The following is a 576,716-nucleotide window of genomic DNA, read 5'->3' as shown; positions in this document are numbered from 1 at the left end:
GGTACTGGTGACCACCATCTGGCTCCATCATCAGACCCTGAGTACCACCTCCTGTCAAAGGTCTTGTTGAGACGAACCCAATGAGTCTAAACACGAAGTTGTTTAGTCATACGGTTCATTAGTACTGGTGACCACCATCTGTCTCCATCATCAGATCCCGAGTACCATCTTGTTGTGTCTTAGACCGTATTGTAATTTTAACATATTTGTCATCACAACGTTCTAAATGTTCTAATACTTTAACATTCAAACATAACAAAATATTACAAAAGCAAATACTTACGGATCTAGGATCAAATTCGTTGGTCGCTGTATACACACACACAATGCGGGGTTAGCCCGTGTATAAACAAGGCGTCCGACCCACACAACGATAAAATATTCTCGTCGTTTGCGATGAAAACTCGGAGAGCAAAGTGACATACGTCTTACCTTCACGAGCTCCGACGCGGCACTGAAATCGCGGGCGTTCGTCACCGGTAATATAGCGACGGGAGGGCTAGTTTTCAAAAAATTGGCAAAAAATCATTATAAAATATTATAACGACTAATGGATAGCAGCAATTTAAGCAGATTGTGCAGATTATTTATATACTAAAATAACTTCGATAACATGTAGATTTTCGGAGAAATGATCACTTGTTTCGATGTATTCTCAAGACAAAATTGAGTTCGTTTTACTTTCAATTTCTCAATTTGAAAAGGATTAAATGATAAATATTGTTTAATGGGCCTAAGGTACAAGATATTAGGAACTTAAATTTACCACATTTATGAGAGTGAGCTTATCAAATTGTACACAATAAGAGCTCCGAAATCAGGGTAAAGTGTACAATTTTATCGATGAATATTGTGTATTTTACAATATATCGCCTTTTTTTGTCATAGCGCTCTTAAAATATTCTGCCAATGTCGAACTCAGCAGTTATAAAAAATGAACATCATTTTTTAGTGCTTACTATGAGATTGAATGAGACTTATAAGTAGGTACGATATTTTATCTTGCAATGGAAATCCATTACCTAAATAGGACTACTTCAAACCTGGGTAAATCTATTCTGCTTTAAGATTGCTTATATTTCAGATCAATATTATATGTTTTATATATTCAACCTTAAAGCAGAATGGATTTACCCAAGTTTGAAGTTAAGCGAAACATATAAGAAGATCATACCATCCCATAGATTATACATTAAAATGCGACCGCCTAAGAACGCGCATACGGTTACCTATCAAATAGTCGAAAATTGTAATGTCGAATATTAGTAGCCCGAAAACGCTTACCCGAATACACTACAACACACATAGGTGGCGGCACAAAAAGTACCTTGTTGCCATCGATTATTTGTAGATTGGCGTTAGTGACACTTAACGCCATCTACAAGTATAATCGAAAGCTACAAGACATTTTTCTTGTGGCGCCATCTATGTGTGGTGTAGTGTATGCGCGTTCTTAGACGGTCGCATTTTAATGTATGGGATGGTATGATCTTCTTATATTTAATCCATGCTTAAACTCACGCCTGTATTCTCAAAAGAGATAGGCCGGAGCCGGAGGAAAAACTCATTGGTACGAGCCGGGTTCGAACCCGCGACCTCCGGATCGAAAGTCGCACGCTCTTACCGCTAGGCCACCAGCGCTTCAGCAGCGCTTTTTAATTTTTATTTCGTATTCTGTATTAATTATCTTTTTTAAGTGACCGAAATGACGTTTGTGAAATTATTTACAGATGAGGTGACAATGCATTTGCGCGTTCTGAATGTATGAAATTAGAAAAAAATAACACTAATGACAGCTAAGTGAGACTGACAGTTCTGTTGATATCGCTTTTTTTATAATTTCATACATTTTTGCACGCGCAAAGGCATTGTCACCTCATCTGCCATTAAATTTAATAAACGTCATTACGAAATGAGCTAGAAGTGGATCAACAATTGAAGTCCGTGACTGTACCTTCACCTTATAGCCGCTATAGAATTTCACAGACACGTTATTCAAAACTTCAAAACATGCTTGTTGGTTTCCGCACCCTTAGTAAATTCATAATATTATCATACCTATAATATATCGGACATATTTTATCAAACGTAATACCGTGCATATATCATGGGAGCATTCTGTAATTCCACTCGCTTGTTCGCTGCCAATAGGAGTACCATACCAGTACATTCACTATTGGTGTCCCTCAGATGTTTATTCAATTCATATATTTCTGCGACCAACATAATAATTATAACATTAGAATTAGAATGATAATAAATTAAACAAAATTAAACCTAGATTATAATAAAATTAGGTAACTAAAATTCATCTATAGTCCTAAGGCGCATTAGAGAGGCTTTGACCAGCATGTGAATCGTGTGACAATGATTCAACCTCTCCTAGAGCAGGCTCCAAGAGGATGTTCGTTTGCAAAAATAGCGCACCTCATTCTGACTTCTGATATATATTGTATAGGTCCCAGACATCATATAAACAAATGTTGCTAAGCAGTTTTGTGGTCCCCGTCCCCCCACCCCGCCAATTAAAAATTGCATACAAACAAAAAAAAATTTTTCATCAAATCATACCGTGTAGGGTATCAAAAGGGCTTATTGAGTAGTTTACGAATATTTAGTATACTATAACATTTCTTACACTTTCTCTAAGAATTTTTTAGAAAATTTACGAAAATGCTTTATTTTGGAGTTCACTTTAAACCACTGTAGATTAAGAACTAATGAGTATATTTTTATGCATGGCATGATATATATATATATATATATATATATATATATATATATATATATATATATATATATATATATATACTACGTCGGTGGCAAACAAGCATACGGTCCGCCTGATGGACCACCGCCACATGGACCACCGCCACATGGTCACCGTCAACTATGGACGCCTGCAACTCAAGGAGTGTCACGTGCGCGTTGCCAACCCATTAGAAACCTGTACATTCCCTTTTGCTGTGTTAAGTAACAAAAAAGACGTATTATTTATTATTTTTTAGACTTACCTGTCTAACGTTTGCCAGAATGACAGGTAACGTAGGAAATTGTACCTGCTCATTTTGACCTGCATACATTTTAATTCTCTCGGAAACCAATGTCCACTCAGAAGTTGTTTATTGTAAGCTGCACAGTTAGATTTAGCAGACTAAACTAGAAACTCTAATTCTCACTCAGTTCTTAACCATTTTCATATAAATATTTACAGAACTAAAGTTATTTAAGAGTAGACCGCTACTTCTTATGATACTACAAGAAATGTTTTGGAACAAAAATCAAATGTATTTCTAAATAATTTTGCCACCGAGTGAAACACAACAATTTTCACACATCAACACAAAATATTTACTGTAAAACATCAAACGAAATGAAATTCATCTATTGAAATTCATCATTAAAGCGTCAATTTTACTAGCAAAGGAATAATAAAATGCAACTTTGTCATTTGTTTTAAGGAATCAAGTAAGCCAATTGGGTAGATAAAGTTTTTTGAAGATAGGCAAATAACTAATATATTTTTCTGATAAAATACGTTATAACGATTGCGTAAGGTGGCTCTTTTATTTTTATTTCGTATAATTTATTTATTATCTTTTTTATGTGGCCGAAATGAAGTTTGTGAAATTTAATAGCAGATAAGGTGACAATATACTTTTTGCGCAATTTCTTACAATTGAGCACGTGCAAGGGCATTGTCACCTCATCTGCTAATTTCACAACTTTCTGTGATGCTTATAACGTGTTCTATCAGAATAGTATTTTATGCAACAGGCGTTTAAAAGAGGTCAGAAAAGACGAGTGGCGTGGGTAACAATTTGAGGCGAAGCCGAAAATTGTTATTAAGACGCCACGAGTATTTTTTGACTCAGTTAAACACTGTTGCATACAATACTTTTTCTACGACCATGAACTCAGTTCTTAATAGCTTTCGTGAAATTCACACTTTTCCTGTATTTTGACGCAAAGGTTTGCATTGTCAGCTCAGCTGCCCAAAGCCTTCCCGCGCACGCGCGCAGTATCGTTATAACAATGCGATGCCATGGTTACAGAGCCAAACAATGCGTTTTCAGTTTTTTCGATACTGCGCGCATGCGCGGAAAGCCGGCGGACGCCGGCTTTTGGGAGTAGACTTGTGTATAGGGTTTTAAAGATCTATGCACGACCCTGTAAATGAAGAATAACAGTTCGGGAGAAGAAAAAAAAATATTATTTGCCTATCTTCAAAAAACTTTACCTAGGTACCTACTCGATTGGCGTGGTGAAAAAATGTACACCAACCAGGAAGATACGTACGGTCACGGACTTGAATTGTTGATCCACTTTTAGCTATCCACGTCATAGCTTAACTATGCTTAACTATTAGCGCGTTTTCACATTATCCGATCCGATATCGGATATCGGACCGATATCCCATACAAAACAGGCGTCATCTTGGATTTATTACATTGAAATCCTTCCGACATCCGATATCGGATCGGATAATGTGAAAACGGACTTAGATGTCCAGTATAAAATGAGCTAGAAGTGGATCAATATCTAATTAAAGTCCCTGACTGTACATAAAGCCGACTCGCATACCTACGCGCGTCAGGGTGGCTAGCCGAATGGCACAATCGCTCACGAAACGCTCACGAAACGAAGCGCTAGTAGATATCTATCTCTATCGCGCTTGCGTATTGGCGCGACAGAGCCAGCGGCGTATCGCTTTCGTTTGGCGTCGGAGAAATGCCATTCGGCTACGGGGCCTGGAACTCGCGACCGGCAAGCGTGCCGCAACCCGGTAAATCATAATGATAGCTTATTTAGTACGTGTTCATGTTCTAATGAAGGTGCGAAGGTATGCGAACCTGTGTCGCGTGAATGTATAATATTACATTATTATACGGTAATTATCACCGCTGAAATCATAATGGGGATTGTAATGTAACACGAACGTAAACAAATATTTTAAGTGAAATAAGAAAGGGTAGGATGCGTCAGCGACACAAATGCACGGTTGACGTAAAACGTGCCTTGGACCACCGTTACTGAGGAGGCCGATAGCTGAGGGCAACTCCAACACAGAATAATATTAAAAGTGTCTACTAAGCTGAAAGTTTTTTTTTACTACCACGTCGGTGACAAACAGGTATACGGCCCGCCTGATGGAAAGCGGTCACCGTAAACCAAGGGGTATCACATGCGCGTTACCGACCCATTAGAAACTTGTACACTCCTTTTTTGAAGAACCCTATACTGTAGTTCATTGGGAATACCTCGAAAGTGCTGAAAATTTGACGTTATATGCAACAGCAACGGAAATTAACTGTAAGTATAATATATCTGTCATATGGCGCTTGATTCGCGTGTCGAGTGACAGTCGAGGGCTATTATTTAGGTACTTAGCGTAAAACGTTTACAAGCTTAGTCTTACGGTACACAACCGCGCTCGGCCGACAGTCAACGAACACAGTGCTAAAACGCAAAGTAAAAAGTTTAATTTACTATCCCTCTTTCGGGTTATATTATTTATTTATATCTCCGTTTAAAACTCTCGGGTCTTTCGAGTCCGGTCATTTATAAGCCTTATAACCAAGGAGATGCTTCTACGGCAATGGCGCTGGATAGGACATGTCTTACGAAGGCCAAACAACCACCTGTCCAAGCAAGGGCTGATGACTTGGAATATTTCCGGATCAAGGGGGAGAGGTCGCTCGCGAACTACCTGGAGGCGGACGGTGGAAAAGGAGGGGCTGAAGGCGCCTGGAGGAGGCTGCCGAGGACCGGGAACAGTGAAAATCCTACCTAAGAGCCCTATGCCCCTGATGAGGGACAACAGGATCTAATGATCATCATCGTCATCAATATACTATTTATTGATTTAAATTAAAATGTAAAATTAAATTAAGTCAATACAAATCAGGTAACTTTGTGTTTAGGGCAATTTAATAGATTTGTAATAAATATATTAGGTATCTTATGTTATAGGGGTTGAATATAAACGCCGTTTGATTAGGTCATCCGATTTGGTGTTGATCACTGCATTATTTATTATAGAAAATAATTATCAAATGTCTTAAAAGTCAATCCCTAGCCATGTCACATTTCCAAATTTCAGATTAAGTTTCTTCAGTATTCATGAGTTTTAATGATATCACTAGATTTTTGTGTTTAAGGGTGATTCCATAAAATTCGGTTAACTTTGTGTTTAGGGCAATTTAATAGATTTGTAATAAATATATTAGGTATCTTATGTTATAGGGGTTGAATATAAACGCCGTTTGATTAGGTCATCCGATTTGGTGTTGATCACTGCATTATTTATTATAGAAAATAATTATCAAATGCCTTAAAAGTCAGTCCCTAGCCATGTCACATTTCCAAATTTCAGATTAAGTTTCTTCAGTATTCATGAGTTTTAATGATATCACTAGATTTTTGTGTTTAAACCAATGTAATATTACACAATGCAAAACCCCGTAACAGTTTTATGGAAGAAAATTACGTTTATGATAATAACTTTTATTCTATAATATTGTTATACGTAACTAGCGTCAGTACCTAGCCACTTAGAAATTTTAAAAATACGCGGCACTCGAGCAAAACCCGTTCTGTTACACTACATCATTCGAAAGTATCAACGTGAAGTTAGCCGCAAACACGACGCGTTCTGCGTCGGCCATCTTATCGCCGGTGCGATTCGCGTCCTTGGAGCGTAAACACGTGCTGTGCCAGTCGATTTTTCAGTCCCTAGGTAAGTTATTTGATATAAAATAAATAAGTTATTTTACCCGTTACCTAATTGTATGTTATTCTGATGTGTGCATTGCTGTGAGAGTGAGCTTTAGGTTTCCGCATTTATATCTGAGAATAAGATATGAACGATTATGTTTGCATTTGTCAGTCCCTGGACCGTCAGGCCCTGGTTATGTAACTGGCTAGGGACTGACGTTATGGCTAGGGATTGACGATAGTATGATAAAGGTGGAAACAAAACTCAATTTATTTCGCATTTAGGCTAAACTATATTTCTAATAGGTAGACATAATTAAGATTTGCGCAAAATCATTTAAAAAATCTAATTTATATAACATTAATTTTAGAACATGTCGCCAAAAAAGAAAAATTCGACATCGAAAGAAGATAAGGCTAAAATATAATTAATGTACGTTTGACTGAATTTTTACACTGAACTATTTACAGGACTGTTGTAGCTGTTAAAATGTAATAATAAAAATCATTTAAAACAGAAAATATGTGGTTTTATTCAAAAAAATATTCTTAGCGTCAGTCCCTATCCTTGGCCGTCAGTCCCTAGAAAGCTAATATCAGAAAATTGTAAATATCTCCTTAAATACTAAAAAAATCGGCTGGCCCTTTTGGATGTATCGTACGTGGTGTCATACTTACCCAATGGGTGATCAACTTTTGCGTTAGCATTAAAAAAACACCTCTGACAAAATCTGTCCAAAAGTTAACCGATTTTTATGGAATCACCCTTACACTAAAACTAAAATATTCCTCCCTGGATCGTACCTGGCTTAAAAGTCCCCATTACTCCCGCTGCATTACCCCGCTGGACGGCAATGGAGACCTATTGGACCAGATACGACCCAGAACGAGGATTTATTGACTTATTATTACGTATTATTACGTATTATTACGTATCATTACGTATTATTACGTATTATTACGTATTATTATTTATTTGATACACTAGCAGCTCTTCGAGCTGATGCGTGTATATCACTGCACTTTGTGTTTATTTTGCACTTTTCAAAGTTCTAATATATTTAATGGACAATTATTGTCCAGTCTATTTTTGAAACAGTTCCTATGCTCCTAGTTCTAATACTGATAAGGTTTTCCGATTTTTTTTATGATTGTTTTATAGTAAAATATTTCATCATTATAAGAACTAGGTTAATTAGGACGTTTACATACCTACATCCCGGATTTTTACCAACAAGTTGAAGTTGCTAAATTGGCAGCCTAACCGAGATTTACGAAGAACTAAACATGTTTTCCTGGAAATGATAATATCAGGTTATTTTTCTTATTTCCTCGTGATTTCGCACATAATATTGAATGTTCTATATGTTGTGATCAATTAGACAACTTTGGAGTGAAAATGTTTTGTGTCGAAATAAAAGAGTCTGTAAGAAAAGAGTAGGGGTATATAAGTATTCTATAGTATTCTTTCTATGTATGTCTAGATAGACATCTCTTTATGTTAAGCGGTTACAGAATGGTAGTCACTTCTGAAGCGTTGTCTGATCCGCTACTATTGATGCTGACAGTACCTACTTTACAGCCACAAAACGTTTGACTAGTAACTCGTTTATTTAATTGCTTATTACTATCGGTAACAGAACATTATGTACCTATCTAAAGGGGATTTCGGGGAAAAGCCCGACAATCAAGCGAGCGACATGTTTACATGAAGCAGTTCCCTTGGTTATCTTCATTGGAACATAATCTTACAAATGTTACTAAGCAACGTTCTAGAAACGCCCAGTTCCAAGTTAAGGCCATATTACTAAAGAAAAATATTTTCTATAAACATTTTCGTTTTTAGGCTCATTGAAGAGTCGCTAGTAATGAGTTGCTGTCTACTCATTTGTAGCCTATTTGAGAATATTCGTCTGATTCGCAGCACGTGTGAGAAAATAACAGGCAAACACACACGTGCGAGTCCGGGTGAAACGTGCATGCTTCGATCCGATTTCTCACAAGCCATTCGCACTGGGTGCGCCAAAGTTCATATAAAATTGGTACATATTAGATTATTGGTAGTCCGAAAATGTTTCTCATACAATTTTACGTTATAATGATCATTATTTATAACAATTTCGAATGACTTATGTTCATAATGTCATTCATTATAAATACATTTTATACTAATAAAAAAAAAAAAAAAAATGTTTTATTCATTAACTTCAGAACTTAACAATATACATGATGGTGTCTCTTTTTAAGTATACAAGATACCTGTGTCAAGAGACACCGCTCTTCCTTACTGGGTTGCTAACTAACGATAACAAACATAAGTTATTAAAAGTAAACAAGAAAATAACATTTTGATTTGAAAATTAAAAATTAATTAGTGTAACAATCTAACATTACAGAGATCATGCATAGTAATTAAAAGAAGAAAGCACTAGGTTAGTTTTAAGAGCCACTCGGGAGTGAGCGCGCGCGCGCGGTTGTGTGTGTGTGTGTGTGTGTGTGTGTGTGTGTGTGTGTGTGTGTGTGTGTGTGTGTGTGTGTGTGTGTGTGTGTGTGTGTGTGTGTGTGTGTGTGTGTGTGTGTGTGTGTGTGTGTGTGTGTGTGTGTGTGTGTGAGAGAGTGTGTGTGTGCGTGTGAGAGAAAGAGTGCGTGAAGTATATGTTAAAAACTATATAATATGTGAGTTAACTAATGAATATGTTAGTTAACTAATGTTAATGTTTATATACTTATTGATCATAACGATTGCGAGTAATATATTTTATCGTTATATTATTGTTAACAGAACGAAATCATATGTGACAGAGTCCAGTTAGGTGCGACGACGAGCGTAGCGAGGAGGAGCGTGTTAGGTTGACCGTGAGTAAACCAGAAACGACTTTTTAATGTAAATTTTATATATCACGGTAAAAGCCCCAAGCGCGCTTCTATAAATGACACAAGTTTTTCATAGAACTTCCCCAAAACTTTTTTAACTGTTAAACACGAAATTATGAATGTTATTAAATATTTGTATAGAAATTATGATTAAACATTTTCGTCCAAATTATTATTATGATTATTAGTACTTTATTTATTTATTTATTCGTATGGCATACATGTTAGAAAATAGAAACATAGAACGTGAAATTTTTCTTAAATAATTATCTTGACTAAGAGCAGTCAGCCATTTCGTGGCTTCGTCGCACAGGGTGATCAGGTCATCGGGAGGGCCGGCATAGCGTGTTATAGGGCAGTCTTGAACTATGTGCTGGATGGTTTGGGCTTCCGCACCGCAATCGCAGGCTGGAGAATCCACCCACCCACAGCGGTGTTTGTAATAGGCGCATCGACCGTGGCCAGTACGAAGTCTGTTGAGTTTGCACTAGTCTCGTCTAGGAAGATCTGATCCCATTATTAGTACTATTGATAATAATAAAACAAAATTGTGATAAGTAAAATTATGAGAAATGATCATTCGGAGCACAAATCGGTATAAAAAATAATTTTATAACAAATATTTTTTTATGAGTCAATAATGAACCCATTCGCACTACTTAAACGATTTGCATTTAGCTTTATCATGCGAACGGCTAAGAAGTGGAACTTGCTTCATGCATGTCTATTTCCAGCCCACTATAATTTTGATCTTTTTAAATCAAAAGTGAATAAGTAGACATTTTTTGGGTAAACATGCTTCATACTAGACTGCATAGGCACCATAGAGTATATTGAATTGGTATAGACTAGAGTTATCAGTCAAGATTTTCGAATGCAGCGCCATCTATTATTAAGTTACGACCACTTTTCATGTGACTTTCCATGCCTAAAGGTTCCTTATAGAACATAAAGCATATGAACCCTTTAAATATGGAACGCCACATACTCATGGCGGGATTTCTAAATAGGTCATTCATCATTTTCATCAACCACTCACATTAATCATTATTACAACGCCAACCTACTTTAATAAAATTTACAATTTAAGTACATGTAATTAACCATAGAATGCCGTTCGCTAGTTTGCAGGTGGTACAGCGACATCTAGCGAAACATTTGAACATCAAAAAATACTTATACATTTTCTGACAACAAGTCATTACCCAGTTTGCGGGGGTAACAGTGACATCTAGCGAACAACTTGCATTACTGGAATATAAATGTTTTTCACGCCCTCTATCGTTAATTTTCCTAAACATATCCTAAGTACATCGGATTTACTATTTCCTTTGACTGAAAACACCGTGATAGGCACTTTCCATCAGGTGAGATTGTGGACAAATGATTTACCTGTTCCTCATAAAAATTGGCCTTATTTGACGTGCTGGTAGACCGTTGCCGGTACCCACCTAATAACAAGGATAATTAAATACATTTTATTTATATAGGATTTACAATCTTCATACTAAAATCATACCTCGATTTTTTCAGCGCCTCCTATTAAATACTATCATAACTAAATTGATATGACGTGATATCATGACGTGATATCATAATTTTAAAATAAAGAAATATGCCATTTGTTCTTCTAAAAATAAAAACATGAAAAAATATTTGAGGAAAATTCTGGCCACTTCCAGGCTACGAAACAGCGCCATCTAGTTTTAAGATTAAAAAGCCCATACATTTCAGGGGTAGGTACGGTTTTTTGTACGGACTTAGTCACGTATTATATCGTTCATGCTAATAATATAAATATGAGAAAAAAACTTCCCACAGTTTTTATATAGGTACCGTTTTTTAAGAACAACTCGATTCATTTAAGAGGATACGATACCGAAGCACGAATTCAAATTTGAGATTTTTAGGTCTTTATCGCCGTCGCGCTGACGGGGGTGGAACCACAGAATATATAATAGTACAAGCGATAGGGACAACTGCAGCTCAGGCGCGAAATCCCGCGTAAAAACCGCAAAAATCGAGGTTTCGCTCTCGACTGTTTCCTCCTCCAAAACTTAACCAATCGTTACGAAATTTGGAAATCAGAATGACAAGGAAATTATTTGTGTCGGACCGTTTCGTTTTTTTTTGATAACTGATCTCAGTTTTGAATACCACGCCTTTCTTTCTGGCAAATTCAATTAAGCCGTTTTGGCCAACTTTGAGAGGCTCTAATTCCTTTTAAAACCAAAATATCAAAAAAAGCAAAACGGTCCGACACAGATATTGATAATAAAAGTCTGTGTTGAAAAAACCATTGATCTAGCTTCAAAAACCAGAGAGGAAACAGGCGAGAGCGTTTGTATGGAGAAATGAGGGGTATCGTATCGTCTTAAGGTTTTGTGATACAGAAGTAGAGGCTTTGGCACACTTTAATTATTACGTTACATTTCTACAGTATTTCATGTACCCACTTCACATTTTTGTCCACGAAGTAAAGTATGATACTACAAGGTACTCAATAACGTACAGAGATTATATCAAAAAATCTTGTAATACTGTTTCTTCCAGGGATGCCTAATCCCAGTTTTATTTTCGAATTCGTAGCTTTTTGATTGTGTCCAATTAAGGCCGTGCCCTTGGTCGGGCGGCCAATTAAATTCCACGAATTACTCCTACGAAGCAGCACAGTACCTAACCAAGCAATATTTTTGTAAAATGAAATGTAAGCATCTAGGGGATTTTGATTTTTAACCCCCGACGCAAAAATGACGGGGTGTTATAAGTTTGACGTGTCTGTCTGTCTGTCTGTGTGTCTGTCTGTGTGTCTGTCTGTCTGTCTGTCTGTCTGTTTGTCTGTTTGTCTGTCTGTGTGTGTGTGTCTGTCTGTGGCATCGTAGCGCAGCTCCCAAACGGATGAACCGATTTAGATTTAGTTTTTTTTGTCTGAAAGCTGAGTTAGTCGGGAGTGTTCTTAGCCATGTTTCATGAAAATCGGTCTACTATTTCGCGGTCGGAGGTTTTTTCAAAATTTTAATTTTGTGGTTAGGTTATATGTATTATATAGCCGCGGGTAAACGAAAGACAATAAAATGACAAGAAAATGATAGATTTATAAATTATCATGACAGTCTCGCTATCGAATTACTTAGTTAATCATGGTAGCTACACTGGTATTAGGGACATACCTAACAATTAGAAAACTCCCCGTAGCGGGAAATACATGGGTCATTATGGGAACAAAGACCAGGCAATAAACACATTGCGGGCAGCATTATGTTGTGTGGACAATTTTTTTATATCTTTTAGCAAGAGTTATCTACTTACATTTCTTCACTGCCTTTACTCATCACTGTTAAGACGATCGCCCAGGATATTAAAATGAAAATGAAATATTTATTTTATTTCCAGAGATCGGACGGATTTGCGACATTCTTAGCGACTTACGCCATTTTAATGACTTTTAGTATGAGATGACGCACAAAAATCCGATCTCTGTTTATTTCAGACAGGTACACACATACATACATACAATCACGCCTGCATCCCATAAAGGGGTAGGCAGAACACATGAAACCACTAAAGCTTCTGTGCCACTTTTGACAGACAGACAGACAGGTGTCCATATTAAATATAAAAAAAATAATAAAATAAAATATTAACTTTATACAATTATTATTTTCTTTATTTATTTCTTTTCTTAGATTAGGTTTTTTACAATATGAGTATAAAAGTAAAATAAAATAAAACACTTACAAAACAATATAAAACATATAAACACATTATAAAAAACCTAACCTAGGGTGCCGCCAGCAGCGGGGCAGGGCCCAAGCTGCCGGTGGTTAGGGCTGCAGAGAGAGGAACCGTCGGACTATCCGCGCTGTGTCCAAAATCACCGCCTTCTGCATCTGGCCCTTGATCCAACCACCGAGCGAGAGTCTCTTAAGATGTTGGTCGAGACTCTTCGCTATGAGACCGTTCGCTGAAACGACTATCGGGACAATGATCGTTGAATCAACATCCCACATGGTGGTTATCTCGTGAGCCAAGTCTAGGTACTTACTGGACTTGTCCTTCTCGGCTTTCACGAGGTTCTCATCATGGGGGATGGTGATGTCAACGAGCACGGCCCGAATTGTTGAATTATTATTATACTCTTTATTTATTTTCTTTCTTAGGCTAGGCTGTTTATAATATGAATATAAAAGTAAAATACAAAAACACATACAAAACAATATAAAACACATATAAACACATTATAAAAAACCTAACCTAGGGTGCCGCCAGCAGCGGGGCAGGGCCCAAGCTGCCGGTGGTTAGGGCTGCAGAGAGAGGAACCGTCGAACTATCCGTGCTGTGTCCAAGATCACCGCCTTCTGCATCTGGCCCTTGATCCAGCCACCTAGCGAGAGTCTCTTAAGATGTTGGTCGAGACTCTTCGCTATGAGACCGTTCGTTGAAACGACTATCGGAACAATGATCGTTGATTCAACATCCCACATGGCGGTTATCTCGTGAGCCAAGTCTAGGTACTTACTGGACTTGTCCTTCTCGGCTTTCACGAGATTCTCATCATGGGGGATGGTGATGTCAACGAGCACTGCCCGGCGTTGCAGTCGATCTATTATCACAATGTCAGGTTTATTGGCTACAATAGTCCTGTCAGTGATAATAGATCGATCCCAATAGAGCGTGGCACGACCATTTTCGAGAACTGGCGCAGGTAAGTACTTGTAGTACGGTACTTCGCGGTCCACAAGGCCGTATTGAAGAGCAAGTTGCTGGTGAATAATCCTGGCTACGAGATTATGTCTGTGCAAGTACTCGCCGTTAGCAAGATGAGAACAACCGGAAATAATATGCCTGAGTGACTCTCCGGGACGGCGGCATGCCCGACAAATGTCGACCGTACCGTCCTTCAGGATATATTTCCGGTAGTTGTTCGTCATCATAACTTCGTCCGCAATTGCACAGGCAAAACCCTCGGTTTCTTCGAAGAGGTCCCCGAATCGTAACCAGTTCACCGATGCGAGCAGATCTACATCGGGTCCCGTGAGGGCCTTGTAGAACCGCCCGTGTAGCTGCTTGCTCTCCCATACCGCCTTGCGGTCCGCAGTACTTAGTACCACAGGTTTGCGCCAGTTCTGTTTCGCCAAGGAGAGCGGCGTGAGGTTTCCGTCCACTGCCACCACATCACGATGCATCCCGCACTCGTTGTTAAGGAAGTAATTCCTGAGATTGTACACCTCACGGTTATGGAGATCTTTGGCGTTTAGGAAGCCTCGACCTCCGCACTTCCGTGGGATGTACAATCTCATAACAGACGAGCGCGGGTGTAACATACGGTGTGTGGTAAGCAGTGAGCGGACCCTCCGATCCAGGGCGTCCAGCTCAGTCTGGGTCCACCGTAGTATGCCAAAGGAGTATATGAGTAGAGGCATTACCCAGGCGTTAAAGGCGCGCACTTTGTTGCCTCCTGACAAAAGACTGTTAAGGACTTTTGTCAGCCGACTGAAAAAGCGCTCCTTCACCGACCGTCTAATGCCAACATCCTCAATACCCAACGACTGTGACATACCAAGGTACTTATAGGTTTCTGATTCAGAGATAGATCTGAACGACATCGTCTCAGAAAGTTGTAAATTTTCTGAATTTACAACCTCCCCCGCTGCACATGCATGACCGCACACTTATCGACACCAAACTCCATTCTGATGGCGGTGCTGAAAACTTCTGTGGTTTTCAATAGCACCATCAGGTCTTGGGTGTTCGGTGCAAATAGTTTGAGATCGTCCATGTACAGAAGGTGAGAGATGACTTCACCCTCTCTCCGAAGCCGGCAACCTAGCCCAGAATCCTTCAGCAGCGTGCTGAGGGGATTCAGAGCTAGGCAGAACCATAATGGACTCAAACTGTCACCCTGGAATATTCCTCGCTCAATCCTTATGAAGTCCTGCGGGCCAGGGGGGCCATCCCTGCCTCCTGGTTGACGAAGGACTGTGGTCCACTGCCTCATACATGCAGCCAGGAAGGATATTAAAGCTGCATCAAGTTTATACAGCTCCAGAATTATTATTATTATTATTTCATTTTTTCATATTTTCTCGGCTTACACCGGAATACTGTTATGCACGGGCCTAGGCCAAGTACATATCAGGTAAGTATAATATGCATTTATTATACCTCATCAACATCATGAGGCTGAGTATTTATGTCCCTATGAGTCGCAAGAGTCTCCATGTTTACAGAGAGTGGATCAGTAGTTGGTGCTGTAGACAGATTTAAGGTTGTGTTGGTTGTTGATCTGGTCACAGCAGCAGGAATCTCTTGGTCCGTTTGTAAGAATTTTCTTACTACGCGACATGTGTTAAGGATGACGGCTTTCTGAAGGAGGTGAAATGTTTTAGGTGGTAGTTTCAAAGTCTTTAAGGATTGATGCAGCTGTTTAGGTATTACCCCTGTAGAAGATAAAACGATAGGTACTATAATCACTTTCTGTAGGTGCCATATTCGAATTATTTCATCTTTTAACTCAACATATTTGCTCAGCTTTTCGGCTATAGTGCTTTGTAAGTTATGTGTGTTAGGGACGGCAATATCTATGAGGTATCCAGTTTTGCAAGTTTTGTCTATTAGTGTGATGTCAGGTCTATTATGATGAGTTGTTCTGTCAGTAAGGATGGTTCGGTCATAATACAGTTTGGTTGTTGAGTTGTCTAACACACTTTCAGGTTTGTATTTGTAGTATGGCTCTATTTCAGTAATGAAGTGTTGTTGATAGGCAAGTCTTTGGTGGATGATATTAGCTACTTGATCATGTCTATGCTTATAGTCGGTCTGGGCTATTGTTTTACATGCACCTGTAATATGTTGTATGGTTTCCGGGCAGCTATTGCATTTTCTACATTTATCGTGGATTATGGTCTTTGTAATGTATCGTTGGTAGTTTCTCGTCTCTATTACTTGGTCCTGTATCGCCATCATAAAGCCTTCAGTCTCGGGGAAGAGCTCACCTCGACTCAGCCACGCGTTCGACGCCTCTTTGTCGACATTAGGTTGGCATAAGTCTTGATAATGTAGTGTATAGATGCTTATGTATATTATTATTCATGTAACTCTCTATATATTCCGTAGGTTAAGGCTCATATTCCAGTATTAAATCATACTTCAAAGAGACAAGTTGTTTCCATCAACCAACCTCCTTACATGGCGATCCTGCCGACGCAGTCCGTTGCGCGCCGCCATGACTATCGCGCGCGAAAGTGTTAACGTCAAATAGAATATTATCATAGTTGCAAGGACGAACTACATCATTTTACACATAACGGCGAGATGGGATCTTCGCAAACAAAAGAAGAGGTCGTTATAGCCCAGAATGCTGCCGGGGGCTCCAGCAACAACGCTGAGGTGATCAAGAGTATAAATACCACAAATTGTCTGCTCGTCGTGGTGGTATGCATTTTTGGTATCATTTGCTTGGGTGCTGCATACTATATGTACCGGAAATGCCACAAACGGTGGATCCGCGAGGAGATACGTGGACACGCATTGAGAAGGTAAATTTTTCGCCGAACGCCCAAATCAGAAAACGAAGTTTAATTCAGATTTGAACATTTAGAAACAAACATTATTTTCATAAAACAATACAGCCAGAATATAGTGCAGTGAAAAGTGTTGTGTTGTGCGCGATATGATCGTCTGTACCGAATGTACTCGTATGTACATACCGCACCGGACTGTGAGTAACATGAGACTTAATTGATTTATAATTAGTGTTGTTTAGGTATTGTTAAGGCGAATGATATTCTAATTTTAATAATGTTTTAGTATGGCAGAAGAGTTATTAGCTTTAATTGAACAATTAACTGCTATAAGAAAATATTTGATTAAAATCGGTCCTAAGAGAAGGGAAGGACCAGTTGTTAAAAATAAATTAATTGAGGCACAAACTGTACTTTCTGATTATACTAGTTTTTTTGGATAGCTTAGAAGAAATAAAAGATAGCATAACGCAAGATGATCTTATAACTATAAAAGAATTGTGTAGTCAATTTGACAAATTGTATGCGGAGATTATAGAATTGTGTAACGAAAATAACGGGTCCAATAATTCAATCGAAATGGAGAAGTTTAACTTAAAAACGGCTTTGAGTCTATTACCAGTTATGAAAGATGATATTAATGAGATAGAAAATTTAATTGACGGTATTGAATATTATCAATCGCTTTTGGATAGTGAGTCGAAAACAAAATTGGTAACCTTCGTCTTGAAAAGTAGACTATCGCCTTCAGCTAAACTTAAGTTGCTACCACAGTATAGTAGTGTTGAAGCGTTACTCTCGGACATGAAAAATGAACTTTTACCGAAAAAATCTGTGCCAAGTTTGCAAAAACAACTTTTGAATTTGAAACAAAATGAACTTTCTATTGATGATTATGGTAAACAATTAGCGGAAATGTTTGTCGATCTTACTTTGTGTCAGGCAGGCGACAATGTCGATAACTATAAGGTGCTACGACCCTTAAATGAACGCCAGGCTATTCAGAGCTTTGCGGATGGGCTACGCAATCGCAGGCTTAGTACTATCATCGCTGCCAGAAATTTCACTACACTAAAAGATGCGGTTCAAGCTGCTATTGATTACGATCGCTCCACACCAAGTGCGAGTACGTCAGGTGAAGGACTGTTGACCATTGCCCGTCACCATAATTATAATGCAAGGTATTTCAGAGGCCCATTATCCTCACACGCTAGAGGACACCGTGGTAGGTCACACTCTGCATCGACCCGCGGCCAACCATCGGGCCGGTACGGGACCAGTAGTCGCCAGCGAGGCACGGGACGAGGCTTCCACCCTGCGGCTACTAGAGGACCAACGAGGCCCTACCACCAGAACAGAGGTAGGTCCCAATTTTATTATAACAAAAATATTAGAAACAATGGGATACCTAACCAACAGCAAGTACATGTCATGACGGACAATAACAGGAGTAATAGCGAAAATACATTTTTTCGTGACTAAAGAATACATTTTAATAAATAGTAACAAGAAACATAGTTATGTAGAATTATCTATAGGTAACAATAACGATATCTCTACGCAATTTTTAATAGACACGGGCTCTACTATATGCGCTATAAAATATAAGTACATACGTAACCAGAATATTCCAATCCATAACGATAATGTAGTAGTCAGCGGACTAGGTGGCAAAGTCCAACCTATCGGATATGTTTACTTAAACCTTAATTATGGAGAGCATAGCCTTAATCAAAAGTGTTATGTTTTTAATTCCTTGCCATGTACGGCTGGCGGTATCTTAGGACATGACTTTTTTAGAAAGTACACGTCTACTATAGACTACTATAATTACACTTTGACTTTAAGGAACCGCTTAGATTATAAAATAATACTACCGCTATTTATAGAGGATGACAACCGTTTGACGGTACCGGCTAGGTCGGAAACTATACGTTATATACGGACGAATATGGCAGAGGAATGTGTGGTGTGTGCGAACGAGATTCAACCCGGATTGTTTATGGCTAGTGCGTTAGTAAAACCTAACAATGGCAAGATACCTATTCGTTTGCTTAATACCACTGATAATGATTTGACTATTAACCATTTAAATCCAACTATTCACAGGGCAAGTGACTACGATGTGTGTATGTTTGGCGAAACGCACAAAAATGCAGAACGGGTTAAAAATATGTTTTCTCATTTGAAAATTAGTCACTTAAATAAAGAGGAACAAATTTCTATTGAAAAATTGTGTGCCAAATACTGTGATATTTTTTATTTACCAGGGGACAAGTTAACTACGACCAATATATACAAGCATAAAATTACTTTGAAAAAGGATGTACCTGTGTATGTCAAACCATATAGGCTACCGCACTCGCAACAAGGAGAAATACAAAAACAATTAGATAACATGTTAGAACAGGGTATTATAGAGCCGTGCAGAAGCGAGTGGTCAAGCCCTATATTATTAGTTCCTAAAAAATCGGATAACAATGGAAACAAAAAATGGCGATTAGTAGTAGATTACCGTAAACTTAATAATTGTATAACAGACGATAAATTTCCCCTTCCCAACATCACAGAGATATTAGATTCGTTATCCGGTAGTATTTATTTCACTCATTTGGACTTAAATCAGGGATATTACAACGTTGAATTAGAACCAGACAGTAGAAAATATACAGCTTTCGGTGGAGGTAGGTGGCAAATGACCAGAATGCCCCAAGGTTGTAAAACCAGTCCAAATTCATTCTCTCGGATGATGACAATGGCCATGGCTGGATTAACTTATCAAAAATGCTTTGTTTACTTAGATGATCTCATAATTTTTGGCCGTAATTTAAATGAACACAACAAAAATTTACAGGATGTTTTTGAAAGACTTAGAAGCGTAAATTTAAAATTAAATCCGGAAAAATGCGACTTTTTGCGTAAAGATTTACTATATTTAGGACATGTCGTATCAGGGGACGGAGTGTTGCCAGATCCATCTAAAATAGAAATTATGAAAAATTATCCAGTTCCAAAAAGCACAGACGAGGTGAAACGATTCGTGGCTTTCGCAAATTATTACCGAAAATTCATCCCGAATTTTGCTGAAAAAGCTTATTACTTAAACTTGTTATGTCGCAAAAATGTAAAGTTTCAATGGGATAATAATTGCCAAAAAGCATTCGATAGTCTTAAAGATTGCATGACGTCACCTCCAGTTTTACAGTATCCTGATTTTTCGGAGAAAAATGAATTTCACGTACAAACAGATGCTTCCAAATTTTCAATAGGTGCAATTTTATCAAATTCAAATGGATTACCGGTAGCTTACGCCAGTAGAAGTTTAAATAAAGCGGAAATACAATACCCCACAGTGGAGAAGGAATTACTCGCTGTGGTTTGGGCAGTTAAGCATTTTAGACCGTATTTGTATGGTCGTAAATTTAAAATTTGTACGGATCATAAACCTCTTGTGTACTTATTTAATATGAAGGATCCCTCTAGTAGGTTATTGAAGTTCAGACTAGCAATGGAGGAGTACAATTACGTGGTTGAATATGTGAAAGGGAAGGACAATGTGGCTGCAGACGCGTTGTCCAGGATACGTATTACGTCAGAAGAGTTGAAAGAGATGAATGAACAGGTGATCAACGTGATAACTAGAGCTCAGAGAAGGAGGATGGATGCGGTATCTCCGGTTGATATGGTTTCTACTGACGACAGGTCTGATCAACCAAGAGTTGTAGCAACACATAACAAACCGAAAGATTCCGTTGAATTGAGATTTTTAGATATAAAAAGTATAGACAAGTTAAAAAGAGAGAAACTAATAAATCGCGAGAGTAAAACATTAAGTTACAGTAAAGAAAACAAGACTATTTATATAAAACAAGTATCTCCATCACAACTGACGCGAGCCGCTTTTGTGAGAGAACTTTGTAACTTTTGTAAGGAAATTAATGTAGATGAGATTTATTTTATTAAAAATGAAAACAATGACATATTTGTCAAAAAGTTAGTAAGTGAAATAAAAAATATGGTAAACTGGTCCGGACCACGACTAACTATATTGAATAAAGTGAAACGAATAAATGACAAGGACGATAAAAGAGTCATACTCAATGATTTTCACCTTTTACCCACGAGTGGCCACGCGGGTACTAGGAGAATGTATAATAACATCAAAAAGTACTATTACTGGCCTGGACTTGAAAGCGATATAAAGCAGTTCATAAGTAAGTGTGAAAAATGCCAGCGCCAAAAATATACGGTTCACATAAAAGAACCTATGGTAGTGACTACAACAGCGCATACCGCGTTTGAAAAAATATTTCTAGACATAGTGGGCCCTCTAGATAAGGATAGTTATAATAATTCATATATTCTTACGATACAATGCGAATTATCTAAATATGTTTGTGCGTATCCCCTTGTCTCTAAAACTTCCACAGCAGTTGCCAAATGTTTTGTAAACAATTTCATTCTTCAACATGGCATACCGAACACCATAGCAACCGACAGAGGCACCGAATTTATTTCCGCAACGATGAAACAGGTATGTAAAATATTAAAGATTAATCAAATTAACTCTACAGCTTATCATCACCAATCAATTGGATCTTTAGAAAATTCCCACAAACACTTAGGTGCGTTTTTACGCATACAGACCGATAATCACCCCGAAGCTTGGAGCGAATGGCTTCCATTTTGGAGTTTCGCTTACAACACATCAGTCCATTCTGAAACAAAGTTCACCCCTTTCGAATTGGTCTACGGTAAACAGTGTAATTTACCATCTAACTTAGTTACATCCATAGACCCACTGTATAACTACGACGATTATCCGAAAGAATTAAAGTATCGATTACAAGTTACACAGCAGGAGGCACGTGACAATTTACTATCAAGTAAATTACAACGTAAACTCAGGTACGACTCCTATATAAACCCAATCATTTATAAACCTAACGATCAAATTTTAATAAAAAATGAAACTGGTAATAAACTCCAAAGCTTATATTCAGGACCATATGTTGTATTAAAAGATATCTCACCCAATGTAAAAATAATGAAAAATGGTAAAATTGATGTAATTCACAAAAACAGGACGAAACTTTTTAAACCATGAAACCCATGATACATTGTTAATATATTATAATATGTACTTACTTACTGTCTGTTAATTTGTTTACTGTGGTTCAACAGAACATACTCGTAAATGTATTAGTAATTAGATATCAGTAATCAGAGCTACGATGTCTGCATTATTGTAAACATACAACTCTAACTAAACATATGAATTCCTATGCACTTAGTTATAGATTAAAAATATATACATGATTGTTAAATTAATTACTGATAAGTTCGAAAAAAAAATACTTGTACTATTTTTTTTTTCTCTTTTCCTCCGTGGGAGATGTAGTGTATAGATGCTTATGTATATTATTATTCATGTAACTCTCTATATATTCCGTAGGTTAAGGCTCATATTCCAGTATTAAATCATACTTCAAAGAGACAAGTTGTTTCCATCAACCAACCTCCTTACAATAATGTCTTCCGTGGAGAGACTTCCTAGCCCACTCAGCGTGCTTGGTTTTGTCATCTGTCTGATTTTCATTTTTCTGTGTTGTCATGTCTTGCAGATTTAATGGTGTGAGTTTGCGGTCATTGAATGCTGTTACTTTATGAAGTGTAGAACTCTCGGCCTTGGTAAAAAAATACTGTCTTAAAGATGTGATTTGTCTATTATGCAAGTTTGTTATGTCAATGAGGCCTCTCCCTCCTTCTTTCCTCGGTAATGTCAGTCTTTGTATACATGATCTTGGATGGTGTTTACGGAGTCTGGTCATTGTTGTGTTAATTGTGCGTTGCAGTTCTTTAAGTTCAGATTTGGTCCAATTTATTACACCGAATGAATAAGTAAGAATAGGTATGGCAAATGTGTTAATGGCTTTTATCGTATTTCGAGCATAAAGTTGTGATTTTAGGATCATGTTCAGTCTGTGTCGGAATTGTTGCCTTAGTTTCTGTTTGATATCTTTGTACTGTATGTGGCGTGATTGATTGTATCCTAGATATTTATAAGTCTCTTCTTCATTAAGTGAGTCAATAATTTCCCCGGTTCTCAATCTGTAATCGTGTCGGTATATCTGCCCAGCTTTGATAGAATTTATTTTACATTTGTCTATCCCGAATTCCATTTTAATGTCATTGCTAAATTGTTCTGTCAGGTCAGTCAATTCATATAGGTCAGTTTCGGTTTTAGCGTAAAGCTTAATGTCGTCCATGTATAACAGGTGGCTAATTTTCTCAGTGTGTCTGTCCATATCTGTATAATCTAAGTCCCGCTGTTGTTGAATTTAAGGTATTGGAGAGCGGGTTTAATGCTAAGCAAAACCATAGTGGGCTCAGGGAATCGCCCTGAAATATACCTCTCTGTATTCTTATCGGGTCAGTCTCTATTACATTTGTGGGAGTGTTCAGCTTAAGTCGGGTTGTCCAGGTGGTCATGGTAGTCTTTAAAAGAGTAATGATTGTCGGGTGTATTTTATATATCTCCAATACTTGTAAAAGCCAGGAGTGAGGAACTGAGTCGTAAGCTTTTTTGTAATCGATATACATCGAGTATAAGTTATTATTATTATTTATTTTATTATTCAATATAATAATGCGTTTAGGATACTGATGGGCCTCCCTCGGTACTGCAGCGCATCTAGGATGTTCGCGGATGCCCATACGGACGACTTTTATGCTATCATGCGTAAAAGAGCGGGTTCCCAGTGGTATCGATTGCAGGGTGGTACCAACGGTCTCCTGAACGCATTAGTCTCCAGGATAGACAGCCCTCTCATGAGACACTGGAGCAAACTCCATGAGCCCTATAGAAGTTGCTCCAAAATATAATAAAAAAATAATTTTTAGGAATGTTATTTGTTTATTGTTGTAGTGTTTTAATTTAATTTATATTTGTTCACGCCAGTAATTGACTTAAGGTGCGTGAACTTGCATTAATTATTTGTATTGTTGTAATAAAATTAGCATCTTGTAAAATTAAGACATATATTTCGAATCATAGTACATTTGACACTGACAAACAAAAATTATATTCTTCTTGACTGACTTATTGTATTTAAAGGTTATAAAAAAGGTTAGATCGCTAACATACTGCCCCTCCTTGAAAGCCTAGCTTTCAAGAGGCTCAAATGAGCGTAATTCTTTAGGCTAATAAGTAGCCTAGAGACGGCTTGTTCGATGAAGCTGTTCTTTGTTTTCATGTTGATGACTGGCCAGACTTCATTACTGCCAACATATAGTTTTTCGTTATAATCCAATGGCCATTTCAATGGTGGCAAACGATCGTCCATGACCAGAAGTATGTTGTTGATGATTGGTTTCGACTTGATAGGATAACTTGCTGTTAAACGAGCTGATATGTAAATCATCAGTGTCTTCACTTTATATAACGATAGGGACATCCATGGTTTCTTGGTCGTTCGACAAGGAAGTGCCCAGGCGTGAGTGAATTGAAGAATCCAGAGACAAAGAGTCAAAGGATGGAAATCACGATTGCCTCATCAATGCAAACATTATTATATTAATTTCTCAACGTACTCATTAATTAGCACTAATACATAATAATGAATAATAAAATAATAGTTAAATAGGTTTCACTGCTGCCTTCTAGACTCTACCGCAGTCCGAAGCCTACACTGGACAAGAATGACATAACAGTTTCTCACTACAAGCGAACTCTCCGATTTGCCATACGCATAACGTTTGTAGCATTCTGTTCAATTTAACTTTAGCTAAGTATCTAAAATATGCGTACAATTGTAAAAATATATTGAACTATAAAAATATATATTATAAACATATAAAGAAGGCGCTCGCGCTGGCCACTTAAATAACACTTACGCTAGATAGTATTTGTCTAAGAGAAAACGAATATGTACGAAACTGACATTTCTAAATTGGCCCCACAGACCTTCTCATTTGATCTTGATGTTAGAATAAGATTATAAATAAGACCCCACAGACATGGCACATGAAGGGTGGAGAAGAAGGTACATAGGGAGAGAAGGTAAGTTTTCATTAATGTTTGTAGTTAGCTAGTTAGTTAGGTTTAGGATAAATCACACATCTAGTGTCATTCGTAAAAATAATAAAGCTTTGTATATACGATGGTTAGATGTCACTGTTCATATAGTCAGTGTAAAACATTAACGAAGCGACCACCAACATAAATCAAATATCATTTTCATTGAGGAATATAGTTAATTTCAGTAGCTTTAATTTGCGATTAAGATCCTTTGTTGCCTTAGAAGAATAAATAGACTTAAACCATTATCGTAAGTATTGTACACACTTGATTATAAAGACACTTGCTATAAAGAATTAGATTAGGCTACTCAAACACTGGTTTCTCAAGGATGCAGGGTCCTTCGCAGCACACGAAGTTCAAGATAATTATTGTTGAGGTTTGACCCCCCTTGAAGCCAGATTTATTGAGTTTGAGAGATCTATAAGGAATTACGAGAGGTAATCAGTTTACAATTCGCGATTTACGTAATGTTGTGTTATAGAATACTCGAGAGTTGAAGTTTCGCCTAACTGACTTAAAAAGCTCTCGTTCACTTAGTTTATGCTCATGGACTTCGTGGTTGATTATACAGTTTTTGGAGTCGCCTAAGGCGTCCTCCGGGGCCTCACGGAGTGAAAGCTCATTTTGAGAGAAGTTGCATCGAGTAGAACATGCTGAACCTTGGCCTGTCGGACCAGAAACAAGCCAACCTAGATTAGACTCTTTTAGGGTTGGTTTGTTTTTGCCTAATTCGATTTTCTTGCATTCTACAATATCCCAAAATACATCACCGCCCAGCATTATGTCGATTGGGGACGGATGATGAAAATTAGGATCCGCTAACTCAAGAGACTTAGGAATGTCAAATTTGGATGTATCAATTTCAAAACTTGGAGCAGTTTGTGCTATCTTTGGCATTATTAGACATGGAACATCAATTTTAAATTTACCGTCTTTGGATTGCACTACTACATTACACAGTTTTGAAGCATTGCCAATTATGCAATCATTTAATCCAGTTATAACATTTTCGTCATTATCAGTGTAGGTAAAGTTCAACTTTCTTTGCATTGTGGCAGATATATATGAAGATTGACTCGCTATGTCTAATAGCGCTCTAGCATTGTGAGTTTCCTTTGTTACAGGATTGACTAAATTCACTTCAGCAGTGCACAAAAGCACGTAACCTTTCTTAGCCTGAGTGAATGAAGACATTGCAGTAGTAATTTTTGTGTTTTTAGATAAATTTGTCTCATTGTTGTCATTAACTTCAACGTGTAATAATGTGTTGTGTTTTTCATGACAGTTCCTACATGGACCTAAGCGGCAACGATCATGATTATGTCCAGGGCGCAGGCAATTCTTGCATAAATTGTGTTTCGAAACTTCATTATTCCTACCCTCTACTGACATTGCCTTGAACTTGTCACATTCGTAATTGAAATGATTTTGTTTGCAAAATGCACATATTATTTTTGTTTTTGTACCTATGTCATTATCACTAGCTGTGTACTCGTATTCATTGTCACTTGTTAGTAATGTTGTAATATGTTTGTGTTGCTTTATAGGATGATTAGTTTTGTCCTGTTTTTGCGTAGAAGTACCGCACTGTATCGTCTCTAAGACATCTGCTCGATTACGAAGAAACACTAACAAGTCATCGAGCTTGGGAGATACTTTAAGTGTATTTCTGTGTTCTTCCCACTTTCTACTAGTGGCGGCATCTAGTTTGGACACCATCATGTATATAACTAATGTATCCCAACTGTCAGTGGGCTCTTTGAGAGTGTGTAAGGCGCGTAAGTTTTTGGAATAGAAGTCAATCATGAACCTGATAGCCTTGTGGGATTCTCTAGTAATGGGTTCAAAATTGAACAATGCCTTAATGTGATTGTTGATCAAAATTCTTTCATTATTGTACCGCTCGCATAGCAAATCCCATGCGGTTTTGTAGTTGTCACTTGTGAACTCAATAGACTTTATAACTATAGCTGCTCCACCCTCCAAAGATGAACGCAAATAATGAAATTTATTGATTGCTGGAATGGACTCGTTATTGTTTATTAATGAATTGAAAGTATCACGAAACTCCATCCACTTTGCATAGCTACCATCAAATGAAGGTAATTTTATAGTCGGAAGCCGAATTGGACAATGGACAGGTACATGAGAACTGTCGTTTGTATGAATAGAACCTTCGGCCCGAGAAATAGCTGTAGCATATTTAGTAGTCACTGGTTGGTTAGACTCAAGTATCAATTGTGACAATGAAATCAACCTTATGATGGAATCTTCAACTTGTTCCCGCTCTAATAGCTGATCGGCTAAGTTGATGTCATCCAAAGTTTCAATTTCTGACTGCACTTCATCAAATTGAGATAGTAATTCTTGAAATCGACCTAGTTTAAGTTGGAGTTCACCGAATAAAGCCTTAGTGAAATTCTCCGTCGAAATCGCCTTTATAGTGTCAATATATTTTTCAAATAAAGTAACTTTTGCCTTTATGGTACCGCGCTTGCGAACTAACGGCTTTAGTTTGTCAGACATTTTGTAAAATTAACTATATTTGCATTCGTATTTATACTGAGAAACTGACACAAATAAATTGAACAGAAAGTACTAAGAATAAATTGAAATTCAAACCGTGTAAGCCACCGTATTAAACAAGTGGCAAATGGGAGAGCTGTCTGCATGCAGTGATGCTGATATCCTCGCGATCAAGCGGATGAACTACGCAGATAGCCAGCTTACACCCGTATCTCCGGAAAAATCTTGAAGGCATCATATAGCTATTATTCCCTGAAAATTATAATGACGCTAAAACAGAGTACGATAATATGCTATATTTTGCTTTATTTCGTTTAAAATTAATTCCGAAAAATATGTAATTTATTGAACTAATTTTCCTGGACTATTCTTATACTCACTGGACTATTTTTAATTCATTGGACTAAATTTTAACTCATTGGTCTATTTTGAAATTTGAATAAAAATTGTTGTAAATATAAATAAAATAGATCTCTAGTTGTTATAGTTAGTAAGGTATCGTAGTATTTGTAATGTTTTAAGTAAATTGTAAGCGTACAACCTTGAGCAGGATCGAGGCAACCTTGAAAAAACGTGTAAGTGATTAAGTTAGTTATTGAAAGACTCCACGCCAGGGTTTCCTTTCCGTCCTTTGTAGCTCTGTTGTCCTTTTATTGTTTTAGCCGGACTCCGGGATTCTGCTCGGCTCGATTCCTTGATCCGATGCTCCGTATTTAAAGGTACTTGTTCATGAAACGTAGGGTCACCATATGTTCACGCCAGTAATTGACTTAAGGTGCGTGAACTTGCATTAATTATTTGTATTGTTGTAATAAAATTAGCATCTTGTAAAATTAAGACATATATTTCGAATCATAGTACATTTGACACTGACAAACAAAAATTATATTCTTCTTGACTGACTTATTGTATTTAAAGGTTATAAAAAAGGTTAGATCGCTAACAATATTGTAATTTAATTTAATTTATTTTTGTTATTATTGTAACTAATATAGAGTAGGGATAGTTTTTTAAGTTTACTAACAAATTTATGGGATCACGCCTGAAATAATTTTTTTTTTTTTTTTTTTTCATTTTTTTCATTATACGCAGTATTTATGGATAGTGCTCATTTCAAAAATAAAAAAAACCGGCCAAGTGTGAGTTGTACTCGCGTTGTAAGGGTTCCGTACACTACAAGAAGGGCTTAAACGTCTCCTTTTTAATAGGAACTTAAGTCATTTTTGCGAATAATCGATATTTTGAACAAAAATAAACAGAAATGAATTTAAATATTCAAACGCGCTCACACAATTTCATGAGATTTGGTAACTCCTTGCAGCGGCAGTGAGTGAAAGTCGTTAATTTGAGTTTTTTTTCTTTTAAGTCCGACTTACGCTTTACTGTAGATTTCTAATAGGTTTTCCTGTAATCTATAAATTGAAAACTATCTCGTGTATTTTTTTTTGCAAATTTTACGCTAAGTAGTTTCGGAGATAAGGGGGAATGGTAATTTTTTGCCTATTTTCTTAAATAACTTGAAAATTACTTTACTAAAAATTATTAATTTTTTTTAAATACTTATAAAAACCTCTTTCATTTAATATGTAACACAATAGGTATAGTTCTAGAAACTTTGATTTTTAATTTTCACTTTTACCCCCCAAAAGTGGCCCCTATAATAAAATTTTCTTAATTTAAATTACATAACCGTCTTTGGTTCACAGGTTTACATATGTGTGCCAAATTTCAAGTTAATCGGTTTGGTAGTTTCGGAAAAAATTGGCTGTGACAGATGGACAGACAACCGCACGAGTGATCCTATAAGGGTTCCGTTTTTCCTTTTTGAGGTACGGAACCCTAAAAAGCTTAACCTTACCCACTTCGAATAAATAAAAAACCTCTTAATGTTTCATTTATCGATAAAGTAACATTTTCAGTTTACACTGTTTATAAACCCCGACGCAAAAACGACGAGGTCTTATAATTTTGACGTGTCTGTCTGTCTGTGGCACCGTAGCACGAATGAACCGATTTAGATTTAGTTATTTTGTTTGAAGTGTTCTTAGCCATGTTTCATGAAAATCGGTCCACTATGTCGTGGTCGGGGGTTTCTTCAAAAATTTTGTCGTTTTTAGTCTAGATATACAAAAGGGAACTTATTTTGATCATACTAAAGAATAATTGTTATTAAACCCAGGTCCTTCAAAGTAATCGTAACATTGCCTATCGCTTCCACGAAATCACACATAAAATAAATCATTGTAGTAGAAAACCCCGTTTTCCTTAAATTTTACATAAATTAAAATCCTTTTCAAATTGAAATTATTAAGATAACAGAATCTACCAATGTTATTATTCAAATTCCTACCCTCTATATTTCATAATCAGTTGTTATCCAAGCCATATTTCACGGTGGTGCGTCAATGTGCCCTGAATTAATTAAATCTCTGCACGAAGCAACGGATGCCCCCTGGATTTTTATAAGGTATCCTGGATTTAGAATATCTTCAACTTGGAATCTACCAAGAGGATTGAAGCGGGTATTTGGAGTGATATCCACACTCATATTATATTTATTATTAACTAGCTCTTTCCCGCGGCTTCGCCCGCGTACTAAATGTAATATTATTCAAACTGGACCCACATTTCAACCCCTTAGGAGGTGAATTTTGAAAAATCCTTTCTTAGTGCTCCTCTACACCTTATAAGGAACCTACGTGTCAAATTTCGAATCTCTAGAATCAGCGGTTTCGGCTGTGCGTTGATATGTCAATCAGTCTCAGTTAATTCTTCTTTTATATATTTAGTACTAGCTTTTACCCGCGGCTTCGCTCGCGTTAGAAAGAGACAAAAAGTAGCCCATGTCACTCTCCATCCCTTCAACTATTTCCACTTGAAAAATCACGTTAACTCTTCGCTCCGTTTTGCCGTGAAAGACGGACAAACAAACAGACACACATTTTCCCATTTATAATATTAGTATGAATATTTAGATATTATAAATGGGAAAGTGTGTGTGTTTGTTTGTTTGTCCGCCTTTCTGAAGGAATGCAGAGTGACATAGGCTACTTTTTGTCTGTTTTTACCGCGAGCGAAGCAGCGGTCAATAGCTAGTTTTTTGTGTATGATGTCTAGATTAAAAAAAATGATTTTTTATAAATAAAAAAGTTGAAGATTGATATCATACATATAAGTATACATAAATATTTATTCGTAAAGACATGCTATACGAGCCTACAAATGCTGCACGTGCGAAAAGGAAATTCGTAACTCATGTAGATTTAAAACACATAATTATGTTTTAATTTATCGTCACTCGTTTCGAACTTCCTCTTTTCCGCACTTGTATCGTAACGTACTATTTCAGTACAATGGTGTTCATTTTCCGCACTAGTTCGCAAAGTAGTACATTTCTCGTCAGGTCGGAACTTCAAAGGGCCATGTGTACTGAAAAACGTCGAACGATACACGTACATAGTACTGCATATTTAGCAGCCAGCGGCTGGTCCGTAAAAGCCGATTCCCACCGGCTTGCCTAAAATTGATTACTAGTAAAGTACCTAATGTTAAGGTAGGTTTCTTTTTGCTCAGTGTTGCCTATCAGAAATTTTCACCAGCCGCCACTGGGCACAAGTAACTTTTTCACCTCACAACCAACAAAATCCCTAAAGTCTCCATCAAACCTAAATATTAGTTGAGTTGGTGAAACACCAAATTCAGAGCAGACAATAATTTGTGGCATCAAAGGGAAAAAGATTTATACTTAGATTATTCATCTCACGTGCGCGTAAGGGCAAACGGCCTTAACTCACAAGGGTTAAATTCAATTGGAACAGCGTGTCGGTTAGGTCCGTTTAGGGGGTAAGGTTGAAATAGGGCGCATCTGATCTTGGCGAGGATACGGGGATATTTATCACAGAAAATTCAAACAGACAGCACGGCGCGGCGTTCATGGTCTTTGTGATGGTTGGACTAAGCATAGAGGTGACTGCAGATGGTTCCAATTATTAACCCTGTAAGTCTAACCATCTAAGGATCAGGTGATCGAATTCAAATTTAGTGTTCACTAGTGACGCGCCCTGGATTTGCACGGAGAAAAGATAGACATAATATGCCATTGCTGATTTTTTTTAGATCTATAAGAGAGACACAAGTTCGCCATAAGTACATAATTTTAAAGGACAAAAAATGTGTATATTGCCTTACTCTCAAATTACTTTCAAAAATAAGAAAATGATTACCTAACTAAGTACCTAAAAATTCTACTTGGAGTTTAGACCATTGTAATGTAACTTAGTTGAGAATAGCATGTACCTATTTTATTTAAGATCTTATTGTACGTTATACGTTATTATTATTTTTAGCGCTGAAGATAACCCTGCTGTATGAAAGAGCGAATACCTCCTAATATTACAAGTTTTAAACTTAAAAGAAGGATTCGGCCCCTACGCTACATGCGTTGTTGAAAATACTTTTTTTTTTAAAGTAAACTCAAACAGTTTGGGCAGCGGTTCCGATTGGCGCGCGGGCGGCGGAGTGGCACGTGGGACAGTTTTAGGGTTCCGTAGTCAACTAGGAACCCTTATTGTTTCGCCATGTCTGTCTGTCCGTCCATCCGTCCGTCCGTCCGCGGATAATCTCAGTAACCGTTAGCACTAGAAAGCTGACATTTGGTACCAATATGTATATCAATCACGCCAACATAGTGCAAAAATAAAAACTGGAAAAAAATGTTTTATTAGGGTACCCCCCCTACATGTAAAGTGGGGGCTGATTTTTTTTTCATTCCAACCCCAACGTGTGATATATTGTTGGATAGGTATTTAAAAATGAATAAGGGTTTACTACGATCGTTTTTTGATAATATTAATATTTTCGGAAATAATCGCTCCTAAAGGAAAAAAAAGTGCGCCCCTGCCCTCTAACTTTTGAACCATATGTTTAAAAAATATGAAAAAAATCACAAAAGTAGAACTTTATAAAGACTTTCTAGGAAAATTGTTTTGAACTTGATAAGTTCAGTAGTTTTTGAGAAAAATACGGAAAACTACGAAACCCTACACTGAGCAAGTGAGCATGGCCCGACACGCTCTTGGCCGGTTTTTTAATTGTGTCAACGCGCAAACTAACTGACTCGATACGAGTGTGTCAGGTCGATGGTCGGACGTGAAGTCTTAAACCGCTGACCTAGGGGGAGAAATTACGAAAACAAATAATATCGTCACGTAACTCTGCTATTGTTTTCAAGCTGGTTTCAAACCTTGTCAATCTTTTAATAACAACAGGTAAACTTGTTTTTAGGGCCTCGATTTCCTAAAGGAGCTACGAACATTGACGTCATACGTCAACGTTGACGTCATCTGGATCGCACGACGGAATGACAGAGATATAATTTTATATCTTGTTGCCAACTACACAGGCGAACATGTTTCTTACACAATCCCTGTTTTTTTATTCTACTGATGCACCATTTATTTTTGTGTTTTTCTTTGTGTAACTGGTTTTAGGTGTAATCAGTATCTAGTGCCTTAAATGTTTAGAGAGAAGGTTATTTCTTGTAACGTAGGTTAAGGCGCCATAATTATGTAGAATGGTTTATACAATAAATGATTTTTATCTTTATCTTTATATCCGCCGCCACAGACTCGGTAATCCGGTCCTTGTACTCCTTGAAGGTCTTCATAATACCTTCAAGATTCTTCTTCCTGGTTTCATCTCCTCTCCGGATTATGAGATGAGTTCCTGATTGTGACACTGGTTGGCAAGATTTTGCAAACTGCAAGGGGTCATCAAAAACGAACATATACCTACATTAACATTTCTCAAAAACATAAAATACGACATGACAGATAAAGACAGACATACCTACGTATATTAGTGTTTTACGTCTAATAGTATGTCGCATAATGATGCAAATGTTTAGTTAGTTTAGTTAATTTTATTATATAGTATAGTTGTAGAACTACCCTTAGGATATTAAGTAACTAACAACCTAGATATTAAGTCTATAATAACAAGTTCTATGGATTATTATTATTATTAAAAATAATTTCACATCAAAAATCTACATAATACTGAAACTTTGACATTTTGTTTTAATTTCTTGTGTTTTTTTTTATATATAATTATGGTTAGTATTTAAATTTATCATTATTTTTTGACTAAGTTGTTTAAGATTATTTAAATTCCTTATTTATTGTATTATTGTTTTTGTATTTTTTACATGTGTTGTTTATGACATTAAAGGTTTTGAATGGAATTGAATTGAACTAAAGTCTACAACCTATTACTTAAAAATCAAAAAAAGGGCCTTGAAGCATTGTATCAAGGATAATGCCGGTGTTTCGTCGCTATAATAATACTATTAACTCTCCCAAGAAACCCTCGCATAAAAATAACGTATTATTATAAACAACGTTTGCCAAAATGAAAAATAACTCCATCTACATCGCTAACCGTATCATCAAAAGAAAATATTTTTATGACCCGTAAGAATACGAAAATAACTTCTCGATACACACTTTTAGCGAACATTTCGCTTTAAACAAGTCTTATCTCACTGAGACGTTACACCCTGTAATACGAGGAATCCGATTTCTTTAGTGTATTCCAGATCACTTATAAAGAATTAAAATTTTCTACATTTTGCCTAGTTTCAGAATTATTGCCATTATAAAAATAAAAAGATATTCGTATTGTTACTTGAGCAATTGGCCCCTTTGACGACAACTAAGCCAATTATGAGACGTGGTCTAAAGGTCCTTCCTGATAAATGTCAAAATGTAACACTTTAGGCCCACTTGCACCAACCACTTAACTCAGGGTTAGTGGGCTGTCATCTGTCATATTCCATATAAAATGGTGGCCCTTAGAAGATTGACGAAAACATTTTAAAAAGTGCAATATAGGTTAAGCTTTTATTTTTTATTATTTTTCTTTTGGCCTAGGAATGTGTGGCTAAAATTTCGACTTCCTTGAGTACACTATGTATAAAGTATTAATTCTGCAAGCGCGTTTTATCCCTCCCTTGATAGAAAAAGGGTGAGAACCTAGATAGCCGTCGATACTTCAAAGGCAAGAACAAAGGCCAAGCTCGATTTATAGTAATTGCATCACTTTTCACTCCCCCCATTAACGTTACCTTTTAATCCGATTTTTTCCGGTTAACTCCCGGATATTGGAGAAGTTACGGGCAACTTACCCGGATCTATAGAGGCCCCGGACACTTAGTAGTACTTTAGCCGGGTAACCGGTTTAAAAGGTTTTAATAGATTGGGTTCCCGATATATGGGAACAATTTATTTGCCTCCTTCGTCGGAGCTAGTCCGTGATTCTTTTGGTACTTAATTGGAGTTTCGATTGAGTCGAATGGCGCGTAATTGGCTTTTAGTTCGCGAAAGATTTATGGGTACAATTAAAGGTTTATTAATTATCTTGCTGTTATTGGTTGTCGCTGTTCGCGTTAATTATAATCGTGTTCTTATTTATGTCTCGAGTACGTCCGTGTTCTTTGTTTTTCCGCATAAAATAAATGAGATTATTACAATTAAGCCTGGATAAGTCTAGTACCTATTTAGTGCCAGGATTTGGCTCACGAGATAACCACCACGTGGGATGTTTATTCACCGACCAACATCTTGAAAAAACTCTCGCTAGGTAGTTGGATCAACTGGATCAAGGGTCAGCTCTCAGCTCACTGCAGACCTGACCTCCGGCAGTTTGGGCCTTGTCTCTCTGCTAGTTTCAGTTATTTGTTAGGTGTTCATAATAACATGCTTTATTAAGCAATTTTATAATTTTTCGTTTTGTTAAAATGATAATGTTCTTAGCGGTTTACCTTAGAAAAGCACAGGCAGTGCAAGATGTAGTTCAATTCAAGCTTCATAATTTTATAGAAGTTTGACGCTTGAAATAAAACGTGCATTTTTTGCAATTTACTCTGATCTAAGTGCGTTTTCACATTATCCGATCCGATATCGGAATTCGGACCGATATCCCAGGCGCCATCCTGGATGTTTTCCATTGAAATCCTTCTGACATCCGATATCGGATCGGATAATGTGAAAATGGACTAACTCTGGTTAAATGACATTTAAAACATCTCATTCAGATAAATATTAAATATATAAACCGGGTCCCTCACGTGCAAAAAAATCGAAAAACGCTCGACGTGATTCGCCCCAAGAAAATCACACAAAGAAAATTACTGAAACAAAATCCAAACTTGAAAAGTTTGTGAACTATTATTGGACATGTCATGTCGAAACAAATGACGAAGTGTTGTTTATCCGGCCTGAATGACTGCGACACGCGATCGACAGCTCTCCTGATTCCGACCAGATAATATCTGTTTCGTAGCTATCTATCTCTATCGCTCTTACGTACTGGCGCGACAGAGCCAGACTGCGTTTCTATCGGCGTCTAGCGTCAACAATTATTTCGGCTAGGCCGGCAGCTCGTCATCAATATACATGAACCGTATTCCAATGCCGCGTTGTGTATGTAACCTGAATCGACTGAAACTGATATTTGCCTATTTGACAAGAGAATGTTATGATTAGATTAGATTAGATATATTTATTTCACAACATGATTACAGTACAAATTACATTTATGTCAATTTATAAGAATCTATATTGTGATCGTCAAAAAAGTAAAAGAAAATGGTATCAATATAATTAAAATAAGTTAAATTTGCAGAATATGAAATGATCACCAAAAAAGGATCGTCAAGTAATATGAATAAAAATAAACACAACAATGTCAGAATAACAATAGGATAGTGAGAATAATAAATTATACAGTTATGTCAAAAAAATCACTTATTGAATACAGTGAGTTATCCAGTAAAAATTTTCTTAATCGACGTTTGAATGTTTCATCCGATGTCTCTAACCTTATTTCTGCCGGTAATCGCTCATAATAAGTCGGGCCGATGACACGCGGATTCTTTGTTGCAAGTGCCATGCGACGTGGAACTGTTCTTAGTCGACCTGTAGTTCTAATGTTTATACCGGATACCTCAACGCGTTTAAACGAGGATAAGTTATTCCTAACATACATTATAACTTCATATAAATATATTGAATAATGAGTCATTATTTTGTGCGTCACAAACAGGCCCCTGCACGAGTGTCTAGGCTTCACACCCGCTAGTGTTCGTATGGCCTGTTTTTGCATAATGAATACTCGATTGGCATCCGTTGAGTTTCCCCAAATGAGTATTCCATACGTCATTAGCGAGTGGAAGTGAGCATAGTAAACCGATTTTAATGAAACATGCGAAATAAGGGGTTTCAACTTCCTCAACGCAAAGACTGCACTACTCAATCTTTTGCATAGCTGGTCAACATGGCACTTCCAGTTTAGATTCGAATCCAACACAAAGCCTAGGAACTTCGCTTCACTGCACATTGGCATGGGGCAGTTTACTACAGATGGGGATACAGTAGTTGTTCGCCCTGAGAATAGCATTACGTTGGATTTGTTGACGTTAAGGAGTAACCCATTTGCAGCAAACCATGAAAAAGGTATGAAAAAGGTTACTAAACTGTAGCACACTGTGCAGCTTTCAAAGGGGTTTTCGGATTTTAGAACGATTGTAGTGTGAGTGCAACACCTCACTCACATTGCTTAACCACACCCTATATACAGAGTGGGGCCTGTAACAAAGGCGAAAAATTGAACTCTAGGCTATTCTCCTTATACTGATCAACATTTGTTCGGCGACTTTTAAAAATAACTTGTATTTTGATTTTTATCACCCTTGAAAGTTTTTTCTAAGAGGTAATGTATTGCGAATTCTGTTAAGTCTAAAGTGTGACAGACAACGTCAATGACAACAATAATGGCGTACATTGAAGCTAATATTTATTTTGTATGAAAAATAAAAAAAAATTAAGACTTCATAATTTTTAAAAGTCACTGAACAAATGTTGATCAGTATAAGGAGAATAGCCTACAGTTCAATTCTTCGCCTTTGTTACAGGCCCCACTCTGTATATGAAGCTACTATATAACATAAGACAGAATAAAGTTCTCAGTTCTCCTTAGTCTCCACATCACACGATAATCCAAAGTGTCATACAAACACCAAAGGCACTGCTGTAATCTTACGGTCGGTCTGTATATAAATCATCGGTAGATCATCGCTGCATAAATGTTCATATATTATTTCACATAATTATAATTATAAATTGTATATTTCTGTGAAAACCTTAATTATTCTACATCTGAAATGTAGTTCCCTGTTCTCTGAAAAAAAAATACGGCTAGTTTCAAACTTTCAAATAGGTACGTGAAAATGAGCTGACGATACTCTAAGATACAATGTCTCTACAAAAGTCCAATATTAACTTTTTTTTCTACTACGTCGGTGGCAAACAAGCATACGGTCCGCTTGATGGAAAGCGGTCACCGTCACCTATGGACGCCTGCAACACAAGGAGTGTCACGTGCGCGTTGCCAACCCATTAGAAACTTGTACACTCCTTTTTGCTGTGCTAAGTACACAGCAAAAAAGAGTGTAGAATTTCCAAGGACGGTTTGGGTTGCCGACGACTCAAAGGACAATAGACGGAACAAATTAGTTCCGTAGGTCCTTCCGTCACCAGCACACCGCACCCTCGTTGAGCTCTGGCTGCCTTGCTCACCGGCAGGAACACAACACTATGAGTAACACTAAGGGTCTAGTGCTAATACTTTAAATTCGATATAGACATGTCAGTATCAAAACTTTTTAACAAAAAATAAAACCGCCTTCAAAAAGAGACCTGTTCGTCACCTTGCTATTTCCTGTTTGCCCCACCCAACCATACGCAGGCTGGCCCCGACTCCAAAAATAATTGATTTGTTTATAATTTGGATGTTTAGGTTATTGCAATCCGATAAGGAATCTGAATTCAAAGGTTTATTGTTTTTTGCTTTTTAGTTTCTCCGTGTTTTTTAACGCGCTTATTTTTGAAAGCGGTTTTATTTTTTGTTAAAAAGTTTATTTATTTGTTGATTTTTAGTGGTTCCTATTGATATTATATGTATCAGTCCGAATATATGTACAGTAGTGAAAGAATTATCCTTTAACTCCTAACCATTGAGGAGTTGACCTTCCATCATCAGCTCAGGCACATAAAATTATTACCATCAGGCGTAATTACTGGTGTACCTTTGAAAAATACTCTAAGAACATTACATGTGCCTATAACATTTGAAGAGTTCCCTCGATTTCTCTAAGATCCCATCATCAGACCCCGACTTAGTGCCAATGGGACCATCTCGGGGCTATACCCGTTCGATTGAAAAAAAAATTTTGAAAATCGGTCCACGACTCTCGGAGATGTCGAGTAAATACATACAAAAAAAAAAATCAGTCGAATTGAGAACCTCCTCCTTTTTTTGAAGTCTGTTAAAAAGTCAGGTTTTCGATTGATGAAATGTAATTTCTAATCAAACCAAAAGATGTCACTTGCTTGCTACTGACATATGTCATAATCCGATCCATATACATACAAGATATCTTAAGTCAAATTTAACGTAACCACAGCTAACATTTGACATACCTTATTATTGGAACCGGACCGGTCGGTTAGATTAACGGCTAAGCCGGGACAAGGGGCAAATAAGAAAGTACCTAATTCCCTCCCGCGCCGCGCATACCGATGAGGCCATTAATTTAATTATCATCTCCCGGCGGGCGGTAAATAGTTGCTTCGACGACAGTTATTTGCCCATGGGACTTTTTCTTGCATACTAATGAAGAGCGTAATGAATTTAGTTGCCTGACAAATAGCGTTTTTAATAAAAATGTTAATCATATAGGTAAATTCTTATACAAATTTACCTTAAGTAGAAAGACTAAAGAGGGTAGCTAGGCTAGTAGTAGTAGTAGACGAATACTTAAATAAGAAAACATCCTGAATACCCGTATTCACCACACAATCCATATCCTTAGAATCCTGAACACAGGCCCACCGGTTTTACAGGCAGGGTCACTACCGCTAAGCCAGTATGGTCGTGAAATAAAGCCAAATCATATTACGGCTGGTTAAGCGTTGGATTTCACTGAAATAATTAGATTTACTTGGATGTTTTACAGTTAATATTTTTTTCGTGATGGTGAAAAATTTTGTGTTTCACTCGGTGGCAATATTTGGTTAATATATGTGCCTACCCATATAACCATAATCGGTCGCCGTTCCTACGCAAATCCTCCTATTTTGTGTACACACAGGTCTTCGGGTCTCAATGCTTAGTCGCAATACGGTCGACGTTTAGTCGCGGCGACCCAAATGGGGACGATTGGTAACAGGCACAAATGGTCACAGAAGTGACAGAAGTGTGCACTACGCGTGCACACATTGTTACCGTTTGGCGACTACTTTCCCAAAATCATTCGTTCATTTCATTCTTTTCAAATGGCGACTGTCAGAGACGTCAAAGTAAAAAAGAAATAAAATCATTTGACATTAAAATGTAATGGCGTAAGAATTTGTTAAAGATAAATATTGTTTGCATTTGTAATATAATGTGGGCTAATTACCATGGCCAATTAAATTGCTCGAGTGATTTCATAAAATAAGTCTAAATTTATCAACGCGCCATCAATTTACCTCAGTTTAACCAGTAATAATATTATTGACTACTCGGTGTTTGCGTGTTATGTATATTGATTGGTGAAGTTTTAGTGCTCCGGTGCATATACTGTACTGAAATAATAAAAATAATGCTTAGAAAACCAATAAAGTCGTTAAAATATGGATTAAGACGGTAATATTCCATGTAAAAAACAGTCGCCAAACGGTCACCAAACGGTCGACAAACGGTCGCAAAATGGTCGCAGCGTACACGCGTGACCGAAAGCAGTGAATATTTATTATATTTTCAAAATGGCTTCTTGTATTAATTTTTTCCAGGTATCCTCAAACTTTATAAACAATTAAATATGCCGTCGTACCCAGTTGCCCTCACTAAAGAAGATTAAAAAAAAATTGTAACGTGCGTACCGAGCTGCTGGGTTGTAAAGGATCGGGGATCATATTATTATGGTCTTCTATAGAGCAACTAGTATTTTGCGGCATTTCACAATTGACACTTGTTGAAGTAGTCGTCATTAATATTACTATCAACATTAATATCAGCGATCTGTACTTCTTTTGTCAAGATTTTTGTATAGATAAGTGTCTACAAATTTGTAATGTTAAAGAGACATAAATAAAACGTAGTAGAGTAAATAATGTGTTTTTTTTGTAACCCAAACAAAATACTTGTAGATACGAGTGCGGAAAAGAGGAAAATCGATACGAGTAGCGATAAATTAATACACGAACGAAGGGAGTGTTTTAAATTTTAAATCGACACGAGTTGTGAATGTCCTTTTCGCACGTGTATCGTACGACGATTTTCAGTACCTAAATCTAAGCTAAGAGTTTCGACCAGACAAGAAATGAATCATTGCTTGATTTGCTCGCACTACTGCGTTAAAAAAACAGCATCTGTACTGAAAAAAACTATCATTGCGCAACAGAAATTCTATTAATATCACAGTAAATACTCTATTTCATTTGATTCCTACTTTTATTGTGTAAAGCAACACTACAATTCATTTTTATCAATAAGAATTAAAAATTATATATTTAATACATTAAGTAACTATAAAGTGCTTATCTATTTGTATTATCATTCTGCACTTTTCTTAACTTTCCCACATTTCTATAAAATGTCGAAGAGTGCTTAAATGGTCGTCGTCGTTTATTATTATTTAATTCGCTCATATTTAAATGATTCAAAGCAACCAGTCCACAACTTCACAAGACAGTTTGAGAAACCTTCGTATTTCAGATTGTCATTTGCGGATACAGTGGTTTAGGAGCAGTTCGGTAATCAGACCTACACATGTGTGTACAAATTCTGTCAATGTCACTGTCAGAAACCGTTCTGACAGTGACAATGACAGCCACAAATTCGTCCACATGTTGTTACCGTTATGTGTGCAAACGTCGACTAATAAAGTGTCGTTAAAAGTCATTCTGACAGTGACATTGACAGCCACAAATTCGTACACATTTTGTTACCGTAACGAGTGCACACGACGACTACATTTTGTTATTGTATCAATACGGTCGCATTGTTTGCACGACGTTACCACGCGTTATGTCACATTTGACAGTTAGTTACTGATTTGAAGATTTTGCGACTGAAATAGTTGTATGGGTAGAGACCCTCGCAACGCTTAATATTCAACATTTTGAATATTGGAATCTTTCGCATGCTCAGGTATAGGTCAATATTGGCATGTGCGGTTAAACAATAACTTTATAAGGAGCCTTTAATAAGCACACCAGGCTGATTTAGACGGCACGCAAAATGTGCATATAACGTGACATAACCTCTCATGTGGCGTATTATAATTTGACTTTTTTTTACGGAATGGGAATGCAGTTACGCACGATGTGTGGGACTCGCCGTTTCTTTGCTTGACTTGGCTCTCCTCTTTGCCGTTCGTGAGGGCGCACCAGGATCGATGTATGTCATTCACCACGGATTGTAATTTACCTTGCATGCAAGATCTCGTACCGTGTCAGCCTTTATGCGCAAGTCCGCTGACCGAAATAAGACGTCACTGTCACCCAACTTACCAAAGTCAGTGTTAAACGTAATTTTATAATAAACAACCCCAGACTATTTTACGTTGCAAAGCAGGCCGGCGACGCGGACCGCATACTTGCTAGGATTAAGAATTTGACTTTAAAATTAGTAGATAAGCCAGCAGTAAGCAGTGCTTCGGACTCCAGTTACCAATGATTTTCAATAGGTGTTTTTGTTTAGCTTCCCCTTAAGCCGTCCTCTGCCTGTCAAAGTATTAGTATTATCCTGAACGTGGGTAGTTCGATACCTAAGTTTTAGTTAAAGGGGCTTCGATAAGCAGCCTACGCGACCTTCGTAGACTTCGACTATCAAGTTACTTGTAAGAAACCTAAAATAGCCTCGTGGCGCCCAATGTACTATCTAAAGTACATATAGTTTCAATGGAATTGAATTCAATCTCAAGTACAATAAGAATCAAAATTCCCTAGCAAAAATTTTGTATGGTGGGCGCTACGAGGATATAAAACGTGGACATGCTTCGCCCACACAAGCCTGATACGATTCATAGAATAGAATAGAATAGAATTTCTTTATTTGGATTTATTATGTCTCTATTGTGTTCTAAATGTTCTAATATATAAGTACTTATGTTTTTAAAATTTATCGTCGCTATCAAAATTGTTGTTGCTTGAGCTAGGTGGGTGAAACAGGTAAGATTTTTTTTTTTTTTTTATACTACGTCGGTGGCAAACAAGCATACGGCCCGCCTGATGTAAAGCGGTCACCGTAATCTATGGACGCCTGCAACTCAAACAGTGTCACATGCGCGTTGCCACCCCATTAGAAACTTGTACATTCCCTTTTGCTGTGTTAAGTACACAGCAAAAAGGAGTGTACAAGTTCTAAGGAGGGTTCGGGTTGCCGACGACTCAAAGGACAATAGACGGAACAAGTTAGTTCCGTAAGTCCTCCCGTCATCAGCACACCGCACCCTCGTTGAGCTCTGGCAGCCTTACTCACCGGCAGGAACACAACACTATAGTCTACATAAGATTAGACTACAGTATAAAGTTACAGTCTACAGTTAAAGGCCGGCAACACACCTCCAACCTTTCTGGTGTTTCGGGTGTCCATCTAATTGTCTAATAATCTACGACCGGTCTGGCTCAGTCGGTAGTGACCCAGCCTGCTAAGCTGCGGTCCTGGGTTCGAATCCCGGTAAGGGCATTTATTTGTGTGATGAGCACAGATATTTGTTCCTGAGTCATGGATGTTTTCTATGTATATAAATAAATAATAAATACATAAATAAATAAATATTATAGGACATTCTTACACAGATTGACTGAGGCCCACGGTAAGCTCAAGAAGGCTTGTGTTGTGGGTATTCAGACAACGATATATATAATATATAAATACTTATATAAGTACATAGAAAACATCCATGACTCGGGAACAAATATCTGTGCTCATCACACAAATAAATGCCCTTACCGGGATTCGAACCCGGGACCGCGGCGCAGCAGGCAGGGTCACTACCGACTGCGCCTAACCGGTCGTCAAAAGTATATAAGTATGTATTTATCTATTTAAGTATGTATATCGTCGCTTAGCACCCATAGTACAAGCTTTGCTTAGTTTGGGGCTAAGTTGATCTGTGTAAGGTGTCCCCAATATTTATTTTATTTTATTATTTATTTAATTCATCCGGCAACGCACCTTCACCTCTTCCGGCGTGCGCGGCGAACTGTCTGCTTTTTTGCCTCCTATCACAAAAAAAACTTTACTGACAAACTGTACAAATATGAGTTATAAACTAACCCATCAAAAAACTCCTAATAAACTCACAAAATGCGTAATATTCCAAACATAGATAGATAGATAGATAGAATACTCTTTATTGGCACACCTCAGCAAGAGATACAGAAAAAAGATACAGCGAAAAAAAAGATACAGAAGAAAGATACAACATAATTATATTTATTTATTTATTTATTTATCTATTTATCTATTTATTTATTTATTTATTTATTTATTTATTTATTTATTTATTTATTTATTTATTTATTTATTAGTAAAAACATGTTTAAATGACATTACTGTAAAACCAATGCGTCACGAAACTTAGATATCAAAAAAGAGAAAAAATAAAGAGAACAATAAAAATAAAATTAAGCAATTGATTTGGGCGATGACGTCACAGCGTGGCTCCGTTGCGTCGTTTGATATATTAAACTCTTTACTTACCCAAAAGGACAAGTTGAAAAAGTTATAAGAAGCAACAAGTTCATACGACAGAAGGGCAAATATAACTCGGAGCGAGGTTCGGGTAAAATGTAACCCAACAATGTTGGGAGTGTTTACAATTTGTTTCTGTACTTGTCTTGATCTCTGTCGTGACTTATATAATCTCCTTAAGTTTATATTGACATTGTATAATTTTTGTTACATAACCTATCCTAGGTACCTATTTCTATGTCAATTTGAAGGAAGCAGAAACGTATTATATTTAGAGATATATTAAGTTTAGTTCATATAATGTAGGTATCTATTCGGTATTGGACTAATTTACGTAGGTATTTCTATTTTCTATCTATATACGGGCGCTAAGCAAAACGTGTGCGTGTGGATTGAGTGAGCACCTTCCGAAAATAAAAAAAATATGCTGATCATTTAGTAAAGTTCTAAAACAATTGTAAAACGAATCTCTGAATTTGTAAAATGATAAATCAAAAGATACAGTCATTAACATGTGCTCACTCAGTTCTCATAAACTACCAACGAAAACAGTGAATGTGGGTGAATTGCAGAAAATATGTACCTTTTGGATTTAGTAACTAAACTGAGAAAAAACGAAACTGATAATTGCTGTAACGAAACTGATAACATAAGGCGTGGAACACATGGGAATAAAAATGTTGCCCGGTTCTATATAAAACAGAATTATCAATGAAACATTATAATTCTAATCAACAATATTTATTATAAATTTTTGACATACATAATCGCAGTGAAAATAGTTTCGTTACGTAACGAAAAATAACGAAACTGAGAAAGATATATGAGAAATCATAACCTCAAAAAATATTTATCGTCAAACATGTCACATATTGCTTTAAAATCTTGTAAATTTGTAGAAAACATTGTAAAAACAATCATTTATGAATAAAACTGTGTACGATAATCAAACTATTTACCTTGGAAACTCACCGTTAATCACCCTGAGATTTTATAGCAATAAACACCACGCGTCCATCCATGAGCCACTACGTTGAAAAACAAAATGGATGCCGCTGTGTTCAACAATTTGATAGTTGTTCCCTCTGTGTAATAATAATAATGAGAAGTAATTCTACTAATATTTTTAAACTAATCTTTGGGATATTCCTCCGTAACTAACCCTGAGTAACGAAAGTTCTGTAAGTTGGGACAATATGTAATATTACCAAAATAATATATTATTCCTAATTTAAGTAAATATTTTCGTACTGAACATAAAGAAGAACATGTAAAGACTGAATAATTTACAATTAAACTTTTAAGAAACTAATATGAGTCGTAACAACCTTCCTCGATAGAAGTACGGTCAACATTGGGACATGATTATACTGCTGTGAAGTTACTGCATGCATCACCGAAAAAATAAAATAAAAAAAAGAAAACCTACAATTGTCTTAAGATTAATTTTTAAATGAATCAAAAGATTCGCTTTTATTAAATTAACGTAACTCCGGTGTGCCTTATTTCTCAAAATATATTTTTAAACCCTCCTTGTTTTCACGGGACACTAAATTAGCTAAAAGGTACACATTTTCTGCAATTCACCCATGTATTCATTTAACATATAATATTTATATACTAAGATTTAGTAAAAAATATGCCAACCTACCTCTATAAATTTTATATCAACTAGTTACGTATTTAATTTTTTACAAATACTTTCTTATGCTCACTCAATCCTCACACTTTTGAAAAGTCGAATTTTGATGAAAAACATAAGATTTAGACCGCTATTATATGTGTATAGTGTTAGAGTAAAAACACCAGGATACCACTATTAATTACACAGTTTATTGAACGGAATCTCAAAATACAAGCTCAGTGACAAATGCTCCCAATGGAAGCTTCCAGTCCGTCTGACGCCATTTTTGACAGCGATGCTAGTGAAGGGGACGTTCGACTAGTGATGTCCTTATACTCGACCATTCTGACCTTGACCTTTCGTCCCTAGGGTTGTAAATAGAAAAAAAACCAAATGTTTTTTTTCAGAATTGTGAAAAAAAACATGAAAAAAAACCGAGCACCTTGGTTTTTTTTCTAAAAATGGTTTTTTTTTCAGATGAACAAATAATACGACAATAACGGTTTTTCGTGAGTTGTAACGTGTTTCAATAACAATAACGTAAATTTTAATTCAATTAACATTCAGTATACAAATGTTTGTTGGGGAATCCCCGATGCTGCGTGTAGCGTGGGGAGGCGGTGGTGTTGCCAACAGTAAAAAGTGATAACTACCAACTACAGATTTCGTAAATGTTACTTTTATAAGACCAGAAATTAAAGTTATTCGATTAAATTCGTTTAATAGTTAACATTAAGTCTAAAAAACCGTATAAAAGTATTAACTACTTTCAAATTTTGAGATTTCGTACTTTAGAAAAAAAACATACTCCAGAAAAAAAACTGTTTTTTTTCACGGTTTTTTTTCATGTTTTTTTTCAAGCCAGAAAAAAAACCGTTTTTTTGCAACCCTAGTCCCGAAGGTCTCTGCTATCCATGCTGCTACTGATGACTGCCGCAGTCAACGCAGCCGAAGCAGGCTGCGCCTCCAACTGATGGCGGTAGACTTCATCTGTTCATTTGTTCTTTTCTTTTCTGCGGAGTGAACAAGAACTTTGTATACTCCAGCTATACACTCAGGCCCTGGTCCTTTGAAGTGATTAACTCGAGTACCGTTGGAAACGGCCGGTGTAGTTTAAGACTAACTTACACCAAGATATGTAATTTGTCTCATTTTATAGTCGAATCAGAGTAATGACATAACTAACTCAAGATTGCATGACCAGACTAGCCTAGTACAAGTAAGTCAGATCATTTTTTTTTTAACAATTCCACGGCCAGTAAGGCTTTAAAACTATTAAGGTGCGATGGTACGAAAAGTACATGTTTTACCGCCATGATCGATACTATATATTAGTCAAATTAATTATGTAAAATAGATGACATCTAGCGGCGGGCAGGTAATTACTGGTGTACAAAACACCATCTAATATTTGCTTGTAAATAACTTCACCCATCAATACATTTCATTTATTTTCAGGTAAGTATTATGCCATTTATGCCTTAAGTTAAGACTTACGTGAGCGGTGCATTCCAAACTAACCAACCGCTCAATATAATAATGATGATTGGCGTCGTTTAAATAGCAAATAAGTACATGGAACAAACTCACAGTTGGCTCCGTCACTGTAGGCTGTGAAGCTCCCCGCACGCGCAACAACGCGTACATCATGACACACTCCATGCGTGAGCATAGCCGCCTTCTAACACAGCAAGCAGCAAGAAAGCTCTTATTAAAAAGCTCTGTAACATACATGGGAAATACTTTAATGTAACGAGAACGTGATAATTTTTCCTTGGAGCTAAGCCAGTAGGTGATAGAATCAGTACAACACAACTGTCGTTCAAGTAACATGATAAGGTTACGAGAAATTAATGTACAATTGGCATAGTCGATGCTCTCAATTACAGATCCGGCTTACATAGCCGTAAAATAATTTAGTAATAAACAATGACAATGAAGATATTAGAAAATATTGTCATGTAATCTTTTTTTATGAAAATATATTAAGCAGAATACATGGCTGCTCCTTGGCAGGACCTTTTAACAACTGCTAATTATTTATCTATCAACATGATAAAATTAATAAAAGGTAATAATCAATGTGTACTAGCCACCAATTTTGCTATAAGACAACAAACATTACCATATCAAAGCTTCATACGCAAGCCACGCTGCCGTCCTATCACTAGAACCCCTCTAAGCTGCATATTACCAGTTTTCATTTGGATAAATATTCTTAAATAGGAAAGAATTCCCCATCGACTGGTCTTGGAATCATATTTTTATCATTTTTAGTTACCGAGATACAGAGTCGACATACCTCGCTAAGTGCACTATTTTATAACCCTTTTCAATAGTATAAAACCGCAAACCCACATTTGTCTTCTATAACTTATATTAAAGCGCTTAGCAGTTGTTTATCTTCATAGTTTTATCACACGATACATAACTATAACAACGTTACTTGACATAAGCTTCATAAATTCCCATTAAAGCCGTTTAATTGCGTTATTACATTTTATAACATTCACTTTTTAAATAAAATACTACGCTTAAACACGGCTAAAGTCCTTTAACCGTGTATTTAAAGACTTTCATTGTAATTTCGGTTACAAATACATCACTAAAACCTAGTTACTGCGCTTTACGGTGAATTTATTACTAAAAAATATTCATAATGCCACACTGAAATAGGACAAACCAGCAAAGCTACGCTAAAACCCCGCTAGTTGTAAAAGTATACCTTCCAAAGTTATTGCGCCAGTCCGACAGTCGGCCGAGCGGCTCGCGCGCAGAAGGTTGTGCGAAGGCTGTAGTGACCGGTGAATGAACATTTTCTCCTTAAAATGTTAAGAAACCGAAGACCAGGTAAGTGTTAAATATCTTTTTTTTAAGGTTTTTTCAAGCACAACTTGCGTTTTGCTAACGTATTATCACACGTTTGCCGCGACAAGTAAATACCTAACTCATAAGTTATTCGATCAAGAGCCCAGTTATAACTATTGTGTACAAATAAAGCGTAAACAAAAAAGTCAAGAAATTACATTGTACCATCCTATTGCTATGTAGGCATTGCCATAGCCACATACATTTTGTAAGCATTTATTTACCTTACAATGTTTTAGTACCTATGTAGGTATGGATTACTTGCGCAACATTATATTACCGTCAAGCTGATTTAATAATGCAGTCAAAAATCAAATTAATTAATGTTATTTCTTTTAGGCTTGTTACGAACTTCAGGGGCCTTACCATGATCTCTTAACGCGATTCAGTTTAGGACCTAAACTGAACTGCGTCGCTATTTCCTACCACGACATTGTTATTGCGATCAAATTTCGACCGAGCGAGCGATAAGCGTCCCAGCCGTTTCATTCACTCATCTCAAGTGTATTTCGTACCATGACATGCCACTTGAGCCTAAACTGAATCGCAGGAATGTCAAATTTAGCGATTCATAAAAAGTTACTCACTTACCGCATTATTCTGAATCGCTTTGTTGTAACACTAGCGATACTAAATAGTTTTGTGTTTTTTATAAGGAGTAGGAGATGGAAAATATAACTAAAGCTAGTTTCATCACCTGATTAATTTATTATTTTGGTTTTTCGATCCTTACCGATTCGATAATAAAATATAAAGTTTTATGATTTTGTTTAGTAATATTTACGGACCAACTATTCGAACTAACTACACGTTTTTACATTTTTTAGAGTGCCCTATGATCTCGCAACTTTCGCAAAAACGTAAATCAAAAAGAGCGAGAAAAAGTCTGATCCTTTTTTAGTCGATATGCAAGGAGTCATGTTAACACTTGCGACAAACTACTTATGCCTAGAACTAGGATGGCTAAGGAATCAACTAGGTCTAGCATAACTTAGCGATATACATTAAATTTAGACACGAGTGAGCTACCTACAAAAACTAATGACTTACGTATTTGTTAAAATATCATCCAAACACTGCGAGTTCTATAGCCGAGCACAGCACTTCAAATACATAAATAAAAACTTTATTATTAATTACCTACTAGTCAAGGGCGCGATGTTCTAAACATAAGCTTTAACGAACTGTCATTAATGTCATTATATATATTTTTATCATTTATTTACAGTTTTGTTCAAAAAGACACGATATTTTACACAAAATCATTGTAATTATTGTGAATTTTACGTTTAAATATTTTAAATGTTTCTTTTTCCAGTTTTAAGAATAAAATAAAATTAAAAATTAGTAATCGTTCCTGGTTTTCGAACGATCAAACGTCACAAGGGGGAAACGAGATAGATTTATACGATTCCTATAGCGTCATCCTTTTCTTGTCAAAACGATTCAGTTGCGAACCAGAGACAATATCGGTCTTTCATTCACTTGTACGCGGTTCAGTTTCGACTCTGAACATTGGAGGTCAGGGTAGCAAATTGAGACGCTCAGTTTAGGCACCTAAACTGAACTGCTCTGCGTTTGAATCGTTTTTAAAAAGATCGTGGTAAGGCTGCAGGATACAAACGATAACAGACATCTGCGAATAAAATGAATACCGAAAAACCGACCACAAGTCATCACACCAGCAGTAAGTTTAATAAATGTAGAACAGAAGGGGATTGCTCAACTCGATCTTTACCAAGGAACATTCTATCGTTGTGAATTGTTTCAAGAATTTTTGAGATTTACCTCAGAATTCTTTGCCTAACTTAGCCACGTCGAACGTTTCTGCTTTAATTTTCAATGCTGACGAAAATACATCAATTTTAAAACTCCCTTTTACTGGTCCAAGCTAAAACCGTTGCTGACGATTATCGAATTTGGGTTTATCCTTCGTTGTAACAAAATCGAACAACGTTTACTTCTTTAATCATTCGTAAAATGCTTCTCATCTTGATATAAGGAAAGAAGGTTTTTGACTATTCCGTCGCAGACGCATTGAAACTACAAGTGATGACTCGAAAGAAGAAGAACTCTATATCTAGCATGTAAAAATTGTAAAATGACAACATATGTATCATCCAAAATGAAGCTTTATCTTGATTTATCCGCTCCAAATCATACAAACAACAGAGAAACAGACTTAAATTTAACCTAGTTAATACAATTTTAAGCAATGATGCACCTGATTTTACCAGAAATTGTTAACAAAGATCTCTATTATTGATTCTAGTTTAAAGAAAAAAAAAAGATGTATGATATATAAGTATTCTGCTGTACCAATACATTCAGACCCTTCAAATCCAGAAGTTTTACATACAGAAAAGGAGGACTGACCTACACATAAGTACATATACCCATTTATCGATGTAGAACCACCGTCGATATAGAGCACTACACTCGTAATATTAATATTAATAATACAACTGTCGAAAACCAAACGCACAAAAAAAGAAAAATAAATTTTAAGAAGAACGGAATCAAGCGGAAAGAGAGATAATTATTATGTCAAACAATCCTAAATGTATTTTGAATTTTTGAAGTATAAAATAAATAAAGATTGCTATTTACACTTGCTTGGCGAATAATAAATGAAATCCGTGTTTCTTTTTGTAAGAACTGCCAATGTCTCGGTAATAAAAACATTATTTTAATAGTGTATTATAGTAATAATACGAATAACTTTGGATATCCACGAGCGACACCTTTCGCCGTGTCGGTATAGCAAATTGATTTGTTGCAATGTAAAAAGCGAATTTTATTGTTTCATATTAATGTTATGTTAGTTTTCACTAATGTTAGAATATTATATTAAATTTAAATATGTTAATTTGTAACATAACTTATAACGAGGTTTTTTATGCATGCAAATAAATGGTTACAATATCATACAGTTGTCTTTTATTCATTTAACAAATTGAATTGCTCTTGAAACTTAGTGCAGGTACTGCAGGTAAACGGGACATTGCTAAAATGATAAACTCCTTTTAAAAAGAATGACAATGCTAAAACCTACTAATCGTCGCTGGTTTGTCATATAGCGGGCTTTTAGATTAGGAATGCATACAAATTATTTTGATGTTAATAGTCATTGCATATCTTAAAAACGGTTACAGCATTTTTTTAGAGCATGTACGATAGTATAAAATTGTTTAGTGTCTTTGCGGTTATTAAGCTATGTTTTTAGATTATTATGCAATGCTCAGTTACGATTACTATAAACACGTAAATTTACTTTGCCGTTATTAAGCCATGTTTTATGTATTATTCAATCCTAAAAAACGGCTAAAGTATACTTAACCGTGTTTTAACAGTAAAATCATACATATTTTAGGAATTATTTACATAACTTAAACACAAAATGGCGAATTTCTAATAAATTAAACAATATTTAATTAAATTGATTTTAAATAATGTTAGCGTGAATTTAGTTTTAATTTAAGAATAAAAGAAATCTGGACTAAATCGACACATTTCCTAGAGATATGGGTTTTTATGTTTTTTGCCCATATCTCAAAACTATCATTTGTGGGTTAGATGGGTTTTAGTGATAGGACGGCAGCACGGTGATACGGCTGCTTTCGAGGCTGGCGGCGCAACGACCGCAGACGTTGGCCCTTCATGACAAGGTTGTCGCGCAGCCTGTAGCATGCACTCTATAGGAAACCGTAATTCCACCAGCAACCTCTGGAAAGTATTAGTGCAAGCAACCCTTTCAAGGTAACCTTGAGATCACTACTCTTTAAGGTCATAAAACATGCTTTTGACAAACAAGGTCTCAAGCTAACCTCTTAAAGATAGACTATATAACACATGATGGTCCGTCTCCAAAGACCTGCATCACAAATACCAGAAACAGAACTAGCCTCTTAAGGATAGTCTACAGAACACATGATGGTCCGTCTCCAAAGACCTGCATCACAAATACCAGAAACAGAACTAGCCTCTTAAGGATAGTCTATAGAACACATGATGGCCCGTCTCCAAAGACCTGCATCACAAATACCAGAAACAGAACTAGCCTCTTAAGGATAGTCTATATAACACATGATGGCCCGTCTCCAAGACCTGCATCACAAATACCAGAAATAGAACTAACCTCCCAAGGATAGTCTATATAACACATGATGGTCCGTCTCCAAGACCTGCATCACAAATACCAGAAATAGAACTAACCACACAAGGATAGTCTATATAACACATGATGGTCCGTCTCCAAAGACCTGCATCACAAATACCAGAAATAGAACTAGCCTCTTAAGGATAGTCTACAGAACACATGATGGTCCGTCTCCAAAGACCTGCATCACAAATACCAGAAACAGAACTAGCCTCTTAAGGATAGTCTATAGAACACATGATGGCCCGTCTCCAAAGACCTGCATCACAAATACCAGAAACAGAACTAGCCTCTTAAGGATAGTCTATATAACACATGATGGCCCGTCTCCAAGACCTGCATCACAAATACCAGAAATAGAACTAACCTCACAAGGATAGTCTATATAACACATGATGGCCCGTCTCCAAGACCTGCATCACAAATACCAGAAATAGAACTAACCTCACAAGGATAGTCTATATAACACATGATGGTCCGTCTCCAAAGACCTGCATCACAAATACCAGAAATAGAACTAACCTCACAAGGATAGTCTATAGAACACATGATGGTCCGTCTCCAAAGACCTGCATCACAAATACCAGAAATAGAACTAACCTCACAAGGATAGTCTATATAACACATGATGGTCCGTCTCCAAAGACCTGCATCACAATAATAGATCTTATGCACATGGTCCGCCTCCTAAGGCCTGCATTGCATAAACAGAACTACTTAAGAAACAATAATCAAAGTGCTAAATGTATAGCAGACATTAAAGTAATCATTATAATTATGACTCACACTTTTAGTGACGGAAATCACTTCATTTGTGGATATCACATTAATTACACTACCATGGATATCACAAGATTCAGGTACAATGTGCTTATCAGGAAACCCTGTGAACAGAATATATTATTAACATCATGTAAAGGCAACACAACTCGGTTCTTAATCCGGCGTGTATATATGCAATGGCAACTCGGTTCTTAATTTGAGAGTAATAGCACAAGCACAACTCGGTTCTTAATCCGGCGTGCATATATGTAATGACGACTCATGTCTTAATCTGAGATTAATAAGGCAAAACATAACTCGGTTCTTAATCCGGTGTGCATATATGTAATGACAACTCAGTTCTTAATCTGAGACTAATAAGGCAAACACAACTCGGTTCTTAATCCGGCGTGCATATATGTAATGACGACTCATGTCTTAATCTGAGATTAATAAGGCAAAACATAACTCGGTTCTTAATCCGGTGTGCATATATGTAATGACAACTCAGTTCTTAATCTGAGACTAATAAGGCAAAACACAACTCGGTTCTCAATCCAGCGTGCATATATGTAATGACAACTCAGTTCTTAATCTGAGACTAATAAGGCAAAACACAACTCGGTTCTTAATCCGGCGTGCAATTTGTCTTATTTTTCCCGTGCCCCTAAATAAGGTAACACGCTTACTATATATACCATTATTAAAAACATTTCAGCCAACCAAAAATATTTTTATGAAACTTGGCTTATTTTTCCCGTGCCCCTAAATAAGGTAACACGCTTACTATAAATGCCAGTATTTAAATACATTTCAGCCAACCAAAAATAATTTTATGAAACTTGGCTTAACTTATCGAGGTTTCACTACATTCAAATAATGTAATATTTTATCTATCATTGTTCACTTACCAAATGGTTCTTGACAAAGGTATTTATATATCATCATCAGGCATGGTGCATAAGCTTATTGAATAAACCATCAAGCTTGCCAGACAATGCTTCAAAAGACACACTAGAGAGGTGCTCCAGCTGTAGGTATATGTGCAATTTAAAGCACAACATTATCCATATAGCTGCCACCTGCACAACTACATAATTTTGTTAGTTGTGTTAATACTATGCATATGCAAGAATACTTAGTACAGGTTAATGAGTTTTTATAACAAAATATCATTATTTTTGATTCTTGCAAAAGTCACAAAACATGTAAAACTTTTTTTATTTTTATTATTGTTAAATCAAGAAGCAATGGAAGTGTACTATCATCTTTATATTTCAAAGGACAGAACATATTAAAAGTAGACAATACTTGTCAACTGTTGACTTGCTTTGGTTCGGAAAACATTCCTTCGCAGTGAAGGGGTTAAAATTATTAAAAGCTCCAATTAAGCTTTTTACCTCGGATTATTATACATCCCTTTTAAAACTTAACTGATTGGCATGTTTGAAGCCCATTTCCAAATCAAAATGATTTGTTGTAAAAGACAAGTATAGCATGTAGACTGTTAAAGTCCATACTGGGTCTATAAATATCAAAATCTCTTACCATTAGCTATGACAAATTTTACCAGTGTCATAAATAGTTCAATAGATATCCAGTTTGGTGTTTCCATCTTTTAGCAAGATTTAACCTCAGGAACTTCTGGAATCATGCCTTATCAATGCAAGTATTTTCAACTTATGGTCAAAATTCACCGGATCACCGGCAGGCAACTACTGTAATCAATAAATTAATCTGGAAAGGAATGTAATTAAGGCACAAATTATATCACTGCCAATGCATTAAATGGACACTGGACTATGTCATGATAATAAATATTCCAAATGTCTGTCTAGGTAATATATTTGTCTTTGGTTCAATTTAGAACATGATTACATTTATTACATTTCTTGTCAAAAATGTTTGCAATGCTAAACCAGCATTATTATAAACAAAACAGCATCAACAATACACTATACTTCAGTGCTATGCCCTTAATTTTAACACACATTATGGTTTTAACAAGATGCATAATTAACCTCATCAAAATATTATTATTATTTTATCAACATTTTTGATGAATTTGTGCCATGTAATATAGCAACATGTTTCCTCATTTCGAAAAATGCAAGATCATACAGAGTTTATATGCATAAGATAAGGATGTCACTAAGACAGATTTCAAAATACAGTCCCCGGAGAAGTGTTAGTGAACTTATAACAAAACACAAACAAGACAAGACAGTTGTCAAAGTTTTCTTATGCTTATTTACTCATCCCTTTATACCAACCTGTAGTGAATTTAAAATGTATTTACTGTCAGTATACTTACATAAGCCAGATGCAATGGTACAATATTATTGAGTAGGATAAATACCTTATTCCATGTCATTCCGGACAAACTTATATTTAATATGACAAATAGGGCAAGATAATGATCATCTCTCTTTGTAGATCATAAAACTCATAAAGTCACCTGTTATAAGGAATCATTTAGGTGCCAATTAGAATTCCAGAAACTTGAATCTTATATTCTGTTTCACTGTGACACTGTGACAATTGTCAATATATCCCAAGTACAATATGTATTATGAATCTGAAACTTATCTGGAAGCACAAAAACACAACACACAAGTGAGCTAATGATTATTCATTACTGCGGCCCCTCTATACATATTATACTAATAATACTGACAACTTGGATGTGGTTCATCTTTCACAGTCCATGGGTTACTGTGATACACTTTGTGAGCAAGTATTAGTACTTCTTCAACATGTAGGTACATAATTTGATCTGAAAGAAAGAAACAACACACTATTGGACAATAGTGGATGTTGATCACTTCAGCCCCAGAACACTGTGTTTGGACCACCTTTACTTCCTGTTACGCACTCATTATGATCAAATACTACTCCAAAGTTTGAATATCTCTTAAAGTGCAATGGATCTGAAAGAAAACACAAGACACGCCAGCACACTAGGCATGTTCTACCTCTTTGTTGGCACAATTACGGACAACTATTTGATCACGTACTTTGCCTCTTACACTTTTAACTGTATCATATGGTGCTAGTGTCTTTACTCGTTGAATCAGATCGACTGGTGTTAATTAAATACTGTTGGACGACAATAAATGGTTATGAGCGCGGCGCGAGAATGATATTGTCAATTTCGGACTAATTTCATAGTACGGGCGTATATGGGTAACTTAATATCTCGCTTCTGAAACTGTTAGAGTAAAAACACCAGGATACCACTATTAATTACAGAGTTTATTGAACGGAATCTCAAAATACAAGCTCAGTGACAAATGCTCCCAATGGAAGCTTCCAGTCCGTCTGACGCCATTTTTGACAGCGATGCTAGTGAAGGGGACGTTCGACTAGTGATGTCCTTATAATAGTTTAGTAAAAGTGAAATGGGAATTTGTAAAATACAAAACGAACCACTAACGTGTCAGGTTTTTTTACAATAAATTTTTGTAAGTGCTCACTCAGTCCACACGTTTTGAGAAAGTTAAAAATGTAAATATCTAAAGATTTGTAGCACCACAGACACTCGAAAGTACTTCAACATTTAGTAAAAGATTTTACTAAATATCCACCATCTAATATTTTATATTCGTTGTCTGGTTTTAAAGATATTCAGACATAACTTTTCTCATACAAATGTATCATGTAGGGTGACCACACTATGTCGCCACCACACATGTATATTAATACCCCCAAATACCGAAAAAGGTAAACAACCTCTAGCAATGCGATATACACAATGTTGTATTACGAATACAATAGAATAGGCGTATAAAAAATAACTAATAATACTAATTTAAATAAAAATATTACCCCCATCAAGATATAGCTCAATCGATTCTACTCTCGATTCTGAACAAACGGTTTTCAGGTTTTTAGTGTTAAGTGAAACACGGTGTATAAACAAAAACATGCAATGAAAAAATAGCTTACAAGTACCTACAATAAATTCGAGTTTTGAAATCATATTTATTTATTCGTATGGCATACATGTTAGAAAATAGAAACATAGAACTATAAAACGATGGGACACTGCCCATACAAAAGTGCCCATTCTCCTTTGACTTAAATATCTAGACTGAGAGCAGTCAGCCATTTTGTGACTTTGAACTCATAGAAATGAAAAAAAAAAAACAATTTCAAAATCGGAAAAGTTGGTCTTGGTCTATTTTTTTGTCTCTGTATCTACAGTCTGTATCTACAGTCTACCTACTCCTCAGACGAAGATACTTGTTCATCTTCTTTTAGAAATCCACCTCCAATTTTTCATACAAATTATATTTTAACTGCAACGTACGCAATCATGACCGCATGATCATTTTAGTTATCGCGTTGCTTGTTACAAATACATTGCATCTTAAAAAAAAGACTTTTTTTTTCAATTTCTCTGAGAAGAAGTTGTCACGTAGCGACACCTAGTGAGTATCAGTGTTACTAACGTGGTATGTATTTTTTTACTTTTATTTTTTCTTATAAATAAATAATATGTTCTAGTTAAATTAATAAAATTACATCCCTATACTTTCAGTCCATTTTATAGTTTCTGCATAAAGGTTTTGTTCATCTAGTTTATTCAGAACTTTTTGGCTAGTTACCTCTATGGTGGGGAATTTGAATTTGGAGAGAGAAAGAACAAATGAATGGGGGGATGGAAAATTCTGGACGTGAAGAAAAGGCGTTTTCTGATTAAATATGTACAGAAATTAATTTTATAAGATAATAATAATGTTTATTGGCATGGAAAGCATCTCGAGGAAGTTTATAGATGCATAATAAGGAAAAGTTTTAATTTGGTGTTTTGGAAATGCATAGTTCCATCATCGAGGACAGGAGCAATAGGTCCTCAGACTACGCACTGCAGCTGTTGCTGATATGCGTTGGCGTTTCGGTGGTTGTGCTGAGACCTAATAATTTTAATGCTTGTCTGCTGAAGTATTTTCCGGTAAGTGTTACCATAGTTCAATCTTAAAAGGAGTAGGGAAATTCTTTAGCTTATAAACGTGGTTCTTATTATTCTATTTCTATTGTAGGGGAGGAGAATGTTCATACTTCACTAATGAATCCGGAGCCGGGAACGGAGTGTTTCTTCGGGGACTTCAGCGATAGCAGGTACCTATTGTGTTGGTTTTTTTTTATTTGGTTTGTTTCTTTTTACAGTTAAAATCTTAATTTAAATCATTTCTATTCAAAAGTTAATAACCATAAAATGAATACTTGAAAGCCTATCTCATATATGATTGCAACATTTGCCAGTTCCAGTTTTAGTTTCAGTTCTAGTTATAGCATTAAGAGTCACACATTTACTAAGTAATAATTTTTGTTTACAATAATTTGTTTGGTGGTGGTTTAATCTATATATTAGGTTTTTCTTAAAATAAGTTTGATCTATGGATGGTGTTACACATAGGATGTGTTTTTCCTAGGTTTTATGATCGAACTGAACTTGATGTAAATAACAGTTTAACGAACCAAATCTTGCTCTACCAAGTTACTGAGTTAGGTTTTATTTAGGGTGTACATAATAAAGAATTTTGTATAAAATACTGGTGTTTCTTTATTCTTTCCCGAAGCCTGTGCACAGGCACGGGCACGGGCACGGGCACGGGCACGGGCACGGGCACGGGCACGGGCACGGGCACGGGCAAGGGCACGGGCACGGGCACGGGCACGGGCACGGGCACAGGCACGGGCACAGACACAGACACAGACAGACAGCCAGCCAGCCAGCCAGCCAGCCAGCCAGCCAGCTATCAAACAAAAAAAAAACTAAATCTAAATCGATTCATCCGTTCAGGAGCTATGATGCCACAGACAGACACACACACACAGACAGACAGACAGACAGACACGTCAAACTTATAACACCCCTTCGTTTTTGCGTCGGGGGTTAAAAAACAACTGGAACATAATTGCACAGAAATAAGTCAATTTGCGTTTATTACAATTTCCACTATGCACCCACCGACACCACAAAAGTTTCAAATTAAGAATCAAGAAGAAAAATCTATTTGGGTGCGTTCCGTTTCACGCGTTTTGAGATTGCAATGTTACTTAAGGTGCGTTCTGAATAAGTACAGTGGAAAAGTCAAAAATACAATTTTTTGTACGATTTCAGGTGTTTTATGGTAAAATCATGTTATAAAATTGTTTGAATTTAGTGTTTTTAGTTGGATACAATTCGATATGAAATTATTTTTACGTTCACATCACATGATTTGTTAAGACAATTTAAGCACAGGGAGAAAATTGTCCCGTCTGGGCCATGCCTTTACAAGAATTTATATATTTAAAAAAGTAACTAATGACACGTTCGGATTTCAAATATTCTTTGCACTCTTGTGGATAAAATGCGATTTTGCTATCTGTTTTTAAAGAATAAAAAAGTCCTTTCCGAGCTAGTGAGGTGAAAAACAATATACTAGTGCTAGTAGTGCTCTTAACTAGATTTATCGAAAAAAAATTGTTCATTCAGAACCACTCAGTTAAAAGATATTGCGAAAAAATCTTAAATCGAGGTTCCGTTCTCGACTGTTTCCTTCTTCAAAACTTAATCAATCGTAACAAAATTTGAGAATCTGAATAACAATGAAATTATCTGTGCCGTTTTTGGAAATGTTTGATGGGCTCAAGCGTCTTTATAAATAAGAATATCAAAAAAATCAAAACGGTTCGACACAGATAAAAATAATAATAATCTGTGTTGAAAAAATCTTCAAAAACCAGGGAGGAAATAGTCGAGAGCGTTTGTATGGAGACTTGACCCCTCGTGTATCGTCTTAAATAAGGGGGTGTTTTATGGAATTATAATCAACTCAAGTGGCAGTTATCCCTTCCTGCGTAATCGGGGTTCAAAAACAAGTGAAGTGTACCTATCATTTTATTTAAATTATTTTGGGGAGCTCTCTGTTTTTAACCGCCTTCCAAATCTCAAAGGAAGGGGTTTTCAGTTCGTCTGTATTTTTTTTTTTAATGTTTGTTCCTCGATATCTCCGTCGTTACTGGACCGATTTTAAAAATTTTTTTTTGATTGAATGTATATGCATACAGATTGGTTCCATTTTTCTCAGAACCCAGTTCTGATGATGGAATCCTGGAGAAATCGAGGGAACTCCTGAAATCTGAAAGGCATACATATGGTGATTTTTATGTTTTTAAAGGAATAGCATGCATTTACGTACGGAACAGTGACATTTGGTGCAGTGGAACTCCTGATGATGGTCAGAATGGAACTCCTCAAATCTGAACGGCACACTTATAGTGACTTTGGTATTTTTATAAGAACAGCATGCACTTACGTCCAGAACAGTGACATTTGGTGCAGTGGAACTGCTGATGATGGTCAGAACGGAACTCTTCAAATCTGAACGGCACACTTATAGTGACTTTGGTATTTTTATAAGAACAGCATGCACTTACGTCCAGAACAGTGACATTTGGTGCAGTGGAACTGCTGATAAAGAGTGAGCCGCCCCTGGTTAGAATCATTCTCATCTGTAAGTACTTCAGAATCATCCAGATTTCAAAATTGGTTCAGAAATGACGGAGATATCGAATAACAAACATTAAAAAAGATACAGACGAATTGATAACATAATCCAACATTTGAAAGTATTTATAACCAGATCCCCAAAGGAAGGCGGTTTTTTTTTTTCTTAAAAATTATATCATTATCATTGTTATTAGGAGACGAGGACCGAAATATCATATATTTTTTATTTGTGAACTTTCTCATAATGCTCATGAGTATAGTACATATGAGCATTATTAACAAGTTCTTTTAAATTTTAAAGAGGGGAAAAAACCCCTTTTTTGAAGCGTCATACTCGTATCTCAAGATCTGCTTGAGATACGGACCTGCTAGTAGGCTCAAATGGTTTAAAATTTGATGTACTTTATATGTACTTAAGATAGGAAGCAACTCGTAGAGTGTACAAATGATTTGGTAATAACAAACCGATCCGAACCGTTGGCAGTGTCAAAAGGCGTAGTTCAAGGCTCAATGTTAGGTCCAATATTAAATTCAATTTATACCGCTGATTTACTACAAGCCACTGAATTCGGACTTGCACATATGTATGCGGAAGTCCTAATAACACAGAAATAGATAATGCTGTAATCATGACCTAGAGTCAATTCGCGTCTGGTCAGAAAATCATGGCCTTAAGCTGAACGCGCAAAAATGTACATACGTTGTACTAGGCACAAAAAATCAAATTAATGCAGTACATCGCAATAAACCTTCGGTTACGATTAATGGGGAATTATTAGAGGAATTACTTATTGTACGGAACCTAGGACTTTATTTTGATGGAAACTTAAAATTTGAAGAACATGTTAAAAAGAAAACCTCAAAATGCTACGGAGCGCTAAAAACACTACAAAATTCGACCTCATCTAAAAACAGCTGTTAGAATAAAATTGTTGGAGTCTTTGGTTCTTTCTAACCTAGATTACTGTGATCTTGTATACGGTCCATGTCTCTATAAAAAAACCGAAACAAAAATACAGCGGGTGCAAAACTCTTGTTTGCGCTATTGTTATAATATTGACAAAAGGTCGCATATAACTCCTTACTTAAATACATACAATATACTCAACATGATCAACCGACGCAAACTTAAACTTGCAACACTAATGTTTAATATTAAGTACAGTGGCCAGCCAAAATATTTATACGACAAATTGTTATGGCGATCAAATTAGAGCAGAACCGGTTCGATAGGCGTTCCACGCATTCACCGATTGATTTTATTTAAGGGCAGTTTTCGTTTTGCAGCATCTAAGTACTGGAATGATCTACCTCCTCCTATAAAGAAAACCAAATCCCAGTTTTTGTTTAAAAAAAATGCGTAAAAGCTGGCTTCTATCACAATAGAAGGCATCGTGTACTGCACTGAGAGAAAATACAACTTCATGTTCGTTCAACAAGTTTTTTGGTTAAAATAGCGCCTACGTGCTCTTTGGTTCAAACAACAAGCTACTTGTCATTTGAATCGGCAATATATTTGAATCAACAAGTCGATTTTATAAAAACAACCTGACACATATTGTTTTAAACATACGTTTGGCTGATTCAAACGGATAAACCGCAATAAGTCGAACTTGTTAAATTCACAATGCAAATTTCTCTCAGTGTGGTCGCCAGTTAAGTTAGCAGGTGCACGATGAATTTTGTCTGATAAATAAGTAGTTTTGTCAACCTTTACTTAGTGCTAATTTATTCTGTTTTGCTCTTTAAACCTTTTATTCAAATTCAAAATGTAAAAAAAATATCTCTGTATCCCTTTCGCCCTGTAATTATTACGTACTTACATCGCCTTGGCAGCGATCTATTCGCCGGGTTAGCTAGTAAGCTAGTTATTTAGTTAAGTATTAGATTTAAGTTTATTGGTTGGGGACTGAAAATCAGCGGTCTCGCTGAGTCTCATCCATTTTACTGCACACACATCTGTAATTTTACTTACTAAGTTTTTATAAGTCCTTACATGTCCATTTTGTGCTGTGTTGGTAAATAAATATCTTTTTATTTTATTATTATTTATTACTTTCAACTTTTTAACGTCTCTTATTGCCAAAAAATCTCTAGGTTTTAAATGACACTGCAAAAACTTTAAAAAGTCCGTTTTTTGTAGTTTTTTTGCAGAAATTTTTTTTTCTTGCACAACAGTTTCACATTCCTCCAAAATTAACATACTAAAAAACCGGCCAAGAGCGTGTCGGGCCACGCTCAGTGTAGGGTTCCGTAGTTTTTCGTATTTTTCTCAAAAACTACTGAACCTATCAAGTTCAAAACAATTTTCCTAGAAAGTCTTTACAAAGTTCTACTTTGGTGATTTTTTTCATATTTTTTAAACATATGGTTCAAAAGTTAGAGGGGGGGGGACGCACTTTTTTTTCCTTTAAGAGCGATTATTTCCGAAAGTATTAACATTATCAAAAAATGATTTTAGTAAACCCGTATTCATTTTTAAATACCTATCCAACAATATATCACACGTTGGGGTTGGAATGAAAAAAAATATCAGCCCCCACTTTGCATGTAGGGGGGGTACCCTAATAAAAAAAAATTTCCCATTTTTTATTTTTGCACTTTGTTGGCGTGATTGATATACATATTGGTACCAAATTTCAGTTTTCTAGTGCTAACGGTTACTGAGATTATCCGCGGACGGACGGACGGACGGACGGACGGACGGACGGACGGACGGACGGACGGACGGACGGACAGACAGACATGGCGAAACTATAAGGGTTCCTAGTTGACTACGGAACCCTAAAAATGCAGCTTTACATCACTCTTTGTTTATTTATTTCTCTTTTTGACCAGTCTATAAGTAGGAATTCTTTATCTGCAACGGGTTACCAATTACCAGTTTACCGAACAATATGGACAAGCGACGAAAAAAGTGGCCGTTACCGTCCAACAGGGAGCCACTCAATAGCCAGTGGCGACAATAGTTTACGCTATGAAGAAGAGTTAGATAGCTACGAAGCGTAAAGCGACTGTGACGTTGACTATGTAGGTATGGCCTGACAAGCTGATATCTCCCGGCTACCTAATAGGGGCGTAGCCGAATGGCATTTTTGCGACGCGAACACAACTGCGACGCGCCGCAGAAATGTCGTCTAGCTCTGTCGCGCCAATATGCAAGAGCGATAGAGATAGATAACTACGAAAGAGATATTATCGTGAGCGTTTCGCGAGCGTTTATGCATTCTGCTACGCACACTGTTTACGCGGGCCCCCAAAAGATATGAAACTGACAAATGACACTGTAAGCATTGAACTACTATGTACTACGTACTAGAAATGACAACTCGAACATATTCTGTGCGCCGACCGGCAGCGGCGGCAGCGCGAGGCGCATGCGCGTGAAGCGAACCGTGTCATAGAGTAAGACTTGACCACCTAGACGCGACACTTTTAGTGTAGACCTTTGTTTTATACTTTGTGTGTGAAATACTAACTATACTAAGTAGTTTACTTTTAGCACTATTATACATTGTGTTATATTTAATTTCTACTCAGTGAAATAATAATTACGTAATAGTTTTTTTCATAAATTTTAATTTCCCTTGAATAAAATTAGTTTTGTAAGTTTCTGTCGCTCAGAATAATAATCGCGCCATTCACCTTGTTTTACCTGCCTTAAACACCGATTGCATTAAATACTATTTCAGTTTTGGTGTCACTATTTTTAGTCACTAATGAGAATTATAATTCAGAAATAATTCAAAATCATACTTATTGTATAATATTATCGACTAAAATTCGTATTGGAACCGTGTAATATTCAAAACTATAAATTGAAATAAATATTTTTATATTATATATTGAAAACAGAATATGATCACAATTATTATACCTTATTACCTACATGTCATGTCTGCGCGATTCATCTATGATTCCAGTTGTCAAAATGGCGGCCATAGCTTCGCGTTTAAGGAGCCCGTCCCTTCATTATAATAATTACTTAAATTAAGTTAGATCAAAATAGCTTGTCTACTAACCGATGAAATGTGACACCGTCACTTTTATTAGATTTTCTCGTATGGCTTCAACAGTATCTTATAGCACAGGAAGGCATTTTTTCATTTTATTTGTGTGCAGCCAGAGACAACCTCCTCCCACCACGCGCAGAGACTGACTGAGGCAACATAAGTCCACTGGACTTATGTTCGTGGCGCAAACTTTTTGTTCGCCGTGTCCTCTCTAGTACATTATACCTCAATGACTGTAAGCGATAAAAATTCAAATCAAATCATATCCATGCAGAGCTTAATGTAATGTTTTGTCGTTATTTATTCTCGTCCATTCATACATAATGAACTAACTGTGGAAATGAACTAACCACACGAAGGTACACGTGAAGTATGATTTGCAAGTCGGAGCAGTCTCGGGCCCAGCTTTGAATATTTTGTGATTGGTGATTTGACTTTTAAAACAGTCGCTTATCAAGTAAGTGCTCTTGGAAGCTCCGCTTGTATTGTATTTAAACTAGATTTATTAATTTTGGAGTTTATTGTTTTGTTTTGCCTTCTGTTTTGTGAGAAAAAAATCCAATATAAATAATTTCAACGATTAGATATCAGCAATTGAAAATACATGTTACTGTATGCCCGAAGTAGGTGCGGTAAAATCTAGGCTTTACTGGTAAATCCGAAGTTTTACCGACGCTGATTGGTAAAAGCCCGAAGTGAGAAATAAGTTTGTTTACTTCGGGCTTTTACCGACATCACCGACATTGATTTGGTAGAACGTGTACCTACATATAATATTATATACATATATATATATATGTATTACAAGACCTAGGTCTAACTTCTTCGGCGATCGGGTAAACGCTTAATAGGTACTTACTTTATTTCGTTTATATTTGACCCGACGGTTAGTACGGTTTTTTCGAACTACCCGCACTTGGTCTTCCTTATTAATTTTGACGCTATGGCTGCCACGTTGTCTACGCGCAATACTCACGACATTGAAGGTATGTTATTTTATTTCGCGTTGACATTGGCTAATTGCGGAATTCCACAAAATTCCACATTGTTGTTGAAATTTCGGAGATTGACAATTCCACACAAATATTCTATCAAACTTGTTCCATACTTTCCAGTGCAATTATTTTTTCCAGTAGTCTGGTTCAAATTTTTGAACTTATTTATTTTGGTATTTTTATTTTATAGCTTTTGATCAAAAACAATGTATGTATGTGTGTTTCTGAATAATTACAAAATATTTGTTTCTGAACTCATTTGAACATACGATTGTTGTTGTAGGTAATAGTTACAGTCTATCACGCATTCTTACCACTAATCCTTCCCGCATTAGGCTACACGAGTCAGAGCAAGCATTAGGCTGGCTTCACGCGGATAACATTCACAGAGGGGACGAGTACAAAGGCCGCATTAGGACGATCTGCTCGTTCTGACTGCGGCACCTGTAAATAAATATTATAGCGATCATAACGGACCACCAGCCGGCGTAGCCGAATGGCAATCGTCGACGCCAGACGCGGACAGAAATGCAGTCTGGCTCTGTCGCGCCAATACGCAAGAGCGATTTATTTAATCGTATGGCACGAAAAAAGGCAAATAACAAGTTTTATACAATTAAAACCAGGCAAAAAGAATACAAATCTAAAAGCTATAGGTCAACAGCGAGAGCGATAGTAAGCGTTTATGCATTTGGCTACGTACCCAGGTAACCTAGTACGTGCCACAACCGCTTACACTATATCGTAAACTGAAATATAGGCGTCCATATTGGCTCATATAAAATTATTTGTTATAAAATTATTGTTTATACCGATTTGTGCTCCGAATGATCATTTCTCATAATTTTACTTGTCATAATTTTGTTTCATTATTATCAATAGTACTACTATCACTGTTCATAATAATCATTTAGTCGAAAATTTTTAATCATAAATTCTATACAAATATTTAATAACATTCATAATTTTGTGTTTAAGAAAATCATTCATCATAAAATTATTTAAAAAGTTTTGGGGAAGCTCTATGAAAAACTTGTGCCATTTATAGAAGCGCGCTTGAAGCTTTTACAGTGACATATACAATTTACATTAAAAATTCGTTTCTGGTTCGCTCACGGTCAACCTAACACGCTCCTCCTCGCTACGCTCGTCGTCGCACCTAACTGGACTGTCGCATGTGATGTCTGTTCTGTTAAAAATAATATAACGATAAATTATATTACTCGCAATCGTTATGATCAATAAGTATATAAACATAAACATTAGTATAAAATGTATTTATGATGAATGTCATTATGAACATAAGTCATTCGAAGTTACGATAGTTATTAACATAAAATTGTTATAAATAATGATCGTTATAATGTTAAATTGTATGAGAAACATTTTCGGACTACCAATAATCTATATAACAATTTTATATGAACTTTAGCGCACCCGAAATATAGGTACCATACACAAAAAAGTGCGTGAAGTCCCTCCGCGCGGCAGAAGTGAAACTTCGTAATGTGTGTACCTATCATTTTTCAACACAGATTATTAAACGTTTAACGGTGTCAGTTAGAAGTTTCACTTCAATAATGTTCCTTAGGTTTTTATCGTAGCTATATGCACTAAATATTTAGGAATTACCATTGACCAGCGTCTTACGTGGCATCTTCATGCAGAGAAGTTGAAAGAACATTATGAATAGGATCCGTAAACTGATCTGGACTTTTAGTAATCTTAGACATGTGACTACGAAAACTGTGCTAGATCAAGTTTACATATATCACTGGCCCAATTAGTCATCACATATTGTATCGGTTCAGTGCGTAGATATTGTTAGTATCGCGTGCAACAATACCCTAAACATTAAACAAAAACGGGTAGACTATAATTTATTTGTCTACCCCGAATATTTAGGTACATATATAAAATAATATCGAGTAGTTAGCTACGCGGCCTGTGGAACCAGGCAGGCAGGCATGGTCGCGCGATAAATGATAAAACATCAGGACGTCGATATCGCACTTACAAATATACGCCTGATCGAAACGTCGGATAAAATTAAGTTTGAGTGCCACTCTTGGCAATGAAAATACACCAAAATATTGTGATATTGCAGTGACGGTTCCCAGCCCATACCCATAACACAAAGTCAACTCGTATCCCACAGTCGACTTCTACGATACCCACGGGAGGAAAGTGGGCAATGTCATCACACGGGGTGCAAAAAAATGTTTTTGTATGACCCTTGATCCGACAGCGACACAAAAAAACGTATTCACACCTCCTTTTAAGTACCTAACTGTAATCTTTAGATAAAACTAAATAGTAACAAAAGATAAACTTCTCCCACATAACTGCCTTACTAATGTATATAATATAAATCACGTGTAGCGAACAAGCCCAACTTCATCAGAAAAAGTTGGCTAATTCGGACAGGGCTAATTCGGGGCGGATCCAAACAATAACTGAGATTTATGAATCATTCCACTTTTGTTGCAAACTGTACGGCCCACCGGGATTTTGGGCAGATTCGATTCTATGATTTGATATGGATAGTAGTAGGTAGTCAAATATATTAGTAGGTGATTATTGGGAGTTTCAAATCAAAGATTTGAAAACTCCCAATATCACTTCATATTTAGGACTCGTACTCAGGTTTATTGGTGATTTAAAACTCCCAATAGGTTTTCAGATGATTTAAAACTCCTAATCGGCTTTCTCATGATTTGAAACTCTCAATAGGTTTTCAGATGATTTAAAACTCCTAATCGGCTTTCTCATGATTTGAAACTCTCAATAGGTTTTCAGATGATTTAAAACTCCTAATCGGCTTTCTCATGATTTGAAACTCTCAATAGGTTTTCTGATGGTTTGAAAAGCACACAAGGTTTACGATTGCATATTTAGAATTAGAACTTGTGAACTGTAAAAGCGCAATCAGATTTTTAACTTAACATTTCGGATTCGTTCATTTGATTGAAACAGATGAAGTATGGTGTTCGTTGTTAAATGGTCCATTTCGAAAATGTAAGCCGTAAAGTTAAGTTAGGTATGATATTAAATAGCAAAAGCTTAACGCAACACACTCTCCGAGGTGGCCAATCTCAGATGTGGTCTCTCTCAAGCGTTTGCTCGATTGACAGTGGCGTTTACACACAACGTGTCTGATCAGCTCGTCAGCGTCGCAGAACACGAATGGACCCCCAAAGTGTGAACTCTGGTGTAGTCGCGTTTTACATGCATCGATTGAGTTTGACCCCCTCCGGGTATGGGATTCCATATCTATCGACCGCGTAAATACAGAGATCCCCAAGTCTCGAATTCAACACTACATGCCTCGGTTGGCCAAGCCAAGGAATGGTTTACGTGTTGAGGTTGTCGGTCGTCACAACCCGACATACTACACATCACCATTTTTATTTATATGAAACATTGTAAAAACTTTATAAGTGTGATGTAGACCCAGTTATGCTATTGGCTGTTTCGGATTACGTACTCCCACGTCATATCTACTACGAATTTTGTAATATATGGTTTAAAATAACGTATATAAAATATGATCTTCTTTGACACCCATAACAAAGAGTTCAGTATAAATTAAAGGCTAGCGTATGTCATGTACTGCACTTTGCAAAGCAGAACTTTTCATAAAGATATAAGGTTCAAATTTTGATTATATTAAAATCATGACATACATTGAACAGTATGCGAAATTGCAAACACTCATTTAGTTGTAATTTGAGTCAGTTTACCTGGTTGCTCACTCGCTATGTTTATCTTATAAAATGATCACGATTTACATGAATTATAAATGGTTTTGATATATAATAGATCTCAGTATACATATTTCAACTATATTGTGAGTGGTAAAACTCTAAAAATAATATCGTATTTATTCTCTATGTTTTAGTATGTTAAAAATAAAACAATTAATTTATCATGAAACCATTTTATTTAAGTAATGAGATATATTACAAGCACGACGACTAACTAAAAAGTAAAGTACATTTTATAACATAAAATTTTCTAATAATTACTCACTTCATTCAACTTTTTTACAATTTTTTCTACCAGACCTTCAGTTGCATTTAATAACTCATCATAGTCATCTTGAACAACATATTGTACTGTAACCCCATTAGATTCGATATTTGATTGCTCCAAATCGGATATACTGATTTTAATCAGACGCTTTCCTTTTGTAACCTTTCTGATGACATGGGAATTTAAACCCATTTCTTTTATTTTCCTCTTTCCTTTCTTAGCGATTTTCTTCTGACTTTTTGCTGGTGTACCTGATAATGGAATTTCTAAAGATGGATTCAGGAGCAAATCCTGGTATTTCAGGTACGCATCCATGTCTTGAGAATAATTGAGCGGATCATTCGGTTTTTCACAAACTTGCGAATAAAATGGTGTGGTTTCAGTCATTTCAGCAGCGTGGTTAATAGGTTGCGAGCCCTGTAAAAAAATATCAAGTTAAATATATTTCAACACCAAATAAAAGTACTCAAAGATACCAGAATATAATAAAAGTAAAATACATACCATTCTGATTTTGAAACTGATAATGCACCCGGCTTGAAATCTCGAACTGTTGTAATTTTAATTTGTTAAATGCTCTATTTATAACTTCGTAGTAACAAAATATAGTATAGCTATTAGCTATTATAGCTTGCACATTGAACGCGGTCTTAACGCGGCGACATTCGTTTGATTAGTGCCGGAACCTTTATGCGGATCTTGTTTCCGACAAAAGAAATATTACACTTTTGTTTTTCAATAATTAGCTGAGTTGAATATTATATTACAGTGATGATCAACCTTTGTATTATATTGGTTTCTTACTGTATTTTTGCAAATGTTGTAGTTTATGTTAGTTATAATTTGCTTTTAGGTTGTTAACTCATGACTTTACGTCAGTTTCGTTTTATTAATAAAACCCCTGGCTTATTCATTTCCTGTACTATTTTCTAACAAGTGCAAGTGTTACAGTGCGAGTTTTACGTACACGGAGAAATTCACCTTGAAACAATGTTCGTAAGTTTGTAATATTTTATTTAGCTATAAACTATTCTGAATATGGTGTTGAGTGATGTTTGTTCTCGATTAAATTTACCGATAAGTATCCTTCTAAGTAGCAGTTTTATGCGAGTTAAGTGCGTATTGGTATTAACTTTAACTTAAAATTTATAACCCTCGCTGGAGAGAGGTACAAGTACAACTGTGAAATCTCGTTCGACTGAACATAACGGAATCTTATTTTTTATTTTCAGGTCTGACTTTGAGTACCATGTAATCCAGTCTAAGAAAGACCTCGACTCTGAGGATGAATCTGGATCATTAAAGTATGTATTTTAATTAAATTTAAGATTTTATTGACTTATTATTAATTTTTGTTATTATTAATGATCTGATGGATAATCACTATGTATTGTAGGACTCAGAAGAAAACAACCAAAAGGAAAAACGCTTCTCAGATCCCGAAACGTGACGCGGGCTGGTCGCTGGACAGAAACGTCGTCGAAGAATGTGCTAGTAAAAGGTAATTAATTAAAACTGTGTTTGAAAACTTGTCTACAAATGCGAACTTTTTATTTATTTCTCTTTATTTATGAGAACTGGAAGTAATATAAAGTTTTTAATATTACAGCAAGAAGATCAAACCAAAGAAAACTGTGAAAAAGCACGCATCGTCCGTGTTAATAACTGATACGTTGCAGGACAGTGACACTGACCTTGATGAAGAAGACAAAACTAAAAGGTAATTAATTCAATTCAGTTATTTTATATGTAATACATATATTTACTTAACTAATTGTAATTAGCCTTTGAATCTAAACATTTTAAACCATAGTATTTAAATTCTTAAATGTTAAGTACTTACCTAATTAACTAATTATATTTTGTTGTATTCGATAATATAAATAAGTTTTTAATATTCCAGTACGACAACCAAGTCGAAGAAAGAGACACCTGATTGTAAGCCAGGCTGGTTTTCAAACTGGGGTGACGAAGGACATGTTGAAGCCCAGCGTCGAGCATCCGCTGCCAACTCTCTGTCGTCCGTGCTGATACGTCGCGTCCCAGGCGGCTACGTGCGTCGCACAGCTTCGTTAACCGGTGATCTTTTTATTGATCTTAAACTGTATAACGTAGTAGATATTCAAAACGTTCCATCTGAAGCCCGTTGGGAGAAAGCGCTGGTTAATTTTAAATATCGTGTGGATTCCGTTTCGGATATAGTAGATGGAATAAATAAGATTCTAAAGCGTTGTAAGGACGACTTTACAGATGAAGGAACCTTTTTCCCAGATAAAAAAAGCCAATAATCTTTAATCTTTTTTACGTCTAATTTAGTCTATTCCTATGTCAATAGGCAAAATGCCTCATAATAGCTCCATATTTTGTTCAGTGTGTGACATAAGTATTCCAAGTAAAGCCTTTTCTGCTCACTTGCGCACTAACTTGCATAAAAATAATAACTCTGTTCAATTAACTCCTGATATTGAAAAAATAAGCAGCGCTTTCCGTAGTAGAATAGCATCATACAGAGTGCGTGGACCAGAGAGTAGCCTCCATGACTCACCGGTAAAGTTTCTGTGCGCTCTTCGTAGACATATTAAACATATTCTCGAAGCGAGAAGGCTTGCTTTTGGATCTATAAAGGTTAACTTTGAACTGTTTGCTGAATTTGGTTTGCCGAAAAATGAAGCATGTGAAATTAAATCATTCGCTACGCAAAATATAATTTTACATCAGAGTTACGAATTTAAAGAAATATTTTCAACCATTTTGAACACATTGAGCACGAAAATTGATGAATTTCAAGAACGGGACAGTGGCTGGAGCTTTCTACGAAACTTATATCTCGAGATAAACATAAACAAATATAATCCTCTTAGAGCGTCTAGATTTATAGAATTACCAAAGTTAATAAAACATCGAAGAGCTTGTGTAAATATTAAAAACAATGAAAGTAGCACTATCTTCGAATGATGATAAACGAGTAATATTAAAAGACAATATTCACACACTTGCGTGGGGACATGCTTCATTTTTCTAAATATAGTTATATAGTGATATTTTAAAGGAAACTTTGAACTAATTTGTAAACACCTACTTTACTTTTTAAGTTAGCTATGCCAGTATGTATATTATTATTAAATAAACTTAAAAAAAAAATAGTTTTTCTTTTTAAACCCACCATATTTATGTACAATGTTTAAATCAACTCAGGATACTTATGTTATGATCGTATACCTGTATCACGAGTACAATATCGTATCATGAGTTGATTTAAACATTGTTTTCAGGAGTATAATTTACAGGTTAATAAAATGCGTTTTATTTAGCACATTCATTTATTCAAAGAGGAACGTGATTTTCTAAATACCATTTTTTCATACATATTACATTTTTTAATGCACAAGTTTTTTTATGGTACACACAATTAAAAATACAATCATTAATACAATATTTTTTATACAGTTCTTGTAAATTCGGTGCACCCTTTTCACTTAAATCTATAACAGTACAGTTTGAATATAATTCTTTAATCCATTTAATTTTTTCCATACCTTTAACGAATATTATCTTATCTTTAATATGATTATAAATAAGTCTTCTAAATTCTCTATAATCAACATAACCTTCGTGCCACAAAATACCTAAATGTTTTTCAATCCATTTTGTCTGCCTCTCTTCACTTTCCGTCAATTTAGAAAATCGAAAAGGGGTTTTATTAAGAAAACTTGAGTGTATTCTAGCGTGCTGTATGCAAATTCTTTGATAATAAATTCGTTTTCTTTTGTTTTAAACCCTTGAAGGTCTACAAATATATGCTGCATTACGATACTTTTTTCGTAATATTACTTAAAGGCTTATATTCAAATACACTATCATTTAAAATCAGACAGTAAGCTGCAGTGTTCTTTGGTATATCAGATTCACAATCCAATTCAACTCTCACATCTACTGAACCGGTTTTTAAGGTTTCGTTTTGACGAGAACAGTTGATAACAAATAAAGGAGCTTTATCTTTAAAATCTTTAGGGCTAAGCAACGGCGCTTGTAGACGATTATAATAAGACTGTTGAAATTTCGCATACTGTTCGTATAATATAGCAAACTTTTCACCCGAAAAACTAACATCAAAACTTTCGTACGGAAAGTAAACTGAATTCAAGAAAACTTTAACATCTCTCAAATTACAGTGATCAAAGTGTGATATGTCTTTATTAGCTTCATTTTTTCGTCCCGTTTTCAATCCAATTATAATATAACGCGGCTTTTCAATTTGCGATGAAGTTTTGATAGACCAAGAATGTTTTGACGTCTCAGGCAAGAGCGGATATTCATACAAATCCCAAGTCCTAAATGCTATCTGAACGGCACGATCTCTTTCTAAACATTTGAGTAAATTTAATCTTTCACGATCAGACACTTTAACATGAGGCATGCGCCATACTATTTTAGATATAGTAATATTGTCTATATATTCATTCGCATTTAATTTAACACTATTCAAATTAGTATTGGATCTTAAAAGAATAAGTTCATGCTTGCAATTAATTATGATTTTGCTGTAATCCTCAGCAAACCCGAGAATCTTGTTTAAAGGTACAGACACAGAAAATGTACCTTCCGTGTTTTTTATACCATTGACATCAAATCCCCATAACTTAGACATGGATGCTTCCAGTCCATTCATAGATACAAGAGATTTCATAGTTGTTGTAACTCCTGCGTTTTTAATTTTGTCAATTTCGATTCCATTTAATTCATATCGAATATCTTGAAATAGATGAAGTATGGGGTTGTTTGTAAGAAGAACACTTTTTACCTCGGCTTTTGTTTCTCTATTGAATGCGGTTATAGTACCTTCTATGTATAAAGAACTTGCTGATGGTAGTACGTAAAGATCTTGTTGGTTTATAGGTATACGTATTTCATCGTTGAAATTGAAACTTGTGACGTACGGTTTATATGAATGATATTCAAAGCTCTCGATAGAATTATCAAAGACAAAAGGTTCTGTTAAGTTTAATATACTCATTTTAATAGGCGTAAGCTTTGGAGGAATTGCTTATTTTGTTTTGTGAGTTTTACTTTAGGTCTTCTTTTCGTGATTGCAGGATGAGTACTGGTAATGTTTTTAAGAGAGACTGAAGTTTTATTGAAGTCTATCATTTTTTCTTAAATGTAAATATAACTGAATTTCTTCACCCCGTAAATTAACTAGATTATTGTTAACGTCTAAAATTCTTATCGTTATTGTGTTTAAGCTATTTTGGGTTACAGGGAAATAAATAACGTTTTTTGGTGTTTCTATAATCCGATAACCAGGTGGCACGTTTGGTACAAACTCGTGAATTATATGACTAGGTTTTCCGTTAACGAATGAACCGCTCACTATGTCACATTCGATGCGGACTATGGTTGTTGAGAGAATGGAGACAGGATAAGGGGATTCAGTTAATATATTAGCTTGAATAGATTCTGAACCGAAGCCAAGTATATTACCGATGGAGCCTTCTTTGTCGAAATGAATATTTTCAGAGCATAAAATAGATGTTTTTAAGGTATTATTATTGCATGTTAGTGCAAAAGAGCATCCTTCAATATGTTCTTTAAGGTAATCGTCAATATCTTGAAGTTCATATGATCCTTCAGGAATTTTAATTACTTTGTTTTTACCATAATAGACATAATAGACTTATTATTTCTGTCGTCTATGTTGGGTATAGAATTAAAAGTTGACATATACAATAGCCCACACTCATATTCACCATCCAGGTGAAAAGCTGGTGAATAGTTTGTTAACAGAGTGGAAGATGTTCCAGTTATAGACAAAGTGAAAGACATTGTGAGAATGATAAACTGATTATTGTGCGATGATATTTAAACGGTTATACCAATATTGTTTTAAATACTTTAGGCATAAGTGTCCACAATTGACAGTGTTAAACTTTTGATATGTGTCATAATTATAGTAAATATCATATTTTTTAAATACCTCTTTAATTCTAGCGGAGGTGAAAGGTCACCATAACTATTAAAATATTCACAATAATTGTTATCTTTTACGTAGGCTACCCAGTGTGTACCATTGTTTTTAAAACTGTCTAAATTAACAATTCCACATTCTACTTTTTTAGGAGTCTTTGGTAAACTGTCTCTCATATAAACTCCTCGAAAATATGGAATATCAGATGAGTGTTTTAAAATGTCAATATTTGAAAGAGCGCGCCTGGGTAACCTCTCAGTTAGTTTTTTGAAAGTTTCAAACATAATCCTTTGCCATTTTTATATGGTTTAATGTGTAAGCCTTTTCCTAATGCAATAGATTCCATCATCTTGTTATGTCGCTCCGATTCCGCTAAATTTTTTCTGGCGGCTTTGTAATCACCTACAGCTTTAGAAATTCCGGCAGCTCCTCCTGCTAATGACCCTAGCGCAGACAGACCAGCAAAAATAGGTATCAGCGGTAAGAAGCCTCCAGTTTTTGGAATTGGTATAAGACGAGGTACCCGTACCTTGGAATTGGTTTTAAAAATTTTCGTCGCAGCAATAAGTGCCCGCTCAATTATATTACTACCTTTTGTTTTTGGTTTCTTTTTTAATTCACTGCGTATCTTGGTCACAAAACGTTTAAATGGTTTTATACCCGCACCTGCCTTTATTTTAGATTTCATCACTTTGCTAACTAACCACGAAGCAATTTTTTCTCCTCTCCCTGCATCTTTCGATTTTCTTCTTTGTTTCGCCATTTCGTATAGTTCTAAATCAGCACGATGTCTATCAGCTAAATCCGAATAACTATCATATGCTATGTCGTGTTTCATACACGCATTATCTAGCGCATTAATTCCTTTATCGCCTCTCTGCAACCTTTTGCGCAATTTTGTTCCCGGACCACAATAGTTATAACCAGGTAAGTGTAATTCAAAGGGTAAATTATTAATAGCGCTGTTTAACAGTCCTTTCCCTTTCATATCTCGTGAGATAATAACACTATCATTAAAAGGAAATTATATAAATATCTTTAAACAACCGCACTTTTATCAATCCAACTGTTTTCGCTATTATTAAGGCCCAACCATTTAACATACAACTTTCTACCCTTTCTTTTAATAACCTTTTCTACAAGGTAAACGTTTGGATGGTTGGTTTTCAGAAGTTCTTCCTCGTAAAATGTACCGAGTATAGTGTTTTTATGCTGGTCTTGAATGTGATACGTAACAGGTTGAGTGCGATTCACGTGAGTAATAGTGAAAAGTTCTGTTGACCAATTAGGTGTGTAACCTTTGTGAAAGGCATTTTTATACTTGCTAATGCGTACACAATCTCCTATATTGAATTTGTTCGATTTATAAGACAAATTGGATAGTGATTTTTTAATATTTTTTAATACTTGCATTTCATTATCAAAATTTACATCAATAGGTTTTATTTTTGTTGTGCGATGCACAGTCTGATTATATGATTTTACTACATCGTCTAATGGCTTACCAACCCATTTATAGTTACCAACTAATGCAAAATGTTTGTAGAGCTTAGACTTAAGTGTCTTTATCAGCCTTTCAACAATAGATGCCTTCTTAATTGAATAAGTTGAGTAATGATTAACTTTTAATAATTTTAAGTAGAAATCGAATTCTTGATTGTAGAATTCTTTTCCTAGGTCAGTTTGTAAGTTTTTAGGTCTTCGTTTAGATGTTTTTATTATTAGTTCAAATGCATCTTTGACTTCTGTTTTAGTTTTAGACTTAATAGGTGTACACCATGCATACTTTGAAAATGTGTCAATAACGGTTAAAATATATTTATATCCTCTGTTAACAGTATGAAGCTTTTGTAAATCTATCAAATCGGCTTGCCATAAATCATCAATTCCTTGTAGTACAACCGATCGTCGCTTAAAATTTCTTCGCGCTGACCTGTGGATCTCGTTCACTATTTGTTGTTTTATCATTATTATATTTTTTTAAAATATCGTCTATCTCCTTCTTCGTGTAAAAGTTCAGTTTTAACTGAGTTACGAGTTGGTGAATTTGATTATTTATTGTGTTAAACAAAGAGTCTATATACTTCTTTTCGTACATGTTTTGAATGTGTTCATCAACGTACTGCTTGTTAACTACATCATCGGAAGATAATGGTTTAACAACCCCTTTTAATCTTATAGTTTTTAGATCAAAATTTCCTGCTTCTGTTCGAAGCAAAGCCTTGTACTTGAGCTCAGATATTTCATCAGTACGCAAACGTTTATGAACATGGTGACCGAATTTGTCTATATTCATTTTTTACTTGAAAGTCAAACTTCAACTGATGGGAAAGGTAAGAGTATATACATTTATATATTATTTATTAAGCCTGCTTCACGTAATTCTTCAATTATGGATATTATCTCGTTATCTAACCCTGTATTTCCAGCGTCACGCGATGCTATAAGCAGTTTTAATCTGTCAACTAATTCGTTTGGATCATCCCAATATACATATGAAATATCTCTTTTTACTTTTTTCATTGATGGTAAACCTTTACCGGATATATATTCTTCACTTACTGTGCGCTGTTTGGATAATTTGAAAAGAGGTTTTATAAGGTTTAAATATTTCATACCCTTGTTGCTTTTTATGGGTTTCTTTGGATCAAAGTCGCGTCTATGTGCATTCGTTTTCATTAACAATGTTTTATATAATCGTTTATCATCTTCAGTTACTAGTTTTAAGTCAGGTACTTTCTTAAACAACAAATCATGTAAGCCTTGTGTTAAAAAATAACTTTCTCCACCTATCACGAGTTTATCATCATTAACAGAAATTGGGTAAGATCCAAGCATTAGCTTTCCACGCTCATTTCGTACACCAAATGGAATGTTCATGATAAAATATTGTTTCTGCCAAGCGGGATCATCGCGAGGAGAAGGAAACGAGTCTGACGTTCTAAATGAAATATTATTTGTTGTATCAGAATCACTTTGGTTCACACTTTCTTGAGATGAAGAATCACTATCATTTAATTCATTTTCACTATAATTTGGTTCAGATTCAAATGACTTTCTCAACAAAGTTTTATTATCCAAACTTTCTTTCATCACATCTTCTGAAGGACTATATTTCAGTGTTTTTACTGGCTTGTTCCATTTAAACCTATCGTTATCAAAATCTGAGTCACTAATGATTAGATTGTTATCATTACTACTATGTTTTTTTACCATTTCACCAAGTGGGTCTGTGATTGGTTTTAACATTGCTTCCAACATCATATTATCGTTTGATTTAACATCACGAATGCGTTTAACTTTTTTTCTTACTGCTTCAGCAGATTTGAGTACTTTTTGTTTAAATAATTTTTCTTCATTAATTTTATGTTCCATGTCTGAACTAGATGGTTTCATTTTAAGCAATAAGTGTTTAATGTAATACTATGCTTTATATATCAAGTCAATCTAGAATTATAAATGTATCAAATCCTTTTCTATAACAGCCTGAATTTCTATTACAATCTTTATTTATGACTAAGTAATCAAACGGGATCTTCCATACTTGTGCACACATTTCACGAAATTGAGACCATGACATCATCCTGTTTAAAAAGAATAATTAAGTTAGCATTATCTCTTATTAATTGTTTAGGTATTTTACTATACGTCTGATTTAGATAAAAGCTATCTATATTTTTATGCCTTCCCATTGCAAAGTAATCTCGTATATTATTTTGATTTTCACACGCAACATCATCAAATATTATAATGGAATTCATGTTTGCTGTATGAGGACTTAAGATTTCATCATTTGCGTTATATTTTTGAAATGATACTGAAGGAACTAGCTTTAAAACTTGCTCTAGAAATTGATACATTGGTTGAAATAAGGTTTTAGAATATACATAAACATTTTGAAAGCGTAGACCATGTTCATGTAGCAGCAAACCGACAATTAAATTTGTTTTTCCACAGTTCGATGGGCCACATATTATACAGCGAATGGTGTCGGGTAAAAGCGAGCCATGTCGAAAATAACGTTTATTGGACAAAGAACAAACAGCATCCAACTGCAATTTCTGAGACTGTTTTACGAACTTCATTTTGTCAATAGGCACGTGCAACTAACTTGAAAGGTGTTTTATCATTAACGGAGTTTTATAAACTTTTGTCTATATATTCGTCATGAGCGTTTTAAATCATCAGAAAACCTATTGAGAGTTTCAAATCATGAGAAAGCCGATTAGGAGTTTTAAATCATCTGAAAACCTATTGAGAGTTTTAAATCACCAATAAACCTGAGTACGAGTCCTAAATATGAAGTGATATTGGGAGTTTTCAAATCTTTGATTTGAAACTCCCAATAATCACCTACTTATATTGTCTTCGGTTAGCACAATAGTTACCTACTCATGAAATAAAACTATGGAAATATGGCCACCCGTTGGCCATGATCAAACATGTGAAGATCCTTATATATTTGTTGAAATAAAACCTACAATAAGCTCTTTTGCATAAATATTTATATATAAAAACATTGCGTGGAGTCCCACCACTCGGAAGAAGTGAAACATAACCTAAAAACATTTTGTCAAGTGACCATCACATTTTTGCTTTTAGTTACGTCCATCCTTTTACTGTTCTTAATATTTTACATTCCTATATGCTCAAATTATTGAAGAAACAAACATAAACTCATTTTGCAGTCGATCTAAATATAAAACACACACATCCCAACCAGCCATTCTACCATTCAAAACCATTCTGGGCCAGTGTTGCCAGCTGTGAACTACGATTTTATCCGAAGTCGGTCGCAAAAATCTCCGAAATGACAACCAATTCTCCGCCAGACCTTTGCAATCTATATGTTCCGTAACGTATACAAGAACCAGTTTTTTTTCGGCGGGGGGGTCTGAAAAAAGCGCGTGCCTTTCGAAACCTTAACGTTTATGGAATCAACGACCCAGAATATAGGGGCATATTGAATTACGCGTCTTTTTTTGTACCAACATTTGGCTAACCGGCACGCGTTTTATTAAGACAATTGGCCGGTGAGCCCCTTTTTTAACATTTCAAATATTCCGCCAATTTTTAGTGCCAAATTTTGGTTCACCGACTACATTTTATACGCAAAAGCTTTGTACTCGCATTTTAATTTAATGGCTGCGCAGTTTGTAGCTGTCAGTGTCACCGACAGAGCTAAAAAAATATTTTTTTTATTTATTTACAACATATTATCTATTCAGGGTGCGCGCCCACGGCCGACAAAGTTGCTCGGCGACCTACGTATTTGTATGAAAAGTTGCGTTGCTTCATGAGCGCACTTTCATACTAGCCCATGGTCGCGACAAAAAAGTCACTTCGAAAAGTCGCCCGTGAGCGCACCCTCTAAGCTTCTTTCTGCATTTCTTATGAAATAGCGTCCATCAGCGACGCGTCGAATCGCATTCGATTGTATGAGAACTCGATTCGACACAGTTCGATTCCGTCTCAAGCCTGGCATCCACTAAGGCCGGAAACAGTCAGACAGTCTGAAAAAAATCATAATCTGAAAAAAGATTTGTATACTAACTGACACTGACAGATCTGTCAGTGTCCGTTTGAACTGACAGTTTGCATACAGTCTTCATTTCATAATCTTAAAAAATCAAAATATTATGAAATCAGATCGAGTGCATTGAAAATTAAGATTATTCGCAATTTGTCAGATCGATCAGAAAAAAAAACATAATCTTAAAAACTAAGACTAGAGAGGACAGTTGTGAATTGTATGGAAATCCGTGCACTAGATCTGATTTCATAAAGCAGGCCACAGCACAGACAGTCTGAAAAATTCATAATCTGAATTTGGATTTGTATAAAACTTGTCAGTTCAAACTGACAAATCTGTCAAATTGAACTGACAGGTTGCATACAAATCCAAATTCAGATTATGAATTTTTCGGACTGTCTGTGGCGTGCCTAAGACTGTCTGTTGCCGGCCTAAGGCGGAATCAAGCCGCATCACATCGAGTCCTCATACATTTTGAATGCGACTCGACGCGGCTGTTTCCGCCTCCGCTTTAATGGACGCGGTCTCATAAGAAATGCAGAAAACGAATTAACGAGGCTCGACTCGGCGAGCCTAGTGGACGCCAGTAGTTCCTCGATGATTCCATTCCTCCAACTTCAATGTTTAGGATACATTTTACTAATTGGCCGGCTTTTTTACTGCCAAGATTTGGTTGACCGTCTATAAACAAAAAAAATGTTTATAGTGAATACATACTTTTTATTACTTAACGCTTTTATATCCGAAATGCACAGAACATTGAGAATATTTGAAATATTTAATTCATGCATTCAGGTTTTCCGAGCGGTTTAACTTTAAAAAATTAGGGACCTTTTCATAATCTCCGAAATTCTCCGATCGTACCTGATCTCCGCCAATTCTCCGCTAGAGGCTAAAATTCTCCGAAAATCGGAGGAAAATCTCCGAACTGGCAACACTGTTCTGGGCATTCTGCCTGTCGCTGACTGACTGAATACGTGAATGAATGGAATGAGTGCGTCGCGTTGAGACAAAATGTTACGCGTTGACAGAATGTTACGCGCTGAGTGAGCGGCATTCCACGCAAAGTAACAATGAAAGAGTGTTACGCGCTGTCAGTTGGAAGTCGCATGAGAAGTTCCACTTATTCTCTACAATATTCAATTATTGTCTAATCGAAATACACTCGCGGCCAAAGAAACCGGGTCAGTGACGAACACCTCAATATTTTGCAAATCGTTCAATGTTTTTGAGTTAACGAGTATCAGTATCAAGACCTTATCAAATTATTAAAACAGTATCAGGGGTTACTAAGCTCGCTACACCAGTATAATTTTGAAATGCGAATAAATGTTACTGTTAAGGATTTAGGTGTTGACATAATATTGGTGGCTGTTTAGTGCAGACATAGTATAGATATAGAAAGAATATATACGGTTTTAAGCAGTATACATATTGGCTTCGTGCGAAGTGCATGGAGGGGGTAAGCAAAGCGATCGCAGTGCTTGCGGTGGTCAAAATCGACACTGATTGTGGTTGTCATCTATCAAAACTCATAAAATATAATACAATGTGTAATGTTTGATATGGGGCATCAATGTTGTTTCGTTGCTAATTGTAAAAATAATGGCATAAATAGTCGTTGCACGTTCTATGCGTTTCTTAGAGCACACTGGAAATTGGATCAAAGAACTAAATGGATAGCTACGGTGAAAAGAAAACGTAAGTGACTTGTCAAAACAAAACATTATAATAAATTATATTTAAGCTTTGTTTACCTAATAATTGTTCAATACGCTGTTAGTATTTTTCCTACCGTAAAAGATTATGCTTAAAGATTCAGGCCTAGCTTGGGAATAGGCCCGTGTCGGATATTTCTGCGGTCGCGGACATGACTAGGTACTTACGTTTAGATTTGTTTTATATGGCATTTATATTAACGGGACGGAGGTTTAGCGAATACCATATCACTAGCTCGAAGAACTTGTACCATTACTCCTATGTTCTTCAAGATTCCTTATATGCCCTGCCAGCACCAATTTATTGACTCTTTCTGTAGTCTGGGGTTGGAAGTTTATACCGTGAGTAATGCTTTGGAAACTGATTTTTGGTATTATATCCATGTCTTTATAATCTATCTACCTAAATTACACTTGAAATAGTAGCTCTTGTTATTAGATTTATTTAAAATTAACGAAAAATCGTTAAAATATAATGTTTGTTTACATGTGATTTTTTGACATTTTCCACTTCAAGTTCACATGCACGGAGAAAAAAGTCTCGTCCATGATACCTGAATAGTGTAATCTGAACGAGAAAATCTAGTAAATTCTGGGACAATTGTTCACATAGTATAAATAACTAAACTAGTCTGTTTAAATGCGTTGAGCTTAGTGAACTAGTTATCTTGTAATTGCTACACATTAAAATAGCGTGTATTACTAGAATATTTAGTAATCATAACACGTGGACCGTACACATAAATAATATTTTCTTGCAGAGCTTAATAAATGAAATGTGACCTTGACAATATATTCTTGTAAAGGTAATATATACATTACGTATCATAAAATAAAAATATTGTAAGGGTCACACAGTCAAATTGTGTGTATTACTAGATTATTCAGTATTTATAACAAATGGAGTGTCTAAATAAACAAAATAATGTAAACTCCACAAGAAATTCTTGTAAAGGTTATAAAACTTTAGTTAGGCCAATAATAGGTATCGTTAAGAATACAAGTCATCTGATATATATATTACATTCTCTTCATTTATGTAAACTTCATTAAATGGTTGATAGAACAAGAAAGTTAGTTACAGCAACTGCATTTATGGTACTCTCTAATAAATATACAATTGCGTTAACGTGTTATATTTTTATCGGTACCTATGAATTTGTCTGTGCACTGTATAGACAACTAACATTTCTTGTAAATGTAAAAAAAGGTTTGTTGTCTATACAAGGTGGTTCAGTAGGATTAAAGGCCGAGCCACGCCAGATACGTGTACGTAGACGTGTGCGTGGCGTGCGCGCTGTAAAGTACGAATCTTCAAAAGAGATGATACACCGTTAGACACACACGGGAAACACGTCACACAAGCGGTGTAATCTCTAATGAGGATTCGTCATTTACACCGCGTACGCTACGCGCACGTCTACGTACACGTATCTGGCGTGGCTCAGCCTTTAATCCTACTGTACCACCTTGTATAGACAACAAACCTTTTCTTACATTTACAAGAAATGTTAGTTGTCTATACAGTGCACAGACAAATTCATAGGTATCTACCGATAAAAATGCAGGTTGCTAGGACCAGTTCCAAGAGACAGAAGCCTAGAGTTGAAACTGGGATCCGGAAACCTGGGTCACCCAGCATATGGAATGGATGCTATGAGCGGTGAAAATTGGTGAATCTGAAAGTAAATAAAATAATTATATAATTTGTTAAAAAATATATTTCAACGATCCTTAGTGCAAGACTTTATTCATATATTCGTCAGTGTTAATAGAACCGTCCTTCATTTCGTCCAAAATTTATATTTTGCAGAATTTTTCCACTTTTGTTCCACAGTATGGCATGGGTCACAGGAAACTTGCAACCATTGTAAATCATCTGAAAAAGACATTAAAATTTCTATGAATAAATTTTACAATAAGTAATATTCTACGTCCACTTCAGATATACAACGTGTTTCCGGTATCACTCAAAACCTCAGACACCCCAACTGATTTTTATTTTTTTAAACTCATCTAGAGTATTCGTATTTAAATCTGATGTTTACTTTTTTTTTAATTGAATTTTTAATTTTCTGTACAGCTCTACTCGACTTTTAACTCTACGCTCAATAAAATAATTGCTAACTACCATCATACACTTTAAAACTATTTATTTGTGTACGTTACTGCAACGACATAAGGTTGACCAATAGACAGCTAAGATGTCACTCTAAACCACTTTAAAGCTTTGTCACAGTAAACTTCAAATTGGACAGGTAATCGCGGTAAGCAAATTTTAACCCAACATTCAAAATGACAAGGTTGTAATTAGGTACGAGTTCAATTTCTTATGACCTATGATAAACATTAAGATTATTTAAACTGACAAACAACGTCAAACTCGTAACGGAAAAAGTATCGTCCAAGTAACCAGCCAGTATTAATACCCCTAAATACTGAAAAAGGTAAGCAACCTCTAGCAATGCGATATACACAATGTCGCATTACGAATACAATAGAATGGGCACGTAAAAAATAACTAATAATACAAATTAAACAAAAAATATTACCCCCATCAAGATATAGCTCAATCGATTCTACTCTCGATTCTGAACAAACTGTTTTCAGGTTTTTAGTGTTAAGTGAAACACGGTGTATATAAAGACTGTCCACGATAAAAAGTGGTCATATATAACATGGTAAATCTTTTGATACAATGAGAATTTATAAGCAGCATGTTTGTCAAATAATTTGTAGATATCAAACTACATTATAAAAATACAAACAAATTATAAACTTTAGGTGGCCTATGAATTTTAGCAGTATGTATCTCATGATAACAATATTTTTTTGTACAGTGTCTTCTTGCAGTCTTTAAGTACAACAGTTTTAATGACAAAAATATTTTTTTAATGTTTAATTATAATAGCCAAAATATACCCTATTACATACTGATTTTACGATAGTAATCATTTTTCTGATTGTAATCAGATTAAGAAAGTACTGAGATTTTCTAACTTTGCTGAATTCGACTTTTTGACACTTTTTGGCTCTCCATACAAAAACAACTGTCAGTGCTTGGAGTAGAAAGTCTTCCTGACTCCCAAAAGTCGAAATGAGTTTCAAAAAGTATTTTTTGTCTGCTAAGATGTCATTCTAATGTGTGTAAAACAGCTTATAAAAATATAAGTATTTATAAAATTGTGCCAGGAAGCGTGTGAAGTTTGTTAAAAAACACTGTACAAGAAATGAAATGCTTGATGGTATACATTCGGCGAAACCTCAGACACACTAAAGCATTATAAGGAATAGCTTTAATTATTATATAGTTTTATGTATACAGATTTATCAAAATATAATATTGCTTCAAAATGTGCATTCAGGAAGAAAGATTTATCATGTTATGTATGACCACTTTTTATCGTGGATAGTCCTTATTAGTTCAGTATTTAGATTTTGCCCACGTAATGTCGTATGAATTTGTATGCAATGTAAAATGAATACAACATTAAATGCCTTTTTACTAAGTTCTAATTATCTACGAAGTTCTACATGTACGGTACATGACTAACCTGCTTTTGCCAACTCTGCCATCTCCCATCCTTGCTAGAGTTTTTGCACCTCTTCATCCATTTCCTAAAATGGAAACTACCAAACGAATGGATAATACGTAGTGAGTACGTTTAACGATAAATAATATAACCTATTGCGATTCGCGTCCACGCGTGATCTCTCATGACACGTAAATGGCCGCCGACCACGCCGCGAGTGTTTGACATTGCGTTTCGTTACACAAGCAAAACATTTATTTATGCGGACAATATTTTTGTTATAACAATTATTTTTCGGTGTATATTACGAGAATATCATTGTTATTTTTTTACAAGAGGCGCAAAGTAAAATCAACTATACTGCTATAGCATTCACTAAGATATACAATGGTACTTAAACATGGCGTTTCGTTACAAAAACGAAACACAATATTAATACTAACTAAATAATTTTTCAACAGAACTATTTGTTCACCAGTATACATTACGAGAATATTATTGTCATTATTTACAAAAGCTGCAAAGTAATACCAACTTATAAAACAGTCATATCAACTATACTGCGATGGCATTCGCTACGATACAAATAATAGAGTTGACAGCGATGCGTACATATTTATACAAACTTAATATTTTTAAATATAACTCTTCGTTGAGTTTACATTACAAGAATATTCTTTTTATTTCTTTACGAGAACTACAAAGTAATGGCAACGTATAAAAAAGTTACAGGAAGTATACTGTGATAGTAACCGCTAAGATTAAGATTGTAAAGATAATTTTTATTTTTTTGGCATTACAAGAAGCTTCTTGTTAATAGAATTATCGTAACCTTTATTCTATTAGTTGTAAATAAAACTAGAGTTCTCGTATATGTAATTCAAACAGAACTGTTTAGTGCATATTAATGTTTGCTTAGTTCTATTGAATTCAAGATATAGTAAACGTAACAATACAGTTGTTTTTATTACGAGATTGTAGTATCAGTTACGATAAATCTATTTTACTAAACGTTCTGGTAGTATTGTTAAAATATTTTTTTTCCGTGTGGTAGTGGGCGTAATTGTCGTGCACGTAGCCAATAACCCATCCTTTACACTCACATGAAGTAACTATATTATCATATTCTGAAAGAGACAGATATGGATACTTTATTCGGTTTTCAATCAGTACCGCGGTACCACGTTTTTCTCTCCAACTTTATAAAAATATATGAATCTTGGCGATCATCTGGCTATCAACCATAATAATTTATACTGTCGTAAAAGCAGTCTAGGGGTTTCTACAATCTATGGCTTATAGTAAGTGATGGGAAAGAGAAAGCAAACGCTCTGTTGTGTAGCCTTTGTGCTAAAGCGGCTTAACTGATAATCTTTGCGTTGGTTTGGACAAAGGGTGGATTTGTAATAAATAAGAATAAGAAGAATAAGAATAAGAAATCATTTATTGACACACAAATAAAAATTGAACATTTACACAAAAATATTAAAAAATAAAATAGACAACTAGCATGCATGTCAAAAGGAACGGGCTCAGCATGTTATGCTGCGCAGCCATTTTGTTACAAATTGACGGCGCAACGCTGATTTTCAGTCCGTCCCCTTTTCTGAACCTCATTAATAACTATGCGGTGTAGGTATGTATTTAACACGAACAGTATTGATGCTGAAATACGTACTTTTACATAATTAATAGGCAATTTTCGTAATTTACATGAAATCGAAAAGCAGAAAAAAAAGCAATGAAGGAGAGAAAAATAAATTTAAATTTTTGTATGAGAGAATACTTATCATGTTTTTAACTAGGCAATAATAAAATGAGCAAAAAAAAAAACGTTTAAAGTATGTAGCACAAGCACATACACCATTTTATGTAACTATATTCTCAGTGGCAACTTGGTAGTTTAATAAAAGTATGCTAAATTTGCATTTAAAGGTTGGAAGGGACATTTGAGCATGTAATGGCGGAGGCAGGTCGTTCCAGATCTTAGACGCCGAATATTTGAAACATCCTCGATAACCAGCTGTTTTGTGTTTGGGGGCACTCATTTTGTACCGAAACTTACTGCGTGTGTTCCGACTATGAACGTCCTTCATCCAACGGATCTTATTATATAGATATTCGGGTTTTTGGCTATTTACTAAATTTTTAACCATACTGGCCATATGCAAGGTTCTACGTGCTGCCATCTTTAGAATTTTTTTCTCGTTGAGGAACGGTGTGATGTGGGTTCGCTTTGGTACCGAGAAACAAAACCTAGTGCACGCGTTCTGGACTCTTTGAATTGCACGTGCAGTTTTAGCCAGCAAACGTGGTCCATAAACGGTATCGCAATAATTGAACTGTGATAACACGAGCGACTCAACCAAAACCAGCCTCACCTCTTCCGTTAGATAGTTACGAATACGATACAAAATTTTTAGCCTGTAAAATGCGTTTCTTATTTTTGTATTGATATGATTAACGTAACGCATGTCACTATCTAATATCAGTCCCAAATTTTTCACTGAATCCACCCTTTCAATCTTTTCACCATTAATCTTTAAACTAGGATCAGAACTTATTATCCGACTGCGCTGTATTTTAGAACCAAATATGAGGTACTTCGTTTTTGAAGGGTTTAAAACTAGATTGTTGTTGTATGCCCAATTGTATATTGCATCATGTGGCGACAGGCGTATTAAATATATTGTTAATAAATAATAAATATTTGAACAATAATTTATGTTTTAAAATGCTGTTACGCTTCGCGCGACGCAAGCGCGGCGTTAAGGTACTGCCTTATCGCTCGGGCCGCTCCGCCGGAGATCGGCGGGCGAGCGCGCTTTCGTGTGCGCTCGGAAATCCCAGCTAGTCGGCAATTTATCACTCTCGAGGCTGGACGCATGCGCTCGCGCCGCCCGAGCTAACGGTTAATGCTTACGCGCCGACTCGCTTGCATTATAATATTCGGTTTGCTTGTGCGCCGCTTAATGCTTTAAGCTTACGCTTTTAATGTGTGCTTTCTTTATGTACTTTTCCTATTTTCTGTGCTATTTCTGACTTCCTCTTTTTCTATGCTGTGCTGTGCTTTGTACTCTTACTTTCTCTACTTGTGCTTGTGACTCTTGTGTGCCGTTATTTGACAATACAACTTATTAATGTGGAAACTAGCTTGTTTTACTTATCTCGCTAGGCTAGTTCACCACAATCAAGATCCTCATTAATTTGCTGTATAGCACTTGTTGTGTTTTTTGGATCAAAAGAATAATATACCTGCGTATCATCGGCATATAAATGAATACTACAGTGCTTAAGTACTTTGCCAAGGTCAGCTGTAAACAGAATAAAAAGCAGCGGACTGAGAATCGAACCCTGTGGTGTTCCTTTTTTAACTAGCTTTACGGTCGACCGTAATCTCTCGTCCCTGGTCATCTTCTGTAAGAACGTACTGTTTACGATCTGTTAAGTACGACATAAACCATTTCCGTGTTGATACTGACAATCCGTAGTAAGCCATTTTAGCTATTAACAATTCTTTATTGATGCAGTCAAATGCTCGTGAGAAATCAAGTAAAACTAATACAGTGCATTTGCCTTCATCAGTAGCTGATATGATATCATCTGTTACTTGAGCTAACGCGGTGGCGGTACTGTGTCCGTTACGGAACCCTGACTGGACGCTCGGTAGTATATTGTTTTGTTCTACGTAGTTAGTAAGCTGTATGCAAACCGCTCTCTCGAGAACCTTCGACATGACCGGCAGAATGCTTATTGGGCGTAAGTCTTTATGGGATTCTACTGAACTACTTTTTGGCAGACATTTAACTCTTGCAAGCTTCCATGCCTCCGGAAATACCTTTTCAGATATTGACATATTAACTATAGCTGTAATTATTGGCAGCGTGATCGGCAAGGTCATACGAATCATCTGTATAGTTATTGAATCGCTACCGCAAGCATTTGTTTTAATACTGTTGATCATTTTTAAAATCTGATCCTCGGAACATTTTGTTAAATCAAAAGTATTTTCCCCAAACCTGTTCTTAATAAAATGGCTGTAAGTGTTAAGATCAAGATGACCACTACCTGGAATATCTAAAAAGTAATCGTTTATATCATTGGCATTGTTTAGGTGGTCAGGTATTAGGGTTACGTTTTCACTACCCAACGCTGAGGAACGTTTTAAATGCTGCCACATTTTAACAGGCGTCTTGAGATTGTTGTTAATATAAAAATTAAAGTAAGCTTTCTTTTCTCGTTTAATTGCATCATTTACATAGTTACGCATTTCTTTATAGTATTTTATATGTGATTCCGTTTTGGTTGAGTTAGCTTTTACTAGAGCTTTGTTGCGAATACTTATCATAAGTTTAACATTATCAGTTAGCCAAGGATGCGGTTTCTCTTTTACACGTATTTGTTTTGCTGGTGCATGCTTATCAAACAATATTGTCAAGAAACCTTCAAAGCGTTCTACCATTTCGTTAACATCATGCGCCAGCAAAACCTGTGACCAAGGTATGGCAAGCAAGTCATTTTGAAATTCAGCCTCGTTTATCCTGTTGAGACATCTACAAGTTATTAATCGCGGTACCTCTTTAGGTTTCTTGATAAGAAATTCCGAAATAACCATCGCGTGGTCACTTAATAAGGATGGATTATGGTACACATTAGTTTGTTTACATAATTCAGGGGCGTCGGTCAGAATTAAGTCTAGGAGGGTGGCCGAATGTTCTGTTATGCGCGTCGACTCCTTTACCAGTTGATTAAGGTTTTGTTGTGCAAAGAAAGTCAATAGATCAGTACTACGGTTCCTATTTGGCTGTAAGAGATCAACATTAAAGTCAGTTAATAAAAACACATAATTGCAATAAGCAAAAACACTTACCGACTCGCTCAGCGCATCTATGGCCCTATCCACTCCCAATGACTCTGGCCTATAGGCTGTGCCCACCGCTAGTCGCATTCCGCCGGGCAAGGCAACTTCGAGCCACATTTTCTCGAGCTCAGAAACAGGATGATCGCGCACGCGCACGCGCACCCCGCGCCGCACGTAGAACCCCACCCCGCCTCCTCTGCTTGCGCCTGCACGGGGTTTGTGTTTGAACACGTAACCCGGTACTACTGGTGCACACGATTCTTCACCTTGTTTTAACCATGTCTCGTTAAGAGCTAATAGATCTGGTTTATAGTTGGTCATTGCAGAAATAAACTCATCTTTACCCGTATTGAGCGACCTGACGTTTAGTAGTCCCAATAACAAATGCGATTTGCGCTTATTTGACGCGCCGCCTATAAAAATAATTATAACTTACATTTGAGGATATATTTATGCCACGGTGTCCTGTGCTAGAACGATATAACACTAGATCAATATATAATATTTGATAGTAATTTAAGAAAAGTATTCTCTCATGTAAACCATTTAATAAAAATATTTTAAAAATTAACTTAAAATTTAACACGCTTTGATTGTTAACATAAAAAATAAGTCATAATTGATGAAGTCTATCCTGCCGGTCGCATATTGAGTGATCATTGCCATCCGATTCGCGTGGAAATATCTCTTCTATATCTTTGTCTGAACGCAGTGTGTATACCTTAGAGCCATCAGATTTCCGAGCATATATTTTTCCATATTTCGTCCAAACGTAACGCCAACTTAACCGTTTCGCTTCTTCTTTAGCCTTTTTAAAGAGCCTACGATTTTCTTTAGTCAATCTCTCATTCACGTAAACGGCAGTAGCTCTCCCTGGCATGGACATATCAGCTGTGGTTATGTTGCGTCGTACACGCGCCGCATGCAGGAGGCGATCCTTGACGGCGCGGCGAGTCACGCGCACCACCAGCGGGCGCGGCTGCGCCGGGGGCCCGCCGCTTACTACGAGGCGCCGCGGGCCGGCACGGTATGCTTCCACGACGTCGGTCTCAGCGCAACTTGTTCCCAATGTTGTGGCCAGAACGCTCACTATGTGGTAGACGTTTTCATTATTCGTTTCTGGTATGTTCATTATTTCGATATCATTTGCTAAGAGATTTTGTTCCCTGTCGTTCAAATTACACTTTAATTGGTCGAAAGTCGCTTCGACCTGCAAGGCCGCCTGCGACTGCATGTTTAAACGGTCCTGTAGATCTGTGACAATAGCTTTTAAATCTGCGTTTTCTGATCGATACTCTTCTAGGGATGTAATTCTTTGTTCACAATTACTTATCTGATCTGTAACACTGTCCAACCGCTGATTGCATTGTTTCAGTGAGGTTAGCACCTCAGCGATCTGGGACCTCATCGACGAAACATCATTTCGCAGGCTCCTTATTTCGGCAGTTAATTCAGCTATTTCGGTCTGATCCGTCTTATCCGCCGGCAGAGACTGACCCACCTTTATAGGGACCGGGGAGTTGTCCGCCGCAGGTTGAGCCCTTACTGGCGTTGAACTATTGTCACCACCACGTTTTGCGGCGGCACGGCACTCAGGGCACGTCCAATCAGCGAGTTGCTCCGGGGTAAGGGTCGCCGGATTAATGCAGGGGTTACAAAATGATTTCCCACAGGCCGGAAGTTTGCAGGTCACAATGTTGTTCTCCGGGCCTTTTAAGATGGTGTTGCACCCAGAGCATGTTCTAGGAGTCCTTTTAGGCCTCACTACCTTCGACATGTTTAATGCACAAAAAACAAACAAGTCAATCACGTAAACAAAGATTGGCCGGTACCACGATACCGGGTGACGAGCAAGCGTTCGATAATTTTATATGCTCAAGTTGGCCGTCACAGGTATATAAATAAACTGGTTTCGTGGTACGAGGGATCGTAACGCCAGCTGACCGGTCGGTCGCTAAATTAAACGACACTCTTGCATAAACTTTCGCGCTATTATTTAGGAAACTATAGATCCAATTTGTCCACGAACACTTATAGCAATGAACACGGTTATAAACTTGACATTAAAGTGGATTTTGATTGTTTATAATGCGTTTAAGTATATTAAAATTATTTAAATACGGAGCCAGCGCCTGCGCGCGCGGCGAGCTACCCGCTTTTTTCTGGCTGCGCTGGTTTTCAGTCTGATTGGATCGAAAAAAGTATGGACGTGTCTTCATAAGTCATATTTTCACAAAGTGATTGCAATAAGTGTTAAAATGCACCAGTGTTGCCAGATAAACTGAATATCTTGCAACTACAAGACTGCCTGAAAGCCCTCAGAATATATGTGTAGGGAACCAAACTATTAATGGCGTGATAAGTTTCAAGTATTTAGGATCCACACTCACCTCTCAAAACAGAACGGGTGAGGAAATAAGGGCACGGATCGCTATCGGACACAAGTGCTTCTACTCCTGTGGTAAATTACTTGCTTCAAAGCTGCTTAGCGTAAAATCAAAGATCGCCATATATCGGACCATCATTAGACCCGTTGTCACTTACGCCTGTGAAACCTGGACCACCACCCAGCTTGATGAAGTAAAGCTTGCGGTATTCGAGAGGAAAGTGCTGCGAAGAATTTATGGTCCGTTAAAGGAGCCTGACGGTAGCTACCGGCAGCGCATTAACCATGAATTGGAAGCTCTAGTCAAGCAAGAGACTATTGTTCGGTTCTGCAAATCTCAGCGCCTGAGATGGGCTGGTCACCTTGAAAGAATGCCATATATGAGGGCTCCTAAAATTATGACCAGGTGGACACCGCAACAAAAAAGGCCCAGGGCTAAACCTCGGAAAAGGTGGCTTGACTGTGTGGAAGAGGACCTGAGGAGAATAAGAAAATATACCAACTGGAGGAGGGTTGCCAGAGATCGCGACAACTGGAGGAAGATAGTGGAGGAGGCCAAGACCCACAAAGGGTTGTAGCGCCATCGGAAGTAAGTAAAGTTGCCAGATAAACCGCATTTCCGCTTTTTACACCGCGTTTGTGACAGTAAATCCGCCATCCGCGTTTGGCTAACGCGGATCCGCTTTTTTAAAAATATCATCATATTCAGAACCTTTCCTCCTTTCTTTATGTTTACTCTACGATGTCATTAGAACACACTGCACAGGTCACGAGCTTCAACTATATAGGCGACATCTATTTTTTAAATTTTGCTCGAACCGGCCCAAGCTTTATCTCATAAGACAAGAGAAGCGGCTCCAAGTCTTATGCCACTGACAACAATTTTAAGTCGATGCACTGACCAATCCGACGCAAATATACAAGCAATAGACGACAAATGGCGGACTTTGGTAATTTTGAAGAATTCACTGCAACCTGAAATTGTAAATTGCAAAGAAGCCGACCGATTTTGGCACTATATAGAGGTACACAACCATAAAAATGCGATTGGGGAGCAGGTTTGCCAAGCCCTCCCAGATTCTGCGTTGGCAGCCTTGTCGATCCCTATTTCCAATGCCGATTGCGCAAAGAAATTTTTAAAAATCAATAATATTAAGACCACGAAAAGGAACCGTCTTTTAACCTCCACGGTCAATGGAGTGTTATAGTATGAATTTTCTGAGATGAACTTTTCGCTTTAGCCGTAATCTGTTAAACAAAGGCCTTTGTGTCTATTGTTCACGGCGGCTAGCACCCGTTTAAACGGCACGTGCTATAGTCTCAGTGTAGTTAAAAAACAACTATCATGATAGCAATAAGGTTCAAATCCATAAAAAGCCCTTTCGGAGATAACACGTTTTGTCATCTTCAAAAAAAGTTACCTGCATACTGCAAACTGTTTAATAAATTTGAACCTTATTGCTATCGTGATAGTTGCTTTTTAACTACACTGAGACTTTAGCACGTGCTGTGGAAACGGGAGCTAGCCGCAGTGAATAATAGAAACAAAGGCCTTTGTTTAACAGATTACGGCAAAAGCGAAACGTTCATCTCAGAAAATTCATACTATACTAGCAGATCAAGCTGTAAAAAAGTGGAGGTTGTTTTGTCAAATTTACACCTAGCCAAAAAATGATGTCCAAGATGACATCCAAAAACATTTATAATTTTATAAAAGACGACTGCGAAGATGAAGATTCTGTATTAGAATACATTTTTCCCTTTGAGTAGGTAGCGGTTTTTTTAAATTAAGGTACATTCAAAATATAATTATACCGCGTTTTTATTTGAAAATCCGCTTTTTTCAAGCGCTCCCTCCGCTTTTTGCACTTCGCCATCTGGCAACACTGACATGCACAATTAGCTTGGTATACCTAAAATGTCACTCTGTGGTAAAAAAAAATGGTATGTAGGTATTCGTGAGGGCGTGAAGACACCAAAGTAGTGTGTCAGAATGTGTAACATAAATTCAATTCAATTCAAAAACTTTAATGTCAAAATACAAGAAATAATCCAGACTAATATTATAAATGGAAAAGTGTGTGTTGGAAAAGTTATTTGTCCGTCTTTCACGTCAAAACGGAGCGACGAATTAACGTGATTTTTTAAGTGGAGATTAGTTGATGGGATGGAAAGGTGACATAGGCTACTTTTTGTCTCTTTCTAACGCGAGCGAAGCCGCGGGCAAAAGCTAGTAATACAATAAATCAGGAATTAAAATAATCTTAAAAAACTAAGTCAAAATTAATCATAAACATATTACAAACTGGTCAGTGCATCAATTTGTTTATCCCACTTCAATCCGCAGTCAAAAATAAAACCGAGAAAACGCATGTCATGAACCTGTGGAAGTCTAATATCATTTATTGTAATGTCAAGAGGCGTCGGGTAAATATAAATACATATGTATTTTAAATCTTACATACATACATAAATACATAATTATGTATTTTATATGTACTTCGTGTTACTGTCATTATAATAACAATATGAAATGTAATGTAGGGTTTAAAGCAATAATAGTACATTACGATACAAGTGCGTAAAAAAGGAAGTCCGAAACAAGTGGCGATAAATCAAAACACGACCGAAGGGAGTGTTTTAAATCGACACGAGTTACGAATTTCCTTTTCGCACGTGTATCGTACGACGTTTTTCAGTACAGATGGACCTCCGAAGTTTCGACCTGGCATATAATGAACCACTTCTCGCACTAGTGCGTAAAAAAAACACCATTTGTACTGAAAAGATTTTATTTAAACTAACACGATAAAATAAAAGCTATTCAATCAAGTGCGGCAGTCCAAAAAACTCGTCAATCTCCGAAACATCAGGCCAAATATTATACATACATAATATAATAAAAATATAACGTAAAAGAGCGATTTAATTCAAAACTATTTTCTACTTAGGTACTTATGAAAGGAAATTGGATGTGTTCTTGGTCCATGAACTGATATCGTGATTCCATTTATCAAAAACGAACAATCAATTTTTAGACTATGCTTTGTTTCTCTTTATCTATGTACCTGTCGTCATCATACACAAACATCGGTATTTATCATAGATCCTTCTAATTAAGATTCTAACTAGAACCTTAGGTATCGTTTCAAGGGTCTATATCGGTCGGTTAGCCTACTAAATATACCAAGCCAATTAAGATGGTGTGGCCACGTTTGACGCATGGATGACTGTAGACTCCTTAAATCCGTTTTCTATTCGGGACTCAAGGATGGAAAACGCAGCCACGGGGGACAGTTTCTGCGATTTAAAGACGTACTGAAGCGCCACCTTAAGGCCTGCAATGTCTCACCTGAGCGTTGGGAGGAGCTGGCGGTCAGGCGACCAGAATGGCGAAAGAAGGTAAGAGAAGTTGTGTTGTAGCTACTTTTGAAGAAGCTCGACTAGAACACCTAGACCAAAAGCGCCTTCAACGGAAGTTTCGACCCAAGCCGTCCTACGCATACACTTACAATGAACAGGGCCAGCTCTACTGCGTACAGTGCAACCGGATATTTAAAACCAAGTTCGGATTCGCGAGCCATATACGTGCTCATTAGAGGAAACTAAAAGTCGCCGTTGTCGGATACGACATGGAGGACTATATATATTTATATACCAAATCTATCACTAGAAGCCTGCTTCTCTAGAATTTTAGGAATATGCTTTCAAACTTATTTTGTCAAAATATCAATCACGTATTTACAATATTTTCAACATTACTTGTCTAAATAAAAATAAAATATAAAAAGACTTACAAAATACAAAAATATAGACACATTTTAACGTTATAATTATATCGCTGAAACGACTATCGGAACAATGATCGCCGAATCAACATCCCCCATGGCGGTGAATCTCTTAGCAAAATCTGTTAAGTAAAACCATGATAAATAAAACATTAACATGAAAAATGCGATGATGGAAATGACATGGGTTACTTAAGCATATTTGTATATTACTTATATGTTCATGTTCTAAGGGAATGTTTTTAATTCGTAGAACGTAATATTATGTTTCGTTGAAAGGGATTTTCTTTTCGTACGGGTCATTTAGAACACTTTATTTAACGAGTAATATTATGTTTATGATTTTTAACGGCATTTTAAACGGGTTGTAAACTCTATACAATAAATGAGAACGAAGCATTTATACAATTTTATAGCAGACTAGCTTTTGCCCACGGCTTCGCTCTCGTTAAATTCGAACATATGGGTTAGAAAGAGCCAAAAAGTAGCCTTATGTCACTCTCCATCCCTTCAACTATCTCCACTTAAAAAATCAATCCAATTCGTCGCTCCGTTTCGCCGTGAAAAACGGACAAACAAACAGACACACACACTTTCCCATTTATAATAATAGTATGAATTTAAAAATTAGTGAAACAATAAAATTATAAAAAATCCCAAACATGTGCGAATTGCACCTAAATGCTGAGTATATTGCGTTCTTTATTACTACTATTTAAGAACTCGTTTTATAATGTTGTCTTTATAATTATTTATTAATTATACGTAATTTGTTGAGAACCTTTTCAAAACGCCCATGTTTTTAATCATTTTTCTTATTTTAATTATTTATTATGCAGTAATTTCAATCATTCTAATTTAATTCATATTATAATTGTACATTTTTATATTCAATTCGAATATTTTTTTAATTCAAATATTCAATATTGTATCAAAATTGATATTACCCATATCATAAATTATCAGTATCAATTTATAATTATAATTTTAATTCATTAACATTCATAATTCCAGAATTCATCATTTATTCAATTTCTATATTTTTTAAATAAAACATTAATCATTGTTTAGAATCAAATGTAATTCAAGTTTTTATATTAAATTTTTAGTATTTTTACCTATTACATTACCTATGGCAATATTTACATTCAAATTTGACAGCTTTTAGAGCTTTCAAAAAGTTACTGTTACCTACTGTTCGTTAATTCCGCTTTCTCCAACGTCAATCCACGGTGACACTTTTTTGCACTTTTCTTACAATTTCGGGTAAACCAGGCGGTTTAGCACAACTTGCGTTGTCGCGCGCGAGTCCCATACATCAAGCGCGACTTCAAGTATGGACTCGCGCGCGAGAGTGCCAGTTGTGCTAGACCGCCAGCTTTAAACTACAGTCCGCTTATCATTTAACACCTCTGCAACACCTGAGATCAGCGAACATTTTCCAAATTCTTATTACACTTTCGATTATTTATTTATTCAAAAAATACGTAGTTAATTGTACAGTTTTTAACCAAAACTTTTACCTAGGAATTAAATTACGTACACACATCGCAAAACGCCTGTTGTATATTCTTAACAAGGACGAAATATACCGGGACTGACAAAGGCCATACAAAAAAGTGTACCCCTGAAATTTATGAGCCTTATAGGGATAAACTAGATGGCGCTGTTTCGCAGCCTGGAAGTGGCAAAAATCATATTTTCCCCAAATCTTTTGGCGTGCTTTTATTTTTCATAACAACAAATAACATAATTCTTTATATTAATATCATGAAATCACGTCAATACACATTTAAAAAAAAAACAAATGTAGGCATCATCAGTGTAGTTATGATAGCGTTTAATAGCGGCGCTAAAAAAATGAGGTACGATTCTTGGTACGAAGATTGTCAATTTGATTATGTTGTGAAATTTGTCGATGAACCTTTCGGGAAATGGGAGATGGTGTATTTTGACAACATTTTCCCCTTAGAAACTATACCTACTATTAACTTTAACCATTTTCAAGTCTTTTAAACATTTTTGTCAATAATTACTAGGCGCAAAATCTAACGCTACTCATCTAATCACACTCACCACATGTACAGCTATTTGTAACACCAACAAAGTACACTCTGTGTGAATGTGAGATACTATAAAAAAAAAAACTATAGAACGACCTGACAGCCGGATAGGACAGACGGGAAGAATAGTAAATAGCACCGCACAGTACAGTTCTTTGCGTAATTAAATAAATAAATAATAAATAAATCAATATTATAGGACATTCTTACACAGATTGGCTGAGTGTCCCACGGTAAGCTCAAGAAGGCTTGTGTTGTGGGTACTCAGACAAGGATATATATAATATCCCCCCGCAGGTTGCTCACCTTGTCGTGGTGGAGGGGCTTAGTAACCGTGGCTTGGTCACCCACGGTGAAGCGAAGAGGCAACCAGGGCCGGCTTGTTGTTGGGCGAGCTGGCCCGAGGAGGATGCTCCAAGTGGGCTTCATAAGCCCGCTTGTGACGCATTGGTGGAGGACCGTCGAGGAAGAGGAGTGTCGGTATTGCGGTGAGCCGTTCTCCCTGTCCTCGGCGGCCGAGGTGGGGTTTTTAGTGGGTATACCGTGGCCTCATTAGCCAATACGGGAGTCCCACATAACCGCTCGGGTCCCCCCTCGCACCCGAGTGGTATGCGGAAAGCATTTCCCCCCCCCCTAAACAAAAAAAAAAGGATATATATAATATAGAAATACTTATATACATAGAAAACATCCATGACTCAGGAACAAATATCTGTGCTCATCACACAAATAAATGCCCTTACCGGGATTTGAACCCGGGACCACGGCTTAGCAGGCCGGGCATCCACTAGGTCGTCAAGGTTGATTGATGAAACGTGAGTAGCTAACACTGCACACTTTGTAAGTGTTCATTACAAAGTGTGCAGTTCACCTATTTAACTTAAACGATAACAATTTTTCCTGAACAGGAAATTTACCTTACATACATTTATTCTAATAAACGGAGTACAAGCGACCAAGATAAAGATGATACAGTTCGTTTATTAGAATACTCCGTTTATTAGAATAAATGTATGTAAGGTATGTATGTGTAAATTTCCTGAAATAAATGTCATATCATATTGTCACAAAGAAAAATTTAGAGGGCTTCCAAGAATCTCGAGCTGGAAGGATACAAATTAAAATATTTTCTATGAAAATAATTTAATTCGACAGCAGACACCCCAAAGGTTAATCGGATTTATTTATTATAGGCATTTGTTTTAAATTAAATACCAGTGGCTCTGATCTGATAGTGGGATATTCTTTAAAATTTATTTTCAAAAGGAGGTTTAATGTTGGTAATGCTATTCGAATAATATTAGAAGTGGCTACGCGACAAATTCAAAAGTAATGATATAGTTTAAAAACTAAGGAGTTTTAGAACGCGAGTGTTCGAATTTCATTATAGGATAAAACATATTTAAAATTCTGTAAAATGGGTACAAAAGCCTGCCCATTGAAATGTAAAATACATAGCAAAAAGTAAAGAAAGGACCTACGACTTTTCGACTTATTATTTACACTACTTACCGACCATAACTGACTCTAATTAATCTTGGTTTTAAAAAGTGTAAAATGTAGATCTATGTGCGTTTCACATTATCCGATCCGATATCGGATGTCGGACCGATATCTATATAATATAAAGCTACAACCCGACTGACATTTTTCAAAAAATAGGCAGAGGGGGTTTTTGCGGGTGGCAGTGTTTGGTGTGGTCGTATAGAGTTTGGTCCTGCGACCCCGGATAGATCAGACCGTCGGTCTACCGGTTCCGGGTAAAAAAATGTTGGACGGCCTGGCCAAACGGCTGGAGTTAGCCGGGGAGTGTTCGACCAAATGTCATAGAGAACCCTGGGCAGTTTTTGACGCCGCCATTTTTTTTTTTAAATGGCCGACTTTTTTTTTTGTAAATTTTTCAAATTTATCGTAGAGAGCTCAAATTTTGGTCGTAGAATCTCCAAGCGGCCTTGATTCGAATGAAATAAAAAAAAATTGAAAAATGCTACAAATGTGGGAAAACTGGCCACTTTTATTTTGTATGGCAACTTTTAAACCGTAAGAGATAGCCGGGGGGTGCTCGACCAAATGTCATACAGGTCTCGGAGTAGAAAAAAGTTGCATTAAAAAAAATTCAAAATGGCCGACTTTTTTTTTTGAAAAATTTCAAAATGGGCCTAGCGCGCTGAGATTTTGCACACAGGTGGATGGTCACGCTAAGATTAGTATTCAAAAAGAAAATTTTGAAAAATTCAAAATGGCGGCCTTTGAGGGCCAATTGAAATTTGAATGGAGGTTTTTCTTTTAATTACCATAGCTCCGTAACGGTACAAAGAAGTGAAAAGTGCTCAAACAAATGTCATACAGTCACCCGAGGTCCATCGAATGGCATTAAAAAAAAATCAAAATGGCCGACTTTTTTTTTTGAAAAATTTCAAAATGGTCCGAGCGCGCTGAAATTTTGTACACGGGTAGACAGCCACCCCAAGATTAGTATACAAAAAGAAAATTTTGAAAAATTCAAAATGGCGCCCTTTGAAGGTCAATTGAAATTTGTATGGAGGTCCTTTTTTTAAATCCCCATAGCTCCGTAACGGTAGGAAAAAGGTTAATAGAGCTTGAACTAATGTTGTACAGTTATCTGAGGTCCATCGAATGGCATTTACAAAATTTCAAAATGGCCGACTTTGAAATTTTTTTTTTTTATTTTCGGTCCGAGCGCGCTCAAATTTGGCACGTGGTAAGAACGGGGGCCAAAAACAGAAATGAGAAAAAAAAATTTGGAAAAGTCAAAAACGGTGGCGAGAGGGGACAAAGTCAAATTTCCCTACCAGTTTGTATGGAGGTTTTTTTTTTAAATCCCCATAGCTCCGTAACGGTAGGAAAAAGGTTAATAGTACTTAAACTAATGTTGTACAGTTATCTGAGGTCCATCGAATGGCATTTACAAAATTTCAAAATGGCCGACTTTGAAATTTTTTTTTTTTTTTTTTTTATTTTCGGTCCGAGCGCGTTCAAATTTGGCACGTGGTAAGAGCGGGGGCCAAAAATAGAAATGAGAAAAAAAATTTTTGGAAAAGTCAAAAACGGCGGCGAGAGGGGACAAAGTCAAATTTCCCTACCAGCCTGAGGGAGCGTTCTACAGCCCGACGGTCATTGCTCCGGTCCAAGTTCCGAGCTGCGTACAGACAGTGCTCCCAAGCAAGAAAATATAAGTAAAAGTGTCTAAAAAGCGACGCGGCGGGCCGGAGGCCGCAGGCCGGAGGTCCAACTTCCCTACAAATCCTGCAATCCCCACAGTAACTACGCGGAGGGCCGAAGGCCCGGAGCGTGTCTGACAGGCTCCCAAGTACGCGAAGGCCGCAGGCCGAGCTGCGGGCAGAGTGCTCCCAAGCACGCGAAGGCCGCAGGCCGAGCTGCGTGCAGACTGTGCTCCCAAGAAAACAATAACAAAAAGTATCTAAATAAGCGAAGCGGCGGGCCAAAGGCCCGACGCGGAGCTTCGAAACCCAGCGAAGGCCGAAGGCCGAGCTCCGCGTAGGGCCGAAGGCCCGGAGCGTCCCTGATCGGCTCGCCGGCGGACCGGGAAGTTGGAGTTTAAACACGACCCAATAGTAAAAGTGTCTTAGAGAAGCGAAACGACGGGCCGGAGGCCGCAGGCCGCAGGCCCGTCGTGAGCTTCTCAAGACACTTTTAATATTGGGTCGTGTTTAAGCTCCAACTTACCTACAACTCTCACAGTAACTACGCGGAGGGCCGAAGGCCCGGAGCGTGTCTGAGAGACTCCCAAGCACGCGAAGGCCGCAGGCCGAGCTGCGGGCAGAGTGCTCCCAAGCACGCGAAGGCCGCAGGCCGAGCTGCGTACAGACTGTGCTCCCAAGCAGAACGATAGTCAAAGTGTCTAAAAAGCGACGCGGCGGGCCGAAGGCCCGACGCGGAGCTTCGAAACGAAACCCAGCGAAGGCCGAAGGCCGAGCTCCGCGTAGGGCCGAAGGCCCGGAGCGTCTCTGATCGGCTCTCTGGCGGACCGGGAAGTTGGAGCTTAAACACGACCCAATAGTAAAAGTGTCTTAGAGAAGCGAAACGACGGGCCGGAGGCCGCAGGCCGCAGGCCCGTCGTGAGCTTCTCAAGACACTTTAACTATTGGATCGTGTTTAAGCTCCAACTTCCCTACAACCCCCACAGTAACTACGCGGAGGGCCGAAGGCCCGGAGCGTGTCTGACAGGCTCCCAAGCACGCGAAGGCCGCAGGCCGAGCTGCGGGCAGAGAGTGCTTCCAATCCAAGCACACAAAGGCTAAAGCAAACAAGTAAAGCAAAAAAACAAACAAGCTAAGCAAAGAAACAAAAAAGTAAAAAAACAAACAAGCAAAGCAAAAAAAAAACAAAAAAGCAACAAGAAAGACCGCGGGGCCCTCGGGCCCCGCGCACCTTTAAAAAACTAGTCTATATAATCTATATAATATAAAGCTACAACCCGACTGACATTTTTCCAAAAATGGGCAGAAGGGGGATTTGAAGGTGGCAGTGTTTGGTGTGGTCGTATAGAGTTTGGTCCTGCGACCCCGGATAGATCAGACCGTCGGTCTACCGGTTCCGGGTAAAAAAATGTTGGACGGCCTGGCCAAACGGCTGGAGTTAGCCGGGGAGTGTTCGACCAAATGTCATAGAGGACCCTGGGCAGTTTTTGACGCCGCCATTTTTTTTTCAAAATGGCCGACTTTTTTTTTTGACGATTTTTCAAGTTTGTCGTAGAGAGCTCAAATTTTGGTCGTAGAATCTCCAAGCGGCCTTGATTCGAATGAAATAAAAAAAATTTGAAAAATGCTACAAATGTGGGAAAACTGGCCACTTTTATTTTGTATGGCAACTTTTAAACCGTAAGAGATAGCCGGGGGGTGCTCGACCAAATGTCATACAGGTCTCGGAGTAGAAAAAAGTTGCATTAAAAAAATTCAAAATGGCCGACTTTTTTTTTTTGAAAAATTTCAAAATGGGCCTAGCGCGCTGAGATTTGGCACACGGGTGGAAGGTCGCCCCAAGATTTATATTCAAAAAGAAAATTTTGAAAAATTCAAAATGGCGGCCTTTGAGGGCTAATTGAAATTTGAGTGGAGGTTTTTCTTTTAATTACCATAGCTCCGTAACGGTACAAAGAAGTGAAAAGTGCTCAAACAAATGTTATACAGTCACCCAAGGTCCATCGAATGGCATTAAAAAAAAATCAAAATGGCCGACTTTTTTTTTTGAAAAATTTCAAAATGGTCTTAGCGCGCTGAAATTTGGCACATGGGTGGAAGGTCGCCCCAAGATTTGTATTCAAAAAGAAAATTTTGAAAAATTCAAAATGGCGGCCTTTGAGGGCCAATTGAAATTTGAATGGAGGTTTTTCTTTTAATTACCATAGCTCCGTAACGGTACAAAGAAGTGAAAAGTGCTCAAACAAATGTTATACAGTCATCCGAGGTCCATCGAATGGCATTAAAAAAAAAACAAAATGGCCGACTTTTTTTTTTGAAAAATTTCAAAATGGTCCGAGCGCGCTGAAATTTTGCAAACGGATAGACAGCCACCCCAAGATTAGTATACAAAAAGAAAATTTTGAAAAATTCAAAATGGCGCCCTTTGAAGGCCAATTGAAATTTGTATGGAGGTCCTTTTTTTAAATCCCCATAGCTCCGTAACGGTAGGGAAAAGGTTATTAGTGCTTGAACTAATGTTGTACAGTTATCTGAGGTCCATCGAATGGCATTTATAAAATTTCAAAATGGCCGACTTTGAAATTTTTTTTTTTTATTTTTGGTCCGAGCGCGTTCAAATTTGGCACGTGGTAAGAACGGGGGCCAAAAATAGAAATGAGAAAAAAAAAATTAGGAAAAGTCAAAAACGGTGGCGAGAGGGGACAAAGTCAAATTTCCCTACCAGTTTGTATGGAGGTTTTTTTTTTAAATCCCCATAGCTCCGTAACGGTAGGAAAAAGGTTAATAGTGCTTAAACTAATGTTGTACAGTTATCTGAGGTCCATCGAATGGAATTTACAAAATTTCAAAATGGCCGACTTTGAAATTTTTTTTTTTTTTATTTTCGGTCCGAGCGCGTTCAAATTTGGCACGTGGTAAGAGCGGGGGCCAAAAATAGAAATGAGAAAAAAAATTTTTGGAAAAGTCAAAAACAGCGGCGAGAGGGGACAAAGTCAAATTTCCCTACCAGCCTGAGGGAGCGTTCTACAGCCCGACGGTCATTGCTCCGGTCCAAGTTCCGAGCTGCGTACAGACAGTGCTCCCAAGCAAGAAAATATAAGTAAAAGTGTCTAAAAAGCGACGCGGCGGGCCGGAGGCCGCAGGCCGGAGGTCCAACTTCCCTACAAATCCTACAATCCCCACAGTAACTACGCGGAGGGCCGAAGGCCCGGAGCGTGTCTGACAGGCTCCCAAGTACGCGAAGGCCGCAGGCCGAGCTGCGGGCAGAGTGCTCCCAAGCACGCGAAGGCCGCAGGCCGAGCTGCGTGCAGACTGTGCTCCCAAGAAAACAATAACAAAAAGTATCTAAATAAGCGAAGCGGCGGGCCAAAGGCCCGACGCGGAGCTTCGAAACCCAGCGAAGGCCGAAGGCCGAGCTCCGCGTAGGGCCGAAGGCCCGGAGCGTCCCTGATCGGCTCGCCGGCGGACCGGGAAGTTGGAGTTTAAACACGACCCAATAGTAAAAGTGTCTTAGAGAAGCGAAACGACGGGCCGCAGGCCGCAGGCCGTAGGCCCGTCGTGAGCTTCTCAAGACACTTTTACTATTGGGTCGTGTTTAAGCTCCAACTTCCCTACAACCCCCACAGTAACTACGCGGAGGGCCGAAGGCCCGGAGCGTGTCTCAGAGGCTCCCAAGCACGCGAAGGCCGCAGGCCGAGCTGCGGGCAGAGTGCTCCCAAGCACGCGAAGGCCGCAGGCCGAGCTGCGTACAGACTGTGCTCCCAAGCAAAACAATAACAAAAGGTATCTAAATAAGCGAAGTGGCGGGCCGAAGGCCCGACGCGGAGCTTCGAAACCAAGCGAAGGCCGAAGGCCGAGCTCCGCGTAGGGCCGAAGGCCCGGAGCGTCCCTGATCGGCTCGCCGGCGGACCGGGAAGTTGGAGCTTAAACACGACCCAATAGTAAAAGTGTCTTAGAGAAGCGAAACGACGGGCCGGAGGCCGCAGGCCGCAGGCCCGTCGTGAGCTTCTCAAGACACTTTTACTATTGGGTCGTGTTTAAGCTCCAACTTCCCTACAACACCCACAGTAACTACGCGGAGGGCCGAAGGCCCGGAGCGTGTCTGACAGGTTCCCAAGCACGCGAGGCCGCAGGCCGAGCTGCGGGCAGAGAGTGCTCCCAAGCAATTAATCAAACAAGCAAAGCAAAAAAACAAAAAAGCATAGCTCAAAAACAAAAAGCATAAGCATAGCTCAAAAACAAAAAGCAAAAGCAAAAAAACATAAAGCAAAGCACAAAAGCAAAACAAAAAAAGAACACCGCGGGGCCCTCGGGCCCCGCGCACCTTTAAAAAACTAGTCTATATAATATAAAGCTACAACCCGACTGACATTTTTCCAAAAATGGGCAGAAGGGGGATTTGAAGGTGGCAGTGTTTGGTGTGGTCGTATAGAGTTTGGTCCTGCGACCCCGGATAGATCAGACCGTCGGTCTACCGGTTCCGGGTAAAAAAATGTTGGACGGCCTGGCCAAACGGCTGGAGTTAGCCGGGGAGTGTTCGACCAAATGTCATAGAGGACCCTGGGCAGTTTTTGACGCCACCATTTTTTTTTCAAAATGGCCGACTTTTTTTTTGACGATTTTTCAAGTTTGTCGTAGAGAGCTCAAATTTTGGTCATAGAATCTCCAAGTGGCCTCGATTCGAATGAAATAAAAAAAATTGAAAAGTGCTACAAATGTGGGAAAACTGGCCACTTTTATTTTGTATGGCAACTTTTAAACCGTAAGAGATAGCCGGGGGTGCTCGACCAAATGTCATACAGGTATCCAAGTAGAAAAAAGTTGCATTAAAAAAAAATCAAAATGGCCGACTTTTTTTTTTTGAAAATTTTCAAAATGGTCCTAGCGCGCTGAGATTTGGCACACGGGTGGACGGTCGCGCTAAGATTAGTATTCAAAAAGAAAATTTTGAAAAATTCAAAATGGCGGCCTTTGAGGGCCAATTGAAATTTGAATGGAGGTTTTTCTTTTAATTACCATAGCTCCGTAACGGTACAAAGAAGTGAAAAGTGCTCAAACAAATGTTATACAGTCACCCGAGGTCCATCGAATGGCATTAAAAAAAAATCAAAATGGCCGACTTTTTTTTTGAAAAATTTCAAAATGGTCCGAGCGCGCTGAAATTTTGCACACGGGTAGACAGCCACCCCAAGATTAGTATACAAAAAGAAAATTTTGAAAAATTCAAAATGGCGCCCTTTGAAGGCCAATTGAAATTTGTATGGAGGTCCTTTTTTTAAATCCCCATAGCTCCGTAACGGTAGGGAAAAGGTTAATAGTGCTTGAACTAATGTTGTACAGTTATCTGAGGTCCATCGAATGGCATTTACAAAATTTCAAAATGGCCGACTTTGAAATTTTTTTTTTTATTTTCGGTCCGAGCGCGTTCAAATTTGGCACGTGGTAAGAACGGGGGCCAAAACTAGAAATGAGAAAAAAAAAATTTGGAAAAGTCAAAAACGGTGGCGAGAGGGGACAAAGTCAAATTTCCCTACCAGTTTGTATGGAGGTTTTTTTTTAAATTCCCATAGCTCCGTAACGGTAGGAAAAAGGTTAATAGTGCTTAAACTAATGTTGTACAGTTATCTGAGGTCCATCGAATGGCATTTACAAAATTTCAAAATGGCCGACTTTGAAAATTTTTTTTTTTTATTTTCGGTCCGAGCGCGTTCAAATTTGGTACGTGGTAAGAACGGGGGCCAAAAATAGAAATGAGAAAAAAAAATTTTTGGAAAAGTCAAAAACGGCGGCGAGAGGGAACAAAGTCAAATTTCCCTACCAGCCTGAGGGAGCGTTCTACAGCCCGACGGTCATTGCTCCGGTCCAAGTTCCGAGCTGCGTACAGACAGTGCTCCCAAGCAAGAAAATATAAGTAAAAGTGTCTAAAAAGCGACGCGGCGGGCCGGAGGCCGCAGGCCGGAGGTCCAACTTCCCTACAAATCCTACAATCCCCACAGTAACTACGCGGAGGGCCGAAGGCCCGGAGCGTGTCTGACAGGCTCCCAAGTACGCGAAGGCCGCAGGCCGAGCTGCGGGCAGAGTACTCCCAAGCACGCGAAGGCCGCAGGCCGAGCTGCGTGCAGACTGTGCTCCCAAGAAAACAATAACAAAAAGTATCTAAATAAGCGAAGCGGCGGGCCAAAGGCCCGACGCGGAGCTTCGAAACCCAGCGAAGGCCGAAGGCCGAGCTCCGCGTAGGGCCGAAGGCCCGGAGCGTCCCTGATCGGCTCGCCGGCGGATCGGAAAGTTGGAGTTTAAACACGACCCAATAGTAAAAGTGTCTTAGAGAAGCGAAACGACGGGCCGGAGGCCGCAGGCCGCAGGCCCGTCGTGAGCTTCTCAAGACACTTTTAATATTGGGTCGTGTTTAAGCTCCAACTTACCTACAACTCTCACAGTAACTACGCGGAGGGCCGAAGGCCCGGAGCGTGCCTGAGAGGCTTCCAAGCACGCGAAGGCCGCAGGCCGAGCTGCGGGCAGAGTGTTCCCAAGCACGCGAAGGCCGCAGGCCGAGCTGCGTACAGACTGTGCTCCCAAGCAGAACGATAATCAAAGTGTCTAAAAAGCGACGCGGCGGGCCGAAGGCCCGACGCGGAGCTTCGAAACGAAACCCAGCGAAGGCCGAAGGCCGAGCTCCGCGTAGGGCCGAAGGCCCGGAGCGTCCCTGATCGGCTCGCCGGCGGTCCGGGAAGTTGGAGCTTAAACACGACCCAATAGTAAAAGTGTCTTAGAGAAGCGAAACGACGGGCCGGAGGCCGCAGGCCGCAGGCCCGTCGTGAGCTTCTCAAGACACTTTTACTATTGGGTCGTGTTTAAGCTCCAACTTCCCTACAACGCCCACAGTAACTACGCGGAGGGCCGAAGGCCCGGAGCGTGTCTGACAGGCTCCCAAGCACGCGAGGCCGCAGGCCGAGCTGCGGGCAGAGAGTGCTCCCAAGCACGCAAAGGCTAAAGCAAAAAAGCAAACAAGCAAAGCAATAAATCAAACAAGCAAAGCAAAAAAACATAAAGCAAAGCAAAAAACAATAAAGCAAAGCACAAAAGAACACCGCGGGGCCCTCGGGCCCCGCGCACCTTTAAAAAACTAGTCTATATAATATAAAGCTACAACCCGACTGACATTTTTCAAAAAATAGGCAGAGGGGGTTTTTGCGGGTGGCAGTGTTTGGTGTGGTCGTATAGAGTTTGGTCCTGCGACCCCGGATAGATCAGACCGTCGGTCTACCGGTTCCGGGTAAAAAAATGTTGGACGGCCTGGCCAAACGGCTGGAGTTAGCCGGGGAGTGTTCGACCAAATGTCATAGAGGACCCTGGGCAGTTTTTGACGCCGCCATTTTTTTTTCAAAATGGCCGACTTTTTTTTTTGACAATTTTTCAAATTTATCGTAGAGTGCTCAAATTTTGGTCGTAGAATCTCCAAGCGGCCTTGATTCGAATGAAATAAAAAAAAATTGAAAAGTGCTACAAATGTGGGAAAACTGGCCACTTTTATTTTGTATGGCAACTTTTAAACCGTAAGAGATAGCCGGGGGGTGCTCGACCAAATGTCATACAGGTATCCAAGTAGAAAAAAGTTGCATTAAAAAAAAATCAAAATGGCCGACTTTTTTTTTTGAAAATTTTCAAAATGGTCCTAGCGCGCTGAGATTTGGCACACGGGTGGACGGTCGCGCTAAGATTAGTATTCAAAAAGAAAATTTTGAAAAATTCAAAATGGCGGCCTTTGAAGGCCAATTGAAATTTGTATGGAGGTCCTTTTTTTAAATCCCCATAGCTCCGTAACGGTAGGGAAAAGGTTAATAGTGCTTGAACTAATGTTGTACAGTTATCTGAGGTCCATCGAATGGCATTTCCAAAATTTCAAAATGGCCGACTTTGAATTTTTTTTTTTTTATTTTTGGTCCGAGCGCGTTCAAATTTGGCACGTGGTAAGAACGGGGGCCAAAAATAGAAATGAGAAAAAAAAAAAATTGGAAAAGTCAAAAACGGTGGCGAGAGGGGACAAAGTCAAATTTCCCTACCAGTTTGTATGGAGATTTTTTTTTAAATCCCCATAGCTCCGTAACGGTAGGAAAAAGGTTAATAGTGCTTAAACTAATTTTGTACAGTTATCTGAGGTCCATCGAATGGCATTTACAAAATTTCAAAATGGCCGACTTTGAAATTTTTTTTTTTTTTCGGTCCGAGCGCGTTCAAATTTGGCACGTGGTAAGGGCGGGGGCCAAAAATAGAAATGAGAAAAAAAATTTTTGGAAAAGTCAAAAACGGCGGCGAGAGGGGACAAAGTCAAATTTCCCTACCAGCCTGAGGGAGCGTTCTACAGCCCGACGGTCATTGCTCCGGTCCAAGTTCCGAGCTGCGTACAGACAGTGCTCCCAAGCAAGAAAATATAAGTAAAAGTGTCTAAAAAGCGACGCGGCGGGCCGGAGGTCCAACTTCCCTACAAATCCTACAATCCCCACAGTAACTACGCGGAGGGCAGACTGTGCTCCCAAGAAAACAATAACAAAAAGTATCTAAATAAGCGAAGCGGCGGGCCAAATACCCGACGCGGAGATTCGAAACCCAGCGAAGGCCGAAGGCCGAGCTCCGCGTAGGGCCGAAGGCCCGGAGCGTCCCTGATCGGCTCGCCGGCGGACCGGGAAGTTGGAGTTTGCGGCCTCCGGCCCGTCGTTTCGCTTCTCTAAGACACTTTTACTATTGGGTCGTGTTTAAGCTCCAACTTACCTACAACTCTCACAGTAACTACGCGGAGGGCCGAAGGCCCGGAGCGTGCCTGAGAGGCTTCCAAGCACGTGAAGGCCGCAGGCCGAGCTGCGGGCAGAGTGTTCCCAAGCACGCGAAGGCCGCAGGCCGAGCTGCGTACAGACTGTGCTCCCAAGCAGAACGATAATCAAGGTGTCTAAAAAGCGACGCGGCGGGCCGAAGGCCCGACGCGGAGCTTCGAAACGAAACCCAGCGAAGGCCGAAGGCCGAGCTCCGCGTAGGGCCGAAGGCCCGGAGCGTCCCTGATCGGCTCGCCGGCGGTCCGGGAAGTTGGAGCTTAAACACGACCCAATAGTAAAAGTGTCTTAGAGAAGCGAAACGACGGGCCGGAGGCCGCAGGCCGTAGGCCCGTCGTGAGCTTCTCAAGACACTTTTACTATTGGGTCGTGTTTAAGCTCCAACTTCCCTACAACCCCCACAGTAACTACGCGGAGGGCCGAAGGCCCGGAGCGTGTCTGAGAGGCTCCCGAGCACGCGAAGGCCGCAGGCCGAGCTGCGGGCAGAGTGCTCCCAAGCACGCGAAGGCCCCAGGCCGAGCTGCGTACAGACTGTGCTCCCAAGCAAAACAATAACAAAAAGTATCTTAACAAGCGAAGCGGCGGGCCGAAGGCCCGACGCGGAGCTTCGAAACCCAGCGAAGGCCGAAGGCCGAGCTCCGCGTAGGGCCGAAGGCCCGGAGCGTCCCTGATCGGCTCGCCGGCGGACCGGGAAGTTGGAGCTTAAACACGACCCAATAGTAAAAGTGTCTTAGAGAAGCGAAACGACGGGCCGGAGGCCGCAGGCCGCAGGCCCGTCGTGAGCTTCTCAAGACACTTTTACTATTGGGTCGTGTTTAAGCTCCAACTTCCCTACAACCCCCACAGTAACTACGCGGAGGGCCGAAGGCCCGGAGCGTGTCTGACAGGCTCCCAAGCACGCGAGGCCGCAGGCCGAGCTGCGGGCAGAGAGTGCTCCCAAGCACGCAAAGGCTTAAGCAAAAAAGCAAACAAGCAAAGCAATAAATCAAAAAAGCATAGCTCAAAAACAAAAAGCAAAAGCAAAAAAACAATAAAGCAAAACAAAAAAAGAACACCGCGGGGCCCTCGGGCCCCGCGCACCTTTAAAAAACTAGTCCCATACATTACAGGCGCCATCTTGGATTTTTCTATTGAAATCCCCAAGATTTCCCAACGCCTGGTTGACGCGTCTGGTTACCAGAGGGCTGGCAGCTACTTTGGCCAGCGATTAAGCTTGGCCATTCAAAAAGGCAACGCTGCCAGTCTACTGGACACCATTACCGCGGACGAAGACCTGGGGGCCGATTTTTGAGTCTCACGGCGTTCGAATTCAGAAAATTGTCACTGAAAATAATAGGCAATTCACCGATTTCAACCGGTATTTTAGTGACAGTGAGACTCAAAAATCGGCCCCCTGGGGAGCATTTTTTATTTGTAAATATATTTTAAGTTAATTTGTTTTAAGTTGTACATAATACTGCATTTTGTTTTTATTAATTCTTATTAAAGTGTAGAAATGTGCAAAAAAAATTATTTATAAATATTAATAGTCATAAAATTAAAAAAAAATTAAAAAATACAAAGATATAAAGCATCAAAGTTCCGGAGTGAGGGCTTGTGACGACACTTATAAAAATTGTACCTAGGCGTGACATCACGCGAAACTTCAACCTTCAACGCACTGTACCGTCGTTATTTTTCGTTTACGAGGAAAAATAAAAAATACGTGTCTAAAATTCTTTGATAATCTAACTGACGGACTACCTAATCAGTTTTTTTTAATCGTCTCGCCTATTGCCTTATTTATAGTTCGCTTTAAAGCTTTAAAGGTCTCATGTTTAGTATTTTTATTTTATCATTCGATACGGAACCCTAAAAAGTTTGTATGTTTATTTTTATTGCAGTTTTATCCGCACATTTTTAGCAGTTTCCTTTTCGCGGAGTTTTCCTAAAATACTTTCTAGGCAGTAGCTCTCTTTGTATTATTTTCGCCATAATAATAAACATCTGGCAGCAGCGGGAACAAGGCAAAAGTACCAGTAACAGTTACATAACATTTTTCTTAAGTGCTTTAGCTTTATTTTGCTACATTTCTTATAAATACATCCTGTATATTTCTGGCCCCGTAGCCGAATGGCATTTCTCCGACGCCAAACGAAAGCGATACGCCGCTGGCTCTGTCGCGCCAATACGCAAGTGCGATAGAGATAGATATCTACTAGCGTTTCGTTTCGTGAGCGTTTCGTGAGCGATTGTGCCATTCGGCTAGCCACCCTGTTCTTACTTCGTACTGCCCGAAACTTGTGTAATACCCTAAGAGCTATCCGGTCTTGCTACTACTGGGAAAATAACTTAATTCTATAACAGTACTTTTTATGTCACCAAAAATTTATTTTGGTAATTTGGTATAGTTCTTTTAGTTAAGCCACCAAAATTTGTGACAAGAAACGTATAATATAATAAAAAAAAGATTATTTTAATTCACTAAAAATCATGCGAATTTGGTATCAGGACTTTTGTTTTAAATTCGACTACTTTAATTTATGACCTTTATAACACATTAAGAAACCACCTCTTTTTGTGAATGATACTTCGTAGTAACAAAAAGCGGACTAAATAAATTAGTTATCACGCAAGCAATAAAAGGACAAGTGAAGTTATGGTTGTTTTGTACATACATTATGTGTTGAAACACTATTTCTACTGAAACCACCCTAAAAACAAAACGGAAGTTCAATATTTTACTAGCTCGGAATAACATTCACGGCAAAAATTATATCAGGAAAAAAATTGGAACAGAGTTTTCGTTAAGATCAAAATAAAGAAGAATAAAAAATAATCCACCTTTGAATATACGCCAAGAAGCGCTAAAACCTGTACTGAAAGAAGTATTTTCATATTTTTCATTTACCTACAAACTCTACTATTGACGATGTCATTTTCTGCATTATTTCGAAAAGTGAGTACTGTAAAATCGCCGTCAATAGAAATTGTCAACAATGTAAACAAACCATTCTATAAAATATCAATATTCTAGCACAATTTTATTATTTTAAGGGTTGAGGATCATAATGTGATATAAATTGATTAAAAAACACAGGGATTTAGCTAGTATCTGATACGTTAGAACGGAAATCAAAAACATTTTGACTACAAGGATTGTTTACATTGTTCACAAATTCTATTGACGGCGACTTTATTCATTCGTATTTTCAGTACATCGCGGTATAATAATATATTTCGCCATCTTTACTATCGCTTAAATAGCTCAGTTATAGTAGCGTAAGACGAAGGGCGCGGTCCTGACGTCGTGGGTTCGATCCTCGGCAGTGGAAATCTTTTTTTTTTCTAGTTATTATTTTTTTATCTTTTATACCCTTTTCAACCCTCTCTTTTTAAATATTGTTTTTTTTTTAGTATTAGATTCACAACCCATTTCATTGAAATTTTGTTAGACACATGTAATGCAATAAGTTTAAAAATTGTCTTTCAGTATTAGTATTGACTGAAGGTAACCTGAGGTTCAACATCGTACCCATAGAGTATATTGAATAGTATACACCGTGTTTCACTTAACACTAAAAACCTGAAAAAAGTTTGTTCAGAATCGAGAGTAGAATCGATTGAGCTATATCTTGATGGGGGTAATATTTTTATTTAAATTAGTATTATTAGTTATTTTTTACGTGCCCATTCTATTGTACTCGTAATACAACATTGTGTATATCGCATTGCTAGAGGTTGTTTACCTTTTTTCAGTATTTAGGGGTATTAATACTGGCTGGTTACTTGGACGATTATTTTTTCCGCTACTAGTTTGACGTTGTTTGTCAGTTTAATCTTAATGTTTATCATAAGTCATAAAAAAATAAACTCGTACCTAATTACAACCTTGTCATTTTGAATATTGAGTTTATTTGCTTACTGCGATTACCTGTCCAATTTAAAGTTTACTGTGACAAAGCTTTACAGCAAGTGTTTTACAGTGACATCTTAGCTGTCTATTGGTAAACCTTATGTCGTTGCAGTAACGTACACAAATAAATAGTCTTATGGTTTATGATGGTAGTTAGCAATTAGGTATTTTATTGAGTGTAGAGCTAAAAGTCAAGTAGAGCTGTACAGAAAATTAAAAATTCAATTAAAAAAAAGTAACGATCAGATTAAAAGATGAATACTCTAGATGAGTTTAAAAAAATAAAAATCAGTTGGGGTGTCTGAGGTTTTGAGTGATACCGGAAACACCGTGTATATCGTACCTACTAACAGCAATACTCTGTCTTAGCTAACCATCGCTAGACGTTATGCCCTTGTAATAAGGATTACAAATGTACAGTGACAGTTGTCCGGTATGACGAAAATGCTCAACGAATAATTGGCTAAATAGTAATCAGAAAACAAGCAAAAAGGGTGGAATATATTTCCATAAGTTATTTCTTTGGATTACATTACAAAATGAATGTATACTCGTTGTAATTTAATGGATTTAAAGAAATATTTTTATTAGTTCAAATTAAAGACCGTCAAGGAACAAAAACTATTTAGTCGCTATTAGACCGTTTTCACATTATCCGATCCGATATCGGATGTCAGAAGGATTTCAATAGAAAAATCCAAGATGGCGCCTGTAATGTATGGGATATCGGTCCGACTTCCGATATCGGATCGGATAATGTGAAAACGCACATAGATCTACATTTTACACTTTTTAAAACCAAGATTAATTAGAGTCAGTTATGGTCGGTATGTAGTGTAAATAATAAGTCGAAAAGTCGTAGGTCCTATCTATACTTTTTGCTATGTATTTTAAATTTCAATGGGCAGGCTTTTGTACCCATTTTACAGAATTTTAAATATGTTTTATCCTATAATGAAATTCGAACACTCACGTTCTAAGACTTCTTAGTTTTTAAACTATATCATTACTTTTGAATTTGTCGCGTAGCCACTTCTAATATTATGTTAAAATTTTAACTCATTTAAGTCCTCGTCCATGTCACCGATACGCAAGATTGCTGCGACTCTGGCGCAGGCGCTTTTTTAATTTTAAGTCAAGTCATGTACGTGTCACTTTTAGACATTATACGTTGGTTAAGAGAGCGAGCCGTTTCAATTTTTTCCCTACTCCTGTAATACTCCAATACATGGTCCTGGATCGAGCCAGATTGAGGAATAATCCAGATTTAATAATAAAAGGAGCTGACAAGTGAACGATAAACTAAGAAATTCGTCCGACAAGAGCAAGAGGTATAGAGAAGATCGTGTTCCTGTTGGATTGCTGGACTTGACAAAGTTGAAGAAGAGTTAAGCTTTCAGTTTTCTTAATTTCACCCTTCACTCGTCATACAGGTAGTAGTTAAGTGTAAGGATACAATTTAATACGGTTAGTATCATTTAATTGTTTAACTTAACCACGTACGCAAAGTCAACTTTTGTCACGTCATCGTCAGATTAACACTTCACTTTCATTTTATTTCGTAATTAGTTAATTTGTATTAGTTATTCACTGATATATGCTAAGGCTTTTAATTAACTTATAAAAATACGAACTGTGAAGTTAGTAAATCATTATTTAACCAGACGATAGACTTAGGTAGTTGTTAAATAAAACAGCAGGTTAGAAAAGTTAGCTTTCATCATAAATTTCATTAAATATTTGTTACAAAACGTTAAATTTATATACGATTATTACTGTTAAAACTTAAATCTAAGTAAATAAAATAAATTTACACGTATATTAACTGTTGACGTAAACTAGTTAATAAACTTAGGCGACAACTGTACATTTACACATTACTTATACATTTAAGTTAATCTTGCATTGTATAACATTTCAGTTGACAACACACGCCTCTCAAAATGACCGAAGAAAAGGATTTGATCAAAAAACGTGGCAGTTATAAGGGTCGGCTAACTAACTTCTCAAACTACATGAATTCTTTGGAAAGTACTTCACTTACCTCTGTGGCCGCCAATGAGTTGCAGTTAAGAGTCAGTAGAATGGAATCATTATTTAGTGAGTACGATGAAGTGCAGTTAAAGTTAGAATGCTTGTCGTCTAGCATTGACCTTCAGTTACCTGAGCGAGCTGAGTTCGAAGCCCAGTACTTCAGTGCAATTGCTAAAGCACAGGATATTTTACATTCATTTAATAAAAAGCAAGAAGACCTGGGTAGCGAACGTGCAAGTAATTCTAGTGCTAGCAATCATAGGCTTGTTAAACTTCCCGTCATACAGTTGCCAAAGTTCTCAGGTTCATATGAGAATTGGCTCGAGTTTCACGACACATTCCTAAGCTTAATTCATTCAAATGACGAAATCGATGAAATAAATAAGTTTCACTATTTAAGATCGTCACTAGAAGGTTCAGCGGCAGTGGTTGTTAAATCGGTCGAATTTTGTTCTAAAAATTACCAAACTGCTTGGAAACTTCTGTGTGATCGTTTCGATAACAAACGTTTATTGCTGCAGAATCACGTTTCAGCAATATTTAACATCGAAGCAATCATCAAGGAGTCTTCATTTGCATTAAAACGTATGATCGACCAATTGAACAAAAACTTGCTCGCATTGGAAACACTAGGCGAACCCGTAAAACAATGGGATACGTTACTTATTTACATTGTGTCACATAAGTTAGATGCTAAGTCGTACCGGGAATGGGAAGAGTACAAAGGTCGCTTAGATAAAGATAAGCCAATAACTCTCGAAGCGTTTCTAACATTCATGCGAAATCGTTCTGATTTATTGGAAACGTTGGAATTGGAACTGTCCACTAATAACACTGTCGGTCGAAATAACACTTCTCACAAAAACACTCCGAAGTTGAAAACTTTGTCCGTACAGGACACTAAACAAAACACTGTGGCTAAGTGCCCTAAATGCAGCGGTGAACATTATTTGCCTAGTTGTTTACAGTTTCTCGCCCTTAGTAACGCCGCGCGATTGGAATTATTACCGAATTTAAAGGTTTGTTACAACTGTTTGCGCGGTGGGCATTATGCTAATCATTGCAAAAAGCCAGGATGCAAGCTATGTAAGCGAAAGCATAACACATTAGTGCATGTTACCGATAGCAAACCTACATCGAGCGGAGCCTGCGCGTCCGGCCGCGGCGAGGAGGAAAATGCAACTAAAAATAATAAATCGATTTTTCCTGTTAATCAATCGTTACCTGCCGCGCCCGTTGCATCTCATTCTGGTTTAGGGAATATTTCGCATGATGTCTCGCCCGCCTCGGTACAAACACTATCGGCTCAAATTATGTCTAACTCGCCACCAGCGAAACATGGCATGCTTGCGACTGCGCTAGTCAAGGTTTACGATGGTAATAATAAAGAGCAGGTAGCTCGCGTCATGTTGGACAACGGTAGTTTTGCTTGCTTAATATCTCAGAGTTTTTGTGATAAATTAAATTTACCTACAAGTCAAATTAACACAACAATTTTAGGTGTAAATAAACAACCTAGTGAAATAGGAGAAATGTGTCTTATTCCTATTAAATCTTTAAACGACACATATTCAGTAACAGTTAACTGTTATGTTCTGCCATCCTTAACTGATGACGTCCCCTGTCGTCAAATTAATCTGGCAGACCTTAATATCCCAAGCGACATTTGTTTGGCTGATCCAAACTTCTATGAACCCGCACCTGTCGATATTATATTAGGCGCTGAGGTGTTTTGGGACTCATTTCCTACACGACCTCAGATCATTCGACTAGGTATTGGACTTCCGATGCTCTGTGAAACTCGCTTTGGCTATTTGGTTGCTGGTCGGGAAATTACCGACAGTCTACCTTCCAGCATTCAGTGTTTCTTTGCGTCTGGTCTTTCGCACACAGGTGATAATGATTTAAAATGTAACGACGACATCCAAACCCAATTAACGCGGTTTTGGCAGCTCGAAGAAGTTAGCCATAAGTCGTCACATTATTCACCTGAGGAAAAAATGTGCGAAGAACACTTCGTTGAAAATACTTCGCGGCTAGCCGACGGACGATTCTGCGTTAGGCTGCCTTTAAAACAAAGCGAAAGTGTCCTAGGCGACTCATTTCAACGCGCAAAACACTGCATGCTCTCATTGGAGCGTAGAATTAAAACCAAGCCTTCATTTAAAGCTTTATATCATGAGTTCATGGCAGAGTACGAAAGCTTGGGTCACATGCCGCAAGGTAAACAGATCGCACATGAGGAAAAGGGTTATATAATACCTCATTTCGGAATTTTGCGCGAAAGCACCACTACAAAGCTTCGAGTGGTGTACAATGCTAGTAGCCCGTCTACCTCAGGTGTCAGTCTGAATGACATTCAGATGGTCGGACCCACTGTGCAAGACGACCTTCTGTCTATTCTGATTAGGTTCAGGCAGCACAGGTACATCATTTCTTCAGATGTTGAGAAAATGTACCGTCAGATATGGGTGCATCCTGACGACCGCCATCTGCAGAAAATTCTTTGGCGCAGCTCAGAGACCAAGCCACTATTAGTGCACGAGCTCAACACTGTCTCATATGGGACAGCCAGTGCTCCCTTCCTGGCCACCAGGTGTCTCAAACAGATAGGCTTAGATTGTGAGGACGATAAGGTCAAAGAAGCCATCGTTCACGATTTTTATGTTGACGACCTGCTGACAGGAGGAGATGACCTTACTGAGGTGAAAACTATTCGCCATAAAGTGACTCAAGCACTTTCTTCCGCAGGAATGAACCTGCGTAAGTGGAAGTCAAACGAGGCTCGCCTATTATGCGAACCCTTTCAATCCTCTGTGGATTTGAATATAGGATCAAATGAGCCCAGCAAAACGTTAGGCTTAGGCTGGCACCCTGAGTCTGACGAGCTGTATTTTCCAATAGGGAAGATAGTCTCTAAGGGAAATACCAAGCGCGACATGCTTTCAATGATTGCTCAGATTTTCGATCCATTAGGGCTTCTATCTCCGTTCGTAATCACCATGAAAATGCTACTGCAGCGGCTGTGGCTTCAGAAGGTTTCATGGGAGGACGAACTGTCTCCAGAGATCACCACGCAATGGGTAGAACTCTTGGAAGGATTGCCGGCACTGAATAATGTTAGAGTCCCTCGTCATGTTATTTGCAGCTCACACGTTGCCTTTGATCTGCACATTTTCTCAGACGCATCTGAACGCGCGTACGGCGCTTGTGTCTACGTGCGTAGTGTAGACAAGGAAGGTCAGGTGTTAGTTAGGTTGTTGATTGCGAAAAGTCGAGTTAGTCCAATCAAGCCTACAACCATACCTAGACTCGAATTGTGTGGAGCTCTCGTTAGTGCTCATCTGTATGAAAAGGTCACATCTTCACTTCGAGGTCAGGCCAGAAGCACGACTTTTTGGACTGACTCAACGATTGTGTTAGGTTGGCTCAAGATGATGCCGAGTAGGTTGCAACCCTTCGTGAGGAACCGAGTGTCAGACATTTTAGAAATCACCGGCAGTTGTTCTTGGAGGCATGTTCCAACAGATCAAAACCCCGCGGATTTAATTTCTCGTGGAACGCATGCTAGCGTTATTGACTCGTTAGATTTGTGGTGGTCGGGTCCTAGTTTTTTACAACAGGACTCATCTCAGTGGCCGTCAAATCCTGCCACAAAACAATGCAATGAGCTACCTGAAACCCGCGTTGAGGTTTCCTTGCACGTCAACGAAACTCAAGAGACTCAAGAGTCATTGATAAACTTCAACCGATTTTCCAACCTGTCACGGCTCATTCGTGTTATTGCGTACGCTCTGCGCTTCATTACGAACTGTCGTAAAAGTATAACGTCTACGTCGTCGACGTACCTCAATCACGACGAACTAAATACCTCATTGAAATTGATTACCAAATGTAGCCAGGTCGAATCATTTCCTGAGTATGAAGTATTAGCTAAAAAACAAAGTTTAACTAAAAAGAGTAAACTTTTAAAATTCAACCCATTCCTAGATAGCGATAATTTAATGCGCGTGGGAGGCCGCCTTTCCAATTCTGAATTTACGTATAATAAAAAACATCCCATTATTTTACAGTCCACACATCGATTTACCAAATTATTATTCAGTTATGAACATAAGAGGCTTCTGCATGCACCGCCTCAGATGTTGTTATCAACGATTAAAGAGACCTATTGGCCCATAGGGGGTCGTAACTTGGCAAAAGCTTGCTACCATCAGTGCATACGATGCACAATTATGAAAGGAGAAACAATGGCTCCATTGATGGGTAATTTGCCGAGTTCTCGGGTATCACCTGGAGGCTATCCGTTTAGGAATGTGGGCGTGGACTACGCAGGTCCACTTATGGCAGCCAGCCGCCAAGGTCGTGGTTGCACATTGGTCAAAGTTTATGTTGCCATTTTCATATGCCTCACAACCAAGGCAATACATTTAGAATTGGTGGGAGATTTAACTAGTAAAACTTACTTGTTAGCACTGTCTCGATTCATGTCTCGACGCGGACAGCCAGACAATATTTATTCCGATAACGGCACTGCATTCGTCGGAGCTTATAATGAAATCACCAAGTTTCTTAGGGATAACTGCAACTCATTGGCTGAAACTTTGGCAAGTGAAAAGACTAAATTTCACTTTCTTCCTGCTTACGCACCTCACTTCGGAGGCATTTGGGAGGCCGGTGTTAAGTCTGTCAAATATCATTTGCAACGAGTGTTGGGCAATTGTAACTTAACTTATGAACAGCTTAACTCTACACTCATCAGCATCGAAGCACTTCTGAACTCCCGGCCACTAACACCTCTGTCATCACACCCAGATGATCTCTCAGCGCTCACACCTGGACATTTCCTTGTCGGACGTTCACTCACGTCATTGCCGGTGCACGACCTGCGAGATCACGCATATCAGCATCTTTCACGATTCCACCGAATTGAACAGCTTCGTCAACATTTCTGGGCTCGGTGGACAAAGGAGTATATCCCAGAACTGCAGCATCGAATCAAATGGAGACTCAACCAAGATTCCCTGCAGAATAACACCCTCGTTGTCTTGAAGGAAGACAACCTGCCTCCGTTGAAATGGCGACTTGGACGCATTATAGCCACTCACCCTGGTAAAGATGGCATATCTCGAGTGGCTGATGTGAAGACATCTGGAGGAGTCGTTCGACGGGCTTTCAGCAAGATATGTCCGCTTCCTGTGGCTACCGAATCTGCTTGAAAGGCTTCCTTTCAACCCCGGGGGCATGTTAAAATTTTAACTCATTTAAGTCCTCGTCCATGTCACCGATACGCAAGATTGCTGCGACTCTGGCGCAGGCGCTTTTTTAATTTTAAGTCAAGTCATGTACGTGTCACTTTTAGACATTATACGTTGGTTAAGAGAGCGAGCCGTTTCAATTTTTTCCCTACTCCTGTAATACTCCAATACATATTATTTGAATGGCATTACCAACATTAAACCTCCTTTGAGATGAAATGAAAATAAATTTGAAAGAACATCCCACTATCAGATCAGAGCCACTGGTATTTAATTTAAAACAAATGCCTATAATAATAAATGATAAATCCGATTAACCTTTGGGGTGTCTGCTGTCGAATTAAATTATTTTCATAGAAAATATTTTAATTTGTATCCTTCCAGCTCGAGATTCTTGGAAGCCCTGTAAATTTTTCTTTGTGACAATATGATATGACATTTATTTGAGGAAATTTACACATACATACCTTACATACATTTATTCTAATAAACGGAGTACAAGCGACCAAGATGAAGATGATACAGTAGGGTATTTTTAATGTTTAATGTAATGAAGAAGTAAAACTGCGGCCTTTTCTAGGTATTTCTACACAGAACTTAATTTAGATAGAAGAAACAAATTCATATATTTGTATAGGGGCCGAGCGTGTCAAATTTTGTACTGAAGTTGATTCTGGCCTGTAATTTTAAATATGTCTCAGGCTCTTGATTGTTTATAATTTTTGTGTTGTTGCAATTGAATATCACGTAACGAGGCATTTTTTATGTTTTGGTTGACTTCAACTTACAAAAATTGACGCCCGAAAGCTGCAAGCTGCGAGTAAAGACGGACAACTCAGTGGATTTCACTGAGTTCATTTGACACGCTAAGTAGATACGTTTGCTTGATCTATGGTATATATGACATCTGTGTATTTCTATTTATGGAATAAATTGGAAATATCTAATACATACTTATTATATATTGATAGCGACTCCATTCGTTCAATATTCCTTCGCAATTCATTTTGACATAAGTCATTTGAGCATATTACGACAAAAGGTATTTTGATAAAGAGTTTTTAGTGTGTCGCAGTTCCATTTGCAATTTTGATACTTAGGTCTTAATACACTAAGTTGGTTATGGCATGGACGTTTTTTTTCTTAAGCAGATAAGAAGTTGACGTTATTAGCATCAAAAAGAATGTTATAAATGTACTTTAGACCCAGATTTTTAAAACATTTTTGTCATGAATAATGTGCGTCCTTGTTTGTGCTCATCAAACTAGTTATATTATAAATAAAACATAAAAAAATGAATTAAAAAAGCTGTAATATCTACGTATGCGACGACTGAGATTTTAACTCCTGACCTGTGGCTTGTAAGTCTAACGATAATCGCCGGGGCTATACCTGGCCGTGACATATGGGTCGAAATTAGACTTTGCATAGCTTTCGCGTGTTTATAACAAGCGTTGCTTCAACGTTTCTGAAGAACGGAAGAATACATTTCACAAGACGACGGAGATCTGTCAAATGGTTGAAGAGAAAAACGTGAGATAGATGTATGTATTGACAAGTATATACTCTTTTCGACGACTGTCAAATCGCGTGCCTAAAACAAATATGTAATTTTTTAAATTACTTTGGACTTTATTACCGGCGGGAAACGTCTGTTTTTAATCTACCTAAAATATTACTTATGTAGAAACAGGCATGTAATGAGGAGGAACACTCAAAGGATATGACAGATGGCGCCACCCTATTACTCCATACGTGAGAGCGAGAATCTGATAATTATGTATGACAGTGACATGCATATGAATGACAGTGACATGCCTAGACTTTTGCATAGGCGCCGCCTGACGGGATAAAATGTCAGTTTGCCTCCTCATTTACGTTAATGTGTAATAGAAGAACAGAATATAAAATAAATAATTAAAAAATTAAAAACACGACTGCAGTTTTAAAGCGAACTGAAAAGATGAAAATAATCTTTAGACATGCTGGTCAGTCAACTTGATTAATAGAAAATGGAATAATATCGTGATCGTACCTGGATATTTTATTTCGATTGCAGTCGGGGGACAATGGACAAAACCTGACATGAAGGTCCCCCGACTGCAATCGAAATAAAATATCCAGGTACGGTCACGATATCCTCCATGAGATTAACTTTTGATTTAGCTGATTTTGAACCTGACTAAACACTCATTATTCCATTTTATATTAATCAAGTTGACTGACCAGCATGTCTAAAGATTATTTTCATCTTTTCAGTTCGCTTTAAAACTGTAGTCGTGTTTTTAATTTTTTAATTATTTATTTTATTTCTTACATTTTAGTGACCACACAAAACAACCATAATTTTAATATTTTCTTTACGTCATGGAGTTGGCTCTTGATATTTTAGCATGAAACATGTAGATAACTTTAACGGCGTTCGCTTTTAGTCACTCGTGTTGTGTACACGTTACTTTTGTTCTGTGCTTAAGCACTGACAACATATCTATTGCATTGCCATAACTCGGCTACGGAGGACAGACAGAATGGCACACCGTAACACCAACACTCTTTCTCTGCGCCCCTACAAAATCGGCGCCCGGCGTTGGACTGCGTACGTGGCTTCACCCGACTATGAGGTATGAGGATGCTTCCGGCGCCCGGCCTTCTAGCGCGTGACTCTTAATATGATGGGGCCTTCGGTTCCCGGCCTTGGACCGCGTATGTCGAGCTTCACCCGACTCAAAATATGAGGGCGCCTTGGGCGCCCGGCCATGGATCGCGTGCGTCGGGCTCCGCCCGACTATCTACAAGGGCGCCTTCCGCGCCCGGCCTTCGACCGCATACGTCGGGCTTCGCCGGCTCTATGTATGAGGGCGCCTTCGGCGCCTTGCCTTAGGCCGTGTACGTCGGGCTCCGCCCGATTCTAAGTATGAGGGCGCCTTCGGCGCCCGGCCTTGGACCACGTGCGTCGGGTTTTGCTCGACTCTCAATACGAGGCCTTTGGAGGCCGCCGGGGCCGGCCTTCAACCGCGTGCGTCGGGCTTCGCCCGTTTCTATGTATGAGGGCGCCTTCGGCGCCCGGCCTTTGACCGCATGCGTCGGGCTTCACCGGCTCGAAGTATGAGGGCGCCTTCGACGCCCGGCCATGGACCGCGTGCGTCAGGATTCACCCGAGTCTAAGTATGAGGGCGCCTTCAACCGCGTGCGTCGGGCTTCGCCCGACTCTTAAGTATAAGGGCGCCTTCAACCGCGTGCGTCGGGCTTCGCCCGACTCTAAGTATGAGGGCGCTTTCAACCGCGTGCGTCGGGCTTCGCCCGACTCTATGTATGAGGGCGCCTTCGGCGCCCGGCCATGGACGGCGTGCGTCGGGCTTCGCCCGTCTCTAAGTATGAGGGCGCCTTCGACGCCCGGCCATGGACGGCGTGCGCCCGACTCTAAGTATGAGGAAGCCTTCGGCGCCCGACCTTCAACCGCGTGCGTCGGACTTCGCCCGACTCTAAATATTTATGAGGGCACCTTCGGCGCCCGGCCATGGACCCCGTGCGTCAGGCTTCACCCGAGTCTAAGCATGAAGGCGCCTTCAACCGCGTGCGTCGGGCTTCGCCCAACTCTAAGTATGAGGGCGCCTTCAACCACGTGCGTCGGGCTTCGCCCGATTCTAAGTATGAGGGCGCCTTCGGCGCCCGGCCTTGGAACGCGTGCGCTGGGCTTCGCTCGAATCTTTAAGTCTAGGTAGATATAGCTTAGACGGGGCTTTATGATCGTATTGTCTAATAAATAGTACTTAATGTAGACAGAGATTTTCTAAATCTGCCCTTGACGGAGCCCCATGTTGTGGGACTCCTATTCCTGTGCAGTTTGCCCATCGGGCATTTGAATATACCTACCGAACCTAAGCTACCTAATTTACGTCAAAATATGCGTTTGGTTACTATGCGTATTTCTTACATTGCTTGTTCTAGTTAGTTAATGTTTCAGCGTATAGGGCAATTTGCCATTTTAAATTGGTCAATATGCTCTATCAGGCTCAGAATCAATAGCTTTGAATGTAGGTCTATATCCCGGTCAATATAAGTCTAATAGCTTTGAATGTAGAATTCTCACATATTTAGAATCTTTTTAGAAAAGTTAAAAGTAACAGCTTCTTGAATCCATACAACAAAATATACGCGAATCCCAGAAAACTACCAATACCTAATGCCAAATGATCTCCACTTACGAATGAGTATTATGCTATGCGTAATGAGACTCATCTAATTGTTATTCGGCCAAAGAAGCGGTCGGTGAACCGCTGTTGGCGTGCCGAAAATCACCGTATTTTTCCTCGAAAAATCAGTCGGTACCTGCTTTGATCTGTAAATCGACGCAGATTTCTTTTATCTTTATGATCGTATTTCCTAATAAACAGACGTAGATGTAGATTAAGTTTTTACGTTTTCGACCCTGTTCGCGCGATTCATAATCTATTAACTAGGTCCCAGAATATATAAATATATATAAAAATGAAATGCGTTTGTTAGTTACCTATAAACTCGAGAACGGCTGGACCGATTTACGTAATTTTGGTATTGAAATGTTTGTATTAGACCGCAGAAGGTTTAGGCAGTGTAAAAACACGTAAATATTGTGATGATATAATTAGAAAACAGTGATTCTTTTTTCCCATACAAATTGTTCCTACCTGACAACTTGACAATGACGTGACGTTAATGACAGGTGCGTTCCAAACTTATATTAATGACGGATGCGTTCCAAACGCATTGTGATTTTATTAATTTATCTTGGCAAAATAATGTGAAAATTAGTAATTATTCCGTTAAAGAAATAAGAAATAATACTAAATCGGAACGCACACGTCTGTTACAGCTATTTTAAGTAGTCTATGCTTTATTGGTCTATAGTCTATGCTTGATTGGTCTATAGTCTGTGCTGTTTAGTATTTTAATTAATTGTAAACTGTAAGAAATAATACTAAATCGGAAGGAACGCACACGTCTGACAAATTTCACTTGATTTTGTGTGAAAATTGTTTTGTGGCTATGCCAAAGAAAAAACCAGATTTAGGTCGTCGAAGTAACACAAATGTTCAAAAAGCAAGCCAGCGTGCTAATCGCAGCGATGACCAACGAGAGGCAGCTAATGAAAACAGCCGCATTAGTATGTCACAATTGCGTTCGAGACGTACTAATAATGAAGCGGATAGACGAAGAATGCAACAACACGATGCTCATCAATTACAACGACAGCGAGAACGACGCAATGCAATGGACCGATCACGTAGACTCGATGCTCCTGTGGTCCTGGAACGCGCAGCATTCCACTACCAACCGGAAATAGATTACGGTGCCGACAAATCGGTAACAATTGGAGAAATGACAAGCATCTGTCGTTATTGTAAGGCTTTAAAATACATTGGTGAACCTGATGGACTATGTTGTGCCAATGGAAAAGTAAAGCTGCCCCAATTACTCCCGCCTCCAGAGCCATTGAATTCATTAGTTTTGAGGACCAATAATGACTCAAGCCACTTCTTAGCCAACATCCAAAAATACAACAACTCTTTTCAAATGACATCATTTGGTGCAACACACATTGTACGGGAGAATTTTATGCCCACTTTCAAGGTAATTATTATACCACCTAGGTATCAATTTGAATTGTATAAAAGTTACTATATTTTTTGTACCAATGAAATAAATATATGTAAAGATAAAGAAGCTAATGATGTTATTTTGTCTTCCGCAGATAAAAGGCCAAATTTATCACTTAGTAGGAGCGCTACTACCACCACCAGATGCAAACCATCAATTTTTACAAGTGTATTTTATGGGGAATACAGATGCAGAAGCTAATATGCGTTGTTCTCAAGACCCAACACGGAAGCAAACTATTATTCGTGACTTACAAAAACTGCTTCATGAGAACAATAATTTAGTGAAAATGTTTAAAACAGCATTGGAACGAATGCCGTCTGACATTATTCGTTCGGAGCGAATTAAATCCGCTGTCCGACTCGAACCAAATCTGACAGTTTGTTATTTTATACTTCACAAAAGTAGTGATGAACCGGTACCATCGCAAATAAATAGTTACATTCGCTCCGTGCAAAACTTAGGCGAAGGAAACCGAAACGATCACAATCCTCAAGATCTCTACACACATGGCGATCGGTTGCTCGATTAGAGTGAGATAGAGCGATAGAGTGAGGCAATACATGTTTGTCCTTCTCTACCTATTGCTCCATCTCACTCTAATCGTGCAACAAGTAGTTGATTAGGTGGATGTCACACTGGCTCCGATTCGCATCGCACAACCGGAGCCAGTGTATCATCCACCTTAATATGTAGCGGCCAGGTAATGCGGCTAAAAAATATTGCTTGAAATGAAATGAATGAGAATGAGCTGTCATAACAGAAAAAAAATCTGTTAGACATTGTCAACTGTTATTGCTGTAATTTGTGTTTTGAGATAAAATAAAAATAGTATATTTTTGTAGTTGGAATAAACTAGCTTAAATGGTGTATTTTAAATGAATGGTAAAAAAACTCCAAATTGATTTCAAAAGCAATTTAAAGTATTACAGTTAGTAACTAAAACAACGCAATAACCGGATGATTGCCACAAGAGGAAAAAAGTAAGTCATCTTATCTCTTCAATAGGTATGTGTATATTAAATAGGTACGCTATAATGTAATTAAAATGATGTAGCTAGTAGCTACTTAATTGTGTCAAGTAAAAATGGTCACTTCTTTGCCTTGCCCCATGTTTTGCGCTTCCAATTATAAGGCGATACGAAGTACGCCGGGCAGCTAGTATGAAATAAAACTACTGTTATAGAATTATTTTCAAAAATATCGTACCGGTCTTAGGCTATAACTATGTAATGTGAACCACAAAAATCATAAAGCGGTACTTATACCACCAGCATACGGTTAATATTTGAATGGACTTATGTGATGTGGTGAAGAATAGTACTCTGTTTGATTTTGAAAAATGAGTTTGTTATTTTTAGAGCGCTGGCAACCTACATGGAGCGTTAGACTTTAAACAAATATAGCAACATCAGGGTGGCTAGCCGAATGGCACAATCGCTCACGAAACGCTCACGAAACGAAGCGCTAGTAGATATCTATCTCTATCGCGCTTGCGTATTGGCGCGACAGAGCCAGCGGCGTATCGCTTTCGTTTGGCGTCGGAGAAATGCCATTCGGCTACGGGGCCTGATCAGCAACTCCAGTTGCAGTCTCACGCGGCCCTAAGCCTATCTATCTTAAAGTGTCGGGCGAAGCCCGACGCACATGGTCCTAAGCCGGGCGCCGCAGGAGCCCTCATATTTAATAAATAAAATAGTAACCCCAAAGTAAGTTAAATAACAAATAAGTTCAAAAACTAAAATGTGCTCTAAAAATTAAGAAACAAGATAGAATTATTTTTTGAAATTATCACGCAAGAAATTCACAGATGAGTATTATTTTCAATACATAAATTCAATGTTGTAATAAGGTTGTAAATTTTATAAATACTTGCAGAGATTCCGAAGATAACCATGGTCGTATGCCACAATTATAAACTTTAAGGTAAGTACATAAGTGGCATGCGACCACGGCTATCTTCTGAATCTCTGCAAGTATTTATAAAATTTACAAACTTATTATAATATTGAATTTATGTATTGAAAAGAATACTCATCTGTGAATTTCATGCATGATAATTTCAAAAAATAATTCTATCTTATTTCATACTTTTTAGAGCACATATACAGGGTGGCCCATTCAAATCGGTCAGTATGGGAAAGTCTGAAACTATAAGACATACGAAGATTTGTTCTTAGGAACCATGTCACCGATTTTGATAAAAAGAAAAACTGCATTCATACAATTAAAAAAAAAAGTGTACCCAGCTGGGGAATCGAACCCGGTTGTTTTGAAAAAATAAACTTACACTATTTCTATTCAGATATCGTTTGTGTAGGTCTTAAGCAGTAAATATCTCTAAGAAACATAATGTCTAAAATGAATAAAATGCATTTTTTTCACATACTTTAATTTATCATAGTAGATGTTCAAAGTGACCACCGTCTTTTTCAATACAATATTCAATGTATCGCTATTCGGCCAGTCACACCGACACGTTCCATTTTCAAATGAGGTTTAACACGTCTCTGTATCTACAATATCTACATACTTACTTTAAGTGGGCTTTTCAATTGATTGTTAGTGTTTGATTAATAGAAGTAAGCAGTTGCAATAATAGATAATAATATTACTGTAGATAACAAAACTTCCTTAAAGGTTTAATGCAATGCCAATGCCACATGATACATAACACGGTGTATGTAACAAGTAGAGAGGTACAAACAACCATAGAGACAATTTTACATGCCTGAACTTGCTGAATATTGTAACGGTGGTCACTTTGAACACCTACTATGATAAATTAAAGTATGTGAAAAAAATGCATTTTATTCATTTTAGACATTATGTTTCTTAGAGATATTTACTGCTTAAGACCTATACAAACGATATCTGAATAGAAATAGAGTAAGTTTATTTTTTCAAAACAACCGGGTTCGATTCCCCAGCTGGGTACACTTTTTTTTTAATTGTATGAATGCAGTTTTTCTTTTTATCAAAATCGGTGACATGGTTCCTAAGAACAAATCTTCGTATGTCTTACAGTTTCAGACTTTCCCATACTGACCGATTTGAATGGGCCACCCTGTATAGTAATAGTCGGGTTCTAGTTTTTGAACTTATTTTTTGTTGAGTTTATGACTATTGCCTATTTCAATTATTGAGAATATTATCCCATCAATAACATAAATGTGAAATGAGAGCCAAGTTCAATAATATGATACAATATGCCTTGGTTGTTTAACTTCAACGAAAAAAGAAGTGAAATTTAAATGGGTGCCAAGTTCAATAGTCCGTCCTGAAATTTATTTATAACAACATAAAATATAATTTCTTCATATTACTTAGGATAATATATTGTAATCTGAGGTCTGACTTGGCGAGTTCTCATATACGAATTATTATGTTTCTGCCAGCAAGCCCAATTTTGGAATAATAAAATAAGAAGTAACAAGTTTAGAACTTGTGAGGGCCATAATATAATTTGTATATGAAAACTAGCCAAATCAAAACTCAGACTACAATATATAAGTAAAATGAAGAAATGTTTTTTTTTGTTGTTCTAAATAAATTTCAGGACGGATTGAACTTTTCACCGATTTAGATTTCACTTCTTGTTTCGTTGAAGTTAACAACCAAGGCATAATTATCTATTATATTATTGAACTTGGCTCTCATTTCACATTTATGTTTTTGATGGGATATCATTACTTTTTGTAGATAAATTATATGCGCTATATATTGAAACAATAATTAATTCTAAATCCCAGTTAATACAGTAATAATTCCGAAAGTCGACTATACTTATAGAGTTAAAAAAATCTAAATTTACTATTTTCTGATTTTTTCCCTTGTTTTCACCTCATTCCCTATCTGCATGCCAAATTTGAACTTTCTAGGTTATCTGGAACTGGGGTAGAATTTATGTCTATAGGTATACATATGATAATAATGACGATTTTTGGACGTTATTATCTAAATAACTGTTTGAAATGTGTTTATGAAATTTGGAGCACTTGTACATATATCTTGCAAGTCTCAATATATGAGCCAAATTTGACACGTTTATCTAAAATATTGGGTTGGTAAGAAAGTAATGAGCGATCGATTGAATTCCACATAAAATTTTTGAGAGAGTTCTAGAATCTTCTATGGTCGAAAGTATATAAAGGGCGAGTCGCACAGTTTCTCATCAGTCATTCACTAGCTGTCGCCGAGCTAATATAAGGAAGAAAATGGACGAATTAAAAGTGCATGTAAGGCATTGCTTACTATATGAATTTCAGTCTGGCCATTCAGCCGCCGAAGCAGTGCGTAATATATGTCAGCGTGTTGCTCCTGAAGTTGTGTCTGAGGCCACGGCGAAACGATGGTTCCAGCGGTTTCGTAGTGGCGACTTTTCATTATCAGATCAACCTAAGTCTGGTCGACCGGTGAAGATTGATGTAGCCAAATTAAAAACCTTAATTGAAGGAGATCCGAGGCTAACGAGTCGTACTCTTGCTACCGAGTTAGGCTGCTCTCATGTCACCATAGAAACACATTTACACGAGTTGGGAAAAAACTACAAATACAGTGTTTGGATACCGCACGAACTTGATAAAGATCAACTAAACCGCCGTGCCGATATCTGCATACAACTTCTGTCTTTTCGCCGCACATTCAACTGGTTGGACCATCTTATCACTGGAGATGAAAAATGGGTCTTATATATAAATCACACACGCAAACGTCATTGGCTAGCTCCAAACGAAAAAGGAATAGAGGCACCAAAAACATAGCCTCACCCGAAAAAAGTTATGCTGTCCGTTTGGTGGGATATTCATGGTATTATTCACTGGGAACTCCTACCAAGTGGAATGACTGTTACCGCATCAGTATACTGTAATCAGCTTGAAAATTTAAACCAAAAAATCTGTCAGAATCGTCCACGGCATGCTAAAGTTTTTTTCTTACACGACAATGCTCGCCCACACATTGCAAAAGTGACTCGGCTAAAGCTATTGGAGCTAGGTTGGAAAGTGATACCTCATCCACCGTACTCTCAAGACTTGGCACCTACGGATTACGCATTGTTCAGATCGCTAAGCAATGCCTTGAATGAAAAAAAGTTCGATGATCAAGCTCATCTACGACAGTACATAGCTGAGTTTTTTGAATCTAAACCTAAGAACTTCTTCGCCGATGCTATTCATTCTTTACCAGAACGATGGAGACAAGTAGTAGATAACGAAGGCCGTTATATTTTTGATAAATGATTAAAATAATAAATTAAATAAAAATTACAATATTGGTTATGATTCGCTCATTACTTTCTTACCAACCCAATAGTTTTTGAGTTATGAGGGGGTCAAAAGTGGCTCCAAATGGTTCGTGTATTACACACGGTGCTGCTCGCCAGTTCTTTTACTTGAACATGGCTTGACACGCTACCGATGGTCTAGAATTTTGGAGTTGGTTTTTTAAACTTTGCAAGCGCTCCACCATATCTGATGATATTTCTTGAATGATTTTAGCCATGCAAGGGAAATAATCAAACTGCATACGCATACGCAAACTGCATGCTGTGTAAAAATGTTGTCCACAACTCAATTTTTGCTAGAAATCCGTTAACTTTATCTTTTTCCGTAATTATGTTTTCGTCCTTTTCTCAGACTTGCGATCATAACATTTAAGTGGTCAAAGATACCGGCAAGATATGCTACTTTCAAAATCGTAACATAATCAGGAACAATATTGTAAAAACATTAATAATTCTGAGTTAAAACCCTTCCTCTCGAAAGCCATCTCACCATTCTCACCTCTGAGTGATGTGATAAAGTACACCCATATCTACGCATACTATTCGCAACAGACGAGTTTGCAAATCTTTACCTTTGATCAAATTTACAACTTTATTATTATTACATCTTTCAGCACTCAGTTATAGGTAATATTAGGATCGAGGTATGGGTATGGGGGTCGCGAAAAAATGAGAGGTCATATGAAAATGAAAATGAAAATGAAATATTTATTTTTCAAGTAGGCATATTACAATGCGCATATGAACGTCAAATAAAGCTACGCCGGCTCTAACCCTACGCCTCAGCCTCGAGAAGATTTCAGTCCCCCCTCAGTTGGGAGGGGGGTATCCACTATGGGACCGGCAAGAAACTCGGCGGGCAACTTCTTTTCAAAACATTACATCTTATAATTAACATGCATTAAATAACAACATACAATTTAACATGCAAAAGTATTCATCAAAGAATATGAACAGACTAGGTACTCTATGGAAATCAATTTCAATAAATTATATTATTGCTTAATAATACGTCGTTCTTCTTCAGAGAAAACATATCAAATTGTCATAGAAGAAAAAGATAATATGAATCTCAATATCATTAAATATGTAATTTACCTACACAACATAAAATATTTGATGTGCTTTCTTATCTGAACTGTGTCCTCTATACATAATACAATTATTTTAATTGCTATTCGTTTTTTGTAGTTTCTGGTTCGGGCCATGCATGTTTGTCTGTCAAATAGTCCTCGACTCTGTAATAAGCCTTTAACATCAATGATTTTTTTAAGTAGTTCTTAAGAGCTGGGAGGGGTAATCTCAAAGCAGTGTCAGGTAACTTATTATAAAAATGAATGCATTGCCCAACAAATGACTTCTGTACTTTACGGACACGAAACTTCTTTATGGCAAGCTTATTTTTGTTTCTAGTGTTATAATTATGGATATCAGAATTCTTAGTGAAACAGTCTAAATTCTTAACAACATAAATTATACTATCATAAATGTATTGGGAAGCTACAGTTAAGATATTAATTTCTTTGAAGAGTTCTCTTACTGATTCACGTGTTCCTAAGTTGTAAATAGAACGAATGGCTCTCTTTTGTAATACAAAGATAGTCTGTATGTCAGCTGCTTTGCCCCAAACCAGAATACCGTATGACATTACACTGTGAAAATAACTATGATACACTAGGCGAGCTGTCTCAACATTAGTCAGTTGCCTGATTCTCCTAACGGCGTATGCGGCTGAACTTAATTTGCTTGCTAGTTTCTTTATATGAGGACTCCATTGTAGATTTTTGTCCAATGTTAAACCAAGAAACAGTGTTGTATCTACCATCTCTAAGCATTCATCATTCAAAAGTATTTTTGTATCGATTGGTTTAACATTCGGCAGAGAAAATCGAATACATTTGGTTTTCTTAGAATTAAGAAGTAAATTGTTGACAGTAAACCACTGCAGTACATCAGCTAACGTGCTATTAATTACATTGTAATCCGTAGATTTTCGGTCAACATTAAAAAGCAGTGATGTATCATCAGCAAAAAGTACTATTTCACAAAAGTTTTTCACTATACATGGCAAATCATTTATATAAACCAAAAACAGGAATGGACCTAAAATTGAGCCTTGTGGCACTCCTAATTGGACTACAGTCCCGCTAGAGCGAGTTTTGTTAACAACTACTGTTTGTGTTCTATTGATAAGGTAAGAAGACATAAAGTTTAGGGCATTTATAGACAAACCATAGTGTTCTAATTTCAAAATGAGCGTTCCATGATCCACACAATCAAAGGCTTTTGAAAGATCACAAAATATGCCAATTGCATCACAAGAATTTTCCCAAAAATTATATATATGTTTAATGAGTACCGAAGCAGCATCGGTCGTGGAACGGCCCCTTGTGAAACCGAACTGTTTGCTTGTAAGTAATCTATGTCTGTTGAAGTGTCCCAGTAGATCATTTAACATTAGCTTCTCAAAGACTTTACTTAGTACAGGAAGTATTGATATGGGACGGAAATTGGTTATATCACTCGAATCACCCGATTTAAAAAGCGGTATGACTTTGCTACATTTCATAAGATCTGGAAAGGTGCCTTGTGAAATTGAAATATTATATATTACGGCCAAGTAAGGTGCTATTATATCTATGACATGACTAATTACTTTAACTGATGTTCCCCATAAGTCTTCCGTTTTCTTTAAATTGAGTGACTTGAATGTTTTAACAATATTTACAGAGTCTACTTGACTAAATTCAAATGAATTATTACATTTCTTAACATTAGCACAAAGTAATGAATGGGCTTGAGCCGCAGAAGAATGTAAACATTTTGTGGTGTTAACGGCTATATTTGAGAAATAATCTTCGAATGCCGAGGCAACATCGCTGTTCGACACTATTTGTTGATTATCTGATACAATGTTGACTTGACAATCGCGTGATTTACATTTACCAGCTTCTTTATTTATAATACTCCAAGTTGTTTTCACTTTGTTGTCCGACACTTTCAATTTAGAACTAATAAAGTTTTTCTTGGCAGTTAAACACACTTTCTTGAAGATTCTTGAGTAGTTTCTTACATAGTCCAGGAATTCTGAATTCTTGTTCAGCTCTCTCTCACCATAAAGTTCATAAAGTCTTTTTCTACTTTTGTGAATACCTACAGTAGCCCATTCACTAAACTTTGTTTTAACTTTTGACCCACTAATAGATTTCACTTTGAAATTGTTATTAAATTGATTAAGAATTACATTGAAAACATCTTGATACAAATGATTACAGTCATAATGCGAAAATGGTATTATAGACAAACTATGTAGAATTTCATTTTTGAATGATTCCAAGCGAGATCCAGTAATGGGTCTATATGTTATTGTTTGTGGAGTATCATGAATAACGTTTAAGAAAGCTGCCCTTTGGCCGCTGTGATCGGAATGAAAACAGTTAAATAATTTCTTATCTATACATTCACAGTTACAAAAAATATTATCTAGGCATGTTGCACTAGTCACACCTACCCGGGTAGGTTCAAGAAATAAATTAAATAAATTAAATGATTTAAACAAACAGAACATTTTAACAGTATTACTAGATGACTCGAGCAAGTTAACATTAAAATCTCCACATACAATAACATGTTTTTGGCCCTTGCATACTAAATTCAGAACATTTTCCATTGTAGATTCAAATATGCTGAAGTCAGCTGATGGTGGTCTATAAACACATACAATAATATATCTGTCTAATTCAACACATGAAATTTCTATAGTTCTTTCTATGGAATATTTTACAACATCTTTGCGCTCTTTACACTTCATACAATTTTTAACAATAATAAGGGAGCCACCATGAGCAGCAGATTTTCTGGCAAAAAAACTAGCTAATTTAAAATTAACATAATCAAATATCAACTGTTCTTGTTTCAACCAATGTTCAGTAATACACATAACTTCAACATTATTACTATCTAAAAATAATCCTACTTCTAATTCTTTGCTGGAAAAACCCTGAATATTCTGGTGAACAACGTTCATATTCAGGTGTTTTTCCGCTGTCTTACAATCTAGTTTAAATGAGGCATGGGGTCCTTGGCTTTGTCAGCTGACTGAGACTTATATATAACACTATTACATCTATTTGGCTCAATATTGAAGGCCAATAACTCCACTAAATATACAAATAATTTCTTTGGCAAAAATACCTTCCGTGGAGCTAGCATGAAGCGCTCAATGAATTTATTTAAGTCAAAGAAATGGTACTTTTTATTAACAGCTATGGCATGGTACATTAAAGAATTATAGTAAGCTATCTTACAATTATAGTCATATGATACATTTTCTGCATAAGGTAGTGCACATAATATAATTTTCCCCACACCAGATTTTTCAATAACATTTAGTGTGGACATCAATTTATCTATGCTAAGCTTATCTACATTAAGACTATTTCCTAATAAAATTACTAATGTAGTACTGCTATCATAACATCCCTTTGAAATAAGGTCACATAAATGAGACAAAGTAATGTTTTGATAACAGTAATTTGTCACTTGTTGCTCTAACTGGTAGCTTAATAATGGGCCCATTCCTAACCCAATCTGATCTGAAAAAACAACAGTCTTACTGACTGCTCTAGGGGGCTGTTTAACTACTGCCGCATGCCTAGTTGTGTCGTGGGCCACATCGGCTTGAATAATCTTTGCTGGTGGCATTTGGCCACAATTACAATGTTTTCCATTTAATAATGCCTTATACCGCTCCTCCAAATCTCTATTTTCTAGCAGCAATTTATTAAAAGCCTGTATGTGCTCCTCAACTTGTTTTTTAGTAGTCTCATACATGGTGGATACTGCCAAAAGCTCATCTTTCAGCCTGTTAATGTCGGCATTTAATTTCAGAAAATTTGATTCCTTGACTTCCAGCTCTGAATGACAGTCTTGAACCCTATTTTTCATAACTGTTAATGTATGTTTTAATTTACTATATTTTTTAATACATGCCTGGCCTTTGATCAGCTTTTGGGTTCTCCTAATATACCTATTAATCTTAATGTACTTTTTTAACTTATTACTACTATTAAAGAATACTATGTGTTTGGAGTCCCTACTCAATTGTGTTTCACCGCTTACCAACTCTTGGTACTCATTCTGTAACTGCGAAGCATCATAGTGCTCCCGCTCTTTCCTAAACAAATTAAGTTCCTCATTAGCCGCACCCAGTTCTTCTTCTAACTGTGTGATGCGGGCCAAGGCCACTTCATGTGTCGAAGCGCACTGGTTGAAGGTGTCTATTGTGCCTTGCAAACGGTCCACTTCTCCGCGGGCATCAGTCAGCTGCACATCATTGTCCGCCAGCTCCCTTTTCAATTCTGAGTTTTTGTTGATTACTTTCTGGAGCTCCACTTCGCTTTCCTCCCTTTCCTCCAACAACTGCTTCGACAAGGCCCTCGACTCTTGTAGGTCCTGTGCTGTTGTTTTTAGCTGCATCTCTAGTTGTCGTGCCGTTGCCTTGCGAGTTTCGGTCGCAATATTGGTGTCCATTGTCACTCGTATGGCTTTCTGAAAGATGTAATAAAAAAGGATGAGTACTTATCTCAACAGAGATTGAAAGATTTGCCAAGATGACGACAGAGATGAGAGCTGTAGGAATGAATAGTGTGCAGTGTGTCAGTAGTCGGCAGTGTCTGTGGCGAATGTGTCTTGTCTCGTCTTGTGCTTCCACTAGTTCGTCAAGCAAAGGGAAACTGCACGGTGCCAATGTTGTTTGTTTGACGTTGCTCACGGCCGCAGCAATGAGCTTTGTTTGAGTGTAGAAATAAATGATAAATAAAACGGAATACTCTCCCCGTTTCAAACGCAGATTCCAACGGCTGCGATCACTCGTTGACAGTTGGGTAGTCCTGCCTCAAAGTCCAATAAATACTCGGTGTAACGTTGTCAATTTCACCAAAACTGTATCACTGATAATACTTTACTACTTAAATTAACTAACAATGAGTAGAAGTCCTCTTTAAAGCTAAAAATATAATTAAATTTCAATATTTGAAATCAGCTGGTCACAGAGTCAACTTGACAGCTCGGCGACCGTTCGGAAATCCATAATGGGTCGTGGCACCATAAAGTTTGAAAAACACTGGTCTAGATGATTGATGCGTCCAGATTCAGTAGTCTCAGTAGCGGCAACAACCTGTAACGAGCCAGCACAATGAAGAAAATGATTATTATTTATACATTTTTTTATCAAATATAAGACTTATTTTTTGTTCCTGGTAACGATAACGTAGATTTAATATTTTACGTTCCTTAATTGAACAGTTCTAGGTTTTCCGAAGTCTTATGAAAGACTTTCTTTGTAAGTACGAAGAAGTTAGCAATTAAGCACTAGTGGGTTTTTTCTAAGAAATTCATTGAAAAATGCTCAGACTGACTTTAACTTCAAGAAAATAACGTTCTTGCTGATCAACGGTATTTCTGGACGTGTCGCGTGTAAATTATTTACTATTTGTCATTTGGCAATATTATAAGGTAATGCTTATGGAAGCAGGGAGGAAAACGGTCACTAGATACGTTCCTTCCCTCGACAACGTCACAATTGCTTACTTTTCGTAAGCGTCTCGTTGCTAACTCGTCTCCCTATCGCTCTTCTGCCCCTCTGTGCTAGAGATACTTGAAGTCGCGCTTGGTGTATGGACTCGCGCGCGACAAGGCAAGTTGTGCTAAAGGGTCTGGTAGTAGCGCGACAGAATCCTACTGCATTTCGATCGCCATGTAGCGTCAACGATTTAACAATAACCTTCGACTAGGCCGGCTGAACCGTTATAATCTTATAAAACATTCACTGAAAATTTAACGTTATTTCCTCAAACAAAAACCATTAACCTTTCTGCATAATCGAGTTATAAGACATCCAATAAAGTTAGTTAGCCCCCGATTCGGATCTGGAATATTATGCAAACGGCAGCAGATGGCAGATCAATAAACCCGGACCTTTCCAAAATATTTACATGGAGTTTAGAATCGCTGGAAAAGGTTTTCAGAGGGGTCCGCTGAATTATTTGAGAGGCAGTGAACATGTCACTCAAAACTTTTAAAATATTTCATTTAAAATATGGAATGGTTTTGTATGTTGAAACCATACAACGTAATAACTTGCTTAAATCTGAAAATGCTCTTCAGATATTTATTGTCCTCATTTAACAACGGAGACATAGTGACGGACTTAATGACTTATCATTCTCTATCAGTCAATAGAACAAAACAAAAATTCACGAATTGACCAAAAACCAAGAATGAGAGCAATATCTGGTCGCTGTATGTTGTGCGAGGAAGTCGTTACCTCTTTGGTTACAACCAACAACAACAAGATGCTTCGTGGTTTTTGCCAAATCACTACATAGTATAAAACAAAGTCGCTTTCTCTGTCCCTATGTCTCTATGTATACTTAAATCTTTAAAACTACGCAACGGATTTTGATGCGGTTTTTTTAAATAGATAGAGTGATTCTAGAGGAAGGTTTACATGTAGGTATAGTATCAGTGTGAAGCCGGGGCGGGTCGAACTCTTATTGGAACCTAATTATTAAGAACTCTCTGCCTGCCTGCAAATTGGCCAGATACAAGGTTACTTTAGAGAGTAGGTAGGTACTTAGGGTTGCTAGAAAGAACTAATTTTTTTTTTTTCAGAATTATGAAAAAGAACCAAGCACCATGGCTTTTTTTTCTAAAGATGTTTTTCAGATGAACAAATAATACGACAATAACGGTTTTTCGTGATTTGTAACGTTTCAATAACAATAACGTACATTTTCAGTCGATAAACATCTAAATATATAAAAGAAGAAGCTGACTGACTGACTGACTGACATATCAACGCACAGCCGAAACCGCTGGTCCTAGAGATTTCAAATTTGGCACGTAGGTTCCTTATATAGGGTAGAGGAGCACTAAGAAAGGAATTTTCAAAATTCACCTCCTAAGGGGGTCAAATGGGGGTTCAAAGTTTGTATGGGGAAACAAGATTAGTTTGCCTATTTTATTCGAAACTTCACAGGAAGATTCCTTATGACATATGACTGAATACGTGTTTCAGGTTTTTTGAAAATTTAACCCCTAAAATGGTGAAAAGGGGGTGATAAAGTCAAAAAATCAATATGGGTATCGTTTTTATGGTTTATCGGGTCGCTGATCACGATAAATACAACGTTTTTAAAATCTAACGAGGCGGAAGTGAAATACCTTCTCCCCTGTTGTGGTGCAATGGGGTTTAAATATCAAAAAAATATATAAAAGAAGATATTGACTGACTGACTGACATATCAACGCACAGCCGAAACCGCTGGTCCTAGAGATGTCAAATTTGGCACGTAGGTTCCTTATATATATAGTGTAGAGGAGCACTAATAAAGGATTATTCAAAATTCGCCTCCTAACGGTCAAATGGGGGTTCAAAGTTTGTATGGGGAAACAATGTTAGTTTCACTGTTTTATTCGAAACTTCACAGGAGGGATCCTAAAAACATATGACTAAAGACGTGTTTCAGGTTTTTTGAAAATTTAACCCCTAAAAGGGTGAAAAGGGGGTGATAAAGTCAAAAAACTAATATGGGTATCGTTTTTACGGTTTATTGGGTCGCTGATCACGATAAATACAACGTTTTTAAAATCTAACGAGGCGGAAGTGAAATACCTTCTCCCCTGTTGTAGTGCAATGGGGTTTAAATATCAAAAAATATATAAAAGAAGAAACTGACTGACTGACTAACTGACATAATATATCAACACACAGCCGAAACCGCTGGTCCTAGAGATTTCAAATTTGGCACATAGGTTCCTTATTTGGTGTAGAGGAGCACTAAGAAAGGATTTTTCAAAATTCTCCTCTTAAAAGGGTGAAATTGGGGTTCAAAGTTTGTATGGGGAAACAAGATTAGTTTGACTATTTTATTTGAAACTTCACAGGAGGATTCCTAAAGACCTTTCAGGTTTTTTGAAAATTTGACCCCTAAATGGGTGCAAAGGGGGTAAAGTCAAAAACACAATATGGGTATCGTTTTTATGGTTTATCAGGTCGCTGATCACGATAAATACAACGATTTTAAAATCTAATGACGTGGAAAAGAGATTTTCTCCCCTGTTGTTGTGAAATGGGGTTAAAATATCCAAAATAGCCATAAGTATAGCTTTAGTTTTCATCTTTACTTCTGGTTCAAGAGATTTCAAATTGACACGGAAGTTCCTTAGAGGAGCACTAAGAAAGGATTTTTCAAAGTTCACCTCCTAGCATGATAATTTGACAGGGGCAAGGACAGGGACAGGGACAGGGACGGGGACGGGGACGGGGGGGACGGGGACGGGGACGGGGACGGGGACGGGAACGGGATAGGGTTAGGGATAGGGATAGGGATAGGGATAGGGATAGGGATAGGGATAGGGATAGGGATAGGGATAGGGATAGGGATAGGGATAGGGATAGGGATAGGGATAGGGATAGGGATAGGGATAGGGATAGGGGGATAGGGATAGGGATAGGGATAGGGATAGGGATAGGGGATAGGGATAGGGATAGGGATAGGATAGGGATAGGGATAGGGATAGGGATAGGGATAGGGATAGGGATAGGGATAGGGGGATAGGGATAGGATAGGATAGGGATAGGGGATAGGGATAGGGATAGGGATAGGGATAGGGATAGGGATAGGGATAGGGATAGGGATAGGGATAGGATAGGGATAGGGATAGGGATAGGGATAGGGATAGGGATAGGGATAGGGATAGGATAGGGATAGGGATAGGGATAGGGATAGGGATAGGGATAGGGATAGGATAGGGATAGGGATAGGGATAGGGATAGGGATAGGGATAGGATAGGGATAGGGATAGGATAGGGATAGGGATAGGGATAGGGATAGGGATAGGGATAGGGATAGGGATAGGGATAGGGATAGGGATAGGGATAGGGATAGGGATAGGGATAGGGATAGGGATAGGGATAGGGATAGGATAGGGATAGGGATAGGGATAGGGATAGGGATAGGGATAGGGATAGGGATAGGGATAGGGATAGGGATAGGGATAGGGATAGGGATAGGGATAGGGATAGGGATAGGGATAGGGATAGGGATAGGGTTAGGGTTAGGGTTAGGGTTAGGGTTAGGGTTAGGGTTAGGGATAGGGTTAGGGATAGGATAGGAATAGGGGACGGGGACGGGGATAGGGATAGGGGAGGGACGGGGACAGGGACGGGACGGGACGGGGACGGGGACGGGGACAAAGATAGAGATAGGGACGGGGATAAGAATAGGGATTGGGGTCGGAATAATCGGTCGGCAATCGATATCTAGGCAGTGTAAAATGCAGGTGGCTCAGTGGGAAGGGATTAGTAAGTAGGCATCGGCGAGTATCCTGCATCCGTAATAACTATTACATTCAATGTGCTGTAAGAAGATCGTTGTTTGCTTGCCTTTTATATGTTTACGTTTGCAATAAGTATAAGCAAAATGGAAAAAATTGTAAGCGATAATGCAAGGAAGTACTTTTTACCCTACCGACCATAGCGTCGAGATACTGGCTATGTGGGTTGTATGAAGTTTCCCCAGTATAAATATTTATATAGGTAAAATACATACATATTCGTACCTACTACCTACGCTGTGGTCGCTGTGTAACAATTCTACAATCATTGCAAGAATTTCTTTTAAAACAATAGTAATATGTGTAAGGTACAGTCAGCCAAAAAAGTGGTTTACCACTTTTCGATCAATAGAGTCGAAAAGTGGGAAACCACTTTCTTGGCTGACCGTACAGCAAATAGATCAGTTACAATGCCCCCCCCAGTCGAGAATTGCCCCGCTTTACCTTAATCGAAATAATCGCGGACAGATGTACCTACAAAGAAATCTACGGATCCAAATGAAAATCTTATTTTTTGTAAACGTTTCAATAAGAATACTTTTATTACGCGGGCGAAGCCGCGGGTAAAAGCTAGTCGGAGCAAGGAGAGGCGGTGGTGTTGTTAACAATAAACAGCGACACCTACTAACTACAGATTGTGTAAATGTTAGTTTTATGAAACCAGAAATTAAAGTTATTAAGTAAATTAAATTCGTTTAATACATACATACATACATACATATAATCACGCCTGTATCCCATAAAGGGGTAGGCAGAGCACACGAACTCCTAAGTTTCAGTGCCACTCTTGGCAAAAAGGGGTTGAAAGAAATCCAAATTGTGACATTGCAGTGACAGGTTGCCAGCCTCTCGCCTACGCCACAATTTAACCCCTATCCCACAGTCGACTTCTACGACACCCACAGGAAGAAAGGGGGTGGTGAAATTCTTAACCCTGCACCACACGGGGTATTCGTTTAATGGTTAACATAAAGTCTAAAAAACCGTTTAAAAGTATTAACTGTTTTGCAAATTTTGAGATTTCGTCCTTTAGGAAAAAACTTACTCCAGAAAAAACTGTTTCTTTTCACGTTCTTTTTTATTTCAAGTCAGAAAAAAAAACGTTTTTTTGCAACCCTATAGGCAATCTCGCAATCTGATTAAGCGAAAATTCGACGAAATAAATATTATGAGTAGAATCTGAAGAAGTAGGAAATATAATTATGAATTTAATTTATATGGACTATGAATTTTGTGATTGGCAAATTTAATCATATTATAAACCTACGATGACCTTTTACTAACATTTATAATGATCTTCTTTTGGGTAGGTACATTTCTTTGAAGATAGGCAAATGGGCTTATTAATACCTACTTTTCTTGTTGTTTGATCCATTAGTAATAAAACTTGCTACATAATGTTTCATTTATTATCATAATAAAATAAAAAATAAATAAATTAATATTGGGGGACACCTTACACAAATCAACAGACAAAAAAATCAAGACAGTCACATTCGATATGCCTATAGGCGGTTGGAACCTAATTGGAACTTTGATGCATATAACAATGTCTAAATATCTCAACAAAAAACAAAACCAGGTTACCAATAAAATTAGTAAGACAACTACGTTATGAAGACGTTTTCTACAGAAACGCTTTGATCAGTATGAATAGAGGGATTGAAGAGATTAATCTCAAAATTAGTTTTGGGCAGGACAGGTTTGCATACTCAAGAGTTTGGAAAGAGTACTGCAGGCTGCAGTGGGTGAAATGGAGGTTTTAGCAGCGTAGAACTCGGACATTGGAGCTTTTGGCCACTATTTATTTAATAAATTAAAATATTAAAAATCTATTCTATTTTATAATTAAGGTGCACCGAGCCGACTTGGGGGGCATTACTTATGACACACTTAACCGCAGGTACTGACTACAAACAATACAGAGTTTCATTTCCACGAACAGAGTTTCGTTGTGCAGTCCCTTCTAAATTACCGTATTCATTTAACGGCAGCACCCTGTAGCGGATGCGAATTTATTTGATTTTTTCGAGCCTTCCTATTTAATCGGGAGAAACCTACGAATATATATCCCGCTATGCGATTCGCCTTCGCTTTATTGCTTTAAACAATATATTTCCTATTGTTCTCTGCCACTTATAAAAAAAGTTTGTAATTTTGATTCAAAATTTTCCGTTACATTTTAGGGGTCGCTATCTACACATTGAAAATTGAGATACAATGTTTAGTTTTTTCAAATCCTCTTGTACAAACAAATAAATTTATAGTTTAAAAAACACTAGAAAAACGCGCTTTTATAAATGCACATAAAAGCCAAAAATAAATTATGGATCGTTCAAGTTGTCTCTATTTCTGGGATGAAGAGTAAACTATGTGCTTTTAATTATATTTGATTGTAAAAGCATGGGGCGCTGTAACAGGAAAAACTTTTTGTATAACTTGCTGAGAAATCAAGTTAAGCAATATTACGAGAAGCAGTTTACACAGATTGGCGCGCTAACTGGACTTGCAGCACGACTGCAGCGCCCCACGCTTTTACAATCAAATATTATAATTAAAAGCACATAGTTTACTCTTCATCCCAGAAATAGAGACAACCTGAACGATCCATAATTTATTTTTGGCTTTTACGTGCATTTATAAAAGCATGTTTTTCTAGTGTTGCAAATAAATTTAACAAATTTATTTAATACTTTTTAGTCGTTAATAATGAAATATCTTTAAAATTTAAACATAATAGTATTTTATACAATCGCGATATAATACAAAGCTTTTCAGTCGAGTACCATGTTTAGGCCACGAAGCTTTGCTGAGTGGCCTAATAGTACGGTACGAGAGTGAAAAGCTTAATTATATCACTATTGTATACAATACTTTTTCTACGAGTCATCATCTTCATCATCAATGGACGGAAATATCATCATTCATGCAAGTTTAAATTAATGTTAATAGCGTCGTTCACCGTTGTATCAACATCCAATTACCTAAAGTAAAATTCATAATCCTACGGACTAAATTGACAAATGACTGACAGGTAAAATGATACCAGGAACAGCAAAATTAAAATAGGGAAGGGTATATGTCGATAACAATATATCGACAAGTTGTAAAGTACATACAACAGACAAGATTAAATCAAGAATAAGTATATGAGTTTCAAATAAGAGGTACACATTTTGGTTTGTTCTATGTATCTTCGAGGTAGTGGATGGATACCATGCATTTTTACCCACTAGTTTTAAAACATAAAAAGGTTTCCGAGCCTGTAGGTAAAAAATAAAATACCATGTCCGACGATAATAAATTATTTGTCACGCTATGGCAAGTATATCATAAATATCTATATAATTTTCGAATAATATTATTGCTGCTTCGAAATAAAAAAAATATCTCTAATTAGCGGTCTACAGACCTTTTGATCTGTGGAAATCACAGAAAAAGTTGGTATATTGATTAGCCGATCAAATTGCCAATTTCATTGTCCTGTCTGGGTGCACCTTAAATCTACGATGTAATAATAATTTTAATATCGATAAGAACGACACTGGCCAAACTGTGGCAACATTCGTTCACACTTACTTGTTAATTTGGTCCGTAGGATTATGGATTTTACTTTAGCAACCAATTGTTTGTAATAACCGTCTCTGATTGGCCGATAACGTGACAAATAAAAAAAAATGTATTTCAGATGCAGAAAAATTTGCCAGGTATCGCAAATTAGTATAGAAATTGTATGATGTTCTATTTTTGAAATTATTACAGTTAACTTAAAGTCAACTGTAATGAGATTACATATCTTATACTTTTAAACGAGCAATTCTTGTATATTTATTTATTTATTTATTTATTTATTTATTTATTTATTTATTTATTTATATATTTATTTACACTGACGATCTCAGAAACCGCAGAAATTTGTTATGTGGGGGGTTTTTGGGGGTGAAAAATCGGTCTAACTTATCCTTAGGTCCCGGAAAACGCGAATTTTCGAGTTTTCATGCGTTTTTCTTCGCGCGCCATCTCGTGTGCAGTAGTTGTACTGTTAAGACAGAATTCTTTCGGTCGATGTAAGTACTATTTATTGCAAACACTAGATGGCGACACAGGTCAAGGCTAAAACGAATAGAAAAATACACTATTTGAGTTTTTGTGGCGAAATGCGCGCCATCTCGTGTGGAGTAGTTGTGTTGTTAAGGCTGAGAATTATTTCGCTCGATGTAGGTACTATTCATTTTTGAACTAGATGGCGACACATGTCAAGGATACGAAACAAACCGAGCGAAGCTCGGTTGCCCAGATATTATAATTATAATATAGTTGAGTCGGAACTGCCATAGAGTATCCAACACTGAAAAGTTAGCACTTATAGTTTAGTGTGTGGGTCCTAATTGACAGATTACAGTCGACGAGTAGAAAAATGTATTTCAAGTAGGCGAATTTTGGCAAGCCATTTGTGGCTAAACATGTATTGCTACTAAATAATAATTAATACCACCTGGGGCCCGTTTCTCGAAAGGTACAAGCCTTGTATTACAAGTGCGCGAACTGTCAAATCGTATGGGTTGTCATGGAAACACACTTGTAATACAAGGCTTGTACCTTTCGAGAAACGGGCCCCTGATGTATAGGTATCAAGTCTATCGCAATAAAGTCATTCATTGATTCATTGAATTTTAATTTTAATTTCAATTTATATTTTATTGATCCCACATTCTCTCCATCTCCGCCAGTGTGTCTGTATTGCATGGTGTCATCATCAGACCTTGAAACCTAATCGTAGTCAAAGTTCATTATAAGACTTTTCTAAGAAACCCAAAAACAGCTATGATACGATGTTCCATCATGTAGTTCCAGTTCATATCTTCCGGCTCCATCATTAGATCAGTTCAACAGTACCATATTATTGTATTGTCATCAGAACTACATACAGCTGCCAATTTTCATTACGCTACGATCCTTGGAAGATGGTTAAATTAGCCTCCGTAGATTCCATTACATAGTTAGTTACATACACGACGACCTAATAAAAGCGTGTTAAAAAATGCCTCCTTACGTGATATTTAATTGCAAATACACAAAAAATATAAATACCCAAGGGCCAGAGACATATTTCCTATCAGGTAACATTTAATTATTAACTAATATGTCAGTACAAAATGTGACACGCGTCAAAAAAAAATAAGTACAAAATGTGAAACGCTCGGTCCCTATACAAATTGACTTATTTCTTATATCTAAAGTATGAATAGAACCCTAAAACCCGCCAGTCGAGATGTAGCGGCTATCAGAACCCGATTATTCCATTATTTATGACGCCGACCCCGCTGCGTTTATCACATCAGGGCGCGGATAATTTATGGAACTATAAATAAAACTATCCAGTGACCGAGTGTTGAAAGGTGATTGGTGATCATTGGTCATTAATAAAAAACCGGGGGAAATAATGTATTGTCATATTTCTTAGCAAAATTATGCAGATGAGAATTACAACAACTTATTATCTTCTTTCTCCTGTATTCCTACATACTTATATCAATAGGGGTCACTCCATCTCGTACGTTTTCGCCGCAATAATGTAATTATGTTGTGGTATCATGGTCACTTCGTCTCCTAATGCCTACATAAATTATAATTTTACCTATTATATGACGCAATTAATATTTAGTAAAGTTAATCCCTTTTGTCCCTTTTAGACATATTGTAAAGATGGAACGGGACAAACGATTTTTAACGGATTGTCAACTTTAATAACCGGTTTTAAATTTAATAGGGTGCTTTGGGGTAATTTCGAAGCACAGAAATGCTCAGGTAATTTCGAAAGGGGAATCTTGATATTTTCCATCATATGCAGCAATTGCTGGATCCAGCATCCAGCAATCCAGCTGGATCCAGCGCATTTTTCGGTCTGCTGGATCCAGCAGCCAGCGCTGGATCCAGCGCTGCGGATCCGCAGAAAAAAAAATCTGCAATAAAATTCGTAATTAATTTCAATAAACTTATTTTACGTCATGTTTAAAACGGTTCCGCGTTCCCGCGCGTAGCCCGTGGCCGCTTAGCACAAAATAATTCTATTTCGCTACAATTGTGTGTTTTTTTCAAAAACGTAAGTAGTTTTTACGTTCGTTCGTACGATTAATTAACATTATTTTACCTTTTTTTCCCAACGTTGTACTAAGCGCGAGAACTTAAAGTGTATTATAACTGTATATTTAAAGTCACATACAGGTCGAAAGCGATTAATTAACATAATTTTACCTTTTTTCCTAACGTTGTACAAAGCGCGAGAACTTAAAGTGTTGTATTATAACTACTGAAGATCTCAAAATGTATTTATAGTATTTAATTATTCACTGTTACCGCAAAGTTTCTTTTAAGTTTCAACTTATGTTTAGATTAGAATATTGACTGATGTTTGTCTACGTATAATAAACCTACTTAGAGGTTTATTTTTTCATAAACATTAAGTAAGGTAAACTAAGTACTAGTAAGTAAATTTGTAATTTTCAATGTGAACTAGTGAATGCCCAAATGTTGTGCCAAAAAAGCAGGCCATGTCTGGTTGATAGCATTATTTATGTACCTACTTATTGTAGTACCTTCGCTTCATCGTTGTTACACTTTTAATGACATTTTTTATTTATGTAGATTGTTATAAGGATTAAAAATGGTTACAAAAAGTAATGCCAACTTTTTACAAATAAATTTTAACTTTTCTTCCCTGTTAAGAGGGAGCATGTTGGCAGTAAAATCATATATGACAGAGTCCAGTCAGGGGCGACGACGAGCGAAACGACGAGGAGCGTGTTAGGTTGACCGTGAGCAAACCGGAAAAAAGTTTAAAAAAGTAATAACAATAAATTAAACAATATTCTTGGAAAAAAAGTAAGTAGGTAACTATTTAAAAAAATATATACGTAAGTAAAATACGTAATTGCATCCCTTCCAATAAATTCAGAAGTTCATAGGAGACTCTGTATTGCATATTTTTCGAAATACGCCATAGATATTGTCGGTGTTCAATAAAACATTTGGTAGATACAATAAACAACTAGTTGTATATTACGTCAAGTAAAACATTAGATAACATGAAAGTTTGGTTTTTAAAAAAAGGCCTTTTGAAAAACCCTACAAACGGCCAAACTTTAAATTGTTACCTACGTAAATGCAAGGTTGGCAAATTAAAAAAAAAAAAAAAAAACAATATGATAATTTGGGAAATGAACATTCGGCGGAATAAAATTCCGCGAAACGTGCGTTGGAACTTGGGAAGTGATATCCGGTCATACAATTTTCGGAGATAAACAAGAGAACCGTTTTAAGTTTTTTTTTATAGATTATGATTACGAAATTGCGCGTTTTCATCCTTCCTTTCACTATTTCAAATAATTTTAGTAATAACAGCCCTATAGTAGAGCAAAATGTATTTTTTTTTGCATTTTTTCTACCTGCTGGATCCGCGCTGGATCCAGCTGGATTGGCGCCGATCCAGCAAAAATCCAGCTGGATTGAAAACACTGCTGGATTGCAATCCCTAGATGGAAATAACGATGTAGGGAACAAATCAAAATATTTTATTAAATATTCCTATTATTTTTATTTTTTATTTTATACGAAATCCTGCAAAAGGATTCATATAAGTAGGAGGTGCAAGCACAAATTGCTCGCCCTTAGAGTTGGTCACAGGCGCCTAGCCTTCAGAGATAACATACACTAGAGAAATTTCGACGGGTACCTCGGCGGTCGGGGTGGTGTAGCGGTTTATCACGTCAGCCGCGTTAGCTGGAGACCCGGGTTCGATTCCCAGCTTCGCCACCCATGGGCCTGACCGCTTTTTCTTTAGTGTATGGTATCTATTTCAGTTTATGATGGAAATAATGGCGATTTTTATGACTTTCCAAATTAGACGCCTTTCGAAATTACCCCAATGCACCCAAAATTATTGTGTTTTTTATTTAAATTGCCAATGCAGTCTGCATGATTTTACAGCTGTTATATTGAGTAAGAATTTTACTTTATGTCTATTATTTCTTATCAATTACTGTCAAATAAGTCTACAAACTATGAGACGAGAACATTATTGTGTTACCAAAATCAACATTAATTACGTGGTTAGTATTCTCTTCGTCGTCCCATCCTTTAATTACCTACATCTTTGTCTTAGGACATCTACGGACTTTTATTAGGAACACATATATTATACCAACGATAGTAGGAGGTAGGGCATAGCGAATAATATTCCGCTTTGTATGGTAGGGCACAGCACAGCGGATATCATCTCGCTCGAATCTAGAGCAGAGCCCAACTGGGGAAGTACCTCCGCCTCACAGAAGACCGCAGCCAAATAGCACTAGACCCTACTCATAGTGTTGTGTTCCTGCCGGTGAGTAAGGCTGCCAGAGCTCAACGAGGGTGCGGTGTGCTGGTGACGGAAGGACCTACGGAACTAATTTGTTCCGTCTATTGTCCTTTGAGTCGTCGGCAACCCGAACCCTCCTTGGAACCTGTACGTGTACACTCTTTTTTGCTGTGTACTTAACACAGTAAATGGGAGTGTACAAGCTTCTAATGGGTTGGCAACGCGCATGTGACACTCCTTAGTTGCAGGCGTTCATAGGTTACGGTGACCGCTTTCCATCAGGCGGACCGTATGCTTGTTTGCCACCGATGTAGTATAAAAAAAATGAATGTATGAGAATATTATTATACGGAATCATTACATTATTTTTCTAGCATTCTGCGAGCTCCTTTGTGCACAATAAGGACTGTAGGTCTTTATATATGAAAGATAAGGCGTGCCAAAGATAGCTCGGTATAATAAATAGTAATAAACAACATGCTCCTTAAAGTACTCGTGTTTGTAATCGGTAAGTAAAATAATAGTTTAGTATTTAATTAAATTAACCAGCTTCCACAACCTTTTGTGAGAAGAAGTGTTTTGGCGTTTTCCATGGAAACCTATACGGGTATTTTAAGTTTAATTTGAAGTAATTTCTATTAAATGTCTAAAATAGGCCTTTGAGGCATTGTACCGAGGATACTGGCAACATTTCCTTGCTATATCGTAATGCTGATACGTTGTGCGAGGAAGTCGCCAGCTCTTCGATCACCAGTTACCTCAACCAGACGCTTCGCGTTTTGTGTGAACAACTTGTTCGCGTTGGGACCCCAGAGACCTAGAGTTTCTACGCCAAAAGGTACAAAAAGGTATTCCTTGTCAAGACTTGTATTTATTGCGTTTCAAAATTTCAGCACCCGCTTTTATCTTGGTCCGTTGGAGGTGAGACGGTGCCTGCGGTGTCTACGCAGGTAGCATCCCACACTAATACTCCAAGTACATACTCCAAGGGACCAAGGACACCAGGCCTCTTGCCATCATCTCTGATAATGCCAGTCGGCTCAAGGAGAGCAGGCACAGTGATGGTTGCAAGGGACCGACGGATAGTGTCATTAAGCTACTCATGTCTCGTAAAACGGTGTGCACTTTTTTGACAAGATAATCCATGGTGCCCCAGTCGGTCCACGTCCGTGCCACAAGAGCATGTATGGCACCGACGCCGACACCGAAACCCCAAGTCGCAGGACAGTCGCCAGTCTAAGGGGGTCGGATCCAAGAAAGTACCAGTGTTTGGTGAGGGATGGGTATGTAGCCAGTAACCGGCTTCCCGGGCTCCGACCGCCGAAAGCTTCGCGTGTTCTGGACCTGTGAAGTTGTTTAGAAGTACTAGTGCTACTTTTAATTTTTATATTAACAGAAAGTTTTTTTATTTTATTTAGAAAATGTATCAATGTTTAGTCCCACAACAACTGAAACATCCCATAGGTATATATCTGGTTAGGTGGTGGTCTGGTGGCTCATCAATTTAAAGCTGGGACATAGAAGAAATTATTTACATCTCTTCCTTGGCTTTTCTGGCCAAAGAGACTACGCGACTACTGCTCTGCCACTGAGAGAGAACATCATTGGTATGCACTGTCAGGTGACTGACAAAATCTCCATTGAAAAGCGTCTAGCAATTATCTATGTGTAATATTAGTTCCGAATACCTCTTTTGAACCCGCGAATTCCGGATTGACAGTCAACTGCTAGGCCATCAACACATTAATGTTATTTTTACTACTAATACTGTAAATATGTTCATGTAAATAAAGATTATCATACTGTATAAATATTCTACTTTCAAATAGGACTAGCCATCGCTGCAGCCTCTCGCTGCGAGCACTTCTACCGAAAAGACTACACCTACATCGACCAGTTCGATGCCTTCTACAAACTGCACTGGGACCTGTCGGGGCAGACCTGGGGCTCCGCCTTCCTGGCCTGCGATGACGAGGGGGCAACCCTCTTCTACCCAAAGACCACGAATGAATGGACCGTCGTCAAGGACTTGGTTGCGCTGGTGAAGCATAAGCCAAATGTTACAGAGATTTTTGTAGGAATACACGATGAATTTGGCTTGGGTGAATTTATGACTGTAGACGGTAGGTTCAAACTTTTTTATTTCATGAGACAGGATCATGACCTTGCTCATGACCATGTAAAAGTTGCAGCTCTGTTTTATCCGAAGACAGCGGATGAGAGCAGTGTTTGTGGCGACCCAGGTTGCGCGAATAAAGCATATATACCTGTCCAATTAGGCTCCAGGGAGGTTTTCATTGGTTATTTGTGTATATTAGGTAAAAGTAAAAATAGGAAAATACTTACATGTAAGTACTTACTTTTTATAGTAGGTACCTATTTTATATTCCTACTTTTGTTTGTGTATGCTAACTAATCTGTCATGTTAAATTACGCAAATCTGATTGTGTGGTACCATCAAGCTGATGAGACGAAGAAGATGGACATTATATATTATAGGATTCTGTGATCGACGTACTTAATAAGTTATTATTATCTTCTGTTTCCTTAGAATGGTCCTATTGAATATTACGTAAATAATATTTATGGAATAAACTTAAGTACCTGTTAAAAGGTACGTTAGCTGCTAATACGGATCATTTTTGACTAGTTTGGTGACAATATCCAATTTTCATGTTTCATTTTAGGTATAGATTTGGTCCATTGTATTAAAAGACCAACAACTACTTTAAACGTTTCAGGTATGTCTACACCATCTCCTCTACCAGACAAAGACCAAGATTTGGAAGGCCAAAGCGCATGCGTAGTGATGGAGATTGATACTGGCACCTACAGACTGGAGGCATGTGAGACTGACAGTATTAAGCCATATGTCTGCAAAAAGGTTGAAGAGGTTATTCCAGCCTGTCCTACCATCGATCGTGGTGGGTACAAGTTTACCATACCCAATGCGTACGCCTACGTTGCCATTATTTCGTGCAGTTTGTACCCTCTGAAAAGCGAGATATCATATAATTAATGAATCTGCGGTTGTACTCACGTTATTATATCGCTATTGCTGCGACATGTTTCGGGCCAATTTATTTGAATATGTCTCACGAAAGTTTAACGTGTATAAGCGAGATATCGTTGGAGACTATACTGTTTTCGAGCGAAACAAAGAAAGCACAAAAAAAAACAAATACGAGTACTATGTGCTCACCTACATGACTTGGGCGAACTCATACGCTCATGGAATATAACCACAGAATTTAAATTTTGAAAAAACCCCTACATAGTGCCACGATTTTCATAAAACATGTTTAAGAACAATCCCGACTACTCAGCTATCAAACAAAAAAAAAACTAAATCTAAATCGATTCATCCGTTCAGGAGCTATGATGCCACAGACAGACACACACACACAGACAGACAGACAGACAGACACGTCAAACTTATAACACCCCGTCGTTTTTGCGTCGGGGGTTAAAAACTAACAAGTGAAACAAGTACCGCTTGCTGCGGATTCATTCTTTCAATAAATTTTATTTGATTGGCCTGGTATGAAAAACCGAAATCCGAACAAATGCTTAACATCCACTATTTTTACACAATACCTATTGTGTAAACCAGACCAGACCGGCATAGTGGTTTAAATGGCCAATCTGAAAACATTCGTGGACACGTATGGTATAGCATACGCGTAGTCATTTGTTTCCTTTGGTCTATGACAGATGACGTCACTAAGCAACCCTAAACGTGTTAATTTAGAAAGTTGTAGAATAGAAATAGACGTGACGTCCGGTGTCAGTACGGCGTATTATGATCTTGGAACCACTTTTCGGCTGGCATTTTGTTTTAAAGTAGTGTTCTATGTTATTATCTTTCGGTGGCGACATCTAAGTAAATTACATATTTAAGGGCCGGTTTTTTAGTCGCCAGATAAATATATCTACCAGATAAAGTTATCACTATCCTTTTCATCACACGTATAAATTACAGTGACAGTTGATATTTATCTGACAGATATTATTTATCTGGCGATTGAAAAACCTGACCAGCCCTGAAAGGGTAAAATTTATAAAATGAAAGCCTACGTTTTACACCTGTTAACAATAGATGGCAACTGACAACAACCTGAACGTGACTGTACATCGACATACAGATATAAATTGAATTTATCTAGCAATAAAAATACTTATTATAGCGGCATACGTGTACGACATAATTATTATTTTCATATGCAGGTTGTTACTTCATAACAACACATTAATTATGTAGTTATTTTTTAATATGCATAAAATTAAAATTATTTCTGCTTGGTTCTTTAATGTATGACATAAACCCATCCCTTTTCGTGTCAAAGTTTAGTCAAATATGAACCGCGAATTCTTAGCTGCCAGTAAGTACAGCAAGAAGGTTATTAGCCGAATAAAATCGCTGATTGGTAGTTAGTGACATTATATGCATTTCAGCTACACTTATCTGTGTGCATTAGTATAAAAGAGATGACTATTGTTTTGTTTACCAGTTTTGATTACAGGGCCTGTAAACGTATTGTCTTGTGTAAATGTAGGCGTAATTGTGTATGTGTGCTAAACGGTGCCGAGAATTTGAACGGTAATGTTCTTAAAAGCCGCTTCCATGTTTATCTTACTTCGTTGGTTGACATAGAGAAACGTCTGCTGCAGTCAGATGCCACTAGGCTTAGAATAAATTTAAAAATGCAAAATTACTGCCTTAAGTGCGAATTGGAACCTGTAGTGGTAGTGACATCTACCCTAAGGCCATTTATAAGTACTAGGCATTCTTAGATGTTAAGGGTCCGAAATGACTAAAGCTGTGTCAGTTCCTTCCATTATTGAGTAAATAATTATTTTTCACCACACCAACGGGTAAAGGCTTACTTTGCTATTCGAAAACAGATAGCAAAATTGCATTTTATCCACAAGAGTGCAAAGTAATTTCATACAAATTTTAACTTGATGCCTTAAGCTAGCTGATAGAATTTACCTATAAATGATGATTTAGAATCATAAATATTGAGTAAATCGATGGATTTGATTTAGTCTGATGTTTTATAGTCAGTATTTTGGTCGTGTTGGTGTGGTGAAAAATTTTGTGTTTCACTCGGTGGCAAAGCTTGTTTAACCTTCGTGCCTTGAAACCCTCGCAACGCTCAAGATTCCACTTTTTGAAACACTCGCTACGCTCGCGGTTCAATATTGGAATCTTTCGCTTGCCCGGGTATCAATATTGGCACGTGCGGTTAAACAACTACTTTGCCCCTTTGTAAAAACAAATAACTATTACAGGGTACAATTACGATAAAAAGACCAAGAAATGCTACAAGCTTAACCAAAGAAAGAAGCCATGGACGGAAGCCATGCAAACCTGCTTCATGGAAGGCGGAATCCTGGCGGTGGTCACCAACACTGATGAAGCGGATATCGTGTTCCAGAGGTTGCCAGAATATGAAGAAGAGTATTTTGTTGGGTTTAGAAGATTATTCCCGAATGGAGACTTTTATACGGTGAAAGGTTTGTTTGGTTTTGATTTTATAAGTGGATATGCAACGGGAACCAACCCACCGATAAAAAAATAGAATGGAACTTTATTGTTCAAACCAAACATAAAGTAAATATTTCAATTAAGCTTTTATGTTACTGTATGTATATGTATTGACGACCGGTCTGGCGCAGTCGGTAGTGACCCTGCCTACTGCGCCGCGGTCCTGGGTTCGAATCCCGGTAAGGGCATTTATTTGTGTGATGAGCTCAGATATTTGTTCCTGAGTCATAGATGTTTTCTGTGTATATAAGTATTTATATATTATACAACGTGTTTCCGGTATCACTCAAAACCTCAGACACCCCAACTGATTTTTATTTTTTTAAACTCATCTAGAGTATTCATCTTTTGATCTGATCGTTACTTTTTTTTTAATTGAATTTTTAATTTTCTGTACAGCTCTACTTGACTTTTAGCTCTACACTCAATAAAAAATAATTGCTAACTACCATCATAAATCATAAGACTATTTATTTGTGTACGTTACTGCAACGACATAAGGTTTACCAATAGACAGCTAAGATGTCACTGTAAAACACTTTAAAGCTTTGTCACAGTAAACTTCAAATTGGACAGGTAATCGCAGTAAGCAAGTTTAAACCCACTATTCAAAATGACAAGGTTGTAATTAGGTACGAGTTCCATTTGTTATGACTTATGATAAACATTAAGATTAAACTGATTAAACTGACAAACAACGTGAAGCTAGTAGCGGAAAAAATAATCGTCCAAGTAACCAGCCAGTATTAATACTCCTAAATACTGAAAAAGGTAAACAACCTCTAGCAATGCGATATACACAATGTTGTATTACAAGTACAATAGAATAGGCACAAAAAAAAAACTAATAATACTAATTTACATAAAAATATTACCCCCATCAAGATATAGCTCAATCGATTCTACTCTCGATTCTGAACAAACTGTTTTCAGGTTTTTAGTGTTAAGTAAAACACGGTGTATATATCGTTGTCTAAGTACCCACAACACAAGCCTTCTTGAGCTTACCGTGGGCCTCAGTCCATCTGTGTAAGAATGTCCTATAATATCCTATAAAATATTTATGTACGAACGTAGTGGACTTCCCAACACGCGTTACGCCTACCACTTCGACCTGCCTTGACCATTTATACCTAAATCTACCAAAAAGTTCAGTCAGCGTTATGCCTGTAACTACGAACCTTAGTGACCACCTCGCTATTAAAGGAGAAATATTATTACCGGATAAGCGGTCTCTCAACACCTCTTATACATATGCAAGATCCTTCTCTAAATTAAACCAGGCTAACTTTACAGCAAGTATTAATAGTGTCGATTGGAACGAGGTACTCCTAAAAAATAACGATGCAAAACAACTGGCTTTTTCACTTATCAACATTATAGTTAGTAAATTCGATATTTGTTTTCCATTGCGAAAAACAAAATTATGTACTAGGGTCGACTCCTGGATTACTGCAGATGTGAAACATTATAAATCTTTATTTTTTGACATTTTAGATTTTAGAAATAGACATATGAATAATGAGTTATTGAATAATATGATACATGACATGAAATTGCACTATGATAAATTAGTTAAACATTGTAAATCTAGTCACCATAACAATATAATTAAATCAAGTAAAAACACGGCTAAAGCTATGTGGACTGTGATAAATACCGAACGTGGAAAGTACAACAGTCCTACCTTAGATGTGACTGATGTGATTCGTAAACCTGATGGGTCAAAGTATAGCAGTAAGAAGCAGGTAGTTGACGCGATGAATTGCAGATTTCTGAGCGCCGCAGCGGCGTGCGGGGCGCCGCGCGCCGACGTCGCCGGCGCCCTGCGTGCGCTGCGCGATGCGCGCCCTGCGCTCACTCAACTGCTTACTCTCCGCCCCTTTACAGCGGATGAGGTATACCGTTTGGTAACTTCTCACATTCCACCGAAGGCCTCTAAAGATGTATACGGTATTAATATGTTATTACTAAGACTAGCGCCTATTCCCTTATCTTTCGTTATGGCAGAACTCTTTACGCGCTGTATAGATGAAGGCACTTACCCAGAATCATTAAAAATGAGCAAAGTAGCCCCTATCTTCAAAGGCAAGGGCAATAGAGGGGATATAGACGCATATAGGCCCGTCTCGATCATACCAGCGATAGCTAAAGTCTTTGAAAATGGGCTAAGTACTCGTCTCACTAGCTTTTTAATCGCCACTGATAGTCTGTCAGACAGGCAATACGCGTACCGCGCAGGCCGATCCACAACCTCCCTGACCCGCGAGCTGGTTCGGCGCATCATGGCCGCAAGAGAGCATCAGATGCACGTGGCCGTCTTGTGCTGCGATCTCTCGAAGGCATTCGATGTCGCCGACCACGCCGTACTCGAGAGCAAGCTCAGCCATTATGGCATCCAGGGCACAGCATTATCTCTATTTAAGAGCTTGCTGCAAAATAGATCGCAAGTCGTTGTCGGTGATGGAGGGAAGGTGAGGTCAGATCCATCGGGGGCCCAGATGGGCGTCGCGCAGGGATCGTCTGTATCAAACCTCCTCTTCTCACTCCTTCTGAACGACCTGCCAGACGCTATAAAAACAGCTGAAGTCCTGATGTATGCAGACGATGTAGCAGCTATTGTAACGGCCCCAACAATGGATGGCGTTCGTCAGGCATTGAATGAGACAGCAGCGCAGCTAGCTCAGTGGTTCAAAACAAACGGCCTAGCGTTAAACCTAAAAAAGACCCATTTCGTCCATTTCAACCTAGCGGGCCGGAGTTTATCACCACTACTTGTTCAAATCAACGGAACATTATTGGACCAAACCACCGCCTCTACCTTTCTTGGGTTTGAAATCGACTCGGGTTTGAAATGGGATCGACACGTCGACAAGCTGTGCGGTAAAATGGCCAGTGCCTGCTTTGCTCTAAGCCGGGTTGCCAAGACAGTGGCTCCAGAGGTAGCCCGTACATGTTACTTTGCCACCGTCCACTCACTGATGCAATATGGAGCTGAACTCTGGGGTCGCTGTGCCGAGTGGGAAAGGGTATTTCGCCTGCAAAAACGCGCGATCAGAATTCTAGCTCGAGTACCAGCAGATACACCGGCGAAATCGCTATTTAAAGAGTTAGGTATACTTACGTTACCTGCTGTTATAATTATGCAAATAGCAGTTTACGTACGAGAAAATATCTCAATGTACAAGACAAATGGCATGGTGCATGGGCGAAATACACGAAATGCAGGGAAGCTCATTGTTATCGGCCGCAGGCTCGCCAAGTCCTCAAAACTGACCCACGTCATGGGTCCCACGGTCTTTAACCACCTACCAGATAACATCACTGAAGCCCCAAGCATATCTAGCTTTAAGTATCGCTTAAAAAAGTGGCTTATTGAGCACCCGTTCTACAATTACAACGAGTTCATAACGAACAAAGAATAATGATTACTTTCTATTGAAAGTGCTGAATTCAATGTTAATTTTTATTGTAATTTAATATTCTTATTTTTATTTTTTTGTACTCGTTTCTTGACTAAATTTTTTATTTGATATGCTTACGATGTAAGGACTATTATTATTATTAATGTTTTCTTTTTATTGTATCATTGACTGACATGTAAATTAGCTTTACCAATAAAATGATTATGATTATGATTATGATTATGTGGGTTGGTTAGTTTTTTATTATTTACATACTTGCTAGGTTACAAGAGCTGAGAAATAAATAATAGACGCCGCAAGGAATTCTAGTCCCCGGCAGTGCACATAAGAAAAGAAGAAGCAAGCGCTTCGTTCGAATCCCTGTTTTCAAAAGTACGTCGTACCTAATAAGGTTTTACCACTGTTGTATGCCGAATAATTAGATCACAACGCAGAGCATGTGTCGATTAATGTAAACTTGCAGTTTAGTTTTCTCATTTTAAGCACATTGGCACTGAAAAAAAATACTGGATTGAGTTATGTACAGCTCATATTTTTCTCTCGGTAGTTTCATTATTTTAAAGGCGTTTTGTAATCATATTTTGTAGGCCAACAATTCGACAACACATTCTACAAGCGGTGGCGAAACAACGGAAACAACGGAAACGACGAGAACGAATCGAACAACGATTGCGGGACGGTATCAAAACGATATGACTACAGAGACCTATTCACCGGGACCAGAAATTGCCTCCAACCAGCTGCTTTCGTGTGCGAAATGGTCCCCAAGAATTAATTTTTAGGCTGATTCTACTTCGTTTTGTTTTTTATAGAAATAAAATAAATGTTTATTCAGACACAAAACTTACAACTACCTAAATCACAACTTCCGCCAAACCAGGGTACCTACATATGTTTGTTAATAATACTGTTACCCCCTTATAAACGTTCACTAAAGTTATCAAGCCGATAAAGTTCGTTTATCCCTTTCCGACGTATTGGTGTGATAGAAAGGGACAAACGAATTTTATCGGCTTGATAACTCTAGTGAACTTCAGTTAGGAGGTCGAACTAGTTTCGGTTCTACCTCAGAGATGGCGGGGGGGCGCCAAGCCTTCGGTAATTGTGTCATATACTTGGAAATTTCGACCCTTGCTTTCGTGATCCGATGGCCGAGTGGTTTTACAGGCATCCGTCCGGTTAACGGAGTACGCTGGTTCGATTCCAGCTCGGAACACTTGGAGGCCTTGGTCACTTTTTCTTTGTATATGACATTTATTTAATGTTTATAGTATAATAGTAGTGTTACTACTTAAAAATACAAATTAAAATATTTTCAAATGAGAATAATTTAATTTGTTCTAAGAAATAGGAACATGTTCCATTTTTAAACAGAGATGTAGAAAAGAGTTGACAAAGTTTTTGTTTCTGTCCAAAAAAAGAATGCGGTTTCGCTAGCTGGGTGGCGTAATGGATTAGCTAGCCATATTAACTAGAGGTTCGTTCGTTTTTGACCTCGCTCACTAGTCACTCAATTGCTTGATAATTTTCTAGTGGACTCTATTGTCAGGTAAAAACAAAGTGACAGCTGGTAGTAGCAGTTACCGAAAGCAAACGAGTGGCTAGAGAGATTAGGTACGTAAGTAGGTATGTAGGTAAATACATAGTTACTTTTCCTTAAAATATTTGTTTTTTTTTTATTTAAATAATGTGTCCAAATTCTACTTACAGGTTAAAGGTAAATTGTACCAAAATACTCGTACTACACATCAGCTCAAAGCAAATTCCGCAAAAACTAACTTCAGGTCAAACTTTATCAGTAGTTATTTAGGGAGCTTATAAACTGTACTGGCCATAGGGGAATGATTGAGAGGGCCTTATGGGCCATCGGGGAATGGCCATTTATAGGCCCATCCATCTTCTGTCTTGGATATCGGCAGGGATTTGAACTTACTGTTATATTTTTGTAGTTAGTCCTACGGTGATGTATGTGTTTGTCAGTATTGTTCGAATTACGCGAAAAACTGCGCACTAGGATAATATATTGATTCTAATGAAGGTCGGGATGGCTTCGGCGAAGTTTCGAGGTGGCTAGTGTCTATCTAAATCGCTCATTAGTCAACCTCCAACAATAAACATTCTTTCTAACGTTTCGGGCCGGTGGTATGATCACGGAAGGTCAATCACTGGCCAGTTTATGATAATAATAATAAAAAAAGACTTATGTCCCAGCAAAGTGTCAAAGGAGATACTTTTATAAAACATTGAACTAAATATTTTATAGTGATTATTATTTAGTGTAGTGTAGGTACTTATTAGGTAAAAATTTGTCTTGTGCTCACATCACCTACAATGATAACATAAGAATTATCTCATGATATAAAACTATGAAAACGGATTATATCGCGTATCATGAATTTAAAATTCATCCCGACATATGTGGGGCAGACGAAACGAAGTATTTCCACACGGGTGAAGGAGCACAAAGCGGATGACAAGGACCGTCGGACATGTCACGGATAAAGTCAATCATGCTATGAAGTTTGACAAGCCTCTGGTTCTTGCTAAGGAGAAGCGGTATACTTATATTACTTATACCCAGAATGTTGCGCGAGGCCATTGAGATCAAGAAATATCCAAACTTTAATAGAGAAGATGACTTTACCGGCTTGGGATCCAGTAGTACATCTGATAATGGAACAAGCACGACGAAGACTGTGAGGCATATGTGCTGTATGGTGTTGAACATTTGCAGTGTGTTTTTGTCAATTTTGTGTAGATTAATTAGTTAATTGTTTTTTTTTTGAAATGAAACAATTATTCAAAACTAAAACTTAAAACTAAACTTTAACTTCTGCCAAACCAGAGTATGGTTTGTTGGCAGACGAGGCTCCTAATAAGTGTTTGAACCAGCCTTTAATAGTATATTATATAACGGTAACGTTATGAAGGCTATAAAAGTTGAGTACCGCGGTTAGGTCACGAGGCTTGCCGAGTGGCCTAAGTAAGGTACGAGACTTTTATAGCCTTCATAATGTTACGATTGTATACTATACTTTTTCTACGACAGCTAAATAAATACCTATTCGAGAATAAAAAAATGGGTTGCTTACCTACTTCATATAATGAATGGGAATATTTGTGTGAATCTTAACTATTATATTCTGTCCACAATGTTGATGGCGAGAACTTGTTGCACAATTCTTCAAAATATGCCAACAACGCGGTTTCAGAGAAATTTGAAACATTTTTTTGCAATTTCCATTTCAAAACAATCATAACATTTTTGGTGCGCTTTATCCGACTTTTCAGGTAACGAATTGTCAGTCACTTTGATCGCCATAGCCTTGATTTCTTCGGAAGTACATAGTTCACCAGAGTCACTTATAATTACTTAAGTTTTTGCACAATAACGTCGAATTAAAATAAATTACACAACACTAAAATACTTAGCTCAAAAAGTTTCGTCAAAAGTTTACAAATGTCAAACATGCCATAGACAAGAGAAATAGAAAATAAGCCGGTTTTCAATTACGAAAAATGTGGTTGCGTTCAAGAATATTTAAATGTCGAATGTAAAATTATTTGATAAACTTATGATTTTTACCTTTGTTTTGCAATATCTAATATGTAAAACGCATTTCAGTTTATTTTTTCATCTTGATTTAAATTATGAACCTTAACATCATAATTATTATTTATTAAAAGTTACAAATGAAAACATACCTGATAAATTGGAAGTTGTGTTTTAAAAATAAATTAACAGAACTCCTATATTCATATGATTACTGCTAGCAGTAACATATGAATATAGGAATACAGCAACCTATAGACAAATAGACTTTCTTATCGTTACTCAAATGAACTTAATTTGGATACCGCTGACAATAATCTAATTGGCAGATTTGAGTGCTGGAGTAGAAAAAATCTATATTATTTATGGTTCATTAATATTCGTTTCGTTGTATGTGAGTAGCTTTTGCACATTGTACTTTTTCCTCAGTCACCTGTTGACCACGAACGCTGTAAAGTGTTCGAAACGTCGGGATGAATTGTAAATTCATTATACGCGATATAATCCGTTTCCATAGTTTTATTCCATGAGTAACTATCGCGGTAACTGAACTAATTAAAGACAATATTATAATTATTATCTTTTAAATAATATTAATATCTTACGGGTAGGAAACAAGCAAGCAAGGCATGAAGTCAGCTTCGTGGGTATTTACCTTAGTTTGGCATCTCGCTTAAGAGCAACTTATTAGTTACTACGAGGCTTAGTGGTTTCGCGATGTCGATGAAACTTGTTGGAACCTCGAGTTGAGCAAAATTAACGTAATTTGAGGTATTTTAGAGCAAATTCGATAAAGGACAAATTTTAAATGACAGTGTAAATTAAATCTAAACGCAAATATTAATATAAAAAAAGTTTAAATGTGATAACTCTTACTTAGGTAATTCTATTAGTTTTTGAACCGTTTTGACGCCTAGTCTATACCCGACTGGTATGTTACTCGTACCTACATAATTTTAGATGTTAGTTATGTTATTTTTTATTTTTCGAGAAAAAGTTAAAATCCATACTAATATTATAAATGGGAAAGTGTGTGTGTCTGTTTGTTTGTCCATCTCTCACGGCAAAACGGAGCGACGAATTGACGTGTTTTTTTAGGTGGAGATGTTTTTTTAGGGATGGAGAGTGACATAGGCTACTTTTTGTCTCTTTCTAACGCGAGCGAAGCCGCGGGCAAAAGCTAATTACTACATGAAAAATCAATCTCATTCCTCCAAAACTTCTCCCAAAAGTTACAGTGTTGACAGTTTTACAAATATTATTGTTTCAACAAACAAATAAAAAATTTACACACTCACAAGTTTACTAAATATACTTAATCTCATAATCCAAACTAATATTATAAATGGGAAAGTGTGTGTGTGTGTCTGTTTGCTTGTCTGCCCTTCACGGTAAAACAGAGCGACGAACTGTCGTAAATTTTTAAGTGGAGATTAGAGCTCCTGGTCGTGACCGTGTTTCGTGTACCCGTAGCCGGATCTCCGTTGCCGTGTTACTCGGCAACGGAGATCCGCTCCGTTTGCTCCGTGTGATTCGGCTACGTGTAATTAAGATACGTAGCTACGTGTACACGGAGATACGTATCTTATTTATACGTAGATCGGATCCAGTCGTGACCGTGACGTTTAGTGTAGATTTTATGCGTGTCACTAAGACCCCCGAATGTAATGCAAGGGGCGAGTTTTTAATTTCAGTTTCCATATTTTTGCATTTTAAATAAAGTTTTAAGAGTGATCAAAAATAATAAGATGCAAATATTGGAGGCAAAAATAATAGACCAGTACAAATTGTAAAAGATGTGTATCAAAAGAATTCGCGTATAATCAATATATAAAAAAATAGGTAAAATTCTAATTTTCATTCACATGACACAGACTATAATTAATCAACTTTTTTTAAATAATCTAACATGTACAGTCAGCGTCTTATAGTTGGTAGTATGCGAAGTAGTCAAATAGTCTGTTATTTTTGCTTTCACTTAACATCACAAACAATAGGAACACATGGTACTTAACAGGTAAATCCCAAAGCCTTGAAGGTAATTATTATCAATGGCCCGCAAACTATTGTTTGTTATCTTTATCTGCACGTGCAACTATTTCTTAGTATTTTCACCGACGAAAGACGGTTGTCCAGCCAGTAATAATATTTATGAACAACGGTGTATATTATTATTTCACTTAAAATACTTTTAAATTGTTGCATTGGTCTACCTGTAGCATTTCTTACTAGGGAATAAATATTAATTAGAGATATTAATATATTTATTTGGATGGACTTTCATATTCATCGACATCCCCAAGTAGGTACCTAGTACCTACCTGAGGTGCGATTTTTGATTCTCATCGGGTGGCTTATTTCGTACTAAATAGTCATCGGCTGCATACAAAACAAGGCACCGGTGAGATTCAAAAATCCCACCAATACCACCTCTGGTTTTTTTTGTACAAACTCATAATGTCTGGTTATCAGAGAACAGAATAATACCAATATGTAATTACTTAAAAAAACATCTGGAATCAAATCAATACAAAGACCACGAGTATAACACATAATGCGAAGGGTCCGTTCGACACTTACAAGCTCTCTTTCAACAACCGAGCGGAGAGGAGCCGAAGCCGAGATTCGCGGGAACGTAGCCGAATCCAGAAACGGATACGTATCTTTGACGTGACCGTGTAGTACGGGATCTTAGCACCGCCGGTGCTAAGGCTACGTAGCTACGGTTCCGCGTGTAACACGTATATCACAAGCCCTAGTGGAGATAACCTGTTAAATTATTTCAAAGTAATAGGTTGATCTGGCTGATGTTACGAAATCTTTCTACTCCCATAGGGACTTCATTTCAATAAGTATAATAAATTGAATAATTATACTTAGTTAACTTACCTAACCGGGATGTATTTAGTTTAAAATAGCTTTGTACAGTCATTATCAAAGTATTGGATCGAATAACGTCATTCAGAAGTGTCTACCATACTGTATCCGCTACATAGATTAAATAGGCATATAATTAACCGGGCAACTAAAATATTAAACGGGAAGTTATGTCGGGCATACAATAATATAATTTGGCTGTGTTTTAATATTGTGGCGACAAAAAAAATATATCAGCCTCAAATATTGAGCATCATTATTGAAAAAACGGCAGCAAATTTCAAGCGACAAAAATATTGCTGAGGAACATTAAACAATACTTTGGCGACTAAAATAATAATTGGCACCTAGTATTGTAAAGCGTAAGATTTTTAATATTTGTAGTCATATAGATGTTAGCACCTAAATAATTATACTTAGCTCATCGTTTAAAGTAGTATTTAAATTGCGGAGGCAACTAAAAAAAATATTGGGAAGTAGGTTTTTTTAAAACACATAATTATAAAATCGTTTCTTTATGGAAACGATGGTCTCATCGAAAGATCAGCACTGAAAGTCACCAGCAACACGCTAAGGTGAGGCCATTTCGTGGCACTTTATTCCTTTCTGTCTTGTTGTTATATTTTGTCTTGCCTGTGTTCACGAATAAATGTTTATTCTATTCAAACATCGTATTTGCGACCCGTAAACCACGGGTAGTATTTAAATATCTCACATCTATTTTCGAGCGAGTTGCAAGCGAGGGAACGCGTACCATATCATTTTTAACCGCCGCCTCAAATCTCTCAAAAGAAGGTGGTTCTTTATTCGACTGTATTTTTTATTTTTTTTAATGTTTGTTCCTCGATATCTCCGTCGTTACTGGACCGATTTTGAATTTTTTGAATGTATATGCATACAGATTGGTCCCATTTTTCTCAGAACCCAGTTCTGATGATGGGATCCTGGAGAAATCGAGGGAACTCCTCAAATCTGAAAGGCATACATATGGCGATTTTTGGGTTTTTAAAGGAACAGCATGCATTTACGTACGGAACAGTGACATTTGGTGCAGTGGAACTGCTGATGATGGTCAGAACGGAACTCCTCAGATCTGAACGGCACGCTTATAGTGATTTTGGTATTTTTAACCGACTTCAAAAAAGGAGGAGGTTCTCAATTCGACTGAATGTTTTTTTTTTTTTTTATTTTTTTGTATGTATGTTCCTCGATATCTCCGAGAATTGTGGACCGATTTTCAAAATTTTTTTTTGATCGAACGGGTATAACCCCGAGATGGTCCCATTGGCACCAAGTCAGGGTCTGATGATGGGATCCTGGAGAAATCGAGGGAACTCTTCAAATGTTATAGGCACATGTAATGTTTTCAGTGTATTTTTCAAAGGTAAACCAGTATTTACGCCTGATGGTAATAATTTTATGTGGCTGAGCTGATGATGGAAGGTCAACTCCTCAATGGTTAGGAGTTAAAGGATAATTCTTTCACTAGTGTACATGTATTCGGACTGATACATATAATATCAATAGGAACCACTAAAAATCAACAAATAAATAAACTTTTTAACAAAAAATAAAACCGCCTTCAAAAATAAGCGCGTTACAAAACACGGAGAAACTAAAAAGCAAAAAATAATAAACCTTTGAATTCAGATTTCTTATCGTATTGCAATAATCTAAACATCCAAATTATAAACAAATCAATTATTTTTGGAGTCGGTGCCAGCCTGCGTATGGTTGGGTGGGGCAAACAGGCAATAGCAAGGCGACGAACAGGTCTGGTACCGACTGCAAAAATAATTGATTTGTTTATAATTTGGATGTTTAGATTATTGCAATACGATAAAAAATCTGAATTCAAAGGTTTATTATTTTTTGCTTTTTAGTTTCTCCGTGTTTTGTAACGCGCTTATTTTTGAAGGCGGTTTTATTATAAGAACAGCATGCACTTACGTCCAGAACAGTGACATTTGGTGCAGTGGAACTGCAGATGATGGTCAGAACGGAACTCCTCAAATCTGAACGGCACGCTTATAGTGATTTTGGTATTTTTTATAAAAACAGCATGCACTTACGTCCAGAATAGTGACATTTGGTGCAGTGGAACTGCAGATGATGGTCAGAACCGAACTCCTCAAATCTGAACGGCACACTTATAGTGACTTTGGTATTTTTAACCGACTTCAAAAAAGGAGGAGGTTCTCAATTCGACTGAATGTTTTTTTTTTTTTTTTTTTTTTTTTTTTTATGTATGTATGTATGTTACTCGATATCTCCGAGAATCGTGGACCGATTTTCAAAATTTTTTTTTTGATCGAACCGGTATAACCCCGAGATGGTCCCATTGGCACCAAGTCAGGGTCTGATGATGGGATCCTGGAGAAATCGAGGGAACTCTTCAAATGTTATAGGCACATGTAATGTTTTTAGTCTAATTTTCAAAGGTACACCAGTATTTACGTCTGATGGTAATAATTTTATGTGGCTGAGCTGATGATGGAAGGTCAACTCCTCAATGGTTAGGAGTTAAAGGATAATTCTTTCACTACTGTACATGTATTCGGACTGATACATATAATATCACTAGGAACCACTAAAAATCAACTGAGCTGATGATGGAAGGTCAACTCCTCAATGGTTAGGAGTTAAAGGATAATTCTTTCACTACTGTACATGTATTCGGACTGATACATATAATATCACTAGGAACCACTAAAAATCAACAAATAAATAAACTTTTTAACAAAAAATAAAACCGCCTTCAAAAATAAGCGCGTTACAAAACACGGAGAAACTAAAAAGCCAAAAATAATAAACCTTTCAATTCAGATTTCTTATCGTATTGCAATAAGCTAAACATCCAAATTATAAACAAATCAATTATTTTTGGAGTCGGTACCAGCCTGTGTATGGTTGGGTGGGGCAAACAGGCAATAGCAAGGCGACGAACAGGTCTGGTACCGACTACAAAAATAATGATTTGTTTATAATTTGGATGTTTAGCTTATTGCAATACGATAAGAAATCTGAATTGAAAGGTTTATTATTTTTGGCTTTTTAGTTTCTCCGTGTTTTGTAACGCGCTTATTTTTTTATAAGAACAGCATGCATTTAAGTTCAGAACAGTAACATTTATTTAGTTATATTTGTTAAGCATATTGACTTTTTAAGTCAAATTTTGTCAAGCTTCGATTTCTTATAATCGGATTCATGAGGAATTGAGGAAACTCCTCAAACCTTAACGGTATACGTATATTGATTTTTGTTGTCATTAAATAATTAAAGCATTAAAAGCAGTTTATACCTAGACATTTCTACATAATGCAACATTCGCAAGTAGCTTTCACCAGAACCCCAAAGGCAGCGGGTTTTTTTTTCTTAAAAATTATATAATAAGTAAACAGCAAAAAGGAGTGTATAAGCTTCTAATGGGTCGGTAACGTGCATATGATACCCCTTGAATTGCAGGCGTCCATAGGTTACGGTGACCGCTTTCCATCAGGCCGATCGTATGCTTGTTTGCCACCGACGTGGTATTCAATAAAATTGCCATGATAATCTATATAATATAAAGCTACAACCCGACTGACATTTTTCAAAAAATAGGCCGAAGGAGTTTTTGCAGGTGGCAGTGTTTGATGTGGTCGTATAGAGTTTGGTCCTGCGACCCCGGATGGATCAGACCGTCGGTCTACCGGTTCCGGGTAAAAAAATGTTGGACGGCCTGGCCAAACGGCTGGAGTTAGCCGGGGAGTGTTCGACCAAATGTCATAGAGGACCCTGGGCAGTTTTTGACGCCGCCATTTTTTTTTCAAAATGGCCGACTTTTTTTTTTGACGATTTTTCAAGTTTGTCGTAGAGAGCTCAAATTTTGGTCATAGAATCTCCAAGTGGCCTTGATTCGAATGAAATAAAAAAAAATTGAAAAGTGCTACAAATGTGGGAAAACTGGCCACTTTTATTTTGTATGGCAACTTTTAAACCGTAAGAGATAGCCGGGGGGTGCTCGACCAAATGTCATACAGGTATTGGAGTAGAAAAAAGTTGCATTAAAAAAAAATCAAAATGGCCGACTTTTTTTTTTGAAAAATTTCAAAATGGTCCTAGCGCGCTGAGATTTGGCACATGGGTGGAAGGTAGCCCCAAGATTTGTATTCTAAAAGAAAATTTTGAAAAATTCAAAATGGCGGCCTTTGAGGGCCAATTGAAATTTGAGTGGAGGTTTTTCTTTTAATTACCATAGCTCCGTAACGGTACAAAGAAGTGAAAAGTGCTCAAACAAATGTTATACAGTCACCCGAGGTCCATCGAATGGCGTTAAAAAAAAATCAAAATGGCCGACTTTTTTTTTTGAAAAATTTCAAAATGGTCCGAGCGCGCTGAAATTTTGCACACGGGTAGACAGCCACCCCAAGATTAGTATACAAAAAGAAAATTTTGAAAAATTCAAAATGGCGCCCTTTGAAGGCCAATTGAAATTTGTATGGAGGTCCTTTTTTTAAATCCCCATAGCTCCGTAACGGTAGAGAAAAGGTTAATAGTGCTTGAACTAATGTTGTACAGTTATCTGAGGTCCATCGAATGGCATTTACAAAATTTCAAAATGGCCGACTTTGAAATTTTTTTTTTTTATTTTCGGTCCGAGCGCGTTCAAATTTGGCACGTGGTAAGAACGGGGGCCAAAAATAGAAATGAGAAAAAAAATTTGGAAAAGTCAAAAACGGTGGCGAGAGGGGACAAAGTCAAATTTCCCTACCAGTTTGTATGGAGGTTTTTTTTTAAATCCCCATAGCTCCGTAACGGTAGAAAAAATGTTAATAGTGCTTAAACTAATGTTGTACAGTTATCTGAGGTCCATCGAATGGCATTTACAAAATTTCAAAATGGCCGACTTTGAAATTTTTTTTTTTTTTTTTCGGTCCGAGCGCGTTCAAATTTGGCAAATGGTAAGAACGGGGGCCGAAAACAGAAATGAGAAAAAAAAATTTTTGGAAAAGTCAAAAACGGCGGCGAGAGGGGACAAAGTCAAATTTCCCTACCAGCCTGAGGGAGTGTTCCACAGCCCGAACGTCATTGCTCCGGTCCGAAGTCCGAGCTGCATACAGACAGTGCTCCCAAGCAAAAAAATATAAGTAAAAGTATCTAAAAAGCGACGCGGAGGTTCGAAACCCAGCGAAGGCCGAAGGCCGAGCTCCGGGTAGGGCTGAGAGGGGCGCCAACTTCGCTACAACCCCCACAGTAACTATGCGGAGGGCCGAAGGCCCGGAGCGTGTCTGAGGCTCCCAAGCACGCGAAGGCCGCAGGCCGAGCTGCGGGCAGAGAATGCTCCCAAGCAGAACAATATAAAAGTGTCTAAAAAGTGACGCGGCGGGCCGGAGGCCCGACGCGGAGCTTCGAAATTAAGCGACGGCCGAAGGCCGAGCTCCGCGTAGGGCCGAAGGCCCGGAGCGTCCCCGATCGGCTCGCCGGCGGTCCGGGAAGTTGGAGCTTAAACACGACCCTATAGTAAAAGTGTCTTAGAGAAGCGAAACGACGGGCCGGAGGCCGCAGGCCGCAGGCCCGTCGTGAGCTTATCAAGACACTTTTACTATTGGGTCGTGTTTAAGCTCCAATTTCCCTACAACCCCCACAGAAACTACGCGGAGGGCCGAAGGCCCGGAGCGTGTCTGAGAGGCTCCCAAGCACGCGAAGGCCGCAGGCCGAGCTGTGGGCAGAGAATGCTCCCAAGCAGAACAATAAGTGAAGTGTCTAAAAAGCGACGCGGCGGGCCGGAGGCCCGACGCGGAGCTACGAAACCAAGCGAAGGCCGAAGGCCGAGCTCCGCGTAGGGCCGAAGGCCCGGAGCGTCCCTGATCGGCTCGCCGGCGGTCCGGGAAGTTGGAGCTTAAACACGACCCAATAGTAAAAGTGTCTTAGAGAAGCGAAACGACGGGCCGGAGGCCGCAGGCCGAAGGCCCGTCGTGAGCTTCTCAAGACACTTTTACTATTGGGTCGTGTTTAAGCTCCAACTTCCCTACAACCATCACAGTAACTACGCGGAGGGCCGAAGGCCCGGAGCGTGTCTGACAGGCTCCCAAGCACGCGAAGGCCGCAGGCCGAGCTGCGGGCAGAGAGTGCTTCCAAGCACACAGGCTAAAGCAAAAAAGCAAACAAGTGAAGCAAAAAAACAAACAAGCTAAGCAAAGAAACAAAAAAAGCAAAAAAGCAAAGCAAAAAAACAAACAAGCAAAGCAAAAAAAATAAAAAAGCAACAAGAAAGACCGCGGGGCCCTCGGGCCCCGCGCACCTTTAAAAAACTAGTCGTGTAGTATAATATTACAAGAGCAGAATTATTTTCTGCTAGCAAAAAGTGGGTTAGGGTTAGGTTATTTTTTTAACCGTCGCCTCATATCTCAAGAAGGACGGTTATCAAGTCGTCTGTATGTTTTTTTTTTTATTTTTTATGTTTGTTCCTCGATATCTCCGTCGTTCCTGGACCGATTTTGAAAAATTTTTTTTTGATTGAATGTATATACATACAAATTGGTCCCATTTTTCTCAGAACCCAGTTCTGATGATGGGATCCTGGAGAAATCGAGGGAACTCCTCAAATCTGAAAGGCATACATATGGTGATTTTTGTGTTAATAAAGGAACAGCATGCATTTAGGTACGGAACAGTGACATTTGGTGCAGTGGAACTGCTGATGATGGCCAGAACGGAACTCTTCAAATCTGAACGGCACGCTTATAGTGACTTGGGTATTTTTATACGAACAGCATGCACTTTCGTACAGAACAGTGACATTTGGTGCAGTGGAATTTCTGATGATGGTCAGAACCGAACTCCTCAAATCTGAACGGCACGCTTATAGTGACTTTGGTATTTTTATAAGAACAGCATGCACTTTCGTCCAGAACAGTGACATTTGGTGCAGTGGAACTGCTGATGATGGCCAGAACCAAACTCCTCAAATCTGAACGGCACGCTTATAGTGACTTTGCCATTTTTATAAGAACAGCATGCACTTTCGTCCAGAACAGTGACATTTGGTGCAGTGGAATTTCTGATGATGGTCAGAACCAAACTCCTCAAATCTGAACGGCACGCTTATAGTGACTTTGGTATTTTTATAAGAACATCATGCACTTTCGTTCAGAACAGTGACATTTGGTGCAGTGGAACTGCTGATGATGGCCAGAACCAAACTCCTCAAATCTGAACGGCACGCTTATAGTGACTTTGCCATTTTTATAAGAACAGCATGCACTTTCATCCAGAACAGTGACATTTGGTGCAGTGGAATTTCTGATGATGGTCAGAACCGAACTCCTCAAATCTGAACGGCATACTTATAGTGACTTTGGTATTTTTATAAGAACAGCATGCACTTTCGTCCAGAACAGTGACATTTGGTGGAACTGCTGATGATGGCCAGAACCAAACTCCTTAAACCTGAACGGCACACTCATAGTGACTTTGGTATTTTTGTAAGAAAAGCATGCATTTAAGTTCAGAACAGTGACATTTATTTAGTTATGTTTGTTAAGCATATGTTTTGAAGTCAAAGTTTGTCAAGCTTCGATTTCTTATAATATAATCGGATTCATGAGGAATTGAGGAAACTCCTCAAACCTTAACGTTATACGTATATTCATTTGTGTTTCCATCTAATAATTAAAGCATTAAAAGCAGTTTTAAAAAATACTTACACATTTCTACATAATCCAACATTCGCAAGTAGCTTTCACCAGAACCCGAAAGGCGACGGTTTTTTTTTCTTAAAAATTATTTTAGTAGAATATAAGTCCTACCAAATTTGCTAAGTATGGCATAATTCTTAGGTACTTTGTATGAACAAAACAACGATAGCAAAAAGGAGATGAAATACAGTCCCAGATGCATACATCCCCAACACACATGACTCAAAACAGAAATAGGAAGAAGATGGACAACCTTTAACCGCCTAAATATTATGCAAACAAAAATCTACGGAAGTACTCTTAATTTAGAAGATTATTTTGCTCATTTACATTATGCCAGCATAAGATTCGATATTATAAAATCTGCGGAACGATTTATGCCAAAGGATATTCTGAGTAAGGTTTTCCTGCCAAAAAATAATAATCTTTCAGAGTGATGTTAAGACTGCGTAAGGCCAGCTTTAGATTCGATAGAGTAAACGTCATGAAAAGTTAAATAAAATCAATTGTATAGACGAAGTTGCCAGCACCCCCAAACACCTTATTTCTTACGCAAAAGTATAATAATATTTTGTCGACCGTTATATTTTATAATAATCATTTTTTTTAATTAAAATGACAGCTTAGGTGATGAGTGCCGATGTATACATTTTAAATGTACTTTTTATGTTAATTTGCTATATAAATATTTTAAAAGAACTGTATATTTTATATTAATAGACAGCCGTTTTCCTATTAAACTGTATCTCTTAAATTGTTTCCAATATAATAATTCAGTTGCCAAATAAATAGTTGGTACTCGCGTCTGAATAAACCGTAGCCGTAATGACATTAAAATGCTACCTCATATTGAAATATTTTGAGGCTCCATTTTAGTCGCCAAACTATTATTTTTGATACCCATTTCTATGGTTATTTAGTCGCCCGGTTAAATACGTGCCGATTAAATATAAGAAGATCATACCACCCCATACACTAAAATGCGACCGCCTAACAACGCGCATACACTACACCACAGTCACCAGTGTCACCACACATAGATGGCGCCACAAAAAAATGCCTTGTTGCCATGGCATATACAGTGACACTGTCGAGTCTGGTACTTTTAGGGTCAACAAAACAACTTGTGCCATGTATTCAGGTTTCCTAGTTGGTGGTTGTGCAAGTATTGTTTAAGCTTTGTTTTAAACTGTAAATACTTTGCAGGTTCCTCAAGGGCGGAGGAATGTTATTCCAACAGTTTGAACATTGGTATTTTGTTTCTAGGGATCGTTTAAATGTTATAATTATTTAATTATCACAGTAAGTAAATAACTTAGAGGTATATTGACTTAAGTGCAAGTTATTTATTCAGTAAATGGGACCGTAAAAGCAGAGAAAGAGAATACAATTTAATTTAATAATTTTCACGTGGATCTTTTCTTTAAGTGCCACTTACTCGTTCCAGGGTTAGCCAAATAACTCGAAGTTGCCCGAGCAAATTAATCCGAGTGAGTTATAATCAAATTCCGATTTTCTCCACGTGAACTTCAGATATTTACGAGTACATGATTATATTATACGCAATATACATAGAATAGAATGAATAGATAGAATGGATAACATAAAGAATGAGTATACATATCGATACCTTTGGGTTCAATTGGCGTAAAGGACAAAATGCAGGTTTTCAGGAGAAGCAAAAACAACTTTTTTTTTAGAAAAATGTTTATATCTTTTTTGTTTTTTGACCTATATTTGTGACGTATATAGAAAAATATGTAGATTTTTAGTATCCTTCACCTAGTGTAGCAACCGTAGTGATAAACTAAACGGTTTAGAAGTTAGATGGTTGTAAAGGACACGTCAAAATGCTATGGACGTCCTTTACACCCACGATTTTTTTGAACAATTAGAGTTGATAGGGTCGTAAATGACGGTCTTAGATGATTTTTATACAAATTCGGGGCGTAAATGTAACCGAAATGGTACAAATGGCAACTGTTTTTAGCTTAGTTTATAATTGAGAAACTTGAAAAATGTATCAAAACGTAGTTAATATGGCATAGAATAGCCACATTAGTGTTACAGTGTATATTTATCTAAATATTTAACAGAGACAAAGAACAAGACTATTTTATATCCAGTTTTGCAATAAAGAAACAACATTTGCTTAAAAACTACTTAATATTTTGGAAAGTTATTATTTTAGTACTCGCCGCTCGGCTGTCTCAATAAGTTACGCATTCAGTATTTAATTCTAGCAGGGAAACGAGTTCGAGAGTTCGTAGTTTAAGTAAAACACTAATTGTAATCACGTAAACTTTAATCAGCAACTGTGTATAGTAGACTATATTAATACGACAGTAATTTTAAGTCTAAAGTAGAAAGAAGTTTTAAGAATTACTAAGAGTTAAGTACTTATTTATAAACGCAAGTTAGGACGCGTACCTATACAAACTGTAGTCAAGACTACCTACTATGTTGATTCATATTTTTGATAATTTTAAAATAGAAGATTGTTATTTAGTCTTAAACCTGTTAAATAAGAATAATTTTAATTATGAGTTTAATCCTAGAAATATTATAGTCAATGCTTTAAGTACCTGGGTACATAGCCAAGTCACCAAACGCTAACGCTCATTCGCTAGCGAAACGCACCTGTTATTGTCGCAGTCGCACTAAATGTTAGTATAGTCTACTGTTAAAGTTTACTGCCGGCGTAGCTGAATGGCAATCGTCGACAAAAATGCAGTCTGGTGCAATACGCAAGAGCGATAAAGATATATAGCTACGAAATAGATATAATCGTGAGCGTTTGTGCATTTGGGTACGTACCCTGATTACCATAATGTTTTTTAATTACCTACATCTCGCCGCAGTATAATAATACTACGAAAGCGTTTCCCTGCTAGAATTAAAGACTGAATGCGTAACCTACTGACTATTCAGACAGCGGCGAATACTAAAAGAATAACTTTGAATTTGTTGCCAAAGTATTAGATAGTTTTTAAGCAAATATTGTTTTTTTATTACAAAACTGGGTATAAAATATTAGTCTTGTTCTTTTTTGTTGCTAAGATAGCTTAGATAAATAATACACTGCATTAAACTGATGTAGAGCTATTCTATGCCATATTAAGTACGTTTTGATACATTTTTCCAGTTTTTAATTGTAAACTTAGAACAACATTTGTACCATTTCGGTTACAATTACGCCCCGACTTTGTATAAAAATCATCTAAGACCGTCATTTACGACCCTATCAAATCATGGGTGTAAAGGACGTTATAACATTTTGACGTGTCCTTTACAACCATCTATCTTCTAAATCGTTTAGTTTATCACTACGGTTGCTACACTAGGTTAAAGATACTCGTAATCTGCATATTTTTCTTATACACGTCACAAATATAGGTCAAAAAAACAAAAAAGTGGGTTTTTCTTTCTCTTGGAAACCTGCATTACATGTCCTTTACGACAATTGAACCCAAAGATATCGATTACAGTTGCGGATAAAATATTTTTAGTGCTGGTCGTAAAGGACGAAGAACAAAAAAACTTGTCCTTTACACCCAACTTTATCACACTACTATAGAAAGTGATCCTTAGAAAGTAAGGGCTTAAAGGTCAACAATATATAACAAGGTGACTTGCGACTATATTTTTATTTGTAGATTTCCTTTACGACACAAATAATAATTTATAATTAATGACTTGATATTTACGCCCCTTCAGAAAAGCTATTTTTGCAAGTCCATAGTAGAAAATCTTGGTCGTAAAGGCAACTTTTTAAGAGATATCGAAATTTTAACTACACAGATCGATAGCGCTTGAAATTCTGAACAAAACTGTATATATAACTCATTTTCGCCAAAATGTCCTTTACGCCAATTGAACCCAGAGGTATACTGCCGTCTCAAGGAGAAAAACCATAACTGACAAAAAGTAAGTTTCGAGAAAAAGCCAAAAAACTTTGCCCTCTTTTTAAAATAGGATAAATTCAAAAGACAAAGTTGGAACTCTTGTGTATTAATGTAGCAATAGGGCACATATTTTATGCTTTGTGAATAATTCGAATATCTATTTATTTAAATTAATTATTTAGAAAAAACTGTTTCTGCCTCGTAACATAAAATAATAAAAAATATATTTACTATTACAAAAGACACATGTGCACACTTATGCTTTTCGTATTCGTTTTACACTGCGATATCTAAGAAATAAAAACACAAGTGCACAGTTGTGGCTCTGTCAGTGATCCACCTCGAAGCTGAAAAAGCACAATTGGGTAATTTGTGTTTTTTTTTGCTTCGTTAAAGTTTGGTTCATCTCGTTATAGGGATTGATAAAAAACATATAAATATAAATATAATTACTCAATTTTTTTTTTAATGATACTTTGAGATACTTTTTGAAATATAGATCTCAAAAATCTCATCTCTTCGTGCATGGAATTATAACACAAAACTAAAATTAACCACAATTAGATTGCACTTATTTATAAAATAATAAGCAAAAGGCAAGTACAGGTTGTAACGGGTATACTTACAGGCCATTACGGGGTCAAACTAATCTAGGCAGATTGTCGTATGTGTAGCAAAGAAAAAGGGAATGTTAGATAGCTAAAGAGAGAATGTTACGCCCTCAGCAGACAAAGTGTATATTCAAAAAATAATTCATAATTGCATAGAAGAGGATCTTCGGTCAAAGAGTATCCGAAATAAACCCCACAGACTGATATAAGCTAAAAGAAAACACCTCACTGACCTCACTGAATAATAAAAATTGAACCGTACATCAAGATTGCCCTGCGGCATCATTGTTTTTTATCATCCGTTTGGTAGTATAATTACCTATACATGTATAACAAATTTTGTAAACTACATAAATGTGGCTTTTTGCTGTTGTATTGTGTGGCTGTTGCGCATAAAGAAAAATATAAGATATTTGACAAAAAAGTATCCCCTTTTTTTATGATTTTTTTTAAGTTTAGAATAGGTAGGTACAACAAATGGAATTATTACGGTTTTTGCATGTTATGAAACCCAACATCATCTAAAGTACATTTTTTTGTTCCAAAACGAATTTCTCGTCCTTAATTTATCCGAAAATTATAATTTTATTACTTGCCCTATTGCGTAAAGTAACCAACTAATACTTCTGAAGTAAAGTTTTAGAGAAGTATGATTTGAAAGGAAGTGCGGAAAGCGCCATACTCCTTCCCCCCCCTTCCCCATCCTAAATGCAGAAAGGCTCTCGATGCCTCCCGGTCCGAATCTACTCAAAACTATAACGCTACAGTCCCGGGTTTGAATCCCGGTAAGGGCATTTATTTGTGTGATGATATTTGTTCCTGAGTCATGGGTGTTTTCTATGTATAAAAGTGTATATCGTTGCCTGCCCACAACACAATCTATCTTGGGCTTACCGTGGGACTCTTTGTAAGAATGTCCTATAATATTTATTATTTTATTTTATTTTTTCTATTTTAAAACCTACCAAGGAACAACTATGCCAAGTTTCAGAGCTTAATCAAAAAGTGCTTTACAATAGCATCCCTACTAATACGAAGCAGACAGGAGTAATAAATACGAGCGACGTACGCGCTACTTATTCCAGACGAAAGTAATCGATCGAGCCTCGCGCGCCGAAAAATCCGACCAAAATCTACACTTGAGGGGCGCGGAGGGGGCTCCCTACTAGCCTGATAAAGCATAAATGACTGTCGCTTTTAAGAAATAAACTACAAGTTCCCTTTCTTGAAACCGTCGCTAAGCAGGAAAAGCATAAGAAAGAGTCAAAACGAGTTAGAAAAGACATAAAGTGCAAGTTGTGTTTTTTTACATTCCGAGAGGTAAATACAATTCTAATGTAATACTAACCTTAATAAACACATAATGTACATTTATGGCTTTTTTGCATAGAAATTGAATAAAACACCAATATATGGTTTTTCTTCTTCTGAATTGAACGTTGGACTTGAGAGTAAGGTATGAGTAAAATAGCACAAGAGCATCACTTAGTACTTTTCTGTCTATGAATATACACTTATGCTTTTTCTTTGCCAAAAATGAGGTAATTTTAACGAAATAGCATGCAGTTATGCTTGTCTAAATCGTGATTGGTTAGAGATATCGCCACAGCGACTAGATAGAAAAATCACATTTCTCTTCCTGATGTCAAGGGTGTCAATAACTCAATTTCGTAAAAAATGTCAGTTATGGTTTTTCTCCTTGAGACGGCAGTATAGAATTATAAGAGGAAGCCTGAAAGTTGCACCGATAGTAGAAAAAGTAAGAGCGAATCGGCTGGCATGGTATGGGCATGTGATGCGAAGGGATGAAAGTCATGTGACGAGAAAGGCATTGTGAATGAGTGTGGAAGGAAATAACGGGAGAGGAAAACCGAGGAAAAGGTGGATGGATTGTGTGAGAGATGATATGAAGCGAAAGCAAGTGAATGATGAGATGACGGAATGACGTTGGATGAGTTATTTACTATTAATTCTAAGCTCCTCGTGGGCTGTGAAATGGAAACTTACGTTGAAGGTGCTTCGGTGATAGGTTTAGGGCGTAAGCCGTGCAGTTTTAATTTCAGTTGTAATATATTTTCTTCAGTTGTATGTCGCTGTTCTATCTCCGATTCTAAATTTTCTGATTGAGCTTCTATTTCACTTTGAATTGTATCAAATTTCTTCTCGTAATTTTCTAAGGTTGACAGTCTCTGACTTACTTCGAAATCGGACGTAGGTTGAATCTGTTGTAATTGTGCTTGTAGCTTATTTAATTGTCCGCGTATTGCCGACCGTATAAGGCGTTATGTTTCGTCCGCCATCGTCGCCAATTTGTTACATAATAAATTATAAACACGTACGTTATTCAATCATAACAATATATTTTCAATGAAGTGACAAGCAAAATATGTCAACATTGTCAATAACGGTAGCTATAACTAGACAATAAGTATGAGAAGGTTTGATAGTTAGTTAATGACATGGGCCAGTTACATTTGCCCCCCAGTCGAGATTTGCCCCGCTGTACTTTACTTTATTAAACCCAGAATCGTGTGCTACTAGTGCGTGCAATAAAGGCCATTCTTATCAGCCCGCTGCAGCCTTTTGCATTATTCAGCAGCATATTTATAGCTTAATCTGCTGCACCGGTTTTATTTACGCTTAAATGTTTGCGCTCAAAACTACGTTATTAGCTAAAGTAGAGCTTAAAATACACAGTCACATACATACGGCCCACGGTGGTTACATACGGTCGTTTGTAGTAGATGTTCATAATTTAGTTATTTCGCAGTATTAGAGAATAATCGAAATCGGTAGAAGTGGAAACAAATCCATACTAATATCAAGCTAATACAATACAATACAAATACTCTTTATTGCACACCTCAATACACTGCAATATGCTAATATTATATAATTGAATGGGAAAGTGTGTGTGTCTGTTTGTTTGTCCGTCTTTCACGGCAAAGCGGAGCGCCGAATTGGCGTGATTTTTTAAATGGAGATAGTTGAAGGGATGGAGTGACAAAGGGTACTTTTTGTCTGTTTCTAACGCGAGCGAAGCCGCGGGCAAAAGCTAGTTGTGTATAATTATAGACAGATATGATTATAGATAGACAGATATGATTATAGATAGACAGATATGATTATAGATAGACAGATATGATTATAGATAGACAGATATAATTATAGATAGATATGCCCGCGGCTTCGCTCTCGTGAAATTCGAAAATTGCAGAATGCTCCATACAAACTTCCACCACCAATTTAGAAAAATAGGGGGTTAGAAAGAGACACCAATTTGCCTATGTGCAATTACTAAAACCTAATACTTACTATCTAATTTGTAAATTGTGGTCTAGGTCTCCCGTGTGGTGACGGGCTAAGAATTTCACCACTCCTTTTCTTCCCGTGGGTGTCGTAGAAGTCGACTATGGGATATGGGTTAAATTGTGGCGTAGGCGATAGGCTGGCAACCTGTCACTGCAATGTCACAGTTTCGTTTTCTTTTAACTCCTTATTTGCCAAGAGTGGCACAGAAACTTGAGTAGTTTCTTGTGCTCTGCCTACCCTTTATAGGATACAGGCGTGATTGTATGATTGTATGTGGTCTAGGTATTTACCGCGTTATGTCCTCTTCAATGAGAATAGAGTTTTAATAGTCGAAGTTATATAGGTCTTTGGTCCTCTTACAAAATTATTATGTCTTTTGTCAAAACCAACGACCGTGTATGAGAAACGTTATGAATTATGAAAGTGTGTGAAGCGAAAGTGGTTTGTCGTAGCAATGTAGGATCGTAGCAAATGGAAAATCCGTGATCTCTGCCTATCCCTCTGGGAAACAGGCGTGATTGTATGTATGTATATTAAAGTAAGGTTTACTCGGCTAATTCCGAAATTCGGGATATTCCGAAAATTACTAATATCTACTAAACGTGGCTACATAATTTGCTCTGGCAACGCACCCTATGACGTTCAAGTATCTCCCTCCCAGCGTAAGTTGGCTCGAGATGCTAGCGGCGAAACTACGCTTGTGGCGCATCAGATTAGTGAGCGAGTGAAAAATTCCCGCTTTTTTGTCATTCGGAATTAGACGACCATCGCTAACTCTGTACTTTGGTGAGTAAATGAATTGACTGCCTTTGTGTTTGAGAGATTTTCGTTTTTAGCCATTTTAAATCGGCTTAAACTATTCTAACTTCAATTTTATTACATTTTCAGATTTACCCGAAGTGGGGAATTCCGTGTCACAAAGTGTACCGGAATTACCCGACCTTGTTTTCTCTAAGTAATAGCCAGTGGTTCTCAAACAAACAAAATTAAGTTCTTTTGTTATACGGATATAAAGATTCTAAAATATGTACATTTGCCTTCAGGTCCGTTCGGTGAATTTCAACGAAGCACGTGTGTCATCAACATGGATTGATAAAGGCCTAGGAGGTCTTCCACCTAAGTTTATGTGTATTACTTGCGTTTTTTTAAAGGTTAAAGACTATTCCTTATTCATAAAAAGTTACAACCTATTTAAAACGTTGTTGATGTGCGGATGTCAAAAAACCTTATTCATAAACGCACATTAACGCTAAACAGTGCATCATCTCTTGTGTAAATCCTCGAAATTTTAAAATGAGCCCGACCCTAGTTTAACGGGATTTTAGCGCAAAAATCCAAGATGGCCGCCTCACATCAGCTGGCTTTTGACAGCAACTCATGAACTGATATGAACCTCTGAGACGAGTGTTTGTTGCCTGTTCTTACATTTTCTCAGAAAAATGTATTATGTGTAATTAAATTGACAAGCTAAAATTATTATTAAGTGGCGCAAAACCAAAGTAATATGTGTTGTGTGAAATGCGGGCTACTTATATACCTAAACTGAAGGATGTAACAGACTTTTGATCGTGTCGAAGAAAAAGTGCATTATATAGGGAACGAGTTCAGAGGCGAGGTGGCAGAAATAGGTATGTAAACCCTTTAGTTTTCATTACTTATCTACTTGCCGACGTCTCTTATCAGGCGTGCCAGTCCTTTCCATTTATGTACTTCAAACTTCAAATCGTACTAGATATAGGAAAGGACTCGCACGTGAGAACGCACGGTTGTGCTAGACCACTTAAATTTAAGTTATTTCTACAACAACCAGGTTAAATATAAGATACCTTAGCTTAGTAAGGTGGTATCAAAAGCATAATAATATGGTCTCCACCTGGAGATGAATAACTATCCTATTGTATTTGCATTACAGTCACCCTCATGTTTTTACCTGTAGATATACTTCAGTGTTTGTTTGATTACCATGCTGCAAAATTATAATGTTGTTTTGCAGCCTGATGTTAATTAAAAATAACAATTTACTACTTTCAATATAGGGACAAATCAAATTATTTTATTATAATTATATTTTTATCAGTAATTTATAATTTACATTCAGGTAAAAATGTTGTCTGGCAGTAATGAAACTTTTAATGAAGCGATGCAACCTATGCTGGCATGTTACTGGAAAAGTTGTGTCCAATTTGGCCATCAAGTGAAGAAAAGTCATCACAGGTAAAATGTTTGTATTACTTACCTAGATTCATAATCATGATTTAAACATGTTGAAATATATAAGCACTAAATTAGATACGGAATACCAATTTTTTCCCATATCTCATCACCAGAGGTTAGCTATTTTCCTACTAATTTATCATATCTGTATGAAACCACCCCGACGACCATCACAAATAACATAGTTAAGTACATTTGTAGTTTTTACTGCCACTCAACTGTCCTTTATATTACTCCGGTAATTATTTAATTCTACAATATAATATTCAAAGGCACCTAGCACAAAAATGTATGGTTTAGGTACATTTTACACTCATGGATGTACCTATTTGTATATAATTTTATATGTTACCTGAGCTTCTTTTAATATTCATTTCCATTTAGCCTGTCCATGTCACATTTGACTTGCTGCCATGAATCAGGCAAGGACAAAATGTTAGATTCTAGTCCATATCCCAGTGTATAAGTAGAATAGAATTACTATGTCCTATTAAATTTGCAATAATAGATAAATGATTACTACCTACTCACTTCACTAACCAACTGGAGTGAGTTCAAATGACATTTTTACATCTGGGCAAATAAAACAAATCATAATGTTTATTTAGGAAAATTAAAGTAGACATTCCTCTTATTAAAAATATTTATTAACATTTGCTGAAAATCATGGTAGTTATAGTTTTTATTTGTTACAGTTTGCTGCCTCCCTCTGCTGCTGCTGCTCGGTCCCAAGCTGAAGATGGAATTGTCAGAATCTGAAAAAGACACATCAGACATAAATAAAATATTTTTAATGAACATGTTTTTCTTTAATTTTTAGCTATTATGTGATAGTCATAATTTTAACGGATAGATTGTACAATGCAATTTCATTTAATAGGTTCTCTGACTAATTAATACTATCATGAGAACTCATTGTACATAGTTTTATATCAAAATAGGAATAGTATCATTTTGAAATGGTACATAAGCAATAGAGAACTGCAATGGCTAGGCTACTCTTTGTTTGAGAGTTTGAAATAACTAGTAAGTAAATTTATGTAAAAAGAAACACAAAGTTTTACATGACATGATGACACAGGCAATGTCTGGTAGACAAGTGTCCAAACTAGGGTTATAGGAGTGTCATACTCCACAGTACAGAAGACAATCTTATTAACACTCTTTATAGCAAAATAACACAGGTAACCTAATTACATTTTAGTTTTGTTCACGACTAAACTACATCAAGACACGTATATACCTACTAGCTTTTGCCGGCGGCTTCGCTCGCGTTAGAAAGAGACAAAAAGTTACGTATGTCATTCTCCATCCCTTCACCTATTTCCACAATCACGTCAATTTGTCTCCGTTTTGCCGTGAAAGACAAAATAACCACAAGCAGGTTTGATTTATTACTATTAGAGTAGGTATCGGTATCCTTCAACTCAAGTTCATACTTAAACATGACTGACAAGTGACACTACTCTCACCGTTATAACAGTGTATATTAAGAAATAAATATACAAAACGGTGTAAGCTTACCTGGTTTGCCTTCATCGATTATATATGCGGATTATATTATAGTGTCAATGTTGAAAAGGCTCACAACGCGCGGATTGTATCGATTGTATGGTGGTCGCTGGTCGCCGAGGTTAAAATAAAATCGCCCGTCACACGATCTTATCTTATTTATGAATGTGCCACAGACGCTATTCCTATTGAAATATTAATATGAATTCAGATCATAGGTTAAATAAAACAATAAAACCATCCATCTAGTTTCTAAATTTACGATTTCCCTTCTAGAGCGGCTGTCAAATGGCTGTCAAACTTTTTTTAATTTAAAGTTCAGCCACGTTTTTGTCTATGATTTGTCAATAATGCCAACATAATAAGCCTAAACAGTTCATCAAGTGCATATTAGTTATTGTGCTGTTAAAATGGGTTTATGAATACAACCTCATAACAACCGTGAAATAAGCCTAAACAGTTGTTTAACTAAAACGTAGATCATCAACGATTTAAGGATTTTTTATGAATAAGGCCGTTAAAATTTACTTTTAGTTACAATGCAATTATGGACCGCAGTAAAATGGAAAATGATGAGATTAGCTTAATAATAAATTAGTATCATTAGATCTGTGATCAATAACACAATTCACCTGGCCACCATTTTAAGTACCTACATTAGTTATTTGTTATACAAGGGGGCAAAGTTGTATTTTAACGCCGAGTGTGGAATAGAAAAACGAGCAAGTGAAAGGATTCTATAGTTGAACCACGAGCGAAGCGAGTGGTTCGAGAATAAAATCCTGAACTTGCAAGTTTTTTAACACACGAGAATTAAAATACATTTGCACCCGAGTGTAACACAAAACTTTTCCCCTCACTAATAGCGAGGAAACTACAACGCAAAAAATGCGTTTATCACTGCTTCCAGTAGTTCCACAGGTGGTAAATCATCTTTATTACTAGATTCACCTACTTTTATCAATTTTAAAGCAGTTAATTTGACTTTATTCAAGGTCAAATTACATTACCCACTAGTGGATAAAATGCGTTTTTACCCGCTGCTATTAAAGGACAAAACACGTGTTTCTGAGCTAGTGAGGGGAAAAATATATTATTATTACGTGTTGCCCCAAAAGATCTTGCATATGACCAGGTGGTCCAGTCTACTTCTTAGCGACCCTTTCCTTGAAGCATGCCGAACGTACTTTTTATAATTCAAGGAATTAATGAGCAGACAAATCTTGACGTAGATTCTTTGCAGCAGGCTTATGTTTGTGTCTTAATATGTTTTCAAACTCAAAAATGTACTTTAACTACAAGTATAAATAAAAATCATCATTCAAAGGGTTCTAGCGAGTCTAGATACTGTGGCCTTGATATCCTTTTTAGTATGCTGATTGGCACGTCAGTTCCAAAGTTACCAGAAACATTATTTGTGTCACGTGTATTAGAACTGCAGTATAAGTTGAATGAGTCTAGTTTAATATCATCTTCTAAGTCATAATGTTTAGATCCAACACGCCGTCGGATTCTGTCTGTATATGAATATAGATAATAACAGCAGTATAGTTATGCATGATATTAATGCTACTAATATTATGTTCGACGTCAACCTTGCTGTCAGTTTTTTTATAGATATCGTTAAATTTGTCGCCGTATTATTTGTTGTGTTTAAATTTGCAAATAGAGTTGTAGCTTTTTCGTTAGTTATCGTTGTTATTGAGTCTAGAGTAGGATTTGATGGATTTATTGTCTCTATTGAACTAAAATCATCCGCTGTAGATCCTTTCACACTTTCAGTGGTTTCAAAATTTGTAGCTCCGAAATTTGGAGATTTTGACATTTTGGTTGTCCTCAAGTCAATCACTTTAGATGATTTTGAAGTCCCAATTGTGATGATGTCAGTAGGAGACATGCTTGTAGATCCTTCAATACTATAAGTGGTAGTTGGAGTACTCTTAGTATTGTAAGCAGTAACACTTGGCGAACTGGTACTGGAATTTGGGATAGTATGTGTCATGTTTGAATCATTAGAAAGAGTTGTCACATCCGTAACGTTTTTGATAGCCATTTTCGAGGTATTGGAAGTTTCTGTCGTGCTATAAATCTGTACTTAAAATCCATGTATTAGCAGTTGAGTATCTAAATTTACTTTCAACCGTGCTAGCGGCTAAAGTAGTAGTTGATTCATTATTCTTTGTCAAATTGGAATTTAATGCGGAAGTTAAACCCGTAACATCTGTAGAACCAGTTACATAGTGTGTTTGTAGGTCTTCAGTACTGATATCTGGAGTAGGTATTCTATTAGTTTTTATGGTACTAGGATCTGTAGTCATTTTTGGCGAAGTTTTAATACCAATTATGCCGTCTGTAGTTGGTATTACCTCCTCAATCTCTGTGGTAGAAATGTATCCTGTAGCCAAAGTTGATCCTATTCCAGTATCTGTAGTGTATTCTATAGATGGAGATATTTTTGTATCCGCAGTAGAAGTAGAATATAGGTCGCAGTACGCAGCATTGGAACAAGTCAAATTGGAGGCAAACTCTTCTGTAGTTCTCATTGTACTGAGATTTAACGTTACAGTAGAAGCTTCTGTATTTTCTCTAGTTAAATTTATATTGTTTTTGGATAAAGGGCTAGGAATTGTAGTTTCACTGCTATTCTCAGTGGTGCTTGTTAGCAATGTAGGCGTGTCTGTAGTTGCAGAATCATTCGTAGTATTGTCTGTCATTGTTTTAATAAAGTCCATCGTAGTATTTATAGTACTGGCATCCATCAAAGGTACTGGCAACTCAGTAACTGTTATTAGTCCAGGTTCTCGTGTTGTTTTTGGTGAGATCGTCGATGTGTCCGGAAATCCATTCGTTAGTGAGTTGGTTACAAACATCCACAAAATGATGATCTGTCTATGGAGCATTTTTAACGTGTCTGAAAATATGTACTTATTTTACGACAGATAGTAAATAGACACTTTTTGGTTTAGGGGTTGCAAATGCATTCGCATTGTTTTATTAACGCGTAATTTTAATCTGTAACCCAGAAGCAAACATTTTGATTGCAAGTAAACATAAGCTCTCGCTTACACCCAATAAGGGGTGTAGTCAGGGCAAATTAAACTTCTCAGGTTTCAGTGACATTCTTAGTAACCAGTCTTTAGTAAACAAGGGGTTGAACAAAAACGGTGATGTTGCGTTGACACGAATGCTAGACAGACCATCGCCCACAACACAATTGAACCCACTGTGCACTTTCTACTCAATAGTACTTAAGTTGCTATATCTTCATTATTTGGGCTTAATTTGCACAAACCAAAAATAATACAAAACAGAAATACTAGCGATGTAGGAAACAAATCAAATTATTATTATTTTTTTAAGTAGTAACACTACTATATAAAAATTATAAACTGAAATAGATACCTAAAGAAAAAGCGATCAAGCCCATTGGTGGCGAAGCCGGGAATCGAACCCGGGTCTCCAGCTAACGCGGCTGACGTGATAAACCGCTACACCACCTCGACCGCCGCTTTAGTGTACCTATGGTATCTTTGTCAGTTTATAAGAAATACTAGTGTTAATGATTAACTTCAAAAATACTTACACATAAATTATTTACAGTGTTGGTTCGATGATTATAACACAGAACTCCTTTACCGAATGGGGTTTTACACAAACTGTCACTGTGAAGTTATTATCGAAGTGTATTTTACAATATTCTCTCGAATTAATAATGAATATGAACTAACGTCAGATATATTTACCACAATGATTCAATTTAAGGAAATACAACATGCATTATATCCGCTTAAGGAAAATCGTCATTGTAATCCCAAATCATTTATCACCAGAGATGTTTGTATTCAATTTAAATTTTTCATCATTGGTATTTTTATTTCTTGCACTAAGACCAGCCATCTATGTCAAATTACATAAACTTTTCAATGTTTTTTTCTACACTTCGGAGTGGTGCCATCTGTCCTACCCTTCCAGTGTGACACACAAAGAGATTGGATAAATACCTATAGGTGTAGTCACATTACCATCAGATCTCTCGACATGGGATTTAGAATATCAGTTCTAACTATTTGACCCATATGACTAACTGTTACGTTTTAAAATTGCTAAATACCTATCGTTATAGTCAACCGAACGTCTATCAACCCAAAGGAGAGACGACATATTTTTTTCTTGATGATTCCGTGGTAGGTATATTTTTCTCTCATTTTATACGGTATCATATTATCTTTGGTATAACCCTAATACGTATTTATGGATAAGTTTCTATTATTGGGTTGGTAAGAAAGTAATGAGCGATCGATTGAATTCTACATAAAATTTTTGAGAGACTTCTAGAATCTTCTATGGTCGAAAGTATATAAAGGGTGAGTCGCACAGTTTCTCGTCAGTCATTCACTAGCTGTCGCCGAGCTAATATAAGGAAGAAAATGGACGAATTAAAAGTGCATGTAAGGCATTGCTTACTATATGAATTTCAGTCTGCCCATTCAGCCGCCGAAGCAGTGCGTAATATATGTCAGCGTGTTGCTCCTGAAGTTGTGTCTGAGGCCACGGCGAAACGATGGTTCCAGCGGTTTCGTAGTGGCGACTTTTCATTATCAGATCAACCTAAGTCTGGTCGACTGGTGAAGATTGATGTAGCCAAATTAAAAACCTTAATTGAAGGAGAACCGAGGCTAACGAGTCGTACTCTTGCTACCGAGTTAGGCTGCTCTCATGTCACCATAGAAACACATTTACACGAGTTGGGAAAAAACTACAAATTTAATACAGTGTTTGGATACCGCACGAACTTGATAGAGATCAACTAAACCGCCGTGCCGATATCTGCATACAACTTCTGTCTTTTTGCCGCACATTCAACTGGTTGGACCATCTTATCACTGGAGATGAAAAATGGGTCTTATATATAAATCACACACGCAAACGTCAGTGGCTAGCTCCAAACGAAAAAGGAATAGAGGCACCAAAAACAGAGCCTCACCCGAAAAAAGTTATGCTCTCCGTTTGGTGGGATATTCATGGTATTATTCACTGGGAACTCCTACCAAGTGGAATGACTGTTACCGCATCAGTATACTGTAATCAGCTTGAAAATTTAAACCAAAAAATCTGTCAGAATCGTCCACAGCATGCTAAAGTTTTTTCTTACACGACAATGCTCGCCCACACATTGCATAAGTGACTCGGCTAAAGCTATTGGAGCTAGGTTGGAAAGTGATACCTCATCCACCGTACTCTCCAGACTTGGCACCTACGGATTACGCATTGTTCAGATCGCTAAGCAATGCCTTGAATGAAAAAAAGTTCGATGATCAAGCCCATCTACGACAGTACATAGCTGAGTTTTTGAATCTAAACCTAAGAACTTCTTCGCCGATGCTATTCATTCTTTACCAGAACGATGGAGACAAGTAGTAGATAACGAAGGCCGTTATATTTTTGATAAATGATTAAAATAATAAATTAAATAAAAATTACAATATTGGTTATGATTCGCTCATTACTTTCTTACCAACCCAATACTTTAAAACATGTTATCGATAAATGACCCTGATTTATATGATCAGTCATGATAACCTAAACTTGATACATGTATGTTGTTTTTTCCGGTTCCGGTGGGCTCGAGCGAACATGTCCGCCATTACGCTCCGCGATTAAATAATTGTTTTAGTGGTAAAAGTGAACAGATTTCTAATGAAAACAGTGTTTAATAGTGCAGTGATAAACAATAATTAACATAAAGTAGTGTCCCAAAGTGAAACTTAAAACGTGAATGGGAAATACAAAAACATCGTACCGACGCCATACGCCGCCATTAGGATCGAAAGTGGATTAGTGGAAAATAGCCGGGTGCTAAAGTGCAAACTTTCAACAAAACTTGTGCGGTGTCCCATAAATCATTAATATTAGGCTATAAAACAAGGTGGAAGTGTTAATTAAGGAAAACTAAACGATTGTCCCGGCGACATAACCTCAAAACGAAAGAACGAAAACTGCATACCAACTACCAACTTAAAAACAAAAACTAGGAAAAAAATACAATGGAGGGAAGTTTCGAAGAATTGTGGACTCGGTTAGAGAAAAAACTAGACCAACAAACGGTCAACATATCAGATGCAGTGACAAATAATGTCATGACGGCGATCGAGGAAAGACTCAAAACATTAACTGACGAAAATACACAACTAAAGACGAAAATAGGTGTTCTGGAGGAAAAGCTAGTTGCTATCAACAGAGAAAAGAGGAAAAACAACTTGGTAGTGTTCGGAGTGGAAGAAATTGGGAAAACTGAAGCTGAACTGGTGGATTGTGTCAAGGAGACCATAATTGAATCTGGTACATATCTAGATAGTCAGGAAATCAGTAATATATACCGGATTGGCAAGAAAGTTAATAACAAAAACCGGCCTGTTGTTATTTCTATTGTATCCACATGGAAAAAACATTTAATACTGAAAAACAGAGCCAACCTGCCCGAAGGTATACACATAAAGGAAGATTTTCCCAAAGAAGTCTTAGAAAAGAGAAAACAATTACAAAATCAAGTTGAAGAAGAGAAGAAAAAAGGAAATGTGGCAAAAATAAACAGTGAGGAAAAACCCGAACTTGGAAACAAAAAACCTAAACTAATACCAATACTACAGATACAAGAACAACTAATAAAAACATCCAAAAGTCACCTAACACTGTCGTGAAAACAACCTTAAATAAAATAACAAAAACAAAGCACACCCCAACCCGGTTGGTCACCGTGGGGGAAGATGACCACACCCTCCCAACAAATAACCCATCTAATGAAATCAATATAGCCACTTTAAATACATTGTCTCTAAGAACTTCTGAAAAACTATTGGAACTAGAAACAGCGTTGACAAATATCAAATGGGACATACTCGGCATAAGCGAAGTAAGACGATTAGGAAATCAGATTGAAGAACATGAGAACTACATCCTCTATTATATAGGCGAAACTAAAGGGCACCATGGAGTGGGATTTATGGTAAAAAAGCACCTAAAGAAACAAATCATAGAGTTCAAAGGCATATCAGAAAGGATTGCTGTACTAAATATAGACCTACAAGGACATAAAAACCTGTGGACTGTTATACAAATCTATGCACCAACAGAAGGAGCACCGGAAGCAAAAAAAGATGAGTTCTACAGACAGCTTTCATCTACACTAGAGACCGCTCACGAAAACATCATTGTCATGGGAGACTTCAATGGAAAAATAGGAATGAAAAGTAAAACAAACAACAAAACGCAAACAAGCACCAACAGAGAAAATGCAGTCATCGGCAAATTCAGCACAGGAGAAAGGAACGACAATGGGAAACGCTTGATAGATTTAGCCTTTACATACAATCTTAAAGTAATGAACACCTTCTTTAAAAAGAAACATAGCAGGAAATGGACCTGGATATCACCTAATGGCCAAATAAGAAATGAAATAGACTATATCCTGACTAACAAACCAATATTTATCAAAGATGTAGACACAGTAAACCAACTTAACTTCAATACAAACCACCGAATGATAAGAGGCAAGCTATATATGAAGCAACCTAAAGCAAGTAGAAAACATATAATGAGAGCAACAAACAGTAGACCAATACACCTGCCACTCCCGAAGGACCTATTGACATCTCTACATACCAACCTCAAAACATTTAAAATGGAAGATACAGTGCAGAATAAATACGACACATTGGAGAGAGAATTAAAAGCCATATCTAGCAAAGTCAACAACTCAAAAATTCATAAAGATAAGGTTGGAGATGAAGCACGGGCTCTGATGGAAATTAGAAGGAATCTCATAACCAATAGAGGTGAAAATAGGAAAAAAATAGCAGATTTAAGTAAACAGATAAACACCAAAATCAGAAAACATATGGAAAGAACCAGACTACAGGCAATACAATACCATATTGAGAAAACAGGAGGAACGAAGAAAGCATTGAAAGAACTAAGAGATAAAACTGAATGGATACCCAACCTAAAAGATATAACAACGGCAAATAAAGTGTTTAGCCGACCAATGATAATAGACACAGCAACAGGATTTTACCAAAACCTATACAATGATACAGACGTCACAAATGACCTTCTAGAATACAAAGAAGATGATGAAGAAATCCCAAATATCCTTGAAAGTGAAGTAAGGCATGCAATCCTAACACAAAAGACGGGGAAAGCCCCAGGGGATGACAAAATTTCTAATGAAATAATAAAAGGCTGTATAGACGAGATACTAGGAACAACGACAGGACTATTCAATGACATTTTAAAAGAGGAAGTCATACCGGAACAATGGAAAACCTCCACAATAATATTACTTCACAAAAAAGGAGATAAAAGCCTAGTCAACAACTACAGACCTATCAGCTTAATAACAAACATGTACAAAATATTCTCCAAAGTTATCCTGAACCGGATTAGCAAAGAACTAGAGGCAAATCAACCTAAGGAGCAAGCGGGTTTCCGAAGTGGATTCTCAACAGTCGACCATATACATACAATCAAACAAATAATAGAAAAACATTTGGAGTACAATAAAATCTTTTATCTTGCTTTCATAGACTACAATAAAGCATTCGACTCTTTGAAACATAAATACATATGGGAAGCATTGCAAGAACAAAACATACAAACAAAATACATAAGAATATTACAACTAATATACCAGAATTCCACAGCTAAAATACGGACAGAAAGAGACGGCAAAGTATTCAGTGTGAAAAAAGGAGTGAAACAGGGAGATCCTTTGTCACCGAAACTTTTCTCCGCAGTTCTAGAATATGTATTTAGGAAGCTTAACTGGGAGTCCCTTGGGATCGACATAAATGGAGCAAAGCTATCAAACCTAAGGTTTGCTGACGATATTATTCTACTTAGCGACAACCCACAAGACCTAAACATAATGTTACAACAACTAGCTGATGTCAGTAAAGAAGTTGGATTAACAATGAACACCGAAAAAACAAAAATAATGACGAACAGTGGAAAAGAAGAGATACTCATAGACAACAACCTCATTGAATATGTAGAACAATACACATATCTCGGGCAAGTAATATCACCTCAAAATTTGATGCAACAAGAAGTAGACACTAGAATTGGGAACTCATGGAAAAGATATTGGTCACTACGAGAAATCATGAAAAACAACCAAATACCTACAAACCTTAAGTCCAAAGTCTTTAACACATGTATCCTTCCCTGTCTCACGTATGGATGCCAAACTTGGGCCCTAACGGACAAGGAAAGGCGAGCTCTCCAAGTTTGCCAAAATAGCATGGAAAGAAGCATGTTGCATATAAAACTTAAAGATAGAATAAAGTTGGATACCATTAGAAAAAGAACAAAGATAACTGACGTAAATCAGACAATGAAGCAACTAAAATGGAAATGGACTGGCCACATGCTCCGAGATAAAAGAGAAAAATGGTCTAAGGACATAACATCATGGTACCCAAGAGATGGCAAAAGGAAGGATGGCGGACAAAAAATGAGATGGGAAAATGAATTCAGAAAGGTAGCTGGAGCCTTGTGGAGAAGACAAGCTCTAGACAGAGAAACATGGAGAAATATGGGAGAGGCCTATGCCAAAGGCAACCAGACTAAACGTCTGCGGAGAAAGGCTAGCAGTAAGCAGTAAAAAGAAAGACTCACCACTATAACCCACCATGCACCATGACTAACTGTATGGATACAGCGATTGGACGCTCACTATGGAGGCTGCGTATAATTCGAGCGACAAAAACAGTTTAATCGAATGGAATCAGTGTCAATAGCGCCTTAAGTATTAGTATAACAAAATAGTAAAACGAAGCATTTTTGTGAACATAAGTAATTTGGTATTTTCAAAAGCATCCCATTTATAAATGCGGGTTCTGAACGAATCTAAAGTAAAGCAAAGAGACGATAAGCGTTGCGAGCGAGTATAAGCAAGTATAGACTGTTTTTAAGTATGCTATTAAAGTACTTGCTCCTTACGTAAGTACGTGAAACTTCTCCTCTACATACTACATAGTCAAAGTCTAATATTCGGGTAAGCGATCGTTCGCAAACTAGTGTCCTATCGTCGCAAAGGTTACTCTATGACTGCATATATGTATTTACGAAAAACCCGGAAGAAGTGTCAAACGTTAATTAATTAGTAAATTTATCTAAAGATACACAGGGTTTGATAATGATAAGTAAAGATTATATATAGTCCATGAAACAAAATAAGCTGTATATAGACGAAATGATGCGATTATATGCTGTCGTTTGCTGCTTAGGGGTAGCCTTGGCCTCCCCCCCTTTAGCTAAGTCTAGGGAGGAAATCCAGGCTTTTAGGAGTTTCTTGGAAAATACCCAGAAGGGTAAGTGTTAATGTCATTTGTGCCAATATAGTGATGACACAGTATGGTCAAACAACAGTGTGATGTTTTTAAAATTCTGATGTGAAAATAAAGTCACGATGCGCTTCCCAATATATAAATAAATTACAAATATATAATAAAATTGTAATAGATAAATTCATTAGACGGGTACATTGTAATAAGATAGCTTTAAGAGTATTGTGTGCCCTTACAGGGCGTCGTGTACCTAAAGAACATCACTAACTCGCAAGTAACTCCAAGGGTGGGCAGCTCATTTGAAACCTCTTATATTTCTTTAGGAGTTTTCAAAAAGGGCTAATCTACACACAAATAACCACATTTATATCTATTATGCCAAAGCGTCCGCGAGATACTTCTCGCATACCTAGGTACTCCTAATATTTATATTCCGGACATATCAATTATAAGTCCTCTTTTTCCTGCTTCCCTTAATCCTAGTTCTCTCTGGGGACAGACCTTGTACGGTGGCTCAAACCACTAATAACAACAGCATCAGCAGTTGGCAGGTCTTCTTCAACTGTCCAAAATGTAATTACTATGTATTAATTCACAGAGAATGCTGGTCTATCCCGCAAGACCTCCCCCATTAACGGGGTCTCCCCCTATTAGACAACCCGGAGTTGTACAGCGGCAAGTTCGAAGGCGACATCGTGCTAGACGACTGGCAGATCGAGGCTATGGTGCAAGAGTATGCCATGGGCCGTAACGCGTACACCTGGCCTGATACCAAGTGGCCGGACAACACTGTGATTTGGGAATTCGGTGAGGGACCAACTTTTGGTGAGTATTCTGTGTTATGATTCTTCCAACAACACATCACAAGTCTGTAAGACTAGCATGGGGACTGTAGCCCTTAGCCATCTTATCCCCAGCAGCATTATGTACCCAGCAGTAGAATATATATAATTATGGGCTCAATTATGAATCACATAAGTTCATGTATTTAATATCAAGATAAGCCTATTACCTACTTTATATAGTTTATCTTTTAGTATTACGCTAATCCGTAAATATTTGTGTATGATTCAGCCAAATTATTGGTCAATGTCATAATCGAATGGAGTTCGGGAACAGACAATTTGTCACATGGTATTTGATTGCCCTCCAACCAGATAAAGTAAGTCTAACCGTTGGGCGCTGGAAGTATTTATCCGTTACCTACAGGTCTCTCTCCAAGATGGCTTCTACTATATCTATATGCTTGGGGTGAATTTTCCGATTCAAATACTAAACTTGGCTTTTCCAGACCCCCAGCAGGTAGCGGACATCGAAGAGGCTATCGCAGACATTGAGCGTCACACTTGCGTCAAGTTCCGCTACCGTGAGCCGAACGACACCGCTTACGTCAGTGTGACTGTAAGTGTTCAGCCACATAGCTTGAATGACAGCGTATGGTCGAGGTAGACGGGCCAACTATACTAATACGTCGACGAATTCATTTACTCGAGCCAATTACGAGTAGTCTCTTTGCAAAAGGCAAGATGAAGAAGTCGAAGATCGTGTCGATAACGCCTGTAACTATTCTACCTGTCCTAACCTATAGAGAAGCAGAAGTCTAAACTGAAGGTTCGCCACCGCGCTCTGGAGCGCAGCATTCTAGGTGTTAGAAGGACCGATCGCGTTGTAACACCACGCTGCGCTCCAAGACTCTCATTGCTGATGTTGGCAAAAAAACCGCTAGGCTTAAATGGGACTAGGCCGGCCACGTCTATAGAATGTACCTATCCTAACTAACATAGCCAACAAGTTGATGCCGATGATAAAGCGTGGGCAGGCCTAGGCATAGGCAAAGATGGCGGGACGACCATGACGCCTTCCTGGACACTAGCCGAAGGAAACCGAGAATCGGGAGTCATGGATAACCAAGGGGTCTTTGCCCAGCAGTGGGACACTTTCAATAGGATAAGTAAAAAAAAAGTAAAGTTTAGTAATAAGCTACTAAGCAACCTTTGGTCTGTATAGGTGCGCCTCAGTTTGACGCAAGTTCTCCACCGCTGCTTTCTGGGCAATCGACTGTTTAAGGGAACCGTTAAGACTAGAAAAACAATAATTTTTACAGTCAAGCCAAGATATGATAGCGCCGATTTTGATAGGCGTCTGAGCAAGGGTTAAGTAAACGTCATAATTTCGTCGAAGTAAATGTTTAAAATAATAATTTCCCCAGCGAGGCTGTAAATATTGTCGCCAACATAGTGTGGATTTATTCTAAAACGTTCTATTTTGTGTTTACCGAAATTTCTTGTCTCCCCAGGGTATCGCCGGCGGTTGTTGGGCCGATCTCGGCTACTGGGAGGCCAGAGGCGCCCACTCCTACAACGTGGCCCGCAACACCTCTGGAGTCGGCTGCTTCAGCCGCTCCTCCATCGTGCACGAGTGGATGCACATCCTCGGATTCTTCCATATGCATTCGACCTATGACAGAGATGACTACATCAGAATCGCCTTTGAGAACATCCAACCTGGTAAGTTCCATTATCTCTTGTCTCATTTAATACTGCTGTCTCATTCCTACCATGAGGACCTGACCTGAAATTACCTAATGCGGATGCGCGGTCATGAACGGTAAAGAGAGCAAAACCTGAGTGAGTTTATTGTATGGGAAAAGTTTTACCTATATCACTAAGAGAAGGTAAAGCAACAGCGAGTACCACAATCATCGATCTAAAATACCTGGGTAGTTTAGATGACCACACTTCAAGTGTAACTGCATTACTACTGCGTCAAAAAAAGCACCGCTGTTACTAGTAATATGACGAGGACTTTTGAACTCGGCATGACACAGAACGGGTTTTAGATTTTTCGGTTCATAATTCTTGAAATGTTATTTGTGTTCAGTGTACGAGTATTACTTACAAGCACTATTTCAGGCATGGAGGGCAACTTCATGGTCGAAAGTCCCGTCAACGTGACCAACTACGGATTGCCCTATGACTACGTGAGCTGCCTGCAATACCCTGCCAGAGCGTTCTCCATCAACGGTCTTCCTACCATTGTAGCTCTCCAGGTAAAAACTCGATTTTGTAATTTTGATAGGATAGTTATTACCTACTACTTATTTTTCTTCTTCCTACCCTTATCCCACGTTATATGGGATCGGTACAACTCGTTTTCCTCTTTCATGCCTTTCTATCTTTCGTCATCTTAGCACTCCCCTCTTTCTGATATCCTCTTTCACAAGATCCATCCTTCTTTGTTTGGGTTTACCCCCCTCTCGCTACATCCCTAGTTATTACCTGATTTTAGTTAGGCATATTCTTCAAATTACCGGAGTCAACGAAGGAATATGATTCGAACCAAGAGAATAACAGGATTTAAAGAAGAAGTTGATTTGAATAAAATGACACTTTTCTGCTTTTAACAGCAAATCGAGCAATAACAGTTTTGAATTATTAATTTCACGGTTAGTTTCACTATACCGATATACGAGTATTTCCCGATATTTTTTAATACCACTTCGGTGGCAAACAACCATACGGTCTGCCTGATGGAAAGCTTTCACCGTAACCTATGGACGCCTGCAACTCAAGGGTTATCAGTTGCACGTTGCAGACCCATTAAAACTTGCAATTTCTATTGCGATGCCAATGACGTGCATCATGATCACGGAAACTGAGTTACCCGCAACTGAGACTCATAATCCAGCAAGTTTATTGGTCATTGAAGTAATGTACTTTTATTGTTTTGTAGGACCACGAGGGTGTGATGGGTCAACGTGAGTACATCACCGACATGGACTGGAAACGCATCAACCGCCACTACAACTGCCCCGGCGCATGGGACTAAACATAATCTTATTTATACTTTCTATGTCATTAACGTAGGATGAAAGAGATATGACTTGTCTCTTAATATCGCGGGTATAACGTCTACATCTATATTCCGGATTCTAATAAAGTTTTGTTAAACTTAAAAACAATTGAATTGTTTTTTTTTCTCCTTGATTCCTTTTCATTTCACGTATACCTATTTACGTATACCCAAGTTGCATCTGTGGGTTGCAAACTCGTAATGTATCCAGTTTAAGCACCAATTCCTGAACTCGGTTGACAAAACTTCTAAAATTGGAACACAGACTTCTACACTATTTTTGTTACAATTTGTATTTTAAATCCCTTTAGCAGTTGGTATCTCGATCAGGCCCCGTAGCCGAATGGAATTTCTATGACGCGAAACGAAAACGAAACGCCGCGAAAGGTAGTCTGGCTCTATCGCACCAAAACGAAAGAGCGATAGAGATTCGTTTCGTGAGCGTTTCGTAAGCGTATGTGCATTCAGCTACGAACGCAGGTTATGGGAATGAATAAAAGCAGAAACAGAGTAGAAAGTAAGCAAAGCTCGTCACTATCAGGTGATAACTTTACGAAAACGATGTCACCACACGTATTCCATTTTTCCAAATGCTCACCGTTGAAGACTTATATATATATAAACACTCACTCACGTCTCTATTCTCAAACGGGGTTGGCAGAGCACAGGAATCTGTAAGTTTCAGTGCAACTCAAGACAATAAAAGGGTTGAAAGAAAACAAATATGTTACATAGACAGGTTGCCAGCCAGACTTTTTGACACCCACTAGGAAAGGGGTGGTGAAATTTTTAACCCTCGCTCCTAACATTAAGCAAGCTTCCGTTATTCATGACACTTTATTGACGGTGATCGAAGGCGCAGAATCAAATAATAGGCGAGACGACTAAACAAACTAATTAGTCCGTCGGTTAGATTATCAAAAAATTTTAGACGCGTATTTTTTCTTTTTTCTCGTTAACGAAAAATGACGACGATACAGTGCGTTGAACTTTCGCGTGACGTCACGCATAGGTACAATTTATACTTAAAAGTGACGTCACATTACAAGTCCCCACTCGAACTCTGATGCTTATCTTTGTATTTTTTCATTAATTAGTGTTGTAGAACTAATATAACGGAAGTTATTTGTAAAAAATAGTAAAAAGAGATGTTGTTGCTACGAGTGTTTTATTTGAAGTGACGGCTATACAAAAATATATCAAAAAATGGAACAATAGAACTAGAACTTATAAAAACGATATTTGTCAGCACAAAAGAGGTTACAAACTACAACAGCCGCCCTTAATCGACGTTGTGCTAGACAAACACAAAACAAGAACTTAAGTTTCTAATCCTAAGTTAAGTATACACCTTTTATGTACTATAGGCCCTAGTGGCTTAGTAAGTACATCGGCAGGCATATCACTACTTTTGATATATTCTAATTTCACAACATTATTAGAGACCTTCTCCCTAATGAAATGAAACCTGCAGTCGATGTGCTTTGACCTGTTGTGGTGTACAGGATTTCGAACGAGATTGATGGCACTCTGACTGTCAGAAGCTAAGTTAACTATATGCAATTTACCTGTTATTTCCTGGATAAATCGACGTAAATAGCATGCTTCCTTCGTGGCAGACGCTAAAGCCATATATTCACTTTCGGCTGATGATAAGGCAACCGTAGGCTGCTTCTCCGACTGCCAGGATACAGTGCATCCACTCAACCAGTAGCGGCTTGCCCTAAAGTGCGCTTGTGCGGTGCACTCCCAAAAATAATCACAATTAAACTATAGTAATACATCAATTATGGTACCTCAAATTAATGTATTATACTATATAAAAACTATCGCAAAAAAGTCCAATCAAACAATTACTTATATTTCTTAAAAGTTCATTATACAGTCTATATTAATCCGCCAATTCCCTTCCTATACAATTTCATACGCACCGCGCTCAACGGAGCGCTTTGAATTGCGCTCCTATGGAGAAATATTCAGTACATTCTCTAATACGAAATTCAGTAAGAGCGAAAGAGAAGTTTAGTCATAGCTCCGCGCGTGAGACAGAAGATTATGTATGAAATATTATAGTAAGGCGGCGGAATTGAAAAAGTCGTCTAGTTTTAAAGTTGATGTGACTGGAGAGTATACTGCTGACAAGTGGTATCGTTGTGATCGGTAGACTTTACTGAGTACGAAATAATGACTTGTCACATTCTCAGACTGTGGGGGTTAACTATGACGTCACAAAGATCGCGGTCCCGGGTTTCAATTTTTTGCCAATTTGTCTAGAACCCCTTATCCAATTTTGAAAAATGAGGTGTCGATTGAAAGCGTATAACATGCTGATTAAGATTTCTTATAAGTGAAAAGTATAGTTTTGTTAGTTTTTTTTTTAATTAACAATAATGCAAAAAATAATTTTTTTTTACTCTGTTTTTTGATTTTTGTGACTCAAAAAGGCAATGAAAACGGCCACTTAGCTAAAAAATATGTTATATAAATCATTTAGCTACATTACTAAGCTATCTGTTGCTTTTAAAATTTCTACAATCAGATAATAAATAAGCAAACTACAAGCACATACCTGTAGGCGGGGAGTACCGCTTGACACGCGTTCCCATACATTCGGCGTCTACCAAATTACACCTCGCGCTAAATTCGTTTCAAGCAGATATACCTCTAATCTTATTCATCGTAACCTATCAATATTGGTATCATTTGAAAGTACAATTAAAGTTCTTTAAGAAACAATATCAATCATTTTCTTAAAATCAATAATCGCCAGTCTACGGTGATTACAAAGAAAAAAAGCGGGGATGCAATTTGACTGGTTCCCTGGGTTTGATACCCTAGACGAGTTTAAAAGGGGAGGTAAAGGTGACAAATATGGGTTGTTCTCTGTCCTGAAAGCTACACAGAGGGCCAGGGGAAGAAAAACTAGGGTTTAAGTTTAGTTTTAAGTTATTTTTTCTTTTATTTGTTGATTTTATTGTTGTTTGAGCCACTGCGATACCCGCTGGTTAAGACCGAGTATGACAGCGCCATCTATGAGCCGAACGAAGAGGCGTAAACAACCGCGGCCATGATTAAAATCAGTTTTCGCTAGAAGCTCCTACGTTCGGAAGCAAATTATTGCATCGTCGCCGTAGAACCGCCTTTTTTTAATTGTTTTTATGTTTATTGTGTGTTATATTGTGCCCCGGGGTTGTCAGTGTATGGACAACATCGGATTTTGTGATCAAGATCGATAAGTGACAGTGTCGGCGATTGAACAGGCCACGAGGTGCACCCATCAGCAAAGGCCAGATTCTCCAGATTACGCCAGAGCGAGACACGAGGATTCACCAAGTAAGCTCCCTAGATTAGGCAAAGTCAAATCTTAGGTTCTTGATCGGCGCAAGTATCGCAGACCCGCCCCGCCTTTCTCGTCCCGCTATCGTAGGTACCTATTTTCAAAAAATCCATTCAATTATACTTTTTTTCGTGAGACCAAGAGTGGCAGTAATTTCACGAGCCCGTGGCTCATTCAATTGTGTTTAATTTTTTTGTAATTTTATCAAGAATACATGCTGGTTTCTTTTTGTGAAAATGCCCTTTTTTATGAGTAAATCGATGAATTTCATGGCATTTTCCGATAGAGACTAAAATTAACTTTCAAATAAGGCCACATAGTCATACTTTTACTTATATAATATTAAGGGTAATAGCCCCGGCGGAGTAGTGCAAGCGGGACAGCAGTGTAGCAATCCATAGACCTGACTTCACTGGTTTTTCAGTGCCACACAGTCTTACGAGGTGCCCTGCGCGCCCTGCTCTCTAATATGTGGGTCAATACTGCTTCAACGCAAACGATTGAGATGTGTGATTTTTTTGACACTGAGTGTATTTGCAGGAGCTGCATGTACTTAACAAGTGTACCCCAACAACTATTTCATATTTATAACGCATTATTAATAATAAATATGCTCTTAATGTTATCTTGACTTCTGTCGAATAATTATGTTCTGAGAAAAGTGGCTAAAAGTAATGATTATAATTACTAAAACATTATAGGTAACTTCATTTTAGTGATTTAATATGTATAACGACCGAAGTCTAATCGTCTTGATTTTAAGATTACTTTTTAATACCTACTGGGTCAAAAAACCGCACCTCTAAGTCGTTTGAGTTCAAACGGTATTACCCTTAATATTATATGAGTAAAAGTATGTATATGTGGCCTTATTTGAAAGTTAATTTTATTCTCTATCGGAAAATGCCATGAAATTCATCACATTTTTCATAAAAAAGTGAATTTTCAGCAAAAGAAACCAACGTGTATCCTTGATAAAATTACAAAAAAAATTAAACAATAAAATCAACAAATAAAAGAAAAAATAACTTAAAACTAAACTTAAACCCTAGTTTTTCTCCCCTGACCCTCTGTGTAGCTTTTATGTCAGAGAACAACCCATATGTCACCTTTACCTCCCATTTTAAACTCGTCTATGGTATCAAACCTAGGAAACCAGTCAAATTCCATACCCACTTTTTTCCTTTGTAACCACCGCAGACTGGCGATTATTGATTTTAAGAAAATGATTGACATTGTTTCTTAAGGTACTTTAATTGTACTTTCAAATGATACCAATATTGATAGGTTACAATGAATAAGATTAGAGGTATATCTGCTTGAAACGAATTTTGCGCGAGGTGTAATTTGGTAGACGCCGAATGTATGGGAACGCGTGTCAAGCGGTACTCCCCGCCTACAGGTATGTGCTTGTAGTTTGCTTATTTATTATCCGATCGTAGAAATTTAAAAATCAACAGATAGCTTAATAATGTAGTTAAATGATTTATATAACATATTTTTTAGCTAAGTGGCCGTTTTCACTGCTTTTTTGAGTCACAAAAATTAAAAAAGAGAGTAAAAAAAAGTATTTTTTGCATTATTGTTAATTAAAAAATAACTAACAAACCTATACTTTTCACTTATAAGAAATCTTAATCAGCATGTAATACGCTTTCAATCGACACCTCATTTTTCAAAATTGGATAAGGGGTTCTAGACAAATTGGCAAAAAATTGAAACCCGGGACCGCGATCTTTGTGACGTCATAGTTAACCCCCACAGTCTGAGAATGTGACAAGTCATTATTTCGTACTCAGTAAAGTCTACCGATCACAACGATACCACTTGTCAGCAGTATACTCTCCAGTCACATCAACTTTTTCCGAGACCCTCTCGCCGCTCTACTATTAGGTAAATCTGGAGCGCCGCTCCTAGGGACGTTTGACCACAGAGCTATATCAAGATAGAAAGAAAAAGTATCATATTTAGTACCGTGAACGGCAGTCTGCTCGACGATTGGATGTCAAAATTAGTTTTCCATTGCGGTTTTAATTTGACGAGCTCGATTTGGCGTGCGTTCAAAACAAACGACCTATAAACATGAAATAAATGCTAGAATAATGTGTATGTAATGATTGTAATGAAAATAAATTGATTTGTTCTTAGAGTACGAGCGATGTAAAAATAAGCCATGAATTCAAACTCGAGTCAATTCACATTTGTGGTATCAAGTATTTATCTATTTATTCAACAGATTAAAAAGTATGCAACACAAATTAAATTACAAATACATTCATGCAAAAATCTTAAACTAACTTATATTATAAATATTCTAAACTACATTAATAATTAACTAGGATAATCCAATCATAATAAGAACAGCAGCTAAGAAAGCGAGAGCTTATGTTTACTTGCAATCAAAATGTTTGCTTCTGGGTTACAGATTAAAATTACGCGTTAATAAAACAATGCGAATGCATTTGCAACCCCTAATCCAAAAAGTGTATATTTACTATCTGTCGTAAAATAAGTACATATTTTCAGACACGTTAAAAATGCTCCATAGACAGATCATCATTTTGTGGATGTTTGTAACCAACTCACTAACGAATGGATTTCCGGACACATCGACGATCTCACCAAAAACAACACGAGAACCTGGACTAATAACAGTTACTGAGTTGCCAGTACCTTTGATGGATGCCAGTACTATAAATACTACGATGGACTTTATTAAAACAATGACAGACAATACTACGAATGATTCTGCAACTACAGACACGCCTACATTGCTAACAAGCACCACTGAGAATAGCAGTGAAACTACAATTCCTAGCCCTTTATCCAAAAACAATACAAATTTAACTAGAGAAAATACAGAAGCTTCTACTGTAACGTTAAATCTCAGTACAATGAGAACTACAGAAGAGTTTGCCTCCAATTTGACTTGTTCCAATGCTGCGTACTGCGACCTATATTCTACTTCTACTGCGGATACAAAAATATCTCCATCTATAGAATACACTACAGATACTGGAATAGGATCAACTTTGGCTACAGGATACATTTCTACCACAGAGATTGAGGAGGTAATACCAACTACAGACGGCATAATTGGTATTAAAACTTCGCCAAAAATGACTACAGATCCTAGTACCATAAAAACTAATAGAATACCTACTCCAGATATCAGTACTGAAGACCTACAAACACACTATGTAACTGGTTCTACAGATGTTACGGGTTTAACTTCCGCATTAAATTCCAATTTGACAAAGAATAATGAATCAACTACTACTTTAGCCGCTAGCACGGTTGAAAGTAAATTTAGATACTCAACTGCTAATACATGGATTTTAAGTACAGATTTATAGCACGACAGAAACTTCCAATACCTCGAAAATGGCTATCAAAAACGTTACGGATGTGACAACTCTTTCTAATGATTCAAACATGACACATACTATCCCAAATTCCAGTACCAGTTCGCCAAGTGTTACTGCTTACAATACTAAGAGTACTCCAACTACCACTTATAGTATTGAAGGATCTACAAGCATGTCTCCTACTGACATCATCACAATTGGGACTTCAAAATCATCTAAAGTGATTGACTTGAGGACAACCAAAATGTCAAAATCTCCAAATTTCGGAGCTACAAATTTTGAAACCACTGAAAGTGTGAAAGGATCTACAGCGGATGATTTTAGTTCAATAGAGACAATAAATCCATCAAATCCAACTCTAGACTCAATAACAACGATAACTAACGAAAAAGCTACAACTCTATCTGCAAATTTAAACACAACAAATAATACGGCGACAAATTTAACGATATCTATAAAACAACTGACAGCAAGGTTGACGTCGAACATAATATTAGTAGCATTAATATCATGCATAACTATACTGCTGTTATTATCTATATTCATATACAGACAGAATCCGACGGCGTGTTGGATCTAAACATTATGACTTAGAAGATGATATTAAACTAGACTCATTCAACTTATACTGCAGTTCTAATACACGTGACACAAATAATGTTTCTGGTAACTTTGGAACTGACGTGCCAATCAGCATACTAAAAAGGATATCAAGGCCACAGTATCTAGACTCGCTAGAACCCTTTGAATGATGATTTTTATTTATACTTGTAGTTAAAGTACATTTTTGAGTTTGAAAACATATTAAGACACAAACATAAGCCTGCTGCAAAGAATCTACGTCAAGATTTGTCTGCTCATTAATTCCTTGAATTATAAAAAGTACGTTCGGCATGCTTCAAGGAAAGGGTCGCTAAGAAGTAGACTGGACCACCTGGTCATATGCAAGATCTTTTGGGGCAACACGTAATATATTTTTCCCCTCACTAGCTCAGAAACACGTGTTTTGTCCTTTAATAGCAGCGGGTAAAAACGCATTTTATCCACTAGTGGGTAATGTAATTTGACCTTGAATAAAGTCAAATTAACTGCTTTAAAATTGATAAAAGTAGGTGAATCTAGTAATAAAGATGATTTACCACCTGTGGAACTACTGGAAGCAGTGATAAACGCATTTTTTGCGTTGTAGTTTCCTCGCTATTAGTGAGGGGAAAAGTTTTGTGTTACACTCGGGTGCAAATGTATTTTAATTCTCGTGTGTTAAAAAACTTGCAAGTTCAGGATTTTATTCTCGAACCACCCGCATCGCTCGTGGTTCAACTATAGAATCCTTTCACTTGCTCGTTTTTCTATTCCACACTCGGCGTTAAAATACAACTTTGCCCCTTGTATAACAAATAACTAATGTAGGTACTTAAAATGGTGGCCAGGTGAATTGTGTTATTGATCACAGATCTAATGATACTAATTTATTATTAAGCTAATCTCATCATTTTCCATTTTACTGCGGTCCATAACTGCATTGTAACTAAAAGTAAATTTTAAATATGTATTTTTAAACCTCTTTGAAGTTTCTTAAATAAAATGATTTAGTATATTTCTGATAATAACAGCTTCTACTTCGATAGCTTCAAAAAGCGTATCCGTCACCTAAATAATACTATTAATTATTTGAGCTGTTTAGTCATAAGTAAAGACTTAAGTATCGGTTTAATTAAAAGTTTTTCTTTTTATGAATTCAATAATTTGTTAAGTTTTGATTGGACTCTCGAAGCAAGCATTTTTATGTTTTATTTAGACATCATTTCAAAGTTTTCTTTTGTTAAATATTATGAATTACCAAAAAGCTTTGAAAATAATATTCTATGATAACATTAATCAATGAATGCATCTTTCAATGGGGGGGGGGGGGGGGGGTTAGATGACTTTATTGAAAAACAAACAAAAGAAAACAACTATCAATAAACTTAGAAATAAGAATATTCGAAATTATAATTAGACTGAAATTGTATTAATCTTAATTTAATTGCTGTTAAATAATTTTATTGATGAACGTGTAATATTTACAATATTATTAATAAAATGCCTATGTCTATGTCTATGGTCTTAACGGCCTCTGATTAAAAATCATAAAAATATAATGATATTTCGTACGTAAGCACAGAAAAACTTCTTGCTACGAACTGACTCGTAACCACAACTGTAAACTTACTGAACAAGTGTGACAAAAAAGTGGTTAGTGTGCAAATATTAAATTTGCGACCGTTTTCACAACCACGAACTTTCAACAAACCCAGCGAAAATCTGAACAAGTTTCACGATACGGACGTCGACATGATTATATATATTTCGTCGCTGGGTAGACCGTCAGGCTGGCCAACCTAAGTTGGCAACTATTTGATACCACAGTCTTTGTAACTGTTAAGTACTAAACAGCATCTCATTTTCATAGACATTTTGCATTTAAAATCATAATCAAAGTGATTTCATTAAAATGATTTGTAAATGTCGACTCAGATATCAGGCAACCGCAGTCTTGGAGCAATTAATTTAAACGTTTATGAGACTAACTGTGCTAACGCCGTTTGATACTTGTAATAAAACGGGACGGGACGTTTACCCAATTATAATTTTGCCTGCGATATGGACTAATATGGGTCAATGGATGTTGGATGTAGGTCAAGAAGATATTCCCTAATGCATTGGACAGATCAGATCAAAGCCCTTACCAATACACCACTTAACACACGTGTCATAAAATAATCTTGCAGAACCAACTGGCGTAGGGAAACTGCAAAAAAATTACTAAATCTTACATGAATAAAGCCAAATATCAAAATTCACAACTAGAGAAACTATGCTGAGGACATCGAAAAAACTTTGGAGTTGTTATGTAAGTATTATTTAATTTGACTTAGAGCACACAAAGTTAAAAATCATTATGAAAAGGATTCAAAATGTCCTCTTACTTTATACGACAACCACAATATTCGTCATGTCTTGGTCCGTTCTACGTACATTTAAAATTAGAGACAAAGTTTCGTAGTACAAATTCAAAGTGTGTTGCATAAAATACTAAATGACCTAAAACAGCGCACCACTTTGATAAAATTTTAAGTCACAATACATTTAAAATTTTAAAATTATATTAATAAATATAAAGTGCTTTTTACATAATTCCATTATGCAACAGCTGCCGGCGTGGCTGAATGGCAATCGTCGACGGCAGACGCCAACAGAAATGCAGTCTAGCTCTGTCGCGCCAATACGCAAGAGCGATAGAGATAGATAGCTATGAAATAGATATTATCGTGAGCGTTTACTTTGTGCGACTACGTGCCCTGGAGCGCGCATCGTGAAACTTGTTCAGATTTTCGCTGGGTTTGTTGAAAGTTCGTGGTTGTGAAAACGGTCGCAAATTTAATATTTGCACACTAACCACTTTTTTGTCACACTTGTTCAGTAAGTTTACAGTTGTGGTTACGAGTCAGTTCGTAGCAAGAAGTTTTTCTGTGCTTACGTACGAAATATCATTATATTTTTATGATTTTTAATCAGAGGCCGTTAAGACATAGACATAGACATAGGCATTTTATTAATAATATTGTAAATATTACACGTTCATCAATAAAATTATTTAACAGCAATTAAATTAAGATTAATACAATTTCAGTCTAATTATAATTTCGAATATTCTTATTTCTAAGTTTATTGATAGTTGTTTTCTTTTGTTTGTTTTTCAATAAAGTCATCTAACCCCCCCCCCCCCCCCCCCCCATTGAAAGATGCATTCATTGATTAATGTTATCATAGAATATTATTTTCAAAGCTTTTTGGTAATTCATAATATTTAACAAAAGAAAACTTTGAAATGATGTCTAAATAAAACATAAAAATGCTTGCTTCGAGAGTCCAATTAAAACTTAACAAATTATTGAATTCATAAAAAGAAAAACTTTTAATTAAACCGATACTTAAGTCTTTACTTATGACTAAACAGCTCAAATAATTAATAGTATTATTTAGGTGACGGATACACTTTTTGAAGCTATCGAAGTAGAAGCTGTTATTATCAGAAATATACTAACGGCCTTATTCATAAAAAGTTACAACCTATTTAAAACGTTGTTGATGTGCGGATGTCAAAAAACCTTATTCATAAACGCACATTAACGCTAAACAGTGCATCATCTCTTGTGTAAATCCTCGAAATTTTAAAATGAGCCCGACCCTAGTTTAACGGGATTTTAGCGCAAAAATCCAAGATGGCCGCCTCACATCAGCTGGCTTATATAATTGAATGGGAAAGTGTGTGTGTCTGTTTGTTTGTCCGTCTTTCACGGCAAAGCGGAGCGCCGAATTGGCGTGATTTTTTAAATGGAGATAGTTGAAGGGATGGAGTGACAAAGGGTACTTTTTGTCTGTTTCTAACGCGAGCGAAGCCGCGGGCAAAAGCTAGTTGTGTATAATTATAGACAGATATGATTATAGATAGACAGATATGATTATAGATAGACAGATATGATTATAGATAGACAGATATGATTATAGATAGACAGATATAATTATAGATAGATATGCCCGCGGCTTCGCTCTCGTGAAATTCGAAAATTGCAGAATGCTCCATACAAACTTCCACCACCAATTTAGAAAAATAGGGGTTAGAAAGAGACACCAATTTGCCTATGTGCAATTACTAAAACCTAATACTTACTATCTAATTTGTAAATTGTGGTCTAGGTCTCCCGTGTGGTGACGGGCTAAGAATTTCACCACTCCTTTTCTTCCCGTGGGTGTCGTAGAAGTCGACTATGGGATATGGGTTAAATTGTGGCGTAGGCGATAGGCTGGCAACCTGTCACTGCAATGTCACAGTTTCGTTTTCTTTTAACTCCTTATTTGCCAAGAGTGGCACAGAAACTTGAGTAGTTTCTTGTGCTCTGCCTACCCTTTATAGGATACAGGCGTGATTGTATGATTGTATGTGGTCTAGGTATTTACCGCGTTATGTCCTCTTCAATGAGAATAGAGTTTTAATAGTCGAAGTTATATAGGTCTTTGGTCCTCTTACAAAATTATTATGTCTTTTGTCAAAACCAACGACCGTGTATGAGAAACGTTATGAATTATGAAAGTGTGTGAAGCGAAAGTGGTTTGTCGTAGCAATGTAGGATCGTAGCAAATGGAAAATCCGTGATCTCTGCCTATCCCTCTGGGAAACAGGCGTGATTGTATGTATGTATATTAAAGTAAGGTTTACTCGGCTAATTCCGAAATTCGGGATATTCCGAAAATTACTAATATCTACTAAACGTGGCTACATAATTTGCTCTGGCAACGCACCCTATGACGTTCAAGTATCTCCCTCCCAGCGTAAGTTGGCTCGAGATGCTAGCGGCGAAACTACGCTTGTGGCGCATCAGATTAGTGAGCGAGTGAAAAATTCCCGCTTTTTTGTCATTCGGAATTAGACGACCATCGCTAACTCTGTACTTTGGTGAGTAAATGAATTGACTGCCTTTGTGTTTGAGAGATTTTCGTTTTTAGCCATTTTAAATCGGCTTAAACTATTCTAACTTCAATTTTATTACATTTTCAGATTTACCCGAAGTGGGGAATTCCGTGTCACAAAGTGTACCGGAATTACCCGACCTTGTTTTCTCTAAGTAATAGCCAGTGGTTCTCAAACAAACAAAATTAAGTTCTTTTGTTATACGGATATAAAGATTCTAAAATATGTACATTTGCCTTCAGGTCCGTTCGGTGAATTTCAACGAAGCACGTGTGTCATCAACATGGATTGATAAAGGCCTAGGAGGTCTTCCACCTAAGTTTATGTGTATTACTTGCGTTTTTTTAAAGGTTAAAGACTATTCCTTATTCATAAAAAGTTACAACCTATTTAAAACGTTGTTGATGTGCGGATGTCAAAAAACCTTATTCATAAACGCACATTAACGCTAAACAGTGCATCATCTCTTGTGTAAATCCTCGAAATTTTAAAATGAGCCCGACCCTAGTTTAACGGGATTTTAGCGCAAAAATCCAAGATGGCCGCCTCACATCAGCTGGCTTTTGACAGCAACTCATGAACTGATATGAACCTCTGAGACGAGTGTTTGTTGCCTGTTCTTACATTTTCTCAGAAAAATGTATTATGTGTAATTAAATTGACAAGCTAAAATTATTATTAAGTGGCGCAAAACCAAAGTAATATGTGTTGTGTGAAATGCGGGCTACTTATATACCTAAACTGAAGGATGTAACAGACTTTTGATCGTGTCGAAGAAAAAGTGCATTATATAGGGAACGAGTTCAGAGGCGAGGTGGCAGAAATAGGTATGTAAACCCTTTAGTTTTCATTACTTATCTACTTGCCGACGTCTCTTATCAGGCGTGCCAGTCCTTTCCATTTATGTACTTCAAACTTCAAATCGTACTAGATATAGGAAAGGACTCGCACGTGAGAACGCACGGTTAGTGCTAGACCACTTAAATTTAAGTTATTTCTACAACAACCAGGTTAAATATAAGATACCTTAGCTTAGTAAGGTGGTATCAAAAGCATAATAATATGGTCTCCACCTGGAGATGAATAACTATCCTATTGTATTTGCATTACAGTCACCCTCATGTTTTTACCTGTAGATATACTTCAGTGTTTGTTTGATTACCATGCTGCAAAATTATAATGTTGTTTTGCAGCCTGATGTTAATTAAAAATAACAATTTACTACTTTCAATATAGGGACAAATCAAATTATTTTATTATAATTATATTTTTATCAGTAATTTATAATTTACATTCAGGTAAAAATGTTGTCTGGCAGTAATGAAACTTTTAATGAAGCGATGCAACCTATGCTGGCATGTTACTGGAAAAGTTGTGTCCAATTTGGCCATCAAGTGAAGAAAAGTCATCACAGGTAAAATGTTTGTATTACTTACCTAGATTCATAATCATGATTTAAACATGTTGAAATATATAAGCACTAAATTAGATACGGAATACCAATTTTTTCCCATATCTCATCACCAGAGGTTAGCTATTTTCCTACTAATTTATCATATCTGTATGAAACCACCCCGACGACCATCACAAATAACATAGTTAAGTACATTTGTAGTTTTTACTGCCACTCAACTGTCCTTTATATTACTCCGGTAATTATTTAATTCTACAATATAATATTCAAAGGCACCTAGCACAAAAATGTATGGTTTAGGTACATTTTACACTCATGGATGTACCTATTTGTATATAATTTTATATGTTACCTGAGCTTCTTTTAATATTCATTTCCATTTAGCCTGTCCATGTCACATTTGACTTGCTGCCATGAATCAGGCAAGGACAAAATGTTAGATTCTAGTCCATATCCCAGTGTATAAGTAGAATAGAATTACTATGTCCTATTAAATTTGCAATAATAGATAAATGATTACTACCTACTCACTTCACTAACCAACTGGAGTGAGTTCAAATGACATTTTTACATCTGGGCAAATAAAACAAATCATAATGTTTATTTAGGAAAATTAAAGTAGACATTCCTCTTATTAAAAATATTTATTAACATTTGCTGAAAATCATGGTAGTTATAGTTTTTATTTGTTACAGTTTGCTGCCTCCCTCTGCTGCTGCTGCTCGGTCCCAAGCTGAAGATGGAATTGTCAGAATCTGAAAAAGACACATCAGACATAAATAAAATATTTTTAATGAACATGTTTTTCTTTAATTTTTAGCTATTATGTGATAGTCATAATTTTAACGGATAGATTGTACAATGCAATTTCATTTAATAGGTTCTCTGACTAATTAATACTATCATGAGAACTCATTGTACATAGTTTTATATCAAAATAGGAATAGTATCATTTTGAAATGGTACATAAGCAATAGAGAACTGCAATGGCTAGGCTACTCTTTGTTTGAGAGTTTGAAATAACTAGTAAGTAAATTTATGTAAAAAGAAACACAAAGTTTTACATGACATGATGACACAGGCAATGTCTGGTAGACAAGTGTCCAAACTAGGGTTATAGGAGTGTCATACTCCACAGTACAGAAGACAATCTTATTAACACTCTTTATAGCAAAATAACACAGGTAACCTAATTACATTTTAGTTTTGTTCACGACTAAACTACATCAAGACACGTATATACCTACTAGCTTTTGCCGGCGGCTTCGCTCGCGTTAGAAAGAGACAAAAAGTTACGTATGTCATTCTCCATCCCTTCACCTATTTCCACAATCACGTCAATTTGTCTCCGTTTTGCCGTGAAAGACAAAATAACCACAAGCAGGTTTGATTTATTACTATTAGAGTAGGTATCGGTATCCTTCAACTCAAGTTCATACTTAAACATGACTGACAAGTGACACTACTCTCACCGTTATAACAGTGTATATTAAGAAATAAATATACAAAACGGTGTAAGCTTACCTGGTTTGCCTTCATCGATTATAGATGCGGATTATATTATAGTGTCAATGTTGAAAAGGCTCACAACGCGCGGATTGTATCAATTGTATGGTGGTCGCTGGTCGCCGAGGTTAAAATAAAATCGCCCGTCACACGATCTTATCTTATTTATGAATGTGCCACAGACGCTATTCCTATTGAAATATTAATATGAATTCAGATCATAGGTTAAATAAAACAATAAAACCATCCATCTAGTTTCTAAATTTACGATTTCCCTTCTAGAGCGGCTGTCAAATGGCTGTCAAACTTTTTTTTAATTTAAAGTTCAGCCACGTTTTTGTCTATGATTTGTCAATAATGCCAACATAATAAGCCTAAACAGTTCATCAAGTGCATATTAGTTATTGTGCTGTTAAAATGGGTTTATGAATACAACCTCATAACAACCGTGAAATAAGCCTAAACAGTTGTTTAACTAAAACGTAGATCATCAACGATTTAAGGATTTTTTATGAATAAGGCCGTAAGCCATTAATATGTGGATTTTTATTAAGTAGGTACATCATCATAAGGCGACCGCTGGAAACTATTGATGGTGGATATAAATGTGTCATTAAAGTTTGAGGACCACAGATTCCTGATCGGGTAAATCCGAAATAAAAGCTTGACAAACACATGTATAAGTACTCTTATACGCCAAATCGAGTAAAAAGAGCCGGGAGGGTAATTTCAATCAAAAAAGTAATATGTTTCTTAAGCAACATACACATACAACTCGTTTTCAAGTGTATTCGGATTTACCCGAACCAATTCGGAATTGCACCTTTGCAACGAAAAAACGAAACTAGATTTGAAATGCTTGTATTTTAAAAATTTTACATTATTTATGAAAAATTCTGTAATCCATTGTTAGGCTATTCCATCTAGTAAATGTGTTATTCACTATTTCCGTCTAAAAACTTTGCTACACTGACTGGTTCATGGAAACACATACACCTTATCAACTAGTGCAAAAATCATTCGGAAATACCCTAGTGCACCTTATACAAACTTACCTCTTTGGTCAGTTTCAAGCTTTGAAAGAATATTGATTGACATATAAACAAACATGTCAAATTAAAATAAGAAGCGATTCAATGTTTTTGTGGAAATAAATATGTAGGTAATTAAAATGTTGTAGAGCTGGTAGGCAAGCATGGTCGTGCGATAAGTGATAAAACATCTGGCCGTCCCTATCGCACTATTAATAAGTGCGCGACCATACTTGCCTGCCAGAAAGCTAAGTTTCACCGTTGCGAACTCCGTTGATCAAGGCGTGATCAGGGTGGCTAGCCGAATGGCACAATCGCTCACGAAACGCTCACGAAACGAAGCGCTAGTAGATATCTATCTCTATCGCGCTTGCGTATTGGCGCGACAGAGCCAGCGGCGTATCGCTTTCGTTTGGCGTCGGAGAAATGCCATTCGGCTACGGGGCCTGGCCCCGTTCCGCCCTGGCGCTTCGTTTCGTGAGCGTTTCGTGAGCGATTGTGCCATTCGGCTAGCCACCCAGGGCCGTTGAACATAAAATATTTAAGTTACAGATCGCAATGTTCTATCTCAGAAAATCGAGTATTAAACAGAGGAATAAGGATTACAAAAGCATATCTAAGAATGTTACATCCACCAACCAGTCCATGAAAGAGCAGATCGGTGCTACAAAGGCAAATCGAAAACGTTTAACTTAGTATTTCAGTCCATGGAAGTGAGGTAAGGGCCCTACGCTACAACCGGCCAAATTCGATCAAATTATTACCTACTTTGTCTACTATCAGCCTCAGTATTGATAAAGTGATTATTATGTATAATTCGAGGGTTTACTTGGTGAAACCCGATAAGTTGAGGAAACTGGTTTTTGAACACCGGTCAAATCTTACATGAAAATCGGCTAAAAACACAAAGTGTGATGTAAAGCTGGATTTTTGGTATCTTATTTGGAGTCCTTGGGGAATGTAAGACTATATTTTGCAAGCAAAAAAAAAGTGTGCTACTTCGTAATTTAAAAAAAAAGTAAAAAAATCGGACTTTTTTTGGTTTTTATTTTTTTATTAAAAAACTATGCATTTTTGGTCAAAAGTTGCTTTGTAATGTTGAAAGCGCATTAAATTTCAAACAGTTTGACATCTTTTTTATTAATGTCCGTCAAATAGTTTTCGAGATATAAAGCGTCAAAAAAGGTTAATTTTTGACGCATTTATAAAATGTAGCGTTTTGCCAATATTTTTGGACAAATATCTGCAAAATACTTCATGATATGATATATATTGCAATACAACATTGTATAAATTTATTTTGCTTTAGTTTTAGTGCAAATAAAGGTCAGTAAGAAGAATAGTTACTTTGGTAAACAAAAAAAAATCTATAAATAGTGAAGCCAAGAGTCTGGTAGATTGGTTAAGGTAAAATAGTTTACGTTAATAGTTTTAGGTTGAAAGTGTTATCTATTCGATCTTTCTTTCTTTGATATCCGTTTATCTGAAAAAATTGTCTAAGCTAACTTTGCATCGATTTGACTATTACTAATGAAGAAATAAAATACAGTAAAATTTTGAAGTTTAGTAAATTAGAAAAATAAAACAGAATTAGTTACATTTTACTTTTCCTTTTTGAGGGTCCTGGTTCTGCATCTTGATGGCACAACTCCTGTAGTAATAGAAAGTCCACTTGAGTTGTATTTGACCACCAATTGCTGTGGAATAAACTACGGGAACGGAAAGCGCCCACGCCAATTATTAAGATACTGGAGAAGTGGTATTCCCAGCAGAAGAACGTAGTAAGATGGAAGTCAACTCTGTCCACAGCCAGCGGCCGGGCTAACCTGTGGCGTGAGACAAGGAGGCAGTATGTGTCCGGCTCTCTTCAGCGTGTACGTGGATGGGCTGTCGCAGGCTTTGACCAGTGCCGAGGTTGGCTGCTCCATCAATGGGCAAATGATAAATCACATCGCATATGCAGACGATATGGTCCTACTAGCAACATCTGTGGAGCTATGCGTAAGATACTTGCAGAATGCGAGAGAAACGCCAGCCAGCATAACATGAGATACAATCCGGACAAGTCTGAATTTATGCTCATGGAGGCAGCACATATGCCCACACATGTACCACCTCTTTTGCTTGATGGAGTTCAATTGCGGAGAGTACACGAAGTCAAATATCTTGGTCACATCTTGTCCAGTTTAAAAGACCAAGAGGACATAGAAAGGCAGAGGCGAGCCACCGCAGTAAGGGCAAACATGTTGGCTAGAAGATTAGCCAAATGTAGTGAACTAGTGACAGCGCAAAAAGACAGCGCTGTTCCTCAGTTTTTGTACAAGCGTGTATACTGTCGAGTTATGGTCCGACTACACCTGCGCGGCGGTGAGAGACCTGCGCGTGCAATACAACACATACTATGTACTGATATTTGATATTTCGTTAAACGGAGAATACTATGATTCGGGCACGTCCACGACAAACGACAACGCTCGTGAGATTGCATCGATGTTATTGACCCTCAGTGATATGCTTTAAAAACCAGTCCGTACAAGAACAATTTCGGAACAATCTGATTCAATTAATGAGGGTTTTCTACTCGTAAATATTTTTTTCTGCCAAGCGGCGATCCTGAGGTCTTTTTGACCGTAAACTTAACTTACTAAATAAATGTTGATTTGATATACACAAATATGTGTCTGAGTAATACTTGAACAGCCCCCAAATAATAATAATTCATTCTCCGCTACACCTCCCGTAAATATATGTAAACTATCCCATTTGGCCATTACCATCCACCGATTATTTCTGATCCAGTTATACTAGACTTACGATATAATCCTATTTTTTTAATAACTGGCACACTTTTGTTCTTAAATGAAAGCTAGTGAAATTTTCTACATTTTTATTTTACAATTTATGTAATAGCCTAAGTTGTTTTGCTGATATCTGTCTCAAAATATTAGCAAAATGAATATTTTCATAGAAAGGGGAAAAATGCTCTTTTTTTGACGCTTCATATCTCAAAAAATATTTGACGGACATTGATAAAAGATGTCAAACTGTTTGGAATTTAATGCGCTTTCAACATTACAAAGCAACTTTTGACCAAAAATGCATAGTTTTTTTAATAAAACGGCAAATACCAAAAAAAGTCTGATTTTTTTACTTTTTTTTTTAAATTACGACGTTAGCACACCATTTTTTTGCTTGCAAAATATAGTCCTACATTTCCCCCAAGGACCCCAAATAACATACCAAAAATGCAGCTTTACATCACACTTTGTTTTTTTATTTCTCTTTTTGACCAGTGTATATGTGCAATTTCCACAAAGTATCAAGTACCTATTTGTACCCTATCAGTGACCTTACACTACACGGGGGAGTTTCCTAGAGATACATTTCATCGAAATTTTTAAATGAATCCGTCTCGCAGATATAAATATGCATGAATTATACTAGCTTTTTCCCGCAGCTTCGCTCGCGTTAGAAATCCCTTCCATCCCTTCAAGTAGGTATCTCCATTTAAGAAATCATGACAATTCGTCGCTCCGCTTTTCCGTGAAAGACGGACAAACAAACAGACACACACACTTTCCCATTTATAATATTAGTATGGATTAGTATGGATTTCGGTGATCTCGGAAACGGCTAGAACTATATCGATGAAACTTATTCTAAACATGCGTTAACTTCTACTAATCGAATTGCAATCGAATAATTTATACAACTATGAATATCTTATTCCCAAATTGACTCAGCAAAATGCTAATGTCTAGCAGTGGAAAGATTATTAAAAGAAATATACGAAAACGAGATCAAAATTCAGATTTCAGCAGAAGTTTTATCATGCAATTATTTATTTAAACGCCATCTATAATGATAACCTACACTGCTTCTTTAGCTTTTGTACTACGGAACACTGCCATCTAGATGGCAGCGATAAAAACCGCTACTCCACTCAAAACTACTGTGGCTGTGTGGGCTAACATTTCATGGTCTTTCCGCTTTTGCATGTACTATATATATGGAACACTGCCATCTAGACGAAAGCGATCTAAACCTCTACTCTGTTCAAAACTTATCTGGCTGTATGCTAAGTTGCTAACATTGCATGGTCTTTGTAAGATTTGTAAGATGGCGCTAGTAGTCATGGTTGAAAACAAATGCCAACTCTAGTTGTGTAAGTATGGTCAAAGACATAATATAACTCCGTGACGACAGATAAAGTCTAAGAAAGAAACTTACCTCAGTACCATACAGAAAAAGGTACGGTGGCTTAGGGCATTACACCTTTGGGGTTTTGACATTTTAACTAGGGATGTACCGACTAGTCGCCGACTAGTCGGGAAAGCCGACTATCCGGCCACATTTCTAGTCGGCGATTAGTCGGCGACTAGTCGGCAAAAAAGGCCGATTAGTCGGCACTTTATTACTGATAGAAAAACAGTACAAAACTAAATTATCAGCTGAAAATTATGGTTGCATTATGTACCTACTAGCTTTTACCCGCGGCTTCGCCCGCGTAATAAAAGTATTCATTAAGATTTTCATTTGGATCCGTAGGGACCGTAGGTTTCTCTGTAGGTATATTTATCTGCGATTATTTCGATTGCACATAATACTTTTGCTTGCAATGATTGTAGAAATATTACACATCGACCACAGCGTAGGTAATTCTATATACGCTGGGGAAACCTTTATAAACATCCCACATAGCCCGTATTTCGACACTATGATCGGTGGGTAAAAAGTACTTTTTCTATTGTCCCTTACAATTTTTTACATTTTGCTTATACTTATCGCAAACGTAATCTTCAAGCAAGCAAACAACGATCGTCTTAGAGCACATTGATTGTAAGAGACCGCCGACCGATTATCCGTATCCCGCTAACGATACCCATATTATCCGTATCCGTATCCGTATCGCTATCGCTATCGCTATCGCTATCGCTATCGCTATCGCTATCGCTATCGCTATCGCTATCGCTATCGCTATCCCTATCGCTATCCCTATCGCTATCCCTATCGCTATCCCTATCGCTTTCCCTATCGCTATCCCTATCGCTTTCCCTATCGCTATCCCCATCGCTATCCCTATCCCTATCCCTATCCCTTATCAAGATGTTTAATGATATAACACTTTAAGTTCTCGCGCTTTGTACACATATTTAAAGTCACATACAGGTCGAACGCGATTAATTAACATTATTTTTACCTTTTTTCCCAACGTTTCGGCCAGGTTGCACTGGCCGTGGTCGCGGAAGACTGACGTCCCAGCAAAATGTCACCGGAGATGTAAACAACACAAAACTACCCGATATTAATTTATATAAATGTTCGGGGTAGACAAATAAATATAACCTACCCGCTTTTAGTTAATGTTTATTTCCCACCATGTTTATTTTAAAGGTATAAATAATGTTAATTAATCGCGTTCGACCTGTATGTGACTTTAAATATATGTTTAATGATTTCTTATCAAGTGCTAAAATATAAAGTTTCATGGTTTTATCATTTAAAATTAAGAAATCCCATACAAACTTTCAACCTCTTTTTCAACCCCTTCATCCCTTTTTTTCGAAATAAAAAGTAGCCTATGTTCTGTCTCAGGGTCTAAAGATTGTCTGTTCCAAATTTCATCAAAATCGGTTGCGTGGTTTAAGCGGGAAAGCGTAACAGACAGACAGACAGACAGACAGACAGACAGACAGACAGACAGACAGACAGAGTTACTTTCGCATTTATAATATTAGTATGGATTCGTAAAATTCCTTTCTTTGTCAAAACAACAAATGTCTGTAATCATCACAGAAATAAATTTCCTACCTAGAATTATAGATTTCATAGGCAGGATCACTACCCACTAAACCAAGCTGCTTGTTAAAAATGGAAAATGTATATAAATATTGGCATGAACCTTTGAACCTGTAAAAAATCATAAAAAGCGCGAACGAAGAACCAAAAATGACATTCAAAATGTGAATTTAGTTGAAAATTATGTTTTGGCCGACTAGCCGACTAGTCGGCCGACTAATCGGCCACTCAAGCGCCGACTAGTCGGTAGTCGGCCTAGTCGGCCAAATCAATAGTCGGTACATCCCTAATTTTAACACATACCAAGCTAAGAATACGGACCAAATTGTCAAAACTGAAGTTCAAAAGTTTTAAGCCTGTGTCAAGAGATGGCAGTCTATGCACTGTGATTACACATTTTACTTCGACAGTAACTCTCCTCTTTGGTATGGTGTAAGTGTACTAAGTACAGTCACCGGCATAAATAAGCGATGATTTCTGTACCTTGTCACATTAAAATCTTGTTTGAAATGTCATACGAAGTTGTCAAATGATTAAAAGCGAAAAGGTACAGAAATCATCACTTATTTTAGCCGGTGACTGTACCTGTCACAGTCGGATGGTACAATCCGTCGTGTAACATTACGTTTAGAACCAATCGAAAATATGTAGGTCCGATTTAAAATGGGTCGGTTCAACAATTAGGCGGATTAAAAGCGCTGTATGGAAATCCGCCGGATTGTATTGTGTGCCATACATTCTTTAATAAGGTTGGTCATATTGTAATAGATACAAAGACTCAGTAGCCGCCTTTTTGACACTTTTTAGTTCCGTCAAATACGGCAACTTTGCCTACCCTGCCTATCATTGCCTGGGTACAAGTTGCTCATTTCTAACACCCGTGGCGCTACAAATCTAGCGCTGCTAATGTTTTTATAATATGTAGTTAGAAAACCTTCCCTCGATTTAGAAGATTTCCTATTACAGATTTTTTGTCTGAGACTAAAGATAGCAATATAAAAAATGCACATGCTGTGACTACACAGTTTACTTTGACAATGAGTCTCTAGTACTCCATTATTTTGATTGAATAAAATTGAAACTAACACCTACTACCCGGGGCCCATTTCTTGAAGCTACAAGTTACAATTTACAAGTGGTAGTCAATGTCTAATATGACAAGTTGGAAAGAGACTTCCGCTTGTAACGTGTAACTTTCAGTTTTGAGAAATAGCCCCCTGATGTAGTTAAAAATTGCTCAAAATGTCAAAATTCAAAGAGAGAAATGGACACGAAAACTAAATTCCTTTTGTACGATATTATACATACTTACTTTGAGAGTTTTGAATTTTACGACGTTTTACCTTATAGGTACTCTTCCTACTCTTTGGTTTATATGGAGACCCGTTCATTTCCTTTTCTCTTAAGATAGACTCACTGATTCATTCCGTGACAAACTCTCACTTTTGAAGACACCTGCTGAACATCCGATGACTTGATGAATGATCATATTATTTTCACACTTCGGACAATGGCGATCAAATAATATGAAAGAGGCGCGTTCCTACGCACCCAGTCTATGGTTGAATGTGTAGGTGAACGCGTAGGTAACATGCTTGTGTCACGTAGCGACACCTAGTGAGTATCAGTGTTACCTGTAACCTACTACGTGGTATATATTTTTGTACTTTTTTGATATTATTTTTCTAATAAATAAAATAATAATGATGTTCTAGTTAAATTAACAAAATTTAATTCCTATAAGTACTTTCAGTCTTTTTAGGGTTCCGTAGTCAACTAGGAACCCTTATAGTTTCGCCATGTCTGTCTGTCCGTCCGTCCGTCCGCGGATAATCTCAGTAACCGTAAGCACTAGAAAGCTGAAATTTGGTACCAATATGTATATCAATCACGCCAACAAAGTGCAAAAATAAAAAATAGAAAAAAATGTTTTATTAGGGTACCCCCTACATGTAAAGTGGGGGCTGATAATTTTTTTCATTCCAACCCCAACGTGTGATATATTGTTGGATAGGTATTTAAAAATGAATAAGGGTTTACTAAGATCGTTTTTTGATAATATTAATATTTTCGGAAATAATCGCTCCTAAAGGAAAAAAAAGTGCGTCCCCCCCCTCTAACTTTTGAACCATACGTTTAAAAAATATGAAAAAAATCACAAAAGTAGAACTTTATAAAAACTTTCTAGGAAAATTATTTTGAACTTGATAGGTTCAGGAGTTTTTGAGAAAAATACGGAAAACTACGGAACCCTACACTGAGCGTGACCCGACACGCTCTTGCCCGGTTTTTATAGTTACAGCATAAAGGTTTTGTTCATCTAGCTTATTCAGATATTTCAGATCTTTTTGGCTAGTTACCTCTATGGTGGGGAATTTGAATTTTGAATATTGGAAGAACAAAGGAAGGGGAGGAAAATAATGGAAAACACTGGACGAGGAAAAGCGTTTCTTATAAGAAAATAATTTATTTTCATTATTTTATTTAAATTTGTTATTGTAAAATGATGTTTGCTGGTTTCCTGAGTGAATAGTGTGACTTTCCTACAGTGATAACTTTGACCATGGAAATGGTACTATAGTTCCAATATCGAGGGCAGGAAGAATACGTCCTCAGCATTCAGCTGTAGCTGCATATGGGACGGCGTTTCGGTCGTTGGGCCTAACTTGTCCTGGTAATTTAATGCTGGCCTGCTGAAGTTTTTTCCGGTAAGTCTTACCGTTGTTCATCCTTAGAAGAAGTAGGGAAAGCTCTTAAACATATAAACGTGGTTCTTATTAATTCTATTTCTATTGTAGGGGAGGAGAATGTTTACATTTCACTGATGAATCTGGAGCCTGGAACGGAGTTTTTCGGGGACTTAAGCAATAGCAGGTACCTATTGTGTTGGTTTTTTTAGTTAAAATCTTATTTTAAAACCTTTCTATTCAAAAGTTAATAACCATAAAATGAGTTTTTGAAAGCCTATTTCATGATTGCAACATTTGCCAGTTTTAGGTTTAGCTTTAGCACTTACACTCAGTTCAACCATACTTGTCCAATCATATAAACAAACACTGCTGGAAAACATTATCTCACTTTTCTCTGGAATTGCACATTAACCATAACTAAAAATATTATTATACACTTAAATAAACTCACAAAGTATTGAAATCAATCAAAAAACCACTGAAAAATATCATTTCTAAAACAATTTTCATCAATAATTGTAATTACGAACGGATGACATCAAAAACTCCTGACATTACGAAGTCTAGATTGTCTATGACTCGTAATGTTGAGATGACAACTTATCGTTATGAACGATCGGTATTAACGTTCGAGTTTGTATAGCTTTGAAAAAATTCGTTGATATTAATTACAACAATTTATCAGATTTATTAACAGACTTCTTTACGTTTTATTTCCTACCTCTTTACAATAAATATTATCAGTATATTTTTTGTTGTATTAATGTTAATGTTAGGCACTAAGTATACAATGAATACTGTACTAGCCTTTTCAATAGGATTGTTGCAAATGCGACGAAACCTAATTAAATTTTGGTTTTTACATAGAATACTGTGTGACGTAAAATTGAAAGTCCTCTGATGATGTTAGCAGCGTTTACTTACAAATTATCGTTAATACATAATTTTATCGACATTTCCAATCACTAGTAATTGTCTTTGATCATATTTGACGTTTCGTTTGTTTACATGATAGGACAAGTAAAGATGAACCGACTGTAGAGTCACAAATTTAGAGAATAATCATTTTTATTTTTAACAACTTGAGTTAGATTTTATTTAGGGTGTACATATACATAATAAAGAATTTTGTACCAAACCCTAGGTATTATGTCACCAGCTGGGCATAATAATTATTGTGAAACTTGCGTGAGATAGGACAGGTCGACTGGTCGCGTTGTTGACGGGCGGTAACTGTGAGGTATCCAAGAGCGGGAGGGCGGCACTTTCAGCGGGGAGCGGGAGTGGCCATACCACAGAATATATAATAGTACAAGCCATACTGTACGATAGTAGCGAGTTGTTCACGGACTCACATGCAGCGAAGACGCTGCGCGTTCGCTTCGCTCGCAAGTCTCTAAACTCGCCAAATGTGACAATGACAAGTTGCGCTTTTTATGGTTAACAAATTCATTACAAAAAGAATGAATATTGAATTTTAAAATAATTCTTCCAGCTGCGGTTAAGTTTCAGAAAACTTTTTTCTTCATTCATAATACCTACCTACCTACTACCTACTTGGGAGTTTTAACCTAATTTATATTCATTTTGTGGGAATAATGTATGAACTTTTCTTCTGTTAAGCCGAGTGAGCTATCGAATTTTTGAGCTTTTAAGAGTTTATTTCAATACACGTAGAAAACATTTTTTGTTGTTTCGGCTCTACGTTGTTGTCAATCAATAATAATTTGTAGGTATACTTATAATATTACATGGAGTACAAATTTAAAATCTGTTTGAATATCATAGGAAAGTACATATTGGTAAACTCTAGGTATAAATCAGATACGTGGTTAATTTAATATTAAAGGCTTAAAAATTCGTCTATGCTATAAAATGTGTGCTCGACTTTTTAATTTTCTATTAAAACAATGTAACGGTTTCTTTTTACTCCAACCTTTTTTGTATTTTGCGTTTGGTGCTGGCCGATTTGAGGATTCAAAATTCAAAATTTTTATTCGTTCTAGAGATGATTCTGGAAAACGCCAGAATATCGCCGGTGGGCCTAGAGTCCAGGGTGGCTAGCCGAATGGCACAATCGCTCACGAAACGCTCACGAAACGAAGCGCTAGTAGATATCTATCTCTATCGCGCTTGCGTATTGGCGCGACAGAGCCAGCGGCGTATCGCTTTCGTTTGGCGTCGGAGAAATGCCATTCGGCTACGGGGCCAGATCTGTTACGTTTTATATCTAAATTTCTACCTATATTTTTTTACTAAGCTGTTTTATCTACATATAGTTTGTGTGCTATACGTTTCCCCGGTTCGGGGCTCTTCCTCCGGGTTCGAGGCTGCTACCCTTCTTCTCCGGACTCGAGGCTCCTCTACTCGCCGCTCGAGTCCGGAACGCTGCTCTACAAGATCTTCCTGCCACTATTCTTCCTCTTCACGCCTGTTCCTTCTTCCGACAAGCCCGGGACAATCTACGTTCGACGCGTCGTCCCCGGCCTACTATCAACTAACATCTGCTCAGGAAAGTGAAACCTTAAGGTCCTGTTTCACGGAATTTCCTACCTTCAGCTCAGTTACTTTCCCACGTCCCTCTGACTTTTAATTTCTATTTTCTCTTCTCATATGTAAATAAACTTGTAAATATATATCATCTTTTTCATTTTCTACCTCCACATATAACGCCTATAAACGTTATAACAAGAGAAAGAAGGAGCTGACGTGATTGACTCTGGCAACTTGTTCAAAACAGTAGGGCACATAACGTGAGTTATTTTGTCTCGCAAGTCGTCGCTTTATCGGTAGCAAGATTGCAACAACAGTAGGCAGTCTAAACTAGCTTTTACCCGCGGCTTCGCCCGCGTAATAAAAGTATTCTTATTGAAACGTTTACAAAAAATAAGATTTTCATTTGGATCCGTAGGTTTCTTTGTAGGTACATCTGTCCGCGATTATTTCGATTAAGGTAAAGCGGGGCAATTCTCGACTGGAGGGTCATTGTAACTGATCTATCTATTTGCTGTACGGTCCGGTTTTGGCTGACTGTACCTTACACATATGACTATTGTTTTTAAATAAATTCTTGCAATGATTGTAGAATTGTTACACAGCGACCACAGCGTAGGTAGTAGGTACGAATATGTATGTATTTTACCTATATAAATATTTATACTGGGGAAACTTCATACAACCCACATAGCCAGTATCTCGACGCTATGGTCGGTAGGGTAAAAAGTACTTCCTTGCATTATCGCTAACAATTTTTTCCATTTTGCTTATACTTATTGCAAACGTAAACATATAAAAGGCAAGCAAATAACGATCTTCTTACAGCACATTGAATGTAATAGTTATTACGGATGCAGGATACTCGCCGATGCCTACTTACTAATATTTTCCCACTGAGCCACCTGCATTTTACACTGCCTAGATACCGATTATTCCGACCCCAATCCCTATTCTTATCCCCGTCCCTATCTCTATCTTTGTCCCCGTCCCCGTCCCCGTCCCGTCCCTGTCCCCGTCCCTCCCCTATCCCTATCCCCGTCCCGTCCCCTATTTTTATCCCTATTTCTATTATCCCCTATCCCTATCCCTATCCCTATCCCTATCCCTATCCCTATCCCTATCCCTATCCCTATCCCTATCCCTATCCCCCTATCCCTATCCCTATCCCTATCCCTATCCCCACCCTACCCCTACCCCCCTACCCCACCCCCACCCCTACCCCTATCCCTATCCCTATCCCTATCCCTATCCCTATCCCTATCCCTATCCCTATCCCTATCCCTATCCCTATCCCTATCCCTATCCCGATCCCTATCCCTAACCCTATCCCGTTCCTGTCCCTGTCCCTGTCCCTGTCCCTGTCCCTGTCCCTGTCCCTGGCCCTGTCCCTGTCCTTGCCCCTGTCAAATTATCATGCTAGGAGGTGAACTTTGAAAAATCCTTTCTTAGTGCTCCTCTAAGAAACTTCCGTGTCAATTTGAAATCTCTTGAACCAGAAGTAAAGATAAAAACTAAAGCTATACTTATGGCTATTTTGGATATTTTAACCCCATTGCACAACAACAGGAGAGAAAATTTCTTTTCCACCTCGTTAGATTTTAAAATCGTTGTATTTATCGTGATCAGCGACCCGATAAACCATAAAAACGATACCCATAATGTGTTTTTGACTTTACCCCCTTTGCACCCCTTTAGGGGTCAAATTTTCAAAAAACCTGAAACATGTCTTTAGTCATATGTCTTTAGGAATCCTCCTGTGAAGTTTCGAATAAAATAGTCAAACTAATTTTGTTTCCCCATACAAACTTTGAACCCCCATTTCACCCTTTTAAGAAATGATTTTTCAAAATTCTTTTCTTAAAAGGGTGAAATGGGGGTTCAAAGTTTGTATGGGGAAACAAAATTAGTTTGACTATTTTATTCGAAACTTCACAGGAGGATTCCTAAAGACATATGACTAAAGACATGTTTCAGGTTTATGTTCTATGTCTTAAGGAATCTTCCTGTGAAGTTTCGAATAAAATAGTCAAACTACTCTTGTTTCCACAAACTTTGAACCCCCATTTGACCCCCTTAGGAGGTGAATTTTGGAAAATCCTTTCTTAGTGCTCCTCTACGCCATATAAGGAACCTATGTGCCAAATTTGAAATCTCTAGGACCAGCGGTTTCGGCTGTGTGTTGATAAGTCAATCAGTCAGTCAATATCTTCTTTTATATATTTAAACCCCATTGCACCACAACAGGGGAGAAGGTATTTTACTTCCGCCTCGTTAGATTTTAAAAACGTTGTATTTATCGTGATCAGCGACCCGATAAACCATAAAAACGATACCCATATTGATTTTTTTACTTTATCACCCCCTTTTCACCCTTTTAGGGGTTAAATTTTCAAAAAACCTGAAACACGTATTCAGTTCTATGTCTTAAGGAATCTTCCTGTGAAGTTTCGAATAAAATAGTCAAACTACTCTTGGTTCCCCATACAAACCTTGAACCCCCATTTGACCCCCTTAGGAGGTGAATTTTGGAAAATCCTTTCTTAGTGCTCCTCTACACTATATAAGGAACCTACGTGCCAAATTTGATATCTGGGACCAGCGGTTTCGGCTGTGTGTTGATATGTCAGTCAGTCAGTCAATATCTTCTTTTATATATTTTTTTGATATTTAAACCCCATTGCACCACAACAGGGGAGAAGGTATTTCACTTCCGCCTCGTCAGATTTTAAAAACGTTGTATTTATCGTGATCAGCGACCCGATAAACCATAAAAACGATACCCATATTGATTTTTTGACTTTATCACCCCCTTTTCACCCTTTTAGGGGTTAAATTTTCAAAAAACCTGAAACACGTATTCAGTCATATGTCTTAAGGAATCTTCCTGTGAAGTTTCGAATAAAATAGTCAAACTAATCTTGTTTCCCCATACAAACTTTGAACCCCCATTTGACCCCCTTAGGAGGTGAATTTTGGAAAATCCTTTCTTAGTGCTCCTCTACACTACATAAGTAACCTACGTGCCAAATTTGAAATCTCTAGGACCAGCGGTTTCGGCTGTGCGTTGATATGTCAGTCAGTCAGCTTCTTCTTTTATATATTTTATCACCCCCTTTTCACCCTTTTAGGGGTTAAATTTTCAAAAAAACTGAAACACGTATTCAGTCATATGTCTTAAGGAATCTTCCTGTGAAGTTTCGAATAAAATAGTCAAACTAATCTTGTTTCCCCATACAAACTTTGAACCCCCATTTGACCCCCTTAGGAGGTGAATTTTGAAAAATCCTTTCTTAGTGCTCCTCTACACTATATAAGGAACCTACGTGCCAAATTTGAAATCTCTAGGACCAGCGGTTTCGGCTGTGCGTTGATATGTCAGTCAGTCAGTCAGTCAGTCAGTCAGTCAGTCAGTCAGTCAGCTTCTTCTTTTATATATTTAGACTAAAATCCTTCCAATAAGGGCGCCACTGTACATATGATCGATAGTCTCTTAATAAATCGTTGACTTCTTAATTAAAAAATATGCTACATCTGCCAGGAACGCGATAATAGCCTGAAGTGTAATATTAAATGAAATCCGGGATTCAAAATAATTGTACACAAACTCCAGCCTTTACATCTATTTATTTATTTATTTTAATGACTGTGAGAGCTTAAATATTAATATAGGCTAAATATTATTACTTACTAGACCACTTATATTAAATTAAAAGAATAACCTAGACACTACAACGACAACAGTAAATGCAGCACCAGCGAAGTTTCGCGGTGCATTTCCTGGCATATATTCAGGAGTTTGATCTCTTAAAGCATCAGGCTTGGCTTCGTCGGCTGGCATCTCACGTTCGTCATACGCTTTTTTCTCAGCTATAGGCTTAGCTGATACAGTAGCCAGTCGACTAGTAGTATACGGTTTATTGACGGAAACTTCTGTAGGCTTAGCGATCTTATTTCTAGATTCAATAACGGTGTCCTTCCTTGCGGGAGAATCGAGCAGTTCGTTGTTGAAGATCGTATTTACTTTGGATTCAGTTCCGATACGTTTGTTTTCCTGACTAGAATCTTTGGTTGGTTTAATCATTGGCTGCATAGCTGTATCATTAGTACAATTCATCAATATCCTTAAGTCGATATAGAAAAGTTTTCCATTCAACTGTGTGTCATCATAGTACTCGTAATCGCCGTTCTGATTCGGTTCTTCTTCAAAAGCTTGACTTTTTTCGATTTCCGTTGCTTTGGCGTATAACAGAGTTACTTTGTCGTCTGGAGTACATTTGAGGTTCTCTAAAGCAATTACCAGGTTTTTGTTTTGAGTCTTGTTCAGAAGAGTTGTGAACCACTCCAATCGACAATCACAGGGGAAATTGTTTCCTGTAAAAGAAAAAAATCATTATTATTACAATCAAAACTATTCATTATGGTAAACAACCTCAACATTTCCCGTTGTTATACAAAGGGGGCAAAGTTGTATTTGAACGCCGAGTATGTAATTGAAAAACGAGCAAGTGAAAGGGTTCAAGGATAGAATCCTGGACTTGGCGAGTTTTTCAACACACGAGAAGTAAAATACATTTGCACCCATGTGTAACACAAAACTTTTCCCCTCACTATAGCGAGGAAAGTACAACGCAAAAAAACGCATTTATCACTGCTTCTAGTAGTTTCACAGGTGGTAAATCATCTTCATCACTAGATTCAACCACTATTTAGGTGTCCGTGCCTTCGCTTGAACCACTAATGAGATTAACACCTTCATAACTCGGCCCTAATCGAGTGAATTCCTCGACTAGTAGCGCCATCTGGCGCGCCAGTCAAGTACTAGTGTCGCCCGGTTACCAGCGCTCGGCTGCTTTTTCATCAGTACGCTTTTGTAACTCGGCCGAGCAACACGTTTACAAAAGCAAGTCTTAAAAAGTTCGAGAAATTTAAAACATCGAAAAGATTATGATTACTTCTAACTTCGTGATATTCCGCTCGGTGCCTTTGGCCCAGCGACGAGACGCAGTGACCTCCTGTAGGCACCGTCATAAAAACGCGGATACATATGCCTCACTCACGTGAGACTGACATGACGTCGTCCCGTGAGACGACAGACGTCGTCCCGTGAGACGACAGACGTCGTCCCGTGAGACGACAGACGTCGTCCCGTGAGACGACAGACGTCGTCCCATGAGACGACAGACGTCGTCCTGTGAGACGACAGACGTCGTCCCGTGAGACGAAAGATGTCGTCCCGTAAGACGATAGACGTTGTCCTGTGAGATGACAAACGTCGTCCTGTGAGACGAAAGACGTCGTCCCGTGAGACGACAGGCGTCGTCCCGTGAGACGACATGACGTCGTCCAGTGAGATGACAGATGTCGTCCCGTTAGACGACATGGCGTCGTGCTGTGACACGACAGGCGTCGTTCAATGAGACGACATTGCATTGCCCCGCGAGACGACAGGGTTGTTCCTGTGTGGTGGCATGGAGACGATGAAGAAAATTGACAGCGATGGGACGCAATGTAATCCTATGCACCGTCATAAAGAATATAAGGGACAAATGCCACGCTCACGTAAGACGAGACAGAGCGACGTCTCGTGAGACGACATAGGTTCGTCCCTTGAAAAGTCATAGCTTCGCCTCGTGAGGTGACAGGACACAAGAGATGTTATGAAACGACAGATGAGGTCCCATTAGATAACCTGGCCTATGAAAAGATAGGGCCCACGATCCGATAGGGCATCGCCTCGTGATATGACAAAGGAGATCATTCATTGTGCAGACATGATTCGTCATTAGAGACAACATGAGTAAAGTTGTGCTGTGCGAAAAAGTACACTGTCATATAAATTGACAAGCGTCGCCCCGTAAAAGATTAAACTTTGCAGCGACTTGGAATTTGGATTTCGTTGCCCTATGCGATGATTTACGACATCCTTTGAGAACCCATTGGGTTATTACATGCTATGCACTAATTCACCTTTCGTGTCATGAGACGAGCGTAATGATCTCGAGGCAAAATGTTGTATTTGTACACGAATCTCAATGAGATTATGTCGCTTTAACATCTACTTTGCGGTAATTAGCACAACTCTTAACTAAACATACTTTGTATAAGGTATTTCTAAACATATGTACCTACTTCGTAGAAGGTCTTTCGAATCAGAACCACAGCGTACGTGTTAACCTGAGACATACACAATTACACAGTTTAGTCATTGTCTTATTAGACAAAAATCATCACGTGATAGGTTCCCATAAGTGGGGTCGTTTTATACAGGTAAAGTGAACGACATCGGCGTCGTCTCAATTGCCTAATTAGCCAATACATAATCAGCGTGGTCACTTGACCAACAGATGAATGATTGTGAGGAATGTCCAAATTTATCTCACTCGAGAATATCTGAACGGCCATAATGATGACGAATGTGTGATCCAATTACTGTTAAGCAACGCCGTTATTGCCAACCTAATTTGTCATGTCAACTTTTAGAATGCTCGTCATGATAGAGGTTTATTAGCAGGTTTGACGTTGTGAAAATCCACTTCCACATCTAAAAACGTGTGGGTGGAGCTTCGGTAGCAATTAACTAGCACTTTGTTGCCAGATACTAAGCGAATTAAGAAATATACATAATAGTGATGCTAAACAGAATGAAAAACCACTTTATATTACAAAGCCCTTCTTGCCCAATCAGAAAGGGAGAGGGGCGGCGAAGATACCAATGGAAAAAAAAATCCATTAATTTATGCCACTGTTTTACGCTATTCCTAGAGTGCAGATTCTTTTAAATGAATGATTAGAGCTCTAGTCTCATCAACTCACGGGCATCAATAATTGACGCATGGTCTTGGGTCTTGATACGGACTTTAGAAATGCAGAAGAACCACTCAGGTACTTAGCAAATGTTGACTATTAGCTACAAAATAACTTACCGCAAAGGAAAATTCTTGTACTAGGCTCATTACTCTGTGAAACCTGGATATTCGTCTGTATTTCAGCAAACTTATAGCTGTCCGGCTGAAACATCCAGTCGGACTAATGGCGAATAATGTTCCAGTATATGTTGTTCAGTATACCGAACTGACAAACGTATTACTTCTGTAACAATCGACCCAGTAGAGACTTCTGAACCAATTCATTTAGAAATAAAAAGCTACAGCTCGGAAAGTTTTCTAAGTACGATATATACATATATGTACTACAAATTGACCTCAAACTGCCGTTAATCGACCAACGGTTAGAATACTCAATCATGCATTATTACTAACGTTAGCTAGACCAAGATTACAGACAATCCTTGAAGAGGTTAATTACAAAGACAACAAACTCGTACCGGAAATCTGACTCCCAAATATATACGATATTTTGTGGATAGTTTGGCAAAATGACTTAAAGGATATGTTATTTAGTACAATAGCATTTTAGTATGCCTTGTTGCATTGTTACTCAGGACGGACTCTCGTCGTAAAAGGATTTGTCGGTTGCCCAGTTCGTTGGCGTAATGTTACGAATCCTATGTTTCTTTAAATAACTAACGAATTAGATTAAAGAGACGATCGAACAATATTCTCAAACTATTTACAGCGAAGAACTATGGCTTACATCTCTTGACCGAAGTAAATGAAGTTGGTCCTAAACTTAAACAACTACACAAAACAAAGCAAGAAACCGTGTAGGTAAATTGTATTCAAAGTGCTTATTTGTTGTATGAGTATGATATATCGAAAACACTTTAAGCTCATTAAAACCAATAGGGCAATACATTTTCCGAGAGAAGCCGATTTTCACAGTTTGCTAAGGCACTCTTATGGATAAAATGTTGAAAGGTAGTCACTGAATGTGGAGGCCTGTTTCTGAAATAATAAATTAAACGGAAATTGAAGGATAAATCTCTTTCGATTTTAGAACACAGTTTCCTCTTACAAATAAAGAGGCGCTCGCATCCTAAAATTATCTCCCGCTACTGCGGTATTACTAACAGAAAGTTCCCGTTTATTTCATTTGACAAATGTTTTCTGAATAGGTTTCTGGGGCCTAGAGAGATTAACAGAAGTTGTATATTTACAATTAACTTTTGGAACTCCATTAGCGCGTTGTAGGATCGATACACATTTCCGCAGTTGCTTACTAAGCGCCATTTATTAGAATTTTGCGGCGCGACTATTTGTCAGTAACAGAGTAGACGCCACAACTTATTCAAAAACGGTTCGTAAGGTCAGAGGACGAGTCCCAGTCCCAATTGAATTTAGTGTAAGGAACTAGAAATATGATGTTTATAACGTTACTGTGCTTATGACTTAATTTAGAAGACTTCGGACTCCTAATATACCTGATATACAAGAATTTGTTAGGACACTCATAAAAGGGAGCGCAGATTCTAGGCAAAATGGGTTTCTAGTGGTAACAGAAAACTTAAAATTATTGCCGTTTAAATAGATATTGATGAACTATATTTATCAGAAGTAAGGTCTTGAAACCTAAATGAAAAATAAAAGCTCAGCGCTTAAGGTACGCAGTACTTATAGCTACGATATTTTGACCTATTGGTCTCGGATGACAGGCAAGTGTAAATACCATTGTCATCGTCCGTGGCACTACATGCTACAGCCGTGCGCACGTACGACTTTTAAGAAAATTCTAATTATATGCCATACGATAAATAAATAATTGTCATCTCGATATAATTGTAGAATCAGGTATTACCCTACATAACAGTTGCATCTTGTTTGTGGGAAGTCCCGCTGCATATGGATTTTGTGAAATAAGCAAGAATACAGTAAATATTAACCCGTATGTTTATGTGTATACATCAGTTTATAAAGAACGTGAGACATTTATATTATTCGCACAAAAGAGCAATATAGAATATATTGCTTTGCAATTTGGTGATAAATGGAGATGAGGGTAGGTGCTCATTAAAGTGACAAGTCAGCATAAACATAAATAAACTTTTAATAGTATTAAATAAATATTTTTTCAAAACCTTGTGATAAAAATAGTGTAAAATTAATAAATTTATACATACAGTGTAGGCAAACTCCATTAATGCTCCAATAAAAAGTTATTCACTAGCACCTGCCGGCAACCTCACTGCACTGGACTTTGGACTCATTAAAAATAAAAAATCTGAAAAATGTCATCACTGGAGGCTATATCAACTGCACAAAATTCACTGGAGGCCTTGATAACAAAACGATTTGCAGACATGGAAGCGGCTCTGCGGGCAGCCTCTCCGCAGTGTGACACAATTGAAGCCTTAAGAGCGGAGCTGCAAACATTCAAGGAGTTGACTGTAGGCATGGTAGCGGCTATCAATGCACAAATCTCAGCGCTAAGCAACAGCATTGACCACATTGAGATGCGTCACCGGCGTAAATATCTTATCTTCACGGGTGTCTCCGAGGTGGCCGGTGAAAATGTGGCCGAGACAGTTTCTTCCATATGCCGGGACAGGCTGCAGCTGGCGGAGGCCTCGTCATCTGCCTTCTCTGTGTGCCACAGGCTTGGCGCTGCTGCCGCGGGCCGGACTCGTGTTATCCTGGTTCGTTGCAACAACCCAGCACTCAAAAATGCCATCTGGAGGAAGAAGACAGCTCTTAAAGGATCTCCTGTTGTTGTGTCGGAGTACTTGACGCGCGAACGACAAGCTGTTTTCATGGACGCGCGTAAGCATTACGGCATGCGTAGTGTCTGGACTTTAGATGGCACTATTTTCATCAAAGTCTCGGCTGGTAAGACTCTTCGGGTGGTTACGGCGGAGCAGCTGCGTAAGCTGGTCAGCGAGTGCCCGCCCCCCGTCACAGAACAGGCTGCTACGTCAAGCGGCCCTGCTACAGACGTCGGTGTCGATGGTGACAATAAGGACTCCAGCGATACGATGACGCGTGGTGCGAGGCGAGCCAAGAACAATTCGAAATAAGCTCATATTCACTGCGGTAGTTAGGTATTCCATTACTTTTTTATATTGTTTTACACGAGTACCCTTTTTTTTTTATCTATTGTACTTTTACATTCTACCGACGTAAAAATCGTTTATTATTGTGACTTGTTGTGGTTATGTGAATGACAATGACAGCGCTCATGTTGTGACGGATGACAGCGCTGAAGGAACGTTCGGAAATCATGTAGTGTAGTTTTTATATCCTGTTGTGTTGCTTTCATTAACTACCTTTTGCAATATTAATGTACTGTATACTTTGTATTCTCTCTAAGCTTTTAGTATTTATTTTGATAAGTGTGTGTAGTGTAGTTGACCGGCGGGTTAAACAGGCCCGTAATCATTTAGAATTCGCTAATTAGTTATTTATTGTATCTTATAAATATATATTTTATATATTATTTTTATTTCTTTTATATTTATTTATTTGTATGTCTACTGATGGATGTGACGACTCATTTTATTCTGCTTGCAGCTTGTCTAACTCGTTTCACTCACTTGATGACTCGATTAACCTTGGTACGTCATTGAGGGGCGAGTTTCAAAATAATAAAAATGTTTTTAATGTGTGCCATATAAATGCTCAAAGTATCTTAAGCCACTTCACTGACTTTCTAGATTCGTTTTCTTCGTGTAACGTACATGCCATTCTTATCAGTGAAAGTTGGCTAAAACCTAATATATCCTCAACCTCCTGCAGCCTTCCTGGTTACATCCTATTACGTAACGATCGAACAGGCAAAGGCGGCGGAGGAGTGGCCATGTATCTCAGAGCGGACATTCCTTATAAAATAATTGATTCCTCTCCCTCTCAATATTCCGGTTCCATGGAATACTTAATCGTTGAGGTGAAGCTTCTTGGTGTGCGCATTATGTTGGGGACAGTTTACTGCCCACCAATGATTGATTATTTTTCAACACTAGAGGTGCTTCTGTCTGGTATTGGTACTGAATGTGCTCATCACATTGTAATGGGTGATTTTAATACAGACCTGCTGAGAGATAGTTCCAGATCGCGCAAGCTAAGATCCATTGTCACGTCATCTGATTTTTCTTTATTGCCCTTGGACGCAACGCACCACAATATCGACTCCTCTGATTCCTGGCTGGACCTGATTTTCACATCGTCGCCAGATCACGTAGTAAAATTCGGTCAAATGTTAGCACCTGGCTTTTCACGACATGACCTGATATATGTCTCATACAAAATCAAGCCGCCAAAACCGGAACCAGTAGTAGTTCACTTACGTGGCTTCGCGCGTATTAATATTCAAAAACTTAAGGAGGATGCCACTTTGGCTGACTGGTCGGGCACATTGCTGGCACAAACTGTTGATGATAAAGTCTCTCACTTTAACTCTGTTCTTCTGAAACTGTTTGATGATCATGCTCCGGTTCGACCAGTTAGGCTAAAGAGGCCACCAGCTCCCTGGATATCTAGTGACGTGCGTAAGGCAATGACGAGGAGGGACAGAGCGTTCCGCGCTTACAAGCGGAATCGGTGTGACGAAAACTGGCGGCTTTTTAAAGTTGCCAGAAATCGCTGCAACCAGGTGGTAAGAGCGGCGAAACGACGTTACATACACGACAACATTACAACTTCTTCACCCGCGGACACATGGAAATTTCTCCGGTCACTCGGAATTGGTAAAACCAAGGCCGATGTTGACTCACTTCCTTTTTCTCTTGATCATTTAAATTAACATTTTTCTCAGACACCCGTTCTCAATTCTTTAATAAAATTCAAAACCTTGTGTTATATCGCATCTTTACCTTTCCCAAATGTTGACACTTTTACATTCACCTCTGTCACTGAAGATGAGATCAAAAAGAAAGTTATGTCGGTTAGGTCTAAAGCGGTTGGACACGATAATGTGAGTAGAGTCATGATCACCCTTACTCTCGACTGCATTTTGCCTATTCTCACACATATTGTCAACACTTCTCTGCTCTCTGGGGTCTTTCCTTCATGCTGGCGGAGGGCCTTTGTCATTCCACTACCTAAATTATCTAACCCTAGTTCAGTCAATCATTTTCGGCCTATCTCCATTCTACCTTTTCTATCAAAAATTCTTGAGGCAGCAGCTCATAGTCAAATTTCTAAATTTATTCATAGTAATAACCTGCTCTCTTCTTTTCAATCGGGATTTCGATCTGGTCACAGCACCACCACCGCACTTCTCAATGTGGTTGAAGATGTAAGAAACGGCATGGAAAATTCGAGAGTAACGGTGTTGGTGCTCATTGATTTTTCCAATGCGTTCAATGCGGTGGATCATGACTTACTTGTTGCGATTCTTTCTCATCTGAAAGTCTCGCCAAAATCGACCGAGTGGTTTGTGTCCTACCTTGCTGACCGTGCTCAGGCAGTCAAATCCAGTTGTTCCTTATCTGCCTGGTGTGATTTGAACACTGGAGTACCACAAGGTGGGATTCTTTCTCCTCTTTTATTCTCCGTCTTCATTGATCAAATCACCTCCAAAATCCGTAGCTCTTACCACTTGTATGCAGATGACCTGCAGCTGTACACTCAAGCTCCTGTAGAAGACATAGACTCTGCCATTTCGCTGATTAATGACGACCTGGATCACATAGCTGAATGGTCCAGTAGCTTCGGTATCAGCGTCAATCCAGCGAAATGTCAGGCTATTGTTTTAGGAAGCCAACATCAGCTGGTAAAGCTCGGTGCTGTTGCCGTTGCACCGATCCTGTTTGATGGCACCGTCATTCCAATATCTAAGCAAGTGAAGGATCTCGGCCTTGTTTTAGACTCAAGCCTTACTTGGAATGACCAGGTATCTGAAGTCAGTCGTAAGGTGTGTGGAACGCTCCGTTATCTTTATAAATTTAAGAATTTTCTTCCAGTCGGTACTAAGAAATTACTCGTGCAAGCGCTAATTTTACCAGTCATTGACTATGCAGACGCGTGCATGACCAATATCTCACAGGAGCATCTCAACAAACTTGACCGTCTTATTAACAATGGCATTCGATTTATCTTCGGCCTACGCAAATACGACCACATTTCTTCATATCGTCGCCAGTTAAATTGACTTTCCATTCGTCGTCGTAGGTCTTTTAGAATCCTGAGCATGTTATTCTCCATTTTGTTCGAGCCCTACTCTCCCAGTTATCTGAAATGTAAATTCACTTTCATTACCCCCGTCCAGGCTGTGAACTACGTTCCTCCCGCTCTCTCAAACTCTCCATTCCTTCTCACCGTTCTGGTTTCGTCTCTAACTCCTTCGCCGTCGAGGCAATCCGCCTTTGGAATTCTCTCCCCCTCTCTATTCGACAAGCCCCAAGCAAACTCGTTTTCAAACGACTGCTCCGCAAGCATCTTCTGGCAGAAGAATTAAAATAATGTTCACCATCATATATGTATATGTAATTATATATATTAGTCTATCTTTATAAAAATTTATATAAGTATTAGTATTCAACCTGAGTTTAGTAAATTTATGTTTGATGTCACGATTATATTTGTCTCTGTTAGCTATTATTTCTCCTGCGCCAACATATATGTCTCTGTTTAACCCAATGGTTGACTGGTAGAGAATGCCTTTTGGCATTAAGTCCGCCATTTGTACATGTTTCTTTAGTTGTGCAATAAAGTTTAAATAAATAAATAAAAATAAATAAATTACGAAAGTTCTGAAAAGAAAACTATGTATTTACTATCTTAAGCTGATGACTGAATTTTTATTATAAATGGGTAATCGTACATCATTAACCCTTATTTGAAGAGTTATCTGTCGTCTTACATTCTTATTAGAATATCGAAATGGACTAAAGAGCCATAAGTCGTAATGTTTTAGAATTACTAGCTCACGAAACGTACAATTTTGCCTTTATAAATTCGGCTAGTCAGCACATAAGTCATAAAAATGATAAGCCTAAAAATATATGCATCACATATTCATAATTATTCAAACACAAATTAAATATTTCAAATATCGAAAAAAGCATACTAGCTAGACATAGTAAAAGACTAAATAAAGCTGACGCGTACAGTGTAGAGAGGATTCCCGCATTAACATTCATGTATATTCATGGAAGTATCAAAGTCAATTTAATTTGAAATAATTGCCTTCATTTGATCTTCGCCTAAGTATGTGTGACTCATTAGATCATGGATTCGTTTCAATCGGTTGTCTATTGTTTGCCCGACAGTCATTTAACATAATATTCATTTGCCCGAATCTAACTTGCCTGAATTTCATTTGCCCGAATGATTTGTTTACCATAAAAATCATATGACATACTCGTTGTTTATCCGAATATTACCTTCCATAATCATACAATGCCATACTATTTGTTAGCCATATTATTAAGTGCAATAATATGGTTTCATAGAATATTCAAACGCCATAAGAAATTATTGCCATATTAATTGTTGCCCATATTATTACCTAACCTAACCTACTTTCTGATAGCAGTTTCATTTTCCAGGGGTCACAGTTCTAACCTAACCTAACCTACTTTTCCAGCAGTTTCATTCTCCAGGGGGTCACAGTTCTAACCTAACCTAACCTACTTTCTGATAGCAGTTTCATTTTCCAGGGGGTCGCAGTTCTAACCTAACCTAAACTACTGTCTGATAGTATTTTCATTTTCCGGGGGGTCACAGTTCTAACCTAACCTAACCTACTTTCTGATAGCAGTTTCATTCTCTAGTCCTTCTAGTAACTATTATAGTAATTTTCGATTCTGCCAAAGCACATTATGGAAATTGACTTTTCTGGACGCTAATTTGTATGACAAATGATGGTATGGAATATGGTAATTACGGATTTCGATGATTCTGACAAATTACATTATGGAAACTGACTTTATGGGAAACAAAGTTTCTGGCACTAGATTAATATAGTAAACAATGATTATGGCATAAGATGTTATGAGAAACAATATTATGATTGTTGAATAGGATGGCAAATGAAATTCTGGCAAATGGGGGTATCCCGTTTCAATCGCTTGTATCCCAAAGCTTTTTGCTCAGTTAACCCATTTTAATTTAATAGGAAAAATTTGCATAGTTTCCGTTCTCGTAAAGACTTTGAGTAGGAGCTTACCTTTTATTATATGGATCCTTAGCTAACCATGGCCATGGTATTGTCAATTCAGTCGGAAGCCGAAAATGTATTATCATCTTATTTGCAGTTTTGCTACCAGTCCAGCAGTAACGCATACATTATCGTGATGTGGGTATACATTACAAATTAACATATGATAGCGTGCAATTTCTTCCAACTCAAGCGTTTATTTCAATTGTTTTGGCAAATGTATATTTCATATACAGAATTCATAACACATTATGTTATGGGAAATGTTGACATTTGGCAGTGGGCTATGTAAGACAATGTTTAAGCTATGTCAATATTGCTTATTACTCAGTATACTAACAATAATATGTGCATATTCGGAGATACATATAGGCGCATTACTTATGGTACAGTAATCAATTTACATGAAAAATAAAAATTTAAACATAATGTCATAATGCTCATGGCAGTGCTATGATATAATTGTGTATTATAGTTACATGATATAATTATAGTTATCTTAAGCAGAAGAAGACTAGTATCTTGGTGAATTTATAAGACAAAAAACATGTATATGATCTTAAGAGTTTTGAATGATTCACGGTTATTTTCATTAGACTTATATTGACCGGGATATAGACCGTGATTACCTTTTTGATTTTTGTCGAGCTCCCGATATTTCGACGCAGTTTCATGCATCATGATCACGGTCTAATGTATATGATCTTGTTCTGACTAGGGACTGTCGTAAGGGAAACGCGAGACAAATTTAGCCGACGTTGATGTAACACCCATTGATGAAGGGGAAGCTCTTCAGAGTTTGGGTTGCTACAGATATTTTCTCACAAAAATGTTATTGAAATAACAGGTTTTATTTCCGTAAATATTGTAATACCGATCTATTAACTACTGGCTTCCTGTCGGTTTTATGTTATACATAAATTAAGTGATTCACCACCATCATAGAGTGCTGTGTTGAGTCAGTTTCAATTCATGAAACTATTGTATACCTTCCTATTATTTATTATGACATTTCTGTATAAATAAAGTATATCAGTCACAGTACGCCCTAACCAGCGCCGGCAGAGGTTTAAACACGTCTCATTAGTGGTTCAAGCGAAGGCACGGACACCTAAATAGAACCGTTTTTCCCCCGAAGGGTAAAAAACGGATATTTAGGTTCCTGCCGAAGCTTGAACCACCCTTAAGGGCCTTGCCGGCTAAAGGTACTGAGGAAAAAGCAGCCGAGCGCTGGTAACCGGGCGACACTAGTACTTGACTGGCGCGCCAGATGGCGCTACTAGTCGAGGAATTCACTCGATTAGGGCCGAGTTATGAAGGTGTTAATCTCATTAGTGGTTCAAGCTTCGGCAGGAACCTAAATATCCGTTTTTTACCCTTCGGGGGAAAAACGGTTCTATTATCAATTTTAAAGCAGAAAATTTGACTGTCAAATTCCTTTATCCACTAGTGGATAAAATTCGTTTTTACCCGCTAGTATCTTAATACAGTCATGTTTTATCCTTTAGGATCCTTTAGGATGTGTTTCCGAGCTAGTGAGGGAGAAAATTTATCCTATCATAAAAATTAACTGATTTAAAATATCGTTACTAAAACTTCATAACTATCATACACTAGGTACTCTTATTATAACATATCTGGCATGAAATGTATTATTGGAATATTATTGAAATAAGTATATTATTTAATAACAAATTTCATTAAGTACATAATATGGCTATACTTTAGCAACATAGGCAATACATTACTATCTAATAACAATAAATATATTCATATGATAAGAATGAAATAGATCTCACCTTCTACATCCAGAGAACTGTTTGCACCATAGAAGTTGCTGAGAATCGGCGCCATGACTTCAGCTTTTAGCTCTTGTAATTGATTATCTCGTAGACTCAAAGACGTTAGTTCCTTCAATGCTTCGAAAATTGCGACACTGTCCATGCTAGTCAACTTATTATTGGCTAATGTAAGAGAATGCAGTTTTCCGAGTCCATTAAAAGCTTTATCGTCAAGCATTTGAATTTTGTTTCCTTCTAAATTCAATGATCGTAGATTTTTTAGAGGCAAAAAGGTGTTATCTCCAATAACTTCCAAACTATTACCACTTAAGTCCAATATTTCTAAATTGCTTAGACCAGAAAACGTTTCATTGTTCAAACTGAACAGCAAATTGTTATCGATCTCCAATAGTTTCAGATTGTTCAAATTGACAAAAGCTCTGTCGTGGATCGTAGTAATCATGTTAGTTGTCAGATATAACTTTTTGAGATTCGGCAGGTCGACAAAGACATCCCTGTTGATTTCAGCAATGTTATTCTTGTCTAATACAATTTTTGATAGCTTTTTGAGATGAGCGAAGGATTTGGCCTCCAATACCTCAATCTTATTATCTTTTATGTATACTTCTTTTAATTCTGTCAAATTAGCAAATGCATAACTTTCAATTTTTTGTATGTTGTTATATTTAACATCTATCTTGGCCAGGGCGTGGGTTTTCAACAAACCTTTTGTTGGGATATATTTCAATGTTTTTCCTCTTGCATTTGATAGGCTTAGTTTCGTGATGTTTCTCAAAATGGAGAACTGTTTCCATGCTGGGTCATCGGGGTAGATGTTGTCGGTGGTTACATAGCAATCTGCGCTTTGTATCACATGGTTTTCGTCATCCTTATCACAAAGACACTGGATTTTAAATGTGTTATTGTAGTCAACGTCGCAGATATTGCGATCATTTTTAGGTATTTCCGCTGCGAAGCTGGATGTGATGTAAAGAAGTGTCAATATTATCCGAAGAGCCATCGTATCATCCGTCTTCTGTCTCCTTTTCACCTGAAATGAAAATAAACTCTTATTAGTTAGGTACATTTGAGTTAACTCAATTAAATTAAGCTACCTTCTGCTTATAGCGGTTACGCTTACAAACTGATAACTTCAGTTTCCAAAATTTATAAAACTCATTACATATTTTCCACCACAGAGTAGCACACATTCAAATTGGGTGCATATTTTTTTAGACATATATTCGATTATTTTAAATTTTACGATTCCGGTCACATCATTTTGCAATTAAGGTAAAATACCCCATAATGGACGGTGATGCCATTATGGACAAAAAAACACAAATCCTTAAAAATAAGTATCTAAAATAAGTTTCTAAAAACTGACGGCTATGTACCATAAACTAGAGTTATAGAGCTGTTTCATTTTGAAGTTTCAATTAATTCGGTTATTTCTGAAGGATTTGGCGACAAGATAAAATTCACCAGTTTACTGAAAAAAATATCAAGACGAATTCTTAGTAATGTTGCTAAGAGAGTTGAGTTCATGTATAAAATAATAAAAAAATAACGCACGGTGTAATCTTGAATGCGTTTTACTTACTGCATTAAGCATGAGATAAGGTATAAAACATACTAGTTTGTTGCTCCAAAGATATAAAGAAATGACGTTATTTTGCGAGTGTCCATTACTGGACCCGAAAAACTGCGTACCTCCTATGATGGACAAGGAACAATTTACAAAACCAAAATTTACAAGAAACAATCGTATGTTAAAATAACCCAAACTAATTGTATTTATGGTGTATAAAATTGACTCATTACGTATCAGTTGGCTTTAAAAGTAAAATTTTAAACTTATTTCACTGTCCATAATGGGGGATCCATTACTGGAGAACTGCCGTCCATAATTGGAGAAAAAACATCTAGTTTTAATTTGTTAACTATGAAGAAACCAATAGCAGTGTCTATTCTGCAGTACGCTTGAAATGTATAAGAAGGATAGGGCATTCAAGATTTAACACGCTTAGCCGCAGAATTTTTACATTTATCAGTGAAATATAGAAAACAGGCGAATTTTTTTCTTAAACTGTCCATGATTGGGTCCGTCACCTTATTAAGTACTTAATAAATTAACCTTCATGGATTTGCATTAGAAGTTAAAACTTAACACAGGGTCATATTAAGGTCGTATTAATAGGTATATTATCGGAACACGGCATTTATAGGTATTAGGGTATTAGTAAGATACCTTTACGAGTCGTACAGTCACCGGCATAAATAAGTGATGGTTTCTGTGTCGCTCTTGATCGCTTGACAGTTTCGATTGACATTTCAAACAAGACGACATTGTGACAAGGCATAGAAATCATCATACCTTTCTTGTATTTGTATATTCATACCTTTATTGTATTTGTTTATATGTTTTTAAAAACAAGGATCGTTTTCAAATAAGTAGACAAAATACTTCTAGAAATTTGAGAGTAAAGCATGACCTATTGACAATTAAATCTAATTTCCAACATTTTGATAAAAGCCTACATAACACAGCAGTCAAAGTTTTCAATAATTTGGACGGTAACATAAAATCATGTGAAGATTATAAGATATTTGAATCTAAATTAAAAGACTATTTTATAAATAAACCTTATTATTCGATCAATGAATATTATGCAAATGTTTTAAATTAATTAAATTAATAAAAATGTGACTTTTAAATTTCTAATATTAATTGTAGTAATAAGCATGAAATCTGTACCTGTCATCTGTATTGTATCTTTTTTGTGATTCTGACATTTCTGACTGTGATATTCTAGGCTATATTTATTTCATTTATAATAATTGTTGTGTATTTGTTTTACTATATTCTGTTGATTTTCTTGTGTGTCATTTTATAATTGTATTTGCATGCATTTATGTCCTATTGCAAATAAATAATGATTGATTGATTGATTGATTGATCACATAATATTTGTAGTGACTGTACACCTGAACTGTAATAATTCTTGAAAGTTGATTTTAGTCTGTATATAAACAGGTTTTGATTGATAACCAAGGTATATTTGAGTACCAACCACTACCAGCTAGGAGCACGTATAAGCGTAAACTAATGCATAAATTAATGTATCGCAAAAACAGCAATTATAATGAAACAGCAATTAAATTAATAATAATAATTAAGAAAAGAGATATATAATAATTTAATGCTGGCGTGAAAAATGTACGATGCTTGCGTTATACTCTACCTATGAAACCTGTGATTAATTCATTTTTGAATATTCTAAATCCGCACATCATTTCTTGGAGTGTATTTTATAGGAGTGTGAGTCAGCATGAATATGTATTTAATGTCACGACAGTATAAATAAATAAATATTAGGTAACTTGGCATACTAGTCACGTTTTCTACTCATTGCCAAGGAAATGAAAGCGCTGGGTATTGCTCTGAGTAGGTAATTAGTTTGAAACGCTCCACTTAATCAACTTCATTTGAAAATTATTATTATGTGTACAGATTCGATGTCCTATCGTTTGACCAAAACTTGTTTAGCAAATTGACACTTGACAACCAACTACTGGCAAAATTATATTTTGGCAAGTCTTCACTTTACAAAAACATTTTTGACAAATTGTTCTCATAACCAAATATTTGACTTATAAAATAACATTTTATAAGGGATATTTTTGACAAGTTAATATTTAACAAATAATTTAACTAATAAACCTACCATTAGCCTAAAAATGTTTGCTGTAATGTATTATTTGACAAGTGAATCTGTAATAGTAATTTATAATATGGGTCAAATGAAACACATAATAGCGAATCAAATCATATTAATGTTTCATAGAAAATATTTCCAATATTTGTTTTTTTGGAATGCTTCTACAAAGTAGATTTGGTTAGAACTGTGACCCTCACAAAACCGAAGTAATACTAGAAAAGTAGTTTAGGTTAGAACTGTGACTCTCACAAAACCGAAGTAATACTAGAAAAGTGGGTTAGGTTAGGTTAGAACTGTGACCCTCACGAAACCGAACTGATACAAGAAAACTGGGTCAGCTTAGGTTAGAACTGTGACCATCACAAACCAAACTGATCTAAAAAAGTGGGTCAGTTTAGTCTAGGCTAGAAGAAAGGTCTGGAACCCCTTTATAACAATTTATTACATGACATTTGGTAAATGTATCAATTTGTCAAACATACTATTAGGTAACATGAAAAATATACAATTGATAGTTTATTAAGTAACACATTGTACTAAATGTATTAGTTACTAAATGATTATTTGTCAAGTAAGTTTTTGTAAAATGATACATATGCGGAATAACATATTTGCCAATTACTATATTGATGAAACGTTTTTTGTAAAATGAACATTTGCTAAAATTGTTTTGGTCAAACATTAGTGAACCCTTAATGGGATCTCTTCCAGACAACCTTTGAGGAAATAAGAATTAGAAATGAATTAACGATGAATGACAAGTAAAAGTAGATTCGACTGTAGTTGAAAATGTTCTCTGCAACAACATATTAAATTTACTTGTGTAGTACGCGATATATGAGCTTTTAAAAGTAGGTAACTGTCAACGAGCGTTTAACGCGAGTGTGTTTGCATTACAATGGGGGCCGAATTATTTAATTATTATTTATTTATTAAAACTTTATTTCACAAAAGACAAAAAAAAAAGGCAGCATCAGATTCCACTGTCGTCTGTTTTTTCTTTGGGAGAGAAAGAACCGGATAAGTGCAAGTCTGATTTGCGTTGCAAGGATTCCGTACTTATTAATTTAAATTCCCTTGAGTGTAGAATTATAAATCAAGACCGTGGTAGGTACTTAAGTAGATGGTTTCAATTTCGACTCGATCTCTCCACCCGCGCGTGCCCGAGAGAAGGATTTTGACAAACAGACAGACGGATGAACGGACAACAAAATGATCATTTAAGGCCCAAGTAACATTTTAGTGCTATAATTTTGGTTTTCGACGCCAAAAGCTACTATAGATGTCGTATAAAGGTTTTCGGCGTGACCGCTTGTCGTATAAAAGCCTCCAGTAACACCTTTTAGCTCTATAAGCTTATACCGCTAAAAGGTGTTATTAGGAAGTGATGTAAACGTTTATATCACCATTTTATAGAGCCGCTATAGGCCTGGTCTATAACAGGATCAAATATGACTACTATAGATCTATATTATTGTATAATAGTGTTAGGAATCACTGCTATGCAATCAATTTGCGCTATTAAGATTCCCGACAAGCTGCTATAGTTGTTGCGTTATACAGCTAAAAGGTGTTATTAGGAAGTGATGTAAACGTTTATATCACCATTTTATAGAGCCGCTATAGGCCTGGTCTATAACAGGATCAAATATGACTACTATAGAACAATATTATTATATAATGGTGTTAGAAATCACTGTTATGCAATCCTTTTGCGCTATTAAGGTTCCCGACAAGCCGCTATAGTTGTTGCGTTATACAGCTAAAAGGTGTTATTAGGAAGTGATGTAAACGTTTATATCACCATTTTATAGAGCCGCTATAGGCCTGGTCTATAACAGGATCAAATATGACTACTATATAACAATATTATTATATAATGGTGTTAGAAATCACTGTTATGCAATCAATTTGCACTATTAAGGTTTCCGAGAAGCCGCTATAGTTGTTGCGTTATACAGCTAAAAGGTGTTATTAGGAAGTGATGTAAACGTTTATATCACCATTTTATAGAGCCGCTATAGGCCTGATGTATAACAGGATCAAATATGACTACTATAGAACAATATTATTATATAATGGTGTTAGAAATCACTGTTATGCAATCAATTTACGCTATTAAGGTTCCCGACAAGCCGCTATAGTTGTTGTGTTATACAGCTAAAAGGTGTTATTAGGAAGTGATGTAAACGTTTATATCACCATTTTATACAGCCGCTATAGGCCTGGTCTATAACAGGATCAAATAACCTACTAAAGAACAATATTATTGTATAATAGTGTTAGGAATCACTGTTATGCTATCAATTTGCGCTATTAAGGTTCCCAACAAGCCGCTTATAGTATTTTTAGTAGTCGTATTTTAACAGAAATTAAAACCTAACTATACCACTATTTTGGGATATAGTGGCTTTGGAAAACACTGCTACAGTATTTAACACTGTAGTAGTGATATGAATACCATTATAGAGCTATTTTGCTGTATAATGAAGTTTTCAGGATACGTTTATATAGCTTTGAAAAGCGTTAATAGTCGTTTTCTAATGCCTTTTATACCTCATCGCCGTATACGTCACAATTACTCTTTTATATCACAGAACTGTGGAATAATGGTTTCGGTATCTCTTTTAAAACACAATAGCGTTATAGCTGAGTTTACTATATGTTTTATAAAAAAAAAATTGTTTAGAAGATCTTTCTATAGTAAAACATTGAAAACAAGTATTGTTTTCTATATAAAGAACTTATATGTTAAACTGGATCATAGTTAAAGTCTCATGCAATCCTAATTGAATCCACAATGGCGGGCTTATGGCAGTGAATGCGTATGATAAGTGACATAGTCGAACTATAAAAGCGTATGTTTTACTTCTTGGATCCATAGTAGAAACTATGGTGCCAATAATTTTATTGTATTAAATTATATTTATTTATTTTATTCAAAACAGGTATAAATCGAGGGCGCACTTAAAATACTCCATTAAACTAATATTCTTTTAACGGTAAAATTTCCATCGCATACCTTTTTGCAGTAATGATGGAATTATACGAAATCCAAATTATTTTGATTGACACTAAACTTCACAAGTTCACACGCCACTTTTCATAAAGTTCCTCGTTTGTTAAATATTACACACATTAAATTATTTTAGAAATTTCATTCATTCGCATTAAAAGGGACGGCAACTGCTATTACAGAACAAAAAACCTGTATAACGGAATCTCAAATGCTACTATAGCATAAATTGATACTATAATAGCGTTACTGTGTCATCTATGTCAACAAATTAGCACAATAGTCATCATCACATCACCATTATAGACCTTAAACGTCACGGATGATACTGCTATAGCCCTATTATATCACTAAATGGCTGCATAATTGCGCCAAATCGGCTCTACAGTACCAATATAGACTATTTATAGGACTATTTAATGTGATTTAATTTGGTGCTCTCGACCACTATAGGACCAGAAATTGTTACTTGGGGGGTTCCGATTCAACCTTTTGATTTTAGGCACGGAACCCTAAAAATAGCCTAGCATTTGGCTTATTTCTTTTTTGAAATGCTTGTCGTAATGCTTAGTAGGCAATGTTGAGCAATATTCGGTACAATTCGGTAGTCAGCAATGTTTATAACGGTGACATACTCGCAGTACCTACAGAATTAGCAACATAATGGATGTATCGGGAATAGCCGGGCGACTCATAAGGGTTCACCTACAAATTACGACAGATGAACTTCATGATTTTACCTCTCAGCCCCTCCTTGTTACTCACATTTACACTCGCACGTACTTAACACTAGTTTAAGCGAAAATTAAATTTAAAATTAGTTATAATTTATTTTAATTAAAAACTTTTTGCTAAGAATAACATACTACATAGTTACAACAATTATTTACCGTGTTAGAAATCTTTATTAATAACACTTTAAACGTTGCTTTTGGCGTCGAGACCCTCGGTCCGTGGGGCCCGGGCGCCCAGATTTTATACAAGGACGGCGAAGCAGCTGACTGAGACTACGGGGGACAAAAGAGCTGGCAGCTTCCTCGCTCAACGTATAAGTATTGCGATTCAGCGAGGAAATGCTGCCAGCATCTTGGTTCTTTTTTTTTTTAATTGCCTAGTTTATAATATTTATTGTACCAAATTTTTATTTAAGTGTTATCAACAATTATTTGATTTGATATGAAAATGAATATTAATAAATATGATGAACATTGCTAAAACTAGCTTTCAGTTAAGGACAGCCAAAAAAACTAAACAAACGGCTACAGAAAGATAGAACAGATATATTTAAACTAAGACGTCTCAAAGTTTGTTGTTCCCCCTCCCGCATGTCACAACGTTACGTTATTAATGGATGGCCCCTATGTGTGTTCGTTCAGTAGATTTATTAGTACTCGCGTCTCAAATAACAAGAAACTGTTTGTGATGCAATTTTATTTTAGGAAATGAGGACCAAGGTCGTATTTAATGAAAATAATGAATCATAGTATACTAAGACAACACCGACAATAAATTAATCGCTTAATTTATGAGTAATAAATATTACATACGCAAATAACAAAGGAACCCATTTTTCTCAGTGCTGAATTTATGCGTAATAAAACTGACATACGCAACTATGGGAACAAATCAAATTATTTTAACAAATATTTTGATTTTTGTTTTTTATGTAGTCACACTACTATATATAAATTAAAAATCGAAATCAGATGTCATATATTAAAGAAAAAATGACGAGCACCACCAGTGGTGAAGGCCGGATTCGAACCGGCGGCGTCTTTTAGCAATCCGGGCCAAACTCCATGAACCCCTAGGCCACCTCGCCACCAACAACACAATTTAAACAAAGAAATACATTTTTCTCAATTCGAAATGTTTTGTTGCCACATAGTGCGCAAGTGTCAATAATTTGTTTTCCCCTCACTAGCTCGGAAACACGTGTTTTGTCATTTGATACCATCGGGTAAAAACGCATTTTATCCACTAGTAGGTAAAGTAGTTTGACCGTGAATAAAGTCGAATTAACTGCTTTAAACTTGATAAAAGTCTCTCGTGTGTTAAAAAACTCGAAAGTTTAGAATTCCATTCTCGAACCACTCGAGCTTTGCTCGTGGTTCAACTATAGAATCCTTTCACTTGCTCGTTTTTTAATTTCACACTCGGCATTAAAATACAACTTTGCCCCCTTGTATAACAAATAACTATTAAGAGCTTACAAAATCAATATATCAATATATTATACAGAAATAATCAAACTTCTACGACTCACTCAGACTGCAACTTCTCTGCGGTAATTGAAAAATTTCGGTTGAAAAATCTTTTGACATTAAGTATTATTATCAGACCGGTATGACGACCGGTCTGGCTCAGTCGGTAGTGACCCTGCCTGCTAAGCCGCGGCCCTGGGTTCGAATCCCGGTAAGGGCATTTATTTGTGTGATGAGCACAGATATTTGTTCCTGAGTCATGGATGTTTTCTATGTATATAAGTATGTATTTATCTATTTAAGTATGTATATCGCCTCTTAGCACCCATAGTACAAGCTTTGCTTAGTTTGGGGCTAAGTTGATCTGTGTAAGGTGTCCCCAATATTTATTTATATTATTATTTATTATCATCCATTCATATCGAAATGTCAGTGTGCCTCCTCATTAATGATCGTTGAAACCTTCTGATTGTCTAATTAAAATTAATATTAATTTTACGAGAACACGATCACCCGTAGGTATAACAAGAGACGAAAATTAACTATTTACGCCAATTAATATCCTCATCAGACGCATATGACGGATACATTGTAACGAACACATTAAAGCCTCAGTTAATACCGATTTCTGAAAATACCAAGCATTCTTAGTTAACTATGCAAAATGCCAGGAAACTTGACATTAAATTAAACTTATCACTAAATATATAAATTCAAATGTGACGTTTTCGCTATCGAGGAACTGTATTCTACATTGTCAAAATAAATAATTTATATTGAAATTTTAAAATAAATTATGCTTTAATTATTTTGCAATAAAGTTTCAACTTTATTCGTCACATTTTTGAGTTGGCATCTTATTGTAAAATGCATGTGGGATAACACATTATTGCGTATCACCATCCTAAATACGAGTAGGGGCAGTTCGCTTTTGGATATATCTATTTAATTTCTTTGCCTTCTGTTTCCGTTAATCCTACTTTTAATGACAGTAACACAAGCGCAACCGGAGTGATTTATTGGAATTTTTAATTGAATTGAGCTTAATAAGACACGCTATAGGCAATGAATAATTAATGTTTTATTTAATTCATAGTAAAAATTATCCTAAACGACCAAACTCTCTCTAAAACAACGATCAAGCCATTTGAGTTTTAAAGCTCGGTCAACTTTATTTTATTAATAATTGAACTATAAAACTTTTAGCTATCACAACATATTGGAAATTTCAGTCCGTAAGTAATTCAATTCAATTCATTTATTTACCAGATTACAAGTGATCCATATTTTGTTAGTAAGTAAAAATAGTCTTGTAATTATCTGTCTAAAATACAGGTACATTAAAATTTATATTATAAATTAGTCTTGAGTTCTTGACAAGCTTGACTAGTCCTAATATTATGCGACAGTCAAGCTTGTCAGCTATATGTAATGTAAAATTAATTGGGCAATGAAGTGTTTTACTATAAACTACGTTAAATTTCACGAGCACAACCAATTTTATCTCTTAACGGACCAATTTGGTCCTTACCAAAATTGGTATGTCAACATAATTAGGGACCTAGTACAATGAGGTTGGATAGCCTATTACCAACGCTGTAGGTACCCCCAGTTAGGGCACCAAATGTTGGTTAAACGAGGCAAACATTGGCCCAAATGAATATAGATGAGATAACGCTGTAAGTAGTACATGTTTTGCATTACTTCAGGAAAGTGTATTTAGCGAATACCGTTGTTATAATATAAGGGAATAGCCGAGGTTTAATTTTTATGAAGTTTCTCACAATTATATGAATATTTTTCACACTTGCGATCACCTGCAGTTCGAGGGTTATAGCCAACTAACCTCGGGTTAACCGTTCAGTACAACTTAACTCCGGGTTTAGCGATTACCTATTAGTTGGGTAACCCTATAGAAGGTGCAAGTGGCCCTTAGTATTTCCAATTTAGAGCATAAAAATACAATGAGTTGTCATTGTCGTTGATTTGGTTGGTTGACAACTAAGAAACAAATCAAATTATTTTATTAAATATTTTTGGATTTGTTGTTTTTTATTCGATTTTTAGGGTTCCGTACCTCAAAGAGGAAAAACGGAACCCTTATAGGATCACTCGTGTGTCTGTCTGTCCCTCTGTTACAGCCGATTTCTCCGAAACTGCTGGACCGATTTACTTGAAATTTGGTACACATATGTAAACCTGTGGCCCAAAGACGGACATGTAATTTAATTAAATGAAATTTAATCATAGGGGTCACTTTTGGGGGGTAAACTTGAAAATTAAAAATCAAAGTTATTAAAACTATATTGTGTTATATATCAAATGAAAGAGCATTTTATGAGCATTTGAAATATATATTTTTTTTAATTTTTAATTTTGGTACTTTAGAAGTAATTTAAGAAAATAGACAAAAAATGACCATTCCCCCCCCCTTATCTCCGAAACTACTTACCGTAAAATTTTCAAAAAAATACACGAGATAGCCCTCTACCTGTAGATTACAGGAAAACCTATTAGAAATCTACAGTCAAGCGTAAGTCAGACTTACGAGAAAAGAACTCAAATTAAGATTTTCACTCACTGACGCTGCAAGCAGTTACTAAACGTCTTAAAATTTTGTAAGCGTGATGGACAGGTCATCGATCTAAACTACCTAGATGCACCATCACGGCTTAGAATGTGTCCGCAGCAAATTGTGCTTGAAAATGTTCTAAGCACAATTGGGCGGTCAGTAGCGCTTCATCCGCCATGTCGGCAACATGCCTAAGTGCTCCGTAAAAAAGTGCAAAAATAACACCTTATATACGTTAAAAAAGGTTGAAGTATCGTATTTCCGGTAAGTAATTGTTAATAATTTTATAATGTTATGCCTTTGTGGCCAAAATGGCTTCCTAACTTACTAAAAACATTTATTTTCTAGAATAAATAAAGTAAATTCCTTGATTTGGTCTTACGCAGTTTGTCTCTTTCTCTCGCGCTATACTAGTAATGAGCGGACGGCGACAAAAGATAGTTGAAGTGGAACATAGTTAAAAATGGAATGATGGAGTCGCTAATTTATATTTTTTGTAAAAGAAGCCTATTTCATATTAATAATGTATGTATTTATTTATTATTATAGACCAATAAGTCTGAAATAAATGATTTCAATTCAATAACATTAGTACATATATTATAAATTACTTTAAGTATAAAATTCGTTTTTAAGTAATAAAAAAGGTTTTTATTCCAGATTCCCAAAACAAGACGTTGAAAGGGAAAAATGGCGCAAGATTATAGCTGAGGAGCGGAGAGAAGATTTACCCACACAAAGCTTTGAAAGAAATTACGTAGAATAATAAATTAATGTCATCATTCAATTCTTCTTTGTTTTAATAGCTACTTAATTCATATTCTCCAAGTGCTCCATCCCTCACACACCACATACAATCCCTCAACTGTTTAATACCTTAAATATCGTAGATAGTATATATTTCTGAAAGAAGACTTTATTTTATTTTTTAAACTTAGAAACTTTGACGGGCATTTGTTTGTGTGATGAACACAGATATTTGTTCCCGAGTCATGGATGTTTTCTATGTATATAAGTATTTATATATTGTATATATCGTTGTCTGAGTACCCACAACACAAGCCTTCTTGAGCTTACCGTGGGCCTCAGTCAATCTGTGTAAGAATGTCCTATAATATTTATTTATTTATTTATTTAGTAAATGTGCATTCAAATTTTTTAATTTTTACTATGAGGACTTATACAGGATATATTTTGATAGCGGGTCAGTAAGGCCGGTATGAGATCCCGTAGTCCAGATTGACATTTACAGAATGGCATTTACAGATTTTGGAAAATTTTTCATTTTTCATAAATTTGAAATTGATGGATGGTCCCCTTAGACTATTTTCATGTAGGACTACGGGATCTCATACCGGCCTTACTGACCCGCTATCAAAATACACCCTGTATAAGTCCTCATAGTAAAAATTAAAAAAATAATAATGCACTTTTACTTAGTTTTGAAAGTAAATGAAGTCTTCTTTCAGCAAAATATGCTATCTACGATATTTAAGGTACTTTCCCTCCATGTGACATCGCCGTGGGACACCCTGTATATACCTCAGTTGACTCTATTTAATAATGCAAACATTGCAAAACGTGGAGGTATTGATCAGTTGCAATTGTCCCCCAGTCCAAATTGTCCCGCCGTACCTTATATATTTTTTTGTGTGAGATAATATCAATAAAAATATCATACAGTAAAAACTCATTTTTATCGCTTAAAATACGCAACATCTCGAAAAATGTTATACCAAACGTTTTGTTCGTTAAGAAATTTTCTATCTAATAGAATTTTTTAAAACAGTTTTTCGCACAAATACCGCAAAATTTCGCCTTTCATCTCATAGCGCGACTCCCATGATGCCTCTGTCCATCCTCGTTCCCAATGTAAAAATGGCGTTTAGATTGATGCAGCGCGAACGAAATTAAACTTATCTTGGTTGCAATAAGACGTAGATTTGTTTAAAAATATGCACACCTGCGATCTGCGGTAATAAAATTTTATGGCTTTCGCGATGATCACATTCATTAATGTCATAACCGCCAATTGCTTGCATTTGAAATTGAACTTTAAGTACTAAGAAATAACGTTGTTTTTGTAAAAAAATGAAAGTAGTTTTTACTACATTGCGAAGTTTTCGTTTGTCAACTAGACGCACACATTTGCAACTAAGCGATCGGACACTTTTGAGTGTCGAATTTGCAGGTGATAGTGTATCTAGGGAAGTTTAAATCGATGGGACAGGTAGAAAGAAATTCATTTCTGTCTTTTTCTTTTTAGAAATTGTTCAATTTTTTTTTTCATTTGCCAAAATGACTTAAGTTCCTACTAAAAAGGAGGCGCTTAAGACCGTTTGTAAGTGGACTGAGCAAAATTTTGTTCAAATCGGTCCAAAAAAAGGTCTCTGTTGACGAAAACATAGAATTTGTGGCAACGACAGCCCAAATCTGAAGTCCATTTTGCTCTATCTCTTATCGTTTCCGAGATATATACGTAAAGTCTTGAAAGTGCGAAAAGTTAACTTTGCCATCACAGTCGTTCAGGCGCTCATGAGTTCTTTGTATGGAAAAGTCGAAAACCGACTCGCACTTGACCAATGTTCATAGAACGTGTTGTGGTTTTTTACGCGGGCCCGCGACTGACGACGTTCGAATGTTTTGTTCGAAAATGTTTGAGGGTGGTTTCTTTGAAACGTCGCCGGTGGCGGGTGGTTCGACGGGCGAAGGTCACACGCCGCACGCGACGGTCTGTATTCGTTTTGTACAATAGCAACGGACGGCGGGTGGCGTCTTGATATGGAAAATGACTGACTTCACTAAAGATAATGATGAACTCATTGAGGTAATACTAGAGAGGACACTGCGAGCAAAACGTTTGCGCTACAAACATAAGTCCATTGGACTTATGTTTCTGCCTGCACACAAATAAAATGTAAAAATGCCTTCCTGCGCAACAAGATGCTGTTTAAGCCATACGAGAAAATCGAGTAAAACTGACGTGTCACATTTCATCGGTTAGTATACACGCTATGTTAATCGATCTTTATTTAAGTAATTATTTCAATGAAGGGACGCGCTCCTCAAACGCGAAGCTATCGCTGCCATTTTGTTGAACGAAATCATAGATTAATCGCATCATAATCGCACAGACTTGACATGTAGGTAATGAAGTATAGTAATTGTGATTATATTCTGTTTGTAATATATAAAAGAGAAATGTTAAATTTATTTCACGTTATACTTATGAATACTACACAGTTCTAACACGAGTTGTAATCGATATTTTCATACAATAATAACCTATGATTTTCTTCAAGGGCAATAAAAATAGGTATATGAAAAAAATCAATAATGTATTTTTGTTTCACTTAGTAGAACTTAAACATAGCACAATGTATGATAGTGCTAAAATTAAACTACTTACCCCCTTATTCATAAACGTTCACTAAAGTTATCAAGCCGATAAAGTTCGTTTGTCCCTTTCTATCACACCAATACGCCGAAAAGGGACAAACGAACTTTATCGGCTTGATAACTTTAGTGTGCGTTTATGAATAAGGGGGTTAGTATTTTACAAAAAGTATAAAAAAGGTCTACACTAAGAGTGTCGCGTCTAGGTGGTCATTGGTCAAGTCTTACTCTATGACACGGTACCTCCCCACGCATGCGCCGCGCGCTGCCGGCCGGAGCACAGACTTTGTTTGGGGTGTAATTTCTAGTATGTTAGTACATAGTAATTCAATGGATGAATTGTACTTCTGTGAACTGTTTTCGATATACTTAATCGAATATATGATGTAAATTTTTCTTTACTACAATGAAAGTGTTTGAGTACCAAGTTAAAAATTTTACTTTCTTTTTGCCGGTTTCATACAAAAATATCGTTTGACTGTCTCTTTTTTGGGTAATATCAATATTTATATGGAAACGGATTAAGTCGCGTATAATCTTCTTCCTCTAAGAATTACAATGTAAGTATTTTTACATTCATTTTGATCAGAGCACAACACAACAGTTCAAAAATCAGTCTACCAGAGCTTCTGAGTTCCGTCGCCGACGACGGGTGACCAAGGGTCAGAAAACCCACGCACCCGCGACCGACAGCGTGTGGCACAGCGGCACATGCGGCTCACATCCAAACATTCCAAACGCCGCCGGGCGCGTGTGACGGGCCAGAGAAACCAGGGCCTTAGGGCTAGGTGATTATCGCCGCGCCGCAGAGGACGCGCTGAGGGGGGGGGCGGTGCCTACAGCAGTTGTAGTTGTATGCATACCTAGCTCACGCACACAGACGCGTCCGCTGGCGCCGCCAGGGGCGGCTAACTCCGCCATCCTATCGCCGCGCTACAAGTATATCCTGGCGGCCGCGAGCTGTGGCCGCGAGTTCGCGGCCTACTCAGGGGCGGCGCACATTCTCACGGAATGCACGTTCGCACTTTCTATTGTTACTTTACGTCGCGAGGTTTTTTAAGCGATGTCCGCGGGTGGAATGGCTAATAATACTTAATTAAATAGACATATTGAATAAAATAAAAACCAAAAGATATTCTTATACAGATCTACTACTGATTAAGTCCCACGGAAAAGTTCAATAAGGCTTGTGATGTTGGAACCTCGAACAAAAATATATAAATACAGCGTATATACCTAGAAAGTACTCAAGACTTGAATATAATAATATAACATTTAATGTGAGTATTAATTCGTTTGGATCCATTGGTAACCCTATCACCGGACGCCGCGCACGTGCGGCTCGTTTCTTTGTAAGAATGTTGTAGGTATTTAAAAAGGCGGCATTTCGGAAACATCAAAGCAGTGCGCCTTCTTTACTTGTGCTATTATATATTCTGTGGCGCCGCGCCGGTGTCCACGTGCGCTCTCTGCAGTGTGCGCTGCCGCTGCCACGAAACGTTTACCTACTCCGTGTAATACTGATAAAAGAAAGTATTGACATGAATTCACACGTTTCGGAAATGACTATAGGTATTTTAAATATTTTAGCACAATATGTTTTTTGCCTCTTATTGCCTATTACACAATAATCTGGGCAACCGAGCTTCGCTCGGTTCTGTTTCGTATCCTTGACATGTGTCGCCATCTAGTTCAAAAATGAATAGTACCTACATCGAGCGAAAGAATTCTCAGCCTTAACAACACAACTACTCCACACGAGATGGCGCGCATTTCGCCACAAAAACTCAAATAGTGTATTTTCTATTCGTTTTAGCCTTGATTGTGTCGCCATCTAGTGTTTGCAATAAATAGTACTTACATCGACCGAAAGAATTCTGTCTTAACAGTACAACTACTGCACACGAGATGGCGCGCGAAGAAAAACGCATGAAAACTCGAAAATTCGCGTTTTTCGGGACCTAAGGATAAGTTAGACCGATTTTTCACCCCCAAAAACCCCCACATAACAAATTTCTGCGAAATCGTTAGAGCGGTTTCCGAGATCGTCAGTGTAAATAAATATATATATATAAATAAATAAATAAATAAATATACAAGAATTGCTCGTTTAAAAGTATAAGATAGGTATACATACCTACTATGGCACCTCTATCACAGCGCAGAATATGCAGAAGCCACATGGTGGTCTGCGACAGAAACTCAATAGACATTTTCAGAGTTTTTAAAATAAGTACCTAAGTAGGTACGTGAAGTAACATGGTAAATTAAAAAAATATCATTAGTTACTTATTGCGAAGGTGTAAACAATTTCCTTCGTTTTGCCACATATCAATAATTAATTACCTATCTATATTAAATTCATTAATCCGTATACAACTATACATTACATTTTTACAGTACGGTAATACTCACCCCGTTATTCATAAACGTACACTAAGTTATCAAGCCGATAAAATTCGGTTGTCCCTTTCCGACGTATTGGTGTGATAGAAAGGGATAAACGAACTTTATCGGCTGGATAACTTTAGTGTACGTTTATGAATAAAGGTGTTAAAATTTATAGCTACGAAATTTTACATAAAACACCTACTTTAAAATAAAATAAAAAATGTTGAATTTGGTTAACATTATAAAAGACCTCACGCAAGCTGTGCTAATTAGTTCGCGAATTCGTCGAGAGGTGGCGCTAAACATAATTATGCTCATTAGAGAACCTATACTTCTAGCCTAGCCCAGTCTTTAGACTTATGTGAGTAACGTAAAAGTACCTAATAGTTTTGTAGGTACGGAACCCTCGGTGGGCGAGTCCGACTCGCACTTGGCCGGTTTTTTGATTTGTTGTTGCTGAAGACTCGGGTGCGATAACCGGGTCGGCCACCAGTGGACCTTGTCGTTTTTTCTTTGTGTATGATATCTATTTCAGTTTATAGTTGGTTGGTTGAGTTGGTTATTCATTCTGATAGAGCTAGTAAATGGTGATAATATAAAAAAAACATCAGAAATAAAATTGTTCTTTCCCAGCATCGTGACTCTAAGCCGAATACGCTAAACTAAAATGTTTTATGCGCACAATGAGTAACGTTCCTTGCTCAATTTTTCACCAGGAACTTCCATAGCTTTACTCCGTCCGTATACAAATACAACGCTGCATACAAATTTAAATTCATGTGTTTCAAAAAAATCTAAAAAATCGTGTTTTTAAACAAAAAAAGCTAAAGTTTAAAGCTAAACCCTGCTCCGCATAAATTGTTCAAACAAGTCCAACTTTGTCGGGCCTAAGCAAACAGTAATTTTCTCCCCGGGCAAAATTACCTTAATGATTAAAGCGTGTTCAGTCTAATCGTCATGCCCCTAATTCCCTTATGGTAACCGATGTTCGAGTAAAACTTCAAAGGCCCGTTTATTATTTTTTAAACGATATGAAATATTTTTCTCTGTCTGTTGTTGAAATGTTATTCTTATTTAATTAGTGCAATAGACTTGGGACACCAACTACTTAAAACTTAGGCTTTATATTTTCTAGTGTATTTTTTCCATAATGCATCAATATCTAATGTATGCACTCTCGTTCATCACATTGTAAATGTGATTCATTAGAGGTAGTTGAAACCCATACGTACCTTGGCTTAAAAATTGATAGCAAATTCAACTGGGGACCTCATATCGATCATGTATGCAACAGACTTAGAGCAATCCTCAGCAACTTAAGCATACTTAAACATAGAATGCCATACACCACACTCCGCTTGTTATATATGGCCCTTGCCGACTCCATAATCAACTACGGAGTATCTAGTTACGGACATACGGACGTACATTTAATACTTATCTGCACAGAATTTACAACTTACAAATAAGAATACTGAAAACTATAGTTCCATTAAAAATAAAACATAAATATAAGCACAACTATGAAAAACTATTCCAACATTGTAGAGTATTAAGTATATATAATAAAGTTAAACTGGCTGTGATTTTAGAATATAAAGACGAATTAGGAAAGCTGGATAGATACAAAAGACCAACCTCCGACACTTGCCGAACGAACCACATTTCAGAGTCCCAAAAACGAATAACGAATATGGCAACAGAGTCTGGACTTCATACCTACCAACTACTCTAAACAGCTTTCCTAACAAAGTATTACAAGACATAGATAATAAACCTATTAAGATAAGACATATTATAAGAAAAGAAATGCAAAGTAATATTGATGATGATTAACAAGCAATGATATAGTATATATATATAATAATATTAATAATAAACATTAAGAAATAAGAACAGGGGCTATATTCCTCTGCTATTGTCCTAGTTAAGACAATCTTAGATATTAAAGATTATTACTAGGCTTAAGAATTTGTAATAATTACTTTTTTTTAAATAAACAGTTTAAATTAAAAATTAAATTAAAATTAATAAAATTACAGGTTTGTATTACGATTACATTTTTGGCTGGAGCGTGCATATGACCCTAAGAAGAGAAATAAAAATGAAAATGAAATATTTATTTTTCAAGTAGACATATTACAATACGCATATGAGATCGTGGAGAGAGATCGTAAATCAGACATCGTCACAGTTTCCCTAAACTTATGAAATGGCAACCAGCCTACGTAAAGTACATGTATAAGTATCTGTCAATTTCAACCATTCCGAACACATCTGTCAGTTCTACAAACAATCTCGTACAATATGTAACCGCATGTTGGTCGCAGGTGTTATTAATGGCCCAATTTCTGTTAAAAATACTCCGCAGGGTCTAGCCAAGATGCACATCGGTAGCAAACGACACGCCAATGTTTCTGCAGCGCTACGGCAGATATATCATAGAAATATTATCATAAATGTAGGACTCATATTAATGGGATAAACTAAGATATTGACAGTGTCATAGGCACTGGTCCTACCACGAGCTAGTAAGCTATGAGCTATCGGCCATAAAAACGGACAAAAGATAGTCATGCACTCCCATGCAAATAAAAGAGACACGGCGATGTTTATAATCACTCGCCCAGCGGTGAGCTCTTTTGTTCGTTTTTATAGCCGATAGCTCATAGTCATAGCTTACTAGCTCGCGGTGGGACCAGTGCCATAACAACCTTTGATTCATTCCATAGTCTCGAAGTTGATACTAAGTTTGATAAGCCTTATACGGGCGATAAATTAAACCAGACTTAGAATTCATTAGTGTTATCATGAACTAAGAAGTGGTTTTGAGTTATAATACCTACTCTTAGTTTCCTTCCTATAATATATATTTTTTAAATTTTCAGCAGAAATGTACTGTAAACATGCTTGCGATGACAATCAATGACAACTATCAATTAGTGTACATTTTAACGTCAGTGTGTTTGCACGACGTATACGATCTATATTTTAGTTTTCCTAAATTTTACAAGTCGGTATAGGTTTTCCATATTGTATCTAGATTTAATATTTGACGTTGATTAAAGTTAATAGCTCGCCTTGTAGCAAACTTTAGTCACCTTGGCTACGCTCCCGTCACAGATGTTGACTATGTATACTTGTTTATACTGTTTATAGATGTGACCCAGTGCACGCGTAGATATCGTAAACAATCGCTGTTCCTTTTATTGCTTTTATTTCGAGAGAGTTACTACATTTTTTACCACAATTTTGTGACAGAAGTTTGGACGATTTAAAATTCACAGTCCGTTGTCTGTAACAATAACCAAAATAGTATATTGTGCAACAAGGAGGTAAGGGGGATTTTGTCGACGAGTGTTTTAACTCGCGACAGCCGCAGGCTGGAGAGAGTTATAGACACGAGTTTACAAAATCCTTACCTCCTGAGTTACACACAATATTTTTCATCACATTTGAGAGGAAAACACAGAGAAAAAAATCATAAGGCAAAATCTTCAATGAATGGCGGTGTTGTACTGCTCGTTGCTATGGCAACGCGGTCAAGCGCAATCGAGATGGCCGTCACAATTTCCTGCCAGATTGCAAATTATAACGATTTATCTACGTGAAATTTACAAAATAAATGTAAAACACACTGAAATAATAGTAAAACATAAATAAAATGCATTTTTTATACCGTATAATATTTTTTTTATAGTTTAATAGTCAAATTTCAGTTGTGCAAAAAAAATCCTTGGCTGATTGAAACATCCTTTGCCTGAAGTATTGTACGGATTGTATTAATTTTTAAAACTAAATCCATTATTCTCTTGGGAATAAAATAGTACATTACTCTTCAGTACACGTAGATGCAATGAGACCTTTAAACAGCAAATGTGATGAAAAGATAATTATGCTCTTGGCATGTACATAGAGAAATAAGTAACGGAAGAGTTGTAACTCCATATGTAAATGCGGGTTATTTGTAGCGATATCTAACGACAATCACGCGTCAAATAGTTTTTTGGCTAATTAATAAATAATAAATAAATATGTATAAATAATAAGACAAAAATAAAATTGTAGTACTTCCTGAACCTTTTATTTTATTTTATTTATTTACTTCCTGAACGTAGTACACATACCTATAAATCTAACTTGATCTCCGAAATGTTTTGGAGAATATGGACACAAGTTGTCCACAGGATGGGCGTGGGTTTCCGCTGGAACCTTGCATTGACGTGTCTGTGCCATGATAGGTAGGTACTTGGATTATGTTTTATGTATCTACTATAAGTATGTAGAGTTTTTGCAGGAAGAGAAAATAGGAAAAGGGATATTTTTTAAGTTTCATAAATGATAGTAAACAGCAGTCAGCAGGCAAACGAAATGCCGCCTTTTTAAATGCCTACAAAATTCCAGCCTACGCAGCGTCGGACGATAGGGTTGCCTATGGATTAAAACGAATTAATACTCAGATAAAATGTTATACTATTTATTATAGTCAAGTATCGTATTGGGTACTCTAGACTAGATATATATACAGTATTTATATATTTTTGTTTAAGTCCCAACATCACAAGCCTTATTGAACTTTTCCGTGTGACTTAATCAATAGAAGATATATGTATTTTATTCACGATGTCTATTTAACTAAGCATTATTAATCATTCCACGCGCGGACATCGCATATGAACCTTAAAAAAAACTCGCAACGTAAAGTAACGATAGAAAGTGCGAACGTGCGTTCCGTGAGAACGCGCGCCACCCCTGATTAGGCCGCGAACTCGCGGCCGCCAGCATGTACTTGTAGCGCGGCGATAGAATCGCGGAGTGAGCCGCGCCTGCCTGTGTCGAGAGATTATAGTCTGCACTGCGAATACAAATTAAACTTTGACAGTCATTCCCTATATACTTGATTCTCTTTGCCTATACTTACGTAATTCTTACACAGTCTCCGAAAGCGTAAGTAAAGTTATCAAAGCAAAATAATGTTTCCTTTTAAAGGGCCAGGCCAGTAAGGTGTAGAGTTTGTGAAGTTAGGACATGTATTGTATGGCCAACCTTCTGGCTCTACATGAAATCTGATAACTTTTTGTCAGCCGAGCCTTATGATCTCATCTTGGCAACATTTTGCATGAGAATGTGTTTGGCATCGCATTTTCTTTATCTTTTTATTCCGTCGTTTCACCTCACCTGTTATACCACTGCCACACACTCGACGAGCGGCATGGGAAGTAGCGAAATGAAATGAAATGAAATGAAATGAAATATTTATTTTCCAAGTAGGCATATTACAATGCGCTTATGAACGTCAAATAAAACTACGCCGGCTCTAACCCTACGCCTCAGCCTCGAGAAGATTTCAGTCCCCCCTCAGTTGGAGGAGGGTATCCACTATGGGACCGGCAAGAAACTCGGCGGGCCACTTCTTTTCAAAACATTACATCTTATATTTAACATGCATTAAAAAAAACAAGATACAATTTAATAAGCAAAACTATTCATAAAAAAAAATATTAACACAAGAAATTATACAAAGTACAAAGCTATTATGATTATTAATAAGAGATGTTAGAGATGTATAGAGTCTCTAAGTGTCAAAGTACATCTAAAAAAATTATACATGAAGAAAAAAACCGAATAACTAAAATAACTTTAGAGTTGTAAAAGACTCTTGTTGTCTTAAGCAAAGGAAAAAAAAATATATGTATACTTAATCTACTTTTTTCCTTGGAGATGTATATGGTCTCCAAGAGTCAGAAAGAAAAATAAACAAACAAGGACCGAACAGAGTGCCTCAACGTAATCTCATTCAAAATTAATGTTACATAGAATAGCATAGCCCCTATTAGCTGAAACAGACCGGTCTTCACAAACAGCACCCGTTCACGAATATGGCGCGCATCTCAGCCATCGCCTCCCTCAACCTTCATTCGGGAAGGTGGCGACCCGATCAACGACGTCACCGTAAGCAAAGACTTTTTAGCGAGCATGACATGTTCAAGCTGTCCGGGCTGTATTAAATATTCCAATAATAAGTGAATACGGTATACCTAGATGTAAGACACAACATTCCGTGCTTGTATGTTACATAGTTTAAATTGACTTAATTGAAAACAAGATCTTGGGAGATGTAAAAGGTCCCCACAGTCAATTATAATTAATGGGATATAATAAAAAATAAAAATTTGGAGGTGTAAAGGTTCTCCAAGTGTCAAAAGAACTAGAAATAGAAAAAAAAATGCGTATGAAATATAAATTTCACGTCAAGAGACTGTTAAGCTAGCAATCTCCAACTAATTCTACAGAATACATAACTAGTATGTACTCAACAAGTCAATATATATATATACCAAATTATAATTATACAATAATAAGGATCAATAATTTAAACAGCCAGTAGCAACAGCGCCTTAAGCATGACACAATGTCTCCCCGGGACACTGCTAGCAAAACTATGACAGATTTTGAGCCTGGATAGTCGGCCATGGTGTAGTATCTCCCAGGTAATCATCAATTTTGTAGTACCCCTTTTTGAGAAGTGCACTTTTTATGTACTTCTTGAATGAAGTAAAGGGCAGATCCCATGCCTCTAAGGGTACCTTATTATAAAATGTTACACAGTTTCCCAGGAACGATTTCTTCACTTTCTGTAGACGAAACTTGGAAACCGCTAGCTTATGTTTGTTCCGTGTATTATAACTATGAATATCTGACAGTTTCTTAAAGGACTCTATATTCTTATGAGTATACATTATCACATCTAGTATGTATTGTGAAGCTACTGTAAGGATGTCTATCTCCTTAAAGCGTTCCTTCAGTGAGTCACGTGACGCCATGTTGTAGATAGATCGTATTGCCCGTTTCTGGAGAACGAAGATGGTTTGAATATCTGCTGCTTTTCCCCAGGCCAATATGCCGTAAGACATAACACTATGAAAGTAACTGAAGGGAAGTAGGCAGAGGCATAGTGTGGCCGCGCTACTCGTCATGCCACTCATGCCGCTCGTCATGCCCACCGCTCCCTATTTTATCGTTTTTTTGGGCCGACAACAACCTAGTGCGATTAATCGCGCGAGTCGGGCAGTGTGTGACCGGAGAAGGCAACATCGCGGCAGCGCGAGGGGCTTAATATGGCAGAGGTATTACACTCTACATGAAACTCTCTAATTTATAAAAGAGAAACTGAATTATTAGCCTTTTCTGAAAAAAAAAGTAACGTGTCGAAATGATGCGTGTTGGTTCAGTTAATCTCTTAACTGTATATTGTTACCGTGTACCTTTTAACATAATGAAAAGATCAATAGCACACTCAATGAAGCCTATCTCGCGGGAAATAATTCGTGTATAGGCGAATTTTGGCATAGTTGTAGGGAATGGTGTTCTAATCCACATACTCAAAGTACTGATGGGTAGGGGAGGAGCTAACGGGTGGAGGGGGGTGTAAAGGTCCCTTTTTTTAGTTTTTCGCGAATAACTCTTAAACTGTGGCACATATCAAAAAATGTTCTGAAACACAAGTAATCTTCATAAAATTCTCTACAAAAAAGTCTTATACACTTTTTATCTGGGACCAATCGTTCATGAGATATGGAAGGGAAAAGATGGACAATAAAGGAATAAACTCATTTGTTTATGAACAATACGTTTATTCTTATAGAGACGCGGTAGCGTGTCAAGCCAGGTTCAAGTAACAAAAGTAGCAAGCAGCACCGTGTGTAATATTACACGAACCGTTTGGAGCCACATTTGACCCCCTTCTAACTCAAAAACTATTTCACATAAACGTGTTATAATGCAACGTAAAAAGAAACCAACGCGCGTAGTAAAAGTATGAGCTATAAGCGCTCCTCAATAAGCCCGGTACTAGCAGCCCGCCTTAGTGCGTTTTCACATTATCCGATCCGATATCGGATGTCGGAAGGATTTCAAAGGCAAAAATCCAAGACGGCGCCTTAAATGTACGGGATATCGGTCCTATTTCCGATATCGGATCGGATAATGTGAAAACGCACTTACCCCGCGCGCGCGCAGCCCTTTATAAGCCACCGCGCGGCCGGCGCTCGCTCATCCCAGTCGTCCTCAAAACATCGACGTAAGACCGCCCCACAAGGATGGGGCGCGACCAGATACAGCCCTCACAGCGCCCAGCGCGGAAGGGGCTACTCACACCCCAGCAGGGGTGTTGAACGACATTACAGCAGCGCTTGCTCAGTTTGTCTCGCGCAGCGATCCGATCACATTGTAGCTGACTTGACGAGCAAAACATCACGACCGCCCGGTATTGCTTTGATGGGATAAATTCATAAATAAAATTCCTAACTATCTTCCGTCTCTACTTCGATGGGAGCTCCGTTAGTGCATGCTCCCGAGCATACACCACAGACACTGGAGCAGGCAATTCCTGCTTTTCGGCAGCCGCATCGCACCCCACACCCAGTGTTGCATCGGCAAAATATAGTTTTGAGAATGGAGTCAGGTGCCACTGGGTCGTTGGTTGTCACTGGCTTTAATATGCCATCGCCTCTTCTAGTTCATCCCCATTCAGTAGGTGGTAAATAAATTGTACGTTAAATACAAAATATTTGTACGCCTGCTTGAATATTGAATGCACGTGCTAAACTTACCTCTATTTTAGGAAAATTTTACTTATTGAATCCGAAAAAAAAGCGCGCGCGCGCGGGGTAAGTGCGTTTTCATATTATCCGATCCGATATCGGAAGTAGGACCGATATCCCGTACATTTAAGGCGCCGTCTTGGATTTTTGCCTTTGAAATCCTTCCGACATCCGATATCGGATCGGATAATGTGAAAACGCACTAAGGCGGGCTGCTAGTACCGGGCTTATTGAGGAGTGCTTATAGCTCATACTTTTACTACGCGCGTTGGTTTCTTTTTACGTTGCATTATAACACGTTTATGTGAAATAGTTTTTGAGTTAGAAGGGGGTCAAATGCGGCTCCAAACGGTTCGTGTAATATTACACACGGTGCTGCTTGCTACTTTTGTTACTTGAACCTGGCTTGACACGCTACCGCGTCTCTATAAGAATAAACGTATTGTTCATAAACAAATGAGTTTATTCCTTTATTGTCCATCTTTTCCCTTCCATATCTCATGAACGATCACGGAAAAAAAATATTTTAACAATACTACCAGAACGTTTAGTAAAATAGATTTATCGTAACTGATACTACAATCTCGTAATAAAAACAACTGTATTGTTACGTTTACTATATCTTGAATTCAATAGAACTAAGCAAATATTAATATGCACTAAACAGTTCTGTTTGAATTACATATACGAGAACTCTAGTTTTATTTACAACTAATAGAATAAAGGTTACGATAATTCTATTAACAAGAAGCTTCTTGTAATGCCAAAAAAATAAAAATTATCTTTACAATCTTAATCTTAGCGGTTACTATCACAGTATACTTCCTGTAACTTTTTTATACGTTGCCATTACTTTGTAGTTCTCGTAAAGAAATAAAAAGAATATTCTTGTAATGTAAACTCAACGAAGAGTTATATTTAAAAATATTATGTTTGTATAAATATGTACCTACGCATCGCTGTCAACTCTATTATTTGTATCGTAGCGAATGCCATCGCAGTATAGTTGATATGACTGTTTTATAAGTTGGTATTACTTTGCAGCTCTTGTAAATAATGACAATAATATTCTCGTAATGTATACTGGTGAACAAATAGTTCTGTTGAAAAAGTATTTAGTTAGTATAAAATATGTGTTTCGTTTTTGTAACGAAACGCCATGTTTAAGTACCATTGTATATCTTAGTGAATGCTATAGCAGTATAGTTGATTTTACTTTGCGCCTCTTGTAAAAAATAACAATGATATTATCGTAATATACACCGAAAAATAATTGTTATAACAAAAATATTGTCCGCATAAATAAATGTTTTGCTTGTGTAACGAAACGCAATGTCAAAGCGCTTGCGGCGTGGTCGGCGGCCATTTACGTGTCATGAGAGATCACGCGTGGACGCGGATCGCAATAGGTTATATTATTTATCGTTAAACGTACTCACTACGTATTCTCCATTTGTTTGGTAGTTTCCATTTTAGGAAATGGATGAAGAGGTGCAAAAACTCTTGCAAGGATGGGAGATGGCAGAGTTGGCAAAAGCAGGTGAATCATGTACCGTACATGTAGAACTTAGTAGATAATTAGAATGGTGAGTAAAAAGGCATTTAATGTTGTATTCATTTTACATTGCATACAAATTCATACGACATTACGTGGGCAAAATCTAAATACTGAACTAATAAGGACTGTCCACGATAAAAAGTGGTCATACATAACATAACATTATAAATCTTTCTTCCTGAATGCACATTTTGAAGCAATATTATATTTTGATAAATCTGTATACATAAAACTATATAATAATTAAAGCTATTCCTTATAATGCTTTAGTGTGTCTGAGGTTTCGCCGAATGTGTACCATCAAGCATTTCATTTCTTGTACAGTGTTTTTTAACAAACTTCACACGCTTCCTGGCACAATTTTATAAATACTTATATTTTTATAAGCTGTTTTACACACATTAGAATGACATCTTAGCAGACAAAAAAATACTTTTTGAAACTCATTTCGACTTTTGGGAGTCAGGAAGACTTTCTACTCCAAGCACTGACAGTTTTTTTTTGTATGGAGAGCCAAAAAGTGTCAAAAACTCGAATTCAGCAAAGTTAGAAAATCTCAGTACTTTCTTAATCTGATTACAATCAGAAAAATGATTACTATCGTAAAATCAGTATGTAATAGGGTATATTTTGGCCATTATAATTAAACATTAAAAAAATATTTTTGTCATTAAAACTGTTGTACTTAAAGACTGCAAGAAGACACTGTACAAAAAAATATTGTTATCATGAGATACATACTGCTAAAATTCATAGGCCACCTAAAGTTTATAATTTGTTTGTATTTTTATAATGTAGTTTGATATCTACAAATTATTTGACAAACATGCTGCTTATAAATTCTCATTGTATCAAAAGATTTACCATGTTATATATGAAAACTTTTTATCGTGGACAGTCTTTATATATGTTGTATTCGATGAGTAATTAATTAATACGCCATCTCAGACCGAAAACACAAACGCTTTATTTCGCAAGCTAAAACATAAAACTGACACATTGACAGTATGTCACAACACCATAAACTATTTTCATAAATACATGAATATCATAATAACATGGAGTATTTATTGTTACCACACTCTTCCCCGCTTAGTAAATAAATATCAAAGAAAAACTGTTCTAAAACACAAAACATTTTGACGATTACTATGTCTTCTTCTTTCCTTCCTCCTCTTTTTTTATTTTTACGGTAGTCCCTTGCCATAAACGTTGTGACAGACGTGAATATTTCTCTAGTATCATAGTAAAAACCTTATTGAGTACTTGTAAGAGTTGTAAGATACATTTTCGTCCACGTAGATATTCACAAAATTTAGTTAAACCTAATGTAATCGCATAACCATTTTTTTTCAAAATCGGGTATTTTGAGTGACTACTATTGTTTAGAATCCTGCTTCCAAATATAATCGGTTTAGTAATGTTACTGTTTATGATTTGCAATGGTAATACGGCCTCAATATTGCTTTTCTTATTTTTCGTAACATTTTTGTCAATTCCATACTTTTCGTCAACAAATTTACATTTCTCTAATTTAATTTTCAGTCCTAAATTGTTCAATGCTCTTAATACTGATTTAAATCTCTCATAGGTCTCCAACACTGATTTTGCAAGAACAACTGGTTTAGGTTTAATCTCCAATTCAACTTGCTCGTCTGTATAATTCTTCATATCATGTTCAAAAACACATTGAGTTTTCTTTGCAAAAGTCATTTTCTCCTTAGGCCCTGTTTCACTAACCTTACTTTGTTCAAAAGTAGGAGGCCAGAGTTCAAGTACAGACAGCCATGTTTTTCCAATTACTCTAGGTAATCCATCTTTTACGACAAATAATATTTGGTTTTCTACGTTTACAGTTCCATACGACAAACTTAAGTCTTCGAAAATAGCGAGTGGTGTTGAAGTTGACTTGTCATAATTTGTAAAAACTACATTTCGTTGCTTCGTTTCAAAATTTGGAAAATATTGCTTCTTATCAGAACACGTAATCGTACTTACATCTGCTCCGGTGTCTACTTCAAACTCCAGCAATTTGCCATTTACATGAACACTTAACTTTTGCGATGGAATCCTGTCTTTTTCACTACAATGAAACATATCATAAGATACCGGTCCTGGTGTATCATATCTTTTACTTTTTTCCTCATTTCCAATGAATTTGTATGTCTCTTTATCGACCACATTTAAGGTCTTCACCCTCCAATTATCTTTATTTTGGGTACACATTTTGTAAATGTGACCCTTTGTACCACATTCACTACAGAACTTCATGCGCAAGGTACATTCAGCTCTCATGTGGCCCTCTTTTCCACAGCAAAAACAAATTCCAGTACTTCCTCCTGCCTCTGGTTTAGATTTTGTAGTCTCATGTCTAGAACCATAGCCTCTGTTCCTTTCTAACTTGAACATTTGCGGTTTAGTCTCTTTTTCCTCATTCTTGTATGTTAAGTTATATGCGGCCTCGACAGTCTTTCCTATTTCTACTAGTTTTTCCATTGGCAGGTCTGCCTGTTTAAGCACTTCAAACTTCACTGCTTCATAGAAAGTGCCATTAAATAGTCGCTCTTTGATCTCATCGTTAATGTTATTGAAATTACAGTTTTTTGATAATTTCTTTAGTTCGAGTATATATTTGTCCAAATTTTCATCTTTTTGTTGGTTTCTCTTTCGGAATTCAGCCTGTTCTAGTGCATAATTTCTAACGGGATGATAATGCTTTTCTAATTTGTCACAAATTTGGTCGTATGTTAAATTTACTGGTGAGTCTGGAGTGCATATGGTCGTAAGGAGCTCCTAGACACTCGCTCCAAGTTTTGTAATAAGTAGTGGCACCTTTTTATTGACATCTATGTCATTTAGCAAGAAAAAACATTCCAGCTGCTGTTTGTAAGCCCTCCAGTTTCCTCCGGTAAAAACTTCCAAATTTGAAATAGAGTTCATATTATATGCGAGCTTTTCCGCCGTGCATTCTCTATATTCCTCCTGTTCTTCAATATAATCCCGAAGGAATCGTCGAATCTCTTCAACCGAATTTTCGTTGGAAAATTTAATATTATCTTCGTCCTTCACAACTGAATTTGCTAAAATAATAAGTTCATCTTTCTTTTTAGTTTGAATCCAAGCTTTTTTCCCAGACTTCAGGAGAGCGTCCATTCCCGTTTGTCGTTTGTTAGTTCTTTCAAATCAAATTCCCGAAACTACACATTCAAAAATCCACATTGACATTTGACAATTAATTCACACAAAATAACACATTCCTTTTAATTATTATTTATAACACGTTGTTCGGGACCGTCTCGTCGCCAGATTGTTGTATTCGATGAGTAATTAATTAATACGCCATCTCAGACCGAAAACACAAACGCTTTATTTCGCAAGCTAAAACATAAAACTGACACATTGACAGTATGTCACAACACCATAAACTATTTTCATAAATACATGAATATCATAATAACATGGAGTATTTATTGTTACCACAATATATATCTGAAGTGGACGTAGAATATTACTTATTGTAAAATTTATTCATAGAAATTTTAATGTCTTTTTCAGATGATTTACAATGGTTGCAAGTTTCCTGTGACCCATGCCATACTGTGGAACAAAAGTGGAAAAATTCTGCAAAATATAAATTTTGGACGAAATGAAGGACGGTTCTATTAACACTGACGAATATATGAACAAAGTCTTGCACTAAGGATCGTTGAAATATATTTTTTAACAAATTATATAATTATTTTATTTACTTTCAGATTCACCAATTTTCACCGCTCATAGCATCCATTCCATATGCTGGGTGACCCAGGTTTCCGGATCCCAGTTTCAACTCTAGGCTTCTGTCTCTTGGAACTGGTCCTAGCAACCTGCATTTTTATCGGTAGGTACCTATGAATTTGTCTGTGCACTGTATAGACAACTAACATTTCTTGTAAATGTAAGAAAAGGTTTGTTGTCTATACAAGGTGGTACAGTAGGATTAAAGGCTGAGCCACGCCAGATACGTGTACGTAGACGTGCGCGTAGCGTACGCGGTGTAAATGACGAATCCTCATTAGAGATTACACCGCTTGTGTGACGTGTTTCCCGTGTGTGTCTAGCGGTGTATCATCTCTTTTGAAGATTCGTACTTTACAGCGCGCACGCCACGCACACGTCTACGTACACGTATCTGGCGTGGCTCGGTCTTTAATCCTACTGAACCACCTTGTATAGACAACAAACCTTTTTTTACATTTACAAGAAATGTTAGTTGTCTATACAGTGCACAGACAAATTCATAGGTACCGATAAAAATATAACACGTTAACGCAATTGTATATTTATTAGAGAGTACCATAAATGCAGTTGCTGTAACTAACTTTCTTGTTCTATCAACCATTTAATGAAGTTTACATAAATGAAGATAATGTAATATATATCAGATGACTTGTATTCTTAACGATACCTATTATTGGCCTAACTAAAGTTTTATAACCTTTACAAGAATTTCTTGTGGAGTTTACATTATTTTGTTTATTTAGACACTCCATTTGTTATAAATACTGAATAATCTAGTAATACACACAATTTGACTGTGTGACCCTTACAATATTTTTATTTTATGATACGTAATGTATATATTACCTTTACAAGAATATATTGTCAAGGTCACATTTCATTTATTAAGCTCTGCAAGAAAATATTATTTATTTGTACGGTCCACGTGTTATGATTACTAAATATTCTAGTAATACACGCTATTTTAATGTGTAGCAATTACAAGATAACTAGTTCACTAAGCTCAACGCATTTAAACAGACTAGTTTAGTTATTTATACTATGTGAACAATTGTCCCAGAATTTACTAGATTTTCTCGTTCAGATTACACTATTCAGGTATCATGGACGAGACTTTTTTCTCCGTGATTGGTCCCAGATAAAAAGTGTATAAGACTTTTTTGTAGAGAATTTTATGAAGATTACTTGTGTTTCAGAACATTTTTTGCTATGTGCCACAGTTTAAGAGTTATTCGCGAAAAACTAAAAAAAGGGACCTTTACACCCCCCTCCACCCGTTAGCTCCTCCCCTACCCATCAGTACTTTGAGTATGTGGATTAGAACACCATTCCCTACAACTATGCCAAAATTCGCCTATACACGAATTATTTCCGCCGACGGACAGTTAAATGTCTTCGTTAGGCGTGCTACAATCCAATATTCCCAATCCGTAATACCTCAATATCACTCTGACGTCAGTTCAAAATGTTCATTATGAATTCCAAGTTGAAACGGGCGTCGATATTGAAATTTCATAGTTCATTCCCGATTAATTATTGGGGCCGTATTCGAGGCTTTTATTGAAAATTGGTGACATGACTTTCAGAACAACTCGAATGATATTGTCATGATTTTGTAAATAATGTTTAAAGAAATTACCTAAAATATAGTACTTTACTGACAGATTTCGAGGTAAATGGTAATTATCGTATGACAACATTATGAAAAACGTGTTTGACGTGGAAGGGGAAAACGAAATCTAGAAGTAATGATTGTGCCGGACGGCACTTTGGATCGAGACGGGCTGATGGACAGACGTAAATGGCACTAGTTGAGGCCGTTGATGAACCTGCCAGAAGGAGTTATAATATCTCAGAAGTGTCTAGAGATCTTCACGCTCATAACCGTCGGTCTATAAAAACAAAGTGTTTCAATTCTTGTGTGATTTGTGATTACCTACATCTTGGTTTAGATTTTAACGTACAAAGTGGTTCAATGGGATGTCTAGTATAGTTTAGTGGCATATATAGTCTTGTAATAATGAAAACGTGTAACAAAAAGTATAATTCAAAAATATATTCTAAATCTATGGGTACCTCTATTGATATTTTTACACGTACCTACCCGTTTTTAACTAACCGTTTTTGACTGAGTGACGGTTATTTTTAGTGTTATTTTATTTGTTTCGATTGTTTGTAATAATGTTTTACCTAGAATATCAACTCGTATTTTAAAATATTTGAGGGTAGCTAACTAACAGTGGACTTTTTAGTAGAATTGACAACGTTTCAAAATTTTCAATGTCCCTAAATCGAAAACCATTTCGAGATATACGCTTGTAGATCACATAAATATTTTTTTTAATTTTTTTTTCCGTATTTTTAGTATAAAAAATCATAAAAATAGTTTAAAGGGGAAGTGACGTCAAATAGCTGATTTAGAGCTGCCACTATAAGAAAAAATCTTCCAGTTGGGATGTCCCTTGAGTTTGACAGTGACACTTATCACAGTTCGTAGCAAAGATATTAAAAATTTCATGGCTTAGTCTATGGTTCGTAGTCATTCACTATGGGTTGACAGTGACACTTGACAGTCAAACATACCGGACTGTTTGAGCTGACTGTTAAAACTTTATTTTTTTTTAAAGATTTTGTCGTTTTCTTAGGTGTATGAAACAACACATGTGACGTCACGAAGCTGCGTCTTGACGTTTGTAACTTACGCTCTTTCTGCTCGAAGTAGTAATAAGAAGGGATTTTCTCATTAAAATAGCAGTTTTTGGAAAAATAAAAAAATACGTGTATCTTTTAGTATTAAGTTCTTTCAAACCAAACAATAAAAAGTAGTACTCAAAAATATGAAATGTTGTCAATTAAATGATAGCATTTTAATCATAACCGTTACTGTCCCCACGTCTAGTTCTAATTTCCATCCATTTTATTTGTTTTAAATACGTACCTAGTATATTTGCTGTGCTAAACATCCCAACCATTGCGATAATCCCCATGCAATTAAAATCAACGACAACTCGTTTAATGTTTCGGGAATACATGGGTAGTGGTGATCGATTGTTATTAGGGATTTACACACAAAAAAATGTACATTGAAAAGTTTTGGTCGGCATGATATAACCGTCACCGTCACGTACCAAAGACAGAAGTGTCTTTTGTGTGACGCAGTGGCGTCTTATATGTGACACGGAGGTGTCTTCTGGTTGACGCGGTGGCGTCTTATATGTGACACGGAGGTGTCTCTTGTGTGACGCAGTGGCGTCTCATATGTGACACGGAGGTCTTTTAAGTGACGCAGTGGCGTCTTATATGTGACACGGTGGTGTCTTTTGTGTAACGCGGTGGCGTCTTATATGTTACACGGAGGTGTCTTTTGTGTTACGCGGTGGCGTCTTATATGTGACACGGAGGTGTCTTTTGAGTGACGCAGTGGCGTCTTATATGTGACACGGAGGTGTCTTTTATGTGATGCAATGGCGTATTGTATGTGACACAGAGGTGTCCTTTGTGTGACGCAGAGGCGTCTTGTATGTGATACGGTGATGTCTTTTGTATGACGCAATGACCGTTTTATGTGTGACATTTTGTCTTTTGCGTGAGGTAAACAAGTCTTTAAGGGCCGGTTGCACCAGCACACTTTGACGCCCCCTTCATCGTTAAAGATGGCTCCGACGACCGTTAAGTCCATATTTGCGTTGCACCATGCCATCCGTCAGTAAAAGGGTTACGATTCATTTAACCGGTGCCAGAGCACCGGTTAACGGCTCGTATTAGGTAAATCTAGGAACCAAAATGGCGGCCAATGTTTTGAATTTGTCCCGTATTTCACGAGTTTATGCTTATTTTAAAATAATTTGAGCTATTAGCAATGTAAAATACTTATAAAACGTTTAAAACAGTAAAAATGTGGAAGTAACTAAACATAAAAAAGTGACAGTGACACACCAGAGTGGTTTTAAGGTTATTTTAATTACGCGACGATTTGTGTTTGTAAACACCTTTAATTTAATTTATTTTGTTAATAAATGTGTGTGTTTATATTTAGATCGAGTGCAGAATGAGCTTCAGTTGAATATATAATCGATCGATGCTGTAAGAAATTCACAAGTGCGTCCTATGAGATCAAAATTCGACAGCAAATAATGAAAACTATTTGTCGACAATACAGTCTTTAAAAGGGTCTTGGTATATTTGGAATCACGAATAAAATAATAAATATCCTGGAAAAAGTTGTGGATCCATTATGACATCCGAAATCAGGGCGAGAATAACGACAAGCATTGTATAAAATCCGACCTTCAAAATCGTATCTCGCGGCAGGAATCAACTTTCGTTTTAAACTATACACGTCTATGAGACATACGAAATGAAGTATTTTAGTGTGAAGCAAATGTGTTGGGACAATCTACACAACTTTTAGGCAACAGCATAGGCAAGATATCAGTGAAAAAATGTAAAGAAAATGTTATTATATAAATGCTTCTGTTCATACCTACTTATCTGTGTTTTATTTCTCCTTTTATAACTTTTTCATAAACCTATAATGCAAAAACTTTGCAGTAGTCAACTTAAATTATTTACATTTAACATGTTCAGTGCGGGCGTCGCAAAGTTTGAGACCAAAATAATCCTCCTCCTATGTCGGTGACACATCGAAGTTGACTTATGCCAGTGGCATAGGAATGAGAATTTATTTGTTTCTACCAGCATAAATAGTGTAGGCTTTTAGTAAAACAGTGGGATGAACGTGAATTCATACTATTCATAAACACTCCGGGCAGAGAGATGCAATCTTGAGTTTGACTAGTGCAAAGGCAAAGTTGACAATCAAGCATGTATTTCAGCTAATTAAATACATAAAGCTAACCAACATGAAAGCAATACAGATTTTATATCCTAAATAGTAATGCAAACATAGTAAGTATCTGCTTGAAATTCACTTTACTTATACCTAAATTTTTCATGTCGGTCAGGGATAAATTCTTGACACCAAAATGTTCTAACCATTTTAAAGTATTATTACCTACTACTAAAAATCCTCAAATTGTATTTCATAATTTGTGTTGCTGTGATATAAATGATGCAGCTGAACATTTCTAAAATAAACCAGTCTAAGATTTCATAAGTAGGCACATATAGTTCTGTACTTATTTTTCAGCATACTGTTGAGGGTGGGCTTGTGAATATTGTGGCATGTCAGAGCGTTATCAGACTTTTCAGTAGCAGTATATATATGCAAAATAATTTCTAGTTGTGTCATGCTAATTTGGAAACTTTACTTACTATTCTGGAAAGAAGAAATATACCTATGTGAAATTAAAACAACAGTAATTTCATGGGTAATTTATCCACACCTCAAAAAAGGAAATTATAACTTGAATAAGCAGATAGTTATAATAAGAGTATAGTGGGAAACAATGACTATACAGGAAGGTAGATAAAATCCTGTATTGTTCATGAATAAAGTACTAATTATCATAAACTGTGACACTAGAAAAGTTAGAAAGAAAGAAATATCAATTTCAATTTGTTTATTGCACTCATGTTAGTATACAGTTCTTAAGATTATTACAGTTCCACATGAACCCTATTATTATAGGTAGGACTTTATTTTTACACAGATTGACTGAGTTCCATGATAGCTTAATAATGCTTGTGTTGTGGGTTACTCAGACAATAATATAATTATGTAAACACTTGATTACATAGAAAACTTACATACTCTGGAAAAAATGTGTCTGCCGGCCACATTCAAACTATCGGTGCTGTTCTCTAACATGTGAATCAAACATATTGCAGTGAAAATGTGGTCTTTAGAATAAGCATTCAATTTCCAATTTTATACATACATACATACATACATACATACAATCACGCCTGTTTCCCAGAGGGGTAGGCAGAGATCACGGATTTCCATTTACTACGATCCTGACAAACCACTTTCGCTTCACACACTTTCATAACGTTTCTCATACACGCTCGTCGGTTTCGAGTACTTCTGACCTGGCCTTTTTGCAATATTTCCCCGATTTGATCAAGAAAAGTTCGCCTAGGTCTTCCACTACCAACTGACCCTTCCACTCCTTTTTCATATACTTTCTTCGTTAATCTCCTCTCATCCATCCTCTCTACATGCCCAAACCACCTTAACATACCCATCTCAATCTTTGTCACCACATCTACATCCACTCCACACTTCTCTCTTATCACGCTATTTCTGATCCTATCACTCAACTTTACACCAGCCATGCTTCTTAACGCTCTCATTTCCACGGCATTCACTTGACTTTGAAGTCTTTTCTCCCACACCCAACTTTCACTACCATACATAAGTGTAGGCACCAAAACTCCTCTATGCACTGCCAGACGTGCTTTTTGCGACACTTTCTGGCTGCCCATAAAAGCGTTTAGTGCTCCATTCACTCTATTCCCAGCATTCACTCTCCTTTCAATATCTTTTCCATGTTTACCGTCCCTTGTAAACAACGTTCCCAAATACACAAACTCTTTCACTTGTTCCAAACTTTCATTATCGATCTCAATTTCGCAATCTGTCATAATCTCATCTCTTTCAAATACCATTACTTTCGTCTTACTGACATTCATTCTCATTCCTTTCCTCTCGAAGGATGCATGCACTCTTGTTACCATCAGTTGTAACTCCTCGGCCGACGACGCAAGTAATACTAGGTCATCGGCATATAGGAGACATTTGACCAGTAACCCTTCCATTCTCAACCCACAATCATAATCTTTCAGATCTTGCAAACAACTATCCATGAATAAATTAAACAGCCACGGCGACGCTACACATCCCTGTCTAACACCCTTTTCGATGCTAAACCACTCAGTGTATGACCCGTTTATTCTCACGCAAGCACTGGAATCCTCATAAAGAGATTTCAGTGCTTGAACGAGTTGACTGTCTACTCCATACATGGACACTACCGACCACAATTCATTCCTCATCACTCTATCATACGCCTTTTCCAAGTCCACGAAAGCGCAATAGACCTTTTGACCTTTGGCCAAAAACTTTTCGGCTATGCATCGTAAGGAAAAGACTTGATCCGAACATCCCATACCCTTTCTAAATCCCGCCTGTGCATCCCACACTTTCTCGTCGGTTACTCTCACTACTCTCTCAATCAACACTTTCGCATACAGTTTTCCGACGATGCTGAGTAAGCTAATGCCCCTGTAGTTTTTGCAGTCCAATTTTATAACCACAATTTTTAATGGGTTGGGGTCTATTAGTGGAGACTGTATAGTCATTTGGCACATAAAGTAACAAAAATATATTTTATTAACAAAATTGAAATTCTGATGATAATAATTTGTAAAACTTTATTTTCTACAAGTTTCTTCCAGACTTCCAGTTAATTTCATAGTATAATTTGTTGATTTCTAGAACAGATTCACTTGTAGAACTTTCATCTTGTAGTCCATATCAAATGGTGTAAATCAACTCTGAAAAGAAAGCAACATGTAACTTATTATTTATTATATTTAGTACTTAATAATCCTTTTCAAACACAACAAAATTTAAGTAAAAGTACAAAAATAAACTTAAATGTCTGCTACTACAAACAGTTTTGTCATTAATCTTATTGGAAATTTTGCCATAGGCTGTGTGCTGTGTATGACATTGTACTTACCTAGTACTGCACCAAAAGTATGCTAATTTGTTTCATAGCTAGTTCACGGAATAAAGGCTATACATTTGGGTAAGAGGTCTGTAATAAGCTACCTATAATTATTATAATACTCATGAGAAAACTTGCCTGGTAATTGGTTCCTTCATTCCTTGTTACAAAGGCTTTTAGGTTGGAAATAGCCACTTGAAAGTCGTAGAGATGCGTCCTTTTCATGCGTCATGAATATACATTAAAGATAACCACGAACACAAGTGTACATAAGTGGTGTAAATTGTTAAATATTTCGATAAGAGCTGCAAAGAAAGTTTAGTTTGCGCTAGTTTGCGCCTAAGTCTTTTTTTAAATAAAGATTTTGACATTTATATGATTGGGTTGCTATATGAAAAATCAATTCTACCATAAAAATGTTGGTAGGATTTCATTCACGACCTGGCATCACAGTTAGCGGTTACGTTCAGTAATTTTTGGGTTGGTGCAACGCAATTCATTAACAAATCGTTAAGTCCCCCACGTAATCGGTAAAATTTTACGAACAGAGCCTACATTTACAGGTGGTTTGGTGCAACCGGCCCTAAGAATCAATATGTCATTATTTCAATAACAAGGCAAGAGATAGGTATAATTTCCTGACTTTTCGTGGATACACGTGTGAAGGTGATATTTTTTTTGATAGTTATGTGAAAGTACAACGTGTTTTTATTGATTTTCGTTAACTTTAAGGGAAGATTCTTTAGGTAAAGTAGAATCAAGTTTTCTAAGAAACTAGTGTCGTAACTCTGTTATCGAGTTATTCAAAGAAATAATTTATTGACTTGACTTGATTGACTTAATAAGTGTTGTACGGCCTAAAGGTTACTACTTCTTAGGATTAATTTGTAATGACGTAACGTCAGTTGCTTGACAGTAACTTGAATGGTACCTATTCTTAAGGGTCTCTCACACTGGTTAATTAATTTTATTATGAAATTACGAAAATCATAAAAATAAATCTTTTTCTCCAATTTCACAAAAGTGACATGCCGAGTCGGATACTTAAACAAAAACTTAACCTCCCGAATGTCATGATTTTTTAGTATAAATAAATGTGTTCAATGTGAAAAATCTGTAATACTTGATTAATTGGTGCCTCATAATTATATTCAAGTCTTTCAGTTTATTCTAGAACTGGTAAGATTTTGGTTGTGTGGGGCGTGCGCCAGGCGACTGCACGCTGTCGGATGGCCGAATGTCATGATTTTGTAAATAATGTTTAAAGAAATTACCTAAAATATAGTACTTTACTGACAGATTTCGAGGTAAATGGTAATTATCGTATGACAACATTATGAAAAACGTGTTTGACGTGGAAGGGGAAAACGGAATCTAGAAGTAATGGTTGTGCCGGACGGCACTTTGGATCGAGACGGGCTGATGGACAGACGTAAATGGCACTAGTTGAGGCCGTTGATGAACCTGCCAGAAGGAGATAATATCATCATGTCATAATTATGTACACTGAATAGCGCCTACTTTTGGCATGAACAGTCGATCATGAGTGACTAACACGCATTCAAAGTATTCAGACAATAAACACTCCACTTTTATGAACCATTGAAATTGAGGGTATACAAACACGATTTCTGTGAGTCTAGTGAAAAAGGGTATAACTCAAATTGACTCGGTGAAAAAGGGCACAAGTTTCACTAGACTCACAGATTTCATTTCCCGCCTGTACTTTATTATTATCCTTAATTGGACGAAATAAGTGTTAGGTTTCTATAACAGAAGGTATAAGATGACACTTGTTGTGATGGATAGCGAGTTCTAATTGCTAGTCGTTAGATGAATGAAGATGGATAGATGCGGAATCTTCTCTATCCTCCTAAGAACTCATGTACATAATTCTTCTTTTTTAGGGTTCCGTACCTCAAAAAGGAAAAACGGAACCCTTATAGGATCACTCGTGCGTCTGTCTGTCCGTCTGTCACGGCTAATTTTCTCCAAAACTACTAACCCGATTGACTTGAATGTTAACCTGTATGTTAACCTGTGACCCAAAGACAAACATGTAAGTTAAACTAAGAAAATGTAATTTTAGGGGCCACTTTTGGGGGGTAAGAGTGAAAATTAAAAATAAAAGTTTTTTGATATTGTGTTACATATTAAATGAAAGAGCTTTTTATAAGTATTCCAAAAAAAAAGTTCATAATTTTTGGTCAAGTTATTTAAGAAAATAGGCAAAAAATTATCATTCTCCCTTATCTCCGAAACTACTAGCTTAAAATTTTCAAAAAAATACACAAGATAGCTCTCTACCTGTAGATTACAGGAAACCCTATTAGAAATCTACAGTCAAGCGTAAGTCGGACTTAAAAGAAAAAAACTCAAATTACGAATTTCATTTACTGCCGCTGCAAGTGAAAACTGCCGATCCGAGTTACCAAATATCTTGAAATTTTGCGCGTTTGAATATATCTGTTTTGTTTTCGTTTAGAAATTGTTCAAGATATCTATTAGGTACCTACTTATGTTTTTTTTGTGTCTGAAACATAACAATACTACTATTGTGCCTGAGCTGTAAATTCACATTTTTGACACATTTGTTTTGAAGTATGTTGCGATGTGGCTAAGACGTATCGTTTGCCAAATCTAGCGATTATTTACGAATTTAGGCCCTATGTACAAGGAGGCACTTAAACAAATATACGATTTCTATCAACTTACTGAAATGTCATTTGAATCGAAATGACAGACTCTGCCACAGCACTAGTTTAAAAATAATAATGAATGATAAATTACATAATAAGTAAATCCTGCGTGATAAATTAATATCGTAAAATACTCACTAACGAAGATCCGCAAAAATGTAACATGTGTTAGATTATGTTTAAAGTAAACGAAATATTATTTTTAAGTACTTGATTTTTTAAATATTATTACAGGATTTTATTTAAAATTTCATTAGGTTGCGCGAGTTTAGGTTTATTTAGGTATTGTGGACGCTGTCATGTGTCAAAACGAGGTTCTTAAAGCTCTGGGACATCAGAGCATTTCAAAAGAAAAAACATTTTCATTACTTACTACACAGATTTGACCTAAGCTTTCACACAAAATTACACTTCATCAACTCGCGAAACCAAAAAAAAAACCTTAACTTGTCTACCCTTAGGGTCGGTTGCATCAAACCGTCTGTCACCGTTAAAGCATTCGCAAAATTTTATTGTATGGGAAATTCCATAGACATTTGCTGCGTGACGATGATGTGTCAGTCAAATGTGGTTGATGCAACTGGCCCTTAGTCTCTCCATGCTTTTGTATGTGGACCAGTTTAAGCCAGACCTTTGTTAACCCATACGGTTTAGGGGTGGCAGGTTCTACAAATGTAAATTATACATATGTGCATTTCCATCGTAGTCCCACAGATAAAGGAAGGAAGGAGATCGAATACTCCAGGCGATTGCTTGCAAGTTCTTGAACCCACATGCCTAATTGCCTATACATAGATTGACCCATTGCGCAATCTTCTTCTTTAGTCGTTCCCTCAATACTAAGGATCGTGACATTATATCATTCTATTGAAAACTAGGTCCCTCCATAGGCGTCTGCTCCTCGCCAAGCGCATGGCCGCGTGCAGTTTTAATCGCAAGGGTGCAGTAATTTGAACACACCATCTAGTAGGGGGAGGTGCTTGAGGTCTCGTGCCTTCAACTTTGCCCGTCATAATTATTTTCTCCAGGCTATCTGGCGGGCGACGGGAGATGTGACCAATACACGCGCATCATTACCATGTTTGTGTACATGCGAACGACCAGCGAGTCGTGACATCACGCTCGTACACCACGACAAATGTATGCACAATGAGCTAACAACTGCGACACGTTCGCCGGCGGCGGCTTGTCCGCTCTCCAGTATTTATGCTCCATATAAGTCCATATGCTTAAAGGGTAATAACGTCCGTTCCATTTATAATTCCTACATCATCGTCATCCTCCTTGCGTTATCCCGACCACAGAACTAAATCAAGATAGAAGGAAAAAGTGTATCTACTTCGCGTGCGGAAAAGTTAAATAGCGAGCAACATTGTTCGCCGCGCAAGTCAGTCTGCTCCCGACCGCTGCCCGCGAGTGACATACAGTGAAAAATACAAAATGGGTCGGTATTCGATAATTAACTGTTCAAACACCACCAATAAAAGCAAGGGTGTTAAACAAAGTGTTTCCTATCATCGGTAAGTACCATTTGTCCTAAAATATTTTTTATTAAATAAAAAACACGATTTTCCTATTTTTATCATCAAAACATTAGCTGACGTACGGCCGTCAAACTAGTTTTCCATTGCGGCTTTAATTTGACGAGTCCGACTTGGCGTGCGTTTAAAACAAGCGATATAAAAATAGGCTATTCAAACTGTCGAGACAAAGTGAAGGTAGATTTGTTATTTTGTCCGTCGAACTCACGTCGAACTTAAGAATAGTGGTGCACCACGGAACTATATCGTCATGTATGCTGCGATTTCCTTATTCGATTTAAATCGATTTTGCGAAGCAGTGGAAATTATAATTATGTTTTTATATTGTTATGAAACTATACATATAAAGTACGAGTGAAAAGTAAATTTAACTTTAAAATAGGTTACAGTTACGGTATTAACGTTGAATTTGTGGTCGGCAGAAAAACAAATACAAACATAATACGCTCTATATTTATTATGAATAAAAATAACTCTAAAAATGTGTTAATGGTTAATTATATTTATATATTACTAAAAGTTGTAACAAATAACATGAGGATAATGCTGTGAGTACATGGTCGATTTTCTTAAAAATATTACGAAATATTAACTAGTATTAATACCTACCTACTAAAATCTTTGTTCCTGGCCTTAGGCAAATTATATACCTACTAGTGAATTGTTTGTCATCACACGAATACAGGTATATACTTACTTCATTTCACAACGAAGATGAACATCCGATATTTTTAACTTCGGCGGGCATCCCGCACGCAACCTCCACAATCGACCGAATGGGTTACGCAGCGACAACGTTCCCATCACTAAAGTACACTCGTGACGTCATAGGCTCGACACAAAACGTTACACGCTCGGTTTCGCTGTTAATCGCCGAGCATTTTCCTTCTATCTTGATTTAGTTCTGTGATCTGTAGTTCTTTATTTACTTATTCCGTCATTATAACAGATTATTAAATGTAATTTTGGTATCATTATAGCGGTGAAAACTAGTAGTACCTAATAAAATGTTTGAATATATCGGATCGTTTAGCAAAATACTTATGCATAAGCCAGTAATTCCTATGAATGTTTGTTTTGCTTCAGTTTCAGTTAGTGCTCTTTTTTAACCCCCGACGCAAAAACGACCGGGTGTTATAAGTTTGACGTATCTGTCTGTCTGTCTGTCTGTGTGTGTGTATGTCTGTGGAATAGTAGCTCCCGAACGGATGAACCGATTTATATTTACTTTTTTTTGTTTGAAAGCTGAGTTAGTCGGGAGTATTCTTAGCCATATGTTTCATGAAAATCGGTCACCTATGTCGAGGGTTTTTTCAAAATTTTAATTTTGTGGTTAGGTTATGAGATATGAGGCAGACAATAGATAAATCGCCAGATGGTAAGCGATCATCGTCGGCCATGGTTTAATTATTTTAGACGTAGCAATATTCCCTCTAATCAGAATACTCTCATGTCCCTTCCCTATTCGAACGGACGCATCTGACCATTTATTACATCAAGCAATATATCAACATTTATCTACGGTGAACATGTCCTCAGGATTAATGCCAGTGTCGCGTAGCCTTATAAAAAATATTTAAACGACCCTGTTGACGCTCATTTAAGGTTTTAGCATTATTTAGGTGTGACCTTGAAACATGCCCGCGTGTGGTGGGTGACGGATTAGAATTTTCACCACCCCCTTTACTTCCTTTTGAATTGAAACTTTTATCCCATTGTATATAATTATGTATTAAAAGGTTTATCAGCCTTCCGGCTCTTACTTTTCTCGCTTCGCGATGTTTACATAAACTCGCGCCTGTATTCCCAAACGGGGTAGAAGCAGCAAAGCACGTGAAACTGCTCAAGTTCCAGCAGTGTCACTCTTACTTACTGCGATGGCTCAGCGACCTTGGCCTCCGACACTAGATTCCGCCATTCGCTCCTATCATGTTCGATCTGATGCCACTCGGTCACACAGGTCTTTCTGGACCTCATCGATCCATCGGTACCTGGGCCTTCAATTAAGATTAGCAATTAAGGAATTAAAAGAAAATCAAATTGTGATATCGCAGTAACAGGTTGCCAGCCGGATCGACCGACTTCTACTAGAATGAGTACCTACGACACCCGCGGGAGGAATGGGAGTGGTGAAAGTTTTAACCCATCACCACCAGGGAATCATACCTACCTACTCTTATTTAAGAACTGTAAAAAACACTTCAAATATATTTAAAAAATCTGTCAAAGCTCCATTCTATCCCGACTAGTAAAGTTCTTTCAAAACAAAACCTGCTAATAATATCTGAATTGCCCAGTTAATTGCTTTCATTTTTAGTATGGAAAGTTCAACGGTTTTCAGTGAGTCAGTCTAAAAACTGCTTTTAGATGACTAATACGTATTCTGGACGCCTTAAAAAAGTAGTTAAACTGTGTTTACGAGTTCACACAATGCCGCTATTAATAAAGGTAGGTGCAGGTCATTGATCTAGTTTCCGCCTTTGCCCAATATGGCCCATATGGGTTTTATTACCATGAGATTTTTGGTTTTCGATTTTAAATAATTTTAATAAATTTATTTATTTTTGCTTAAAATCGAAATCTACAATTTCGAACAGTTTAATGGTTCCTAAAGAGTTTTGTACGCGCGCTTCTTATTTGAAAAATCTCACTAATATTATGCCTAGTTTACACCGACAGACTTTATACGTAATGGTGCACGTTCACTCGTTCAGTACAAAATGTTATGTATTTAGCTAGAACTTAGAGGTATAAAATTAAAACAGGTTAGGTGAGTTTTATTGAAGTTACATAAACTAACGGTGCGGTGTACAAAATCATTGCTTTTCTTATGCAACGCAATTTACAAAATTCAATTAAAATTTTATTTTATTTTATTTAATATGTTCATAAGACACAAGTATTGTGTTTTGAAAATAAGTACCTATCCTCCGAGTTTCTTGTTGAGTAGGTACGTAGCCAAATGCACAAATGCTAACGATAATATAATATTCGTGGCTATCTATATCGCTCTTCCGTATTGGCGCGACAGAGCCAGACTGCGTTTCGATCGGCATCTAACGTCAACGATTGTCATTCGGCTAAGCCGGCTGATCTCATTTTGAAGTACTTACCCTCTTACAATTTCAGAGAGATTATTAAGATCTGTTGACTATAATTGCTCATAATTTTAAACTAAAAACCTACGTTAGTCTGATCGTGACCACGAACATAAAGTTACGTTTGAAACGTCGGGCCAAATATAAACGTCACTTAGGCGATTCAACCTCATTTTAGTTTCGAATTAAGATTAACATGCCGGGTAGAGAATTTCAACTAATTTTAACATCAAATTAATTCCAACAGTGTAGCTTTAGCTTTCGAAAGTGGTTTACGAAGCGTCTATATTTGAATCTGGGTATATTGGTAACATTAATGTAAACAGTTGTCTCTATTCACCTAGAATGTGGGCAGCGGCATGAGATCGATGCTAGAATTAAAATGTTACTCTGAAAAATTGAGGATTATCTATTAATTTGGGATTATCTACGACAGGCATACGGACGTTTCTTAATTTGTTTACTAGTTTTGTGCCAGGAAAGAAAAACATGGGAGAGGAGTTTGTTATAAAACTGTGCAGAAATTAAATTGGACAGATTGTTAAATTGAAATTGAATGGCTTAAGCCCTAATAACCAATTCAGCCAATTTTAACAAGGTTTTTTTACGTCAAATCGCGTGGTTAAAAATGTACGGGTTATACAGGCCCACGGTGTATATTTATTATGAGAAACTGTTAAGTTTCAATTAGAGGGCGAAAGAGTAACATCGCATTTAATTTTCCTATAAGTCATCATCCTCCTTGCGTTATCCCGGCATTTGCCACGGCTCATGGGAGCATGGGGTCCGACGTCCGTTGTGACAACTAATCTCAAGATTTGGCGTAGGCACTACTACTTTTACAAAAGCGACTGCCATCTGACCTTCCAACCCAAAGGGTAACTAGGCCTTATTGGAATTAGTCCCGACCGGTTTCCTCACGATGTTTTCCTTCACCGAAAAACGACTGACAAATATCAAATGACATTTTGCACATAAGTTCCGAAAAACTCATTGGTACGAGCCGGGGTTCGAACCCGTGACTTCCGGATTGAAAGTCGCACCCTCTTACCGCTAGACCATAAGCCGCTTTTAATTTTCCCATAAGTATAATTGGTATAATCCCAAAGCAGGGAGCTAATCTTTTTTCTAAGTCATATTCCGTCAACATCTTTTTTATTTTGAAATTGTGGGATTTTTTTGCATCTTTTATTAATATTTCCTCCTTGTAATGTGTGTGTACTTTCCGTATTTTCACTCGCTATGGTCCCGACGGAAGATCAGTGTTGGCCCTCCCAGGCTAACACCAAGCTGAGTCGGGACCATTTCGTGGCAAATGTATGTACCTACCAGTAATTTTGTGTTATGTTTTCTATTTCCATATTATGTATTTTGTCCATTCTGTGCCTGATTAAAGTTAAATATAATCTAACTGTAAATTCAGTAGTATTAAAAAGCTATTCAGCTTGAAATAATGCACTAACATAAGCAGATTCTGCGAAAACGAGGTAAACTGTAAAAAAAATGTAGGTACATAATATAATTATGTATTGTGATATCCTAGGATTTTCCGGTAACACCTCTGTGTGTTATACCAATGCCGATCAGGTAAAGCATGAAATGTTAAATTGTTAATTTCGGGCTTATACTGACCTACTTTTGGTAAATTCTAGCTTATTGAAATGAGCAATGATTTTTTTTCATACCACGTCGGTGGCAAACAGGTATACGGTCCGCCTGATGGAAAGCGGTCACCGTAACCCGACATGGTGTTAGCCTGGGAGAGCCAACGCTGATCTTCTTTCGGGACCATAGCAACATGATTCAACATGAACTATTGAACGGATCAGCGTTAGTAACTTAGGTTTTACCGATAAAGCCAAGATTTTACCAAAAATCAGGCTTTACAGTATCATTTATATAAGTAAACCGAGGTAGCCCCTCAGTTTCGAGTGCAATTCGCACCTGCATGATAAACAGACAGGAATAAAGCTTACGCAACAGGCTCAGCGGAATAGTCCATCGCGGCTTAGCGTAAACTATTCAGGTGCTCTCAGCGTACAGGGTACGTAGCCGAATGGCACAAACGCTCACGAAACGAAACGCTCGTAGATATCTCTATTTTATTTAATCGTATGCCGCATTTACATAAACATTTCAAACAATATAAAGCTAGACAAATTATATATCCACATTCAGGGTCCCAATCCACGGGATTGCGTCAGGTGTTAGTTTAAACAGGTCCTCCGGAGGGCCTGGAAAAGTATGCAGAGGGCAGCGCTGTATAATGTGCTCAATGGTTTGAACCTCTTCACCACATTTGCAGAGCGCAGAATCCCGCCAACCCCATTTATGACGGAAATAATTACAGGGCCCGTGACCAGTCCTAAGTCCTAAGTCTGTTCACTCGACACCAGAGTTTACGTGGCAAGTCAAAACCACCTGGTTTCGCTATGGGATCTATAGGTGGCAGTATAATTCCCGCAGTAATTTGACTCCACTCGTACTTATTTCCAGCTCTGTTCGAGGTCAAAGTCTATTGCTCTTGCGTATTGGCGCGACAGAGCCAGACTACCTTTCGCGGCGTTTCGTTTTCGTTTCGCGTCGCAGAAATGCCATTCACCTACGGCATCATGTGCCGTACCTATAGTGTAAAGCCCCAGATTCACGGTACGATTCATCGCTTCGATCGATCGGACAGATATGTCTTTCGAGACATGCCCTACCAGCCTGTACTAATGGGAAGTGGTTAGGAGTTTGATAATTTTAGGATGTCTGGATTCCCGCAGTAGGTACTAAAAGGGAGGTGACAGGAACGATGAAAAAATATGAAATGTCTTTTTGTATATAAAATATGAGTTTGAGGTGAAAACGCAGAACACGTGTCCCTTATTTTTTCATGTTCTCTAACATAATTATACCGAAATCGGTAAAATTATCAATATGATTGAACAAGTCTTCCTGAAGAAATTAGAGGGTTTTGTCACTTTTCAGGACTTAGAAAGACAATTTCTCCCAACAGGATGAGTTTGGGCCGCTATAAAAAAATATGTGTATTTTTGACTAGGTACTCTATAACATATATAAAAAAATCAATCAAATCTAAGGGAGACTAGGGTACCTTGTTAGTAGTAGAAACACGCCGTACCGTACCTTCATACTAATTTGGGTTACCAACAACGTGCACTATAAACAATTCTACTGGTAACTGAACTACAAGAATGTCTGTGATGTGGCATTCAATGATTACGTCTATAATATCTCAGCTGAGGGCTCACTGCGAACCACGGTTCGATGTGTTGCTCGCAGGTCTTCTAGCCAAGCGTGCAATCGTTGTCACTCAGTAATCCCGGTATCGTTTCGTAGTTTTCTCTCTATCGCTCTTTGGTATTGACGTGACAGAGCCAATTGCGTATCGTTTGCGTCAGAGCGCCAACGATAGCACGTTTGGCTAGTTGCCCTGTCACACTACGGAAGAATCTGATAGGCGACGGAACTACCAACCTCCGTGCTACGCGCGTGCTGGCAGCCTGGCGGTACGGATGCCGCTGCAGCGCGCGTCCTTTGTTTTTTGTATATATTTTATCTGTTCTGTTCTGTCATGTCAATGGGCTACGAATGTTTTATTTTACACATCTTTTGTAAATAATAATGTGTATACTTATAGCGTTTATTTGTAAATATCCGGTGATTTTTCCTTGTATGTAAATAATGTGGTGTGTATAAATTGCACATATCAAGTTTTTAGTGTTTTTTTTTACCACCGGCGGCCCGACAGCTTACAATGATGATGTCCTCCCAGACGTATCCGTCGACGGCGACACCTGGACAGTTCAGGTATTTAATAAATTCCAATAACGTGCATGGGCTCGAACGTGACTTGCGAAGCCGAGTTTTGTTTTAAACTTCCGGTCGCAAGTCATGCAGTAAAGTTCACCATTTGCGTCATAGGTGTATGTGTAGGAGGGCTTGGGCCGAGATTTTCGGATCTAGCGTTTAGCGTCAAGATCTTCGAGGCGTGCACTTTCGAAGTCGTTGAGACCAGTGTTGATCGCAGTCTCATACCTGATAAATCTACAAGAAGAATCTACAAGTGCAACAAAGAGGCGGCTAGCGCCTCTGCCGGCCTTGTCGAAGTGACAATCACTGATGCTAGACGCCGATCGAGACCGCGTTTCTCTGTTCGCTCTGTGGCGCCACTACAGGCCCCGTAGCCGAATGGCATTTCTGCGACGCGTAACAAAAACGAAACGCCGCGAAAGTTAGTCTGGCTCTGACGCGCCAATACGCATGAGCGATAGAGATACCTACGAGCGTTTCGTTTCGTGAGCGTTTGTGCCATTCGGCTACGTACGCAGAGGAGCGATAGGAAGAGCCGGGCACGTAGCCTAATGCACAAACGCTCACGATAATATCGTTATCGTAGCTATATCTGTCGCTCTTCCGTATTGGCGCGACAGAGCCAGACTGAGTTTAGATCGGCGTCTAGCGTCAGCGGCTTATCATTTCGGCTACACCAGCTGGCTACTTTGATAAGGTAAGGTACCCATCCCTCGTAGCCGAATGGCATTTCTGCGATGCGAAACGCCGCAGAAATGTAGTCTAACTCTGTCGCGCCAATAAGCAAGAGCAATAGAGATGGATAGCCACGAAAGAGATATTATCATGAGCGTTTCGTGGGCGTTGTGCATTCGGCTACGCACACGTCGAGCAGATTCCATGACGTAATTGAATTGACATCGGCTTACAGGAAAAGCTTGTAGATTGGCATGTTTGACTGAACAATGTAGCTTTAATTGTTCAAGACAAGGCTTATCGATTACGGGACGTGGTCTGAAATTAGTTTGGCAATGAGACCTACTAGAATAATTAGTGCACCCGTAGTAAACCTATGTACGTAGTCAGCATTATGTATGTAGCATACAGCACGTGTACCTTAATCACAAATTTTGTAATAACAAAACTTGTAGTACTTAAAACGAAACAGGAGCGAAAATGCTAAAATGGAAAGGGGCTTGTTATATTCGCGCTTTGCGTACAGAGTTGGCCGTACCGGTCAAAACGCTGATGCCGCATTGACGTCGGTGCGACAATGCACCATCAGCACAAGTAGTTTACCTATTTCATAAACTCATATTTTTAATCAGATTGGATTGGATTCGCGCGCGCGAAACTACATTTTGTATCATTTTAATTCATTTAATAAAGTGTGTGTAATAAATATCGTTTTTTAAAAACTTACAAGCCTGAACCCTGGTAATAGTGGTGTCAGAAGTGGGATCCAGCAAGGAATACGAATCGTTCTGCTGGATTCCAGACGCGACGCGTAAAATAATTACGACTTTCGTGAAAAAGGAAGAATCAAGCACCCAGAACGGCCTTGTGTAAGGCATCACCAGTCCATCTCCGGGGCATCATCCTAGCGAGTTCCTGCCAGCCCCGTCAAGTTCCTGATTATTCCCAAGGGCTAGCCGTCGCGACAGTCAGTCTTATCCCCTGATAAGCCTGCCGACCAGCCGCCCTAGAAAATCAAATAGTTCCCGATTTCCTGCGTGGGCCAGCCGTTGCGACAGTCAGCCTTATCTGGCCGATAAGCCTGCCGACGGGTCGCCCGAAGAAACCGACTAAGTACGAGTATCCCATTGCCACTCTACCACTTTGTCTGCATCGCTCCGGGTATGAAGATCCTCATCGTGATCATCCTGTGAGTAAAGCATTTTATTCTTGTTACCGCTACATATTTTTCTACATATTTTCTACATCTAACTCCAAGGTAGATCGATAGTGAGTAGTAACTGTATCCTATAAACATGGGTGGAAACGATGGCAAAACACCCTCCAAACTAGAAGTAACACCTCCAGAAACCCATACCGAGGAATTTTCAATCTCAGTTTTATGTAAATTTATTAATCCCTATAAAGGAGACCGGGAGACCCTCACAGCTTTCCTCACCAATTGCCAAAACGCTTTGGATTTGGCATCGGCGAGTCAAAAAACTCTATTATTCAAATATATTTACGCCCGTCTAGAGGGAAAAGCCCAAATAGCGTGCTCGAATAAAGTTTTTGATGATTTTGAAAGTTTGAAAATATTTTTGAAACAAAATTTCGGCGAGAGAAAGCACTATAATCATTTACTTATTGACCTTCAATCATGCAAGCAGGAAAGTAATGAGACAGTTGCACAATTCGCGCTCCGTATAGAAACTTGTCTAACCGATTTACAGTCTGAAATATACAACTCGGATTCCTACAAAAAGGACCTGTCAGGCCGCATCGCCGTGACGCGAACTTCTGCTGACATAGCCCTTATTGTTCTATTACACGTGTGTACAGTCGCCCGCAGCGGGCGACTCTAGCCTATATTTTGTTAAGCATTTAGATGATAAGTTTACCAATAGCGATTGGAACATAGTTACGTACTTAGATATTATATTAGTCATATTTTACCTAATTTAGATGGCCTAAAATTTATGTTTGAGAGGACACGCGCATTGTGCAACACACTCACGTCATCGAAAATACAGTCAGATTGTAGTAATTCTCTCTCCGCTCTTAAACACCAACACCTGAAGAACGTTAACAAATTCTCTTCTATCTCTTACCTACTCGCTGATGACAAATCTAACAGACGTTTTAAAAGGGCACTGATGGATTTGGGAGGCTCCTTACTAAAAACCTTATTCGGCACCTTGGACACAGAAATAGCCTCCCTAGGTACTATGATTACTATGAACTCCCATTGTCACTGACACTCCAAAATATACACGACCTGGGGCCCGTTTCTCGAAAGGTACAAGCCTTGTATTACAAGTGCGCGAACTGTCAAATCGTATGGGTTGTCATGGAAACACACTTGTAATACAAGGCTTGTACCTTTCGAGAAACGGGCCCCTGATCGATTTGTCTAAACTAATTCGTTATTATCATCTGAATAGAATTGTTGTAGTTGTGAAAATTCCTTTAGTGTTGCCTCAAGTATATAATTTGTACAACGTAATTTCATTGCCTACTCCATATGACATAACGAAACCGGATACATATGCTCTTATTGCACCAACCCAGTCATATGTAGCGATAACAACGGATCATATGTTTTACTCACTAATCACCGACATTGAAAAGTGCCAAGTGATAAGTGAAAAGTGCTATGTGTGTGTTCTAGGAAATATCTAGGTACTCGACAATAGCGAATCCTATTTGTGAGACGACATTTTTGACGGAACCTGTTAGTAAAAATACCCGAAACATGTGCTATTAGATTAATTCACGGCCTAATCGATGTTTTCCACCAGATAAGCGGAAACCGCTGGCTTTTTGTACAGTCAGAACCTGGAAAATGTCACATAACCTGCAACAATCAACCTACCACACGGAGCTAGTTTTATTTGGAACCGGCATGCTCACATTGCCGAAAGCTGCATTCTTTAAAACTCTTCAGTTTACTCCCAATAGCGACACAACCATAGTTAATGTCACGAACAAAATTTCCGATTTCAATATTATACAGGATGATTGTTGTGAGAACCTAAAACTAAATAAGACCTTAGACAGATTACCATTTGTAAAATTTGATAACAATAATAACCTAAACTCATTGGTACATGCCAGTACCCATTTAAATGCATTTGAGGAAGAATTAAGTAAATTAGAAAACCCATCACATTTCCATAAGTACGGCATGCACTATATGTCTCTAAGCTATATAGTTACTACCCTATTACTACTGTACTTACTTTTTAAAGGTCGAAAGTGGTTCTGTCAGAACCAACCAACAGGTACGGGATGCTGCGTGCAAATATTTAACCAATGTTATAACAAAAAGACAACGGAACGGCCGTCTACTCAGATGGTCGTTGTACAAGAATCAGCAGCCGCAGAATCCTCCTCTTCAGAGGAGGACCACCATACACCATCCCCGGTAAAAAGAAATATTTTTGTAACCAAAACTCATAATAACTAATGCGTTGTCCTTTAGAATTAAATAGGTTAAGTTTATCCTTTGTCCGCAGACGCAAGTCCAAACCACCAATACATCTGTTATAATCTCTCATCATTTTGAATTATGATGATCGATCTTAACGGGGGGGTTGTTATATTCGCGCTTTACAGAGTTGGCCGTACCGGTCAAAATGCTGATGCCGCATGACGTCGGTGCGACAATGCACCATCAGCACAAGTAGTTTACCTATTTCAAAAACTCATATTTTTAATCAGATTGGATTGGATTCGCGCGCGCGAAACTACATTTTGTATCATTCACAGACCAACCCCTATAGACATCTATTACAAGACGACTCGCGGTGGCCAGCCTTCCTAGTATTTGCACTGATATAAGCGCGGGCACTCGCCGTGCCCGATCAGTATCGACCAAGTAACAGACCCGAAAGCAGCGCGTGTTTTTCGCACAAAAAAATTGGAAAAGGGTATTTTGATGCCTTAAAGATGTCCACCTGTAGTGTGAAATGGTGTGGAAAGGTAACAAGAAGCTCAAATTTAAAAACAGACGGCATTACATTCCACAAATAAGTCATATTTATAATTTATTCAGAGCCGGCATAGGTCAACTTACATTGGCCACTTACGCGTCAGTAGAGGGACAGTCATACTTCTGTCCCTTTTCATCTGGCGCGACTGCCCGCCGTCCTTGAAACGGCCAATCACAGCGCGCTTAACACATTCCCCGCCCGCTCCTCGCACCCCAAACACTGGTGACTCGTATCGCGAACCAAATATACAAGACTGCCACTCTATAGGAGGTTCTCTGTGGTATCATTTTAATTCATTTAATAAAGTGTGTGTAATAAATATCGTTTTTTAAAAACTTACAAGCCTGAACCCTCGTAATAGGCTCCTTTCAACTTGGGAATTTCAGTTAAATATACAAGTGTTATTAACTAGTAGCTTGGTCAACGAACGATTCTAGATGGAATGGCCGAAAGCAGAAAGTTTCACTACGGGATGTTGTTAGGGGTAGTCAGGAGACATACATACTAAAAGTCCTCGGACTTTGGACGTGAGCTCGAAGAGGGGGGGATGAAAAAAGGTCCCATTTTTTGGTTTTTTGCTCATATTTCAAAAACTATGCGTCATACGAAATTTTGGTTTACTACGCCTTGAAAGCTTATAAAATTCTCTATAACTTTGATCTAGAAACTTTTTTTCTATTCTCAACCATTATCTAGGTATGAGCTCCTAAAAACTGTTAATTTTTTAAAAATCGTTTTCCCCCTACTTTTTGCTTCATACATTGCTCCATATCTTGAAAAATATTTATCTTAGACAAAAGTTTTCTTAGAAAATCTTGTAGATCATTCAAATACCTTTCATAATATGTGTACATATGCTTCTGGGTCATGTACCGTTGAATAATTATACGACTTTAAAACGAAATGAAACAACAAATGTATGTGATAAACGTGTAAAATATGTATTTCATGAACATGATTGTATTATGATGCTGTATAAATGCATTCACACAACAGGTAACAATACAATTAGCTGTACATAAAGGCCTTGTCATACCCACATCTACCACTACTACAATCTGTAGTGCACCGGCAAAATATTAACTTCAGTATTTCTTCCGGAGCAGCTGGTACTTTGGTTTGTACAGGAATCAGTAAGTTGCTTTCGTTCCGTGCCCATCCCCATTCATCATCCTCCTTGCGTTATCCCGGCATTTGCCACGGCTCATGGGAGCCTGGGGTCCACTTTGACAACTAATCCCAAGATTTGGCGTAGGCACTAGTTTTACGAAAGCGACTGCCATCTGACTTTCCAAGCCGAAGGGTAACTAGGACATTGGAATTAGTCCGGTTTCCTCACGATATTTTCCTTCACCGAAAAGCGACTGGCAATATCAAATGACATTTCGCACATAAGTTCAGAAAAAAGTCATTGGTACGAGCCGGGTTCGAACCCGCAACCTCCGGATCGAAAGTCGACGACACCCCCGGGATAGAGGAAGACACTGATGATAACGGCGGGGAGGATATTGTCTAAGATACAGTTGTCACATCTGATCCAGATGACATGGAAGAAACAGTTTCAATTTGTTTGATTTATTTGGGACAACAAACACAGTAACACACAAGGTTAGAGAATTGCAGTGTTGACAGTAGTAAGGTGTGAGACCGACAGCATTTCAAACAAACAAAGAAGACCGATTAGTATCATCCCGCCCAAAGAGGCAGCGAGTAAATTAAAACACGTGTAAGTTATATCCATACCTCCTAAGGATACTGAGGCAAGTGCAAACTCATGATTTTACAGAGGAGAGCCGTTCAAAGGTACAAAGTAACATAACTAACATATTTGTTCACGTAATAACATAAAAATTCGGATTTGTTTTAACGAAATCAATGAGGTTATTTCTGCATTCATGAGAATTTCAAATTTATAACAGTTTATGATCTAAGAGCACTTGATCCAATATACGAGTATTTTAGCGCACTTGGTCCAGTATTCGTCAAGTAAAAACCTTTTTTTTACGTTAAAATTTGATTTAAAGTAGAATAGTAGTAGAAAACTTTTAAGAGTTAGGACATAATTGTAACTTAAGCTGTTATTTGCAGTTTTTACCTCCGAAACTAAGTTAGTTAGTTGTATTAGTATTCCACACTTTTTTACCTCCCTCGCTAATATACCAATGACTTTTTTCTGAACTTATGTGCGAAATGTCATTTGATATTTGCCAGTCGCTTTTCGGTGAAGGAAAACATCGTGAGGAAACCGGACTAATTCCAATGTCCTAGTTACCCTTCGGCTCGGAAAGTCAGATGGCAGTCGCTTTCGTAAAACTAGTGCCTACGCCAAATCTTGGGATTAGTTATCAAAGTGGACCCCAGGCTCCCATGAGCCGTGGCAAATGCCGGGATAACGCAAGGAGGATGATGAATGGGGATGGGCACGGACGGAACGAAAACAACTTACCGATTCCTGTACAAACCAAAGTACCAGCTGCTCCGGAAGAAATACTGAAGTTAATATTTTGCCAGTGCACTACAGATTGTAGTAGTGGTAGATGTGCGTATGACAAGGCCTTTATGTACAGCTAATTGTATTGTTACCTGTTGTGTGAATGCATTTATACAGCATCATAATACAATCATGTTCATGAAATACATATTTTACACGTTTATCACATACATTTGTTGTTTCATTTCGTTTTAAAGTCGTATAATTATTCAACGGTACATGACCCATAAGCATATGTACACATATTATGAAAGGTATTTGAATGATCTACAAGATTTTCTAAGAAAACTTTTGTCTAAGATAAATATTTTTCAAGATATGGAGCAATGTATGAAGCAAAAAGTGGGGGGAAAACGATTTTTAAAAAATTAACAGTTTTTAGGAGCTCATACCTAGATAATGGTTGAGAATAGAAAAAAAGTTTCTAGATCAAAGTTATAGAGAATTTTATAAGCTTTCAAGGTGTAGTAAACTAAAATTTCGTATGACGCATAGTTTTTGAAATATGAGCAAAAAACCAAAAAATGGGACCTTTTTTCATCCCCCCCTCTTCGAGCTCACGTCCAAAGTCCGAGGACTTTTAGTATGTATGTCTCCTGACTACCCCTAACAACATCCCGTAGTGAAACTTTCTGCTTTCGGCCATTCCACCTAGACCCCCCTTTTGAGCATTCATTGACTGATCTATAGATTTATCGAAAAAAGAATTGTCCATTATGAACAACTAAGTTAAGATATTTGAAAAAAAAATCTTCAAAATCCAGGTTCCGCTCTCGACTGTTTCCTCCTTCAAAACTTAATCAATCAGAACGAAATTTGAGAATCTGAATAACAATGAAATAATCTGTGTCGGACCGTTTAGCTTTTTTGGCTAATTGTTACTGTTAGAACCTACGTAAGTTTATTAACTATGAAGTTCGTATGTGCACCATTATAAACTCTACTGGTTGAATAGAATCGTCTTCTAGACAATGTCACACAATGTAAACATGTCAGTTTGGTTCAGTTCGTTTGCCTGTGCGGTCGGCCGGCCGCACAAATATACATTGGAAAACTATCTAGTATTTTATTTACTGTGTCCACGGATATTTCCAACTTGGTAGCAGATCATGCAGTAAATTTTCTACGATAGTAATAATTTTCCGAAGTGTTCGCGTGAAATTTCATCAAATTATTTTCAAAATTTTCGCAACGAAAACAAAAGATGGCATCTGCCAGTCAGAATGGTTTCATCGAAAAACTGTCTGGAATACAGAATTATTCATCTTGGAAGTTTATGATGCGGATGGTGCTTATCCACGATGATCTTTGGGAATGTATAAGCACGCCTGAAAATAAAAATGAAGACGCGAAGAAGCAGGAGAAGGCGCTCGCGAAAATCGCCTTAAACGTACAGCCTTGTGTATTTCCACAAATTAGAAATGCCAAGACGGCTCGCGAAGCGTGGAGCAACCTGCAAAAGGCATACGAGGACCGAGGCTTGTCACGACGGCTCGGACTGCTACGCACATTGTTCGCCATCAAACTGAGCGAATGTGGTAGCATGGAGGTTTACGTCAACAAGGTCATGGATATATCGCAACAGCTGAGCGACATCGGGAAGGCATTGGAAGATGACTTCGTGGCCGTGATTTTACTTAGTGGCTTGACAAGCGATTACGACCCGTTGATAATGGCTCTAGAAAATTCGAACACGTCACTGTCAAGCGAAAATGTCAAAGCCAAATTGCTTCTAGAAAATTCAAGACGCAATGAGAAAAGTGAAGATGCTACGGCTTTTGCAACTCGGAAAGCACACAACCTAATTAAATGCTTCAGATGCAAAAAGAGTGGACACACCAAGAAGGATTGTCCAGAAAACTCTGACGGCAAGAAGAGTGGCATGAAAAGCCAGACGATGCTTACTGCATTGGCCGCAGGAGCCAACCGTGACGTTTGGTACGTCGACAGTGGTGCGGCACAGCATTTCTGCAACGATCGCAGTTTTTTATCAGATTTTACTACTGATAAACCAAAGAAGGTATACATCGCGAATGGTGAAGCCTTATTGACAGCTGGGAAAGGAACTGCTCAAGCTTTGTTAAAGGACAATAGTGTGAGATCTATAAGTAATGTATACTTAGTACCTAAATTGTCTGCAAATTTATTATCTGTTAGTGCTATGGACAGGAAAGGTTACGAAATTGTGTTTCGTTCTGGCGTGTGTAAAGTTTTAGACAAAGGGCAGGTTTTAGCTACAGCTACTTTAAGGGATGGTATTTATCAACTCGATGCCATCGAAACTCTTTCTGCTGTGTGTAGCGAGCCATCTTCGCAGGCTATGTCTTTGTCTTTGGGTACAGGTGACAGCGTAGCGGTGCCGACTGCTGCCGTGAGCGTGAAGCAAGCGCCACAGATCCCTGCTACTGGAAGCCAGTCAACACAACAAGTTTGGCATCGACGTCTATCTCATCTGAACGCCCGCAGTATGGAGTTACTGAGAAAAGGTATGGTCACTGGTATTTCTTATGACAACAATAATTTTGAGTCGTGTGTTTCCTGTATTTTAGGCAAACAGACTAAGTTGCCATTTCCGAAGAAATCTGAGACCAGGGCTAAGGAAATCCTTGGGTTAGTTCATAGTGACGTCATGGGACCACTACCGTGTCCGTCCATAGGTGGGAAAAGATATTTCCTGTTGTTCATTGATGACTTGTCAAGAAAAACATTTGTTTATTTTCTTAGGCGGAAGGATGAGGTTTTTGAGATGTTTAAAGAATTCAAAGCTCTCGTGGAAAACCAAACCAATAAGAAAATAAAAGTTCTTCGTAGTGACAATGGTGGTGAATATGTCAATTCTAAATTTCAGAAGTTCCTGAAGGCGCATGGAATTCGACATCAGACCACGGTTCCAAGGTCATCAGCTCAGAACGGAGTCGCGGAGCGCGCGATAAGAAGCGTTACGGAGAAAGCCAGGTGCATGCTTCAGGAAGCAGGCTTGAAGAAGGAATTCTGGGCAGAAGCGGTCAACACCGCCGTCTACCTTAAGAATCGCTCTCCGACTAAGGCTGTGATGGGCAGTACACCAGAAGAAAAGTGGACAGGTAAAAAGGAGAATCTTAGCTACCTGCGCATTTTTGGCTGTCAAGCTTATGCCCTTCAGCACAAACGGGACAAACTGGATCCCAAAAGTAAGAAGTATATTTTTGCCGGATACTGTGACGACACAAAAGGTTACAGACTGATAGATCCGGAGAACCCGAAGACTGTCATAAAAGCTAGAAACGTGATTTTTCTAGAACATGCTTTTTGGAATGACATTTCATCGGATGAGTATGACAGTTCACGTTACACTCAGATTAGTTTGACGAACAATGTAACTGTCGCTGATAATACTCAGGTGCAACCCGCTTTACCCGTTTTACCCCAAGAGCCCGCAGAAATATCTGATGAAAGCGCTCAAGATAACAGCGACATTACAACAGATGATTCTGAGAGCAGCAGTGAGACCCCAGATGACCCTGCGGATGAGACGTATGTCCCAGGAGATTCAACACTGGAAGACTTTGAAAACTCTACGGACGGAACGAGTGAGTTTGAGTCTGCTAATATAGCAAACACTGTATGCAGTGACACAGGGGACCCTCAAACAGTTCGCGAGGCACTGAGTGGCCCGGATGCGAGTAAGTGGAAAGCCGCGATGGCAGAAGAGTATAAATCCTTCATCGATAACAAGTGTTGGACTCTGACTGACCGCGATGCGAAGCAACGGCCTGTCAAATGCAAGTGGATCTTTAAAAGAAAGCTTGGCCTCGATGGGGAAATTCTGAGATACAAAGCGCGCCTTGTTGCAAAAGGTTATACCCAGAAATACGGTATTGATTACGAGGAAACGTTTTCTCCTGTAGTAAGATATTCCACTATACGTACGTTACTAGCTTTAGCAACGGAACATAACATGAATATCGAGCATCTTGATGTAAAAACGGCGTTTTTGAATGGAGATTTAAAAGAAACCGTTTTTATGGAGCAGCCAGAAGGCTATAAGATTAAGGGCCAAGAAGATAAAGTTTACAAGTTGAATAAGGCCATATACGGACTGAAGCAAGCTTCGAAGTCTTGGTATGAGAAAATAAATGGCGTTTTGACAAACAAAATGAAGTTCAAACGTTTATCTTCCGAACCTTGTGTTTATGTCAAGTCGAGCGGGAAATCCATTATTATAATTGCGCTCTATGTTGATGACATAATGTTGTTTTCTTCAGCTGATTGCCGAGATACGGCTGGAATCAAAGAAGAATTAAAGAAGGCCTTTGAAATCAAAGACTTAGGGCCAGCTCATCACATTCTTGGAATGAGGCTTTGCAGACAGAATGACGAGATTACTCTAGACCAGTCAAGCTATATTAAGAAGGTGCTAGAACGATTTCATATGTCGGACTGCAAACCTGCACGAACACCTATGGAAACAGGTCTGAAGCTCGTGAAATCTACAAAGAAAGATTGTACGCACGACTACAGAGGCCTGATAGGATGTCTAATGTACATAGCGGTATGTACGCGACCAGATATTGCGCATGCTGTCAGCTCACTCAGCCAGTTCAACGACACGTACGACGAGACTCACTGGAAGGCGGCGAAACGCGTTCTTCGCTATCTGAAAGGTACGCTTAATCATTGTTTAACTTTTCAGAAGTCAGGTTTAGACATCGTCGCATATGCTGATGCTGATTTTGCGTCAAATGAGATCGATCGCCGATCTTATACCGGTTTTGTGTTCAAAATCGGAAATTCTACTATCTCATGGGAGAGTAGGAGACAAAAGACAGTCGCTCTTTCAAGCACGGAGAGTGAGTACATGTGTCTGTCAGATGCTTGTAAAGAGGCTCTCTTTCTACGCAAGTTTCTGTTCGAAATTTACGGGGTACAGTATAGGATTACTTTGTTTAATGACAATCAGTCTGCACTGAAATTGTGTGCTAATTCTATGTACCACGCCAGAACGAAGCACATCGATGTACGGCATCACTTCATCAGGGAAATCGTTGAGGAAGGTACTGTCGTTTTGAAATACCTATCAACTGATGAAATGGTGGCCGATGTTTTAACGAAACCGTTAGCAAAAGAAAAACATGATAAGTTTGTTAGTCATTTATTTGTATCATTAAATAAGTGACTTGGCTCTAAGCAATATACTATATACTTGTGAAGGTATAGTTTGTTTTAGATCCGTTTCATGTATGTTTTGACTATTTGTAGTTTTATATGTTACGGATACTTTACGAAATTTACTGATACCTTTGCTATGCCTATTTTTGTGTTGTAGGTAATGTTTTGTTTTTAGACAGCGGATGTGTCTAATGTATTTGCTTAGATTACTATGTGTTTAATGTATGTGATGTACATGAGTTTATATTGGTTCAAGGGCCAATGTTAGAACCTACGTAAGTTTATTAACTATGAAGTTCGTATGTGCACCATTATAAACTCTACTGGTTGAATAGAATCGTCTTCTAGACAATGTCACACAATGTAAACATGTCAGTTTGGTTCAGTTCGTTTGCCTGTGCGGTCGGCCGGCCGCACAAATATACATTGGAAAACTATCTAGTATTTTATTTACTGTGTCCACGGATATTTCCAACTGTTACCAATCTTGAGTATCACACCTTTTTTTGCGCCATAATGAAAAAGGCCGTTTTTGGAAATTTTTGATTGGCTCCAGCGTCTTTAAAAATAAAAATATCAAAAAAATCAAAACGGTCCGACACAGATAAAAATTATAACAATCTGTGTTGAAAAAATAATTCTTCTATATTTTTTTTGTTTCATGTCAGTATAAGAAATGTAATAAGATAACTTTTAATTGAAACTGAAATAAAAATCTTATCCTCGCGAAATAATCCGGCCTGCAATGTACCTAATGCAAATACAATCGCGTTAAACGCTTGTTGACAGATGTCATTGACGTCATCGCAACCATATTTACAGTAGGTATATTGCTGCTGAGAAAATTTTCAAAAATGTATTATGGGGCGAAAATTAATTACCTCTAAAACACATCTTAATTGATGATAACAGTTATGTCTATACCTAGATTTTTTTCTGGCACGAACGTCCAGCACGGGTAGCATGGTCGCGCGATAGGCGATAAAATATCAGGCCGTCCCTATCGCACTACTAGTAAGTGCGATAGGGACGGCCAGATGTTTTATCATTTATCGCGCAACCATAATTGCCTGCCAGGTGTAAGTGCTTGACAAAATAAAAACATCGACAATCCTTTTATCGATAAATATCCCTACAAAAGGTTGTTAAATACCCCTAATAATAATCTCTCAAATCTTAAATAATAAAATGTAAGAAATTATGTAAAATATGGTTCGTTTTATTATTATTGTCCATTTATTTTCAAACATGTGACATTTGTATAAAACATTAATGTTATATACACATAAATTCAAGCCTATATTCCCTAAACTGGGTAGGCAGAGCACATGAAACTACTCAAGATTCAGTGCCACGGCAATAAATGACATAATTATAATTGTCATTTAAGTTATCGATGAACTAAATATCGGAAGGAAGTCACTTAGTGTCACTTCGTTCTAGGTCTAGTTATGTCTAATAGGTATGCTGAAACGTACATATCTAACCTCAACCGTCCGCAATGTAATTAAAATCGTATAGAAGTTCACAAGAAGTTGTATGAATAAATAAATCCATCCATACTATCCATATCCATACTAATATTATAAATGCGAAAGTAACTCTGTCTGTCTGTCTGTCTGTCTGTCTGTCTGTCTGTCTGTCTGTTACGCTTTCCCGCTTAAACCACGCAACCGATTTTGACGAAATTTGGAACAGACAATCTTTAGACCCTGAGACAGAACATAGGCTACTTTTTATTTCGAAAAAAAAGGATGAAGGGGTTGAAAAAGAGGTTGAAAGTTTGTATGGGATTTCTTAATTTTAAATGATAAAACCATGAAACTTTATATTTTAGCACCTGATAAGAAATCATTAAACATATATTTAAAGTCACATACAGGTCGAACGCGATTAATTAACATTATTTTTACCTTTAAAATAAACATGGTGGGCAATAAACATTAACTAAAAGCGGGTAGATTATATTTATTTGTCTACCCCGAATATTTATATAAATTAATATCGGGTAGTTTTGTGTTGTTTACATCTCCGGTGACATTTTGCTGGGACGTCAGTCTTCCGCGACCACGGCCAGTGCAACCTGGCCCCGTAGCCGAATGGCATTTCTCCGACGCCAAACGAAAGCGATACGCAGCTGGCTCTGTCGCGCCAATACGCAAGCGCGATAGAGATAGATATCTACTAGCGCTTCGTTTCGTGAGCGTTTCGTGAGCGATTGTGCCATTCGGCTAGCCACCCTGGCCGAAACGTTGGGAAAAAAGGTAAAAATAATGTTAATTAATCGCGTTCGACCTGTATGTGACTTTAAATATGTGTACAAAGCGCGAGAACTTAAAGTGTTATATCATTAAACATCTTGATAAGGGATAGGGATAGCGATAGCGATACGGATACGGATACGGATACGGATACGGATACGGATAGTATGGGTATCGTTAGCGGGATACGGATAATCGGTCGGCGGTCTCTTACAATCAATGTGCTCTAAGACGATCGTTGTTTGCTTGCTTGAAGATTACGTTTGCGATAAGTATAAGCAAAATGTAAAAAATTGTAAGGGATAATAGACAAAAGTACTTTTTACCCACCGATCATAGTGTCGAAATACGGGCTATGTGGGATGTTTATAAAGGTTTCCCCAGCGTATATAGAATTACCTACGCTGTGGTCGATGTGTAATATTTCTACAATCATTGCAAGCAAAAGTATTATGTGCAATCGAAATAATCGCAGATAAATATACCTACAGAGAAACCTACGGTCCCTACGGATCCAAATGAAAATCTTAATGAATACTTTTATTACGCGGGCGAAGCCGCGGGTAAAAGCTAGTATAATATAAAGACGAGTAAATAGGCCCGGCCCTAATAACTGAACGCAACATGGACGCTGTCAATATCATGTTGAGTTGATTACGCCTCGATGTCGATAGCACGTGTCACATGTGTAACATCCAATCTCGGTACTACCACAGTATAATAAAGAGTAGGTATCGTACAGTACGGCCACCCCCGCTGTAAGTGCCGCCCACTTCATCTCGGTTACCTCATAGTTACCGCCTGTCAAAAACGCGAACAGTCGAGACTGTGTGCTAAGAACGCGCCTCTTTCATATATTTGATCGCCAGTGTCCGAGGTGTGGTACTACTAATACAGTGCACAACGCACAGGGGGTCTACTTCCCTTTATCAAGAAACACAACAGACTAAGGGCCAATTGCTTCAACCACCAATTAACAGACACATCAACGTCACGCAACAAAAATCTATAGAAATTCCCATAAACTTAGCGAACGCTAATTTCGATAACAGACGGTTTGGTGTAACGACCCATACGTTTATCAGACCCTTTAGCACAACTTGCCTTGTCGCGCGCGAGTCCATACATCAAGCGCGACTTCGAGTATGGACTCGCGCGCGACAAGGCAAGTTGTGCTAGAGGGGCAGTGGTTGAACATACGATCGGGTGATCCCGGCAACGTTCGGCTCGCATTGTAGCAATTAATAGGGCTGGTATAGTAACTTGACGTCGCTTTGCGTATGCTACCACAGATTAGACAAATGCGTTATTTTTCGACAACCCAAAGGGGTAGTGCCACTTGAAATGGACGACACGTTAAACCCTGAACTGCTGCCAAACTTCGGTTTTGTAGAAAGTGTCCTTAAGGACCACTTGCATTGCACTATCCGCTTAACTCAAGGTTAGTAAGCTGTCAATTGTCAAATTCCATATAAAATGGTGGGTTAACCTCGGGTTACAAAATACTACCGAATAGTCAGTTTTAAGACACCAGTAAATGAACCTACAATTAATTTGAACGCCCACGTTACGCAATATAGGCACTTAACAAATCCTAATATGTAATTATACCCATAGCTGGGCATTAACTCGTTAATCCGTTAATCGTTAATTAACGAAGTTAACATTTCGATTAACGGATTAACTTTTAAGTTAACTTTAAAAAATGTTAACGGATTCGTTAACTTCCGTTAAATTTCATCGAGTCCGTTAATCGTTAATCCAGTACCCCAAGCGGCTCGCTGCGCCGCGAAAACCACGTTCTTACTGCTACTTTAAAAGCCCGTAGTACGGCAAAACCTAGGAATCCTAGGATTTATCGGTAAAAGCAGATCCGTCGGCTATAAACAGTCTAAAAACCAATTGGCGACTTTGGATCACTTATTCGAGAATCTTATTAGGCGTGCTAGATCGATCACTAACCTGGGAATGAGTGCAATCATCAGGTATGACAGACAAATCGCGCAACCGACGCATCGAGTTAGAGTCCGGCGCGGGCCTTAGATTACTCTACCAAGTTATCGTGGCCCACAGCATCGAGTTGTCATCTCAAATCTCAATTTGAAGAACCGACGCACCACGATCGCGACCGCATGAATGACCCAATAATTAGGTACCAATCCGAAGTAAAACCTAGGATTTAGCCAACCAACGGCGGTAAAAGCCCGAAGAGACCGTAATTATTACATTTCGGTTTTTACCGATTGGTGTCACTGGTTTTAATGGTTTTTGGTGGATACTTAGTAAATAGAAATACATAATACCTACAGTGAAGTCCTATTTTTATGTCATGTTAACGGATTATCGATTAACTTTAACTTCCGTTAAATCTACCGAAATGTATCGCTTTAACGATTAACGAAGTTAACTTCTTAAGTAACGGATTAACGATTATCGAAGTTAACTATTTGATTAACGGTGCCCAGCTATGATTATACCTACCGGTATCTCTCGTCTTGAGTAATCAATAAATATCACGTGATTGAATATGGTCTACAATGCACTACGCACTCAGGGGGAAAAGACATTTTCACCTCCCCAACTGGTAAAGGCTCTCTCGCGACTTCAAAAACTAATGAGGTCTTTTATCCACAATCCAGAAAATGTTATTACATTAAAAAAAACATTACATTACATTAGACAAACATTACATTACACAAACACAACAACAAACATTACATTAGAAAATGTAATTACAAAAACCAAATTTTGAAAAAGACCCGGACATAGTGGACCGATTCCTATCAAATATGGCTAAAACTAAATATAAATCGGTTTCCGTTCAAGAGCTACGATGCCACACACACACACACGCACGCACGCACACACAGAAAGACACGTCAAACTTAATACCACCCGGTCGTTTTGCGTCGGGGTTTAAATAGTTATTTGTTATACAAGGGGCCAAAGTTGTATTTTAACGCCGAGTGTGGAATTGAAAAACGAGCAAGTGAAAGGATTCTATAGTTGAACCACGAGCGAAGCGAGTGGTTCGAGAATAGAATCCTGAACTTGCGAGTTTTTTAACACACGAGAAGTAAAATACATTTGCACCCAAGTGTAACACAAAACTTTTCCCCTCACTATAGCGAGGAAACTACAACGCAAAAAATGCGTTTATCACTGCTTCCAGTAGTTCCACAGGTGGTAAATTATCTTTTCCCCTCACTAGCTCGGAAACACGTGTTTTGTCCTTTAATACCAGCGGGTAAAAACGCATTTTATCCACTAAAAAAAAAAAAAAAAAAAAAAAAAAAAAAAAAAAAAAAAAAAAAAAAAAAAACTAGTGGTTAAAGTAATTTGACCTTGAATAAATTCAAATTAACTGCTTTAAAATTTATAGAAGTAGGTGAATCTAGTAATAAAGATGATTTACCACCTGTGGAACTACTGGAAGCAGTGATAAACGCATTTTTGGCGTTGTAGTTTCCTCTCTACAGTGAGGGGAAAAGTTTTGTGTTACACTCGGGTGCAAATGTATTTTACTTCTCGTGTGTTAAAAAACTCGCAAGTTCAGAATTCTATTCTCGAACCACTCGCTTCGCTCGTGGTTCAACTATAGAATCCTTTCACTTGCTCGTTTTTCAATTCCACACTCGGCGTTAAAATACAACTTTGCCCCCTTGTATAACAAATAACTATTATTACTAGATTCAACTACTTTTATCAATTTTAAAGCAGTTAATTTGACTTTATTCAAGGTCAAATAACTTTACCCATTAGTGGATAAAATGCGTTTTTACCCGCTGGTATTAAAGGACAAAACACGTGTTTCCGAGCTAGTGAGGGAAAAAATAAATAAATGAAAAAAACGAAAGAGTTGTGTAGCAACTACAACTAGAAATATTGGTAGGTATATTTGCATCGGTACGGTCGGTACCCCTCCGTGAAACAGAGGCGTGCATGTATAAGTATGTGTATATGCCTGTATGTGTTATGTACGTATGTATGTAGTAGAGGCGTACTAACCTGCCAAAGTGTAGAACAAGTACAGGGTGGACCAGTGATAAATTCACTTTTGTCTCGACCTCCTTTGTCACAATTACAAAACATTGGCATATAATAATGGTGTCATTTAAAAGAAAAAAAAGAAAAATTTTATTCAAAATGGTGTCTTACACGGGAGAACAGCGAGCGTTTTGCATTCAAGCTTTTTATGAAAACAATCGATCTTATGTGTCTGTTCGTCGGCGTTTTCGACTTGAGTTCGGATTCGGGGTGATATTGCTTGGCCTCCCAGGAGCCCTGACTTAACTCCAGCTGACTTTTTTTTATGGGGTTACTTGAAAAGTAAAGTGTACTCAAATAATCCGGCAACCACAGCAGAATTAAAGGAGAACATTTGCCAAGAAATCCAAGCAATATCTCCGCAACTTCTGACGAAAGTCTTTCAAAATTTACAAGCAAGGCTGGAAGAGTGCCGCAACCGCCACAGACGACATCTTGATGATTTAATTTTTAAAACGTAAAATTAATTTATTTGACATACTTTCTACATATACTTTTTATTTCAAAACCACAAAAAAATCCTATTATTTCAATTTTCAAAAATGCATTTATCATTGGCCCACCCTGTATTTACACCAAAATCCTGTAGAAGTATTAGTATTAGATACAAATAACAAACTATCAAAATATTTATTTAAAAAGTGAGTAACCCGCTTAAAATATTTTTAAATATGTATGAGTCTCACGGGAGTTTTATAGTTAAAATATCAAAATATTATTTATTGAAACTAAACTGTTGTTGACATTACGAGTACTTAATACCTTTCTACCTCTACTGCATACTGCCCACATCCTAGACAAAACAGTAGTCCGATACGGAGACTAGCAATATTTATAAATAACCATAGTCTCATACCTAAACAATCTATTGTCTGATATCAAAACATATAGTGTACTACATATATGTTATCTACACGACTACCATGTCTCGTTGAGGGTGTCTTAGACTAAGTTCACCAAAGTAAGTAGGTATCTACCTTATGCTGAATGACTTGTGGGCCAAGATAATCACAAAGTGGGTGCCCTACTCGTCAAACCGAGGTCCGGCAGATTTAGTAAACGATGGTGAAACGAAAAAATATATAAAATACCGTCCATATAGGTCAATATCTCAAAAAATCCATATTATGCCTATCTGATGTCTTAAAATCATTAATAATATAAAAAATCAAAACTCTGTTTGTAATATGTTGATTACGTACATAAATTTAGGAGAGCAAAGCCTTTCCTCGAGATATATACGCAGTACCATATTTTCCATGTACATTTCCCAAAATAAATTGCTATGAATATGGTCATCCTACTCTCAACGGGGTTTTTCTTTAAAGCTTATCTGGGTAGTGCCCATAAAAAGATATTTGGTCTCATATGTGAAGGTGGAATTGGCTATAGTGGGCTAGGCTTGAAAATCTCATTTCATTTCTGGCTGTGAGACATATTTAGGAATTATTTAAGTTCCTACACGATAGTGCGGATAAAATATATATCTATGGTCTCATATGTGTAGATGGACAGGCTGCAGTAGGCTAGATGCTTAAAAATTTCATTTCATTTCTGGATCTGGGTACGAATATATCCTACATTCTGTGAGAATATTTTACACAGATTTGGCTTAACGTTGCATCGCGATAGACGTTGTTTAATAAACGAATCATGCTCATATATGTAGTACATAACGATACAAGTGCGGAAAAGAGTAAGTTTGACATGAGTGGCGATAAAATAAAACACAGCTGAAATAAGTAGTACATTATGTATCGTAATTAAAACACGACCGAAGGGCCCATCTGTACTGAAAAACGTCGTACGATATACGTGCGAAAAGGAAATTCGTAACTCGAACTCCCTTTGGTCGTGTCTTAATTTATCGCCACTAGTTTCGAACTTCCTTTTTTCCACACTCGTATCGTAATGTACTATTCTGAATATGCCTATATTTCTTTTGGCATAAAATAATTTTGATCAAGATAGATATTTATTGAATATCTCTATATAAAAGTGTTTCACTAGGACTTCTATTTAATTGTGCGCCAAAGGTTACTCTATATACTCAACTTATTCATTTTTATAGATTTACTAATATACCTACTTAGAAAAAATATGTTGTAGTACTTATCTATATAGTGTAGTTACTTACCGTATTTACAAATCGTGAATTATTATACTGACCTGAAACAATAAAAAAAAATATGTTAAAGTTCGTGGGTCATTACACGATGAGTTCTTCTAAGTAACCGTTTATTTGTTTATACAACGTGTTTCCGGTATCAATCACTCAAAACCTCAGACACCCCAACTGATTTTTATTTTTTTAAACTCATCTAGAGTACTTATTCATATTTTAATCTGATGGTTACTTTTTTTAAATTGAATTTTTAATTTTCTGTACAGCTCTACTTGACTTTTAGCTCTACACTCAATAAAATAATTGCTAACTACCATCATAAACCATAATACTATTTATTTGTGTACGTTACTGCGACGGCATAAGGTTTACCAATGGACAGCTAAGATGTCACTGTAAAACACTTTAAAGCTTTGTCATAGTAAACTTCAAATTGGACAAGTAATCGCAGTAAGCAAATTTAAACCCAATATTCAAAGTGACAAGGTTGTAATTAGGTACGAGTTCAATTTGTTATGACTTATGATAAACGTCAAACTCGTAGCGGAAAAAATAATCGGCCAAGTAACCAGCCAGTATTAATACCCCCAAATACTGAAAAAGGTAAACAACCTCTATCAATGCGATATATACGAATACAATAGAATAGGCACAGAAAAAATAACTAATAATACTAATTTAAATAAAAATATTACCCCCATCAAGATATAGCTCTACTCTCGATTCTGAACAAACTGTTTTCAGGTTTTTAGTGTTAAGTGAAACACGGTGTATGTATTATTCTAAAAAGACAAAAACCAAACAAATTTATTACCTAATTATTTGCTATTTTTTACAAAATGAAATAAAAAAATATTATCCTAACGAACGTTTACAAACACATTTTTTGCAGTAGGTACCTACCTATATAGGGTGCCCGGTAATTAATAGACAACCTTTTATCCACCAAGAAGGCACCTTATACTGGTCCAGAAAATCGACTTTAAGGTTTAGTAAAAGACGCCTGGTTTTCGAGATTTTCACACTTTTTAAAATTTCAATGGATATTAATGGACAACCTTTTAACCACCAAGAGGGCACCTTATACTGGTCCAGAAAACCGACATTAAGGATTAGTACAAGCCGCCTGGTTTTTCACAATTTTTAAAATTTTAATACTGCCTAAAATTTTAAAAAGTGTGAAAATCTCGAAAACCAGGCGACAGGCCTTTTAACCACCAAGAGGGCACCTTATACTGGTCAAGAAAAGGTTTAGTAAAAGTCGCCTGGTTTTCGAGATTTTCAGAATTTTTAAAATTTTAAAACTACCTAAAACTTTAAAAAGTGTGAAAATCTCGAAAACCAGGCCACTTTTACTAAACCTAAAAGTCGATTTTCTGGACCAGTATAAGGTGCCCTCTTGGTGGTTAAAAGGTTGTCCATTAATTACCGGGCACCCGGTATAACAGCCCAAATAGGCCGCAGCATGTAATAGGACTAGTTACAAAGTAGTATATTCAATATATATAATGTAGAGGTACATTAATCTGGACACCACAGACCACAAGATATGATAGTACTAATGTACGAAACCACACGGATTATTTCCCCGGGTTGCTCATACTCTTCTACACGTTACTTAAAATAAGTGGCTTGGCCGTTTCGTTACTACAAGAACTATTGTCTTAAACGTATTGAACAGTGAACATATTTTAATACGGCAGCGATTTCGCTGCCGTATTAAGCTGCCGTGCCAAGCCGCATATTTTAACTTTTAACTAACGTGTAGAGTTTGTGATTAGAAGTTTGTCTCTACGTGAGTTCTGATAACTTTTTGCGAGGCCAGCCTTATGGTAGGTATCGTCTTGGAAATATTTTTAATGAAAATATTGTTGGTGGGATAGAATGGACTTTTGAAGCGTTGTTTGATCTACTGCTTTTGATGATGCTGAGTGTACGTAAAAATGCAATTCGTGTATTAACTAGTTTCAGTATAAACGGTATATTGGCCTGTCAGTTAGCCCTAGCCGGCACTGTTGTCGGCACATACTCGTACCTGTTGCCAATAACTGACAGGCAGTTACAGTCTGTCTAGCGAACTAGAAATCTCTGAACCAATTTACATGTTTAAATGGCTAAATGCCCTATATAATTATCTTTTCAATGCTGTACAATTATGTATGTGGTGATATACTTTATTTGTCTCATTATTATGGTTTATTGATTGCAATTATTTTATGAAAAAGCCCATTAATTTGGTGTTAAGATATTTTGGCGATCATTTTACTATTTTTAGTGGTAGTTTATACAGTTTATAGTGAACGTTTTACTAAAACTGTACTTGTACAATTTCAGATTACATTTTTTCGGTATTCAACTCTTTTTGGTTGCAAAGCTGATCATTAAAATGGTAGCCTTTTAAAAGTAACAGCTAACGAGCGTTCAAGGCGAGTGAGTTTGCATTACATTACGGGCTGAATTATTTAGTTTATATAAAGTTTTAATTTCAATTTCAAGTGAAAGCCAACCAATTACATCTTCTCATGTCCTATACTAAGCACCGTTGAGAGATTCGCCCGTATTATATTTACACAATGTAGCAGGGGGAAATTAGCTAAAATTACGGCATAATTAATAGAAGGTTTTTTTTAATTAAAATATGTACGTTATAGACCAAAGTTATTTTTCATCAACCCTCCCCACTCCTCCCTCCTCTGCGTCACCCCTCTACCCTCCCTTAAAGTGCCGAAAATGCGGTTTTTCTCGATTTCTGACAAAACTGTTGAAGATACAGAAAAAGCGCGTAGGCACGAAGTAATCCTTAATAAATTTACTACAAATCATTCATTAACACTTTGGTTCTAGCACTTATAGTTTACGCGTGATCCGTCACGAAAGTTGGTCCTTTGCTGCAATCTTCTTTAGTGAATGTCAAGTTTTCGCCCAAAATGCATACGAAATCGTCGAAATTTGTTTGATATAACTAAAATATTGTAACTCATGACTAAAATAAAATTAAGGGGGAAAAATCACTACCATGGGTGGAATTTCCAATATGTCTTGGAATTCCAGTAACTATTTAAGACGTAATATTTTCACGGTAGTAGTCGCTAGGAGTACCATTGATCTATATAGTGTATCTATGACTGGGGATGAGCTTTTGGTAGCTGTTGGTAGAGCCCTGGAGTATCAATCCAGTAGCCGTGAGTTCATGTCCCACCCATGGTAGTGATTTTTCCCCCTGAAATTCATTTTCAGTTTATAATATTTTAGTAATATCAAACAGATTTCGTAAGCAATTTGGGAGAAAACTTAACATTCACTAAAGAAAATTGCAGTAAAGGACCAACTTTCGTGATGGATCACGCGAAACTTATAAGTGCTAGAACCAAAGTGTCAATGAACGATTTGTAGTCAATTTATCAAGGATTACTTTTTTCCTACACGCTTTTTCTGTATCTACAACGGTTTTGTCAGAAATCGCGAAAAACCGCATTTTCGGCTATTTAAGGGGGGGAAGAGGGGTGACGCAGAGGGGGGAGGGATGGGGAGGGTTGATGAAAAATAACTTCGGCCTGTAATTTACATATCCCAATCAAAAAAAAATCTTCCATTAATTATGCCAACATTTTCATACATAACTTTCCAGAAGCAACGGACTAATGTATTAGTATAACAATCCGCTAGAGATTAGCATAGCGACCACTAGCATAAATCAAATTCTACATTTAACACTTCAGCGTGTCATAAACTTTCAACAGTTTCAACCACTCCAGCTGGTGTATCATTCACATCACTAGCCTATCGCTTTGCCTTCCACTGACCAATATATCCATGAGCTCTATCAACTCATCATTTCTACTGATTTAAGGGTCTACTATAATTGTACTAGGACGGTAGCAGTCGGGAAATTAGGTGGTCAGTTTGAACAAGAAATTGGTTGTTAGATAAATCTTGGATGGTGAATTGACGTGCAACATGTTGCGCACATTGTATATTAGGAGAGAATCTGAATTTAGCAAAAGTTTTCCTTTGATGAGTAAATATCGCGCTGACTTAAGACATATATTTTTTCAGTTATGTTATGTCACACCTCGGACACTGGCGATCAAATATATGAAAGAGGCGCGTTCTTAGCACACAGTCTAAGCTCGTGTAGGTGAACGCGTACTATTCGTCTATGAGTGAAGTATGACAGGTCAACTGTTCGCGTTTTTGACAGGAGGCAACTGTGAGGTAACCGAGGGGGGGGGCACTTTCAGCGGGGAGCGGGAATGGCCATACTTTACTACTTATTATACTGTGGTTATGATAGGGAACCCTACAAAAAAACTGTGGCATGAACCTTCGTCATAGTTATTCTGTCAGAGTAACCACCAAAGGACGCTAGCCAGGGATCAAAGAAAAGGGACACAAAGTTTTCCTTGAACGGATCAGCCATCAAATTTCATAAATTTGTAAAAAGGTAAACTTTTAAGGGCCGAGTACACGCCTAATTTATTATGATTTATAAGTGCCTTTGCCTCACTAACCGGAGAATAGGTACGTAGTATATATCAAATACATCAAGTCTTTAAACCATTAAAGTTAGAAGTCTCGTGGTTACTACTAATACTAGTAGGTATAGTTTTTTAGAAGCGCTGGTAGCCTAGCGGTAAGTGCGTGCGGCTCGCACCAATGAGTTTTTCGGAACTTATGTGAGAAATGTCGCTTGATATTTGCCAGTCGCTTTTCGGTGAAGGAAAACATCGTGAGGAAACCGGACTAATTCTTCGGGTTGAAAGGTTAGACGGCAGTCGCTTTCGTAAAACTAGTGCCTACGACAAATCTTGGGATTAGTTGTCAAAGCAGACCCCAGGATCCCATGAGCCGTGGCAAATGCCGGGTATTACGTTAGAAGGAAACCTTTATTGCATACAATAACGCCAATTTCAACTAATCGAAATGTGTTCCACGATTTTAACTATTATTTAGAGAGCTGGGGCCTATTGCATAACAATTTACAACTCATATTACAAGCGGTAGTCCCCCTCCAATTCATTTTATAAGAAAGAGAGTTCCGCTTGTAATACAAGTTGTAAATTGTTATGCAATAGGCCCCTGGTCACATATGGCACTCATGTTGAGTGGACACATCGATCACTCTAATTAATAGTGTAAGTAGTCGTATAATTCGTAATATAGTGGGTAGTAAGTTTGTCGTATAGTGTAAATATAGTTTGAGCTTTAAGATATGTCAAATATTAGCTTTAAAGATACGTTATGGAATGGATCAAATATGTCGATATGTCAGTTGAATGTCAAAAAATGTCATTTTTCGAACCAAAAAGTAACTTTTGACACTGAGATCTAATCGTATATATAGCCAAAATTTGACGTATCATAAAGTTTGAATCAAGGTTTATATAAAAAATAATAGAGTTCATAAGAAATACAACGTATAGAAAATGGAAAACAACCCGATAGCAAAGCGAAGTCCATTAGTGAGCGAAGAGAAATGAGTTTTCCACTTTTCATTGCGCCAGCGGAAATAAGAGAGTTAGCCAAACTAGAGCTACGTGGGAAGAAACAACCGTTATTATAAAAGTGTATTTATTATTCTTATGCTGAAATTGGGCCATTTCTTTTTCAAAGTTGTCCACCCCACTTTTTTTTGGATTTGGAAATTTTCATGTGGTTTCCCCTCAGAATCACGAGCTTTTTCAATTCTAATAGGAGAAAAAAAAGTATCCCAAGGTTTTTTTCCCATTCCGTTGCCATCTTTTCATACATTTTGTATGGCGGTAAAGGAATGGAAGGTTCGAAAAAATGTACTGAAATCTTGGGACATTTTTTTTCTCCTAACAGGATCAAAAGACCTCGCGATTCCGAGTATTAATCGCGTAAAAAATACCCATGTTACATTTTACACGACTGCCCAAAGAAAAAAGAGTGTGTTGTTTTCAGCGATCATGTTTGTATGTATGTATGTATGTGAGATTCTTTGTTCCACCATAACTTCAGAATACTACAACCGATTTAGATGTATGATACATCATTAGAATCGTTACGTCATCCCGACCAACATAAAAAATGTGACGTCACAATAAATTCAATATGGCGGACGTGTAACGTCATAATTCGCAAGCTTTGGAAAAAAATATCTTGCAATCCTATCGAGGGGGTATCAAAATGAAGAGCTTTGAAAGGTGATTCATAATATATACACATTACAGGCATTTATGTCTTATTTTGAGAGAGTAAGAATTTTCAAAATATGTAACTAAACCAAATTTAATAAAACAAAATATTATTGAATGGAATATTAAAATGAAGCATTTGACAGAGAATGATAAACATAAATAATCATCCGGATGTTTGTTTTGCGACCAAGTTATCAAGTTATAAATCGCGCAAATAGACCTATTCAATGAGCAAAAACCTTATAATTATGAAGGTCCCCCGACTGCAATGGTAATAAAATATCCTGGTACGGTCTTGTTCCTCCATGAGCGTAAACTTTTGCTTTAGCTGTTTTTGAACCCGACTAAATACTCATTATTCTAATTTACATTCATCGAGTTGACTGACCAACGTATCTAAAGATTATTTTCATCTTTTCATTTTTTTAATTATTTATTTAGATTTAAGCTAGCTATTAAGTTTTATGCTTAGTGTTAGTTTCTATATGTAATGTTCATATACTTATGTCAGTCCTATACATATAAGCACATAGAGATGGATTCTATCTTCAGATTTGTTGTCTAGGTAACCCTTTAAAAAAATCTAGTACCTAAACCCGTAATCATTCGTCCTAAAATTTGAGACTGTGACTTGAGTTTATCACACCCTATCTTATCTTATCTTATACCTATAAACGAACAATTCTCGTATATTTATTTATATGTATAATTATACCGACGATCTCGGAAACCGCTCTAACGATTTCGCTGAAATTTGTTATGTGGGGGTTTTCGGGAGTGAAAAATCGATCTAGCTTAGCCTTAGATCCCGGAAACGCATATTTTCGAATTTTCATGCGTTTCTCTTTCGCGTTAGTAAACACAATGGTCGTTAATTTCGCCGACCGCGCATCGGCTGGGTGTAGCTCAGTTGTAAGAGGTCGGTCTAATGTTCGTAAGCACTTCGCAGGTGTCAGGGTTTCGAACCCCGGCCAGATATTTTTTTTTAATACAGTTGCTCAAAAAGTGCCCGTTTTTTGGCTGTTTAGCGTGCGAGAAGTTGTATTTTACGAACTAGTGCGTAAAAAGTATATACGTTTCATGTTACGACTACTTACCGAGCTGTTTTCATGTTAGTCTAGTTTACTAAGACAGAATAAAACTATAAACATACTATTAAGTGATTAATATTTAAAACGTTAATATTTCATATGTAATTGTTTACTTTTAGTCATACTAAACATAATTTATAAAATGGTTTATACTTTGAAAAATCGGTCATAATGAGTCGTGTAAACAGAACATGATTGGAACGAAACGCGTCTTCTACTGTCAAAGTAGAGGCGTCTACCATGTTTTAACTTAATGCACGTTCAAAAAACCTCAATATGTTACGCGATTTGTCATAATTATTTTACGTTATTTGCAATACGTCGGGGCATAAATGGATCGATTAAATTAAAATGTAGTTGTACATTAAACCGCCGTGTGCCTGCTATACGGCCACAACTCAAAATTTTTAATTTTCTGGATTATTGCAGATTCGTATTCAAAATTGTTCAATTTACGACCTTATTTCGAGAGCCATAGCAAAAAAGGTCCTTAAGAGCCTTTTTCTCACAAGTGGCCGTATGGAATTGACCATAAATTGTCAGAAGATTCCCTGCAATACGGCCACTTGCCAGTTTGTTCGCATGTAAACCGACGGCCGTTTTGAGTTGTGGCTGTATAGCACACGTTTTAAATGTAAGTTTTGAGTTGCGTCCTAAAAACTTGAGTGATAATTGCGATAAACCCCTTTAAATATTGTGTCAAACAGTCAGTATCACACTTATTATTACAAAATTACCAGCCCGACGCCGCAAATACTACACAAAATGATTAAACAAATCTCAACTTTGTTTTCTTACAAGTGCAGTTCAACATGTCTCATTACTAAGGTCATAATTATTTTTACCAGTCAGTACACGTTGTTCTCAACATAAATTATTAAAAAACTAGACTTAAGATATTCAACGGCATTTGTCGAAAGTGTCTTAGTTGTCAAAGCGGACCCCAGGCCCAGGCAGCCGTGGCAAATGCCGGGATAACGCAAGGAGGATGATGATTTGTCGAAAGTGTCTTAAAATCTGTCCTTTTTCCGCTAAACTTGGTTATGGGGCACTCGAAGGCTATATGGTGCACCGTCGGATCTGGGTGGCCACATTGTCACTCCACAGACTCGCACCATCCCCATCTGCACCACAAAGATGAGCAGTTTCCGATGCCTGCCTGATACGGTTCAGCCAACACCAAACCTGTCGAGGCTCCTTAAATCACACCGGTCGGGCCCCAGTATCGAACTCGTACAGCTCTGTAGAAAGAGCTCTGGCTAACCAGTCCATAATCCATACCTCTAAGGAATTTTTTTCTTTTGAATTCCACTAAAGTGGGTCACAAGGTAAGCCCCTTACTGGGTTTGAATTCTACTAAAGTGGGTCACATTTGGGGGGGGTAGTCGAGACTTCAGTCTGAGAGCCTTTAGCGCGTCGAGGTCCCGGTGGATGGGTAAACTTGTGTCTGCTCGAATCTTGGCGATTTCACGAAATAGGCACTTTTCTCGGCGGAAGTTTAGAGGTCAAATATGAGTCAGCACCGGCAACCAGTGTGTGGGAGTTGGTTTTAGGCAGCCTCTGATGAGTCCCATAGTGTGGTTCAGCTGGGCGTTACCGCGGTAGTATGGGTGCTGTTTAACCACACCGCTGAGCAGTACTCGGCAGAGGAGTAGACTAAGGATAGCACGGTTGTCCGAAGTGTTGCTGCACTGGCACTTCAGGTAGTTCCAGTAAGCTTGTGAATGATGCTGTTCCGGGTCTTGAGCTTCGCAGAGAGGCTGGTCAGATGTTCCTTAAAATTCAGGCTTCTATCCAGGGTGACACCAAGATACGTAAGCTACAAAGTTTTATTTGTTTCAATTTTAAATAATTAAGCCTGTGTAGTGACGGGTTAAGAATTTCACCACCCCCTTTCTTCCCGTGGGTGTCGTAGAAGGCGACTATGGGATATGGGTTAAATTGTGGCGTAGGCGAGAGGCTGGTAACCTGTCACTGCAATGCCACAGTTTCGTTTTCTTTCAACCCCTTATTTGCCAAGAGTGGCACTGAAGCTTTAGTAGTTTCATGTGTTCTGCCTACCCCTTTATGGGATACAGGCGTGATTGTATGTATGTATGTGTATGTAATATTATTTGGTAATGACGTAATATAATGTTGATGATTATAAGCTAGTTACACATAATTATTGCTATCGTTACTGTCAAAGTTCGTAAATAAAATTATCACTAATTAATAATAATTATTAATTATTACTTACCTGCCGATCTGAGAAATGAGCCATGTGACGAAGCATTTAAGCGCAAATTGAGAAACCTTTTGTTAGATAACCCCATGTACTCTGTAAATGAGTACATGGATTTGAATTTTTAATGACCGATGATATAATTATACCTATATTTCTCTGTTATATAATATTTTCTTGCTTCGTGATAATTTCATGATATTGTAACTTAATTTATTAATTTTATTTAGCTTGGCATGTGTATTTTCTTTCTTTGTAAATGACGATCCTCATTTGGGAGACACAATTATTTTTATTTGGAATTTATTATGTAATTTTTGACGATCATGATGAGAAGATAAACATAATTTTGACATGTAGCAAATTTATAGTGTAATTTTTATCATGAAATAAAGAAATCTAATCTAATCTAATCTAATCTATTTTAACTGTTTGGTGTTTTTTTATATATATTTGCATGATACCTTTATCGAATAATATCGTTTAATTTTGGACGCATCTCAAAATCATAAAAAAATGTTTCTGCAATACAGCCATAACTCTAAATACCTGTCTTTCAGGCATTGTATCTTAAAAAAAAGTTTTTTTTTGCGAAATGTGGCGTGATCTTATGGAGGGTTATATCATTCCGAGTAAAAATAGCTAAATTTCAAATTCATAGACCTAAAACTCAAGAAGTAAGATCCTATTTAACAGCCTCAACTATACTCTCAAAACTTTGAGACGTGATTTCTCGAAAAAATGGTTTTTTGAATTGTGGCCGTATAGCAGGCACACGGCGAAACAATCGTCCCAAATCGTAAATGTTTATGTTTTTATGGCACCCAATGAAATAAATTATGTTAGATGAATAGCAAACTCGAAAATATGCACGCAAGTTTAAAAGCTTCAAAAATACGCCTTTGAATTGTCAAATAATCCGTCAATGTCCATGGGAAAATTGATAGTTCGGATTGTTTTATTTCGTTGTAAGTAAGTAGTAGTGTTTTTTCGCAACTGTATTAAAAAACGTCGTTCGTCACACGTGCGAGAATGTCATTCTTCTCGCACTTATAACGAAATGTACTATTTTGTATTTATAAGTTTTTTTTTATCTAAAGACGTGGTATAATAAAATATAACTGAACGAAGCTCGGCCGCCCAGATACAGACTACCTATTTGATTTACAATATGCTCTCGGTTCAGGATCACAAATGCAGGTGTTGATTCGAGCGACAATGTGGGTCGAATGATAAATTGGACACCGAGATTGCAACTGTGGATTTATAGGTCGAGAATGCAGATTATATATCTATAGGTAGCTGAACGTACATCACCAGGGTACCTAATATACGTCACGTGTAATAAGCGTATCGTAGCTAGCTTTTGCTATAGATCTTTTTTGGGGTGGCGCTCTTCTGTAGCAGACAGAGCCAGACTGCGTTTCGATAGCCACGGACCGTCAACTGATTGTCACTTCGGCTAAGGCTGGCAATCAAGTGAGACTAGCCTACACGGATGTAGGTAGTTGCCCGTAGAAGCTATTGCATAATGACTCATACATCCAAACAAGTGCGACACCATAATTGCATTTCCCGTACAACTAAAGGAAGATGTTGCATACATTATAGCTAAAATTAGGCCGCTAATGCATTTTGCATATACATGTATAAAATATCCTACTATGGAACAATATAGAAGAGGGAACAACTCTGTTATGATAGAACCAATGGAATTATGGATACCTATATCACAGTATAATAAAGAGTACTATCGTACAGTATGGCCACTCCCGCTCCCCGCTGAAAGTGCCACCCACCCCCTCTCGGTTACCTTACAGTTACCGCCTGTTAAAAACGCGAACAGTTGACCTGTCATAATATCTCACTCGTAGAAGCATGGTACGCGTTCACCTACACGAGCTTAGAATGTGTGCTAGGAACGCGCCTCTTTCATATATTTGATCGCCAGTGTCCGAGATGTGCCTATAGCGTTAGCGCTGCATCAGTTTGACGAACCTACGAATGCACGAATGCCGATTCATTACCATTAGTTTAGTACCTATCAAATTGACGCTACAGCCACATCTCGGACACGGCGATCAAATATATGAAAGAGGCACGTTTCCAGCACACATACTATGCTCGTGTAGGTGAACGCGTACCATGCTTCTACGATTGAGATATTATACATTAAAGGCTAACGCCGTGTCTTGCGAGGGCGTCGGTTTTTTTTTTTTCAAAGTTGTCCACCCCTTTTTTTATAACATGGGTATTTTTTACGCGATTCATACTCAGAAACGCGAGGTTTTTAATCCTGATAGGAGAAAAAAAATGTCCTAAGATTTCCATCCATTTTTTAAACCTTCCATTCCGTTTAAGGCCATGCCAGGATAAGCTAAGTGAATCTGCCCCCAGCGAGTTTTGACTTATATTTTTTTTATTGATTTGTCTTTGTATTAGTATCGAGTATGCCAAATTTCAGCTCCCAAAACTTTATAGTTTAGTAATTAAAAAAAAACGAAATTTGAACTTTCCTCGATATTTTTTCTGGGCAGCCGATTTTGACGTGCGTCACATATACGTTATTGTGCATGTAGTAAGGACAATTATATGACATTCATTTTTTGTTATATTGCCATACAAAAACTTAAAAAAATATATTTTTTTTTAAGTATTATTCCGCAAGCGACACCTCCAAATTTTTCATCATATTAAGCCTCTTTGATAAGCAGTGATCGGAACTATAGGAGTAAAACTTTACCAAAACTTGCTAGTGGACATTATGGAGTGCTTACAGACATAAATATATAAATATCCTTGAAATAAAGTATTGGAAATCTAGGATTCAGCTATAGAATTCAATTTAACACTGATCTGAAAATAATAATCCAGGTTTTTTTTTAATTTATGTCAACGCTAAGGTTTTGTTAAAGTTTTACTCCCATAGTTCCGATCACTGTTAATAAGCTACAAAATACAAATGAATATATAGTATTTTATGCAACTGGTGGTTAAAAGAGGTCAAAAAAGGTGAGTGGCGTGAGTAACAATTTGAGGCGAAGCCGAAAATTGTTAATAAAGACGCCACGAGCATTTTTTGACTCAGTTAAACACCGTTGCATACAATACTTTTTCTACGACCCAGCACTTACTTTGAAAGAAAAATATAAATTCAACAAATACCTACTTTCAGTCATCTTAGCTATCTAGTGGACCACACCACCTACCATTTTGAATATGCAGTTTGAGTGCAAACATGAAAATAAAACTGTTTATGGTATGGTTTTCTGAATACTGGCCACTAAGACGAATCGAGCCGCGTCGAATCGAGTTCTCATACATTTGAATTCGATTTCATACAATATTTTAATTTTCTACGATGAAGTGAGTGGTTTGTTAAGTTGGTAACAATGTTTTATAGAACTTTAACAGCTATATCGTGCTACTGCTACAAAATATTTTCAGGGTATAGACTAGATAGACTTGTCCTGACATCTTTTATGTAGGGTTTTAAAGTTCTATGTACGACCTTGTAACTCACGAATAACAGTACGGGAGTAGAAAAAATACTTAATTTTATCTGTAGTAGAACAAGGTATTTTTTTTAATTGAATACATCTCAATACATTTACTCCCATACACGCTCGTTAAAACAAATCGCTGACAAACTCTAGAGAAACGTGCACGTTCGTCATAAACACTGGCCACTAATAAATTTAAAAAAAGTCACAAATTGCGAAATTGAATTTGCGAACGAATTGTGATTGTGATTGATTTGTGACTTTTCTAACCGGAAATTAAGTTTTTGTATGGCAATTTAACACAAAATTAAAATCATATATGTACTCGTAATTGTCCTTACTACATACACAATATACCTGACGCACGTCAAAATCGGCTGCCCACAAAAAAAGATATCGAAGAAAGTTCAAATTTCGTTTTTTTTAATTACTAAACTATAAAGTTTTGGGAGCTGAAATCTGGCATACTCGATACTAATACAAAGACAAATCAATAAAAAAAAATACAAGCCAAAACTCGCTGGGGGCAGATTCACTTAGCTTATCCTGGCATGGCCTTTATACAATCTCCAATTAATTATGATAGAACTTCACTTGAGGTAAGTTCGTTTAATCATTAATGAATGTGTCACTCATTCATGCTATGTCTGGTTTAATTTATTGCCCGTTAAAGATTTACACACTATATACGTATAAACTGCGGTCCTACAAGGTTGGAACTAATTTGACACTGATCTATTTAATAGCTTACGTGTTTCAGTAATGAATATATGTATAGTTATTAAAATATTGAAACAACTCTGAACTATGCCGAACCCTTTTTCGGTCCAGAGCTCTCGGTGGCTAACCTTTCAAACATCTGGCCCAAGTATAAATACAATGATCGCCTCTCATAAGTTCAGTAACTTATAGATAAGGCCCATAAAGTTTGGAGATAACATATTATAAGTAAGTTACGATCTTTGCTTGTTGTGGGAAAAAGTATTGAGAAACAGATTTAATGTTCCCGTTTAGTCTTTATCGATAACCTATTTAATATTGAACATTTCATATAGTTTAATATTATTGGGTTGCTTCTTAAAACTTAGTACATGATTGGATACAGAAAATTGCGAGTCACACTAGCTCAGGGCTAGGACAAAAGTGGCGTATTAATACCCAAAAGTGTTAGTATTATACATTTCTTAGCGATATGTAATTGGCATTGCCTGCAGGAACATGTTTGGTATGACGATTATCTCCATAGGACTCGAAACATGTCGCCAATCGCGATATTATATTAACCCTATCCAACCGAAGAAATCGAGGGTTGTTTAACTTTTGAATTTTAATGACGTGTTAAAATTGACAGTTAAATGTTAACAACCCGCTAACAACCTCATGATCGTATCAGCTCGGGCACACCTCGGACATTGGCGATCAAATACATGAAAGAGGCGCGTTCCTAGCACACAGTCTAAGTTCGTGTAGGTGAACGCGTACTATGATTGTATGAGTGAAATATGACAGTTCGATGTGACGCATACGAAATCAAACCGTTACTGTGAGGAAACCGAGAGAAGGTGGACGGCACTTTCAGCGGGGAGCGGGAGTGGCCATACTGTACGATAGTACTCTTTATTATACCTTATTGTGGCGCGGGTGTAAAGGGTTATATTAACGTGAGTATATACATCCGTATATTTAAATAATGTCCTGCATATTTATCCTATATATTATACCTCTATAGCTATATTACTTGATGAGTGCTTATACTTCTGCTGCTGTTGGACTCCGGACTACTACAAATATTTTAGTGTAACCTCATTTCAATAACCACAAAATTATAATTTTGCAAAACCCCCGACCGCGACATAGCGAACCGATTTTCATGAACCATGGCTAAGAACACTCCCGACTAACTCAGCTTTCAAACAAAAAAAACTAAATCGAAATCTTTTCATCCGTTCGGGAGCTACGATGCCACAGACAGACACACACACACAGACAGACAGACAGACAAACAGGCAGACAGACACGTCAAACTTATAACACCCCGTCGTTTTTGCGTCGGGGGTTAAAAATGTACTCTAACGTGACAGAATACAGAATGATATTTGAATAACGAATCCTCACATCCTTCAATCCTACCCTTTTCACTTACGAACGCATCGTTTGTCATAAACTTATCTAAACTGGGTGCCTAACCAACGTCACAATCATTTACGCTCCCTAAGCGTATCGTATCTCTCTCCCTGTCTGAACCAGAATGAGTTTCGACCTGCTCGTAGCGACAACGATTGTCACTTCGGCTAGGCCGACGGATTCTATTAGTTTGACAACCCTAGCGGTAGGGCTGTCCCCGCTTAACCGTAATTAATTATGCGGGCTACGTTCACTAATGGCCCGTACGGGGTATAAACGACAAATTATACATTATTAGTAGACGTTTTTAACGAACTTATTACAGTTGTGTCCAAAATAGAAACAATATAAATTGACATAATTTTGACAAATAAAATGTTACCAGAAACAGAAAAAATTATTATATAAGTATTTGTAGATTAAACGATATCCCACGCATACGACACACTTGGCAGGATGTTGTTTTGCAAAACATTACTTTGGTTGAATTTGATTTAGTATAATTTTATGAACCATAATAATCATGTAGCATACCTACTATTAGGTACAAGAGCAAAATTATGACACGCTATCAAAAAGGAAGTACTGTCCCAGAACCACCGTCAGGGCCCATTTAGACGGTACGTATTTGATGGCTGTGCAAAATTGTATGTAACCTCAACAGCCCACAATGTAACTAAAATCGCATGCAAGTTCGCACGCCGTCTAAATCAGGCCTGTGGTACGACGAGCGAAGCGAGGAGGAGTGTTAGGTATCTTGCATCCCTAATACGTCGGACTCGCTACCAAAAACCAAATTGAAAGTAGAAGGACAACTATTCCGTCTAAATATTATGCACAAAATATTATCTGCGAAAGTACTATTCGACTAGAAGACTATTATGCTCATTAACATTATGCCAATATACCATTCGGTATTATAAAAATCTGCTAAATGATTTATGCCGAAGCATATTCAGCGAAAGGTGTTTTTGCCAAACGTGACTTCTGCCAAGAACTATTATATGAATCAAGCAAATGCGAAAGAAGTTTTTGCAAGACTAATGTCTGATGATGTGTGAACCTAATAAGGACTGTATCGATAAGTATAAGGACAAAACAAACCTCGTCTAAATGTTGACATGTGCTTAATTTTATATTATTATGTTCCGAGAGTATGATCTGAAGGTATTGGTAAGCACTATTTGATATAAGAAGGTCTAATTTTTATTTTATTTTAGAGACTTTATGGTACTTTCATTAAGGTCTAGCAAATAAATTTCGGACAACCCCTATCTGGCTTAATTTGAGAATATTTCAATGACTGTTTGCACGATTTCAACAAACAAAGGTTAATATGCTGCCAAAATATATTCTTTAAGAGTCCTCTTCATGGTTTTTCAATTGGGTACTTGCAGAATAAATGCGGTGAATTTATATAATTAAAAAAAACGCTATTTTGAGCAACGTTCCGGATTGTCGTAAATTTTTGATGCAAGCAGGATGAGAGAAACAGATAAAAAAATTAGCCATAGGCCAAAGTCTAATTGACATTCACGGTGTTTGAACAGTGCCTAAACCAAATCGATATAAACAGTGTATGATAGTTAAATTCGACATCAAAGTCGGAGTTAGAGGAAGCACCATGCCACATTCTCTAAATGGCCGCCATACACAGATCCTGAACTTCATTTCTTAAAAATAACTATGGCTAAACTATGTCCAGATATTCTGCTTTGTGGATCATATGTCGTTGAGGTTCACACAGTACAATTTTTTTTCGCAATCGTATCGTTTTTTACGCACTTTGTGAATTTTCTAGTAGCATTTGTCCGGAATCGTAATTGTTACTCGGGAGGATTAAGTCAATACTGTCTAAACCACTTGCTTTACGTCGAGTTTCTAGGACAAAATGTGAACCTTATTATGTGCCTTATTAAGCCTATGTCTTGTGTTAAGAAAAAAATATAATAGCAAATAAATACGGCTACTCAAAGTTGTCCTCATACTTAACGATACAGTCATTCTAAATACGAGCCCCAATGCACATGATATCGTCTAGTCACTCTTCAACGTGCGATATTTATTTCCGAAACTGGTATTTAAACCCAGATTGACTTTGATGATAAATGGAATACACGACACACTAAGCCATTAAAACTAGTTTAATCTTGCGCCGTACAAAATGCCCTAATGTTATATGTTTTAATATAATCATATCATAAAAATAACATATCTAAAGCAAAAAAATACGCCTAGTTCATATTTGAGGCATAATAGGTCGTCTATTTTAAATAAAAATAGTTTAGTAAGATTAATATTATACAATAATATTTTAAATTAAATTAATAATATTATAAGTCGTCTGATATGATATACGGCTACATAAAAAGGTAAATTCTGTAAAAAATATAATTATTCTACAACATTTTTATACCAAAATAGCAAGAGGTAAGTCGGTGCCTGAATCAGTGAGGAAAATTATAATTTCCAGTAACAATAGCGGCAAATCTACGTTCCAAAATATCCAAAGACCTTTTTTTGCCAAGATCTACGGCGGATACAATCATCCAGCATGAACTAAAACACGGAACCGTCTCCTGTTTAAATAAATCTGGCCGTCGAAGAATAACTGCCAAAGAGAAAACAGGATTTTGAGGAGCATCATCAGGAAAAATCGTCATGCAAGAGCAGGAGAACTTACCTAACTATGGCATGACGCGATCAAAATAAACATTTCAGTCGATACCTGAAAGACAGTAATGAAAATAATGGGCTTCGGTTTTCACACCGCTAAACAGAAACCATTACTTACTCAAAAGCAGAAAACTAACAGGTTGAAATTTGCACAAAAGTACAGAAACTGGACTGCCGATCAGTGGCGAAAAATAATATGCAGCGACAAATCCAAATTTGAGGTCATAGTTGGCGATGAACGAAGTAAAGTCATTCAAGATAAAGGAGATGCATTTCACAAAGACTGTCTTGAACGCAAGGTGTAGTTTCCAGCATCTTTAAATGATTTGGGGCTGTATGTCGGCACAGGGTGTGGGATGTCTGCAATTTATAGATGGAACCGTCAATGCAGAGAAATACATAAGCATCTTGGAATAGAGTTCACTACCGTCTATAAGAAAGTTCAAGTATATAAATGGATTTACTTTTCAACGAGATGGTGCCTTATGTCATACTGGCAAGACAACGATGGAGTGGCTGAAACAAAAACAAATTCCTACCATATCATGGCCATCCAGCAGTCCAGACTTGTCTCCCATAAAAACTTTGTAGTGGTAAATGAAGAAAAAGTTGCGAAAAGATCCTTCTAAATCCAAAGCTGATTTTAAGGAGAAACTTGTGGGTGTCTGGAATGGAATAACCCCTGAGGAGTATAGACAGTTGGTAGATACAATGCCGCTCAGAATTAAGGCCGTTTTAGATGCAAAAGGTGACGCCACCAAGTGGTAGTTGTTCTTTTCTGCATCGGCTACGCTGAAGACGAACATTTTTGCGAGTGTTACATTTGGTGAAATTATGTTTTTTTGTTTACTAGTGAGGAAAATTGTTAATTTATGTTTTGAATAAATAAAATATGCATTATAAGCTCTCTTGTTTTTATGTTACATGTTCTACTAATCATCTAATTCATCCTGAATTTTGAGGTCGAAGTTAGGACATAATTTTTTTTTCATACTAGACGATATCATTTGCATTGGGGCTCGTATAGTATCACATTCCACAATATCATTCGCAGTATGGTATCTATAGATAGGTATTATATTTATTTCTACAAGAGCTTAATGTCAAGACTAGCCTCTCTGCTATCTACCGGGAGAGAATTATGTTACGTATTCTACCAATCGACAAGAAATTACCTTTTTAATGTGTATAACCCAATATGGAACCAACCAAAGTACGTCCTTACTCCCCTTTTGTTTTAGAGATCATAAAACTCTTGACTTTTATCTATGGGTGCACTCTCATCTTAGTTTATGGGTCCCACTATAAAGAAGCTTTAAAGTCTGTTAACCAACTCTACGAATCTTTTATGAAGAGATGGCTTAAGTAAAGTTAAAGTAAGGTCCGGTTTAAGAGAAAGTTACATAGGTATATATTTTAAAAGTTTAGTACATACCTTATTCTGTAAACACACGGTGTAACTTGAGGAAATCGAATAATTTTGACCACTCATTTCTGAAGCCAAAAGCCTTCACTTTAGCCGGATGTCTATGAATAATTATATGCAATTCTTTTATGTAAATGTCCCACAACGGTCTTTTCTAGAGATGGGCCGAATATTCGGTAAATATTCAGTATTCGGCATATTCGGCAAGTTTATCAATGTTCGTATTCGGCCGAATAATAAATAAATAAATAAATATTGGGGACACCTTACACAGATCAACTTAGCCCCAAACTAAGCAAAGCTTGTACTATGGGTGCTAAGCGACGATATACATACTTAAATAGATAAATACATACTTATATACATAGAAAACATCCATGACTCAGGAACAAATGTCTGAATAGTTCGGTTATATTGCCGAATATTTACCGAATAAACAAAGTAAATAAATAGCGTAAATTGTTTCGTAATTCTTGGGATAATGACATCCTATTTCAGGATTCTAAGGGCCAAAGGGGGTTAAAATGCGTTAAATATAAGTACCTATAATAATTATGTAAAAAAGTAAAAATAACGTAGCTTAAGAAACGAAAATCTAAATTTTCTTATGCACTCAATTATAGGAACATTAAGAGCCTTAGTTAGTACCCATTACCAATCATTGAAAAGTTTTTAACTCTAAGCCAGGATTTAAAATATAGAGGAACCGAATATTCGGCCGAATGTTCGGTTCGGTACCAGCTGAACCGAATGTTCGGCTGAATATTCGTATTCGGCAAAGTCCGTATTCGGCCCATCTCTAGTCTTTTCCATTTTCTAATAAAATGCCCATTGAATAATAAAACGCGCAAAATATCTATGATTCTTGTACCTACAGCCTAATTTTGGTGCATCATGGGTGCATATTCCCACTCCGTCAAAAAAAAAGGCAAGACTAGTACACATGACTGACGAGATGAGGAGAGATTAATTTGTTGCCGAGACTACCCGTCCTTATGTCAATAATACAATTAAAATAAGACATGTGATCCACACTGTCTTCTGCCACGTGCTAGCCCTGTAGGATTATTTACGCATTTAGCATTAATTCCACTTACATTTCCTTCCCGGTTCCATTACGGGCGATCGTAAACCTCGTATTGTTTTGTACCAGAGCGGTTCAGAGCTATTCCAACCCAAATTATATTTTTGGCCTCATATACACATACTAGTAGATACCTACGTATAATTATCCATTATTGGGTTCCCTTGTGGTGCGAGCGAATGTACTGGCCAATCATTGCCTACCACTGCGATAAGTTCAATGCTGCAATATCATAATTTCGTTTTCTTTCAACCCTTTAATTGGCAGAGCAATGAAACTTGAGTAGTTTCATACGCTCTGTCTCGCCCTTTAAAGAATACAGGCATGAGATTATGTATGTATTTGAATGAAAAATGTACGCTCATAAAAGTGCTCATGTGTGCACACAGCGATGCGGTTTAAGAAAAAAGAGAGAAATGGCAACAAAAAATGATAATGGCCATGGAAGCGGGCAAGATGGCGTAATAATTCCAATTTTTTTTTTGTTTTTGTGGACGTTGGACAATATTAGGTACACAGGCTTTTTCTATTTAATACAATAGAGTTTAGAAGACTTCTTTTTAATACTATGTAACTCTAAAACGTTTTTAGACCTCAATTGGTTGCCATCTTCATATCTTCAATTACTCCAAGCAATAGAGTTTTCATATTTATTAGCTACTAGCTTTTGCCCGCGGCTTCGCCCGCGTACTAAAAGTATTGTTATTCTAACGTATACAAAAATTAAGATTTTCATTTGGATCCGTAGGTTTCTATGTAGGTACATTTGTCTGCGATTATTTCGATTACACATATTAGTATTGTTTTTAAAGAAATGCTTGCAATGATTGTAGAAATGTTACACAGCGACCACAGCGTAGGTAGTAGGTACGAGTAGGTATGTATTATATATACACTGGGGAAACTAATTTATTTATTTACATGAACATATTTACATAATTATATAAGAAACTAACACTAAACTAAGACTAAACTTAAACAAAGCAAAACAACAATCTATACTTAACTAATCTATTCATAACTTACTTAACTAACTAATAGTCAGCATTGCCACGCTGAATCGCGATGGACAACCGCTGCACCAGGAATGACCCGGAGCGGGGATCTAGGCCCCTATCCCTCAAACGGTTCCCGACCTCTTTAAAAAACTCAATTGCCTCTGCACACCAACAGCCTGTCGTTTCCACCGCCAGAGGCACAAAATCAAACTTCATACAACCTACATAGCCCGTATCACGACACTATGCTGCCGTCCTAAGGTAAAAGGCAGCTATTCGACATTTTGCCGAAATTGACTTATTGTAATATTCGTAATGTACAGGTTAAGCTGCATCGACCACTTTTTTCCGTTTTTCGATATGTTGCCTAGTTTCCGAGAAAATTTCTCTAAAAAGGCAGTATTTGCACTAATTTTCCAAGATTTCCTAGCCAAAAAAGCAGCTATTTAACAAAACTAAGCTAAATCAACGTATATGCAGATATACGTTTTTTTACGCTCTGGTTAGGTTGACATGTTATCCAGTATTACTAGCCTAAAAGTACGTAAAAGTGAAAAACTAGGCTAAAAATACGTACAAGACGTTATACGTAGTTTTAGTGTAGGATTTTGATCAATTTTTTAAACTGATACTAGTCTAAAAAAGCGTATATACATTTTTTCTGTAAAAAATGTCAAATACGTCATTTAAGCCTAGTATCGCTCGATTGTTTTACAACACAATATTAGTCTATAAAAACGAATAAGTGTTATACGTTCTTCTTATTTTGTATGGGTGTCATATTAAACGTAAAAAAACTTTTAAAATAAGTGAAAGTGCTGCAAACTAGCCTATAAAACAGTATATGCTCCAACCTTTGTCAAACCACCCGCCAGCTGAAAGATACTTTATGCTATGGAAAAGCCATCAGTGACGATCTGCGAGCACCGGCGCAGCTTGTGGCTGACAGTACGAGAGCGCAGCTGGCTTTTTTCGCGCGAAATATTGATCGAAACCAAACGAAGTTAGGAAAAATACTGAATGATTGCATTTTTGATACGTTTTAACAATAATAACTATTGTTTACATTTCCTACATCATTTCTATTGTCATTTTTATTCGAGATACAAACATTTAACTCGATTTTCAGATATTATTGCTCGAAAGCAAATACGTCTTTTTAGCGTAGTTTGCGGTGGGAAAGTTGTTCGTATATAGTTTTTTTTGCAGCAAACACTATATGAGGTATATTAATATTCCACGGTTTAAGTATTTAACGTTATCCTTTTTGGTTTAATTTACAGTAAAACAAGTAAATAATTTGCAATTAATGAATGAGAACGTTAGAGATGAATGTTGATATAGAGAGGGAGGGGTAAATCCAAACAACGATGAATGGATTATGTGAAATAGGATATTAGAGAGAAAGATATGAGTGTTGAGATGACGAAAGAGGAGAATGAAAGAGGAAGACCTGTTCTACCTACCCCACATAAAATGAGATAAGGGTATGAGGAATAAGAAGGAGAAGTATTGGCAGTAGTCTACATTTTCAACTATGTTTTATTTTACAAACATGGAATATTAATATGAATATAATAGGAAATTGAATATGAAAATAACCATATTTTTGATAACCAGTATCAAAAAGCATAGGCATGTTCGTGTGAAAGTTAGGCCTATATAATAAACTTACGGGGTCATCTAAGCTGCCACTGTTTCCAGAAAATCCATTAAATGACTATTTTGTTGTAGTCGAATTCAATTTATAACTAATTATTTTGATTGACTTTGATTTTGATACTCTCTATAAACTTTTGGATCGCAATTTTTGTATTGTAACATTGTTGAAGATTTTTATGGTTACTAATCCAGTCATTTCTGAATTGCTCGATGTTATCTGTTTCTTAGCTTAACACTTTCGCTACCAAGAACCCGACTGTCGGGCACACCGCTCGTAGAAGCGTAGCCGATTACATGGGTTTCCCCGTATGTAGCGAAAATGTCGTAGCGCCGCGTAGAGCCCGGTTTCGAAAGTGTTAATTCATTTCAGGGTAGTTCGACGGATTTAATGTTTTCGCAACAAACTCGACATCATTCTCTTGATACCAGACCGGTACTTGGCGAGCGTAGTGAAAAGCAGCTTAATCGGACCAGAAGAATGTACTTTCATATACTTAAGCAGAACCTGCTTATGAAGGCATTCCTTCTTGTAAATCTAGGAATAGTAAGTTTCCTTAAACAAAAAACGAATGGACAAATTGCTTGCCAAACCACTTTTTGCCCAAATTTTTCGCAAAAAATCATTTTATCGTAGGTATTTGAACCCTATCAGAGGTTGAGGTACCTCTTGGTCGTTTAACTTCCGAGCTCGAGTTTTGACGGGAGATTCCTGAGTTTGGATGCGTTTTGGATGTATTTGTTTCATGTATATAACCAGCCGCAGTGAATGACGCTCTTTAGCTTACTGAACTATTGCTACATATTCGCACAATCTCTAATAGAAATTGGTAAAATTGTTTTTTGTTTGCAAACTGTTCGTCACATAATAATTATATTATCTTTTTCTCTAAATTTTTTTATAGAAAAGAGCCAGGTTTTTGGAGCGACCATGAAATTCTTCTAAACTGTATGTATAATTCATGCGAAACCATTTGGTAGTAGGTAGTGTAAACTGCTTTCTAACTCACATCTTGTGCGGCCAATTTCATAGTCATCCAAATCCTTTGCAGATAGATTGGTCACAATTAAAACCCGTTGTTGTTCTACCTCTCATCTTGGCATTAAAATTACATAATTATAATTTATTTTGCCTCCAATTCTCAGAAGTGACGCGATAGATTGACATATGACATATGATATAAAAATTGACCTTTTTTTCAAAGCAAAATAACAAATTGACCTATTTTATCATTACTTACTAACTTGTTTCCATTAGCAACGTAAGAAAGTTTCCACAAAACTCCGAATTAGTACATGTATGTTTAGTATACAGACGGCACTCTTATCATCTAGGCTTTGAGGAAAAATGACGATTAGATACTAATAATTGACTACTTACTGACTAATTTAAAAGAGCAGGTATTATTGTGTACTGTAAAAGTTTATTATATTATATTTATCACTATCCAAAAAGAATCGATAGATCTAGTTTTTTTTTAAGTAAATAGGGACAGAATGGCGTTTTCTTGTTTCTTTAATACATACGTTTTTAAACGACGTATTTGCATTTTGTTCCAATTTCTTCCAAATATACTAATCTATAAAGCCGTATATACGATTTTTTTGATAGTATGCGTTCTTTTAGACTAGCAGTACAGTCGAAAATCTGGAAAACTCACTAGGATACTAATTAAAAAGGCCGAATAACTACGATACTGCCTTTAACTTAGAATCTCGAGTGCTAGATGGGCATTGTTGCTAAGCAATAAGATAGTATGTGATTATATACGGCGTTATAGCCTAGTTTAAGAGAAAATCCTAGATTAGAACACCGTATAAATATAAAGCATGTTTTACCGCTTTCTTGACTAGTAATATCTACCATTTTTGAAGCTTAATACTATGCAAAAAGGCTTTTATCGAATTAAAAAAAAAACCAGTCGCTGTACAAACACACAAATCATGTCTAAAATAAGTAAACACTTATACCTACTATATACAAAAAGAAATAATGAAAAAAGTTAATCCGTTTTGTAGAAATTCAAAAAAGAAGGTTTTTTGCGATTATCTCAAAACTAGCTTTTGTCGAATAGCTGCCTTTTACCTTAGGACTGCAGTATGGTCGGTGGGTAAAAAGTAGGTACCTACTTTCTCGCATTATCGCTTACAATTGTTTGCATTTTGCAACGACTACTATAACTAGAGTTGTAACTCCATACATCAGTAAATGCGGGTTATTTTTAGTGACATCTAGGGACAATCACGCGTTAAATAGCGTAAATTAACAGTACCACTACTCGATACTAGGTGTCAACAGTGTCTCGTCTGCCAAAACTTTTATATTAGATCAGTTTACAACTTATACAAGCAGAATGAATTGAAGCATTAGACTCTTCGTTCGTCGCGACATCTATTGACAAGTAGCAGTACTGCTACTACAGATAAGAGAATCACTTGAATATTTGACAACTCTAAATAGTAGAAAGGGAATAGGTACACAATTCGACCCTGAATTTCTGTCAAACTTTGTAGAAAGTGTCATTTCTGTACGTTAGTACTACCACGTACTACTTTTTCTGTAACCCTGTCAGGCCTAAATACGAACAAATTTTAAACGAATTGCAATCGTCGACGCCAGACACCGACAGAAAATGCGGTCTGGCTCTGTCGCGCCAAAATGCAAGAGCGATAGAGGTAGATAGCTGCGAAACCTGCAGATATTATTGTGAGCGTTTGCGCATTTGACTATGTACCCTGAGTTCCAAATGAACAGTCGTTAGTAAACCACAGTAGGTCCCGAATGCATTCGTCCTGTCAATTACACGAAAAGTCTACCTCTCAAATCAAGAGTCTATCTCTCTTCAAATCAAGAGTGAACAGGCATCTTCTGGGCGAGCTCACTCCATCGTAGGCCACGTCTTTGCCTTTGGCTAGTCTGTGGCCAAGAGTAAGCCCATTTATAATAATAAAAAAAAACCTGGGTACTTAGGACATCGCCCACGTCACAATCGTTTACACTTCGTAAGCGTATCGTAGCTACTTCTCTCGCTCTGTTGTAGTGGCGCAACAGAGCCAGACTGTGTTGCGATCGCCACATATTGTCAACGATTGTCACTTCGACTAGGCTGGCTCTTAAGAGTTACTAATTACGTTAATCGTTTAACCGTTAGATTGTTTTGATTAATTTTGCGTACCTTGCTTTGTAGTTTACCTGCAATACTTACAATGTTCCACTACTCTACATAGGTAAGTATATAAATTATATATTTTTAAATTAACGGAAAAATTTAAAAATTCACACCTCCGGCAGGACTCAAACCTGCGACCTATGGCTTTGCCGGAGCCATCCCGCTCCCAACTGCGCCACGGAGGCCTGCTGGATGTGTGCGATTTTAATTTTTATTCATGCCTTCCCTCAATTCTTAAGACTCTACGGGAGCGAAAATGCTTAGATGGAAAGGAGTCCCCCTTTCAATTTGGGATTTTCAGTTAAATATACTAGTGTTATTATTTATTAACTAGATTTATCGCAAAAAAATGTCCGTTAAGAACAACTCAGTTAAAAGATATTGCGAAAAAATCTTTAAAATCGAGGTCCCTCTCTCGACTGTTTCCTCCTTCAAAACTTATTTAAACGGAACAAAATTTGAGAATCTGAATAACAATTAAATAATCTGTGTCGGACCGTTTAGATTGTTTGGCTAATTGTTACCGATCTTGAGTATCACACCTTTTTTGAGCCATATTGAAAAAGGCCGTTTTTAGAAATTTTTGATTGGCTCTAGCGTCTTTTAAAATAAAAATAGCAAAAAAATCAAAACGGTCCGACACGGACAAAAATAATAATAATCTGTGTTGAAAAAATCATTGCTCTATCTTCAAAAACCAGGGAGGAAATAGTCGAGAGCGTTTGTATGGAGAATTGACCTATATCGTATCGTCCTTTTAAATTTGTTTTTTTTTTTTAGTATGAATAGGCAGACGTTTGACCACGATCACACCTGATGGTAAGTGATGATGCGGTCTACGGTGGATCACGCTTACCTAATTTACTCTTGCTTTAAAGATACCTGGATTGTACTCATGTGGAAACACAGACTTAGGCAGGGCATTACACTCCTTGGCGGTTCGCAAAATAAATGTTGAATAAATGTCGCAAAATAAATGTTGTTTTAAACCTGCGATAGATATTACCTACATTATAATAAATATTTTCAGTTTAGATGTTGCTTTACTTATAGTAGGTACCTATTTAAGTAATAATACATACCACAACTCGGCATTGCCTTTTTTCTACATCAGTACCTACTCAGTAGCCATATTGCCGAAGTTTCAATGTAACAAGTTCCAATTCCCTAAACTAGTAAACCTTTTATTCTCATGAAACCTTAAAATGCTTCATCCCAAAACCGGGCTAAGAAATTGAATTTGCTCTCGTAGACTTCTTATTCACTCGTTCGGGTTCCATTAAGATTCAGTGGGTTCAGCAAAGTTATTGAAATTTTTTATACCTATTTGGATTACTTATGATCTAAAAATTCCGAAAGCGAGTTTAGATTTGCGTCTTATTTCACTATTTTTGCACTGAAATTAAACCACATCTCGGACACTGGCGATCAAATATATGAAAGAGGCGCGTTCCTAGCACATATTCTAAGCTCGTCTAGGTGAACGCATACCATGCTTGTATTGTATGATGACAAGTCGACTATTCGTATTCGCGTTTTGATAGACGGTCACTGTGATGTAACCGAGAGCAGGTGGGCGGCACTTTCAGCGGGGAGCGGGAGAGGTCATACTGTATGATAGTACTCTTTATTATACTGTGACTAAACTATATTGACATGAAATTGCTTCTAAACATTCGTACCGAATTTTCAACCCTCGACTCAAAAACGACGGGGTGTTATAAGTTTGATGTGTCTGTCTGTGGCGTCGATTTAGATTTAGTGTTTTTTTATTTGAATGCTGAATTAGTCGGGAGTGTTGCAGCAGAGCTATCGCTTCAACAACCACACCGCACCGCACCTTGGAATGTTTTCACGAAAGTGAGAGCGAGAAAGTGTTATTTTTTTATCGCTATCACTTACGTGAAAAAATGCACAGACGCGGTGCGGTGCGATCATTTCTTAGGTACTTTACGGAGTAGTCCCGATGGTATAATATGCTTAATTTTGTTTTAAACACGTTTTCGATGCATAATAATAATATTTTTTATATGTACGAGGTTTGAAAGTCTAAATACGAGAATTTTAGGTGCATACGTACGAGGAAATTTTGCTTTACGGTTGGCAATCCTGAAGGAGCTCTTCCCATTTTTGGACCGGTATGTTGAAGGCGTGCATGCATGTCTCGTTTGGCGAATTTCTATTAAAATATGGAGGGCTGTAATTGCCCATACTGTAAAAAAGTTATTTAATTAGTCGCTAGATGACTTTTTTTTAATTCTCGATTTACCGATCGTTTGCCAGTTTGCATTTAAAAAAAAATAGTCGTAAAAATATTAGATCGCTCTTGATCTTTATTGTTTGCCCGATTGTGTTGCGACATAAAACGCTCCCACGTGAGAGTGAAGTCACGCACGCTTTTAGCCATCAGGCAGGCAAACATGGTCGCGCGATAAATGATAAAACATCAGAGTAGCTACGTAGCCGAATGGCACAAACGCTCACGAAACCAAACGCTCGTAGAAATCTATCTCTATCGCTCTTGCGTATTGGCGCGACAGAGCCAGACTACCTTTCGCGGCCTTTCGTTTTCGTTTCGCGTCGTGGAAAAGCCAGTCCATTTGGCTACGGGGCCAGGCAAGCAAGCATGGTCGGGCGATAAATGATTAATAACAGGCCGTCCCTATACGCTATCGCACTAATTGTACCTAAGTGTAATAGGGACGGCCTGATGTTTCATCGTTTATCGAGCGACCATGCTATCGGTGCTGCTGCTGACCGTCGTGAATTTGTGACGTTTTACAGTATACGGTATATGGGCCATTTTTAGGGTTCCGTAGTCAACTAGGAACCCTTATAGTTTCGCCATGTCTGTCTGTCCGTCCGTCCGTCCGTCCGTCCGTCCGTCCGTCCGCGGATAATCTCAGTAACTGTAAGCACTAGAAAACTTAAATTTGGTACCAATATGTATATCAATCACGCCAACAAAGTGCAAAAATAAAAAATGGAAAAAAATGTTTTATTGGGGTAGCCCCCCTACATGTAAAGTGGGGGCTGATTTTTTTTTTCATTCCAACCCTAACGTGTGATATATTGTTGGATAGGTATTTAAAAATGGATAAGGGTTTACTAAGATAGTTTTATGATAATACTAATATTTTCGGAAATAATCGCTCCTAAAGGAAAAAAAAAGTGCGTCCCCCCTCTAACTTTTGAACCATATGTTTAAAAAATATGAAAAAAATCACAAAAGTAGAATTTTATAAATACTTTCTAGGAAAATTGTTTTGAACTTGATAGGTTCAGTAGTTTTTGAGAAAAATACGGAAAACTACGGAACCCTACACTGGGCGTGGCCCGACACGCTCTTGGCCGGTTTTTATCGTAATTTGAAAAGTTTGGTTGATCGAAATAAGAGCTCATCAAAATTATCTATTGGCATGAAATGCAGCGCAATATCAGTCGATTTGTAATTGGTAATGCAACCTGTAGCCAAAAGTACAATCGAACGCGAACTATACGCAATCTATGCCGTACCGGGAGCGCGCATACGGAAAAGCGATAGAGAGAACTACGTAAACGATTGAGTGTTTGGCTACGGGTCTGGCATGCGGAATATGCGGGTTCACGTTTCCAATTTCAGATGTAGACTGAATTTTAAGGTATTTTTTAAACGCAATGCCTATGAAACGACCCGAGATCAGTAACAGAGATTGACGACAAAGGCAAAACTGACATATGAACTGAATAAAAAAATGTTGTGCTTCATTGGAATTTTGTAAATCTTTTTCACAGCACCAACACTGGTAAAGGTTCTCTTGGTACTTCAAACACGAATGACACATACGCTTTTCATCAACAAAGTAAGAGTTTCATCAGTAAAGTAATTCCATACAAATTTTAACTTGATGATCGACCAATATAGCGAAGTGTCCCGACCAACATTTTGAAAAGCTCTCGCTAGGTGGTTGGATAAGTGTAAAAGTTCGGCCACACATGCGCGTTTTGAGAGCGTAGGCCAAGCGTTAGCAGAGCTCAATGATAGCAGTGCGCCGGACGAACGCTGGCGTTGCGTCCAGCGGACGCCGGCGGGAACAAACGAGCGCGGATTGTGATACTTTTTTGTACATATGTATTTTAGGTGTTTTTATATAAAACTATCCTAAGAAAAAATAAAAAAAATAAAGGGAACACGCTGCGCTCAAAAACTCTGATAATCGATGAAGCTCGAAAAGCGGCCAAGATAAAGTAGGACTGGGCCATCATGTCTGCCGCATGCCGAATGACCTGTGATAACCACGGAGTGGGAACCCCATGAGTCAAACCAAGGATCCGGCAAACCTCACCGGCGATGGAGGGATAACTTGGACTCGTTTTTGGCAGACGCCAGTTGTAGCTCAAGATCGAGAAGAATGGAAGGAACAGACAATAGGCTTATAATAAATATAAAATAATTAAAGGGAACATTAATAAAACAGGCTTCGGTAATACTAAGAATGATCACTACGCCGTGCAGTCTAACCGCAGTGTAAATAGATCTGACTCATAAACTCACGATGACGCCATTGCAATGATCTGACAATGATGCGTCAACAGGTATTTAATTTGCTCAGCTGTTTAATTTGGTTATAAAACAGTCTTAGAAACTAGTGGCTCTGGGAGCTGTAGATCTTCGCGATAAGCTTAGAAGAAGCAAAACTGAAAAATAATTAGTGGTTATCGCAGTCAAGTCATGACATCCGAGGTTAACCCACCATTTTATATTATGGAATTTGGCAGTTGACAGCCCACTAACCTTGAGTTGAGCGGGTGGTGCATCTGGCCCTTAGGGTTCAAAACTCGAATTTATCTCGAGGTTAAATAGTATCTGTTAAAAATGTGCAATCTAGACACCTCCTGTAAAACTGGTTAAACGGGGCCGGGGGTACGATCGATCAATAGACCAAAGAAACTAGCGCACATTATTTATTATTAGAAACTATGATTTGAATCCTTGCCGCCCACTTAAGCAGGTTATCCAAATAATCTCGCAAAAAAAAAACGAAAACTGCATAAACAAACGTATGTTTATTGCCTTGACCGATATTATTAGTAAGTAGGCGGATAAGTTATAGACAACGTTTAGAGCTTCGGCGCTTTTAATAGCATGAAAACATACGGGTTTGATGCTTGATATTCGCGTATATTTTACTTTCGGAAATAATCGGGCATTTTCTATAAAGGATCTAGTCTTATCGAGGAAGCATTAGCGCGTAATGATTTAATTTGTTCCCATCACTTACACACCAATTCTGTGATAGTGATAATATAACGTGTTGCGGAATAATTGTATATGGCTAAATTGCAATTGAGTAATGTTACAAAAATTGGCATAATAAGACAGTGAAACAATCATGTGACGTTGTTATACAATGCATCTTCAGTTACTTCAATAACTTCAAAAGTAACATTAATTTGTAGTTTATGTGACTGCTACATTATAAATAAATGGCACGAAAATATGAGCATGGGTTTAGGAAACAAACTGAATATATAAATATCGATGTTAGGCCGATATTAGACTACCATAACTAGAAATATGATCATAGACAACATGCCGTCCTTTTTCTTCACGTTGAAGAAAAAGGGAGGTATACAGACCTATATGATCAAAGATATATGATAATGTTACATGGACTTTACTCGTATCGAGGATTGGTACCTACCTTTTGAAGTTATTATTAAAACATTCTGAGGAGTGGTCGTCGACGACAGGATGTTATCGAACCTCCGTTTCGCGACAACATCGTTCTTTTTGCCCATTTTGCCCATTCCGCCACAGAACTTCAGGTTATGCTCCAAGACCTGAGCAACGCGAGCCTTCAAGTTGGACTTCAAATGAACAGAACTAAAACCCAAGTGATGACCAACAGCAAGAAACGTAGTCCAGTTACAGTGGACGGGCAGCCCATACACTAACGTTGACGAGTACATCTACCAGCTACCTGGGCCATTTAGTCTCTTTCAGCAACAGACAAGACAAAGAAATTGAGCGCCGTGTCGAAAATGCCTGGAAGAGCTACTGGTCCATGAAAGAACTAATGAAGGGTAACCTTCCATTGTCACTGAAGCAAAAACTCGTCGACACGTGTATCCTGCCCGTCCTGACGGTGCTAAAACATGGTCACTTACAGAGAGTCAGAAGTCCAAATTGAAGGTTTGCCAACGGGCTATTGAGCGTAGTATTCTAGGTGTGAAGAGGACCGATCGTATCCGGAACACCACGCTGCGTTCAAAAACCCGCATTGCCGACGTTCGGCGAGAGGACTGCCAGGCTCAAATGGGACTGGGCTGGTCACGTCTGCCGCATGCATCCTGACAGGTGGCTAGTGTAGCCACCAAGTGGATGCCACAAATAGAGCGCGGACGCGGCAGGCCCAGAAGAAGATGGAGGGATGACCTAGACACCTTCCTCACCAACTGGCCGGAAGAGGCACTAAACCGGGAGTGATGGAGGTTAAGGGGAGAGGCCTTTGCCCAGCAGTGGGACACCATTATAGGCTAGATAAAAAAAAATTTAAACATTCCATTGTTTACTTGCCTTAGACAACGCAATGGTCAGCCGTATGTTCCCTCGACCCGCTGAGATCATCTGTTGCGCGAATTGTCATTTTACTCGGAACTGATATAACTCGCTCGGCGTTAAGAGGCCGTCAATATCAAAAAGTAGAAAATCGTAAAATTGGTAGTTTTCTACGTCCGGTTTTAGTTTCAGTATATACTTATTGATAAGAAAAGCACTTGTTTTAAACAGCGCGTATTCTTATCTACAAAATCAGTAGTTAACATCAAGGAAAAGTTACTCCCTGAATTAATTATGATTTTTTTCCTGACACTAGTTTCAGAAAACCCGCAAATAGTGCTCACGTCTGAGTGAGCTGAGCTCAATTTTGTATACTTTAGGCTGCTAAAATTGATGTTGTCGCATTACTTATATCCTAAACTAAAAATTCAGTAGTTTACATGTGTGTTATCATGCTACTAAAATACAGTAAATGGAAGTTAAACGACATCAATATTTGTCTAAAAATACTTCGAATCAAATGGCAATTACTTCGAAAACCTTTTAGGCAAACAAAAGGTTTTCTTGATAATTATAAACTTTAAGTATGTGTATGCAAAATAGTGTGTAATACAAATCAGGAAACACTTCCAATTTTAGATACATACTTACTTAAAGTTGTAACTAAAATGCGGTCGGCCCCTGTCGGCATCTTCATAAATTTGAATATGTACGACCGTGTTTTAGTTTTAAAATAATGTTATTTTATAAGCTAGATAACTGGACTACAGAATTATTACCTTTTCATATTTTTCCTTATAAAGAGAACGAATAAAATCAATGTTGAATATAAACTTTCGTAAATTTTCCATACAAACGTCAAAACTGCGAACAGATTCTATTGAATCAGACGCCCGATCGGGCTCGTTCGGAGCGGACGTGTCGCCAAATTTGCTCCAATGACATTTGTTTTTGACACTGGAAATCATATACGGATACAAAAAGATTGCCAGTGCTATGAATGTATTCAAAAGTAATAAGGTAAATAAATATCGTCACGTCTAAAAGAGTCTCAGTTTAAAATCGTTTTTTTTTGTGTTGTTTACTACTTATTATTGTTGAGAAATAAAAAAATATATGTAACTTTAATACAATGATAAGAAATATAGGTATTTTTTGTCTTCTAAACTTTATTAAAATGAAAGAGTTTTAAAATTAATTTTAACTCGTTGGACTTTATTTTCATTATACTGGTCACATTATTTAGTGTGTCAGTGTGTGTAACATTCTCTATCGCGAAGAGACATTCAGTGTGGCGTATGAAAAAACTAACAGAACTAATCATTAAAATTATATTCTATAAACGATTATTTACGTAAATGGCGAAATTATTAATTGTAATAATATATTATCTTATCACAAAATTGTTCTGTATGACTTACCTTCTTACGTTCAATATAATTTTTAAATGGTGTTTGCACACGGGGCACGTAACCTTAGATTCAGACAACTTTAACTAAATTTTGAAAATTATTATTTTAATGAAGAATTCTATATATGGCAACAATTTTACATGTAAACTGACTGTCAACCTCTGTTCATACATAACCTCAAGCTTTGTCTCAGTGCATTTATAACGGATGTTATAATGGCTAAACCGATCAGGAACAGTGAATTATTTTAATTCATTCGGAAAAGGGTTTAACCATTTATAATTAGAATAAACGAAGCACTGTTTTTTACACCAGAGTTGTTTTGATTTTATATGGTGTTTGCACAAATTTATTTTGAAAAATAATCGGAGTCAATTCGTGTGAGATGGTAACACTAAATTGACACTGTCCGCAATCTAAACACGCGGCAGCGTGTCAAGCCAAGTTCAAGTAACCGAACTGGCATCGTGTGTAATATTACACGAACTATTTGGAGCCTCTATGGGCGTCCTCACAACAAAAACTATTTCACATAAACGTCTTAAATTTGGCTTTTATATTGATATTTGTGACATACATATTATGTGCCTGTCGTGATTGTTTCACCGGATGGTCTGATCGGAAGATTAGACCATTTCGTTGGATCTCCTTCTTGTTTATGTCTTATTATTTGTAACGTTTATTTTGTGTGTGTGTTAACGAATAAATTAATTATATTCTATTCTATTCTATTATAAAAGTTATAAGAAATGATATTTGTGTCGCTTAACTTCAAACCTGGGTAAATCCATTCTGCTTTAAGGTTGAATATATAAAAAATATAATATGATCTGAAAGATAATCAACCTTATAGCTGAATGGATTTACCCAGTTTTGAAGTTAAGCGACACATTTTATGTCATCAATTGTCATAAAACATTTTGAGGACTGCCATTGAACTTGGCACCCGTTTAGATCTCACTGCTTTTGTCGTTGACGCCAACAACCAAGGCATATATAATATTGAACTTGGCTCATATTTCCCTTTTTTGGTTTTGATGGGATTTTAACGTTACAACTGATCTTCAGTGAAACTATAGACCTGTCTTAAGTTCCTCTCACTTAGGTCACTGACCTCTTCCAGTAAATTGCGGTAGTGTGCGAAAAGTATGTTGGTGAGTGTGACGTGCGTTAGTGTGTGTAAATGGGGTAATTTGACAGATACTGAATTTTTACCCATCGTGACGGGCTCTTAACAATTGTTGCACAAATTTCAAAGAACATAACGTGACCCACATCATTCGCATATTTTCCTTAGATGTGATGGTATCCTCTTGGTTGGTCCAAATCGATTTTTGTCAAGATTTTAAATTCGTCCTTTCGTCGCCCATTCTTCATTCATCACTGTCGTCAGTAGTCTTTGATCATATGTGTTGTTTATCTTTTTCTTCTTGTATAAGAAAGAGCCGTACCTATGGCTTATTTGTTATTGCATTGAATCAGACTTAAAACAAGTCACTCCGTGACAGATCCGCTTGGTCTTATATTTGGTTGGTTATCCAACAAATATTGTCAACTAGATCTTGCCCGCGGCTTTGCTCGCGTCAGAAAGAGACAAAAGTAGCATATATTTAAAATTGCAAACGGGACTTAATCGCGTGTTACTATGTTTTAAACACTAACCTCCGACGTTTCAAGGACGGCATTGTCCCCCCATTCTCGCCATTGTCCTTGCCAAATGCCAACCCATTAGAAACTTGTACACTCCTTTTTAGGGTTCCGTAGTCAACTAGGAACCCTTATAGTTTCGCCATGTCTGTCTGTCCGTCCGTCCGTCCGTCCGTCCGTCCGTCCGTCCGTCCGTCCGTCCGTCCGTCCGTCCGTCCGCGGATAATCTCAGTAACCGTTAGCACTAGAAAGCTGAAATTTGGTACCAATATGTACATCAATCACGCCAACAAAGTGCAAAAATAAAAAATGGAAAAAAATGTTTTATTAGGGTACCCCCTACATGTAAAGTGGGGGCTGATATTTTTTTTCATTCCAACCCCAACGTGTGATATATTGTTGGATAGGTATTTAAAAATGAATAAGGGTTTACTAAGATCGTTTTTTGATAATATTAATATTTTCGGAAATAATTGCTCCTAAAGGAAAAAAAAGTGCGTCCCCCCCCCTCTAACTTTTGAACCATATGTTTAAAAAATATGAAAAAAATCACAAAAGTAGAACTTTATAAATACTTTCTAGGAAAATTGTTTTGAACTTGATAGGGTCAGTAGTTTTTGAGAAAAATACGGAAAACTACGGAACCCTACACTGAGCGTGGCCCGACACGCTCTTGGCCGGTTTTTACTGTGTTAAGTACAGAGCAAAAAAGAGTGTACAAATTCTAAGGATGGTTCGGGTTGCCGACGACTCACAAGACAATAGACGGAACAAATTAGTTCCGTCGGTCCTTCCGTCACCAGCACACCGCACCCTCGTTGAGCTCTGGCAGCCTTACTCACCGGCAAGAACACAACATTATGAGTAAGGTCTAGTGCTGTTTGGCTGTGCTCTTCTGTAAGGCGGCCACGTTCTGACCCGTCTTCAGAACGACCAAGGCATACCATATGCCTATTCATATGCGAATGTCAGCAATCACTCAAACAGCCACTATTAGTTATCGAATTTCCCACGAATACCAGGCAAGTAAATGCAATAGGATTGCCGTACATTGGCGCAAATGCAAGGCATTCTATTGTAAACATGATGTCGGTCCTCAAGACATACCCAACATGTATCAAAGGACTGAAATGTACCCAACATGAACAAAGGAGGAAAATCTCTGATCGTCTACACAAAATCTTTGAGAATCTTAATAGTTATTTTTGTGACGGATGCATAATGAGAGGCATTAAAAGCCTCAGTCAATCTGTGTAAGAATGTCCTATAATATTTATTTATTTATTATTTATTAAAAGCGACTGTTGTTTTATGAAACGAGCCGAAAGGCGAATAATATAACACGAGTGTCTGCATACATATTGTACCTACTTACTTACTTACTGGCAGGGTGCAAAGCGGGTGGAGGGGGTAGCTAAAACGATCACAGCGCTCACTATGGCCAAAATTTACATCTTAGTCGCTAACTTACGCTGTCAAATTCATATTGCTGTAAACATTTTCATATCGTTTTTGAGATAAATTTAATATGGGCCTAGTAAAATTTGTTATGGTGAATTGGAATAACTCCAAGAAAAATATCGACTAAATTTTAGCTATTTCCAAGACCGTGGTGGAAACGAAACCACCGTTTAAGTGAATTGCCGTAAGAAGAAAAGTGTCGTCCAACCTCTGAAGTTTTACTTAAAAGTGCGTAATCTTTTGATACAAGTATTAAATTGAATTTACGGTGAATTTATAGTGCAAATTTTATTGGAGGTAGAAAAGCCGATGTGGAAGCATTGGCTTTTCCAGGGCTGGGATTGCCCAGTTATGTTCCAAAATCATTTTATTTGTTTCCTTAAGTGTGCTCATGTGTACAAATCGAAACGGATTGACGAAAATGCGTAAATATCGACGTTTCAATCGGACGAAGGAGCACGAGAACAAGAAAAGCAGAAGTAGTCCATCCGCTGAAGGCTTATCACATTTTAAATAAAATTCCTGAGAACTTATTTCATCGCATTGATGATTACATATTTGATGTGATATCTGCTAAACCTCCAATATTTTCAAGTAAATGAAACAAGTTTTTGTAATGTATATTATAATTAAAAGTTATTATAGCTAGTTTGTTTTTATTTTACTATAAACTCTGTACCCTGTAAATGATATTTATAATACCTATAGTTAGCCTATGAAAAGTAATAATTTATTCAGAGACCATATTCTCAAATCCGCAACGCAGGCTTCGTCAACTGAATACAAAATCCGTTATTAGCTACAAGCTTCGTCAAAAAGTAAGACAATGGAAAATCCGCAACATGCATCGTCAATAAACTAAACCTAAAAGTACATACTAAAAAAAAAAAAAAAAAAAAAAACACACACACACACACACACACACCTACAACTCAAAAACACCCTGCAAGTCGCCACTAACAGGCAGCGTGCCCAAAAGGCTGGCCGCATTGCCTCGCTGAATGGCGATGCTTATTCTCTGAGCAAAATACTGGCCAGCCCTTTTGTCACCCGTCACATCTACCAAACGAGACGCCAGATCTTTATAGAGGCGCCGAGCCCCGGGCCCCCAAGGTCCCATCGTAAAAAATAAAAATGACATAGCATAGCAGTGAACTGATCAACAATTTCAAAAACCAATGATTTATTTTATACTTTATTGCACATAGGTACAAATTGTGGAAAAAAGTCTTCAATCTATAGAAAATACCCAGCTAGCACCAATTTCTTGTCTTTATTCATCGTCTTAGGTTGGAAAATGATTTCGTGAGCGATGGCACGAAACCCCGTTTTAGTCACCAGTTTGTTAATTTCTCACTGAAAACAACAATTTTAATGTTATTGGCGATAATGTTGTAACCACCATCGTCCAAAATTGTCTAATATAGTAAAATAACACAAGATTTCATTAATTTTTTCACAATTTTTACTTAGTTCTCGCTTAACAGCGGCGACAGTATTGTCCATAATGGTCACCTGTCACGTGACGTGTCGTCGCGCACGGTCCCAATAGAATAATAATCATCTAGTCAGCCCTAAATATTATTCAAATGGTTAAGAGTATCTGAATACACAGTATTTTAGCGACTATCAAACATTTCCGCACCCAAAATAACCTCAGCTGTGTATGTATCGTAACAACCGCGTCGGTATGTAGCTGCAAAAGTGCATGGAGAAATTATGAATGAATTCATTGATAAATTCACCATGCACTTTTTCAGCTGTTACATGGTACCCTATGTAAGTTAAGATTGTTTCGTTTTACGAACTTTTGAGAGAATATTGACTTTGTAAGAGCGCAAAAAATAAATATGACTCAACAAACAATAAAATAAAAATAAAATATTCATTCATATGCACTAGACAAGTAGACATTCATATAATTCGATGTTGCGTTGGCGCTTGAATGTTTTCTACTTCTGAGCAAGGTGCAAGTCGCTATACGACAAAGCTTGACGCTATTTTACGCAACACTTGACGACCATCAAAGCTATTTTGACGTCAATAGCCGTCTTTACACAGTCGCTCTATCGCGCGTTCCCGAAGCGTACAGGATAGCGCGCTTAAGGTTCACGTTCTTTCGCGCGTGATTGCGCGTCGAAGTTTTTGAGAACGTAAAGAGCGTGCGTGTAAAAGCCAATCGTGCGCGATAGACCGCGATTATTGTTAATTGTTATTAATAGTATCGATTTGTAAAGAGCAAGTAATTCAACCACTAATTATTTAGTCCACGAGCGTATTTTACATGCGCATTCTTTCACACGCGAAATATTGCTGTATCACGCGCGATAGAGCGTCTGTGTAAAGGCGGCTAATGAAACATGCTTGCTTACAAATTAATCAAACGATGTAGGTAAGTGATAATCCAAATGATTATAACCACACAATTCTGAGGCCAAAATAAATAAATTTACTTGTAAATGTTGTAACGTAGTTACGTTACGTAACCTAGGTTACCTTTTCTTAAAAATAAAAAAATTTATTAAATAGCTTATTTTTATTATATTCATACATATTTAAATAATGTACGCACTAAATAATCGTACATTATTACTGTTTATTTGTAACGGCTGTTGCTATCTGTATCGCGCTGTACTTTGACAACTCTCTCTTGTCAAACGTATACCGGTTGGCCGCGTCCTTTCCCCGCGGACCCTCTTTCCGCGCGGAGACGCGCCTCAGCCGAGCGGTCAGTCAGTCAGATTTAGCTATCAGTCGCCGGCGCACGCTCGCTTGCCTTGCGCAGCGACTATCGTGTGGCCGGCGACATGTTTAATATTTTAATAGATATTTCTGTCGTTTAATATCTTCAATATGTAATGAGTAGTGTTTAAATCCCCAATTGGGTAAGTGTTGAACAATTATTACGCTTTCTTTAGCAGGTAAATTCAAATGTCATTCCTAACGGTTCTTCCCATTATGATTTTTCTTTGTTCGATTTTGTGTGCCACTTAATGTATAATAAGGCTCATAATGTTTGCCTTTTGTTATCTAATTAGGCCCACTTCAAATTGGCACGCGTCGGTGCAATCTGCATGCAACTAAAGCGTGATTGAGACATTTTGAGACTTGAAAATAAAAATACATAATATTTGATATTTACAGTATTTTTAATTATAATTGTATGCCTTTTTAGGGTTCCGTAGTCAACTAGGAACCCTTATAGTTTCGCCATGTCTGTCTGTCCGTCCGTCCGTCCGCGGATAATCTCAGTAACCGTTAGCACTAGAAAGCTGAAATTTGGTACCAATATGTATTTCAATCACGCCGACAAAGTGCAAAAATAAAAAATGGAAAAAAATATTTTATTAGGGTACCCCCCCTACATGTAAAGTGGGGGCTGATATTTTTTTTCATTCCAACCCCAACGTGTGATATATTGTTGGATAGGTATTTAAAAATGAATAAGGGTTTACTAAGATGGTTTTTTAATAATATTAGTATTTTCGGAAATAATCGCTCCTAAAGGAAAAAAAGTGCGTCCCCCCCCCCTCTAACTTTTGAACCGTATGTTTAAAAAATATGAAAAAAATCACAAAAGTAGAACTTTATAAAGACTTTCTAGGAAAATTATTTTGAACTTGATAGGTTCAGTAGTTTTTGAGAAAAATACGGAAAACTACGGAACCCTACACTGAGCGTGGCCCGACACGCTCTTGGCCGGTTTTTTATATTAATGGGACAGGTAACATCTAATAATTTAAAACGAAAAATTTTATACAACATGTAACATCTAATAATTTTAAGTTATATGAACACTTTTCACTACGTCTTGAGCGTCCTTCTTAAAAATCTTTTCTTAGATTTCCGCAAACTAACTTCACCTTCCCAAGGACGGAAAAACATAACTATTTATTGACAGAGTATACGTGTATTCACAAAAGAAGTCAGATGACAACTAACATTAAATATTACATATTTACACTAATAAAGACTACTAGGTTAAACGATCAAGATCATTAGGTTGCGAGAAAAACACCACGCCGCAAAAGGGTCTGGCCAGGTATCTTTTGTTATCACTAATCCTATTGTTAACGCTAATTGACTGTAAAATCTTCGCTGGTCTCAGGTCTTCGTAGTGGTGGTAGAAATAATAAGCGGACTGTAGTTTGGTGCTGGTTTTAATCCGAATTGTGGAAGACAAAGAAAGTGGTACAGTGAATGTCGTTGGAGGCGGAATAACCGTAAGTTTTTAAAAAGCTCTAAAAGCTGTCAAATTTGAACTTATCACATTGCCATTTGTGAATTTAGATTTAACTAGAGATTTGAAATATTATTATAATTATACAATTCAATGAATATTTTATTTAAAAAATAGTCAAGTAGTATGTGAATGAATTAAAACATTACCAATAACATGAAATTAAAAATTGAATAAATTAATACTGAAGATTTATAAAATGCATAATGTCGACTCGAACAATACTGAATATTTTAATCAAAGAATATACAAATTGAAATGTCAACAGATACATGATTATTCATTAAAAATTAAATTGAATTATTATTATTAAATTGATAAAAATTGGAAAAATTGATTTTAATTATAGAAAATAAATGCCTTAACCTAAACGAAGAAAGGATCGAAAACCAGGGTGGTTTTCGAACGTTTCGTAACATGCTCCCGCCTTGAAGTCTGTGACTTCAACTGTATGCCGAGGGGGAGGGTAGACGTTGTTGCAGACCGTGAGATACCGTCGCTGCCATGGATGCCTTCCAAGTTGTCCTGCTGCTGAGTGCCACGAACCGGTGATGTCTTGGAGGCTGCAATCTGTGCATGTGGAACGAAATGTGCGGATCGCCCATCAGGAAGTGGAAAGGAACGAAAGGACTGAAATATGTTTGGGTGAAAATTACCATAATTTGAATCAGTAGGTGTAATGTACCTATGTGAAAGTGTGTAATAAATAAAGTGATAACAGTATAAATGAAACGCCTCACGCTCTCTTGATACGTTACCTATCAAGAGCTGTATCGTTTCGTTATTCAAAAGAGGCCCTGCATGTAAGAACGTGAGGCGGTAATATTTGAATATAAAAATGTATACATATTGACGCTGATGTTTTGAACTGAGCAACCCTGAACGTTGAAGAACCTGAATGTGAATGGAGTTGCTCGGTCTTCCCACCCCACGATCGTAACTGCACCTGTGAATTGTATTGCCATGTTTGGCTTCCAAGCTACGCTCCATAGAAAGGAGGCAACTGAAGTTCGCTGTAATGAGTATCCCTGGACTGACGGCCGCTCATTAAACGCGATGGATGTCGTGGATTGCTGATCATGAGCAGCTTTTGGACACTGACATTGTATCGTACAACTGTCACTCGGAACATTTGAATCTAATTCCCTAACTGGAAACTGAATATTTGTATTTGAGGGAGTTTTATGTGCGGATATGGATACTTGTGTGTTTATCGTGCTATCTAACATATTTTTGATCGCCTGAGTGGACACTTTCACTGTTGAATTAAGTTTTGAATACTTATGAATCAGCACTTGTGCATTCGACATGCTAGCGAAGTAAATGTCTTCGAAGAGTGCCCGCTCATCCTCTATATACTCTCCGCTTGTGAATTCTGACAATATGTCTATGTCTAGCAGCAATGTATCGAACTCATTGTATAAAAGCCCTATTTTGTCAAATCGAAGCTGCAGCTCTGCAAGCTGTAACTCGTTTACTTGCGGTTCAACAGCTAGTTGCGACACAAAATTGTGAAAAACAGTAAGTTTACCTTTAATAAGTCCAAGCTTGTAATTAAGTTTATGAAAATCATGTTCCGATGACATTGTGGCATAATAAAATGCTAAAAAATGAGCCTATAAATATTGGTACAAATTATGACCTTAAATAAAAACTTTGCTCTTAAAAAATCTCCAGGCGCTAAAACTATTTGCTATGCGAATCAAAGGTATGCACTTGTATTGTATTACGTAACCTTGTTTACGACTTATTTGCACTGCAGTTAGTTATCAAGATTGTTTTAAGAACGTGTTTGCCTATTGTTTTTGAAGTTTTTAATTGAAATTAGCGTAATAAAGTTACAAAATTATTGAATTATTGTTATCGTATTATATAGGAATTATGTGAAAGTGATAGTTTATATTAAAATCTTAAATATTATTACTGTGAACTGGGTCAAGAGGTTATACCTACTAAAATGAATATCTCTAGTGAATAATCCTATCGAAATGTCTACTGGCTTCTAATCCAAATGATGGCAATGAATTAACTTTCTGCACTTAATGGGAAAGCAATGAATTTGGTATTTGAATAGGTATGGCTGAATAATACCTAATTAATATTGCAGCTACACAGAAAATGAAGAAAACAAAGGAATGTGGATAAAAAAAGAAAGGAATGGAACGATCTCACTTTGTTCGTTTTCCCTCCTGTGCTGGATGCTGCTTGGTTTTGAATGCTGGCTCCCGCTGATCTCCACTGGACTCCTGGACTGGTCTGATTGGTGCTGGATGGGCTGGATTCCGTAACTGTCCTGGTTACGGTGAATTCCCACTGTAGTGGGATGCTCCGTGTGTCCGGTGAATGCTGAGTGTGAATTCACTCGTCGCTCCTGACTTATGGGACGCGATGAGTGGCAGCTCCGGAACTGGCACGCAGCTGGATACGCCCTACGCCAATCTTGTCGACCCACGGCTTCGGCGATGAAGACCCGTTGTATAGGTGGAGCCTGACTCAGAGCCACAATCTTGTCCTCTCACAATCCAGAGGCTTCGTAAGGACCATGTAATCCAAATTGCGTGGATATGGATTCCAAATTTTAAAAAATGTGAATAAATGCAAATTGTGAGGACAAAGAAAGTGGTACAGTGAATGTCGTTGGAGGCGGAATAACCGTAAGTTTTTAAAAAGCTCTAAAAGCTGTCAAATTTGAACTTATCACATTGCCATTTGTGAATTTAGATTTAACTAGAGATTTGAAATATTATTATAATTATACAATTCAATGAATATTTTATTTAAAAAATAGTCAAGTAGTATGTGAATGAATTAAAACATTACCAATAACATGAAATTAAAAATTGAATAAATTAATACTGAAGATTTATAAAATGCATAATGTCGACTCGAACAATACTGAATATTTTAGTCAAAGAATATACAAATTGAAATGTCAACAGATACATGATTATTCATTAAAAATTAAATTGAATTATTATTATTAAATTGATAAAAATTGGAAAAATTGATTTTAATTATAGAAAATAAATGCCTTAACCTAAACGAAGAAAGGATCGAAAACCAGGGTGGTTTTCGAACGTTTCGTAACATTGACCGTCTCAAGTGCCATCGGGCCTTCGTATTGGAAATGGACTAAGTTAAATTAAATATTTAATTTAACTTATAGAATGTGCATTGCACTCCTGTTGCATTTTGTTCTCACGTAAATTGCTTTCTTTAGCAGGTAAATTCAAATGTCATTCCTAACGGTTCTTCCCGTTATGATTTTTCTTTGTTCGATTTTGTGTGCCACTTAATTTAATTGGCTTGTATTTAATTTAACTTTTAGAATGTGCATTGCATTCTTGTTGCATTTTGTTTTAACGTAAATTGTAAATCTTTTAAATTTATAATGGCAGTTAATTTCCGTTAACTTTTTAAATTCAAAATTTGACCGTTAGATTCAACTTTCACTTTTGCTTTGTAGCTTGTTTTTTTAAAAACAATGGTTTTTACAAATGTAAACTCCGTCTGATTGTACCAACCCGCACTTCACCAGACTTTTACCTTCTTTATCACGCAGTACTTTCTTCCTGCTTTGCTTTTGTCTTGCCGGGTACAGTCAGCGGAGAGATTGTGAGGAACATTATTCTCATTTTCTGGAAATAAATTCCAGGGAGCCAGATTACGGCTGGTATCTCAGCCTGAAGCCATATTACGGCTGAAACCACAGCCCAGGCCTCCTCACAAGTTCCGGAAGATCCGGAGCGGAGCGGCTGACGTCCCTCGGCGCGTTCCGTCTTCAGCCCGCAACGACACCAGCATCTTCAGGGGAGTACTTGCGTGGTGGACCTGACCTCGGAGCAAAATCAGTATCGGCCTTACGAACCCACACCTAACGACCTTTGTTCGTGTGCTCACGCGGAGTTACGGCGAGAATACGCCAGTTCCTTATTTAACTCGTTTGTTTTATTCCATCTCGCCGTCAACCGTAGCAATGTTATCCGTTAAACTGGCACCTAATATGAGATGGAATACGCTGTTAGAATTAACCGGTTTCCTCATGCTACACCGTGTTTATCCTTCTGGATCCCAGGCAAATTTTTGTGCTTTTGAATTTAGAACTTTCTTTCATTCTTGTAAAAGTTCAAACCTTATGTACTCGTACGAGGGCACCAGGATCTAGGAGGATATTTATGTCTATGGACTTTCCGTGTTTTCCGAAAACTTTTTGCCCAATATCCAGACATAAGTTCCTATCATCGTTTATTTTGATTACTTCTGCACGTGATACTTATAACTTCCCTCTTTTATTACCAAAGGTATTAATTTAATGTTCACTTTGTCTTAATATTAGTTTGGTACTAATAGCCATAAGTATTAATGACTGCAAAAACTATTTTAATTCGTAACGAAGAATACTTTGTATACTAGTAATTATGGTCTTTCGACCCGGTACTGCAGCGACTCAGACAAAGATTGTCACTTCACCGGCTAGGCCGATATATGTCGATATTCTTCTTCGTTCCCCCAATGCTGAGGCTCCTGACATCATGTCATTCTGTTGAAGACTAGGTCATATTTCATTTATTGCATAGCCATGAACATATTTACATAATAAGGTGTTACAGGTATAAGTAGGCAATTCATGACACCCTGTTAGGGCACACAATATTTATTATATCTAACTTAATATCTAACAGAACTCATGAATATTAAAAATAAAAATAAGATGTAATCATTGCAATAATAAAAAAATTTAATTTCGATACAATATTAGGTACATAACATTCCGTGCATACGTTTTGAAATTGAATTAACTAAAATTCGTGAAATCATATTTATAAATTGTAACATTAAATTATTATTATTGTTGCATTATTTTACTATTATAGCTCATCATCATTTAGAAACTGTTCAATTGAATAATAACATTTATTAATTAACATGTCTTTTAATTTATTTTTAAATAACTTGTCAGTTGCTACTAGCTTAATACTGTCTGGAATATTATTATATATGGAGATAATGTTACATTGTGGTCCATTTTTAAATATGGCTAAATTTGATTTTGGTAAAAATAATTTGTTTCTATATTGGCTTCTAGTTTTTGCTGTTTCTGGTTTTATAGATGTGGGTGTTTTCGAAGAAAAATTGCCGCTTCCAATATAAATATTGAGGGTAGCGTTAGAAGCTTAAAATTAATAAAATGAGGGCGAGCGCTATTAGGAATGTGAATGTTGGCTAATATGCGGATACATTTCTTTTGCATGATGAAAAGTTGTTGCGAGTCTACACTGGTTCCCCACAGAACGACACCGTAACGGAGGCTCGAATAAATATACGAAAAATATACAGACAACGCGGCTTCAAGATTCGTGTTAGATTTAAGTATGCTTAGTGCGTATGTATATCTAGCGATTTTTGTTTTGGTATTTTGACTGTGTGTTTTCCAGTTTAGACTGGAGTCTATTGTGATGGTCCCTCCATAGGCGTCTGTTCCTCGCCAAGCGCATGGCCTCGTGCAGTTTTAATCGCATGGGTAATTTGAACATACCATCTAGTAGGGGGAGGTGCTCGAGGTCTCGTGCCTTCAACTTTGCCCGTCATAATTATCCTCTCCAGGCTATCTGGCGGGCGACGTGTAATGTGACCGAAATAACTAAGAGTATGGTCCTGGCATATTGTTGACAGCCGGCGCTTTATGCGCAGCTCCTCAAGAATGGACTGGTTTAGTACGCATTGCCGTCCATGGAAACCGTAAAAGCCGCGGCGTCAGCACCACATCTCAAACGCATCGATAAGTTTATTCAAATTTGCTCGGATGGTCCATGTTTCCGAACCATTAAAGACCGGGAACACCAGGGAACGCACCAGTCTAACCTTGGTCTGTTGCAGTATAGCACGGTCCTTCCAGATCTTATCAAGCCGAGCCATGGCACCCTTTGCTATTTGATATAATCCTCCGGATAATATCCGCGTCACAGCTACTATTGCTAGATATTAGCGAGCCGAGGTACGTAAAGGTGCTGACACAATCGAGATCTTTTAGCTCAAGGCTTCGCGGAGGTGGGTCTTTCCTGTATACAAACATCAGCTGGGTTTTAGCATGGTTGACGTGAAGTCCTAATTTGATGCTTTCAGCTTCTATGTCGATATACCAATGCCGAATAGGCTACTTGACCCTTTTTTAAAGTCTGTTTGATATGATTAAGTACTGTTCAATTAACCGAAATAAAATATTACCATATTTTATTATGACCTAAAAACAACAAAAAATATTTTTAAAGTGTACTTTTACGTAATCAGGCGAAAACAACACAGTCATGTTAATCTATAGATTATCTGTGTATTAAGTCATTTTATTCGAAAACAACATTTTCTGACTTTTTAAGTATGAAGGCATAAAGTTCAATATGTCAGTGATTGTTTTGACATGTATGTAGTAAGGTTCGAATTCTTTGACGTCACTACATCGCTGACAGCGTTTTCAGTGGCCAAGATAAATAAAAAATTACACACATTTTTAATCGAAAATAAGTAGTCATCATACACTTTTAATACCCAATATCTATAAATATTGTTTTTTTATGTCAAATACTACAGAAGACAGTCATTTATAGTGCCAAATTCGATATGAGTCTAGTAGCCTATACATAGACGATACGGTTCTGTAAATTCTTTTGACCAATGTCAGTAAAATATTGAAACTGGCACCTACTGGGGCACTGTCGAGTACTGCTTTTACCTTTCATACGGGCTTGAATAATATTCTATTCACCGCTAAGCTTAACTTGCCAAAATATACGAAAACTGTGAAATTCAATGGAATTCTAATTAAGCGCCGGAACCACATGAATATTGCAGGGTACGTAGCCGAATGGCACAAACGCTCACGCAAAGACCTTTACAGGGGACAGCTCAATCACATTTTTTGCCATACGAAATTAAACCTTATTACTGAAACAGAAAGTCGATCGTATCAGACTAGCGAAAACGGTCCACATGAGAGGGCATTGTTTGGGCTGGTGTCCCTCTCGCACGTGTTGCCAGTGTTAATGAGGTTCCCATATTAGTAGTATTTTTATCTGTATATTACCTGACTTTATAACTTCTTATTTTATTTTAATGTTATATTCAAACTAGGGTTTCGATATATTTCAAAAAATTTGAAAATAATTATAATGTAATTATTTTGATGCCAGTAAATCAAAGATTTGTATAATTAAAAAATACTTTCAATTGGGTGTTAGTAGATTTAGTAGTAACTTTGAAAATTGACTGGTATCCCCAATTTATGACAGTGATGACGTCACTAGATAATGTTGACATTGTCAGCAAGTGCGAGAGGGACACCAGCCCAAACAATTACCTCTCATGTGGACACACTTTTTGACCTAACTAAACAATCTAGTTTAATAATTCTAAATCTATGCGCTCACGAAACGAAACGCTCGTAGATATTTATCTCTATCGCTCTTGTAAATTGGCGCGACAGAGCCAGACTACATTTCGCGGCGTTTCGTTTTCGTTTCGCGTCGTAAAAATGCCATTCGGCTACGGGCCCTGGGTGCAATGTTCGCGAAGCCTCGCACCATAGAGTAAATATTCACAGAAAAACCACCTTTAAACAGGACAAATAAAGGAATATAGGGGCCGACTTTTTAACATCGAAAATATTTTTGAAAATCGACTGCAAAAATTTCAAAACTACTCATCGGTGGGACAAATGCGTCTATTGTAGTAGATCATACATTTTACATTTACATTTTAGGGTTCCGTACCAAAAAGGTACAAAAGGAACCTTTTGGCGCCGCTCTGTCCGTCTGTCTGTCCGTCTGTCACATTACTAAATATCACGAGAACTGCTTATGCTATCGGTGTGAAATTTGGAATAGTTATGAATATTATGGATCTCCAGGATCCTTCCTCAGAATGGAGATCCTTCTCCATTGTAGATCTGAAGGAAAATATAAAAAAATTCACCTTTAGCACTATTAGTATTGACAACATTTCATATTTTTGAGTACTACTTTTTATTGTTTGGTTTGAAAGAACTCAACACTAAAAGATACACGTATTTTTTTATTTTTCCAAAAACTGCTATTTTAATGAGAAAATCCCTTCTTATTACTACTTCGAGCAGAAAGAGCGTAAGTTACAAACGTCAAGACACAGCTTCATGACGTCACATGTGTTGTTTCATACACCTAAGAAAACGACAAAATCATTTCTAAAAAAAAAGTTTTAACAGTCAGCTTAAGCAGTCCGGTATGTCTGACTGCAAAGTGTCACTGTCAAACTCAAGTGACATCCCAACTGGAAGATTTTTTTGTTATAGTGGCAGCTCTAAATCAGCTATTTGACGTCACTTCTCCTTTAAACTATTTTTAAGATTTTTTAATACTAAAAATACGGAAAAAAAATTAAAATAAATTTTTATGTGATCTACAAGCGTATATCGCGAAATGGTTTTCGATTTAGGGACATTGAAAAATTTAAAACGTTGTCAATTAGGCAAAGACATATGTAACTCCGTATAGACAGATAAAGTCTGAGAAAAAAACGCACCTCAGGACCATACAGAAAAAGGATCGGTGTCCTAGATGGCGTTACACCTATGGGGGACGCTCGGCTAGATGGCGCTAATATTAATATTTGACATTTTAACACATATCAAGCTAAGAATATGGGCCAAATTGTCAAAACTGAGGTTCAAAAGTTTCAAGTCTGTGTCAAGAGATGGCACTCTATACACTGTGATTACACATTTTACTTTGACAGTAACTCTATAATACTCGATCCTCTTTGGTATTAGGTAATAAAGTGAACATTTTGGGTGTTTCTGTAGATAAATTTAAAATATTCCAAGGAAGTTGGCTGAAAGGCGCGCATTCATCATTTAGCACGGTTTACCTTATATTAAAATAAAGTGAGTATACTTTTTTCTACGCGCGCATTTGCAATTTATATTTTTTATGTTCTTTCTCTGGAGAATTCTTGAGAGTTTTATGTTGAAGATTTTTTTTTTTTTACTATTTACTTGACAAAATTTGTTTTTTATCATGCAGAAACGTCTGCGAGCGATATTACATATAAAATAAAAATTCACACCTCCGGCAGAACTCGAACCTGCGACCGCTGGCCTTGCGGGGCGGGGGTCGGGGGGGATATGTGTTTTTTTTTCAATTTTCCTTTAATTTAAAAATATGTATTTACTTGACAATTGAAACTCCAATACATAAAATCATACCATTCCAATACATTAAAATGCGACCGCCTAAGAACGCGCTTACACTACACCACACATAGATGGCGCCACAAAAAAAGGCCTTGTAACTTTCGATTATACTTGTAAATGGCGTTAAGTGTCACTTTTGACATAGATTTATGGCTCTAAATTGACACTTAACACCAATTTACAAATAATCTATGATACTGACTACGATACATACTTCATACTAAGAATCGTACCTCAATTATTTAGCGCCACCTATTAAATACTATCATAACTACACTGATGATGCCTACATTTTTTTTTTTAAATGTGTGCTTGACGTGATATCATGATTTTAAAATAAAGAAATGTCATTTGTTTTAAAAAAAATAAAAACACGCAAAAATATTTGGCGAAAATATGATTTTGGCTACTTCCAGGCTGCGAACAGCGCCATCTAGTTTTAAGCCTAAAAGGCCCATATATTTCAGGGGTACGCTTTTTTTATGGGCTTTGTCAGTCCAGTATTAAATCGTTCTTCGTGTTATCATTAATTAAGAGGCGTTTTTGAGCTATTTTTTTTTTGAAAATTGTCTCAGCTGCATTGTAACATAAACATGGTTGCGTGAGCAATCAAAGCGAGTGTGTTTCCATTATTTTGTATGGTAAAATTTTTATTTAAAATTTCTTCGAGCGAGTGAGATTTGCCCGTGTTAGATATACACCCTGTATAACATTATATTTCGTACACGTGGCAATACAATGGAAAATGTTCTGCCAATAAAATTGAGCTACACACGTGAACGCAATATTTGCAATCTCTCGTTCTTACTGTCAATTGCCGCTAAGAAATTGTTTCACGAAAATTTTGACAAGTGTCGGATTATAATCGAGAACATACGCAGAAAATGTTGCAGGATTCTCTGTTACTTACATAAGAATGAAAGCAAAAAATTTACATAAGAATCAGAGATAGTTACAAAGCATCAGAGGTAGTTATAAAGTATCAGTGTGTAGTTACAAAGTCGCCCCCATCACAGACAAAATCATCGCATATAGGCTTCGCTGGTATGACCGCGTGATGAGACGCCCTGAAGACCATAAAGTGCGGCAAGCCTTGGCATTACCGAACAGGGAAGCGAGAAGACAAGGAAGACCTAAAGCCACATGGTGGTCTACAGTGGCCCGCGACTTGGAACGAACCCAACTTTCCCCGAAGACAACTCAGGTGCCGTATAGCCGAATGGCATTTCTGTGACGCGAAACGAAAACGAAACGCCGCGAACACGCACGACCGATAGAGATAGATATCTACGAGCGTTTCGTTTCGTGAGCGTTTGTGGCACTCGGCTACGTACCCTGGACAGACAGTCCTGGCGCTTAAGAACGAGGAGGGCCGACCCCAAATAATGGGATTATAGTAGGGAGAAATTAGCTAAAATTACGGCATAATTAATGGAAGGTTTTTTTAAATTGAAATATGTACGTTATAGACTGAAGTTATTTTTCATCAACCCTCCCCTCTCCTCCCCCCTCTGTGTCACCTCTCTACCCTCCCTTAAAGTGCCGAAAATGCGGTTTTTCTCGATTTCTGACAAAACTGTTGAAGATACAGAATAAAAGCGTAGGAACGAAGTAATCCTTAATAAATTTACTACAAATCATTCATTAACACTTTGGTTCTAGCACTTATAGTTTTCGCGTGATCCGTCACGAAAGTTGGTCCTTTGCTGCAATTTTCTTTAATGAATGTTAAGTTTTCGCCCAAAATGCTTACGAAATCGTCGAAATTTGTCTGATATGACTAAAATATTGTAACCCATGACTAAAATAAAATTAAGGGGGAAAAATCACTACCATGGGTGGAATTTCCAATATGTCTTGGAATTCCAATAACTATTTAAGACGTAATATTTTCACGGTAGTAGTCGCTAGGAGTACCATTGATCCATATAGTATATCGATGACTGGGGATGAGCTTTTGGTAGCTGTTGGTAGAGCCCTGGAGTTTCAATCCAGAAGCCGTGAGTTCAAGTTCCACCCATGGTAGTGATTTTTCCCCCTGAAATTCATTTTCAGTTTATAATATTTTAGTAATATTAAACAGATTTCGTAAGCAATTTGGGAGAAAACTTAACATTCACTAAAGAAAATTGCAGCAAAGGACCAACTTTCGTGATGGATCACGCGAAAACTATAAGTACTAGAACCAAAATGTTAATGAATGATTTGTAGTAAATTTATTAAGGATTACTTTGTTCCTACACGCTTTTTCTGTATCTTCAACGGTTTTGTTAGAAATCGCGAAAAACCACATTTTCGGCCATTTAACCGGGGGAAGAGAAGTGACGCAGAGGGGGGAGAGATGGGGAGGGTTGATGAAAAATAACTTCGGCCTATAATGTACATATCCCAACCAAAAAAAATCTTCCATTAATTATGCCAATATTTTCATACATAACTTTCCAGAAGCAACGTACTATTAAGGCAAAGAGAAAGAAGAAGAATAAAAATGTACATTTAAGAGTTTGAGCATCTTTATACGAGTGCCTAACCGGTCAAAACGTCCTTACGGCGAGCGACAATGTGGGATATTTTGCTGGATAATGACACATTAAACATCGGAATGTGGTTTTAATTGAGACGTTGGTGCAATATTTAAATTAACAGATACATAATAACATATTTAAATTAACAGATACACTTAAAATTAAATCTTAAAACCCTAAAGACTAAAACTAACACAAGCAGGTTATAACTAAACACATTTATCCATACCACCATTAGTATATACTATACTAATATTATAAATGGGAAAGTGTGTGTGTGTCTGTTTGTTTGTCCGTCTTTCACTGCAAAACGAAGCGACGAATTGACGTGATTTTTTAAGTGGAGATAGTTGAAGGGACGGAAAGTGACATAGGCTACTTTTTTAACGCGAGCGAAGCCGCGGGCAAAAGCTAGTAACACATGAAAGAAATCAAAGTGTCAAAACTAAAAATCAGTTATTGCTTAGTCTACGAGTCGCAGTCAACACGTTCATAACGGCCATTATAGTTATGATTCTTACACCTTTATATGTTACAAATTTCTGCGACTGGAAAAAAATCCCGGCCTAGTCCCGCAATATTGTATGAAATTCCTTGCGAGTTGCGCCGCCTGCAACATAATACTTTGAAGCCTTGACAAACGTAATGACAACATTCATACCATGTTTGAGAAAAACATTTTTCTTTAATTCATATCAACCTAATTCCATTTAATTCCTGGGTGTCAGACGCCGGAAGAAATTATTCGTCTATTTTGGCTTGACATGTTGGCTTTTATCTCTAAACGTTTTAATATTACGTACATTTGACACAGGAAACGTGAGACGAAGATAATTATAACAACCAGCCTAATATCGGGTCAAATACGTAGGTATTATCAAAATTGAATTTCGTAATTTGTCGTAGGAAGTTCTTGATCTGCCAAATTTCATTAGCAGTGTTATTAAAGTAGATGACAGGTTTCCTTTACGTCGAGTGGTATGGTAATCAAATCAAAATTTTTTTGGCCTCCTTTTTAGCCACATTTTGTGAGGTAGGAAACTAATAATCGTGAATAACGTAAAACAAATAACATAATAAAATAAACACATTTAATACTTACAAATAAAAACTTGAATTATACTAATTCAGAACTTAATGAAGGTACCTACTAAATTACTTCCATGAAATATTCATTTCTCGAAATGCTTTTATTTATCGATCCGACTGGATTTTAGAACTAAAGTTATAAAATCTATCCGGATTCGTAACATCCAGTCTTATTGATATAACATAACTTATCCAATATCCTTTCATTGTAAAAATACCAAAGTTTTAAATTGAATTCACGAACATTTCCTGGGATTTCTCATTGTACTCAATCCTGAAGAGTTCGGGTTTAAAATTTGTTCTTGTTGGTAAGAGAACAAACGCATTCATTTTTACAATAGTACATTACTACAGAGGCCGGGACAAAGGGGTATATAAGGGGGGACACGGGGTATCAAAGGGGAACGAAAATTCGATTATTTTTGCGCTACGACGCACCGTTTAGGAGCTCGCTTCGCTCGGCCGTCTATATGTCTTCGGCCGGCAACCCCATTTCCCGCCGAGGTATGTATCAGGGATGTAACGGAGCTCTGCTTCTGCTTCCGTTTCTGCGGAACTTCCGTTTTGTTTTACACATCCGCTTCTGTTCCGGTTCTGTTATTTTTCAAACGGAAGTTATAGCGAATGTCGGAACCTAGCGCGACGGTGGGACATGAGCGGCGTACATCAAAGACCAACAGGTCTATACCTGTCATTCGCTCATCTCTCTGCTGCCACGTGCTGCGATACTAAACATCAATCACTTCATTCAATTGCGCGCCAATATTTGTCCTGTCCACCTAGTTAGTAGCGAGTGAACAACTATTCAGTGGTGCCAGGCTTATCTACGATCCCCTTAGAAGCAAACTGCCGGGAGATAAAGCTGCTAAGCTTTTGTTTATTAAATACAGTTTACTTCTTTTACAATCACTCCATTTAATTTAAAAATTTAATTGTGTGCTAACAATTACACATATCACGTTTTCTGGTTAGTTTTGGATTGTATTATACTACCTAACGAGTAAGTTTTCTTTTCGTTTCAAAAACCTTTTACGCCATAATAAAGGTTTAAAATGATTCTTATGTGATTTTTAGTGAGTAAACAACTAAACATCTTAAAGTTCAAGGTGATTTAAATATTTGGATTGTAATTAATGATACACTTAAGATGATATACTTACTGATATAATCAGGTAACTTTTCTTTTCGTTTTTAAAACCTAAGTGGGCCTAAAGGCTGATTACAAACTGCTGATTACAGGCTGAACAGTAAACACCTAAAAGTTGTAGGTAATTTAATTAGTTTTGGTTTATGTTATACCTATGTGGTATTTTTTCTTTTCGTTTTTAGGGTTCCGTAGTCAACTAGGAACCCTTATAGTTTCGCCATGTCTGTCTGTCCGTCCGTCCGTCCGTCCGTCCGTCCGTCCGTCCGTCCGTCCGTCCGTCCGCGGATAATCTCAGTAACCGTAAGCACTAGAAAGCTGAAATTTGGTACCAATATGTATATCAATCACGCCAACAAAGTGCAAAAATAAAAAATGGAAAAAAATGTTTTATTAGGGTACCCCCCCTACATGTAAAGTAGGGGCTGATATTTTTTTTCATTCCAACCCCAACGTGTGATATATTGTTGGATAGGTATTTAAAAATGAATAACGGTTTACTAAGATCGTTTTTTAATAATATTAATATTTTCGGAAATAATCGCTCCTAAAGGAAAAAAAGTGCGTCCCCCCTCTAACTTTTGAACCATATGTTTAAAAAATATGAAAAAAATCACAAAAGTAGAACTTTATAAAGACTTTCTAGGAAAATTGTTTCGAACTTGATAGGTTCAGCAGTTTTTGAGAAAAATACGAAAAACTACGAAACCCTACACTGAGCGTGGCCCGACACGCTCTTGGCCGGTTTTTAACATCTATAAGTTCCGCTTCTGGTTCCGGTTCCGCTTCTGCTTCCGTTAAACTAAATTCAAAACTTCTGCTTCCGCTTCCGGTTCCGTTAAAAACACATCCGTTACATCCCTGGTATGTATAGTGCTTTTCTCAAACATGGTATGAAATAAATAAAGTCTACTGAAAATAGTAACTTTGGATGGCTGTATCTCCTAAACGGTGCGTCGTAGCGCAAAAATAATCGAATTTTCGTTCCCCGTATACGCTTATAAAAAAACAAAAAGTTAAAAAAAAAATCAAAAAAAACGAAAATTTTTTTTTTGTATGAAAACGCACCCAAAATCAAATATTGTCTAGGGCCCGTACCAGTTGCAGTCGGCACGTCTATAAAGCCCCTTATAGTTTTTTTTTTAATTGGCTTAATACCTGGATGTTATGTCACAATTATCTGTGTTTGGAAATTAAAAAAGAACACTTTGCAGGCCTTGGCCTGCAAGGTTTGTATGAAATTCCATTATCTATCAATCGTTCTAGCCGCACCTGCAACGTCATACTTCGCTGCCATCACATAACATCAATATTTCATACCATGTTTGAGAAAAATATTTTCTTTGAGAATTAATAGAAAGCTGGCGACTTCCTCGCAAAACTTATTACTTACTAGTGGCTCTGGGATGTAGACCATCGTGACATTATTAGAAAAAATAAATAGGTATAGGTACTTAGTTCTTAGATAGTCTTAATCGCCACTACACTATGTACCTACATAGCACTAATATAATAGTTATTTGTTATACAAGGGGGCAAAGTTGTATTTTAACGCCGAGTGTGGAATTGAAAAACGAGCAAGTGAAAGGATTCTATAGTTGAACCACGAGCGAAGCGAGTGGTTCCAGAATAGAATCCTGAACTTGCGAGTTTTTTAACACACGAGAAGTAAAATACATTTGCACCCGTGTGTAACACAAAACTTTTCCCCTCACTGTAGCGAGGAAACTACAACGCAAAAAATGCGTTTATCACTGCTTCCAGTAGTTGCACAGGTGGTAAATCATCTTCATTAGTAGATTCACCTACTTTTATAAATTTTAAAGCACTTAATTTGACTTTATTCAAGGTCAAATTACTTTACCCACTAGTGGATAAAATGCGTTTTTACCCGCTGGTATTAAAGGACAAAACACGTGTTTCCGAGCTAGTGAGGGGAAAAGATCTTTAGGGCAATTTCCGCATTTTACAACATTTCCTAAAGCTGGATCACCATCATCCTCCTGGCGTTATCCCGGCATTTGCCACGGCTCATGGGAGCCTGGGGTCCGCTTCGACATCTAATCCCAAGATTTGGCGTAGGCACTAGTTTTTACGAAAGCGACTGCCATCTGAGCATCTGACCTTCCAACCCGAAGGGTAAACTAGACCTTATTGGAATTAGTCCGGTTTCCTCACGATGTTTTCCTTCACCGAAAAGCGACTGGCAAATTTCCTAAAGCTGGATAAAGGAAAAATATTGATACATCATAGAACCTGGTCCGTGGTTACCAAATTTCATGAGAATCGTAGAGGAAAACATTCGGACATACAAAGATCAAATCGTCGCTGAGGTCAATTACGTTACAAATAGAAAAAAAAACCAAATGTTTTTTTACAATTATGAAAATCCACATAAAAACATAATTTTTTTCTACATATGGTTTTTTTTTAGATGAACAAAAGCTTCGACAATAACGGTTTTTTCATGAGTTGTAACGTTTCAATGACAATAACGTACATTTGAATTCGACTAACATTCAGTATATACAAACGTTTATTGGGGAATTCCCGATGCAGCGTGGAGCTTGGAGAGGCGGTGGTGTTGCCAACAGTAAATACCGATAACTACGAGTATAAAAAACATCAAAAACGAATGTTTCATTTTGATCCGACTACCATTTCAATTCCAATGCTGCAGGCCCAACGAGCCCCTTGAAAAAAAAATCTGTGGCTGTTCAACGTACATTGCTGGTTTTTGTTCGTTTCATAGGGATACCATACTTTAGTTTGATGTACATTGCTACTGCCAAAATTTGATTGACAGGCTATAAGTCTGAACTGCTTTGCAAATTCTGAGATTTTGTACTTTAGAAAAAAAACACATACCTGAAAAAAACTGTTTTTTTTTCATGTTTTTTTTTTTCAAGTTAGAAAAAAAACGTTTTTTTGCAACCCTACGTTACAGCGAGGAAATTATAGGTCTAATGTACCTATTCTTGGTACATTGTCTCAAGATGCAACGGGCCCATTTTGGATTTAAGCCACCTATCTAAGTTTTATGCTTATTATATGAAAATCTTCAGTTCCCATTATTTGGGTATTTTGAGTAACAGAAAAAAAAATTAGAAAGAAGTTATTTATATATTACTTCCTCAAGTAAGTTGCTAGTTTATAAAAGTCGCTTCCTTATTTTGTATGTAAATTCCATCTCATGCAATTTTGGGCCAATTTCAGGCTACGACTTCTCAGCAAATAGATGAGAGTTATTCAAACGATGTAAAAGCATTTTTTTACAAAGTAGCTTATTTCCCTCACTGGAGGACTAGTAACATGCAAAATGCACGCATAAATTCAAATAGGTTGAATGCGAGTTTTAAAATTGCTCCCTAGCTTTGACTTTTAATATTTTCACCGGTAATATTTTCCAGGACGGTTTAAAGTTGGCACTGGTATATTTTCTCAATTTAAATTTTAAATAAACATTTAGGTATAGTGAGCGAAGTTGTAAATCACGCCGGGTCCGGTAACACCACGAATGTATTCATATGAATACGATTTTAGAAGCCTTCGTGTGTACCTTTCCGGCGTATTGGTGTGATAGAAAGGGACAAATGAACTTTATCGGCTTGATAAATTTGGTGTACGTTTATGAATAAGGGTTATAAAGGGCTATAAGGCTATAAATTTGAGTAATTCAGAACGTTTACCGGCCACACAGCCGGTGTCAGACACACAGCCGTTTACGTTTCTGAAACATCAAACAGTCATGGCAGAAGCTCTGACCCGTAAATATGCTTGGTACGAGAATATGAAGCTCGTTCATCATCATCATCGTCCTTCCGTTATCCCGCCATATTGCTACGGCTCATGGGAGCCTGGGGTCCGCTTTGACAACTAATCCTAAGATTTGGCGTAGGCGCTCGTTTTACGAAAGCGACTGCCATCTGACCTTCCAACCCGAAGGGTAACTAGGCCTTATTGGGATTAGTCCGGTTTCCTCTTTATGTTTTCATTCACCGAAAAACGACTGGCAAATAACACGAGGCTCGTTATCCTGTCGAATTCGACAAATCATCTGAAATAATTCCCGCATTATCGACTTGGTTCACACGTTCCTTTTTATGAATTACGAGTACTAATGGCTGGGGATTGAACCTGTAACGAATACCAACTCAGACTTGACAGTTTGATACTCTTTTGAGACGACTATGGGAAAAGGTAACACTAGGTATTTACATCCATACTTAATAATATCAAAGACATAACTCCGTATAGACAGATAAAGCCTAAGAAAAAAACGTACCTCGGTACCATACTCGTACAGAAAAAGGTACGGTGGCCTAGATGGCATTACACCTTTGGGGTACGCTTAGCTAGATGGCGCTAATATTAATATTTGACATTTTAACACATATTAAGCTAAGAATATGAGCCTAATTGTCAGAACTGAGGTTCAAAGTTTGATAATATTAAGTATAGGAAAGTGTGTGTGTCTGTTTCCGCGTTTGACGGCAAAACGGAGCGACGTATTGACGTATTTTTTGAAGTGGAGGTAGCTGAAGCGGTGGAGAGTGACATAGGCTACTTTTTGTCTGTTTTTAGAAACAGGAAATTGGGAGATTAGCCTCCCAATTCCCTAAAATGAGGTAGAAGCACAGAATATATAATAGTACAAGTACAGAAGGCCCACTGCTTTGATGTTCACGAAATGCCGCCTTTTAAATGCCTACAAAATTCTAACAAAGAAACGAGCCGCACGTGCGCAGCGTCGGACGATAGGGTTGCCTGTGGATTAAAGCTCGGATAAAACGTTATGTTATACTATTATATTCAAGTCTTGGGTACTTTCTAAGTATATACATATACAGTACTTATATATTTTTGTTGAAGTCCCAACATCACAAGCCTTATTGAACTTTTCCGTAGGACTTAATCGATAGTAGATCTGTGTAATATTGTCCTATTTTATTTATGATGTTTATTTAACTAAGCATTATTAGCCATTTACACGCTGGCATCGCATATGAACCTTTAAAAACCGGCCAAGTGCGAGTCGGGCTCGCGCACAAAGGGTTCCGTAGCAGCAAATATAATAAACCAATAACTTAACCAAAATTACAGTTAAATCAACCTATCTCAAAAACTATAAGAGATACTTTGATCAAACCAAAAATCGTTGAAAGAGTTAATTAGCATGCATCACCTCTATTTTTTTTAGAATTTTATACCCCGTAGTTATAAAAATAGAGGGGGGGGACATACTTTTTACGACTTTGAGAGCTGATATCTCAAAAACCGTTCACTTTAAGAAAAATGTTTTTTAGAAAACTTTATATCATTTTAAAAGACCTTTCCATTGATACCCCACACGGGTATGTACATCGAAAAAAAAATTTTCATCCCTCAGTTACATGTATGGGGGGCCCCACCCCCAATTCTTTTTTTTACTATTTAGTGTCATAATTTTGTAGCGGTTCATACAACACATATTCCCATCAAATTTCATCACTGTAGTACTTATAGTTTCCGAGTAAATCGGCTGTGACAGACGGACAGACGGACAGACGGACAGACGGACAGACGGACATGACGAAACTATAAGGGTTCCGTTTTTGCCATTTTGGCTACGGAACCCTAAAAAACTCGCGACGTAAAGTAACAATAGAACGTGCGATCCGTGAGAATGTGCGCCACCCCTGATTAGGCCGCGAACTCGCGGCCGCCAGCATGTACCTGTAGCGCGGCAATAGAATCGCGGAGTGAGCCGCCCCTGGTAGAAGTTTGTATGGATATGGAGCATTCTGAAATTTTCGAATTTAACGCAAGCGAAGCAGCGAACAAAAGCTAGTAAATACACCCTGTTTTTACCCACCATTTAGATCAAATACTATTAATTTCTCTAAGAAACAAGCGTCTTAACTTTTACGGTTATCAAGTTATTAAAAAAATTAAAATAATTACTGAACACGTGTGTGACGTGTGTAACAGCCTTTACCAATTCCTAATGTTATTTGTTTTGACATGTGCCGTCAATCACTTGACACTAACTTGAATGTAATTCCTAAGGGTCTCTCACACTAATAAATTCATTTATTATGTATGAAAACGATAACATTTTTTTTTGCGAATTTAACTAAAAGTGATATGCAGGATGGCTCCTGATAATGAACCTTACGACGTATCGAGTTTAACGGAAAACAAAAAAAAACGCGGTGTATATAAAAACGACAGAAGTACATTGTATGAGGAAAGTTATGAAACTGAGCGAAGCGAAATTAACCAATTTCGTCAGGATCGTAGCAGATGAAAATCTGTGATCTCGACCGAACCTTCTACGAGTTGGTGCAAGAATTTGTTCATGACGTTAAAAAAAACACCGACATCGACATAGACTCTCTTCGCCAACATATAATAAAATAATAGTACTGATGTACAGAAAGATCACTTCATACAAAACACAAGTTTGACCGCAGTTCAGGGTCTAATCGTGTTGTAAGGATTGAAAATGAAAATGTATTTCACATGTATTATGTACCCTTATTTATACAAATAAATATTTTTGATTGATTGATTGATTGATCCTCTTCGGCTATTAAGGGTTGTCAAAAAGGAAGTAATAACTTAATCTGTGGCAGCGCACGCAAAGGGGCGTTAAGTTATACCAACCCTAATAATTGCTACATAGCAATGCGAGCTGAATGGATCCGGAATCGCCTGATCGGGTTAATATACACTGTGGAGATTCCGAACTGTCATTTTATAGCAGACAATTGACACGAAGTGAACAGTTCTACTACTGTTCTCCCATTAAGGGCCACTTGCACCAACGATAATGGAGAGTTAACCCTCGGGTTAACCCACCATTTTATATGGAATTTGATAGTTGACAGCCCACTAACCCTGAGTTAAGTGATTTGTGCAAGTGGGCCTAAAAGAGTGTCACCTTGATGATGAAATTACAATAGTAACTATCAAAATGTCAGTTATATCAAAACCAGTTCAAAATTGGTAAATCTCACGGATTAAAAGGTAGCATTTCATTTATTTACTCATTTTTGCTTCGAACGCTTCATTACCGTTGACGTACTGATTTCAGAATTTACGTGGAAATACTGCGCCGATATGAAAATTATTAAATTACTGAACCCATGTTTTTTTGTTTTACAGCAAAATATTTAAATTGGCATATAATTAACCGGGCAACTAAAATATTAAACGGGAAGTTATGTCGGGCATACAATAATATAATTTGGCTGTGTTTTAATATTGTGGCGACAAAAAAAATATATGAGCCTCAAATACTAAGCACCATTATTATTGAAAAAACGGCAGCAAATTTCAAGCGACAAAAATATTGCCGAGGAACATTAAACAATACTTTGGCGACTAAAATAATAATTGGCACCTAGTATTGTAAAGCGTAAGATTTTTAATATTTGTAGGCATATAGATGTTAGCACCTAAATAATTATACTTAGCTCATCGTTTAAAGTAGTATTTAAATGGCGGAGGCAACTAAAAAATATTATTGGGAAGTAGGTCTTTTTTAAACACATATAAAATCTGTTTTTTTATCATGCAGAAACGTCTGCGAGCGATATTACATATTGCGCAGTTGGTAAGCGCGATGGCCCCGGCAAGGCCAAAGGTCGCAGGTTCGAGTCCTGCCGGAGGTGTGAATTTTTCCTTTAATTTAAAAATACATATAAAATCGTTTCTTTATGGAAACGTTGGTCTCATCGGAAGATCAGCGCTGGAAGTCACCAGCAACACGCTGAGGTGAGGCCATTTCGTGGCACTTCATTCCTTTCTGTCGTGTTGTTAATATGTGTAATTTGTCTTGCCTGTGTTCACGAATGAATGTTTATTCTATTCAAACATCGTATTTGAGACCCGTAAACCACGGGTAGTATTTAAATATTTCACATCCTATTTTCGAGCGAGTTGCAAGCGAGGGAACGCGTACCAAATCATTTTATAATAAGTACACAGCAAAAAGAAGTGTATAAGCTTCTAATGGGTCGGTAACGCGCATGTGACACCCCTTGAGTTGCAGTCGTCCATAGGTTACGTTGACCGTTTTCCATCAGGCGGATCGTATGCTTGTTTGCCAACGACGTGGTATTCAAAAAAATTACCATGACAATCGTATAATATTACAAGAGCAGAATTATTTTCTGCTAGCAGAAAAGTGGGTTAGGGTTAGGTTATTTTTTTTGTAGAATATAAGTCCTACCAAATTTGCTATGTCATATTCACAGGTACTTTGTATGAACAAAACAACGATAGCAAAAAGGAAATGAAATACAGTCCCAGAGGCACCGTTAGGTACGACGACGAGCGAAGCGAGGAGGAGTGTTATGTATCTTGCATCCCCAACATACATGACTCGCTATCAAAACAGAAATAGGAAGAAAATGGACAACTTTTTACCGCCTAAATATTATGCAATCAAAAATCTACGGAAGTACTCTTAATCTAGAAGATTATTTTGCTCTTTAACATTATGCCAGCATAAGATTCGATATTATAAAATCTGCGGAACGATTTATGCCAAAGCATATTATGATTAAGGTTTTCCTGCCAAAAAAAATAATCTTTCAGAGTGATGTTAAGACTGCGTAAGGCCAGCCTTAGATTCGATAGAGTAAACGTCATGAAAAGTTAAATTAATTGTATAGACGAAGTTGCCTGCACCCCCAAACACCTAATTTCTTACCCATAAGTATAATATTTTGTCGACCGTTATATTTTATAAGAATCCTTTTTTTATTAAATTGACAGCTCAGGTGATGAGTGCCGATATATAAATTTTAAATGTAGTTTTTATATTAATTTGCTATATAAATATTTTAAAAGAACTGTATATTTTATATTAATAGACAGCCGTTTTCCTATTAAACTGTATCTCTTAAATTGTTTCCAATATAATAATTCAGTTGCCAAATAAATAGTTGGTACTCGCGTCTGAATAAACCGTAGCCGTAATGACATTAAAATGCTACCTCATATTTAAATATTTTGAGGCCCCATTTTAGTCGCCAAACTATTATTTTTGATACCCATTTCTATGGTTATTCAGTCGCCCGGTTAAATACGTGCCAAATTCAATAGAAGCCCAATATTTCAGCGCTTCTATCCCTAACTAACCCATGTTGAATGTGAAGTAAAATAAAACCGTTTTAATAGGGTAGACAGAATTGAAAAGTAAGACCAAGACAATGCCTAGGACAACCTACGAGTATATCCCTCGCCCGATAGATATTAAGTAGGTAACTAATTTAAGAATTCACAGTCAATAACGACCTAAGAGCAAAGATTTCCAAACAAAAGATAGATTTTTCATATAATTTCACCTGGATGCTCGTTTGGTGTCCCTCGGTGGAATTCTGCAACGCGATTGGCTGATGAGGTCGCATCACACGCGCAATTGGACGCAACGGAACTAGTGACGTTAGACTACGCGCTTAGTTCGTATTTGTGCACAGCCGAGTCACAAAAAAAATAGTTTATAGACATTAGATAGTCTATTTTTCCAGACTCATGCATACAAGTGGATCTCATACGAGGCTATACCTGATGTGGCTTGTGGGATCAAATATCAGTTACTAACATTTTTAGTGACAGAACGGCGGCCTGTCTTTACGAAGTAATATATAAGTCAATGAATAAAACAGATAAATAAACACAGAAACACATAAACCTGTACATAAAGGATGTAAAGCATAAATTTTCTTGAGATCAGCTTCAACGGAAGTATGAAAGGAAAGTGATAGTTAATCTTCAGAACTCTGCCATCTTAAGAATTTAATTTCCGGTTTAACCACGTATTTCCTCTTCCGTCAGTAATATGAATGTACGTTATGGTTTTAAACGGTTTTTGTTTGTTGTATATTTGGTTAAAAACCTAGAAACTAAATTACCTACTTACAGAACAGTTTTTGGTAAACCAATAAATAAAAAATATGTAAATCGAATGATAACGCGATATTAAACACGATGACTTGGAGCTAATAGCTGATCTGATGATGATGGAGACGGGAGATGCTTATGGGTACTCTGGTAAAACAACGCAAACTAATTTGTTTTGAGTATATAGGTAGGTATTAATTGTCCGTAAAAAGTCAATCAGCGATCAAATCAAGCGACCATTTTCTACCTAATAAATCCGATGGCAATGCAATGTTATGATGACTTGGAGCTGGTATGATGATAGAGACAGAAGATGCTTATGCTCAGAGTACTGAGATAAAACAACGTTAACACTATAATGAGTATTATTATTTGTGGCAGGTGGTTTAACATTATACGCTTGAATCATAAATGGGCCGAAAAGCTGAACAAAATTAACGATCTTCTTTCGGCAAGTCTCCTTGACGACCGGTCTGGCCTAGTGCGTAGTGACCCTGCCTGCTATCCGCTGCGGTCCCGGGTTCGAATCCCGGTAAGGGCATTTATTTGTGTGATAAGCACAGATATTTGTTCCTGAGTCATGGATGTCTTCTATGTACTTATATAAGTATTTGTATATCATATATATCGTTGTCTCAGTACCTGCAACACAAGCCTTCTTAAGCTTACCGTGGGACTCAGTCAATCTATGTAAGAATATCCAATAAATATACGTTTTTTTTTTTCGCCTTCTTCATTTGTCATCTCTCATAAGGATATTATCTTTCTTATATTTATCTAAAGCTTTATTTCATGCTTAGTATAAAAACAAAATAAGGACCGGCACGGCAAGTTCCATATTGCCTTAGGCGTTCCATGGCCCATACTGCCCATAGTCCTGAAATCCTTGCAATAAGGACGATTTTTGTTGGAATAAGGGCATCAAATGAAATGAAATGGGACGGGCGGGCGTATATGTTTGCATCTATTGTTTTAATAATGCCCGAATCGTCATACTCTATATTATATTTTGTCATTGTCATAGTTCAATAAACTATTCAGCAATACGATGTATTAAACAGGACAATGTCCTGAAACTGGGTTATTTGATTAAAACATTGCAAGTTTTTTCATTTTTATTTCTGCCAGTTTCTGTTATGCAAACTTCATGTCGATAAAAACACGCTGCAAATAAAAGCTAAATAATTACCTGATAATCAGTAACTGCCGTCCTCCATGGACACTCACAGTAGAGTTTAAAATTTTCTTTTGGATCGTAGCTATGTAATTTTAATATATCTGTATGAACCTTTTAATTAAAATTATCAGTTCCCGGCCAATCGTAATCCTAAAGCAACATTTGCAGAGAAAACATGCGTTAATTTGATTGAATCGATCCGATGATTCGATTCCAGGCAATCAATGTTTGAATGCCACGCCTGTTTGCCTCGCCTGAGATTGTTTACTCGTAACCTTAGAGTTGTTACAATATTTTAGAATTCATTTAACAGCTTAGGACTACTTGCGCGTTCCAGGGTTTACCATTAAACCAGGGTTAAACGCTAAACCCGGAGTTAAGGGCCCCCTCAGTTCAAGCGTCTCGCGAGCGTAGCCTGACGCTGCGTCTTTTTCCATACAGTTGGCCCGACGCTACGCTCGCGAGACGCTAGATGTGGGTGGGGCCTAAGTTGTATATAGTGTCAACCCAGGCTAGTCGGCTAACGCAAGTGGTCATTAGTGGAAATGGACAGCACAAACCACCTCAACTACGAGATGGGGCATCCAAGCCAACTCCAAGTCACCACACATCATTTCCCGTAATAATTTAGTACATTGGGAACGCAATGGCTTGATCCACTTGTGTTGTCAGCATTCACAACCGGCACTCGTGTAATTTAGGAATATCTATCAACAATGAGTTTATGGTGGGGCTGTTATACTATTATGGATGGTTAACCTGAGGTTAACCCATCATTTTATATTGAATTTGACAGTTGACAACCCACTAATCTTGAGTTAAGCGGGTGGTGCAAGTGGCCCTTAATACGATACAGGAGGGGTCAATTCTCCATACAAACGCTCTCGACTATTTCCTCCCTGGTTTTTGAAGATAGAGGGCAATGGTTTTTTCAACATAGATATTATTATTTTATATTTTCATATTATTATTTTTATCTGTGTCGGACCGTTTTGATTTTTTTTGATATTCTTATTTATAAGGACGCTACAGCTCATCAAAAAATTCCAAAAACGGTGTTATTGATTATGGCGTAAAAAAAAGGTGTCGTATTCAAAATTGGTGACAGTTAACCAAATTACTAAACGGTCCGACACAGATAATTTCATTGTTATTCAGATTCTCAAATTTTGTTACGATTGATTAAGTTTTGAAGGATGGAACAGTCGAGAGCGGAACCTCGATTTTAAAGATTTTTTCGCAATATTAACTGAGTTGCTCTTAATGGTCATTTTGTTTTTTCGATAAATCTAGTTAATAACACTAGTATATTAAACTAGAATTCCCAAATTGAAAGGGAGGCTCCTTTCCATTTTAGGATTTTCGCTCCTGTAGCGTCTTAATGGTGTAAGCTGCTACTCAGTTGCGCAGCTCAAATCGTGGTATTTTACCAGTAAAATTTGTCATGTGTCTGGTGACTACACGCTCTTTGTTCCATGTTTCCATTATTTCAATGGTCCATGGACGCATACGCATTTAATTAACCTTGTTTTTATTGATTTAACCTGATAAAACAGCAATTTTGTACTATTAGGTAGTTCATGTAATTTATGTATCTACTCCTCAAATATGAAATAAGTTTAAAAGCAGAACACTGTATGTGATGGGTTAGCTTTTTTAGTTTTTGTCCAAAATATATATTTTTGATCAATGGTGTGTCAAAAACAACCAAATAAATGATCCAAGCTATAGCTGATAATAGGTTACAAACTAGGTTATTCAGTCATAAACTGGCACTCATGCTAAATAGAGTATACTAACGATGGTTTTATGGCGGTAACCTCAATGATCACTTAGGGAATGGTCGATAAATTAGCGCAAGAATGACACGTCGTGACTTGCAATCGTTAGTTCTAAAGTTTTAGGTCAGTTTCGCGGCTTTTGGAGTAGGTCATGTCGAACAAGGTAGGCAGTGCCTACGATTGTAGGCTACTACGGACCTACCTACTTGTACTTACCAAAGTTTACCGAGTAGTGATAGCAAGCTAAAAGTATGTGATATTTACGAAAAGTATAGGAATTAGAATGACAACAAATAATAATATAGTGATATAAGCATAAATTAATTGGTTTATTAGAAAATAATATTGGGCGGACGTTAGTCCTCTCAAACATAAATAACATAATATATGAATATTAAGGATCCACACGGTTTTCATCGATTTTTGACAAGTTTTGAGTTGAAACTCCTAAATTTGCACTACAGATCTATAGAATTACTTATAAGACCAACCCAACAGCCATCGGTTCTTCAATCTTTTATCTCTATTCGTAAGAGCCCTATTTTGAAAAAAAATCATACCTACTTATTTTTTTATGATTTTTTTAAACATGGTCTAAAAAACACTTTTATTGAAATTTGATTTTAGTGAAGGGTGTTATATAAGGCACAGCGGGGCAAATCTCGACTGGGGGAGAATTGTAACTAATCCATTTTTTCCATTAGTACACTATGATGTTGAGTTCTACATATATCCACTGAACACGCCTACCATATAATTATAACCGGTGGTCACGCTATTTAATAATGCAAACATTGTAAAACATGGAAAAAATGGACCGGTTCCATTTACCTTTTTTAAGGGTTCCGTAGTCAACTAGGAACCCTTATAGTTTCGCCATGTCTGTCTGTCCGTCCGTCCGTCCGTCCGCGGATAATCTCAGTAACCGTTAGCACTAGAAAGCTGAAATTTGGTACCAATATGTATATGAATCACGCCGACAAAGTGCAAAAATAAAAAATGGAAAAAAATGTTTTATTAGGGTACCCCCCCTACATGTAAAGTGGGGGCTGAAATTTTTTTTCATTCCAACCCTAACGTGTGATATATTGTTGGATAGGTATTTAAAAATGAATAGGGGTTTGCTTAGATCGTTTTTTGATAATATTTATATTTTCGGAAATAATCGCTCCTAAAGGAAAAAAAAAGTGCGTCCCCCCCCTCTAACTTTTGAACCATATGTTTAAAAAATATGAAAAAAATCACAAAAGTAGAACTTTATAAAGACTTTCTAGGAAAATTGTTTTGAACTTGATAGGTTCAGTAGTTTTTGAGAAAAATACGGAAAACTACGGAACCCTACATTGAGCGTGGCCCGACACGCTCTTGGCCGGTTTTTTACAATTAATTATACATATCACTAGACCAACACGTTTAGTTTAGTCGAGATTTGCCCCGCTGTATCTTACATGAAATCGACAAGGTAAATCACCTTTGACTTTTCTAAAAATTCAAGAGAGATTTTAATTTTAGGTAAATTATTAAAAACAAAATATATGACAAAAACAAACAGTTTTTGACCCTAAAACTGTTCAACTTTGATGCCAAATATCACAGAAACAATAAGATGTGAAGAAATTATGAGATACTATTTTGTTTAAAGACCTACTGCTACTTGTCAATAGATGTCGCGACGAACGAAAAGTCTAAAGCTCACCAATTTTTAGCTAATATTACAATGGTATTAATCAGTATTCTGTTTTCAATTCCTTCTGCTTGTAATATAATTTGTAAACTGTTCTAATATAAAATTTTTGGCAGACGAGACACAGTTTGCCACCTAGTATCGAGTAGTGGTACTGATAATTCACGCTATTTGACGCGTGATTGTCGTTAGATGTCACTTAACTATGCCTATACAAATAACCCGCATTTACTGATGTATGGAGTTACAACTCTTCCCTAACTTATTCCTCTATGCTGCGAAGAGCTGGCGAGTTCCTCACACAACGTATCAGCATTGCGATACAGCGAGGTAAATCCGCTAGCATCCTTGGTATAATGCTTCATGTGCCTATTTTAGATATAAGCTAGATACATATCACTTCAAGTCGTATGCTTAGTCTTTTTATTTATTTAGGATTTAGTCTTAGTATCTATATGCAAAGTTCATGTAAATAACTGTTTCCCTGCTGCAGTAGGAATACTCGTATTTGATCCACATTTAGAGACCAAGCTACGCTAGTTGTTGAAATATTCATTCACTCGCGAAACCACGAAGAACTGGAAAGCTTTCGAAGTTGATGAATCGTCCACTTTGACAATTCATCTCCGCTAAGTAACATCTTTCTGTCGGCGGTAATATTGTAATATATTATCGTTGGAGGTTCACTTGGGTTTGTAAATCATTTGCAAGTTTTCTAGATTGCGATTTTTGTTTAGGTATGGCAGATTATTAATTTTAACATACCAATCTTCTGTCTTTGAAAATTTATTTTTAAATGCTGGAGGTTTTCTATGTATATTAAGTATATTTTTATCTATTTCAATATGTATATCGTCACCTAACACCCATAACACACCTCGGGTAATGGCGATCAAATATATGAAAGAGGTGCGTTCCTACGCACACGGTCTAAGTTCGTGTATGTAGGTGAACGCGTACCATGCTTGTACGAGTGAGTTGACAAGTTGACTGGTCGTGTTTTTGACAGGCGGTAACTGTGAGGTAACCGTGAGCGGATGGGCGGTACTTTCAGCGGTGAGCGGGAGTGGCCATACTGTACATACGCTAGTACTCTTTATTATACTATGCATAGTACAAGCTTTGCTTAGCTTATGACTGGATTGATCTGTGTAAAGTGTCCCTCAATACAAATACTGAACTTATTCATCAAAAAAGTTTATCATGAAAATACAATAGTTTTCTTTACTTCAAAGGGGATAGAGTCTTTCTACGAAGTTATGTATGTCTTTGCTTCAATATAGATTTCTTAAAGGCAATATTGTTATACGCAAAGAGATTCCAAGTTGACACAGGTGGGCCTTTAAGGGTATAATTTATTCCAAAGTGGAGAATATATTATTCGATACCGCTGAGCTACCTACACCGGCTGCCTAACCGGGAAAAGGCTCTATTTCGAGTTATCAATCGAATTTCTATTCGTAGATGCTATTAGTAGGTACTTATTCATAGAATTCCTGTTATAGTACCAATCGTTTCCTAGGTTACATAGGACCCATAATTGAGTTTCCGACCCAAAGCTGCATTCATTTCAGCGCTCACCGGAACAGAACTCGGATCCCAGAGATTCTTAGAAGTTACGTCAGAGAAACATATCATTCAAAAGTTACCATTAAGTAGCTTTTCAGTCAAATTGATAAATCATTTGGGTACTTACTTTCTATACTTTAGATACTTACTTTCAAATTAATATTCGGGTAGGTGAGCCACAAAAGGCACTAAGGCCTAATAGCACAAGATAAAATATTTTCTTTTGAAAATGAATTAATTATTGTTCTCTGGTACAAAAGACTTCCAAATATTGGAACAAAAGTATCACAATTTAACACAGCTACATAACTGACTCCACACATTGCTATGTTCCTTGCTACTGTACGAGAATTATGCACTTACTGTAATCAGCATATACTAAAACGTACTTTAGGGTACCTAGCCAACATCACAACCGCTTAGGTACTTCATAGCTATACCGATCGCTCTTCTGCAGTAGCGCAACAGAGCCAGACTGCGTTCCGATTGTCACATAGCGTCAACGATGGACACTTGTCACTAAAATGTGTAAACTCACAGAGTAGTAATAGAACAGAGTGAGTCTCACTGAAGACCTGCTGTGACCCAACAATGGCGGACGTTTTTTTTTTTAAATTTTATTTTATAGCTTGGTGGCGACCTTTCAAGCCAGCAATGGCAGACGGTTTGCGATGTGCAAACACGATTTAAAATCAAAATAATTATAATTCAGGTCAAAAGAAAATCAATTCTTCACTTAATTTATCAAAAATTAATTATTTTACTTGAAATTTAGAAATATCTTGTTTTTAACAAATAATAATGACTCAGTGCGCCGTGTGCAAATACTATTAAAAAAAAATACTGGTCACACTCTTGTTTTGCAGTTTGTTGGTTTACGATTATGAACATTAATTAATATTGTGATTTTACGCATAATAACGTGATAAAGTATTAATTTACGCATGAAAAGTTGCTCCGTATTTTTTTTTCTTTCGATTGGTGTCATTTTTATACAATTTGACAACGCATGTAGGCATATTTTCTTATTTTTCTGGAGATGTTTTCGCCACGGGCGCCTCGATCCGACTGACGGGAGATTAGTGGATGAGGTCATAGACAAAGCTATCAATGTGAATGATGGAATCACAGGTTTTTCTTCGGAGTTATCCGTCCATAGAATTATAGGTTCATGGGTAAACTTAACGTTTTTCCTACTCAGAATCACGAGCCCTTTCCATCCTACTAGGCGAAAAAAAGCGTCCCAAATTTGATTTTTCCACTTCGTAACCATTTTTCAAACACTTTGTACAGCGGTTACAAAGTGGAAAAATAATAGACATTTTAGGACCATTTTTTTGTCTGTTGTTTTTGGTCCTACATCGAAAGAGTTCGTTATTTTGAGTAGGAAAAACATAAAATTTACCTACCTACTTTAAAAAAAATATTTTTGGTGATTCTTCTCGCGAAAATGCCCACTTTGGCTAGGCGGGCTGCACTAGGTATAGTACAATTCATTCCCTCCTTGCCTCCTCAAGGCAGAAGGTGCATTCAATTCTGCACCAAAGGAACAAGGAGCAGAAGGTGCATTCAATTCTGCACCAAAGGACCAAGGAGTATTACCTACAAATTGCACAAAGGCATTAATTTTCTTTAAGGTATTTTTATTTCTTGCGCGAATACGGTTGATTGTAACCAACTTAAAAATACTTTTAAATTTTAAAAAGAGGTGTTGCTTTTTCCAGCACTCCGTCTTAACTTTTACATCGTGTTTTTTTTTTCATTTAATTCGACACGCATTTATGTAGATTTATTATCAGGACCGCTTACAAAAAGCCATATACTACCCAGTGGCTGACTGAAATATCATGATATTCATGATATTATCATTATATTATTTGTTACGGAAACGTACGAACGTGTCATGACACGTCGATATTAGGCGACTCCATACATTTAGTGTGAAATTTGCCACCGGTACTCCGCCCTTTAATCATGATATTATCATTATATTATGATATTATTTGTTTCGGAAACGTACGAACGTGTCATGACACGAACAATACGAAGGCAAGTTTTTTCGCACTACATCTGTAATTAGTGTGAGAGGACCTTAATAATAACATTAAAGTTAGTGTCAATTTATCACCCGTATAAGGATTATACACTGTATAGGAGTCCTTTACTGAATAGGGCTCACTACATTCTCGCCAAGCTATTTAATATAATGGTATAATACCCAAGTTCTCAAAGCAGTAGTACCAGTACCTACCTACATGAACGAAACTGCGCAAAGCTTTTCTGCTAGGTCGCAATACAATTTAGAACTTTGATCAACTTGTAGAAAAGGGAGCTGTTAAAAGTTTATAATTCCTGGAAACTTCATGAACTGCATAGTCAGTTCAGTACAGGTTAGGGGGGGGGGGGGTTGGGTATTTAAAATATCAAAGGAAGAAACATGGAAGTATTTATTTATTTATAACAAGAAACTTACAGGACAGTTTGTTGGCGGATAAAGCGCTCTTTTGGCGGGTAAGTAAATATCGGGTAATTAGTAGTTACCCATCTCTAGTTAAGGAACATATCCTTTCTTTTTTGGTGACAACATACATGCCTTGATGCCGTTCATTTCTATGGAACAGCCAATTTTTTTTCTCGATTTCATCATTAAAAGTTGTTAATTATGACCTTAAAAGTCACTATGCAAAGTACCTATGGCTGGTCCTATTTATTTCACTCTGTATAGATCTAAAAACTCTTCTCTTCTAAAATCCTTCATAACAACTGATTTACTTTTTAGAAGAGTATAGAATTACCTGCTACCAGTCAGTGTCTAATTACCAAAATAATAGTCCTCAGTTGTTCAACCAACCTGAATTCAGTAACCAGTCATAAATTCCACGAACTAATACGCCCGTGTCAATCAGTGTCAGTGGCTATCGTGTACAATAAACTACAATTTTATTGAGTGATGTAATACAATCTCCTTTAATCAATCTGAGCTCTCAAACCCTTCGCATTCTTCAACTAATAGGCCAAAATCCAAACATGTCATTTAAATAACCTAACCACAAAATTAAAATTTTGAAAAAACCCCCGACCGTGACATAGTGGACCGATTTTCATGAAGCATGGCCAAGAACACTCCCGACTAATTCAGCTTTCAAACAAAAAAAACTAAATCTAAATCGGTTCATCCGTTCGGGAGCTACGATGCCACAGACAAACACACACATAAACAGACAGACAGACAAACAAACAGCCAGACAGACACGTCAAACTTATAACAACCCGTCATTATTGCGTTGGGGGTTAAATATAGTTTCTTCGACAAACAATCGGCCTGATTCGAACTTTGAAACAATATCTATATTTTACGGCATGTTTGAACATTTTAAGAGACCACTGAAATGAAAAAGTGAAAAATTGGTTTAAAAAATCGAATTTCTTCTCATATGCACTGTAAAATGCACGCGTTGAAATGTAGCCCTTTTTCCACACTAGTTAGACTGTGCCATGATCGTAATTTCGGTTACTTTCAATCAGTTAATACTTACTAAGAGTCTTAAAACTTGAGCAGGTTCATGTGGTATGTGTCATTGGAACAGGCGTGCATTTAGGCATGTATTTATGAATCATAACTTTAGGTAGTTATTTATCATTAATACATAACTATTGTAACACTAAAATTGTGTACACGCTGTTCGAAAACGGCTCCCGGACTATAACATTGCATGCTAGCAAACAATCTGACGATCGCCGACAGTCAATTGTTTAATCATACAAGCCAGTATAAACAAACATGCTACAGCCAAACTACAACTACGTATGTATCATGATTGAGTTATCTCTTATCGAAATACGAGTAGATCAATAGGGTACTTGACAGCTAATCAAATCAGCTATTCAAAACCATGTCATATTGATAAGTACTATTTATGGAATTCATAATTCAACGACGTCACGATATAGCGACGAGTTATTTACTCTTTGTTTCTATACGATAAAATTATATATTATATCTAAAAATACATATATTCAGGACATTACACACTTCTGAGAAAACATCCACTACTTAATATATCAAAAGGAAAATAATATCATGCATGGAATTTTTAAAATTGGTAAGTTCGAAGAAAGTCGTCAAAAATCAACATTGCTTTGATCATAAGTATCATAACATGTCTATAACAGTCAGCGGCAGAAGTATTATTATTTGTAGGTATGTCTTACCATATCTCGGGACCGGACTTTTGGGTTGGGAGGCATGCGTGGGGCCGAAGCCAACAGCACAGAGGCCCTTTAAGACAGCTTAATTTAAAATAATGTGACACTAACCAGCGATTATCCCTGTCCGCACTATAGAATGCACCCAAGTACAAGCCCCGGTCAGTGTGGAACTATTGCAATGAAAAGAAACAAAATATACCTACTGGGCTATTGGGTTGAGATGTTAGTGTGCTAGTGACCGGTCTATGGAAAGATCTATGGCATTTTTTAAAAACACGTAAAAATAGGCAGGCGGTGACTCGCCAACTCACTATAATGGGTCCCCGAAAACGGCCGCTCACGAGCGACAAGGGGACAACATAGCGTGAGCGGCTCATGGCCGGTTCACACGTATTAAGTTGTCAAGTATTTAACTAAATTTTAACTTAATTTTAAGCGACTTAAAGCGTGTAAACAATCAATTTAGTAATAAGTTACAAGTTAATATTTAGTGTGCACTTAAGCAAGTAGATTAGAATTTCGTCTATTTTTCGGTTAAGTGGGTTTACACTTGACACGTTTGGACAGGCACGATTGTACGCGCTGTTGATCGTCCATCTCAGGCTGACTAAAGAGCTTAGCTGTTACTACGTGTAAACGCTTACTTAAAATTAAGTCGCTTAAAATTAAGTTAAAATTTAGTTAATTACTTGACAACTTAATACGTGTGAACCAGCCTTCAGGGTGTGGAGATTATACCTCTAATATAAGTTTGTTTCGTTGACTAGCGACCCGGCCCGGCTTTATATGGGGAGCAAAGCATAAAAATGGGTAAAAGTTTGTTTTGCTTGTCACACTTGTCCCCTAACTGTGGATTGTAAATGAATTTTGACAGGTGATTGTATTGGGTTGGTAGGAAAGTCATGAGCGAATCATAACCAATATTGTAATTTTTATTTAATTTATTATTTTAATCATTTACCAAAAATATAACGGCCTTCGTTATCTACTACTTATCTCCATCGTTCTGGTAAAGAATGAATAGCATCGGCGGAGAAGTTCTTAGGTTTAGATTCAAAAAACTCAGCTATGTACTGTCGTAGATGGGCTTGATCATCGAACTTTTTTTCATTCAAGGCATTGCTTAGCGATCTGAACAATGCGTAATCCGTAGGTGCCAAGTCTGGAGAGTACGGTGGATGAGGTATCACTTTCCAACCTAGCTCCAATAGCTTTAGCCGAGTCACTTTTGCAATGTGTGGGCGAGCATTGTCGTGTAAGAAAAAAACTTTAGCATGCTGTGGACGATTCTGACAGATTTTTTGGTTTAAATTTTCAAGCTGATTACAGTATACTGATGCGGTAACAGTCATTCCACTTGGTAGGAGTTCCCAGTGAATAATACCATGAATATCCCACCAAACGGACAGCATAACTTTTTTCGGGTGAGGCTCTGTTTTTGGTGCCTTTATTCCTTTTTCGTTTGGAGTTAGCCACTGACGTTTGCGTGTGTGATTTATATATAAGACCCATTTTTCATCTCCAGTGATAAGATGGTCCAACCAGTTGAATGTGCGGCAAAAAGACAGAAGTTGTATGCAGATATCGGCACGGCGGTTTACTTGATGTCTATCAAGTTCGTGCGGTATCCAAACACTGTATTTGTAGTTTTTTCCCAACTCGTGTAAATGTGTTTCTATGATGACATGAGAGCAGCCTAACTCGGTAGCAAGAGTACGACTCGTTAGCCTCGGATCTCCTTCAATTATGGTTTTTAATTTGGCTACATCAATCTTCACCGGTCGACCAGACTTAGGTTGATCTGATAATAAAAAGTCGCCACTACGAAACCGCTGGAACCATCGTTTCGCCGTGGCCTCAGACACAACTTCAGGAGCAACACGCTGACACATATTACGCACTGCTTCGGCGGCTGAATGGCCAGACTGAAATTCATATAGTAAGCAATGCCTTACATGCACTTTTAATTCGTCCATTTTCTTCCTTATATTAGCTCGGCGACAGCTAGTGAATGACTGACGAGAAACTGTGCGACTCACCCTTTATATACTTTCGACCATAGAAGATTCTAGAACTCTCTCAAAAATTTTATGTGGAATTCAATCGATCTGTTATAGGGCAGCTTCCGGGGGAGTCTCTTCCAAACAAAACTCAAAATTCAATTTACACCACTTATTTATTATACCGTTCAACACCACTAAATATTACAAGGATTTTAAGAGCTAATTAAACAGCTAGACGTTACTCACTAGACTAGACTAATTTTCTTAGATACATGCTTTTATAAAATAATGCAATGACGTAATCTGTGCGGCGTAAGTAGTTCACGCGTGTTACCTACTTAAATTCTAATGCTGGCGCTGCATATAACAGCCCCCCCGATAAGACGAAGCTTTATCTCAAATAGATGAAGCTGAGTACAAAGGAAATTTCTGTCGTTTCGATGGAGTTAACATTATTATGAGGTTTACTTTTGCTTTCATTATTACGCTGGTTAAATATTTGAATACAATAGTTAGATGCTGATGAACGCTTATAATTACCATTAATATAATAACACTTAAAACACTTAAATATAAAACTTAGCATCATAAAACCAACTAAAGATAAGGTAACACTAGAATAGTATGTATCTAACCATATTTCATAAGGTGAGATTGCTGCTGTAAGTTATCTATGTCATTTTCTAAACTGTCTAGTTCATGAGATGCGGATTTTAAAGAGTCGAGATTTATATTACTGAGGGTGACGGGTGTTAGTACGGGTACTGTATTATTGAACTTTCCTTTCTTACCTTACAGCAGTCATCTTCTATGACATTGAAATCTGATCGCATATTATTGGGATCAATACATTTTTAGAGGTACTGATAGCTTTGGAGTATCCAATACAAATCGTATCTTAATTTTAAAATACCAGTGCCAAATATAGCATATTTTTTTTTATATTATCATTTATCATTACATTTTACATTAAGGTGAGGTTTTGGTTATATAAATACATTTATTGTTATTTAGGACATGCCAAGTCAATTTAATAACAATTCAATCAATTTAGAATCACATTCTTTGGGTAAAGATTTCGATACTTCAGTAAAAAGTCGTATTTCACAACATGGGTTGTTTATGCTAGAGTAAATAGTTATTAACGGGCAAATGGAATATTCGCTACTGACTGTGGTACATGTATCTAGATTTTCAAATAGTGCGTAATGTAACTTATCATCGGTTATCGCCATGAAAGAGCTAGAAGGGTGTATGAGAGAGAAATTGTTAGGATTTTCTACTTCGTGAGGTATAGGCAAAGGGAGAGCTTTATAAATGGTGTATTTTTCGGGATAAATCAATGGGATACTTAAAACAGAAACTAGCTTTCGGTTAAAATAGTAAGTAGTTAATTTAGAAATGTTAATTATAGTGGGTATGTTTTCTAAAGTTATTGGAACAGGAAAATCTAAGTTATGATTAAAATTGATATTATTTTTTAATAATTCTTTATATAAGTTAACGGGTGAGAGGACTGAGGGGTGTAAAATATTCATTTTGGAAAGTAAAATTGCATTCAAGACAGAATCTAGGTAATTGGATGCCGCAATCAATGAACTCTTTATTACATTTACTAGGTTGTTGACGCGCGGCAACGATCAGCTGTTCGTTTATCTCTGTAACCTGAGCCGGTAAGGCTCGGTTCATGTGCTCGAGTTTAATGTTTATTTTAAATTCGTTTGCATTTAGAGTTGAATGTATTTATGCTGAGTAGAAGTGATCGTTTAATTAGGGATGAGCGGGTTTTATTTCATTTACATGATACTTGGTATGACGGCGGTTAATACAAAGAGTGACGTTATGTTTGTTATTGATTTTGATTATTTTGTAAGGGCCTTTCCACACTGGGGATAGAGCCTTGCGAAGTCTATGATGTAGTTTTAAATAGACAAGGTCACCAGTTTTATACGATATTTCACGAGATGGAGAGTCGTAATATTGTTTAGAAGTTTCTTTGCTTTTAAGAATATGCTCTAAGGCTTTTTCACGGCTAAAGCGCATACGATATTGAAGGGCTCGTACATACTCATTGTAAGTCAGATTATCACTTGTTTCATACAGAGAATTAGGAATATGAGGTTTGTGTCCGTAGAGAAGTTCGTAAGGTGTGTATTGAGTTACACTATGAGGACTGGTGTTGTAGCAAAGGATAGCTGTAAATATATAGCAGTGCCAATCATTCTGATTTTCATTCACAAACGATTTCAAGTATTCTTTCAAGGTCCCGTTATTTCGTTCAAGGGCACCGTTTGTCTGTGGGTGATAGGGTGTAGAAAAAAGTGATTTTATCTTAAAGATATTGTTAATCTGTTTAAAAAGGTCAGAAGTGAAACAGGTGCCGAGATCGGTTAAAACCATTTTTGGGATACCGAATAAGGCCATGAAATGTACAAGGCTACGAGCTACTTCTTCACTTGTAGCTGTGACTTGTGGGTATGCGCATGAGAATTTGGTGAGATCATCTTGGATGGTTAAGATAAATTTGAATTTCTGAGGTCCGGCTTCCGGAAGGGGACCTACGAGGTGCGGTCCAAAAGTTTCCGGCCTAACAAAGAAAGGGCTTACATATCTTTACAATTTTATTTTTATTTTTTAATATAGTCTTCCTCTGTCACAACGCACTTTTCAAATCTCTTTATAAGCTTCTCCATCACCTAATAAAAATAATAAAGATTTTTGTCCTCAAAATCGCCCTAAACCGCACGGGTCACTTCGTCATACGAAGATTTTTTTTTTCTACTTCAGTCTACCTTAAGTTTTTAGAACAAATAATAATCACTTGGGGTCACGTCTCGAATATAAGGTAGGTGCCGAATATTTTTGAAGACACATTTCGTCATAGCAACCTTGTAAAATGAAGCAGCGTGAACGGGGAAATTGTCGCGGAGATGCCCTTGTGCCTCTGCTAAGTTTTTAAAGACTATTCTGCATAATCTGCTATCGTAATTGGCCAAAAAATATTGCGTAGCATCTGCTATTTACCGTAGTCTACCCTTCTTTTATGTAAATCGTTAGAATTTCGTGACAACCCTAGAATAATAGCCTTTATCTTTTTTCGTGCATTTTGTGACAGAGGTTGTTCTAGGCGCCTTTTCACCATGACGTTGTCACTCCATTAATTTTCTTTTGTACAGAGTATCGTCTTACATAACCATGGTTTCATCTACAGTAGCAATTGCATTCAAAAAACTCGCTACGCGGTGTCTATGCTGGTCTCAAGTTTCATGAACTCACGGTTTTTCACTCATCTCGCTGTAAGCACGATAAAAGTTTGGGCACTAACCTAGCACTAAACACCGTAAAAAAACCTACAGCCAACAGACACCTAAAGAAACTATACACCAAAAAGTGGAATAAATGACGAACACAATGATATCCATACTTTTTTTAAACTCTTCCGCCATATTTGTCGGGCCGGAGACATTTGGACCGCACCTCGTACTATGTCGAGTGCTAAACGTTCAAATGGTTGTGTACTGGACGAAGTTATCACCATAGGTGCCTTATTGCATTTTCTTAGTGGCTTATTGATTTGACATAGTTTACAGGATTTAACGTAATTTTCGATGTCCATGCGCATTGTTTTCCAATAGTACGAGGCTTTTATTCGATTAAGCATACGGTTCATTCCGGGGTGTCCGGCGATGGTGGAATCGTGATTTTCTTTAAGAATTTGAGGGACTTCGGCTGGGGTAGGGTATATCATTTTGTTCTTGTATATGTGTATTTTTATGTTTGTATTATGGAAGATAAAGGAAATCATGTTATATATTTTGCTGTAAGAGATTTTTGTGAATGGCTCTGTGAAATCTGATATCGCTAAGTCGGTGAGTGTGGGATTGTTTTGTAAAATAATATCTCGTAAGGACACGAGCAGGTTAAAAATAGATTTATAATTTGTTTCCTCGTAGTGATTTATTTTTGTGAATAAGAAATAGTAAGTCTTTCCGTTATTAGGAAATGGCAGTACAGTATAGGGTTCGCGTTCGGAGTTACGTAATTCGCTTTGGTTTGGTAAACTGTTTAATATTTCTTCTAGGTTCGGCATAGAGGGGTCAAAGTCCAGTGAGGTAGGACATGCGATTGAATTAATTTTAGACCGCAATAAGTTTTCAGAGTGCTCTTCAATTTTAGTGTTATTTTGCCCAGTAGCGTTAATAAATTGCTTTTTAGAATATTGTTCATAAGTATCTTGGTTAGGTGTGTTTGCAATTTGGTTTCGGGTTATAGCATGTACCGGGATGCGAGATAGGGCGTCAGCATTGGAATTAAGTTTGCCTTGCTTGTAAATAACTTCATAATTATATTCTTCTAATTTTAGCCTCCAGCGTATAAGTCTACTTCCCGGATCTTTCACATTAAAAAGCCATGTGAGTGGTCGGTGATCGGTGACAATTTTGAATTTGTTTCCGTATAAATACGGACGGAAACATTTTACTGCAAAGATTATAGCTAAGAGTTCCTTTTCGGTAGTAGAGTAATTACATTCCGCCTTATTCATCGTACGGGACCCATACGCGATGGGAAGGTCCTTTCCTATAGGACCTTGTGAAAGCACGGCACCGACTGAACTGTTACTTGCGTCAGTCGTAACTACAAAAGGTTGTGAAAAGTCAGGGTATTGGAGTAGAGGTGCTGTAGTTAGTTTTTCTTTGAGATGATTAAATGAAAGATCTTGTTCTGAAGTCCAATTAAATGTAACATCTTTCTTTAGAAGGGAGGTAAGTGGTTTAGTTATTTGAGAAAAGTTGTCTATAAATCTGCGGTAGTATCCAACTAATCCAAGAAAGGATTTTACTTCTTTAGCGTTTCGCGGAACAGGGAATTGAGTGACAGCCCTAACTTTATCGGGGTTAGGTTGCACGCCTTTGTCGGTGATTATATGACCTAAGTACGTCACTTCGCGTCGGAGAAATTCACACTTATCGGGTTGCAATTTTAGATTATATTCTCGGAATCTGTCGAAGACGAGATGAAGTTTTTGGATATGACTCTCGAGGTCATGTGAGTATATGATACAGTCATCTAAGTATATGTAGCAGTGTAGGCCTTGTAGGCCTGAAAGGACGAGGTTCATAAGTCGTTGGAAGGTAGAAGGTGCGTTTTTGAGACCAAAGGGCATTCTATTAAATTGGAAATGGCCCGATATTCCACTGGGGTTGAGAATCGTAAAGCCTGTTTTCGCTGAGTCAGCAGGGTCCATTGGAATTTGGTGAAAACCGGAAACGAGGTCTAATGTCGAAAAGTATTTAGATTTTCCTAATTGATCAAGGATATCAGTTATAAGTGGAATTGGATAAACTTCGGTTACCGTGACGTCATTCAGGCGCCTGTAATCGATTACGATGCGCCATTTTCTTTGACCTGAGGCGTCGATTTTTTTAGGGACGATCCAGACTGGTGCACTCCAGGGAGATATAGAGGGTTTGATAATGTTTTGGTCTAGCATTTTCTTAATTTGCTTATCAACTTCTTGTCGATGACATTCTGGGAACCTGTAGGACTTAGCATTGATAGGCGCAGCGTTGCCTGTGTTAATGGAATGTTTCAGAGCTGGGGTATGAGTCAAGGAATCCCCTTCGAGGTAAAATATATCTGCGTATTTACTGCAACATTGTAGTAGTGACTTTCTCTCTTCTGGGTTCAAATGTTCGTGACGTATGAGGTCTAACACGCGCTGAATACGATTGGACTGACCTGAGGTTACATTGTTTACACAAGTAGTGTGTTCTGATGAGTCACTCATAAGAGCGGAGTAATCTATAGGAGTAATAGTGACATTACATTCTTTAATTTCGATTGAAGAGTCGGTAGTATTTAAAATAGATACGTTGGCGCGTTTGTTGCATTTTATAGTAACTATACAATTGGCTAAGTAAACACCGTCTTTGAGCTTGTGATCTAAAATGAGGCCCTCTTTGATACCCGCGAGTTCAGAATCTGGATTGGAAATAACACATTCAATTACGCCTTCGGATCGAGCTGGGATTATGTAAGATTGTTGATTAAAATGGATTTGTAAAGTGTGGCCCTGTAGGGACAGAGTGTTAGTTCTATAATCTATGTTGCATGTGAAGAATTTTAGGAAATCGTTACCTATAATGCCGTCATATTTGAGATTGACTTCGTCTTTAATGACGTGAAACTTGTATGAAATAGTATCATCTAGGAGAGGGAATTGTAATTGTGAGGACCCTAGTGTTTCACAATAAGAGTCTGTGTCGTTTATTCCTTTAAGTTTAATAATCTCAGAGGAAAGGCATGGTTTTTCTTTGAAACTGGAGTATTTTATAATACTGACACTAGCGCCTGTGTCGATAAGGAAACAGAGAGGTTGTTCAGAATCAGACATCGTCAAGTATGTGTAAGGCAAAGATATCCCCTTTTTCAATGAATGAATTTCGTAACATGGTATTTCAGATACGGTATTGTGAAGAGCAGGGGCAGGTTCTTTCTTAGACTTGGTGGGCATTTTTGTGCTTGATTCAGTGAGAGATAATTTAGGTATTGATTCTAAAGATGAGGAAAGGCTTAGTTTGTTTACGTTAAGGTTCAATAGAGACTGGGAAGTAGGACTCCCTTTGGAAGGAGGTGTGAGATTGTCATGAGATTTAGAACGACTCAACTGCAGTCTGTGTGGTTGAGATGAACAAGGAATAGTAGGACTCCGAATTTGTGGTGATGTAAGCTTAGCATTGGATTTAGTAAGACTCAACTGCATTCTATGTGGTTGAGATGAATAAGGAATAGTAGGACTCCGAATTTGTGGAGATGTAGGCTTGGTATTGGATTTAGTAAGACTCAACTGCATTCTATGTGGTTGAGATGAATAAGGAATAGTAGGACTCCGAATTTGTGGAGATGTAGGCTTGGTATTGGATTTAGTATGACTCAACTGCATTCTATGTGGTTGAGATGAATAAGGAATAGTAGGACTCCGAGTTTGTGGAGATGTAGGCTTGGTATTGGGTTTAGTAAGACTCAACTGCATTCTATGTGGTTGAGATGAATAAGGAATAGTAAGACTCCGATTTTCAGGAGATGTGAGATTGGTATACAAATTTGGGAAACAGCGAGAGACAGTGGTCGTGTCCTTTAATGAAGGTGATCTCGGCAGACACGCGACCGGGATCTTATTTAGTTTAAATGATCATCATAATTAGTTTCTAATTGCACTTCGCAATAATGCGTATTGACCTGGTTACCCGGTGTGTTTGAACTTTGAGCACCGGCATTAGCTGCTGACGCGAAATTTGAAGCGCCGCCGCCGTTAAGGCGCATATTATTAATGTATTGTCTCTTGCGACACTCATTTATTGTATGTCCTACATTTTTACAATAGGCACAGACCTTTGGTTTATTTGGGAATTGATTTGGAGGATAATCTGAGTTTGTAGGGGGCCTGTTGAAAGAATCGGGATGCTGACGAGGTTTTATGTAGTAGGAATAACGTTCCTTTTTAGAATGGAAACATTCAGATGAGGTATGGCCCGGTTTGCGACAGACGTTGCATGTTTTAGGTGTTTTAAGAGTGCTACGGTTAAGATTAAATATCTTTTCTTCCTCAATCGCGTAACTGATTCCTTCATTAAGGGTAGAAGGGTTTTGACTTCGGACAATGTGTGAGAAATCGGGGTTTAGACCGAGAAGGAAGGTATTAAGGGCAAGATCTTCCATGGCGGCTATGCGACCCGGCAGTTGTTTTGCATCTTGACAAGAGTATTGAATATCGGCTAAAATTCTAGTTAAACATGACTCGACGCGCAGCGAATAATCTGTGACTGATTCAGTAATAAGTTGCTTACATTTTTGAAGTTCTAAAAGTAAATGTATGGAATGTTTCTTTTCACCAAATGTAGTTTTAAGAAAGGATTTTATTTCGGCCCATGATGTGAAGGTTTTTAGGCAACACGCTAGTTGAGCTTTGCCTTCTAATTGTGACACAATATATTTACATAATACATTCTGTTGTTCTGTACTGGCTAGGCTTATGGCGTTTTCGCAATTTGTTAAAAACGCCGGAAGTGATTCGCGATCCCCGTTATAGGGTTTGATGAATTTGGTCAAAACAGATAGAGTTACTTTGTCACTCATTTTGATTTTGGAAATTTCTGGAACTTGTTTAATTTCGTTTTCGGTGTCAGATGAACTATCTGTGGAAAACGAACTCGATTTTTCAGACTTGAATTTGTCCTCAGATTGTTCTTCTTTCACTAATGACATTAAAGTTAGTTATGCGTACAGGACAACAGGTGTAGTCTTAAATTATAGATATAGGTAAGTACTAATTAAATTATGTAAAATTAAGTTTAACGGCGAGTATACGTTGAGCACTTATTCACTTGAACTTGGTTTTCTTTTGAAACTTAAGTACTTTCACTGATAATAATGAAATTGACTCACAGGAAGATGATTAGGCGCAGGAACATCCTTGGCGATGTCAGTAACTGGATGCTTTGAGGTTTTGCCGTGAAGCGTTGCGTTAGGTGTGGTGCGGGCTCGTCTGTGTACGAGGCTGATCGTCGACCTGGTGTGGGCTGAACGGGGGTGTTCCGAATGCGGGCTCAGCAAGGATGCTGAGGCTGACCGTCGATCCGGGGCTGAGATGCGGGCTTGGCGGAGATGCTAAGGCTGACCGTCGATCTCGTTATGATGCGGGCTCAGCGAGAGGCTGAGACTAACCGTCGATCTGGAAGCTGGCCTTGGATTCGGAATAACGCGACGCGACTCTACGAGTTGTCTCTTTGCGTTATCCCACCGCTGCCACCAATTTGTTATAGGGCAGCTTCCGGGGGAGTCTCTTCCAAACAAAACTCAAAATTCAATTTACACCACTTATTTATTATACCGTTCAACACCACTAAATATTACAAGGATTTTAAGAGCTAATTAAACAGCTAGACGTTACTCACTAGACTAGACTAATTTTCTTAGATACATGCTTTTATAAAATAATGCAATGACGTAATCTGTGCGGCGTAAGTAGTTCACGCGTGTTACCTACTTAAATTCTAATGCTGGCGCTGCATATAACAGATCGCTCATTACTTTCTTACCAACCCAATAATTGTTCAACAACTTGCGATTTTGTCCACGTACACGGAGGATCAACGACACGCCAGGCCCCGTAGCCGAATGGCAATTCTGCGACGCGAAACGCCACCGAAACGCCACAGAAACGTAGTCTGTTTCTGTCGCGCCAATACGCTAGAGCGATAGAGATATATAGCTACGGAAGAGATATTATCGTGAGCGTTTCGTGAGCGTTTGTGCATTCGGCTACGCACCCTTTTTTGGTATGTCGAATGAAAGCTCCTGCACGGGAAGCATGGTCGTGCGATAGACGATAAAATAGTAGGCCGTCCCTATCGCACTTACAAAACTGGAGTGTTGCTGATCAGGGTACGTAGCCGAATGGCACAAACGCTCACGAAACGAAACGCACGTTGATATCTATCTCTATCGCTCTTGCGTATTGGCGTGACAGAGCCAGACTACCTTTCTGAGCGTTTCGTTTTCGTTTCGCGTCGTAGAAATGCCATTCGACTACGAGGCCTGGAGTATCTAAGCTAAGAGGTTTCGCTTGACTCGAGTACTGTTTATACTTGTGCAAGTTAAGACGCCACAGGAGCGAAAATGCTAAAATGGAAAGGAAATTTTTTCCCTCCTGTAGCGTCTTAATAGACATGTACCTAATATGACCGACTGACTCTGCCTATTTTTGAGCAATCTCAGAAAAACTGCTTTCATAAGACGCAAAAAATAAAATACACTTTTTTATTCGGGCCGTCGTGTAAAAAATCATGTAACATTCCTTCCTAATACAGCTTCATTTAAAAATAACCCCCAACCACAACAGACCCAATTTTCCAATTCCTTAAACAGACTGACATAACACGTACCTACGGGAATACGTGAATAGAACAGCACCCCGAACGTAAACAAATGCGTTATGTAAACAGATAAATATTACCACGTGAGTACGGTTACAGAAGACTTTTTACGGAGTTTTTTTTTTTAAGATTTTATAATTTATATAAAATTGGTTGTTGTTGGTTTTAAAGTTTTAAAAGTTTGCTACTCTAAACATGGCTAGCAGTCAGTCAAAATGTCTCGTACATTCCAGTTTTGACCTAAACAGGGACACCTTAAGACAGCACGGTCGATTACACACAATATTTAACGACCCGTATGGCACAGCTGGTAGTCTGGTCTAGCTGGGCCCGATACGAGCATCATTTGTGTGAGCACAAATATTTTATTCCTATTTAGGGTACCTACTGTAATAAAGGTTTTTCTACTCGTCGACTTTAATACGATGTAATATACGATGCTACGATGTAATATGTCAATTAGGACACCACAGACTAAACTATAAGTGCTGACTTTTTAGTGTTGGATAGTCTTTGACACTTAGTCAACTATAATATTTCATTACACTTCACTTTAGTTAACTGGAACAATTTCAAAAATAGAACTTTATACAAGTTCTATACTAATTTGCGATACCTGGCAAATTTTTCTGCATCTGAAACACATTTTTTTTTTATCTATCGCGTTATCGACCAATCAGAGACGGTTATTACAAACAATTGGTTGCCAGGTAATTCGATGTTGATGCAACGGTGAACGACGCTATTAACATTAATTTTGACTTGAATAATGATATTTTTTGTCCATTGATGATGAAGATGATGACTCATAGAAAAAGTATTGTATACAATAGTGATATAATTAAGCTTTTCACTCTCGTGCCTTACTATTAGGTCACTCAGCAAGCTTCGTGGCCTAAACATGGTACTCGACTGAAAAGCTCTGAATTATATCACGATTGTATAAAATACTATTTTGTTTCCTAGCTGCCGCACGACTGCCTCACAATGGTTGCGCAAAACTCCAACGAACTGGACATCTTCGCTCATAAGGCCCAACTCGCTACGATGTAATATAAGCAGTAAATGCACTCCAAATCAAATCATACAACTCCTTAGTTCGTGCCAGGGTTAATAACCTAACCACAAAATTAAAATTTTGAAAAAACCCCCGACTGCGACATAGTATACCGATTTTCATGAAACATGGCTAAGAACACTAACTCAGCTTTCAGACAAAAAAAAACGGAATCTAAATCGGTTCATCCGTTCGGGAGCTACGATGCCACAGACAGACACACACACAGACAGACAAACAGACAGACAGACAGACAGACAGACAGACAGACAGACAGACAGACAGACAGACAGACAGACAGACAGACAGACAGACAGACAGACAGACAAACAGACAAACAGACAGACAGACAGACAGACAGACAGACAGACAGACAGACAGACAGACAGACAGACGGACAGACAGACACGTCAAACTTATAACACCCCGTAGTTTTTGCGTCGGAGGTTAAAAACCGAGTCTTATTGTGTAAAAGGTTTTGCAGCAACCCCCATTTAATACTAGTTCCATTAGCTTCTGCGTAATTCACGTAACAAAGAGAGCGAGAGAGTTCTCCCGCAATTGCAGTGGGCTAAAAACATAGTGAGTGCAAGTCTTGAGATACCAGCGGTTCAAGTGGATTAGCTACAATTTGTTGCCGCCACCAATCATCACCATGCTTCCGTATCCAAAACCTTTTGGCTAAGTTCACACGGCGCAATTTTTCTGGTAATACCATAATATATTATACTGTATAAAATAATTCACTGGCAATAAAATTAACTTGCCTACTTAATATTACTACGTACTAAATTAAATCTGGTAAACAATACCGAATTTGGATCCTGTCAACACGTAGGCCTATTAAATGAGGAGGCACACTGACATTTTATTCCGCCAGGTGGCGCCTGTGCAAGTGCATAGGCATTAGGCATGCCACTGTCATTCAAATGTGAGAGAGAGAAAAAGAAATATCTTTTTGTCGCTTTCGCGAATGAAATTCTTTATCTGTGCAATGGGCTAATAAAGTGGCGCTGTCTGTCATAATTCTGTCATAACCTTCGAGTGTGCCTCCTCATTGTCAAGAGCTTTTTTACCAGTACGCAAGAAATAAATAAATAGATTTGTAGCACACTAACTAGTAGCTCGTATGAGCCAATTGCGTGAAATATTTAACTTGAGGTAGAGGTACCTTGCAGAAATACCCTATATAAATGAAATACCTTATACCTTAGTACATACCTACCCTTTCCTTGTAATGATAATAAAATGTGTGAAGGGTGCCCTTGGTTGTTAAGAGGGCTTTCATGTGAAAAATAGTGAAATCGCAACCGAGCGCTTAATCATACCGTGTGTGGTATCAAATTAAAGAGCGCTCCGAGTAGTTTACAAATATATAACATATTATAGGACTTTTTCTACTTGGTCTAACAAAATATGAGAAAATGTCCAGAAGTGGCAATAATTATGACGGGGAAGGCTCGTTTTCAAAAAATTGCCAAAAATATATAATAGAAATTTATAATCACTAAGGCATAGAGCAATTTAAGTAAATGTTGCAGATTAATTTTTTACGAAAATAACTCCGATGTGATGTAGATTTTCAAAGAAATTGTCACTTCATTTTAGGTAATTTCAAAAAAAAATTGATTTCGTCTTAGCCTTGTTTACTCTTTTTAAAAACCTTATAATAAAAATGTAGTCTGAGAAGTTTGTAGTACATGATAGTATTCCAAATTGTCCAAATTTTACAAATAAGATCGACTAGTACGTAGATCGTAGTACGCTGGCAACCCCCGGCTGGCACACACAAAGTATTAAGACCTCTGCGAGTTTTTATTGATTATAAATATGTAAATAAGTGTGAAAAGCTGTGTTTGTAAATAATAAAGTTGTAAAAGGAAAAGGACTGCAAAACCAAACATCTAACCATTGAAATTAAACGGATTTATATCAAAAGTGGACCTCGGTAAGAACAAACAACACACCGTTTATCTTTAAAACTTATCAACAGTCGCTACGTAAGTGCTATACTCTCCTGTGATTGGATGATAAACCTGACAGGCATGCAATACTGACAACTTCAAGAAAAAACCAATGTTGCCAGGGTAAAAAAAAAAAGCGTGCGTTCAGAAACTCGATCAATTTGACCAAAAACCGATTGATAATCGATTCTCCTCATCGATTTAACGATTTTTGTAAAGAAATAATTGGAAATAAAAATGTCTTCAAAATTAAAGCGAATTGTATGCTACTATTGCAAGAACGAAGTGAAAAACAGGGAATATTTAAAATGTTCCTCGTGTGAACATTTTTTTGACATAAAATGTATCACTTACACGCGAACAAAATTCAATTTAATGACACCAGATAACAAATCCAAGTGGAAGTGTCTACCGTGTCGTGATACGGAAACAAAAACACTCGCTGATAACAACCAATCCAGCCCAAGCTGTGTACAAACAAGACGAAAAAAGCTAATAATATCCGAAAAGTTAGCGGAACAACAGCTCGTTACCACACAAAATGAAACTGCAAATAAGTTAACTCTAGCTGAAAATAATGTGCAAACAGTGTCGGAATCAAAAGTAGAAGACAACGAAAAACGTTTGTATTCACAGGAGTGTGACGTAGTTGAGCATGGGCATGAGCATGAGCATGAGCATGAGTGTGACTCGCCAGAGAGTCTAAAGACCATACAACTGGTCGAGGAATTGGCAGAAAATCAGGTGAAGAGCATTAATTACGAAAATTCATTCACCGAAAATGGAATAACTCTGGAAACAAAATTACATTTAGTAGGAACATCGCCGAAACCGAGTGTCGAAACCAGTAAAAAAATATCGCCTGAACAAGACCAAGGACAGGATGCGCCTGATGATGGTTTAGAGATAGTAGTACCACAGACAAGTGAGGACGTCGAAAAATCACCGGGCCCTCGGATCTCTTCTATGAAGAATGACAATAATAGTCTTAAAATTCAACAATTATCTTCAGAAAACCTTACAAATATTACACTTGATGATGATATGAACTGTTCGGGATGGAAATATGATAGTATACATTCAGTCCAAAGCCTGCCAAGTATGAACATCCAAGACAACTCCGAAATCACAGAACTTCGCGATGAAATTGAGCAATTAAAAATACAACTCCTTAGCGCACATGATGAAATAGGTAAATTAAATTGTGAAATCAGAGGTCTAAAGAAAACCGTAGAAACATGTAAAAATAAAATAGACACATATAAAAAACTTTTAACAGACACTCCTCAAAAATTGTCAGCTGTACATAGTAATAAAAAACAAAAACGATTACGCAAACTAAGCATGTCACCCTCGCCGTCAAGAACCGCACGCTCTACGCAACACTCTACGCCGACTTCAAGTTTGATACAAGAGAACGAGAAACAAGAGGATAATACCGGAAAAATTGATTCACATTTCAGAAGCAGAAGTGCAATACAGAAAGAACCGAACCAAACTACTATCGATACAACTACCCCTACTGCGAAAAGTAACAAAATTCTTATCATAAGTAGTAACAATAATAACAAAGTGCTAAATATTGCTAACAGTACGTTTCCAATAACCTCACGCATATGTCATTTGAAAATGCCGTATGCTGGAACCACAGATATAATTAAAGACGTTAGCTTAAATACAAAATTACTTACGAAAAATGACTACTGCATAGTTTTAATAGGGGAGGAAGACTTTAAGGTGACAAAAAACTACTACAAGATGATAGTAAATATACGAGAGACTCTCGAAGAAATTCAAAATACTAATATTATTTTATGTCTACCTACATACCAATGTAACAATAATGCAACTCTCTATAATTGGAGAGTTGAAACATTCAACAACATGTTGTATTTAGATGTGCAAACACACAAGTATGCCTATCTTATAGACTCAAACGAAGAGTTATCATATGATTATGACATGTTTAACAGACACTCTGGGTCTATTAATAACCGTGGCATGAAAATGATATTTTCGCAGATATTAGAAGCCACGTTATACATTGAATATAATAGCAGCATAAAGATCGCAAAAACAGATGAGATAGATCAAATGACACCAACCTCAAAAGTGGAAGAGATAGCTGAAGACCAACGCGAGGTAATGGGAAAAAGCGACGTTTTTTTTCGTGAACAAGAGTAAATCTGGTCTTGGCATCTTTCACCAAAATATAGCCGGAATCCTGAACAAATGTGACGAAGTAGAAGTCGCGATTTCTGGCTTGGAAGACAAAGGAATTAATGTAGATGTCATTTGCCTTACAGAAACATTCATTACAAAGGGTGAAGAATCAAATCTTAATATTGCAGGCTACAGTCTTGTTGCAAATTTTTCTAGAGAGAATGCTCGAAGGGGGGGCACGAGTATTTTATGTAAAAACAGTATCAAATGTGAACAGTTAAACATGTTACAGGATTTAGGATGTGAAAAAACTTTTGAAATCTGTGGTGTTATTTTAAAATCAGTGAAAACAGTAATAATCTGCGTATATAGAACGCCCGATTCAGATTTTCAAGTATACCTGGATAAATTAGACTCAGCCTTTAGTCGATTAGAGGCCAAAAAGTACAAAATTATTATATGTGGGGACTTTAACGTCGATTTTTTGTCTAACTCTAATTGCAAAGAACAGTTATTTTCATTATTTTTGGAATATAAAATGGTTCCACACATAACAAATCCAACAAGACAACAAAAATGTATCGATAATATTGTAAGTAACATTGATAATGTTAAAGGTAAAACTCATAGTCTCTGTTTGTCTGACCACGACACGGCCCAAACAGTTGAAATCGAAATTGAGGGAAATCAGTGTCCTTTGACAGAGTCATGGTATATGTATAAGCGTGATCTAAGTGAAGAATGTAAACAAAAGTTTGTAAAATATGTTACAAGTTTAAGTTTCTCCGATGTATATAACGAACAGGATACTAATAGGTCATTTGATATTTTTCACGATTGGATTGTTTTGTTGTTTGAACAGTGTTTCCCAGTATATAAAATAAAACGATCTTACAAATGTGACAGAGCTTGGATGACAAAGGGATTAAAAATAAGTTGTAAAACTAAACGCACGCTAAGATATAAGTACTACTCTGACAAAACTGCCGAGAACAAAGTCTATTTCAATAAATACTCAAATATTTTAAGAAAATGTTTTAAGGGCTTACAAAAGAACTGGAACGATAAGTACATAAAAAGAGCTCAAAACAAGTGTAGAGCAACGTGGAATATTATTAATCGAAAAATAGGAAACAAAAAGTCGAATGAGAATATAGACGAAATATTAGTGTCTGATATTATATACAATGAGGGACCTGACATAGCTAATGCATTTAATGATTATTTTATCAATCTTACAAATAACACACATGATTGTAGTTCAATGACTACTGCAAAAAATAATCATATCTCGAATAACTTAAATAGTATTTTTATAGAACCTACAAGTCCACATGAAGTTTTTAAACAGATAATGTCGCTACGTAATACAAAAGCTGCAGGATATGACAATATCAATGCAGAGATGCTAAAATCGGTTGCAAATTATATAGCATTCCCTTTGTCTCACATAATCAATTTGTCTCTGGAACAAGGCATTTTTCCAAGGAAGCTAAAATTTTCTATAGTTAAGCCATTGCACAAAAAAGGTAATACCAATGATATGAATAATTACAGACCAGTAACACTAATACCAGTTATATCAAAAGTTTTTGAGAAGATTTTTTACTCGCGTATGTTGAAATTTTTAGAACAAAATAATATTTTAGCATCTGAACAACACGGATTTAGAAAAAATAAATCTACTTCTCTTGCTGCTTTCAATCTTATCAAAAGTGTTACAAGTAGTTTAAATAATAATAAGCCAGTAGTTGCTCTATTCCTTGACATGAGTAAAGCTTTTGACTTTGTGAGTCACAAAATATTACTAGATAAGATACACAAATATGGCATACGTGGACCAGCACATAACTGGATTCAGAGTTACTTGTCTGACCGTGTACAAGTTACAAAAATAGCTCAATTTAATGAAGCTTCGAAAACATTTGAGAATTATGTATCGTTAGCCAGACATAATAGAACAGGGGTGCCTCAGGGTAGTATAATGGGACCATTATTATTTCTCCTTTACATAAACGATTTGCCTCAAGCAATACGATTCCCGACTATTTTATTTGCTGACGATACCACTATATTAGTTGAGTGTAATGATCCTATGACATATGAACGAGATATAAATACTGCTTTAGCCGACGCTGTGGCGTGGTTAACTGTTAATAACTTAAAAATTAATATGGACAAAACAAATTATATTAAGTTTCGTACCAAGCAAAGCAAAGACAAAAAGTTAAACATAATGTATAATGAAAACTGTGTCAAACAAGTTAACACCACCATGTTCTTGGGTTTAAAGGTCGATGAAAACTGTGATTGGGAGGAACATATCAAGACAGTATGTTCGAAGGTGAATAGATTCAACTACGCGCTTAAGAAAATGAAACATATTTCATCACATGAAACTGCTCTGTTGGTATACCATAGTTACGTGTGTTCAGCGCTAAGATATGGATTAGTTTTATGGGGAAACGCACCAGACGCCCTTAAGGCCTTTATAGCCCAAAAAAGATGCATAAGAGCAATTTGGGGTCTTCACCCACTGGAATCTTGTAAGCCAATATTTTGCGAAAATAAAATTCTTACGCTCCCATGTATGTATCTCTTAGAGGCAGCTAAATTCGTGAGAAACAACATGGATTTATTTATTACAAGGAATAATGAGAATAAACGTACAATTACACATAAACCATTAAATTTACCTGTAGCAAAATTACAAATTTTTAAGAAAAACTCATATTATATGCTTAGCAAAATTTACAACCAGATACCTAAGGAAATTGAGAAATTGCCTACAAACATTTTCATAACTAAATTTAAGAAATGGTTACTTCATAAAGGTTTTTACTCAGTTAAAGAATTCCTTGAAAATTGAATAAAGATTAGAAAATGAATAATTTATTTTTTATATTATATATTACTCTAGATTTTAAATTTTTGACATTTTACTTTCGATTGCATTAATGAAAATAATTATTAGGTATTTTAATTTTATTTATGATCATGTTTTGGAATTGACTTTTTACTCCAATTGCTGTTTTTATGTATGATTTGCTATAGGTATAATATTTTAATTTACGTGATTATTCCGATATTGTATAAATATTACTCTAATTGGTGAACTGAAAAAATGACTTGTATATACACCGTGTTTCACTTAACACTAAAAACCTGAAAACAGTTTGTTCAGAATCGAGAGTAGAATCGATTGAGCTATATCTTGATGGGGGTAATATTTTTATTTAAATTAGTATTATTAGTTATTTTTTACGTGCCCATTCTATTGTACTCGTAATACAACATTGTGTATATCGCATTGCTAGAGGTTGTTTACCTTTTTTCAGTATTTAGGGGTATTAATACTGGCCGGTTACTTGGACGATTATTTTTTCCGCTACTAGTTTGACGTTGTTTGTCAGTTTAATCTTAATGTTTATCATGAGTCATAACAAATTGAACTCGTACCTAATTACAACCTTGTCATTTTGAATATTGAGTTTATTTGCTTACTGCGATTACCTGTCCAATTTGAAGTTTACTGTGACAAAGCTTTAAAGTGTTTTACAGTGACATCTTAGCTGTCTATTGGTAAACCTTATGTCGTTGCAGTAACGTACACAAATAGTCTTATGGTTTATGATGGTAGTTAGCAATTATTTTATTGAGTGTAGAGCTAAAAGTCAAGTAGAGCTGTACAGAAAACTAAAAATTCAATCAAAAAAAAAGTAACGATCAGATTAAAAGATGAATACTCTAGATGAGTTTAAAAAAATAAAAATCAGTTGGGGTGTCTGAGGTTTTGAGTGATACCGGAAATACCGTGTATAGATTAAGATCATCATTTGCATGTCACTTTGCGACGAGGTAGTTGATACTCACTTTTATGTAAAAATATGTAAACCTGCATGCACACTATCTTATGCAAATAAATGAATTATGAATTATGAATTATGAATTATGACTAATCCAGCGCTATACGCGGGTTTTCCTAAACGTGCATCAGAGAAAAATTCGTAATTAATTTAGTGAGTAAGTTTTCTAAAATCCAGTCTTATAAGTATCAAGATAATAAGATGCTCTAATTGAAACTTGAATTAAATATATCTATTAGATAACGGAAAGTGTAGTATTTCACCGACTAAAACTATCAATTTTACATTATTTTGACATTTTTCTTGAAAGCAGCCTTAAGTCAACCTAACCTAACAACCTCTGAGCTCTGTAGGCACAAACTGGGTATATGATGTATATCGCAGCTGGACCCAAAACACTAACATCGAAAAGTAGCTGACCGCTGACGATGCAAGCTATAAGATATTAGCGATTTCAAAAATCGGAGGTACAGTATTTCCTTTGCAGTTAGATTAGGATTAGAGATACCTAAAGTGAGTAGGTATTTATTTCCTTTTTGGATACTACGTATTTAGTCGTTAGCCGGCAAGTTAACATTGACCAAATATTAGGTACAAACTCACATACACACAAATATTTACTAACCAGACCAAAACGACTCGAAAACAATCTGACATCCAGGCCGCAAGAGACGTGATATTAGCGATTTTACTTACGATTTTTGGTTTTTTAGAAATCATGTAGCTCTATACTAACCTGAAACAAAACAAATTTCAAAATTAAAATCCTAAATCATTTTCAGACACTTCTCAATACGAGTCTAGTGAAAAAAATAACGCTTGTCACAAAACAACGAACATTTTATGACAACATAGCACAGGTATCTTATTTCAATAATTTAGTATGTACTTATATGTAGGTATACGTAAATGCTTCCCTAACCGAGATGTTCTAATAATTATACGAGCTGGTATTTTTATGGCTTTTTCGCCCCGCAGCCCGAGTTTTACGATCAGTTGACATGTGTCGCTAAACACTTATACCCTGCAGCCCATTGCACGTCATTTCTTTGTGCAACATTTGAACAACAACAAATAATATATTTCAATCCCTACCCTATCCCATTCACTTTGAATATTTCTAATGCCAATTGATTTAATCCAAGTAACTTTTCTATAGTAGCTACTTGGGCGTTCCTCCTTGGTTAACAGATCTGCTCTAAATAACAACATACCTACTTATTAGTTAACATTCCGCAACCGCTTGTGCCTTTGACCCCACAGCCTGTGTTTTACGACCCATCCCGACCTATTTCTCTAAACACTATGCCCTGCAGCCTTACGTCATTCTTTTATTACCAACCGGCCTTGCCGAAGTGACAATCGTTTACGCCATGTCGCGAAACGCAGTCTGTCTCTGTCGCGCCACTACAGAAAAGCGATAGAGCGAGCTAAGCTACGATACGCTTGCGAATTGTAAGCTAATGACGTTGGATTGGACCTACCCAGCGGACATATTTTACAATTTTGAGTTATGGCGTTTCGTAAACAACGGAGCAGTGTTAATCACAGTTTTATACAGCGTTGACATTAAACTGTGATGTAAATTGGACGTTTTAATGGTGACAGCAGGCTAATAATAGGCGTGAATTAACTCTTTTTTGTTTGTTACGCACTGCGCAAAGTGTATAGTATGTGTAGATTACGTAAATAAGCCGCAAAAATATCTGATACTATTTCTACAGCCATAAGAGCGTGTCAGGTATTTATGCAGCCTTCATGTGTGAGATTAACACTACTGAATTCCACGTACATATGTCTTGTTTCATTTTTCGCCCGTATGAGGTTTACACACAGCAGATACCTACATATACTTTTAAATGCATTAATTGAATAACATATACCTATATTAAACAGCATAGTAAATTCTTACTTACCCATATCGTCATGTCTTACACTGTGGAACAAGTCTCAGATAGTAAGCCCAAGAAGGCTAGTGTTATGGTTACTTTAATACATAAATGTATTTTATAAGCATACTTTAGAATTAAAATTTAGTTTTTATGTACCTATGTATATATTTCTCCACAACGTGTATTGTAATTTATATAGTACTAGCTTTTGCCCGCGGCTTCGCTCGCGTTAGAAAGAGACAGAAAGTAGCCTATGGCACTTTCCATCCCTACAAATATCTCCACTTATAAAATCACGACAAGTCGTCGCTCCGTTTCACCATTTATAATATTCCCATTTATAATATTAAGTATATGGATATTACATTACAAGAAACCATCAAATTCTCCTAAGAATCTTACGTAGGAGATTGGAATTTTGACAGAAACTTAATACATTTTCACAGCGACATTCTCGACACTTCAACTGAACCGTTATGAAAATTCGCAAAATATTTCAAGCATTTTTCCTCCAAGGCAGAAAACGCTAGGTCTTTCTAAAGGAAGCTCGGCTTTTATGAAAGTATTTTTCACGGGATTTAAGTAGCTTTTTGTAAACGTTCCGTCAAGGATTTTACACAATGCGACAGATATTATTGTCATTTTTAGCGTGCGTGGGTTCGCTTTACAGGCCATCATCATTGATTTTATGCAAAAAATATATTATATTACAAAAATGGTGCCAGTGCAGTCTCCTGCAATCCATACTAATATTATAAATGGCAAAATGGAGCGACGAATTGACGTGATTTTTTTAAGTGTAGATAGTTGATGTAGAGTGACGTAGGCTACCTTTTGTCTCTTTCTAACGCGAGTGAAGTCGCGGGCAAAAGCTCTTAAAATATACTTACTCTTATAAAATCGCAAAAATATATGCCATGCTCATAAGGTCATGTCAGATATTATTGCGGCCTTCATTGTGTCCTAACAACTTATTTAGCCCCTTAAACTTAAGGGGAAAATCTACAAGACGATTGTGAGGCCTGTTGTATTGTATGGATCTGAATGCTGGGTGACAAAGGTGGAGGATGAAAGGAGAGTGCACGTAGCGGAAATGAGAATGTTGAGATGGATGTGTGGAGTGACCAGAATGGATCGGGTCAGGAATGAGTATATTAGGGGAAGTTTGAAAGTTGCGTCTATAACGGAAAAGATGAGGAGTGGCAGGTTGGCGTGGTTCGGTCATGTATTGAGGAGGGATGAATGTCATATAGGCAAAAGAATGTTGGAGATGAAGGTTGATGGATGGAGAGGGAGGGGTAAACCCAAACAACGCTGGATGGATTGTGTGAAAGAGGATATGAGGAAGAAAGATGTGAGTGTTGAGATGACGAAAGATAGAGGAGAATGGAAGAGGAAGACGTCTTGTACCGACCCCATATAACGTGGGATAAGGGTAGGAGGAAGAAGAAGACTGTATTGCAGTAGCGTCACAGTATTAGCATAGATTAAATATAAGAAGATCATACAATCCCATACATTAATATGTGACCGCCTAAGAACGCGCATACACTACACCACACATAGATGGCGCCACAAAAAAATGTCTTGTAGCTTTCGATTATACCTGTAGATAGTAAGTATCATCACTTTTGACACAGATTTATTATGACTCGAAAGTGACACTTAACGCCAATCTACAAAATAATCGATGAAAAAATAGTATTTTATGCAACAGGCGTTTAAACGAGGTCAAAAAAGTCGAGTGGTGTGGGTAACAATTTGAGGCGAAGCCGAAAATTGTTATTGACACGCCGAGTATTTTTTGACTCAGTTAAACACCGTTGCATACAATACTTTTTCTACGACCATGCACTTAGTTTTTAATAGTTTTCTTGAATAACTTTCGTGAAATTCATACTGTTTCCTGTATTTTGACGCAAAGGTTTGCACTGTCAGCTCAGCTGCCCAAAGCCTACCCGCGCACGCGCGCAGTATCGTTATAACAATGCGTTGCCATGGTTACAGAGCCAAACAATGCGTTTTCAGTTTTTTCGATACTGCGCGCATGCGCGGAAGGCGGCGGACGTTGGCTTTGGGGAAGAGACTTTTATGTAGGGTTTTAAAGATCTATGCACGACCCTGTAAATGACGAATAACAGTTCGGGAGTAGAAAAAGGCATTTTTGGTAGCGCTATCTGTGTGTGCGCGTTCTTAGGCGGTCACATTTTAATGTATGGGGTGGTATGATCTTCTTATATTTAATCTATGGTAATATCTGGGCAACCGAGCTTCGCTCGGTTCTGTTTCGTATCCTTGACATGTGTCGCCATCTAGTTCAAAAATGAATAGTACCTACATCGAGCGAAAGAATTCTCAGCCTTAACAACACAACTACTCCACACGAGATGGCGCGCATTTCGCCACAAAAACTCAAATAGTGTATTTTCTATTCGTTTTAGCCTTGACCTGTGTCGCCATCTAGTGTTTGCAATAAATAGTACTTACATCGACCGAAAGAATTCTGTCTTAACAGTACAACTACTGCACACGAGATGGCGCGCGAAGAAAAACGCATGAAAACTCGAAAATTCGCGTTTTCCGGGACCTAAGGATAAGTTAGACCGATTTTTCACCCCCAAAAACCCCCACATAACAAATTTCTGCGAAATCGTTAGAGCGGTTTCCGAGATCGTCAGTGTAAATAAATATATATATAAATAAATAAATAAATAAATATACAAGAATTGCTCGTTTAAAAGTATAAGATTAGAATATGTAGCGTCATTTAATTGGGTGTGAATGCGAGGCGTGCTGTCTGTGCCACTCATCTCATCAACCAATCGCATAGTGTTCCAACAAGGCGCATCAAACAAGACTCTAAATGTATGAAATGCCTTGTTACCCTTGACATATGTATTTGCTCAAACAAATTTATCTACAGGTAGGTTCCTACTTACCTACTTAGGGATCTAATAGATATCTAAACTATTTTTATCTATGTCTTCCTAGAGAAATAAACCTTGTTGACTTATAGAAATAAATCCTTTTGAAAAGAAAATACACTCCTCAATAGGCGAGACGACTAAAAAAAACTAATTAGTCCGTCAGTTCAAAGAATCAAAGAATCAAAAAAAAAGAAAAAGAAAAAAAAGAAAAGAAAAAAAAAAAAGTATCAAAGAATTTTAGACACGTATTTTTTTATTTTTTCTCGTAAACGAAAAATGACGACGGTACAGTGCATTGAAGTTTCACGTGACTTCACACCTAGGTACAATTTTTACTTAGAAGTGACGTCACAAGCCCCCACTCCGGAACTTTGATGCTCTATATCTTTGTATTTTTTCATTAATTAGAAAAAGAGAAAAATATGTGTTCAGTATTTTTGGACGATCTAACTGACGGACTAAACATATTGCCATTTTTTTTATGTAGTCGTCATCCCTATTAGAGTCACGTTCACCTATCGGCAGATGTTTTCAGTTTCATTAAAGAATGTTGAGTTTTAAAAGGAAATGGATATTTTTATGAGCTTTGACCTTAATTCACGACCAAATGTACTCTGTTTAAACAGTGAGAGTGACAGTCATTACAAATCATTTAAAACAGAAACTGTGTCAGTCCAACTGCATAATGGTTGCATCACTTTGTGTCACTCACAATAACGCGTTTATGCGAATGATAACTCTTATGTCCATAGCGATGACGGGCTGTCAATTATGAATGCCCATTGCCCACACACCAATAACAATCAACATTTTTACATTAGGAAATAAATAAATCAATAAAGAGTTTTGAATGAATCACGGTTAGTTTCGTTTGACTTACCTATAGAGGCTACTAGACTCGTATCGAATTTGACACAAGAAATGATTGTTTTCTGTAGTATTTGACATAAGAAACCAATGTTTATAGATTTTGGGTATTAAAAGTTTATAAGGTTAAGTTTATTTAAAATGTGTGTAATATTTTTTTTTAACTTTGGCCACCGAAAACGCTGTCAGCCATGTAATGACGTCACAAAACCTTTTTTTTTTTTTTTTTAGGGGGGGAAAATGCGTTCCGCATACCACTAGGGTGCGAGGGGGGACCCTAGTGGTTATGTGGGACTCCCATATTGGCTAATAAGGCCAGGTATACCCACTAAAAACCCCCCCACATGCCACCTCGCCGCTTTGTTGGCGGGGTTACCGGAACACTTGCGCTCACAACGGCGACCCCGCCGGCGGCAGCCACCCACGTGCAGCTTCTCCGCGGATGCCCAAAGGCCCTCCACAGTGAGTGCGCCGGATGACAGGGCGCACCTTCCTCCTCGGCCGCTTATAGGTACAGTGACGGACCCCCTCGAGTCCGCCACAAAGAGGCCATGGGCGCCAGAATGTTCCGGCGCCCAGCGGTGGAAATGGTCATTGGTTCCACCGCTAACCAAGTCGGCCGCAAAGGATAGGGAGAACGGCGCACCGTAATACCGGCACTCCTCTTCCCTTGCGGCCCCACCAATGCCGCTACAGCGGAGCGGCCCCGCCAAGGTCGCAGGGGGTAGGGAGAGTGGCGCACCGTTATACCATCACGCCTCTCCCCCTGCGATCCCACCTTGGCTACCGTAGGAGGGCACAGAGCGGCATTCCATACTGCCGGATCTTCCCTCCCACCGCAGTCCTCCCAGACGCGTCTTAAGTGGGCTTTACAAGCCCACTTAGAGCGACCACCTCGGGCCAGCCAGGTCCCCAAACCGGCCGGCCCTGGGTACCTCTTAGCTTCACCGTGGGTGACCAGTCCACGGTTACTAAGCCCCCCACCACGGCAAGGTGGGCACCCTAGGGGGGGACGTCACAAAACCTAACTTAACTTTATGTCGAGTCAATCACTGACATAATGAAATTTATGCCTCATACTTAAATATCAGAAAATTTTGTGTTCAATTCGATTGACGTCATGCGTCACTCATGCACAGACAATCTATAGATATATTTTAAAAATATTTTTTTTATGTAAAGCGTAAGATTTTTAATATTTTTTGTACATTTTATATTTATTTTATATTTACAAGATCATTCTTTAACTAAAAGGTAACTTAAAATAAATATTTACAAATAAACTAACTATTAAACCCCGCTCCTTATCGTTTCTGGTGCAAAAGTACCCATAATACTTATGGCGTTACCCCTTTGGATGGTCATGGATAACTTTTGCACCAAAAACGATTCAGCGCGGGGGCCCTCTCCTTTGTGCCGTAATCTACGGCCTATGTCGCGCACAAACTCTTTTGCGTCGGCACCCCAGCAGCCCGCCGTCTCCACTGCAAACGGTACGAATATGTACCCGCCCAAAGGAACATACTTCTGGCGCTTTAGCGCCGCTTGAGCCTCTGCTGCCATCTATAGATTAACATGGCTAATGTTGTTTTTGCCTGATTAAGTGAAAGTATACTTTAAAAGTGTTTTTTTGCGGTTTTCAAGTCGTTATACTAAAATATGGTAATTTTTTTTTTCGGTTAATTGGACAGTAATTATTAATATAAGATAGACTTTAAAAAAGGGTCAAGAGCCTATTGTTTGCCGTGATCATGATGCATGTAATTTGGTCGAAATATTGGGAGCTCGACAAAAATCAAAAAGGTAAGGTCTATATCCCGTTGAATATAAGTCTAATCAATAAATCAATAAAGATTGACGTTTTGAGAACTACAGTGTAATATCTGCTGGTCGTGGGTTCAAATCCTAGCTACCTACCCTACGAAGTTCAATGTAAACTAAATTATCCCAATTGCATTTATGTGCCTGAACGAGACAGATTGTCGCCATGTCTAAGGCCTGAATTTCTTAGAATAAATGATATTTAATCACAATATATTATATTCATTTACCAAACAACTAGCCATAAAATATATAGATTTTGAACATTTTGTCTTAAAGATTTAGGTAACTCTGTTGAGTGGAGCTATAAAAAAAATTGACCTATTTTTGAATACTTAATTGAAAAAGCCGTAAAAAAATCTGTTTATAAATTCCTAGGTCAGTTTAAGTGTTCTTGCCCTAAAGTAATAAATGACTAAATCTTTAATATAGTCCAGCCTAGGCCCTTCATTAAACCGCCATAAATTAAATAATTCAGTCCCTTGGGTGTTAATTGAGTTGACATTTTTAATTGGGAATTGGGAGCGTGTGCAAGGACGTAGTTCACTTCTATTTCACGTGGTATTCACGTGTTTAACGTTAGTACTAAAATCAGTTAATGCATGAAAAGACTCTGACCATGCCCAACTCACAATGTTCATAGACACATAAAAGGTCAATTAAATAGATAGATAGATAAATATACTCTTTATTGGCACACCTCAGCAAAAGATACAGTGGAGACAAGATAAATGATTATAAATAGAGGCATACAACAGGCGGTCTTATCGCTAAAGAGCGATCTCTACCAGACAACCTTTGGGTAGCGGAAATAAAAAAAAAAACATAATCAAAAATGGTTCGAAATAAAATAACAACTATTCTAATTTCCAGAACACAAATTGAATAAACATAAAAATAAGTAGGTTAAGTACTACGAAATTCATCTCAATCGGATAAGAGAATTTTATCCAGATAATAATTAGGTACCTACTGTCTTTTACATTATAAATAATACTCAAACCTCATTCAAGAGACCTACAGGACTCCAAAAATACCCATGCCAGTTACGAACTTAACCTCAGATACGATAATGTTGTCTTCGGTTACCGTGATAGTTACTCATGAAATATAACTATGGAAATATCTCAGATACGATTTTAGGCCGATTGAAACAGGACAACTGTCATATACATTTACAACAGATGGGACAACACAAGGCCCGATATCCCTTGAGACCCGTTTTTTCACAAAACACTACCATTTCGTCTGCAATTCATTCCTGTTATAAATTGGCCTATATGTTCCTTCCAATTGTAGGAAACAAGAGTTCACAGCTTGGCTAGTTCAAATCTGGAGCTAATATTCCTGATCTACTGAATGATTTCCATCTGATTTTAAAAATGTATAGTATAAAAACACTAGAAAACACGCTTTTATAAATGAACGTAAAAGCCAAAAAGCTCCCCGAGCCCTCTAAAGGTCATTACGTGGCCTTTCTCACAAGCGCGAACACGACAATGATACGATATTCCATCTTGGAATGCCAGTGTCTATCCTCCGGCTTCATCATCAGACCTTGAAACCTAAGCATGGTCAAATTTTACTACAAGACTTTTCTAAGAAACCCAAAAACAGCTATGTTACGATGTTCCATCATTTAGTTCCAGTTGATCCAGTTCACATCTTCCGGCTCAATCATCAGATCAGTTCAACCGTACCATATTATTGTATTGTCATCAGAACTACATACAGCTGCCAATTTTCATTACGCTACGATTCCTGAAAGATGGTTAAATTAGCCACCTTAGATTCCATTGCATAGTTAGTTACATACACGAAGACCTAATAAAAGCGTGTTAAAAAGCGGCTGTTTTGAAAGAGAAATAAAGTTTAAAGTGGAATAGATAGTTATTATTCAGTATACCCGTCGTGTGATGAAACAGAAAGAGTTGTCATTTGACTGCAGAGTTGAATTGCCTATTATTTATTATGTGGTAATGCGCTTTTTGATCTTATCAGCCAGGGCATTAACAATTATATTTACAATAGTGAAATTAGTGTCCGTGTGATGAGGTGTTAGAGCGATTTCGCATTGCGTTCCGGTGTGTGTGTAGATTGAGTGAGCACCTTCCGAAAATAAAAAAAAAATATGCTGATCATTTAGTAAAAGTTCTAAAACAATTGTAAAACGAATCTCTGAATTTGTAAAAGGTAGTTGGCATATTTTTTACTAAATTTTAGTATATAAATATTATAAATGTTAAATGAATACATTCACTGTTTTCGTTGGTAGTTTGTGAGAACTGAGTGAGCACATGTTAATGACTGTATCTTTTGATTTATCTTTTTACAAATTCAGAGATTCGTTTTACAATTGTTTTAGAACTTTTACTAAATGATCAGCTTATTTTTTTTTTATTTTCGGAAGATGCTCACTCAATCCACACGCACACGCGTTCCGAATCCGATCTGAACCAGTGGTCGGTATGGTACGGTTCTACGGTTACTACGAACCATATTTTTACGCGTTGGATAGAAGATAATACCACTCTCTCGAGCTCGCTAATCCAATAGGAATAAGGCACAAGCGATTTCGATTCCGAGAGAACGAGAGACATTTTTTTTTTTTTTTTTTATACCACGTCGGTGGCAAACAGGTATACGGCCCGCCTGATGGAAAGCGGTCACCGCAACCTATGGACGCCCGCAACTCAAGGGGTGTCACGTGCGCGTTGCCGACCCATTAGAAACTTGTACACTCCTTTTTTGAAGGACCCCATACTGTAGTTCATCGGGAATACCTCGACAGGGAGCTCATTCCACAGCCGAAGCGTTCGTGGGAGGAAATTCCTCTGAAACCGTACGGTGCGCGACCATTTAGGTGGTAAGGTGTGTGGGTGAGCGCCCTGTCGATGGCGAGCGGTGCGATGATGAAAAGTGGCCGTTGGCATCATGTCAAACAGTTCTTCAGAACACAACCCATTGTACAGGCGATAGAACACACATAAGGAGGCGAAGTCCCTCCTTAGACTTAATGGTTCAATACCGCCCGTGAGTTTGGGATCGTCGACAATTCGTACAGCGCGTCTCTGGATCGAGTCAAAGGGTCCAAGCTGGTATCCAGGTGCTCCTGCCCAAAGGTGACAGCAGTACTCCATGTGGGGTCTAACTTGCGACTTGTACAAGAGCAGTCTTTGCCCCGGAGTAAAGTATCCCCTCGCTCTATTGAGCACACCGAGCTTTTTGGATGCCAACGCAGCTTTCCCTTCCAAGTGACACCGGAATTGGACGTTACTCGAAATGTCGACTCCGAGGATCCCAATACTTCCTGACAAGGCAAGGGCTGTGCCTTGGAACTGTGGAACCACAGTAAATGGGGTTTTCTTAGCGGTGAACGCACACACCTGTGCGCACACGCAGACATAAAAGACATCCACGGTTCCAAGAGTTTCTATAATCTGTAACTAGGTATAAACCTAGGAATAGCATAAGCTATTCCTAGCTGCTGCACAAGGCTTTGTCTGTATATAAAAGTGATTTTTTTATGATAAGCCTACACTGTGTCCCACTGCTGGGCAAAGGCCCTTTGATTTCCATTCGTCCCGGTTCTGGGAGATCTCCGGCCAGTCGTTGAGATATACGTCTCAAAAATATTTTTTACAATACATACATGGTGCTTTTTTCCGCAATAGTTCAATTTGTCACGTCGAAACTTCAAAGGGCCATAATGTAAAATAATCTACTTTTGTCCTTTCTCAGATACTAAGAAGCTGTTTCCATGCCCATCTAAGTACTCTAGTAAGATCGAGGGTTCACTTTTGTGGTTGCTGGTTTGGCATCCATAACGCTAAACCTTTGTTGAAGTAAATTAATCTCAAAATATCAGTGCATCCTGAATTAGGTCGGACTGAGCCACCAAAATCCCTATTTTTTATTTAAAAAAAAGATGTCTCGTAATACCAGCTTCGCCCTCAGTGCGAAAAAATATCATCTGAATATAAAACCCACATCTATCATTTATCTTCGTATACCCCTGAAGTGTAAATTTTATCATTACTTTACCCCGTGTCTGTGAGGAAAGCTTCCACCATTACGTTTCTTGTTAAATTACTTACAATATGTATTGTTAGATGAAGAAACCAGCCAAGTGCGAGTCGGATTCCGTACAAAAGTAGGATCTATGTAGTAAGTTTTATTTATTGTATGATGTACCGACATAACTATTAAGTCTATACTAACAAGTTCTATGGATTTTTAATTGGTCCGAAATAAACAATTTTTATTTTTATTTTTTATTTTATTTTTATTTTATAACTAAAAAAATACGGTTTTTGCAATTTTTCCTTTATCTGTGCTTTAAATAAGAGGATGCTTCGAATCAAATTTCAAGATTTTGAGTTCAAAGAGGTAGTTAATGTAATATCTAGGAGACCAAGCTTTGCTCGGAAGACACACTAAAACTCAGAAATGCGCTTTATCCAAAATATCCCCCTTGTAACTAAACCTCCGCTCACCTTACTTGTTTACTTACTTGCTTGACTAACCAACAGTATAGCTAACCCCCCTTTAAATATACCCCGTAATTTGGCCTTGTGATCGTCTAGCGTGAATAAGTAGAACCCTTCGATGTGAACCGCGATAACCTAGATCCTTTAATGAGTATCAGCTGTATTTTTGACTAATTTTTAAAATTTTATTTATTTATATTTTAAAGAAGAATAAAGGTTATTGTAGCATAATAATATAGTGTTATAGAAGAGTATTTTATCAGATTTAGGCCTAGAAAGTTATATGTGAGAAAATTAATGACGTGATGAAGAAATTTTAGAATAAAAGTTAGTGAGTGAAACATACATGAAATAAATATTAAAAGTTATTTTGGAAAACAACCGCTACGCTCTATTAGTGATCCTGGCTTGGGTACGAACTTGCGTTGCGGAATAGGATCCTTAATCTCAATCAAACTGCTTTATTGAGAGTCCTATGCCAAGCCAGAAGGGCTATCTATCTACTAACTAACCCCCCCTTTTATTTTGTTTCTTTTTCCCTAGCTAAACCCCCCTTTTCCCCAATACTGCTAATAGACCATAACTTCTCGATCCTTCTAATGTATCATCAAGGCTCCGAGTAGTTGCTACCACTGAGAACGAAGTAAGTAAGTCTAGTAACTCCTTGAAGCTTTTAACTTGTCATCAGTGGACGGCGCTCGCATGCCACTGGGCCCTATAACAAACTATGCTTTTTATTCCAAAGAATAGTTTGTTTCCCTAACCAACTTGATAGAATTTACCTTGAAAAACTAGTTAGCAACACTCACTGGCTCGATGCTACACGAAGAATCAGAAATTGCTACCACAATTATTAATTTCACTCAAATAAATTAAGTAATAAGAGGTTTTATAAATTACCAGTTTTACCACATATTTTAAGATAGTAAACACCACATTTAAAGTCCATTTAAACCATATAAATAAATTATTTCTCCACAATACACGTTGACCAATTATATTCCAAGACCAATCATAAAAGAACTCTACTTTCATAGAAATAGTGTGTGACTCTACCCTAATCCTATCGTTTTCCCTACTCTAGCATATCTGAAACACAGACCGTCACTTACCATAGATCTTGTGTTCAAAATATGCACAAGTGTATCCCTACCATAAGCTGTACAGTTCAGCCAGCGAAGCTGAGATAGGCAACCTATAGGCTTGTGTTCTTATCCCCCCCTCTGCTTTTGCCCGCGGGCTAGGGTAGCAGAGAGTAGATCGCCCTATCCGTGTATATATCCAGTATTCTAGGACACACCAGTACCAGCCACATGAGAGACCCAGCTGCGATCAACTTTACTTAGATGTGGATCGATCACAACCGAAATCCCCAGCGACCAACGCCAGCATGGACCAGAGCACCGAGTAAATAAATATATATAAATATAGGACCCCAGCCTCAAATACTGCCGACTTCAGTGAGCAAGGATTACTCCTAATGTCTTTCGTCAATCGTGAAAGTCCTCACTTCCATCTAACAGTTGGACTCTTTGAGACCGGTGAGAAAGTACGCCTTTGTAAGTATAGAAAAGCGTCCAAGCCCTCCACTTGGAACAAAAAGACCCCTAAACGCCTCTTATTTGACACCGTAAGGGAAGAAGCGCCTAGCCGGACAACAGTCTGTCACAAACAATGATCTGGCTTATAACTTTCACAAAATAACCCCATAGAAAATTACTAAATTCAATTTTACTGACCAACTAAACAAACGAGTGAAGTTTCCTTTACGTGCTATAATCTAAGCTTAGTTTTGCAAGAATTACTCCCTACAAAACCAAACACAGACTTATCTCCAAGCACCAGCCATACATCGACCCAGTCTTTGTATTGCTTAACGGCTCTCACGAAACAAAGCACAGAAAACTTCACTATACACATCAATTTAAATGTAACACTACACTATAAATAGAACACTAAAATAACCCCACAACTGACAGTAAAGCAATTCCACCACAGGTCTAGGTTCAACTGTACGACGATATTGTCCCCGCACAATCAAACAGAGACACAATTTCAAAGTTTACAATCACTTAGAATAATTTCCAAGTAAAAACAAACAGAGAAATAATAGCAGAACAACTTCACTCACCATAACACACGAAAGCCAGAGACACTGTTAGTCTTGTAGATATTTTAAGAATGACGCGCGTCGGCTCGCTCCGACCCTTTTATAGATTCTATCTCCGACTTCCGACTTCTGACTTCCGACTTCTGACATTCGACTTCCGACTTCTGACATCCGACTTCCGACTTCTGACATCCGACTTCCGACTTCTGACATCGGACTTCCGACAAGATGGCTACTCAATCGTGTGCTTTGTTTACTAAGTCTTATGCCCTATGCATTAGAGTTCACGATTAACACACGGATGTTTGCTTATCAACACGTGCCGAGTACACGTGTTTTAGAGAGAGACAGAGCTATTGATATTGATACCTATGTAGTCCAATAGTGGAGTGTTCCGTAAATATTTTTACGTAAATATTATTTTGTGAAAGACTGTTTAAATCAATTTAATAAGTAACTTCGCAATAAAAGATCACATTTGTTCCTAATTGTTACATTGAATGATATATTCAGGAAGTATAATAATCAATATCAGTGATTATTACCTCTTTGACTTGTAAATGAAACCAAGACATAATATCGGAACGTTACGCAGCTGACAACTGTCAGTGTCAGTATTCCGTCCATGTGAACGTAGTTTGTTGATAAATACGTTTTTCCAACCTGTTTTACATTAAATAATAGTGAATTTTATCAGTGATGACGTAACTAAACATGTGATTAACCATCAAAGATATTATTTGTTAAAATATTCAATGAAATCCCGAAGGAAATATGCACCAAAAAGTTGGTCAAGGAAAAGTTGATTCGCCGTAAGTTTTATATGTAATAACGAGTCCATTTCCTCGTCATAGACGCTTGTTCTGTTACAACTCGCCCCCAAGATTGACTATTTTTTACAAATTACAAAGTAGTTTTGTAAAAAATTGCAATCTGATCTAGCAAAAGAAGCAATAAAACTGAATAAAAGAATAAAAGAAAAATATTTCTAGATCAGTCGGAAATATCCCTCCATTTCTAATCGTGTGGTGTGTATTCCAATACTATGCAACTGCTAGTGACTCAGTTTTGAAATCAGCTCATCAGAATCTCGACAATGAACCATGATAACCCCTTTCTCAGAGTCCACGCATCGCCAGGGATACCAGGTTGTGAATCTGATAGGTCCTATTAACCCGTTCTTGCTAGCTCGTTCCCCGGTCGCGGCGAATATTCATTCCATCCACACTGTTGGACCGGAATAATTATCGTAATAATTTCAACGAGTTCACAATAACTTCCCACGCAATTACGAAGAAACCTTTAGAGCTCTCATTATAAGTCCAGAGCCTTCAATCTCCATTGTCGGAACTCAAACCAATTCCTCTACCTAATCACTCCCAGCCACATGCTTTGGCGCATGTCTCATACTTGAATAAAATATACTGACTTAAGATCTGTTTGGATGTGTTTTTTTTTTTTTTATAAAACAAACCTTAAATGACATAAGCATGTACCTCAACTCGGTACCATATCATGATCAAATGAAGAAATGATTTGATGATACTAAACTTCACATATTTGAACACATAACAAGGAACCAAATATTGAAAAGAGCCTCGTTCTCACTAGACGATATCGGCCCTTAAATATGTCGATTGTCAAATACATCCCATTCAAGATGAGGTGTGTGTTTTTCGTATGGGTCTTATTACCTTGTAGAGTGAGTAGCCACGAAAAACTACCCTTGAAATGGGTCGAATCCAAATGGATTTTAACCTAACCGATAAGCTTTTTATGGCTAATGTGTTTCCCTCAGCCCCCCGCTGTTTATTCCCCGCAAATTCCGACCAAACTAGTTTTGACCACTTTCCAGCGCTGTCTGTCTATATCAATCCACTCATTCTATAAAAAAAAAACATTCAAGACACACATCATTCAGTCATTCATCCCATTCAAAACATTCTTACATCTATAAACATTCATCATCTCTAAATTATTCAAACACACACACACAATGTAACCATTCTTACTTCCTCATTCGCTCTTTCACTCGATCTCAACAGAAAGCCAACGCTTTTAAAAGTAATCAAAATAACGAATAAAAATGGAAATAAAATTACACAATAACTTCAAAAGTTTACGTATCCCATTTTACTCCACTCTACCCTGACTCGAAGGCAAAGAAAATTTCAATTTATTTATGATAGGTTTCATTTTATACGTCTATATTTAATTTTATAAAGTAATTACTAACCGCAAACAATTTGACAATGTGTGAAAATTATTTGCTGCACATACTAAAAATAAAATGTTTGTACGGACAAAATGTTACATTTTTATTTCAGTCAATCACTGTAAGGACACTACCCTACTTTCAATTTCCCTGTCTTTGTTTTTTTTTTTTTCAGTTCATAATGCAACATTGATAGCACAAAATGCAAAAATTTTATAAAAGTAAGTACAGTCACTTAAATAAAATAGTGGCCCTCCCTACTCCGATCTTTGTAGAACAAAATACTGACCGAGTTATGCTTAGAAACGAGGATCTGCACTGGTGATTACCGATATTGTACAGTATACCACCCTATATAATGTAAAAAAATGATAACGCATAAATAATAAATATCACTGCTAACTGTAATAACTAAAATGAAAAATAGCTTATCCACCGATCTCGATTTTCCTAACGTCTACCCCAGGCAGACTAGCTACTATGATGTCCAGTTATTGTTATATTAAAATAATCTAACCATACGATGTATATCCAATACATTCTTCTTACAAAATAAAGATTTAAAAAAAAAATTGTTGTCCACATAATGAACCGACTTCTTTATCTAGATAATAAAAAAAAATCCGTATTATAGATTTACATCCACCATACAACATTTTATAATCCTAGGAACGAAACTACTAAATGACAGAGAAACTATACGATGTGCTAGCCAATAAAGCCCTTTATCACACAGATCACTATAGAAATAAAATTAATTTCAGACAAAATTTTGACTTCTACCACCCCTATAATAATAACACTGCATCTCAATAAAATTTTGAAGAAATCATGACACGTTTAAAATAATGATAATGATGATGATGATAAGAAAGAAAAATAATAATGTTCCACATAAGTTTGTCGCAATAAATAAACATTCTTTACTAAGAAGTCATTGACTTGTAACCAATGTACTCATAGAATTTACATTACACATCATGTAATGTTCATAATAAACGCATAATACAATTTTGCAAAAAAAGTAATTGCAGTTTTGAAGTGGTTTTCATATTTTCAATTTTTTCCCGCGAAATATGATGTATCCTTAATTTTGATATGGTTTTGATATTTTTTGTAAAATATAATGTAACATCAAATTTGATGTGGTTTTGATAAAATATATTCCCTTTTTTTTTCAAACTATCTGCAAAATTTTATTTTGGTTTTAATTGCCTTATGATAAAATACAAAATGATGTCATAAGTAGGTTCAAAATACTTTTATTTGATTGGATAATAATATAACAAAATAATAAATTTCTTAAAGCGAGCTTAAACTTGCATTGTCCTCTTCTACGTTCGTGTCCTCAATATTGTAAAACATGCCCCGACAGTCCTTTGCAATTTCAGACAATCCATTCCTTCTTCATGGCATTCGCAGCTGCAACAAACTTAGAAAATTGTTAACAAACACGACAATGGGCTGAGGAACTTGATCATGGTGTCTTTCCTCCTTTTTTTTTTTCTCCCTCATACTTGGCCAGTTCCATGATGAGTTCTTGAGTAGCTAATGATGATGATTAGATCCTGCTGGCCTCCTGGTAATATTTCAAAATTTTCCAAACTATTCTCTTCTCAGTCGGTGTCATAACCCAGGACACCATGAAACCTCTTCCGAAGACACGTTGCACACTTGATCACAATCAGCATAACCGCAAAAGATCCAGTTACTTATTTTTGAACACAGCAAGTAACTTGAAACCAATGAATATTTCTTCAACTCTAAAGTTGGCTAGTCCTTATTTGTCCAATCATTGGTCAAAAAATAAAATATTGCATAAATCGAATATCATAAACACTTGTTATTTCACTAGCGTTACTAAGCATGCACTTAAACACACACTGAAGTTTTCACCGCATGTTTCCACCGTCCTCGCTGATCCACTATGTTCAATGACAGAACACTGCTGTGGTAAGAATCTATCTTAGGTTAAAACTAAAGTTAAGTTAAAGACTTCCAATAAACAGAGGGAAAGATAAAATAAAAATCACAAGCGTTAAAGTATTTTCCAAAAAAAAATATGCCAACTAAGGTTGCAGGACCATCTAGGTACTTTAACCATATGAGACGTACGTCTCATTTACGTTCACCTACAATTATTATTATTATTATAATTTTTTCTCAAGTATGATGTCTGATCGCTAAGTGACTTTAATTTTTCTAACTCAAAAATTACTGCAGACTATAAAACTCCGTCTTGTTTGCTCAATAAAACTAGTATAGGGTAAATTAACTGGGGTTTTGAACACTTACATATATTTTTTTTTCTTGATCGGCATTTTCTGTTCCATTCTTCTGTTTAGTGTGGCATAATATGGCACCACTAACAACATAATCATATTGAAAATCTTCAGTAACACATTGGTCCTATGAGCAGGTATGAGACCAGGCTCAAAAACTCTTACTCCTCCGTTAGTTGACATCAAAAGCCGGGTACTTCAACTCGAACGTCCCACGAAATATCTCAATGTTCACTTCATGTTTTTCGCGTCCAAACTGTTGCTAACTCTGTCTCCATGTACTCAAGTCTTGCACTATTGCACTAACACCTTTTTTAACTAACTAATTATGGCCTAAAACTAATTGAAATTACTATGTTTTCACTAACAGAGCTCTTCGTTTCAAACCGTAGTTCACATTTCTCTTCGTCTGATAATAAGACGTCACTAAAAATCACACGTGCTTCTACACAATCAACTATACTAATTATTGGAAGCTACACAACACTGTAATTTCTGTGAAATCGTTTTCTTAAATAAAATTTAATAACTTCGCGCTCAGATTTTTTTCGTAAGAAACTGTCACTGTCAATATTGTCATCCTTAACCGTTTTTTTTTCTTTTACAATTGTCCTCATGGGCGTATAAGGCGTATTTTCATTGTAAACACACTAAAGTGTTTTGTGTAGTCACAAACATTAAATCAACAAAACAATTATTTGATATCATAAATTTAGCCTATCATAATGTTCAAATATTTGACTAGTTATTAGAAGTATATAATTGTTTTTTTTTTTTTTCATAATTTAATGAAATCGAACGAAAACTATCGTGTAAATTTGTCAATGCGTAGGAAATCGCGTGTGCGCATCGGTTTACAAAAGTGTGACCACATTAAAAATATATTGTGAGATTCTTTAAGGATCTAACAGACGGTCGGACCGCACTTGTAAGGGGACATGTGTTAGGCCCTATTTACAAAATACCGTTCAAAATCTACACAACTTGAATAGTTTGATGTGATTTAAGCAATAGAAAATTAAATTAACAAAATCTTTTGTATTTAAATACATCTATTGTATTAATTTTACTATAATGAAGTAGAGAAAAATGAAGTAAAGTTTTGTAAATGACAACACCGGACAATAAATTACTGAATTACTGAATATCTTTTGTCGAAAATTGTATGACCGATCAAGCGTACCAACTTAAAAACAATGATAGTTTGTGTAATGTCACCGATAGAACACCTTTTGGCGAAGATATATGTTATCTGTGGTTAAATTATTTTCTCTAATCTATGTCATGCTTACCGCTAATATGCCGCTTGTTCGCGAAAAAATGGCAGATCCGTTTTTGTTTTCTTTAGCTCATTATTAATTACGTGATCTACAACTAGAATTATTTAAATATTCGCTTTATTTTACTCGGCTTAAACAAACGACAGACAATTCTGCGCCGACGCCGGTCATGAACCGTCCATATTCGCCATTTTGTCATTTAGTAAACTAAGAAAATGCAAACAAAACATTATTTGCCCTAAACACGCGTTACTTCTAAATAATTTTGTCGACAAAGTGAGCCTGTTTTATCAAATTGAACTCTGAACTGCAATTGCAATGTAATTTTCCGTTAGCGAAAGTGAGGTTACGAAATTGACATGACATTATTGTTGGAAAAAAAACGTGAATGCAATGGACATGTGTTTTGTTGTGTTTCTCATCAAGATAATAGAAGAATTTAGTGCTCATACTCATGATCTAATGAGCAAACAGCCCATGCAAAGGATGTCTTAACGGGCCATGTCTAAACTAATAAAGTGAACAATTGCCTTCTTCAAAAGCAGCTTTACAAGAAAGGTAAGCTTTTGTTTTATTATTTGATGTGTTTTCAAACTAGTCGTCGTTTTCGAAACCCAGCAGAACATACTTGCGAACTACAACGACTAGACCGAATATATATGGTGAAATGTTGCTTATTTCATTGTTCTGTCGTCAGATAAGTTATTGATAGTAAATTTCCCACGTTAATTTCTGACTTTCACATTCCCTAAGAGGATCTAAATGTACGTGAAATAGGCCTAACTGTCAAAATAGATTTGTTACTTTCAATGAGGTTTATATGGTTGTTTGATTTTTCAGTCAACATCTAATTGGAATTTACAATGCCCAATATTTCTACACATCTGCCACAAATTTATGGAAATCAATATTTATAGAAACTGAACATACCTTGGTTAAACGGTAAGCATTAAAAATATGTTCGACTAATTTATTTGATCTAGGTCTCCTAACTGTACTTGGAACTTGTAATGTTGTTTCCGTTCCAACCAATAAAATTTCTCAAGCTTATGGATTATGGAAAGCAATATTTGTAGGACCTCAAATGAATGTTATGGCATTTAATAATAGGCATTGAAACTTGTCCAAACTTTAATTTTGTATTTTTGTATACTTAAATAAAATTATGTAGATTAAAAATCCAGACTTAGCATAGATTTTATTTCTGCTACATTGAGTTTAAACAATGTATGTATTAATTTTCAGTATATGAAATGGGTAACCATCCTCGAAGAACATCACCCAGCTGTCGGCAATGTGCAAGTGGACTGAGGAATTTTCCGGTGTGTCCTTTATGGACTGTACTCCGTCTTAGCACTATCCTCAAGTAAGTACAAAAAATCATTGCCACTAAACAGCTACTTTTTAACTTAATTAACTCTACTTAGTGAGTAAAACGACTCGGCAGGAAATTTTACATAGAAACATGGATATGGTTGTTCTTCCTTTTTTTTTTTTCTTAACCATGAATGGCCTAGATAAATATAAACAATCTTAATGATACATATTTACAAATAAGATTCCTTAAACATACATACACCCTTTTTTAACTAATCTTTCAATATGTACAATTTCAGGTTTTACCCGAGAGGCCATGCCTCAAGTCGGACTCTCCTCCATATATCTACTGACTTCATATAAACGAAAGGTACTTATGTATTATTATATAATAACACGTTCTAATTATTAAATTTAAAAGTGAACAGCTCATGGCATTAATATTATATTTAGATAATTTAGGCGAAGTATAGCGATGGCAATAAGGGATGAAGTGAAAATTAAACTTAAATGAATTTATCCTAATTTTATTGGCTAAGCAAACTTATTACTAACTCATTTATGTCCTAGCTCGTGTAGATATGCACTGCAAGGCAGGGGTTCTCAAACTTTTTTATTTTTAATTTTTCCTTTTTTGTAATTTTGTTCTATGCTTTGTCTTTTCTGGCAAATTATTTCTCATGGGCGTGTCTTAGTTCCAAAAACAAGCGACGCGCCCCCGTGAGTAGATAAGTGAAATAATATTATTCCTATTTGGCAGAACCCCACTCTAAACAATACCCTTTTCTTACTCTTTCTATATGGATATTTCTAATGTCTGACTATTTCCTTTCAGTGTACTGAGGACTCACTAATCTGCACTACCAGTAACAAAGTAATCCGACAATCAGACTGGACCCGGTCATGTTAGGTAAGTTTACATACTCAATGCGTACCACATACTACATACTTTTTCTGAACCTCAGTAAAATATGGTTTTATAATGATAATAGTGCTTATTATCTATGCCTACTTAACAGGAATATTACAAATTTCAATCAATTTTCATGAAATTATTTAAGCAATTGTGACAATGATCAAGCAGTGGTGGAGTTAGGGTATGGCGAGGTACGACCTCCCAGATGCTGGTAATTTCATAGGAAATCTGGTAACGATTGTGTAGCTATTTAACATAACTAATAAAATATGTATGTTGGCATATGCCTGATCCGTGACAGTGTAACGTTCCGTATAAAAGCTGTGTACACAATCTACCGAACATAATAATTGTATGGTTTTACACTTACTATTTTAGACTAACCTACAGCTTATCATGTGAGATAACGAACTCATGTCATATGAAGCTATTGAAAATCTTGTTTATACATATATACTTATTTGTATTACTACAGTAAAAATGTATACGTATAGAAAGTTGAAATTCGTACAGTGGATTTAATTTTATTGAAATAATTGGCAGATATAGGCTACGGTGACCTCTTACCATCAAGCGGGACATATGCTTGTTTACCACGGATGTAATATGAAAATATATGATGACTTATAAGCTAATGAACTAAAATTAGTCCTAATATGATTTATACCTATATCTTAACAGACAGAAACCTGTTCTTCTCACGGCTGCACTACAGTGACAATATTTGGTACAAACCGTACAAACAATATGCCAAATTATTGTATGATGTATGAAATCCTGTGAGCCAATTTGTAGATTATAGAGTTACAACTGAAATGCAAACAAGCCATCCATCGAAGGGTGTACTTGTCATAGTACCACATGCGTGTAGCTATTCAGTATTCATAGAAAAATGGCGGGGCGCCCCATATAATATTGTACTTCAGCGCGACAATGAATAATCGCGCCCCCATAGCCATTAGACTAGAGCCTATCTTCTTGTATTACTAGGTCTTAAATCTAGGGCTTAGGTATCCTAGATTATTTTAGGAAAATAACCTTACATCTAGACTGTAGTTATCCTGCCTATGAATGAAATTCTGTATAACAGACGTCTTCCAGGAACATACATAGCATCAGAGAGTGTTCATGGACTATATAAGACAGCATCGAAGCTATCCGATCTCCAATGTAAAGCGCAAACGTGATGTGAGCTTTCAAAATAACCCTGAAGATGGCAGAGCCTGCTATGAAAATGTACTAGACATATAGAGAACTATTTGTTTTAACATGAAATTCTATTGCTATTGTACATAGTTCACACACTTATGTTTCCAATTCCGGTCACTAGGTGGGAAACTCTTCTAAACTACTACAGCTCCGCGCCTTCTTTTATTTTAGGTACATGAATATTTTTTCTATAAGTACCTAGTATTTTACGCACTAGCCCCGCCTATACAACAGCCATAAAACATACATTAAGACACAGAATAAATAATAGTACTACGCACAGGCGCAAGGGAACGTCAAGATGCGCCAATGCCAACAATTGCTACGTAGCAATGCAACCCGAATCGCCTATTGGGGACGATGTTTAACCACTACGACTATGAACTAATTTCCTAGAAATATTTTTTTGTCATAGTTTACTATGCTAATTTAATTTTATTATTTTTATTTTTCAGAAGATACCAAAAATAGGGGATGAACATACAATCGATTCTGCATCGATGCATGACTTCGCCCGGAACGCGGCAAGAATGAACAATGGAAGAAAATACTACAGACTTGTTTATTAACGATAAAGTTATTTTAGTTTTTATGAAATAGCGATTGAATAAAAATATTAGGTATATGAGTTTTATTTAGAGATGAAATAAGTCAAGAAATACAGCACACCCACTCGTTTTCACAACAACAAATGTAGCCTGGTAAGGCTAATAAAATAAGGTTCTTAAAATTCTGGTTGCTCGGCACCAAAAGTAACCTTGCAACGGCTACTTCCTATTATTTATTTGTAAACCTTGGTATCCAAGATGTGTTCTACAGAACACATCTTAGATCCCTTGGTCACGTCACCAAATGTAACTAAACCTCCGCTCACCTTACTTGTTTACTTACTTGCTTGACTAACCAACAGTATAGCTAACCCCCCTTTAAATATACCCCGTAATTTGGCCTTGTGATCGTCTAGCGTGAATAAGTAGAACCCTTCGATGTGAACCGCGATAACCTAGATCCTTTAATGAGTATCAGCTGTATTTTTGACTAATTTTTAAAATTTTATTTATTTATATTTTAAAGAAGAATAAAGGTTATTGTAGCATAATAATATAGTGTTATAGAAGAGTATTTTATCAGATTTAGGCCTAGAAAGTTATATGTGAGAAAATTAATGACGTGATGAAGAAATTTTAGAATAAAAGTTAGTGAGTGAAACATACATGAAATAAATATTAAAAGTTATTTTGGAAAACAACCGCTACGCTCTATTAGTGATCCTGGCTTGGGTACGAACTTGCGTTGCGGAATAGGATCCTTAATCTCAATCAAACTGCTTTATTGAGAGTCCTATGCCAAGCCAGAAGGGCTATCTATCTACTAACTAACCCCCCTTTTATTTTGTTTCTTTTTCCCTAGCTAAACCCCCTTTTCCCCAATACTGCTAATAGACCATAACTTCTCGATCCTTCTAATGTATCATCAAGGCTCCGAGTAGTTGCTACCACTGAGAACGAAGTAAGTAAGTCTAGTAACTCCTTGAAGCTTTTAACTTGTCATCAGTGGACGGCGCTCGCATGCCACTGGGCCCTATAACAAACTATGCTTTTTATTCCAAAGAATAGTTTGTTTCCCTAACCAACTTGATAGAATTTACCTTGAAAAACTAGTTAGCAACACTCACTGGCTCGATGCTACACGAAGAATCAGAAATTGCTACCACAATTATTAATTTCACTCAAATAAATTAAGTAATAAGAGGTTTTATAAATTACCAGTTTTACCACATATTTTAAGATAGTAAACACCACATTTAAAGTCCATTTAAACCATATAAATAAATTATTTCTCCACAATACACGTTGACCAATTATATTCCAAGACCAATCATAAAAGAACTCTACTTTCATAGAAATAGTGTGTGACTCTACCCTAATCCTATCGTTTTCCCTACTCTAGCATATCTGAAACACAGACCGTCACTTACCATAGATCTTGTGTTCAAAATATGCACAAGTGTATCCCTACCATAAGCTGTACAGTTCAGCCAGCGAAGCTGAGATAGGCAACCTATAGGCTTGTGTTCTTATCCCCCCCTCTGCTTTTGCCCGCGGGCTAGGGTAGCAGAGAGTAGATCGCCCTATCCGTGTATATATCCAGTATTCTAGGACACACCAGTACCAGCCACATGAGAGACCCAGCTGCGATCAACTTTACTTAGATGTGGATCGATCACAACCGAAATCCCCAGCGACCAACGCCAGCATGGACCAGAGCACCGAGTAAATAAATATATATAAATATAGGACCCCAGCCTCAAATACTGCCGACTTCAGTGAGCAAGGATTACTCCTAATGTCTTTCGTCAATCGTGAAAGTCCTCACTTCCATCTAACAGTTGGACTCTTTGAGACCGGTGAGAAAGTACGCCTTTGTAAGTATAGAAAAGCGTCCAAGCCCTCCACTTGGAACAAAAAGACCCCTAAACGCCTCTTATTTGACACCGTAAGGGAAGAAGCGCCTAGCCGGACAACAGTCTGTCACAAACAATGATCTGGCTTATAACTTTCACAAAATAACCCCATAGAAAATTACTAAATTCAATTTTACTGACCAACTAAACAAACGAGTGAAGTTTCCTTTACGTGCTATAATCTAAGCTTAGTTTTGCAAGAATTACTCCCTACAAAACCAAACACAGACTTATCTCCAAGCACCAGCCATACATCGACCCAGTCTTTGTATTGCTTAACGGCACTCACGAAACAAAGCACAGAAAACTTCACTATACACATCAATTTAAATGTAACACTACACTATAAATAGAACACTAAAATAACCCCACAACTGACAGTAAAGCAATTCCACCACAGGTCTAGGTTCAACTGTACGACGATATTGTCCCCGCACAATCAAACAGAGACACAATTTCAAAGTTTACAATCACTTAGAATAATTTCCAAGTAAAAACAAACAGAGAAATAATAGCAGAACAACTTCACTCACCAGTAACACACGAAAGCCAGAGACACTGTTAGTCTTGTAGATATTTTAAGAATGACGCGCGTCGGCTCGCTCCGACCCTTTTATAGATTCTATCTCCGACTTCCGACTTCTGACTTCCGACTTCTGACATTCGACTTCCGACTTCTGACATCCGACTTCCGACTTCTGACATCCGACTTCCGACTTCTGACATCGGACTTCCGACAAGATGGCTACTCAATCGTGTGCTTTGTTTACTAAGTCTTATGCCCTATGCATTAGAGTTCACGATTAACACACGGATGTTTGCTTATCAACACGTGCCGAGTACACGTGTTTTAGAGAGAGACAGAGCTATTGATATTGATACCTATGTAGTCCAATAGTGGAGTGTTCCGTAAATATTTTTACGTAAATATTATTTTGTGAAAGACTGTTTAAATCAATTTAATAAGTAACTTCGCAATAAAAGATCACATTTGTTCCTAATTGTTACATTGAATGATATATTCAGGAAGTATAATAATCAATATCAGTGATTATTACCTCTTTGACTTGTAAATGAAACCAAGACATAATATCGGAACGTTACGCAGCTGACAACTGTCAGTGTCAGTATTCCGTCCATGTGAACGTAGTTTGTTGATAAATACGTTTTTCCAACCTGTTTTACATTAAATAATAGTGAATTTTATCAGTGATGACGTAACTAAACATGTGATTAACCATCAAAGATATTATTTGTTAAAATATTCAATGAAATCCCGAAGGAAATATGCACCAAAAAGTTGGTCAAGGAAAAGTTGATTCGCCGTAAGTTTTATATGTAATAACGAGTCCATTTCCTCGTCATAGACGCTTGTTCTGTTACACCCTTAAAACATCACGTCAATTCGTCGCTCCGTTTTGCCGTGAAAGACGGACAAACAAACAGACACACACACTTTCCCATTTATAATATTAGTAAGGATTTTTGTTCGACAGACGCAAAATCCACGACAATGCTTGGTTTGCGACACTCGCAAGTAAGCGCGCCAAGCGTCATCAGCGCGATACGTGTTCGCCGAGTGCACACTTCATCACCTGCCCGAGTTGTGGTCGTGTTTGTCGCTCCCGTATTGGCTTACATAGCCATGACCATGACCAACGTTGTCGCCCCACTTGACACTGCTTGTATAGTCTGTTATAGACTTTGAGGCCAATGATGATGATGGATTTTTGAGCATATCTATAAGCCAGAAAGAAAAACCGTTTTTTTTGCAACCCCTACTTACGCAGATAAAATACTGTTGTATCTACCTACGTAGTCAGGCTTAAATAAGTTTGCAACGATTTTGATAGTTCTGCCTCTGCAAGCGTTACCTAAGTAAAACATCATAATTGTATGAAAATTAATGTTTACAATAGTATTTCTACCGGCGAGACCGTAGTCAACTTATACATACTACTTATACATAATGACTACGAGCATATGAAGTGACCGCCGATCTCTTAAGAAGAGGCTAAATCGACGGTGGAAAGGAAGAACCACTTAAGCGACATTTTGGTCGAAAATGAGTTATACATATCATTGGAATCAGCGTTTTTTTCTGCGTCGTTTGAATTGGGTTTCACGGCGATCCGATGACTTAAATGTCGCTTAAAGTAATTCACGAATGAGGTCTGAATTTGAAAAACCACCCCTTATGCGACACACAATTTGAATAAAATATTATCTGTGTCACTTAAAACCTACTGCAATATTACCACAGTCGTATAAACTATTTTTAAAAAGAGTTCGTTTCCGATGTAATGTCCCTTAATTGATTATTCCGGACACATATATCTTGAATTCTGTACTTGAGTGGTTCTTCAAAACTGCTTAATAAAACGATTGTCGGTTAAATGAATGTTACGAAAAATAACGTTGTTATTTAATTGCTTTAAGCGACACTCCTTACCGCGGCCGAACCTGTCGCTTAAAGTATACTTTATAAATGCGATACGTCGGTTAAGTGGAGATTGAAAATGGTATGATAACGGTTAAAGTGTTGCTCTAATCTATTTGATGTCGGTACAGTGAACAATTTTTGGCGCGAATTTCACGCGAATGGTGCTTTACTTATACAATGGAATGCAGTGGGTCGCTTCAGTCAGCGACGAACACCGGAGTGCGGCGGTTGTGTCGTCGAACACCGGAATTTCGTGTCACGATGAGGAATATGACGAAGAGCGTACGTAATAAACATTGTAATGTTGTACTTTATTCTAATAATACTTTACATTATACTTAAAAAAATATAAACCCAACATGATTGTGATATCAAAAACTGCCTAAGTGCTTAATTATTAACTAGTTAAGTGTTACCATTAAAACATTGTGATCATTGTAATTTGTATATTTATACACTTACCAAAAAGTAAATAAGTTACCTAGCTACTTAAGTATTCTTAACAATTTATAAACACAAAACTATTGTGATCTCAAAAAAAGTGCCTGAGTACTTAATTATTAACAAGCTAAGTGTTACTATTAAAACATTTTGATAATTGTAATTTGTATATTTATACACTTACCAAAAAGTAAATAAGTAAGCTAGCTACTTATTCTCAAAATGATTGTGATCTCAAAAAAGTGCCTACTTAATTAAGAGTTATTTGTTAGAAGTAGATTTATTTTATTAAAATAAAAATACACGTTAATTTCGTATAAGTATTTTATTTTTCTCCTTAAAAAACGCACAATATAGCGTTTTATAACCGCAAATATATTCTAATTTTTTCAATTATATGAAATAGTTTAAAAAAATATTAAAGCTAGCGTTATAATTCACAAAAAAGTATCGATTTAGTTTCAAATTTCTGGTATACCACTTCAAATTGGCACGTAATAACTGCCCATACGACTGTTGCTTAATTGAATATCTTAGAGACAAGTTAAGGAAGGTAAGTGGCTTCAGTGAGTTTTATAGTACTATGATGATGTCGCTTAAATGGTTCTTCCGGGAATATTTTGAGGACCTTTTCAATTAAGCGACAACATTTTCAGGATCCTGTAAGATTTTGGGGTAAATGTTTATTTCATAAAATAGAGAAAAATTAAATAAGATTATCGTCTTAAGAACTCATTTACCTATTTCAAATAGGAAAAAAGTTATGATTTTTTTTCTCAAAAAGAAAACTTTGAAACACTCTCCTGTACAATTCACTAAATGTCGCTTAAGGGGTTCTTCCTTTCCACCGTCGAAATTATTCCTATGGCCTTTTAAGTAGAGTGACTAGTTACATTTAAATTAGTATGACAAAGAGCAAGATAAATATTTGTTGTCAGTGTCTCAGTGGAGCGGTCAATGCCCTATAGTCGTTCATGTTGACTATGAAAACGTTTATGTAATTATATGTCTTGTGGGTAAGACATTTACAACAAAATTCATAATTGCTATTATGCAACTAATGTTTGTAGTGTAAGATTAATGTTATAGCGTATTGTAATGATAGTCTAGTATTAATTTGAATAGTGATTGAGAGCTCAAAGGTGCCCAATTGTCCATGACATTACATTATTGGCCACATAAATAACATCAGGGTACGTAGCCGAATGGCACAAACGCTCACGAAACGCTCACGAAACGAAACGCTCGTAAATATCTATCTCTATCGCTCTTGGGTATTGGCGCGAAAGAGCCAGACTACCTTTCGCGGCGTTTTGTTATCGTTTCGCGTCGCAGAAATGCCATTCGGCTACGGCACCAGTTTACTACACAAACGAGCACCGATTTTAATTTACTCACTCAATTCAAAGCCAATTCTTATTTAACAATTTATAACGGCACCGCTATCCTTTTAAATTCAAGCTATATGTTGATGGTGACTGTAGTTATCTTATATTCTTCACAACATACTACCAAGGTCGCAAGGAAATGTCGCCATTATCAGACATTAGCTAGCTTTTAAGTTTAGTCTTAGTTTCTTATACCTCTGTAATTATGTAAATATGTTCGTGTAAATAAAGGTCGCATCAAAACGAGATTAAAACCTCAAATTATTGAATCAATGTCGGCACTTTATCAAGCTAACGGATATTGTAAGTAAAATAAAAGTTGTAAAGAAGGCGTGGGCGCTTATTCATTCTGCTGGCATCTTTGATTTATAGCTTAATCTGCTAACCTACATAAAACAAAGGTAACCAAAATTTGTATAACTTTACCATGTTTAATATAGGTATCATGCCTACATACTAACCATCTATATACCTTATAATGTTGAAATAAAGCTTAAAACAGTGCAACGAACTGTCAATAGCCGTACAAAAAGGAAGGTAATAAATGCCGTAATAGGAGAGACAAGTTTAAGTTTGAATATTTCTTAAACTGAGGTCATCTAGTGATGTCAAATGTTTCTATGTAGGATTCGAAGATAAAGATAAGTGTCGAGTTGAAGTGGGCGGCAAAATGGTGAGTCAATAAGTACATACACACTGGTGAGTCAATAAGTACACTGACATTGGCAAATTCACCCTGTGCAATTGGCAGGGAATAAAAGCCAAAGCAGAAAAAAAAAGTACATACACAGATCACGAACGCAAAGAGGTACAATTATGCAGCATTTGTATACATGTGTGACATATTGAAACATTATGTCCAATTTGATTTGTAAAATGATCCTACTGTGTCAAATTTTACACCATTTACTTAATAAGGACAGCCTATGGGTTGAGAATGTTTATCCAATAGTTATTTTGTTAACCGTTAATAGGGCAGGGGACGTATATGGGCCATTTTTTTCAAAGTTGTCCACCCCAATTTTTGTAACATGGATATTTCAGGATCGATATCCTGATAGGGGAAAAAAATGTCCCAAGATTTCCATACATTTTTCAAACCTTCCACTCCGTTACCGCCATATAAAATGTATGAAAATATGGTAACGGAATGGGAAAAAAGCCTTCGGACACTTTGTTTCTCGTATGAGGATTGAAAGAGCTCGCGATTGTGAGTGGAAACCACATAAAAAAATCCAAATCCATAAAAAGTGGGGTGCACAACTTTGAAAAAATGGTCCATATTTTACCGCCATTTTACTTTATTTGACAATTTGGCAGAATTCTGAGTAATTTCTGAATTTTTTCTGCCTATTAAGGGTTAATATTTTTTTATTTAAGAACTTTATTCGAACTTATGTTACTAAGTCAAAATTATGTCCTTCTGATATCCATACATCCATACAAATATTATAAATGGGAAAGTGTGTGTGTGTCTGTTTGTTTGTCTGTCCTTCACGGCAAAACGGAGCGACGAATTGACGTGATTTTTTAAGTGGAGATAGTTGAAGGGATGGAGAGTGACATAAGAATAATAACTTTTTGTCTCTTTCTAACGCGAGCGAAGCATTCGAATCACGAATTAAGTCACGAGTCGGTTTCAGACGGTTACACGTGACCTATATTTTTTTAACACATGTATTATTCTGAAATAGCCATAAATTTGTAGGTACGAGAATATTTAAATATTATTTATGTATTAGGTATTTAAGGTGATCTATTCTCAGAACCATAGTTGAAGTAAACACATTTTACTGACGAATTTTACGATCTGTCTGTAATAACTTGCTCGAGTTATGGCTGTTTAACCTTTTCACCATTCGTCATCCGAAAATGTCAAGAACACGTTGATATCAAGCGCTAGTACTCGTAGTAAGGTTAACGCATTATTTTTATTTGCAGTTATTTTAGTGTGTTTTGCATTTATTTAGGCAATTTTATTAAGATCAATCGTTATATCTAATTTACAATCTGACAGCATGCTATGTCACACGAACCACACACACACACACACACACACAAACAGTCCTGTAAACCGGGTTTAATTAGCTTATCTTTACGCATATTATTAAAACGTTCGCAGTAAAGTCATTCAACTTTTACCTACCTTATGACACTACTTCCCGTACTGCATTGTAAGTCACAATTTGGTCGCAATACACAATTTGCGACCCCCGTTGTGTATTCAAAAACCAAAGTTTAAATTATCTAAGCAAATAAACGTTGCTTTTTGAGTTGACAAGTAAAGATGGACGACCGTGGGCGTCAGAAAATAACAATTCAACGTTGTTAGCTCTTACACAATCACTGCACAATGTTGCGAAGCAATATGCAGTTATTTACTATTTTCATTTGATATTTGTGTTTACCTATCGCTTCTCAGTGAGGGTACATGGTGAGAAGACTAGAATGGTCGGTATATAGGTACAGAGTGTTGATTCTGAATACACTAAGCCCTCTAGCAAACGTCCAATGCTTGGACGCTAAATTTAGACAGTTAAATAAAGAAAAATATATATATAATTATATATATGTATTGCTGTGTAGGTACACAGACAGTACCACCGAGTTCACCAATAACGCTGCTGGTATCCGCAGTAGACATGAAATGAAAATGTAGACGATTGTATTAATGTAAGAAACTTCACAAAGTTGTAATCAACGGTACCACTTTTATATAGTGTGCAGATCCAATACGGACGACTGTCTTAACGGTGATTAGTATAGGAGATAAGTAATGTAGGTATGTAGTGACATATATTTTACTAAGAATTGAATTAATATTTTATCCATACAAAATAATTCGGCCCGCGATGTGATGTAAACACACGCGTTAAACTTTTAAAAACTCATATCGCGTATGTAATCTAATGTCATTAACAGTCATCGCAATGTACCAACAGTACATTGCAGCTGAGAAGAAATTGATTAATTATGGGGTGAAAATTGAGAGTATAACTTAAGACGATACGGTAGGGGTCAATTCTCCATACAAACGCTCTAGACTATTTCCTCCCTGGTTTTTGTAGATAGAGCAATAATTTTTTCAACACAGATTGTTATTTTTTTTATCTGTGACGGACCGTTTTGATTTTTTTGATATTCTGCTTTTTAAAGATTCTAGAGCCAATCAAAAATTTCCAAATACGGCCTTTTTCATTGTGGCGCAAAAAAAGGTTCGTAACAATTAACCAAAAAACCGGCCAAGAGCGTGTCGGGCCACGCTCAGTGTAGGGTTCCGTAGTTTTCCGTATTTTTCTCAAAAACTACTGAACCTATCAAGTTCAAAACAATTTTCCTAGAAAGTCTTTATAAAGTTCTACTTTTGTGATTTTTTTCATATTTTTTAAACATACGGTTCAAAAGTTAGAGGGGGGACGCACTTTTTTTTCCTTTAGGAGCGATTATTTCCGAAAATACTAATATTATCAAAAAACCATCTTAGTAAACCCTTATTCATTTTTAAATACCTATCCAACAATATATCACACGTTGGGGTTGGAATGAAAAAAAATATCAGCCCCCACTTTACATGTAGGGGGGGTACCCTAATAAAACATTTTTTTCCATTTTTTATTTTTGCACTTTGTCGGCGTGATTGAAATACATATTGGTACCAAATTTCAGCTTTCTAGTGCTAACGGTTACTGAGATTATCCGCGGACGGACGGACGGACGGACGGACGGACGGAAGGACGGACGGACGGACAGACAGACAGACATGGCGAAACTATAAGGGTTCCTAGTTGACTACGGAACCCTAAAAAAGCTAAACGGTCCGACATAGATTATTTCATTGTTATTCAGATTCTCAAATTTCGTTCCGATTGATTAAGTTTTGAAGGAGGAAAGAGTCGAGAGCGGAACCTCGATTTTAAAGATTTTTTTGAAATATCTTTTGACTGAGTTGTTCTTAATTGACAATTTTTTTTAGATAAATCTAGTTAATAACACTTGTATATTTAACTAAAATTCCCAAGTTGAAAGGGGGACTCCTTTCCATTTTAGCATTTTTGCTACCGTGTATCCTCTTAAAACATCTCTTAATTAATGATAACACCAATGAATTGTATGTCTGGTTTAATATTTATCGCCTGTATTAGGGCTTACACACTGTATAAAACCCTTTAACGATCTAAATTTCAGATAATACAAAATATAAATCCTCATTAAATAAATAAAATAAATAAAAACAAAAAAATCCTCATTAGCTCTCTGAAAAGAAAAAGATCCCCTAACAACTCCTATGGGCTGCAGCGTACTCTTAAATATGTAAAGTGCAAAATAGTTATATTGATTTTATCTCAGTACTACAGAAGCTTAATTAAATATCAAGCGAGCTAATAGGTGGAAACTGAGAAACTGCTGATGAGCAAGTTTGCAAATGTTTAAAGGTTGAAGCTAACTTATACAGTGTAGGCACCACAAAGGCTTTAATCGCTACTGGCCGCCTAACTCCAGAGAATGATTGATAGACATTGACAGATATGTTACTTTTTGACTGTTAAAAACAACACGATTATGTTTCTTGAAAATATAATGTTTATTTAATTATCATTAATTTGTTGTTAACTTCTAATGAGTTTCGAAACGTTTCGTTAAATAAAGTTTACTTATGATTTGATCGTGGTTTGATTGTGAAACCACACAGTATGACAGTAAGTTGTATTTATGATTGTAAACTAACAGTGTATGATTAATACCAATAATTATCTATCTATCTATCTACCTATCTATGATTAGGTACCGCTCAAATTCAGTTGCGATTTACTTGAGAGACACCTACCGATGAATGGCATTGTTATCTTTGATGACCCAACCGCTAATTACCTGTGCAACATAAATGATAAGTATATAATATGTATTATAGCATCAGCTACTCGATATAGGGGATTTTAACTTTTTGACTAGGAGTTTGGGATGCCCTAATAGTAAGTGGAAGTGGTGGCATTTTTTGTAGGCTATAAGAAAATGTTAAAATACCTTCGAGAATGGGGTGAAAACTTTTTCATTAGACCGCATTCTAATAACACCAATTACAACTGGCACGAACTCGATCGTAGAAAGCTTACATGTGTACACTAACCTTTACTTGTGAAGCTTATATATGGAATGTTGTAATATTTAAAGCTTTCTGTATAAAACGGAATACATTTTATCGACTTCCATTAAACTAAAGGAAATTGTCAGCGAAATACGAACTGAGAAGATTATAAAAATACGGGGTAGGTATTTTTATGTTACCTGAAGAAAAAAATGGAAAAATTTACGCTTCCAGCGGAACTTAAGCCCGTATCTTCTGCAATCCGTGCATTGCTCTTAACCAATTGAGCTACGGAAGCCGCGCCGGACCTCGCAAATGCCATGCCTCTACTTATACACACGTCACAGGGTGATCGTTAGCAGTAGCTTCTGCTTGTTAAAATTTTCTAGGCATACACGTACGGATTTGTCCGCCGGGCAAGCTTCGGAATTTTTTTTTTTTTGGTCGGAGTGGGGAATGCTTTACGCACCGTCCCCCCCAGCCGTGGGAAGGCATTGATGGGGGGGTGTAAGCTGTCGCGACAGGCGCGAATATCTAATGCCACAATACGAATTTCCTAGCGGCAACACTGAACAGCGCCCTCGTGGGTGGAACTGTGGTAAGTTATTCCAACGTGGCAAGTAGTAAGGTTAAACCCGGTATGGCGCGAAGCGTGCGAGTGCATGAAAGTGTAAGATACAGTGAGGAAGCCCACAGCTGTCCTGAGTCGTCTAAAGCTAAGTATTTTATGTTACTTGGTGCTCGCAGTGGTGGTATGGTTTCTCTATGCAATGATCTCCTTAATAGAAGAACAGTAAGTTCGTATGAGTTTAGCTTGCCACGGAACCTGCCGTGGAAGCTATTCCTGAGACCATCTTAGGTAAGGCAGACTAGGTTTCTCTGTCTGGGTAAGACTTGACGTGCCCCAGCTCTCAACTCTGTCTGGGTAAGACTTGACGTGCCCCAGCTCTCAACTCTGTCTGGGTAAGACTTGACGTGCCCCAGCTCTCAACTCTGTCTGGGTAAGACTTGACGTGCCCCAGCTTTCAACTCCACCTGGGTAGACTTGACGTGCCCCAGCGTGCGAGAGCCGTGGCGGCTTCGGCAGCCCGGCTAGAGGTGTGTCGATGTGCGGCAGTATACCTCGGCTCGGATGTTAGGCGTCCGAGTTATCCGACCTTTGATGTGTCGGCGGACTCCCCGCGGGGGGTCCTTTGAACCTTCGTCTGGCCGGGTAAGATGGTTCTCCTTTGCTGTAGAGATAATCGTATATGTATAGTAGGTGATGGTTGTATGAGAATACCATATTCATGAGCAATTAAACCCACAGATCTCGGTGGTATACAACTAGCCGCCATAAGTAAAGCGAAGCAGATTGAAGCTCCCCTGGCCCAGGAGAAGTGGATCAGAGAGAGCGAGGACAAAGAATCCTTCATAGGAGATGAAGGTATGTATGCTAAGCATTCTGTTACCCCTACACCCCCATATTAATATATTAGTGGCCGCCTTTCCCCCTTTACGGTCTTATTTATATACCGTACGTGGTTGGGGGAGAGTCGGCCACAATGGTGGTTAATGCTGGGATCCAGCAGATAAAGAATCAAGGCTTATAATATAAATAAAGAATGCAAGGCATACATTTTCAATATAATCAGACATCTTTACTAACAGAAATCATAGATGGCGCTACTGGTAACAGAAGCTGCGAGATATTATTTTATGCGAATATGTTTGAAGTGTTTTCTTACGAAGTCTGGTTCGGCATTAATTTAGGCTCGTTTAAATAAAGAGGCTGGCATTTGTATTTATTAATTGAAGATAATTTGAGTAAATAAGTCATATTTTATATTTTGCGTAACAAGCGGAATATCAATTGTACGGAATGTACGGAGTACCAACTTGAAGAAATTGCATCATGGTGGCCGGAAACAGAACGATTACGTTTCCGTTATGGATGTATTTATGATTTATTTTACAATTAGAATGTAGTTGTAAATTATCAGGAAGAATATTCAGAGATAAAAATAAATAAAAAATATTGGAGCATTTGTCTGTATTTATCAAGTATGATATTCATTAATTTAATTTTAAGAGAAATACCATTGTGTAATAGTGCCTTCGTGTTACCAACATAACCGCAAGAATAGGCTACGCAAGGCGTCTAGTAATGGTGCCAGATGAGGGCAGGTGTTGCTACACTAAGAAGATTACCCACAAAATCGACGGAAATGTACGGATTGTCGGGATTACCAAGATAACTAAAGAAGATGAAGAAATCGGTTACTAAACGGATTCGACTTGGGAAATTTATGCAAGAACTAATTTTCCAATTAGACGGTTAGATAATTAAGTTATAACAAGCTGTGCCTAGATATAAGTAGGTAACCTATTCAATTTTATGACATATTAATTGTTTAATATATTGAAAAATTGGCTGATTTATAGGAGTATAATAAGAAGACAAATAATAGTCGTAATAACTAATAAGTATCTTATAGGAAATATGCGCGTAGTAAAGACGGGTTTGCACTCTATATTTTACTTCGTATGTTTTCTTTTTACTTTAGAATTATAAATTTAGTTTTAAGAATTCGGGTGTATGGCTATTTATAAGGAATCAATATAATTATTATGAGAATTACCGATAAGAGTCCGAAATTCGTTTCATATTTTATCGAAATTTTGGGGGGGAATTAAGTTGACTTTGGCAACATTGAAGGTTGTACAGTACTCGTCCGTCCATTTTGAATCGTTGGCGGAAGGTCGTTGAACAGTCGCGAGTTCCACAGGAAGGTTCCTTAAATTATACAGGTAATCATTGTAAATATTGTAATAAAAAGTGCACCGACGAAGTGATGAGCGTGTAAATAAGTTGGATCATCAAAAATTTGTTCATTTACGTTCATAGGTACAGTGAATTCGCCACCGCCAACCACACCGGACAAGACAAACAACTTTTACATCGGAATTAGCCAAACCCCCGGATAAGACTACTTAATACCCGGACAAGACTACTTCTCGGTAAGTTTTGAACATCTACATTGCAGCAATACAACTTAATTCTTTAAAACAAGAGAATGCGATCGTCATTTACTTCGAAGTGAGCGACGGCGGCCATGATTGTTGTCCAAAGTTTGGGCTAACTTTGGACGTCCAACCAACCAAGGAAAATTATCTAATTTTAGTGAAGTTTCTTTCGATATTTATGAGGATCACCATGGAAATACGGGTCTATTACGTTCTTTTATTAAAATATTTTAACTTTCTAGAAATTAACGAAGTGATATTTAGTAGATGAAAATGGACCCTATCATCATGGTAATACGGTTCTTATTAGCGCGGTTTAGAACATCGGATGTACATGGCGGATTTTAATATTTTCACAGTCTATAAAGGACCTTTTTGAACATTTTCTAGGGTCCTTAAGATATATAGTTAGGTATATTTTTATTTCATCATGCATCTTATTGGAAGTTTAGAAATACAACTTACTTCCTTTCTGATTGGGTTTGCAGTTTATAAAAATAACAATTGTGCTGTGTGTATATATAAGCTAACATCTTCTTTACAGGATATTGTGGTGACATTTAAGTGTTTTTAGATTTATTAAATAAGTGTTTCGTGAAGTGTTCCAATAATTAAACAAACAAATGAGTGAAATAAAACTAAATAATTTTTAAATAATTAACTATCAAACAAGTGAAGTAAAAATAAAAAGTTAATAAATAAATAAACCAAACAAATAAACAAAATAAAAACGTTAACTTTCATCATTTTGCAAGCGAGCTTAAGTTAGTGACAGAAGATTTTGTATTGTGGTACCAGTGTATAAACGTCAACGTCACTTACTGATTTTGACATGACTTAGGCTGCTGTAATCTATAAATGATAAAAAAAGATTACACATTCGTATGTCAGTGTGTATGTTATGTTGCCTATCATAAATTTATTATTTTACTTCCTTTCATAATAATTTCAAATAAAAGAAACATCTGTTCATAATTAAGTCAATTGTTTTAATTAATTAAATTTAAATGACTTCGACTTTTCTTTCTTTAGTTTCAAACTTGAATGGATTTTAGAGATTTTTAGTTGGATTTAAATTTCAATACTTTGAGATTATTAAAATAAATAATATGTGGAGTTATTAAAAGTTAATTAACCTAAAATATTAAATTACTTTATTGGTGTGACCGTTCATATTATTAGGGAATTAAGGTTAAACGGGTTTGTTTCTGTGCGTTACAGGCTAGACAAGACTACGGTCTAGACAAACAACAGAATGGACGACATTCTTTTAGCAAGGCTTAGGCTCATTAACGACAAACTCACAACGGACTTAGAAGTAATTCCGGGTACTGTTAATTTAGAAAATTTAGTGCAGGCTCAGATCACATACAGTAAATTAGAAGCAACACTGAAAAGACTTAGCGGAGACCTGACGGAGTACTTTAGGCTGGCTTCGACACCCGCATCTGATGGACTTCAACTTCAAGCAGAGGAGACTTTAGCTGAACTTAAGGTGAAGATTGACCAGATATCTACATCAAGCAAACCATCAGAGAAGCTGACTGAAGCGAACTCCTCGTGCAGACTTCCTAAGCTCCAGCTGCCGGTGTATAATGGGGATGTACTGGCGTGGTATGAATTTTGGGATGCCTTCAGAAGCAACATCGATGCAAGGAACCTGCCGGATGTTGACAAGCTTTCTTATCTTAAGACTTCAGTCACGGGAGATGCCAAAAAAGTCATTGACGGTCTAGCGACTACAAGCACCAACTATGCTATTGCCGTTACGATACTGAAGGAAAGGTTCGGGAAAACTTCACATCTTATAGACGCGCACTATGCAACATTATATAAAATTAAGATGGCCAAAGGCAGTGCGGATGACTATAGAAGGACTTTCAACGAAATCGAAAGGAATCTTAAGATTTTAGAATCACTAGGTGAGAACATTAACCACAACCATCTGCGCTTCATGCTACTAGAGAAGTTTCCTTCTGATCTAGTATACGAAATAAAACTTAAAGTTAAGGATGATTCCATTCAAGAACTGAGAAGCCACCTGGATAAAATCATCACTGCCAAAGAGGACGCGGAAAGGATATCGGGTAGGAAACGCCCTCAAGAGACAGAAGCTAGTACGGTCGGGACTCTTCATGTGAATGCAAAACGTGCGAGATACGCAAACCAGTCCCAACTACAACACAGTAACCAGAGTAAACAAAACCATCAGGGACGCTTTGATAAGAGACCGGTACTAAAGAAGTTTAAGGGTTTCAAGAAATATGACAATAAAGGAAACAGACCAAACCAAACTTCAACTTCAAACAAAGATCAGGCAGAAACTCAGCGAAGTACTCCAGGGGCTAAGAAGGGATTGGTGTGTATATTTTGCGAAGGGGGCCATTATAATGATAGTTGCCCTGAAGCATCTACTTTAGCAGAAAGGAAGAAACGACTTGCAGGACGATGCTACATCTGCTTCAGTAAGAATCACGTAGCAAATGCTTGCTGGAGAAAGAGAAGGTGTGCCCGTTGTAAAGGAGAAGTACCGCATAATAGAGCATTATGTCCTTTAAATTTTCAGAAGGATACAACGGAGAAGAGTCAGTCCTGACGGTTCTAGAAGAGGAATCACAGCACTCCAAACGGCAACAGTTTATGCAAGCCCCATAGATGATAAGAATAAACAATTTAAATATAGGCTTCTTTTAGATCCAGGTTCCCAACGCTCTTATGTAACATTCCGGACTGCAAAGGAATTAAAACTTCCCGTCGAAGAAGAGAGTCATCTAGTAGTATTCACCTTCGGCGACGATCCTCCCAGAGAGATACATAGCCCAATAGTCACCCTTCATCTACTATCTAGAACAAACAAGAACATAGTAATACAGGCTAACTGCGTAGAGCATATCTCCAGAGGTTATATACCTAATGTCAAGATGAAGAACTTACCGGAGTCATATACACTAGCGGACGACGGGTCGCTAAGCGGACCTGTACAGATCTTGGTTGGAAACGAATATTACTGCAACATAACTTACGAGAAAAAGGTACAACTGGATAGCAATTTGTTTCTAATCGACTCTGCACTTGGTTGGATAATTAGTGGTAGAGCAGAACCACAGCTTAGAGACGAGTCGTACTTAGTGACTTACACTCAGACTTGCATTGAAACGAAGCTTCATCAGCCAGATCCACCTCTTTGTAATGGAGACATAAAGAGCCTTTGGGAACTAGAATGTATAGGTATTAGTGATTCCCCAAGAGCAACTAGAGAAGAAGAAGCCATCAAATATTTTAATGATACAACTTTAAAATTAAATAATCGTTACACGGTAAGCTGGCCTTGGATAACTTATCCACCGGATTTACCTAATAATTTTGGAATGGCTTTTGGTCGTTTATCAAGCTTATTGAAGCGTATGGATCAAGATACGTTATTAGCATACAGCGATACGTTTAAAGAACAATTAGATAAAGGTATAATAGAAGTTGTACCTACTTCAAGAACGTCAACGGGTAACGTCGTTCACTACTTACCTTTCCATGGAGTACGTCACCGAGGAAAACCTATGAGAATAGTTTATGATGCTAGCTCTAAGAGTAGCAAAGACACCAAGAGTCTGAACGAATGTTTGTACAGAGGACCACTCATGTTAGAAGACCTCACTGGCTTACTTATAAAATTTAGAACTCATCGGATAGGTTTAACCTCAGATATTGAAAAGGCGTTTTTACAGATGGCGTTACACAAGAAGGATCGTGATGTAACCAGATTCTTGTGGCTCAAAGATACCTCTAAACCGGTATCTCAAGACAACCTACTATACCTTAGGTTTTGTAGAGTTCCATTTGGCGTCATTTCATCACCGTTTTTGCTTAATGCGACTATTAAGCACCACCTGTCCAACGCAGAAGATCAGCAAGTCAGACAGAAAGCAAATGACATATATGTGGATAACTTTGTTTCGGGTACCGACACTACGGATGAGGCGATGAAACTCTACAAAAATCTAAAAGGAAGTAGCGAGTCAAGACAATGATCATATGCCGGATCAGTTACTAAATTTGAAAGAAATTCAAGCTGAATACTTTCCTCTAGAGGTAGAAGGAAAGGTAACTAGTCTAAGTTTGAATTTAGGCGTATTTAAAGACATAGATGAGTTACTGAGGTGTAAAGGTCGTATGAAACACGCAGACTGGTCATTTGATAAACGCTACCCTATACTTATACCGAAAGATTCAGATTTCACCAACGAAATTATAATGAAGACTCATCAAGAAAATAAGCATGTTGGAGTAAGTCACACGCTAGACAAGATAAGGGAAACTTACTGGATACCACAAGGAAGAAGCCAAGTTCAGAAGATTTTGAGGAAGTGCTCCGAATGTATGAAGCATGACGGAGGGCCATATAAACTACCGGAAACTCCTGCGTTACCAAAAGAGAGGGTCAATTATAGCTCTCCATTCACATACGTTGGTACCGACTATCTGGGACCACTTCTAGTTAGTAAAAGGTGGATTAGCCTCTACACATGCTTAGCCGTAAGAGCCATTCACTTAGAAGTTGTAAAGGACTTAACTGCGGAAGAAGGTTTAATGGCCTTACGTAGAATGATTTCAGCAAGAGGTGTACCTACCTTAATAACGTCTGATAATGCGGCTCACTACAAGTTACTCTCAGAGATTCTTCAGAACCCATACTGCGTAGAGAAAGAGATAAAATGGAAATTTATACCACAATTAGCACCATGGCATGGAGGATTCTATGAGAGATTAGTTGGTTTAGTTAAAAACTGTATGAAGAAAACATTACAGAAACATTTGTTGAATGACACCCAGCTAGTAACAGCGGTGAAAGAAATAGAAGCAGTTCTTAACACAAGACCCTTAACTTACGTAGATTCAGAGCCGGATCATGTACTAAAACCTTCAGACTTTCTTACCATGGGAAAGTGTATCATTATGGAAACTTCAGATAAGGATCCTACAACGTCGCAAGGGACGGTGACTAAGGACCACTTAATTAAAGGTTGGAAGAAAGCACGGATAATTCTACGAGAATTTAAAGAGATGTTTGAGAACCGGTATCTCCTAAATTTGAGAGAAAGATATTCCCACCATCCTAAAGAACCTAGAGTAACATCAAAGTTAGCACCTAAGATAGGTCAAATCGTGCAGATTAAAGGTGACACGAAGAACAGGATAAATTGGAAAGTTGGGAAAATAGTATCTTTAAAGGAAGGCGCCGACGGTTTATGTAGGGTCGCCAAGGTACGAGTAGGAGATACAGAGTATACAAGATCTATCGCGCATCTCTACCCGCTAGAGATCGAAGATGGAGAAGAGCAGTGCAAACAAACATCATCTTATGACGAAAGTGTTGAAGAACCGGTGCAGCTTCCTGATCTTCCACGTCCATCAGGCAAGGATGACCAGACAGTGGAATCCTCAACGACGTTGCTGAGCCTTCATCTGAGCAGAGATTCACTCATGAAGTTAGAGATCAGCAAGAAGAAGTACAGCCTCATGCCTCGCCAGTAGAGGGAAAGTGTTCCTCTAAACAAGCGGTTGAGTTTATGTCTAGTGAGTTAAACGAGCCTAAGCCTAAGTCTATGTCCGAACCAGAGCCACTCGCGGTCGTCGACCTCGAGTTTTACGACCAGAATGATCCCGAGTCACACCACCTAGAGGAAGTTACGCCAGAAGGACAACACGAAGAATCAAGACCTAAGAGAGCGGCAGCTCTCCGAGCCCTTGAGAAGATCAAGGAATGGACCAGCAATTTAGTCGCCGTGCTGCTGCCTGAGGCGGGGTGTGTCGCGACAGGCGCGAATATCTAATGCCACAATACGAATTTCCTAGCGGCAACACTGAACAGCGCCCTCGTGGGTGGAACTGTGGTAAGTTATTCCAACGTGGCAAGTAGTAAGGTTAAACCCGGTATGGCGCGAAACGTGCGAGTGCATGAAAGTGTAAGATACAGTGAGGAAGCCCACAGCTGTCCTGAGTCGTCTAAAGCTAAGTATTTTATGTTACTTGGTGCTCGCAGTGGTGGTATGGTTCCTCTATGCAATGATCTCCTTAATAGAAGAACAGTAAGTTCGTATGAGTTTAGCTTGCCACGGAACCTGCCGTGGAAGCTATTCCTGAGACCATCTTAGGTAAGGCAGACTAGGTTTCTCTGTCTGGGTAAGACTTGACGTGCCCCAGCTCTCAACTCTGTCTGGGTAAGACTTGACGTGCCCCAGCTCTCAACTCTGTCTGGGTAAGACTTGACGTGCCCCAGCTCTCAACTCTGTCTGGGTAAGACTTGACGTGCCCCAGCTTTCAACTCCACCTGGGTAGACTTGACGTGCCCCAGCGTGCGAGAGCCGTGGCGGCTTCGGCAGCCCGGCTAGAGGTGTGTCGATGTGCGGCAGTATACCTCGGCTCGGATGTTAGGCGTCCGAGTTATCCGACCTTTGATGTGTCGGCGGACTCCCCGCGGGGAGGGTCCTTTGAACCTTCGTCTGGCCGGGTAAGATGGTTCTCCTTTGCTGTAGAGATAATCGTATATGTATAGTAGGTGATGGTTGTATGAGAATACCATATTCATGAGCAATTAAACCCACAGATCTCGGTGGTATACAACTAGCCGCCATAAGTAAAGCGAAGCAGATTGAAGCTCCCCTGGCCCAGGAGAAGTGGATCAGAGAGAGCGAGGACAAAGAATCCTTCATAGGAGATGAAGGTATGTATGCTAAGCATTCTGTTACCCCTACACCCCCATATTAATATATTAGTGGCCGCCTTTCCCCCTTTACGGTCTTATTTATATACCGTACGTGGTTGGGGGAGAGTCGGCCACATAAGCTTCGGATCTGCGGGCCGATTTTTGAGTCTCACGTGTTCGAATTCAGAAAATTGTCACTGAAAATAATAAGCAAGTCACCGTTTTCAATCGGTATTTTAGTGACAAAATTCCGTATGCGAGATTCAAAAGCCACACTCGGATGGGTTGGTCCGCCGCGACGGTGTGCTTGCAAGTGGCTGTAGCCAATTTACGTGGCGGTTATATGATCTGTGATGGCGGTTTTTCGCGAAAATTGCGAGTACCTATGTGAGCATACCATTAACATAATTTATAATTATGATATTGCCGCAAATATAACTTGTCTTTAAGTCTGTTACGCTTGGCAACAAGCTTTACACCGAGATACTCGTAATATAAAAAATATAGGTAAGTAAATAAAAATATTGATTAATAGGTACCTAGTAAATACTTCACCTCATAACATACTTAAACGTCCGTTTCAAACTTTGACACTTGTAAAACAGCGAAGTTATTATTACAATATCAATATAAGTCTTCAGACCTATTTATTTCTCCGCTCCGCTTAAAACGGAATTGCTTCCAACAGACGGAAACAACAAAGTAAGTAAACAACGCATCCTTCACAAAGTTTCAAACTCCACACTCCATTAAAAGCGGTTTATTGCCAAAGTTTTATTAACATTTTAATTAGTATCTCATTAACAGACCCTTCAGGCTTTCGACGGTCCCGTACTAACCTCGGTTTAATCTCAATTTTGATACCTCACATCAGAACCAGAGGTCGGACACTGATCCGATCGGGCGATTCCGGCATTCCGGCCCGCAATGCTACGTAGGTATCAATGAGGAGGCACACTCAAAGATGGCGCCACCTTATTAGTCCATTGCACAGATAAAGAATGTCATACGTGAGAGCGAGAAGAAGATATTTATTTCTCTCTCACACATATCACAGTGACATGACTAGACACTTGCACATCAGGCACCGCCTGGCGGGATAAAATGTCAGTGTGCCTCCTCATTGACACAATTTGACGTCCCTTTGCGTGCGCTACCAGTGCTACCACAGATTTGATAAAAAACAGATTCGAAAAATAACATGATTCGACCATGATCTGCTGTCAAAGCTCGGTTTTGTAGGTATACTTTCTGTGCGTAATAAGGACCTACTAGTACCTATTTATTTCATTCTGTCACATCACACGCAGTGCATTCATGCATTGCTTACACGTATTTGTTGCATTATAATAAAATCATGTACCTACATATTTATTTAGACCCGGGTATGTCCATAGACTGCGTTATCTTGCTGCGAAAGGGCACAGCAAAACGGACATTCCAGATTAGGGGGTTTCAAAGTGTGGAGCGAGGGCCAGCAACATTTATACTAAGATGTGTGAAGGATGTGTGGTGGGCCCCAGGGGTGGGGGGCGTGGACATTTCCTTTTAGGCAACAGGGAGGCATATTTACAAAAAAGTTTGAGAACCCCTGTTCTAGATAAGATAATACAGAGCCCAGCTGGAGAACTAGTACCAAATATAAGATAATATTACTAGACGTATACCCATTCATAGAGGTGTGTTGTAAAGACCAGGAGACCGGGGAGTATAGTAGTTTCCTACTAGTCAAATCAGCTTCTTTTTATGAACTGTCAAAACGATTTGCTAATATGGAATTACTATGAAATACTGAGGAGTGACGTCACGATCAATTCATTTACTTTATATCTTTCTCTTTGACTCATTAAATATAAATTATGTTTAAAAATAACTACTGTCCATATTTTTCTTCTAATTATGTGGCGCTTTATTTCGTGCACTGCATAAAATATTTTAAGTATAGGAAACTAGCCTATTCGTGTAGGTACTTTTATAAAGTCGGGGGTTTTGTGAACGGTTCTCGGAATTTCGATAACCTTTACACCGTTCCCGACCTCAATAAAGAATGACTGATGACGAATTCTACAGTTTCGTTGTTTGAAACAAACTAAGATAGATATTGTCCATACTAATATTATAAATGGGAAAGTGTGTGTGTCTGTGTGTTTGTCTGTTTTTCACGGCAAAACGGAGCGACGAATTGACGTGATTTTTCAAGTAGAGATAGTTGAAGGGATGGAAAGTGACATAGGCTATTTCTCGTCTCTCTCTAACGCGTGCGAAGCCGCGGGCGAAAGCTAGTAAGTTATAAACGGCTCGGTTCATACTCAGTGCCTATATAAATCGAATCGTCTTTACAGTATGTAGTTCATGAAGCACAGGAGTTTTGGTGAATCTTTAAAAAAATCCGAATTACATTCGCAAAATATTTAAAGAGAAATCATTTATATTCTGGCGGAAAATAATGAAAATATGTTGGTTAAAACTTTACTTTTTTGAATATAGCATTATCAGTCTTATTAAAAACAAATTCGATGAAATACGGGAGAAAATGTTGTTATTTCTAAATAACGCAATGTACATGAAACGGATCGTGAACGTATGTGAACGGGAACGGGAATCTATTTAAAACACTTTTATAGTTTTTATAAGTTTATTATTATTTGACGTCACAAATAAACTCTTCAAAAATATATAAGTGTTACTACATAAAAAAATCAAAAAATATTTAGTAAAATAATTTGATTTATTCCCTACATCTTCAAAAATATTTCGCAGACATGTATGAGTAATTTTTCAAGTGTCACAGACCTCATCCCAGGTGAAAAATACTATAAGACTATTCAGGCATACACTATTGTTACCTCTACCGACTCAACCGAATTATTTTTGTTTAATTACTATCAATGCGTACATTCACTCGGTATGTAATCATAAACATAAGGTGCCCACATAATTAATAAGTATAGCATAATTATTATTTGTGCGATGAACACAGATATTTGTTCCTGAGTCATGGGTTTTATATGTATATACGTATGTATTTATCTATATAAGTATGTATATCGTCGCTTGTACCCATAGTACAAGCTTTGCTTAGTTTGGGGCTAGGTTGATCTAAGGTGTCCCCAATATTTATTTGTTTATTTTTATTTTATTATTTAAACCCCTTTCTGAATAATAAATACTCTGATTCTGATACATCTCATCATTTCTTACTCGTGAGCTTGAAAAAACGCTTGGACCATCGCATTGCCTATCGAAACTCGATATCATTGTGCCTTGCCTCGGGCAATGGCCGAAATAATTACGTGTGGTGGCATCAAAGCAATGGCAAATGGAAAATTTAAATCCAATTCTGGCTAAAATAAAAGGAAAACTGGTTTTATGGGTACATTTGTCGACTGTAACATTGTCTATAATATAGCCAGTTAAAAAGACTATTTTTTCAGCTCTATACAGCACAACCTACAATTTGGCCACCACACATGAAAGGGAAATAGAGAGTATAGAGACTAGAGATGGGCCGAATATTCGGTAAATATTCGGTATTCGGCATATTCGGCAAGTTTTTCAATGTTCGTATTCGGCCGAATAATTCGGTTGCATTGCCGAATATATACCGAATAAACAAAGTAAAGAACTAATGAAGATCTTACGTATTCTATTGGATAATAAGCTCCTATTTTGGTAGCTTTGTAAGGAACTACTAAAGAGATAATTAATACGTCAAAATGTGTAAAAAAAAACGTAGTTTAAGAGTTGAGAAAAGTTCAGAGTTGTTTTAACTAAGTTTTAGTTATCCACTATTTCATAAGAACATAGTTGTAGTAACATACGTAACCATTATCAGTCATATAATAGTTTTAATGAACATCCGCTTTAAAAATATGGCGTAACCGAATATTCGGCCGAATGTTCGGTTCGGTAAGAGCTGAACCGAATGTTCGGTCGAATATTCGTATTCGGCAAAGTCCATATTCGGCCCATCTCTAATAGAGACCCTAACGCCATATATTAAGGAGTTCGCGGAATGCCTCTGAAACTTCGTAAATGAAATGCTTTGTAAACCGCTCAGTGGGCGATCATTTGAGCCGAGAGTGTTGGTAACCGATTTCATAGCCTTTGAACTCGGATAACTTTCCAGACACGAGATTTCCTGTAACTTTGAAAACAGCTACAATGTATAGGACCTCATTAAGTCATTATATAGGTACCACTAGGTACCTATATTATATTATTTGTATGTGGTCGAATGCTAAAGTGACCTTGCAGCACCACCCAAGGCGGAGACGAAATTCGTTGGTGGTTTTAAACGGTAGTTATAGACTAGTTAATTAGTCCATCATCGCTCCTGGTTCTCTTGGACCGGGTGGCATGCGCGAAAACAAGTAAGTCCCCAACGTGAAAATATTTGTTTTACTGGGGGGCAAAGTTGCTGTTAAACCGCACGTGCCAATATTGAAACACGATCAAGCGAAAGATTCCAATATTGAACCGCGAGCGAAGCGAATGGTTCAAAAAGTGGAATCTTAAGCGTTGCGAGGGTTTCAAGGCACGTAGGTTAAACAAACTTTGCCACCGAGTGAAACACTAAATTTTTCACCACACCAATACAAAGAAATAGTCAAAATACTAACTATAGAACATCAAATTGAATCAAATCTATCAATTTATTCAATATTTATGATTCAAAATCATCATTTATAGGTAAATTCTACCAGTCGCTTAAGCCATCAAGTTAAAATTTGTATATAATTACTTTGAACTCTTGTGGATAAAATGCAATTTTGCTATCTGTTTTCGAATAGCAAAGTAAGCCTTTACCAGTTGGTGTTGTTAAAAGGTACTATTATTGTATTATTTATATGGGAAACTTAAATGTATAATGAAAGTGAATACCTTTGAATAAGTAAATATTCGAGGGTAGATCGGTCTGTGAAAGATGTCATCTAGTATTTGTTTCTTTATATTTCTTCTATTTTATTTTATTAACCCCCGACGCAAAAACGAAGGGGTGTTATAAGTTTGACGTGTCTGTCTGTCTGTCTGTCTGTCTGTCTGTCTATCTGTCTGTTTGTCTGTCTGTCTGTCTGTGTGTGTGTCTGTCTGTGGCATCGTAGCTCCCGAACGGATGAACCGATTTAGATTTAGTTTTTTTGTCTGAAAGCTGAGTTAGTCGGGAGTGTTCTTAGCCATGTTTCATGAAAATCGGTCTACTATGTCGCAGTCGGGGGTTTTTTCAAAATTTTAATTTTGTGGTTAGGTTATTTAATTTAGGCACGGATGATCAGGTCAGGTGATAGCCGGAACTTAACTTAATTATTAATTTAGTCTTTAGTTTAGTTTAGCTTGTTAAAAATTTAGTTTAGAATAGGTAGTTTTAATTTGTTTTATTTATTATTTGTAGTACATTTACTTTTACCCCTGTTTTATTCCTATTTGTATGTAAGTAGTTTTAATAAATGTTGATTTGACAGATTTCAAAAAACATATTTGTAAAAAATAATATATAAATATATATTTAGGTACTTATGACAACTAAAAACCTAGTACAATGTATGCACTGGGTGGTCCTGGACTTCTGCTGTTTTGTACGAAAGCTCAGGCTAGTACTGAACTTTCTAAAGATAATATTTTGTTGAATCAGATAATGCCCCGTAATTTACAATGCACCATCTATTTCACTGAGATCTTACCATTGTACTCTGAGCTCTTTTAACACATCATTGTTTACAAGTCCCGGGTCATATTATACTGGTACTTATTCGGGTACACAGAGTTTAATTATTCAAAACTCAGGTGCACTCTTAAGGTATCGTTCAGAATCAATCTACACCAGCATTGCTGCTGCAGTATCGCGGCGTGCATTACTGCCACTTTTTTTCAATTATAAAATGTTAGCTTTTATCACTTTACCTTCGTGTACTTTATATTGCACAGACAAATATATAATTTTCTCAAACATGGTATGAAATATTGATGTTATGTGCCTTATAATTGGCAGCGAAGTAAGACGTTGCAGGTGCGGCTAGGACGATTGATAGATAATGGAATTTCATACAAACCTTGCAGGCCAAGGCCGGCAAAGTCCTCTTTTTTATTTTCCAAACACAGATAATTGTGACATAACATCCAGGTATTTAGCCAATTAAAAAAAAAAACTATAAGGGGCTTTATAGACGTGCCGACTGCAACTGGTACGGGCCCTAGACAATATTTGATTTTCGGTGCGTTTTCATACAAAAAAAAATTTTTCGTTTTTTTTTAAATTTTTTTTTAACTTTTTGTTTTTTTATAAGCGTATACGGGGTGTCAAAGGGGAACAAAAATTCGATTATTTTTGCGCTACGACGCACCGTTTAGGAGATACAGCCATCCAAAGTTACTATTTTCAGAAGACTTTATTTATTTCATACCATGTTTGAGAAAAGCACTATACATACCTCGGCGGGAAATGGGGTTGCCCGCCTCAGACCTATCCTATATAGTCTATATGTCTTCGGCCGGCAACCCCCCTTGTCCCGGCCTCTGTAGTAATTAGGGTGTGCAAACCGGTTAACCGGTTAACCGAAAAACCGGTTAACCGAGACTTTTTGGCCTCTGTTAAAAACCGGTTTTTATTGTCTCTAACCGGTTAATAACCCAAACTGTATTTATTTCTCAAAATTTGGAAAATTAGGCATTAAAAGGTTCAAAAATACGTAATTATTTAATGTTTTGTAATAATAAAGATTTATTCATTCCTTTTCATTAACAACATTATGATCTGTAATGATTTTATTTTAAAAATTAGTCCCGAGTCTACTCAATTATACATTTTATACAATACAGTAGAGTCCGGTTAGTATATTACGACTCCGCATAGACCAAACGTCCAACCTCTTACAACGACATAAGCACAGGTATTTATTTGGTTTTCGTATGTGATAGTATGAAAGTATACATCCGTTTATTACGACTCCGATTTTAACGACCAGCCGCTTTTTACGACACATTTCGACAGAATCCGTCCGTCAAGTCCGGTTGCAACGACGAGCGACAACGTTTTTAGTTTTACTAGTAAATTGAGGAAACAAAGCTACTTCCACCCAAGCACGGCCCCCTGTCTTGCCTACAGCAAGTAGCAAGATTACATTGTGGCCACGTAACTTTTTGGAGTATTGCTTTTAAAATTTTAACAATTTGTTCGCCTTGGGTCTAATCTTATAAGCTAAATAGAACCCAATTTGTATTTTTCGATTGCGTATAAACTAGCTTTACTTACAAATGATGAGCAAGCACGCATACTAAAAAGGACTTTTCTAACTAAACAAGTCACAATAAAATAAGGTATATGATGATAATAATACCCTGTAAATAAGCCTATTGATTGAAATGTTTTAGTAATAGAGATGTAGATATTACTTTTAATTAAAAGAAATGAAATTCGTTTTGTACGACATCCGGCTAGTCTAGTACGACGTAATATCAGCGGTCCCTTGAGCGTCGTTGTAACCGGAGTCTACTGTATATTTCAAACTATATTTTTTAAAAGAAAGGTAAAATGGAGATCTTGGTTTTCTTACATCAATTGCTTGTATTACTAGGGGCTCTGGGAGGTGTAGACCTTCGCGACATGCCTAGAAAACGCAACTGACGAATCACATTCAAACCACACAAGCCTTTTTTAGCAATTTCCGCATTTACCAAATTTCCAAAAACTGGATAAAAATGATCTTCATCGTGCAAGTAATACCTGCTACGCTATTATCAACATCAGAATTCTTAAAGGTAATGGTAATTATTGCGTAGTACGGCTTTTTACTAAAAATCTTCAAAACCGGTTAATAACCGGTTAACCGGTTTTGAAGGAAAACTCTCGGTTATTAACCGGTTTTTTAAGTTAACCGGTTTTTGCATACCCTAGTAGTAATGTACTATTGTTTTGATAACTTATCAGCTTCATATCATCAGAATACTCGTATTGCATTGTCAACGGATTTCAATATTTTGTCTCGCAGATCAGGGAATTGGCCACAATCAACTTTACATAATTTGACCCAAAAAAATTGCAATAATCCAGGGAGAAAAACACATTTACATTTATTTGCGGATATACATATCGAGCTGTAATACTCCTAGTAATGCATCTGACGGCTTCGGTGGAGCAAACTATGTATATTCCAGCAAAGAGGATCGAGTATTATAGAGAGTTGTCAAAGTAAAATGTGTACTTACAGTGCATAGACTGCCATCTCTCGATAAAGGCTGAAAACTTTTGAACCTCAGTGTTGACAATTTGGCCCATATTCTTAGCTCGATATGTGTTAAAATGTCAAATATAAATATTAGCGCCATCCAGCCGAGCGTTCTCCAAAGGTGTAACGACATCTAGGCCACCGTACCTTTTTCTTTATGGTTCTGAGGTACGTTTTTTTCTTAGACTTTATCTGTCTTTACGGAGTTACATATGTCTGATTCCAGTTTGTTCAATCAGTGAGCTATTTCACCACGTTGACACTTCACAATGACAATTTTGTGCCTATTTCTGGGTTGTAAAGTAACACAAGTTACTCAGCGTCAATAATTCCTAGTTGAACAGGGAATGAACGGCAAAGTGTCACTGTCGGGCGACAATTGGCATTATTGTAAAATAAGCCACAGCTCAAATAATCTGTGTACTCTTCGAAGACGGTAAAGATACGTTATTTTGGCTCTACAAAATAAAATTATTATTCGTGTCAGATATTTGAATTGCTTTCTTTGTATTGTGTTATTATTTATGTGACTGATCAAACCTATCTCAAGATTTTTTAAAAAGAAAGTTTATACCTGATCATAAGTTGTCGGTAACTTGAGTTAAGTCGGTATTCTTATATTCCTGACAGTGAGCCGTAGTTTGTATCCGAAATGTACCTTAAGGCTATTTTATCAAGTCTGTTTACGTAAGAACTAAGACCAGACATTATGCATTTAAGTCGGACCTGAATATTAAACGGGGTATTTAGGTAAATTCTACGTACCTAGTGTTTGTTAGATCTGAAGATAGTGGAGATATTAATGGTCACTTAAGACATGCGTGGAGAAATAATTTAACGGAATGGAGAGGACCAGGAAGTGGTGATAGACACTCAGGACGCCCACTCAAGCGTTGGGCGGATGACATAAAGAGAACTGCCGGCATGGGATGGCATTATTTAGCCCAAGATCGAGAGACATGGCAAAAACTGGAGGAGGCCTTTACCCAGAAGGGGATCCCAAAATAAAGTAAAAAAAGTGAAACAAACTATATTTAATTAAGTATAACTTTTACGCAGTTAAGTGTTTATACAGTTAGATGTAAGTGTTAAGCACGCAACACAGGTTGAAGGTATAGTGAAATAAAGGCTATTTTATTTTATTTATTTATAAGACATGCGTGTTGTAAACTCGTAAGCTAGGTATATAAAAAGAGAAACTGAAATATAGAAATAGAAAGAAAATCGTAATAGTACACTGAGAGAAAAAACAACTATTAGATTTCTTGTTCGTTTCACAATTCTTTTTTGGTTAAAATAGCGCCTACGTGCTCTTTGGTTCAAACTACAAGTTAAATTTTGTTGACTGTAACTAGTACATTCTACAAGTATTATTTTATTTGAATCAACAAGTCGATTTTATAAAAGCAACATGTCACATATTGTTTCGTACAAATTCGACTTGTATCATCAATATTGTGATTTATTCCGTTTACTAAAATACTTTTGTTTCAAACGGATAAACACGCAACAAGTCGAACTTGTTAAATTCACATGGCAAATTCCTCTCATTGTATCAAAACATTGATTCCTATTTACTATTCAGGTAACATTTTCAATTTCACGTAATTCTTTCCTAAAAACTGCTAAATCTGGCATCAAAAAGTCAGCCGCAAAAATGCATTAGTATGCAAAAACCGTTCATTTCTCATGCCGTAGAGCCATTGTTATGCTTTACGATTTGGAAAAGCTATTTTTATTGTCAGGATAGATGACCTAACATCATATCAAAAGAATACTAAAATGCTATTCGCTACGTGCACGACTGGTGCTGCCCTCATTTTGTGGGCTAATATCCATGATAAATTTTATAGCGTCAGAGTAGTTCTAACGGCCACCGCTTGCATTAATGTTGGACATGCCGATAAATAAGGGTAAAAATTTTGGAGATAACTTTAGTGTATTACGGCATGCGGTGTGTGGGCCGCAGGGCTCCAACCGCGAGCTGGCGGACGCGCTCAACCAGCACTACCTGGCTGTGGTGCGCGACACCCCCGCTCGGCCTGACGTAGCCGAGGCTCTGAGACTGTTGCGCGCCTCCAGACCATCCGTACCTAATACTATGTTCATGACTCCCTTTACGACACTAGAGCTGGTTAAAATTATAAAAGATATTAAATCAAAGGCCACCAAGGATGTCTATGGGGTTCCAACTTCCGCCTTGCGCAAACTACCTATTACTTTCCTAAACTTGTTATGTGACCACTTTAATAACTCAATGTCGAACGGTTCTTATCCTGACACTTTAAAGAGAATAAAGGTAACACCTGTGTATAAAGGTAAGAGTAGCAGGGCGGAACTAAAGAACTATCGTCCGATATCGTTGGTGCCCGCGATCTCCAAAATATTTGAGGTGGGAATTTGCGATAGGTTGATGCATTTCTTCAGATTTAATCAATCGTTATGCCCTCAGCAGTATGCTTATCAAGCTGGCCGATCGACGGTGGGAGCAACACGCGAGGTGATAAATAATGTGCTAGGCGGACTAGAAAGCAAAAAACGAGTCGCTGCCATACTGTTTGACCTATCTCGCGCTTTTGACCTTGTGGATCACAAACTGATAGCAGCGAAACTTGAGCATTATGGTGTACGTGGGGTAACCCTAGATCTCATTGTTTCCTTCCTGAGCAACCGTTCCCAGAGGACAGAAGTGGCTGGTGACGCTTCAGAACCAGGTAATATTGGTGATCGCTCAGTTCCTCAGGGGTCCAACGTTGGAAACACAATATTTTTATTACTAATGAACGACTTGCCATTCTTGTCTTCTCACACACAGCTCATTATGTATGCAGACGATATCTGTGCCATAGTGAGCGGGGACTGTGAACGTGAGCTCCGCGCCAATATTGAAACGGTAATAATGAAGCTCTCACATTGGTTTACCGCGAACGGTATGCAGCTAAACCTTGAAAAAACTAATATTCTTCAATTCTCATTGACCACATATAGGACTACGAATTTAGCCCCTGTAGTAATTCAAGGCACCAACATAGAGGCCGTGAGTTGCGCTAGATTCGTGGGTTTCACTCTGGATAGTGGATTGCAGTGGCGGGAACACATCGATTCCCTCTGTTCCAGGTTGAATTCTGCCTATTATGCCATAACCAGGCTCAAAGGCTCCCTGTCACAGAGTAATCTGCTCTCGGCCTACTATGCTTACTTCCATTGCCATATTGCTCAAGGAATTGACCTTTGGGGTTTGGCTGCAGATCGTGACCGCCCCTTCATAATCCAGAAAAAAGTCGTTCGGTCTATGTGCCGCGTGCCACACGACGAACCTGCAAGGGACCTTTTCATTAAGATGCGTATCCTAACAGTGCCCTCGATTTTTATATTGGAAGTGGCAAAATTAACCCGGCGAAGCATGAAATACTTTTCCACCGCCAGCACTGTGCGCGAGTCGTCAAGACGACCGCAAGTACTAGTAATACCTAAGCATAGACTCTCAAAAACAGGAAACTTCTTCACAATTATAGGCCCACGCGTTTATAACAGGTTACCGTCTGACATAAAGGATGCTGCATCTGATCTAATTTTTATTAGAAAACTCAAGCATTTTCTAACTGAAAAAGCATTCTATTCAATTAAGGAATTCATGGAGGGGTAGTTCCTTATTATATTTTGATATTTGCCTAACGTATTGGAACGGGTGGTAGTGAAAACAAATATATATTATTATAAAATTATCAGTTAATTATCAATTCATTTTTTTTTGTTGTTGTTTAAAATAATACCTAGTTATATATTTATTGTTGTACATCTCTGACATACTTATATTGTTTATATACCTACTATGAACTTATGTAACCATGACAATGTATGATTAATACTAATAAAGAATATGAATATGAATATGAATATGAATAAGATGATGTGTATTTTTGAGAGATTTTTGACAGTCAGTGCTACTCTGTCACGCAAGTTGCCAATACCTACGTGTAGTAAAAGATGTAATTGGGTTGGGTAGAGCGTATGAATATATTGTATGTATTTACAATTAATCTACGTACCTACCTACCTGAAGTACTCATTCACTCTCATACTCCTATATAACTATTACCCAGTCATTCATTCATCCGTGTTCATATATTGTGGACATACACAGGGAGACTGTTTTTAATGGTCTAAAAATACTTATTTCAAAAGAGAAGACCATAATAATAGTGGGGCATTTTATGAGACGAATAGGCAATAAGAACCAGTATAATTTTTAAGAAAAAAAACCGCCGCCTTTGGGGTTCTGGTGAAAGGTTTGCAACTTGCGAATGTTGGATTATGTAGAAATGTGTAGGAGGTATTTTTTTAAACTGCTTTTAATATAAATCTTTAATTATTTGATGGAAACACAAATGAATATACGTACCTATACCGTTAAGGTTTTAGGAGTTTCCTCAATTCCTCATAAATCCGATTATAAGAAATCGTAGCTTGACATAATTTGACTTGAAAACTCAATATGCTTAACAAACATAACAAATAAATGTCACTGTTCTGAACTGCGTGCTGCGAACATATGCGTGCTGTTCTTATAAAAATACCAAAGTCACTATAAGTGTGCCGTTCAGATTTGAGGAGTTCCGTTCTGACCATAATCAGCAGTTCCACTGCACCAAATGTCACTGTTCCGTACGCAAATACATGCTGTTCTTATAAAAACACAAAAATCACCATATGTATGCCTTTCAGATTTGAGGAGTTCCCTCGATTTCTCCAGAATCCCGTCACGTCATCAGAACTACGTTCTGACAAAAAAGGGACCAATCTGTATGCATATACATTCAATAAAAAATAATTCAAAAACGGTCCAGTAACGACGGAGATATCGTGGAACAAACATTAAAAAAAAAACATACAGACGAATTGAGAACCACCTTTCTTTGACATTTTGGGCGGCGGTTAAAAAAGGGCAAAAAACCGGAACACCGCCAGATACCAAAGACCTATATAACTTCGTAGACTATATAAGACTCTATTCTCATTGTTAATACTAACAATGTGAAACGTTGAATTGTTAATTAAATGATTGTAAACGAGGAATAAATACGCAAAATGCCTTGTCAGGTCGACTGGAAACTATGCCATTCGCAGAAGTGAATGCATTTTCATTTTCGCAATTTAATCTGGATAGGTACAACAAAAACCATAATTCATGAATTTACAAAAGGAAACCATAATTACTAATTGTGTTGATGCCGTTAACATTGCAGCCGGCATTTTTAATTTAAAAAATACTTTATATTGCAACATTTGCAACACGGGGCTGCGTTTGACGTATCAAAGTAAAACGCATTTATCCGCTCAATGTTGATGTTGAGGCTTATTCGGATTCTAGTAGAAACTAAAGGTGGCGACTGACTAGTAACGTTTGCTTGTAATTTATCGTTCAAAGCGAACGTGTAGCAACAGTTACATGACAGCTACGGGGCGAGCGCTCTGTTCATGTGTGCTCCGTCCATTTCGTTTCCCATGTCCGTCAAAATGCCTGATATGGAGGTCGCGTATGCTTCACTACTTGTTTTACTAAGTTATTGCTATCCAAAAAACAAAACGATATTGGCTATCTAATTTGTACCAAAGAAGAAACAGTGATAAAAATATAATAAGTACCTATTCTTCGAAGTCAAGAGTTTATTGGTCAGGTCAATACAGAAAATTCATTAGAATGTCGTCTACCGATGTTCATTTACCGATTATTCGTGGGATCCCACAGTATTTCTTTATTTCTGTATTTGACAATAAATGATAGAACTTTCTCTCTAGTTCACAAGCATAATGACGGGAGAAGTGCATTCGCGGTGACTTATGAACCGGCTGTACTGACTTGTAATGTAAAGCCAGTGCCCTATACCACAAAACTTTACAAGTGTACAATTCTACAAAATTGTTAAATTGTATACAAAAAAATGTACCACAATCATTACAAATATGTTATGGTTACAATTTGCGGTAAACAAATATTTCACTTTTTTTAAAGCGTACCACAAAGAATAAAGGTATGTCACGACAGCTACATATTTGTAGGATTGTAAACTTGTAAATATACAGGTGAAAAATTGTCACGACACCTACATATTTGTAGGATTGTTAACTTATAAATATACAGGTGAAAAATTGTAATGTTACAACTACAATTATGTCATAACTTATTTCGCCTCTTTGAGTTTGAAGATAGTTAGAATTGTAGAATTGCATTAAATTATACTTGTAGGTATATATATATATGTTTAGTGGAATAGGTATCGATATACGAGTATCCACGGACATAACCTATTACGTACTTACGTCTGAGATTACAATGAACCTACAAGACAAACTAACTGTTTTAGGCCTCATAAATGAAAATAAAGAAATCCTGTTTGGTAAATTTAGTGATAAATTGACGCACGAAGTAAAAATAAATAAATGGAAAGATATAACGAAAACTATTAATGATTCTGGAATATCGGACAAGGATTGGAAGTATGGTCGTAGTTAAATTTATACGTTCTCGATATATTCGAGGACGTCTCACATTTATTTCTTCTTCAGTAATCACTGCTACTTGAACTAAACATTTCTTAGCACACAGAGTAGGTCGCTAAATAATTTATAAATTATTATACTTTAATTATATTGCAATTAATGATAATGACTCGTATAATATAAAACTGTGAGAGGGTGTGACAAGCATTGAGAGAATTGTTAATTTGTAGTTACAATTCTACATATATGTATAATTGTTACTACAATTTAATGTAGCACAGAACAATTGTCAGCTACAAATTTGTACATTTTCCGGAAAACATATGTAACGTATGTAAAGTTTTGTGGTACAATAAATTGTAGATTATAATATTGCTACAATTTACATATTTGTAGGGGTTTTCCGGTACAAATATGTAACTTGTAAATTTTGTGGTACACACGCTTGTATTATGACAAATTTGTAACTTGACACTTGTCAAATTGTAATTGTAAGTTTTGTGGTATAGGGCACAGGTTTAAGCCAGGTTTAGACGAGCAATTAAATTTGCAGAAGTTGACTTCCACGAGTGACTTGCGTCGTGTAAACAGCTAACTTCTGTATTTTTTCAACTTTCGCTAGCTTGCTGCAAGCTCTGCGTGTAAACATCAAAAAATAGACTCGGCAAGTAACTTCTGCAATTATCGTAGGTTGTACAACTTGCACGTTTAGACGAGCAATAAAACTTGCAGAACAATACTTTTGCAATGTAATGTCCATGTGTAAACAGTCGCTGCAAGTTGACTTCTTGCAAGTTTTACAACTTGCAACACTTGCCGCAAGTACAACGTGTAAACACATTTTAGATATCCCTGCAATAACTTCTGTGTTTATTTTGTCGACGGAATAAAGTTTTCTTGCTGGCATGTCGGATAGAAAAGTTTAGATCCGTGACAAAGTCATCAAATTGATATCGCACTATGAGCAACATGGATAATTATGGGACACAAAGTGTAGATTATCGAAACAAAATTAGGAAAAAAAACCGGCCAAGAGCGTGTCGGGCTCTGAGTAAACCTTTATTAATTTTTAAATACCTATCCAACAATATATCACATGTTGGGGTTGGAATGAAAAAAATTATCAGCCCCCACTTTACATGTAGAGGGGGTACCCTAATAAACAAGGATCGTTAACTGCGAGCGAAATCCATTGAAGTACTAGGGTTGCTAACTGGTTGTCATACGTCATTTCAATGGATTTCGCTGCAGCTAATCTAGCAGCAAAAAGCAGGCAGCAAAAATTGTTTTGAACTTGATAGGTTGTAACGTAATACGTTACATTCTTAAAAAATAAACATTTAAAACTACTAAATTACCTAACTAAAAATACTACACTACTAATAAACTATATTACATATTAAAATATACAACAATAATGTCTTAAAACTACGTATTTACAAGTATAAAATCATCATCACGCTGATTGATTTAAATATGTCGCGCCGCGGTAAACATTCACTCCCAATAATGTTCACATTCGCGAGTGCATGAATGAATGCACGGGTCGAGGCGCTGTGTCATTGCGCCCATCACTCACTCGTCCATTTTTATCTTTGGAGTTGAGTGGAACGCACGTCGTTAATTATCGATCTCTGCTACGGATCAGATACCAATCGAAATTCGTAATCGAATTTAACTGCGTCCCTACGTGTTCCTCAACTTATTAAATTACTGTGGTGTTTTAATTATGCTTAATAGTGTACCCCGAATTGGGTAAGTGGATATATTTTATTTGCTAGCTGCCTAGAATATCGTAGTGCTATTTTATTGCTTTGGAATTTTATCATGCACATTGAAATAGTAACTATTCCATAGCCACTATTTAAATATGCATAGGTACTCATTTAATTAAAGAAGTAATCTTCCTAATTATATATTTGCTCATAGTCATTGTGACCTTTTGTCAACCAACCCTCCATTTTGTGATAAAAATAATAATTGCATTTTAATTTCTCATTTTCTTAATTTACATTGCCTTTTTGTAATCTCCGTATCTGAATTGTGAATTTCCACGGCAACACAACTACTCTAGTGCTTTCCCTCTTGCCGTTGGTGTTCACAAAGGCTTATAAACCGTTTCTAACGCTTGGTATGATGGCGCGTTCCAGGGTCCCAAGTCCAGAGTGACTTCTTTTGGCTTCCTGCTTGCCGCCCGCCTGCCGTATTGCTTCTGGCCGCTTTCCCCGACTCAGCGCCACGCAGATTCGAGCAGCGCTGAACTCAGCGCCGATCAGAAAAACGGCGCCTACCACCTCGGCATCGTCAGGGGAGTACTGTGGCTACAATCGACTAGCGGAATCCGATCTTATGTAGTATTTTCACGAACCACGACTTTTACCCATCTTACCGGCTGAGCTAATCATGGGAATAAATATTATTTTACCGTTCTTCTGACTTCTCATTTATAATTCCTCATACCTAACGAGACGATAGGAGTTAGAACGCTAGAGAACGCGACACAACGGACGCGGAGCGACGAACGGTATATGTAACGTAATACGTTACATTCTTAAAAAATAAACATTTAAAACTACTAAATTACCTAACTAAAAATACTACACTACTAATAAACTATATTACATATTAAAATATACAACAATAATGTCTTAAAACTACGTATTTACAAGTATAAAATCATCATCACGCTGATTGATTTAAATATGTCGCGCCGTGGTAAACATTCACTCCCAAAAATGGTCACATTCGCGAGTGCATGAATGAATGCACGGGTCGAGGCGCTGTGTCATTGCGCCCATCACTCACTCGTCCATTTTATCTTTGGAGTTGAGTGGAACGCACGTCGTTAATTATCGATCTCTGCTACGGATCAGATAGAATACTTCCCGATTCGCCGGATTCCTGTTTTGCCGGATTCTTGTTTCGTCGGATTCTTGTTTAGTCAGATTCTTGTTTCGTCGGAAATCTTAATATACAATAAAATCACCCAGGTAAAGGAAACATGTGGTTATATTTTCTTATTGTATGAATTGATCTGCTTCCGGCCGTTTTCTCAACTGCGATTCGCAACCAGGTGTAAATAAAAAATGTTTATTTTTTGTTAACAACCAGTTGAGAATCAAGATAACTTTTTTTATTACCGGAAATTAGTTGCGAATAAGAACTTCTTAAGCTTATGAAGTTGTAATGGGAGAAAAGCGTCTTTTAATTCGCAACGATTTATTCATCTTATGCTTAACCCCTTCGGCCTCGCACGAAACCGGAGATTCGTAACCAGGTTAAGTTAAAGCACGTAGACTCTGTACTTAAAACCTCAAGTAAATGATATTTGGATTCTTGCGACCAATGTATATGTTTACAACCTGAAGTACTGGCCACTTGGACACTAATTAAATACTTACCTCGTTGTCTAAGATTCATATTCATTTGTTTTCATGTCATTTCTTTTCAATGTCTTGGTGAAGCAAAATAGGTACGTTAAATAAACTTATACGCATTCAATACAAATTTTGATTGAAAATGGAAACTGACGAAACTAACAAGATAGTATTTATCGATAGTAAAAGGCGTCCTAAGAGTATTTTACTACGGGGAGGATTTAAATATAATTTCGAAAAAGAAAATAAAAGTGGTTCAAGAAATTTTCGGTGTTCGAACAGGCTTTTGTGCTCAACTTCAATTACTTTGGATAAAAACGATAAAGTAATCAGAGAATCCAACCATAGCTGTCAGCCAGAATTCATGAAACGGGAAGTCGAGGTTCACATAAACGTGTTGAAGCGAAAGGTATGCGAGAATTTGGGTCCAGTAAAGCCAATATATGAGAATACTCTTCAAGGTTTGGTGGAAGAGTGTGATGCTGAATTCGATTTTTCTCTTATTCCCAGCTGGAAAAAACATAAAACATGCTTATATAATGCACGCAATAAGTCGCTTGGAGTCGAAAAATGTACTTTTAAAACTTTAGAGGAAGTGGTGGTTCCGGATGTGCTATCTGAGAGCTTTTTAATTTGCAACGACGGTAGTAGTGACAAAATATTGATATTTGCTTCGCCATCTGCTCTAGATGTTATGTCTAAAGAAACGGAGTATTTTGGAGATGGTACGTTTAAAGTTACACCACCGCCTTTTTTGCAGTTATATATATTACTAGCAAACTTAAGCAAGTTACCGGAAAAAACGTGTTTTGTGCCAATAATATATGCACTCCTTCCCAATAAAGAAGAAAGAACATATAAGAGATTATTTTCCATATTAAAGCACAGATTTGCCCTCGATGTAAAAAAATATAAATGCGATTTTGAAATCGCCACAATAAATGGCTTGCAAGCGGAATATCCAGGTGTTATTGTGAGCGGATGTTATTTTCACTTCAAGAAAGCTCTGTGGAGAATGGCGAAGGAATTAGGTCTGGTAGGGACTGAAGAAGGAAAAGTGTATACCAAATTATGCACACGCCTGGCATTATTGCCCAAGGAAGATATTCCAGTAGCTTATATGGAGATTTCGGAATCGTTATCAAACTTGAATCCAATAGTCCAGTTCCATAATTACTTCCTCAATTTCTGGATGCGTAAAGTTACGAGCTCATTGTTTTGCGTTAGTGAGGAAGAATTCAGAACCAACAACGCCGTCGAGGGATGGAATAACAGAATAAACCATAGGATCCCTAAAAAACCATCCCTCTTTCAATTTATACAGTTACTCAGAGCCGAAGCACAGCAGCAAGATGTTGTTATAAGAAAAATGCAGCTACATTGCCCCGATGTTACACAGTTGCGTCGAGTTAACATGTCAAGATATCGACAAGAAAGGGCCATAGTCAATGACTACGTCGAGGGAAGAATAACAGTAGTAGAATGTTTAAACAGGTTATGCCAATTATCTTAAATGTAATCTGATTAGGTAACATTGAATAACAAATAAAATAAATATACCTTTAAACGAGCAATTCTTGTATATTTATTTATTGTATGATTTATTAAAATAAAACCGAGCGAAGCTCGGTCGCCCAGATATTTTTTATTAATGTAACGAAGTGTCTGCATTTTATTTAATAGATAGGTAAAGCCGCGATATTTCTATAGTATTTCTTAATCAAAAAAACCTGGCGAAATAAGAATCCGACGAAACAAGAATCCGGCAAAACAGGAATCCGGCGAATCGGGAAGTATTCATCAGATACCTATCGAAATTCGTAATCGAATTTAACTGCGTCCCTACGTGTTCCTCAACTTGTTAAATTACTGTGGTGTTTTAATTATGCTTAATAGTGTACCCCGAATTGGGTAAGTGGATATATTTTATTTGCTAGCTGCCTAGAATATCGTAGTGCTATTTTATTGCTTTGGAATTTTATCATGCACATTGAAATAGTAACTATTCCATAGCCACTATTTAAATATGCATAGGTACTCATTTAACTAAAGAAGTAATCTTCCTAATTATATATTTGCTCATAGTCATTGTGACCTTTTGTCAACCAACCCTCCATTTTGTGATAAAAATAATAATTGCATTTTAATTTCTCATTTTCTTAATTTACATTGCCTTTTTGTAATCTCCGTATCTGAATTGTGAATTTCCACGGCAACACAACTACTCTAGTGCTTTCCCTCTTGCCGTTGGTGTTCACAAAGGCTTATAAACCGTTTCTAACGCTTGGTATGATGGCGCGTTCCAGGGTCCCAAGTCCAGAGTGACTTCTTTTGGCTTCCGCATAAGATCGGATTCCGCTAGCACGATAATCACAAAAAAATTACCACCAAATCGGTGTACCACGGTCGATATGGCCCAAAAATGAGAGCCCGAAACAAAAAAAACAGCCCCTGAAAATGGGTGACTGCTGGCTCTCAACCATATCGACCAAACTGCGTAGCCACAAATACGCAAAAATGCACAAACCGTGCTCGGATGTGGTAAGCACCCGATACTCACCCACTACAGAACACCCAATTTGGCCATGTTAAGGACCGCTCAAATCTAAAAGTGAGCCAGGTTGCCCTTTCGTTTTGGTTTCGGCCCCACGTTGGGCGCCAGTGTCGCGTTCTCTAGCGTTCTAACTCCTATCGTCTCGTTAGGTATGAGGAATTATAAATGAGAAGTCAGAAGAACGGTAAAATAATATTTATTCCCATGATTAGCTCAGCCGGTAAGATGGGTAAAAGTCGTGGTTCGTGAAAATACTACATAAGATCGGATTCCGCTAGTCGATTGTAGCCACAGTACTCCCCTGACGATGCCGAGGTGGTAGGCGCCGTTTTTCTGATCGGCGCTGAGTTCAGCGCTGCTCGAATCTGCGTGGCGCTGAGTCGGGGAAAGCGGCCAGAAGCAATACGGCAGGCGGGCGGCAAGCAGGAAGCCAAAAGAAGTCACTCTGGACTTGGGACCCTGGAACGCGCCATCATACCAAGCGTTAGAAACGGTTTATAAGCCTTTGTGAACACCAACGGCAAGAGGGAAAGCACTAGAGTAGTTGTGTTGCCGTGGAAATTCACAATTCAGATACGGAGATTACAAAAAGGCAATGTAAATTAAGAAAATGAGAAATTAAAATGCAATTATTATTTTTATCACAAAATGGAGGGTTGGTTGACAAAAGGTCACAATGACTATGAGCAAATATATAATTAGGAAGATTACTTCTTTAATTAAATGAGTACCTATGCATATTTAAATAGTGGCTATGGAATAGTTACTATTTCAATGTGCATGATAAAATTCCAAAGCAATAAAATAGCACTACGATATTCTAGGCAGCTAGCAAATAAAATATATCCACTTACCCAATTCGGGGTACACTATTAAGCATAATTAAAACACCACAGTAATTTAATAAGTTGAGGAACACGTAGGGACGCAGTTAAATTCGATTACGAATTTCGATTGGTATCTGATCCGTAGCAGAGATCGATAATTAACGACGTGCGTTCCACTCAACTCCAAAGATAAAAATGGACGAGTGAGTGATGGGCGCAATGACACAGCGCCTCGACCCGTGCATTCATTCATGCACTCGCGAATGTGAACATTATTGGGAGTGAATGTTTACCGCGGCGCGACATATTTAAATCAATCAGCGTGATGATGATTTTATACTTGTAAATACGTAGTTTTAAGACATTATTGTTGTATATTTTAATATGTAATATAGTTTATTAGTAGTGTAGTATTTTTAGTTAGGTAATTTAGTAGTTTTAAATGTTTATTTTTTAAGAATGTAACGTATTACGTTACAAGGTTCAGTAGTTTTTGAGAAAAATACGGAAAACTACGGAACCCTACACTGAGCGTGGCCCGACACGCTCTTGGCCGGTTTTTACAATTTTTTTATACCGTGAAGGTTCTTCTTCTCGTAGTTCGATTAATAAATTGCGTTGTATTCCTATAACATCTCGTCTTAAAATCCAATCTTTTACCCCCTTCCGATTCTTCCGTGTTTTCCTCCCAACTACTATTATTATCGCCGCAGATGCACGCATTTTACTATGAGCGGGCATTTTTAATTTGTAAATACTTGTGGTATAATCGCCAACACACTTATCCCATTTAAACACGTATGCAAGAACTTGCCAGGAAGATCTTGCTAATAACTTCTAAAAAAGACTTGCGACAGAAAAATTGCAGGTAGTCTAAACAGATCAACGATTTGATGCAACAAAAGTTACCACAAGTTATTGCTAATATAAACAGTCCTGCAAAATCTTCCAGCAAGAACTTGCTTGTCAGCTTGCAGATGTAACTTGTGCTACAAAAATTGCATGTAGTGTAAACAAAAACGCAAGTTATTGCTCAATTTATTGCAGCAAGAACTTGCTCGTCTAAACCTGGCTTTAGACTAGCAATTAAATTTGCAGAAGTTGACTTCCACGAGTGACTTGCGTCGTGTAAACAGCTAACTTCTGTATTTTTTCAACTTCCGCTAGCTTGCTGCAAGCTCTGCGTGTAAACATCGAAAAATAGACTCGGCAAGTAATTTCTGCAATTAGGTATCGTAGCTTGATCAACTTGCACGTTTAGACGAGCAATAAAACTTGCAGAACAATACTTCCGCAATGTAATGTCCATATGGGCAAATTTTTTTTTTGTTGTATGGTACCAAATTTGGCATGTCCTACCTCTTCTGACAAAGATTGCACAAATTCTATATCACTTTTTTACAGGCATTTGATATTTATGCATAAATAAATAAATTGTCTTTCAGAAATTATTAGTTTTGAATGAATATTAGTCATATTTTTAATAAAAACTTCTGTTTGAAGTCAACAAAAGTGTTGTTTTTCCCATGTCCTACCATGAAGTACTTATGTTTCATAGGCGTTAAAATATTATTTTTGTATCATAACAATATGTTTTTATTTACTTAAATATTTCTTTGTACATTAATTTCTAATTTAAAGAACGCTTTATCTATCAAAAATAGTTTTAGAATACTAAAAAATCATTTCAAACATAAACCACAAAAAGTAGCTCTGTGGAAAATCCTACTGAGTTACGGAGATATTTCGTCAATATTTACTTATTTTACTACTAAAGTGGTAGGTTATTTTTTATTCTGGCAACATAATAATGTCTTGCCGTGTACGCCATATTGGTTATTTGTTGTCAGTCGCACGCCACAACTCGTGAAGGAAGTATTTGTTCGAGCGTGTTTTAGAGGTCCGTTTCTGAGTTCCACATAGTGACTACGTTTTCGAAGGTATATTGTATATTTTATTAAGAAACTACCTGTTCATTTTACTAGTTAGTTTATCTATTTTAATAATATATAACGTTTATGGGAAGAGTTTGTATAATTTAATTTACAACCAGAATTTTGTTTCTCAAAGGCGTAACCGTTACGTTCCATTGAGAAATATTGTTTCTCAGTGGATGAAAAAGTAACTCAGTGGAACGATAAAGCCGCGTTATAAGTACACATTTATATTTTCATATCATATTACATTAAAAAAAAATATCGTCACTCTTTTATATGGAAATTTAATTATTTTCATGAATGTGATGCAATATACAAAGAAAACAAATTACTAAATTAAGGGCCTCAATTTCGGCCTCAATACGTGAGGCGTAAAATGAGTCCAAAAAGTTAATATTTTGAAGACACTGAATATGTACACTTTTTCTGAAAAGGGCTCAGTTAATTTTTTATTTTCGTATTTGAGAGATTAACATCCACGTAAAAAACAGTTTGCTTAATTGTTTGACGTAGTTAAATTAGCTCCATGTTAATCGCACCCTTAGTTTTATGTTACGTTCCACTGAGAAATTGTCCTAGCATTTTCTTAGATGTAAATTTAAATTTTTATAAGATTTTGTTTGCCTTACCTACCTGTGAGTATGATATTATATAAATTTAACATCTTCTTTACATTTAATAGGAGTTTATAGTTAATTTTTCTACAGATTTTTATGTTTTTACGAAAAAGTTTTGAAGTTTTTTGACCACAATGTATATGTAAAAGTGATTTTTAGAGGGTTCTTTTGTGTTTATTCTACTGTTTTTTTTTAAATTTAAGTTCATTTTGTTTTGATTTCTAATATTAATAAAAGATTTCACATATATACGTCTGTTTTTGTAATTTTTATACATTAGTAAGTTTGTAACTCAGTGGATCACCCAGCTCCAGAAACACCGATTAAAGTTAATTTTTTTCTCAGTTCTTACAAAAATGCTATTAATTTCATTGAATTTTATGTAGATGAATGACTAATGAACACGAAAAAACAATTATTATCATGCAAACTAACAACATTTATAAAAACATAAGTTTTTCAAAACGCTACAACAAAATAAAAATCCGCCCATATGTAAACAGTCGCGGCAAGTTGACTTCTTGCAAGTTTTACAACTTGCAACACTTGCCGCAAGTACAACGTGTAAACACATTTTAGATATCCCTGCAATAACTTCTGTGTTTATTTTGTCGACGGAATAAAGTTTTCTTGCTGGCATGTCGGATAGAAAAATTTGGACCCGTGATGAAGTCGTCAAATTGATATCGCACTATGAGCAACATGGAGAATTATGGGAAGGAAAGCTTACCGAAACAAAATTAAGAAAAATGCAGCTATGGCCAATCTAGCCGTAGAATTCAATACTACGGATATTGAAATTAACAAAAAGTTGCAAAATTTTAAAACCCAATTTGGTCAAGAATTAAAAAAAGAGCAACAACGTAAAAGCGGTCAAGGGTCAAATGAAGTGTACACGAGCAAATAGGTATAGCAGCCCTCATATTGGTGTTTTGTTTTTCAATACTTGGTTTAATAGTTTCAAGCAAAATATTAAAGTTTTCTTCACTCATTCTTACAATGTTTTTATACTACTTAGAAAGATTCTTCTTTTCGTAGTTCCATTAATAAATTGCGTTGTATTCCTATAACATCTCGTCTTAAAATCCAATTTTTTACCCACTTTCGATTCTTCCGTGTTTTCTTCCCCAGGACTACTATTATCGCCGCAGCTGCACGCATTTTACTATGAGAGCTATTTTTAATTTGTAAATACTTGTGGTATAATTGCCAACACACTTGTCCCATTTAAACACGTATACAAGAACTTGCCAGGAAGATCTTGCTAATAACTTCTAAAAGAGACTTGCGATAGAAAAATTGCAGGTAGTCTAAACAGATCAACGATTTGATGCAACAAAAGTTGCCACAAGTTATTGCTAATTTAAACAGTCCTGCAAAATCTTCCAGCAAGAACTTGTCTGTCAGCTTGCAGATGTAACTTGTGCTACAAAAATTGCATGTAGTGTAAACAAAAACGCAAGTTATTGCTCAACTTATTGCAGCAAGAACTTGCTCATCTAAACCTGGCTTTAACCTCCTAAGACCCAGCTTTTTTTAAACATTGAAGTTCTAGACGCCGCTTGTACATTTTTTTGTACATAATAAAGATTTGCTGTCAGTCCTGGACATACTTTGCCTCGTAGCATCAAAATTAGAACCGGTATAGACATGGGACCTTTTATATATGTTTGTAGGTTGTATAAAGACCACGATGGCACAAATTGAATAGACCTATCTTTTGTACAAAAAATTGCACTTTCGGTCTGAATCTGATCTGATTTTGTTCAAAAAAATGTACATGAGGCTTGAGTTGTAGCTCAAATCGTAAACATAGTAAGGAAAAATAATAAGCAGATATTCAGAAACATACATGTTTTAATTGAAATACTATAACTAAAATAAAGTTTAGAAACCTTTTCATACAATTTCACCATAAACTTCAATATAAACAAACAAAATATTACACAATCATCAGTCGTGTCTTATTAATCATCAATCACATGATATGGATATTTTACTTATAAAACTATATAAAAAATTAAGTTGTTTATAGAATTTTAGGTATTACAAACTTCCTCTGCTTCACGGCTGCTTCCTCCTCGACCGCTTCGTCCTCGGTTGCTTCTCGCTCGACCACGGCCACGATTCCGATCTCCATTCTGACTGACCTGAGATGTCGAATTGTCTTCGGATGATGATTCCGATGCAGAACTACTCGAAGTTTCAGAATTCATTCGATTAACTGGCAAAAACTCGTCATCATCTGTACCATCATCGACGTCGTCTTCATACTCGGAATTATCAAGACATTCGAGTATATCTTGCTCTTTCAGGACTGTAAAAGAAGTTAAAAAATATCAAAATAGTCAAAAAAGTAACACATGTCATAGAGACCGAAAGTGCAAAAAATTGAACAAAAATATTTTACTGCCACGTAAAACTGCTAACTAGTATGAATGTTTAAAATTTACAATTTATTTTAAGTTTCCATCTTTAGTTAACACATTAGCAACAAAATTACAATGAAAACAACAATGATTCACAAGATTTAACAAGATTAAACTTACCTTTACGTCGTGCAGCCGCCATTGTCAATCTTTCTCTCACGTGGTTTTGACAACTAATGTCCAATTTGACAACTGACAGCTGCCAAATTATTAAAAAGTGTAATCATAAACTCTATGGACTGTCACAAAAAACCCGCGAACATTCAAATTTGAGCACGGGGCCCCGGAACATTTTGTACCAAAATATGTACTGTCGGCGTTTATTACTATAATAACTTACCTATAGCTGGGACTGAAGGGCCACTTTTATTATGTACAAAATTTGGTACGGGAGGACTTAGGAGGTTAAGCCAGGTTTAGACGAGCACACTCTAATAAAAAAGTCGGAGCGAGAGAGTGCATTTAGAAATAATGAATTGAGAGGAAGTATTGGTATCTTGTCTGCTAATTATTGTAATTCAGCTCTCTATTTTCTCAATAAATAGGACCTGTGATGCTGCTCAAAGGTTGACCATGACCAATGCTATCAATCGTGGTATACGGCAAGTTTTATGGGCACCTTTGCACTTGATAGGTATCTACCTACCTATGTACTTACATTCCGCGGACGTATTTTTGACGACCAGGAAACCGATTTCTGAATGTCGATCATTCGATTTCGTGAATTTCGTTCAATAATATCTCCACTAGTTACTATTACTAACGGTTTACCTAAATTTTACTAACAGAATCGAAAACGAGTGATCAATACCACTAGATTTATAATTAGTAGCCGTATTTTTAAAAAATAGCATTTCGTCATTTTCCACAGACTTTCGAACGACGAATTCGTGCATTCGAAATTCAAAAATAGGCCCCCTGTCTGTCCTAGTAGGTGGCGACCCAGCTTTCTAAGCCGCGGTCCTGGGTGCGAATCCCGGTAGGATCCATTTAGCAATCGATCGTTTTATTTCAATGGGATATGAAATAAAAGTTCCATAAATTCAAAAGGAAAACGGACCGCCTCGTTCGTATACAAAAGTGTACATTCAACGGTATAAACCAGCAATTTACCAAATATTAGGCCGCGATTCGTTTAGCAAGGGCGCGAGAATCAACAAGTACCTGCCTGAGATCGTAGCCGTGTTTAATCAACCTGATTACTTCACTTTAGTAGCTATTACTGCATGGTATCTATAGGTCACTAGATAAGCTTATGTACAGAAGATCCGGTGCCAATGAAATAATAAATCTCACCAATTTGACACCGACATAGTAGAAAGTGCACTAAAATGGGGCCGCTTTCAGATGTAAGAAGTTCCTGGCATCTGGAAAGTAATATATTTAAAATTTAAAAAACCACAGGCGTTTAATATTTAGGATTATGAGCCTAAACTCGGTTCCATAATATCCACGTTACGAGCAAGTGTGTTGAAAAATCTATTTTTATCTCACAACGGATGTTCATAAATGGTTATTGTCTTTCGACCATTAAAGTACGTTGATAATGATCACCCCAAAACTCTTTCTGGAACAAAGGGCGAGCAGCTATATGAAGCTATATTCGAAATAAGTGAGTAGGTACTCGCGTAGGCGAAGTAATATTTCTAATATTGGTCAAGTTGTAGTTTATCTTCTAGTCTTCGTTTAGCTCTAATTGGAATATGGTTATATTTGAAATAAAAGATTTTAGTGTGTTTTCACGCATAACTTGGCATGCACACCTCCTTCGACGAACCTTCGCACCTCTGTTCCACGTGTTGCACCTGATTTGCATCCAGCCATCCACTAGCACATTATGGAAGGCATATCGCGAACTTTGTTCGAATTGTTGCCCCTTTGTCGCACTTGTAAATTCGCACGTGAGTGTGACAGGGATCCGATACGTCAAACGTTCGCCGACTTCGCGGTAGGCCCACTGAACAAACCGCCTTACTGCATCAATGGTACAGGTACAAAACCTATTAAGCCTGGCGTCCACTTAGGCGGAGCCGAGCCGCGTCGAATCGAGTTCTTATACATCTGAATTCGATTCAACGCGTCGTCGCTATAGCTAATGGACGCAGTTTCATAAGAAATGCAGGTAGAAGGCGAACAATAGTTATTTGTTATACAAGGGGGCAAAGTTGTATTTTAACGCCGAGTGTGGAATTGAAAAACGAGCAAGTGAAAGGATTCTATAGTTGAATAGAATCCTGAACTTGTGAGTTTTTTAACACACGAGAAGTAAAATACATTTGCACCCGAGTGTAACACAAAACTTTTCCCCTCACTATAGCGAGGAAACTACAACGCAAAAAATGCGTTCATCACTGCTTCCAGTAGTTCCACAGGTGGTAAATCATCTTTATTACTAGATTCACCTACTTTTATCAATTTTAAAGCAGTTAATTTGACTTTATTCAAGGTGGGTAAAGTAACCCACTAGTGGATAAAATGCGTTTTTACCCGCTGGTATTAAAGGACAAAACACGTGTTTCCGAGCTAGTGAGGGGAAAAATTTATGAGACTCGACCGACTCGACTCGGCGAATCTAGTAGATGCCAGGATTTAAAAGGCGTCATGGTTACATTATAAGTTACCTACTCTATGGTTTACTGTGTGTAAAAAGTTATTTTCGACTTTTCGAATATTCAATATTCTCTTTTTCCAAGTATTTAAATACCTAATTTTTCAAAAAGTGTTGTCTACCTTTCTCTCTACTTACTTATGTCTAAGGTAACGGACCCAATAATGAACAGTTTCAGATAAAATTTTGCCTATTTTTGATATTTTCACTGTTTGCCTATTTTTGATATAACTCTTATCCTTTCTTTACATTTCAAGCGTATTGCAGAATAGATATAATACTCCTATTGGTTTCTTCATAGTAAACAAATTAAAAACGAGATGTTTTTTCTCCAATCATGGACGTCAGTAATTAGTATGTTTTATACCTTATCTCATGGTTAATGCGGTAAGTAAAACTCATTCAAGTTTACAACGAGTATTACTTTTTTATTATTTTTCATCACACCCGCACTTTAAATGTGCTATTGCACGCAGGCGGAGCGTGAGTTAAAGAAAAATCGTTTTTTGCCAAGGGAATAATGAAATTTCTTGTACCGTATTTAACTTTTTTACATCTATTTACATATTTTTTACTTTGCGAGTGTGATGAAAAACATTGTGTGTAACTCGGGGAGTATGAATATTACAAACTCGAGTCTTTAACTCTCGTTAGTAATATTCAACTTCCTCCCCTTGTTGCACAATGTATATACATGAACACAACTCTCTTAGCAACATTACTAAGAATTCGTCCTGATATTTTTAACCGCCGCGCCGCCCGCGCCGCACCCCAATTTCAAGGAAGGTGGTTCTCAATTCGTCAGTATTTTTTTTATCTTCGTTCCACGATATATCCGTCATTACTGGACCGATTTAGAAAAAAAAAATTTTGATCGAATGTATATGCATACAGACTGGTCCCATTTTTATCAGAACCCAGTTCTGATGATGGGATCCTGGAGAAATCGAGGGAACTCCTCAAATCTGAAAGGCATACATATGGTGATTTTTGTGTGTTTTATAAGAACAGCATGCATTTACGTACTGAATAGTGACATTTGGTGCAGTGGAACTGCTGATGATGGTCAGAACGGAACTCCTCAAATCTAAACGGCACGCTTATAATGACTTTGGTATTTTTATGAGAACAGCTTGCGTTTACTTTCAGAACAGTGAGATTTGGTGCAATGGAACTTCTGATGATGTTCAGAACGGAACTCCTCAAATCTGAACGGCACACGTATAGTGACTTTGGTATTTTTATAAGAACGTTCTTACGTCCAGAACAGTGACATTTGGTGCAGTGGAACTGCTAATGAAGATCAGAACGGAACTCCTCAAATCTGAACGGCACGCTTATAATGCTTATAATGACTTTGGTATTTTTATAAGAACAGCTTGCGTTTATTTCAGAACAGTGACATTTGGTGCAGTGGAACTTTTGATGATGATCAGAACGGAACTTTCGTATTTTTATAATACATAACAGCATGCATTTAAGTTCAGAATAGTGACATTTATTTGTTAGGAGATGTTCTTTTTGTAATCAGTTTTTAGCATGGATTAAGGCCGGCAACAGACAGTCTTAAATTTCATAATCTTAAAAAATCATAATCTTATAAAATCAGATCGACTGCCTTATTGCCACACACATTCTTAAAATTCAGATTATTCGCAATCTGAAAAAAATCATAATCTTAAAAAATAAGACTGTATCTGGACAGTTGCGAAATTGTATGGAAATCCGTGCACTCGATCTGATTTCATAAGATTATGATTTTTTAAGATTATGAAAATTAAGACTGTCTGTTGCCGGCCTAAGGATGTGTGTTTTTTTGACCATAATGGCATTACCGTCCATTATAGGGTTAGTTTACATTACTATTTATTCCCTAAAATAAAATAAAACTCATACCTTTAAATTAAATCCAACTTGCAAAATACACGCGGCAGCCACAAAAGTCAGAAACTAATTGGTTTGCAGCATTAAAGCACTTCACAGTCCAACGGAGTAAAACATTACGGTTCTAAGAATACAATTTCATTCATGTTTACTCTACTGCCACTTGTTCAAATTTCGAACTTTTCGCGTCTTACTACGATATTGAGAATAACGACCGAAGTTCCGTATGATTCCGATTCCGACAACCGGCGTTTTTGAAATGCCGCTTCGCGTTCCCGCCAATGCTTACCTTGCCTATTACACCGCTAAATGTAGTGAACGATCTTGGACCGCATGAACATAGGCATGAACGACGAGCGAAGCAACGTTTAATTTAGTCGCTTAGTACGAGTTTCATTCATAATGTTGATATTGTAATGAAAATTTTAGAAACACGAGTCAAGTACGTAAGCATTCAATAATTATGTTACAATTTAAATTGTTCGTATTATGCTCTTCGTATGTCCACGCCATCTAGTGGCTGTACCTACAATTTAGTTTACCACCATGATGGGTGCTCATAGGTCCCCTGTGTCCCCTGGCTGATCATAACGTATTACTGCTGTATTTACATAGATGGCGCTAAATTCAGACGCGAAATATATTGTGATAATGTTGCAAAACTATTGTGTATTTAAAATAGTCATGATAATATTATTACATCAATGGGTTCCATTGCTGACCCGCGATTTTTCATTCGATTATTTGTATTTTATTAACTAAAGGACAAATGAAAATTTGAATGCATTATTTAGTCTTTCGCTGAATGCGTTCATACCTCGATCCTCGATGTCAATGTCATTTCAAATCAAATATGGCGTTGGTGGTGCATCTGTCAGATATTTGACAGCCTTGTAACTTTATTTTCTTGTGATTTTCAATATGCCTGCAATTCTACGCTTTTATCATCTGTTCTAGATTTCTAGTGTTCTATTTTGGCGTCCTGATTTTCTAATATTACTTCTCGAACGAATAATAAAGACTAAATTCGTATTTCTTCGAAATGTTCCGACCTATATCGGCCATTGGCCGAAGGATTTCGTTATCGAGTAGTTCCAAGGATTCGATCAGGACTAAAGTGGTTCAGCCCGCTTCTCTCTTGAAACCTTCGGAAAAAATTAAGCTGTACAATAAGGAGAATAAAGAGCTGTTCGGCCCGTTATTGGAGACAAACAAGCAGAGGAAACAGAAATTAAGGAAGTCTGGTAAGTGAGAATCGATTGTAAGGTTTCTGCAACCTTGACGAGATTTATTACAACTTTCTACTCTTGAAGGTAAAAATAGTCTGGTTTGCCATGTGAAACGCTTAATGATTCTTATATTTACTCATGAAACAAAGATTTGACGCGCGCCTGCTCTAATTGCTTTGTTTACTAGATCGTTTATATTTGTACTCACGAGCATTGGCAAGGCACGACTATCTGCATGCGGTTGATACGCAATAATACATACAGATATTATTGCGTATCAACCGCATGCAGATAGTCGTGCCTTGCCAATTACAATCATATGACACTACGTTACTGGCGCCGTGAGCTATACACGCGTAGATACGCCACATTCTCAGTTTATACTTATCTTTGCAGCTAAAAATAGCAAACCTGCGGATCAAAACAACGGAGCGTCGGCGCCTAGCGAAAGTGCAGTGAAATTTGACAGTAGTGCTAAGAAAAATGATATAACCTGCCTTAAATACAATCCTGTTTTGCCTGTAGAGATTTTCAAAAGAAAAATGTGGCAAAATACAAGGACTTGTGTTAGTTTCGTGGGTGTGCTGTTAAATAATGCTAGTGTGAGAGGATTGAAGACTTCAGCAGCTGTCAGTACTGCTAGAAGCACAGCAGCAGAGCAGGGTTATGTGTCAGAGGATAAGATTCTTCAGATCAAGCCTTACCGGAATGATTATGCCCAGCAATTTCCTTCAGTGACTCTGATTCTGAATAAAACTATGACAAATGAATCTAGGGCAGCATTAGAGAAGTGGAAGCAGGAGAGAATTGCTGAAATGGGGCAGGAGGAGTTTGAACGTTTCTACCAAGGTAAGTTATTTTTGTAAACTACCAAACTTATCAGTTTTATTATGTTTATTAACATGTTTGATGCCGGCGATATATATGTTTGTTCATTTTCGTACAAAATCATACCTAATGGCAGTGAATGTGTTAACTTTGTGGTCAATGCCACTCCACAAATATACCTGTAATGTTGTTGACTATATTAACTCGGAACTACTTACTTATTTCCTTAACTACTCCAACACTAGGGTTTGCAAGATCCGCCGATTTTTCGGATCCGGATATTTCGGATCTTAAGATTTGCCGGATCCGGATATCCGGATATTTCGGATAAAACGGATCCGTGTTGAAAAGGTCACTTTTTATAGGGGTTTCGTCAAATCAAAGCTGCTGTTACCGAAATAAAATAATTTAAATTCGCAAAACGACATAAATATAGTATATTATTGCTTCATTAACTTTTTAGACGAACTTTTAACATACAATTGTGTCGTTTGACTTCAAACTCGCGTAAATCGATTCGGTTTTAAGGATGATTATACAAAAAAAGCAGAATGGATTTACCCGAGTTTGAATTTAAGCGACACAATTAATGTCACTCCCATTGTACAGCACAGCATATAACATTAAACACCAAGCTAATATTTTTGTTTAACACAATTTAGTATTGTTCACTAATGCCTCCGTTTTACTGGGGCGTCTATCCATAACCACAGCCAATAAATACATTCATGCGAAATTGCAGATGTAGGAAAAAAGATAAAATAATATAATTTTATTGCGTTACACGTATTAGACGTGTAAAATATGTTACACATATTTAGTTATTATGTACCATTTTCAATTGTTTTTCTGAACTTATGTGCAAAATGTCATTTGATATTTGCCAGTCGCTTTTCAGTGATCTCTAAGGCTGGCAGCGCACCTCCAATCCTTCTGGTGTTTTAGGTGTCCATAGGCGGGTGTGATCGCTTACCATCAGGCGACCTGTCTGCTAGTATGCCTCCTATCTTATTAAATACAAAAAAAATTGGATCTGGATTCAGCTTATAAAATAATTACGTATATAATTATATTAATTACTTCCATGATCTCTAATTCATCTTTAAGCTTAAAAACAACCATGGCAATCATTTCTGCTTTATAGAAAATAAATAATTTATCGTTATTCCTGTGGGTGTGGGATGCATCCAGTTAGAAACGAAAGCAGTTTTAAAAACAATGGTATGTAACTATGTATGTATGTAAACACTTTATTGTACATAAGACAAGTACAAGACAATGGTTTACTGTTCATTTTATTTAGTTTGTTAACATATCGTTTTATGGATTCATCGTATGGCGTAATGTACCAGACCTAACCTAGCTTGATATTCTGGAGTATTCGAATCAAATAAATATGAATAAACATTTTAGGCGACAAAATACAGGAAATAATTCATAAATTTCATTCGAAAATTCTTTCTGGCGTGGATATAGATACCCATATTTAATGGATCCGTATTATCCGTTTTATCCGGATCCTATGAGACCTCGGATCCGGATCTCAAATTCAACGGATATCCGGATAATTCGGATATCCGGATATCCGGATCTCAAACCCTATCCAACACTTACCAACATATTCACAGTAAATTCTATATCCGAAGTTGAAAAGGGTAGTCCATACCGGAATTAAATAGGATCTCCTGGAGAGAGAGGAAAAAAATTGTATATGTATGGTATAATGTGCAGTTAATAACAGTTCTAACTACCCTGATTTTTTTTTCCAACATTAAAAGTCTACTTTTGGGTTTCATAATCCACCCACCCAACATGAGGAAATTCATAAAATATTGCAAAATAAATAATGTTCATATTGACAAATTATGATTTAAAGGGTGCTTATAAAAGGTCGTAAAATTTCCAGTACAGCATCACACCATGGTGTTATAATGATGAAAAATTGTCTTCATTTTCATCACTTTAAGACCATTTAAAGCTAATTCATTATCATAATCATTGTGCTTGCAGCATAGCCACATTGCACCAGCTTTGCATCAGAAATCAATCATCAATTTTAGTTGTTCTTTTCTATTTCATCACATGAATAATGCATTGACCACAAAGTTAACACATTCACTGCCAGTAGGTATGATTTTGTACGAAAATGAACAAACATATAAATTATGTCGCTGGCACCGAACATGTTAATAAACATTTTTTAATTGTTCTTTTCTATTTCATCACATCAATAATGCATTGGCAGCAATACATTTGCTGCCAATTAAAATGTAATTTGAAGTTTCAATCATAAAATGTTTCTTTTTGGCAGCGCAATTGGCTCTGGGTTCGAAATTCCACAACACACTGAAAGACTACTTCACGCAGCCAAAATCTCAGCTGCGCATAGAGAAAGATGTGGAGCCGGTCTGGAACTCCGTAGCAGAGGTGTTGAAGCACATATCTACTCCGAAAGCCATTGAATCAAATGTAGTCCACCCAGTTCTGAAATATAGAGGGATATTTGATGCTATTGCCTACTATGAGTAAGTATTGCATAACCAGTCAAACAAATTTGTCACTAGAAACGCGGAAACTTCGAATATTCCATACAAATGGGACATACATTATGTCACTGAATAAAAACAAAGGCGAAATTGAAAGACATTCTATTTGACAGACTAATGAATTAAAATATCTACACCTGACCCTCTCGCACAACTTACCTTGTCGCGCGCGAGTCCATACTTGAAGTCGCGCTTGATGTATGGACTCGTGCGCGACAAGGCAAGTTGTGCTAAAGGGTCTGTTAAGTATTGAAAAGGGCACAAGTGAAACATTTAAAGTGAACTTCAGTTAGTATAGATGTCAAAGGCAGGAAATAGGTTCATTATACTCATTATTATACTTTGTTTTGTACCTAAGTGTTGTCATTAACCCCTTATTTATGTGGCCATTGCTTCCAAGTCTTGGCATAAATCAAATGTCGGCAGCATTGTAATCTAAATTAAATTGTATGACAATAACCTACTGTCTACAGTTTATCAAAATCACCTTTAATTGCTACTAGACGGCTGAAACATAAGTTAACTTTTGTCAAATTTAACGTGTACTTATTTTGGATGAAGGCTGGGATTTTTTGCGTTCCATCTCTAGATGAGACATCTAGAAGAAGAGAGAATCATGTTACTTTAAGCACCACTTTTTAACTAATACAGAAAAAAAATTCAGTACATTGCTCTAAAATTTTCAATGGACTCCATAATCAAATAAAATAAAGGTGACAGCTGGTAACTAGAGCTACCAAAAGCTGAGTGGCTAATGATTTAAATACTATATAGAAGCTGTCATGAAACATGTTTTAGGTGTACATATTTAATTTTATATTTCCAGTGACAAGCCGACCCTAATTGAATGGAAGAAATCAGATAAGCAACGCAAATCCATAGCCACGACCTATGACAACCCAGTCCAGCTAGCTGCCTACTTCGGTGCAGTTTGCAACGACTTGAACTACAAGCATCTGAACGTCCGGGATGCCCTTCTAGTCATTGCTTACACTGATGGCTCCAAAGCTGATTACTACCATCTCTCGATGGACAAGCTTAGGGAGCATTGGGCCCAGTGGCTGATACGGTTAGAGATGTACATGAAGAAACATGGACAGGACTCGGAAAAGATTTTGAAAGGCGGGAAGAGGTTGTTTGAAGAAGAAATTGGGAATCTCCAGTAATGATAGGTGAGTATATTCAGACACTTACATCTTCATATTAGAATATAATCTGTCGTGGGGATTTAAAAACAATATTTTAAATGTCAAAATCAAGGTCGTTTGGTGACAGGTTAAGAATTTCACACACACACACACACATATAATTTTAGTGTCTCAATGTAGGCAACATTTCAATAAAACAAAAACGGTTTTTCTTTACAGAGGGGATACAGTGGATGAAAAATTAAACCGAAGAAATGAAGAAACCTAATTCAGGCTACTTACAAAATTTTTGAGTCTCAATCAATGTAAGATTTGTTAAGAAAAAGACTGCTGTTGAAATAGTATTGAATAATAGTCTTCCAAATTCTAAAGAAAATTGGCTAGTTTTCTTAAGATTTTCCGGATCTGTTATAGTTGTATAAAAATCTTTGAATGTTATAATATTAAAAGGCTGGTTTTAGTGTCACCCGGACCCGTCCGCTAAAACGAAAACTTTACTCTAAAACGCTCCCTGAACCTGAATGTATTCAGATTAACATATTAGTCCGGTGCGGATCGTTCCGCCTTCCGCTCGGTCGTCCCACGTGACACTAAAACCAGCCAAAGTCTTACTCAGGTAAGAATAGGATGTCTGTTTTTTTTATGTAAAATACCTACTAAGTATGCCATACATATTACAGGTACCTACCTACCTAGGTATGCACATAGTATGGTAAGCTACAACATCATACAGCTTGACAAAAAGAATAGAAATGGACCAATTTTTTTATCATAGCAACACTTAACTGTTCTCATTTAAAAGTGTCAAAATCCGTCAAAATAGTTGCCACATGCAAACCGTTTTGCATAGACGGAGGAGCCCCTATTATTTATTTGCTTTTACAACCAGTCTGGCTCAGTCGGTAGTGACCCTGCCTGCTAAGCCGCGGTCCTGGGTTCGAATCCCGGTAAGGGCATTTATTTGTGTGATGAGCATAGATATTTGTTCTTGAGTCATGGATGTTTTCTATGTATACAAGTATGTATTCATCTATTTAAGTATACATATCGTCGCTCAGCACCCATAGTACAAGCTTTGCTTAGTTTGGGGCTAAGTTGATCTGTAAGGTGTCCCGGATATTTATTTATTTATTTACTCTTTTTTGCCAGGCTGTAGTTTTAAGATTTAAAAAAAAACAGACTATAGAAGCTTTCCTGTAATCTGGGATTCTTATTTTTAGCATTGCTATACCTATTCTCGAAAGTCCCTCAGCATATTTGAATAAGTACCGTGAATAAATAAAAACCTTGTTGAATAAAATACAATAAAAAACACAAATATCGCTTTGAGATTTACGAGACTAGATGTTTATTGATTATAGTTCTCAAGACGCACTATGATCTAAAAATGTGATAGTGCGATAACACAACGTGTTTACCTACTGGCATGGTTGTTGGGGGTATCTACCTGGCTTTGACCTGTGCCAAAACCGGGAACACAGCATAAATCCGAGCAAGACTACTAACAATGTTAAGATTTCAATTCAAGCAGGCTCTAATACTTTGAGTGAATATTTACAAAAGTAATGTTTGCCCAAGGATACAACTCTACTTTTTCGACATTGCAACATCCGGATATTGTCTATCGCTGTGAATAAGGGCCCTTTTAGACGGTTCACGAACTCGCGCACGAGTTTTTTTACATTGCGGTATTTGATGGCTCTGCAAAATTGTATGTAACCTTAAAAGCACGCAATGTAATTAAATCGCGTGCGAGTTCGCACGCCGTCTAAATCAGACCTAAGAAATTAGTTACATTTGCTTTTGCTTCAATTATCCACAGTGACAATAAAATAATTTTTGACGTATTGCTACAGGAATGCTATTGTTGGATTTTATCTATTAAGAAACTATATGTAATACGCGGTAAGTCGGTATTAATGTGTAAATTATAATTAGCTTTGTTATTGTAAAATTATCAATTGTAGCGAAATACCAAAAAGTAGTAATCGCCTAGTCAGTTTCGAATACAGTTTCAAATTCTTATCGTCATTAGATTTTTCAGAATTTAAGAAAATCATAGCATTTATTATCAATAGCTAGCTAGCATAAACTTCACTTCATCACTAGGTACAGTCAACCAATTGGAACCCTAGACCACTGTAGAACTATGTCATAGTGACGTTATAAATCAGATTGTAGGAAATCTGACACTGCTTGTCAATTTGACATGGTTGTAGAGTGGCCTAGGGTTCCAATTGGTTGACTGTACACCTACTAAGTCCTGTCACAAACCTATGTACATTCAATAAATTGGAACCCTAGGCCACTGCTGTAGAACTATGTCATAGCGATGTTATAAATCAGATTGTAAGAAATCTCCTACTGCTTGTCACTTTAACATGGTTGTAGAGTGGCCTAGTTCCAATTGGTTGACAATACCTACAAAATGTTCTGTCAAATACTTCGCGCATATAAGGTTTAAATTAACTTAGCGACAAGTGCTCATAAAGCCTAACCATAAATATACACGGTGAAAGAAAAAGGACCGTTCAAACTTTGCGTAGTGACTTTTGAGGGCATAATGAACTAGATTTACTATTGGACTATTGCTGAAAACGCAAAACATTGGCTGTTTCGACTATCACGATACGGCATACAGCTCATTTCTATGGAACAGCCAATTTTTTTTTCGTTATTTCATGGTCCCATGGCATTGGTCCCATAATAAAGGTTGATGACCTCAAAAGTCGCTATGCAAAGAATTTTGAACGGTCCTTTTTATTTCACCCATGTGCAATTTTATTAGAACTAGTTTCTACATAATACTGAACTGTCACCCCCATACATAAGAATAAAAGCTGTCTCGCATCTCATCTCGCGATGTCTTTGGTCAGTGTCCGTTTTTATTGTTAAAGTGAAATGGCGTGTCTTGTGACGGTGATACGATAAATTTACGTCTATGAGTCTTTAAAGTGTGAAATGGCGCCTTCATTTATAATATAAATTCAGAAGTAACATTCGGGTGAAATTAAATTGTGAATCATTATAATTCCAAGTCTCATTTATGTTTGTATCACTCACTCCATATCTTGTAATAAACAATAATAATTTTGTGATTATTTTATTTTCCCTTTGGCATCTGGTGGGTAGTAGTGATCCATTGAAATCGTACATTCAGCCTTGCATCAAATGACAAATGAGGTAGTTCTAATTTTTTATACATATTGTTAGGGATGAAATAGTGATGTCAAATCCGAGTTTTCCACCTCGAAAGCCTACCGGGTCATTATTAAATACTTGAAAAACCATGACTTTTTTGGTTTTTCTCATATTTCACCATCAAAAACTTTAAGAACAATTTTAAGAATAATAAATAACCAATAAAATAATATAAAAAGTATCTTTGTGGCTCCAGCAGTTTCAGAGATACGCTTAGTTAAAGTTTTTACAATTTCATAAAAACACAATGTATAGTCATATACTGGAGGGTGAGTTAATGTTATGTCCTTAAACTACTTAATAGGACACGGGCATGTCCTTTAACTACGACAACCAACGTTAGTAGGTCCCGCAAGGGGCCATCTGGTCTGCTACCACCCTCCCGCCGAAATCCAGGCACCAAACAGCCTTGCTGCGTTTCATCTATGTACAGTGCCAGTGCCTTTGGACGATGATTGGGTATTAACTCAGTAACATAAACTCACCCTCCAGAATGACTATACATTGTGTTTTTATGAAATTGTGAAAACTTTAACTAAGCGTATCTCAGAAACTACTGGGGCCACAAAGATCCTTTTTATATTATTTTATTGGTAATTTATTATTCTAAAAATTGTTCATAATGACTTTAGCCCTTAAGAAAGTTTTTGATGGTGAAATATGAGAAAAACCAAAAAAAGTCATGGTTTTTCAAGTATTTAATAATGACCCGGTGGGCTTTCGAGGTGGAAAACTCGGATTTGACATCACTATTTCATCCTTAACAATATGTATAAAAAATTAGAACTACCTCATTTGATGCAAACCAACCCCCCCTGAAACATACGATTTCAATGGATCATAGGGTCATTTTCATTGTGATGGTGTGGTGAAAAATAGTGTGTTTCACTCGGTGGCAAAATATGTTTAGGTAACCTTATTGCCTTAAAACCCTCACAACGCTGAAGATTCCATTTATTGAACTGCGAGCGTAGCGAGTAATATGTATTGGTATTTAGGTATCTTTCGCTTACTCGGGTATTAATATTGCCAATATATTATTGCGTGCGGGTAAACAACAAGTTTGCCCCCTTGTGAAACAAATAACTAATTGAAGCTCCCATTCCAAAATCAAAAAGTGGGAATCAATTATTGAATTACGAGTGCTCATCGAGTGATCGCTATCGTCAAACGTATAGAAATTGTAAATCAATTGACATTGACTATTCAACTTTCCCAACTTTTTCTTTACACGAAATCGAGTGGTCGAAATTTAAAATCTGGTCTCACTACCACTCATCTACCACTCGATAAAAATAATCTTCGATAAAATCTCTGTATCTTGACACCTTATGGCCCCTGTACACACATGGCCAACGGTTCCACCAGCCCTTTGTGAAACCCCTTGGCCAAGATAAGAGCCGCTGTTTACACATTGGCGAACCAATCACTTGGCATTGGCTCTTCATGAAAGATGAACGTGTAATGAAAAAATCTAGGAAATTCTTGGTCATAGACGTTGTCAGAAAAAAAATATTAAAAAATAATAACCCCGTAGTAAAATTAAATTATTTGCAATATTAACAATTTTTTGAATATTCTGATAAGAACATTTATCTTTTTTAGGAAATACATTAAACATTTGCAAGGTTATTTTATTTCCTAAAATCTACACTATTATTGGCATAGATAAACTTATTATTTTCGTAAATATATCACTACTGTCCTCTCTGACGGCTGACGACCAACTGAATGAAGCGCCAACGTGTAAACGCAGTTGGCCATTGGCGCCAAGATCCTTTGATGTGTGGACAAAAAACCGACACGAATCGGTTGGCCGGCAAGCGCAAGCGCCAACTGCCAACTTACGGCCAAGTAGCCCTCTACACACATGGCCAAGGGGGTTGGTGGACCTGTTGGCCATGTGTGTACAGCGGCCATTAGTTTAAATAAAAAGTGATAAAAATGCATTGGACATTATTTGGACCAGTCTTAGTTCAAAATTGGAACTAATGAACTAATCGTTCTTTCTTGTTCGTTCTCGGATGTATTATGCGCTTCACTAGCGCCACTGGGGACATTCGAGTTTGACAGATGTCAGATACGTTTTATTTGGTCGTCGAATTGTTTGTTGTGAAAGGACCCTATCGTGTACAAAAAATTGCGAACTTGTCGACTAGTTTCAAAGTCCACCAGAATACGGGTTATAATATCACTGAGTATCAAACATATTGCAATCATTCCAATCCCAGTCTAGTTGCAATGAGACATTAGTAATAGTGTTTTAGTTGTGGTAGGTTAGAGAAACAAAATTGCGGCGTTCCCCACTTAAATTTTTAACTCAAACAAGTGTGTCAAGTGTTTTTTTAGTACGGTGAGTAATTTATAGTTGCGTTATCGTACAATGTCATTAATTAGGATTAATTTACTGGAATGTAAAAGTAATTACCTACTTAAATAGCAACTTGATTTACCACTAGTTTGGCCTTCAGTGGTGCCAGTCTTTACTTTGTACCTAATTTTATTACCTGTTTAATACTTTACAGAATTAAATTGTGCTTAATAAAATGTTGTAAGTGCACATAAGTTGTAACAATATTATTTTTCTTTTTAGCTTTTTTTTTAACATGGCTAGCACATTAAGAAGAACAGCCTACCATACAGCAAGGAGGTTGAGCATTCCATCTTTAAAACTTGCTATTCGCAATAGCAGTACTTTAGAGAAGAATATTTTAACTTCACCTTTCAAAGACATTCCCAAAGTGAACTATACCATCCCTGAGTTTGTCTGGCAGAACTTGGACAGATGGCCGGATAAGACTGCAACTGTGAGTATGATTGACTTTGCCTTTTGTGTACTTTCACTTCACTCGGCCTTTGGAAGTAAACCTGGATTTTCATATCATTTTGTCTATGGTAAGACCCAAATGGTGCTTCTGTTATTTAGCCATTGTCAACTAAAACCTGGTCCTATTTGATAATATAGCCAACCGTCGCCTTCATTATCAAATATAGCCTTATATTATCAAATATAGCTAACTTTACTGCGAAGAAGTGATGAATGCTCTAATATTTACTATTAGTTGACTGCTACTCCCAATCAAGAAGGGAAAGTTTAATACTTGGTTGTCCTTAGTATATTAAAAATAATAATAATAAGCTATGAAACGGAGCTACAAAAGACTTAACTCTTCAGTCAGGCATTAGATGCTGCTGATATTTATCAACATTGAAATACAGATGTAGTGCGAACAGATTTGCCTTGGATTGTATTGTTACGGAAACATATGAACGTTGCTATTTCAGTCAGTGTCAGTACAAGATGTACTGACATTCAATGAGTTCATCTTGTACTGACACTGACTGAAATAGCATGACAAATACGAATGTTTCCAAAGGAAGCCCTTTTCATACTACATCTGTAATTGTGTTTTTTTTTCCTAGGGTTCTAGCTAAGATTCTAATGTGGTGTATAATGTAATATGTTTTATGTTATGTAACTTGTTCAGCTTCATTATTATTTTCTTTATTCATTTTAGATCTTGGGCAAAGTCAAATTAAGTTTCTAACCAAAGACCAGGGGCCCGTTTCTCGAAAGGTACAAGCCTTGTATTACAAGTGCGCGAACTGTCAAATTGTATGGGTTGTCATGGAAACACACTTGTAATACAAGGCTTGTACCTTTCGAGAAACGGGCCCCAGTTGTATAATACTCCAATTAAGGTATATCAAATTTGAAATTTAAATGAACCAAACTCAAAGTTACATGGTTATGTTAGATACCTTAAATGAATTCTGTGTAGTGTAGGTCATATTCGGTCATATAACAGAATAGACAATACAATAAGTATGTACATTAGCTTTCCATTGTTCATGCATAACGCATTTTTGCAATAATTACTATTGCCTTTGTCTAAAGGTCATCTACCTCTGGATAACTTTAGGCACTTATTCTATTTTGATCCATATTATCTTGAAATAAAGTGTTTGTTCCAATGTTGTGAGTTAAATTGTCCTTATCAGAATACTGGATATTTAATATTGATAAGATTTTCATTACTATATCTAATATCTGTATAGCAACTGACTAAAAGTAGAATTGTTAAAACTATAATTTATATGCAAAATTTCGCCAAGAATAACAATGACGAGCATGAAATGTCAAATGTCAAGGTACTTCTGAGACTACACCCACCTTTGACAAAACAACATTAGTTTGCATAACACCATCTGCACGGGTAGCATAAGCATGGTCGCGCGATAGACGATAAAATATCAGGCCGTCCCTATCGCACTATTATTAAGTGCGATAGGAACGGCCAGATGTTTTATCATTTATCGCGCGACCATAATTGCCTGCCTGGTTCTCAATGACATCAAAATGGCAAATGAAAAGTTTACACAAATTGACTGAATCCCATGGTAAGCTCAAGAATGGTTGCATTGTGGAACGATATTATGGAACATTTTGCTGAAAGAAGACATTATTTTGATTTTAAAAACAATTTGAACTGCATTCATAGATTTTATAAATAATTAAGCCGGAAATCGAACCCGCTACACAAAAAAAAAATACCCTGTAGCTTTGTCAATTGTGACTCCAGCAGGCGGTTTAAGACAAATTAGCAAACCGGTCCGACGTAGGTACCGAAATAGGCCTGTGTCCCCTTGCTCGCGGACAAAGAGGATCGAGTATTATAGAGAGTTACTGTCGAACTAAAATGTCTAATCACAGTGCAGTGCCATCTCTTGACACAGGCTTAAAACTTTTGAACCTCAGTTTTGACAATTTGGCCCATATTCTTAGCTTGGCATGTGGTAAAATGTCAAATATTAGTATTAGCGCCATAGCTGAGCGTACCCCAAAGGTGTAATGCCGTCTAGGTCATGTCTTTGTCGCGGATAACGTTGGAGGTTAATTTAAAACATAAGGCCGCCTCCTCACTTTTAGGCGCGGAATCGGTGCAGTAAAGTAGGTACGCTCGGTATTTTTTTTCCGATTCCGACAAGTGAGGATACTTAATGCGGCCTTAATACGTTTTTTTACCCCGACGGCTTTGATAAGGACTGGCGGGACACGAGTCAAGACCGGGATACGTCGAAAGGGAGGGAGGCCTTTACTCAACAGTGAGCTACTCTAATGAATAATATAACCACAAAATTAAAATTTTGAAATAGCCCCGACCGCGACGCGACATAGTGGACCAATTTTCATGAAACATGGCTAAGAACACTCCCGACAAACTCAGCTTTCAAACAAAAAAAAAACGGGAGTTACGATGCCACAGATAGACACACACACAGACAGACTGATACGTCAAACTTATAACACCCCGTCGTTTTTGCGTCGGGGGTTAATAAAATAACGTTGTTTACAGGTATGTGCAGTAACAGGCCATGGCTACACTTATGCGCAAACACACAGAATGTCCGTCGCTTTCGCAGCATCGCTTAGGACCAAGCTGAAGCTAAGGAACGATGACAAGGTTGGTTTAGGCCGATAGGCAACATGCCGTCCTTTTTCTTCACGTTGGAGAAAAAGGGAGGCATACAGACCCTATGATCATATTTATATGATAAACATATGATAGTGGACTATCGGCCTTATAAATATATATACAATATCTGGGCGACCGAGCTTCGCTCGGTTCTATTTTATTATATCACGTCTTTTAGATTAAAAATAAACTCTTATAAATACAAAAAAAAACTTTAATTCTGGCCGGGTTTCGAAACCTGCGATGTGCTTGCGAACATTAGACCGACCTATTACGACTGAGCTACGCCCAGCCGATGCGCGGTTGGCGAAATTAACCACCATATTTTGCGTTTACTAACGCGAAAGAAAAACGGATGGAAACTCGAAAATTCGCCTTTTCCAGGATCTCAGGCTAAGCTAGATCGATTTTTCACCCCCGAAAACTCAATGTTGTCAACAATGAGACAACATTAAGCTGTTCTGATAATCAAGGCTGGGAAAAGCGCCCTTTTGTCCATAATTTAGGACCTATACGGTTATATTTCAGTTTTTGAAGCTTGAGCCAAATATCTCGACGAAATAGTACATTACATTACGATACAAGTGCGTAGAAAAGGAAGTTCGAATTTCCTTTTCGCACGTGTATCGTAATGTTATGCTATTTCAGTACAGATTGTGCTGTTTTATTATAGGCCACTCGTTTCGAACTTCCTTTTTTTCGCACTTCTATCGTAATGACCGTAATGTACTATTTTAATACTAGTAAAAATAATAAGTCTATTCTTATTTTAAAGGTGGCGATAATCCTGCCCAACCTTCCCGAATATCCAGTCGCGTTGTTCGGCACGTTAGAAGCCGGCTGCATAGCGACGCTCATGAATCCGGCCTACACTGCTCGTAAGTATTGGCTTATACTCGGTGAAATAAAAAGAACCGTTCAGTGGTATATTTTTATTTATTTAATATCTTAATACCTATATTTGTTTTTTATTAGCGATATCGTTATCAAGTGGATATTTATTATTCACTAAATCATAATTTATTACGTTTTATCAAATAATCACATTTGATACAAATTAATAAATTCGACTATTATATAACAATCCATACTAATATTATAAATGCGATAGTGTGTATACCTGTTTGTTTGTTCGTCTTTCACGACAAAACGGAGCGACGAATTGACCTGATTTTTTAAGTGGAGATAGTTGAAGGGATGGAGAGTGACATAGGCTACTTTTTATCTCTTTCTAACGAGAGCGAAGCCGCGGGCAAAAGCTAGTGTAGTAATATTTTGCTAAAATGTAGAATTCTCTTGTAAGATTGTATCATATTTTTGTATAAAATCTGCTTTTGAAGTTTGAGCACCGATATCTGTATTTAGGTGATATCTTATCTATATGCGTATCACTTCATATAGGCTTATTTAAAGATGATGTATTTCTATAAACAACTTTTCGTACGACCAAGTGCACATGATATATGCGTAATGAAATATCTTACATAAATATTATAGGACGTTCTTACTTTCTTACACAGATTGACCGAGTCCCACGGTAAGCTCAAGAAGTGTTGTGGGTACTCAGACAACGATATATATATAATATACAAATACTTATATACATAGAAAACATCCATAACTCAGGAACAAATATCTGAGCTCATCACACAAATTAATGCCCTTACCGGGATTCGAACCCGGGACCGCGGCTTAGCACGCAGGGTCACTACACGCTAGGCCAGACCGGTCGTCATTATCTATCATGTTTCCGGAGTCGATAGCCTAATGGTAGTGAATTATCTTCCAGTCACACCACTAGGTATATCGACGGTATACATAATCATATATGTATAATTGTATACAAGGTGCTCGCGAGGAACCCATATAACTTTAACGGCATATTCTTGGTCACATTTTAAGACTAAAATGTCATATAAACTTTTCTAGATTTCGTCTAGTTTCAGAGTTATTGCCAATTTAAAAAAAACATTTCCGTATTGTTACTCAGTAGAAAAGGTTTCTTAACGGCGCTGATGCGCAATTGTGGAGCAGTCTCAAAGTAGTCATTGATAGATGTCAAAATGTGACAAGAAAAACTTCCAAATAATTTGGTTTTTAGAAAAATAAATGAAAGAACTCATTTTAATTGTCAACTTTATGGAAAAAAAAAATATTTATATTTGGCGAAAAATTTTAAAATTCATATAACATTTTTTCTTTCTTTTTGCCTCAGAAACGCGTGGTTCAAGTTATGCGGGTTTCTCGCGAGCACCTTGTATACCTACATAAACTAAACCAAAGGGGTTAGGCTTTTAGCAGTTAAAGGCTGCCACACACCGCAAAGCGGGACGGGAGCGGGACGGGCGCGGGGCGCGAGCGCCGCGCTGTATAACACTGAATCAAATACGGTGCCACACACCGACGCTCCGCGCACGCCCCGCTCCGCGCCGCGCCCGTCCCGCGCTAACCCGCCCAATCACAACAGGTCGTGTCCCGCTCCCGCCGCGGGACCCGCGCGGGTCCGTCGCGCCGACATTCGGGCATTGTCAGTGTGTGCCTCACCGCGCAGCCAGCGCGCGTGTCACGCGCGCCTACCGCGGCGCTAGCGACCCGCGCCCGTCCCGCTCCCGTCCCGCTTTGCGGTGTGTGGCAGCCTTTAAAGTTACCGAAATTGTGATGTTGCAGTAGGGCTTGCAATATCGGACGATTTTCAATTCCGGAACTGGTTTTCGAGATTGGACTTCAATTCCGGAATTCCGGAACTAGTTCCGGAATTGGACAATTTTTTTTCGTTTTGTTTTCTGGTGGATTTCTGATGAAATAATACAATTTTAAATTATAATTTATTATTAATCGACGTTTAAGACAATAACTCCGTACCTAAAAGGCATATAACACTGCAATTTTCATTTTAGTAATTTTACAGGAAAGCCCATTTTGTGTCAAAATCGGTCTTGCTAAGTATTTCGAACAACAACAAACGATACAAACGAGGTTTTAGTGCCAGTTTTGTGATAGTAGTTAACATTAAAGTAAATATATTTAGCATTATTATTTAATAGTATTTGACACATCAATCAGTAATAAAAACTACATATTTTAGACAAAAACTAAATAAAACTACCCCAAATACAGTGTTTTCCTTCTGAACTTATTTCATATTTGAGGATTTACAGCAATATGGACGAGGACAACATTATTGTTTTATCAATTTAATCTAATAAAAACAAAGGTTTTAAAACTTTTAAATGCATAAATGCATCGATTGTCCACCGAAATAATGTAAAAGTAATAATTTACAACAATGGCACAACGTCTTATTCACATAAATGTAATAAAATAAATATTGAATTACCTGTATCAGACTCGAGGCCCAAAAAGTCAGATTTCCTGATTTATACCTAGGTACATGTACATATAGACCTTGAATTCTTGTAAAAAATAAAGCATAGTTTTCATATCCACCATTTTCCATACATTGCAGTAAAGTCCACCAGTTTAGTAAAATATGCACACGTCTTTGTGAAAAGTGTATAAGTAACTACGACGTTATGCTTGTGAATGAATGTAATACCAAATACTACGTTTCGCATCTGAATTTAAGTTCGCAAAATCAGAAAGTGACAATGGTTAATATTAGCGCCATTAGCGGGTTAAAATTTAAAATTACACTATCTCGCTCTAACTAGCCCCTTTAGCCATAAAATAGGGTACTACCTGAGTCCGAGCAGTGTCTAACTTATGAATTTACATATTTCTTATACATTCTGTGGTAATTTTGTAAAATAACCAGGCTGATATTACACGTTTTTATCTAAAAATATATAAATTCCGGAATTTTCGAGATTATGTGTTTCAATTCCGGAACTGTAATATCGGAAAAATTGTCCGAAATTCCGGAATTTCGAGATTCCGGAATTCCGGAATGCAAGCCCTATGTTGCAGTGACAGATTAACATTAACATGTCTCTTTTATTTACACGAAAGTGATTATCTTTTGTTCGTTTTTATAGCCGATAGCTCATAGTTTACTAGCTCGCGGTGGGACCAGTGCCTTACCCGTCACCACAGAGGGGATATAAAGAGGACTTATTATAAAAAGTATACAAAATTTGTGAGTGTGTTTAATAAAACGTAAAAAGTTTGTCGATTGCCATGAAGCCGCGTAGTCAGTTTATTCATATGCAAAACTCGTCTCTATGGTAAGCGACAAAGTGGGACGTTTTACTAAACAGTATAACGGCCCAGCCACGACATTGGTCTAAGCGCGGCAGCGGCGAGCGGCAGCCATACGTGCGAATGAAAAGTCCCATCGCTGTGTCTCGCTTCAATGTATGGCCGCCGCTCGCCGCTGTCGCGCTTAGACCAATGTCGTGGCTGGGCCGTAACAGTTGTTTTATTATTCCAGATGAGCTGCAACACCAGCTATCAAAGATCGACTGCCAAGCGATAATCGCCTCCAAACTCTCTTACGCTAACATAAAAGGCGCCCTGGACTCTCTAAAGAAAGACATTCCTATTATCCTAGTGGACAACGAAAACCTACCCGAAGGGACGATAAAATTCGCAGAATTCGCCGAAGATTTCAACCTATGTACTGACTGTTTGAAATCAGTTAAGAGAGAGCCGAACGATGTGGCCATATTGCCGTTTTCCAGCGGGACCACCGGGTTTCCAAAGGGTGTGGTGTTGAACCACAGGAGTGTGGTGGCTATGAATCAGCAGATCTCTGATCCGGATATTATTGTGATTGAAGAGACTTCTGGTAAGTTATATCCCATCAAAAACAATACTAGTAGAAACAATAAGTCTCGCAACTCAGTTCTTCTGGTGTTAAAATACTTTAGATCCCCTACCAAGTCTACTAGGAGTGTCTTATGGTCATTGATGATCGTATGTCAGTCAGCCAGTGAGTGACAAAATTAAGAAACTTTGACTAGTAATTATTCCTAAACTACTGTTTTAAATTAGATCAACTTTGGAATATACCGTGTTTATACAATGACTGCTTGGATGCTGAAAATTCAGGCTTCTAGTTTTATCCACAACGGAGTTACAGGGGATTGAAAATGGTCTGAATTGCTTCGAGAAAAGGATGGTACAGCCGTGCCTCTTTTTACTCGACTTGGCGGGGGCACTCCCGTGCCCCCAGATCACTTATATCCCACCGGAAAAAAAAACCTGTAAAAAACAAAATACTTTCGCAACTCAGTTCTTCTGGCGTAAAAAGTTGTGAGATCCATGTAATATCAACTTAAAGTCGCCGTCAATAGAATTTGTGAACAATGTAAACAAACCCAGTAGTCAATATGTCTTTAATTTCCATTCTAACTCATCCGATACTGGCTAAATCCATGTGTTATTTAATCAATTCATCTCACATTATGATCCTCAACCTTTAAAATAATAAAATTGTGCTAAAATACTGATATTTTATATAATAGTTTGTTTACATTGTTGACAATTTCTATTGACGGCGATTTTACCAAGTCGGTTATTAAGTTATTCAGTTCCTACTAGGAACCCTAAGAACTTCCTAGGGTCAACTAATTACGTAATAGTTTGTAGCTAACCTAACAACATAGCAACCATATCAATATCCATAATAATATTATAAATGGGAAAGTGTGTGTCTGTTTGTTTGTCCGTTTTTCACGGCAAAACGGGGCGACGAATTGATGTGATTTTTAAGTGGAGATAGTTGAAGGGATGAAAAGTGACATAGGCTACTTTTTGTCTCTTTCTAACCCCCCAATTCCCTAAAACGGGGGGTGGAAGTTTGTATGGAACATTCCGCAATTTTCAAATTCAAAAGCAAAAGCTAGTTAAAAATATTTTATGTTTTAAAGTCTTGTCTAGAGGTACTATGGTAGCGGTTAAAAAAAATCTTCCATTATAATCTAAAATTATACCGACCTACTACACTGAATACAATTTCAGAAAGCCACCAAGCCGTCCTGCCAGCAGTGCTACCCTTCTTCCACATCTTCGGGTTCAACGCGCTGATGGTGAACCAGATGTATCTCGGCGTGAAGCTGGTGACCATGCCGTACTTCAAGCCGGACCTGTTCCTGCAGAGCCTTGTCAAGCACCAGGCGAATGTGCTGTTCCTCGTTCCTCCCATGGGTAAGAGCATTTTGTCACACCTCGGACAAAGGCGATCAAATATATGAAAGAGACTCGTTCCTACGCACACAGTCTGAGCTCGTGTAGGTGAACGCGTATCATGCTCGTATGACCGAGATATGACAGGTCGACTGGGCGCGTTCTTGACAGGCGGCAACAGTGAGGTAACCGAGAGTGGGTGGGCCGCACTTTCAGCGGGGAGCGGAAGAGGCCATATTGTACGATAGTACTCTATTATACTGTGATTTTGTAGACCCAATAGACCGCGGCTCAAGTGAACATTTCGTCAATCATCGTGTTCCGTACTTAAAACTAGTGGCTCTGGGAGCTGTAGACTTTCGCGACATGCTTAGAGAACGCAAAACTGAATAATAATTATCATAGTCAAGTCACGACGGCGACCCTTTAAGCGGCATATACTCGTACGCTGCGCTGTTACCTACTGAAAAATGTAAAAAAGTAATGTACCTAACGCAATCAATAATGAAGACCTATCTACATTTGCATGAATGCAACTGCGTCGAAATATCGGGAGCTCGACCAAAATCAAAAAGGTAATCACGGTCTATATCCCGGTCAATATAAGTCTAATGAAAACAACCGTGAATCATTCAAAACCCTTATTATTTTCCCAGTTAGCTTCGAGTTTGTGATGTATCTATCTTGTATTTATTTTGTCCAATTTGATGTTAAATAAAGTATATTCTATTCTATTTATTATTATTTGTATCTCGGTTTAAAACTCTCGGGTCTTTCGAGCCCGGTCATGTACAAGGCGTGCGGGGGCTATAGATCCAACACATAGAGGGCGTTTGGAGAGCTTGCTTTATAAATCTAAAAGACAAAACTTGCTTGATATCAATACTGCTATTAGTTAAGGCGCGAGGCCGCATGACTTTGTCATTTTGAACAATTTCCAAAATCTCGGACGACAAAATGAGTCATAGAATCTGGTCATAAAATTTCAAGAGAATCCGTTGAAAATTGCGACCTGCCGATCGGGACATCCGGGCATACAAAAGCAAATTTCTTGAGCTAAAACGTAGCCCTCGCTTCGCTGCGGTCAATAAATTAGTATTAAGTACCTACATAGAAGAATAAGTAAAGCGCACCACACACACAGCGCGGGCGCGGGCGGGTGCGTGCGTCTGCGGGCCCGCCGCGCGTTGTGTTAGCCAGTTTATAATGTACATCCACACACACAGTGCGGGCGCGGGCGGGTGCGTGTATCAGCCACACGCGCCCGCGACACAGACAGAGAGCGGTGAGGCGGGTAACGAGCGGTAGTTTTTTTCGTAATTCATTGGTTTGCGTATAAGCTCACACACAGCGGGTCGGGCGGGCGCGTGCATTTCATGGCGTTTGTATTTATTTACAAAGTTTGTATCCTGTTTCGTGTGAAAATGATTGTGTCCTGTTGTTTTGTTTGTTTGTATTTGTATCCGTGTGGTGACGGGTTAAAAATTTCACCACCCCCTTTCTTCCCGTGGGTGTCGTACACAGAGAACCTCCTATAGAGTAGCATTCTTGTATATTTTGTTCGCGATACGAGTCACCAGTGCCAGGGGTGCGAGGAGCGGGCGGGGAATGTGTTAAGCGCGCTGTGATTGGCCGTTTCAAGGACGGCGGGCAGTCGCGCCAGATGAAAGGGACTGTCCCTCTACTGACGCGTAAATGGCCAATGTAAGTTGACCTATGCCGGCTCTGAATAAATTATAAATATGACTTTTATGTGGAATGTAATGACGTCTGTTTTTAAATTTGAGCTTCTTGTTACCTTTCCACACCATTTCACACTACAGGTGGACATCTTTAAGACATCAAAATACACTTTTTCAATTTTTTTACTGCGAAAAACACGCGCTGCTTTCGGATCTGTTACTTGGTCGCTACTGATCGGGCACGGCGAGCGCCCGCGCTTATATCAGTGCAAATACTAGGAAGGCTGGCGACCGCGAGTCGTCTTGTAATGGATGTCTATAGGGGTTGGTCTGTGGTGTCGTAGAAGGCGACTGTGGGATATGGGGTAAATTGTGGCGTAGGCGAGAGGCTGGCAACCTATCACTGAAATGTCACAGTTTAGTTTTCTTTCAACCCCTTATTTGCCAAGAGTGGCACTGTAACTTTAACAGTTTCATGTGCTCTGTCTACCCCTTTATGGGAAACAGGCGTGAATGTATGTTGTTGTATCCTGTTTGTATATTTTTGCACTCAATGTTTCATGTAACTCTTCAAAGGCTGCCTTTGACATGTGAAAATATTTAAAAAATCTATGTTCATATGTTTCCAGTTCTCTTTCTCTACACAGTCTATGGTACTCTCCAAATATTAATTGTTTCATATTAATTTCCTGAACCCGGATTTCTTTTTCTTTTGCGAACTTTATTCCTCAAAACAAGCAGAAACAATAATTCCTCGTCTGTGTCCGTATCTTCTGACATCTTGGTGCCGACTGCCAACGATCGATGGCGGATGGGATGGGAAACCCGCGTCGGGCCCGCCGCGCCCGCGCCCGCGCTCTGTGTGAAGGGTTTGAAAAACGCACCCGCCCGCTAGGGCCGCGGCGGCCCGCGCCCGCGTTACATGTGTGGTGCGCTTAAGGGAAGAGTTGTAACTCCATACATCAGTAAATGCGAGTTATTTCTATAGGCATAGTTAAGTGACATCTAGCGACAATCACGCGTCAACTAGCGTCAATGATCAGTACTGCTACTTGTAAATAGATTTCGTGACGAACGAAAAGTCTAATGCTCACCAATTTTTAGCTAATAATATACAATAGTATTAATCGGTATTCTGTTTTAAATTCCTTCTGCTTGTAATATAAGTTGTAAACTGTTCTAATATTAAACTTTTGGCAGACGAGACACTGTGACACCTGGTATCGAGTAGTGGTACTGATAATTCACCCTATTTGACGCGTAATTGTCACTAGATGTCATTTAACTATGCCTGTACAAATAACTCGCATTTTTTGATGTACTAGTATGGAGTTACAACTCTTCCCTTACTTATTCCTCTATGGTACCTATTACGCCGTGTCTTGCGTGAGCGACGGTCGCGCGACCGTCGCCGTCGCGTCTAATACTTCCATATCGATAAAGTTTGATTTCGTATGAGTCGCATCGCCGTCGCACGACCGTCGCCCACGCAAGCCACGGCATTAGAAGGCTATGTGTAATTGCAGTGGTGTTCCTGGGCAAGCACCCGGCCGTGCAGGCGGCGCACCTGCAGAGCGTGTACGGCGTCATCAGCGGCGCCGCGCCTGTCTCGGAGACCGACGCTGCCGCCGTGCTCAAGAAAAATGTAAGTCTCAACAGCTCATCATGCTAATGAGGAGGCACACGACAGATGGTGCCACCTTATTAGTCCATTGCACAGATAAAGAATTTCATACGTGAAAAACAGTGACATGCCTACTGCCTAGGAACTTGCACAGGCGCCGCCTGGCGGGATAAAATGTCAGTGTGCCTCCCACAGAAATGAATATACACTAGAAGAAGCAAATGTATCTACTTCGCGTGTCCGAACTCAGTGCCAGCCACTGAGATGGCCATTTCTAATGACAGTCCACATACGTCAGCTGTTGCAGCCGCACGTAAGAAAAAAAATACAAAATGCCTCATTGCATGATAATTAACTGCACCAGCCCAAATATTTCCAGCGCACAAAAACAAAAACATATTTCCCATCACACGTAAGTAATTTTTAAATAATATTGTGCGTGAATTCATTTTTAATCATTTTTTCCGTATTTTTATTTATGCGTCCAAGGATGTACCTAAGTAACTATAGAATTACGTTACAAACCGGCGTTTACATTGCATTGCTGCGTTTGCTTTAAGCGTTTGATCGACCATGTGTGTTAAAGAGATGATGAATATGAGACTAGCGATACTCTCGCGTATCGCTTCGACTTCGTAGTACAGCCCATTTCTCATTCGTCCGTCAAATTTAGCGACTAGTGTTGTTCGTTCTACAATAAATATCAATAATCGTTTGTAATCGATAATCGAACAGACGAATGATAAACACTATTGTCTATTACAAAACACAATTTAGTAGTTATTAATAAAAATATACTCGTGTTCTAATTTTAATAAAATAGTTACGTATTTGTTTTACAAGGAGCAAAGTTGTTGTTTAACCGCACGTGCCAATATTGATACTCGAGCAAGCGAAACATTCCAATATTAAACCGCGAAGTGGTGGTTCGAGAAGTGGAATCTTGAGCGTTGTGAGGGTTTCAAGGCACGAAGGTTGAACAAACTTTGCCACCGAGTAAAACACAATTCAATTCAAAAATTATTCAATCACTCCGTTGAAAATCATTCGTCTGTCAGAAAATCGATACCATTCATGTTAATCGATTTGCGATTTTTAGGTTATCTGAATTGATTATGTCTCTTACTATGCGTTTCAATGGTAACAATCTTTCTTGTTTCTATAAAATGTCAACAAATATATTTAAAATACTTACTTGATATTAATATTACGCGAAGGTATCCAAAAGCGTGGACAGAATGAAACCGCTTAATAGCGTGACGTGAGCGTGACCTCCCTCTGCGTGAATCTTTTTGTCATACTACTCGATTTTTGGGATAGTTTGCAGGGGAGCGGGGAGTGAGCGAGCGAGCCCACAGATATAAAATCTATGTGTACGAGAGAGACGGCTGCATTGTTGCGGGGCGGAGGGGCATTGGTGTCTTTGAATCGTTTAGGTTTTCCCATCACTAAATGCCGACCGTGACGTCTCAGTGACAGCTAAAAAGTCGGCACGCTTGGTTCCCATACAAATGGTGCTATTTACTTCATCTACTGAATATCTAAATCTGTGGTGCCTCCTCATTAATCGCGATTAAAATAAACGACCTAACATACGATTTAAATTGATTTAATCCGTATCTTAATCGATTGATTTCACGAATTCTCGATTGAAAGTTGACAGGTAGCCGATTTGTACGTAAATTCAGGATAAACTCTGCAGCTTTGCACTTAAGGATTCAAATTGGTCATTATTTTTATAATTAGCATTACCTACCTAAAAACACCTATAAAAACAAAAACAAACAAAAAGATCAGGTTTTGATATTCGAATAATTAATCGACTAAAGAAATTAATCGCTGAAAATTATTCGACGAATAATTTAATCGCGATTAACGTTAATCGAAGCTCCGATTAGGCACAACTAATTAATCGTCCTTTGAAGTCGATTAAAACTAATAAATCGTCAAATTTTAATCGTTTGTCGAATACTTTTTTCCCAACTCTGCTGTCTGTGATGCATCGTAACTCCCGAAAGGATGAACCTATTTCGATTTAGATTTTTTTTTTTAAAGCTGAATTAGTCAAAATTTTGTGGTTAGGTTACTACTGATTTTCGTACGTTTCAGCCAAAAATCAACTTCCGTCAAGGCTACGGTCTGACGGAAACCAACGGGGCGGCGACGATCGGGTTCAACGTCGACGACAACCACGCCGCCGTCGGCCACGTGCTGCCCAGCTCGCAGATCAAGATCGCAGACATTCAGACACACGAGGCCCTGCCCGCTGGAGAGGTACCTTTTTTTATACTACGTCGGTGGCAAACAATCATACGGTCCCCCTGATGGAAAGCAAGCCTATGCTTTGCAACTCAAAGAGTGTCACATGCGCGTTGCTACCCCATTAGAAACTTGTACCCTTTTGCTGTGTTAAGTATAAGTACACAGCAAAAGGAGTGTACAAGTTCTAAGTGAGATTCTACGCTAACGTATGATGTCTTTAACTTGAACTTAGCGCTAGACGAAAGTCTGGTTTTTAAAACGAATTCTGTTAAAGTCCGCTGAGATTCGGTATTAGTAATAGTACTGTACATAAGAATACCATTAGTTGTATCCGCTCGGGTTGCCGACGACTCAAAGGAGAATAGACGGAACAAATTAGTTCCGTAAGTCCTCCCGTCGTCAGCACACCGCACCCTCGTTGAGCTCTGGCAGCCTTACTCATCGGCAGGAACACAACACTAAACTACGATTTTTTTTCCATAGAGTCCAGTTTTTTTCCATAGCTGTGTGCGTAGCCGAATGCACAAACGCTCACGGGGAAGTTTTGTCTTTTAGATTTATAAAGCAAGCTCTCCAAACGCCCTCTACGTGTTGGATCTATAGCCCCCGCACGCCTTGTACATACATGACCGGGCTCGAAAGACCCGAGAGTTTTAAACCGAAGTACAAATAACAATAAGGTACCCTATTGTATGAGTCTCTAAAACTACCCTCCTATTAACATGTATAGCCTGTCTGTTAGTGTTAATCTTAAGGAATTTATAAATAAAGAAATAAAGTTTTTTAAGACCAACTATTAATTCTAGTAAGGCAAGTAAATTAATAAATGTTATTATTCATTATATTTCCACGAACATAGCCGTACTCGCTTAGTTGTCACTCTATTATTCAATTAGTTGTCTTTAATTAAAATTACAATAACATAAATATACATATCTAAAACATTAACGAAACATATTGCACAAATAATGCATCTTTCTATTTTATTTTGCCCTTGCCCTGTTTTAGTGGCATCGTGCTCTCACTTACTCCCATACGAATAGACAGTGTACGCCAGCGTCAAGGCCATTGGGTGTTGTCAGCGTCTTAATATTTAAATAATGTAAAACGTGGAAGATATGTCGTTTACTTAATATTTCCGACAGAATTTCCCCCTCGCTTATTAAACAAAAGAAACCTTTTTGTTTTTCATACTACAGGAAGGTGAAATCTGGTACCGCGGCCCCAACGTAATGCAGGGCTACTACGACGATGAAGAAGCGACCGCACAGGTGTTCCGAGACGGCTGGTATAAGACCGGCGACATTGGCAAGTACGACGACAGCCGATACCTGTACGTGACTGACAGGATTAAGGAGCTCATCAAGGTTAGACATGTCTGAAAATCTTATGGGTCAATCCACGTAGAAGGGCCATTTTTTTTTTTCAAAGTTGTCCACCCCGCTTTTTTTGTAACATGGATATTTTTTACGTGATTTTTACTCAGAATCGCTAGTTCTTTCGATTCTGATAGAAGAACAAAAATTTCCCAAGATTTCCATACATTTTTCGAACCTTTCACTCCGTTACCGCCATACAAAATGTATGAAAAAATGGTAACGGAATGGGAAAAAACCTTGGGACACTTTTTTTCTCCTATTAGGATTGAAAAAGCTCGCGATTCTAAGTGGAAACCACATAAAAATTTCCAAATCCAAAAAAAAAATTGGGTGGACAACTTTGAAAAAAATGGCCCAAAAGTAAAGTCATTTAGTGTTTATTTGAACTACAGCTGCAAATGAAAGGATCTATGCGTATATCGGGTAAGTACACTTATTTAGGGATAGATGATAACTTGAACTTGCATCGTGAGTAAATGGAACATGCCATAAAATCGTGACCCATGTTACAGTAAACGGCGATAAAGAAGGCACATCGGTCTTTGGAAAGAGACAATTAACCTCACATAAGCAAGAACGAGACAACTCTACGAAGACGAAAAACCGATGTGCATTCTTTATCGCCGGGTACTGTACTCTTGCTGCGGATTGAGCCTTTCAGGTCCACTTGCACCAAGCACTTAACTCAGGGTTAGTGGGTGTCATCTCTCAAATTCCTTATAAAATGATGGGTTAACCCTCCATTTTCGTTGGTGCAAGTGGCCTTTAGGAATATAGACGTTAAACCTTCGTGAAACATATAAGAATATACGGATGTACTGACGTTAATATATCGCGATTGGCGACATGTTTCGAGTCATGGATACCCTATAATGAGGGCTCGCGGCGGCTACACTTCGTGCACTGAATACTCAAAACATGTCGCCAATCACAATATATTGACGTGAGTATTTGTATATTTAAATACTTTTAGGAATAGTTTTATGTAAGTAATCTTAATGACCAGCTAAGAGAATGGGTATAGGATTTTTGACAATTGTAGTCAAGTTGCGTTGACTGCCATCTCTCGACACAGGGTTAAAATATTTAGAATCTTAACTATGACAATTTGACTCATCAGTCGAGCATCAACCAAAAATGTGTCGTCATCACAACGAGTATAAATTATAAAATCGGATTTTAATCAGTAAATTCTGGATTAGGTAATAATGGTAATATATTCAGATACCAAGCAATGTCATAATCATTTTATCATTCCAGGTGAAAGGTTTCCAAGTAGCCCCCGCCGAAGTAGAAGCCATTATCCGAACTAACCCCAAAGTGGCGGACTGCGCCGTCATCGGCGTCCCCGACCCCGTCTCGGGCGAGGTGCCGAAAGCTTTCATAGTGCCGCAACCTAACCAAACCATTTCTCCCGAGGAACTCAAGGAATATGTTAATAGTAAGTTAGTGTCGTTCAAACATCTTAAGGAGGTTCAGAGCATTGAAGCTATACCGAAAAACGCGGCCGGCAAGATTTTGAGAAAAGACTTGAAGGCTAAGTACTGTTAAGACTAAACTCGGTCACTCTCCATGCGAATGTAGTATTTTTCCCCTCTGGTTAAGAAGAATATAAATATTTTGTCTACTTTTTTATATTAAGTAAGGTTAGATGGGGTAAAATAATCACTGTCACAAAAGAAACAAGTGTAGGCGCTATTAATACTATATTATGTTTTTGACTATTACGAAGTGCAATGAAAAATGATACAATATGCATATATTTTTTAAAAATATCATAAATCCGCAGAGCGTACATATAGGTAAGGTAAGAAAAAAAAACATATTTTTTGTTTTTAAAGTATTGACGTAACTTTGGGTATTGGGAAAAGTATAATTATAGTGTTAAGAATGTTAGAATTTTAAGACTGATACGTATTTACACAATTCGTTTTCAAGCAAGTGGTACATCTCCTATGGTTTGGCGTCTAGATCGGCCGATCAGTGGGCCGGCCCTGGCCATAAGTAAAATAGAGACGCTTCGAGCTAATTTGCTAATAATAACATACAAGCAAATCTTATTTGTATGGTATGCTACAAAGTAAGACTTTGACACATTTATTATTAGTTGTTTAAGGAATTACATACTCGTACATTGTTAAAACCATTAATACCTATTGTTTTAAGAGTACTAATCCCATATGGTTAAGGGTGGCTGCGGGGTACTAGTATAACTTGCGTTTAGTGGATAAATTGCAATCGCAGAAAGACTAATCGAGGCGTAGACGGAAACGCCCCGGTATGAAGGCCAGTCGCACTTATCTCACTGCCACTCTTATCCCTATTGACCTCACTTATTTTGCATGAAACGTTAATATAATGTACATCGTAATTGAATGTAGAATGTATTTTTACGAAGGGTTTTGTAATTTTTTGTGCAATATACATATGTACACTTTATAAAATTTAAATGAACTTGTCTTCACACGCAATAAGAAATTGTTTAAATATTGTATTATTATTTTAGGCAATAAGGTCAAATCAAGGGTCCAATCCAATGGCATTTTAACCAACAAATCAAGTATTATTTTTTGAAAAAAAAGTCAATTTATTAATGTTATGTATTGAATTAAGATGTAAATAAAAAACCTACTTTCATGATGGCCAATGGCCAATTTTTATACTTCATCAATGTTATGAAAATGTTATATTATCAGTATGAATTGTAAAAACCTTTTTGTAGGGATTTTTCCAGATTGTCGTGCAATATTGTATTAATTCCATTTAACTTTCTTTATTTTTTATTTTTAGAATCAGCTTTTTAGTCATAAATGAAATAAGCTAGTCTAATCTTCTATTGTTATTTATTCATTTACAAAAAAATATGTCTGAATGTTAGTCTGCTTCAATGATTCAAATATATATTGAAATATTTTTAAATATTTTTTGTTTTATTGTAATGTTTAATTGTTTATATATATTTTATGCGAATCTGACTAAAATCGGCAAACATACATGTAGGTATTATTGTTTGCTAATTAAGTAACTCAGCAGTGGCGTAGCGTCGATACAACTCGATTCCCAACGGGTTCCCTAAAATACTGCAGTGCCTGTAAAAGTCCATACAAAACAGATCCCAAAAACCCCTCCGGCTTTACCAATGAAAATCTTCACGCGTCACCACTGTAACTCAGTGAGTACCTAGGTGTAATAAATATACAAAAAAAAATCACCGTACTAAACTGAAAATGAATATGATTTTTTTTTTATTAACTTTAAGAATACATATACATATAAAGTTGAAGAGGTAAGTGTACCTACTTAAGTATCTACAATCATAATTTACATAATTATGTTGATGTTTATAGCTAGAAAATAAGAATTGACAGCGCACAGCCGCGCAAATATGCTTAGATATTCATGTAAATATCTAAGCTCATTTCAATATACAAGGTGCTCGCGAGGAACCCATATAACTTTAACGGCATATTCTTGGTCACATTTTAAGACTAAAATGTCATATAAACTTTTCTAGATTTCGTCTAGTTTCAGAGTTATTGCCAATTTAAAAAAAACATTTCCGTATTGTTACTCAGTAGAGGTTTCTTAACGGCGCTGATGCGCAATTGTGGAGCATAGTCTCACAGTAGTCATTGATAGATGTCAAAATGTGACAAGAAAAACTTCCAAATAATTTGGTTTTTAGAAAAATAAATGAAAGAACTCATTTTAATTGCCAACTTTATGGATAAAAAATTTTTTTTATGTGAAAATACGTCCAAAAAAGTAAGAAAAAACAAAAAAAAATTTAAATTCATATAACATTTTTTTTTCTTTTTGCCTCAGAAACGCGTGGTTCAAGTTATGCGGGTTCCTCGCGAGCACCTTGTATATTATACTAGCTTTTGCTCGCGTTACAAAAAGCGCGACAAAAAGTAGCCTATGTCACTCTCCATCCCTTCAACTATCTCCACATAAAGAATCACGACAATTCATCGCTCCGTTTTGCCGTGAAAGACGGACAAAGAAACAGACACACACACTTTCCCATTTATAATATTAGTATGGATAAAAATACTCTAAGCTTAAATAGTAAACTACAGTATCAGAAGTTAAAAAAACAATGGTAATTAAAATGTTAATGACGTAAATTATGTTTTTACTTTTACGATATGAATTATGTATATATTAAAATTACCCATATTATTAAAATCACTAATTAACTAATTCACGATTGTCATGTTTCACAAAGTCACGTTGACTATGCATGTAATGATTTCTCTACTTCCAAGTTATTGGGATAGATGTTTTTTTTTTATGGGATAGGAGGCAAACGAGCAGACAGGTCGCCTGATGGTAAGCGATCACCGCCGCCCATGGACACCCGAAACACCAGTGTGTAGTGTAACGTAGTGTTTCTGATAAACCGGGATCCAGTCGGCAGCTGACGTATACAAGGATTCATTACGTAGGTAACCAGGCCGGCCGGCGCAAATGGTTAAGAAATGATGATTATCAATTCCTAACAGTATTTTCTAACACATATAACAATCGGCCTTGAGAATTCAAGGAAAGTTAGTGTTCCTTAAAAATAAACCTTAGAGCAAAAAACCGGCCAAGAGCGTGTCGGGCCACGCTCAGTGTAGGGTTCCGTAGTTTTCCGTATTTTTCTCAAAAACTACTGAACCTATCAAATTCAAAACAATTTTCCTAGAAAGTCTTTGTAAAGTTCTATTTTTGTAATTTTTTCATATTTTTTAAACATATGGTTCAAAAGTTAGAGGGGGGGGGACGCACTTTTTTTTCCTTTAGGAGCGATTATTTCCGAAAATATTAATATTATCAAAAAACGATCTGAGTAAACCCTTATTGATTTTTAAATACCTATCCAACAATATATCACACGTTGGGGTTCAAATGAAAAAAAATATCAGCCCCCACTTTACATGTAGGGGGGGTACCCTAATAAAACATTTTTTTCCAATTTTTATTTTTGCACTTTGTTGGCGTGATTGATATACATATTGGTACCAAATTTCAGCTTTCTAGTGCTTACGGTTACTGAGATTATCCGCGGACGGACGGACGGACGGACAGACAGACATGGCGAAACTATAAGGGTTCCTAGTTGACTACGGAACCCTAAAAATGGCCGACGGGCCAAACTAGGTAATAATTATGCAGACATCGAACGTCGATACGAACTCTACATTATCCCAAAGTTTCATCCTTGAGAAAACGAGGAAGGTTAAGGCTCTGGGGTCTTAGTCCATATAGAATGTGCTGACCTGTTAGCGTATAACCTATAACATTAAAGGGCCCGAAGTCGCTAGCACGGCGTTTAATAATAATATGAAACGACTTAATTTTTCATGCCCCGGTAGTGAAAGTTTCGAGATGAAGCCGCCTGGTGATTTAAATTTAAACTAATAGCTCCGACAACGAGTGCACCAGCCGGCTCCATTTGTATTGATCACTGCGATGCTAGTATGATAGGTAAAACCAATTTATTGAACCTGGTTCACCAAAATATCCAAGGATTCACTTGTAAGGAACTTGAAAATCATTTGTATTTGCAGTCGTCGAATATTGACATACTCTGTATTACTGATGAGCACTGGCTTAAAGAACATGAATTTATGTTTAATTTTAAGAATCATAGTATAATTAGTTCTTTTTTTTAGGAAATCTAGTAAGTAAAGAGCGCAGAGACATTGTTGATGATGTCTGTAGAACGTCATACTTATTGAACTTTCTTGTGTTGAGATCAACGGTTGAGATGGACCAATTTATCATTATATGGGTGTACAGGCCCCCTTCGGCGGACTATAATGTATTTGAATCAGTAATAGATGACGTACTTACTTAGTAATAGTGTTTTTAGAACCCAGAAAAGTATAATTGTGTGTGGCGATTTTAATGTCAACATACTTGAACATTCGCCATTATGTGGAAGGTTATTAAACACCTTCAAATCCTTTAACTTGGTTAACTTATTCTGCGGACCCACTCGAATCACAGCAACCAGTGCTACATGTATCATAGATAACATTTTTAGTAACAAGGATGCATGCGATTAGTAAATCTGTTATTAACAACCTAAGTTCACTGTGGACTAAAAGCTTCTTTCAATGAGAAAACAGAAGAAATTCCGCAAGATTTTTTTTTTATATACTACGTCGGTGGCAAACAAGCATACGGCCCGCCTGATGGTAAACGGTCACCGTAACCTATGGACGCCTGCAACTCAAACAGTGTCATATGCGCGTTGCCACCCCATTAGAAACTTGTACATTCCCTTTTGCTGTGTTAAGTACACAGCAAAAAGGAGTGTAGAAGTTCTAAGAAGGGGGAAGATACTTTATGTAGGCCAATCTCTCAAAGGCTTCTAGATTTATTTAATCGTAATGTTACTAAACGATTATGTTGCCTTTCGTGTACGCAAGAAAACCCCAATTGTTTGAGTTCTGAGTTATTTTAGTTATTTAACTGCATTAAAAATGAATTTGATGTCTGTTTCACTAAAAAGAAAGTAAAAAGCAGGACCAAGACTAAATTTAGCGACTGGGCTACGCCGGATATTCATAAGACAAGACGCCAACTCTACGACTTATATGATTTAAAAGCCACTGATAAAAGACCGGAATTTCTGGAGCATGTTAGTAATTTTTCAAAATCTTTTAAGATGATGTGTGTCGCCGCGAAAGCTATTCACTTGTCCAAAAAGATCCTAAATTCTAGTGATAAAGTCAAAACTGCCTGGCAGGTGATCGGCAATGAAACTGGGAAACGTAAAATGAAAGATCCGCACTACAACCTACAAATTGGTGACACTTTAGTAAGTTCCGACCGTGAAGTGGCATATCATTTTGAGCAGTTTTTTTCGAATATACCGGTAGAAACAACTAAGTCTCTTAATTCGTCGCCAGATGTCGCTGAATAAATTTTGAAGAGAAATGTAGCGGAATGTACCTACAGAATTCTTCAAAATTTTCGTATGTCACTCCGAACATAGTTCTTAAGACTTTTAGATCACTGAATTTAAGAAAACTGAAGATCTATGGGGCCTGTCAGTCAAAGTTTTGCATTCCATTATAGAATGTAGTTATGATAGTATTTAATAGGTGGCGCTAAAACATGGAGGTACGATTCTTAGTATGAAGATTGTGAATCCTATATATAAATAATCCTTGGTATTAGTATGTATACCTATGGATAAGACTACTGCTAAGTACTTATACCTCCTAGGTATAAAGTGTGATCAAAGTACTTTGACTAATCTATCACGAAAACAATACAACCATAGTGCCCGATATAAGAAAGTGTTTTTATTATTTCGACATGGTTTATTGCCTTATTATCACTGAACTACGTAGGAAACACACGATATTGGAGACAAATAAGTAATAAAGACTAGAAAATGGAGATAGGTAGGTGCGGCTGCGTCACTCAGTGCGGCTGCGTCACAAGTGGTCAAAGTGTGTGTCCAGCCCATGCCCCAAGGGGGGGGAGGTATCGTTCAAATTTGACAGGTTATTCACCTGGTACAATGTACCTATTTCCTGACAACTTGCCATTTTAGCCATATCATCGGAATCAACACGAAACGACAGTTTCGGCAAGTCGAATTTCTCACAATTTATTTACTTATTTGAATACTTATGATTTTAATTTAAATTATTAAATAACTTCGTTCCTTCCAAGCCTGTTCAAAGTTATCATAGAATACCTAGGTCTATTTAAAATGTGGCAATAGGCAGTCCTTCCTATACACATGTCCCTAACAACAATAAAACAAACTAACACCGGTTGACGAAACACGCTCATTTAGATCAGTCGTACGCGAATCGCAAAGAAAATCGCTCGCACAATGAACGGCCTAGCGCGTAAACTAATATCCAGTGAATTAAAAAAAATAAAATGGCAAAGGAAACTCTCTGTCAGCACGTCTTTGAAGAAAGACGAAGATTTTATTATAAAGTCCTTTCTGCCGGAAAAGAAAATTCCTGACATGAAACTGTTGGATAGAGTTTGGGTGGAGTCCGCGGGATTTAAAAAGTTTATTGCTTTGGTAAGTTTCATTATTCTAACAAAGGACGATTTTTATACGATTAACAAATATATCGTCCGTAATTATAACAACCCAAAAAAAAAAATTAAGTAATGATCTCGATAAAGTGCGATGCTTTTTCGAAAATATATCGCGGAGTAGATTTTATTACGGATCCATTACCTGCACATGTAGCTTATTTGATAAGTTGGTATTCGTTATGTCTATTGCTTACGAATTCTTCTGAATGAATTAGTGCGTAGGTAGGTAATAATGTAATAAGTAATGCGTATTTAGTGTAATTTAAATGTTATTTGTAGGTACGTATAATTAGCAAAATCGTGTGTAGCTACTTAATACAATTCAACAAGATTGAATTTGTTACGTGTTTTTGCATGTGAGAAAAAAACCGGTCAAGTGCAAGTCGGACTCGCCTACCGAGGGTTCCGTATCTGGACAAACTTTCAATAATTACAATAATCATGTTTCTCATAGGTAATAACTTTAAAGACTTAACTAGAAGTATAGGTATAGCGCCATCTATCGGATGGTCGCGCGATAAATGATAAAACATTAGGCCGTCCCTATCGACCTTACAAATATAATAGGGACGGCCTGATATTTTATCATATCATATTTATAAACGGCAAAAATCAAAGATGGCGGCTTAAATGTATGGGATGTCGGTCGTCCGATATCGGATCGGATAATGTGAAGACGCACTAACCTTAAGGGTTTATTTTGTACCTTTTTGGTACGGAACCCTAATAAAGACAGTCATTGAAATCCTGTCACTAAATAAAAAGGCGGCAAAGATAAATGTTGAGGCGCCATTCAAGTACACGTATAGGTAATTTCTGTCGAACTAAATAGGTACCGGTGTCGTAAAGTAGGTAAACTTTAATAATTTACCTACCAACGTGTTTCGTACTTTACTATACCCAGTCGCTATTCGGTGAAGGAAAACAACTCTAAGAAACCGAAGTAAGCCATATAAAGCCCTAGTTTTTTCCGGTCTAGGTTGAAAAAGTCAGATAGCAGTCGCTTACGTATTAACTGGAGTCTATTTACTTGCGCTAAATCTTGGTTTTAGTCATAGGAGATAAAAGATAGCAAGTAGCAACTAGGCAAAAGTATTTTTTTTCTCTTGCGTAAGCCCGGTTCACATTATTCCAGTAGCATTCCAGTCCAGCAATCCAATCCAGTACTGGAATGCTACTGGAATAATGTGAACCGACACTGGAATGCACTGGAATGTACCATTGCCCTAGCAATACAGCGAGGAAACGCTGCCAGCGTAATTGGCACTATGTCGCAGGCGGAACAGCTGGATGGGGTGTTTTTTTTTGTGTGTGTAAGTACTTAGGTAATATTTATAATTTAAGTTACCTACTTTTATTTTATTATTTATTATGTTTTAGGTACTTAAGTTATCAGTATCAATATTCAATCCTTTGTATAAATAATCATTTTGATAAAGTTGTTTATTTGTATAAACTGAAAACATCAAACTTCAATCGTGCTGCTACGCTTACGCTACAATGGCTTAAAAGACGACCCTTGTCTTGGTTTCAAGTAAATTTTGTGAAATGTATTAAGTATTGGCGTTTACTCGTACAGATTTTGGAAAAAAAAGATACAGGGTTTTGAGAAAAATAGTTATTTGTTTTACAAGGGGGCAAAGTATTTGTTTAACCGCACGTGCCAATATTGATACCCGAGCGAGCGAAAGATTCCAATATTGAACCGCGAGCATAGCGAGTGGTTCAAAAAGTGGAATCTTGAGCGTTGCGAGGGTTTCAAGGCACGAAGGTTAAACAAACTTTGCCACCGAGTGAAACACAAAGTTTTTCACCACTGCAATACGAACAAAATACTGACTATAAAACATCAAACTAAATCAAATCCATCAATCTATTCAATATTTATGATTCAAAATCATCATTTATAGGTAAATTCTATCGCTTAAAACATCAAGTTAAAATTTGTATGAAATTACTTTGATCTCTTGTGGATAAAATGCAATTTTGCTATTTGTTTTCGAATAGTAAAGTAAGCCTTTAACAGTTGGTGTGGTGAAAAAATCTTTTTTTATTGTCTATTAAGCCTTTGTATGTTGTGTTGTGGATAAGAATAAAGTTATATTAATATAAAAATAAAATAATAAAAAAAAATAAAAAACCGGCCAAGTGCGAGTCGGACTCGCGCACCGAGGGTTCCGTACAAACCTGCAAGGTTTACAAAGTTCGTTCATTACGACAATCGAGTCATAACTATGGTATTTTTATTGCAAAAAAATGGGTAGTAAGGTTAAAATTATTTAAAAAAAATATATTATGTGATGTAACTAAAAATTTATGGTTTTCGTAATTTTTCCTTTATCTATGCTATAAGACGTTGCTTCGTACCAAATTTCAAGATTCTGAGTTCACGGGAAGCACCCTGTAGGTTTTGATTCCCTTGCAAGTGTCGAAAATTTGCGGCATAAACGGCTGTATCTTTTGATTGCGTTGGCTTAGAAGTTTGATTTTTTCACAGCTTCAAGGGAAAGTAGACCTGAGTAATTGATATAAATTTCAGCTTCATACCTCCACGCGTTCCTGAGAAAAAGGGTCTTGACAGACGGACGGACGGACGGACAGACGGACAACAAAGTGATCCTATAAGGGTTCCGTTTTTTCCTTTTGAGGTACGGAACCCTAAAAACAAAAAAAATGTTTATTTCGGACCAATTAAAAATACAATTAAGACTTATACTATATATACAAATAACTAAATAAATAAAAACATAAATTTATTCAATAAATAAAAAGTGACTAGTATGTACAATCTTAAACAATTAAAATATAATTATCAACTAATAAAAAAGACCTCCGCGAGCTGTACCGGGTGCAAAGGTGCCCATTAAACTTGCCGCATTGCCGCGTTGGATGGCAATGGACAACAGTTTATACAAATAAATAAATTAATAATTACAAATAAAATTAGAAATAAACTACTCACTAAATCCACTCCGAGTCCCTCCCGCTGCAAAGGAGCCCATCACGCTCGCCGCGTTGCCACGTTGAACCGCGATGGACAACCATTGCAACAGGAACGACCCGGAGCGGGGGTCGTGACCACGCTCGCTCAGCCTCCCGCCCAATTCTCTAATAAAGGTTTTGGCCTCTGCGCACCAACAGCCAGTGGTTTCTACGGCAAGAGGGACAAAAATATAATTGGACAGGACCGCGTATTTTTCCCGCTTTCGAGCCGCCGCCGCTTCAGCCGCCGCCCCCGCCGAACGCACGGTGCGGCTAAGGTGGGAAGCAGCAAAAGTGTTGACGCACGTGGCATCCCACAACAGGCATCTGCCCCTCTCCCAAGGGACCAAGGTTAACCCGTCGGGCCTCTTCCCGACCGATCGGCTGAGACCTGGTGGCTCCAGCACGCACGGTGTATTCGCCGAGACCAACGCCCTCCGTACGATATCGTTTAGGGCGTGATGACGAGGGTGCCTCCCTGCACACCGACAGCAACTCAATGCGTGATGACCGTCTCTCTCCACCATGGAACCGCAGATGCATACATGGGGTTCACATACACTGCAGCCCAGGCGGAGAGCCACGGCCACCCGCATCGAGTCATTGTCAAGGAGGGTACCCACATAGGGAGAAGGAAGAGCCTGAAGCCACGCGCCGGACTCTGGTTTAGACAATGCGTTGAGCCTTGCCTTGTCCACACCCACCGCATTCTCCAGTAAGCCATTGAAAATCCGCTTCACTCCCACATCGTCCCAAGATCGCTGGCGATGCCGGGCCACTAACTCCGGCGGAGGCGTAACCGGGTTGAGAATTTAACCGACCACGCCGCCAAAGCATCCGCAGCATAAGGTATGGCTATCTCGTCACCATTCGAGGATAAAATTTGAGTGACGAGGCAGCCTACTCCCGCTGCCGACGCCAAGAAGGCAGGTAGGCTTACGTCACGCGCGCGCCGAACACCTAGACCACCAGTCCGAATGGGAAGCGAGGCCAAATCCCATTGATATGGATCAAGGAAAACATTCAACAAAAGCTCTAATAACTCCCTTAATACCATATCAAAGGCATCTAAATCTGCGGGGAAAAGCCAAGTCGGTACGGTGCGCAAAAAGTAGGTCAACTTGGGAACGGCAAAACATACCCGCAACAACACAAGAGATACGTGTGCAGATAGTTGTTTTAGCCTTGCCCTGGCGGTCAGGAGAAGCTGCCTACGTATGTATCTCAAAGGCTTCAGGTATGCCCTCAGGGAAGATAGGCGATCCAAGAAGATGAAAATTTCGGGATGAAAGCTCCTTAAGCCCGGGAAGAAATTCATTAAACGAGGAAGAAAGCCGAGAATTGGCACCGCAGGGAAATAACTCGCACTTATTAGAGTTCAACTCAAGTCCCAGTTCTCGAAAACGTGGAAGCAGAGTGATAAGATCCTGTTCTACCACTTCAGGCCTGCCCCCAAGGGTACCGTCATCTAAGTACCAAATATTCAACGGGGATTTAAGCGCCGATATAGCTTTATGAATAGTGAGGCTGAAGACAAGGGGACCAAGTGGGTCTCCCTGCTGGGCACCGACCTGGGAAGATATGAGGGACCCATTAAAAAAAAGATTGGAGGGGGACGCATACACCTGAAAAAGATATGGATACAAAGAGGGTAGCTTTTCCCTGACCTCAGCTAACAGGACATCACGCTCAATGGTATTAAAGGCATTTTTAACGTGTAATGTATAATGTGTGTTAATATGTATAAATAATTCTCGTATGCTTAAATCGTGAGGAAGCTTCATTATTTATGATGATAAACAGGAGATAACAAAAACATAATTATTGTATATAAATAAAACTGTAAATATCTAATTATCAGCAAAGATCTTCGCAATAACAGTAGGTACGTACATATGTAATTTATTACGATTTACGGTGCTACGGAACCCTACACTGCGCTTGGCCCGACACGCTCTTGGCCGGCTTTATTTCTTGTATGGTTATTGATAGAATAGTTTAGAGGTCGTCGATGCAAAGTTACCTTAGCCGAGCTCTAATTAGTCAGAAGAAGAACTACCTAAGTACCTATACCAAATTCACGGCTTAACTTAAAGTCACGGCTTTGTTTGAGCATTTCTTTTTTTTTTGCCAATATTTTTTTTTTACTGTTTTAGGGAATTTTAGGTCAATTGTACTCAGAATCACGAGCTCGTACTTTCAATCTCACTGGGAGACAAAAAGTGTCCCAGAATTTCCATACATTTCTTTTTACTCTTTTGTTACCCCATACAACATGTACGGAAAATGGTAACAAAATAAGAAAAAATCGTATGGGACAATTTTTTTAACTACTAGGATTGAAAAGGCTAGTAATTCTGAGTAGTAATAGCATATTTTTTTTTTCAAAAATATCACACTTCATAAAAGTGGCAAAAAAAAAAAAAAAAGAAATGCTCGTTTATGTTTAGATTTACAGCTAAACATTTAAAAAAATAACTAGGAAGTTAATATTGCGATTAGCGATCCATGGGCTTGACCTCTGCCGAATGTCAATTGCCTACCTAAACATATAATTTGGGTATATTTTACCTTATCTAATTTTCAAGGATGAGCAACAAACTACAAAGTACCTATACACAGTAGAGATGGGCCGAATATTCGGTAAATATTCGGTATACGGCATATTCGGCAAGTTTTTCAATGTTTGTATTCGGCCGAATAATTCGGTTGCATTGCCGAATATTTACCGAATAAACAAAGTAAATAATATTGAACCGAGAGCGTAGCGAGTGGTTCAAAAAGTGGAATCTTGAGCGTTTCGAGGGTTTCAAGGCACAAAGGTTAAACAAACTTTGCCACCGAGTGAAACACAATTTTTTTTTACCACCAATAGGTACGAACAAAATATTGACTATAAAACATAAACTAAATCAAATCCATCAATTTATTCAATATTTATGATTCAAAATCATCATCATCATTCTCTTGCCCTTATCCCAGTCACTTGGGGTCGGCGCAGCATGTCTTTCTCTTCCATACATCTCTGTCACTCGTCATCTCATCATTAACTTGTTTTAGTTCCATATCATGTCTCACACAGTCCATCCACCTCTTCTTCGGTTTTCCCCTCCCGTTACTTCCACCACCTTCCACATTCATTCGTAATACCTTTCTCGTCACATGCCTTTCATCCCTCCGCATTACATGTCCATACCATGCTAGTCGATTCGCTCTTACTTTTAAAAATTCAAAATCATCAAATATAGGTAAATTCTACCAGCCAGTTTAAGACATCAAGTTAAAATTTGTATGAAATTACTTTGCACTCTTGTGGATAAAATGCAATTTTGCTATCTGTTTTCGAATAGCAAAGTAAGTCGTTACCAGTTGGTGTGGTGAAAAGATATTTGTGACCTCGACCGTACCTACACGTTTATGTTACGTCAGGACTCAGGACACGTCAAGGCCAAGCCCCCTATTACGCATTTTTAGATGATAACATGACGTTTACTAACCTTGGCAAATTGACAGTAAACAAGGCCTTTGTAAGCAGGTTTTGCTAAACCAAGCCAAGTTTACGATTTCTAACCTTTTCGACCATGTCAAACTCAAACGCTGTTAACTGTGGTGTGGGTGATGGAATAGCAGTATCACTATTTATTTTTTCTTTTAACCCCTTAATTACCTACATTTTTTGGGAATACAGGCATAAGCTTATGTATGTAATTTAAAATGGAAAAGGGGTCAAAGCGACAGAACCGGCAAAAAAGCGTTCGTGGACCTTGTGGTTAAATATGGCGAAGTACTTTAAATAATACTGACTAAAGTGACCGAAAGTTGACGATTTATGAACAATGCTGACTCGGGACATAAATTGTCTTTCGAGTTGAGGTCAAACATTGGCAAGAAGTCACAAGTTATAATACTGTCTTGTTTGAATTTCGATCTTAAGAAAATGCCATACGTACAAAAAAGTACAATACAAGCTCAATAGGTATCATTTAGAAAACGATTGTCCACTTTTCTGTTGAATATACACGCTATTGTCTTTCATGTAGATTATAACTAAAATTGCAACATTTGTGACTGTTGTCTATCTTTGTGAGAAATTACTATGTGGGTTTCCATTGTAGAAGGGTTCTGGGAATAAGGGGGTCAGGTAATGCGAAAAATTAATTATGTCCGCGAAGAATATGTATCGGTAATTTCCCACAATGTGTAGAAAAAACAAACTAATAGTACCTACATTACATTTTAAATTAGGTACGTCTTTTGTTTCAGGAATGTGCCGAGACAAAAAAATCGTACACGTACGAGCAGCTTCAGCGCAACACGGCCATTTTCGCGACATCTCTCCTGAAGAAGCTTGGCTTGAAGCCAGGCGACACCGTGGCTATAATGCTACCCAACTGCCCGGAGTTTGTGGTGACCGCTTTGGGGATCGTACAGGCTGGCTGTACCATGACGACTATCAACCCTATTTATAAAGAATGTAAGGATTTTTTGCTATTCTTTCTTTGTCTGTCCTTCACTCATCGTGACAATCTTGTGAATCTTGATTTTGCAGGTCATTTGTAGCTCAGCTGGGCATTTTCCGAATTTGGGTCCCCCCAATTAGCGTAAGTTATTAACAAAAATTAACTCGCTGTCAGTTTTGTGACGACAATTAAGCATAAAATCTGACTAAAAATTTACTTTTTTCACATTCTAAATGTAGATTATCGCTTAAAGTTTATGTAATTAACACAAAAACAATATTTTTATTGAAATTTCATGCTTAATTATCGTCACAAACCTGACAGTGAGTTAATTTTTGTTAACAACTTACGCTAATTTGAGGGTCGCAAATTCTGAAAATGCTCAGCTAATTAATTGGGATATGAATGCAATTAGTTTATATCTTATCTGTAGCTTTTGAAAGGCGAAGAGAGTTATTAAATAAACATAGAGGTCAGTAAAGTCATAGAAACGGATATGTTATGTTCGGATTATTCATATAAATAATTGTTGCTAAACGATAATAATATTATTGAACCATTTCGTTTTATCTATTTGAATAGCCCAAACAATAACATCTCGGCAATGGAACAATAAATGTCTAGTTTCAGTTACAGCTACATATTGCAGTGTTTTTTATATAGGTACTTTGATTGAAAGTGGTCAATAAATAGGTACCTATTTTTAGTCGGGTAAACCCCGCAATTGTGGGTTTGGTTATGAAACAATAAAAAATTGTTTAATATTAATATTGTCTTCGGTTACCGCGATAGTTACTCATGAAATAAAACTATGGAAACGGATTAAATCGCGTATAATGAATTTAAAATACATCCCGACGTTTCGAACTCTTTACAGCGTTCGTGGTCAACGGGTGACTGAGGAAAAATTAAAATGTGCAAAAGCTACCCACTTACAAGAAATATTAACGAACCATGACCACAAATAATATAGATTTCTAAGGCAGGTTCACACACTATTAATAAAGCCAGTTATACAATATTCAAAAAAATTTACCATTACTCTGTTAAAAAATAATTAACCAATTACCCAATAATAATAATTAACCAATTATTTGTAAATAGTTAACAAAAATTAAAATTTGGAAAAAACCCCCGACCGCGACATAGCAGACCTAGACCGATTTTCATGAAACATGGCTAGGAACACTCCCGACTAACTCAGCTTTCAGACAAAAAAAACTAAATCTAAATCGGTTCATCCCTTCGGGAGCTACGATGGCACAGACAGACAGACGTCTAGACAGACAGACAGACACGTCAAACTTAAAACTGTCATTGAAAAAGTGATTATGATTTTTAATCCAAAGTGTGATACGATAGTAGAAACGAGTAGATAATCTTTATTGTTTAATATCGACTTTTATTACCAGCTTATATCCGTTCGTTAATACATGTCACGTTATCAAATCACCACACATGAGCTGCGCAAATTCAACTATACCTATGCGTCAAGTTCTGACAAATATTATTTATTTATTTATTTATTTATTTAAACTTTATTGCACAAATTATCAATAAAAAGTACAAATGGCGGACTTAACGCCTTAAGGCATTCTCTACCAGTCAACCATTGGGCAAAACAGAGATAGTTATAGTTTGGTGCACAATATTATAGAGCCTGTATGAGATTGTAATGATTAAATACAAGTCGATACCTACTATTATAAAATAAACATACACAAATACAATAAATAAACCTACATATATATTAGTATAATACAAATATATAAATAAAATACACATACATAAATAAATAAATGTACCTAGTGCGAGACATCAAGTAGACTTTAATTTCGAATGTTTGCAAATAAGTGCTTACGCAACTTGCTTTTAAAAGAGAGAGATTTATTATCATTATGAAAGAAAACTTTGGAACGGATTATATTCCATAGTTTTATTTCATGGGTAGGCCTGATTTAGACGGCGTGCGAACTCGCATGCGATTTTAGTTACATTGCGCGCTGTTGAGGTGACATACAATTTGGCACAGCCATCAAATACCGCAATATAATAAAACTCGTATGCGAGTTCTCGTACCGTCTAAATGGGCCCTAACTATCGCGGTAACCGAAGACAATATTAGAGGTTAGGATATTTTCATTAATTAAAAAAATCTACATCCATATCAAAAGTTATAACTGTTACAATGCTTATAGAAGCGAATTACCTAAGTATATTTGCCTATATTAAGAAATATCTACAGTTGATAGTCTTATCACATTTAAATTTTTAACATTCTGTTACAAAGAAATAATCATATTTGCGATGATGGAATTCATCGATCAGTCATTTTTCGTTTCAAATATCGAACGTTTAAAAAGTGAACTGACAGTTAATCATAATAGTTGATACCTCCTACCTGAATTCAGACTAATTGTAGATTTACTACATACCTATATGTATGGATGTAGATAAACTTATATATGCAACTGTACGTAATTAGGCATTAATGTTAATACATATTATTTCCCAGAAGAATAGGGGTTTAGGGGTATCAACAAGTATTATAGGTAAGATTTTATTTTTTATTGCAGTAGAACTCACACATCAGTTATCTTTAACCAGTCCGAAATTAATAGTGACGACTTCACAATGCTACGATACAATAATAAAAGCAATGCAGAATGCTAATCTAGATATGAAAATTATAATAAAAGATAGTTCAGAAACACCAATACCAAATGGAACGACCAGATTCAGAGAAGTGGCAGAAAATGGTGAAATTGATAATGCTCTTTTGGAAAAAGTTGAAAAACGCAAGCCTGATGATGTAGCCGTCATTCCATTTTCGAGTGGGACCACTGGTATGCCGAAGGGAGTGGAGATCACTCACAGAAATGTTATTGCAGCTATAGAAATTATGGACGAGGAAAGAAATTGCTATCCAATGCTTGCAACTGGTAAGTTGTAAATGATACAATTGCAGTAACATCAGTATTAACTTACAACTTACAACCGTTGTTCAGGTCGACATTCATAATTATTGTAGTTTTTGACCGGTAGGTGATACTGGTGATAGATATAAATAAATAAATATTATAGGACATTTTTACGCCGATTGACGTTCTACGGTAAGCTCAAGAAGAAGCCTTTTGTGTTGTGGGTACTCAGACAACGATATATACAAATACTCATATACATACATACATAGAAAACATCCATGACTCAGGAACAAATATCTGCTGTGCTCATCACACAAATAAATGCCTTTAGCGGGATTCGAACCCGGGACGGACATATAGTATCTCTTCTGAGTTAGTTAAGTGGAGTATTATCGTTTCTACTTTCAGATTCGTTCCAAGATGTAGTTCCGTGTATATTGCCATTCTTCCACATCTATGGGCTGGTTATTAATCTACTCGGGCATCTATCGAAAGGGTGCAAACTTATAACCATGACTACGTTTTCTACTGGATTATTCTTAGATATTCTTAAAAATCAAAAGGCCAGTCTCCTGTACATAGTACCTCCTATTGGTGAGTAAAATATAATTATGTATCCTTATCCTCATACTTAGTAGGTAAACAAAGAAATCATTTCACAGAAAAGTGGCTCGAAATACCTACTTATCGTTATTGTCGAAAATACATGCGTGACATAAAAAAGTCTACTCTGTCACGCCTTTATTTTCCATTAAATGTGTGCTGTTGATAGTGATTCACAGCATTCTCATTTTTCGAGGGCGAAAACAACACAACTAAAATAATTTTGTCCCAATAGCTGAACCATTTTCATATTGCTTCAATTAGGTATGTGATATTACGCTAAGTACATTAAATAAGATCTTTAATTCCCACTATTTCCAGCTGTCTTATTAGGCAAACATCCAGATGTGACCAAAGATCATTTGAAGCATGTAAGACGAATCACAAGCGGCGCCGCTCCGTTGTCCGCCTCTGATGTCCAATTGGTGATGGATAAAAGTAACGTAAGTGTCTTGGAAACTTATCAGCATTTTTTTTTAATTCTTATTTTGATATTCAAATCCTTTTCCAAAATATCTCGCTTCTTTAATCAATTATTTCTTGTTTGTCTCTTTCTTCATTCCAGCATATGGTAAGGTACAGCGCGGCAATTCTCGACTGGGGGGCAAATGTAACTGGTCCATATTTTCCATGTTTTGCAATGTTTGCATTATTAAATAGTGTGTGGAGTGTAGTGATATATGGTAGGTGTGTTCAGTGGATACATGTAAAACTCAACATCATAGTGTAATAATGGAAAAAATGGATTAGTTACAATTGCCCCCCAGTCGAGATTTGGCCCGCTGTACCTTATTCGTTGTTATCATCTTTGGGCATGTTCGCTGTACTATATTTTTCTTAGTCATAATTCCATGCGAACTAAGTATAAGACCAGAAATGAATGCGCTAAAGTAAGAAAAAAAACAATCAACAAATTAATAAAACACATGGCATAGGATTAAAGATGACCAATTCAACGACGACAATCGCGAAGTAATAATGAGTAACGAAAGCAGAGAAAGGGGCAAATTTAAGAACTCGACAAGGCTACCGTTTCTACAGTATTTTCACTGCTTGCTTTGCTAAACTACCTCAAATATTGACAGGGTAACCTAGCATTCGGGCAGGGATACGGAGCAACGGAGATGACCTCATTGACTACGGCAAGTCTGATCGGTAGTACCCCAGACTTCGCCGCCAGCGGGGTGCTAATGTCCAACATTGAAATGAAGTTCGTTGATCCCTTGACTGGGAACCCGGTTCCAGCTGGGAAAGTAAGTACCTACAGTATATTATTATTTCGTTTGAGACAAACATTTGTAAAAAAATATAATTGTACCAAGTTCTTTGGCCCTAAGGCCAGTAGCACCAAACCGTCTGTCTGTCACCGTTAAAGCATTAATTAAATTTGTTTGTATGGGAAAATCCATAGACCTCTGCTGCGTGATGATGATGTGTCTGTCAAATGTGGTTAATGCAACTGGTCCTTAAAGGAACAGATGTTTAGTTACTTAGGCCGATGTATCATATGTTTATCACAGAAATATGATCATCGGTCTGTAATTCTGTATGCCTCCCTTTTTCTCCAACGTGAAGAGAAAGGATGGCATGTTGCCTATGATCATTATTTCTATGATAAACATATGATAGTGGACTATCGGCCTTATACTGACCGGAAGCAACGAGTAACAGGCTTCTGTTTGGTCAGACCGATATTCCAGAAGGTCCTATCCTTCCAGAAGGTCTTTTTCTTTCAGTTTAAATAATTATGGTCATTGGCCACTGGTAATTGAAAGTTACGGTCTATTCTGGTTCCTTCTAGTATCTTTGGTTCACAAACTTCTACTGCTCTGCAGTAATTAAAGAAACCAAACAGTGTCATGGAACTCGTTTTTCAGCCAGGAGAAATGTACATACGAGGACCCGTAGTCATGAAGGGATATCACAAGAATGAACAAGCAACTGCAGACAGTTTGACAGAGGACGGCTTTTACAAGACCGGCGACTTGGGCTACTACGACAAGAATGAAGGGCTTTACGTCACGGACAGAATCAAGGAACTTATTAAGGTTTTTTATTATGTTTTTGATATAGAAACCACAGGCCCAGTAGCCGAATGGCATTTCTACGACTCGAAACGAAAACGAAACGACGCGAAAGGTAGTCTCGCTCTGTCGCGCCAATACGCAAGAGCGATAGAGATAGATATCTACGAGCGTTTCGTTTCGTGAGCGTTTGTGCATTCGGCTACGCACGCATTGATGTCTAGCCGAATGGCATTTTCGCGACGCGAAACGAAAACGAAACGCCGCGAAAGGTAGCCTGGCTCTGTCACGCCAATACTCACGAGCGATAGAAATAGATATCTACCTGCGAGCGTCTCGTTTCGTGAGCGTTTGTGCCATTCGGCTACGCACCCTGATCTTTAAGTAATGACGCCCTCATGCGCCTAGAAAGCAAGTCTAAGTATTACCCACTAATCCTACTATATAAAACGAACCTTTGCCCAGTCACGTTTTCCTCCATAAAATTAACGTAGACCAAACATGTCATATTGTTATCTATACTTTTCAAGGTTATTCATAAAAAAACGGGTTTAACCTGAGTTGTTATTGTATTTTACTTGATAATTTGGCAACATCATACATTTTAATTTACCTACTTGAATGAAATTGGTAACTTATCAACAGATATTTCGGTACATCGATAAATATGTCGATGATTCAACGATTTTGACTCTGTCGTTATATCCTTTATTTTGCCTATTTTATTGATTAAAAGTCTCAATGATGTATTTGCAAGCCAAGTAATAAGAAGGTATAGAGCACTAGTTTTGTTTGTGCTTAGAACTCAAGTTTTGACTTAGTAACTTTGTTTGGACTGCTTAGAAGTTTAACAAAATAATAGTCTCCAGACGTAGGTACCCCTTTAAATGGAGGTGCTATAGAAAAAATACCTATGACCTCTTATTCTTTTAATATTCATCGTCTCACTGCTACCACATTATCAAATTCCAGGTTAAAGGTCTCCAGGTAATGCCAGCAGAATTAGAAGGCATCCTGCGATCTCACCCTGCCGTAGCTGATGCAGCGGTCATTGGCATCCCTCATGAATTCTACGGCGAAGCACCAAGAGCATTTGTCATACCTAAACGCGGGTTCAAACTCTCAGAAGAGGAACTGCAAGGCTTCGTGGCAGAGAAGGTGGCACCCTACAAGAAGATAGAAGAGGTAGTCTTCGTAAATGATATACCAAAGACGAATACGGGAAAGATTTTGAGACGAGAGTTAAAGAAAATGTATGCGTAAGGCGCTGGTTTGGGTGAAATTTTATTAGTGAGATGATATGAGGAGTGTCTTTTCAAAAGGGCTTATTTCCATTTTATCTTTTTTTTAAACTATGAATGCAGTTTTTCTTAGTATAGAAAATTACGTGTTGTTTTGAGATTAAAGCTCAAAAAGTCTCGCCTTGATCTTTAAAAAAAAGAGTAACATCAAAGTTTAGAACAAATTTTGAAGAATGTGTAATGATTATTTATGTGGGTAAACCAATGTATGTAGTACAACAACATTGATATCAACTAACTTAATACAAAATCCAAAAATAAAATAAAACTATTTTAAAATAATTACATTTACGCTACAAGGCCACAACAAAGGGGCTTAATTCCCAAAAGTTCGCATCAAAAGTGCTTAATTCTCAAAAACATAAATATGGTAATTAAATATTTATTTAGGTACACATGTTACGTTTGATGTAATCATAGCATTAACGTCAACTTACAATATTACAATTTTGCAAATTAAACATTAATTTCAAAATCAATACCGTGGAATTATGTTTTTCTCGATTTCCCAAAAAAAGTTCAAAGTGGAAATAAGCCCTTTTGAAAAGACACTCCTCATATAGGCACTGGTCCCACCGCGAGCTAGTAAGGTAAGTTACTCGCCCAGCGGTGAACATCCAATATCGCCGCGTCTCTTTTATTTGCACGGGAGACGGGAGTACTTATCTTTTGTTCGTTTTTATAGCCGATAGCTCATAGTTTACTAGCTCGCGGTGGGACCAGTGCCATAAGTGTTTGTGCAATAAGTACCTATGTAATGTTTAGTCAATGATAAACGGTTGAAGACCGTCATAATTAGGATGTATTCGTTTGTTTATTTATGACAACTAACTAGTATGGCACTTTGATTGTTTTTCTCGTTTTAAAGAAATTATTAATTTGGGTATTTAGGTACTTAATAAGGAACCCAATTTGATATGTATTAATGGCGCTTGTAATATGTGTATTTAGGCGGACAAGCAGCGTCACATAATAAAGCGTATCACGTCAGTCAGTCTTTTCGCACTATTTTAAGTGCCATAGGGACGCACAGACGCGGTAGTGTTTATCAGTGATCACACTAGAGACATTTGGAGGTTATTTTTTATTGAAAATAAATAGCAGTTTTATTTAATTTATGATAATTTTATTTAATTTATGTTAGAGAAAAAATAAACAAGGGACCATCCACACACAGGCGACGCATGTCCTGAGACGCAGAACGGACATCAGCGCCACGCCGCCGGAATGTAATTTAAAAAACGTCTCCTCAGTACATTTTGTATAGGTAAGGACGTAAGACGCGCCCCCAGGCGACGCGTCCCTTGCGCGTCCTTCCTATACAAAATGTACTAAGGAGACATTTTCTAAATTACACTCAAGCGACGCGGTGCTGACGTCCGTTCCGCGTCTTAAGACATGCGTCGCCTGTGTGGGTTGCTACTAAGGTAACGGTCGTAATTATTTATATGTACCTAAATACACCAGCTGGATTACATCTATCTATATATATATAAAATGCTAACGCTAATGTACGTATGTCCGGGGTTTTCTCTATCACCATCAATTCCAATCAACCCCCCGTTGGCGTGGTGAATACCCCTTGGTCTCTAGATGAAAGTAAGGGAGTTTGGTCGCGGTGGGTGGAAGCGGGTGGCTGTGGGTGGCGAAAATGTTAAAAAAATATATATCTGTCCTTCTTCTATACTGCACATCTGTACTTCTGTATCACGCAATATAATTTTAAATGTGTCAGGCAATATAAAAAATGTGGGTAAGTGCATCTGTACTTATACATCTGTACTTCTGGAAAGTTCTAAAAATTTCTGGAATGATCTAGAAAAGTCCAGAATTTGTGTAAATGTTTCAATCGATCTGGAATGTTCTAGAAAGTTCTAATATTTTCTAGAATAATCTAGAACGTTCCAAAATCTGCAAAACTGAATGTAGTTGATATAGAATGTTCTGGAAAGTTTCTGATATTTTCTAGAATGATCTAAAACGTTCCAAAATGTGTAAAACTGAATGTTTTTTTATATAGAATGTTCTAGAACGTTCCAAAATATGTAAAACTGAATATAATTGATATAGAATGTTCCGGAAAGTACTAATATTTTCTAGAATGATCTAGAACGTTCCAAAATGTGCAAAACTGAATGGAATGTTCTGGAAAGTTCTGATATTTTTTAGAATGATCTAGAACGTTTCAAAATGTGCAAAACTGAATGTAGTTGATATAGAATGTTCTGGAAAGTTCTGATATTTTCTAGAATGGTCTAGAACGTTCCAAAATGTGTAAAACTGAATGTAGTTGATTTGGAATGTTCTAGAACGTTCCAAAATGTGTTAAACTTAATGTAGTTGATATAGAATGTTCTGGAAAGTTCTAATATTTTCTAGAATGTTCTAGAACGTTCCAAAATGTGTTAAACTTAATAAGTTTTACATATTACAGAAATTTCTACATTAATCCAGAAGTATTCAGAGCTTTCTAGAACATTCCATATCGATTAAAACATTTACACACATCCTGGACTTTTCTAGATCATTTCAGAAATTTTTAGAACATTCTAATTAACAACATTAAGTTTTACACGTTTTGGGACGTTCTAGAACATTCTAGAAAATATAAGAACTTTCCCGAACATTCTAAATCTAAATATATAAAAGAAGAAACTGACTGGCTGACTGACTGACATATCAACGCACAGCCGAAACCGCTGGTCCTAGAGATTTCAAATTTGGCACGTAGGTTCCTTATATAATGTAGAGGAGCAATAAGAAAGGATTTTTCAAAATTCACCTCCTAAGGGGGTGAAATGGGGGTTCAAAGTTTGTATGGGGAAACAAGATTAGTTTGACTGTTTTATTCGAAACTTTACAGGAGGATTCCTAAAGACATATGACTAAATACATGTTTCAGGTTTTTTTTAAATTTTACCCCTAAAAGGGTGAAAAGAGGGTGATAGTCAAAAAACCAATATGGGTCGTTTTTATGGTTTTTTGGGTTGCTCATCACGATAATGACAACGCTTTTAAAATCTAACCAGGCGGAAGTGAAATACCTTTTCCTTTGTTGTGGTGCAATGGGGTTTAAACATCAAAAATAGCCATATGGATTTCTTTTTTATGTTTACTTCTGGTTCAAGAGATTTCAAATTAGAAGAGCACTAAGAAAGGTTTTTATTTTAAATTCACTGCCTAACATTTGACAGGGACAGGGACGGGGTGGGGCGGGGCGGGACGGGACGAGACGGGACGGGCCGGGACGGGCCGGGACAGGGATAAGGGTAGGGATAGGGACAGGGACAGGGACAGGGACAGCGACAGGGACAGGGACAGGGACAGGGTCAGGGACAGGGACAGGGACAGCGACAGGGACAGGGACAGGGATAGGGATAATATGGGTATCGTTAGAGGGATATGGATAATCGGTCGGCAATCGGTATCTAGGCAGTGTAAAAAGCAGGCGGCTCAGTGGGAAGGGATCGTTGTTGTAAGGGATAATTCAAGAAAGTACTTTTTACTCACCGACCATTAGTGTCGAAATACGGCTATGTGGGTTGTTTATAAAGGTTTCCCCAGCGTATATAGAATACATACCTACTCATACCTACTACCTACGCTGTGGTCGATGTGTAACATTTGTACAATCATTGCAAGCATTTCTTTAAAAACAATAGTATTATGTGTAATCGAAATAATCGCAGACAAATGTACCTACAGAGAAACCTACGGATCCAAATGAAAATCTTAATTATTATATACGTTTGAATAAGAATAAATTTAGTACGTGGGCGAAGCCGCGGGTAAAAGCTAGTTTAAACTTAAAATAATATATCGTCTGTGATCTAATGACTGTACATAATTATATTGTTTGAGTTTTGTTGTATGTTATTTTATTATGTTTGGTGTTGTATTTAATTTGACATTATTAAAATTTTCTTTGTGATATTATCTTGTGCTTCATACTTTTTTTAAGAGGAATCTATGTGATCTATATCCAATAGAAAATATGTTGTTGTAGGTACCTATATGAAGGGATCATTAGGCCAGGACAAAAACATCACATCAATTTAATACCAACATGTATTTTCCAATTCCCACAGAACAATATTTACAATTATTTCCATCCAATTACAATGACTCCAGAGGTCCGTCTCGTTTAAATGCTCGTAACAGAATGAATTACTCAGGTACTCGCTTGTGTTTTATAGCCGGCCGTTCCCGCCAAACTCCCCCCTCAATCGATCCGTTTGGACAAGTCGCGTGACAGACCACGTGACTTGTCCAAACAGTCAATCGACTGTTTCTTATACTTAATAAAATAGTATTAATTAGTGATTTAAATATGGAAATTCCGAAGCAATATCGTTTTTAAATTAAAATAATATTTAATTACCTTACAGCTCGGCCGTCCTACACATAGCGAGTCCCTTCGCTATTGTTTGAAAATGATTAAATATATCAACAACATCGAGACGTTATTAAGTAAATTAGTGGCATAGACGCATTTACTTGCAAAAATATAATTAGTTACTTATGTCTAGTAAGTATCACAACATCTAACAAATTAATTCTAGATCCATAGAAAAATAATCATTAAATAAATATACAACAACAAAAATTGAGACATAATTAAATCAATTTTGTTACTAAATGCCTTGCTAAAATCTTACATCTACAAATTTATAGTCCCTTACACAAACAATCATAAATTATTATATTTACTGTCTTAGAATTTACGATTATACATTTTGGACCAAGATTACAGGCTATAAATTAAATTATTACAGCATCTTCCACATCATAAGCCTCAATGTTAGTTTCTTCTACCCCTTGTACCTCTATATTTACAGCAGAAATTCACTTTAAGGACCTGCTTGTTGAGTTGAGTCATTTTTGTCATTAGCCTCAGGGTTATCCTTAACATTCGTGTTATTAGTCCTATAACAGTTTGAAGCCTGATGCCCTAACTTATGGCAAACCGTACAAGTCAATAAAGGTTTCTCACATTTGAAGCTAGGGTGGCCAATCTCGTCACAATTGAAGCACCGTATATTTGAACTGCTAGAATTTATTTTATTAGTCCCTGTTAGACGGTTATTGGTAATTGTGGTGTTACGTTCATTGTTATTTATTTTGATAGCTGTATTATTGTTGTCACGAGCTTGGCCAGCCTTTATGGTCCTAAAATATTTAAGTACTTCCTCAGGTTCCTTAAATTGAGCCGCTTGAGCACTAACTTTCACGGTGCGATCCTCTACGCCATTAAGAAGGCAATCAACGGCATGCTTGCTATAAATTTTACAGCGGTTGAGCAAATTTACTTTCCCGTAATAGTAGTGCTCAAACGACTCACCGTATTTGACTTTCTTAGCTAACATTTCCGTCAATAGTTCAGCGTAGTCCTCACGATAAGGAAATGATTCTATTAACTTCTGTTTCCATTCAGTCCAAGAAAATAACAACGTGGATAAGCCTTGATACCATGTTTTAGCTAGACCTGTCAGCTTGGGTAACGAATAGTGGATTATCTCCTTATCCTCCCATCCATAAATCTGTGCACACTCTTCCACTTTCGTTAGCCAAGTGAGAATAGTCTGCTCCTTAGAACTTGGGTCAAATTCAGGCACGACATTCGTGTTGAAAGTTAATTTGGGCTTATCCGAACGTTTGAAATTATCAAGAATATTCAAAAATTTGTCTAACATAACATTAGGATCACTTCCCTTACTTGTATCCCCTCGAGTCCTTTTGGCAGGTAGTACTGGCGATGCACCAGAAGATCCAGATGACGAATAACTTCTCTTCCTCCTTGTTCTCCTTTTCCTCCTCCTCCTGTACTCTTCCTCGTTGTTGTGATCGTCAAATCGATGCCGCGAGCGGCTCCTCCGTTGTGTCATATCATGTCCTTGTAGCATCCGCTCTATCCTCGAGCTAGACGCACATCCACTCAATCCATCATCCTTTCCTTCGCCCTTATCCCCGGGCATTCCATCATTATCATTATATCTATGTGACAGCCCTTCCCCTCGACTGTACACATAGTCTCCATCCTTATCCAATCCAATCCTTTCCTCGCGAGAACTTGGCTCTATCCTCGAGCCAGCCTCGCTTGCCATGTTATCTGAAACTTACTCGGAAAGCTTAAAATCTCGTACGAAAAGAACAACAAATAAAATATGGAGAAGCGTTGAAGTTATCTAATTAGCCCTTTAATGCAACCTAAGATTTTAATTCAAATGTTACAATTTTGATAATTAAGCCAAAGTCCAATAATAACTCAAAAGTGTATTGTTTTTGTACGTAAAAGTAAGATGATGGACAAAAATAAACCACCGCATATAAACAAAATAATTAATATAATTATAGTTAAGCCTAACATAAGTGAAACGAGTGAGAGCCTAAAGATTGGTATATGGTCATAAACTTTATTTATTTCAAAGTAATTTAAATAAGGTGTTTACAGTCCAGGAGTATGTCATCGAGTCAATGTTTATTACGACTTACAGGAATTGTGAAACGAATGAACGAGGAAAAGAAAATACATCAAAGCATTAACAGAAACAGAGAAAAAAAATGTTATTTGTTCAATCGATTCGATAATACCGTGAACATTTTAAAAACGTGTGTAAAAAACCATATCATTTTGCAGGTAGATACTTGTTCATATCAAGCGAAAAAAAAAAGAAATATACTTACGTTTTTATTATTTTATTGCTCGAGCGGTGAGCGCAGAAATTAAGGCAGGTTTTAGCCTTATAAATAATATTTAATTACCTTACATATATGAGCATATTTTTTTTTATTAAATGAAAATAGTACATACATACATGTATGGTGCAACATTGGGCCTAATTTAAATGTGCGAGAAAAAAGGTTTCCCCAAACGTATCGACGCGGAATCGGCTCTAGCCGACCAAAAATCGCTCGTTAGTGGGCATTTTCAGAATTTGGGACCCCCCAATTAGCATAAGTTGTTAACAAAAATTAACTCACTGTCAGTTTTGTGACGATAATTAAGCATGAAATTTCAATAAAAATATTGTTGTTGTGTCAATTACATAAACTTTAAACGATAATCTACATTCACAATGTGAGAAAAGTAAATTTTTAGACAGATTTTTATGCTTAATTGTTGTCACAAAACTGACAGAGAGTTAGTTAATTTTTGTTAACCACTTACGCTAATTGGGGGGACCCAAATTCTGAGAATGCCCTAGTATGAAGACGCTTAGGTACCTACGCATCATCGTCGCTGAACGCAGCCTTAGTACGCATGTTCAATACTAACGAGCGATTTTTGGTCGTCGAAAGCCGATTCCGCGTCGATATCTTTAGGCAAACCCTAACGCCGTGTCTTGCGTGGGCACGGACGCGCGACCGTCGCCGATACTTCCATATCGATAAGGTTTGATTTCGTATGCGTCGCATCGCCGTCGCGCGACCATCGCGCGATCGTCGCCCACGCAAGCCACGGCGTAAAATTACTTCGCGAGGGCTTGCTGGAGTGATTTTAAGACTATACCTACAGGAGCGAAAATGCTAAAATGGAAAGGGGACTCCTTTCAATTTGGGAATTTCAGTTAATTATACTAGTGTTTTTAACTAGATTTATCGAAAAAAAATTGTCCATTAAGAACAACTCAGTTAAAATATATTGCAAAAAATCTTTAAAGTCGAGGTTCCGCCGTCGACTGTTTCCTCCTTCAAAATTTAATAATCAATCGGAACTAAATTTGAGAATCTGAATAACAATGAAACAGTCTGTGTGGGACCGTTTAGGTTTTTTGGCTAATTGTTACCAATCTTGAGTAGGTATCACACCTTTTTTTGCGCCATAATGAAAAATATCAAAAAAATCAAACAGACCGACACAGATAAAAATAAAAGTAATTCTGTGTTTTTCAACATCATTGATCTATCTTCAAAAATAAAAACCAGGAAGGAAATAGTCGAGAGCGTTTGTATGGAGAGTTGACCCCTCCTGTATCGTCTTAAGAATCTAGTTGGCGGTATTCTTACGCCCAGAGTTACACAATGTTTATCATCAAACCTGCAATTAAAATAAAATGATTATATCATAACTCCCGCGGAAAAAGATTTGTCTATAACTCCCGCCACGCCTGCGTTCAATTGACATTTACTGCGGAAGTATGGTGGAAACAATCTAAATATGAAGTAGCTAGGCAATAAATCGAATTATTTTATTAAATATTTTTTTGATTTGTTTTTTTTTCGGGTTCGATTCCCGGCTTCGCCACCAGTGGACTTGATCGCTTTTTCTTTAGTGTAAGGTATCTATTTCAGTTTATAATCTAAATATGGTTTATTAGCTTTTGCCCGCGGCTTCGCTCGCGTTAGAAGGAGACAAAAAGTAGCCTACGGCACTCGATCCCTTCAAATATCTCCACTTAAAAAATCACGTCAATTCGTCGCTCCATTTTGCCGTGAAAGACGGACAAACAAACAGATACACACACTTTCCCATTTATAATATTATTAGTATGGATAATTGTACAATACATATGTGAGTGTGTACGGGAAAACGTCCCACTTTGTCGATTGCTATAAAGCCGCTTTGTCAGTTTATTCATATAAAGATACAAGTAAATCTCTCCTTAATGGTAACCGACAAAGTGGGACGTTTTACTAAACACACTCACATATGTTATTACGATCAGATCGTTAGGTAGTGGTGCGTGCGTTGAACTTCGTCACAGTATAAGGATAAATCAGTAGTTAATCTCCGGCAGCGGCGACGCGGTCGTTACTAACTACTGCGCAAGGTCACGCAGGGTTGTACCTGTGCTACTGTCCTACTCGTAGTAACTGTGTATGGCGCTATGCTAGTACCAACGCTCTTTCTACCTTTTTATCTAATAAAGATTCAAGTACGTGTTTGCTGACGAAATCGTATTTACATAAAATGTTTGAATAGATGTTTGCACAATATTTAAGTAGGTACCAAACTTTCGAGCTAGATAGATCGCAGCATCTACCTAAATGTCGTTACAGATAAATCCTTATTGATTTTAATGTGTCATTCTAGCTTTAAATCTCACTTTTACGCCATTTACGTAAGCAATAATGTACCTAACACTGCAAAAATATAACAACCACTTACTTTTCTGGGTGTCTAGGAATTCTAAAGAACATTCTGACATTTCCGCATTTTGAGAACTGTTCTCCATACACCCATAAACACTACAGTAACGAAAATATGTTATCGGTGCTGACGTCATTTTTTCCCGAACTCAACACGTCAACACAGCGCGCGAACGCGGCCCCGACTGTCCAGCCCAATACTTACCAGTTTCGCATGTATTCGGTGCATATGGAGAGTAGTTTTCGACACACCGCGCGGAGTGAAGTTTGTTAGAAGAGTTATTACTGCTTTATACTGTGACTTCGTCCTGATAACAAGGTAGGTACACTACAATAAGCTCTTGACATCATGTTGTATAGGTACTTCAACACGTTGATAATAGTTAATCCTGTTATTAAGCGCCACTCTTTGGGTGATAAAGATAAAATAAATATGTAATTAGGTACATACTCGTACTTACATATACTCGTACTATCAGTAAGCTTATTACTTGGGCATAGATTACCTTGCCTAAAATGTACAGTGACTAATCACTTTTGCTTTGGTCACTGCGAGATAGTGAAATTTGAAATGAATGGTAAAAACTAGTAGATACGTGATCTTCGCTGACCTCGCCTTCTTCTGCTTCGCCCGTCATCGTACCTCTTCATCTGCTAGAGCCCTGCATTACACCGTACATCGGTACGTCTTAATCCACCCCTTGACCTGCTACCACGACGTGTTCAGCAACCACCAGCGATACCACATGGACGTCTCCACCTCCCAGTCTAGTCTGTTGACCTTCATTGCACGAAGTAGAAATCCGTCGCATCGGTTTTTGGATTAGGTAGTGGATCATCCTAAAGCCTCCGCCACACATAAAGCGTTTTGATAGCGGAGCGGGACGCGCGCTGAATGCGCGCGCATTCCGCTCGCAATCCGCGCATATTCCGCTCGCAATCCGCGCTCGTTAGTTCCCGCCTGCGTCCGCTGGGCGCAACGCCATCGTTCGTCCGGCGCATCCCGCGCACCGCTATCATTGCGCTCCGCTGGCGCTAACGCTCCGCCTGCGCTCTCAAGGCGCGCATGTGTGGCCGAGCTTTAAGAGTCAATGACTGACCTGAAGCACTGATTGATGCCTTCCTGGTAGGCTTCAATCTTCATATACCGACGGCACTACTCCTCAACAATGTGGGTAGCTGGTGGCGAGTCGGGGCGTGTGGAGCCTTTTGTTGCAGGTGGGGAAACTGGACTACCAACATCGCGGCGGTGTGACGCCGGGGCGACTTACAACAGTTACAACGAACGGTGGCGCCATCTATCGGTTCGATGCGTCGTCTACACTCTCTATTTAAAGATCTCGGATATAATAGGAAAAATAATAACAATTTTATTGTATTTAATTATACTTTTGAGATGACACGATCGTGGTGTAATTAAACTCATTGACCTACTTTAAAAATAAATTTATTTTTAGTACAGTTGCTCAAAAAGTGCCCGTTTTTTGGCTGTTTAGCGTGCGAAAATTGGTTTTTATGCTCTCGTGCGTAAAAAGTACGACGTTTACGTACGTTTTACGACTACATACCGAGCTGTTTTAATATTAGCACAGAATATATATATTAGCAATATTAGTATATTTTACTAGGACAGAATAAAACTATAAACATACTATTAAGTGATTAATGTTTAAAACATTGATATTTCATATGTAATTGTTCATTTTTAGTCATACAAACATAATTTATAAAATGGTTTTACATTGAAAAAGTGGCTCATAATGAGTCGTGTAAACAAAATGTGAAATGGAACGAAACGCGTCGTCTGTCGCGCAGAAGGGCGACGCAACTTTTTTGTCTCCGTCGCTCGGTCTATGGGCTAGTATGAAGGTGTGCACACGTTTCTTGTCATTTTGACAGTTATCACTGGCCTGGCCTGGGCGAACGTATGTTATTAGTCGAAAAAAATATAATTTTAAATGCAGATTGTTGAAGACGACATTGATATCTGTCGTTTAATTGAAGAAGTAGAGGAAAGACTGATTTTATATGACAAGAATTTAAAATAATATTCCGACAATATTGAGAAAAAACGATGCCGGGTTGTAAAATTCTAACCAGTTCATCAAAACTTTTAAACACTCATTCTGAAGTACCAAAAATTTATTTTGGATAGGCTCTCAATTTCATGAAAAAAGAAAAAATCGCGTCCGTAATATCCAAAGATAATAGAATTAGTCTATGGTAATATCTTCTAAGTAGTCTGTGGTTGGTTGCGTCGCTGTCGTTCGCCCGTGTGCGCACCTTGGAAATTGTCGCAAGGAGTGACGACAGAGACAAAAAAGTCGCCGAGCAACTGTTGCATCCGTCTGCGCGGGGCCTTACCAATGTTACCAAGTTAATTGCTTGTATTGCGTTCAAAAACTTTAATATGTTACGCGATTTGTCATAATTATTTTGTTATTTGCAATACTTCGAGGCATAGATGGTCGATTGAATTAAAATGTAGGTATCTTAGGTAAAAAAAAAATGTCCTATAATAATAATATTTAAATGTCCTATATTAAACAATCGTCCCAAATGGTAAATGTTTATGTTTTTATGGCACACAATGAAATAAATAAATTGTGTTGGATGAATAGCAAAATCGAAAATATGAACGCAAGTTTAAAAGCTTCAAAGATAGGTACGTCAATGTCAATGCGAAAATTGGGAGTTCGGATTGTTTATCGTTTTATTTCGTTGTAGTAAGTAGTGTTTTTTCGCAACTATATTAAAAAACGTCGTTCATCACACGTGCGAGAATTCTCGCACTTATAACGAAATGTTATATCCTTATTTTTAATATCACACAATAGGTACTTTACATTTCATTTATATATCTCCGTGAACATAGTACCTATAATAGGTAATAGATTGCACAACAAGAGCATAAAGTGACCCATTTTTACCCGAGGCATTTTTTTAAAATATGCCCTTGTACACTCCGCTTTTTACTTCGATTGCGAGGAAAATAATTATATTTTTCACGGCAATTTTAAACCACGAAATTGAAAGTTGTAAAGCGAAAGAATACATAACCAATTCCCGCGCCAACTAACTTTTTTTAAATTTTCAACATGTGATCAGAGTTGACGACCAGAGTTGGTCAGACGCTTGGTTTTCTGCCAAGTCAAACATTTTGGAGCATTTTTGAACGATAATCAACTCCTATTTTATGTTATTTACTAAATTTTATGACAGAAAATACGGAATTCTAATAAATTGTAGCAAAAATAAAATAATATAACAAGTTTTGTCATCTACACTATTTTATTGCTCCGTGAAAATTTGCAATATGTTTTAACTGTTTGGCTGTTGAGACCGATTACCTTAGCCTTAGAAGAAAATTTTACTTTTATGCTCTAGAGCATAAAATGCGATTTTATTTCGTCTACGACGACATAAAGGTGCCCTTTTTGAGCATGAAAAGTGAAAATATAATATTATAATACCTATATATTTCGATATCTACAACTCATTTATCCTTATATTTTTATATTTACACATATTTCTCCTTCAACTCCCTCCTTAGTATCTTTCCCGTCGAGTTCTTCGGTAACTCTTCCAGAAACGTCACATCGCTTATTCTTTTATATTCAGCCACTCTTTCCTTCACGAAATCGGTTATATTTGTTGGGGCTACATTGTGTCCCTTCTTCAGGACTATGAACGCTTTGGGCGCTTCTCCGTTAGTCTGGTGGGGAACTCCAATAACTGCCGCATCGTCTACTGACGGATGGTCACGGAGGACACCTTCTAGTTCCGCTGGAGAAACTTGGAAGCCTTTGACCTGGATTATATTAAAAATGTTAACAAGAGATTTAAATTTACATGATACTGAGCTTCGTAAAGATAATCCACTTAAAGCAAAAGCTCGAGCGCTCGACAGTGTACCAGTAGATGACACTTTTAATTTTAAGCAGGGGCGGCTCACTCCGCGATCCTTTCGCCGCGCTACAAGTACATGCCGGCGGCCGCGAGTTCGCGGCCCATTCACTGGCGACGACCTTCGCGCGGCGCAATAGAATTCAATGTCGTCTGCACGCGTGCGGTCCGTTTGTTAATGTAGGTAAGAATTTAGAATGGCGGCGTTTTGTGAACATCAAAGGAGTGAGCCTTCTGTACATATATTTTGTGTCTTAAGTCATTAATAATGTGATCGAAGGTTGTCATCTCTTGGGCATAAGCGTGTCGTCAACGAATACTTTTACCTCATTAGAAAAACTACTGTCAAAACTCCCTTACCATCAGAAATCTACTAATTCATTTAGATTTCCGAGTGGGTAATGTGTTCTATGAGGTAACAAGGATACAGTGTCCTGATGATGCAAAAACTTTTGTGGTATCTATTTCCCGTAGTTATCAATTAAATTCACGATCTATATTCGCATCTATTTTCTACTGCCTATATATTTCTTAAAACGGACAATGGATAAAGAATACCTTTATAAGTTCTTTTAATCGATCAACAACAGTTATGATGCCATGCTCATCTCCGAACACCAAATCTCCACTCCTGAACCATCCATCATCAGTAAATGCTTCTTTATTTGCTTGAACATCGTTTCTATACCCTTTCATGACTTGTGGGCCACGAATCAACAGTTCGCCTTTCTGTAAAAAAATATATGAATAAATGAATGTTAAAGGACATATTTACAAAAATTGATTGAGTCTTATGGTAAGCTCAAGATGACTTGTGTTGTGGGTACTCACTACCTACTCAATCAACGTAATATAATACGTAGAAAACATCTGACTCAGGAACAAATATTTGTACTCATCACGTTTTTTACACAATTTGTCACGTTTATCGTGTGTACGCCTTATTATTTTAATTAGTTACAAAATTTAGATTCTTCCTTTGTCTCAAAATAAACCTTTAGTGAATACTTTTATTAGAAATTACCTTATTAGGTCCAAGAGTTTTTATATGTTCATCAACAATCTTAAGTTCAGTATTTGGAACAGGAAGACCAACACATCCATAGTTATTATTCCCTTTTGGAGTTATAGTTACCGCCGGTGAAGTTTCTGTTAAACCGTAGCCTTGCCTGAAGTCAAATTTTCTCTGAAAAGAGAAAAAAAATGAAGTATATAAAAATACCTTTATCAGGAGCAATCAATGAAACTGCACGCTTTTCTCCTAAAACTGGCATGTTCTGTGACTTTAAAGATAATAATGGGTTTTATAGTTTTTTTCTACGACGCAACTTATTGCAAAATTATTGATATTGAAGGTGCGATTGAAGAGAATCAAGAGAATAACTGTCAAAGTAAAACTTGCAGTCGTATGTACTTAGTGCACAGACTGCATCTCGACACAGGATTAAAATATTAACTTCCTGTTATTTGAAGTGACAAATACCTAATACCAATTATATTATTGTATTACCTAATACAATTTTTTCACTTTAAGGCATTACGTATGTTCAAAGTATGTTTTAACAACATTTCACAGAAATGGGTTGGGAATTAAATTCCTTGACAGTACACAATGAGAGAGATCGATCCATAGGGCTTCAGTCTCTATAAAAAATGTGAATATCGAGTTAGGAGAGGATTTAAAAATTATTTGTCTCATCTAACACTAGGCAGCTTTTCTTGTCGTTGGCGCCCAACGTGGGACTAAACTGGTAAACAAATCATTACCAAAATATGTTCATTTAATATTCTGTAATTAGTAGATTACGGTTTAGGCCGTTTTCACATTATCCGATCCGATATCGGATGTAGGACCGACATCCTACATCCGATAAACGCTTCCGACAGTGTCAATGGATGTAAATCAATGAAGTTCATCGTTGGTTTAAAAGATTTTATATTTTATATTTATATTTGGGTGCATCTTTTCTTGAATCAAGTGGTATATTTACCTTTGCCCTTTCCATGAATCTATCAGCATCTGCCGTTGTTAGAGGAGCAGACCCGTTGATGATCACTTCGAGGTGTTTGAATGTCTTCGGAGTTGCGGATGGATGGGTAGCCATTAATAGCACTGGAAAATTTAATCGTTATAACTTGATAGCTATTTTAGAAAGTAATGGTTATCTATTTCAAGGGTGCAAAGTTGTATTTTAACGCCGAGTGTGGAACTGAAAAACGAGCAAGTAAAAGGATCCTATAGTTGAACCACAAGCGAAGCGAGTGGTTCGATAATAGAATCCTGAACTTGGCGAGTTTTTCAACACACGAGAAATAATAGTACATTGTGCAACAAGGGGCGGAAGTTGAATATTACTAACGAGAGTAAGTTAAATCGCGACGGCTTGCCGGAGCGATTTAAAGACTCGAGTTAGTAATATTCATACTCCCCGAGTTACACACAATGTTTTTCATCACACTCGCAATGTAAAAAATATGTAAATAGATGTAAAAAAGTTAAGTATGGTACAAGAAATTTCATTATTCCCTTGGGAGAACGATTTTTCTATAACTCACGCTCCACCTGCCTGCAATATCACATTTAAAGTGCGGGTGTGATGAAAAGGTTGTTGCTTACGTCTCCAATACAGATTTTCCATTGAAGTAGCTAGTTGTTCTATTTTATTCATCGTAATGTTATTTTTATATGACTTTGTTTTCAGCCAAAATTTATTTGCTAGATAATATCTGCGTATATGCAGTGGCGAAAGACTGAGCTCGGATTCCATTACGTGAATTGGTGAGCTTTTAATAAAGCCTCCGATCGTGCGCATGCAACGATTTTGTAACCGGTCTAACTTAATCAAAGTACTTTTGTGCCCATTTCCGTACAAAAAACTAGCATAATCTAGCCTACTACGTATAGTTGCAATATATAGCCTTCTTAAGTTGTCAGGGTGGATACCCCATCCTGGTCCAGCTAAAATTTTAATAGTTATTTGTTATACAAGGGGGCAAAGTTGTATTTTAACGCCGAGTGTGGAATTGAAAAACGAGCAAGAGAAAGGATTCTATAGTTGAACCACGAGCGAAGCGAGTGGTTCGAGAATAGAATCCTGAACTTGCGAGTTTTTTAACACACGAGAAGTAAAATACATTTGCACCCGAGTGTAATACAAAACTTTTCCCCTCACTATAGCGAGGAAACTACAACGCAAAAAAATACGTTTATCACTGCTTCCAGTAGTTCCACAGGTGGTAAATCATCTTTATTACTAGATTCACCTACTTTTATCAATTTTAAAGCAGTTAATTTGACTTTATTCAAGGTCAAATTACTTTACCTACTTGTGGATAAAATGCGTTTTTACCCGCTGGTATTAAAGGACAAAACACGTGTTTCCAAGCTAGTGAGGGGAAAAATACATTTGCCCCGTGTGTAGCACAAAATTGTCCCTTCACTATAGCGAGGAAAGTACAACGCAAAACGAGTTTATCACTGCTTCCAGTAGTTCCACAGGTGGTAAATTATCTTCATCACTCGATTCACCCAATTTTATCAATTTTAAAGCAGAAACTTGACTATTCAAGGTCAAATTACTCTATCCACTAGTGGATAAAATGCGTTTTTACCCGCTGGTCTTAAAGGACGTGTTTTCGAACTAGTGAAAAGGGAAAAGTAAACGATAAACATCAATAGAAAGTAGAGGTAGGTACATAAAATGATATTAAACGCCAATTTAAGATAAGATGGCTAGTTTTGTCATTTTGACAAACAAAAAATATTCATACCTATCGGAGGGACAACATACAAAACGTTGCACTTATACTTTTCCAAGGTTCGCAAGAACAGTTGAGGCTGGAACTTCGGCAAGGTCACCAGCTTAACTCCCTGGGACAACTTGTGGAACATCATCACTTCTGCGCCGTATATGTGGAAAAATGGCAGCACTGCCATCACGGCATCTTGGTGGGTCGCTGAAAATCAACTGAAAATTAATATAATACTTAGGTAGGTAATTAGAAAAATGTAATGTATATTTGTAATATACATATATTTAAGTTAGTTTTAGTTTAATATTTATTATGTTTTAGTGTACTTTGTGTAATACAACACTTTTGAAGTTTCGGTAAAAAAAAATATACATATGTATTTTTTGTAATGTATGTAAGTACCTATTTAATTGAGACATAATTTAAAATTGCGCGTAAAAAACTGAGACCGATATAAATCAAGGAATTAGGGTGCCTTTAATTTAAACCAGAGATGCGCTACGTGGATGTGTTTGATATCCACCAATCAGCTTGGTCAGCTTGGTCGATCGCTCAGCGGAGGTCGCGGGTTCGAACCCCGGCTCGTACCAATGAGTTTTTCGGAACTTATGCGCAAAATGACATTTGATATTTGCCAGTGGCTTTTCGGTGAAGGAAAATATCGTGAGGAAACCGGACTAATTCAAATAAGGTCTAGTTACCCTTCGGGTTGGAAGGTCAGGGTGGCTAGCCGAATGGCACAATCGCTCACGAAACGCTCACGAAACGAAGCGCTAGTAGATATCTATCTCTATCGCGCTTGCGTATTGGCGCGACAGAGCCAGCGGCGTATCGCTTTCGTTTGGCGTCGGAGAAATGCCATTCGGCTACGGGGCCAGGCCCCGATAGATATCTACTAGCGCTTCGTTTCGTGAGCGTTTCGTGAGCGATTGTGCCATTCGGCTAGCCACCCTGATGGCAGTCGATTTCGTAAAACTAGTCCCTACGCCAAACCACGCCAAACCTTGGGATTAGTTGTCAAAGCGGATCCAGGCTCCCGTGAGTCGTGTCAAATGCCGGGATAACGCAAGGAGGATGATGATTGTTGCCGGTGACTGTACATTATTAACTACTTAATTACAAACTAGAATTATGAGTAGGTATTCATAATTCTAGTTTGTAGTACATTATCCGGTGATCCCGTTGATCCCCATAGGTACCTTATGTGCTTAAGCTATTATCAAGACTTATGGATGGCGGCGTGTGGATTTTCATTTGACGTATATTCTCATTATGCAGATAAGAAGAGATAAAAATTGCAACTGCACGTTTTGTTAACTTAATGAACTTTTTAATTGTTATTGTGAGATAAAAGACGGACCATGCGGCAAATGGCGTGGGTGCTAAAATACCTAACTACTTATTGTCCTGGATTTGTAAGAACCTCTTCTTGACACATGACATCGTCCACAAAACGTAAACTCGCGCCACCTAATGAAATTTAAAATAAAATCCTGTAGTAATATTTAAAAAAATCAAGTACTTACAAACAATATTTCGCTTACTTTAAACATAATCTAACACATGTTATATTTTTGCGGATCTTCGTTGGTGAGTATTTTACGATATTAATTTATCACACAGCATTTACTTATCATGACATTTATCGTTAATTTTTATTTTTAAACTAGTGCTGTAGCACAGTCTATCACTTCGATTCAAATGACATTTCCGTCCAAGAAAATTTGAATTTCGCGGCTTATTTCAGTGACAAGATTTTAGCAATCGGTGCTTTGTTAAGTTTAAATTTAATAATCGTTTCTAGTTTACAATTTCAATTATATTTTTAATTACATCCCACCATACAATCGATTCAAACAATTCGTAAATAATCGCTAGATTTTGCAAACGATTCGTCTTAGCCACATCTCTACAAATTTCAATGGAAATGTGTCAAAAAGAGGTTCTAAAAAATCCGGGACAATATATAATCAGACAAACCATCTTTTAAAGTTATAAAACATAAATTTATGGGAAAACAGATTCCTGTTGACTGACATTTTGGCCGTCTTGTCAAACTAAATTTTACATGAAATCGCCAGGCACAGCGAAAGCACAAACAGTCATACAGTACGATGTAGACGCAGATCAAAATGAAAAGTCAGAAGTCGTGAACAATGGTTAAATCTCTGTTAGATAAGTGTTCCTGAAAAGAAAGGATCCTCTCTGGGAATTACAACGCAAAGTACAACTAGAGAACTAGACATGCTTAACATTTTAACTGTAGGGGAAGTCTTTTTTAATGATTCAAATTTCCCTCATAATTATATATAATATTTAAAGTTTATTACCTGTTGTTTCATTATGCATTTTGATAACAGGCTCATTCATTTGTTCACAATTTGCCACTAAATTCCTATTCGTTAACTCCACTCCTTTTGGGATTCCCGTTGTGCCGCTCGAGTAAGGCAAGAAGCATACATCTTCAGCACTTCTTCTGACTTCTTTCAATGGCGACAAGTCAACACTGACGTCAACACTTAGTTCCTTGAACCGTATCGTGCCAACTGGTACTTCTGTGTCTTCAGTTCTGACTATAACGATGGGTATGTCCAAGTTTGGCAGTCTAAGAGCAGATTTGACGACGTCTACTGTCTCTCGTACAGTCACTATTACTTTTGCGCCTGTCGTGACCAGTTGGCGTTGGATTTCGTCTGGAATAAAAAGAAGAACTAAGAAACGATATATTAACATCTACATTCAACCTTCTTTAAAATAAAATATATGAATCTCAAAAGTGCCAAAAGGATTCCGGTGCCTGATAATTAGCCAGCTTTTATTTACTTTCACCTGTCCCGTTCTGTCTGTAATCAAATCTTGCATGTTTTTGACGCACTTCCCAGTTTCCAATAGAGCTGAAATTTTTCATAGGTACATATGTAAATCACGTGACAATGCAATATAATGGCATCATGGAGCTGAGGTGATGGAGCAGAAAGGTGACCATAGGAACTCTGTAATTAAATTTAGTAACTCCATCGAGTAAGGGGTTTTTAGAAATGTCCCGGAGAACAGTAGATGACTTTTGAAAGAAAAGTACAGTCGGCGATAAAAGCTTGTGTCAAAAATGTTTTTTTTTGGGAAAATACTTTTTTCATCTGTAGCGCCAAATGCCAAGGTAGCGACCGAATGGGCGCCACTAATTACCAGAGGCCGAGGTAGACCAAAGATGAGATGGCGGAAAGACCTCGACTCATTTTGTGGCGGCTAGAGAGAGCATGCACAGAGCCGTGACGAGTGGCGGAAAATAGGGGAGGCCTTTGCCCAGCAGTGGGACACATTATAGGCTATATAGAAAAAAAATCTGTAGCGCATCAACAGTCGATGCAAACGCACTCACGCGCAGTGTAAGTAGGGTTGATGGTGGTAATAACGCCACCAGCGCCCAGCACGCCCAAGGCCACGACGGGGTAGTCGGGCACGTTGGGCAACATGACAGCTACGGTGTCACCGTCACGGACGCCCAGCTTGCTGCGCAGGTTCGCCGCGAAGGTCGCCGACAGCTTGAATCCCTGGGAGTATGTGTAGCCCCGACCTGTGAAACCGCACACCTGGAATTTCAGAAATAATTATATCAACTTATGGTAAGAGCCTCCGCTAGCTGACGCGAATTACCCGGAACGAACGCGCGCGTCTAAGAAATGGTATGAACAGACCCCGTAGGCCGTAGCCGAATGGCATTTTTGTGACGCGAACCGCCACCGAAACGCCGCAGAAATGTAGTCTGGCTCTGTCGCGCCAATACGCAAGAGCGATAGAGATAAATATACGAAAGAGATGTTATCGTGAGCGTTTCGTGAGCGCATTCGGCTACGCACACAGCTCTAAAGGGCGCGGAGCGCGTCTAACGGACTTTACATAATATTAGCGGGAGGGACCCGTGAGCTTGCGCACGCGGCGGCTAGCGGAGCAGAGGCCCTAAGTAACTGCTCTAACTGGCCCCGTACCCGAATGGCATTTCTACGACGCGAAACGAAAACGAAACGCTGCGAAAGGTAGTCTGGCTCTGTCGCGCCAATACGCAAGTGCGATAGAGATAGATATATACGAGCGTTTCGTTTCGTGAGCGTGTGTGCTTTCGGCTACGCACGCTGTTTCGAACTTAACCACGCCCTTTCCTCCCGTGGGTGTCGTAGAAGTCTACTACAAGTTTAACTGTGGTGTGGGCGATGGGCTAGCAACTTGTAACTGCAATATCACAATTTCGGTATTTTTCCATCCGTTAGTTAATTCCTAAGGGCCACTTGCATGGACGAAAATGGAGGGTTAACCCACCATTTTATATGGAATTTGACAGATGACAGCCCACTAACCCTGAGTTAAGTGGTTGGTGCAAGTGGGCCTAAGAGGGGCAATGAAACTTGATCAGTTTCTTGTGCTCTGCCTACCTCTTTTGGGAATGTTGTATATGTAGTATTATGAAATAGGTTCGGTAACATTTAAATGGTGTGTATGGTAAATAATAGAGGCCTCTTTTCCGTAATAAATATTATTTAATATGTTTGGGACTTCAAGGTAGTAGTCTGGTAGGTACCTAACTTAAAGTATGTGTTGCCTACGAGTATGTTACCAACTTACCATATTAGCGGTACCTATGTTACCATATTAGAGGTAGGCCTACGCTTAATACCCATAACGCAGCAAACTTGCATTTCATCTGTACCATCTTTGAGCGTGTAAACACCAGGTAAACATCGTGTAAAGGTGCTGTGTACGGCGCATCATCTTGAACTTTGTCGGTATGCAGAAGGTCGTTAATACGGCCTTAGCGGTGTAGGTACGTGAACACGGAATAAATAATAATATCTATTTGTCCGCGGCTCGGCTTCGCTCGCGTTAAATTCGAAAATGCTCCATACAAATATCTACCCCCCCCCCCCCCCCCCCATCATAGGGCCAGCATAGGAAGTTAGAAAGAGACAAAAAGTAGCATGTCACTCTCCATCCCTTCAACACCTTCTTCTTCCTCCTACCCTTATCCCACGTTATGTGGGGTCGGTACAACATGTCTCTTCCTCTTCCATTCTCCCCTATCTTTCGTCATCTCAACACTCATATCTTTCTTTCTCATATCCTCTTTCACACAATACATCCATCGTTGTTTGGGATTACCCCTCCCTCTCCATCCCTTCAACTATCTCCACTTAAATAATCACGTGTCGCTCCGTTTTGCTGTGAAAGACGGACATACAAACAGACACACACACTTTCAAAATGTTTCAAAAGTATGGATAATATATAAAAAAAAAGGGTTAAATTGTGGCGTAGGCGAGAGGCAGGCAACCTCTCACTGCAATTTGTCATGCAAATGTCACAATTTGGATTTCTTTCAACCCCTTTTTGCCAAGAGTGGCACTGAAACTTAGTAGTTCATGTGCTCTGCCTACCCCTTTATGGGATACAGGCGTGATTATATGTATGTATAAAAATAAAGATTTACCGCTATAGTCCGGTCCGGCCATTTCTCCAAATTTTGCCATACGTAATCATGCAACGTACACGCCGGTATTTCAACATCTTTGAAAGGTGACTTTATAATTCCTTCTTGAGTCCAAGGTGTTTCAGATAAGGTTCGCGCAATACTAAGGGATTTGAAGCCCTTTTTGCTAGCGCCATAGTACGGTTTGCAGCGAATAACGATTTTGACGCCATGATTCTTGTGTAGCCCCTGAAATGATGAAATGAAATTATAAATTTGGATCCATATTCCATATCTATCTATTACTTACATGTTTTCCCATGCGGGGTCTAACTCGTCTCTATGCCATTATTAGTTTATACTTTATTTTAAGGTACAGCGGGGCAAATCTCGACTGGGGGCAAATGTAACTGGTCCATTTTTTCCATGTTTTACAATGTTTGCATTATTACATAGAGTGTCCACCGTTTATAAATGGTAGGCGTGTTCAGTGGATACATTTAGAACTCAACATCATAGTGTAATAATGAAAAAAATGGATCAGTTAAAATTGCCCCCAGTCGAGATTTGCCCCGCTATACCGTATAATATGTAAATTGTAAACGCTTTGTGATCAATTGATCATTCGTATATCTGTAGCCAGTGTAGCCACAAACATTTCCTATGGTATACTCATGGTTGTGGAAACCTGGGTTTAAGTAATTAGTGTTTATAGAATAATGATTGAAAACGTGATCGCTAAATATAATAACTACTTCATTGAGATATTTTAACGACTTCGCTAATGTAAATTCCTCATCTAAATCTAACTTTTTTTTGTTTCTTATTTAGTTTATAAATATGTATCAAGATTTTTTTTAAATGAAGACAGCACTGGTTACTTTTAGATATATAAGATATCTTTTTGAAAATTTGTAAACCACAACTTTCTATTAATTCCGTTAATTACATTATTTTTTAAAACGTCGGTAAAACATTTTTTTTTTTAATTATTAACAAATATTTTCAATACCTTCGTCTCTCTTTTATCAGGTATATAGTAGGTATTTTGTTTAAAACAGAAATGTGCCTTAAAAAGAAACCATATTATGAAAGCATTGCTATGTAAGTACCTACTTTAGATTGTATGAATTCAATGTTCTTTTATAAAAACCAACCATTAAAATAATATAAAGTACTAGCTTTTGCCCGCGGCTTTGCTCGCGTTAAATTCGAAAATGCGGAACGCTCCATACAAACTTCCACCCCCCATTTTAGGGAAGAGGGGTGTTAGAAAGAGACAAAAAGTAGCCAATGCCACTCTCCACCCCTTCAACTATCTGCACTTAAAAAAATCACATCCAGTCAACACTGCCTTAGACGGACAAACAAACAGACACACAAACACTTTCCCATTTATAATATTAGTATATATGGATAATGTTTCCTTACACTTTTTCTCTTTATTGTGCAACTAGATAAAAGTGTACAAATGACGCACTTAATGCCAAAGGGCATTCTCTACCAGTCAACCATTGGGTCAAACACAGACAAATATAATCGTGAGATCGTGATATCAAATATATACTTACTTTCCACTGATGACCAAATCACTAAGTTCGTGTATGTATAATTTTTTTCTAGTTTTTTAAAATATCATATAATTCATATACATATGACATTAGACTTAGAACACGTTTTGTATGCACGCCGGTCGGACAAACACTGATATAACATTATGTTTATTTGCTCCATGTGATTCACAATCCTGTTTTCGACAATGACCAATAACTATTCTAACTTGGTCCACAGTATCACTAGAATCACGTGTAGCTTATATTGGCATATACCTACACATGAGTCGGATATCAGCTTAGTGAATAATGAACAGCTATGATAATGTTCGTTTCTTTCGGACTGTTGACACTGAGGTCGTTTTGTGGTCGAATGTTGTCTATAATGAACAGTCCTCAATGACCTTGGATATTATTTTAATCGTTATCAGCCGGCATAGCCGAAGTCGACAACCGTGGACGCTACGTGCCGATCAAAACGCATTCTGGGTCTGTCACGCCACTACAGTAGACTGAGTGAGAGCTAGCTACGAAACGCTTGCGCAGCGTAAACAATTGTTACGTTAGCTAGGTACCCTGGCGGCCTAGCAGAAATGACAATCGTTGACGCTAGACGCCAATCGAAATGCGTCTGGCTCTGTCGCGCGTCGCGCCATTATGAAAGAGCGATAACGATAGACGATAACGTTATTATCTTAAGCGTTTGTGCATTTGGCTACGTACGGATTAGCCCTGAGGCCCCTGAGACTGAAATGCTTAGAATAGATTTTAAACTGGGCATTAAGCTTTTAGTCGTAAAAATATGTGGACATATCAGTAATCCCACGAGGTATTCGGATCGCTTTAAAATTTAAATACAGCCAGGGGCGGCTCACTCCGCAATTCTATCGCCGCGCTACAAGTACATGCTGGCGGCCGCGAGTTCGCGGCCTAATCAGGGGTGGCGCGCGTTCTCACGGAACGCACGTTCGCACTTTCTATTGTTACATTACGTAGCGAGTTTTTTCAAGGTTCATATTATGCGATGTCCACGTGTGGAATGGCTAATAATGCTTAGTTAAATAGACATCATGAATAAAATAGGACAATCTTATACTGATCTTATTAAGTCTAACGGAAAAGTTCAATAAGGCTTGTGATGCTGAAGGCTGCAACAAAAATATATAAATACTGTATATATACCTAGAAATTAACCAAGACTTGAATATATAGTATAACTATTTATCTGAGAATTAATGCGTTTTAATCCATATGCAACCCTATCCTCCGACGCTGCGCACGTGCGGTTCGTTTCTTTGTTAGAATTTTGTAGGCATTTAAAAAGGCCGCATTTCGTGAACATCAAAGCAGTGGGCCTTCTGTACTTGTACTATTATATATTCTGTGATACAGCTAGATTAAAATGTTTAGAAATAAAGTGGTGGATTGTTATCGTAACCTTCATTGAACATAAGTGTACCTCCCTAAACAAAAAAAAATCTTAAATATACATTTGGACATATGCATTTGGACTGGTCAGTAAACTACCGCTCTTGCCTTTGTATTTGGCAGCTTAAATCTATTGTAATAAAGCCAAATATGCATCAATACCTACTTACTCATTAATTACAATAATACGCTATCATTATTCTATTATACTGTTTGTCTGTCACACAATGAAACGATAGGTACTTAACTAGTTAACAAAAATATACCTTATTATAACGAAGTTAAGGTCTACCAACGGTTGGTATATTATCGATATTAATAGAGACTATTAAATAAAGAAGACTGAAAGGTATTTTTTTATGATACCTCCTGGAAAAATAATTAAAATCACCATAATGTTACAAATATGTATAGTTATAGTGCAGATGTATATATGTAGGTATAGATATATGTATAATTAGAGGTTAATATCTGGGCAACCGAGCTTCGCTCGGTTCTGTTTCGTATCCTTGACATGTGTCGCCATCTAGTTCAAAAATGAATAGTACCTACATCGAGCGAAAGAATTCTCAGCCTTAACAACACAACTACTCCACACGAGATGGCGCGCATTTCGCCACAAAAACTCAAATAGTGTATTTTTCTATTCGTTTTAGCCTTGACCTGTGTCGCCATCTAGTATTTGCAATAAATAGTACTTACATCAACCGAAAGAATTCTGTCTTAACAGTACAACTACTGCACACGAGATGGCGCGCGAAGAAAAACGCATGAAAACTCGAAAATTCGCGTTTTCCGGGACCTAAGGATAAGTTAGACCGATTTTTCACCCCCAAAAACCCCACATAACAAATTTCTGCGAAATCGTTAGAGCGGTTTCCGAGATCGTCAGTGTAAATAAATATACATATAAATAAATAAATAAATAAATAAATAAATAAATATACAAGAATTGCTCGTTTAAAAGTATAAGATAAGAAATAATTGTAATTATAATAAGTACATAATTATACCTTACAGGGTGTGTATTACCTGCTACATATATGTAATGTGTAATATTATTGCAATTCAGTTATTTGATTTGATTTGTATTACATTGTTTACACATTTCAGTTTGAAGAGCACTCTATACTCTACAGTAATTCATAATTTGTTGTTTCTTAAAGGTGAACTTATTAAGACAATGTTTAACAATCTCAAAATCCAGAAGTTCTTTGACAAAACGCTCACGAAACGCTCACGAAACGAAACGCTCGTAGATATCTATCTCTATCCCTCTTACGTATTGGCGTGACAGAGCCAGACTACCTTTCGCGGCGTTTCGTTTTCGTTTCGCGTCGCAGAAATGCCATTCGGCTACGGGATCAGGCAGGCAATTATGGTCGCGCGATAAATGATAAAACATCTGGCCGTCCCTATCGCACTTACTAATAGTGTGATAAGGACGGCCTGATATTTTATTAACCGACTTCATCGTCTATCGCGCGACCATGCTACCCGTGCTGGTTTCCATGATGGCCATCCGATCGATCGATACTTCGTATATTATAGCATTAACAGCTATGAATAATGAACCCTCATGACGGTCTACTGGTGCTTTTATGGCGAGTTAAAGAAAATCAGCCACCAAAATAAGTAAAAAAATGTCATGTCTAGGGGCTTAGTAAAAGACTCACAATAACGCTATGTTACTTGGCAGTTGTTTGTCTTAGATATTTACTGGTCTCTGCTGTTACTTAGTTCAAGATTATCTGGCAGGCAAGCATGGTCGCGCGATTAATGGCATCAGGTCGTCCCTATCGCACTATTGGTAGGTGCGATAAGGACGGCTTGATGTTTTTATCATTTATCGCGCGAGCAATGCCTGCCTAGTCGCACGCACGGTACGCATTCATTATTTACTGGCAGTCATGGCCGGTCGTGTTTTCTTTCGCAACTCGTTTCCCGCGATTATTGTTCGAAAAAAACATGTGTGGTCTAATGGAAATGTTGTCAAGTCACCTTGCAAAGATATAGTTATACCGGAGTGTAGTGTGAACGAGTTTGTTTGGCGAAATTTGGATAGATGGGAGAAGAAAACTGCTACGGTAAAGTAAATACTTATTTCGGAAAAGCATATTAATAACAATAGTAACGTAGGTACATAAGAAAATTGTACGCGAAATATTACAATAAGATTTATCAGTAAGTACAATAATAACCTAATAAAACTGTATGAATTTTAATACCGCATTTGTAGCGCAGAAAAAATGTATACGTGCTGTTTGTAATCTAGCCCCCTACACAACATGCAAGCCATCCTTCAAAAAACTCAAACTCTTGCCGCTGCCAAGTTTATATACACCGTGTTTCACTTAACACTAAAAACCTGAAAACAGTTTGTTCAGAATCGAGAGTAGAATCGATTGAGCTATATCTGGATGGAGTAATATTTTTTTTAATTTGTATTATTCGTTATCCTAATTACAACCTTGTCATTTTTAATGTTGGGTTTAAATTAGCTTACTGTGATTACCTGTCTAATTTGAAGTTTACTGTGACAAAGCTTTACAGTGTTTTACAATGACATCATAGCTGTCTATTGGTAAACCTTATGTCGTTGCAGTAACGTACACAAGTAAATATTTTTAAGGTTTATGATGGTAGTTAGTAATTATTTTATTGAGTGTAGAGTTAAAAGTCGAGTAGAGATGTACAGAAAATTAAAAATTCAATTTAAAAAAAAAGTAAACATCAGATTAAAAGATGAATACTCTAGATAAGTTTAAAAAAATAAAAATCAGTTGGGGTGTCTGAGCTAGGTTTTGAGTGATACCGGAAACACTGTATTTTAGAAACTTTGCATGTTTGTAAAGAGGCACATGTATTTATTTACAACTGCTGAAAGCGCCTCTACTAGAAATCAACGTGATCCTGGAAGACTAGTACATAATTATGTTCCTAGAACAGCATTATATTCCAATCACTGTTTTGTCATGTGCATGAAAGTTTTCAACAAGTTAACCAAAATCTTTAAGAGAGCTACCTGTACATAGACTTAATGCAGTTGTTGACTGGAAAGAGCTATTACAGTGTGAAAGATTTCCTCTTTGAAGATACAGAAATAGAATAAATAGTAGTTATAAATTTAAGGTTTTGCATCATGCTAGTACAACCTGTATAGTACAAATAGCAGAATAAGCATCCAAATGTCGCCTACCACCTAAGACGCTATTGTATGTACCTGGATATTTTATTTCGATTGCAGTCGGGGGACCTTCATGTCAGGTTTCCATTGTCCCCCGACTGCAATCGAAATAAAATATCCAGGTACGATCACGATATCCTCCATGAGATTAACTTTTGATTTAGCTAATTTTGAACCTGACTAAACACTCGTTATTCCATTTTATATTAATCAAGTTGACTGACCAGCATGTCTAAAGATTATTTTCATCTTTTCAGTTCGGTTTAAAACTGCAGTCGTGTTTTTAATTTTTTAATTATTTATTTTATTGCCAAGAGTGGCACTGAAACTTGAGTAGTTCATATGTGCTCTGCCTACCACTTTATGGGATACAGGCGTGATTGTATGTTTAATCAGTTATCCACATGCATACATCAACTCAAGACTGTAGTCTCAAGAATGTAGGCCGAGCACATGATACTGCTCAAGTTTCAGTGCCATTCTTGACAATGAAGGTGTTGAAGGAAACGAAATTGTGATAATGTTGAACTGAAAGGTTGCTAAGCCATAATCACCTCGTATACCGTTTTTAATATTTTTTCAATTTCTTGTCGATGAATTTGCTATGCATACATCAGGCGGTAAAATTGTGTTTCTACTATTTTTAACCGACTTCAAAAAAGGAGGAGGTTCTCAATTCGACTGAATGTTTTTTTTTTTATTTTTTTTTTGTATGTATGTTACTCGATATCTCCGAGAATCGTGGACCGATTTTCAAAATTGTTTTTTTGATCGAACCGGTATAACCCCGAGATGGTCCCATTGGCACCAAGTCAGGGTCTGATGATGGGATCCTGGAGAAATCGAGGGAACTCTTCAAATGTTATAGGCACATGTAATGTGTGGATTTTTAGTCTATTTTTCAAAGGTACACCAGTATTTACGTCTGATGGTAATAATTTTATGTGGCTAAGCTGATGATGGAAGGTCAACTCCTCAATGGTTAGGAGTTAAAGGATAATTCTTTCACTACTGTACATGTATTCGGACTGATACATATAATATCACTAGGAACCACTAAAAATCAACAAATAAATAAACTTTTTAACAAAAAATAAAACCGCCTTCAAAAATAAGCGCGTTACAAAACACGGAGAAACTAAAAAGCCAAAAATAATAAACCTTTCAAGTCGTAGATCTTTAAAACACTACATATTAAAAGTCTATTCCCCAAAGCCAGCGTCCGCCGGCTTCCCGCGCATGCGCGCAGTAACGAAAAAAATTAAAACGCATTGTTTAATTGGCACTGTAACCATGACAACGCATTGTTATAACTTATAATGCGCGCGTGCGCGGGATGGCTTTGGGCAGCTGCGCTGGCAGTGCAAATTCAAACCTTTGCGTCAAAATACAGGAAACAGTGTCAATTTCACGAAAGTTATTCTAGACAACTATTAATAACTGAGTGCATGGTCGTAGAAAAAGTATTGTATGCAACGGTGTTTAGCTGAGTAAAAAAATACTCGTGTCGTCTTTATTAACAATTTTCGACTTCGCCTGAAATTGTTACCCTCGCCACTCTTTTTTGACCTCCTTCAAACGCCTGTTGCATAAAATAATAATATGTATTATAAATGGGAAATTGTGTGTGTCAGTTTGTTTGTCCGTCTTTCACGGCAAAACGGAGCGACAAACTGACGTTATTTTTTAAGTGGAGATATTTGTAGGGATGGAGAGTGACATAGGCTACTTTTTGTCTCTTTCTAACGCGAGCGAAGCCGCGGGCAAAAGCTAGTACTATAATAATTGCATAAAGAGCAATTGACAATTGGTTTGCGAGTTTAAATAACTTGACAAGTTGACGCATTACATTTGTCGTTCACATTATATAAAACTAGCTTTTTCCCGCGGCTTCGCTCGCGTTAAATTTACGATAAGTTTTAGGTAAGTGGGGGGTTAGAAAGAGACAAAAAGTAGCCTATGGCACTTTCCAACCCTTCAACAATCTCCACTTAAAAATCCACATCAATTCATCGCTCCGTTTTGCCGTGAAAGACGGACAAACAAACAGACACACACATGCACTTTCCCATTTATAATATTAGTATGGATAATAATGACAGTTATTTTTTTCAAGGAATGTGCTATTACGCATAGAAGTTACACATACGGGCAGCTGCACAAGTTAAGTCGGACCCTCGCCGCCAACCTAAGGAAGAAATTCGGGATAAGTGATAGAGATACAGTTGGCCTCATATCTCCTAATTCACCAGAATATCCTATAGTTACAATTGGAACATTGGCGGCTGGAGCGACGCTTACTACTTTTAGCCCTTTTTACACTGCATGTACGTAAGGTACAGCGGGGCAAATCTCGACTGGGGGGGGGGCATTGTAACTGATCCATTTTTTTCCATTATTATTATTGCCTACACTATGATGTTAAGTTCTACATGTATCCACTGAACACGCCTACCATAATGTAACCAGTGGACGGTGGACACTCTATTTAATAATGCAGACATTGTAAAACATGGAAAAAATGGACCAGTTACATTTGTCCCCCAGTCCAGATTTGCCCCGCTGTGCCTTATGTACAATACTTTAAGTAATAGTTGGTAACAGTATACAAATAATTTAATCAGCAAATATTCCTTAACACATCAACATAGAATAGTACATTACGATACAAGTGCGTAAAAAAGGAAGTTCGAAACGAGTGGCGATAAATTAAAACACGGCCGAAGGGAGTGTTTTATTTAAATCGACACGAGTTGCGAATTTCCTTTTCGCACGAGTATCGTACGACGTTTTTCAGTACAGATGAGCTTCCGAAGTTTCGACCTGTTATATAATGAACCACTTCTCGCACTAGTGCGTAAAAAAAACACCATCTGTACTGAAATATAACTTACATACCTAAACCCTTTTTAAAGTAACATGAAAAGTACAATAATTTCACCACTTCAATATCCTTATGTCACTATTTGATATTCATATGAGATATCATGAGAAAGATTTAATTGTACCTGGTACTAATATATTTTGCAGATGAAATACAAACACAAATCCAGCAATCAGGATTAAAACTAATCTTTGCTCATCCTGACACAATAACAGCCGTACAAGAAGCATTGCTACTTAGCAAGAAACAAATCCCAGTCGTCAGTTTAGACTCAGGAGCCACCAGAGCTGACGGAACAGTATCATTTAATGAACTGGTAGAGGACAACCATGTAGATTTAGACATTTTGAAGAAGGTCAACCTCAAAACAAGTGATGTTGCGTTCTTGCCGTATTCAAGCGGGACCACTGGGCTGCCGAAGGGAGTGGAACTGACTCATAGGAACATCGTGGCCAATTGTGCACAACAGGATACAGAATTGAAGCATTATATTCGCGATGGTAAGCTAAAAATTTAGCCCCCAGATTTTTCATGCAGGGGGATTTTTATGGCCAGGTAACAACAGGCGGTCTTTTATCAAGTAAGTCAGGTAGGTATGTGATTATTACTTGTATTTCCTCATTTAAAAGTTTTTTCGCAAAAAAAATCATTTTTGGCACAAGCTTTCATCGCCGACTTATTTTTCTTTCGACAGTCATCTGCTCTGCGAGACGTTTCTAAAACCGTGTTGCTATGGCCACCTTTCTGCCCCATCATCAGATTAGCTCGATCATACCATAATATTGCATTGTTACGTGATTTACATATGTGTGCAAGCTCTTCGGAAACCGGGAAGTGGGTTAACTTGCAAGATTTGACTACAGACAGGCAACGGGACAGGTGAAAGTAAATGAAAGCTTGTAAAACATAATCCTCTACTTTCAGCTCCATACCAAGAGAACCAGCTAGTAGTGCTACCCATGTACCACTGCTACAGCCTGGTCATAGCAATGGTTCACAAGCTAAGTGTCGGGATCAAGCTGCACGTGCTGCCAAAGTTCCAGCCCGACCCCTTCCTGCAGGCTATGCGGAGTAACAGAATAAATATCCTGTATGTGGCGCCACCCATGGGTAACTTTTATCACAGATAATCCAAAAAAAAACGTACCCCGGAACTACTTATCAAGAAAAATGTACAGTCGACTAGATTGCGCTACATACATTTTTGGTTGATTCTCGGCTCAATTTTAACACGTATCAATTACCACATCTAATTCATGTTGCTTTACATTACGGTTCAGGTTCGGGATACGTAGCCGAATGGCACAGACGCTCACGAAACGCTCCCGAAACGAAACGCTCGTAGATATCGATCTCTATTACTCTTGTGTATTGGCGCGACAGAGTCAGACTACCTTTCGCGGCGTTTCGTTTCGTTTCGCGTCGCAGAAATGCCATTCGGCTACGGCCCCAAAACCCAGCACGATAACGATACTATCATTAAACGTTTGTGCATTAGGCTACGTAAGTACCGGTGTGACTTTTTATACGCATGTAATTAATTATGTTTCAGTGCTGTTCCTCGGTTCACATCCCCAAGTAACTTCTGAGATATTCGACCACATCACTTGCATGATGTGTGGAGCTGCGCCATTGGCTCGAGCCGATATCGATAAGATGTTTGCCAAAGCGAAGGTATTACAGACAAAGCCTACTAAATATACCCACTCATTTTATTCGTTGAAAAATCACCACATCACACCCAAATCACATCATCCACCCTCTGAGTTGACTTGTCAAAGTACCTACGAGCATAACACATGTTATAATTATAAATTCTAAATTATAAATTCTATAACATCAGTTAAGTATTATACTGTCCAAGAGAAAATCCTCCAAGAGTCCATTACCAACAACTCCGTTGGCAACAGTAACCAATACGACAGTTCTTTTTGCAATAATTGTGACGTGCTGATCCTCTGATTTTAACACCTACGAACATTCGTAGGTGTGTGGTTCATGTGCGTGGAGACACATGTCTCCTGCTGAAAATTTGCCTTCCCGCGCCCCACAGACAGGATCTCTAGCACAATCCGAGGTGTTTATCATGTTACTTACCTGGGTGACACCCATTATTAGTTTTGACCTCCAACACAACGCGCCAGCTGTCACCGACGCCGAGCTCACGGAGTTTACCTGTACTATCCAACAAACGATATTTTGGGTAACCAACAAGCCCCGTAGCCCGATAGAGATAGATATCTACTAGCGTTTCGTTTCGTGAGCGTTTGTGCCATTCGGCTACGCACCCAGGACGGCGTTCTTTTGATCGATCGGTAGTTGACTGTCCGATATTCAAAAATCGAATTACCGAAGATCCGTTTTGACTTACCCGAAGGTGTCAAGCCAACGGAGACGCTGGACTTAGGTTCCATCTAATCATGTTACTTTGTTCTAATTTCAGCGCGAAGTGGAGTTTGCCCAGGGGTACGGTTTGACAGAGGTATCACCGCTGGCCACTGCAAACCCCCTCGGAGCCAGGGACTACATGACCGCAGGCAGTGCGCTGCCTAACGTGGAGTTGCGAGTCGTTGATGGAGAAATGAGAAACTTGGGTCCTAATGAAGTGAGTAGATTTAGTGGCCTATGCAAGTTGATTCGTGATATGAAGCTGAAAAGTTTGGGACTGAAAAAAAGCAGGTTGTTGATGGTTGAAGAGACTTTTCGAAAACTTTTACCTGATACAACATTTACCGTTTTACCAAATCAATGTCGGTAAAAGCCCAAAGTAAACAACAAATATTTCTAAGTTCGGGCTTTTACCACTCGGCATCGGTGAATCCTAGGATTTACCGGTAAAACCTAGTTTTACACTAACATATATATTTTCTCGATTAAATGTCATAATCGATCTACTCGTATGTTACCTCATAACACTTACGAGCTCAACTAATTAAGATGAAATATACACGGTGTTTCCGTTATCACTCAAAACCTTAGACACCCTTTGGGAATTTTAATTTTTTTTTACTTAGAGTATTCATTTTTTAATCTGATGTTTATTTTTTTTAATTGAATGTTTAATTTTCTGTGGAGCTCTACTAGACTTTTAACTACACTCAAAAACATAATTGCTATTATAACTACTTATTTGTGTACGTTACTTCATTGACATAAGGTTTACCATATCTCACTGTAAATCACTTTAAAGCTTTGTCACAGTATATTATAAACTTCAAATTAGACAGGTACTCGCAGAAAAAATCCAACATTCAAAATGACAAGGTTGTAGGTAATTATTAGCTTAGAGGTTAACGTTAAAATTAAACTGACAAACAACGTCAAACTCGTAGCGGAAAAAATAGTCGTCCAAGTAACCAGCCAGTATGAATACCCCTAAATCAAAGAATATAATACTCACTAAATACTGAAAAAGGTATACAACCTCTAGCAATGCGATATATGCACAATGTTGTTGTAAATTACGAATTTGTAGAGTGGGCACGTAAAAAAATAACTAATAATAAAAATTAAAATAATAAGTACAATCAAGATATATTCTGTACAAATGGTTTTCAGGTTTTTAATGTTAAGTGAAACACGGTGTATCAAGTATGATTATTATGAAGTCCCAATATTCTTAATAAAGGGATAGCGGGCAACATTACTGCAGATTATAATCATATCAACATGAATTCCAGGTGGGAGAGTTATTAATAAAGGGACCAAACGTCATGAAGGGCTACAAGGACAATCCCGAGGCCAACAACCAGGTGTTCATGGAGGACGGTTGGCTTCGGACGGGAGATCTTGCCTCTCTCGACGAGAACGGCCGAGTTGTTATCGCTGATAGATTGAAAGAACTAATAAAGGTATGTATGGTATATTTTCTTCTTCAACCTAACGTTTTCCCGGCCTAGCGCCAGGGTCCGCTTTCCTGCTCAGTCTTCTCCACTTTGCCCGGTCATCGACATCCTTAGACGTGAGATGCATGTCCGCCCCCACGACGTCCAGCCAGCGCTTCTTAGGCCTACCGGGCCCGCGTGACGTAGGGCCTTGGTTGGACAGTGAGATTAAGGCATCTGTTTCCGATATAGTCGATCGGTCTGCGGCGTATGGCCATACGTGGGCCATACCATCGAAAAAAAATATTTTAAAGAAAATAATGACAATATTTCTTGTCTATTCCAGGTAAAAGGATATCAAGTACCACCAGCTGAACTAGAAAATGTCATAAAACAGCATCCAGCAGTTTTCGACGCAGCAGTAATAGGTGTTCCTGATTCTTATTCAGGAGAGAGGCCAAAAGCCTTCGTGATGCTAAAAGAGAAAACCAATGTAAGCGAGAAAGAAATAACGGACTTTGTTAATAAAAGGGTAGCACACTACAAAAATGTTAAAGATTTGACATTTATTGATAATATACCGAAAAGTCCGTCTGGGAAAGTGTTACGGCGCGTATTGAAAGATATATAAAACAAAATCCATCCGTCCATTTCGTGATGAATACTTTTATTATGTCATTTCATTTGTCAATCTTGTCATCACTTTCCGCCGCCCAAATCTCAAGCAAGGTAGTTCTCAATTCGTCTGTATGTTTTTTTAAATGTTTGTTTCACGTTATATTAAACATGTTAAACATGTAAAATCGGGTAACTCACGTAAAATTGTCGAAGGTCGCTCCGATCGACATGTTTCGCTCCGTAACGAGGAGCATTTTCATTGAGCACGCGCGATGCCGATGATATCACGACGCAGACTAATAAAATCTACGTCGTTACTGGACCGATTTTGATTTTTTTTTTATTGAATGTATTTGCATACACATTTGTCCCATTTTTATCAGAACCCAGTTCTGATGATGGGATCCTGGAGAAATCGAGGGAACTCCTCAAATCTGAAAGGCACACATATGGTGATTTTTGTGTTTTTACCCACGACGGCTGCGGCACGGAGACGGTATATGCGTTTAGGGTGAGAGATTGTGTGTTTGTTTGTTTGTGCGAACGAATGTTACCGATTATCTCCTAAAACTACTAGACCGATTTTAATGCGGTTTTCAGTAACGTGTTTGTGATTGATTGGTGCATGTTCTTAGATAAGGCTTACAGTGTGTGACAGAACAAGCATTTGATTCGTGGTCTTGTTCTTGTTTTTTTTTCTTAAATAATACTTACGTTGTCAAGGCAACTTGAGACTTCTTTGCTCGATCCTTGGAAAGCATTTATTAAACGTTATTTCACTGGATACTTTAATTAATTCACTGTGGTACTTGTCCGCATGTGTTATCATATTATCTCACATAAAATTCACTATTATTTGATGCAAAACAGGTTGGAAAAGTTTATTTACCAACAAGCTACGTTCACATGGACGGAATACTGACACTGACAGTTGTCAACTGAGTGGCGTTCCAATATTGCATCTTGGTTTCAAATACAGGTCAGGAAAGTTGACAATGTTTAATTTTGAAGCATACTGTCTGAAAAATATTTAGAATGCAATATTTAATGTAGCATTTAGAAACAAATATGATATTTTGCCTCAAATTTGATTTACAAAACTGGTTAAAAACCTTTGATAAAGTAATATTTGCATATTTATATTTACCACAATATAAAATGTTTCATTACGTACTAGGAATCAACAAAAGATATCTCCATCTCACTCTAAAACACGTGCAGTCATGCAGATGTTACTATTGAGAAGCAAAAACGTACGTGCTGAGATGTCTTGGACATTAATGCCTAAGGCGTACGACTTAGTAAACAAAACAGTTACGACCTTTTTCTTATAAGTGTAATTTAGCGGCTATCCATTGTTATTTGTCGCCAGTCGCCCTTTTGTCGCTCTTTTGTCGCTCTTTTGTAGCCCTTTTGTCGCCCTTTTGTCGCTCTTTTGTCGCTCTTTTGTCGCTCTTTTGTCGCTCTTTTGTCGCTCTTTGGTCGCTCTTTTGTCGCTCTTTTGTCGCTCTTTGGTCGCTCTTTTGTCGCCAGTCGCCCTTTTGTCGCTCTTTTGTCGCTCTTTGGTCGCTCTTTTGTCGCTCTTTTGTCGCTCATTTTTATCTATAAAAGGGCTGGGGCGAACCGTCGGAGGGCATTCTTCAAATATCAACGAGACTAACAGTGTCCCTGGCTATCGTGTATTATACTGGTGAGTGAAGTTATTCTGCTATTGTTTCTCTGTTTGTATTTACTTGGAAATTATTCTAAGTGATTGTAAACTTTGAAATTGTGTCTCTGTTTGGTTGTGCGAAGACAATATCTTTGTACAGTTGAACTTAGGCTTGTAGTGGAATTGCTTTACTGTCAGTTGGGGGTTATTTTAGTGTTCTATTTATAGTGTAACCATAGTGTAACCATAGTGTAGTGTTACATTTTAATTAAGTGTAGAGTTATTTGTAGTTTAACGTGTATAGTAAAGTTTCTA

The 576,716-nt window shown here is 37.4% G+C and overlaps 12 protein-coding genes, 5 long non-coding RNA genes and 1 pseudogene across 21 annotated transcripts; 14 read left to right on the top strand and 4 right to left on the bottom strand.

Annotated features, from left to right (window-relative positions):
* The first annotated feature begins 71,417 nt into the window (after window positions 1–71,417).
* On the top strand, window positions 71,418–73,613 carry LOC125235390. Its single transcript, XM_048141941.1, has 5 exons — window positions 71,418–71,475; window positions 71,716–71,787; window positions 71,880–71,984; window positions 72,093–72,203; window positions 72,387–73,613. Coding segments are annotated over exons 1-5 (675 nt in total). The 5' UTR covers window positions 71,418–71,473; the 3' UTR covers window positions 72,772–73,613.
* A 43,942-nt stretch (window positions 73,614–117,555) lies between these two features.
* On the top strand, window positions 117,556–123,641 carry LOC125235634. 2 transcript variants are annotated; one of them, XM_048142232.1, is made up of 3 exons: window positions 117,556–117,696; window positions 118,151–118,329; window positions 123,079–123,641. In XM_048142232.1, the coding sequence occupies exons 2-3, from the start codon at window positions 118,173–118,175 to the stop codon at window positions 123,480–123,482; spliced, it is 561 nt and encodes a 186-aa protein (XP_047998189.1). In that variant the 5' UTR covers window positions 117,556–117,696; window positions 118,151–118,172; the 3' UTR covers window positions 123,483–123,641. The 2 variants fall into 2 exon arrangements, with proteins under 2 accessions (XP_047998189.1, XP_047998188.1); XM_048142231.1 differs by lacking the exon at window positions 117,556–117,696 and having other exon boundaries at window positions 117,936–118,329.
* A 29,980-nt stretch (window positions 123,642–153,621) lies between these two features.
* On the top strand, window positions 153,622–163,018 carry LOC125235315 (C-type mannose receptor 2-like). Its single transcript, XM_048141846.1, has 5 exons — window positions 153,622–153,707; window positions 155,029–155,322; window positions 155,941–156,123; window positions 158,495–158,719; window positions 162,763–163,018. The coding sequence occupies exons 1-5, from the start codon at window positions 153,677–153,679 to the stop codon at window positions 162,948–162,950; spliced, it is 921 nt and encodes a 306-aa protein (XP_047997803.1). The 5' UTR covers window positions 153,622–153,676; the 3' UTR covers window positions 162,951–163,018.
* A 22,314-nt stretch (window positions 163,019–185,332) lies between these two features.
* On the top strand, window positions 185,333–187,842 carry LOC125235449. Its single transcript, XR_007178087.1, has 3 exons — window positions 185,333–185,740; window positions 186,211–186,326; window positions 187,022–187,842. It is a non-coding gene; the product is annotated as an uncharacterized LOC125235449 (long non-coding RNA).
* A 6,040-nt stretch (window positions 187,843–193,882) lies between these two features.
* On the top strand, window positions 193,883–197,499 carry LOC125235559. The gene is made up of 2 exons (XM_048142158.1): window positions 193,883–194,177; window positions 194,486–197,499. The coding sequence occupies exons 1-2, from the start codon at window positions 193,883–193,885 to the stop codon at window positions 197,497–197,499; spliced, it is 3,309 nt and encodes a 1,102-aa protein (XP_047998115.1).
* Window positions 197,500–198,075: 576 nt separating this feature from the next.
* Window positions 198,076–202,145, top strand: LOC125235520 (annotated as a pseudogene).
* Window positions 202,146–213,918: 11,773 nt separating this feature from the next.
* LOC125235399 lies at window positions 213,919–216,467 on the top strand. The gene is made up of 4 exons (XR_007178082.1): window positions 213,919–214,238; window positions 214,496–215,080; window positions 215,552–215,667; window positions 216,363–216,467. It is a non-coding gene; the product is annotated as an uncharacterized LOC125235399 (long non-coding RNA).
* LOC125235400 lies at window positions 216,303–217,734 on the bottom strand. The gene is made up of 2 exons (XR_007178083.1): window positions 217,192–217,734; window positions 216,303–216,422 (listed from the first exon to the last, which is right to left on the bottom strand). It is a non-coding gene; the product is annotated as an uncharacterized LOC125235400 (long non-coding RNA).
* Window positions 217,735–232,794: 15,060 nt separating this feature from the next.
* Window positions 232,795–489,553, bottom strand: LOC125235163 (connectin-like). The gene is made up of 3 exons (XM_048141618.1): window positions 489,235–489,553; window positions 245,980–247,012; window positions 232,795–233,560 (listed from the first exon to the last, which is right to left on the bottom strand). The coding sequence occupies exons 2-3, from the start codon at window positions 246,980–246,982 to the stop codon at window positions 232,896–232,898; spliced, it is 1,668 nt and encodes a 555-aa protein (XP_047997575.1). The 5' UTR covers window positions 246,983–247,012; window positions 489,235–489,553; the 3' UTR covers window positions 232,795–232,895.
* On the top strand, window positions 434,172–437,352 carry LOC125235165. Its single transcript, XR_007178054.1, has 5 exons — window positions 434,172–434,241; window positions 434,545–434,665; window positions 434,916–434,986; window positions 435,452–435,526; window positions 437,197–437,352. It is a non-coding gene; the product is annotated as an uncharacterized LOC125235165 (long non-coding RNA).
* Window positions 454,488–455,591, top strand: LOC125235558. Its single transcript, XM_048142157.1, has one exon. The coding sequence runs from the start codon at window positions 454,488–454,490 to the stop codon at window positions 455,589–455,591; it is 1,104 nt and encodes a 367-aa protein (XP_047998114.1).
* On the top strand, window positions 455,596–458,315 carry LOC125235557. The gene is made up of 3 exons (XM_048142156.1): window positions 455,596–456,902; window positions 456,995–457,454; window positions 458,168–458,315. The coding sequence occupies exons 1-2, from the start codon at window positions 455,596–455,598 to the stop codon at window positions 457,392–457,394; spliced, it is 1,707 nt and encodes a 568-aa protein (XP_047998113.1). The 3' UTR covers window positions 457,395–457,454; window positions 458,168–458,315.
* Window positions 489,554–490,071: 518 nt separating the features above from the next.
* LOC125235164 (mitochondrial genome maintenance exonuclease 1-like) lies at window positions 490,072–495,962 on the top strand. The gene is made up of 5 exons (XM_048141619.1): window positions 490,072–490,466; window positions 490,848–491,300; window positions 493,591–493,804; window positions 494,652–494,997; window positions 495,193–495,962. Exons 1-4 carry the CDS (start codon window positions 490,265–490,267, stop codon window positions 494,989–494,991), a joined length of 1,209 nt encoding a protein of 402 aa, XP_047997576.1. The 5' UTR covers window positions 490,072–490,264; the 3' UTR covers window positions 494,992–494,997; window positions 495,193–495,962.
* Window positions 495,963–500,271: 4,309 nt separating this feature from the next.
* LOC125235183 (4-coumarate--CoA ligase 1-like) lies at window positions 500,272–518,238 on the top strand. Its single transcript, XM_048141647.1, has 10 exons — window positions 500,272–500,527; window positions 500,768–500,981; window positions 503,532–503,639; window positions 504,427–504,529; window positions 508,042–508,398; window positions 509,574–509,759; window positions 512,947–513,065; window positions 515,154–515,318; window positions 516,506–516,673; window positions 517,946–518,238. The coding sequence occupies exons 2-10, from the start codon at window positions 500,781–500,783 to the stop codon at window positions 518,234–518,236; spliced, it is 1,698 nt and encodes a 565-aa protein (XP_047997604.1). The 5' UTR covers window positions 500,272–500,527; window positions 500,768–500,780; the 3' UTR covers window positions 518,237–518,238.
* A 6,251-nt stretch (window positions 518,239–524,489) lies between these two features.
* On the top strand, window positions 524,490–539,174 carry LOC125235182 (4-coumarate--CoA ligase 1-like). Of its 2 annotated transcripts, none has more exons than XM_048141645.1 (8): window positions 524,490–524,735; window positions 532,001–532,211; window positions 534,774–535,139; window positions 535,530–535,715; window positions 536,046–536,167; window positions 536,810–536,977; window positions 537,602–537,772; window positions 538,721–539,174. In XM_048141645.1, exons 1-8 carry the CDS (start codon window positions 524,535–524,537, stop codon window positions 539,009–539,011), a joined length of 1,716 nt encoding a protein of 571 aa, XP_047997602.1. In that variant the 5' UTR covers window positions 524,490–524,534; the 3' UTR covers window positions 539,012–539,174. The 2 variants fall into 2 exon arrangements, with proteins under 2 accessions (XP_047997602.1, XP_047997603.1); XM_048141646.1 differs by lacking the exon at window positions 524,490–524,735 and adding an exon at window positions 526,009–526,068.
* A 3,751-nt stretch (window positions 539,175–542,925) lies between these two features.
* Window positions 542,926–546,049, bottom strand: LOC125235188. The gene is made up of 2 exons (XR_007178056.1): window positions 545,812–546,049; window positions 542,926–543,430 (listed from the first exon to the last, which is right to left on the bottom strand). It is a non-coding gene; the product is annotated as an uncharacterized LOC125235188 (long non-coding RNA).
* A 5,235-nt stretch (window positions 546,050–551,284) lies between these two features.
* LOC125235555 (4-coumarate--CoA ligase 1-like) lies at window positions 551,285–561,578 on the bottom strand. Its single transcript, XM_048142153.1, has 9 exons — window positions 561,567–561,578; window positions 561,278–561,505; window positions 559,178–559,388; window positions 558,129–558,491; window positions 555,817–556,002; window positions 554,037–554,158; window positions 553,070–553,231; window positions 552,604–552,774; window positions 551,285–551,950 (listed from the first exon to the last, which is right to left on the bottom strand). Exons 1-9 carry the CDS (start codon window positions 561,576–561,578, stop codon window positions 551,660–551,662), a joined length of 1,746 nt encoding a protein of 581 aa, XP_047998110.1. The 3' UTR covers window positions 551,285–551,659.
* Window positions 561,579–566,012: 4,434 nt separating this feature from the next.
* Window positions 566,013–575,076, top strand: LOC125235185 (4-coumarate--CoA ligase 1-like). Of its 3 annotated transcripts, none has more exons than XM_048141651.1 (8): window positions 566,013–566,324; window positions 569,541–569,751; window positions 570,455–570,808; window positions 571,233–571,418; window positions 571,861–571,982; window positions 572,752–572,913; window positions 573,989–574,159; window positions 574,479–575,076. In XM_048141651.1, the coding sequence occupies exons 1-8, from the start codon at window positions 566,148–566,150 to the stop codon at window positions 574,761–574,763; spliced, it is 1,668 nt and encodes a 555-aa protein (XP_047997608.1). In that variant the 5' UTR covers window positions 566,013–566,147; the 3' UTR covers window positions 574,764–575,076. The 3 variants fall into 3 exon arrangements, with proteins under 3 accessions (XP_047997608.1, XP_047997609.1, XP_047997610.1); XM_048141652.1 differs by having other exon boundaries at window positions 566,151–566,329; XM_048141653.1 differs by lacking the exon at window positions 569,541–569,751 and having other exon boundaries at window positions 566,151–566,324.
* The last annotated feature ends 1,640 nt before the right edge of the window (window positions 575,077–576,716 follow it).

Source organism: Leguminivora glycinivorella, chromosome 17, assembly GCF_023078275.1.
Source record: "Leguminivora glycinivorella isolate SPB_JAAS2020 chromosome 17, LegGlyc_1.1, whole genome shotgun sequence".
NCBI lineage: Eukaryota > Metazoa > Arthropoda > Insecta > Lepidoptera > Tortricidae > Leguminivora > Leguminivora glycinivorella.
This window is presented reverse-complemented; position numbering and strand designations above follow the sequence as displayed.

Bases quoted from the DNA above. Each gene is read 5' to 3' on its own strand.
- LOC125235558 (XM_048142157.1), top strand. From the start codon at position 454,488: ATGAAGAACTTACCGGAGTCATATACACTAGCGGACGACGGGTCGCTA.
- LOC125235164 (XM_048141619.1), top strand. From the start codon at position 490,265: ATGTTCCGACCTATATCGGCCATTGGCCGAAGGATTTCGTTATCGAGT. The intron at 491,301-493,590 runs GTAAGTTATTTT...TCTTTTTGGCAG, and splicing joins GTTTGAACGTTTCTACCAAG to CGCAATTGGCTCTGGGTTCG. The intron at 493,805-494,651 runs GTAAGTATTGCA...TTATATTTCCAG, and splicing joins GATGCTATTGCCTACTATGA to TGACAAGCCGACCCTAATTG.
- LOC125235559 (XM_048142158.1), top strand. From the start codon at position 193,883: ATGGAGGGAAGTTTCGAAGAATTGTGGACTCGGTTAGAGAAAAAACTA. The intron at 194,178-194,485 runs GTACATATCTAG...CCAATACTACAG, and splicing joins GGAGACCATAATTGAATCTG to ATACAAGAACAACTAATAAA.
- LOC125235185 (XM_048141651.1), top strand. From the start codon at position 566,148: ATGGCCGGTCGTGTTTTCTTTCGCAACTCGTTTCCCGCGATTATTGTT. The intron at 570,809-571,232 runs GTAAGCTAAAAA...CTCTACTTTCAG, and splicing joins GAAGCATTATATTCGCGATG to CTCCATACCAAGAGAACCAG. The intron at 572,914-573,988 runs GTGAGTAGATTT...CATGAATTCCAG, and splicing joins GAAACTTGGGTCCTAATGAA to GTGGGAGAGTTATTAATAAA.
- LOC125235634 (XM_048142232.1), top strand. From the start codon at position 118,173: ATGACCGAAGAAAAGGATTTGATCAAAAAACGTGGCAGTTATAAGGGT. The intron at 118,330-123,078 runs GTGAGTACGATG...CATCACACCCAG, and splicing joins TAGAATGGAATCATTATTTA to ATGATCTCTCAGCGCTCACA.
- LOC125235557 (XM_048142156.1), top strand. From the start codon at position 455,596: ATGCCGGATCAGTTACTAAATTTGAAAGAAATTCAAGCTGAATACTTT. The intron at 456,903-456,994 runs GTGCAAACAAAC...ATGACCAGACAG, and splicing joins ATCGAAGATGGAGAAGAGCA to TGGAATCCTCAACGACGTTG.
- LOC125235555 (XM_048142153.1), bottom strand. The intron at 559,389-561,277 runs GTAAATCTTTAT...CTGAAATTCCAG, and splicing joins GGCCGGACCGGACTATAGCG to GTGTGCGGTTTCACAGGTCG. The intron at 552,775-553,069 runs GTAATTTCTAAT...ATTTTTTTACAG, and splicing joins AAACTCTTGGACCTAATAAG to AAAGGCGAACTGTTGATTCG.
- LOC125235390 (XM_048141941.1), top strand. The intron at 71,788-71,879 runs GTATGTATTTTA...TATGTATTGTAG, and splicing joins GATGAATCTGGATCATTAAA to GACTCAGAAGAAAACAACCA. The intron at 72,204-72,386 runs GTAATTAATTCA...TTAATATTCCAG, and splicing joins GAAGAAGACAAAACTAAAAG to TACGACAACCAAGTCGAAGA.
- LOC125235183 (XM_048141647.1), top strand. From the start codon at position 500,781: ATGGCTAGCACATTAAGAAGAACAGCCTACCATACAGCAAGGAGGTTG. The intron at 500,982-503,531 runs GTGAGTATGATT...CGTTGTTTACAG, and splicing joins GGCCGGATAAGACTGCAACT to GTATGTGCAGTAACAGGCCA. The intron at 503,640-504,426 runs GTTGGTTTAGGC...CTTATTTTAAAG, and splicing joins AGCTAAGGAACGATGACAAG to GTGGCGATAATCCTGCCCAA.
- LOC125235315 (XM_048141846.1), top strand. From the start codon at position 153,677: ATGCTCCTTAAAGTACTCGTGTTTGTAATCG. The intron at 155,323-155,940 runs GTAGGTTCAAAC...TAAACGTTTCAG, and splicing joins TGAATTTATGACTGTAGACG to GTATGTCTACACCATCTCCT. The intron at 158,720-162,762 runs GTTTGTTTGGTT...CATATTTTGTAG, and splicing joins AGACTTTTATACGGTGAAAG to GCCAACAATTCGACAACACA.
- LOC125235163 (XM_048141618.1), bottom strand. From the start codon at position 246,982: ATGGCTCTTCGGATAATATTGACACTTCTTTACATCACATCCAGCTTC. The intron at 233,561-245,979 runs GTGAGATCTATT...TTTCTTTTACAG, and splicing joins CAGTTCTCTGGATGTAGAAG to GAAACAATTTCCCCTGTGAT.
- LOC125235182 (XM_048141645.1), top strand. From the start codon at position 524,535: ATGAACGGCCTAGCGCGTAAACTAATATCCAGTGAATTAAAAAAAATA. The intron at 535,716-536,045 runs GTGAGTAAAATA...CACTATTTCCAG, and splicing joins GTACATAGTACCTCCTATTG to CTGTCTTATTAGGCAAACAT. The intron at 537,773-538,720 runs GTTTTTTATTAT...ATCAAATTCCAG, and splicing joins GAATCAAGGAACTTATTAAG to GTTAAAGGTCTCCAGGTAAT.